General features: G+C 41.4%; 97 protein-coding genes, 1 long non-coding RNA gene and 5 other non-coding genes across 153 annotated transcripts in view; 44 read left to right on the top strand and 59 right to left on the bottom strand.

Annotated features, from left to right (window-relative positions):
* The first annotated feature begins 10,967 nt into the window (after positions 1-10,967).
* On the top strand, positions 10,968-11,696 carry LOC128254976 (uncharacterized). Its single transcript, XM_052984371.1, has 3 exons — positions 10,968-11,222; positions 11,282-11,458; positions 11,526-11,696. The coding sequence occupies exons 1-3, from the start codon at positions 10,986-10,988 to the stop codon at positions 11,694-11,696; spliced, it is 585 nt and encodes a 194-aa protein (XP_052840331.1). The 5' UTR covers positions 10,968-10,985.
* A 4,351-nt stretch (positions 11,697-16,047) lies between these two features.
* On the top strand, positions 16,048-17,459 carry LOC128254977 (uncharacterized). The gene is made up of 2 exons (XM_052984373.1): positions 16,048-16,155; positions 16,247-17,459. The coding sequence occupies exons 1-2, from the start codon at positions 16,048-16,050 to the stop codon at positions 17,408-17,410; spliced, it is 1,272 nt and encodes a 423-aa protein (XP_052840333.1). The 3' UTR covers positions 17,411-17,459.
* Positions 17,460-43,095: 25,636 nt separating this feature from the next.
* On the bottom strand, positions 43,096-44,041 carry LOC128255101 (uncharacterized). Of its 2 annotated transcripts, none has more exons than XM_052984609.1 (2): positions 43,511-44,041; positions 43,096-43,456 (listed from the first exon to the last, which is right to left on the bottom strand). In XM_052984609.1, the coding sequence occupies exons 1-2, from the start codon at positions 44,039-44,041 to the stop codon at positions 43,403-43,405; spliced, it is 585 nt and encodes a 194-aa protein (XP_052840569.1). In that variant the 3' UTR covers positions 43,096-43,402. The 2 variants fall into 2 exon arrangements, with proteins under 2 accessions (XP_052840569.1, XP_052840570.1); XM_052984610.1 differs by having other exon boundaries at positions 43,096-43,445; positions 43,501-44,041.
* Positions 44,042-45,159: 1,118 nt separating this feature from the next.
* LOC128255098 (serine protease grass-like) lies at positions 45,160-46,533 on the top strand. The gene is made up of 4 exons (XM_052984605.1): positions 45,160-45,407; positions 45,597-45,645; positions 45,696-45,871; positions 45,933-46,533. The coding sequence occupies exons 1-4, from the start codon at positions 45,191-45,193 to the stop codon at positions 46,340-46,342; spliced, it is 852 nt and encodes a 283-aa protein (XP_052840565.1). The 5' UTR covers positions 45,160-45,190; the 3' UTR covers positions 46,343-46,533.
* A 2,596-nt stretch (positions 46,534-49,129) lies between these two features.
* LOC128255096 (cytosol aminopeptidase) lies at positions 49,130-51,558 on the top strand. The gene is made up of 2 exons (XM_052984603.1): positions 49,130-49,459; positions 49,840-51,558. The coding sequence occupies exons 1-2, from the start codon at positions 49,358-49,360 to the stop codon at positions 51,340-51,342; spliced, it is 1,605 nt and encodes a 534-aa protein (XP_052840563.1). The 5' UTR covers positions 49,130-49,357; the 3' UTR covers positions 51,343-51,558.
* Positions 51,559-56,019: 4,461 nt separating this feature from the next.
* On the bottom strand, positions 56,020-58,823 carry LOC128254991 (neurofilament heavy polypeptide). Its single transcript, XM_052984388.1, is given in 5 exon segments — positions 56,020-56,248; positions 56,250-57,058; positions 57,061-57,132; positions 57,135-58,096; positions 58,543-58,823. Coding segments are annotated over 5 exon segments (2,142 nt in total). The 5' UTR covers positions 58,695-58,823; the 3' UTR covers positions 56,020-56,101.
* An 18,450-nt stretch (positions 58,824-77,273) lies between these two features.
* On the top strand, positions 77,274-95,365 carry LOC128254783 (semaphorin-2A). Its single transcript, XM_052984081.1, is given in 16 exon segments — positions 77,274-77,398; positions 77,959-78,347; positions 86,790-86,877; positions 87,122-87,173; positions 89,153-89,221; positions 90,132-90,239; positions 90,472-90,498; positions 90,500-90,610; positions 90,686-90,818; positions 91,107-91,463; positions 92,026-92,254; positions 92,579-92,915; positions 93,072-93,235; positions 93,298-93,450; positions 93,694-93,802; positions 94,226-95,365. Coding segments are annotated over 15 exon segments (2,175 nt in total). The 5' UTR covers positions 77,274-77,398; positions 77,959-78,181; the 3' UTR covers positions 94,298-95,365.
* Positions 95,366-97,073: 1,708 nt separating this feature from the next.
* Positions 97,074-99,035, top strand: LOC128254949 (cytosol aminopeptidase). Its single transcript, XM_052984344.1, has one exon. It carries the CDS (start codon positions 97,259-97,261, stop codon positions 98,846-98,848), a length of 1,590 nt encoding a protein of 529 aa, XP_052840304.1. The 5' UTR covers positions 97,074-97,258; the 3' UTR covers positions 98,849-99,035.
* Positions 99,036-113,268: 14,233 nt separating this feature from the next.
* LOC128254987 (gamma-1-syntrophin) lies at positions 113,269-117,537 on the top strand. Its single transcript, XM_052984382.1, is given in 11 exon segments — positions 113,269-113,379; positions 113,474-113,538; positions 113,597-113,746; positions 113,805-114,090; positions 114,151-114,290; positions 114,292-114,316; positions 114,611-114,795; positions 114,864-115,022; positions 115,090-115,314; positions 115,373-115,576; positions 115,796-117,537. Coding segments are annotated over 11 exon segments (1,560 nt in total). The 5' UTR covers positions 113,269-113,369; the 3' UTR covers positions 115,907-117,537.
* Positions 117,538-117,701: 164 nt separating this feature from the next.
* On the bottom strand, positions 117,702-124,904 carry LOC128254670 (sodium-dependent dopamine transporter). The gene is made up of 8 exons (XM_052983875.1): positions 124,639-124,904; positions 123,286-123,539; positions 120,345-120,479; positions 120,134-120,288; positions 119,899-120,077; positions 119,463-119,840; positions 119,164-119,401; positions 117,702-119,101 (listed from the first exon to the last, which is right to left on the bottom strand). Exons 2-8 carry the CDS (start codon positions 123,470-123,472, stop codon positions 118,472-118,474), a joined length of 1,902 nt encoding a protein of 633 aa, XP_052839835.1. The 5' UTR covers positions 123,473-123,539; positions 124,639-124,904; the 3' UTR covers positions 117,702-118,471.
* Positions 124,905-126,097: 1,193 nt separating this feature from the next.
* LOC128254671 (serine/threonine-protein kinase SBK1) lies at positions 126,098-132,058 on the top strand. Of its 7 annotated transcripts, none has more exons than XM_052983880.1 (8): positions 126,098-126,254; positions 126,878-127,121; positions 127,831-128,092; positions 128,165-128,264; positions 129,032-129,214; positions 129,276-129,762; positions 131,102-131,471; positions 131,795-132,058. In XM_052983880.1, the coding sequence occupies exons 2-8, from the start codon at positions 127,065-127,067 to the stop codon at positions 131,992-131,994; spliced, it is 1,659 nt and encodes a 552-aa protein (XP_052839840.1). In that variant the 5' UTR covers positions 126,098-126,254; positions 126,878-127,064; the 3' UTR covers positions 131,995-132,058. The 7 variants fall into 7 exon arrangements, with proteins under 7 accessions (XP_052839840.1, XP_052839841.1, XP_052839837.1 ...); XM_052983881.1 differs by having other exon boundaries at positions 131,849-132,058; XM_052983877.1 differs by having other exon boundaries at positions 126,098-126,269; positions 131,102-131,933.
* A 53-nt stretch (positions 132,059-132,111) lies between these two features.
* On the bottom strand, positions 132,112-133,771 carry LOC128254672 (40S ribosomal protein S15). The gene is made up of 4 exons (XM_052983884.1): positions 133,650-133,771; positions 133,387-133,475; positions 133,093-133,315; positions 132,112-132,300 (listed from the first exon to the last, which is right to left on the bottom strand). Exons 1-4 carry the CDS (start codon positions 133,737-133,739, stop codon positions 132,175-132,177), a joined length of 528 nt encoding a protein of 175 aa, XP_052839844.1. The 5' UTR covers positions 133,740-133,771; the 3' UTR covers positions 132,112-132,174.
* A 281-nt stretch (positions 133,772-134,052) lies between these two features.
* Positions 134,053-135,471, top strand: LOC128254690 (uncharacterized). Its single transcript, XM_052983914.1, has 4 exons — positions 134,053-134,253; positions 134,310-134,473; positions 134,546-134,816; positions 134,873-135,471. The coding sequence occupies exons 1-4, from the start codon at positions 134,092-134,094 to the stop codon at positions 135,455-135,457; spliced, it is 1,182 nt and encodes a 393-aa protein (XP_052839874.1). The 5' UTR covers positions 134,053-134,091; the 3' UTR covers positions 135,458-135,471.
* Positions 135,472-135,563: 92 nt separating this feature from the next.
* On the bottom strand, positions 135,564-136,619 carry LOC128254691 (uncharacterized). The gene is made up of 4 exons (XM_052983915.1): positions 136,309-136,619; positions 136,076-136,256; positions 135,898-136,012; positions 135,564-135,839 (listed from the first exon to the last, which is right to left on the bottom strand). The coding sequence occupies exons 1-4, from the start codon at positions 136,481-136,483 to the stop codon at positions 135,564-135,566; spliced, it is 747 nt and encodes a 248-aa protein (XP_052839875.1). The 5' UTR covers positions 136,484-136,619.
* A 587-nt stretch (positions 136,620-137,206) lies between these two features.
* LOC128254692 (transmembrane protein 18) lies at positions 137,207-138,197 on the bottom strand. Its single transcript, XM_052983917.1, has 4 exons — positions 138,021-138,197; positions 137,843-137,960; positions 137,622-137,770; positions 137,207-137,564 (listed from the first exon to the last, which is right to left on the bottom strand). Exons 1-4 carry the CDS (start codon positions 138,078-138,080, stop codon positions 137,433-137,435), a joined length of 459 nt encoding a protein of 152 aa, XP_052839877.1. The 5' UTR covers positions 138,081-138,197; the 3' UTR covers positions 137,207-137,432.
* On the top strand, positions 137,711-142,899 carry LOC128254689 (ubiquitin carboxyl-terminal hydrolase 35). Its single transcript, XM_052983913.1, is given in 6 exon segments — positions 137,711-137,838; positions 138,409-139,340; positions 139,342-139,827; positions 139,887-140,218; positions 140,490-141,327; positions 141,397-142,899. Coding segments are annotated over 5 exon segments (2,562 nt in total). The 5' UTR covers positions 137,711-137,838; positions 138,409-139,016; the 3' UTR covers positions 141,979-142,899.
* Positions 142,900-143,436: 537 nt separating this feature from the next.
* LOC128254642 (probable nucleoporin Nup54) lies at positions 143,437-146,232 on the top strand. The gene is given in 6 exon segments (XM_052983834.1): positions 143,437-143,736; positions 144,161-144,721; positions 144,788-145,154; positions 145,207-145,669; positions 145,671-145,769; positions 145,832-146,232. Coding segments are annotated over 6 exon segments (1,887 nt in total). The 5' UTR covers positions 143,437-143,681; the 3' UTR covers positions 146,174-146,232.
* LOC128254646 (uncharacterized) lies at positions 143,538-144,103 on the bottom strand. The gene is made up of 2 exons (XM_052983840.1): positions 143,930-144,103; positions 143,538-143,869 (listed from the first exon to the last, which is right to left on the bottom strand). The coding sequence occupies exons 1-2, from the start codon at positions 144,004-144,006 to the stop codon at positions 143,761-143,763; spliced, it is 186 nt and encodes a 61-aa protein (XP_052839800.1). The 5' UTR covers positions 144,007-144,103; the 3' UTR covers positions 143,538-143,760.
* A 514-nt stretch (positions 146,233-146,746) lies between the features above and the next one.
* On the top strand, positions 146,747-147,816 carry LOC128254644 (uncharacterized). The gene is made up of 2 exons (XM_052983838.1): positions 146,747-146,947; positions 147,008-147,816. The coding sequence occupies exons 1-2, from the start codon at positions 146,930-146,932 to the stop codon at positions 147,722-147,724; spliced, it is 735 nt and encodes a 244-aa protein (XP_052839798.1). The 5' UTR covers positions 146,747-146,929; the 3' UTR covers positions 147,725-147,816.
* A 1-nt stretch (position 147,817) lies between these two features.
* LOC128254645 (deoxyribose-phosphate aldolase) lies at positions 147,818-148,985 on the bottom strand. Its single transcript, XM_052983839.1, has 3 exons — positions 148,943-148,985; positions 148,297-148,880; positions 147,818-148,237 (listed from the first exon to the last, which is right to left on the bottom strand). Exons 1-3 carry the CDS (start codon positions 148,983-148,985, stop codon positions 147,818-147,820), a joined length of 1,047 nt encoding a protein of 348 aa, XP_052839799.1.
* A 299-nt stretch (positions 148,986-149,284) lies between these two features.
* LOC128254643 (putative ATPase N2B) lies at positions 149,285-151,182 on the bottom strand. Its single transcript, XM_052983837.1, has 4 exons — positions 150,619-151,182; positions 149,957-150,559; positions 149,643-149,894; positions 149,285-149,585 (listed from the first exon to the last, which is right to left on the bottom strand). The coding sequence occupies exons 1-4, from the start codon at positions 151,015-151,017 to the stop codon at positions 149,463-149,465; spliced, it is 1,377 nt and encodes a 458-aa protein (XP_052839797.1). The 5' UTR covers positions 151,018-151,182; the 3' UTR covers positions 149,285-149,462.
* A 947-nt stretch (positions 151,183-152,129) lies between these two features.
* Positions 152,130-154,092, top strand: LOC128255047 (uncharacterized). The gene is given in 7 exon segments (XM_052984485.1): positions 152,130-152,337; positions 152,393-152,600; positions 152,667-152,853; positions 152,914-153,030; positions 153,093-153,520; positions 153,523-153,836; positions 153,838-154,092. Coding segments are annotated over 7 exon segments (1,605 nt in total). The 5' UTR covers positions 152,130-152,196; the 3' UTR covers positions 154,048-154,092.
* A 978-nt stretch (positions 154,093-155,070) lies between these two features.
* LOC128254675 (uncharacterized) lies at positions 155,071-157,036 on the top strand. The gene is made up of 5 exons (XM_052983890.1): positions 155,071-155,234; positions 155,291-155,498; positions 155,559-155,745; positions 155,805-155,921; positions 155,987-157,036. The coding sequence occupies exons 1-5, from the start codon at positions 155,097-155,099 to the stop codon at positions 156,939-156,941; spliced, it is 1,605 nt and encodes a 534-aa protein (XP_052839850.1). The 5' UTR covers positions 155,071-155,096; the 3' UTR covers positions 156,942-157,036.
* A 1,184-nt stretch (positions 157,037-158,220) lies between these two features.
* On the bottom strand, positions 158,221-160,767 carry LOC128254780 (uncharacterized). Its single transcript, XM_052984078.1, has 2 exons — positions 159,896-160,767; positions 158,221-159,237 (listed from the first exon to the last, which is right to left on the bottom strand). Exons 1-2 carry the CDS (start codon positions 160,317-160,319, stop codon positions 158,243-158,245), a joined length of 1,419 nt encoding a protein of 472 aa, XP_052840038.1. The 5' UTR covers positions 160,320-160,767; the 3' UTR covers positions 158,221-158,242.
* A 963-nt stretch (positions 160,768-161,730) lies between these two features.
* LOC128254699 (endocuticle structural glycoprotein SgAbd-2) lies at positions 161,731-163,493 on the bottom strand. The gene is made up of 2 exons (XM_052983931.1): positions 163,335-163,493; positions 161,731-162,584 (listed from the first exon to the last, which is right to left on the bottom strand). The coding sequence occupies exons 1-2, from the start codon at positions 163,344-163,346 to the stop codon at positions 162,024-162,026; spliced, it is 573 nt and encodes a 190-aa protein (XP_052839891.1). The 5' UTR covers positions 163,347-163,493; the 3' UTR covers positions 161,731-162,023.
* A 2,491-nt stretch (positions 163,494-165,984) lies between these two features.
* Positions 165,985-166,637, bottom strand: LOC128254934 (uncharacterized). Its single transcript, XM_052984308.1, is given in 2 exon segments — positions 165,985-166,152; positions 166,200-166,637. Coding segments are annotated over 2 exon segments (606 nt in total).
* Positions 166,638-166,900: 263 nt separating this feature from the next.
* Positions 166,901-167,557, bottom strand: LOC128254978 (uncharacterized). The gene is made up of 3 exons (XM_052984374.1): positions 167,474-167,557; positions 167,102-167,419; positions 166,901-167,047 (listed from the first exon to the last, which is right to left on the bottom strand). Exons 1-3 carry the CDS (start codon positions 167,546-167,548, stop codon positions 166,901-166,903), a joined length of 540 nt encoding a protein of 179 aa, XP_052840334.1. The 5' UTR covers positions 167,549-167,557.
* A 405-nt stretch (positions 167,558-167,962) lies between these two features.
* On the bottom strand, positions 167,963-168,724 carry LOC128254870 (uncharacterized). Its single transcript, XM_052984219.1, has 3 exons — positions 168,585-168,724; positions 168,202-168,525; positions 167,963-168,142 (listed from the first exon to the last, which is right to left on the bottom strand). Exons 1-3 carry the CDS (start codon positions 168,666-168,668, stop codon positions 167,963-167,965), a joined length of 588 nt encoding a protein of 195 aa, XP_052840179.1. The 5' UTR covers positions 168,669-168,724.
* A 358-nt stretch (positions 168,725-169,082) lies between these two features.
* Positions 169,083-169,852, bottom strand: LOC128254840 (cuticle protein CP14.6). The gene is made up of 2 exons (XM_052984152.1): positions 169,567-169,852; positions 169,083-169,507 (listed from the first exon to the last, which is right to left on the bottom strand). Exons 1-2 carry the CDS (start codon positions 169,731-169,733, stop codon positions 169,270-169,272), a joined length of 405 nt encoding a protein of 134 aa, XP_052840112.1. The 5' UTR covers positions 169,734-169,852; the 3' UTR covers positions 169,083-169,269.
* A 1,230-nt stretch (positions 169,853-171,082) lies between these two features.
* On the bottom strand, positions 171,083-175,895 carry LOC128254979 (endocuticle structural glycoprotein SgAbd-1-like). Its single transcript, XM_052984375.1, has 5 exons — positions 175,738-175,895; positions 174,082-174,209; positions 173,117-173,379; positions 171,496-171,619; positions 171,083-171,431 (listed from the first exon to the last, which is right to left on the bottom strand). Exons 1-5 carry the CDS (start codon positions 175,744-175,746, stop codon positions 171,164-171,166), a joined length of 792 nt encoding a protein of 263 aa, XP_052840335.1. The 5' UTR covers positions 175,747-175,895; the 3' UTR covers positions 171,083-171,163.
* Positions 175,896-179,543: 3,648 nt separating this feature from the next.
* Positions 179,544-183,724, bottom strand: LOC128255048 (uncharacterized). Of its 3 annotated transcripts, none has more exons than XM_052984486.1 (3): positions 183,080-183,724; positions 182,671-183,030; positions 179,544-182,614 (listed from the first exon to the last, which is right to left on the bottom strand). In XM_052984486.1, exons 1-3 carry the CDS (start codon positions 183,708-183,710, stop codon positions 179,601-179,603), a joined length of 4,005 nt encoding a protein of 1,334 aa, XP_052840446.1. In that variant the 5' UTR covers positions 183,711-183,724; the 3' UTR covers positions 179,544-179,600. The 3 variants fall into 3 exon arrangements, with proteins under 3 accessions (XP_052840446.1, XP_052840447.1, XP_052840448.1); XM_052984487.1 differs by having other exon boundaries at positions 182,671-183,025; positions 183,080-183,203; XM_052984488.1 differs by having other exon boundaries at positions 182,406-182,614; positions 182,676-183,030.
* A 1,892-nt stretch (positions 183,725-185,616) lies between these two features.
* On the top strand, positions 185,617-186,454 carry LOC128254774 (larval cuticle protein LCP-22). The gene is made up of 3 exons (XM_052984070.1): positions 185,617-185,769; positions 185,830-186,244; positions 186,304-186,454. The coding sequence occupies exons 1-3, from the start codon at positions 185,755-185,757 to the stop codon at positions 186,372-186,374; spliced, it is 501 nt and encodes a 166-aa protein (XP_052840030.1). The 5' UTR covers positions 185,617-185,754; the 3' UTR covers positions 186,375-186,454.
* Positions 186,455-187,159: 705 nt separating this feature from the next.
* On the bottom strand, positions 187,160-190,513 carry LOC128254795 (larval cuticle protein LCP-30). 2 transcript variants are annotated; one of them, XM_052984096.1, is made up of 7 exons: positions 190,359-190,513; positions 189,885-190,020; positions 189,482-189,508; positions 188,957-189,107; positions 188,876-188,891; positions 188,315-188,478; positions 187,160-187,990 (listed from the first exon to the last, which is right to left on the bottom strand). In XM_052984096.1, the coding sequence occupies exons 1-7, from the start codon at positions 190,395-190,397 to the stop codon at positions 187,549-187,551; spliced, it is 975 nt and encodes a 324-aa protein (XP_052840056.1). In that variant the 5' UTR covers positions 190,398-190,513; the 3' UTR covers positions 187,160-187,548. The 2 variants fall into 2 exon arrangements, with proteins under 2 accessions (XP_052840056.1, XP_052840057.1); XM_052984097.1 differs by lacking the exon at positions 189,482-189,508 and having other exon boundaries at positions 190,359-190,512.
* A 2,973-nt stretch (positions 190,514-193,486) lies between these two features.
* On the bottom strand, positions 193,487-194,241 carry LOC128254933 (uncharacterized). The gene has a single exon (XM_052984307.1). The coding sequence runs from the start codon at positions 194,149-194,151 to the stop codon at positions 193,654-193,656; it is 498 nt and encodes a 165-aa protein (XP_052840267.1). The 5' UTR covers positions 194,152-194,241; the 3' UTR covers positions 193,487-193,653.
* Positions 194,242-197,379: 3,138 nt separating this feature from the next.
* Positions 197,380-198,234, top strand: LOC128254990 (uncharacterized). The gene is given in 3 exon segments (XM_052984387.1): positions 197,380-197,705; positions 197,707-198,046; positions 198,106-198,234. Coding segments are annotated over 3 exon segments (678 nt in total). The 5' UTR covers positions 197,380-197,442; the 3' UTR covers positions 198,181-198,234.
* A 205-nt stretch (positions 198,235-198,439) lies between these two features.
* On the bottom strand, positions 198,440-199,503 carry LOC128254989 (larval cuticle protein LCP-30). Its single transcript, XM_052984386.1, has 3 exons — positions 199,373-199,503; positions 198,804-199,312; positions 198,440-198,751 (listed from the first exon to the last, which is right to left on the bottom strand). Exons 1-3 carry the CDS (start codon positions 199,388-199,390, stop codon positions 198,499-198,501), a joined length of 780 nt encoding a protein of 259 aa, XP_052840346.1. The 5' UTR covers positions 199,391-199,503; the 3' UTR covers positions 198,440-198,498.
* Positions 199,504-200,422: 919 nt separating this feature from the next.
* Positions 200,423-201,338, bottom strand: LOC128254816 (endocuticle structural glycoprotein ABD-4). The gene is made up of 3 exons (XM_052984126.1): positions 201,193-201,338; positions 200,916-201,125; positions 200,423-200,767 (listed from the first exon to the last, which is right to left on the bottom strand). The coding sequence occupies exons 1-3, from the start codon at positions 201,202-201,204 to the stop codon at positions 200,552-200,554; spliced, it is 438 nt and encodes a 145-aa protein (XP_052840086.1). The 5' UTR covers positions 201,205-201,338; the 3' UTR covers positions 200,423-200,551.
* A 1,231-nt stretch (positions 201,339-202,569) lies between these two features.
* On the bottom strand, positions 202,570-203,005 carry LOC128254818 (integumentary mucin C.1). The gene has a single exon (XM_052984127.1). The coding sequence runs from the start codon at positions 202,913-202,915 to the stop codon at positions 202,673-202,675; it is 243 nt and encodes an 80-aa protein (XP_052840087.1). The 5' UTR covers positions 202,916-203,005; the 3' UTR covers positions 202,570-202,672.
* Positions 203,006-203,228: 223 nt separating this feature from the next.
* Positions 203,229-206,720, bottom strand: LOC128254815 (endoplasmic reticulum metallopeptidase 1). The gene is given in 13 exon segments (XM_052984125.1): positions 203,229-203,405; positions 203,407-203,451; positions 203,504-203,995; positions 204,060-204,203; positions 204,258-204,442; positions 204,499-204,679; positions 204,738-205,121; positions 205,181-205,335; positions 205,402-205,522; positions 205,667-205,751; positions 205,810-205,984; positions 206,044-206,557; positions 206,625-206,720. Coding segments are annotated over 13 exon segments (2,628 nt in total). The 5' UTR covers positions 206,649-206,720; the 3' UTR covers positions 203,229-203,282.
* An 807-nt stretch (positions 206,721-207,527) lies between these two features.
* LOC128254814 (endoplasmic reticulum metallopeptidase 1) lies at positions 207,528-211,376 on the bottom strand. Its single transcript, XM_052984124.1, has 11 exons — positions 210,377-211,376; positions 210,144-210,318; positions 209,998-210,082; positions 209,734-209,854; positions 209,515-209,669; positions 209,070-209,453; positions 208,833-209,013; positions 208,590-208,774; positions 208,391-208,534; positions 207,821-208,327; positions 207,528-207,750 (listed from the first exon to the last, which is right to left on the bottom strand). The coding sequence occupies exons 1-11, from the start codon at positions 210,999-211,001 to the stop codon at positions 207,583-207,585; spliced, it is 2,730 nt and encodes a 909-aa protein (XP_052840084.1). The 5' UTR covers positions 211,002-211,376; the 3' UTR covers positions 207,528-207,582.
* Positions 211,377-211,928: 552 nt separating this feature from the next.
* Positions 211,929-214,433, bottom strand: LOC128254980 (endoplasmic reticulum metallopeptidase 1-like). Its single transcript, XM_052984376.1, is given in 11 exon segments — positions 211,929-212,096; positions 212,188-212,316; positions 212,374-212,558; positions 212,621-212,801; positions 212,857-213,243; positions 213,294-213,448; positions 213,506-213,626; positions 213,690-213,716; positions 213,718-213,752; positions 213,807-214,297; positions 214,423-214,433. Coding segments are annotated over 11 exon segments (1,890 nt in total).
* A 247-nt stretch (positions 214,434-214,680) lies between these two features.
* Positions 214,681-218,183, bottom strand: LOC128254640 (endoplasmic reticulum metallopeptidase 1-like). Its single transcript, XM_052983832.1, has 11 exons — positions 218,110-218,183; positions 217,536-218,052; positions 217,306-217,480; positions 217,165-217,249; positions 216,930-217,050; positions 216,721-216,875; positions 216,281-216,664; positions 216,042-216,222; positions 215,799-215,983; positions 215,599-215,742; positions 214,681-215,539 (listed from the first exon to the last, which is right to left on the bottom strand). Exons 1-11 carry the CDS (start codon positions 218,128-218,130, stop codon positions 214,871-214,873), a joined length of 2,637 nt encoding a protein of 878 aa, XP_052839792.1. The 5' UTR covers positions 218,131-218,183; the 3' UTR covers positions 214,681-214,870.
* A 327-nt stretch (positions 218,184-218,510) lies between these two features.
* On the bottom strand, positions 218,511-221,922 carry LOC128254687 (endoplasmic reticulum metallopeptidase 1-like). The gene is given in 13 exon segments (XM_052983908.1): positions 218,511-218,765; positions 218,826-219,046; positions 219,049-219,325; positions 219,384-219,527; positions 219,580-219,764; positions 219,824-220,004; positions 220,060-220,443; positions 220,508-220,662; positions 220,719-220,839; positions 220,900-220,984; positions 221,053-221,227; positions 221,281-221,791; positions 221,849-221,922. Coding segments are annotated over 13 exon segments (2,634 nt in total). The 5' UTR covers positions 221,876-221,922; the 3' UTR covers positions 218,511-218,597.
* A 246-nt stretch (positions 221,923-222,168) lies between these two features.
* LOC128254994 (endoplasmic reticulum metallopeptidase 1-like) lies at positions 222,169-226,310 on the bottom strand. The gene is made up of 12 exons (XM_052984392.1): positions 226,141-226,310; positions 225,564-226,083; positions 224,878-225,052; positions 224,733-224,817; positions 224,407-224,527; positions 224,192-224,346; positions 223,743-224,126; positions 223,503-223,683; positions 223,258-223,442; positions 223,062-223,205; positions 222,504-223,004; positions 222,169-222,450 (listed from the first exon to the last, which is right to left on the bottom strand). Exons 1-12 carry the CDS (start codon positions 226,159-226,161, stop codon positions 222,283-222,285), a joined length of 2,640 nt encoding a protein of 879 aa, XP_052840352.1. The 5' UTR covers positions 226,162-226,310; the 3' UTR covers positions 222,169-222,282.
* A 305-nt stretch (positions 226,311-226,615) lies between these two features.
* Positions 226,616-233,061, bottom strand: LOC128254776 (protein rotatin homolog). The gene is given in 4 exon segments (XM_052984072.1): positions 226,616-228,176; positions 228,179-229,394; positions 229,459-229,839; positions 229,841-233,061. Coding segments are annotated over 4 exon segments (5,979 nt in total). The 5' UTR covers positions 232,937-233,061; the 3' UTR covers positions 226,616-226,890.
* Positions 233,062-233,335: 274 nt separating this feature from the next.
* On the top strand, positions 233,336-238,536 carry LOC128254745 (fatty-acid amide hydrolase 2-A). Of its 3 annotated transcripts, none has more exons than XM_052984018.1 (5): positions 233,336-233,429; positions 236,394-236,687; positions 236,744-236,963; positions 237,026-237,600; positions 237,667-238,536. In XM_052984018.1, exons 2-5 carry the CDS (start codon positions 236,505-236,507, stop codon positions 238,276-238,278), a joined length of 1,590 nt encoding a protein of 529 aa, XP_052839978.1. In that variant the 5' UTR covers positions 233,336-233,429; positions 236,394-236,504; the 3' UTR covers positions 238,279-238,536. The 3 variants fall into 3 exon arrangements, with proteins under 3 accessions (XP_052839978.1, XP_052839979.1, XP_052839980.1); XM_052984019.1 differs by having other exon boundaries at positions 233,404-233,543; XM_052984020.1 differs by lacking the exon at positions 233,336-233,429 and adding an exon at positions 233,460-233,482.
* An 82-nt stretch (positions 238,537-238,618) lies between these two features.
* LOC128254746 (sentrin-specific protease 8) lies at positions 238,619-240,402 on the bottom strand. Of its 2 annotated transcripts, none has more exons than XM_052984022.1 (2): positions 240,179-240,402; positions 238,619-239,674 (listed from the first exon to the last, which is right to left on the bottom strand). In XM_052984022.1, the coding sequence occupies exon 2, from the start codon at positions 239,596-239,598 to the stop codon at positions 238,951-238,953; it is 648 nt and encodes a 215-aa protein (XP_052839982.1). In that variant the 5' UTR covers positions 239,599-239,674; positions 240,179-240,402; the 3' UTR covers positions 238,619-238,950. The 2 variants fall into 2 exon arrangements, with proteins under 2 accessions (XP_052839982.1, XP_052839981.1); XM_052984021.1 differs by lacking the exon at positions 240,179-240,402 and adding an exon at positions 239,766-239,913.
* Positions 240,403-240,653: 251 nt separating this feature from the next.
* On the bottom strand, positions 240,654-241,380 carry LOC128254788 (uncharacterized). The gene is made up of 2 exons (XM_052984088.1): positions 240,998-241,380; positions 240,654-240,940 (listed from the first exon to the last, which is right to left on the bottom strand). Exons 1-2 carry the CDS (start codon positions 241,277-241,279, stop codon positions 240,731-240,733), a joined length of 492 nt encoding a protein of 163 aa, XP_052840048.1. The 5' UTR covers positions 241,280-241,380; the 3' UTR covers positions 240,654-240,730.
* Positions 241,381-241,526: 146 nt separating this feature from the next.
* Trnah-gug (transfer RNA histidin (anticodon GUG)) lies at positions 241,527-241,598 on the bottom strand. Its single transcript has one exon. It is a non-coding gene; the product is annotated as a tRNA-His (tRNA).
* Positions 241,599-241,850: 252 nt separating this feature from the next.
* Trnah-gug (transfer RNA histidin (anticodon GUG)) lies at positions 241,851-241,922 on the bottom strand. Its single transcript has one exon. It is a non-coding gene; the product is annotated as a tRNA-His (tRNA).
* A 289-nt stretch (positions 241,923-242,211) lies between these two features.
* On the bottom strand, positions 242,212-243,264 carry LOC128254693 (uncharacterized). Its single transcript, XM_052983918.1, has one exon. It carries the CDS (start codon positions 243,216-243,218, stop codon positions 242,502-242,504), a length of 717 nt encoding a protein of 238 aa, XP_052839878.1. The 5' UTR covers positions 243,219-243,264; the 3' UTR covers positions 242,212-242,501.
* A 247-nt stretch (positions 243,265-243,511) lies between these two features.
* Trnah-gug (transfer RNA histidin (anticodon GUG)) lies at positions 243,512-243,583 on the top strand. Its single transcript has one exon. It is a non-coding gene; the product is annotated as a tRNA-His (tRNA).
* Positions 243,584-245,150: 1,567 nt separating this feature from the next.
* Positions 245,151-245,222, top strand: Trnah-gug (transfer RNA histidin (anticodon GUG)). Its single transcript has one exon. It is a non-coding gene; the product is annotated as a tRNA-His (tRNA).
* Positions 245,223-245,487: 265 nt separating this feature from the next.
* Trnah-gug (transfer RNA histidin (anticodon GUG)) lies at positions 245,488-245,559 on the top strand. Its single transcript has one exon. It is a non-coding gene; the product is annotated as a tRNA-His (tRNA).
* A 414-nt stretch (positions 245,560-245,973) lies between these two features.
* Positions 245,974-253,590, bottom strand: LOC128254632 (Golgi-specific brefeldin A-resistance guanine nucleotide exchange factor 1). Its single transcript, XM_052983814.1, is given in 11 exon segments — positions 245,974-247,012; positions 247,071-247,402; positions 247,788-248,848; positions 248,914-250,144; positions 250,201-250,427; positions 250,496-250,704; positions 250,770-251,744; positions 251,806-252,618; positions 252,620-252,792; positions 252,848-253,046; positions 253,110-253,590. Coding segments are annotated over 11 exon segments (6,012 nt in total). The 5' UTR covers positions 253,212-253,590; the 3' UTR covers positions 245,974-246,322.
* Positions 253,591-254,075: 485 nt separating this feature from the next.
* LOC128254708 (protein HID1) lies at positions 254,076-257,372 on the top strand. The gene is given in 4 exon segments (XM_052983956.1): positions 254,076-255,459; positions 255,525-255,695; positions 255,698-256,185; positions 256,187-257,372. Coding segments are annotated over 4 exon segments (2,511 nt in total). The 5' UTR covers positions 254,076-254,216; the 3' UTR covers positions 256,796-257,372.
* Positions 257,373-257,748: 376 nt separating this feature from the next.
* Positions 257,749-259,095, bottom strand: LOC128254709 (uncharacterized). The gene is made up of 2 exons (XM_052983957.1): positions 258,533-259,095; positions 257,749-258,479 (listed from the first exon to the last, which is right to left on the bottom strand). Exons 1-2 carry the CDS (start codon positions 258,847-258,849, stop codon positions 258,095-258,097), a joined length of 702 nt encoding a protein of 233 aa, XP_052839917.1. The 5' UTR covers positions 258,850-259,095; the 3' UTR covers positions 257,749-258,094.
* Positions 259,096-259,277: 182 nt separating this feature from the next.
* On the bottom strand, positions 259,278-262,531 carry LOC128255087 (spondin-1). The gene is made up of 6 exons (XM_052984573.1): positions 262,186-262,531; positions 261,599-261,993; positions 261,324-261,536; positions 261,012-261,266; positions 260,782-260,953; positions 259,278-260,722 (listed from the first exon to the last, which is right to left on the bottom strand). Exons 1-6 carry the CDS (start codon positions 262,373-262,375, stop codon positions 259,308-259,310), a joined length of 2,640 nt encoding a protein of 879 aa, XP_052840533.1. The 5' UTR covers positions 262,376-262,531; the 3' UTR covers positions 259,278-259,307.
* Positions 262,532-262,758: 227 nt separating this feature from the next.
* On the bottom strand, positions 262,759-266,156 carry LOC128255086 (spondin-1). Its single transcript, XM_052984572.1, has 6 exons — positions 265,630-266,156; positions 265,193-265,578; positions 264,927-265,139; positions 264,615-264,872; positions 264,399-264,564; positions 262,759-264,346 (listed from the first exon to the last, which is right to left on the bottom strand). Exons 1-6 carry the CDS (start codon positions 265,793-265,795, stop codon positions 262,767-262,769), a joined length of 2,769 nt encoding a protein of 922 aa, XP_052840532.1. The 5' UTR covers positions 265,796-266,156; the 3' UTR covers positions 262,759-262,766.
* Positions 266,157-266,210: 54 nt separating this feature from the next.
* Positions 266,211-270,737, bottom strand: LOC128255085 (spondin-1). The gene is made up of 7 exons (XM_052984571.1): positions 270,412-270,737; positions 269,485-269,672; positions 269,024-269,412; positions 268,495-268,956; positions 268,266-268,437; positions 267,699-267,820; positions 266,211-267,625 (listed from the first exon to the last, which is right to left on the bottom strand). The coding sequence occupies exons 1-7, from the start codon at positions 270,735-270,737 to the stop codon at positions 266,327-266,329; spliced, it is 2,958 nt and encodes a 985-aa protein (XP_052840531.1). The 3' UTR covers positions 266,211-266,326.
* Positions 270,738-270,756: 19 nt separating this feature from the next.
* LOC128255088 (protein Hook homolog 3) lies at positions 270,757-274,666 on the top strand. 4 transcript variants are annotated; one of them, XM_052984576.1, is made up of 11 exons: positions 270,757-270,893; positions 270,955-271,022; positions 271,083-271,389; positions 271,457-271,699; positions 272,148-272,308; positions 272,373-272,752; positions 272,820-273,149; positions 273,242-273,476; positions 273,533-273,735; positions 274,003-274,075; positions 274,143-274,284. In XM_052984576.1, the coding sequence occupies exons 1-10, from the start codon at positions 270,875-270,877 to the stop codon at positions 274,034-274,036; spliced, it is 1,980 nt and encodes a 659-aa protein (XP_052840536.1). In that variant the 5' UTR covers positions 270,757-270,874; the 3' UTR covers positions 274,037-274,075; positions 274,143-274,284. The 4 variants fall into 4 exon arrangements, with proteins under 4 accessions (XP_052840536.1, XP_052840535.1, XP_052840537.1 ...); XM_052984575.1 differs by lacking the exon at positions 274,003-274,075 and having other exon boundaries at positions 274,143-274,666; XM_052984577.1 differs by lacking the exons at positions 274,003-274,075; positions 274,143-274,284 and adding an exon at positions 273,824-273,979.
* A 254-nt stretch (positions 274,667-274,920) lies between these two features.
* Positions 274,921-279,053, top strand: LOC128255089 (sodium-dependent nutrient amino acid transporter 1). Of its 2 annotated transcripts, none has more exons than XM_052984580.1 (7): positions 274,921-275,070; positions 276,090-276,230; positions 276,291-276,573; positions 277,149-277,368; positions 277,429-277,806; positions 277,863-278,601; positions 278,664-279,053. In XM_052984580.1, exons 2-7 carry the CDS (start codon positions 276,105-276,107, stop codon positions 278,805-278,807), a joined length of 1,890 nt encoding a protein of 629 aa, XP_052840540.1. In that variant the 5' UTR covers positions 274,921-275,070; positions 276,090-276,104; the 3' UTR covers positions 278,808-279,053. The 2 variants fall into 2 exon arrangements, with proteins under 2 accessions (XP_052840540.1, XP_052840539.1); XM_052984579.1 differs by having other exon boundaries at positions 274,922-275,070; positions 275,996-276,230.
* Positions 279,054-279,995: 942 nt separating this feature from the next.
* Positions 279,996-304,477, bottom strand: LOC128255090 (uncharacterized). 15 transcript variants are annotated; one of them, XM_052984590.1, is made up of 10 exons: positions 303,641-304,456; positions 289,880-289,912; positions 288,763-288,934; positions 286,513-286,677; positions 285,422-285,549; positions 281,556-281,799; positions 281,382-281,496; positions 281,169-281,310; positions 281,017-281,090; positions 279,996-280,299 (listed from the first exon to the last, which is right to left on the bottom strand). In XM_052984590.1, exons 1-10 carry the CDS (start codon positions 303,809-303,811, stop codon positions 280,101-280,103), a joined length of 1,443 nt encoding a protein of 480 aa, XP_052840550.1. In that variant the 5' UTR covers positions 303,812-304,456; the 3' UTR covers positions 279,996-280,100. The 15 variants fall into 15 exon arrangements, with proteins under 15 accessions (XP_052840550.1, XP_052840546.1, XP_052840552.1 ...); XM_052984586.1 differs by lacking the exons at positions 289,880-289,912; positions 303,641-304,456 and adding exons at positions 291,428-291,473; positions 292,102-292,261 and having other exon boundaries at positions 286,255-286,677; positions 288,763-289,224; XM_052984592.1 differs by lacking the exon at positions 286,513-286,677 and having other exon boundaries at positions 303,641-304,455.
* Positions 304,478-309,275: 4,798 nt separating this feature from the next.
* Positions 309,276-325,431, bottom strand: LOC128255182 (calmodulin). Of its 2 annotated transcripts, XM_052984732.1 has the most exons (5): positions 325,285-325,431; positions 324,597-324,740; positions 319,740-319,914; positions 315,300-315,542; positions 309,276-310,408 (listed from the first exon to the last, which is right to left on the bottom strand). In XM_052984732.1, exons 2-5 carry the CDS (start codon positions 324,597-324,599, stop codon positions 310,380-310,382), a joined length of 450 nt encoding a protein of 149 aa, XP_052840692.1. In that variant the 5' UTR covers positions 324,600-324,740; positions 325,285-325,431; the 3' UTR covers positions 309,276-310,379. The 2 variants fall into 2 exon arrangements, with proteins under 2 accessions (XP_052840692.1, XP_052840693.1); XM_052984733.1 differs by lacking the exons at positions 324,597-324,740; positions 325,285-325,431 and adding an exon at positions 319,976-320,090.
* A 557-nt stretch (positions 325,432-325,988) lies between these two features.
* LOC128255181 (V-type proton ATPase subunit D 2) lies at positions 325,989-327,987 on the bottom strand. The gene is made up of 2 exons (XM_052984731.1): positions 327,335-327,987; positions 325,989-326,726 (listed from the first exon to the last, which is right to left on the bottom strand). Exons 1-2 carry the CDS (start codon positions 327,857-327,859, stop codon positions 326,157-326,159), a joined length of 1,095 nt encoding a protein of 364 aa, XP_052840691.1. The 5' UTR covers positions 327,860-327,987; the 3' UTR covers positions 325,989-326,156.
* Positions 327,988-329,695: 1,708 nt separating this feature from the next.
* On the bottom strand, positions 329,696-331,842 carry LOC128254650 (dynein regulatory complex protein 10). 2 transcript variants are annotated; one of them, XM_052983849.1, is made up of 6 exons: positions 331,638-331,842; positions 331,536-331,557; positions 331,422-331,449; positions 330,771-331,365; positions 330,214-330,363; positions 329,696-330,150 (listed from the first exon to the last, which is right to left on the bottom strand). In XM_052983849.1, the coding sequence occupies exons 3-6, from the start codon at positions 331,423-331,425 to the stop codon at positions 329,817-329,819; spliced, it is 1,083 nt and encodes a 360-aa protein (XP_052839809.1). In that variant the 5' UTR covers positions 331,426-331,449; positions 331,536-331,557; positions 331,638-331,842; the 3' UTR covers positions 329,696-329,816. The 2 variants fall into 2 exon arrangements, with proteins under 2 accessions (XP_052839809.1, XP_052839808.1); XM_052983848.1 differs by lacking the exon at positions 331,536-331,557.
* Positions 331,843-341,375: 9,533 nt separating this feature from the next.
* Positions 341,376-342,130, top strand: LOC128255049 (uncharacterized). Its single transcript, XM_052984489.1, has 2 exons — positions 341,376-341,637; positions 342,022-342,130. The coding sequence occupies exons 1-2, from the start codon at positions 341,403-341,405 to the stop codon at positions 342,108-342,110; spliced, it is 324 nt and encodes a 107-aa protein (XP_052840449.1). The 5' UTR covers positions 341,376-341,402; the 3' UTR covers positions 342,111-342,130.
* Positions 342,131-343,362: 1,232 nt separating this feature from the next.
* Positions 343,363-344,021, bottom strand: LOC128255050 (uncharacterized). The gene is made up of 2 exons (XM_052984490.1): positions 343,628-344,021; positions 343,363-343,569 (listed from the first exon to the last, which is right to left on the bottom strand). The coding sequence occupies exons 1-2, from the start codon at positions 344,019-344,021 to the stop codon at positions 343,370-343,372; spliced, it is 594 nt and encodes a 197-aa protein (XP_052840450.1). The 3' UTR covers positions 343,363-343,369.
* Positions 344,022-345,532: 1,511 nt separating this feature from the next.
* LOC128254899 (uncharacterized) lies at positions 345,533-346,000 on the bottom strand. 2 transcript variants are annotated; one of them, XM_052984256.1, is made up of 3 exons: positions 345,912-346,000; positions 345,718-345,857; positions 345,533-345,660 (listed from the first exon to the last, which is right to left on the bottom strand). In XM_052984256.1, exons 1-3 carry the CDS (start codon positions 345,998-346,000, stop codon positions 345,590-345,592), a joined length of 300 nt encoding a protein of 99 aa, XP_052840216.1. In that variant the 3' UTR covers positions 345,533-345,589. The 2 variants fall into 2 exon arrangements, with proteins under 2 accessions (XP_052840216.1, XP_052840215.1); XM_052984255.1 differs by having other exon boundaries at positions 345,718-346,000.
* Positions 346,001-346,563: 563 nt separating this feature from the next.
* On the bottom strand, positions 346,564-346,923 carry LOC128254931 (uncharacterized). The gene has a single exon (XM_052984303.1). It carries the CDS (start codon positions 346,915-346,917, stop codon positions 346,564-346,566), a length of 354 nt encoding a protein of 117 aa, XP_052840263.1. The 5' UTR covers positions 346,918-346,923.
* Positions 346,924-359,263: 12,340 nt separating this feature from the next.
* On the top strand, positions 359,264-364,529 carry LOC128254950 (uncharacterized). The gene is made up of 3 exons (XM_052984345.1): positions 359,264-359,467; positions 362,350-362,948; positions 363,769-364,529. Exons 2-3 carry the CDS (start codon positions 362,351-362,353, stop codon positions 364,311-364,313), a joined length of 1,143 nt encoding a protein of 380 aa, XP_052840305.1. The 5' UTR covers positions 359,264-359,467; position 362,350; the 3' UTR covers positions 364,314-364,529.
* A 12,010-nt stretch (positions 364,530-376,539) lies between these two features.
* On the bottom strand, positions 376,540-376,948 carry LOC128254836 (uncharacterized). The gene has a single exon (XM_052984147.1). It carries the CDS (start codon positions 376,922-376,924, stop codon positions 376,604-376,606), a length of 321 nt encoding a protein of 106 aa, XP_052840107.1. The 5' UTR covers positions 376,925-376,948; the 3' UTR covers positions 376,540-376,603.
* Positions 376,949-388,458: 11,510 nt separating this feature from the next.
* LOC128254927 (40S ribosomal protein S11) lies at positions 388,459-389,655 on the top strand. Of its 2 annotated transcripts, XM_052984298.1 has the most exons (4): positions 388,459-388,635; positions 388,787-388,912; positions 388,991-389,196; positions 389,455-389,655. In XM_052984298.1, the coding sequence occupies exons 1-4, from the start codon at positions 388,474-388,476 to the stop codon at positions 389,576-389,578; spliced, it is 618 nt and encodes a 205-aa protein (XP_052840258.1). In that variant the 5' UTR covers positions 388,459-388,473; the 3' UTR covers positions 389,579-389,655. The 2 variants fall into 2 exon arrangements, with proteins under 2 accessions (XP_052840258.1, XP_052840257.1); XM_052984297.1 differs by lacking the exon at positions 388,787-388,912.
* A 526-nt stretch (positions 389,656-390,181) lies between these two features.
* Positions 390,182-396,611, top strand: LOC128254921 (proteasome-associated protein ECM29 homolog). Its single transcript, XM_052984293.1, is given in 11 exon segments — positions 390,182-390,270; positions 390,400-390,530; positions 390,633-391,513; positions 391,575-392,060; positions 392,121-392,457; positions 392,459-392,588; positions 392,643-393,005; positions 393,074-393,709; positions 393,769-395,000; positions 395,060-395,218; positions 395,220-396,611. Coding segments are annotated over 11 exon segments (5,664 nt in total). The 5' UTR covers positions 390,182-390,242; the 3' UTR covers positions 396,501-396,611.
* Positions 396,612-396,796: 185 nt separating this feature from the next.
* Positions 396,797-404,828, bottom strand: LOC128254981 (uncharacterized). The gene is made up of 7 exons (XM_052984377.1): positions 404,668-404,828; positions 403,702-404,199; positions 402,450-403,250; positions 401,440-401,745; positions 400,869-401,022; positions 397,125-398,353; positions 396,797-397,078 (listed from the first exon to the last, which is right to left on the bottom strand). The coding sequence occupies exons 2-7, from the start codon at positions 404,164-404,166 to the stop codon at positions 396,797-396,799; spliced, it is 3,237 nt and encodes a 1,078-aa protein (XP_052840337.1). The 5' UTR covers positions 404,167-404,199; positions 404,668-404,828.
* On the top strand, positions 398,723-400,877 carry LOC128254923 (probable cytochrome P450 6g2). The gene is given in 3 exon segments (XM_052984294.1): positions 398,723-399,260; positions 399,262-400,221; positions 400,576-400,877. Coding segments are annotated over 3 exon segments (1,635 nt in total). The 5' UTR covers positions 398,723-398,873; the 3' UTR covers positions 400,864-400,877.
* A 151-nt stretch (positions 404,829-404,979) lies between the features above and the next one.
* LOC128254925 (probable methyltransferase-like protein 25) lies at positions 404,980-407,374 on the bottom strand. The gene is made up of 3 exons (XM_052984296.1): positions 406,994-407,374; positions 406,741-406,932; positions 404,980-406,168 (listed from the first exon to the last, which is right to left on the bottom strand). The coding sequence occupies exons 1-3, from the start codon at positions 407,372-407,374 to the stop codon at positions 405,260-405,262; spliced, it is 1,482 nt and encodes a 493-aa protein (XP_052840256.1). The 3' UTR covers positions 404,980-405,259.
* On the top strand, positions 406,258-406,734 carry LOC128254929 (small nuclear ribonucleoprotein F). Its single transcript, XM_052984301.1, has one exon. The coding sequence runs from the start codon at positions 406,370-406,372 to the stop codon at positions 406,634-406,636; it is 267 nt and encodes an 88-aa protein (XP_052840261.1). The 5' UTR covers positions 406,258-406,369; the 3' UTR covers positions 406,637-406,734.
* Positions 407,375-407,378: 4 nt separating the features above from the next.
* LOC128254928 (protein LTO1 homolog) lies at positions 407,379-408,072 on the bottom strand. Its single transcript, XM_052984299.1, has 2 exons — positions 407,948-408,072; positions 407,379-407,868 (listed from the first exon to the last, which is right to left on the bottom strand). The coding sequence occupies exon 2, from the start codon at positions 407,802-407,804 to the stop codon at positions 407,379-407,381; it is 426 nt and encodes a 141-aa protein (XP_052840259.1). The 5' UTR covers positions 407,805-407,868; positions 407,948-408,072.
* A 49-nt stretch (positions 408,073-408,121) lies between these two features.
* On the bottom strand, positions 408,122-409,849 carry LOC128254924 (WASH complex subunit 1). Its single transcript, XM_052984295.1, has one exon. It carries the CDS (start codon positions 409,781-409,783, stop codon positions 408,281-408,283), a length of 1,503 nt encoding a protein of 500 aa, XP_052840255.1. The 5' UTR covers positions 409,784-409,849; the 3' UTR covers positions 408,122-408,280.
* Positions 409,850-410,041: 192 nt separating this feature from the next.
* LOC128254930 (protein transport protein Sec61 gamma-2 subunit) lies at positions 410,042-410,453 on the top strand. The gene has a single exon (XM_052984302.1). It carries the CDS (start codon positions 410,138-410,140, stop codon positions 410,342-410,344), a length of 207 nt encoding a protein of 68 aa, XP_052840262.1. The 5' UTR covers positions 410,042-410,137; the 3' UTR covers positions 410,345-410,453.
* A 240-nt stretch (positions 410,454-410,693) lies between these two features.
* LOC128254920 (uncharacterized) lies at positions 410,694-420,910 on the top strand. Of its 5 annotated transcripts, none has more exons than XM_052984287.1 (12): positions 410,694-410,846; positions 411,589-411,843; positions 412,880-413,005; positions 413,074-413,289; positions 413,351-413,680; positions 413,743-414,439; positions 415,840-416,413; positions 416,472-416,577; positions 416,634-416,736; positions 416,821-419,148; positions 419,209-419,682; positions 419,755-420,910. In XM_052984287.1, the coding sequence occupies exons 2-12, from the start codon at positions 411,661-411,663 to the stop codon at positions 420,516-420,518; spliced, it is 5,901 nt and encodes a 1,966-aa protein (XP_052840247.1). In that variant the 5' UTR covers positions 410,694-410,846; positions 411,589-411,660; the 3' UTR covers positions 420,519-420,910. The 5 variants fall into 5 exon arrangements, with proteins under 5 accessions (XP_052840247.1, XP_052840249.1, XP_052840251.1 ...); XM_052984289.1 differs by having other exon boundaries at positions 416,110-416,413; XM_052984291.1 differs by having other exon boundaries at positions 416,125-416,413.
* A 301-nt stretch (positions 420,911-421,211) lies between these two features.
* On the top strand, positions 421,212-423,105 carry LOC128254993 (U3 small nucleolar RNA-interacting protein 2). Its single transcript, XM_052984390.1, is given in 6 exon segments — positions 421,212-421,380; positions 421,431-422,202; positions 422,205-422,259; positions 422,320-422,517; positions 422,573-422,709; positions 422,767-423,105. Coding segments are annotated over 6 exon segments (1,455 nt in total). The 5' UTR covers positions 421,212-421,326; the 3' UTR covers positions 423,006-423,105.
* A 376-nt stretch (positions 423,106-423,481) lies between these two features.
* LOC128255147 (transmembrane protein 177) lies at positions 423,482-424,671 on the top strand. 2 transcript variants are annotated; one of them, XM_052984685.1, is made up of 3 exons: positions 423,482-423,706; positions 423,761-424,217; positions 424,278-424,671. In XM_052984685.1, exons 1-3 carry the CDS (start codon positions 423,606-423,608, stop codon positions 424,608-424,610), a joined length of 891 nt encoding a protein of 296 aa, XP_052840645.1. In that variant the 5' UTR covers positions 423,482-423,605; the 3' UTR covers positions 424,611-424,671. The 2 variants fall into 2 exon arrangements, with proteins under 2 accessions (XP_052840645.1, XP_052840644.1); XM_052984684.1 differs by having other exon boundaries at positions 423,483-423,702; positions 424,278-424,668.
* Position 424,672: 1 nt separating this feature from the next.
* On the bottom strand, positions 424,673-426,824 carry LOC128255143 (BLOC-3 complex member HPS1). The gene is given in 2 exon segments (XM_052984679.1): positions 424,673-425,246; positions 425,248-426,824. Coding segments are annotated over 2 exon segments (1,791 nt in total). The 5' UTR covers positions 426,628-426,824; the 3' UTR covers positions 424,673-424,835.
* Positions 426,825-427,148: 324 nt separating this feature from the next.
* LOC128255146 (probable cytosolic iron-sulfur protein assembly protein Ciao1) lies at positions 427,149-428,351 on the top strand. Its single transcript, XM_052984683.1, has one exon. It carries the CDS (start codon positions 427,234-427,236, stop codon positions 428,239-428,241), a length of 1,008 nt encoding a protein of 335 aa, XP_052840643.1. The 5' UTR covers positions 427,149-427,233; the 3' UTR covers positions 428,242-428,351.
* Positions 428,239-432,009, bottom strand: LOC128255148 (DNA excision repair protein ERCC-1). 4 transcript variants are annotated; one of them, XM_052984689.1, is made up of 3 exons: positions 431,898-432,009; positions 428,631-429,216; positions 428,239-428,570 (listed from the first exon to the last, which is right to left on the bottom strand). In XM_052984689.1, the coding sequence occupies exons 2-3, from the start codon at positions 429,198-429,200 to the stop codon at positions 428,382-428,384; spliced, it is 759 nt and encodes a 252-aa protein (XP_052840649.1). In that variant the 5' UTR covers positions 429,201-429,216; positions 431,898-432,009; the 3' UTR covers positions 428,239-428,381. The 4 variants fall into 4 exon arrangements, with proteins under 4 accessions (XP_052840649.1, XP_052840646.1, XP_052840647.1 ...); XM_052984686.1 differs by lacking the exon at positions 431,898-432,009 and adding an exon at positions 429,410-429,546; XM_052984687.1 differs by lacking the exon at positions 431,898-432,009 and adding an exon at positions 429,410-429,520 and having other exon boundaries at positions 428,631-429,256.
* LOC128255142 (structural maintenance of chromosomes protein 2) lies at positions 429,599-433,829 on the top strand. The gene is made up of 7 exons (XM_052984678.1): positions 429,599-429,900; positions 429,960-430,271; positions 430,324-431,053; positions 431,110-431,537; positions 431,591-431,860; positions 431,915-432,108; positions 432,163-433,829. The coding sequence occupies exons 1-7, from the start codon at positions 429,733-429,735 to the stop codon at positions 433,598-433,600; spliced, it is 3,540 nt and encodes a 1,179-aa protein (XP_052840638.1). The 5' UTR covers positions 429,599-429,732; the 3' UTR covers positions 433,601-433,829.
* A 146-nt stretch (positions 433,830-433,975) lies between these two features.
* Positions 433,976-436,463, top strand: LOC128255145 (putative uncharacterized protein DDB_G0288537). Its single transcript, XM_052984681.1, has 3 exons — positions 433,976-434,289; positions 434,516-434,671; positions 434,723-436,463. Exons 1-3 carry the CDS (start codon positions 434,287-434,289, stop codon positions 436,049-436,051), a joined length of 1,488 nt encoding a protein of 495 aa, XP_052840641.1. The 5' UTR covers positions 433,976-434,286; the 3' UTR covers positions 436,052-436,463.
* A 116-nt stretch (positions 436,464-436,579) lies between these two features.
* On the top strand, positions 436,580-439,482 carry LOC128255144 (sialin). The gene is made up of 7 exons (XM_052984680.1): positions 436,580-437,079; positions 437,207-437,415; positions 437,534-437,779; positions 437,837-438,289; positions 438,354-438,486; positions 438,635-438,876; positions 438,941-439,482. The coding sequence occupies exons 1-7, from the start codon at positions 437,070-437,072 to the stop codon at positions 439,226-439,228; spliced, it is 1,581 nt and encodes a 526-aa protein (XP_052840640.1). The 5' UTR covers positions 436,580-437,069; the 3' UTR covers positions 439,229-439,482.
* Positions 439,483-450,108: 10,626 nt separating this feature from the next.
* On the bottom strand, positions 450,109-451,745 carry LOC128255041 (uncharacterized). 2 transcript variants are annotated; one of them, XM_052984479.1, is made up of 3 exons: positions 451,592-451,745; positions 450,564-450,891; positions 450,321-450,507 (listed from the first exon to the last, which is right to left on the bottom strand). In XM_052984479.1, the coding sequence occupies exons 1-3, from the start codon at positions 451,613-451,615 to the stop codon at positions 450,470-450,472; spliced, it is 390 nt and encodes a 129-aa protein (XP_052840439.1). In that variant the 5' UTR covers positions 451,616-451,745; the 3' UTR covers positions 450,321-450,469. The 2 variants fall into 2 exon arrangements, with proteins under 2 accessions (XP_052840438.1, XP_052840439.1); XM_052984478.1 differs by having other exon boundaries at positions 450,109-450,891.
* A 14,819-nt stretch (positions 451,746-466,564) lies between these two features.
* LOC128255045 (glucose 1,6-bisphosphate synthase) lies at positions 466,565-469,048 on the top strand. Its single transcript, XM_052984482.1, is given in 4 exon segments — positions 466,565-467,598; positions 468,032-468,570; positions 468,572-468,730; positions 468,732-469,048. Coding segments are annotated over 4 exon segments (1,893 nt in total). The 5' UTR covers positions 466,565-466,670; the 3' UTR covers positions 468,999-469,048.
* Positions 469,049-472,003: 2,955 nt separating this feature from the next.
* LOC128254872 (uncharacterized) lies at positions 472,004-472,908 on the bottom strand. Its single transcript, XR_008267582.1, has 3 exons — positions 472,841-472,908; positions 472,693-472,783; positions 472,004-472,621 (listed from the first exon to the last, which is right to left on the bottom strand). It is a non-coding gene; the product is annotated as an uncharacterized LOC128254872 (long non-coding RNA).
* A 6,133-nt stretch (positions 472,909-479,041) lies between these two features.
* LOC128254663 (uncharacterized) lies at positions 479,042-481,108 on the bottom strand. Its single transcript, XM_052983866.1, has 4 exons — positions 481,027-481,108; positions 480,862-480,941; positions 479,773-480,022; positions 479,042-479,432 (listed from the first exon to the last, which is right to left on the bottom strand). Exons 2-4 carry the CDS (start codon positions 480,920-480,922, stop codon positions 479,132-479,134), a joined length of 612 nt encoding a protein of 203 aa, XP_052839826.1. The 5' UTR covers positions 480,923-480,941; positions 481,027-481,108; the 3' UTR covers positions 479,042-479,131.
* Positions 481,109-492,130: 11,022 nt separating this feature from the next.
* On the top strand, positions 492,131-521,579 carry LOC128254626 (transcription factor collier). Of its 2 annotated transcripts, none has more exons than XM_052983805.1 (11): positions 492,131-492,744; positions 497,210-497,427; positions 497,495-497,551; positions 504,221-504,293; positions 506,087-506,155; positions 517,275-517,356; positions 517,428-517,608; positions 517,793-518,074; positions 518,148-518,292; positions 518,359-518,648; positions 520,203-521,579. In XM_052983805.1, exons 1-11 carry the CDS (start codon positions 492,557-492,559, stop codon positions 520,289-520,291), a joined length of 1,674 nt encoding a protein of 557 aa, XP_052839765.1. In that variant the 5' UTR covers positions 492,131-492,556; the 3' UTR covers positions 520,292-521,579. The 2 variants fall into 2 exon arrangements, with proteins under 2 accessions (XP_052839765.1, XP_052839764.1); XM_052983804.1 differs by having other exon boundaries at positions 492,352-492,744; positions 518,145-518,292.
* A 10-nt stretch (positions 521,580-521,589) lies between these two features.
* On the bottom strand, positions 521,590-523,674 carry LOC128254625 (uncharacterized). Of its 2 annotated transcripts, none has more exons than XM_052983802.1 (2): positions 523,395-523,674; positions 521,590-522,428 (listed from the first exon to the last, which is right to left on the bottom strand). In XM_052983802.1, exons 1-2 carry the CDS (start codon positions 523,636-523,638, stop codon positions 521,824-521,826), a joined length of 849 nt encoding a protein of 282 aa, XP_052839762.1. In that variant the 5' UTR covers positions 523,639-523,674; the 3' UTR covers positions 521,590-521,823. The 2 variants fall into 2 exon arrangements, with proteins under 2 accessions (XP_052839762.1, XP_052839763.1); XM_052983803.1 differs by lacking the exon at positions 523,395-523,674 and adding an exon at positions 522,603-523,355.
* A 3,591-nt stretch (positions 523,675-527,265) lies between these two features.
* LOC128255194 (sprouty-related, EVH1 domain-containing protein 1) lies at positions 527,266-535,259 on the top strand. Of its 3 annotated transcripts, none has more exons than XM_052984759.1 (6): positions 527,266-527,416; positions 528,296-528,624; positions 532,292-532,469; positions 532,532-532,700; positions 533,397-533,552; positions 533,622-535,259. In XM_052984759.1, the coding sequence occupies exons 2-6, from the start codon at positions 528,605-528,607 to the stop codon at positions 534,371-534,373; spliced, it is 1,275 nt and encodes a 424-aa protein (XP_052840719.1). In that variant the 5' UTR covers positions 527,266-527,416; positions 528,296-528,604; the 3' UTR covers positions 534,374-535,259. The 3 variants fall into 3 exon arrangements, with proteins under 3 accessions (XP_052840719.1, XP_052840720.1, XP_052840722.1); XM_052984760.1 differs by having other exon boundaries at positions 527,272-527,416; positions 533,463-533,552; XM_052984762.1 differs by lacking the exons at positions 527,266-527,416; positions 528,296-528,624; positions 532,292-532,469; positions 532,532-532,700 and adding an exon at positions 532,735-533,056.
* A 155-nt stretch (positions 535,260-535,414) lies between these two features.
* Positions 535,415-538,592, top strand: LOC128255193 (uncharacterized). The gene is made up of 3 exons (XM_052984758.1): positions 535,415-536,893; positions 536,950-537,700; positions 537,765-538,592. The coding sequence occupies exons 1-3, from the start codon at positions 536,808-536,810 to the stop codon at positions 538,317-538,319; spliced, it is 1,392 nt and encodes a 463-aa protein (XP_052840718.1). The 5' UTR covers positions 535,415-536,807; the 3' UTR covers positions 538,320-538,592.
* A 51-nt stretch (positions 538,593-538,643) lies between these two features.
* LOC128255195 (trafficking protein particle complex subunit 5) lies at positions 538,644-539,443 on the top strand. The gene is made up of 3 exons (XM_052984763.1): positions 538,644-538,898; positions 538,955-539,264; positions 539,323-539,443. The coding sequence occupies exons 1-3, from the start codon at positions 538,723-538,725 to the stop codon at positions 539,419-539,421; spliced, it is 585 nt and encodes a 194-aa protein (XP_052840723.1). The 5' UTR covers positions 538,644-538,722; the 3' UTR covers positions 539,422-539,443.
* On the bottom strand, positions 539,428-539,994 carry LOC128255196 (uncharacterized). The gene is made up of 2 exons (XM_052984764.1): positions 539,799-539,994; positions 539,428-539,718 (listed from the first exon to the last, which is right to left on the bottom strand). The coding sequence occupies exons 1-2, from the start codon at positions 539,925-539,927 to the stop codon at positions 539,506-539,508; spliced, it is 342 nt and encodes a 113-aa protein (XP_052840724.1). The 5' UTR covers positions 539,928-539,994; the 3' UTR covers positions 539,428-539,505.
* A 372-nt stretch (positions 539,995-540,366) lies between these two features.
* LOC128255191 (uncharacterized) lies at positions 540,367-543,397 on the top strand. Of its 2 annotated transcripts, none has more exons than XM_052984756.1 (3): positions 540,367-540,477; positions 541,093-542,725; positions 542,786-543,397. In XM_052984756.1, exons 2-3 carry the CDS (start codon positions 541,105-541,107, stop codon positions 543,208-543,210), a joined length of 2,046 nt encoding a protein of 681 aa, XP_052840716.1. In that variant the 5' UTR covers positions 540,367-540,477; positions 541,093-541,104; the 3' UTR covers positions 543,211-543,397. The 2 variants fall into 2 exon arrangements, with proteins under 2 accessions (XP_052840716.1, XP_052840717.1); XM_052984757.1 differs by having other exon boundaries at positions 540,368-540,477; positions 542,789-543,396.
* Positions 543,398-543,588: 191 nt separating this feature from the next.
* Positions 543,589-544,452, bottom strand: LOC128254779 (protein aveugle). The gene is made up of 2 exons (XM_052984077.1): positions 544,149-544,452; positions 543,589-543,953 (listed from the first exon to the last, which is right to left on the bottom strand). Exons 1-2 carry the CDS (start codon positions 544,299-544,301, stop codon positions 543,786-543,788), a joined length of 321 nt encoding a protein of 106 aa, XP_052840037.1. The 5' UTR covers positions 544,302-544,452; the 3' UTR covers positions 543,589-543,785.
* LOC128254777 (26S proteasome non-ATPase regulatory subunit 11) overlaps positions 543,967-544,964 on the top strand; it is a 2,986-nt gene continuing 1,988 nt past the window's right edge. Inside the window, exons 1-2 of one of the 2 annotated variants that reach the window (XM_052984073.1) lie at positions 543,967-544,099; positions 544,854-544,964. The exon at positions 544,854-544,964 is cut by the window's right edge and continues 214 nt beyond it. In XM_052984073.1, the coding sequence (XP_052840033.1) occupies positions 544,059-544,099; positions 544,854-544,964 (152 nt within the window). In that variant the 5' untranslated portion in view covers positions 543,967-544,058. Of the gene's footprint in view, positions 544,100-544,602; positions 544,678-544,853 lie in introns of those variants that run through there. The other variant, XM_052984075.1, reaches the window with a different exon arrangement.

Raw genomic sequence — 544,964 nt, forward strand, 5'->3', positions numbered from 1 at the left:
ATTTTCTCAAGTAAAAATTGTTTTGTTTTCAAAGAAATAGATCAGTAGAATTATTATTAATAGTCAGCAATAACTGATAACCATGATTATCATCAGATTTAATGTCGACCAATTTTAATAAAAACTGATAGCTTATATCAGAAATTAAAAGGGAAAATCAAGAGTTCTTGCTTTCGATTTTTAGTCGCCCTACAAATTGAATTCTCAAACTACTAAAAACTCAATTAACAAACAGTTAGCAACGGAATTTAATTAAACAACATTTATGTAAGTAAAGTAAGTATGTATATACGAGTCCTTGTTTTAAGAGGCAATTTATCCCATGTAATACAAGATCTACATAACTTGTAATAAACCTTTTCCCCCACAATTAATATTTTATTAGAGATGATTTTTTGTGTCCCTGCGCAAAGACATAAAGCTATACAAAATCCCAAAACCATCATCCCAGACACATCCACTCTTGTGGGTCTGCAAAGACCAAAAAGTTGAGCATTTTTATGGCTAGCAGCATTATGATAATGAAAGGCTACAAAGAAGCGGCGCCATTGACACTTAAAATTTAATGTGTGGCATTATGTTAAGCACCTGGCTGCGAATGCAACCCTTCGGACGAGACCCACTCTCAAAAATATACGAGTATATATACTGCAGCGATCCGCAGCGCATAAGCATATTAATAACGCCTTTATGCCACAACAAAGGCAGCTGGCAGATGGGAAGTGGGAGCTGGGTCAAAGTTGGGATGATGAGATGATGGGCAGACGTGTGGCGCCGTGGCGGTTTAATTTAATTAAACAACATCAATCCTCTGTATACGGACGGCCACCTTTGGCCCCTCTAATAATGTGGGTGGGTAAACGACACACTTGGAAAAAGTAGATTCATATCACTCTAATCCTTTTTTATCACAAAACTCACTGTTCTTACGCTCAATGAAAAAAGTCTACTTGAAGAGAACAACATTTAAACTCATGGTTCTATCAATGATCGCATCGTATCCTTAGATACTCAGAATTTTAAATTTATTGTTTTATAATTTTTTTATTTTTTTTGTATAATAAAGGTTTTAGCCCAACTCTGTAAGTTTGAAACTTTTAAATTGTTGCACAAGTCACAGAATTATTGCTTTTGAAATGGAATCTAAAAATTGTTTTAATACTTTATTTAATTAAATTTAATGTTTGTAATGAAATATTTTTTAAGGTCTGGTTGTCTGGCTTATTAAATGTTTTAAGACACCTGATTACTTTTCTCTTAATTAAGCACTTTTCGTTTCCAGTGCACGTTTCTCACTCCTTCCCCATCATCCAGCGCGCTTAATACGAGGGATTTACAACTTTTCCGTAATAATTTTCAATTAAAAAACGCACTTCAACCCCAGGCAAGAACAGCGAGTTTTGTTACTCATTTTTCGGGTACTGTGACGTGGCACTTGACAAACAAGATTTGCATGTCACACACATACGCACGCTTGAGCATGGTGTTCCTGTCATATTAACGGTACTCTGCACACACACACGTGCCTAAAAGGATTTGAGTCCTTCACCGTACTTCGCACGAATGCCTTCTGTCATCGGTACTCCCCTTTGCCAGAGTTGCCCCTCTTCCATCGCTCGGTGGCTGCAAATATTTGATTAGCTAGACAAAAGTTGCCAACTTTTTCCCACTCCACGGTGCTAAATTTTTGTTTTTTTTTTTTGTTCGCGTCATGACAGATCCTCCCCGTCAGAGTTGCCACTATTTGGCAGACATTTGATGAAGAGACTGCTGCCCGAATCCCCAACACGTTTACTCAGATATCTGAGACACTTGGTGCGAGTGCTGGCAAATTATTTTCGCAAACTTGGATTCCTAAGCTGAGTTTCAGAGTTGGCAGTCGGGCGAACTAATGTGTAGTAGGCCGTGGCTCACAAAGATCTCGAGTTGCAGTTGCGAAATAATTTCGAAAGTTTCCCTAAGCCAACTTTTCAAGCGTTAAAGCCGCAATAAGTCTTCAGACCCAAACTCTGTACACAATTCAGAAAGAAAGCCTCATCCTACCATCCACTAGTTTAGTTCAAGTCCAACTGAGATTTATGCAGAATATTATTAGAAGAGAAAAAACTGTTAAGAGGTAGGTAAAAATACAGTAGAGGCTCTCATATCGAGCTTAGAAACCATCTTTGGTATATAACTAAGAAAGGAAAGTAACATAATGATTTAAAACTGTACAACAAAGTTAATAAATTCTTCAGAACTTTGTTATTGAATTTTAAAACATAAATAGGACCAGAAGTTTTTAGATATTTGTATAATAGTGGTTGATGTTGAATATTTATTTCATTATTTTTTTTATTTCTTTAGATCAACTAAATGAATAAATAATTTGCAATAAATTGAATATTGTATTTAACTTGCTATGGATTTTGAAATGACCTTGTATTTTGTAAAGTACTTGTACATTTTTTAAGACAATCAGACTTGAAAAAGGCCTTACTGTACATGAAGCCAGGTTTCACACGCCGCCCGTCTTTGCCACAGCAACCGCAGCACTTTTAATTTTCAGCATTTTTTTATTTTTCTTGCCTGTTTTTCCATAAAGTGCTACAAAGTTGCTGCTGACGTTGACGCCACAGCAAATGCGTGTAACTTTTTAATCAAATTATGTGCAAATTTTCTTTGGCAGTAATTTTTAGTAAAATTTTGCACAAAATTACTGGCGAGACAGTAACGGGAACAGCCGCAGAGCCAGAGCTGCAAGTTTGCGAGTCTTTTTAATGCTCTTCTCTGGCTTGTATTTCATTTTGCATGCGGCCAGTCAGCTTATGCCATATGCCCCACCCGCTCTGCCCCGACCCCCTCATGAAAATCCCCCCCTGATCTGCCAGAGAGCCCGCATTATTTTTAATTGAATTTTAAAGTTTTTCGCCAAGCCAAAGACGAAATACATTTTTGTTTTTCCGCCAAACTTTCTTCTGGTTGGGGCTCTGGCAATTTAATTAGAAAATCATTTTGACTGCCGCTGTCTTTGCCACTTTGCCAGAAATTTATAAAGTAAATTTTGCCAGGCACAAATCACATTGGCCCGGCTGCAGATTTAGTTTGGGTGTTGCCACATTAGTAGCCAAGTTGATTTCATTTCATTTCGTGGCGCCCAACGGGGGGGCATCCATCCGATCCGGTGGCAGCAAGTGCAAATGCGGATGCGAATGCCAATGCGGATGCGGATGCGAATGGGTTTGCATTGGGTAGCACGTATTGTCTGCCGTTCTGGTCGTTTTTTGTAATTTGTGGCAGACACATTAATCAAAAAACTGCTACTCTCCACGAGGTCGCCTGCTCATAGTCAGTCACACATGCCAAATGGCATTGGTCAACTGCCGTCGGCCAGGCTTTGTCCTCCAGCTCAGCCCCTTGCTCCTACCCTGGGTTATTAAGTGGTGGAGGTAATTGAAATGTCAGCGGAAGTGTTGCTGGCCGCACACACAGCCTGCGGTTCCAGGGGATTCAGATGAGATGGGCCCAGCCGCCGACAGGGGACAGTCTCTGAAAAAGTGATTCCACATGCCGGAGTGTTTCCATGGGCGCACCGGATATAGGAGACCGTAACGAGCATTAACGAGCCCCGTAGTGGTTAATTATGTTGGAATTGGGGCCTCTGCGGTCGGGCAGTTGCCAGCTGGTCTAACCGGTCCCCAAGAATCGATTATGTTCCACGAGTTTTAAGGAAAAGGGAAAAATACCAATGAATACGTAACAATGTTGTCTCCAAAGTCCTTGCGTTGCTCCATCCTTTGATTTTATTTTTGGCTTTGTTGTTAAAGCCATTTTACTAAAATTACGAACTGTTTTCATGCAAATTAAATATATCTGATGTCAACACTGATTAATTAACTGATTTGAGTTAACTCAAATTACTTTTATCCACTTTTAAAAGTAATCGATTTCATTTATTAAATGTTCAACATTTTAAGTAAAGTCTAGCTAAACTTTTTTATTTTTAAATTGCTTGATGCTTTGTAACTTTGATGAAATTAATGAATGCCAACTCAAAATTAAACAAATAATTCTTTCTTATTCTTGCTTTGAATTTAAAACAATTTTAAATTGGTTTTAAAACTATAAAAAATGTTTGTGAAAACACAAAAATATATGTATTTGAAGGAAACATAAGTCATGTAGTTTTAATGTGTTTAAAAAGTAACTTTCTTTTGAGAAACTTTAAACTCGTACTTCCTACAGTAATCACCGCCCCAAAATTGCAACTGCAACCTTCTCCATCCAATTTCAATTTGATAATTTCCGTGGCAGTTGGCTTTTTTTAACAACCATGTACGTATTATCAAATCGCACTTACACACTGGTTTCCATTTTTTCCATCGCTATATATAGTAAATATGTACATATATATTGGAGGAAGGTGTGGGCGCTGCCGAACTTTTTCGGAAGGACAGGCGACAGGTTTTTGTGCCGTTTTCAGCTTACCTTCGAATTTCCTCAAACTTTTTTCGTTGCCAGAACTTTTTCATTACATTTTGACTTGTACAATTCTCTATCTGCTGTTGTTTCTCTTGAATGTTTTTTCGGGCTGCAATTGCTGGACCTGCTTCTGTGTTGTTTATGAGCTAATTACATAAGCTCGTTATTAGGCGAATTACTTGTTTCTTCATTTGCAGCAGCAGCAGCAGTAGCAGCAACAGCAGCTACGCTACAGCAACAGCAAATAAGAAAACTTTTTTAATTATAACCTCATTTAGATTTGACGTCGCCATCTCGCCTTGGCTTTCCTTTTGGCCAAGTTGTCGGCTGTGCTGGGTTTATATGTAGTACGCTGAGCTACTTTGCCATCCTGCCTGCAATCTAATCAGCGAGCATATTTAATTTGATCTGATTTGGCCATGTTGGGTAACCGAAACCAGTGCAGTGAGGCCTGGCTAACGTGGCTGCACCTTAATCGCTTCCTTTGTGGGATCAGAGGAATATAGGAATACCTTACTTTCCTGCAGAGCGGAAATCGTTGTCAATGCATCCGCATATCCGGGTGCCGGCTCACTCCACCCAGCTGAATTTATATATTTTTTATTGCAATGAAGCGTAAAAATACGTTTTACCTCTCTCCTCAGAAATAAATATGCTGAATTTTGTTTATGCTGCATTTGCATACGTCTTTGTGAGTTCAATTCTCGGGCGGGGAAGTGGGCGGGGCAGGGAATCGCAGACGGAAGGCAAATAAGGAGGCAAAATGCTTCTTTAGTTGTTGACTGCAATTTCCTTGGCATGATTTCCACATTCATTTTTTTTGCCTGCATTTTCTTACCCTAACTCCTTTTTCTTAGCTGTTTGTGCATCTGTCTGTGTGCGTCTTTCTGAGTGTGTGTTGGGAAAATATTTGATTTACGTCAAATTGACACGCATGAGTTAATCAAAAAATGATTTGTTATTGCTTACAAATGCATCCGTTATTTCCATATTTTTGCCAAAACCAAAAGCAAGTTGCATTAAGTGTATATTTCAAGTGGCTTAGATTGGGGGGTTTATAAAATTTATATAGTAGTTTTACAGCTTAAGTGTTTTTGTCCCAATAAATTTATTATAATTCGGTATACCAAGAGTAAGAAGATGAGCTAAGTTTTTATCTTGTAAAGGTTTTGAACTCTTACTTACATTACGAATGCATCAATAAATTTTTTATGTTCTTTTAAAAGAAAAATCATTTCACTTTCCAAACATTTTGTATCCTTTTAATGCAACTATCGATTAATTATGATAAGAACCCAAATTGCATCTTTCACTGTGCTTATTTATGAACAAAAAACTACTCGCCTCTCTAATAAACTCGAAAAGGACATTTTTCTATTGGACTAAAATAAGTTTCCAAGAGGTGCGAAACAGTTAAACCTGCAGACCAGGTTTATTGAACCTCTTTAAGCCTCCAGAGCTTTTAGGAACATTCCACTTGGATGCGGAGTGGGCTGGAAATGGCCACCCATTTCAGATGTACGTCATTTGTACATTTTGCCAGGCATCTTGCGCCACCTTGAGGCGTCTTCTCGGTTAAACAAGATAAATGGGAAATGTGAAAATGAAACATCACCTTGCCCGTCCTTCGGCCCACTGCCTTAAGGACCACAGAGGCAGCACAAGACTGAGCTCGAGATATATTCAGTATTTATATTTCATCCTGTTACCCAACTACCCAAGTAGAAGATAACATTTTAATAGGGCACCGCCACCTATTGGCCAGTGGTTGGGCTTGGGAAGCTCCTTGGAGATCCCGCCCCCGCACCACGCCCCCTCCCAGGATGTCTGTCCATTAGGTTAATGTGCACTTCAAACGAAATTAAGATGAATTGATTAAAATTACAAGAGTGCAGAGTGTTTGCACTGGCTTTGGCTTGGGTTTGAGTTGAGTCGAGTCGACTCGAGTCGAACTGAGTTGAGTTGAGTCGAGTCGAGTTTTGTGGCAAAGTTCAGGGAGCAAGATTAAGTGCTTTCATTTGCCTTCGCTTGAAAAATGATGCAGCCCTGAAGTCCTGTAGCCCAAGAGAAACGGAAAACCGATGGCAAATAATGAAAGTTTTGGTCGGCAAGTGCAGGTTGCAAAATAATGAATGGGGCCTGCATTTATTAATGTTTTCGGAAAGCGTTCGCAAATTAATTGCCATTTAATTTGTTATGCTAACTACACTCACACACCGACTAAAGACTAATTGGTTTAGCTGGCTGCATTTTGCGTAGCTTTAATTAAATTGTAAATTTTCCGTTTAGCCAGCAGGAAGTCGAGTCTAAAGAGCAGCGAAAATTGCAATTAAGATAATTATCTGGCAAAAGCAAAAGTGTAAATCCTTTGCGCTTCAAGGATTATGCAACTGCAGTCGCTCTGCGCCGCTCTGCTGCCGTGTGCCGCACTTAATTTGCATAAATTTCAAATGAATCCAATGGCCAAAAAAGCGCAGCTAAACAATTGCCACTGATGAAGCAGCAACAGAGATGAAAAATTACACTGCTCCAAAAAATCTAAATCTGAGCCAAGCATTGTCAAGAAAAGCTTAAGGGTATTAGGTTTTGCTTATTCTTTCTTTTTGTAAACTAAACAAACCTAGTATGGAAATGAATAAACAACTTTCGAATTTTAAAATTAAAATAGTTTTGTAATTTTAAACTTTAAAATCCCTGTTAAAAATATTAACAACAAATTCAAACAATTACAAAATAATGTTTATCCACATATATGTATTGATCTTTAATTTGACAAAGCCTTAACGATTTTTGGATTTTAAGATGGAAGTGTTTAAATATTGATTGCAATAGAATTTTCAGCAAGAAATAAAATGTTAAGTAAGAACCATACATTTTTTGGAAACAAGACAATTTATTTTCCTACTGACTCCCTTGTTCCATGAGTTTTATCTTTTTTTTTTTAAATATTTAATCTTTTTTCCGTAATTTAATTTTTGAGAACTGTAAACAATTTTTAGCAAGTTGATGGAAAGTTAAAATTTCCGAGTGCAGGGGCTGCTGCAAACTGCAGCTTGGGGCGCTTACTTTGTCTGTGCCACATGGCACCCCGGCTTCCTCTTCGCTCGCAGGTGCCACAATCACCGGGAAAGACGTCGCCGGATAATCGAAGAACAGGGCGCGGGACCAAGGACACAGAGGGAGCCGAGAATTTTGTGTTATTCTTACGGATTTTCTACTTTGTTGGCAATGTAAGCAAAGCAGCGACACTCCGCTCGCCGCTCCATTTTTCCGCTTTCATTTGCTCTGTGCAAAGTTGACGCTTTTGTTTGATTCGTGTCACACAGCTGACCAACGCCCCGCCACGCCCTTTTCAGCACCCCCAACTGCCCCAACTGCCCCATCGAGGCTCTATCGTTCCACTCTGTTGGAGTTACTTTGCTTGGAATTATGCAAAACACAGAACAGAACGGGCTAGGGAAGGAACACAAAACAAATAGAAAGACGGAATCGTCAAATGAGATTCAATGTTCTGCTCAAGTGGCTCTCGTCTCCGGTTTGCCGGGAGTGGAGTGAATTTTAATAATAAATTTTCGTGTGACCACTGAGGAAAGTTGCAGAAACAGAAGCAGCAGCAGCAGCAGCAGCAGCTCACATGCAATTTTCCAGAATTTACTGCTGCGTGAAAACTTTTGCAATTCGGTGCCGAATGCAAGTGGCGGAGCAAGTCTTGGCCAACTGGGTTGGGATCGCCTTGCGTGTCCAGGCACAAACTGAAGGCAAATGAAGCTACAATTACGTCTACAAATACACAGAAAAGGGGAAGTAATTTGCAATTAAATTACGACGAAATGGGCAATAGAAAAGGAATTAATTGTCCACGAAATGCAATTATGCTTTGCTCGCCTAGCTCGCTTCCTTTTTTCCCGCCTTTCGCTCGCTGCCAGCTGAATGAGCGAATAAATGAACGAATGAATGGCATCGCAAAGTGTGACAGCTGAGCTGTTCAACTTTGGTTGCAGCTTAATGGAAGTTGCATATTAAGAACTTGTCAAAATGATAACTTTTCATCGGTCCCATCAAACGCTCTGAAATGAGAAACATGGCTGTTCGCACTCGCCAGCTAAGTAAGTGGTTTCCTGGCGAAACTTTAATATTGAATGGACCGAAAGGGGGAGGCTGGTTGCCAACTGGTTCGCCCTAATAAATTACGAATGCTGTTCCCTTTTATTGAACTTAATTTCCTTTTTTTGACTACCCAAAGCAAAGCAAAGTAAAAGCCGCTGCAAAGGAGATATATGGCCGCAGTCAAAGATTACATTTAGTGCAGACACTGCAAGAAAATGTTAGAAAAATCTGAAGAAAAAACTTGTTTAAACATTAAAACTCATATTTCTTTTGACACAATTGGAGAATTATATAACTTATTTTAATTTAAGCACAAGATTAAAAAGTTAAGTTATTTGAGTTTTAAGACATTAACACAAAAGCTGTTTCACAAGAAATTTATTAGAGTGATATTTTTAAATAGTTTATTATAAGTCATTATTGTAAAAAAATATCTTAAACATTGCTATGATTTGCCCCGTTTTAATTTTATAAAAAAAACTTACTTTAAGTAAAGATTTGTTTGTTGCAATGGCAGTTTCCAAGCAGTTTGCAGTTTTCAGACTTTTATAAAAGACAAAATGAATTTTATTTAATTTGCAATGCAAAGTATACATACTTTTCCCCAGTGGACACACACTCAGTGATTTTTGTGTGCACTCGTAGCTGCAGCCCAAGGTTGAGTGCCTCAAGCAAGCCGCAAGCAGCCAAATGCGAAGCCTTTCAAAGCTGGCTAACGATCGGCAAACAGAAGAGGAGATGGAGGAGGAGAGAACGGGGCGGCAGGACGAATAGGGGTCCCTCTGCAGGATGTAGCATTGGCGATGGGGTGGTCAACATTTTCGGGGTCCATGGGCTTTGGCTTTGAACGTGGCACGCAGCAAATGCGTTTGCATTTCGGTCAGATGTTTGCGGCGAGCCTCAGTCCGCAAACTTACAAGCAACACAAACAGGGCAGCCAGCCCGTAGAGTTGTTTGCGCCTTTATGGCAGCCAAAGTTTGACCACATTTTACTAACAAAAATATTACAACAATGGCAGCCTTGAAGTCTGCTTGTGGTCAGGGGACCACATCTCCGGCCACTCCGCCCACTCCGCCCACTCTGCCCACTCCTCCCACTCCGTCCACAAAAAGGATGCAATTAATTTTGCAAAAGGACAACTTCATCTGACAGCAATAATGTATTGCAAATTCCAGAAGCGCACAATGGGCCAAGGAATTGCATAAATTGCCGAAACGAGTGCGGAAATTGGTAGGGGATTATATGGCCTAAACAGTTGCCGCGGCATTAAGCTGATCGGTCGACAAAAGTCTGGGGTCTGGGTCCCCAGAAACCCTTTCCCCAAAAAAAACCAAAGCACCAGCAAACCCATTGGGTTCGATGTCGTCCTGCAAACTTTTCACTTTGCATGAACATAAAATACATACCAAATAAAACAACAACACCACCAGCCTAGCTGCAGCAGCAGCAACAACAACAACAACAACTACAAAAAAAATGGGAAAACTTTTTAATTTATATTTAAACTTTTTCAAAGTGTTGAGAAAGGGGCGTTATCTACTGCTTGTGCGACTTGCTGCCTCGAATGCCAAATAGTTATAAAACACCAAATGTGCCTTGCCATGCAGAAGTGTGTAAAACGAGGCTAACAAGCTCTGCACCCCGGCTAAAGCTCAGCGGTTGGTAGTTGAGGTCAGTCCGGGATTACCTTACATAAGTTAGCAAGGGCTCCCCGGAGTGATGAGTGGCCAAGCATTCTTTTACGGTAATCATTTATTGATAGTTGAATAAGTTAATAAAGCTAACCGGGCTGGGTTTGTTTAAAAATATAACTTTCATGTGAAGTTAGGTTTATATTTTAAAAGAGTGAAAACCTGTAATTCTCTTTTAACATTTTGCATTTATTAATTAGCTAACAGCGCAAAGCTAGTTAACAAAAACACGTTCATGTAAAATTAGCTTTCATTCACATTATATTTATATTTAATTACTATATTTAATAACATAAAAAGCGCTATAAATATAGATTTATATAGATAATAAGATAATTTTTTTAATAAGTGCTTAGAACAAACTGAAACTAAACATTTTAACATTGATTAATTAAAATTAATCAATCATTCAACATTTTATAAAAGCTTAAAATAACATAAAACACACAACAATATGCCATATTAAACATTTTAGAGGCTGACTGATTTTCAATTTACAACAGCGATATTATCATTGCTATGCCTTTTTACAGTGCATTGCTTTCGAATCAGTCTACAAATTATACGTTTGCTTGTGTATGACAAATCAGGAAAAGGCGTGTTATCTTAAAACCTCAATCTGTTACGTTATTTGATTATTGAAGTGTTTGACATAAAAGCAGATCATTTTAAAAACGCAAATTTATTTGGAAACCAAATGAGAGATGAATCGCTGTGTGATACGGATGTGGACTCTACTGATCCTATGCGGAATGGTTAAGTTATCAGGGCAAGTTCAATACGAATTTGTTTTGGAGGACGAAGCGATATTTACCAAATGCAAAAATGCAAAGCCTGGAACCCTCGATATAAATGGTTTGTACAACATGACTAATTACAGTACAAACATGGTGCCCGAAGGAATTGAAATTTCGGGAAATCTAACATCTGTATTTAATGCCGAGCCATCGGACCGCATAGAGGTTTTAGCATACGAAAATGTAAGACGTAAGACGATATTTATAGTTTTTATTCCTTCTAGGTGCTTGGAAGCCTACTGTACTTTGATCGAGGAAGCTGGCAACCGACCACACTGAATATGGTAGTAAGGGACTTCTGCAAGGTGATGTATGATAAAAACCAACTATGGTACAAAGCCTGGTCCTCGCATATAACAAATAGCAAGGACATTGAGAACTATTGTATAAAAGTTGTTGGTGTACGTAAGCAATGCACTTTCATCATACAACTGTAAATCGCACATCATGTTTTATATATTTTTTCAGACCGTATTCGTAATGGAAAACTATACTTTGAGCCTGATATTTGGTAGTGGCATGACATTATTAAATGGGCGGTACACCCTTCAAGTTGAGGCTTACGCGATTGACAAATTTTCCAAGAAGCGTCCAGGTGATGTCTGCTACGAAGTAATTGGTAGCTTTTATAAGACCTGAATATATCTTCTTACAATTAAAATTGTTTAAATGTTTTCAAATATTATATTTATTCACCTGCAGTTATACAGCTGTTTATATGATTCATAAGATAACTAGAAGGATTTTGAAAAAATAACAAAGCAAATATTTAAATATTTTATTGTGTTGTCATTATTCGTGTAATAGTTATATTTGTCTGTTTTGAAGCGTTCTGGTTTTAATTATATTTATACCCTTGCAGAGGGTAATACATTTTCAGTCAGAAGTTTGCAACGCAGTGAAGGAGACGTTTCCGACCCTATAAAGTATATATATTCTTGATCAGCATCACTAGGAGAGTCGATCTAGCCATGTCCGTCTGTCCGTCCGTTTCTACGCTAACTAGTCCCTCAGTTTTAAAGCTATCTGAATCAAACTTTTCCAAAAGTTGTCTCTATTGCAGGTAGTATATAAGTCGGAACGAGCCGGATCGGACGACTATAGCATATAGCTCCCATAGGAACAATCGGAAAAATAAATTTAAAAAAATTATAACTTTGCTGTTTTTTAATTTTTTTTAGTTTTTCGACATATAGTAATGGTAAATATTTCAGAACTACGGTTTAAATTTTATCAAAATCGGACGACTATAGCATATAGCTTCCATAGGAACAATCGGAAAAAATTTAAAAAAATATATAACTTTGCTGTTTTTTAATTTTTTTTTAGTTCTTCGACATATAGTAATGGGTAAATATTTCAGAATTATGGTTTAAATTTCATCAAAATCAGACGACTATAACATAAAGCTCCCATAGGAACAACAAAAATATTAAAAAATTTTTTTTTAAATCTAACTTGTTTATTTTTTAATTTTTTTTAGAAATTCTTTTTGATTATTTAATTATTTGACAGTTCAGAATTATGCTTCTAATTTTATTAAAATCGGAAAACGATATCAAATAGCTGCCATAGGAACTCAATAATAGAGCTGCAAATCATCACAGCTTAAATGCTTTCAAAAATACACGCAAGATTATCATAATTTTAATGTCTTCAATAATTTTTAATTTTTGCAATAGCTGCAAGGGTATATAAACTTCGGCTTGCCGAAGTTGCTCATTCTTGTTTTAATTTTTGTTGTTATATAACCAGAAGAGGTTTGCGATCAGGTGCCACTTCCGAATCGTAACACCATTTTTGTTGGTAGAATTAACTTAATAATACTAATTAAATGTCATGTGGAATGATATATATATATATAGCCTGTTCAGCGGTTACTTTTTTACATCACAGTCTATTCTCTACAAACGCAAGATGGTTCGCAGTCTTCTTAAAATTTTGCGTCTTCTGATTTGGTTGGAACTTATACAAAGTTCCATGGAAATTAAATAGGAAACGTTCTATCCAAATCTGTATTGAAATCAAGGGCGTGTTTTCAAAAATAAGATATTAAGCGTCGTTTACATCTCTATAACTTTTTTTCTACCCAGGCTTTACTAAAATATTAAAAGCAGTATCAGAAATTATTGGTACTTAATCTTATTAAAATGAAAATTGAAAAGAAAATTTTAAAATCTTATTAAAATGGATCAACCTTAAATCATAAATATTTAATATTAATAATTTATTTATTCTATAAATTGTTAAATAATTCATTTTCAATACTTCTTAATTCTGCGCTGTGGCTGCTCTTTTTCGCTGGCATTCCCGCAATTGGTTCGCATTCATTTATCAATATTTATAGCATTTAATGTGCAATTTGCATTTCTTAATGAAATTACACAGAAATTATATATAATCAGCATAATTTGAGCAACGTGCAGAGCGGCACGCTCAACTGCCTGCCAGGCTACGAGTATCGATATCTCGCCGGCCATGGAATTTCCGCTTAATTTGCTGCCATTACCACAAAAATGCATTAAATGCGTGTGCAGAAGGGCGCAGCGATAGCCTTTAAATGTGCTGCAATTATTTGCATTCGCTTTTAATTGAGTGTTAAAATATTTGCGGCCACCTGGTGTCGGGTCCGTTGAAATATGGGATCGCCTGCGGACCACAACGCATCTAAGCCGTGATCTCTGTCGAAAATCTCCAAGGAGCTTCATAATTGTGGGACTGGGCCAGTCGTTTGACTGTGATCATCCGTCATTTGCTCCCGTGGTGATGGCGGCCTCCTTTTTATCCCTTCCCCATGCAATCCCATTGACTCCGGCTTGTGCAATAGGATTCCGGCTGTGGAGATGCATTAATAAATTGAGTTGGGCCCATTAGTGCAGCTTGCAAACTGCAACTGCAACAGATTTGGCCTAAGCACACACAGCTAAAAATAATGTTTAAAGTATTTTGAAAATGTATTATGGCTTTCGTTCCCCAAAATATAGTTCATTTATTTTTTTTTATTAAAAAAATTAAATTATAATTCACGTTAGCTCATTTTATAGTCTTCTTTTTGTTACCGTGCGAACGAGAAAATATAAAAACTTTAAATATATGGATTTTTAGAATTTTTTTAACCTAAATAACCTGGGGAAAATTTAATCTGTTCAAAATTTTTTAATAACATTGGCCAGTCCAACTTTCTTGCGTGTTGATATTGTTTTCCAAACATTTTGCAAGATTGATATCCGATATTTTTGGACCATTTCCCTTACAAATGTTGTTAAAATAATAATTAAAAATTAGAACCGAATAATTGTACATATTTTATATGTACAATTATGTATGTATGTTTTTTTTGGCAGAAAGTTGATAAGCTTTTAAAAATGTATTATTATCCCAATCAATTTGTAATGCATTTTTTCAGTGCACCTGTGCACACATACAATAGCAGGGGACAGGCCTGTCGATTTCATTTGATATGCGCCTTTGGGCCATAAAATTTGACACAAACGCAGGACGCACACATTGGACGCACTGGATGTCCGGGTGTCGAGGGGGATTGGGAGTAGGACGAGGTCGAGAGGGGCTGGCCAAAGCGTTGCTCATTTGCAGTCGTTATTAAATTGCGTTTTTCAAATGGGACAGAGCGGATGCAGTAGCCGGTCCTTTGGCATGGGGGCATTGGCATTTTAATGAACTGATACTGGTGCATTTGGACTGGCCAGCTGCATTCGGGCCGCCTGTGCCCCTTTGTGCATTTATTTGTTTGCTTTGGCACTGATTGTATTTGCATTCGTGCGTGGGTGTGCCACTGGCAAACGTTCGATTTGGTGTAATGAAATTTTCTAATCAAAGCGTTTTGGTTTATTTGCATTTGGTCATGGGCAGCTGCCACTCCATCGGCTCCTGCTGTTAGTTTGGTTTTGTTTGGCTTGTTGACTGCCCGCCGCACAGCGTTGTTGCCGCTCTCGCCCGCCTTTGTTTGCATTGGGTCAAAGGTTGTCACTTGTGCAAATACTAATTAGTTGTAATTAGGTTTTACATATGCACACCGACCGCAAAACAATTGCTCAGAAAGGGAGTAAGCATAGCTCAGGGCTTTGTTGATTAATCGATGGATTAATCTCGGGGGAAATTAATTTGCACCCAATAGAACGTCTTTAAGAGACTTTAAAACCATTAATTGTAAGATTATTTTAAAGTCTTTCCAAGCTAAAATTAATATATACAAAACAAGAAAGAAAGCAAACTTTGGCAAGCCGAAGATCATATACCCTTGCAGCTACAAGTATTGCAAGAATTAAACATTTTTGAAACATTATGATTATGATTTACTTGCGTATATGTTTAAAAACATTGAAGCTATGTTGATTTGCAGCTCAATATTTAGATAGTTATTTTATATATTTTTATTATTTCTAAGGGAGCTATATGATATATCCGTCCGATTTTGATGAAGTTTAAACCGTTATTCTAAAATATTTAACCATTATTATATGTCGAAGAACTAAAAAAAAATTAAAAAACAGCAAAGTTATAATTTTTTTAAATTTTTTTTCCGATTGTTCCTATGGGAACTATATGCTATAGTCGTCCGATCCGGCTCGTTTCGACGTATATACTACCTGCAATAGAAAGACAACTTTTGGAAAAGTTTCATGCAGATAGCTTTAAAACTGAGGGACGTGCAGACGGACGAACAGACGACTCGCCTAGTGATGCTGATCAAGAATATGTCGGAGATTAATTTGAAATATAATGTAGAAATATTATTTGTAAGTCTCTGAGTGTATTGAATAAACGAAGTTAAAAAGAAATAAGGAAGAGAGAAGCTTTTGAATGAGAGCGCAGGTGGGGAAGGAGAGCGAAATCCCTACTGAGCGTGGCGCAATGAGAGGTAGAGAATAATGAGCGAGAGGAAGGCAGTTCAAGAAAGCCTGCGAAACGGAATAGACGCTCGTGCAGAGAAACCATTGCGACTCGCTGCGCTGAAACATATTTTTCCATAATGGCAGACGAACTAAACCCCCTATCTCCTACATCAGAAGTGGGATCACCACCCCTACAAGACAATTCGGAGAACAGCTGGCGCACGCTTCTGGAATCGCAAAATAGAGTGATTACGGAACTTTTGAAAGCAGCACAATCCACGCCGGCGCCTAGCACGCGCCCTGTCTCGGCAGTGCTACCAACGTTCAACCCCGAAGCTGCTGACGCCGACGCAGCAGCATGGTGCAAAACGGCTAAGCATGATTCTATGTGAACATCCGCAAGAAGGTGCATCTTTGGTAATGACGCTCAGCAAGTCGTTGCTCGGTAGTGCATCGCAGTGGCTATCACAAATATGCTTCGCCGGAATGAGTTGGGCGGAATTCAAGGAATTGTTCATGGAGCGCTATGAAGGCAACGAGACGCCGGCGGCATTATTGCTAAACATGCTGAAGGGACGCCCAAGCCCCAACGAATGCCTATCAGTATACTCCAGCCGAATGGTTACATCTTTATTAACCAAGTGGAAAGCGATGACACACGAAGAAATTGCTATATCGTTGGTTCTGGCACATTCGTCGCAAATTGATTCCAGACTGCAGCGATTAGTGTTTACAACAAACATAAAGACAAGAGCGGAGTTACAACAACAACTCAAAGCGCATTCGTTCGCCAGAAATTCAGAATTCTCTGGAATGGACATGGGCCCCGAGAAGAAGAGGTTTAAAATGCAAACGCCGATTAGATGCCATAGCTGTGGAAAGCTGGGGCACAAAGCAATAGAGTGTCGCAGGAGGAAAGCAGAAGAGAGGAACGAGACAAGAGCAGGCCATAGCAACGGCAGATCAACGATGATGAGAGAGAGACATGTGACATGTTTTAAGTGCGGCAACGTTGGACACATCGCATCAGTGTGCACGATGGGACCAGCAGCAGCGAGTAAAAGCAGCGAGAGAAGAGTAGACATGTGCGCGATTCATCAGCCTAACGGAACTGCAATACAATTCGGTGAGCGGTTTCCATTTTTCTTTGATTCGGGTTCCGAATGCTCGTTGGTGAAAGAAACAACAGGCGAGAAGCTAGGCGGCAAAAGATGTCATAACTTGGTAGTTTTAAGAGGCATTGGCGACAATATTGTCAAGAGCACTATGCAAATTCTGTCTACCGTACAAATTTCAGAATTTAATTTCGAATTGTTGTTCCACGTAGTAGATAATAAGTGTCTCAAATATGATATGATAATTGGACAAGACATTTTTCAACTTGGCTTTGGAGTAATGTTAGAAAGTAATAAATTTGATATTTATAGAACTCAAACGGTATTATCGGTAATTGACGATAACACATTAAATAAGATTGACTATAAAATAATGTTAATATAGATTTAATTGATAGTGATAAGTCAAAGCTAAACGACATATTGACCAAATATTCCATGTTCTTCATAGATGGTATCCCAAGTAGGCGTGTAACTACGGGTTCATTGGAAATCCGTTTGTTGGATAGAAACAAAACGGTACAAAGGCGACCGTATCGCCTTAGCGAAAACGAGAAGCAGATAGTTAGGGACAAAATTCAGCAAATGCTAGAAGCAAATGTAATACGACCTAGCAGTTCTCCGTTCGCTAGCCCAATGTTACTAGTCAAAAAGAAAGACGGGAGTGACAGACTATGCATCGATTATCGTGAATTAAACGCTAACACTGTGTCAGATAGGTACCCCTTACCATTAATCGCAGACCAGATTGATCGCCTGCGAGGTGGAAAATATTTTTCTAGCTTAGACATGGCCAGTGGCTTTTACCAGGTGCCTATTCACCCCGATTCCGTTGAAAGAACTGCATTCGTGACTCCGGAGGGTCAATACGAATTTCTAGCAATGCCGTTTGGACTGAAGAACGCCTCATCGGTCTTTCAGCGCGCCATAGTTCGAGCCTTGGGGGATTTAGTCAATACATATGCAGTAGTCTATATCGATGATGTTCTAATTGTATCAAATTCCACAGATGAAGCATTCGAAAGGTTAGAGGCAGTGTTGAGCGTGTTATCAAAGTCGGGGTTTTCTTTCAATGTAAAGAAATGTCAGTTTCTGCACACAGAGATAGAATACTTAGGTTTTCTAATTAGGGACGGTGAGCTAAAACCCAACCCTCGAAAAATTCAAGCACTAACTCAACTACCTAAACCAGCTTCAGTCACACAGATTAGACAGTTCATAGGATTATCATCCTATTTCAGGCAATTCGTACCTAGATTTTCAGAAGTAATGAAGCCGCTATATCAATTAACTTCAAAGTCAAATGCATTCGAATGGAAAGAGCAGCATGAAGAAATTCGTCAAAAAATCATTAAGGTGCTAACTAGTGACCCTGTGTTGATTATATTCGATCCCAAGTTTCCAGTCGAATTGCACACGGATGCAAGCGCTAATGGGTATGGCGCTATGTTAATACACAAGGTGGATGGCAAGCGTAGAGTAGTCGAATACTACAGTAAATGCACCACGTTGGCAGAATCCAAATACCACTCATACGAGCTCGAAACATTGGCGGTGTATAATGCTATCAAACACTTCCGGCATTACCTAAGCGGTAGAAAATTCACCGTTTACACAGATTGTAATTCCATCAGAGCGAGTCGTGAAAAAGCAGCATTAACCCCGCGGGTGCATCGATGGTGGTCATTCATGCAGCCCTTCGAATTTCAGGTAGAGTACAGAAAGGGGAGCCAAATGGCTCATGTTGATTGCTTATCAAGAAATCCCGTCGAAGTTGTTGCACAGGCAAATGCAAGCAAAGTTGTGGAAGTACGAGTTGACTTGGCAACTATCACTCACAACTGGCTTGTATCTGAACAGCAGCGTGATCAAAATATATCCAGAATTATGACCGAATTGAATAGTGACGAAATGCAGAAAGAGCTAGCAAACACCTACGAAATTAGAAAAAGTTTGTTGCATCGCAATATTCAAAGAAATGGCAAGACTCGATGTTTGCCCGTTGTTCCGAGGGCGTTCAGATGGTCTGTTATTAATTACATTCACGAAGCTATAATGCATTTAGGCTGGCAAAAAAACTCTAGATAAGGTCTACGAGCAATACTGGTTTGAGAACATGTCGAAATATGTTCGAAAGTTTGTTGAAAATTGCGTGACGTGTAAATTGTCGAAGTCAGCGTCAGGTAAAACACAATTAGAATTGCACCCCATACCCAAAGTCGAGATACCGTGGCATACTTTACATATCGACATAAGTGGTAAATTAAGTGGAAAAAAGGACGAGAAGGAATATATCATTGTTCAAATCGACGCATTCACAAAGTTTGTCTACTTGTACCATACATGGAATTTAGATACTGTAAGCTGCATACAGTCTGTGAAGTCCGCGATATCGATATTTGGTGTTCCCAGCAGGATTATAGCTGATCAGGGAAGATGCTTCACAAGTAGCGAGTTTCGTAAGTTTTGTTCCACGAATAAAATAGATTTACATGTGATAGCGACAGGTGCAAGCAGAGCAAATGGGCAGGTAGAGCGGGTGATGAGTGTTCTCAAAGGCATGTTAACGGCGGTGGAGACTAGCGAGCGTTCGTGGCAGGAGGCGTTAGGCGAAATTCAATTAGCAATAAATTGCACTACAAACCGAGTGACTAAACATAGTGCTTTGGAATTGTTGATAGGGAAAGAGGCGAGACCAATGGGAATGTTGACCATCAATGAAGACATGCGAATAGATCTCGAGAAAGCTAGAGAAAATGCTAAAAACAACATTGATAAGAATGCAATGTACGAGAAAGAAAGAGTTGATAAGAAGCATGCCCGAGTTGTAAAACATAAGGTTGGCGATCATGTTTTATTAAAAAGTGAAGAGCGACACCAAACTAAATTAGATCCAAAATTTAAAGGTCCATTTGTTATTGTAGAATTACTTGATGGTGATCGATATTTGTTGAAGTCATTAACTACAAAGCGGATGTATAAGTATCCACATGATAGTGTACGCAGTCTACCTGATGAGCGGGAGGCTATTGAGTTGATTGAAGAGTTTGACGATGGCGAGAAGGACAAAATCAATAAGACCTAAGAGAGGCACAAGTAGAATCACATACAAAGACTAAGTTTAAGTTTTGGTTATGGTCAGAGTGTGGTATAAGAAAATTGGTATCCAAATGGTTGAGTTTATGCAGAAGAGAGCGGTGTACTCTAATTGTAATGTGAATAGCCTGCTAAACTAACATTTGATGATCTGAGAATTGGTAGCCAGACGATTGAGCTTGAGCGGAAGAGAGCTTGTACTCTTGATGTCATGTAAAAGGTTATCCTGCTAAGCTAATGTCTGATGGAATGTAAAGTTGATATCCAAATTGTTGAGTTTGTGCGGAAGAGAGCTTGTACTCTAAGAGAAATTGTGAAAGGTTATCCCGACAAACTAACATTTGAAGACACGAGAAGTGTAAGAAAATTTGTGTTGACATTTGAGTTAAGTATCATAAGAAAAGAAGTCAAGTGATGTAGAAATTAATGAAAAATGAAGTTTAATGCCAATCTTAAGTTAAACTAAGTAACACGAGGTCGTGTTAAGGTCAGGAAGGCCGTGTCGGAGATTAATTTGAAATATAATGTAGAAATATTATTTGTAAGTCTCTGAGTGTATTGAATAAACGAAGTTAAAAAGAAATAAGGAAGAGAGAAGCTTTTGAATGAGAGCGCGGTGGGGAAGGAGAGCGAAATCCCTACTGAGCGTGGCGCAATGAGAGGTAGAGAATAATGAGCGAGAGGAAGGCAGTTCAAGAAAGCCTGCGAAACGGAATAGACGCTCGTGCAGAGAAACCATTGCGACTCGCTGCGCTGAAACATATTTTTCCATAATGGCAGACGAACTAAACCCCCTATCTCCTACAAATATATATACTTTATAAGGTCGGAAATGTCTGCTTCACTGCGTTGCAAACTTCTGACTGAAAATATAATATCCTCTGCAAGGCTATAACAATTGCCAAAAATTCCAAAAAAACATTAAAAACTTGGTTTTGTGTCAAAACCCTGGGAAATAATAGGTCAAAATGTGGAATGTCATACACCGTTGAATTCGTAATAAAATTTCCAATCGAATGGCATTCACAGTTAAAATTTTTTCAGATTTTCAAATTTCTGCAAAAAATGATGATGTACCCCCTTACAAAAAAGTCAGAAAGTTGGACAAAAATATTTTTTTTAAAAAACGTTTTTCTAAATTCTGTTTTTGTGTCAAAACAAAATTAATTAGTTTTAAATCGGATCGGGGGCGGATGGTATAGGTTGCTAGCTGTTCAAAATAGCAACTCTTTTGACTTTGGGTCTTATTTTGGCAAAGTTACAACAAAAAGACTCTTCAGAAATTATTTTGTTTGCAAAATCGCCAAAATCCCAAAAAAACACATTAAAAACTTGGTTTTTGTGTCAAAACCCTGGGAAATAATGGTCAAAATGTGGAATGTCATACACCGTTGAATTCGTAATAAAATTTCCAATCGAATGGCATTCACAGTTAAAATTTTTTCAGATTTTCAAATTTCTGCAAAAAATGATGATGTACCCCCTTACAAAAAAGTCAGAAATTTGGACAAAAATATTTTTTTTAAAAAACGTTTTTCTAAATTCTGTTTTTGTGTCAAAACAAAATTAATTGTTTTAAATCGATCGGGGGCGGATGGTATAGGTTGCTAGCTGTTCAAAATAGCAACTCTTTTGACTTTGGGTCTTATTTTGGCAAAGTTACAACAAAAAGACTCTTCAGAAATTATTTTGTTTGCAAAATCGCCAAAATCCCAAAAAAAACACATTAAAAACTTGGTTTTTGTGTCAAAACCCTGGGAAATAATGGTCAAAATGTGGAATGTCATACACCGTTGAATTCGTAATAAAATTTCCAATCGAATGGCATTCACAGTTAAAATTTTTTCAGATTTTCAAATTTCTGCAAAAAATGATGATGTACCCCCTTACAAAAAAGTCAGAAATTTGGACAAAAATATTTTTTTTTAAAAAACGTTTTTCTAAATTCTGTTTTTGTGTCAAAACAAAATTAATTGTTTTAAATCGATCGGGGGCGGATGGTATAGGTTGCTAGCTGTTCAAAATAGCAACTCTTTTGACTTTGGGTCTTATTTTGGCAAAGTTACAACAAAAAGACTCTTCAGAAATTATTTTGTTTGCAAAATCGCCAAAATCCCAAAAAAAACACATTAAAACTTGGTTTTTGTGTGAAAACCCTGGGAAATAATGGTCAAAATGTGGAATGTCATACACCGTTGAATTCGTAATAAAATTTCCAATCGAATGGCATTCACAGTTAAAATTTTTTCAGATTTTCAAATTTCTGCAAAAAATGATGATGTACCCCCTTACAAAAAAGTCAGAAATTTGGACAAAAATATTTTTTTTAAAAAACGTTTTTCTAAATTCTGTTTTTGTGTCAAAACAAAATTAATTGTTTTAAATCGATCGGGGGCGGATGGTATAGGTTGCTAGCTGTTCAAAATAGCAACTCTTTTGACTTTGGGTCTTATTTTGGCAAAGTTACAACAAAAAGACTCTTCAGAAATTATTTTGTTTGCAAAATCGCCAAAATCCCAAAAAAAACACATTAAAAACTTGGTTTTTGTGTCAAAACCCTGGGAAATAATGGTCAAAATGTGGAATGTCATACACCGTTGAATTCGTAATAAAATTTCCAATCGAATGGCATTCACAGTTAAAATTTTTTCAGATTTTCAAATTTCTGCAAAAAATGATGATGTACCCCCTTACAAAAAAGTCAGAAAGTTGGACAAAAATATTTTTTTTAAAAACGTTTTTCTAAATTCTGTTTTTGTGTCAAAACAAAATTAATAGTTTTAAATCGATCGGGGGCGGATGGTATAGGTTGCTAGCTGTTCAAAATAGCAACTCTTTTGACTTTGGGTCTTATTTTGGCAAAGTTACAACAAAAAGACTCTTCAGAAATTATTTTGTTTGCAAAATCGCCAAAATCCCAAAAAAACACAATAAGAACTTGGTTTTTGTGTCAAAACCCTGGGAAATAATGGTCAAAATGTGGAATGTTATACACCGTTGAATTCGTAATAAAATTTCCAATCGAATGGCATTCACAGTTAAAATTTTTTCAGATTTTAAATTTCTGCAAAAAATGATGATGTACCCCCTTACAAAAAAGTCAGAAATTTGGACAAAAATATTTTTTTAAAAAAACGTTTTTCTAAATTCTGTTTTTGTGTCAAAACAAAATTAATTGTTTTAAATCGATCGGGGGCGGATGGTATAGGTTGCTAGCTGTTCAAAATAGCAACTCTTTTGACTTTGGGTCTTATTTTGCCAAAGTTACAACAAAAAGACTCTTCAGAAATTATTTTGTTTGCAAAATCGCCAAAATCCCAAAAAAAACACATTAAAAACTTGGTTTTTGTGTGAAAACCCTGGGAAATAATGGTCAAAATGTGGAATGTCATACACCGTTGAATTCGTAATAAAATTTCCAATCGAATGGCATTCACAGTTAAAATTTTTTCAGATTTTCAAATTTCTGCAAAAAATGATGATGTACCCCCTTACAAAAAAGTGAGAAATTTGGACAAAAATATTTTTTTAAAAAACGTTTTTCTAAATTCTGTTTTTGTGTCAAAACAAAATTAATTGTTTTAAATCGATCGGGGGCGGATGGTATAGGTTGCTAGCTGTTCAAAATAGCAACTCTTTTGACTTTGGGTCTTATTTTGCCAAAGTTACAACAAAAAGACTCTTCAGAAATTATTTTGTTTGCAAAATCGCCAAAATCCCAAAAAAAACACATTAAAAACTTGGTTTTTGTGTGAAAACCCTGGGAAATAATGGTCAAAATGTGGAATGTCATACACCGTTGAATTCGTAATAAAATTTCCAATCGAATGGCATTCACAGTTAAAATTTTTTCAGATTTTCAAATTTCTGCAAAAAATGATGATGTACCCCCTTACAAAAAAGTCAGAAATTTGGACAAAAATATTTTTTTTAAAAAACGTTTTTCTAAATTCTGTTTTTGTGTCAAAACAAAATTAATAGTTTTAAATGGATCGGGGGCGGATGGTATAGGTTGCTAGCTGTTCAAAATAGCAACTCTTTTGACTTTGGGTCTTATTTTGGCAAAGTTACAACAAAAAGACTCTTCAGAAATGATTTTGTTTGCAAAATCGCCAAAAATCCCAAAAAACACATTAAAAACTTGGTTTTTGTGGCAAAATTAAAATAAATTGTTTTAAATAGTTCGGGGACGGATGGTATAGGTTGCTAGCTGTTCAAAATAGCAACTCTTTTGACTTTGGGTCTTATTTTGGCAAAGTTACAACAAAAAAACTCTTCAGAAATTGTTTTGTTTGAAAAAATCGTCAAATATCCAAAAAAAACTCAACAAAAACTTGGTTTTTGTGTCAAAACCCTGGGAAATAATGGTCAAAATGTGGAATGTCATACACCGTTGAATTCGTAATAAAATTCCAATCGAATGGCATTCATTTGCTATTGCAAAAATTAAATTTTCTTGAAAACATTAAAATTATGATTGACTTGCGTGTATGTTTACATTGAAGCTATGACTGATTTGAAGCTCAATTATTTGATCGTTCCTATGGCAGCTATATGATATAAAATTAAAAGCGTAATTCTGAACTGTCAAATTATTAATTAACCAAAACGGATTTTTAAAAAAAATTACAAAATAAAATGGTAAATAAATTTCTTAAATTAAGAAGAATTCTTGATTATTATAAAACATTATCCAGCAGAAGCCCTTCCCATTTGTTTTCGCTTCATTTTCTTAGGATTTTAATTTAATCTATGCAATGCTTTTCATCCAGCTCGACTTTAATCGTTTTGATCTGGTCTCAAATTAAATGGCATTTTGTGCGGCCAATTTACATATTTTGGGCAAGCCTGAAATGGAAACAATAAGCCATAATTTTTATATAATTAACTCTATTCCCCGTTTGGAGCCACGCAAAGTCTTTGAAAACTCATTTGAATATGAAATTCATATTCAAATTCAAATTTTCGCAGCTCTAGGTTTTCCCCTTGGCATCATGGCAGCGGGTTCAATGAGGTGTTAAACCATAATTTGCACAAACGCTTCGCTGAACCAACCGCCCCATCCTGCCACGCCTCCACCGCCTTTTTTACCGCACATTTGCATTTTGCGCGCTTTAATTTTTACTTTATTTCTTTTAGCGTTTTTTTTTTTGACTTATATTTAAATATTTTTGAGCTCCATTGTTCTTTTGCCTCTAAGTATTTGGCCACAATTACGCAATGAGGGCGAACCCATGGGTTGGGGTTTTGATGCATGCACCGCCATCACAGTTAATCGCCATGAAATTTGTGGACCCATGAAACGGACACTGGCCACGCGTAATAGCCAAATTTTATTAGCTTCAATTTAACAATTTGTGGCCAGGGCCACTCCACTAAGGCCCCTTTATTAATATTTAAACAAGGCAAACATTAGACTTATGACCGCTGCGACACCACCCCCAAAAAAAAGAAGGACCTCATTTCACCTGGCGCTGCTGCTGTTACTGATGAGGATTCATCCCGGACAATGGAGCCACACCATTTTAATTTTTCACTTGGCTGAGTGCAGAATTAAGACATTAAACGAATGCGTCGCACTGTCCCCCCCCCCCCCCCCCCCCCACCCCTCCCACTGTCTCCCTATAATGAAGTTGGAGCTGGCACAGCTGTGCCGTGTCCTCCATCCGCCAGCCAGCCTGCCCGTCTGTCTGCCCGAAAGAAGACTGTACCCCCGAACAACTGATTTTAATAACAGTCATCCGCTGCCGCTGTGCATAACGATGCGTAACCTTTGGGCAAGGAGAAGGGGCGTGGCGGGCGTTTGAGCCACGTTATGACTTTGATTCATCAGGAGGAAAAGTGGCTGAAAGCCAGCGACAGCCGCTGACCTGCACTGCCAAAGAATTCGTGCAAAATGAAGGCAGGAATATTACAAAGCCCAAAAAGTAAACTATTAGTGTAAGAAAAACCGTTAGAAAGAAAATTAAAGGAATATAAATATATAACTAAAAGCCACCTAAAAATATTACTGTATTGTAAAATACAAATAAATCAGAAAGTTATAGGTTGTTGGAATGGTATATTTTTTATTTTTTTATATTTATTTTTTATTTTTTTTTTCTATGTATAAAAAAAGAGTCATTATTTTATCCTAAATATCTTGAAAAATGTTGTGTAAAATAACAAACCTACATGTTTTTAAAGTTTGAAACGTGTTAAATTAAAACTGGCTTGTAAAATATGTAGATGTTTAATGTAATTCTTGTTATTTCAATTGGACACGTTAAAAAATATGATAATAAATGTTTACCGATGAATTTCGACCTTCCTGTACCGATGAATACTCATATATAAGGCAGTCAAACATAGGTTTATTTATGTTTATTACAAATTATAGACTGATAAACCTATTATAATTAAAGACGCTTATTTTTTTTTAGCTCTTCACTTAGAAGAACTCTTCAAGTTCAACATTTATAATTAAAAACATGTCGACAATTTATACAAGCAAAAGTGAATTATTTTTGCCAAGTGTTTTTGGCCATTTGCATACAAATGGGCGTTGGACTTTGACGCATAAGTTCGCTGGCAATTTGCTTATAAAACGCATTCTAATTGCCAGCAATTGCGACGCGGCGACAGCAGCAGGTGGAGAGGTCCTCTTTTTTTCGCCGGAAGTTGAGGGTTAAGCGCTCGGCAGACTTAACCCAAGCAATTCCCCAAGCGTGCCACACTCACTGGATTCTGCGGAAAAATAAGAGAGGCAGCTCGCCACCCTTGTCAGCGTCAGTAATAAAACTTTATTGAATTGTATTGATTTTAAAATTATTACCATTGAGGCGGAAGTAATGCAATGTAGCCGCGTGCATATGTATGAGTGAGTGTGTAATTGGGTGGGTGTGCGTTGTGTGTGTGTGTGGGCGCTCAAGTGTGTTCTAGCAGCGGCTGTTGGAATTTAACAAACAACAACATTTTCATTATTGTGTGCAGCTCAGTACAGAAAAAAGAAAAAACGAATAAACCGAGCCCAAACAAAGGGCTCAGTGAAAGTGGAAGGGGGGGGTGGTATTGTATTGTATGATTTGGCAAAGGGGTGCCAGGGATATTCACCCCTGGAAAATCCCCTTTGTCGTCGTCTCAAGTGCTTAACTTTCCATTTCGCTGTGTGCGCTGCAAAGTAGGCAACGTTTTCTTGAACGCAACACACTAACTCATACACTCACATACACAAACACACATGTTCGGCCAGGATTCCCTTTGGTTTTAATGAAAATCTAACGTTTATTGTAATTTTCCCTCTGTTTTTCTCTCGCATTTTGCTTTTTTGTTTTATTTTTCCCGGCTTTCCGTCGTTGTTGTGTGTTATTCGAGTTCGGTTTGGCACGTGCACAAATGCAGCTAATCGAGTGTGAAAATTGCTATGGGTTGCCCCAGGAATTTTCTCTTTAAAATGTTGCCAGAGTCTGGCCCTTAATGTGACACAAAAGCTGCATTACATTTTTAAACTTATTTATTTGAAATTTCCTGAGTTTTTTGTATTAGGTTTACTACATTGGAATTATTGGTTGTGCCAAAGAAAGCTCTATGAAAAGTTACTATTGTTAAAATAAAAAAAAAAAACGTAGTAAAACCAAATATTGTGTACTTAATTTAAATATATTTCGATTTAATTTTCATTCTTAAATATTTGACTATTTTCGGTCTCGGTTTTAAATCTGAAATTACAATTCAAATTGTAATTGTATATACAATTTAAATAAATAAATAAAAATATTAAGTTTTTTAAGAAAAAAACTTTAACCAAATAGGAACAATTTTAAATCTTATATTTTCCATGTAAGTTAAACTATTTTAATATAAATCGTGCAATCGTGCAATGCCCTCCGGTAATAAGCGAACTTTAAATTTATTTTGGTACACCCGGGACATTTTTGAGCAGTGTCGACCACTTGACCTCCGGATATGCAAATCTATTCGTGGAACTGGTTCCGTTGGGCAGCCGCAAAAGCCTGCTCTCGGTTCCAGAGCCTGCCAATTCATTTCTATTCATGTTATGCAATTCAATTGCCCAAGTTGCCCTCCCAGGGCTGCGCCTAAGCTTTCCTTTCCCGCTTATGCATATGCAGAGGACGACCTGGTCTGCGTTTTTGTCCTTTTTTTTTGTTCACCTGCTCACCTGTTACAGCCAGCTATTCGTACCTGTGGTCGGCTCCCGCCGCCTCCAGCTGCTGCCTGTGGCCAAAACTCCGTTTGCCGGCTCCTAACTGGGAGCTAAGCCACAGTTTCAGATAGTGGCATCCCCTTGCAGTCAGAGCGGGTTTTGCCTAGCTTTTAGCCCAGCTTTTCCTCCGGCTTTTCCCCCGGATTTTCCTGCAGTATTTCCCTCCAGCTTTTACCCTATTTGGCCCTTGTCGTGTAAAGACAGCACTTGCGGTTGAGTTGATCTGACCGCTTGTCCGGGCAAGCCATAATTATGCAATTTCTTGTCAACATGCTCTGGACGGGAAATGCACAACGTGGCCAAGTGTGTCTGTGTGTGAGTGTGTGTGCGGGCCAAAACAAAGACTTGAATGTTTCAGCTTCTTGAAATGGCCAGACATTTAATGGCAATTATGCAGAGTGAGTGCCGACTATATCTATCTCACAACTTTTTGCGGTGTTTTGGAATGGACACAGAGGCATAAGCAAGGCCATAAATTATTCATGGCTGCATTTTCGGGTCCCCAATCAGAAGCCTAATTTGCCATGCTTAGCCCAAAACGAAATGCTTCAATGAATCCTACACTCAGTTTGGCACACTGAAGGAAGACCACAAATGTTGTTTTAAGATGACATCACTGTGGAAATTGATAAATGCAAACTGTCTTTATTTATTTTGTTTTAATTGAGATTTTTCATTAAGAAGTTTTTCTGACAATGTAAATACATAGTAATTCATTCTCTATTATTATAAAAAGATATTTATTCTGTCAATGTCTATCCAAATCACTTTATTCAACCTCAATAATATTATATTTTAGATTTAAATAAATGCTGTAACTACCTTACATTTTTAAACATTTTGGTGTTACTTTGCACAATAAATAAAAAAAATCGAAAGACAAATTTAAACTAGATTAGAGGCATAGCAAAGATATTATAGAGATTACTAAGGAAATGTAAGGCAAGGCTAAGAGGGACTTTATTTATTTTATTTTCCAATAAACGAGCAACAAATCATATAGTTTTGTTTAAATATTTAATTGCATAACTGTTACGTCCCTATAAACTACACTTTCAAGTCGTTTATCCATTAAATTGGAGTACGTAATCTTGATATCAGAAAGCTCTATTTTATGTATTATGTATATATATTCGTGCCACTGTGATGTGTGTGAATAAACATTGTGGGAAACTCCCTTTTTTTATGCTCATGAAACCTAATCACACACACCAGCCCACATCCACATCCACATCCACATCCAAAAGCCCATTAAAAGGCTGGCTAAGCCAGTGCGATTCAGTGTATTGAAGAGGGCTGTGGTGTGGGAGTGTGGCAAGTGTCTTATCTACTTCCTGCTGATATGTTTATGATGCCAATGCCACTGATTATCAACTGCACAAGCCAGATGAAGATTCAGACCGGGAAGAAGCACTAAAAGGAGCGCCAGCAACATCCAAGAAAACGAAAAGTTATTGCAATGCGTTCGTTGCCTCAGCGGAAAGTAGTCATGACAACGTCGTTCTCGCAAGTAGGGGTAGTGCCATTGGCCACAGATTATGATTGAGTTTGTTGCACACCCAATGCACTTGGAAAATAAATCTTTTTTTAAGTATTTAAGGATTCAATTTCACTAATGGAACATTTTCGCAGATACCAAAAGATCACGAATAATTGCCCAACAAAAAATTCGGAGTTTAATTTTTGTTTGGAACGTAAGAAATTTAAAAAATGATCCTTAGTTTATCAAAAGTATTAGTCTTTCAAATATTGCATAGCTCTTAACTAAGAGGTATATTTATTAGTCTAAAATATCCCGGAGATCTAATAAAATTTAACTATGTCTGTAAGACATAAAATATATATGATTGACCTGGTTTTTAATTAGCACATATATGGATGATATAACAACCTGTTGTTAGTTATTATTTGAAATATTTATACTTACACATTATTTAAGCTACTAAGTACTAAAGGTCCTCTAATTTTGGCTCAGTGTAGAGAGGACTCCTTCGCTGTGAAGCGTCATTTGTTTCCCTGCAATGCCATGGCACCGGGAGACATGCAAAGTTATGGCGGAGAGGAAGGTTCCCTGTTGTCGCCAAGCCATAACGCGCATCATTATTAGGCGAAAATTATTATGGCACCCGCTGGATATCAAACAGCATCTACATCGACATCCATCCCATTCCATACCACCACCTCATCACTCCTCAAGCTTGATGGCATAACGACTTTGGCCAAAAGGGCGCTTGGATGGGGGGCAAAATGCAAATCTCATCAGTTGGATTTATGACACGCATAATTTTATTGTGTTTGAACTGGCAGCGTTGAATACATCAGAAATTGGCACATGTCCCGGCATTTTTGGCCGAGCTAATTCAGGGCCCAAGATTTTGTAATTTGATGTTCTCGAGTAAACGTTGCAAATTCTGCATTTGCTCAGCTCCGCTGCTTAATGGCGCCATAAACAGAGATGCCCGAAGGCATTCTTTGATTATATAGGCAAATGGATGGGTGATAATGGATGGAGTGGGTGGCTTTCGGTTGGTATGGGAAAGCAGGGGCCTCGAGACTTCTGCAAGTGTAATTAACAGTCCTCCGACACGACGTGTTCTAATGCGAATCGAAGTGCATGTTGTATTTATGCCGCCGCCTAAGGCTTTAACCTGCTCCTGTTCCTGCTGCTGTTGCTGCTTTCGCAATTAAGCTGCTTATTGTTACAGTGTGCAAAAATGCAGGTACCCATAATAGAGAATCTTATGAAATAAGCTAATCTTTATTAAAACTTGTTTTAAGCTTCCTTTAACAGTTGAAATTTCTCAGTTTAAATTTTACTTAAGGGTTCTTGTAAAAAGTTTTTAAAAGACATATGTGAAGACATATGTGCTACATATGTGCTATCAATATTAAAATACAACCGATTTGAATAATATGATAGTCACAAATGTGGTGTATATGCATTTAAACATTAGCTTGTATTAATCAGCATGGTATAGCTGTAGAAATCATTTTAGTAATTTCAAAGTAAAGATAAAGATTGATAAATAACATTTTTGTTTACACAAATTTCTCAACTTAACTAAAAGTTGAATGTACATATTTTACAGCAATACTATTGTTTCTTCTAAATAATAAAATAATAAAATAGAATAGATAGTGTAATAAAAATGTATATTAATTGAGTATTAATTACTAGTATTGATTAACACAGTCACTTTTCAAGAATTGGCTATTTTTAGCATGAAATAAAGTGTCAAAATTTCTTACATTCAATACATTATATAGATTATACAATTATTCCACATTTTTAACGGCAACTTTCCTGCGCCAGTGTATCATCCAGTTGAACACCTCGTGAACAGAGACAAAGGCAGCCGCAGGCCCACTGAAAGACATACTCGAATCGGGGGAGCTTTGCGGAATGCAGGGGGTCTACGCTACAGGCTACTATAGTTGGTATGGTAATTATACTCGATAAATGAGCAACGGACACTTCCGGCCAATCCACTCGAGGAGGTGACAGCTCCGGACGCAGTGACGCAGCAGCAGCTGATCGAACCGAGAGCCTTTTTCATGGCCGGCTAATAAGTTAACGGCGGCATAATGGCCTGTTTCCTGCATGAATTGCCAATTATAGTTGTACCAGTCCAACCACCAAACTTTCCCAGTCCCCTGCTTGATTTCTGAGCCCCCTTTCCCCCATGGGGATTCGATGAAAAAAGTGCACTGTCAGCCGGACTGGGTTTTCTGGTTCGCGTGCCACAGTGATTGATGATCATCAGGATACAGAAATAGGATATTGTGTGTGCGAATGTGTGTGTTTGTGTTTGTTTGCCATCTAATAGAACAAGTGGCAATTGCCATATCAATGATGTTGCCATGCAAAACCAATTTGGTAGAGGCTAGCTTATCGAAATTTAGTTGTGAATTATTTAACAGTGGAACCGGCCCCAATTAAATTCACAGATAATTGGATTGGAGCTAGACCCAAATTGCTGGTAAATCGAAACTTGAAACTAGCTAGCTTATAAGCTTAATAATAATATTGAAATTATAACGGCTTAAATAACAGTTTTAAAAATACTCTAAAATTAAATATCTTTACCATTAGCTTTTAACGTTTGGACAACAATATAAGATTTAAATTAATTGCATGGATGAAATCACCCTTTCATATTATACGCAAAAAGTATGGAATACCTTTTAACTATTTAATATGATTATTAGCTTTTAATGTAATCAAAACAAATAACCAAACTCTTTTCAAAACAGGTAGTGAGTGATAATTCTGTACGTTTTTAAAAGTTGTTCCCATTATTAGTCACTTTCAATGATGTTGGGCTTAAATCATTTCAATTATTAAATTATTGTTCCCTTAAGCTTTTCCTGTTTCATTTAAATGGTAGGTAAAACGTTTTTAATCGAAAAATGCTTCATTCAAATGTTTAATTTTTAATAAAGTTGGAGTTCTAAATGCACCCAAATTGTAATTCATTTGTTTTTGCACATTTATAACATATTTGATTTACTAGCAAATTGAGTACCCGTCCAATACAATTATCTGTTCACTTGTTCAGTACATTTGAAAAAGTTGGGGAAAGAATTTACAAAAATAAAACCAAAATTATACAGAGCGAAACACGTAGCCATGGTTATAAATTTCCCCTATTTTTCTCACCTCGTTGTGAAACGTTGTGTGGCATTTAAAAATGTTTTGTGCATGCAACTAAGCCTGTAAATACCGATCGAATTGAATTAGTTACAGCTAAAAGCCCCCGCAGCACGCACAATTGCTACCACCTCGTGGCAAAATCCACTCGATGCCCAGCAGCAACATCAGCAACGACAGCAGCAGCAGCAGCAGCAGCAGCAGCAACAACATCAGCAACAGCAACACCAGCGAAACTGGCAACAGCAACAACCCGCAGGCAAAGCCAGTAAAATCCATTAACAGCCTCCAAACTGGCCGCAGTGTTAATGATTACCGCTTATCTGTTTCTGCAAAGCGATTTCGGGAGGCAAATGGCACGCCCCACCGCCGCCCACTACACGCTGGTGTTATTTATTAATTACAAGGTTTTAAATTAATTACGCAGCTTAAAATATTAACATCGCTGCCAGGGAAACTTGGGCGTTCTTGGAGGGTGAGTGGGTAAAACTGTGGCAGATTGATTTGGCAGCACAACAAATGCGGACTGAATACCAAACGAATTTCGCTGCCAGAACTTGTGGGTAACCATTAATCAGCGGAGCAACGTAAAAACACCGAGAATGTACGCTCGCATATCTCCCCGTGGAATTTTGCTCCTTTTTCACACATCAACTGACACAAGTAAACTTTTAAAACTGTCAAATTGCTGTGTGATTTGCTGGCAAATAATAAACATGTTTAGCGAATAAATTCATCAAAACTAGCGCCCGAATGGAGTGGGTTGGGGAAAAATCAACCGACAGGACTAACGAGGAGCCAACAACACACAACATCGCATACGGAATGCAAACAAATGGAAAACGTCGACAGCACACGCAGGTGGCGCACGCAAGTGCCAGTTGGGTGGATTGGGTGGTGGGAGATTGAGGGTGGCCTTGGGTGGTGCTGAACGGCAGTGGGTGGCTCCACAACAAACAGAACTAACGAAGAGTTGACTTCAATCGCTGCCGCCGCTGCTGTCACCTAAAATGCAGCGATTTCCGCGTTTGCCTTTCTTTGAATAAATATTATTGCACAGCAAAAATCAAAAACAACACGATTATTTTTATCAGCATAATACAAGTGAAGATATACAGTAAATTAAAAAAAAGTTAAATTTTTGTTATTGCTTAAAGAGGCGTCTTAACCTAAGCTAAACATAATTTTCCTACTAAATGCCCTAATAACCAAAATAATAACTATTGTATAACTTTATTTAACTTTAAAAATCAAAAACAACAAGTTTATTTTTACCTGTAAAATAAAAAGAAGTTATACAGTAACAAAATAAAAATTGTAATATTATGTATTGATTAAAGAGCCCGCCTCTAAGCTAAGCTAAGCATAATTTTCCTTTTAACATTCATTGCATTTTGCAATTAAAATACTTATATTAAAACACTTTCTCCATTTTATTGCAACGAAATCTATAATTGATAATAAGTGTAAAGATTTTTTTAAAATAGGGAAATTTCAAAAATAAGTTTAGTTAATTATTAAGTGTTAGATATATATTACATAGCTTTAAATAATATCCACTTATATTTCATACAATATTTATTATTATTAGAACTATTTTTATTTATTTTAATTATTTACACACACAAAAGGTAAATCACTTTCTACTTTAAGCACGGATTGAGTTCTTTTCTCTGAGTGCTGTTGTGTTTCCTTATGGATTTGCCAACAGTTTGTTATTGTACAGTGTGTAGTGCAGATGGGGTGATTAGTGTTGCTGTTAGTATACTTCCTCTTGTTAGCCTTTTACAAAGCTACTTCGGTGTGTTCTCTTCCATCGGCTGATAACTTTGACCGGTGGTCTGCCTTTAGTTTTCTCCTTGATTTTCTTTTTACCTGGATTTTTACCCCCTGCATTTCGTGGCCTATAGATTGAGCGCTTAATTTGTTAAGCTCGAAAAGTAGAAACTCAAACAAATCAGAATATCTGACCAAGAGTCAAGGCGTGTTTGCCTTTCTACCTATGTCCATTGGGATGTGTGTTCTGTGCCTTTTTTTGGGTTTGGGTTGAATTTTGTGGGTGCCCAAATGTCTGGTGGCGTCCATCAGAGGCGCAGCTTCAATCAAACCCCCATCTCCATCCACATGAGCACCCACTCGCAGAGAGATGGAATTTGTGTGGCTGACATCGGGGCACGTTGTTTGTTCGTTACGTTTTTACCCATTTTGAATCCTTTTTTGGGACCGCCCATTCCCCACTCCCCACTCCCCACTCCCCATTCCCATTCCCACCTGTTCGACCTGGTGGCCTTTTCCGGGCGCTTTCGATGCTCTATTTTTGGCTTTTGATGTGCAGGAAGCTCATCATCAAAGGGCCTCCCAGCGGACGTCGTGATAATTGTGCTTGTGTTTGTATTTTTTTTACCCATTTATGCTACCTGCATGTCGCATTTTCTTGGACTCCTTGTCGCTCGATTTTCCAGATTTTTTTTTTTCCTGTTGTTTGCACTTGACTTTTTGCCGGTTTCTTTTGCCTTTTGGCCCTGGGTATGTGTGATTTTGTAGCATTTTTTTTCTGGTGGTGTTTCTGTGTACAACTGGCAAATATTGACCCGCATTGATTGTCGTTTTTCCGCTTGTAAATTACTGAACTGAGACAGGAATAAATGATGATGATGAGTTGAGGATCAGGTAAGAATTTTATTTACGATAAACTTTCACTTTTTTAAGCGAATTTAGTGAGGATTTATCAAAATTTATAGATGTTAACTTAAACAGCTATTACATGACATGGTAAAAAATTGCGAGTTAATAACCAGGTGAATACTTTTACTTTTAACAATAAGTTATTTCAGCACCGACTTTCACTTTTCCAACTAAAAAGAAAGTAATTGGCTACGGTCAAAGTTCGGTAGCCCATTAAGAGCATTTAACAGTTACAGTTATGACTGGCACTGCCACAATATTGAGCCATTTTATGTATATTTTTCGTACAATTCCTCTTTATTTCATTTTTGGCGTCATCGTTAAAATGGGTTTTATTATTTCCGTTGCCAGCGTTATTAATGTTGTTGTTCTGCTTTTGACTTTACTTCCGGCTTCTGCACACACACACACACACATACACATACACTCATTTACCCACGCATATGTATATGTGGTAGAGTGTGTGTGTGCCAACAATTTATATTTTTCAATTAAGCAGCAAAAATTTTACGCTTTGTTTCGTACAACTGTAATAAATTTCAACTACCCTTATTGCCTCCCTTTTTGCTCATGTTTCACTTCATTTGGCCGCATATGTACTGGCATTTCGATTCGGGTTTTTGTTGCCATTGTAGCCGTAGTTATTTCGCAGCTTTTCATCTTGTTCTTATTGTAATTGCAAAATTTCGCGTTATGGTTTAATTTCGGAGCACGCGTGTAATTGATAGCCGCCCTCGGCATAATTAATAATTTCATAAATTCGACAATGACTCTATAGGGAACTTGCAGTTTTAGGAAATGGTAAAGCATTTAGCTGATTTCAGCTCTGGAAGTTTGATTGGATGGGAGTTGGCATGCGATGTGGAAATGGAAATTGATTCGGTTAACAGGACACACAGTAAGAACATGGCTCTTAAATGATGATCGATTGTATTTTGATTAGCCTTAATTATTCTTAATTAATGGTATTGAATATAATAATTTATACTAAAGCTTTTACTTATTTCTAAGGTAATAAATTATTTATGCATCAAAAAATGGTGAGTTGTAAAAGGATAACCTTCACAGTTTCTATTTCAAATTTAATTTCATATTTTACCGCATACTTTAAAGCGTTTTTGCAAGTAAAATAAAATCACAAGAGATTTAACTGGCAGCTATAAAGCCAATTTTTTTCGACCTTCGGAAATAATAAACAGAGAAATGGAAGAACTCTCTGATAATTAAAATCTTTGTAGGACCTTCATGATATTATAAGGTAGGAAAGCCAAAATAAAAAGCCTTACCGAACATTTGTGATTCATCGTGGACATGCACAGCAAAGTGCGGAACATCTCCTGTATAAGCGAAATCCACACACATCCCAGACATCCCAGACATCGCAACTTAACCCTCCATCAACCAGTTCCATTAAACAGCTCTTGTTGGCTGTAAAGTGCTCGTTTAGCACAGCGCTGCTGTTTTTGTTTTTGTTGTACAATCATCAAACGGTTTAGCTGTAAAACTAATTGCATTACATCAATTTTTCTGTTAAAAGTCAATAACCAATCACACCCCGAACCCCGAAGTCCGTACACCCGAGTCTCGGAATGGAGCGCGGGGTCAAAGTTTGAAAACGTGCAGTTAAATGCACACAGACACGCACATGTGCATGTATCTATATATATATACATATACATTTATAGGTATAGGGGCAGGGGAGGCAACCAGTCGGTGGTCAATTTAATGGCAGCGGACAGGGGTTGGGGTTTCACGGGGGTACGGATCCATTGAAGAGACGGATGTAGCGACGAAATAATGACAGGAGTAATCACATTAGCCCCCAACAAATACGTTTGCAGGCGGCTGTTGCAGGGTTGCCATCGCCCCCGAATAATTGTTTCAAATGGAAGTGGTTCGCAGGCAATCAAGAATGAGATTGCCATTTGCAGATTATCGAATTTCGCTTGGGGTTTCGCTCACTTCGTCCGACGCCAAAAATGGAGAGAGCTAAGAGGATCTGCCAGTGAGATGACAGCCCTGTCAGTGCTTGCACAGCAAATACATAAAACATATAATTTTTAAATCAAGAAAACGTTTATTATAATAGTTTCAAACAAATGATGTGGTATTTTAAGGACTGATGATTTTAAAAAAAAATCTCAAATACTATGAAAAAGCAGTTGGGAATTATAGTGTTGCACTAAAGAAGGTATGTGAAATGTTAAAAAACTAAACAAATTATGTATGATTTAATTAGAAATAAAAATAAAAACTCAATCGCAACATGTAAGTAATAAAATATTTAAGTAAAACAACCATCATCAGTTTAGAAATCATTTTTGTGTTTTATAAAATACAGTTACTGATCAAACATTCTGATAAATGCACTTATTTTTTTTTCAGTGCTGTTGCACACACAAAGACAATCGCGCTTTCCCCAAAACGCAGCCACGATGACGTGTCCATGCAGCCCTTGTCAACATGACCCCCGACCTTCGACCCCAAACGCATACACAAACAAAAACCCAATGGCGGGGGGGTGGGAATGATAGGAAGAGGGGGTGAGGGATGCGGCGCCAAATGCTGACGGCGCACAGTGACCAGTTGACCAGCCCTAGACGAACGTTAAATCGTTAATTGATTACGGGACAACATTGATTGTTGTTGTTGATTTTTATTCGCCTTTTTTTTCGATTTGGCTGCATGTTTTTTCATTGGTTTTTCGACGGTGGAAGTGGAAGTTTTATTTGGCCGAAGGATTACGCAGTGGTTTTGGCAGGAAAAACACCCCAGCTCTAATGAGTACGAGAGGACGAGTTCGAGTACAAGAACTGGATGTGTCCTGGAGCATTTTAAAACTAATTGTTAAGCAAGCAGGCAAGCCAGTCGAACGAACATCCATGTCACGTACGCACAAACCGCAAATACAGACAATCTGGTCGAAATATAACCGGCAGCCAGTGAACAGGATGGAATCATGGCATCGGGGCATCGGGGGTGACCGAAAAGGATGCTTTGAAATAGAGAGCGGCAGCAGTCACTTCTGTAACTGATATTGCAGTTAAGGCGGTAACGAGTCTGCCGCCCAAGGAGCAAAAAAACAAATCGACCCAACTGAACGAAGCTCCTGCTGCTGCTGCTGCTCCAGCTACTGCCACTGCCACTCAAAATTCAGGCCACCCGAAAAAAAGGGCCAAGGGGCTGTTGGCCAAGCATGAAAATAAAATACGAATGAGGTACCAGTACGAGTGCATGGCCAAACTCCTGACGAGCATTTTAAGCAGCAATTATTTACTTTTACTTGATGCCGAATGACAACAACAGCGGCAACAGCAGAAGCAGCAGCAACAGAGACATGGGTGTTTTCATAACAAGTGCCTTCATGGCATAAAATTCAATTTAACTATTTTGCAAAATTCATTACCCAAATTCGTAGCATAAATTCCAGCTGTATGAATGCACTCCAAGGAAAACGACGAAGGGTTGCAAATCAGAGCCTCTCAAAAAGCCAAGAATGAGAGCCAGAAATGGAGCAACGTTGTCTGGGTTACTAATTGATGAACTAGAGTGTACGGTAAAACACGTGTAGAACAACTTTCCCAACAAATGTTAGCGCAGTAACTAAGACAGTAAGTACACTCACCAAAAATTATGGGTCATTACGAGCAGAGAAACTAACTTTGATGATTTTTAAATACTTTTGCCTTATTAAGTGTTTGTTCATTCTGTTAGATATTTTCTCTTAGTTTGCTTCTGAGTCAGTTGGGAATTTTGTGGCATTAATGCAACGGGAATTACTATGATTTTGAAATTACTTTTAAAAGTGTGTGAAAGGAAGTCCGATTGCTCCACCAATCCCCTTATATTAGCTTTCAAAACATTTTGTAAATGGTCAAGTATAAAACAAAACAAACTAATATATGTATAATTTTTAGAGGAATAATCAAGTTTTTTCCATGCTTTATTTTTTACTTACTTGTGTACATATTTTCTTCTTAAACAACAACAATTGTAGGTGCAACACTTATAAAAAAGTTATAATGCGCAAAATACAGTCTTTCTGAGAGTGTAGCAGCCACCACGTAGTGCTTGTTATTTTAATTTCCGCCTAAAAGTATGCAACGAATTGAAAGGATTACACAAAAGTTTATGCAATGCAGCACAAGCAGCAGCAGCAGCAGCAACAGCAACAGAGCCAACTTAAAACGGCAAGACAAATGCGACAATTTAAGCGCGTTTTGGCCCGCTGGCACGCCAGCAACATGGCATAAAATTAATGTCAAGCAAAATGGGGAAACAGCAAAGGCAGCGGCAGCAGCAGCAGCAGCAGTAGCATGAAAAGGAGCCGCAGGGGGCCACACTGCCAGCTGAGGCATCCGATTCGTTCCCATTCGCCGCCTCTGCATCTCTGTCAGCCAAAAACTGCAGCAAAACTGATGTGGGCCGGGCTGGATCGGCTTGGTTCGGCTTGGCTTGGCTTGGCTTCCCAACTAGCCATGTGTGTTGTGGGCGTTGCGAGTGCAACAACTTTTGTTGCATACTCAGCAGCAATGACTGCAACATCGCAACAGCAACAGCAGCAACAACAGTAGCAGCAGCCATGCATTCGAAATAAACTTGGCAACGCTTATATGGCCGCATTTTGTGGCAAATAAACTTGCAACTGCCAGCTATAAAAACTATGTCGATGTCGACAAATTATGCACCGAGCTCGACAGAATAAAGTCCTTCATGCGACTGACATTTAGCACCGACTTGTCGGAATGACTTTTAAGCACCCGATATAGCTCTATATGCACTGAAACCCCAAAGCCGAATCAATGAAGCGTTCTGCGAAATTGCGTCAGCAAGATCCATTGCCCGTCCCCCAGTTTTTGTCATCGCAAAACGACCTGGTTTCGTTTTGCACTAATGATGGCATATTGTGCGTGTGTGCCAGCTTATGCCGATGTGGACTTTCCATTTTGCTGATTTTCCACATTGTACTGCCAGCACATCAGGCGAAAAGATGGCAACCAAGCCCCAAATGTCATATCTTTAGGATGCACATGCAATGGTTTGATTACACAATGAAAAATCCTTCAACCTTTACTAGACAACAGTAAAAATTAAGAATGGTAACAAACGGATTCGATCAATTTAGTAAAGTTTGTTAAAGTGGAGTTCGTACTTGCACTGATAAAAAAATGAAATAGTTGAAATAAATATCTGCCTATTGAATTCAGAATTTTATATTTAATATTTGTATATTTAATATTAAATTGCATTATTAAATATTAAATTAAGCAATGTAGAACTTTATTTGATTTAAATGCAGTTTGTTTAAGTATGGCTTAAAATTAAATTCAATCAATGCCATAAATAGTCAGATGAAAAATGTTTATATTTTTATATTTAAAATAACTAAAAAATGGATCAAAATCAAAGCGAAAAATAATTAAACTTATTACAAAATATTTAGACTTACTACTATTTTTTTTACCAGTGTATAGTTGCACTATATTTAAAATAAATGAATTTAAGCATTTGTGTCATCTTCAAATTAATTTCTGTTTTAATAATTTTTGGTAACATACAATATAGCATTTTTGATTAATTATAAGTTTTGTTTGGTAGTCCAACAAAGAAAATCTTATAGAAAAATATTTTGTGATTTCTCTTCAGCGGACTTGAGTATAGGTATTTGCAACTTGATCTTAATTGGAATTCCCTTATCATGAAAACAAAACAGTACTCATTTTTCAAGAAATTGTAATGCATGTCGAGCAATACATGTACGTTTTACAACCAGATTAAATGAACTCTCTGATTATTAAAAAACGCTGCAAACAGTTTGATTCTTCAGTTCCAAGTGGGATGGCTTCTGTGCAAGCTCTGCTGACTGTATCCGTACTGCTATTCCAACTCGGGAAACTGGAATCCACACAATTGCTGGACCGGGGATGCATACCACCAGCATATGGAACGAGAGTGGTCGGAGGTCAAGATGCTGCTCGATCTCCATGGATGGCGTACTTAATTCGAAACAATGCTTTCGCATGCGGTGGCTCACTAATTACTCACCGTGCGTATCGGCTTTATTTTTAAAAATTTTTAAATAATCTATTTGATTTTATTGGCTTAACAAATACTATTTCAGGCTTCGTTCTCACCGCTGCTCATTGTACACAATTAAACGACAATTTGTATGTTATACAGCCTCACCTTTTATCTAAACTAAGTTAGTATATTTTTGCAGACTTGTAAGATTAGGTGAATATGATGCATCGACGACACGGGATGGCCCTACAGAAAACTACCGAGCCATTCTAATCTTTCGCCATGCAAATTACGAAACTCAAAGGTAAAGCAATGATATTGCACTGCTTAAGTTTGGACCGAAATGTGCAATATAAAGGTAACATAGTATAATATTTAAATAAATTAAAAAGTCTAACTGAGCTACATTAATCTTTTCAGCTAATATCAGGCCGATCTGTATACTATTGAACCCCAACCTTAGAGCAACGATAAACAGAATTCAGGAATTTGTTTTGACCGGCTGGGGTCAGACGTCCCCATTTTACCCTGTAATGCCTACGAGGCTTCAACATATGAGGGTCACCAGGTATAATTACCCCTTATGCTATAACCAAGTGGAAAAAATCTGTGCCAGCAATCCCTCAAAGTTCGCTTGCTCGGGAGACTCGGGAAGTCCCTTGGGTGCCCATGTGATGTACAACGTAACCAAAATCTTTGCCCAATTCGGGGTAGCCAGCACAGTGACAAGTTGCCTTGGTTATGGTATTTACACCGATGTTTTTCATCACACACCCTGGATCCTCCAAGTAATACGACTATATAGAAACTAATGGAAAAAAGTGGTGAAACATAATTTAGTTTTTTACTTTTGCCTAATAGTTTAAATGAAAATATATGATTTTATAAAATGCTTTACTGAATGATACATTAGACACGGGTCTAAGTGGTTGTCTATTGAAACTAATACTTGCGAAGGTGAACATGCGCTGAATAATAAATGAAATTTACGAAACTATTTTTCCGTTTTTCCTTCTTATTTCCGAACTTCAGGCTTTAATTTGATTAAAATAGATTTCTTAAGCACTTCGTATGCATATGTGGACAAATTATTAACAAATATATACTTTCAAAACATATAAAATAAGTATATTCCTGATCAAAATCAGTATCTGCTCATGCGAACGTCGATTTCTTTATAATTATATAAGAAGCAAAGATTATAATACCCCCACTGGAATACTATTTTATAATCATGCAGACGAGAGGTTCAGAGAATTGTTTACTTAAGCACTACTTCTTGGAAAAAGCCATTCCAAAAATTTAAGTTCAATACCATGATTACAATTACTAGTAATTCAATAATCGCTTAATAATTCAATGTGTTAGTAAATTAAATTTATATAAAATCATTTTTAAAATTTATTGGCAGAATACTAGCTTGTTAATTTGAAATTTAACTATTAAAAAAATATACAAAAATTGGTTAAGCAAACAAAATGTGTCTGAACTATCTCATCAATGCATTTTTTTACTTTGGGCACAAACATTATTTTATTTTTCATAAATATATAAATAAAATGCTGTTCTTACAATTAAGCTAGTGCTGAATTTTCACTTTGTTATGAAATAAATATATAAATATGTAGATAGGGATAACACTTTCGCAGCTTAACATCAGTTAAGAAATCTGGGGACCCCAACTGATTACTTCAAACAGTATTTGGAGCAGTTCATCGACATTAATGTTGTTTTGGTTCAACTTTTTTAGAGGAGCTCGCAGATGGTTCCGAACGCTAAAATAAATAAGAGTTTTTAAAATTATAAGACATAAATTCAGCATAAATTACCCGGGCACGCTGCACCAGCTCCTTAAACTCCTTATCCCTGAGAGCCTTGTAGAGTTTGGCAAACTCGCTACTCTGTCGATTTTTTTGGGAAATTAACGAATAGATTCTGGTTCGTGGAAGACTATGAAGAACATCCCAAAGAAATGTTGTCAAATCACGCCTTAACATCAATTCCACGGGTACAGTGCGCGACAGCTGATAGGCACGCAATCGAGTTGGCAAACTGTCCACAAGAGTAGTGATATCATAGCCCGAGCCATAGTCGCTTAGATAGTTAATGATGTTCACAAAATCTGGAGCGGCCCGAACTTGCTGCCAGGTAGTTAAAAACTCATCGCTGCGAATAAACTCGACTGCCTGTCGGAATTTGGGATCGAAGATATAGTATCTGGCCGCTATAAAACTAATTCTTCGCCGTGGAACTAGAGCCACAAAATCCCTCAGATCTGCTCGCAAGTCTCCAGAAACTGAGCTCCAACAGCTGATCGCTGAAATCACTAGAAAAAGCGACACGGAGGTGGAGAAAGCCATTATGAGACTATAAGACTTTTGAAAGCAAATTATGCTTATATACTGCCTTGGGTACAATATTTGTCTTTGTCTTTTACGTTGGGGGTGTGCCAGGTGTTAATTGAAGTCTGTCACTACCAGCCTCATCAGCTATTTAGACCGTACAAACTTTTACACTGTCCCGAAAAATATATAAAGAAACTAAAGTAAATGTCAACAACATTAGTATTTTTTATAATTTTATTGAAAACTAATCCCTTTATTAAATTCACAAATAATAATATATTTAAGTTAAATTTTTTTAAACAAAGCGTTATAAAAAAATAAAAAGGTATGCAGTTCTGTTAACTTGATTATACAAATTTTAAAATCAAAATCTTTAATAGAAGATTCATACCTTATATTCTAAGAAAATATTTAATCATTTCTAATAAACTAAATATTTAAACACCAATAAAAATAATTGTAAAATTTGTACACTGTAAACTTTCGCTTTCACCAGTAGTGGGAATAAATTAAAGGGCCAATATTCAAAGCAGCGACTTCGCACATGATAAACAAGATGCATGGTCAACAAACATTTGCCAAACCTCGATAAATCAAGTGAGACATTCTTTTGTCTGGCCAAACTGACTGTAATTGCTCCCATTTGTGCATTAAAAATAATGATTGATTCAGACTCGCAATGCATTTCCTTTCCCAGTCCCAGACAAGCCGAGCTACATTGTTCTGTTGTCTGCAGAAGCCGAAAAATTAGAATTCAATTGCGTGATTTATGCATTTGGCAATTTACGAGCCTTCTGAGAATTCCATGCCTATACACCCACCACCTCGAACCGAAGAAATCTGCACTTCATTCAGCAAGCCACGAAACATTTGCAATCGCACACATTTTATTAAAGACAAAGTCAATGAAGATTATGAACAAATCTGAGCAAATAAGTTTGCATTTCCAGAAAGCTGCAAATAAAGATTTTAAAAGGAAAAGAAAAAAATATAATAAGTAATAATAATAACAGATTAACCGTAAAAATAACTCTGATTCTATAAAACCTTTGACTTACAATCTGAGCTCATACACAAGTATTTTCCTGATAAGTACATCATTCTTATCACAGAACATTACTTACAGAAATAAGCACATTTTTAGTTGCATTTGAAAGCTTGAAGATGAAGCAGGCATTGAGTGTCGTTCTACTAGTTTTTTTTAATCTTAGAAACCGTGATTTTACGGCATTGTCTTATCTTCTGGACAATAACTGCGGACAATCGAAATATACCAACCGAATAAGTGGAGGCATTAATGCTGATTTAAATGCTGTCCCTTGGATGGCATATTTTCATGCAAACGGAAAGTTTTTCTGTGGCGGCTCGCTTGTAAACCATTGTTCGTACTAGTAAAAGTATACAAAGTGTTTCAGTGATTTACTTTTTAATATCAAGTTTAAGTGCGATATTAACTTGTGGTTATTTTTTTAAATAATAAAAATATTTTAATTTGTCGCATATTTGTTATACCTTATTGCAAAACTATCGTGGAGCTTATGTAATTATTAAGTACTTAACTCTTTTGTAGGGTTTGTCCTGACGGCTGCGCATTGCTTTAAACAGAATGATTTTACAATGTGAGTAATATTTCAAATCGGAGGATTTTGTTAATGATTTATCATTGAAGATATGTTCGATTGGGCGAGAATGATGCGAGTCAATTTTATGATTGCGATGATTTTGAATGTGCGCCACTTCATTCAGAATTTTGGGTGGTGAAAAAGTTCCTGTACCCCTACTTCAAAACAGCACACTATTATGATGTGGCACTTGTGAAACTTAACCAGTTTGTTAAATACTCAAGTAATAAAATTGGTTACCTCCATTCGGTCAAGTTAATATGCAATTATGATATCTTACACAGAAAACATCCAGCCGGTTTGCGTGATATTGGACTGGCGATGGCAGGGATACGTTGACTCCATTCAAAACCTCATGGTAACCGGTTGGGGCGCAAAAGATATCACTGAAAAAAGCGACAAACTGCAGCTTGCTAAGCTTCCTCAGGTTGACCGTTTGACTTGTCGCTCCAGATTTGGATATAACGTCGACCGGACCCATATTTGTGCAGGTGATGGTGCTCACTACGTGGGCAAGGGCGACTCTGGCGGTCCTTTGGGAGCAATGGTGAACTTTGGTCTATATAGGGCATTTGTTCAGTTCGGAATTGTCAGCCATCTTCGACAGCCCTTCTATGGCGTCTCAGTATTTACGAATGTCTTGAGTTATGCGAGTTGGATTAATCACACCATTGTAACCCATAAAAGTTTTTAATACCACACCATTGTAACCCATAAAAGTTTTTAATAAGAAATATGGAAAACAAACAAATAATATATATGTATATGTCCATGTATTATTTAGATTCATTAAAATTCCAAGAATTTTGATCGCTCGAATTGGGGTCACTAGAGCTGATAAGTATGAAGCGAATAACTTTGCAAAAAACCGATAAGGCGGTGGTCATTTCTGTTTCAGAGCTTGATTATGAAGTACATGCATAGGCCTACTTGCTATTTCGAATTTTTAAACCAATCGTCCCACTACTGGACCCAAATCCAAAATCGAATAACAGGTAGCACGGATGCTGAATCGAATCCTAATGATGGTAAGGTGTTTGTTATTTCTCATATTAAAAAAAAATAAATAAATTTAATTCATTTTGTTTTTAATTGCTAACTTTTGCTACAAAAAATGGTACAATATACGAAACCCAAGATTTATAAACCAAGTAATTCAGTATTATGTTAAAAGAGACACGAAGACAACATTTAATTTATAATAATAAATAAAATTTACCTATTCCAAGCTAATAATGTAACTTAATTTAACCATGAGCTTTGTAAAAAATGTATGCCAAATTCAGAAGAATTTAATAATTTAGCAAGAACTCAATTCATACTCTGAATAAATGTTTAAGCCTCAAATCAGTTTTGGGATCTCTTTTAATCTGAAAAACCGCACAAAAGGCAGACGGCAGGCAATAAATTTGCATCAATGTTGCAACAATTGGCAATATTCGGTGGCAAAAGCAAACAAATAGCCGAGCAGAAGGTGAGGGTGCGATTGTTAAAGGTTCTTCCGTCGCCCAGCCATTTTGCCAAAGAGCCAGCCAACTTAGATGTGCTATGTGGGGCATTTGGTGTTGTTGAGGACAAAAAACGGAAATGGAAACGAACGCGTTACGTGTGTGTTGGTGGGTGGAGTTCCGAAACGAGCCAACTAGGCCTCCGTCCGTAGTCGGTAACCCATCGCACCACCCACAGGGCCATCAGATCCAGGACCTCTGAATTGTTGCGGTTGCCGGGAAGTCCTCGGCTGCCAGGTTATCCAGTTTACTGGTTACCGTGCGTAATAAGCTGCAAAACGCTTTTCGTCCTGCCTTTTTTGGCCATTGTCCTCTTTGAAGTTTGTTTATGATTTTCGGATGCTGCACGCACCGCGCACAAAAAAGCGTTAACCGCATTAGATTTAGATTTGGCGTTTGTTGTGCGTATTAGTGAGATTTATGCATTTAGGAAATTAAACATCCTGTGTGGGTGGACATTTTAAATTCCACTACCACAGAGTCTGGGCTTAAAGGTGCTCGCTCTGTGTGCTCGGCTGTCATTAATTTGAAATCATGCGTGAAATCGCGTAATGTCGCCAACACGCCCAGACCCAGACCCAGACCCCGACCCGACCCCGACCCAGACCCACATCCCAGTTCCAGATTCACATTCACATTCGCATTCACCGCCATGGCTACATATTACCATGGCAATGTCCATGTCCCTGGCCTCAACATCCTTCTTGCACACTCATTTGTATACAAAAAATGAATGTTTTTGCTTGTTTTTATGCACCGCCTACTTGCCTGTGTTTCCATGTGTGTGTACATGTTCGAGCACTGAACAAAAAAAAAATGGTTATTTAATTATCAGCTTAATAAAAATAAAATCATGAAAGTTACTGCAATTTTGATTACAATTTCTCTTTAGTAATCGGGTTCAAACAGGAATATTGCTACAAACGAAAATTCTTTATAATTCCCAAGCCTTTTTCATTATGTATATTGAATCTAGGAATTATAAAGCTGATAATGTGGTATTAACTGAGATAAATATTAAAATACATTCCAAATATTGTAACTCAAGCTTTCATTACATTTCACCATAAAAGATATATAAAATACATTTCACTTTTAGAGACTTCGAGTTGGGGTGCTTCAGAAATTTGACTGTTGTTTAAAGCTGTAAATATTTGTAGATTATAGTTTTTTATAGCTCGTAGCCTCCACAACTCGAACTTTATTGGGTGGGAAATGGTGAAGCGAGTTATAGCAGCAGGATTTATACTCTTTATGACCTCCATTCTCGTCTTATAAAGACTTCGAGTAAGGAAAATGCAAGCTATTAAAGTTCCACTCTATTTCAAACCCCTAATAATTAGTGTTTTTTTTTCAACAGTGTATTTCTTCATCTGTGACTGTGGGTTGACTGTTTTTTATTTGGCCCCATCAGCACGTTGGTTGGCCCGCTCGGCTCGGCGGAAATGCGTTCGACCACATCAATCACGCGACATTGACAAATGTGAATATTTTTGTTGAAAATTATATGCGGTGGGTGGGGGGATGGAGAATGGTTGGCTTTTCGGTGGCAAAAGGATTTCTGCACCAGAAACCGGCCAAGTGGCTGTGCAAATTATTGGCTACAATAGTGCTTCAAATTGGGCAATTTATTGCTTTATTGCTTTTACGTGTTTCGTCTGCGGCTTGGTTGCAATTTTTATATATTTATCCCACTCCGGAAATTCGCTTTTTCATTATGTCGCATGCAGAAATGCACTTGCCATCGCTGCCACTGTTGTTGCAGATAATTGCAAATTTAATCATCACATAAAGTTTCAAGTGCGGCCAGGTTGTTCGCGGGTGTTATGGTTAAATAAATTCCTTTGACAACAACTCAATAGTATTATCACGTTTGGTCGAGTGCCGTAGATCTGTGTTGCAAGCTAATATTTTTGTGATCCTAGTAAACTGTGGGTCGGAATCGACAATATGTCATGGGGGCAGTTGGTCTGGTCAGTTCAGTTTCTCGATTCCAGTTCAACGGAGCCTACACTGCGTTCACTTTTTTAATAAAAAACTAGATTTTTTTATTTTATTTTTTCATTATTCCAGTGTCTAGGAGTTGTTCTGGTTAGCTTCCCCCCACTCGGTCGCGTTACTAAATTGTTGTATAGTACTGCCCAACACTCTCTGTAATACGTGCAAATCTCCAGCGAAGTTTATCTAAATTGCAACTGAAAATGACTCGATCGCAAGTGGCCTCCTGTCTGCGCCGAACCACGCTGGGATTATTCAGGTGCCAGAAGGCACTCATATTCTCCAAAGGACCAAGCTTTCAACAGGTAATTTTGACAGGAGTATCCTGTCAATTTGACATTGATATCCAGAGAAATTAGACTTTAAAAGTAATGAATACAACAATCTACTTCTCTTAGTTAAAGTAATTTTATAAGCGTTGTTAAAATTTTTTAATTAGATTTTTTATGAAACTCAGTATAGCAAATGTAGGTAGGAATGAATTTAAAAATTAAATTTATTCATAGAATACATTTTCTTGGCCAACATCAATAGTGATCAATATAATGTTTGCAAATTATTTTATTAGCCATTTTTATAACTAAGGCATAGCACAAAACATAGTTATCTACACCTTAAGCTATAATGAAGTTTGACATCTTGTATAAGGTATTTTTTAATAAACCCCAATGTTTTCAAAATCCAGGTGAGATGCAAGAGCGAGGATGGCGGCTGCAACACCTGTAACCTGCAGGGCGTGGTGGTCGGTCTGTATGCCAAGGACGGTGAGAAGGGACTGAAGCTGTCGCCCGGCGGCGAGAAGTTCGACGATCGTGTGAGCGGCAAGATCACGGAGTTGATCAAGGAGTCGGGACTGAATGGGGAGCTGGGAGTGGGTCGGCTGTATCAGAATGTGGACAAGGAGTTCTGGGCCGTGGCGGTGGTGGGCCTGGGCAAAGAGGGGGCCGGCTTCAATGCCGAGGAGGTCCTCGACGAGGGCATGGAGAACGTGCGCGTGTGTGCCGCCGTGGGCGCCCGAGCCCTCCAGATGCAGGGCTGCACCACGTGCCATGTGGACGGCATGGAGTACCCGGAGCAGGCGGCCGAAGGAGCTGCCATGGCCGTGTGGCGGTACAATGTGAATAAGCGCAAGAAGAACCGCGTCGCCATACCGAAACTGGAGCTCTATGGCTCCACTGATCAGGATGCGTGGACCAGGGGCCTGTTTAAGGCCGAGTCACAGAATCTGGCCCGCCGCCTGGCTGACACGCCGGCCAACCAGATGACTCCCTCCATTTTTGCCCAGGCCACCGTGGATGCCCTGTGCCCGTGTGGCGTCTCCGTGGAGGTGCGCTCGATGGACTGGATCGAGTCGCAGAATCTCAACTCCTTTCTCATGGTGGCGAAGGGCTCGTGCGAGCCGCCCATTATCCTGGAGGTCAGCTATTGCGGCACTTCGCCGGAGGAGCGGCCCATCCTGATGCTGGGCAAGGGCCTGACCTTCAACAGCGGCGGCCTGTGCCTGCACCCGAAGAAGGGCATGGACGAGTACCGGGGCGCCGTGTCCGGGGCCGCAGTCTGTGTGGCTGCCATTCGAGCCGCCGCTGCCCTTTCGCTGCCCATTAATGTATCGGCAGTGCTGCCCCTTTGCGAGAGCATGCCGTCGGGAATGGCCACCAAGCCGGGCGATGTGGTCACCCTGCTCAATGGCAAGACCATGCGCATCAAGGACATGTCCCTGGCCGGAACCGTCCTTCTGGCCGATCCCCTGCTCTACGCCCAGTCCACATTCAAGCCCAAACTGGTGGTGGAGGTGGGCTCGATGGCCAGCGGCATTCGCAAAGGTCTGGGAGCCTCGGCCACCGGCCTGTGGACTAACAACTCCTTCTTGTGGAAGAACTTCCAGAAGGCCGGAGCTCTCACCGGCGATCGACTGTGGCGCATGCCCCTATGGAGGTATTTCCGCAACCTAGTCGCCCCACTCTCCGCCTACGACATCTGCAACCGGGGCAAGGGGCATGCCACATCCTGCCTGGCGGCTGCCATTCTGTTCGAACTGGTGCCCTGCTCCGACTGGGTCCACCTGGACACCCACGGCACCGGAATGCTGGCCCAGCACGGAGTGCCTCCGTATCTGCTCAAGGACTGCATGACAGGACGTCCCACGCGGTCCATCATCCAGTTCCTCTACCAGATGGCCTGCAAGTGATGCATCTTCGACCTCCTTCGAGTACCTGACGAACGGTCCCAGGGATCCCGACATACGTGTCTGTAAATTCAGAGTCCTTAATGTGTGTCACTTGTTACTTATTATCCATATGACGTCCCAAGTTTTGGGTTAATTCGTAGTCGGTATGGTGTTAAGCCTCTACTTAAAAAGAGATTTGATTCTGTGGTCAGTATCGTTGTAAACTGAAATAAATTGTCAATATAAGTGAAAATAATTTAAAATTGGACATTTTTAAGTAATTTATGTGTTATGGGAATGTTTGTGAAAATAAAATTGATCTTTCGAAAACATAAATTATGAACTAAAGGAATATTATGCCCCATATATTAGGTAGCTTAATTCCATTAAAGATAACTAAGAAACGGCCCGCCTTTTAACCCACCTTTATAGGCCTCCATTAGCCAGGACTAAGTGCTGACCAGCAGGACTCGTTTACATATGCCCAATTAGTGCCGGAAAAGAAAGGAAAACATACTCGGGTATTTCGGTACTGGGGCCTAATTGCTCCAAGAAAACGCTGGATGTCTACGTGCTAAAACGAGATGTGAGGCCCAGCGCACATTCCTTATTAATGCGCACATGTTTTGCATAGGTAATGACCTGCACGGGGACAACTTTCAGGTCTTTTCAGAGTCAAATATATGTGTGCGTGACGAAGGTTTTCCCTCCATATTCCGCACATCATGGTAAGCTAATATATTCGCTTCAAAGTTTTCAATGCCAGCAGCGCTTATTACAAAAACTGTCCATAGATATGCAAAGGTAAACTTATTTATGTTGAGGCCTAACAAATTTGATAGATGCAAATGTGCTACTAATTAAGCAAAATAATAATTCTTAAAGTAGTCTTTTAAATTATATAAAGGTGTTTATCAAGCCAATAAATACACCAACATTTTAATATCAAATGTCCAGCAAATGTCAGTATGTTTTTTATCTGATAAAATGGCCTTCCCGAATTACATAAAATAAAAAAAAAAACCCACCACAAAAAGAATAGCTTTTTTAATGAATTTTCCAGCATGGTCTTTGGAATTGATTTAATTTTACCTCTGGTGCCTTCCTCTCGTTTTTTCATTGCTGATTCGTGCGCGTTTTTATCGCAACGACTGTGCGAGGGAGAGACTCGGTCGTCTCAGTTTCGCTTTCGGTATCTTGTTTGTTGCTTAATTGGAAGGAAATTAAAAAATAAACAAGCAGCGCCAAAAGCAAATAGTACTCGCTGGCGATTACCTGGACAGCAAAAGCGACAGCACCACCCACCGAAACAACCACCGCTTTTTTGCCGAAACAGGCCCACCGGCTGTTTGGAATTTAATTTTCATTTTCCCCCCAACCCCGTCGACAAAAGCGTTAATTTTATCTTGCAAATAGATTTTCAGGTTGTTTGTTATTTTAGGACCTGCTTGCGTAAGAATTCCGAGCGACCGACGAAAACTTTACAACTGCCGACTGGCCTCAGTATCTGCCTTGAATTAATTAAAACCCATCGATGCCCACCAATTGGCAGCAGCCGTACAAGCAGAACAGCCAACCGACAATTGGCTAATTGAAGCGAATAGCCAGCATGAGGAATATTCCTCAGCCGCAGCCATACAATCGTATAAACATATCAGTGCACACACACGCGGTGGCCAAACAACAAATTGAAATTCAGGGCAACAGTTGAGCCAAGCAAACAGAATTTGGCCATTGATGAGACGCCAGTCGGGAGACCAAGTTTCGACTTGCCCCTGGCCATGGAAAGTGTCTCCTAGTTTAGTGGTGCGTGTCCCAGAACTGGGTTCGCCTTTGGCTTTGGGTTGCCTGCCCAAGATCCCGCAGCTACACTGGGAAAAACAATAGGAATTAGTACTGGTTTATATATAAAATTCTAAGAGAAAAGATGCGCAAAGAATTCATTTTCAGTTTATTGTAAATAGATATATACACTAAATCTAATTCAATGATTTTAATTTATACCTTTTTTTTAGTTTTTACCTTCGATTTTCTTATCACAAATAAAATCGTTACTGAATTAATGGACACGTTGAAACAATAATAGCTTGTTCCTTAATATTACTATGAGTTCATAAACGATAACGTTTTCCTCACTATTCAGCAAAGATATAAAACGGGTTTCTAAAAAGTTGTTCATCAAGTTACTCAAAACGTAACACATTGATTTATATTTTTTTTTCTATTATACCTTTGACTTTGGGGATTTCGAAATCAAACTTTAAGTTTTTAGAATTATTAAAGAATTTTTTACTGATTGTGTCGGTATAATTTAAGATAAAATCATTTAAAATCCTTGTCAAATTGGCTTAAACATACATTAAACCAAAAAAAAAAAAACGTTAACAATCCTGGTCCAAATTTTGAATTGTTTAAAACGTTTTTAAGAACTTTCCTCTATGTACTAGTTTAAGTAGTTTAAGAAATGCAGTTGTTTTTATTATTATGCAAAGTCCAGATGAATCAATGTTATAATGAATTCTACCTTTCAACTTATTTCTAAACAGTCTACCTCGTTGGAAATGAAAATCGTTGCTTGTACTGTACAGTGTACACCGGCATAACTAATAAGACACTTATTATGCGATGGCGGTCTGGTAACGTTAGACCAAGTTTAACGATATCACGTACATACGTTAACTAACGCTAACTACGTCGTTAAGTGGGGGTACGAGGGCTGGTGCGTTTCTCAGTGTTTCGTGGAGGGACACGGATACGAGTACGGATACGAGTACGGATACGGACACGAGGTGCCGGAGTGGAGGAGTAGGAGTGCCGGAATGGAGCGGAATCGGAGCCGGAGTCGGTGGCATTCACTAATCAAGCTCGCCAGCTAAAGCTTTCCCGCTGTGCGGCAGCTAGCAGAAAATTTACATTTTCAATGTCCCCGTTCGTGGGCACTCAGGTGGAGTTTGGGCTTTGGCTTTTGGGTCCCTTATAGAGAACCGGCGTCGAATCAGGATCACGTCGCCAAACATGAGGCTTAGTTAAATGCCGCTAATTAGGGCCCCTTGTGCGCATTCCTGGCCGGGCTATTAAAAACTGAGCTAACCATAAAAGCCAACCGTTAATCAGCTGCACATACCAAAACATCGGGGTTTGGGTTATAAAAACACTCGTAATGCCCGTAAGGCAAAGTTATTGGCCGGCTTTGGGCGGGAAAAATCGTGAGTTGGTGCGGGGATTTCTAATTGTGTTTGGGTCAGTGCCAGTTGAACTTGCATGCGAGCAAGCTTGCCAAAAAAATCTATTTCGATTTTAAAATTGCCAGAGACAGAAAACAATAAACATAAACGCAATATTTTATATTTCCGCAACAAGAAACAGCGGGAAATTGTCAACGAGCACATGAAACTAGTCAGTAAAAGTTGAGCGGGATGGGGTGCAAAATTTCCAGACCCTGCCAAATGGCCAATTCCATTGAACTTGGCTGGGCTTTGCCTTTGGCTTTCGCGTTGGCTTTAAGCAATGCTCGGGCCGGCACTTTGTAGCTCATGAATAATCCTTTTCAGCCTAATCGACTAACCTTACCAGGGGCTTAAAATCAGTTTGAAAATCCAAATAAATATGCAAATTCCGCAAGGGGCCAGAAAAGGTGTCCCAAAAGGTACATTAGAGCCGGAAAATGCCGCCTGCCCTCCGTTTTCTCTCTGCAAAATGTTTTTGTCACCTACGTAATCGATTAAGCGATAAGGTGGATACAATGAGAACTCACAAAGAGCGGCAGACAAAGCGCTTTTAAATTGAATTTATATGGCTTGTTTAACGCCGCTTAAGTTAACAAATATACTATACATACAAATATATTTATATAGGTATATGTACAGTGTACTGTAGACCGATGAATACACATAAATTAAAGCCGGATTTCAACGGCCATGTTTACATTGTCCGCCAAAGAGCAGACCGAATCATTGTTATGTGTGAACAAAAGAAATGTTTCAGCTTAAAGCTTATAACAAACTATCAAACTGGAATTAAACACGCTTGCCCTGGAGCAAACGCACACGCAGGACTAGCTAATTATGCAAATGTGTTTGATTGCGAAAATGGTGCGCCAAAAAGTAGGCAACACTTTTCGAAAGGCTGCTTTGAATGCCAACCAAAAAAGGAGAATTAACTGAACTAGCTTGACTGAGTTATACCCTTTTTTTATCAATAGGGACAATGCAGAAGGGCAGCCAATTGGTTAAGTAATTAATCAGGTTTCAATAGTTTGTTTGTCTTGGGTAATTTAGGTCCCATCAAACACTATTTTATGGAATTTAACTTGGCTTAAAATTACTCCATGCTTAAAACAACCTTTTTACTGAATATGAAATCGTCAGCAAATTTTTAAACATGTTTAACAAATCCATTAAATTCAATACCCATTTCCACACATAATACCCTTTAACACTTGCCAAGTATCGGGTGGAAAAACAACAAAATTAGCATAATTATGCAATCTACAAGCGCCTCACACACACACACAAACATTTTGCCGGCTAATTTCAAACAGAAAACTTTTCAGCGGCAACGGCAAAGCAAAGCTAGTAGAAAAGAAAAAATTTATTACCCAATGCCAACTTTTGGTCAGCAGAGCTGGCTGCGAAAATTTGCATAGAAACAAACGTAACGATTCGAAATCAAATGAAAGCGAAACTTTCAACGGGAAAAAATTAAACAGAAAATTTAATACGAACAACAAACTAACAAAATGAGGTACAAAATCGTTTAAAAAGAGTGTGTGATCTGGGGACTACTCTTTCTTTTTCAGGTCGTTAAGAACACGGGCGATTTCGTCCTTTAGGGCCACCGCACGACTGGCCAGCATTTTGGCCAAAACAGCATGCTTTTCGGCCATGTCCAAGGCCTCCTGATCGCGGCTATTTATTTCGCCAGTTTTTTTCGGCCGATCTCTGGGCCAATTTGTTGGCGGCATCTACCGCTTTGGAGGCCTCGGCCAGAGCTCCTTGGGCCTGTCTCTGGGCGGATGTGTAGGCCTGCTCCAGGGCCTCCAGACGATCCTCCTTCTTTTTCTTCAAGTCCTCCAGTGTGTTGGTGGCCTCGGTCAACAGGGAAGCAGCTCCTGTGGCCATGTTAAACACCTGCTTGGCCATATCCTTGGGCGACTTTTTGACATCGTCTGTGGGCTCCAATTTCGGTTTGGCCGATATCTCTAGCTTGGGATAAATAGTAAGTGGTTTTCCATCTTCGGGCATCTTGACTTCAGCCAGTGACTCTTTCGCCTTTAATTCCTTGGCTTGCTTTTCCTGCTCGAGCAGTTCCACAATCTGATTGGGATCTGTATACACAGCGCCATCAATGCTGCCCTTCTGATCCTTCCTGGCATCCTTGGATTCTGTTAGCTGCAGTCCGATTATGGGTTTTTGATCAATGCCCTCGACTGTCTGCATCAGGGAAGCCTTTTCCTTGGGCTTACCGGGGTTATCTTCCTTCTTGACCAGGTCCTTGCTGCACTCGGCTATGTTTATAAAGATCTGCTCTTGTTCCGTGGGGTTGTCCGTATCGAATTTGCATTCGTTTTCCTCCATTGGTTTTTTCTTGCAGGGATCTTCATCATCGCAGATGGGTTCTTCGTCTTTTGGTTTGCAAGGATCGAGCTTGCAAGGATCGGGCTTGCAAGGATCTGGCTTACAGGCCTCTTCGTCCTCTTTAAGTTCACAGGGATCGGGTTTGCAAATGTCTTTCTCTCCTCGCAGACGTCTTCCTCCACTTTGGGCTTGCAGGGATCCTCCTTTGGCCTGCAGTCCCATTCCTCGGCCTCCCTAGTTGACGTTTGCGCTCCAGTGCCCTGGCTATCTCCCTGGTTCGCTCCTCCAGGGCATCACAAGGATCTGCCTCGATGGATAGGTTAGCATGTCTGGCCTTCACTTCCGGATTGGCTTCTCCCTCTTCGCTACGAATAATGGTTTGGTTGCAGATATTTGGTCCGGACTCGCGTTCAGTAATGCTGTCTAGTGACTTGGCGGGTGTGGATGCGGACTCAGCAGGCTTGGATTTGGTGGATTTTCCGGCAGCCTCGGTACGCGCTGCCTTGGCGGCATCTGCTTTCTTTTGCACATTCTTGGCCAGGCCCGACACCTTCATCTTCAGAATGTTGAATAATACGATAGCCCTGGCCACCAAATCTTTGGCCAACCCAGTAGCTTTTTCGGCCAGCTGAGTGGTGTCCACAAGGGGCTCTGCTGGTTCTTTGGGAGCCACAGCAGCCGAGGGTTTTGCATCGCCAGAACCCTTTTCTGGAGGTTTCTCAGGCGGCGGAATGGGCTTCTTTGGCGGCTCGGGCTTGTGGTCTTCATGTAGTGCAGCTGCCGCCTCCGGATCCGCAGGACCTGGCACTTGCTCTTCGGGAGTGTGCGGCCAGAAAGTCGGCTTGTTGAGGAAATCCGGTGCCAAATGTGGACGGGCAAAGCAAAATTCCTCCATGGTCATGTTCTCGTAGGGCTGCATTGCCTTCAAGAATTCCAATTGTTCGTTGAGCTTCTTGATCCGTTCGTTGGACTCAGCCTTGTAGGCACTGATAGCCTTCTTAACCTCCTCCCCCTCGGCATCCACTTTGTCGAAATAGCGCTTGTGATCCACAATTGCATGCCGATTCTCGAACAGGGAGTGCAGCTTATCATATTTCGTCTCGTAACCCTTAACCCATTCCACAAACTCCTCGCGAACATTCTGTCGATAATACTCCCAGTCGATTGTCGGCATCGATTCTGGATACTTGCGAACCCGGCTGGGGAGATACGTTTGTTAAATTACATTGGTAACAATAATAATGTATTCAAAAAAGGTGCCACAATTCAAAATGTAAAACTCTGATTACTTATGAGTAGTATGTTTAAACTAGATTGGCAAACCAATAAAATATATAGCTATTAATAAAATCAAGTCTTGTTATTGCAAAAATTATAATAGTTACAGTCATTTATCAAAATAAAAAAATCTGTAACAATTTATTAATATATAAATATAAGGGCTTACGAAGGTTACTACTTATATTTTAGTACGAAGAGCTTAAATCAAATATTTTATAGATATTTACAATTTAAAGCTAGAAAATGTTTTTGCTGATACCAATTTCTAAAATCTTGGTCCAATTTAAATTCAGAAAAATGGATTTAAATAAATATACAGTTTTCTACTAATTTGTGTAAATAAGTTGTCTATTCCCCATCTTACTCCTTGTACTCCTCGTGTTTCTTGGTAAATATTTGGAACATCTTTAGTTGGTTTGGTGGCACCTGTTTCACCAAATCGGCCAATTGAACAACCTGGCAGCTTTTTTTTTGGGCGCCACCACCCTTGATGCAGTTCACCAGCTTCTCCCACATTCTTCGATTTAGTTGGCTGTCTTTCTTGTCTATATACTTTGATATTTATATATGTATGAGCAAGTGTTTACATTGGCCTCCAGTTTGTTCTATAACTTATACGAAAATAATGTGTGTGTGTGTTGTTAGTTGAAAACTCTGAAGGAGCCAACTGAGAGCCATTAAAAGTGAAAATTCCAAAAAGGCTATAAAAAAAAGGGGGGCGGCTGGTGGCGGAGAAATCGAGATTTCAATTTATAGCCCGAAATTGCATATTCATGCAGTTTCAATTAAATCAGAGTCAGGCGCAGCGACAGCTAAGCAAGTGGGTTTGACTAACTGACAATAAAATCGAAAATTAATTCCAAGCGAGCAGACTGCTCAAGGAAAGTTAAATGTAATTGCAAGGATGGAGGAGGGGGGGTTTGTGTGCCACATGGGTGAAAATGTAAAATCACACCCTCGGATATGCGTGTGTGTTTGGGTCCTGAAGTCTGAGAATGCTCCAAAGTGACAAACGCAATTTATAACGTAACGAAAATGGGCTAATGCCAATTCTCCAGGTAATTCTCGGCTGCTCTCCCTCTCTCTCTCTCTCTGTCTTTCACCCCCTCTCTTCCTCTATGCTTCTCTTTTTGGAGAGGAAGGGTGTGTGAATAGCAACCCCTGCTAGAATCCCAGGATGTGCTCCTTGAAACAAAATGACAAAGGAACGAAACAAGCGCATGCGCTGTGTGAGTCCTTTGCTGTCAGTTTGACAGTTGCGAATACCCACTCACCCCCTGGAAAGGTCCTTTCGCCACAGGACTCGAACAGCTGCCTCTCTCCCGCAGGACGAAACAAAATGGAAGAGAAACAGTGAGAGAGAGAGCGAAAGATTGTCTGCTCCGTTTGTCAGCAAATTTCGAGCGTCTGTAAATGTTTTCGCCTATTTTTGTGTTTTTTATCCCTTCAAAACATTAAAAACTCAAGTGAAAGTAAACATTTAACCATCTTATAAGTGAGCCATGACTGTGATTGTGTTGGAATCCTTTAAAAAACCCATATAAACCCAAAAACATCTTATCGCGTGTTTGTGTGTACCATACAAAAGTGTGTTTACATTTTTTCAATTCATCCTAACCAAAAAATAAACAATATAATCCATGGTTTAACAAAGATTTTCTTAAGGATTAGCACATTAATAAAACAAAGTAAGTGTGTAGTTGTATAAAAAAATTAATTTGTTATCAATTTCCATTAAAATATATATAAAAAGGTTCTGTTGTGTATGTGATTGCTTGCGTGTGTATGTGTACACAATCGCATGTGCCGAAAAGGACATACCTGTGCAAGCTGGCCCAAGGATTTCACGTGGGCTGCCCTGAATAAGATGAGGGAAGAAAATAGAACAAGAGGAATTTAATAAGAACAACGCAGAGTTAAAATATTAATTTAATGTCCTTTTAAGTATTTTAAGTTAACTTGTTTGATATTTAAAATTTATAATCATTTACTAACATTGATTACCATTATCTAGTTTAATTCCCAATTTCATTTGAATAATTTGAAAAAGTGTAAAAAGAAATTTATAAATCTACTACCTTATAAAAGTTTTCAAAACCAGTGGCAAAATTTTCACAAAAACAATATTTTCTAAAACTTATGATATCAGTTTTAAAAATGCGGAACATATACCAAAATCATAAACAAATCAAAAAGGTAGGCAAATTTCAATGATCAGGTTAGTCAACAAGGGTAGACAAAATTTGAAACTCCCAACTCAAGTTCACAAAAAAAGTAATTACATAAATAAATTAGGGCCAAAATAATAGCTCAAGCCCATAGTGGTCATAGTAACATTTACCCACTTTACGGCTCAAGTTTATTTCAAAACTTAATGAAACTCATCAAAATTCTCTCGGACCGAAATGAAATTCTGCAAATAAACTAATTGACTCGAATGATACTTTACAACTTTGCCGGGGCTAAGCCCGGATCCCAACTCTTAACCCCTCGAAGAAAATAGAGTTTTGCGGCAAGCGGCGAATAATGTGGAAAAATAAATTTCCAAAGCTCGCTGGCTGATGGCTTAGAATTTTAATGTAATTTATTTTTGGTAGTAAAGGGGTTGTGGGAAAATGTGTAGAAGGCAGAAAACCAAACGGAGGCCAGAAACAAATAAAGTATGGACCAACATAAAAATTTATATGCAGCGTAATGGCAAAATATATATGTATATATATATATATATATATATATATATATATACAGCCTACGATAGGCCATGTCGGAGCTTTGTTAAGCCCTTCTTCTACTTTCAGCTTCCCTATCCCCTGGCCAAACTTTTAAAGTGTGCAATTTAAATGAAAATTTTGCCGAGCTAAGGCCCGCATTTTCCGTAGAGCGTGTCAAGCCACGCAAGGCTGACTAGCAAGTAGTTACACACACCCGAACACACCCAAAACTACTTATTTATGGAGGTGCTGAAGGGGGGCTTTGCAACGGTGTAGGTTAGGTTCTTCCCCCTTTTCCACTGTGCCAAGTGATTTTATGCTAATATTATGGGTCATTGGGATTTGCGCAGAGCAAAGTGCTTGTTAAACATTTCATTAGACTTAGTGTAAATACCCGCGGTTAACAGGACCTCGTAAAACCTCGCCAATCCGCCAGCCCCATTCCCAAAAAACTCCACCCACTAAACCCCCTTTTGTTCAAGCCCCTGTGTTTTGGCTACGTTTGTGTGGGTGAGTGTGTGCGGTCGGTGGCCCAAAAGTTTCCTTTTGAAATTGAAAGTGTTGATGAAAACCACTGAGCCGCTTCTTGGGTCATATGCTAGCATATGGTGCCTATGCACAGTCCGTTTCGAAACTATACGTTCACCGAAATAAATAAATCATCTGGAAAATGTTTTAAAAATATTTTTGGAAAATGTCAGAAACACTTTGCAGTGTGACATGGACACCCGAGTTTAAAAAATAGTTTTTATTGGCTTGGATATATTCATATACAAACTTTTTTACCCATTTAAGGCATACAAATTATGCATAAGAAGGCATAAAAACAATTATATCCTCTTTAGAAACCAGATTCTTTGAAATTTGACAGTGTTACACTGTCAAATGTTAAAAAATGTTTATGATCCATATCCAACCATTGCTAAACTTATATTCCCGACTGTACACCTAACCCTAGCCTGTCCGCGACCTTTTGTGTATACGTAATTATTCAGCAGCTGCTGTCAGTCTAAAATAAAAGTGAATTTCGCCAACCAAAAATTGTTCAGACTCAAAGTAAGCCGAAAACTGAAAGGTCCTTTGCCGAAGCCATCCAAAAATGACTTTCGTTTTAATGCCAAAATCATGTCAGCCCCAGATGTGACCACATTACATATTGCACTACTTAGAATATATATATTTTTGCCCTAACGTTGGCGTTCCTTATTGGATTCGTGTCCACATGCGGCTGACAGAATGAGTTTTTGATCAACTGACGACGTCACTCAAAATTTTTCAATTAGTTATTGATGATTCGGAGAATCTCGGAGCGCCCGAGCACCATGAATGAAATATGGCCATTGTCGCACTTTAAAGCGTTAAATGTTCCTTTTTTGTTGACGATGCCGATGCCGTGGCTGCTGTTGCTGTTGCCGGCGGCAATAATTGGAAAAATTTCCATTTGTCCTTTTTGCCCTTGCTATCCCCGTCGGATGTCATGGCCAAACTGGACCAAGGATTCCTGGCCAGAAGCGGCGGACAAACGAGGCCGTAGGCGCATTTGCCATCTGTCACTCTGGCACTTGTGATGAATGTGTTTGACGTGTGGCTCAGGGCACGCCCCTCAATCGGAGGCCTTCGCCTTCAGCGGCGCCCTTCCGCATCCGTAGTCTGTATTCCATAGTCAGTAGCTTCCACCCATTTTCCAAGCTCCGTCGTCATCGTCATCTCACTGCCACACCGCATGACGTTGCATACTTTGCGGCGCGAGCGCCCAGTGAATAATGTGCGTCGGAAATGCCGCCTGTCGATGGTGAAAATCTTAATGGCAAATTGCGCAGATGTATCTACATTGCCACCTGCTATACAAGTAATTACACAGAGCACAAATGTTATAATTAATCACTCAATTCTTACTTTTATCAATGAAAAAAGTAAACCAAAAAGTTCTTTGCTTGATTTAAATTTAATTACGTTCTCAAGATTTCTTGTTATCAGTAGTCATGGGCTAGGAAACAAAGACCTTTATAAACTTGTACGAGTTCAAGCCATTGTAAAAGAGACTAAGGAAAAAGTTAAATAAAGTAAAGTATGTTGGAAAATATGATTTATCTAAACTGTACTTGTGCTCAAATTAATAAACTCAGTGACACAAAGTATTCATATTGTTTTAGGGTATTGATAAACATTTTGATTGACATTAAAAGTACTAAGTTCATTATTAATCATTAATAAGCACTAGCAAAGATATTTCCTAAGTAACAGTATATTTATGGTTTTTGTATATTTCTTAGTTATTGACTATTATAATTTAATTTCTCTTTTATAAGTAGCTATAAACTGAATAATGAAGTATTTATAAAACGAACCTGTAATTACTTATCTTATTTGACATTCCAGTAAGTTTTTTTTGTCTAAGTCATCCGTGTTCAATCGGATTTCTCTCACCTAACAAATCAAAAGCTCATTATTAATTTAATATTTAATTTTTTTGTAACCATTCCAGATCCAATTTGAAGAAAGAACTTAGCTCGAAAGGACTGTTCTCACAATGAGCAGAGTACAATGGCTGCTGCTAGGCAGTTGCCTCATGCTAATTTCACAAACGCAGGCAGTCACCGAAGAACTTTCACCAGGTGAGCTAACCCACGGAAAGAAGAATATTTCATTTTTTCCGCTTACCTGAGGAGCTGATTGAACCAGCTTTAACGTCTGGGCACAAGTCTCTTGCATTATGCAAAAAGAAATTACAGCACGAATGTTGCATGCAGATGTACAGTAGGTCAAAACAACAAATCCTACTCAATATATTTTACACAAAAAAAAATAGTTTATAAAATTAGGAGTTTGTTTTCACTATTAAGTAAAATATACAAATATCATATAAATATTGAAAATATTTAAGTTTACTCTAGACTTTTAACACAATTAAAAACTATCTTACATAAGAAACAAACAAACCAAATTTGTAAAAAAAAAAGATTTTCAGATAAATACTAAGTTTTTCAGAACTTTATAAAAACTGCGTACTCTTTAAAACGTATAAGTTAAATTTATTTTGACTTTCATGTCTGAATCAACAAGTTTACTTCTGATTTGAGAACATGTTTTTCTATCAGTGTAGCCCTTCATTCCTGTGTGTCGATCTATAATGCAAATTTATGCGCTCCTCAACTCGGGCAACTCAATCAGCGCGTACTAGTTGCTGGGATTATAAATAAACAATGGACAAGACAGCCGGCCCTTTCGAACTGGAACTGAACTGTACCGGCTAGTACACAAGTACGGTCGGCCCTGGCAGCTTGAACATCAATTTTAATTATGCAAATGTCCGATGCTTCGTCTCCTGACTTTGACTTCGTCTTTGGTCCAACCCAAATCAGGGACATCCAATCCAATTGGCTTAGAGCTCATTATAACTGCATTAGCATTAGGCAAAAGTGTCAGTTGTTATTGGCCAGCAACTCCATTATGAGTGGAGGGATTGCCGAAAAAAAAAACAACAACAACAACAGAAACCAAAAAAAAATAAAATAATAAACGAACGACAGAGAGAAATTTTCAATTTCCCCGTGGCCCGATGGAAACCCTCCTGCAAATGATGATGAATGTACCCTGGCTGTGACCCAAATAAATTTGTCAATTTATCATTTGCCTAAAATAAGATGACATTGGTCTGGCTCTGCCATTGGATTTATGTTCCCCGCCCTCTCCAGATTTCCTCCAGATCCCGGGTAGAGCAACAATTGTGTGGATCTGAATCTGGATCTGGAGATGCAGATGAAGGCTTTCAAATATTTGCAAAATTTTCCTTACTCACAGGGCTTCTCCTCTGTATCTGTATCAACAATAACAATATTCAGCTTGGGCGGCTGTATGTGAGTGGGGATAAGTGTCGGCTTATGCTTCTTGTTAAACAATAATAATTGCAAATCAAGTTAGGTTCCTTCTCGTCTGGCACTTGATATTTTGTGGTTTTTGGTTTTGATTTGAATGGAGCCAACTTGTTCTAACCCCAAAGCTAATCGAATCACGGGCACATATACACACACACGCACATGCACACACTAAACTCTGAACTTTTGCATTTTGTTTAGGTTTTCAGCAAGTACTTTTTGCCTTCGCCAGCAAAGGCTGAGAACTCTTCCTTAACAAGCTGACAACTTCAAGTTCCACCTTTGTCTTCGGCTCACAGCCAAAAACCCACACACTCCACAAGAAATTGAACAATGAAAGTTGCTTTAAAAGTTTCACTCGCCTTCGCAGGCAAGCCAAGCCAAGCCAAGCCAAGCGCTTCTTTGGATCAGAAGTTTTGCGGTTATCTATCAAATTAGTAAATAACTCACTTGACTGCATTAATATTACTTTGCCAGCATTTGAGGAATTTTTTACTCCTTATTAATGATCTATTACAAAGCGAACCGCAACGAGCAAATACTTAAGATTATTTGCCTGCAAAAAGAGGGATGCACACAGCTTACAGCAACACCAGAAACAACAGATGAAAATTAATGTCTTAAAGAGAGCAAAGTGGAGGGCCATGCACTGTGAAAAAATGATTACTTTTAGAAATTACATAATTGATTAATGATGGTCAAGTTTTTAAGTTAAAAAAAGATACCATCATGTTAGATATAGCCAATCTAAACGGTTTAGTAAAGAGATGATCACTTAGCCTAAAGTCTTACTGCATATATATAATCTAAAGAGTTCAAGTTGTTGTGTATACTAATAATTTATATCAAGTTAGGTCTAAAAAATAAAAAGCAAAAGGTATACTTTTCTGGGATAGTTTTTTTTAAAGTTTTAATCTAACTAAGAGAACACAATAAACAATTAGTGTCAAAGTGTCAAAATGGCCCAAAACTTAAGAAATAATAGTCTTTAAAATAGGCCTAGCTCTTATATTTAAAAAAAAAATCACCCTAAATATGAGTAAGGCACACTTTTTATCTCATATATCGCCTTGACCTGTTTAAAGCAAATTACTTTTATAATTGTATCTTTGGTTGTTCAAAAGTTGAGTATTTCAAAAAAACTTGTTTGTTTTCCATTCAGCTTTAAGAGTATATCCTTAAGCAAACTTTAAAAAGTTTAATTTTTAAATATAAATTGTAAGCAAACAAAAATGAGGACGTTTACCTAAACAAATACATTTTTCTAAGTGTACAAAAAGGAAAAGAAGGTTTTGTTCCAGTGGACAATGCAGCACTCGAACATCTCGCAATTGGGGAAGGGTACGCATCCCCCAGCCAGTTGCCTTATATTATTATTAATGAGCGGCGCAAAAAAGGTGAACGCGCACCTTTTTGCTGCGATGGGAAATTATAAAAGTCGGGGATAATGGAAAATGTTTCGGGATGATGGGGATGTTCGAGTGGAACGGTCATAGCAGACAGCTTATTATCATGGTGGCAATAATAAAAGGGAATTATTAATATGACAAAAGACAAATGACTGAAATCGAGTTTGAAATGACTCTGGAATGGTTTGGGCGAAGAGGGGAATTTTTGGGTTGGCTGGGTGGTAATGGCTTTGGTTTTTGGGGGGTGCCAAAGGGGGATACACACACACAAACACACACATCCTCACCCACACACAACCACACACCCACACACTGCCTCACGGGGACAGGCCGCAAAGACAAACGAAATGGGTCCTGGCCTTTGTGACTCTTCCTTGGCTCCTTTTACTTCTGACCCTGGTGGCAAAATTGAAATTGTGGTCGTCTCTGTCTGTGGACTGGGCTGTTCAAAGGATATAACCCTCTGGAGCAGAATGACAAAAGGTCAAAAACACATTATGTGCTAATGCAAAGTCCATGTTAATAAATGTTGATTGAAATAATGATGATTAATATTTAGCATTTTGACATTTTGGCTTGCGCTTGCGGCTTTCGCTGCCGCAAAAACACTTGGCCAACAATAGTTGCCGGTCGGGCGGGCGAGCTATTATCATTTATTTTGTGTGTTGTTTCGTTAGCAAATTGAAAAAATCCTTTTGTCCGCCAGTTGCCGCTGCTCAAGTTGATTTATTATCTGCACAATTATTCCCGGGAGGAAGTCTTCTATACACTTCATCCTTTATTTTGCGACAACAATTTATAGCTGCAAATTCTTTGCGAGCAAGATTGAGAGGGTGAAAAGTGTGGGGGCGGTGGGCGATGGGCGGTGGGCGGTGGGGACACCTGACATCCTTGTGCCGCTCACATGGTCGAATTTTTTTGCAATTTCATGTTTTATTTAGTGCATTTTCCGATGCCAGCCCCCTCCTTTTTACACCTTTACCCCTCCATCTGAGCCAATAATTCCCAGGCTATTCGCTCTTTCAGCATTTTTTTTTTTCGTTTGCGCTTTGTGTGTGTACGCTGCATTGGCATTTTTCGATTATTGGTTTTCTTTCATTTGATTGCACATTTACACATTTTTGTTGTTTGCTTTTACATTTGCCATCGGTCCAGCTTCTCCCACTTTTTGCACTCAGCTTTGCTTGCACCACAAAATTTCGAACGTGTCGATACCCTGTTGCCATACAGGGTATATAAGGATTAATCTAAAATACCTAAATTAAAGAATAATGACTAATCAAATATCTCCAAATGGGTTTACATAACTGATTTCGTATCAGAATACAATTTTAATATCATGACTTGTTTTGCATTAAGACCAGATGAACATTATTCGTTTCGCATTGTTTTTTGACTATATTAAGTTGTTTCTTTCAATAGATAAACCAACACGTGCTCTACATTTCTTAAAGTTTTTGAAGAATTTTTAACGTATTAGCCATAAATTCTTTTTGAGGGGGTATCAAAGTTTTGATCAGCAAAAACTTTCTTGGCTTGTTTAACTTTTGTTTCGTTTTAACTTCTTTTGGTGTTCTTGCTGCTGGAAGCTGTGATTTTATTTGTTTTTGGCATTTTCTAGCCCACCTTTTCCCCAAATTTTCAACCTTTTTTCCCCCATTTTCCACCACACTTTTTTTTTTGTTGGCACTGCTGACGCTGTCAAGTGTTTTGTCGCTTGTCAACGATTTTTCGCCGAACTTCCGCAAAAGCCAAAAATGCTTGCCAAATCGTTCGCATCCGTGTATGTGTGTTTGGCAATTGCAATTTTGGATATTTATTGCAAAATGCAGTGACTGTGAAAAAGCCAACGGAGGGGGGAGTGGGGAGGGTGGAAGAAAGCAGTTGGGGAAAACTGTCAACCAACAGAGCCCCAAACTCCGCCCTCTAATTGGGCACTTTGTAGCCCAACTCAGGACCTGATCCTGGCAAAATGGCTACATGTTATTAAATTAACGGCAGACGTACAGTGCTTTGCATATGAAAAGTGACAGTAAGTGCAGCAGTTTTCCCCAGGAAAAACGAGAGCATGTTAGTCTACCCCACAGATGAATACGGTATGGGATTTTGGTGGGTAGCTCCATAAACTTAAAAGCCTTGTCATGTTTGCTTAACATTCATTTTTACCCCGGCAAAGCCCGTTTAATTGTGTTAGTGAGCGTTTTATTATGGCACAGAGTCCCTGGACCACCGTAAACCCCCCTGACCCCGCCCCATCCCCTGGCTTTACCCATCCCCCCCACCCCCGACGGCTTTTCCGGTGCCCACAGTCCTGTAAATTGTCGCTGGCATCTGTCCCGTGTAGGGAAATAAATTGAAAGCGATGTAAAGTGAAAATTTTTGCATAGAGAAAAGTGTTTCGGAAAAATTTGCCGAAAAAAAATATAAGGAGAGCTAAAACAAGAATTTAATGAGTCATTTGAGCTACGCCCGGCGGCCTGAAATTTCCGGCAGAAACGAGCGAGTGAAAACTTTTTCCCAGCACCTTAGGCTTTTGCCTCGCACTTCAAAGCGAGCCCTGGCTGGGTTTCAATTTGAACTTCCAAAATGCTCCAGGCCGGGCCGAAATAATAATTATTTTGACTTTGGTTTCTTCTCATTGCAGGCTCATAATTATGCATAGTTCATAATGAACGGTTATATGAAGTGTTCTATATAAACTGAGACTAGGAAGAGATTATTCATTGATTTGATAAATACTGCATTTTATCCCCTTTTCTTTTTTAAATTATAGTACATCAACGAACCTACACAGACCTACACAGAGGATTATAAATTCTACGGCCATAGTCTGTTGGCGCGCCCCGTGAATTGACAAGAAGTGTTTAGCTATATGATATTAAAGTAAAGATTTATAGAAAAGTTATAGATCAAATATGTTTAGAGCCACAATCCTTAAACAAATTTAATTTTCCTAAAGACTATTTTAAATAAAAAATTATTCAAAATCAAATTCTATTGGCCGGACACATTATTCTTTTGAGCTTTCGAAAACTGAAACAGAAGTATGCCCTTTTCCCAAAAATGTTCTTTGCTGGTAACAAATACTCCAAATAAACAAAAGCCAGTGAAAGCCACTCGGGAAGGGGAAAATAAGAAGGAAAGGGGAAAAGGGGAAAAGGAAAGAGACACAACACGGACAGTTTGATGGAAATTGTTAGGCAAGAACAAGCCAACAACAATGGAAAATACAAAATACTTTTGGGAATCAACACTAAAGCAAACAACACACAGATACAGCCGACAAGTGCATATGTCTTTTCGTTTGAGAGACATTCGAAAAGGGGAAGAAGCATGTACTATAGCTTTGCAAAATTAGAGGAGCACAGAGAGCGAAGGCAAATGAGCCAGGGACACGTAAAGGATATTCGGGATACAATGAGAGGAGGTGGCAAATGGGTGGCATAGACACAGTTACTTAGCACGTCAATTGCATGTGGCATGTGGCATGTGGATGTACGCTCCCAAGTGCCTTGCCAGCCGGAAAAGGAAAAGCCAAAAACCCGGGCTCGAACTTCAACTTGAAGCTTGGAAATCATGCACAGCAAATAAAATAATGCAAAATGGCTATTAATACCCTTACACTCAATTTCCTCATTTAATACAAGTATTAAAATGAATATAAGTTTCTAAATTATAGTTTGTAAATGTGGTTTCATTTTGCAAGGTATTTCTTAAAGCCAAATTAGAAAACCAATATTTATTAATGACACTGATATACCAATCATCAATAAATGTTTTCTGGGCAATCGAGATTTTCCACTGACATCACTCTGGTTTTTTCTTACATTATTATATTTTCTTTCCGTGCTTCTGGAAGCTGGAATTGTATGAAAAATGCACACAGCACACAGCCAAACAACTGAACAACTGAACAAACCGACGTTGGTCATATACGTACATGCGAATGCAATGAGCCATAAAAAAGCTCCTGGCAAACGGCAACTCAAGTGGCCAATTGGACCAAGTGTGTCCTTCCCAGGGAGTTGAGTTCCCTATTCGATTCGGGTTTTAGCTTACCTTGACTCACCTTTTGTGTGCTGTTAGGCAATCAAGCGATGTTAGCTGTAAATTGATAATACTTAACGTGCAGCACATTTCTACCTCATGCTAGTGACTTTTTACCACCTTCCACATGCTTATTTGCACTTGACTTTGGAGAGTGCATTTCCGGGCAGGCAGTACCAAGTAGTGTCGAGCAGAGCAGTCACTTCAAGCACGCAATATCGTTTAAAATTGCATTTTTTACTTAATGAAAGGAGCTAAGTGAATCGTCCTTAACCCCTTTTTTCTTAGATTACCTATCTGTGAATGTTTTTGTTACTGATATTTGGCTTTTATTATGAGACAACTCATACAAGAGTAAAATCTTTTGCTCCCCAAAAATTTGATAATAAAGATAAACAAAATCAAATAAAATCCCATATTTTTAGACAAATTTTTGATCAAATTTAGCATGGCTTAATACTCAGATAACATAAAGATGAGTGCATAGTATCAGATTTAATTGGAAGAAATTATAAAACTATATCTCCTATTTGCTTTTAGTGGACTGAAAATGCGTTTCTTCTTCTCCCAGCCAAATTCCCACCTTCACATCGAACCAATTTTAATGCGCTTCATTTTGAACAAAGAGCCAACTGCTGCGAGATGGTAGCGGCTGCAACTTAGTAAGCCTACTTACTTAATGGCAACAAAGGAGCAATCCTTTGTTTGTACAAAGGCGCAATCAGACAGGGAAAGGGGACGTAGGGGCGTGGCAGTCAGCAGTCATTCCAATGGTAACAATAACAATTGCTGGAAGAAAACTCCTCTGACTGGGAGTCTGAATCTGAATATCTGTTTGTACTTTGTATTTGTGTTTGTGCAATTAATAATGCCAAGTCTGAAAGGAAATGCCACCGCCTCTGCCCCTTATAAGTATTGCGAAATCATTTCATAATTTTCTGACTTTTTCCTAATGAGATGGTGGGGGAAATATTGCAGGCGGCCAAAACAACCTCAGACAATGGTCAGTTATCTCGTTGAGAGCATCTCAAATATGCAAAACTAAATTCAATTCTTGGCTTATACAAATATGCAGCTCGTAGCTCAAAATGTTTAACTTTTGCTCTAATCTGACATAATGAAAATGAAGTGGGTGAGAAATTTCAAACAGGAGAAGACTACGCAGAAATGGTAAATTCATCTCAATCAATTAGGGATCAGGCATGGGTGTATTGCACAGAAAAAAAATGGCAGCACTTTAATTTTTGTAATTTATTAGACGAACGGACTTCGCCAGAATTAAATTAAATTGGGCATTTTCATTTTAAGATGATATGCTCACAAACTGTAACTGAAATATAACTGATCACGACAGCGCTTTTTCCCAGTGTACTGAAAATGTAATAAACTTAAGTATTCATGCTGGAATATGTATTCCGCATATATTTGCATAAATGCAACAACTGCACATGCAAGCCAAGCAAACATCAACAATAAATGCTGAGCGGAAACAGGAAATGCAAATGTCTCACAAGGGCGGAAATCTATTTCAATAAACTTGCGACATTGATAAATTATTAATCTGACATTTTCCAGTTGTCTCCCAATGTTTCGGCTTCTGCTCCGGCAGATGCAACTTTTGAAATTCAATTATCCCGATTCTGACAAGCACATTTGCCCAGCATTTTCCTGAGGTCAGCCTAAAAGACAAACCAAACCAACAAACCAAAAAAAAAGGAAGAAAGCCCCATGACAAACGAGTGGCAATCGGAAAAATGTTTCCATAACCGGCGATTCATACGTCTGTGTGCCATCGACAGGGCTTTGTGATGTTTCCGCCTGACAGTTGGAATTAAAATTCTTTGCCAACGAGCCCCAACGATTTATGCCCCCGGATCCTTTGAAACAAGGCGAAAATCTGCTCCTGCCGAATCAAAAGCCAGTTCCCCATCCGAAAGTCTGTTAATTGTTGTGTGGTTCTGCACCTGATGCCGCCAAACGTAAAAGGGCTGTTGGAAATTCTGGGCCAAAAGAGTTGACAGCGAGTGCGTTGCGTTGCGGTGCCGGGGAAAACTTTGAGCCGGATTTTCCCAGACTTTGCTGACATGCGGCTTGAAGTTGCGGCTTCTGACCCATCAGAAAACTCAGCTTTGCTGCGGTCCCACCGAAGCTAAGCGATAAAATTATCCACCTTTTTTAAACATTTACCCCGGCAAATGGCAAGTGACAACGTTGGGCACTTAACAAAATAAAGTTGTTTGACGTTGTTCTAGTTAGGTACATTTGAATTGATTTGATTTGATTTGGCTTGTTTTAATTGGCTGTTAAATATATATTACATTTTATTTAACATTTTAATTTTATAAGTAAGTTACAATTTTATAATAAAATTATTTAATATAAATTTATAGTTAAGCAACTTATTTGCAAAATTGAGACATTCTATAGGGTTGATTAAGTTGTTTTTGAAGTTAAATATTCTTCATTAGTTCTTTTTTGAGCACTTCTTTGGAGTGTAATATGCAGTGTTGGGTGTACCTAGATATTTGTATCTAGCTACCATTTTTTGAAACCTTATACCTTACCTAGGTAACAAAAATAATACATTGGTAATATGTAATCTATTAAAATTAATCAAACTATTTGAACCCTTCGAACGATATTATAATTACTTTGAGAAGGATTTTGAATGATTGAGTTGTTTTTTTGAGTTTAAATCTCCTTCATAAGTTTTTTTTGTAGTGCACTGAGTATGGGCTGGGTCAAATTGTCGGTGTGGCCACACTTTAAAGTGCTTAATTTTGTACCCAGTTTAGTGAGCACTTCTTCTAGTCTGTTGCACGCGTTCAAAGGTTTCTGCTGCAAACACGCCGTCCGCTTTGTTCCCCCAATTCAAAATGCAACGAATTCTGCACCGTCTGCTGCATTCCCATTTGCATTTCGCAGTCGTATTTCGCAGTCGCATTGAGTGACACAATATAAATCCGAAAGTAGTTGAACCCCGTCTCGCTGGCGTCCAAAATGCTTTTTTAATTATGCACATGGAAGGGAGGCAAAACAAAGCGAAGGAGGAAAAATTGCCGGCAAGTTTTGTTTGCCGACGAGTTAGACTCTGACGCTGCCAAGCCAACTTCCTGACTAGTCTGAAGTCTGATGTCTGTCTCTAGGTCTCGTCCTCCATCCGAGTGAATTCCCCAACCCTCTTTTGCTTTTTGCCGGCTAGACAAGATTTGTTTATCTGGCTCTTTCGCCGCGTGTTTTGCGACTCTTGTTGTTATCGCTGCGTAGTTCCAGTTTTTCCGCAATCTGTCAGCTTGATGTGACACTAATACCGGCTACACTGTTACGATCTGACATCGGCTACACCTACTAGCTGTGGCTATAAGATCTGATCTGATCCATATTTAAGTTTAGCCAATCAAAAATCTATCACTCAAGGAACTTATCCGAATTAGATTTTGGGTTAAAGAGCTCGAAAAACATTTTAAACAACTCAAATATAAACAATAAAAATACAATTAAAAAAAAACACGTGCAATTATTCAATTGATATGAGGGAATTTAAAAAATTTATTGAATCCTTATTACAAATTTTAAAAAAGCAAGGATAAGGTAATTTTATTGATTAACCTTAATTATTATAAACCACCTAAAGTAAGTCGAAATAGGAACATTTTTAAAGTACTGAGGGGGTCAAAGAAATTTCAATTTCGATAAGGGTAAGAGGAAAACCCTCCATACTTAAGGTGACGTCATCAAGTATGCATTACAAATATATACAATTATGTTTTGTGTGCGATAACTTGTCATTATGCAAAATATGCTGCATTATTTATAGCATAAACACAGGCGCTGACATTGCATGTCAGGCCAAAAGTTGAATCCTGTAAAAAGGCAAAAACTGCAAATTGGGCTTGGGCTGGAAAAACACACAGAGTCGTTGTAAACAAACGAGCTGAGGAACAACAATGTGCAACACAATTGCTGCCGCACTTAAAATTAATTGAACTTGAAACAAGTGCAGCCGCAGCCGCAGCGCCAACTCATGAGAAATTCTGTGGTCGAGCCAAAAGGCAAAAACTTTTAGCACACACACACACAAACACACTCACACACTCCTCACACTTGCAGAAAGCTTTCATTAGTTCTGGCCGGCCAAGTTTTCGTCGTAGTTTTCTTTTTCTGGTCAAGTTCCAACGGCAAACTTAATATTTAGTGCCATTTGCTTGCTCTGACAGTTTCCAGAAGTCAAATCGTTCTTGTTCTTGTTCGCCGCTGATGCCACTGCTTTTGTACAGTCAAAACTCTTTAACATTAGCCACTTAGCCCTTATCCTTGTAAGAATCAAATTTGAGAAACAAATATTACCAAAAATATTTAAGTCGATGTTTCACATTCAGATTTTAATTGATCAAGGAATCAAGGAATATTTTTTATCTCAATTTTATTAAAGGCTAAAATAGTTTTTAAAGTATATATTTAAACAAACATTTTCCCAAGATCTGACTAAAGTTATTTTTCAATTAAGAATGTTCTATTTAGACCCTCTTTCACCCTCGTATTTTTTATTTTATTTTATAACCACCCAAAGACAAAATACGAATAGATTTCTGTAAGAACACAGAATGCAAAATTCGATTATTATAGTAACAACATTTTAATATAAGCGTTGTAATTACCTTCGATACCTAATTACAAATTTGGCAATGGGTAAGGACTATTTTGGGTAGGCGTGTTCTACTGTAGTTGTTGGTGTTTTTCTTGTCGGTCAGTCCGGCTTTTCTTTTTATTTTCTTTTTGCTTTTTGGCTTTCTGTGCGAACAAGTTGGTAGGAAGAAAGTGCATTGAAATCTTTGTAAGTAACTTGAGTAAGCCAACTTGGCACAACAACAAAACAACAAAGGAGAGGCAGCAAAACAACAAATAACAAAACAGGACATCCACAACAAATGGTTTTTATCGCTTTCCCAAACTGTGTGTGTGTGCTTGTGTGTGTAGTTTGCTGCTGGTTATTCGGCCAACTTTTTATATAATGCATGGAAAGTTGCTGGCCGCTGACAAGCTGAGCGACCAACAATGTTTGGCGAGACAAGTTTTCATGTTTTATTTGGCATAATCAAAATGCTATTTAAGCACTCTCCCACGCTGTCTTCCCCTTCCTTTTGCATTTAAGGTATTAAGCAATAAACAGCAATTACGAATGCGGTCAAATTAATAGCGCAAAGGATATGGGTGACTGCATGTATCCAGGATTTTACTTAAATGATTTAAGCTTTTTGCAAATAATAAATAATAGTTTTAGTGTTAAACAAAAATATATCTGGACTGAAGAATTCTATTTTAATGTGCAATAAATGTATTCAAAAATTATGAAATTAAAAAAGTTTTTGTAAAATTCCAGAATAAACGGCAACGGTACGCATAAGTAATAAAACCGATATGTATGGTCTACGCCTAAATCGAATTTTTTTTTAATTACTTCGTTTCGCCTTATTATAATCAGGCGTTTTACCTTAATGAGTTTAAATTTTCGACTGTGTACATGCTTAAAAATTAAAAAAAGATTTTGGATAGTTTGGTAATTTTGTTTTACACATATGAATGCTTGTTTATTATTTGCGAAATTAATTGAAAATTGTCATTATTGTTTCTATTTTTTGTGGTACCAAATGTGCTCTTAGATTTTTCGTTCCTATTCACCTGACAGCAACTGAAAGTTCCAAGGAAAGAGCGAGAAAAACTAAACACAACTTACACCCACTCCCCAAGTGTGTAAGTTAGACCGGGACAGAGAGCGTATGTGTGCGTTGCACCTTTGTTTGTGTACGTGTTGGGGCATACGCGCTGCGCAAAGTGCGCTAAATTAAGCTGTCATTAAGGACTTAATTAAAGTCCTTTGTTGAAAGTTGACATTGTGTGAAAGAAACGTTTGCGAAAACAAATGACAATGGCGACGTTGTCGCTGCTGCACTTGAAAGGCTATCCCCCGAAAAAAGAAGAAAAAACTCCCAAAAACGGCACCCAACATCAAAGCAATTACAAAGGCAGCAACAACAATGCGGGATAGAAAGAAACAGAGAGTGGGAGAGTGGGAGACAGAGTGGGTGAACATGTGTCAAAAATTTTCAACAGTATCATGATGCAAGTGCTCTTTTGGGTGTGTGCGACGGGAGTGGCTAGTGTGTTGATGTTGCGAAAACTCATTAGCAGGCAAACAGAGCGAATGGGATAGACAGACAATGCAAAAGGAGCAAACACACACACCCGCACAGGTGACACCCACACACATACAATTGAAAATATCAAGGATAAACGAAACATAACCGACTTGCTTTTTAATTAAATATTTTGCCAAGCAGACACTCAAATGCCAGAGACACTGCCAAAACTGTGTTTAATTGCCGCCCGAGGCGGCTAAATGCAAGAGTTTGCCTGCATACCTGCCATCTTGATCCTGCCATCCATCCATCCATTCGCTTGTTTGTCTGGCTCGGCAAATGTTTGCTCATTGCCAAAATTGTCGTTGTCCTTGCTAAAAATCACTTCGACGCTTCCGCACGGCAAAATACGAAAATTGAATGCCGCCATCTTGCAACGCGACTTTGCGGCGGAGAGCAAGGATTATTTTGACAACTGGAAACGCAGACCATGATATTAAACTACAGTTTGTCAGAAGTTTATACCACTTGTACAGTTTCTTTTTATTTGATTTTATAGTTGTACGAAACATACGTTTTATAAAGTTTGAAAATAAGCTTTATTTAAGGATGCTTTATTTAACCACAACGACTAAGAGAACAGGCATGCTGTAAACGTAATAAAATTTAGTAAATTTACATAAGGATTTTCTGCAAAAAACAAAAATGTATCATATCAACTTAATACAAATCTTTATACATTTATCTTTATACATTTAATTCACAAAATAAATATGTTTGATTTTGACCGCCAAACTATGTATTTACATTTTACGATGGACGCGTTAGATCTTCACATTTGGTATATACCAAAACCGATGTGCGATATTTCCCCGAGAAACACGCCTTAGTGTATTTCTCACACCTGCGTTGACAAAGTGATCGTGCAGTTGTTGTTTTCTTTTTGTTGTCGGTCGTTCTTTTGTCTTTGGTGTTTCCGCATCGGAATTCTGGAGTAATTTACAAGTGCTAAATTTCGTGGGCGGCATTCACATTGCAGTGGTAAAATACCCAAAATGCATACAGTTCACATTTAACTGATTGGCTTCATTCAGTTCATTCAATTCGGAGTTCGATTTTCGAAATTCCAATAGCATAAAACTCCAAGCAACAACTAAAGTGTGTATCTCTATTTGCGTGTGTATGAGTGTTTGTGTGGAAGCTAAAGACAAAGTCACAATTTAAAGCAAAGAAATATTTGCCGATTAATCATTTAATTGTTTAAACGTTAAAGTTCGCGTTTGCTTTTCCCTTATATCTTTCTCTAAGAATCTTTTAAGTATCCCCGTTTCTTTTTGTTTTCCCGAGCGTGGGCATATAAAACCAGTTTCGAGTTTCCTTTTGCCTTTATCTTTATATCGCACATGCTTTGCGAGTGTTAAATGCGTTGAAATCGAATCGAAACCCGAATTGAACACAGAAATGTGTAAAATGCATTACGCCTTTATGCGCCTGCAACGCATACATAATTAATCCGTAAAGAAATTGGCACTACGGTCCCAAAAAAGGGGGCGCTATAAATCGCCTGCGGGAAGAAGTTTATTTTAAAATCCATTTGCCAGTGAAATCAATTCCATTGCAATTGCCGCAAAAGTGTGTAAAAATAATACAAGTTAAATGTGTTAACAGTTATTCGTGGGAAAAAACGCTCCGGTTTTTCATAGCACAACGGTTAAAATCAACAAGCAATCGCCCCCTCTCGCTCCCACCCGCTCTGTAATCCAGTTGAGGTTTGAGGGCCGCTTTCGCCCCCTCCCTCCTTTTTACACACCCAACGACCCCGTAATGCCGCTACTTCTCCTATCGTCTCTCCTCGCACTCCTGCTACTGCTATCCTGCAGTGTGAGCGAGACGGCAGCGGACTACGAAAACACCTGGAACTTCTACTACGAGCGTCCTTGTTGCACTGGAAACGATCAAGGCAACAACAACTACGGAAAGCATGGCGCAGGTAACTAAATAAAATAAAAGAACGCGGATTAAAATACATTTGTTAAATAAATGCAAAGTTCGTGTACACTGGTTTTTTATAGGCTCTTGTAAAGGGTACTTTAATTTCCTTTTAAAACTATCAATAGTTCGAGCATTTCCAAATCAATGAAACTTTAACAAGAGTACTACTTTAAATGTTTGTCTCCGAGACTTAATGTCGATGATCTCAAGAAATTCTATAAACCATGTTTCAATAAAAAAAACATCTTAGAGCTTGTTAAAAAAAATACAATGCGAAAAATAAATTACTTTCTTAATGGTAACTTTTTGAAGGTTATTTTTTTTTGTAAGCACAATAAGAAGCAAATAAAATCAAAATAAATTGTCTCAATGCTTTGACGATAAAACATTAATTTAGGGTAAATAATAAATCAAGAGACTTTTTTGAATGTTATGTTTCTTTAAATCATTTAAGTTTTTAGAGGGTATATGAAGCTTCGGATCACAAAAATTTTGCATTTCAACCGTTTTTTAACATTTGCCAATATTATTTTTCAATCTTTCAGGCAACAACAAATTTGTAATTTATTTGCCATAATATTCGCACATGTTCTTTGTGCCTTTATTATTTATCTCGTTTGGTTCGATTTCAATTGCACCTCTTTTTTTATGTCGGTTTGGGACATTTTGCATTGCTGGCTTGGTTATTATTGTTGTTGTTATTCATAATTTGCATTTTAATGCGTTGCATTCATAGTGAATATTGCTGGTCCGTGCAATTGTGAATTGTGGCTATTCATATGCATATTTCATGTTTAAACAAATACCAATAATGTAATCATATTTTTACCATATGCAGTCTCATAATCCACGGAGATAAATCTGAATGATATATAATTTACTGGGAACCCTTAATACCCGCCCCCGAAAGAACGTGAATACTTTTCCATTTAAATGCGAAATCAAAGTCGATTTCCCTATAGATTTCTTTGTCAAGCCTTGTTCGTTTCGAAGTTTGACCAGTTTTATTGAGTCATTAAGGCCTTAATGTTATTAAAAAATTCAACTATGAGATGTAAGAAACAGGTTTTTGACTACTTTACGGGTGAAGCATGTTGGATTTTGCTTAATAATTTTGGGCAGCATTAATTTATCATCTTGAAGTTGATTGAAAAGTTCCCCAGAGTTCAAAGAATGTGTTGGGTTGGTATTAGAACAGCAAAAAGCCATCAGAAGAGAGCACATAAAATGTAGTATGAAAAATTAAAATCTCATTTTGAGCGGCGAACAACAACTTCGGGTCAAGACCAGTAAACATTTTCTAATAGTTCACGTTCCGGAATGCCGGTCATGTACCCCCTGGTCTCTATATCTTTAACTATAAGCTATAAGTGCAGCATAAAACTTCACGTGCCGACAACAACTTTTGGTCCTTGCCGCATGCTGCGCTGTAAACTCAATAGCTAAGCACTTGCCCCAAAGGAAAACGTGAGGCGATTAGAGAATCGTTCAAGCTGCTTGCGCATACTTTTTCAAGAATTATACAGGAAAATACATATAGAAAAATCTAAAAAATATATACAGAAAGAGCTAAACAGACGGGAATGCTAAACACTGCACCAGATGCACCATATAAACCGATCGCCTAGCCATAAATTAAAACACTTAAACCACAAAAGCCACTGAACTGAATAACAACAAACCTCTAAAATGTCAACTATAAATTCCCCCGTTGATGCGGAAAATTTATTGCATGTTTTTTTTTCCGTCTGTAAATGAAAAAGCACTATTTTTATTGATTTAAATGAAATTAATTGCACTTTATTTTCGGGAAAAACTAAATTTATGTCTCTCTATGGTATTCCTCATTCTCATTGCCTCGCCCTCATCTTTCACCACCTCCACCACTTCAATTGGTTGACTCAGCGGTTTGACAGATGTTTCTTCGACTCTTTTCCCTAAGTTCTATTTTTATATGGCTTTGTGTCCGTCAGACTGCTCTTCCCTTTATTCTTTCTTCTTTGGACTCTCACATGAGATACAAAGTAGGCCTGGTGTTTAACATAAGGTGTAATGACTTCATTATAAAGGCCAAACCCATGATTATTGACTCATTGGATCGGCAGGTAGCAAAGGTTTTGTGGGTTTTGAACAGGAACTACAGAAGCCCCGCCGAGCAAAAAAGAGGAGAGAAATAATGAACCCTACTTATAGTATTCATACATCTCATTACCCAATTATTAACACTTCGGGAAAAATTTTACAAAATAATATTTAGTTTTTGTTTAAGTCTTAAAAAAATTATAAACTGCTAATGTGCACTTGGTCAGACGAATTCTTCAGTCGAGTTTAGTAAACTATACTCTCTTACCTATTATTCTAAAAAAAGCGAGAGCAAATAAATCTTTATAGCAGTCGTTACTTATTTATTTTTAATTTTTCCTTTACGTTTTTATTGCACAAATAGAGTTAGAGCTTGGGATTAATAGCTTCAAGCTGTCTGATTTTCTTCTTAACGCAACAACTTAAAGACTGGCTGTGGTCTTTGTCAAACTGAAGGCGCACTGCTGACCCATTAAAACGACAAAAGCGATAGAGGGATTGCAGAGTTCTTGCCCCGGGGCTTTTATATATATTTTTTTAGAGGGAGTAGCTGGGGTGGGGCTTCAGTTGTGGGTTGCACTTCATGATGGCACTGTCAAAAGCTGTTCACACAGTAGCTCTTATTGAGCCCACCCCTTTGCTGTTGAGCTGGGCGCCCAGGGAGCGGATTTACCTGGCTGTGAGCCTGGAATCGGGCCCAGAACCGGGGAACCACCCAAAGCATGTCAGCACGGAGCTGCGTGGAGCTGCTCACAATGGAAAGTTTGCCGCGAAATTGAATTTCAATGCAATGCCCGACACCTACAGCTGCAAGTGGGGCTTAATATTGCTTGGCTGCGAATCGGAACGAACAAGTGCCGAGCAACAAGCAACAAGCGGCGGCAACATCATTAAAAGTGTGTTTAAAACGGACCCTTTGCCCAAGTTTTAGTTGGCCAGCGAGAACGGAAGGAAAATCACGTTTCGCCTCGGACAACTTTGCTAAGTTCACTTGGAGAAAACAGATTTCTAGAACTGAATCTGAAAAAAAAAATAGTTTTAAAAGTCAGCAAAGGAATCAGGAAGATTGCTCTGGCACTGACGATTGCGATTGATTTTCGTTTTACTATGTAGATCTTTTGGGAATTATGTTGTTATCTGCAAATTTTTAATTTAATTAGGTTATATTGGCATAAATGTTAATAACGTTTATAAAACCGCATTTACTTCTAGCATTATAAATATTTCATAGAATATTATTTTAACAACCATTAGCATATTTGAGATATTTTCATTTATAGTTGTTTGTAGGAATGAAAATATGTTATGTTATCCTAATTAAAACAAATTTTCTTCATGCTGGCCTGTATTTTATTTTCCAGTGCCCTTTGCCAATGTGAAGTTATGTAACATTCGATTGATAGGTCCCACTTAATGTAGGCATTGCTGATTACAGCACAGGAAGTCCGCTTATCGCTCGGTGGGTGAAGGAAAAGAGAAACAGAGAACAGAAAGAGGGAAATGGAGAGGAAGCGGTGGCCGATAGCAAAGTGTCGCAAAATTTTGCAAAAGCAATTAGCACAGGCAACAGGCCAAATGCAATCAATCAACTGCAAATGCAGTTAGGCCACAGATTTTGCCGTTTGCCATAATTCAATCACCTTAAATTGATGCAAACAACTCGCTTAACGTTAATTTCACTTTGCCCATCATTTTAAGGTGAAATTTAATTAAATTCTCATTCACTGCCAGTTCGCCTGCGTGTGTGTGGACAATGCTGCTGCTTGCTTAATTGACTTAGCCTAAGCATGCTACAGACCAGAATTTGCATTCTCTTTTGTCTGGCCAAAATATGTTGCATATGGCAAGCAACTTGCGGCTTTGTGCGCACTTAAGTGGCAACAAGACTTGCAGCTGGACGCTCTGAATTCATAGCAAATTAAGCGAGCCGCAGAATGTTTTAGTTGTCGAGCAAATTTGCCATAAAGGTGCCAGTACCAAACACTACAAAAAAAAATAACATCAATGAAAAAATAACTTGGTGCTAACGAAGTTGGGATTACACTTTCTATTTTTAAGGGCTGGTAATTGTACAAAATGATATATAAGGCTTAAACTTAACCTTAGCCTAGTGTAACTAGTTGGATGTCAGTAAATATTTAACTGTTAATTCTATGCTTCCGATTTAAAAATATTTAACATCCAAGCAAAATAGTTTGGTTTAATTATTAAAAGTAAGCAACTGTGTGAAAGACTAAGCTTTCGATGAAAATCTACGACTTTCTACTTCAAAATAATAAAATTTCAAATGCAAAAGACAAAACAATTTATTGAATTTATTTTTATTTTTTTTTGTGTGTTTGGAGTTCAAGTATTGGACTCCTTAAGTTTCATTTAAATGTTCACATACCCTCCGCCAGGGTATACAAAACAGGGGTTTAAAAACTATTTAAACCGTTTATGTGGCGCACTCGCACATGGAGCTCATCAAATGAAGTTGCACTGGCAAACTACCTCTACTTCTACCTCGTTTTAACCAAAAATGAAACAGTTACCGCATCCGTGTTTTGTTGCCTTTTTGTTGGCAGCTTTTGGGCGATGTCCAGGCCATATACTAGGATACTAGGATGCTGTTGCCATTGCCATTGCAGTTTCTGCTGTTTCCGATGGTGCTGTTGCTGTTGCTGCTGGTCTGTCTAGTGGTGTTTTGACTGCTCTTTTGATGCTTTTTTATGAGTGCGCTCTCCGGGTTTTTTGCATTTTTGCTATTTTGCAACAAAATGAACTTGCGCTGCGCATTGCTGCTGCTGCTGCCATAAAATGAACTAAATTGAGTTGAAAATTTTTCGCACACCTCCCCACAAAACTTCCTGACCCCCTGCTTTTCTCATGGCTGCAGTATAGTGCATGCAGTATTAAAGCTGCAGCCCGAAGCCTTTGGGCATTCAGACAGCGCACAGTGCTGACAATAAGTATATTTACCATGCATATGCGTTTTAATTATATACACAGACAATCAAAAGGAGACAACGCAGGAGTTTGGGCTCCTCGGCCCATGTTGTTGTGTGCAAATGAAATGGCAACCACTTTGGGTAAGCATTTCGGTTTACTCCCCGTCCTTCTGCTCAGAAAATTCTATTCTTCTTTGGCTTTTCTCAACCAGCACCCCATCCGCCCCTTTTCAGTTTCAGTTTGCACCACAGGTGCAGACGTCTAGACGGCTTTTCGAGTGCTTAGAGCCGACGTGAATTTCTCATAATTAGCAAAAGCACTGAAATAGGGGGGAATTTTCACCAGGGATATTCTGGCTTGCATTCGCAAAGCAGGGAAATAAAATAAATGGTTTATTTAACAGTACAAAGTGCTTGTCATTTTCTTAAATTAATCTAAAATTCTAGATGTATAAGTTTGGATTACATTTTAAATTTTATTTTATGAATTTTTATTGGAATGATTGATAGGAAATTGTTGAGCAAGAAGTTTCTTGGCTTTTCTAAATTGTATTATATTTGATACTTTTAATTTTAAATAATTATCATTGAAAAATGTCTTTAATTAACAGTCGCAGTTTGAGCAGCTAATGCTTGTTCTGATAAACACTAAAGCTATTGCTTTCACAAGCAGGATTGATCCTTATATTTGTGTTCCTTTGCTGTCGATTAGCCTAACCCGCTTTTTCTCTTTTTCATAATCTCTTTATTGTCTAGAATGGAATGTTGAGCTGAAAAATAACAGAAAATTATCAAAGGAAAATTTTGGTTTTCCTACCTTCAAGATTATATCCAGCATAGCGAGTAAGGATAAACTAAAAAGTTGCTCCAGGGTATTGATTCGACATAAAAGCCTTGAGTACCGGCTACAGTTTGTGTGTCATCTTTTGCGACAAGTTTGGAATTTACCCTAACATCTCAAAGGTAAATGTCAGCCGGGTTTCGTGCACCTGCAACTGACATGGGCGTTTGCGTTTATATGCATATATGTGTGTAGTACCTAAATCTGCCTTGGGGAACGGTCAAATGGGCGGATTGAGTGGGTGGCACAACATTAAATTTACAATATGCTCATTGCGATTCCCCTCTGCTTCCCTTCTGGCCACCACTCGCATTTGATTTGATAATAACGTTTTCGGAAATGTCATTTTCTCCCTTCCAGAAATTGATTTGACTGCCTCATCTTGGCTCTTTTCGCTCCGTTTTACCACGTGGGGTTGGTCGTAAAAGGCAAACGCATATTTATGAAGAGCATAAAAATTATTGACATATATGGCGGAGTCATAAATGCTCATACACATAAGCACTCCCCTACTCCTTCCAGTGAAAATCCCAAAAGAAAATTGCCAAGCCAAAAAAAAAATCGAATATAAAATTCGGCGTTTGTTTCTTTTTTTTTAACTTTACTGAAAGGCAGCTCGTAAATGCAATTTGATTTTGATTGGACTTGGATTAAAAGCAAATAAAGTTCACATCTTAAATGTCAAATTTTGAAAGGATTTTTACAGTTGCCTTTGGGCAAACTTTAGAGGCACTTAGGGGAATTTGGATTGGATTTTTAAAGGGGGCCATAACGCCGATAAGCTAAAAGATATTTTAAAACGACGCAGTGGGAAACAGAAACTTTTTAATATAAACATACTACAAATTTTTTTAAATTTATTAATGATAAAAGTTTTTTTTTGTTTTGTTTCGGAAAAGTTTTTATAACTGAGTTAATAAAAAAAAAACAAAACATGTTAAGAATTATATCCAAATACAAGAAAATGAGGCGTGCTTAAACTATTGTCTGCCATTATCTCATACCCTTTATTTGAAAGCCCTTTTTTACTCACACATAAAGTGTCATAAACCGATTGGATAACCTCAATTCGCTGGAGTTCACGTTCTTTAGTGCCATCAATTTTATGTTAATATTTGCCATATTTTTATTGGCTTAATCCAGTCATGAAATCGTCGCAATATGTTTTTACTGGCTGCCGATGACAATTGGCCCCCATAAACAATTTCGCAAATCGTTGTGCGCCAGAGAGATTTAACCATTTCCGCAGTCTCCATGAAACATTTATAGTTTTCTGGCTCAAAGGCCAAACACGAAATGGACTCCAGAGCTCGCAACTCAATGCGGTCAATTAAGTTGCGTAAATGCAAATTATTTATTAGTTTATTTATGCTTCCTTTGCTGGCCTATAAGTCGTTCGACGTTTTGCTGGCTTTAAGATGCGAAAATAAAACTCAGAAAAAAAAGTTGTACGTAAAAAAAAAAGGCAAAGGGAAAAACTCGAAGAAAAAGCAGGAAAGTTCGACAGGCTTTCACAATAAAAATATGTACAAAAGCATTTCAAGCGTACACAAGTCGACTTCCTGTTTGGCAAGGACATTCTTTCCGAATTGTGCATGCAAACAAGCATGCGAGTGAACGTATATGTGCGCACTTCTATTGTAGTTGGCCAATGGGTTGCTCGTTGTTTTCCCCTTGCCCCAAAAATATTCACTTCGAAATCGGAAATCAAAAATAGCTACATTTCTGCCGGTGGGGTCTTGTGTGTTTCCTTTCCGTATTTACATATTCCATTGTTGAGCAAGAGCATAAATCGGATGCCTGTTTGGGTTGTGTTTGGTTTAGTTGGGTTGGCTGGGGTCCTGCCCTTTGTTTGCTCCTTTGCTGACCTCTGTCATACTTTTGGCCATTGTCCGGCGTCCGCTGAGGGGGATAATGCCTCGGTCATCCATATTACTTGAACGACATTTGACACTTTTGGCTGCCGCAGCATCCCGTCGCCCTGTCGGCATTGCCCCTTGCCACTCTCATAACACCCATCAGCTCCTTGGCGGCAAAATTAATTGCTGATGATATTGAAGTAGCGATGAGTGACAGGCGGGCAAATACAAATTAGTTTAATTAAAGAACTGTGTGCTCAGCATTTAGCAATAACCACATAACCACACATATACACATCATCCCGATGGGCAAACAATTTGCAGACAAAGCGACGTCACAGAAATTAACATAATACAATACTTATAATTAATGGCTGTTGTTTGCCGTCAGTTTTGTAAGGGCATTTTGATTTTGCGCCCTAACTGTGCATATTTTCTGCTTTGCTCTGCGGAAAACTTCAATGTAAATAAACCAGACCATTTTCAAGCTTTCTTTTTGTTCACGAAAATGTCATTTGATTGAAATGGGATATCTATCTGTTTCTTTGGCCCCCAGCCGGAATTCCTGCTCCAGTTTGTCTGTGGGCAGTGCTGTTCGCCGTTCTGTCCGGGAATGAAAACTTTGTTGACACTATCTAGACGCTATGTCCGGTTCACTTAGGGCAATTTCTTGAGCAAATATTGAGCTTACTTAACGAAAATATTTCCCTTTTCTCCCATTTTTCCAGATCATGTGCGGGAGTTCAACTGCGGCAAGCTTTATTATCGGACATTCCATATGAACGAGGATCGGGATACGCTCTATGTGGGAGCTATGTGAGTACACAGTTATATTTATATTTAAAAAGGTTTTATTGTTAAGTAGAGAAATAGATATAAAAACAAGGTAAAGGCTAGTTCCAAATGTTAATTGCAGTTTTCGATTCATTCTCGGCTAATAAAAAATGCCATTTATTAAGTAATTCTTGTTTATGGCTGTTATAAGCCTATGCTCTTAGCCATAAAACGTAAATACTCCTCCAACGAATTACAATTAAATATATATGTTTTTCTCTTTCAGGGATCGCGTATTCCGTGTGAACCTGCAGAACATCTCCTCGTCCAATTGTAATGTAAGTACCGCTGCCATGACTTCGCCTCTGATAATACTAAATGCCTCAAATATGATAATCCTAGAGAACGCTTTTAGGCTAAGTCCCCTTGTCGCCAAAGGTCGCCGAAAGAGGATGTGGCAGGTTGTCCAGGGTCGAGCCACAAATCTAACTGACAGCGGTGGAGAAAAATCGTGAAAAGCTTTTGGGCAAAGCAACTTTGCTTGCGGCTGTTGCTGCTCTGTGGCATATTGTTAAAAATTCATTATACGCCATGCTGGCAGTGGGGGTGTAGATTGGACGGTGTTTTTGTGTGTTTGCCATAGTTTCCAAATGGCCTCTAAGCTTCTTGCCGCTTTTTGTGGCCATAAAGCGCCATCTAAACGTTGTCAGCACAATACACCGGCTTAGCAGCCTTTTAGGCGCACTTCAAATGGCAACAACGACAACGCCGACAGCCACAAATCTTCGATTCCCCCAGCGCAGCATCAGAAAAAAAATGTTTATTTTAGTTAACCCAAAGGCGCCCGTTTCCCACCAAAAAAAAAAGGGCCAAAAAACATATTTAATATGCACTCTCTTGTCCGGACATTATGTTCCGGGCGTATTCCCCGAACTGGTTCGGTTCCGCAGGCTCAGGTTTATCGTTGCCCCGAAATTTTTGGGAGGAAGGCCACATACGCGAACTTGCCACAACATTTGCCAGGCAATTCGATTACAGGAAGTGCTACCCCGTGTCTTGCGCTTGGGCTTGGGCTTGGGCTGTTTATGAATTTATGACTTGCAAAAGTTTGTTTTATGAGCGGCGCACACCTGACTTGCTTTGGCTGCTCCTCAGGCCGCGTCCCTCTACTCTACTCTATTCCATTCCATTTCATACCATTCCAAGCGCTACCACGCATCTCCAAGCCGAATCGTAAAAGTCTAAGAGGTTATATTTCCTTGTAGCATGTTCGCCAGCCAGGATACGTCAATATATTTTATGCGGTTAAGTGCGAATACATTCGCCGTGGGCATCATTTGGTTCTGGCCTATACACAGGGAGTTACACTGAGAAAAAGTGGAGAATATAACGACGAAACTTAGGCATATGGTACTGATTGAAAAAATGGTCATACCCAAGAAGTATTTGGTAGTTAGCTTAATTAGTTGTTAAACAATTTTATAATATATTGCAGTATAATAATATATATTTGTTTTATATTTTTACCAAAAGCTTGTTTCATTAGGTTAGAAAGATGAATCCTTAATCTATAATTTTGTTTATATTAAATGTTTCTTAAAATCCTATTTTTTTCTTAAACCACCCACAAGTTATTATTATTGTGCAAACTATTTGTTTAAATATGCAACTTTGTTGAAATTTAAGAAATAGTTTTTACATCTTTGAAGATGTTGTTTAAACCTTTTTAAGCTCAGTGTACCTATCTCAGCTCCTGCACCTGTTCGTCCTCTGGTTCCCTTGCTCCACGTCACACTGCTCCCGCCTGCTTTATGCGCCAAATGCAAATTCAACTAAATAATACATGATTTTGGTTTTATATGAACGCTCTGCTGCGACTGCCTGCCTCCCAAGTGGGTGGATTGGTGGTTAGGTGGTTGGAAGGTCGGTGGAAGGGCGATGGTTGGGTTACCCTGTGGGTGGGTGGCTGCTGCGTCGGCAATGGAGGTTGGTGCGTGAAAATATTTCGTGTGTGCTTGGGTAACATTACGTGATTTATAAATAAATTTAGTTGAAAGCATTCTGAAGGTGCCACGGACGGCTGCTAGTTGTAGTTTATGCCGCATGCGGCAGACGCAGCCGCCCCTTAACATTTGCAATATACAATTTTTGTATTTCGGCTTTTTTGAGTAAATTGAATTTTTGAATTGATAGAACTTACACGGCACGTGAGCTTTTAACCTAATAGGTTAATGGCCACCGTCGTTGAACCTGCTGAACTCGATTCGATTTGTGTAAATATTTAGCTAATTTATCTTTGGTTTACTTCTCGTTTCAGCGGGATGTGATCAACTTGGAGCCAACACGCGATGATGTGGTTAGCTGTGTTTCCAAAGGAAAAAGTCAGGTGAGTAAAATGAATAAGCCGTTTTATGTACGCTTTTAACTACTTTTCTTTAAATTCATAAATGTTTTCAGTATGGTATTCACCTTAAAAATGTTGTACATAGCCATAGCGGCTGTTGTTTGAATTGTAAAATGCAGACAATGTATAAAAATAAAAATTTTAAATCGAAATGTAATCCATTACAGCCCGTTATTTGTCCTGATTTTAAGCTGCATTCGAATTCATAAGATTTGGATATTTTTTCCTTAAATATGCAAACCACAATTGTTTTACCTTTTTCTCGTAAATTCTTGTTCGCTGCACCTCCTTTCTGTATAGTCATACATATATATAGTCACAAATAAATCACATCCCTGCGGAGGTATTTCAGTAACTCGATTGCAGTTTAAAGCCCAGGAAATCCCATCTACTGGCAATGTGGCAGACGCTTCTGTTGCAACTCGTTTATAATGTGACAGCAAATCCTTTCATTCGAAATCAATTTCAAGTTATTCGTGGCAAGAGCAGCAGCAGCAGCAGCAGTACGAGTACCAGCATGTTGCATGTTATACACACACACGAGCAACATGGAGCCACATGGGCATCCTGCTTAAGTCATCATAAAGCTGCTTGTGTGCCAGTGGCGCTGGTAGTAATTTTTGCAGCGTTTCGGTTGCATTGTTGCCAATTGATTTAGCTTCGGCAGCGACGCGTGCTATTGCAATTTGTCCACATTTTTGCCACAAATTCGCTGCTGCATTACGGAACGGAGCACACTCGAAACTATTTCGATATCGGCGCGATTGGGTGACAACACAGATGATGCCCCGTCCCCACAGTAAATTGGAAAATGCGCCCCACAACATTGTCATTGCCTCTCAGTTCGGTCCTTTGTGTTTATGTATCGCAATAATCGATATGTATTTTGCAGATCTTCGATTGCAAGAACCATGTGCGTGTCATCCAGTCAATGGAGCAGGGCGATAGGCTCTATGTGTGCGGCACCAACGCCCACAATCCCAAGGATTATGTTATCTATGTAAGTCGCCCCTCAGATTGGGAAGCCATTCGCCATTCGCCATCTTCCATTCATGTTGCCTTGAATGAAAAGATTGCCACCGACAGTTGACTTTAGATGGCAATCAACAGTTGCTCACTCAGCCTTTGACATTTGTTCGTAGATAAAGCAACTAAACTAAAGTCAAACACTCGAAGGCAAATCTTATGTGCCACATTTCGCTTATTCACCCTTTTCCCATCTGCAACTGCAGGCGAATCTGACTCACCTGCCGCGCTCAGGAGTATGTGATTGGCGTGGGTCTGGGCATCGCCAAGTGCCCCTACGATCCCCTGGACAACTCGACGGCGATTTATGTGGAGAATGGCAATCCGGGTGGCCTGCCCGGCCTGGTAAGCAAATTGCTCGCATAAACTAAAACTTTCTCGGACGTTCCCTAACTGAGGCTGTAAATTGCTTTCCTCCAGTACTCGGGCACCAATGCGGAGTTCACCAAGGCGGACACGGTTATTTTTCGCACTGATCTGTATAACACTTCGGCTAAACGCTTGGAATATAAATTCAAAAGGACTCTGAAATACGACTCCAAGTGGTTGGACAGTAAGTATCAACTAGGGGTAATAAGCACAAATCATATGGAGTAAAATAGTAATGGTAGAGTATGAAACTTGGGCTACTTAAGCTAATGTCTTGTGCCTTTTGCAAAAAGTTTGTTATTTTACCTTTCTAACACAACTTATTTACCATTTTAAAATATTTTAGTTAATACTTAAAATTTCTTTAAACCAAATATAGTTATTTGGTGTGTGTTTCAATTGGCTATAATTGACAAAAGTTTGTTTTTAAGTATAATTATCACGTTTTTCGTTATTTTTCTCTTACTTTCAGAACCGAACTTTGTTGGGTCCTTCGACATCGGGGAGTACGTGTACTTCTTCTTCCGCGAGACAGCCGTGGAATATATCAACTGCGGCAAGGCCGTCTATTCGCGCATCGCCCGCGTGTGCAAGAAGGATGTGGGTGGCAAGAACCTGCTGGCCCACAATTGGGCCACGTACCTCAAGGCACGCCTCAACTGCAGCATCTCCGGCGAATTTCCGTTCTATTTCAACGAGATCCAGTCGGTGTACCAGCTGCCCTCTGACAAGACCCGATTCTTCGCTACATTCACGACGAGCACTAATGGCCTGATTGGATCTGCCGTATGCAGTTTCCACATTAACGAGATTCAGGCTGCCTTCAACGGTAAGCTTGCCGCCTTTCGAGCGATCCGCCCATCGCGTTGACATGCAATTTTCTACGCTTGTCCATTGTCCCCCAAGTGGATTTGGGAATGGGTAGTGGGAATGGATGGCACGGACTTGAAATTGGAAACAGAAATGGAAGTGGATGTGGAAATGGAAATGGAAATGGCACATGCAACTTATTGGCATATTTTATTTGCAATCTACACATTTGTTTTATCCATTCGATAGCACTCCGCTCAACTGTGTGCTGAGTGTTTTGTAATTTCAGTAGTTCAGTTCAGTTCAGTTCAGTTCAGAGTAGACTCGTTGCCGTGCGCAACATAAATCGTATTAGAAAATCCATTTGAATGGATTATGGCCACACACATGGAGGGTATTTTCATTCGCAACCGGTTGACAGCTTAAAGGAGAACCAGCTGACACCTCTGGTCGTACATTTAAATCTTCAATTGCAGCTCAGCATCCAGAGCTTGATAAACCTTTCATCCGTTCGTTTCCGCCCATCTCATATCAGCAATTGTTTTTTGCTCTTTTGCTTTTGCTTTTTACCCCGTGCACAGGTAAATTCAAGGAGCAATCTTCATCGAATTCCGCATGGCTGCCGGTGCTCAACTCCCGGGTCCCGGAACCACGGCCGGGTACATGTGTCAACGATACGTCAAACCTGCCCGATACCGTCCTGAATTTCATCAGATCCCATCCACTTATGGACAAAGCCGTAAATCACGAGCACAACAATCCAGTCTATTATAAGAGGGATTTGGTCTTCACCAAGCTCGTCGTTGACAAGTGAGTTGAACAAAATATTTATTTTCTATTTGCAGGTGTGATATTTGACCCTATCCGTAAATGTAAATAAAGAAAAATAAAATGAATTTTGGGAAATAAATATTCGTTGCTGTTTATTTTCTAGAGAAATTCTTATTTTAAAAAATATTTGACACTAGGTAGCTTAAATTGAATAAAATAAATACATCGAAGGGTTCATTAAGTTGTATTAACTATTAAATGCTTAATTCATAATTCTGAATTCATAAATTAGAGCTTTAAAAGTAGAAGGTTGAAATGTGGATTTAAAGTTACTCAAATACATATTTATCCCTTTTTTTTTAGAATCCGCATTGACATCCTCAATCAGGAATACATTGTGTACTACGTGGGAACCAATTTGGGTCGCATTTACAAAATCGTGCAGTACTACCGCAACGGCGAGTCGCTGTCCAAGCTGCTGGACATCTTCGAGGTGGCTCCAAACGAGGCCATCCAGGTGATGGAAATCAGCCAGACACGTAAGAGCCTCTACATTGGCACCGATCATCGCATCAAGCAAATCGACCTGGCCATGTGCAATCGCCGCTACGACAACTGCTTCCGCTGCGTCCGTGATCCCTACTGCGGCTGGGATAAGGAGGCCAATACGTGCCGACCATACGAACTGGACTTGCTGCAGGTGGGTTACGTAACCAATGTTGACTTGGGTTAACCAAAGGAGTTTTATCTTATAACATGTGACCCTTTTCCAAAGCCAACGAATTTTTTTTAATTTAGTAAATTTGCCTAAAATCAAAAATAAAACTGAATGTTTTGTGCTATTTTTCTCTCTAAGGATGTGGCCAACGAGACGAGTGACATTTGCGATTCGAGTGTGCTGAAAAAGAAAATTGTTGTGACCTACGGCCAGAGCGTTCATCTGGGTTGTTTCGTCAAAATCCCCGAAGTGCTGAAGAACGAGCAGGTGACCTGGTATCATCACTCCAAGGACAAGGGACGGTGAGTGTCGGAATTATTTGGTTCGAAGGACAGATAACCAATTGCATGGGTTTCTTTCACAGCTACGAGATTCGTTACTCGCCGACCAAATACATTGAGACCACTGAACGTGGCCTGGTTGTGGTTTCAGTGAACGAAGCCGACGGCGGTCGTTACGATTGCCATTTGGGTGGTTCGCTTTTGTGCAGCTACAACATCACAGTGGATGCCCACAGGTAAGCTAATAGTTTCTTTCACAAACCAGATTAAAAAGTGTAATAAAAGACATATAACATATTACAAAGATTCGTAATTAGATAGAAATTAACAGGCAGTGTGGTAGAACTTTAAAAAACTTAAGTAACTTTATTAATTCTGAACTTTACATTACAATAATGTTCAGCATGAAGCTTAAACTAAGTTATATTCAATTATGCCCAGATAATAATCTCTCCAAAACATTGTTTATTTTAAAACAGATGCACTCCCCCGAACAAGAGTAATGACTATCAGAAAATCTACTCGGACTGGTGCCACGAGTTCGAGAAGTACAAAACAGCAATGAAGTCCTGGGAAAAGAAGCAAGCGGTAAGGTGATAATGAGGACCAACCCCCCGGGGGTGGATTTGTGGTGGCCAACCTCATTTGGCGTAATGGTGGTGTTGGTGGCTCTGGTGGTTCTGGTGGGTCGAAGGCAGACACACACCATAATAAACGATTTGACGGGCAATTATTTTAATAGCCTTCGAGCCGGGCGGCTGTCCAAACTGACACCGCAACGTCAAATCAAAGGGAAAATAATAATAAAAGCGGTGTAAGGTAGTTAAGTTGTCATTATCCAGGCACCCCACCTGTGGTGTGACCCAAATGCAAGGTAATTGCCCGCCAGGGTGGGAGATGCAATGGAAATGTAATTAAAATGCAATCACTTTAGGGCTTGTATGTGTACCCTACACAGTCGTATTTACTAATTGTGTGCTTCTAACGTTCTTTTTGCCTTCTCGTTTACAGCAATGCTCGACACGGCAAAACTTTAGCAGCAATCAGCATCCGAATGAGATTTTCCGCAAGCCCAATGTCTGATATCACGAACAGAGTTTCGCCCTCAATATGCCGTCATCGTCCAATCAGTTTAAGTAAATAAAATGCAAAGAGGATAGGGCCAGCGCAGAAATCAAGAACCCAGCAACGAGAACGGACAAGAACTCATCATTAATCAATATTATCACCGACATCATCATAGACATACTTTCTTCAGAAATGAACAGAAAACTCTTCCTAAAGGATTATGCATTTACCGAGGCATTTACAATGCATGCATTCATTGACTTAGACTTAGACTTTAGGGTATTATCGCATGACACAGCTCCTCCCATATTGGTGCATTTCATCCACTTAAAATCGACTTACATGTAATGCTATAGATACGCCACCAACCATAGTTAGTTACGACAATTGAACAATGGAGACACATATAAAACTGCCGCAGAACCGCACATTCATATCGTTATTTGAATCTAGACTTCGATCAGTTTCAGCCTAACAACATATTTAGACATATATCCCAACTTTGATCTTTCAAGGCTTAATTATAAATATGGCAAACTAACTGTAATCAAGGAAGCAATGTGATGTTAAGTTTTGATAAATTTATTAACAGCCTAACTACATAATCGCGATCAACACAATATAAATGTACTATAACGACACATAAATCGAGTTTGTACACATGCAGCACATAAAGTGGATATATAGAACAGCCCTAATCGAATACAATTCTAAACTTATGGGAGCGATCCTTAGATAAACCTCAATCACAAGCAATACTCGCCTAACGTGCATCTAATTAACTCGAATCGGTCCATAGCTTATATACCACACGATATCTAAAACAAATGTGCATTCAGCGTGTTATGTATGTATTATGTATGTGTACTTCAAAATCCAGTTTATTTTGTAATCCCCATTCCCATCTTGCCCACAGAACAATTTAGTAGAAAGTATTTCGATTATGATTTTCAATGTCTTGCACTCTCTTCAGACTTAATGTACTTAAGGTAATTTGCTAAAATCTTTAGTTCTTAAGCGTTTAGTTATAATAAAGTGAGACAAAAAACATTTTAATAAAAAATATCTAAAATTAAATACAAATCGGCTGGTTATTTTATTGGTTTACTTTTGAAATGGCTTATGCAGTTTAATCTAAAATGTAGCTTAGTTAAAAGTTTGTTTTTTTTTTGTCCAAGAAGAAGGAAGGAAAGTTTGAATGATTATTTAAGCTTTAACCTTGGTGCTTGATGGTTTGCAAAAACAATGGAAACATTTAACATAAGCAGAAGATAAATTGGGTGTGTGAAATCCTATTCAAATACTAATAATTTCAATTACATTGCAACTCTGCTTATCTATGAACACATTGCACAATTCCAGCCGAGTGCGCAAAGACAAATGTTAATTTTAAATCAAACACTTTGAACTATTTAACTTGGGCAAATATTTTATAACGAGGAAACCCAAGCAAAGTTAGCAACCCCCTATTCTGCAATGGTGTGTGTGGGTGTGGAAGTGGGTGTTAGCCAGGTTGTTGGAGACAAAGTTTGTCGTTTGTCGTTTGTCGTTGTGTTCGGGACTCGGCCTTTCGGCCAGGTCAAGCGCAAAGGCGAGAAATAACCAAATTTCCAATTTAGTTTTCGGGCTGCCTGTGATTTTATGGATCCCGCCCCCCTTTCGACCCTTCGGTTCACCTTGTCCAAAGCCAAAAGGCAAACATTTGAGCTGTGTGTGTTGTGTGTATTGTGAGGCGAAAGATTTGCATATTTCGGCGCTCGGGCGACATTAAATTGAATTCCATATTCAAATAGTCGAGAGATAAGCAGGAGCATACTTTCCAATTATAGATTGTCCACCCGCAGACAAATAGAATTAAAGTGCAACAATTTTGCATAATACCAGCTCTTCTTGCTTGTAAAATGGCGCCTGCTGCCGCTGACTGTTCCCACCTTAATTAGTTATGCAACACCAAAAATTAAGCTTAATTAGCGTTGAGTCACTGGTTTGGAAAATTAATTATTTCCACTCGCCGTTATTATTATCGCTGTGCACTTGGCCGGAGCATCAGGGCCCAGCTTCCGGACCCGCTTGTTGACTACTTAATTGAAATTCATATGATTTTTTTCCTTTGCACTCTCCACTTTTGTCATTATTATTTAAATAGCATGGATGAGGGCATTATAATCCTGGTCGGGCAGTCGCTCGTTGATAGAATCCCGTCCAAAGCTCAGTTTCGCAGCTTTGGGGCTGTTTCTCAAATGGAAATAATGATATTAGTGCGCAACTAGCTTTGCTTTCAAATTAATAAATGCAAAGCCGGTAAACGTAGAAATATTTAATACTTCCGAAAGGAAGTACAAAAATGGGTAACTATTCAACTATTTTACACCCAATATCTACAAAAATGAATTCCTTTTAGAAAGACTTTTTTTTTTAATTTTAATGTACTTGTATACATTTTTTCATATCAAAAAGTAAAAAAAAAAATAATTAAATTCTTAAAAATATAATTTTCTATTTTTTCAAAAGTTAAAAATTGTGTCATATAAATTGTACTTTTTTTTACTATTTTAGTTTCTCTGCATTTGGAAAAATATAAATGTATGTTTATTAAAAGTAAAGCATTACAAATTCTATACCACAAAGTTTTTGATAACTTTTATCAAACTTCCATATAGGTATATATATTGTTACTTATGTACATAATACTTAAGAGGACTTTTTAAGTTCTAAGCACAAAAAACTGATCCTAGGAATCCATGATATCCATATAGAGAGCTGTCAAGCCGAATCACTGGCTCGTGGGCTGGGAAAGTTCAGTTGATTTTAGATTGTCGTACGGGTCACAGATGAGCTGGCGATAAAAATACAATACAAAATTCCCAGTGTTAAGTTTAAAAATAAGAAATTTTTGTGTTACAAAGCTCATTCACCAACTTATTGATATTTGTTCCAAAATTTGAAGTGTTGCGATTAAGTTGAATTGTACCAAAAATGCCGTCGTTTAAGGATGTGTCTTTGTTGCGTGCCAGCCTGCGGTTGATGGGCGGAAATGGTCTCAATCTGGGGAGGCCTATGGTTCCCGCCCTGCGAGGCTATGCGACCAGCTGCAAGGATCCCAAGGGCGTGGTGGTGGGCGTGTACAGCCAGGATGGCGACAAGCCGCCCAAGACCACCGTGAATGCCGTGGCCCTGGACGATTCCCTGGGCGGCAAGCTGCTGACCCTCATCCGGGAGCGTGGAATGGACGGCACGCCCGGCAAGGGACTGCTCTTCAGCGGCTTCGAGGGCGAGTACCAGGCGGTGGCCGTCGTGGGCGTGGGCAATCAGGGCGCCTCCTACAACGAGAACGAGGAGCTGGACGAGGGCATGGAGAATGTGCGCGTGGCGGCGGGCACCGGAGCCCGGGCCCTGCAGCTCCAGGGCATGTACGAGGTGCACGTGGACGCCATGGAATATCCAGAGCAGGCGGCCGAGGGTGCCGCCCTGGCCGTCTGGCGGTACAATGCCAACAAGAGGAAGAAGAACCGCCTGCACACGCCCAAGCTGGACATGTACGGCAAGGGCGATCGCGATGCCTGGGTGCGGGGCCTCTTCAAGGCCGAATCCCAGAATCTGGCCAGGCGCTTGTCCGACACGCCGGCCAACATGATGACGCCCTCCATCTTCGCCCAGGCCGCCGTAGATGCCCTGTGCCCGTGCGGCGTCTCCGTGGAGGTGCGCTCGATGGACTGGATCGAGGACATGAACCTCAACTCCTTTCTGATGATCGCCAAGGGCTCGTGTGAGCCGCCGCTGCTGCTCGAGTGCAGCTACTGTGGCACCTCGCCCGAGGACCGTCCCGTTTTGCTGGTCGGCCAGGGTCTGACCTTCCACAGCGGCGGTCTGTGTTTGAAGCCCAAGAAGGGCATGGACCAATACCGCGGCGCCATGGCCGGTGCCGCCGTCTGTGTGGGCGTGTTGCGTGCCGCAGCCGCCCTTTCGCTGCCCATGAACATCACGGCCGTGATGCCGCTGTGCGAGCATATGCCCTCCGGCATGGCCGTCAAGTGCGGCGATGTGGTGACCCTGCTCAACGGCACCACCATGGGCATCAAGAACGTGGACAAGGCACCGGTGGTGCTGATGGCCGATCCCCTGCTCTACGCCCAGGCCACCTTCAAGCCCAAGCTGGTCATCGACATCGGCACCGTGGCCATGGGCGTGAACTATGCCGTTGGCGGCGGTGCCAGCGGCCTGTGGACCACCTCCAAGTCGGTGTGGCAGAACTTCCGCAAGTCTGGCGGCCTCACCGGCGACCGCGTCTGGCGATTCCCGCTGTTCAAGTACTACAAGCAGATCGTGAACAAGAACATCACCTACGACCTGTGCAACACGGGCCGCGGACCGGCCAGCTCCTGCCTGGCCGCCGCCATCCTGCACTCGCTGGTGCCCTGCGTGGACTGGGCCCATCTGGACATCCGCGGCACCGGCATGACCACCAAGATTAACCCCAGGCCCTATCTGCTGAAGGACTCGATGACCGGACGTCCGACGCGCACCGTTATCCAGTTCATGTACCAGATGGCCTGCGCCGGCCAGTAGTTCTCTCCGCATTGGGATCCCTTGTTTGGATCCCTTATTTGGGGGCCTGCGTCGTATGGCCCATGTATTCGATATTTGACTCTTTTGGTACGTTGTTTGCACAGACGAAGAATCTCTGGCTTGGCCTGGAAAAGCAGTGAAAGTAAATGTGCGCTCTTATATCGTTAACAATAAATTGTATAAATTATGAGGATATAATGTATGTTATACGGATAATTTGGGGATATTAACTATATAGTTTGCTTAGGCAATTTACATTCGGGAGTTAAAGCCTTTCCTTATTAACATTTAATTTGGTATTATGTATATTCTATTGTCTAGTTAATCTACTACTTCCTCTTACTTTTCGTCAAAACCAGAAGTACATAATACAAAATTAAAATTACATAAAGTAACCTTTGCTTTGGGAATACGCTGTAAAATAAGCTCAAACGAAGCCGTTCCTTAATAAAATTGGTCTTCATTTGTTATTATATTTTAGAATATAGCTACCAATTACACTTGAGTGAGTCATAGCTATTTTAAAATGACCACAATTCGTTATAAAAAATGAACCATGCATAATTTGACTAGTTAATCAATTACTTCCTCTTCCTGAATACGAAAGGCAAGTAAATAAAAAATTAAAATTACGCAATTGAACCTTTGACAGTATTCAATCAAGCTAAGCTAAGACCAACACTCCTACTCAAGCTTGAGTAATTTTACATCAGTTTCGAGACGCCACCTCAGAAAGCCACCTGGCAAATCAAAATTTGATTTCCAATCGTATAAATATGGCCTGATTTACCAACTCGATTGATGGCAGCATTGCGGATTTCGGGGCTTTGATGTGTGATGTGATTATGTTGACTATAAAATATTTACCTTTTGGCTGGAGTGACGGGAAAATAGCTTTGAAGTCTGAGGTCGGGGGGGGGGGGGGGTGGGCTGCCAGTCAATGGAATTCGGCAAATGGCATTATGAGGTTGACTTGATTGTCCCCATATACTTATTCATACATATGTTTGTACTGGCGTGCGAGGAGCAGCTATCCGGCAGAATGTTACGGCTAATTGCAATCGGAGCACGAAATGGCAAATGTCTCTTCTCAATATTTAATTGGTTCCTGCCAGGTTCAGGTGCTCAGTCCGCCCGACCGCATTCTGGATCCTTTTGGTCCTTCGGTCCTGGCATTTGACTGCAAGCCATGTGTGTTTGTAGCTGCTGCAGTTGGCAAATGTTGGCAAATGTTGGCAAAACGCTGCTTGTGTGCGCTTTTGACTCCGTTTGTTTGCGGGCGTTTGGCCAGTCAAATTTAATTTCGCCTTCGAATGCAAAATGGCATATTTCTCGATTATATATATTATACACACAGCCCCTGGGACCTCGACTCGGGCCCTTAACATTGCACTTAACGCACACAGCTGCGCACAATGTCCTATTTGCCTAAAGATTTTCCGCCCACTTGCCCCTCTTGTCCCTTCTGCCATTTGTTACCTTGATTAGCTAATGCTAATTTGGGGATTTGCAATTTCCTCTGCTTGTTTATTTATGCCTCGGTTTGTGTTTGAAGTGCTGATTGTGTTGTGGTCCAAATGTAATTCAGAAATGACTTTGCAATTCATTGGCAGTTATGTTGGCAGATATTTTATAAATTTATTAAATACCAAATCAATTTATCTCTTTTCAATATTTTAATAGATTTTACGATCACTGGTTGCTTAAAAAGTACCCATAAATGCAATCAGTATATGAAAAAGATTATCCAGCTTTCTAAGGAACTAATTTTTAAAGTATTTTTAGTTTCGGTGTTTTAAAAAATGTTTAATTTTATGTATACATAAGCTTTTTAATAATAAAACATATAAATCAATTGACATTCGATGGGCCCTTTTTGACAAATCAATGTTTCAATTAACCCCACTCTTTTAATAGTTTAAATGCGATTGATTAATTAATTTCAAATTATGTTGTAATATTAGCTTCTACAAATAACGTCAAATGTCAAACAAAAAACTAATCCCCCTGTATTTGTATGCTTAATTTGTCTTCAATTAGAACACCCACTTTAGGCTAATAAAAGTACATTCTATTTGCTAACTTCCTATAACACAAAAAACCATTTACAGCTCTCCACATCCCAAATCCCAGATGCCCTGATTGCCCTCAGCTGAACCCATTGACATTGGCCATTACCAGGAGCAAGAAAAAAATTAAAAAACATAAACGTCTCATTTGAACACAAAATGGCAATTTGCTCAAGACAACACAGAAAAGGCTGCCCCCGTTGGCGGCAGGGGGTTACACGGATAAGTTGGACACGGACTAAGGAAATGCACGGATTTTATTGCTTATTTGTTAAATGGCTCGAAAAAGTTAATCAAGCGTGATTTTGATACGCCCCAGAGATAACGTATTATATTAGGTGAAGGCATCTTGGGGAAATGATTTTTCCCCTGCATACATATGCAAGTAGATTTGTATATATTATTGTGTGTGGTGTGTGTGTGGTGTGTGTGAGTATACTCTCTGCTATTGTTTTTATTGGTAATTTGGGCAAAAATTCGAAATTTTTGCTGTTTGACTTTTAAGAACATAAAAAAATCCCGAGCTCAGACATATCGTCAACGACACCTGGCGCTTGTCGTTTTATGAATTAATAAAGACGTCAGGTCGGTTGGAAGTCCCCACATCGCTCTACTCCTTAGACCCCCAAGCTTAAAAAAAAAATAAAACATTATGCGAGTGGGATAATACAAGCCGTCTTGTAGCTTATTAAACGTATTTTTACAGCATGCTTTACAGGAATTCTCACTTTATATGCAAACATGTGAAATACTATAAACAAAAGACCCCAATTTGCACGCACACACATACGCACTGTTGCCCCCAAACACACACACTCACACACACACGCAGCTGCTTTGGGGGAAAATTCGCTTTCTATTAAATTTTACAGTAAACTGAATTTACACCCGCTCAACATCAGGCCATGGGTGCTGCGGAAAATCTGGGCCGGAAAAGCAGCAGCACTTTTCTCATATAAACACAAAATTGCAGAAAATGGCGACACCTGCTGTTGCAAATTAGAAAAATAAGATGTTTCATAAAAATGAAATGTCAGTTTTGGGGGAAGCTAAGGTAAAATAAGACAGGGAAAAACCGAGGCACAGCAGGCAAAAGTAGCAAAACAACAGGTGACAGGTGGGGAAAAATAGGTTGGCAAAACCCACACAAATACGCCGTATTCAAATTGAACACTTGAAAAAAAAATATTTGAAATTTGAACATGAATAGAAAAAAAACAAATATTACAATTATAAATAAAAGCTTCCTAAGTATAAATATGTACCTGACTTTCGGGAGTACTAAGTAGTTACAATTCTTAGGCAACTTCTTCCATTTGGAATTCATATCTTTGTGGATTGTAAAATACTAAAGTTGTCATATCATACTTTTTACTGCAGTGCACTGCAATTAAAAAAAATAAATTTAAAAAATAAAAATGAGCTACACCGTGATGATGGTACAAAACTTGTTCCGGCTTCGACTTATATAAAGATTTTGGAGTGCTGTCCCTTTCAAAAGGTAACACGTCTCTTATCAAACATTTTGCTCACAGCGATTGGGCACAAAAGTCATTTAAAGTTTACTGAGCAGTTCGATGCTGCAACAGTGGCAGGGAAATGCTCGAGAAACAGTAGCAGCAGCAGCAGCAGCAGAAGCCGTAAACAAACACAGGGCAAAAGGAAACAAATCTAATAAAATCAGCAGATGATGGTCATTAGACCGAAAAGTAATTTCATTTATTCGCAAACTCGATTTGTTGCTTTGTAGCACGAAGTGCGCACGAGTGCTGCTCCTGTTTCTGCTGCTGTTTCTGTTTCAGTTTCAGTTTGCTCTCTGCCCCGTCCAAGGACTTTGGCTTTGGCCGGAGTATCCTGCAATGGCCGAGATAAAGGTCAGGGGCTCCCGTTCCAGGCGGTCAGGGGTAGTCTTAGCCGGGCCAAGCAAAGCAAATCAAAGCAGCGAAGCGTTCAACCAGCGTCGCGCATAAAAACCAAAAAGAAACACCAACAAACGGGCAACAATAAATACAAACAATGGCTGCAGTCCAAAGCAGACAAAGTGAAAAATCATGAACTGACAAAAAATATGAGGTCCAGGCGACTAAATACTTCACATCATTATATTCACCAAAATATAGCTAAGATAAATAATTATTTAATAATTAATTTACAAAAATCTCTTTTCTCTCTTGGTAAATCGACTTATTAACACTCTTAAAAATCTAAGAGTTTCTGTACCTACAGAAAAATTTGCTGAACCTACATTTACACAGTAAATTTTAGGTAGACGTGATTATTGTTTCCTAATTTTCTAGCTAAAAAATATTTTAAGACAAACATCTTTCACCAGAAGTAACTAAGATTTACAAAGTGAAAAATAAATAAAATCAGAAGAAGTAATATAATTTTTTGTTTGTTATGTAAAATATTTAACAAATTTAAGGATTAAATTGCATTAAGGAATATAGTATCTTTCCTCTGTCAATGTTTAATATACTGTAAAAATCTCCGATTACTTATTTTTCCGAGTGCAGTCGAATGGCCGAAAAGGAGAGCCCAACAGCAATAACGTAATGTGCTGCGCGCTCTTATAGATTTCTTAAACAAATTCCGAAGATGCGTCGTTAAAATTTGGCCGCCACTAAAAGCACAAACGGATTAGGAAGGCCATCAGGATCCGGAGACGGAGATCCTGGGCGGAGTGCCTTACCGTTGGGGTCATAAAATTGTTTTCCGGCCCGCACACAGACACTCTCACCTGTAATAATGGTGAAACAATAAAATTTCGCTGGCGAAAAAGTTTTTCTCTTCGAAATTTCAATGGCAAAATCAAATGGACAAAATGTAAATGAAAATGCTTTTAAAATGAAATTTAGCGTTACCCAAGCGCTTCATTGTTGCGCAGCGCAGTATGGACCGCGTTTCCCGGCTCTGTCTTTCCCCGATTTCCCCTTTCCCGCCAGTGGAGAGAAATGGCATTTGGAGCGGCACCTAAACGGAAATGAAATTAAGCACAAAATGTGCCATTTGCCAGCTGGCAGTTGTTCTTGCTCGCCCCTGTTTCAGTTTCAGTTCCAGCCATTACTTTCGCCCGGGCAGCAGTAATTGAAAAGTTGGTAGGAGCCACTCGGAAAAAGGAGGCCGAAATGCAAAGGACCCCATGTTTGCTTTTTCAGTTACAGGTTCCGGTAATTCTAGGTAAGGCAAAAGCTGATTTGTGGATTGCTATTAAGCCTTTAGTCGGCCAGTTTACGATATAGTGTCAGCAATCAGGAAGCTGGAAATTAGTACAATTAATGTGATTTTCATCATGTTTTCCTTCTGTGCAACTTATGGATATTTTCCATAAATCTAAATTGAAAATCGGATTCAGTAGTGTTGAATTTAGAAAAACATGTACATCATAAGTTATAGTGTGTTATAGTGTATATAGTGTATATAGTTGACTAATATTTTAATATTTAAAATTGGTTTTTTATTCCATTTATTACTGTTTTAAGGCTGATTTAAATGTTTTTGGGCATTAAAAAACAAATGTTAAAATAGTGGTCTTATATAGTTTACTTTTATTGAGTTTTAAGACATTATTTAGATTTCCATTCAAATTTTAGTACTAAACAAATAGCTTACCTCAAAATAACTGAAAAATCAACCAATATAGTGCCAAACACCTAGTGATATATGGGTTTTTAGTTCCTCTGCACAGTAAAAAAAACTCTGGTGAAGTGTCTGTGCTATCTCGCACTTTCAGTTATTACGAATGCGGCAAATAGTCGACACTCAGGTAGATGTACGAGTGCGTCGGCCAAAAGGATCGCTCACCGCCTGCCACGCCCACTCGGGCAGCTGGTGCCTCCGCCTCCGTAAATGTTGCAATTCCCCAAACGATGTTCGTACATCTCCGGGCATATGGTACTTTTGGTACTTCATAATTTTGATAGGTACAACGAAAAAAGTTTGTTTTCCATCTCCGCACACACACACACACACACACACACGTCCACTTTTCCTGCGGTCAGTGGAAAAACTTCCCTGCTATAAAATATGTTGAAGTGAACTTATATTTGTCAGAGTTTTTACACACTTAGACGACTGACTGGTGCTTGCCTTTGCTTACATTATTTGATTAGTAATATTTAATGAAATTGTCATAGTTAGACACACATATGTCTCAAGGATTGCGGCAACATAATTCCAAAGCTAAACTTATGAGGAAGTTGGATAATGAGGGAATCCCAGACAATAAATGGAACGAACTCTATGCTAACTTTAACAAACTCTCGGGCATGCCATCCATTCATCGGTGGGCGATGGAGAAAATTACGTAATTGCATTGGCCGCATGAAAGGAAATCATTAATGACATACCGCCACGGTGGTCGAGGGGCTGATGAAAATGGGCGGCAAGTCATCCTTGCCCCGCATTTTATGAACAATTCATACTTTTTCTGCCAAGGCGACGAACAAAGTTTAGCCGGGTGAAGGTGCAAGTGCGAGGAAGAAATTAAGCTGAACAATATATTTTCTTCGGCAAGTGCAGCGCCTGCATCCGCGCCTGCATCCTCCCGCCTCGCCCCTCGCCACCGCTCTTATTAGCAGTGTTCTTGTTTGCCTTTTCGCATTTTTTGCTAGGTCCTTTTTCGCGCTCTTGTTGTGGTTATGCTTGGTTTTGCTGCCGACTACACAGATAAAAAAATATATGCATTTTTCAATTCAATATTTTGTATAAAAAAAATAACCTATAAAAAAGACAGTTAAGCTATACAAAACATACGTTTATTTGCTTCAAGGCTAAAATAATGTGTATATTCAAAAATATAATATTTATAGATTTTTTAAGTAAAGTAATGTAAGTAAAGTAAAGTAATAAAAGGTTGCCTGCCTAATTTAGAAAGTTATCTATGATAAAACCAAGTTTTTTCACTGTAATTCAGCCATTGAAGCGCAGCAACAAAGCGCGAATTACCGCCATTTTGTGCACTTTGAACGCCATGTTGCCGTTTTTATCGCTCTGCTCCTTCTCATCCTTCTTCGTCCTTTGCCCACCCACCTCGGCCCCCAGGACCTCTTGTCATTGCAGCTGCCAAGTAATTTTCCCAGCGCCCAAGAGTGCAGCGCTTCTCGTTGAGGCGGGTAATTGATTTATGTATTTATACTGATTTTTTAATTAATTTATAAGCTTTGCTCTGGAGTGGCGGGAAGCCCAAAATGCTATTTAATGGCAAAGTGCGTAAATCAATTGGCGATGCGATGGATGCCTGCTGCAATGATAACCTTTTTCATTGCTTATTACAGCAACTATTTCTATAGATCGTAAATCAGCGCAAGTGGCTTTGTAAGTGGGCATATTAAATTAGTACGTCGCAAGATAAATGCATTAAGCTGAACAAGTAATTTAATTACCACTCTTTTGACTTTTTATGATGGATAATGCAATGTTGTATTTAAAATGATTACAGGATTAAAATGGCTTAGTCTATAAATACATTGTTGTCTTACAAAAATTTGTTAACAATTAATTATTTATACGATCAAAAAACATAACTTTTAAATTCAGTTTTTAAGTAAATAAATGAGATATTAAGAGACATTTTTATTTGGAAGGCATTGTCTTAGAAAAATTCACAAACTTTCCAAAATCGGTTGCTGAAATCGCCTTATACTTGGTAATAATTTTCTCAATTTACGTAAGCTAGCTAATTAAAAATATCATAAAGGCTTACTTTTTGGTAATTTCTCGTAAAATATATAGGGCTAGTCCCACTTTATATTTTATAATTTCTAAATTTGATAATTTTGTAGTACATTAATATTTTTATGCAACGAGGGAAAAAAGGCCTCATTAATGGTTTATAAATGTAAACAAAATTCGAATGCCTTCCGTGTGCCAGTTTTGCCAATATTTCGACCGCCACTGTGTGGTGGTGGGCGTGGCATAGGCTGTCCACTCTTTATTAGCAATACAAATGCAAACAAACTGCACCAACGCCGAGACACCACTCAATTCGTGCCCGTGTGTATGAGTGGGTGCATTTCTAGTGGGGGCAGATGTATTTTAATCCTTGTTGCTTCTGTCGCTGTCGTTGTAGTTGTAGTTGTAGATGTCCTTGTAGCGTTTGCGTGCATATGAAAATTAAAATTGTTGACAATTGTCATTTTTTTTCATTGCCTTGCTGTTGTTGTCATTGTGTTGTCAGCGTTGTTACCGCGGTTGTTGTGGCACAACCGCCCACTGCCGTATTTTGCCGCTTTTCCCCCGGCTTTTCCCAACCCGCTCGATGATGTTGCTGCTGCCACACGCAACTAACCGCATTTTGATTGCCATGCATTCGACCGAATCGTGCTCGTTGCTAAATTGAAAGCATTTTCCGTGCCGTGAATCTCGGTTGGTAGAAAAAAAAAAAAATATACATACTCGCAGAAACCGGAGAAAGAACGGAAGTTGTCGCTGGCGTGTTGCATGCGTGGTCTGCATCCTCAGTGCCACTGCCACTGCCCCTTTTCCATCCCCTCCCCAGATCCTCAGCCTCCGTTTCCTTAACGCCAGCAGGCCGTGCGATTTGTTTGCTTGCTCAGCTCATACCCCCATCGCTGTGCAGCGTGTGAAAGTGCATTAAAATTGGTTATCCTGTAGGTGACAACCATCCAATCAATCGGAATACACATAGCAAATTTGTACAACAATAGTTTTATTTCATTATAATTAGTTTCAAAGACAACTTTGTGGCATTAAAATGAGCTTACCCCATTTATCTAAAATTGTAAGCAATCAGCAATCATAAAGATTCCATCTTGTTTCTACATAATCATTTTGAAAACACATCATTAAAATCACATATATGTACAATGAAATATAAGTCTTTAATCAACGTCTTAACCAGGAAACAAAAAAATTAAAAGAAAAACTTTGGTATTACAAAAAAAAAATATAGAAAATGAATTTGAATACATTTTTTCACCATATTAATCAGCAATTTGAGTAACATTTTCGTTTCAGTGCAAATATGATGGGAATGAGACTTCGCCTGTGCTCTAACTCAATTGATTTGCTAATGTTCCGGAGGTGCTAAGACCAGAATCAGGCTTAATTAAGTTTTTGTGTTGCTGCCGGGAGAGAAGCATCTCGTCTCTGGTGTGTGTGAGTGTGTATCCTTGAGGCACTGGCAAACGCGCACATCTTGTATCTGTATCTTGTATCTTGCAGATGCGAAGCTAAATCTGGCCAGTCGTGGCAGCTGTCAGACGGAAATCTCGCAAGTTCATTCAGCCACACAATAACATAATTATTCAATTACACGATGTTGCTTGTTGATTTAACTTGGGTTAAAAAATTCTCCCACAATGTCTAAGACCGTAATCGTTTCGACCAAAATCAACAAGCGAACGGCTAATGCAATTACAGGATTCCAGGCGGATATGCGGATATGCGGATGTGAGGGGGGGGCGGAAAGGGGCAAACTCTTGGCGAAATTGTGAATGGTAGACCAACATTTGCACAGGCCATAAATTCCCAACATTCGCCAATGCCAATAAGTTGGGGCCGGGGTCTAAAGTTTTACATTGGTAACCGAAAAATATGCAAAGCAGTCATAATTTTACTTTAGAACCGAAATATTTTCGAACGAAATTGTTAGCAAACAAACTTTTTTATGCATCAACTAATTTCAATCAGCTAACAAAAATGTGCTTGCTGCCCTCTTCCCGCAACCGCAGAGCGAGTGAGATGGAGAGTGAGGAAAAGCGCCGAAAACAAACGGAAAACTTTTGTCAATAATGCCGACGATGTTGTTGTGGCTTCTGTTCTTCTTGTTGTTCTCGTTGTTCTTGTAGTTGTTGTTATCGTGGCTGCTTTTCTTATTGTAGTTGCCAACGCCGCCAATGTCTTAAATCCCAACTGATTGCGTTGAGTGGCAGTGACAATGGGGGACGGTGTTCGGTGGTCGAGGGTTAAGACTATTCCTGGCCAAATGCGAATGATCCGTTGCACCTGCCCCGCCTTTCCACGATGAAAACAGCAGCGCAATCAACTTCTCAGACTGTAAGCACAAGCAAGATATATATAAAACGGAAGCCAAGGAAAAAGTTATTGTGATAGGGTAAACTTATTTCGCTATACAAGATTTTATATTGTTAATAAGGCAAAAAATATTTAAAAAAAATTAAAATAAATTAATAAAAATACTATTCAAAGCATATAACTTAAAAAAATAGTATAAATCTTGGTTTCACTTGCTAATTACACCCAAAAAACAATTGTGATAAAAACTAAAGTATTGTTACATGAATTTTAAACTATTGGGCGTGAAAAACTTCTCAATAAGATGAGTATATAAATTAACTTAAACTATGAAGTGTAGAGGCTATATTAATCAGTATTGAATTAAATTTAATTACATTTTATTATGACTGTAGTTTTTTTCAAGACACATTATGTATTTTTTTAACTATATTTTATAACACATCTTACACATGTAATTGTATAAAAATAAAAATTATTTTGCAATCTATACTTATTTCTACTATATAATTGCTATTCACTTTGTCCAAAAGCAAATAAATATTTGAGATATCTCAGCACGATCCTTGGCCCATTTGCACAGCAGTTTCTTAGTTGTATTGCATTAAATACAATACATTCAATTAAGTTAACCAAGCCGACTGTTTCAAGTTAGCCCTAAGAAACAAATGCAAATTGAAGGATATTGGCCAGGCTAACTGTTTTGAAGAATAAGTCAGGTTGCCTGCTGACCTGCCAAAGTGTGAGCCACCGGGCTTCACCTTGGCTAATACATTAATTAACTTTGCCCCCGACCATTGTATTCGAATGCCACTTATTCGAGGGCTTATCATTGAGCCAGGGCGAATGGTCGGGGCCCAAAACAAATACACAAATGTTGCCCTGGCCCTATTCTGGTTAACAATCACAACAAAAATGGGAGCGCAAAACTTTTAATGAGCTAACGCCGCTGATTCAGCGTTCTAATTAACATTTAACGAGCACTTCGTCCAACTTACACAGGAATCTAGGAATCAATATGCCGACCTTACGGCATATTATTTGCAGGTGGAGCAACAGATTCCGGTTCTGAATGTTGCCCTTCTGGGAATTATTCAATTCCGGCATCTATTTACTGAAATTTATTAGATTTTTTTTGGCTAAATTATTTATTTGAAGCCTAGTGATCCATATCATTTCTTTCTGTAAAAGTATTCCTTAGTAACACAAGTTGTTCATTTGAGACCATTTTGAAAAACATTATTTAAAACATTTTCTTAATAAAAATATAGTAAATTAGTTACTTGTTAAAAGTAATTCAATTTATTGTGTGCCAAGATAAAACTTTTCCAGTTATTAAAGTTCAAGTCGTAAAAGTTCGACCATAGTTGTGAAATGAAATTTCTGTATGACTTAAATACTCAACAATAACTAGTAGAAGTAGTTGATTTATAGCAAAAAATTTTTTACTAATAAATAAAAACATTAACTACATAATAAGCTACCTAATTAATTTAATTTCTAATTAATAAAAACATTAACTACCTTATAAACAACCTAATTTACATCAAAATGTATTTAATAATTAATAAAAATATTGGTAGCTAATGAATAAAGCGGTTATATTTTGATCATTTAATGCTGATTTTATATAATAAGAATATTTGTCTTCCTAAACCTATTTAAGATAGTTTATAGTTTTTGTACTATTGTTTGCTTTTAGTATTGAAAATGTCATAATAATAATGTAGTTAATTTTACAAAAGTTCTACATTAACTTAACGCCACACATCAAGTATACGTCTGTTGTGAGAACTATAGCGTATCATCCCCCAACTTTGATGGCGCCACTCGGAACTTGTGATTGCAATGGGAAGCAAAGCTTTTATCCACAAAAAAGTTCTCCAAAGCTAGGGGGATAACTTTGAATGTTGAAGTGCCGGCTAAAGCGCCAAATCGGGGCAACTCTACGACCCCAAACATATGGCCATACAGGCTGCACAAAGCTGCGCTGCTGAGAGCGTACCGCTCCGTCCGCTGGCGATGTGTTTATAACGGAACTTCTCAGTTCGCTCGCGCTCAGGCTCTGGGAACGTTGTGCTCTGGACCGCCAAAGGACCAGCTCCACGCTGGGAGTACAGCCAGCCAGTTTATATATATATACATTTGTCCTGAAGTGGGCAAAAGTGTGACAAACAGAACGGAAAGTTAGCATACTTTTGTGAGTGGTGATTTGGCCAAATCGCGAGTTCAAGCCCCACATTCCGGAAAATCGACGATGGGGATATGTGACCCAATTGAAAACGCGAAAACGGGTCGCAGCTACACATAAAGTGCACACATATATGCGTGGACGAGCACAAGTACATCTGTCAATACAAGGAGGTAATCCCCATGCCGATATTGTGGGTGCGGTGGAGTTGTTTAGCAAACACACATAAATTAATAATCAACTCTTTGGGCCTCGGGCAAAAAGTATTGGTTATACGAGGGTGTGCGTGTGTTTGTTTTACTTTTCTGACAGAGCTGCAAAAAAAGTTCAATCGCTGAAACTTCAGGCAAACAGCCCGAAAGGGCTGCTCTTTTTTTTCCGAGGCACAGCTGATTTTCAAAGCCCTCTTCTCGGCGTGGCGAACATGTTGGCTTGTTTGGTTTGAAGCTCAGGACCTCCACCGCCTCGCAGACCAAAACTCCGTTCCCTGGGCCTGGCTTCACGGTTTTATGGTTCTCGAGCACGCAGGCATTGGACAGCGCAGCCGTGCACACGTAATAATAAAGCCATAATCAAAGGTAACCCGGGACAACGGAGCGTATGCGTGTTCCCCTAGGTCGGTGGCCTGACCACCAGCTCGTCGCTACGACACACGGAATGACAAAAATTCAGGGAGATTAATAGAACGACGACTTGACTGCTTATGCACTTTGAAAAATTAGTCAGCAGTTGTCAACATTTTGGCAAAAGAAAAACGTTTTTATACAGTAGTTCATATTCTATTAACATATTCACTTTCTTTTTGGTAGAAACAAGGGAAACTTAGGGAGAACAGTTTTAATATAAAACTATTTTGAAAATAATTCGAAGCTTTATTATTAAACGTTGACAGTAAATGACCACAGAAACTATGCAAATATTTCTTTATTCTTAATTTTATTTTGTCGCGCTATGTATAGTAAGAAACTGTCAAGAAAAATAATTCAATACATTTTTTTTGCCATTTCTTAATTAATAGTCTGTCATTGAACCAAGCTTTATTTACTTATTACTTTTTTCGGCTCTTATAAAGATTTCTATTACTTTTTTAGAAACTGTCCTAATTATTTTTTTTTAGTTACTCATTATACATAGATTGCAAAAATCTACTAAACTTAGTAGTAAAATTTATTTTAGTCCCAAAGCAGTTTTTAGAATGTGCATGAAGTGAAAGGGGAAACCCCCTCGAATTTGAAATTTCTCAATCTCAGATGGCATTGCGGCTGGCACCATATGCACGCACATATTTGGCGCTCAAATCGCTTCACCGCCCCCCAAAAAAGACCATCAACCCCCCCAGCGAAACACCTATTTATGGAGCACAAGTGGTGATCCGAAATACTTATTCTGGCTTCCCATTCCTGACGAACAGTTGCGGCCACACTTCGGCACTCAGCACCGCCAACAAGAACAGTAACAATAACAACCTCTGCAGATGGGGCACACTTCAATGTGTTTTCACTCATATCTTGTTTTCCGGTAGCATATTTATTTTCCACTTTAATGGAAAACATATGCCGACGCATGCATGCCTTTCGCCAGAACACGCACTTGGCATAGGTATTGCCATGGATCTCATCATCAGACTGCAAGCTAGATGCGTTCTATTACATTTCGCCGCTGACTGATTGCGCTTAATTGTTTCTAATTGCATGTGTAATTAAATTAAGGCAATTGCACGGTTCACCTTGAACTATCGGCTCATCAGTGGCCCAGTGGGTAAACGTAATTCAATATGCGATGATTGCAACTGCGTTGCTTTGTTTTACTTGGTGTCTGTTACGTGTAAAATGGCAATCGATAAAGGCCACTGGAGCCGGATTCCCGGATTTGATTGCAATTGTTTCACAGTCCATTGCCATGGCCACGATTAGGTTAAAGCAAACGTCGGCAAGTTCTCAGAAATGGCCTGTTTGTCTGGGCCGATTTGGTTGGCGGCCAGCGGATCGGTTAACAAGGGTAGAGTCGTCCTATTATTGCCACAAGTCAGGCAACAGTTCAACCTTTTGCAGACCTTTCTCAGTGAACTCATTATTCCCGCAAATCAATCAAGCCAACAAATCTAAAATTTCTAAAAATATTGACGTGTCACCTTTGACCTTTTACATAATTTATTTCGTGTCTAAAAATGGAAATATTTGGGGTTTTTAGCATTATGGTTATGGCTTTTTAATCTTAAGAGTCACTTAACAATAGTATTAATATTGGTTTCTATGTGTTCTTGATGCAAATGGGTGATAAATCGTTTTGTATAAGTCTTAAAGCCACAACATTCTTGTTTTAGTTCATAAATCACATTGAAAATCCCCATTCTCTTTATGATTCTAGGAACTATGAAGCTCTCTGACACCATGGCGACGCCAATAGAAGAAAAAATCGATCAAAACCTGAAGGTAACTCCAAAAATAATATTTAATAGTATAGATCTCTACAAGATTCTATATTTCACAGGTGCGAACTGGCATGGTCCATGTGAGCGATGGCAAGAGCAGACCAGAACCCCTGCGACTAAATCTTACAATGGAATTACTTTCGCTGCAAAAGCTGGAAGTGGTTACCCCCAGTAGTTGTCATCCCAATGGACCGCCCATGGAATCGAAGGTGAGATTTGGTACTTAAATATGTGACCTGTCCTAATGTTAAAGAACTTACCTTTTAGGAGCGCATGGTTCAAATAACGCGCCAAAAACAAGGCGGCCTAGGACTGAGCATAAAAGGTGGAGCCGAGCACAAGCTGCCCATCTTGATATCGCGCATCTATAAAGATCAAGCGGCGGACATTACGGGCCAGCTGTTTGTGGGGGATGCCATCATCAAGGTAAATGGGGAATACATCACGGCATGTCCCCACGACGATGCCGTCAATATATTGAGAAACGCTGGCGATATAGTAGTGCTCACTGTGAAGCACTATCGCGCTGCAACGCCATTCCTTCAAAAGCAATGTGAGTAGTGCGTATATGAAGCTCAGTCACCATCAATTGAACCCCTTTTCAACATCCTAGTAACCAAGGACACGCCCGACTCTGACAACGATGTCACTTGTGCCGAACTGAAGGCCGACGAGGGCTACAAGTCCTCCGTCAATAGTGGCACCATCAGTCGCAGCTGCAGTCGCCCCATGTCCATTTGCTCGGAGCCCGAAAAAACGATGGACCGATGTGGTGGCAGGTGGGTTTCTAGCATTAAAGTCCTACTTTACTACCTACTTCTTATCATTATTAAATTAAACGCACAAAAAAAACATAAATTCCAAAAACATTGTTCACTGGTTCTTGATCATAGTCAAAGACAATAACAGTTTTTAAATTGTACCCTGCTCAAAACTGTTTTTCACTGAATTTTGCTCTCATTTCATTAATATTTCACTAGAAGTCTTTTCTTTCTTTAAATAATTTTAACAAATCTAATTTATTTTATAACCCGATCAATTTAAAACAATCTAATATCCCTTGTAACCCGCAGTACCTTTAATGATGGCCTATGTGACGAGATATATTTATGGCACCGATAAGCTGCGCCAAAACGCCTTCGAAGTACGTGGCCTGAATGGAATTACAACAGGTGTCATACACTGTGATGAACTGGCCATACTTAGTCAATGGCTAAAATTGATTACGGATAATGTGGTGGGCCTCACGCAGTTACAGGTAAGAAAATAGTTAATTACATAGATAGAAGCTTACTATTTATTTAAACATTTATTTCTTCCGAACAGATGAAGCTATATAATAGAAACTTTGCCGTGGGCGAGCGCATCGAATACATGGGTTGGGTGAATGAGGGTGTCATAAACAACAATATATCGTGGCAGAGTTATAAGCCCAGATTTCTACTGCTCAAAGGCACTGAAGTGATGCTTTTCGAAACGCCACCAGTAAGTCAGCTAGTCATATTTAGTTTTGATTGCAAATAACTAAAATATTATTTCGATTTAATCATAGTTGAATGTGACTGGCATCAGTAAGGCTTTGGTGGTCTACAAGGTCTACCAGACCATGTTCCGAATTGTCAAGGAGTCGGAGACTGTGGACAGTCGCCAGCATTGTTTCCTGCTGCAAAGTTCGGGTCACGAACCCCGCTATTTGAGCGTGGAAACGCGACAGGAGCTTTTGAGGATCGAGAACAGCTGGAATGCTGCCATTGTAACCAGTGTGATTAAGTTGGGGGTAAGTTATACACTTGTTTCTTATGCCTACAATTGGAATATATTTGTATTTTCCTCAGCGTAAAACCTTTGCCGTTTCGCATCACGGAAAAAGTGGTGGACTCACCTTGGATTGGCAAGCTGGTTTTTCACTAACCGAAGGCGCCGATTCCGCCACAGTCTGGCAGTATAAATTCTCCCAGTTGAGAGGCTCCAGTGATGATGGCAAATCCAAGCTAAAATTGCATTTTCAGGATCACGATAGCCGAGCAATCGAAACAAAGGTAAGTTTATTTAAAAATCTATATTCTTATATTGAATTTTTATAAAACTAAAACAAGGAAAATCAGATGAGATCAGCAGGGTATATATTTAACCTAAAATAACTTAAGAACTTACATTTTTGTATATTTATGATAAAATAAGAGTTGATTGGAAAGGTTAAAGAATAGTTATGGATCCACTTACTTATACTAACAATTCTTATCTTTATTTTCCTTTAGGAACTAGAATGCCAAGTACTGCAAAGTTTGCTTTTCTGCATGCATGCGTTTCTCACGGCAAAAGTGGCCTCAGTGGATCCAGCATTTTTGAGCTCAATCCAACAGACCTAAGTAAATCAAAATATGGACAAGGATTTCCGGACTCACTCTGAAATGATATATATATGATATTCGTAAAGTGCATAGCAAATAATTCGAATATGAATGTTGGACTAGGTATCTCAAACATGAAATCTGCTAGTACTTATTATAAACAAGTACGCGTATATATGTATGTTGATCTGAATGATTGTAATTGGATACTGATAACTGATATGGATATATTTATAGCGCTGACAAAACTGAAAGTGAAATCTCTTGGTGCATTACAGTAAATTTTAAGCATACATAAGGCAATTACTTTAGGCATTTTTCCTATTACGTAGTCTTGGTACTTATAATAATTGACAACAAATTCGCATTGTTTATAATCGATTGTTTCCCAATGTAGCCTTTATAGTTGAATTACTTACACTTACCTTACTTACGGAACGATAAAACTTGTCGCTTTTGCAATGAACCGAAAGGGTTCTAATGGTGGGCCTCAAAGGCTTTATTCCGTGCTGTATCCTCTAGAAATATTTCTCCGAAAGTTTAACGAAAATTGAATCTAAATATAAAACATGTTTTGTGTGCGCTCGAATGAAAATTTAATTTTCGAACAAAAACGAATGCTTTAAGGTCGGATTAACTGTTATTTTCTACTGAAGTAATAGCTGATGTCATAACAATAGATATATACCTTATAAAAATATATATTATATATAACATCCACCGAAAAAATCTCAATGCACAGACGTAATATGAACTAGATTTTATAACTGTTATACATCTAATCAGAGCAAGTTAAGTGATTCCATCAGACACTCACTTAGGTCATTTGTCAATTCAGAAAGTGTCTTTCAGTGGAGAGATTGTATTTGTTGCTTATGCATATTGCATTGTATGTATTGATTTTAGGCGTTTTTGCACAACATACATCTACATATTAACGACTTAGTTAGCGAATCATCGACGAGCACAAAAAACCACATATGTAAACACACAAATATCAAGTTGGCGCATTCGCAAAACTTCCCCTACCCGCAAAAAGTTGTAACCGCATCAACAGAATATCTCTAAAACTATGAGCAAATATATATACAATACATAGCCCGTATACCATAGCAAAAAGATCAGAATCAAAAGTGTTTACTGTACATATGCTTAGCTCTATTGGGTTAGAAACCGCTCTATAGCCATACCATAACCGAACTAATAATATTTGCATAAAGCTCACAAAACAAACCCAACTAGACGCACCCTAGCCCAAACCCGACCAACATACGTAATCTGCATACACCGCAACATGTTATACGAGTATCAATTACCAGGGAGTTAGACATCCCCCATCCGAACTAATCACACATAACATATATATTTTTAATGCAAAGCTTACATAGTGCTGTATGAAGTACACGACATACAAATATATCGTATATGCCATATGTACCCCGAACTAAGAATACTACTCAAAAGCTGCGATTCTGTGAGAGAGTTCAATATTTATGTAGAACTGCGCTACTTGATACAAGTCATCGATTTGGAAACCATTTGAGTTGGTTTCGTTACGGTTCCCTCTTTACTTTTATACGTTACTAATTGAAATTATTGTACAAGAAAACAAAAGCGAACAAATTGGAATAAAAACCCCGAATATCTAATCAAGAGTACACTAAAGACTTTGATTTAATATTTTTAATTTTCATGAAATATCACAGTTTGCTGATAGATTTCTGTATGTAAAATGATGTCCTTAATTCAACCAACCCCCAAGTCCAAAAACCACACGCCATTTTCAGTAACTGAAAGTATAATAATTTATTTTAACAATTTGAAACAGAACTCATGGCTGTTAGTTCTGCTTCAGCGTGTAAAAACTCTTAAAACAATTCTAAAATATCAAAAATTTTATATACAGAAACGATTTTTGAATTGGGAATGTTTGATAACTCCCAATTGATTGCTTAAAATGGCTGTTTTAAGCAAACAATCGCAGTTGCTTGGACGGGGGTGAAATTAGTCTAGAACAAACCTCTGCATATGACAAAATGCCCTCATGGCTGTTTGAGGGCATTTTGTGGTTCAACTGTGGCAGCTTTTGCTTCAGTTCCATGAGATGTCCTACAACGTGTTTAAAGCTTTTACATCACCTTTACTTGTGTATGTACAGATTCTTTGCCCGATTTGAGCCGCGATCGTGTCGTTAATTCCATTGGCATATGCAAACTTTCCCTTCGAGAATTCCACCTGAAGACTAACTGACGAGTGTTTCGTACTTTCGGATTTGGTATTATCTACACAGCATTGTCTATATATATATATGTGTATGCTTTAACTGGCATTAACCATACGAACTACAAGCTAATTTTTTACCTAGGACTATTGGTTTGAAGCTGCTCTCGCTTGCTGGTTTTCACTTTCGGTGCCGAAACCTAAGTACGTTGTTTGCGAAAATTGCCGATCCTGCTGGACCTGCTCCTAATGTCGAACCAAAAACACTAACTTTCCTGCAATGCCACAAGTACGTGAACGTGAGTTGTTGGTAAATTTCCAAATCTAAACGTAGTAAATTTGAAAACGAGCCATTGGTCGAGCTCAGACATCGACGGGTTCCTTGGCGGTTTCCGTGTCGGTTAATCGCACCACGGTGACCTCGGTGGTGACCCCGTTCAGCACCATGGCCATCGATTGCTGATCCCGCCAGGGAGTGGTCAAAATGGTGAGTCTCTGTCGCAGGCTGCCCGGCGTGGAAAGTAGTTTGAATATAGCTATCGCCGGAATCATTACCACTGACGAACCGGCTATACACCATCCCAGGGCATTGGCCCATCGTGGGTACACGTAGTCGCCATAGGTCAACGGTTCGTAGCCAATCAAGCCGTATACCGTGATGAAGAGCAGGAAAATCGGAGCCACGAAGCGCCAGCATACCACCCAGTATCTTCCCGGTGGAAAACCAATCATATCTCTGATGTCCTCGCTAAAACGATTCGTTCCATAGATCCAGGAAACGGCGATGGCCTCGAAGAATACGGCCACCAGGATCGAGTAGCCGGCAGCATAGCGATCCAGCAGGTGGAAGAAGTAGAAGCCACCTTGGGTGCAGCTGGCCAGTCCAACCACAAAGTACAGTGAGAACAGGCCGGCAACGAACAGCTCCCGGTTCCTCTTGATCTTTGGGAACTCGTCGCTCAAGGCGGTGATAATAGCCTCGGAGCCACCAAACTAAAATGGAATAAAACATTTAAAAAATATGAAATGATTAATAAAAAAAAAAAAAGACTTACCGAACTATCCAAACCTAAAGTGAGCAGCATCATGAAGAATATGAGAGCCCAGAAAGTGCTGGCCGGCATGGTGGCAATGGCAGCTGGATAGACCACGAAAACCAGACCCGGTCCTTCAGTGGCCACATCCTCGATTCTCACACCCAAAGTGTGAGCCATATAGCCTAGCACGGAGAATATCACAAAGCCTGCTATAAAACTGGTTGCCGAATTGATGAAACTGGTTAACAAGGCATCTCTGTGGAACAATAATAAAGTTATCGTATATAACCAAATTGCTACTAAGAATTAAAACCTACTTGTACACATTATTGTGATATTTATTGTAGGATGCATAAGCTAAGAGCACTCCAAATCCTGGACCCAATGAGAAAAACACCTGGGTGGCAGCATCCACCCACACCTCAGCCTTATAGATGGCACTAAAGTTGGGCGTCAGATAATACTGAATGCCCAAAAAAGATCCGGGCAGTGTGAGACCCCTGATCAGTAGAATTAGTAGCACCGCGTAGGGAAAGAGGGCCGTAAACCAGACCACCTTCCCCGAAGTGCTGATGCCCTTCCACAGGGAGAAATAACAGATTAAGTAGACAATCAGAAGGCACAGCGCCATGTCCCATTTAATGGCCCCTAAATCGTGGATTCCCTCGCTCTGGTTGAGCTCCAAAATGTAGCGGCTATATTTGGAAACAAATGCATGCTGTATTGAGAAAAGAAAACATAAATCGTACTCACTTAAAATACTCTGAAGCAGCAGACTGAAAACCCTCCATGTGACCACCCGAAGGTGTCTCCAAACTTGTTATCGAACCATTTACATACGACTCATTGTAGAGCAGGGTTTGGTTACCCAACACATAGTAGTCACTGTAGTTGCCTATCAGGGGAACACGAGAAATATTTTGGCTCTCGAACTGATAAAATAGATGAAGTTATCAAGTCATCAATACTTAGTTCAAAACTCACTTACCGGTCTACAATTTGGTGTGTTCCAAACATTGTTGCATGACGTCCAAGGCAACGAGTTGGTGAAGGATGCAAAAAAGAAGCGCAACGACCAGGCAATAATCACATTATAGTAGAAGTCCACATAGAAGGCTATCAACACCACGGCATAACCGATTCCTAGGAAAACAAAATGCTGACTCGTGGGTTTATGGGGATAGTTTTATGGTACTTACCTTTGAAGAGTGGCACAAGGCGACCCCAGCACGTGATGGCTCCCTTACGATTGTGCTGCCCCAGGGCCAATTCCATGTAGAACAGAGGAATACCACCGACCACCAACATAATGCCGTAGGGCACAAGAAAAGCGCCTGAAATTCGACAATTATTTTACTTAAGCCATATATTTTAATGAACGTAAGTGCATTTATTTCTTAAAACTAAAGATATCTAATAGGTAAGTAACTACAATTGGTTTTCAAAATATCTTTGGACTTTTAAGTAGATCTAATAGGTTAAAATAATTTAAATCACTTTCCTAAAATGCAAAGGAAATGTTTGTGAACGTTGAACAAATCATATTCACTTTTCCCTTACCATAACTACCCTTTTTAGGTGCAGGCACACTCATTAACTTTTTAATGATAATGATTGCATACCGCCATATTTTGAGACTGACCCGTGTCACAATCTCTGCATTGTTCGCTCTGCTCCTGTCGACAAACATAATTACACACATATTTCCTACATAGACACCCGACTTTTATGTAAGTTCGATGGTACACAAAATCAAATTGTTCTACAAGTGCCACTCTAAGGACATTTTAAAAACATTAACAGCAGCCTGGCGAGAGAAAGGCGAGAGAAAGGCGGGGGAAAGCGAAGCTCGGCTGTCTCCTGCAGTCATCTCCGTCATCTCCGTCACCTCCGGAAAACCCAAGTCAACGTTACACCCCCTTTTGGGTCTGACAATTGGTAGAGTGCCATCGATACTTTGTCGAGTGGCAGGGGATGATGTTTTTATGATTTGATTATGTCTATTAGCAGGCAAAGTGGCCGACAAAGTCGTCTAGGGCCATTACATACATATATATACGACTATATATGCAGGGGCATTTTATATGTAGGTAGCTACAAAGGCAATGACAGCTCCGGCGCTTCCTTCTGTCGTGTCAATTATGTTGGAAATGTTGAAAACAAAACCGTCTAAAATAAAGTCGAGGCATCTATGACGCCCGTCACTGTTGTTGAAGCCATAATTTCCGTTGCTTCAAGTGCATTTCTCCCATTTTCCAGCAGCTCGTCGGGGACACTGTGGAAATATGTGTCTCTAATTCGATTTCCTGGTCATATTTCGGTCTTAACTTGACCATTTTTTTACGCACATTTCATGCTGGTTATGGTCTAGCAGATTGATTTTCCATTAAATTAGTTTTAAAAAGTTGGTTATATTTTATTTTTAAATTACCAACTTTGCTTGTTGGAACTAAACTTCAAAAATACTTATTTATAATATAAATTTAAAATAAAACTTATTTCGGAAACATCGTCTTAAAGTCAACATATAGTAATATTCGCAAGCCAAAAAAGTAAAGATAAATACGTGATTTTGGGACCTTAAGGATAATTTAAGAAATTGTAATTGCAAAGTGCCTTAATCACACAGCTATTATTACTTTACTGCAAAATTAAATGCAATATTTTTTAGAGGTTTTAATAAAGTGAAACTAATATAAGAATATATATAAATCCCAAATCTCTATAAATATTATTATATATAAATATTATTATTTCTTAATCTCTTACTTTTAAAACGTTTATCTTTTTTAGTTGTATAAGATGTTCAAATCGTTGATAGAACTAGAAATGCTGGAATACAACAAATGCATATTTAAGTTGTGTGCGAACACCTGTGGTACAGATGCGCGATCTGGGACTGAGACAAGGGCCTGCTCCTTGGGTTTTAGCCATAATCCAGGACAATGTAGAGGGCACAGCCTGTTGCTGCCACCAAAGCTTCGTCTTTCACGTTGCAGGCAGCAGGAAAATGGGAAACAGAATAAATAATACCGACTAAGCTGTGGTAATAATCGCAGTCTGCCCTGGCAACGGACATAAAGTGGAACTTAAGCTGGAGCCGGAGCCACTGATTGAACGCAATGAAGCGTATAAATATAACAATTTATTATTATGATTTTAAAGGCAACAGCAAGCTGGAGGAGAGCAGAAAAAAAAAACAGAAACTCATAAAATAGTAATAACTATATCGAAGGCCCTGTGAGCCACATCCATTCACAACGCATCAGTGGGAAAGTGCCGCAATCAAGGGAAAATGGGGGGCGCTAGAGGTGGAGATGAAGACATGTTTCGCACATGAATTTCCCACAATGCGATGGTGGAAAGTGCTCCAGCAACAAAAGCCTAGAGAACTCCACAAAAGCAGGCTGACATATTGCCCTGAAATGGGGTGAAAAAGAGTGAATGAGGGTAAGCAGGCCAAATGCGATTATGACTGCCAGATTTAGTTGTCATACAGAAGCACTTAACTTTTGGAATTGTTTTGAACGATGGCGTCGTTGTCGACGAGGATCAGGAAGCGAAGTAAGTGTTCAAGTGTATGTCATTTGCCGCTCTTCCAGCGGGGAAAAACCCTGCAATTTGACAAAGGAAGCTGCTCCGCCACCGCCCCACTCCGTCCCCAATGGCAGCACTTCGCACCACTTTGACAAAGTGTTAACAAGGCCGAAAGGGAAATGCAGAAGGCGGAAAGCGACGGGTTCCGTGGCGAGCCCAATGATGTGTAAAGCCATATAAATTATTTTCACTCAGCCGAATCGGTTCACGAAATGTCTTTATCCCCTAATTGGCCAGCTCACACGGAGAAAAAATCCCTTACATTGGTCATCTCAATTATTGACTTTGGTATTGTAATACGTCTTTTTTCCTAATATTATATAATTTATATAACTTGTTAAAAAAGTCTTTGTTTAGACATATAACAACGTTTTGTTTTTCAGAGATTTAAATCTTTTAAGAACAAACACATTTTGATATAATTTAATTATCAGAGCCATTGCGTTTCACATTTAAAAATAAATATTTTAGATACATTCAGAGGTAGGTACTTTTTTAAAGTTTATATTTATATATGTATTCATATAGAAGAGAAGTACTTACCACCGCCATTTTTGTAGCACAAATAGGGAAATCTCCAGACGTTTGCTAAATCGACGGCGAATCCAATAACCGATAATAAAAAATCCACTTTGCCGCTCCATGTTTCGCGGTCGTCGCTTATGCTATTGTTATCGTTATCGTGTGGCGTGGGCGTCTTTGATTTGGATATATGTCCGGTGGGTGACATCTGCGACTATATAACCCGTCGTGTCCTTGACCCAAAACGTGAAGTTCCCGCCGCCGCACTTTGAAATCTGTGAAAAACATAAGTCCGAAATAAGAGCTCTTCAGTGGGTCAGTTTTTTGCGGAAATGCCAGAAATATCATCACAACCCGTTCGATCCATTTAAATCCCTCAAACGCAAGCCCATAACCCCAATCCCCAATCCCCAATCATTCAGCAATCCAGGGACTTCAATGAATGTGTTCAGGGCACTTGAAACCTGTTTGGCAACGACATGTGCTCATCCAGCCCTTGAAGGGCTCGTTGGCACATTACGCATACGACAGGTGGCATGTTCAAACACACTGGCCAGCAAACACTTGACCATCCACACCACAGAACAAGCACACATATCCGTTCATATATGTATGCATGCTCAACTCGTGAATCTTTGCGTGTAATGAAACCACAAACACGTCAAACAATTAATCTGATCTACTTAGTTCCTCCCCGCTGACTTTAATTGCCCAGAGTAGTGATCAATTAAGCGGAATTCAGATTCAGTGTTTAAAGTGCTCGGCGCTGCTCTGGTTTTATTTATGAGCAGCTAGAATTAATCTGGTTTCTGATTTTAGAATAGATTGCAGACTAGACCCCTTGACATGACGAAAATTGGAATAAAGTTACATCATTTTTGAATAATTTAACACCTTATTGCTATTTATTTTACATTTGATAAATATTTAAATATTTACATTTTTTTATGACTGTAAAATATTTTGCAAATAGAAATATTGTTACAAGATAAATTCTTATTTTTATGATGTTAAAATTATTAAGTGTTTAAAGTGCTCGGAGCTGCCCTGGTTTTTTTTATAAGCAGCTCGATTTCATCAATCGATAAACAAGTTGTCATAAAAATATCTATTTAATTTAAACTTAAAATAAAATTTTGGAGAGTACTAAAAGCAGTTTATGTTTAAATTTTATGCAGCACAATAAATGCTAAATTTTTCAGCTGTTTAAACGACATTTTCCACTAAGTCATTACAATGCCCCATTAATTTGCTATTTAAATTTACACTTTTTGTTTTTTTTTTTTTTTTTGTTTTAAGTCAGTTGCACTTGGATAACGAGCTTAATAGTTTACATATTTAATTTTTTTTTAAAAGTGTGTATCTATAACTTACCTAATTAATACCAAGCTCAAATCATAAAGTGACACCAATCCATTGTTAAATAATCCTTGAGACTTTCGAAAAATATCCGGAAAAATTAGAAAAAAGCTCCACACACAACCAATGCCGAATGCCAAAAACCGAACTTCACTTCACACACATTGGCGGATATGTATGATTTTTGGAAAATGTTCAACCTGAGAGCCGATGGGAAATTCAAAATCGGAGCTGTTGCGCCTTCGGTGACATGCGAGCGTTTGCAAATGGCTGCTGGCCAGCGGCGCCTTTTATAGTCCGCGACAAGTGGCTGCATCTCTTATCACACCAACACACACCCCTTGAAACACACACACACACACACACACACACACACACCAGTGCCAATGCCACTTATGTGCGGAAAAGTTTTGTGTGTGTGTCAAGCGCAGCGGTGAAGTTGAACCTCTAGAGCTGGAACCCGAATTATGAAAGCCAGAAGTCGCATGCGCCAAGGAAACGTCTACGGAACCGGAACGGAAGTGACCAATTAGAGTTGCCTTACATATACAACGAAAACGGTGCGTATACGCGATGTCTGTGTGTACATGCCCTTGCCATTGTATTGGTGCAGTCTGTGTCTGTGTGCGTGAACGACTGCTATACGTGTGCTCTGTTAACTGAAGATGCTGATGTTAACTCGAGAGGCTTTCAGCAGGGCCATGTTAACCCGTTGGGAGCCAACTATATATTTAAATTCCCGAAACACTTTGCAAAGTATCTTCTACGATTATTTGGTTATTTATTTCCACAAAAAAAAATGTTGAAATTTATATGGTTCCTATATCTAGAGTACAACAAACATTAAAAAAATCATAAATAAAAATTCGGTTAGAATATGAGAACGTTAGTTTCCAAATACAGTCGAATTATTTTCAGTTGGAAAACATGGCTATTACGAAGTTCCTTCAATTTAAATTATGTGACTTCATTGGGAAAATAGAATATAATTAAAGTTTGTGTAACAAAATATAAGAAGCGCTTTTCGATACATTTTTGTACAACTTAGCAAAATAGCTATAATAGCAAAATAGAACAAGATGATGTGAGACCTACAAATTGTATGTAAATAATGACAATGACAATTAATCTCTTTAAATTGTGTAACATTATAAGTTAAAAATATGTAAAGATAACTTAAATAAATTACAATAAATATAAATATTTGGTTATGGGAGATATGTGTCTTGATGAATAACTAAATCTGCAGTTGATATGCTTTACTTCAAGGGCAAACAAAGGGTTAAGCACTGTTAAGGCCACTGCTGCTGGTCCTACTCTATTTTGGCTTTTAGCTTGTGCAACGATACGAATGCTCTCAGTCTCCTTCTCTATTTCACACTCTTTCCCAATATTCCCACATCTGCCTGGCAAACATATTTCGAAAACTTATTCGAAAACGCTCGCGTGCAGTGCTCAGAATATCTTTTTTTAAATTCCAACCGAGAGCAGTTGGCAACGGACGGTCGTGTTCTTCGGATGCGTTAAGGACCAATCCGCAGATTTTTGAACCAAAAGTGCAGCGGTATAAATACATACAACCAACCAACTGTGTGTGTAGGAAAGCCAGGGCACTTAACGTTTTTGCCACGGTGCGTGTAGATAAAGTGCGTTTCGCCTGGATAAAATCCATGGGAATTCTCGCTGGCAAAAAATTGCCACACTATCGCTGAGCTTTTTATATAAGAGGCAAGCGGGCATTATTTTTAATTTAGCTGTTGATATTATGCATAAAGCGAAGAGAGAAAACAAACATCAAAACAGAATAGAATCAGCGAAGCCGGGAGAGTGGCGAGAAGAATTCTACGGCCTGGTTCTGAAATCGGAAATCTAAAATCTAAAATCTGAAAACTGAAATCTTTTTTTTTCGAATTCCGCTCGTGTGTGTGTACGTGTCAAAATATTTATATGTGCACACGCTCGCGCGGATTATTTGTTTGGTGAATTTCCACCAGACACGCAGTGCAGCAGTCCCATGTTGTCCGTTTTACCAGGAAGCGAAAACACAAATCCCGGCCAGCCGATCGATTCATCTTTTAATTAACTTTTGCCGCGTGCAGGAACAGCAACAAAAGATACATAAATCGAGATACTAGCGCGTATAAAGGAATCCAACAGATATAGAAATGTTTTCCTTTGGTGCTTATGGTTTTTGCTGCTGCTTCTGCCGCTGCTGTCGCTATAAATATTTACAACGCCCGTCTTGTACACAAAGTGTAAATATGTAGATACATTCTGGTATATACATTCGCGTACATAAACTGTTTCAATTGCTCATGGACGAAGCTACGCAGAATTGAAAGTGAATCAAGTGATATGAACTGACCAGCAGTAAACATAGCGTGTTAGCTGGAACTACATTTTCAAACGAAAAGCCAGCCCCTATATGTAAACAGACCAAAATGTCGAAGAAACCACGTGGACACATTCACAAGATCCGAGAGTTCGAATTGGAGAAGGTGAGTGAATCTATCGGCTATTACCGAAACAGGATCGGTCCAAATCCAATAATTCCAAAATGTAAATAGAAAACGCATTTATTTCCGCACGGCTTGTGTCCAATTATTATTTTACGATTTATCCCGCCATAAACAAATAGATATAGAAAGGTATTAAGAGTGCGACTTGGCCGAGTCCCGTCTTGATCGGTATGATGGGCAATCTTCCAATAATCTCTTCCCCGGGAAATCGTCTACAATACAATACAATACGGCAGGGAAAATGCCATGTTAACGATTAGATTTCTGATCATTAAACACAAACAGCATTGGGCAGCGTCTCGGTCTCGAATACAGTAATGTTTAATAGGTCTAGGTAACGCATACTATATACACATGTCTCTCTGTGCATTTGTACATTTGATCGTTGAGATATAGTTGAGGTGGGTCTTTAACGAGGCATTACATTTTACGAAAAGCTCTCTTTGAATTTTCCGCATTGGAAACAATTAATATGCTATTAATGGAAGCTGCATTTATAACTAGATTTTCAGTCTAAATTGTTCAATTTATAATTGCATCTCTATAAACTAATAAGAAATATTTCTTATTTATTTAAAGCAACATATGATACGTTTTATTTTCCTTTACAAAAATGGTTTAAAAAGAGATTTTATTATGGTTCCAAACAGTTTAATGGCAGCTATTTTAATGTGTCATCTATATATAGATCCAGCTTGTGGACGAGTTTGATATCATACAGATAGTTGGCGAAGGATGGTTCGGGAAGATCCTGTTGGTGGAACATCGGGGATCACAGACCGAGATGGTCCTGAAAGCAGTACCCAAGCCGTATGTAACCCTTCGAGACTTTTACCGGGAATTCCACTACGGACTACATTTGGGCGTTCACCGGCACATTGTGACCACCTACGACGTGGCCTTCGAGACAGCGGGATTCTACGTTTTTACCCAAGAATATGCTCCACTGGGTAGGTCTTACCACTAAAAGTTTGAATTACAAAAAATCCAACTCTATATATCTCTATATCCATCAATTGTAGGGGATCTCACATCGAACGTGACCGATTCGGGTGTGGGCGAAGTTTACAGCAAGCGTGTGGCTAAACAACTGGCCTCGGCCATTGACTACATGCATTCAAAGTAAGTTTACTATATTCGCCAGAATATGCAATCCATCCAAAAATGCAAAAAGCTTTAAGAGATTTCGAGAAAATGGATTAAGGCTGAACAAAAAACTATAAACCTCTATCATTATACAAACACTGAAATATTTATGATACTTTTTTTTTGATTTTAATGTTTAATAAAATGTAATTAAATTATTTTAAAACAAAGTAACTACGACCGACCTCTTAGGCCTAACACTGCTTAAGTTAATTAGTTAGTCAAATAAATTAGGCGGTATCTCTTAAAGCGATATTCTTACAAAAAATTTATCACAAATATTAAATTTAGCTATTGCTTGTTATCTATAAATTTTAACTACCTCTACTAATCAAGGATAATATTTCCATGCGAGTCCACGGAGTAAGTTCTTCTGAAGCTACTTTTATTGAGCTTCAGCACTTTATTTAGGCAAAAAATTATTTTATTCAGATCACATTTTCCTCTACACCACACAATCCAGCCACCTTCCACTTTTTAACTAACCCCACCGAAAATAACACTCAAACTATTACTATTTTCCTACATAAAATCAAACATAGTCAATAAAATATGATAAATGCAAATTAAATTATTTTATAGGTAAACAAACAAAACACAAAATAAAAACCTAAAATATTTAACTATTGCTATAGCTTTTTTAAATCACTTTTAGCATGAAGTTTTAACAATAAAAAAGCATTAAGTTATTATAATAACAATATACGACATTTTATAAGCTAATTACATTTATATTCACCCAGAGACATAGTGCATCGGGATATAAAGTTAGACAACGTGCTCATCTACCGCTCGGACTTCCAGCGCATCAAGCTCTGCGATTTCGGCGAGTCCTTTCCCACAGGTTCCACTGTAGAGCGGCGCAATGAGTGGCTGCCCTACAGTCCGCCTGAAGTATTAGAAATCAAACCGGAGGGCAGTTACAAGTAAGCGCTATAGTCATAAAAAAAAATCTCAAATTAAGTAACCTGATTAACGCCATTTCAGAGCCGATCCCAGCCACGATGTGTGGCAGTTTGGCATTGTGATTTTTGTGTGTTTAACCGGGTGCCTGCCCTGGCAGAAGGCTGCCTCCGATGATCCGCGGTACGTGCGCTATGTGGCCTGGCAGGGCGGCCTGATGATGATGCCGCTGCGGCGCACTCCGCGCCTCTTCAAGCTCCTCACCTCGAATGCCCAGCGCATGTTCAAGCGCTTCTTCGCCAGGATCTCCAACCGGCCGAAGAGCCTGGCCGACGTGACCAAGTTCCTAGACGACCGCTGGCTGGCCAAGACCGCCCAAAAGGAGATGGCCGAGTACGAGACCGACGAGCTGTGTCCCTCCATGTACTCCTTCCACAGCAGCCCGGACGAGAAGAACAAGCTGCTCTACACCCTGGCCGACTGCGGCATCGAGACCAATGTGGACCGGCAGCAGAAGAAGAACCGGATCAAAGACTGGATAGAGTCGTCCATCATCACGGAGGAGGATGAGGTGAGAGCTAGCCATTTATGGGGATAGATGTTGGGAAAGGTACTTGTTTTTTTGAAACTAGGTAGGGTACAAGGAATTTGCGAAAATAAGTACTTAGGTAAGGTAAAAGATTTTCAAATATCTAGGTAAGGTAAAAGGTACAAATACGGTAAAAGTAAAATCTCATTTTTTATTACATTTTTGTAAAAATTCAATTGATGAATTAAGTGTTGTTTTAGAAACATGTAAAAAAGAAACATTATTTATTTCTTGATTTAACTTATGTTCAATTTGTATTGAAATTATTTTATATTTTTTTTAAGCATATTTGCAAAAATAATAAAAATTGAATTTAGTGGTATCAAGCTAATTTGAAAACATAAATAAATAAAAATATTTCAGTATCTAAATACCTAACATAGCTTATTCTTAAGATAACAAAAATTCTTTACCGATGTGAGGTTAAAGATAGCCTTAGATTGCATTACCTTGGTAATGTACTATGTACCGAGGTACAAGAATCTAGGTACACCCCAACACTGGATAATATTTGGCTAGGATTTCGTACTTTTTTGTTAAGCTAAGGCAACAAATTCATGAGATGATGAGAAAACCCGTATACTTTGCTGATTCACATTATTTAGCAGAACACTAAATATTAATAGATTTACCAACGGATCGCCTTTATCACTCTGATCTGATTATTCCTAGCAAAACAAATGTATTCTTCCTAAATTGAAGCAAAAATTTGTGTAGTAAACTAAAACTACTCATTTTGTAAAGTCATCTTAAAAATCGACCAACATTTTTTTATGTTTGTTTTATTCGTAATTTAAACAGCTAAGCTATTACTTCCCGACAAACGTAAAAAAATTTGAAGAACGACGTCTTTAAAATATAGCTTAGCTTAAAATGTATTCTGAGGCTTACAATAAATAATATTTTCATACCAAAGGGTTAAGAAATTTCACTTGAAATTTTCAGGTGACATTCTTCCAGTTATAGGTTGAAAGAATTAAAGGTAATAATTATACTACCTGACAGTAAACAAATTAAATAATTAAAATGAGGAATTTGGGATTCCCTTAAGAGAACTGTTTCAATTCATAAAAACTTTTTAGAGATCAGAACAGGTTCCTTCTCTCTTCATGCTCTTGAATGCTAAAGGGAACTGATCTTGAAGTCTTGACAAAAATACCTTAATTTGATTTAATGGGCAACTTGCCAAGTAAAATTGAATTGTCTTAGAAAATAACTAAATTTTTCTCGGGTTAAGCATTTGAAGAATCCGATCCTCACATACTATACAAACCAAAGGTTGGGTATTTTTCTGATTTAACCTGGTTTATTTCATTTGCAGGAGGAGAACGAGGAGACCAATTCGGCGTCACCATCCTCGTCGGTTTCCCGGGAGCCGCTGCCCGGACACATCTCATCGCTGCGCAAGCCGGCGGCTCCGACGGAGAGCGCCAAGGAGATCATCAGCACCCTGAAAGACGCCACCCAGAAGCACTTCGATCCGCGCACGGGGGCACTGCAGCAGGGACCCAGCGAGATGGGCCAGGTGGCCATGTCGTATTCCAAGTCGGCCAGCCCCTCCTCCAACTACAGCACCACGGCGTCCACGCTGAACAACGCCGATAGCCTGTTGACTTTGGGCTCGCGGCAGGATCTGCTGGCCAGCAACCTGACCATGTACACCTCCATGGAGACCGAACTGAACCGACTAGGTGAGGCTGATCCTCGGCTGAACCAGCGCTCCCTGAGCAACAATCCCCTGCTAACCTCTTTCGATGTGAACACCTCTCCCGCCGCCAAGAACTCAATCGGAGTGGGCACCCGCGGCTCCAGCCGAAGCATCCTCAAGTCCTCCATCGCCACCGCCGCTTATCCCGCTTTGGGCGCTTTTAACCACGGCCAGAGCCACAGCCTCCAGCAGCTGAGCCAGCACCTCCAGACATCCACGGGCCCCACCACCCCCAACAAGAGCTCCTTCTTTCGGCGATGACAACCGCCGGCTTCTACTAGTCACTAATCCCTGCCGCACTTTCAGAGCTTTGCCATGCCCGGCACTCGAGCTATGCTAATCTCCCGTATGCTTCTCAAGTTAAAGACAGTGCCTACGGATCGGCCGATGTCGGCGAGATGGCGGCGGCCAGCAGGAGCCCCCGGAGTGCCCCGCTCATGAAGGACACGGCCTACGACCGCACCAGCACCAGCAGCCACAACATCGCCCGGCGCCAGCGCAGATAGCTCCCAAAGGGATAGCAGCCACTGATTTACAAGTTCCAATAAATAGATATCGTACATTTCTTAAGTGGCGTCCACTCCTTTACTCGGGCACAGGGAATAGGGAAACGCAAACGGAGGTTCTTATCAAAGTACGTTTCATTTATTACGCATCATCAACAGAGCCCAGAAAACGAGCACCGCTCACTTCAGAGGAATGAAACGGGAGCTGTGGGTGGCACCAATACCGGGACGACCGTGCTTAACGGGCTTGTAGGTCAGAGCGAACTCGCCCAGATAGTGGCCGATCATCTCGGGCTTGACCTCCACCTGTGGGTTGGAAAAAGTAACAGTTAGTTATGTGGATTAAGGAGCAGGTCATGGAGAGGCTTATGTCCTAGTCTTATATGGTGCCTTTTTTAGGTATGGGTGTCATACATCTCTGCCTAATTGATGTTATTAAGACCCGAGTTTTTAGTATCTTTAGATTTCTTTTAACTTGGCCTTTATAAAAGAAAAAATTCTACTGTTCAGCGTTACAAAAATGTTTGCAATAATATTCCATAAGCTTGAATAAATTTTAAACTTTATGCAAAAATGAACAAAATTATTGTTAAAACTTTTTTAACTCGAATTGTTTGATTCCTCAGTATTAGTTTTAAACACAGAGACGATCTAAACTGTAAGAATAGTTAATCTTATAGCTTGGCGATTTCCACGTACGCGAGGGCGGCCAAATAACCACCCGGCACTTACGGGTGTGGCGGCAACTTAAACCACAAAAAAAAAAAATACTTAATCTGAAATCCTCAAACATCAGATAGTTCTCATTTGAATATTTTGAAAAAATATATATGTAACACAACTATATAACCTAATATTGGATTATAAGGTTCCAGCAGTTTGGACATTGAATAGCTAAACCTGTATAAATCACTACAACTATGAAAAATCTATTTCTATTTTGACGATAACTTCGAGAAATACATGCACGAGGAGGAGCGGACGGAAAATAGTTCGACTATATGTATAAAGCGTGTAAAACAAATGGGTTATGAACCAATTGTTCACCCAATAAAGACACCATAAAAGGTCCTCATATAAGCTCCATGTCGTTCTCACCTGGCCGAAGTCCTTGCCGTTGTAGACACCAATGATGGAGCCGGTCATCTCGGGGACGATGATCATGTTCCTCAGGTGGGTCTTGACGATCTCGGGCTTCTCATTTGGGGGCGCCTCCTTCTTGGCCTTGCGCAGCTTCTTGATCAGGGCCATTGGCTTGCGCTTCAGTCCGCGGGAGAAACGCCTGCGGGCACGGCTGTGCATCAGCTCCACCAGCTGGTTGCTGTTCGGCGGAAAAAGGCACTTGTTAGGGCTAACTCTTGGCAATGCCGCCGCCTGGCTCAAATAACTCACTTGGGCATGTCCAGAAGCTGGTCCAAGTCCACACCGCGGTAGGTGAACTTCTTGAAGGTACGCTTCTTCTTCAGATTCTCGTCGACTTGCTAAATAGAAAAAACACCGAATTAGTTTCCATTTTGCCGGCGGACCGCACTGGGAATCCAAGAAATAACATTGGCCATCGTTCGCGGAATACCGCTGGCTGAGCTCGCCACTTCATTTCGGCCTATTCACGCCCCGATGCCAAGATTTTAATGGATTCTCGAAAAAATATTTACATCGGCCATCTTTTTTGGTTGCGCACAAAAACGGAAAGAGATTTTTTCTAGAGGTGGGGGAGGAACGGTGTTTGGAAACATCGGTCCCATCGACTGCTATCGATGTTATTCCCATCCCTAACACGCATCGATAGCCAACTTTGAAAAATGGTCACTCAGATCGACGAAAAATACATTGAAACAATTGAAAAAAAAAAGCGTTGAAAGGATGATTTGATGCAAATAGTCATTAAATCGTTGTTAAAGTGAAAGTTTTTCGGAAAATCCTTTTGTGGAGATCGGGCTGCCGGGGAATAAGGTCGGAAAGTCCCAGTACTCAGGCTACAAAAAACAAAAATACCATTTACAGCTCACTATTCCTAGAGGGTTCGCTTGGGTATTTTCAGTCTTAAAGGAACACGGTCACACTGCCTAAAACCAAACAAACAATTGAACTGTCAACATGGATATTTTACTACTAAAACGAATAGAAACTAATGCTATTATGGCTGCTGTTGCTACAGCACTACTAATCAACGATAAGGACAATAAAAAGCGTCCTCGCTCGTGTTGGGTAAATCCGTTTTTAAAGGAACGGTCAAAAAAAGGACGATTTTCAACACATGTGAGCTTGGAAGAAAACAAAAATGTTCGATATTGTAAATATCTTATATTACACAGTTCGAAAACTTAAAGCAAAGTCCCTCTACGTTTTTTGAAAACTTTCACATGAGCTTTGCGCTGTTTCAAGAACTATGTAGCAAGATGGAGCCAAGTCTTGCTCCAAAAGTGTTTTCACGCCCTGATTCGATTCGACCCCACGAAAAGTTGGCCTTAGTCCTGGAGTAAGTATTTCTCGTAGTTTTTCTAAAGATTTTTTCACTCGTAATATTTATCATATTTTAAATATAATTTAGGTATTTAGCTTCAGGGGATAATCAAAGCCATATTGCTTCATCCTATCGGATAAGCAAGCAACGTATAGGACCAATAATTGAATCGGTGTGCGTTGAATTATGCAAACAACTTAAACACGAAATGCCTGCCTGGACTAAAGAATTAATGCTGAAAAGTGCTGAGGATTTTGAAAATATCTGGTGTTTTCCCAACTGTGTGGGAGCTATTGATGGCAAACATGTGTCCATTAAGGCTCCAGCCCGAAGTGGCTGCGAATTTAATAGCAATAAGGTATTTTGAATTACCTAAAATTAACGCACGGGAAACTAACTATTTCCTTTTTATAGGGCAATCACTCATTGGTTATAATGGCTGTCAGTGACGCTAAGTACAGGTTCACTTATTTGGACATTGAAGCCTATGGAAGCGAAAGCGATATCAACGCATTTACTCATTGCAAGCTTGGCAAAGCAATCCTTCTAGACCAGTTGAATTTTCCAGATGATAAGCCACGAAATGAAGTTATGCTGCCCTATTACCTAGTGGCAGACGATGCATTTCCGTTGTCCAAACGCATTATGAAGCCATATACCTCAAAAAACTTAACGAGAAAGGAGTTAGTTTTTAATAATCGGCTAGGCAGAGCACGTAGAGTCGTTGACAGGGCATTTGGTATACTGAGCCTTAAGTGGAAGGCAGTGCATCGAACTAATTTGTGTCATCCAGATAGAACAAAAAATATTATCACTGCATGTTGTTTACTCCATAATTATGTCCTTAGACGAAGTCCAATGGAGTATGAAGTCAGTCAACACAAAGTCCTCGATTCTTTGCCCGAAGAATTTATCCAATTTCGTGACAGAGTACAGGACTATCCAAAATATGTGAGAGATAACGTAAAAGATTTTGTAAACAGTTTTGAAGGTACTTGACACTCACAAAAAAAATAGTTCTTAGTTACTTAACCCAAAATATGTCGAATGTGTGCCTTATTTATATTTTTTTGAATAGTTATAATGAAATTGTGAATACTTAAAACTATTTATCCTTATTTAATACTTTAAGAGAAGCCTCGTGGATCATGTTTGTTATTTTTATGACAGTCAACTGAGCCTGCTGAGGTGGCATGTTATTTAAAAGTGTGTCCCAATAGCTCAGTGCTGTTGCATAGGGCGATTCTTTTTTGTTATTTTGTAATTCGATCTGGGCATCGATGGTTTCCTTCGATTCCTTTAGGTAACCACCCAGCAACTCCACTAGGGCTGAATTCTCGGTGGACTTCGATTTTGACTTACTGGGAGTGCTCTTCTGTTTCTAAAAATGTAAATGGGTTATTTTTAGGTAGAAGCCTTGTGCTAAACATAATTATTACATAGTCGTGTTTGCTTTTTCCTCCCGATGTCAAACAGCTTGGGAATTCTTCATCCTCATCATCCAGAAAGTCAATAGAGGAGTCGTTGTCTTCCGTAAAATCGGAACTGAAAGTCCTACAAAAAGGTGTATTTTACAGTTTGATTGTGTTTAAATGAAATATTTAAAAAAAAGCGTACGTTCTCTTTTTGGAAAAGTCGGGCAAAAAGGACATGCGTTCGGCAAACTCCCACCGAATTTCAGGCTGTTCCAAAGCGTCCCCGTCAGCTGCTCCATTTTTTTTCAAACGATTTGATGCCTGTTTACGGTGGTACCGATAGCTCTCTCGTAGTGAGGTCCACGCGTCTCTACATTCATTCACTTTTTAAAAATATTGTTGTTTATTTAATGGTACATTTTTATAATAACTTGCCAGTTTTTTCTAAAGACTCCGCTATAACTTCCCAATCCTCTCTGACCACATTATTGTCACCATGTTTTGGATCAGTGAGGTCCCAAATTGCGCTATGACTTTTAACGCAATAGATTAACAAATTTTTCTCATCTGTAGAGAAAGATTTAGCGCGCTTTTGACGTTTTGAACTCATTTGGCAAATTATCAGAAGGCTCAGTACTCAGGCTTAAAAAAAATGCTCCAAAACCAAAAACTAAGTAAACACTGTTGTACCGCACAAAAAGTTTGGGTGGCCACATTTTGTGTTGGTCTTTGGACGCAGTATTTAAGATAACAAGAAAAAATACTAAAATAGTGCTAACAAAATACTGTTAAGCCCTTTGCAATGCTATAAAAATGTATTACCGTTTATTGACTATTATTATTTTACCAAACAGGGGCAAATTTTAGTTTGGCAATTCTTCAATTGTCAAACTTAAAGTTGCCTTTTCAACTTTTTCAAACTTCAATTAAGTACTATAATCGTTTTTTAAGTAATTGTAGTTAAAAAAAATATGGTTACCGCCTTTTAAGTGTCAGTAGATTCCAGTGTGCATTATTTTTTTATTTAATTTTTATCAGCCAATTCTTCGATGAATTTGATGTAACTCAGCAGTAAAATAAGTGCTTCAATCGCAATTTAAAAAATTGATAACTTTTTGAAATTAATATTAATAATCAGGAACTAGTCACTGGAATCAGTTTTCAAAATATTTTGGCGGCAAATTTGAAAACTTTTTAAAACTATCCATTTTTTAAATTATAACAAAGTAATAAGATTTTTCCTATAGTAAAGGATTATTTTTAGACGTTTTTGCTGAAAAATTACAAATATTGACAGACATGTATAACATTATTATATAAATTTAACACAGTTTTAATGATTTTATGTATGTTTAGGCGTCTGCCTGTAAGCAAATTTATTGGCAACAATTCCATTGAAATAGTTTGGGAACCCTGTAACTCAGCAGACACACAAAAAACTATTAATAATTGGCAGCAAACTACTCTTCAGTTAATATCTTTGATTATAGTACTTATTTGGAAAGTATACTTCACAGCTCTGCTTGTGTTTTCAACTGCCTTAACTGTAAGTTTAAATTCTATTCTGCCTTGACATGATTGGCTGAGGATTCCGAATCCGCCTTATTTTGGCGTTCTTTTCGAAGCCGCTCCTTCAGTTGGGCTATTTTCAAAGTTACCATCAGTTGCGTGGAGCTGTAAAGCCAAGTGCCCTAAAAGAAAGAATATAAATGTAGTTCCGGAACTTGTTATGATAAATGTTTACTTACGATCAGCAGCATACAGTTCAGCAAAATAGGAATTGAAAAAACTGTCGAAATAAAAAGGCCGTTGCTATCGAAATACTGTTGTTTTGAGAAGGAACTCCAGTTTTGTGCTGCGTATTCGTTAATGCTTTCGGTGAAATAAACCGCCAGCACTAGAAGAAAAAGCACATGCAAAAATCGGAAACATTAGTGGATATATCGGAAACCTCGGACATTACACGTACGTAGCACTAGGAATAGGAAAACCTGAAAATTGGAGTTGTTACGACTTAGTAGAGCAGTTGTGGTGGTCATGATATGCACAAGTATAAGGCAAATAAGCCAAGGATCCTTCCAGTCGATCTGAAAAATGTAGAGCCATGTCAGCGTTATTGGATTTGTCACTATTATCATACTACTCACACTGAGCAGAAACTCCCAATAGCCGGTGACCTCGTTAACCTCGATTTGCCCAGGATGCATCGTATTTATAGTAATTTAAATATATTTTTTTATCTGTAAATGCTTTTCTACCCCGAAAATGTTCAAAAGCCGAGTCAAAACAAATATCAAAGCCATTCACCACGAACAGCTGTCATTCGCCACAAACAGCTGTTATTCACATGGCAACGCCTTCACATGGCGGCCTATGCACGCTAAGACTTTCTTACAATTTATTTCACCACGTAGGGCAATTTAGAAAAAAACTATTATTACCCAGAAAAGTCGTACGACTTGTATAACTCAAATAAATAGAATCTGATAAATAAAATATGATACGATAAATTAAGTTATTCTCACCCCGAAATAGGTATCGTGCATAGGCGCCCTGCATGTCATGCCGTCTGAACGTGTCGATAACGCTTTCACTGACTCAGTAGACAACATTAACAAATCCGAAAAATATCACAAAGAATTCGTTGAAAAGCAGTCAAAATTGTAGTTATTAGGGCGAATCTACTCAATCCGCGCCATCCAGTTCTACGGGCAACGTGTGAATTGACGAATCGAACGGAGAGCCAGGCAGGATAACCCGGAAAAAGGGGTGATTAATGTGGCACGGGCCACCGACCTTCCCGTGCACCATACGCACATTCGCCAAGGATTCGGTGAAGTAAGTGTGCTGCCACTTCTGGCCGAGATCGGCCCGCGATCGACAGTGAACCGAACGGAAGACAACAAAAGGTCATCGCAACAACGTAACGACGACACGTAACGGAGCGCGGCTCAAGGACACGCGGCTCAGACTCCTCGCTCAGAGTCGCAGGCATCGGAAAAGCCGCAGTGTTCGGGCGCTAGGGCAAGCCGAAGCCTCCGTCTGCTGGTAGCTGGAAGCGCCAGTCGGCCCAGTGGTCAACCCTCAGCCTTCGCGCCGCCCACTTCCACGCCCCAGCCCACGCAAAGCGGCTGCTGCGCAGGATGGCCGTCAAGCAGAACAACAGTGAGGCGGGCGATGCCTCGGAAAACGCCGCAGGCGCCGGCAACGGGATGCCGCCCAACGCCAGTCCCATGTCCACCAGCGGGCTGAAGCTGCCCGCCGAGAACGGACCGGCCGAGGGCATGGACACGGGCTCGTCGGCCGGCGAGGGCCTAAACTCCAACCGAGCTGGCAAGCGGGACATCAAGAGCCTGCTGGCCCACCTCCAGAGCATTGATCTGCCGGAGCAGGGCCACAATGTGATGGCCATCTGCGAGCGGGCCATCGTGGATCTGGCCCGACTGCAGATACCAGCGGACGCGGGGCTACTGTCCGCGCCTCAAGGAGGACGTGTGCCAGGTGGGCGCCTTTCTGGCCACGCGCAACGAGAAGTTCCACCAGATGTTCTACCTGCGCGTCGTCTACGAGCTGATCACCAAGTCGCCGTTCGAGCCGCCGCCCTCGTGCGCCGTGGCCATTGTGTTCCAGCTGTTCGACTCCAACCAGATCCTCGAGGCGGTGCACTCGCTGCTGGAGCAGAATGTGCAGGACGCGAGCATCCGGAAGACGGTGAATCTGCTGTGCGACTGGATCACCTACTGCACCTTCTGCAGCAACCTGAATCTCTGGGTGCTGGCCCTGCTCACGGGTCTGCGGGACCAGGGCAAGCGGGTGCTGCTGGACGAGATTGCGCTGGACAACATCGAAAAGCTGTTCCAGGTGATGATCTTCCCGGCGCTGCGTCAGAAGGCCGCCCCAGTGGTGTACCACATGCTGTCGACGATTAACCAGACGCCCGAGGTTTTTCACAAGGTTAACTCGGCTCGATCGTTACCTTGAACTTCTCAATTGAGTTTTTGTTTTGTTTTCAGATCTTGCCGAGGATTCCCCTTGTACTGCAGCACATGAAGAACCAGTCGGCCATTATGGATGAGATTGGTCTGGAAGCCCGCAATTGTCTGCAGCAGCTGGTGGACCTCACCAGCGCCCTGATGCTGCGTTTCTACGATCAGGATGACCTCTATGTCGCCGCAAAAAAGGCTCTGCAAACGTTCGAACCCTCTCCGAATTGCGTGGCGTTGGCGCGGGCCATGCACGAGAATGCCCAGCCGTGGGGTCGGCGGAATGCGAGGGTCGGGCTGGTGAACCTGGGAAACACCTGCTACATGAACAGTGTTCTCCAGGCACTGGCCATGACCAGCGAGTAAGTCAAGCCAGATATCCTTTTCGCGACCAGCTTATCTCCTTTGGGCTCCGACCATTTAAACAGTTTTAAATTGTATAAACTTTTTAAATTGTGTTTAAATGAACCATCAAATCAATAGAAATATGATGGATGTGCCCTCTAAAGCATTTATTTGTTTAGGATACATAATAAGGTTGCATACAGTTTACAAACTTTGATTATTATTATTATTAACGTATATTTAAATATCAATTCTAATTCAAAACTCATTCCAATTTGTCTCCTCCAGTTTCAGCAGGCAGATCCTGCTCATCGAGTGCGACTCGCTCCTGCTGATGAAGGTTCAGCAGCAGATCGCCCTGATGCACCACTCGCTGCGCTACGAGCTGACGCCCTCGCGAGTGCTGAATGCCACCCGACCGCCCGGTTTCACGCCCGGCCTTCAACAGGACAGTTCCGAGTTCCTAGGATATCTGCTCGACCTGCTGCACGAGCACGAGATCAACAGCCCCTCAGCGGCAGGTCGCAGTGGCGCTCCGCCGAAGGCCAGCTCGGAGGTCGAAGACGTTCCCGCCCTGCTGAGCGAGGAGATTGTGACCAGCGGCGTAATTCCGTACAACAGTAAGGATCGCGAGCTCGGCAGCGGAAGCGGCAGTGGCAATGGCAGTCACAAGCCCACACCCACTCCCCCTGCGACACCCACCAAAGGCACAAATGGCTCGCAGCAGCCGGGACAGTCGGCGATTCCTGCGAAGCCACCATCGACCATCGACAAGACGTTCGCCGGCAAGTTGTCCACCACCCACCGCTGTCTGAGCTGCGGCTGGGAGAGCCGGAACGAGGACAGCTTCCGGGAGCTGCAGCTGTCCTTTCCCGATGACAAGGACGACTGCGGAGCCACCAACTACTCAGTGCAGGATCTGATCGAGTACTACTGCTCGCCGGAGAAGCTGGACGGTGACAATCAGTACTTCTGTCCGCGCTGCAAGAAACTCTGCGATGCGGAGCGCCACATCGGGGTCACCCAGGCGCCGAGGAATCTTATACTCACGCTCAAGCAATTCAAGTACGACCAGAAGTACCACTTTCGCACCAAGCTGATGCATAAGGTGTTCCACGATGAGAGCGTAAGTGACTGCCAGTGTGTGTACTTGATCGAAAAACTAAACAACTAACCCCCACTTTTCGCATCGCAGGTCACTGTGAAGATGTGCGCCACGGACTCGCTGCAGGAGATGTCCACGGTGCATTACGATCTGTATGCCGGAGTTGTGCACGCCGGCTACAGCATGGATTCCGGCCACTACTTTACATTCGCGGCAGATCAGGCGAAGAACTGGTACAAGTTCAATGACAACTTGGTTACCCACTCGCAGCCGGAGGAGATGCATAACCTCACCTCGCCCAACACGCCCTACATCCTGTTCTATAAGATGTGCGGCCGCTCCAACGAGTCTAATGGAGCGTCGGCCAGCTGCAGCTCGAGCATGGGCTCGGGTTCGAGCCACCAAGTGGTCTCGGTGCCGCTGTCGCTGCCACTAACGCTGGAGGAATTGCCGCGCCAGCTGCGAGACTACGTGAAAAAGGACAACCATGTCTACAACGAGGAGTTGAGGATGCAGCGCTTCAAGCGCGGCGGCGGCGGTCACGGCGGCAATGGGTTCGTCAGCCGGCACAGCTTCGATGGCGATGGCGACGAGGACGACCAGGCGCCACCGCCGTCCGGAGGATGCGGTGGCAACGGACTGGGCATGAACATCAACCGCTTCGTCTTCTGAGGAAGTACAAGCGAACGCGGCGAGCACTCCGGAGGCCACTAGAACATATATTTGTCTACTTTATAAAACACGCGCATACTAATCTAAATGTTACATATATATATAGCCAGTGCATAACCAATCGAGGTATATACGGCTACGTATATCGAGTGTGTGAGAATCAATGGCTGCTGCTGCGCTTTCCGTTTGCTCGTTCGCCAGCTCTTTCCGTTGCTGTCCATGTTTTTTATGTCCGGTTTCCCCATCCTCAACCCCATCCCTCGATCCTTCCCCCCGAGAAATCATCCTACTCATCCACCCATGCACACGCGAACTATCAATGTATTTCCATTTACGAAATTGTTATGATTTTTTTGTTTTTGTTAACACAAACCTAGTTGTAGAACGAGCATATAAGCGTACACATACATATATAATTATAACGATTAAAAGCATCTAAATTAGCCAGAGAAGAGAGCGACAAGCGGCATACTCGAATCCGTATCCGAATCAGCCGATCTAAGAAGACCACTTACTTCCAAAGCAGTAAATCAGAAACGTATGCACCTTAGTTTTAAACGCTCGGACTAAAATCATATCTTGAGTTGCAATCGAACTAAGGAGCTATGCAAGCGATCGTCGCCACAGTGACTTGTATAAATAGTTGGCGAGAGCGAGATCGAAAACGTATTATTAGTTTCCCTGTTGATTTTTGTGAATTTAAAAAAAAATGCTAATATGCGACACGAATTTGTAATTGATATATATGTGAATGTATCTCTTTGGATCTGGTGAGCAGAGGTTGCGATGATTTTTGAATGTTATTGCAATTAAATTGGAATAATTTCAAAGAAATTTGTATATGGTGTATGTCTATTGATAACCAAAATCTATACTATGCTATGCTATAAGTGTATCAATAAAGAAAAGAACAAGCCCAAATATTCGGACTCATTTGAAGTGGGTAGTAATGGTAAAGGGAATCTGACTTCGGGTCTATTTTTAGATTAGTAAATGATTTGCTCATAAAAAAAAATTTCATTCAGAAATAGGTTTTCAGAAAATATCCATTCCATTCGAACTTTACATAAATAAGTTCAGCACAAGATTTTAAAATGTCAAACTCTTAAAGTATGTAATCGCAATTAAAAATATATACGGTAATTAAAAAACTACAATTATTTAGTTAATGGTAATTGATCTTGAAAAGTTTAGGATGGGTTATACAAAATTATATGCTAACTTAGAAAAAGAATGAAAATACGGAAGACAAGCTTCGGGTATTGAAATAAATGTCTTTTCAAAAGCAAATTAAAACACGCAAAATGCATCTTCCTAAACAAGTAACACAAAAAAAACTTAATTATTTTAAAAAAGATCAGACATGTATTTTTTTTTAAGGTACAATCATTTAAACAATAGTTCAGATCGTTTTTCGTGGTGTATAGTTATCTAATTTCCGGAACAATTTTAAATTCGTTTGGCAGTACCGTTAATGGCTTATCCAAGTTTTCAACCATATGCTCAATTTCATTTTTTTGGTATATTTAAGCCGTCGAAGTGCGGTCACACTACAGAACTTTTCTCAAAAAGCGCCAAAATTTTACGTTTATTAGGATTAAGACTTATTTTAATTAAACAAAACCGAAATTTATTAAGAAGGCCTTTAGGGAAGGCAACCCAAATTCACCGGCAACGAATCATCCTTGAGAATCATCCGCACCATGTCCTTTTTCGGAGCCAACACGTCGCTGGGAGCAACAAGCACGCCGACCAAAAGTGAGTTTCCGTAAACAAGACACCTCATGCCCTCTTCTCCAGGTATTTGTGGGGTCCATTCCCACTTGGCGGTGGCTGCAGCAGCCTCTTGGCATCCTGCAGGCTCTGGATACGGATGTCCTTGGGATCGATGCTGGAAGCAGGGGATATTGTATGTTGTTACTCCCCAAAATCTCAGGCCAGAGGATCTTACCCCTTCTTGTGGATCACATAGCCCACATATCCCACGAAACCCAGCACGAGGATTAGCAAAATGAAGATCACCGCCATTTCCCACGACCAACGGGCGTTAAGAGCTCGAAATAAACTAAAACTAGCTTAGAATTTCGAACCCCGAAATCTCAGTCTCAGATAAGATCGCATGACAAAAGCCTAGTTTCCCAATCGCTGACCCATTTTCCCGCCTTCTTATCTCTCTGCTCAGCAACTGGCGGCCTGTTCGGAACACCGTTTGGAGAAGCAGCAGCAACCAGTCAGCCGGCACCCGCATTCGGAGCCCAGGCCGCTCCGACAACGGCCTTTGGCTCCCAGCCGGCTACCTCTGCCTTTGGTGGCGGTTCCGGCTTTGGAGCATCCGCTGCTGCTCCTGCCTTTGGTGCCCAGGCTGCCGCTCCGGCCTTTGGCGCCCAGACAGCTGCCCCGGCTTTCGGAACCGCCACCTCAACACCCGGCTTTGGTGGCTCAGCCTTTGGCAGCGCCCCGGCCTTTGGAGCGGCCACGACTACGGCGGCGGGCACGGGTCTTGGCGGAGGCGGTTTCGCCGGATTTGGAGCAGCTCCGGCAACGAGTCAGGCCAGTTTGTTTGGTGCTCCAGCCACTAGTGCAGCGCCACCGGCTTTCAGTGGATTCGGTCAGCCGGCGGCGGTAAGTACCGCGCCCGCAAGTGGATTTGCAGGCTTTGGGACAACGACAACTTCAGCACCTGCTTTCGGCGGCTTCGGAACCAGCCAGTCCACTGGCTTTGGAGGCGGAGCCTTTGGATCCAGTGAGTTTAATTGCGGCGACCAATTAGTTTTTTTGTGTGGTATTCCTAACCTGGTTCATGTTTCAGGCTTTGCCAAGCCTGCAAATTCAACAGTCACGCCGGGATTCGGTGGCTTCGGTGGCACTAACTTCATGCTTGGTCAGCCGCAACAGCAACCGGCGCCCATCTCGGCCGACGAGGCCTTTGCCCAGTCCATTCTCAATGTGTCCATTTTTGGCGACGACCGGGATAAGATAGTGGCGAAATGGAACTACTTGCAGGCCACGTGGGGCACGGGCAAGATGTTTTACTCCCAGAGTGCGGCGCCGGTGGACATCACGCCGGAGAACGTAATGTGCCGCTTCAAGGCCATCGGCTACAGTCGCATGCCGGGCAAGGACAACAAACTGGGGTTGGTGGCCCTTAACTTCTGCCGAGAACTCTCTGCCGTTAAGTAAGTAATTGTGACTACTTTTGCGAACCATGACTCATGATCTCTTCTTTAGGCCACACCAGCAGCAAGTGGTGCAAACACTACATAGCCTTTTCGGCAGCAAACCCAACATGCTGGTTCACATTGACTCCATCAAGGAGCTGGAGAACAAGAAGTGCCAGATGGTTATCTACGTGGAGGAGAAGCTGCAGCATGCGCCCAACGAAAGCAAGCGGATATTGGCCACCGAACTGTCAAACTACCTGAATCAGGCATCGTTGAAGCCGCAACTGAACAATCTTGGCATTGTGGAGGCCTTGGCTCATGTGCTGCCCGACGAGGATCAGTTGAAGGAGTACCTCGAGAATCCACCCAGGGGCGTGGATCCGCGCATGTGGCGCCAGGCCAATTCGGACAATCCGGATGCCAGCAAATTGATTCCAGTGCCCATGGTCGGCTTCAGCGACCTGAAGTGGCGCGTCAAGTGCCAGGAACAGGAAACGGACACGCATGCGCTTTACATGAAGAAAGTGGAGAGGTGAACTGACGGAACTAAGACAGCGACATGCCACGGCCACAGCCAAGATTATAGAACATAAAAGAAAATTAGCCGAGTTGGGACACCGCATACTCAGGGTAGGATAATGTAACATTGCTATCTGCTCTATTATTAATGGCTTAAACTTTGCCGTTTACAGATTATCGTGAAGCAAGAGTGCACCCGCAAGGTGGGAACCTCATTGACGCCCGAGGAGGAGGCCATGCGCACCAAGTTGCAGAACATGCAGGCCGTCGTCTCCGCCCCCACCCAATTCAAGGGCCGGCTCAGCGAGCTGCTCTCTCAGATGCGCATGCAACGCAATCAGTTCGCCGCCAACGGAGGAGCCGAGTACGCCATCGACAAGGAGGCCGAGGACGAGATGAAGACCTTCCTGACCATGCAGCAGCGCGCCATGGAAGTGCTCAGCGAGACGGTCAACAAGGACATGAAGGCACTGGACGTTATCATTAAGGGACTGCCCGAGCTGCGGCAGTCGTGATTGAGGGAGGATGGATGGATGGCTGATATGTTGAATAAATCCCGCACATGTTGAATACACCCTGGCGATTTTCAATGGTCGATTTTCGAGTCAACGAACAAGTTGTAGGCCGTTACACTTTTGCCATTATGCCGTCGTCGTTTAGCGTTTCCTGCAGCTTTGAACTTGCACTTTTACGGCAATGAGCGTCGAGACAATCGAAACGGGTTCACACATCGTCCCCATTGCTGCGGAAATAATAATTGTGTGGGTCAATGCACTTGTACTCGCACTCGCACTCGCGTTCGACAGCTCACAGAGCGCCCGACTTTTCCCTGGCCACGGCCTGAAATTGGACAATTTCGACGGCTAGGCTTGGACTCATTATGAGTGACAAACGGTTCGTCTCTGGCAAATCCAGTTTGTTCAACTCCAGCACTGGGATTGGCATCGCCTCGCCTCGCCATCGCTGTTACATTAACATTATTATGCGCTCTGGCGTGCAGGCATACATGTGCAGATCTAGTTTGGCTCGTTACATATTTATTTCTCGTGTGGGAAACTAGTTTTCTCCCGGGTCTGGTTTGTTGTTGGCCATTGATGGCGGAGACTTCCGAGCTTCCGTTTGCAGTACGGAGCGCCAGTATAAATGATTTGGCCAGCTCCAAGGAGGCCTCACTTCGTGTGAGATCTTTGAAAGTGAAGGTGGTTTAACTGGAGCACTGCCTATGAGTAGACGAAAGTGAATCGATCAGAGCAATTGGAATTTAATTTGACATGCATGGTTTACTAGTTGTGAGTCTAGGGGATCACGGATCATTGGAGAAACCGGACTAAGTTCTCTACTCCTTGCAGCTGCTGTTGTGCGCCTTCTGCTGCAGTGTGGCCGCCAAGCCTCCGGCAGCTCGGCGGGCACAGCTGCACGACGATGTCCAGCTTATCCATCCACACATCATCACCATAGAGCGTTTGGAGAACCTGCTGCGGCGTGCTGGCGAGATCTTCGGACCCGCCCTGGAGGAAGATTCCGTGGCGGAGGCCAGTGACCAGGTGCCGGAGCAGGTGCAGCCGCAGTTGCAGCCGCAGCAACGCATGCTGCCGCCCACGGAGCAGCCGTACAACTTCTATCTGCCGCTCTTCGACTATGTGGAGCCCAAGCTGGACGCCAAGAGCCGGATGATGGAGAAGATTGCTCCGCCGCCACAGCGGTCGGAGCACAACTACTACGCGGACAAGCCAAAGAAGAAGCCAAAGAAGTTCAATGCGGCCAACAAGCACATCAATCTCAACCTCAAGTGGCTGAACACCTACGAGAAGGCCATGGGCGGACCGACTGCCCCCAAAGCCATGTACCTGGAGCAGGACGAGCGCAACCGGATCAACTTCGACGACTCCTTCTTCGCGGTGGACATGCAGGTAAAAATGCCCGATAATCAGCCGCACAAGGAGACTGTCGCGCCCGCAGAGCTCCTGCAGCACGGCGAGGAGCAGGCCGAGGAGGATCTTATGGCGGCTCCGGCGCAGATGGCCTTCAACTTTAAGGCGCCCGTTAGGGTTGAGCATCGCACATAGGTGGGTTTTTTGTTTATAGGTTTTAGTCAGTTGTATAAAAATGCTACAATAAATGCACTCCCTGAGTGAGTAAAGGCTAGGGAGAAGCGCCACTTACTGGGCCTCCTTCTTCTTGCGCAGCTCCTTGCAGAAGGTCTCGGCGGCAGCTGCCTCGCGAGACACGGGCAGGTTCCGTAGGGCCTCCTCCTCCTCCAGTTTCTTTACGCCCTCGCGCACCACGCGCTCAATGTCGTCCAAAAGTCCGGAGGCACCGAAACGGAACCGCTCGGGATGCAGCCAGCGGATTCCCAGGGTCTCGTTGACCATCGTCATCCAGGCGATGGCATCGCGCACTGTCTTCACTCCGCCGGCCGGCTTTAGGCCCACAATCTGGCAGGTGCGACGCTTGAACTCCTGGATGGCGAATATCATGACCAGGCCAACCGGCAGGGTGGCATTTACGGTCTCTTTTCCCGTTGAGGTCTTGATGAAATCCGCTCCAGCCAGCATGCAGACCATGGCTGCTTTGTAGACCTAGAGGGGGTATTGGCATATAAGATTTGGATTGTGGTCAAGCATATGGTCATACATACATTCTCCATGGTGCCCAGCTCACCGATGGCCAGGATGGTCTTCAAATGGGCCCGCTGCCCGCAGGCGCTGCGCATGAGCACCACCTCGTTGTAGAGGGCCTCCCAGTCGCCCACCAGCGCCAACTGCCGGTTGATCACAATGTCGATCTCGGTGGCGCCGGCCAGGATGGCGTGGCTGATCTCCTGCAGGCGCGTCTGCAGGCCGTACTGACCGGTGGGAAAGCCCGTGGCCACCGCCGCAATGGCCACCTTGTCCAGTTTGCCGTACTGCTGGAGCGTCAGGTAGGCATCCTTCACCCTGGCCGGGTAAACGCAAACGGCAGCCGTGTGCATCTCGGGGATGAGGGCCCGGTCGAAGAACTTGTCAAAGAACTGCGGCTCGAAGGGATAGCAGGCGCGGAGGCAGAGCCTCCGGACATTGGCCGCCGTGTCATCGCCGGCCAAGGTGGTCAGATCCGTGAGCATCAGGGCACGCAGTGCCCAGGCGATCTCATTGACCCCGGTCACATGGCAGCGCTGGGAGATCGTCGTGGCGATCTCCTCGATCTGTCGCAGCGAGATATTCACCGTCAGCAGCGAGGGGTCTTTAAATTTACATATATGTATGTTACTGATTGTACGCTCGTCGGACTTTGCAATTACTCACCAAAGGGCAGGGTTTTATTTACTTCCAGTTCCTTCACATCCATGTTGCTAGTTACCTGTTAAGCCCGTAAATTCGTATGATTACTGACCACTTGAAGATTAAAATCGTTCACGCGATCTTGACCCCTAATCTTCTCCTGAACCTCAACCGAAAAACATGGAAATCTTATCAATTTGATTGGCGAACAGCTGATTGCAGCGTTGCCAGACCGCGCTAAGTAACTGATAATTTTAGAGCTCGAAACCGTTACAAGATCACCGGTCACAAATAAACTATTTTGTAACTAAATGTAGAGATTATAAATACAATTACCAAGTGTTGTTTACATAAAAAATGCTTAGGTAACTTTGTTTATTGCTTTAATACTTGCCAAAGGCACCTATTGTAAATATTGCATTTTTCATAGGGAATTTAATAAGTACAAGGACATGTTTTTTTTTATAAATAATTCCGCGACACCGAGGTAGAAAACAAATAATTTAATAGCGCTAATTGAACTACTGCTTCGTGATATGGGGTTTTAGCGATGCTTGGCCCACTGCTCCCAGTATTCCCGCTTTTGCATTTCGTAGAGCCGTGAAATCGTGCGATCGAAGGCGAACAGCTCCTCTTCGCCGGTGAAAAAACTGGATTTAGACTCGTTCTGAAAGTTAAAACAGGTTTTTAGGGGGCTAAAATGGAATCAATATGTGGCACTCACTATTTTCAAGTCATCCATCAGATTCCGCTCGGAATCGGAAAGACTTTTGGAACCTCCTGTGAAACTGAACAGACTTTCCAGCGGTACATCTGCCGATAATACCACTCGCACTCGGTTATTGTACAGGGTATCTATTAGGGTAATAAAGCGTCGCATCTGCGCCTTGACATCCAGGGTCAGTTGGGGCACATCTCGGATGAGGACGGTGTGAAAGAACTGCGAAATCTGCAGGTAATCGCTGCCAGCCAGAGGCTTTTGGTAGGATGTATGTGTCATTAGTATTTGTCAGCTTTTTAATTCACTCATTTGCTTACGCGGTCACAGAGCTCTCCGAAGGTGCTGTCCAGCACCTGGCCGCAGGTGCGATTGAAGGTCAGATCCCTGCCGAAGTGAGTGAGGGTCCGCGGTCGGATTATATCGTTCTCCTCGGCGCACAGGATCTTGAACATGCGATTCATGCTACCGTCCGCATCCGTTTGACCCTTGACGAAGTAGTTGGTGTCCCCGGATTGCGCTATCCGCCGGTAGTCGATCGAATCCAGCTGGGACACCTTGCAGCGCCGCTGAAGCAGCCCGATAAAGGGCAGAAAGTTCGTGCGCTGCAGGCCGTTTTTGTACAGATCCTCGGGATGACGATTGCTGGTGGCCACAACCACGATTCCGTGCCGAAAGAGGTGGGTGAAGAGGCGCTTGAGCACCATGGCGTCGGCAATGTCCGTCACCTGGAACTCGTCAAAGCAAATCAGCCAGGACTCGCGGGCAATCAGGTCAGCCACGGGTTTTGTTGGATCAAACGGTGCGGGCTTCTCCGAGTTGAAGGCCCGGTCTACGGGTCCCTGTTCCTTCTTGGCCTCGTGGATGCGGGTATGCACTGTGTTCATGAACGAGGTGAAGTGGACGCGCTGCTTGCGATCGATCTAAAATCCAAATGGGCAGGTTATTTTGCTCCCTCGAGGACTTAAATCAGAGTACTTACCTGAGTGCAACAGTCGAAGAAGAGGTCCATTAGCGTGGTCTTGCCAACGCCCACACTGCCGTAAAGGTAGAGTCCTTGAGGAGCGTGGCTGCCGGCGTTGGGATCATCCTGATCGTCGTCTTCGGAGGATTTCCGGCCGAAGAGGGAACTGAAGAAGCCCCCACCGCCACCGCCGCTAGTTTTGTAGCTGGGTCTATATCCCTGAATCTTGTGGTAAAGTGCGTCCAGCTCCTTCATCGTCTGGAACTGCCTGTCGTCGGTCATCAGTTGGCCGGATTTCACCCGCTCCTCGTATTCCTTCAGCGGACTGAGGAAACTCTTGTGGCAAACGGGCGCCCACAGCAACAGCGGCTTGTGCCGCGCGCAGCGGACCACGACCCCGAGGTGGTAGTGAAGCATTGCAGGACAATTAGCGCAAAGATCGGAGATTTCTCCTCGTCACCTAAACATTACATAAAACTAGAGACTTCCGCGTTGTTGACCACGAAATTTTGGCTGTTGGCCGTGAAATTTTTGGGACCAGGGCTGCGGGAAACGACAGCTGATCGGACAGCTGTTCGTAGAGCTGCCGGACCGCTCGAAGAGTTGCCAGATCTTTCAAATCTAACCGCTGTTTTAAATTTAAACAATCTTAAAATGGAAATTGAAAGAGGCTCAAAAACAAAGACCGCTGGATAACATTTTGACTATGAACATTTACTTTTTATTTAAATATTCAAAAAGTTATTTTAAGCATTTTTTGCTTATACAAAAAACAATAGAAAAATAAGATTGAGGTTTATACAATACATGAACATCTAAGACGTTTGTGGCAATTAAATAGCGACCCTAGTGACAATAACAAGGGTTTTACTGACAAGGAATGCGAGGTAGCGAAAGGATTAATAAGCCCATAAAACTTGTTGATCGCGTTCAAATCTCATGAGTAAATGCCAATGATCGCATTACTGTGTTACTTCCTGGACAGTCGTATAGTTTGCGTGATTTGAATCAGATATGGTCAGGTGTTGCACTTGATTAGTTTTTCCCTATTTATAACGGCACTTAAAAGCTGTTTACTTGGGATTTTCTTTTGCTACGATTTAACATTCAATGGGAAAGATTAGATTCAGCTAGGAGCCTTTTTGAAAACCACTTACATATTAAATCCACTATAAGGATACCTAAGTTCCCAGTAAATTCAGTTAAGTTGACTTAATTTGTGGTACAAGCATAAAATATGATATATTAGCAGGAACTTCAGCTTAAGAAGTGGCGTTAGCCAACTGGAATTTTTCGTGGACGTGGAAAACAACGACGCGGATTAATGTACTTAGATTATAGACTCAAGACCTCGAGACTTTGGAGCAGGGTATTAGGCAGTCATGGCCTGGGCCGAATTACATTGCTGCACTATCTTCTGCAGGCACAGATAAGATGGTACAGGTGTTAGCCACTTGCAGTGGATCCACTCAAGGTGTCTATCAAGATTGGATTCCCAGGGTTCTGGCTCCCTATAAATGGAACTACACTTACCCGCGTGCACCACAGTCTACTGCATTTTCTGACGGCGAGCAAGTTCTTCGAGGAAACCACAACATGGCTATGATACCCATTACCTACAACGAAAAGGATGGAGTCTGGAGTGGAGCCAAGCGCAATTCCATATACAACTATGACACCTCCGTGGGCAAAATCATCTTCAACAACATGAAGAACTGGCCCAAGAACGTTTGTCAGGTTAGTTTTGTCCTCTAATAAAATCGAATATCCTCAGCTGAACAATACCCTCTAGATTTGTGATGTGGATGGAGTGACGGTGACCTTCGAGCAGGGACTAACCTGGGCCATTCGGATAGCCCAGTATCTCAAGAAGAGGGGTCTTAACCACAAGGATGTTATTGGCATTGCGGCCAAGAACTCAACTTATGTAATGCCCCTTGGAGTGGCCTGTCTGATGAATGCGACCCCATTTCACTCGGCTAATCCTATTCTGGATGATGGTTGGCATAAGGTCTTGGATACATTAACTACTATATTTATATATATATCGCTCTTAATCTATTTAGCAACCCTAACCCATGTGTTCTCGATCACCAAGCCAACCTTAATATTCTGCGATGGAAACGAATACGAGAAGGTTCATAAGGCTACCGTGGGATGGCATCCGGAAATCTTCACCCTAACCGATCATATTGGAGGGGTTCAGAGCATCGAGACCCTGCTGGATCCCACAACCACTGAAAGGATGTACCAGTAAGTACCTACAGTTCTTTTTGTTAGATAAGATAATGATTAGTAGCATGGATAATTTAGACCGGAAGAACTCAAGGAAGGTGGCGACCAAACCGTAGCCATTCTGTGCTCCTCTGGAACTACTGGTCTTCCCAAGGCTGTCTGCATTTCCAATAGCATACTCATCCAGGACAGCATGTGAGTCTGCCTTCCTGACACCCTGAGGAAAATATTTAATATTCAATTAAATCCCATACTAGGCTAATCACGAGCCAATCGGTCATCTATGTTGGAAGCTGCCTGGACTGGATCACGGGTCTGTGGGCCTTCGTCTTCAGCGCCGTGTTTGGAGCCACACGGATCATCAGCAACAAAGGGTTTACCCCCGAGTACTTCGTGGGTCTGGTGAAGAAGTACAAGATCAACTATGCCGTGCTCCCGCCTCGCCATCTGTCCGCCTTGATCACTTGTCCGGATGCCAAGCCAGAGGCCCTGGCTTCGATTACGCACCTCAACTACGGCGGAGGATCCGTTTCGCTGGCCACTCTGCAGCGATCGCAGGAAATCTGCAAGACGGCCATGTTCAACTCGGGCTACGGAATGACGGAGGTGGGCGCCATCACGATCAATATCGGGATCAGCAACGTCTCCTCGGCGGGCAGACCCATTCCGGGAATCAAGATTCGGATCGTGACGAGGATGGCAAGAACCTGGGCTACAACGATGTGGGCGAGATCTATGTGCACACGGGTCAGGCCTGGAACGGGTACTACGGCAATCCCGTGGAGACGCGTCGCATGCAGGACTTCGAGGGATGGTTCCACACCGGCGATTTGGGCTACTTCGATGAGCAGAACTTCCTGTACATAGTGGACCGCAAGAAGGAGATCCTCAAGTACCAGGGTCTCCACTACTGGCCCACCGAGATCGAGGCCGTCATCACCGAGCTATCCCAGGTGCAGGATGTGTGCGTGGTTGGTATTTACGATGAGCGGGAGGGCGACTGCGGCCGGGGCTCTGGTGGTCAGGAGCAAGGGAGCCACCATTTCCGCAAAGGAGATAGCCGACCACGTGGCCAAGCGACTGCCCGCCGCGCAGAAGCAGCTGAGGGCCGGAGTCCAGTTCACCGACAAACTGCCCGCCAATGTCAATGGCAAGACCATGCGCAAGGCGGCACGCGACGTGTTCGTTGCCCAGAGTGAAGCGAAAAAGTGAGATCTCAACGATCCGCACACACAATATAGTCTAGTTTAATCACAAGTGCTGGGAGATACTTCAGAACGAATTGTGGCTGAAGGGGGCTCTCGACAGCGGGGTGACCTTCGGAGCCCAATAAATTGTATCTTATCTGCAAAGGGAATTTAATCCATTTCATATTCAATACCACTGGGGATCAGTGGTGGTTACAAAAGGGTTTGTACTGTCACGAAACTTAAAAAAATATATACGTTAAAATGATCAAAATGATTATGAATAATAAAGTGTTAAATAAGTTCGCATTAATCTAATGCAATTTAATGAATGAGTACGAGTACCTTATCAAATCGCTTATGCGTATGATAAAGCTCTGGCCAAGTCGGATGATTTCAAGCTTTTATGATTACGCTTAGTATTGCCTTTTATTCTTTTAAATCAATTGATAAGATACAAATAAGTGCCGTATAAGAATTATTACGCTATTTGTATATATCAGTAAATCAGAGCTAGAACTGTATCTGTTTTTGACGTAGTATGTTTTTACAAATCATTTTTTCACAAATGAGATCAAAAGTTATTAAAGTTTTTTTGGATTTTAATTAAAATTATCAATAGGTGATAATACTCTTTCAACGCTAAGTAAAAAAAATATTTTGATCTTAAGCGATTATATTTGGTAGCTCAAGTGGCCTGCACTTATAGATTACAAGTGCTTTGAACGGCACCCTTATCTTGTTTTGAGTAACAGGCCGTAAACTATGGCTCTAGTTCGATTTACATGACATGCCTTTATCAATATTTGTGTGAAATAAGGGTAGAGATGTTGAATATCGTTGTCGCTTTCAAAGCTCCGTAGCCCTTCTTATCACTGGCTACGAAAACTTTTAGGTGTAGCTATCCCCTAGTTTCCATAGTGAAATATTTTTACCGATTAGATATGATGTAGTTGATGCAGGTCATCCTTTACTTGCCGTTTTTTAAAGCTCAGGCAGACTATAAATACAGGTTCAGCCGAAAGAGAGCGTCAGTAGTACTTTTGACTGCGATTGCAAAGCACCATCTACAAAATGGAGTTACCAGTCACTTACGATGCGAAGGAGCGAATCTGGAGTGGAGCTGAACGGGTTCCTCTGTACTCCGTTGAGACGTCTGTCGGCAAGATAATATGCAAAGTGATGAGGACTTTTCCCAAGAACGTGTGCCAGGTGAGTTCAATCGCGTGACTATAGTGACAAAACTTAAAGATAACACCCCCTTTCAGATAGACGATGTGGCTGGCGTGGCAGTAACCTTCGAACAGGCCATTGCTTGGGCCATTCGAATTGCCCAGACCTTCAAGCAGAAGGGTCTGAAGCACCTGGACGTAATCGGCATTGCGGCCAGGAACTCCACGTATGTGATGCCCGTGGGACTGGCCTGCCTGCTCAATGCAACTCCCTTCCAAGCGGTGAATCCTGTCTCGGACGAAGGTTAGTGATCAATGGCTAATCTAACTAACATTAGGAATAATTTTTAACATTATACTTTAGCCACCCTGACTCACGTCTTCTCCATAACCAAACCAACTGTGATATTCTGCGATGGCAAGGAGTACGAAAAGGTGCGTGCAGCCACAAAAGGATGGCAGCCGGAGATCTTTACAGTAGTTGATCCTGTTGATGGAGTGCCCCACATTGATAGCCTTCTACAACCCACCGAAACTGAAATGTTCTACCAGTAAGTGCCTGAAATTGATACTTCTAGATCTTGGAATATTAACAAGAGTTTCACTGTAGACCAGAACCGTTGAAAGAAGGAGGCGACCAGACTGCGGCCCTTCTATGCTCATCGGGTACAACTGGCTTGCCCAAGGCCGTTTGCATTTCCCATCGATCTCTTCTCCTGGATTCTATGTGAGTCTTTGTGATATACGTTTCTAAGAACAGAGAATTTATTTGTTATTTTGTATTTCCGGCAGTATGATGAATAGCGAAACGGTCATATATTCTGCCAGTGGTCTGGATTGGTACAGTGGCCTGACTGCTTTCCTGTTAAGCGCTGTGGTCGGCAGCACTCGGATTATCACTGATAAACCCTTTGCTCCGGACAGCTTTGTACAGCTCGTGGAGAAGTACAAAATCAACATGGTCGTATTGCCACCTCGCTACATGTCCGCCCTGATCAGTTTCCCGGGGGCCAAAAGGGAAGCCTTGGCCTCCATTCGATGCGTTTTTTACGGAGGTGGGTTCACGTCTATGACCACACTGAAAAAAATGCAGGATCTGTGTCCCACTGCGATGCTGATCTCTAGCTATGCATTGACCGAAACGGGTGGAGTGACCTTGAACATGGGACTTGGAAACGTCAACACTGCAGGCAGACCAATGCCAGGTGTGAAAATACGCATCGTGGACGAGGTGGGTAACAATCAGGGCTACAATGAGACGGGCGAGATCTATGTGCACACAGGTCTGCCCTGGAGGGGTTACTACGGAAATCCCCTGGAGTCCCAACAAACTCAGGACCACGAGGGATGGTTGCACACCGGCGATCTGGGCTACTTTGACGATGACAACTTGCTGTACGTGGTGGATCGCAAAAAGGAGATCCTCAAGTACCAGGGCAATCAATACTGGCCCTCAGAGATCGAAGGCGTTATCGCAGAGCTGCCCCAGGTGGAGGAAGTGTGCGTCATCGGCATCTACGATGAGCAACAGGGGGACGCAGCTGGTGCACTGGTGGTCACGAGAAAGGGATCCTCCATCACCCGAAAGGACATTTCGGATCATGTGGCCAAGAGGCTGCCCTCGATTCAAAAACAACTCCACGCTGGCGTTCAGTTTACGGACAAGCTGCCCGCCAATCCGAATGGAAAGACGTTACGCCGTGCGGCACGGGAAGAGTTCGTTGCGAAAAAAGGGACTAGAGAATAGATTGATTTACAACTGTTAAGTTAACTTATTTCAGGTTAAAAACATTGTCTTGCCCTACTTTAAAAAATTGTTCAATTAAGAATAAAATGAGTTAAAAAACACAATAGACTTTTTGATTGGTGAGAATTTGGGTTAGAGAACAAAAATATACATTGGAAATATATACGTAAACGTTTTCAATGAAAATATAATATATCTTAGAAAGTTTCCTTATAAGCAAGCATTATGTTAAAAAATATACAACATATATTGTTTGAGGGAACACAATTGTTTTGTTTCGTTTAAAAAGTACTTTTAGCTTATCAGCATGATATGAGCTATAAAGTAAGATATGCTGAAGAAAAAACTAGTGTTTATTTGCTCTTATTTTTAATTTTAATTTGAAAAATAATGGATTGTGGGTATTAAAGTTTAGCAGCACGTTTTATGTTAAACTTAAAGGAAGAAGGCAATATAAGCCCACATTGACTGTACATCACTGTTATCGCTTTATAATCAGAATCGTCTGTCAAGATCAAAATTATGTAAGCATTCTCGCTAGAAACCTTGACATTTATTAAAACTACATATAAAGATAGCTGAGATAGTTTGGTCTTGCGCTGGATTTGATAAGACTCGAAAACTTGCTGGACGAAGCATGTTGCGAAAAAGGAGCTGAACCATAGCTAAGTGATAGCGATATGCTACTATCAGCCCGTTGGAAAGAACAACTCTTTTAATAGTAGAAAGTAAATTCTTATGAATTAATCTAATCAAAGTAGTCGTTAGGTTTGAAAACTGCGAAATCACTTAATTTAATAGTAATCACTTTCGTACTGATTAATTTTAATACGTTGCTAATCACAAATGTAAATATAAACTAAATGATTTAAACTGTGTTGTAATGGTTTTTCTATCAATTGTTCTTAACTAAAAATAGTCGTGTGTTTAGGAACTATGGGTTCCAAAAATGTATTTTTAAGCTACTAAATAATATTTAAAATTGTAAATATAGCAAAGCCATTGAAAATGTATATATGAATAATTTAATGTGTGAGTAGCGGGACTACAAACATATAATTTTACTTTTTCTGCGAAGCTAAATCAAAAACAACTTTAATTGTTTTCCTGGATTACTTAAATACCTTAGTAATAATACCAAAATAAGGAAATTTAAATTACTTACCTTGCTCTCACATTTCGCCAGTCCAAATAAAACATAAACCGTAGTTGAACTTAATATTTTTGCTTAGCTTTAATGTTTAAATAATTGTAGATATCGAATATCCCCTGAGTTGTTTTTAGGTCAAGCGATCCTAATTCTAAGTTCTTAATCCTGGCCAGAAGCTCCAGCCAACGATGAGGAGTAGTGTGAGGTGGCCAAGTGATCTTCGACTGGCTCCGGCAGTGAAATCATCGGGCATTGCCGACTCCGTTGGTTGCAAATCCATATCCGCTTCGGGGATCTCCTGCTCCCGCGTCACCTGCTCCACCTGCGGACGCACATGACCCGGTCGCACCTCCACCTTGGGCAGCGGGAAGCAGTAGACCCGCTCCACCTCCACCACCTGGGGCACTATGCTGTCGGAGGAGAGGGATGTCTCCGAGACGGTGAGTGGCACACAAATGGTCGGCTCCTCGGAGGCATTGCGATCCTCGTAGGGAAGGCCCACCCGGGTGATATTCAGTGGCACCGTCTCCGGCACACTCAGTTCGCTGTGCATCTGGGCGGAGTTGAGCGAGTCCTCGTAGTACTTGTACTCATCCGCCGGATCGGAGACGCTCTCATCGCGTCTGTCGATGCTCACCTGGAGACTCCCGTCCACGTCCATCCTTTCGGTGCTCGCCGGTGCTCGGGCGGTGCTGTCGATGAAGTCAGTGGGCCAGTTGAGTAGTCCCGCCGTGGAACGAGTGGCCTGCGTGGGTGCCGGTGGATGCACCACCGAGGATTGCATGAATCCCGGCATCGAGGAGCTCGTGGACGCAGGCGCTGGCACTGTGGTGTCGTAGGGATAGGGATACGGCAGCGGCATCCAGCTGTCGTCGCCGGAGTGCTGGGAGTTCCTCTGAGTTTTCGTTGTTGTCGTCGTTTCCACGGACTCGTTGATCTGCTTGGCCATGGCCCTCAGCCTCGGATCCGTGTTGTTCACCACCTCGAACTGGTGGGGCGCCTGCTGGGTGGTAATCCTTCGCCGTCCGTGCTTCTCCGGCGATCTCTCGAAGCTGGCCGACTGGACAAGTGAGGGGTTCTGATACCCACCAGGCGCAATGGGAGCCGTCAGCTCTTCACTGGAACTCGATGGCTTGGCATCAACACCTGTGGTATAGACATAATTCATTTAAGAAGAAAATTTAAACAATGCTTTAAATAAATCAAGACAAGACAATAACAACAAAACAACACTACTAAAAATATTTTTATATAAACCTATAACTTTTATTTAAATTTCGTGTTTTATATATTTATATATATGATATTAAAGTATTCATGAAAGTTGTGAACGAATTCATTCAATTATATTCTGTACTAAAAACAACAATTATTACAAGTAATAAATCATCACGCAGAGTAATAAAGAAAAGCGTGATGTATTTTCTTAAGTTTCGAAGAAAAACAAAGCCCAGGATTGCATAAAAATATAAATATTAAACAGCCTGCGTAAACAGCCATAAAATTTTAAAATTGAAATAAAAAGTAGTATTTTATAATATTTCAAATCTATTATATATTATTTTAGGGACGGTTTTTTTTTATAAAAGTGCTTTGATTTATTTTGTGTTTTGTAGCACAAAAATTTAAGTTATTCCAGTTATATGGGCTACATTAATAAATATATCGCTTTACATCGGATTTTCAGAATCTTAGCTAATGGATCTATAAATAAAAGCCATCAAAGCAAGCAATCGTTTAGAGTATAATTTTAGCTATCCGAAGAAATGTAAATAGAAGACCGACTGGACTGCCCGAATCTTACCATCCGCCGGCAATCCCATGAGCATGGCCTCCAGCCGCCCGTAGACGCGCTCCCTGGGCTGCTGATCCGACTCCAGTTCCGTCTCCGAATTCTCGGGCTTCTCCGGATGCTCCGGCTTCCAGTTGCCGTACACCACCGCCTCCTGACTGGGCGTGGCGGGCAGGGGGGCGCTCTCCTCGCGCAACAGCGGGATGTGGGTGTGCACAGTGGAGCTGATGGGACCGCCTGCGGGCAGACTGGGCCAGTTTCCCAAGGCAGGATTCACAGATGCTCCACTACCGGCTGAAGCGGGAATTTGCATATCCGCAATACGTATACGCCCCCTGGGACGCGGTGGCCCCTGCAGCTGCTGAGTTGCAATTAGCTGGCAGCCACTAATGGCGATCAGCAGCCACAGTAGGCACTCTTTCCGGTGACTAACCATATTTAAATGAAATGCTAAAAATCTCTTTCTGTTTTGGTATTTTTTTTTTGCTGATGCTGTGCCACTTTTCAAGTTTACTGTTAGTTTTCAAAGGTTTTATTGATTCATTCTCGTTTTCAGCAGCCACAATAACAATCTATTGTTTGTATCTTTTTTTTGGGTTTTGATATTTCGCCTTATTTTTTCTTTAACGGAGTTTCGATGTCAATTCAATATTCGCACGCACTTGTTGTTGTTTTTCATCTACAACTCTTCACTCCGGCACATTTCAGCCGATCAACATCTCCACTTGCCCATTTCTTTTCACTCCCCACACACACTTTTTGGTACTATACCGCTACCTCTTCGCGATTTAACGCTCCCGCGAATTCGATTTCAGCTTTCAGAGATCTTTTCCCCAAGTCTATGAAAAGTTGTTGGCTATTTGCGATCTGTGATCTGCACGCGACGGCTTCTAAACGGCAACTGACTTGGCCAAATCAATTCCGGCGGCCGCGCAGGCCCACAAGAAAGATTCTTTCTAATCACGGGCCATAGAAATTTTCTTTTGTTCGGCTCGCTTGTTATATGGTTTTTTTTTCTTTTCGTCTTAATTATGCGCAAGAGCGTTGAAACTTAATGGCGAATAAACATTCTTTGGGGCCCCGCTTTTTGGGGTCTGTTTCTGCTTTTGCGGTGGTGAAAATGCAGCGGAATTGATTTACGTCTGGTTAACTATATAGCATGGGTATGTGTGTTTACGTTTTATGCAAATGAGTGGCCAAATCGTTTGCCGTTTTGTGGCCCAAAAGGTTTTGCGGCTGTTTGTTCTTTTCAGCCTGATGACAGTGGTTTCTATATTTACGTAGCTAAGGGCTACTCCGCACAAAAGACCGAACGGTAACCAATGAAATAATTGGTGCTGGTGAAGAGGTGAATCTCGGCTGAGCTAGTAACCCATTGAGGGACCACTTCAATCGGCTGGCTCCTCCGCTTGCCACATACCACGTAGCAGACTCCCGCAAGACAAGTCTAATGGCACTCTGGCAAATCTGTCGTAATTATGCAACCAACAACTAGCAACCAACAACCAACAACCTGCAACCAGTCGACGAGGAGGCGCTCTCGAAAGAAAATTTCCACGGCGGCGTTGTAGAAATATGGAAATATGGAAAATTGGAAAAACCAAACCTGCATGGAATGGGATCAACAAACTGACGTATGGGGTAATTCGATCTGCGAAGTAAACAATAAAGCAACGAAAGATGCACGGCAAATGGGGAAACACAGTGCGGCAAAATAATGAGGACCCATAAACGCTTTGTCACGTCTGTCTGCGCATTGTGCATATGGTCAGCTGTAAAACGGAAAAAAGTAGAAAAGTATGGTTAGCCCATCATCGAGGCGGTTCGGCATAATGGAAACGTTAGTTTTTCTTTTATTGTTTCAAAGCAGCGAAACTTTCACACTCGTTAATAAGATATTATTATTATTATTTTGATTGAGCGCCACTGTGTGTGTTTTTTTTTTTTTTGTTTCTGTATGTATAGAACTTAGTTGGAAATTTAAAAAGGTATTAAAGGTTTATCAACCAAAGTGGTAGAGTGATTTGGAAGAACTTGCAGAGTGAAATCACAGTCTTGTTGTTGCTGATATAGAATGCGAAGGAGTCACGTTTCCAGGACGTTTCGGTTCGGTGGGGGGAATGGGATGGGCGGAGCTCGTCTACTGGTTCTCCAGCAGTCCGATGTACTGGCCATTCTGGTTGGCCACCCGTCGCTCCTCCAGCTTCCTGGCAAAGTCCGGATCCGTCTTGGCCCGCTGCTCCAGGCGCTCCTGCTGCAGCTTAATGCCGGCGTAGATCTGGTCAAGGCCCTTCTGGATCTCCTCGGGAATGGCCGGCGGAGTGGGTATGTGATCGCCCGTGGCCCGGAAACCGTTCTCGTCGGCCGTGTACTGCACGTTGACCAGTGTGCCCTCGGGCGATTGGTACGAGTACTGGCCATGCTGGACCAACACCCCGTTCGGATTCGTGTCGAAGTCCTTCAGGAAGCCCGTCTCCTCGTGCACGATGCTGTTGCCCGTCTCGTACTCCGTCTTGTAGCTGCCATCCTCGCTCTGCTCCTTGTTGTACTTGATTATGGGTATCCAGGTGCTGGTCTCGCGGTGATCTTCGTGGCGATGGTGATCCGGCTTGTCATCGCGCGGTATGTTATTCACATTCGGGTGTTGGTGCTGATGGTGGTGTTGCCCCTGGCACGAAAGGACCAACAGCACAAGAAGTATCTGCAAGAGATAGTTGCAGGCTTATAAACATTTAAACATTCGCAATCATTTGCAAATTTGTTCCCGCTTAAAATATTTACAAGCTGCCTTTAGCCTAAAAAGTTAATCTCTTCTGAGAAAATCTTTTGGTTCTAAAAAAGAAATATTTTCTAAACCATTTTCGAAAGATATAAAATACAAAAATAACATGCACACTACATTTTCCGAAGTACCGAAATATACAAAAGTTTAATTGAAATAAAGAAATATTAAATAACAAACAATTATGTAAAATGTCCTCTCTGTATTAAATGTAAGATATAAACATATAAGTCAATTGTGAACTATAAAATGCCATAAGGCTGATGAGTTAAGTTAAGTAGGGATCTACACATATTATTTTATTGAATTTTTTATTTGTGACTAGTGCATTATTTTAAAAGGGAGTCCTTGTAGCACCATGAAATAAGAAAGCAATAAATTAAATAAATTAATAATTAAATAAATAAGAAAAAGAAAACTAAATATTTAAATGTTATATTAGAAACCCAAATATTAATACTCCTTAAGTGCTTATAATAAGTCATTACAGAAAAATATCCTTTAGGTGTGTTGCTGATCGACATTTTTCTAATATGCATGGAATATCACGAATTTATGCACTACATGCATTTATGCATTACAAAGTTTCCAGAATTAGACTTGCTTATAACTTCACAAAAATTACAAAATCCGACAGCTTGGGAAGCTGGGGTTGTGTGGGCCACTTACGAGCACTTTCATATCGCAAGGAGTTTCTGCTGCTTATCCACTGATTTATTATTCCACTGATTTGGCCCGCTTTGTCGCCCGATTGGCTGGCACTGATCGCACTGGCTAGTGAAAGCAGCTCCGTTAAACACTGTGCCAAGCGCGGCCCTATTTAGGCCTTATATAGGCGACTCGCTCCGACCGATCCATCCGATCCAATCCGATCCGATCCTCCTGCTGCACTCATGCCCACACCATCATACCCATGGTAATGGTACTTGTGATGGTGAGTCGGCATGGGAGAGCGTGCAATTGCAGTTTCTGTTTCTGTTTCAGTTTCGGATGCCGATGCCGATGCCAATGCCGATGGAGATGCAGTTGCAGGTGAAGATGGGGATGGAAGTGGAAGTGGAGAGGTTGCCTAGTTGAATTCGCCATAGTAACTCTTGTTTTTGTTGCTGCTGTCTGATCCAACAGATCGGTAATTGTTGTTTGTAGGCTCGTCGACGCTTAAATGCTAAGATAGGAAAAAAAACTATTCACTGTCGCTCTCGTTTGAGGCTGTTCCAGAGTCTTAGACGATGCGAAATCAGAAGGTTTTCATTTTTATTAATTTCTGATATATACATAATAATACCACAAGCGATCCATTTGTTCTACTTATTTATAAGCTCAATTAATTAAAAAAAAAAATCAAGTTCGTTTCCTAAGTCTTTTGATTATGTATCATAAAAACTTTGAATAAGAAGTTTTTTAGCTTAAAAACAAAATATTATAAAATTCAATAAATTATACTTAAAACTACAGATATATTGTTTGTATTTATTTTAAAATACTCAAAGCCTTGTATTGCCTATTTCATATTTTTTTTATATCTGCGCGAAGTATTTTTATTTATTGGTATTCATAAGAATACCAAAACCAATACCAAAACAACTACCACAATTATTTTTAAATGTTTTTGTTATTTGTCGACTCATTTCTTCATTTACATACTCAAAATAGATAGATCGGTTCTACAAAAAACTATTTTGTTAGATGTAAAAGCTGAATTAATAACAAAAAAAAATCAAGTTCGTTTCCTAAGTCTTTTGATTATGGAGCATACAAACTTTGAATAAGAAGCTTCAAAGCTCAAAACGAAAATATTATTAAGTTCAAATAATATATATTTTAAATTACAGATATGCTTAATTTTCTTCTCAGATTCCGAGTCCAATAGATTTTTGCTTGTCGCTATTCGTATTTGGCCTGCTTGTAGGCCCGGCTCAAATGTCTGCGAAACGTCTGTCCCTCGCCAGCGCGTCCGGTCGTTCATCTTCGCAATGCCGTTATTTAGAAACAAGCCAGAACGAGTTTTTTTGCTTTCGTTGTTGACTTGGCCAAAAGCGCCACTCGTTTCGGTTCGTTTGGGCTCTCGCTCTCTGGCTCGGCAGAAGTGCACTCGAAGTGCATCCAAGATGCTGCTCCCAACTTCGGTTTCGGAATTCAGATTCGGATTTTTAGACTCGCACTCGGCCCCAGATTCTTGTAATTGAGGCAGTTTGGGGGATGGGATCCAATACACCAACACCGGCGAGGCGCAAATTGTTGTAACAGCCAATGTGCCTTTGCAGATGAGGCAAGACGATAATTGAGTCCAAAGCGAGCCCGTGTCTTGGCAAATGTTAATTAGTTGCCAAACAATTGGGTTAATCTGCAACGCGTTTTGGGCCAAACAGAACACATACACACACACACACACACACACACACAAAGTCGTTGGCAAGTTGTTGTAAAGAAAAAAGTCGAATTCAATCGGGAAGGTGTAACAGAGACAATGCAGCAAGTTGAACAACCGCCGAAGAGCCGGCGAAAAAGACCGAAATGCTGCAAAACTACAACGCCTATTGCGACAAAAAACCTCTGCCCCTCCTGAACCACCATGTTTTGGCCACGTCTTCGTCTTCCGCACCCACAACAGCAAGTCAAACGCCCGCCAAGCCTCCAGATTGCCAATGTTGCTAATGTTGCTGTTGTGTCTGCTGATGTTGCTGCTGTTGCTGCTGTTGCTGCTGTTGCCGGTGATTCATTGCAGGTTGTGCAACTTTTAGAGCTGCAGCTCCACGCATTGGCGAAAATGAAAATAAAAAACGAAAGCTGGACAAGGTTAGCTTATCCAAACATCCATCGAACGATCGAGACATCGAAACATCCCACCATCAACACTTTGCCCCACTCACACACTGACCTGTTGCTGCTGGCAAAAAGGGGAAATTGCAGCATCTGCAAATGTCAAACGATTTCACCCTTACATTCTTAGCATTTGTCGAGCTGCTGCAGTTCTTATGAACAACATTTGACATTTCGGTTTCGGCTTCGGCTTGGGCTACAGTGCTGAGAGCCAACTCGGCTCACAGAACCCCGTTGCTGGCCATAAATATAAAGGCTGTTGTGAAATGAAATGCCTTGTCGATGCGGCCAATCTTGAGCTTGACTCGTAAATAATGCTCTAGTGGCGATTTTGAGGCAATCGTCAACGGAACTTGACATAAAGATCACGTACCGCTGCGTTGACAAGTGGCCTGGCCATAAAGTATTTGATTAATTCTTAAGCGCTCCAAATTGGACCTAATCCTTGAAGTCCATCTGGTGGCCGCTTTTATTGCCCATTTTATTTCGCTTTCGACAATTAAGTAATCTTTGCCTTTCTCAATGGGTCGTACAAGAATCCAGTGAGACTGGTATTCATTAAATGCGTTTCGGAGGTTAGGAAATTCATTTCGATTTTGAAATCGGTCTCTGGCAGGAAGGCTGGCAAATGTTCGCCAATGTTTATGTTGGGGTACGTGTAGAGGCCCTGGAAGAACTTTATTTAACGGGGTTCGTAACTATACGAATAACTACCTTGGGATGAGGACACTTTAGCTGATTTGCTTGCCTTTCAAAGGCTTTGATGACAAACGAAATGAATCTGTGGCCGTGGATTCCCTTGGCGAACTGGCATATGTCCACATTCACATCGATTACCTTTTGAAATACCCTGGAAGGCTTTCGCGGCAGCAACAGCTTGAAGGTGGCATTGTATTTGGAAATATCCTTAATGTAGATCACCTCGGCTGTGATCAGAGACTTGTCGGTCTGCAAGATGATACACTTGTGTTGGGAAATATAGTCCGGATTCGTGATGCAGCTGAATGTTTTCCACATCAATTGTAGGCGTGCATTGGAAAAAGTCTAAAGAAGAGTTGATAGAAAACTGAATGGTATATTTCAGCGTACCTTAGCTGTTTCGCTTTGGCTAGCTATGGAAATGAGCAAAAATATCAATTGAAATTGAGCCATGATGTTGTAATTGCAGCACTGATCAATTAATACTGTCTGGCTTGAAAGCCCAAGCTCGGTCTATAAGTGAAAGCAAGCGCGGATAATGATTTTTATAATTATACCCCAATAATTGATATTTTTCGTGATTGCATTTTAAGTGGGTTTAAATACGAATCTAGAACGTAGTTCTAAATTTAGGCTTTAATATCTTTGTTTGTGGTCACTAAAAGCGGTTAGTTCGTTAAAGTAGTCCATAAAATGTTTAATTCAAATCAAAATGTTTATTTGTCTGTTATTTCTCCTACTAAACTAACGTTTAAGTACAATTTTCGGCGAGAGTAAAAGTCTGCTTGGACGAAAAGTTGGGTGGAGGGCACAAACGTTGGTAGAGCATCTTCAATACTTATGTTATGGTAGTAAATAACGCCCTGCAAATTAGAAAGGCTAAAATAATGTTTCAAGTGCAAAATCATTTAAAAAACCTTCTTTATGGGACACTTTCGGGGTTGATTGCTCGATTTGACGATTGCATTAAACATATTCGATACCATGGTGCCTTGAACCATATCGGTTATTGCGCGACACCCATTAAAGGTAATGTCAAAGAACTTGCGGTACGTAATTGTTGGCTTGAATCTGGTCGAAATTTTGACATAAACTTTAATGGCGTCCAGTTCCTTCAGCAAATTAAGTTCCACATTTAAGAGGGAACTCCTTGAGCCTCCTACATTGCATTTGAATTCCGGATCTGCAAACTGAGGGCCCATCTGGCAATCAAAGCAATCCCATCTTAAACGTCTCTGTAAACAAATTGGACTGTTATCTATTGACTTTATTTCTAACCAATAATTAACCTTGGCTTCAGTGTAGTTAATCAGGTGGATGAGTAGCAAAATCATCCGCAAATAGCTCAGCCATAAGCCAAACATTGCTGTCGATTCCACGGCGGCAAACTGACATTGGTTTAGTTATTGTCACTGTTGCCTATTGAATGATACTATATCGAAATAAAAGTAATTACCAATCTATTACATAATTGTTTATATTCATAATTTCGGTTGTCGATTGAGCGTAAACATTTAATTAATGGGCTCTAATTTAGGGACTGTAGCTGTCGCTATGCAAACTACTTTGGTTTATTTTAAAATTATTCATTTTCCATTCGCGATATTTTTTACTGCCGTAAAGTATGCAGCAATAGTAATGTATGAAAATTGTAAAGATTGTAAGTAAAATCCAATTACATATAACTTTTTTATAAAACATACATATAACTTGAAACTGCTTAAAGTTCTATAAAATATCCCTTTCATTTATTTAAGGTAAATTAAACGACAAAAGCTTTACAAAAATTTCTTCCTTCTGTTCTTTTCCTTGGCAATTTCGTAAAGATGCCCTTGTAGAGATACGTTCATGGCAATGGCCACCTTGGGTATGAAGAAGTCCAACTTTACGTAAAATTCCGACTCAGTCAACATGGGTGGTAAATCGGCAACCGATATGTTTTTAGATTCGAAATTTCCCTGAAAGAAGGCCAAAATGCTTTAAATTTATGATTGTAAAATTTAAAACCATTTTATACCTTTGGAAAGGGACATTTCCAAGCCTTGGCATTGCTGTTCCTGGCCAGTGTGTTGACCAAAAGGTCGATAAGCACCTTCCGCTTGCGTTCACGCAAAACCTTGCACACATCGAAGGTGATGTCGAATATCTGGGTTATGACCTTTTTGGCATTGGGAATGGACACCCTGAGTGAACCACTAAAAGCGGTCAACTTTTGCATAATAATGACGGATGCCTCCATGGTCCTATTATTGGGTGGCAGGATCTTGCAGTGCAGGTTGTTAAAGTAGCTGGGATTGCCCACGCAATCCATCTGCCTCATCTCCACAAAATAGCCCAAGTTCTGGTTAAGAGAAATGCTTTAATTATATGCCATATTTTATCTAATGTTTGGTTACTCACTGGAATCAGCTTGGCTGTTTCGGCAGGATGTATTTGCAGCAGGCTGCCAACCAAAATGACCAAGCCCAGAAGTAAGGGTAACATTCCGGTGTCTCAATGGTCGATCAACTGAACTCACATTAGCCGCTGATGAAGTGGCACAATCCACACCTAATGGCTGTTTAATAATAATTACTCTATAATGGTAATTAAACGTCCGTCGTTTGTCCGACCAATCTGGTATGCGTATGCGCAATTAAGTTGGCCAAACACACGATACCCCATTCCTAGCCCTATCCATATCCATATCCATATCCATATCAGCATCAATGTCATCAACTGCCGAGGGCTTTTGCCATCAGTGCGGCAGTGTAAACAAATCCGGCAGTTGGTCCATGATCACCATCCACCATCCCCACTTCGCAGATCATCAGTGTTAACCGCAAGCGTGAAGGGCAATTCGGTAATGTAATGGTATAGGCCACGCGAGGCTGAGAAGTAACTTCACTTCGGTTGTCGTTTTCGTTATTATCGTTACCAATATTTATTTCTCTCTTTGCAGGCGATTCGGTGTGTTTTTGTTTGCTTAAAACTATAACTACGGACTGTGGACATTTCAATTTCGTATGGCATTCAGGCAGTGCATAATACTTTCAAGCGAAATATTATAAGAAGTAGGAGTGTGGGGACTATGGATGAAGTAAGACTATTGTGGGGCCACGGGCAGATGATCTCCTTCCGGCTGGAATCCATTCTCATCGGCCACGTAGCGCAGGGTAATGAGGTTGCCATCGGGATCGCTGTAGCTGTAGGATCCGGTCTGGACCAGAACCAGCTCTTCGTGCTCATCGATCACCTGGCCGTCGGTGGTCTCCGTCTTCGGAATGATGATCTTCTTCAGGTAGCCAATGTTTTCCACGCGTATTCCATTGGAGGTCTCGTAGCTAGGGATTGTATCAGAGTTATTGGGAGATCCTCTTTTCATAGCTTAACCCGAACTCACCTGCTGTTGAAGCTCCCATCGGCATTGTTCACATTATCCTGCTTGACTATGGTGGCGGCTGTGGTCGTGGATGTGGGACTGGCTGCTCCTGCCCGCTGATCCTGGGGCCTGGCCAGGACATAGCTGAGCAGCATGGCGGAGCAGACGAGCACGACGAACTTGTACATGTTGGAGTGGGGGCTATATATATCCTTGGACTGGGACTCAGGTGGGGGCGATATCGGTATCGGTATCGGTATCCAGCAGGTTGGCGAGCGACTGACTGTTGACTGGCCGAACCGATGTGGCGCTTTTTATACTCTGCTCTCGAGGCTTCGGCTGCTTACGACTGCCATTACGATGGGCGCACTAGATAAGCTTCAAAGTACTGGCAGAAATTACGAGCGGGCGCTGCCAGGGGTTTTTTTTTTCGCATTTCGGATTTCGGATTTCAGATTTCGGTTTCGGTTTCGGTTTTATTGCCCCGCGATGAGTAAACATCAGATCGCACCGCCAAAAGAGATGAAGATGGAGCGACGATGTCAGCAGGTGACAGTCTTCAGTCTTCAGTCTACAGTCTACAGCACTTCACCCCGCGCCACATATCGCAGATCTTGACAGGCTACGTGATTTGTCTGAGCAGAATATAATTCTTTTTCTGGCTGCAAGTCGGTGTAGTTCCGTTGTCTTCACAACCAACTCCTTAGGATTCCGTTAAGGATTTGAGTGTGGCATGTTGACTGCCAAAAGTTCTCAAATATTTCTATCAGTCATATCGCTGCTCTTAACTTACAATTGCGATCACGTCTCAATTAGGAAAATATTCGCCGGTCGAAAAGCTAACGGTGAAAGGTGGAGACAAACAGGCAATAAAAAATGTGGAGTATTGTTGGCCATAAATCCAATTGATAACGCTGCCTACTTATACCCATATGTTGGCTATATGCTGCGAATATTAACCACAATTGTGTCATAGAGTCTAGATTTCTGCAGCTACGGAATGGTCAATGAACTTGGCTGGCCAGAAACAAAAGAGCTAAGCGACAATAATGGAAATTACCTCCGATACATATCTGATTAAATTTCGGCTTAGAGAAATGCTATTCAGCTTCAGCTTGTTCCCGGAATCGCCAATGTTCCTCCATGAGTTTGATTTTAAAATTAACATATTAATGTGAATTAAAAAGAGGGAAACAAGACACCGAATCACACTTTCAGTTTCTGTTTGCCTTACATAATTCCTATTGATTGATTTTGCCTAGTCGAATTGGGAGTTCTAATGCTGAATCTCTTTTAAACTGATTGTGGATACGCGGCCTTGAGACTCTTGCCACTCTGCTTCGGCTCCAATTGCTTGTTTAACAATTTAGCTTTCAATTAGTAATTGTTTAGCGAGATGGCCAGCAGAGCCAAGAGCTGCTAAGTAAGGCAAATTTAACACACATTTTGGCACACATGGGCCACTGCGCTGCAACCCTAGGTAAACATCTAACTGAGCTATTTGAACACCTTTGTTTCCGGTTAGCCAATCTCTCGATTTGTTGATTTTAAATATCTGTTTTAATTGTCTCAGTTCTTTTGGTTCCAATCACATTTTGGCTCAGTTCTAGTGGCATGTTTAGTGCTTCTTCTCGGGCGTCTGGTAGGGATGCAGCCGGATGTACTCCAGGGCCTTCAGAACGGACTCGGGAGTGGGTGGTGGCGTGGGCAGGTGCTCGCCCACCGGCTGGAATCCGTTCTCGTCCGCCACATAGGACACCACATAGGTCTGGCCATCGTCGCCCACGAAGGAGTACTTGCCATGCACCGATTCGCCATTGTGATCGGCATTCACTGACTTCAACACGCCATCCTGAGTGGCCTTGGAACCGTCCTTGAGCTCGTAGCTGGGTAATGGGCGGGATATTAGTCACTGAAGTGCTGAAGTGCGATTAAGGGCCACAAACTCACTGGTAATGGTATTTGCCATTATACTCCACATTGGATTCCTGGGAAATCGGGTCATTGCTGTCCGTCGCCGAGGCAGCAACCACAAACAGGGCAATCAGCAGTAGGAATTTCATCTCTATCAATATCAGTCAATACAATCCAAGCTAATATCTCGAGGCGACTGGCGATCCCCATCGGTAAACAAAGACTCTTATATAGGCAACGAAATTAGCAACAAAGTTCCTGTACCAAAGTATTTAACATGAAATTAAAATGTGGCCAATAAATAATATTGAACTTGTTCCGTTCGTCGCTGGCCTTTCGAAAAATGGGTGTGAAATTTGGTGCAGACGACTTCGACTCTGGCCAGCCAGCCAGCCAGCCTCCACATTGTTTTTCAAATAAATAAATATAATAATGTTGTGCCATCCTCTATGGGCACTCGTCATCGGCATCGGCATCGGCATCACTCTGATTCTGGTTCTCTGGCGTTTTCGGAACCAACGTGACAGCATTTTTGCCACTTTGCATAAAATGAATCTATCAACTATATCTCGCCTTGAGGTGCAAAACAGAGTGAAACAATAAAAACGGACGTTTGTTTTGGGCAGAATCTATGAATAAACGGCGAGTCTTAGGGTCTTAGATATATTTCCCATGTAAACCATATCCCCAATGTGTGTGCATCTGGCCAACAAGTTTTGTGCATTTATTAACTCTATTTTCAGCGTCTTTCATCGCGGTTATTTGAGAAATGGTAAATTTAGATTTATGACCACGACAGAAGCTCCAAACATCGGGTAGATTTTGAATCCACCAAATAATGAGTGGGAGTGGAATTCTTAAAAGGCCAAAGCTGCCTTAAAACCAGATACTAACTTTGACTATTAAAGATTATTAGAGGTCATATTTGGTTCTACTTTTCGGGCAATCCCATTAAATTAAAACACTTGACTCGTTTACTTTTCGAAAGAATCTTTAATTCTTTATTTGCAGCTAAGGCTAAAGAATATCTCCATAGTTCTTCACAAGTGAAGCGACATCATCGACTTCTTGGCTTAGACTACGTGTAAGTGTAGCTAATTTACAGACTATTTACACAAAGTTTGCTGTGGATAATATTCCTTGTATATTCTTTAAGTAATTTCATGTTTGTCCATTTTTTTTTTTTTTACATTTTCTTTGTTGATTTCATTGATAAATCGACGATATCACATGAGTCCGAAAATGGCAAAGTTCCGGCGACTAAAAGATCTGAAGAGATTCGCGTAAAAGAAAGAGTTCGCGGAAGAAAGCAAGAAAGTAGACTGGGGCTATCTGTATAATGTATCATCGTGTTCTGTATCGTTTTGTTTTTGTTTTGTATGGTGTGGTGTAGTGTTGTCCCTCAAATCCGTTTGAGTTTGTGTTCTTCAGTCAGTGGATTTGGCCGACCTTTGACCTCCAAAGTGGGAGAAGGAGGAGGTGGCTCCAGCCCTTGGCTTGTGTCTTATGTGTGATTGTCTAGGATTGGGGGATCGGGGGTCTTGGGGATTTGCAGCAATCAACTTGTAGCAACAGCGCAGCATCTACACATCAGAATCGAAGGTGTCTTGGTCAGAGAATCGTGGGTCAATATCTAAGGGAGTAGTCCGTCTCTAACGACGCTTTGCGGGGGGCAGGCTGAGCAGATAGTCGAGCGCCTTCTGAATCGCCGGCGGGATTGGTGGCGGAGTGGGCAGATGGTCGCCCTGCGGCTGGAAACCGTTCTCGTCATCGGCCGAATAGTTCAGAGTGATCAGGTTGCCCTCGGGCGAGGTGTAGGACACCGATCCCCGGGCGATGATCACGTCACTGGAGTCCGGGGAGGTGGCCTTCTTCAGGGTTCCGGTCTCCTCGGCCTTGATTCCGTTGGCCGTCTCGTAGCTGCAATCGAAATAATCGGAAAATTACTCACTGGGCCTAAACAATTTCACCTTCAAATCATTATTTGCTATTTTAAGTCACCTTGTTGTTATGCATCATCCGGCTGGCGCCAAGCAAATTAAATTAATATTCAATCAACTTTTAACATTTCTGCTCAGGCTGCCAGATAAAGCTTGCTCTTTCTTAAATATGGTTCATTAATCCATTTTTGGTTAGTCTTATTAGCATATTCTTTTCGATTAGCTGGTTTTGTTTATGGGTCAAGGGATTGGGGTGTTAAGAGGTGGTCACAAAGATTTCGAATCTATCGCTTAATAAAAATTTAAAGTTTCTTTTGGGCAGTTTTTAATGAAACGAAATTTAAAATTTTATTCTTTAGGCCTTAAAATATGCAATACTATTTCGGTTGTCAGCATCGGACAAATTTAAATGGCTATGAAACTTGGATCTTTTGAGCGCTGCTTGAAACTACATTGAGTTTTAGAGGCTTGAGGTAAATAAAAGGTTGAAGTTCACTTAGCTAATGAGCCTATTAACACTTTTTATTGATTCGATTTTATATATCCAACTGATTGAGATACAAAAGTCCTACTTTACAACAGCAAATAGTTTGTTAGTTTTTAGGTAATACGATAACGACAAGTTTAGCAGCTGTAAATGTCTTACTTAAATTTAAATTTATTCGGTTTTTTTAGTACTCACGCATAATTGTAGGATCCATCCGGCTCAATGTTGGACTCCTGGCTGATGATGGCGATGGGCTCCTCCGCCTTTTGGGGGGCAGACTGGCAGCAGCTCATCAGGGCGGCGACCAGCAGACATAGAGCAAACTGTCGAAGGGAAAACGAAATGGAGAGTGCCGCAATGTTAGCCGAGCTAATAAACGTCTTGAAATCGTGCCCGGTGCTATTATGTAACGTCCTCAAGTACGAGAGACGAGATTTATTGCCTTAGCTATTTTATTTGCCGTTCTCACATACCGCGAGCTCTTTAGACACCATTTGAGGTCGGCAAATAGATGCCAATTAAATATTTTCCACATTTCCACACACACGACAGTCGACTGACTCAATTAACTTGTACACAAAAGACCATGGAAATCGCGGGGCGTGGTCCTCCGTCGCATCGGTGTCTTCGGTTTTAATTTGGTTTTATTTTCTTTTTTTTTTGGCCACCCCGAGTTCACCCCAGATCGACATCGACTCTTGGGCAATTGTCGCTGAGCATAGCCGAGCTGAGCTGAGCTGGGCTTCATTTTCCACTTGGGAATCCAATTTCGTGTCTGAACTTTTCAGGCCGATGGACAGCTGCCAGGTGTTGGTCCGTGGGTCTGACTCTGACTCTGACTCTGACCTTTGCGTGGCACATTATACACCTCGCATCTGTGCCTGCGCCTGTGCCTGCATCTGAATCCGTTAATTGCCTTTGGCTTTTAAGCCATTCAAATGGCAAGACGTGTCTGCCCCCGTTGGCCATATAGCATATGCTATATGTTTTTGCACCCGCCTTTGCTGCCGGCGTGCCTCGTAATTGCGGAAGATTTAACCAACAACAAAAAATGAACACTCTTTGAATGCCTAAAAGTTATGAGCTCACCCTAGGTGATTGATTTACGAGTACTTTTACAGCCCGAACATGACTGCCCATATGTTTTATGGGAAAACGAGGCCTATACCCAGGAAGTCTGCCTTTTAGCTGAATTATGAGCAACAACTAGTTTTTGTACAAACTACAGTACTCTAGAGCGGAATCTAATTAAATATTGCTTGGTATTTTAATAATATTCCCATGATGCGACCTAATAATATAATTTTACTTTATACATTTATCTTCGGAATTTTAAAAATGCGTCTAGAATATAACTCTATTATTTTATATATATTTTTTGAACAAAACAGATTTCCTAACTATTATTTTAGGTGAGCCTAAAGAGCATAAAAATATTAAAACCCTTAATTTCTTCGATACACTCAAAGTTATGATTGTTTAAAGTACTAACTACCAGAATAAAACATTCAAATATTTAAGACCCTCTATATTTTTGGCAGGGCAACTTCTTTTTTCACAATTATCCTGGAAAATATTAAAATTCAGTCTTTGTATCTAGAAAATACATTTTTTTAAAACGATGTCTAATTAAATATCAACACCTTATTATATTTTGTAACACCCTACTGCCTTACAGCCGCGTTCGTTTATACTCGTAATATATTTTAGCTAAGCTTATAATTTCCACTTTATTAAACACTTTTTTTTTCAACATATCCCAAAATTTGCCTAACAAATCCCATCTTTATTCGCACTTTTTCTGAGTTTTGAAAACCGCTCCGAATAGCTCCTTTTCTTTCGGTCACTTACGTTCTTCATTTTGTTCGAAGATCAGAAGTGTAATCCAAAAGGCAGAATTATCCTTTCGACTGGGGACCTCAGCACTGCAGTTGTTAATTGAACGAACGTTTTTATTTAATGATGCCCAATGCCGGCAGGTGAGTCTATTTATACGAAAATTGCACTGGCGAGGCTGCAAACAATTCAGTTTCAGTTGGCAAAGCGTCGCACACACAGACAAGATGCAAAGCTGCGACACGAGTACGGCCAAAACCAACAACGAACAACGAACAACTAACTACCAACTTGGCTAGTTGCAGGGGGGGGGTGTTGGGGTGCCCAACTAAAGAGAGAAGAAAATCTAAACTAAAGATTCAACGCCTAAGTCGCAATCGCAGTCGCAGTCGCGGTCGATGTCACTTTTTGCAAAGAGCAGCAGAAACGGAGGCTCAGCTGTTCTGGGCTGGAAATAAAGAACTAACTTTGTACTAAGTACACTTAATTTATGCAAGTGTTTCAGGTTATTTTCTTGCAGAGCGTCTACACACATTTAAATATATTGCTTGGTAATTGCATCAGCCGGCGGAAATAGCTACACAGGGACAAAATAGTTACTAATAGAGGGGTGATACAACGTTTTTTTTGGTTTTTAAAATTTTGTTAATTCTAAATTTAGTTTTTTCCAATTTCCTTAATGCTAGACGTATCCTAAGTAAAACTATTTGTATCCAACATTATACGTTAAATTTCTCAAAGTCAACTAATATTTTGTGTTCCATTTTATTCAAATATTTAATGCAAAATAAATGGATTTGTTATGAATATAACTTTTTAATGACTTTTTACACTATATGAGCATTAGAGGTTTTCTTAAGTACAAAGCTAAAGCACAAAAACATATGACCATGCATTGACTATTTATAAAGTACAAAATTAGGAGTCGCAGATATAAGTACATAAGTAAATGCAATATACTTCGAAAGATCTAAAAAGGTAATTAGTAAATCTTAAAAAATTTGCAATTGACTTAAGAACAAAATATCCCAAAAATCTTTCTGCGACTTCAAACAATATGGGCTGTTTTTAGAAATTTAAAATAAAATTTCTGAAAGCGACTAAATGTTTGCGATATAGGTTAGACTAAATCATTTGAAAAGGGAATTTTAAGAACATCAGAAATTGTTCCCAGTGTAAGTAACCTGCAAGCCGAATAAGAAGAACGGTCGATAAATAAGCCCCATTTAAGTGATAAAGATAAAGAAGATACTGATCTCGGCCACCGGCGTTGCCACCTGACTCGAAATGTGTTATTTTTGAGGGTGAACCGTTGCATTTAAATGCGCCGCATTAATCGGGCATTGCAATCAAAGTCAAGCAGCCATCGGAGCGGTGGTGTTACTGGTGCCCATTCCATGCCCAGCGTACTAGTACTTCTCGTACCCAAGCCCATGGGCAGACCTCAAACTCAAACTGAAGCCGTGCACGGGGTCAAAATGCCAGAAATTGCTAAACGCCAGGTTGGGGCTGTTGTTGTCGTCGCTGCCAAAGTGTAGGCGCGTCTAATGAATAGCTTTGGGCCAGCAGATGGGGCCAGACTCTAAGACTTTTAGACTTTGGCTGCGACTCCTCCAACTTCATCTCCATCTCCATCTCCGTCTCCACTTTAACTGCAACTCCGACACAGACGGCGACAGAATTTCGTGACAAGATTGTCCCAAAGATTGTGGCCGTATTGTATTGTTATTGTCTTTGGCAACCAAAAAAGATCGGAAAAAGAGGAAAACCCATATAGTACGGCTACATACAACTGCCGAACTTAGTTTTTTTTTTTTTTTTGGGGCCTGAACTCAGTAAGTTAAAGGCGAAGTCGTCGAGGTGGATGTCAAAGTCTGATTGTTGTTCCCTCGCTCTTTTCGACTGGATCGCAATAATTATGAAGACATTCGACCGTATTAATTTTAATATTTATTGTACTACTTGTAAATGTGTTTATTTCCACTTAAACCGCCGTCTGCCTACCAAGATTTATGGTCTCAGCCGAGCATTTCCCATCTGGGCTTACGATTAGGCGGCGGAACCTTGAAATGTTACGCATGGCTTCGGCGATTATGATCCCCAGCCGCAGAACCCGATGCCACCAAATGTCAGTTGGCTATCCATCGTCTGGGGCTATATGGTTATATGGTTATATGGCCATATTCTGGTTGCCCAACCAGTTCTCGCCCGCTGTCCACTTTGAAGGTCGCACCGAGTTCTTTACGGCATACAACGTAATTTGTTTTAAAGACGTTTCGAGTAGTGTCTGCAATTTGATACCCAGCAATGCAATGGGTATGATGTACCCAAGGTGCGAGGCGACGAACCGAGGTGCCAGCTTTTGTCTACGGTTCTACGGTGCAACTTTTACTACTAGACAATTACAGTTGTTTTGCAATATTCTCTTTACTTTCTAGCTTAAAAATAAAATAATATAATTTAGTTTAAATATTGAATAAATAAATTTATAAAAAAATTTAATAGTTTTTGTTAGTTTAGTAAAGAAATTCTGAATATTTGAGTTGTTGTCAAGTAAAATTGTTGTAAAAATAAAATAATATAACTTAGTTAAAATAGTGGTCCTTATTAAGTACACTTATAAGAAAATGTAAAAGTATTTGTTAGTTTGGTCAAAAAACTCGGAATTTTGGGTTGTTGTAAAGAACAATTTTTGTAAAAAAAACCCATACTTAATTCATTGTTTTAAAAGATTTGAATTTTGCTTATCCAATGATTTTTTTTCTGAAGAATAAAAATGTATTTTTTGTCCACCAAAATTTGAATTTCTGGGTGGCAGACTTTGAATTCTTCAGAATATTTTCGTAAGCCTACTTCTCAGCTTAGCTTAAGATCTGTAGCCAAAGTTCAAGAGATTTCTGTGACAGCAAGCGCTGTGGCTTAAGCTCTGAAAATCCCCACCAAGATCCTTTTGAGCTCAAGATCAAAAGCTAATTGCCAAAAGACATCTCCCAGCCAGTTAGCCAGATATTCGGAGTGCATCTCTGTCAATCGGTTGTTCGCATTGATTTAGCTGTTGCGTAAGAAGCTAGAGCCGCCTTTTGGCCAACTCTTTGGCTGGGTCTGCGTCTACGGTTCAGCCTGGCATACTTTGCACTGGCTAATGCTAATGTCAATGCGGGCATAAATAAATAATTGCACACCGCAGCAGAAGCCACCAGCAATGGACCAAGTGGCGAACCAGTTGCTGCGGTTAAATGTCAGTGGTTCTGGTCATGTCGCGATCCCAGCTACTGTGATTTTGTGGAAAACTGTCGTTTGGAATGGGAATCGCTAGTTGGCTGGTGTGCTGGTATGAGCTGCCCATTTCATGGTCAAGGATGACCAACACTTTGCTCCGGTTTGGCGGCCTAAACTGGTTCGAGTGGTCAGGAAGGCGCTAGGCTTAACTGGAGCACATGGCATGGGACCATGAATCATGGATTGACCTTAAGCCAGCACAGACCAGACACCAGTACACCAGTTGCAAGTGGCCCCATCTGTGCTAATCCGTCTGGGTATCCGAGCATCGTTGGGCTCAGTTTACTAATGTGATTTATGCAAATTGACGAGCGTCTTAAATGGCAGAGGGATCGATCTGCAGCACGTGGGCGTGGGCGTCGATTATGGCTCATGGCTAATTAATGCAAATCGCGGCCAAGACATTTGATATGCGGGTGTGGGTCTTCGGAAACTCCCCCCGTATGCAAATTTGTCACACTAATGTTTTGACATATAGTTAAACTAAGCGCTTTACCTTTATTATCGTGTAATTACCAACACATCTCAAATTTATTCCATGATTATCAACAGTTTTACGCTTATTAGATTAGAAGGACAATTTAATGTATAAGCACGAATTAACCACATTTCCAGCTTGTCAAATCAAAAACTATTTGCACGACTACATCGATGAACAAGCTGAAAATGGCTAAAATAGCCAAATCCTTATAGTTCATAAACGTTGTTCGGCGTAATTGTAAAGTTTGCGTTGTTGTCAAGCCGAAATACACAGCACTGCATGTTAGGGTAATAACTAGCTTACTGATAAAAACGCAAAATCTCTTAGCTCGTGTCATGTGTTGATAATGTGCGGATTCCCTCCAACCTCCGCTTACGGGCTGCCACATTGACCAATTGATCCAGAGCATCTCGAAATGAGTCCTGAACCGAGTCTTCCAACTGTCAAGGAAGCGTACGTCTCCAGGACGATAGATCAAGGATGATGTCAATAAAAACCTATCTTCCTTCACCCATGTTTGGACCATAAAGACCTGCGACTCCCGGGTTTGCATGTCGTTCACCTCTATGCGGCGTAGAAACCAACTTGGAAAACGTCCGGCATTGTTGTGGTAAACCACCACTTCTGTGGGTATACGGATGTCTCGAGTTCGTATCCATAGATATATTGAGGTATTTTGCTTAATAAATATGTGCCCAGGATCTTGGAAAACAGTGATCTTTCGCTTCGTTCCCAATGTGCTATACAATGCCAGCTTGACTGATGCGGTGGTTCCGGCATTTAAACGTCCTCCGGTTTTCAAAGTGATCACGAAGTCATGTAGCTCTCCTTTAGATTTATCCTCCGTTTCAAAATTCGGATATAAAATCGTCTTATTGTGAAGGCTATTTCGGTATATGTATAAACACACTATCAGCAGCAGTATAATTGATAAGGTAACCGAATAAAATACGACAACGTAAATATTGATATGTGCTTCTCTATATGCGCCAACTGGAACCTGATGAGGGGGAATATAGTACAAATAGTTGGTGTACGTTCCCAGGACAGAGCACTGGCAGCGCGCCCCCCTCTTGACACTCAGATCCATGGTTGGGTAACAGCCGTGCTGTAACCATCGTTGCTCTGTCCCCGGATAGTTATAAGCCCAGGTATCACAGCTACGGATTTGAAATGTAAATGTAAAACTGGCGGGTCCATCGGCTATGGGTGTGTTGGCGCTATGTCTAATCGATGTATTAGAGGCAATCCGCAATGCCATATATGCCCGTCGTTTCTTATGACAGTTATTTCGCAAAAGCAGTGTTTTGTGCTTGTGCCCATGGACCCGACACTTCGAAGCGGAAATCTCTCGGAACAGAGGCTTGTACCTTATTTTCAGAATCACCTGCAACTCGTGAGTGTTTCTAGTGAAGTGCACAGCCAGTAATGTGTGCTGCTTCAGTACTACCCGGTACATACGTACGTCCTGAAAAGTATGAAGGGTACCCTCTTTCATGGCATTAACATAAAGTCCAGCATGGGTAATAGTATCCCCATCGGTCGCTCGAAATTTCGATGACCTCCTCTGAATAGGTCCAAGCGCCATCGTCTTGAAGGTAATGTGACTATTTATGAGCGGTATCTGAGCCGTAAATTGATCCACTTTTTCGAAAATGCGAACAGAAACTACTAGAGCACAGGGTCGTTTCTCAGCTGGATACCACCAATGCAGGTTTTGTTCAGTAGACACCACCTTAAGACAAACTCTACCACTCGTTTTGCCCAAAACTTCCTTAATAACGGCTGGTGTAAAGTAAACAACGTGATTTTGATCACCCGATTTGATTTTTGTAAGTGACTTTGGAAAAGTGTCAAAGCAATGAATTGTCACTATAACAACGTCTTTTTTACCAGGAAGGTTTGCTTCGTGTATTTCACGTTTAGGAAAACTAAAATGACTATTTAGGCGATCCTTTTCCGAGGTAGAGTTCATTAGTGCTATCCATGGAAATATGGTTATTTCGCTGCCCAATGTTTGAAGATCACTAATCACTGTTTCATTAAGATCATGGTTCTGATGATAAGTTAGCCATGGAGGTCGATAAGTGCTTTTGTATAACCTTTTCATAATTTCATAGATCTCCAAACAAGCACGATAAATGTTGACAAGTGGCTTTTCTTTGAGAAAGGATACATTATGGTCTAAGTATATTTCCCGTAAGTTATTGTCCATTTTGTGAACCACCATGGTTATTAATACTTTAGACTTTTGATCTACAAGATAAAGACGTTGGGCTAAAGTTAAGGTGAGGTTAGCCAGTCTTGCAAGGGAATTCAATGATTGGGGTTGAATCGCTGTAAAGTTCCTAAGAAGAATTATTCCAGATTCTGCTTTAGTTAAATGAGATGCTGCAGATTGAATGACTTGCAAATACCGATGTAAGGGTCCTTCATTCAGAAGGTGAGGGATATTGTGGGGAATATTTTTCAGGGCAGCGACTTTAACCTTTATCCAAGTGGTGTGACAAGACCAGAAGACATCGCATACTAACACCTTAATAAAATTTGTAACAGGTAAATATACCTCGCAGTTGCAATCCAGGCAGTTATTGAGAAGTACGGGACCAGCGTAATACCAGTACTCAATTGGGCTATTCGATGACACAAAGTTTCGGCAACAGGGATAAAACGGTGTGAGTGCCTCGTGGCCTTCCTTTGGATTCACCGAACATGTCCCACCAGTGGGACCCGGGTTTTTAGCCAGGATCTTACCATGCCAACCGTACCGCCCATCTGCCGATGAAATAAGTACCTTAACGCGCATCTCATTCGATGAAGTTCGTTTGTCCAGTATCAACTCCTTGTTGGTAAGTATAAACTGACCATCAACATACCATTTGTATATTAGGATTTGACTTCCGCAATTAGTGCATCTTGCTTCAAGATGCACCTTCGAATTCGGAATAAAGAAATCCCCTCTACAATTCCTCACACATTCTATCGTTACCTGTAGCATGTTATCATTTACAATAGTAATAACTTGCTCTTTTTGCGAAGAAATACTAGGATCTTCATCTCTAGTCACTTTTAAACGGAATATATATATGCAACCAGCTTTTAAAGAATTTGCAGGAATCGAAAACACCGCAACTAAAGAAGAGTAAAAGTATAAAAGTAAATAACAAGCCTTTCTGGAAACCTCTCACCCGACGATATGTTTTGATGGCAAAATGGATTGCGACTGTCCTCAAGGGAATAACAGTTCCAATTGTAGGAAGAAAACTGAACTTCCTTATTTCTCTTGGAGAAGTCGTAGCTCGTTGAGCCGTCCATCCACAGTGTTTCACTTCGCGAGGCACTCCTTGTTTTACCTCCAATAATTACGGCCTCCACCTGACCCATTATCAGCTTTATATAACAGCGGGAAGAGAAATAGAATCCATCAAGCATTCCCTTGAATTGTAAAACATAAAAATTGCGCCACAATTCATGAGATGGGGAAAACCGCAATTTAAATGGCCGAATACTTAAATGTGGGCTATCTGTATTATATGATAAAAACTGTGCTGTGGAAATAAAGGATAGAAAAGATGATGTAGTAAGCTAACTACTCACAAAACCCAACGGCATCCTTCAGGGTCCAAGTATAAGTAGTCCTGATTGTTAGATTGCAGGTGTCCAGAAATAGAGCATTGATGAAAAGTCCTCGGGTGATCAGTACTTGTCTTGGGGACTGGGCATCTGAGCACTTTGGCATTGTCAAATGCGGATGACAACGCTGGGGTAGATTTACTTTAACGGGCACAATTTCCCTTATTTCGAATATCCGTGAAGATGATTTCGTTCGACCAAGAAGCTTGAGAATCCTATCGGTTTTCGACCAAAAAGTTGCAGTTAAATTGGCAAAGTATCCCTCCTCATAAACAGGTTTTTTTTTCGTTCTAATTGCATAAAACGAAAGTTCTCTACTGATTGATGAGGTTCTCCTAAACTTGGGCGGCATCTCTTTTGGCACATTTCCGATCTCGAAAAAAGCCAACAGGTAGCTTGGAGTACTCAGATGTATTGTTATTGCAGACTTAACTGGGAGATTTTCCATGGTTATAACGACATTGGTTTGTAGTCCGTAGGGCACATATTCATTACAATACACCTTCATATTGGCCTCTTTTAGTTCACTTGTTTCAGCAAACTGACGGGTCAAATAATATAGTAAAAGTACAAGTATTTTTTTCTTTATCGACATATATTACTTTTTACTTAAGAAATGATAGTAATCTCAATGATGACCAGCTTCGTTATCAAAAAAACATTTTAATATATACAAGACATTTGAAATCTAAACTATATTTTAGTACCGGCCAAGTTTACTTTACCACAGTTTGACGTATAACCATAAAGAATTGGAATGTAATGCACATAAACTGTGAAGCATTGATATTTATTATTTAAGCACACCGAAATAATATCGAGCTTACTGTTTTGAGGAAATAAATATATAAATATACATGCTGGCCATGAAGGTGTAATCCTCGTAGGAACGCTGTGCTCCCATTTTCTTCTGCTTTTTGACTGCTGACATTTTCCACTCTTAACTTTAACTGGCTTCTGGCATTTATAACCACTAAAAGGACGTTCCCATTTATATAATTTGACCGCTGAATAATTTATGTTCTAATTGTTTAGTCACTCAACTGTTAAGCAATTGGTGGTTAAAACTCACACCTTTTTATACCATTAGTAGCTGATAAATAATTAAGGTGCGGTTGCCTTTTGCCTTCCGGGTGTCATCGGTTTTGTTAAAATATATGATGTAACGAATGCAATATTAAGTATAAATTATCGCATTCCACGTGCCGATTCAAACGAAACTTTATCATTGGTCTTTATTACAAGTTAAAACTGGTGGTCAACAATTTATCAAAGCGCAGACAACAAGTTTTAATACCCAAAACCTAGCGAATTCAAAGCTAACACAAATTCTCAATGAATATTTAAATACTAAACTTAAATAAATTCGAGCCAATTAATAAAACGACAAATATTCAACGGCTCGTTTATGCAAATCAGCTAATAAAGATCTTTTGTCTGACCCATAGGCAGATCTTATTTAACGCATTCCGCAAAGCAGCGACTTCAGAATCGGACCCATAAAATACACGAATTGCCAGCCTTTGGACATTTATAGGCCCAGATGTGGGCAAAGTTGTGTTTGTGTTTTGAATAGAAACCAAATTCGTTTGGGTTAGTCGCGGATTGCCTATTGATCCCAATTTGTTTTGTTCTCAGCTATCTCAGCCATAAGAATGCTAATTTAGGCAGTTAAATAAATGGTATTCACGTTTTAGGGTGCACATAAAAGGTTCCAATTAATAAAACGAAAACCAGAGTTGAGTGGCACGTGACTTTTGCTGACTAGTGTAGAAATACAATTACATAGCTATTGTTGCACTCGTTGACTGCTGTCAAATCGCACGCGAAATGTGAAGGCCGGCGATGCAATCGAGATGACTTCCCCCCAAAGCCCCTTCTCCTCGGAGATATCTTCTCCACACAACCAACTCCAACTTCATTCATATTTATTCATGTGCCCGGGTCTCAGTCGCCCATTCATGCTTTATTCACCTCAATTTCTGATGGAAACAATAAATTATATTCGACACAATTGAGCTGAGATAAACTGAAATATATGCATACTTCGCTTGCCATTTTATTGATTACCTAAATGAGAAAAAACTTAAAAGGTAGTTAATAATTTTCGTGCTAGCTTAGTTGGTGAATTGCCTATAGAAAGCTTATTAATCCGTAGTTTTGTAGGAGTGTTGTAAGCCCAAGTGGGTGGAAAATAATGAAAAATGTAAATCTCAATTAATTTATTTACTGGCTCCTCGAAATTCACTACTGAATACACAATATTTTTATAATCGAAATTAGCATTTATATCTTCATATGGTTAAACACGAATAAACACTTAACGCCCCCCAGCTGTGTGTTTGCATGTTTAGCCAATCGTTTTGTCGGCTACTTTCTGCTCTTAATTATACTAACAAAAGCTACGCGAATTATAATAAAAACCAATCTAAATTCTAAACGGAAATTGTCAAACTCTCTGGCCCAAAAGTTTTTAGCTAGCCACTGACCGAATACAATCAATTTTATGGACCGAAATTTGATGCTTATGCAAAATGGGCTGGTTTGGATTCAAAGTTGGTTATAAAACGATCAGTTAGCCGCGGAAGCTGTTACAGTTCTGTCGGACGGACCATCGTTGAAAGTTGCCAAAAAGCAAAATGTCTTTAAAGCTGGTAAACTTGATTGAAATCCCTTAGAAAGTGATGTGTTCCTAACTCAAAGTGTGCTTCCAGTTATCCTGCCTTTTTGTGCTCGCCTTGGCTGCCATTGCCTGTGAAGGACAGACCCAGTACAATCCCTACCTAAGGAACCCATACTATCGCGATCTGTACTACCGGAATCGCGATCTGTACAACCTGCGTCGCTACTACGATGGATTCTACAAGAAATACAATCCCTACATTGCCGCTGCCCAGGCCAGAATTGTGGAGCAAAAGAACGATGTGAACTACGGACCGGGTTCCTATGCCTACAGCTATGAGACGGAGAACGGCATCCACGGCGAGGAGAAGGGTGCTCCGGTGAATATCGGTGGCCAGCAGCAGGAGGAGCAAGTGGAGGGAGCCTACTCCTTCATCACACCCGAGGGTCTCCGCGTGGGAGTCAAATACCTGGCCGATGCCAATGGTTTCCGTCCCGTGATCACTTGTGAGTATCTGCAGAAAAATCCTTTAATAATTTTTAGTATTACCATCAACTCCTTTTAGATGACGGCGTGAACGCCGCCTTTTATGCCAGTCAGCCAGCCGCAGCCAACGTGGTCCATACCAAGCATTGAAATTGATATTAAACTGCTTAGTTTAGCGAAAAACGTGTGTTCAGCATTCCTAAATTAATATAAATAAATAACAATATTATGAAACATAAAGACTACTCAAGTTTTTTGATTAGTTGAAGGCAGCCATTTTTTCTTTAATTTATTGATTATAGACAACCAAGCTCGTTGGCTTGTTAACGCCTTAAAAGCTCTGTCTATTTACTACTCAGCTTAAAAGTGTGCTGCAATTAGTACCTAATATTAAAAAGAAAAAAATATTTAAGTGAGAAATTCAAAGACTCAGAACTGGATTTGAATTATGTATGAGTAAGTGGCACTTCATTGCTTCCGGCAGAGTCATGGCATATTTCAAACTCATGAAACCATTGTAATCTCTTTTGGCAAATATAAAAACTAGTGATTATTCAAAACTAATGTAGTAGCACAAACCCTAATCTCGTGTATAATATTGCTATGGAATCATTGTAGCAAGGTCAGACTTAAAAACAGCTTTCAGAAAATTGGGTCAATTCCCGCTTATCAGAAATGTGTATACCAAATGTATTCGGCGCCTACAGACAATACGTACTTAGAATGAGACTTGTTTTGGTTCGCCTTAGTTGGTTCAACAAACCCATTAATTTTTAAACCCTGCCCGCATATTGTGTACTGAAAATGTTGAATATAATTTGGCAAAATGTCAGGCACTTGCATTATTAACTGCGTATTGGCCTTTGAAACAAATTGTGCCCCGTTCAACTCAAGGGCTTGGGGTGATCTTCAAATCAAAATTCTTGGTTAATTATAAAAATATTTAGTAGGTTTTATTTCGATATATCATATAACAAATTAATTATCTTATGCATAGCAACATCGTCAAATTCGACAAGTTCGACGGATAAATAAATACGAAATAACATAGAAGCGGACTATATGTACGAATATTCTCCGGTTGCAATTCGATGCTGACATTCATCACCTTCCATTTTTCCTTTTCCTTTTTTTGTTAATTTTTTTTTGCGGTATTGCGATGGCTTGTTATAGTGTTTGCCCGTTGATCACTCGGCAAATGCATGGGGGGAATGGAATTGGGTGTTGGATTTTGGACTCTGGATTCTGGATGGACTAGGACTGTTTCTGGGGCTTGGGTAGCGGGACTATATGGCTGTGGATGAGGCGAGCTCGCAGTTGGCACTTAGTGGTGTCTGGCTGCCTTCCGCCGGCGCTCCATCTCGGCCTGCTCCTCGCGCTCCTCCTCCTCGGCGAGCTCCACCTCGTGCTCCAGCATGCGGATCTGGTCGCCCAGCTCCTTGGGCATGCGCTCCACATGGATCGCCTTGATCTGGGCCTTGATATCCTTGGTCATGTGGTTGATGCGGAAGCCGCGATGGTCGAACTGGGCTCCGCCGTTGGCCTTGTGCTGCTCCTCCACGTACTTGAGGGCACGGGCGATGGCGTCGGGGATCGGATGGATGTGGTCGCCCTCGGGCATGAAGCCGCCATTGTTGGAGGCGTAGTTCACGCGGTACAGCTTGCCATCGTCGCCGGTGTACTCATAGTAGCCCTTGGCATGGGTTCCTCCGGTGTGATGGAGCTTGGCCTGCTCCTCGCCATAGATTCCGTTCTCGGTCAGGTAACTGTTTGCGAAAAAACAGGTATTTAAATGGTAGGTGAATCGTTCTTAACTTTTGTTTTTTGTAAGCAGAATAACAACTTGAGACTTATAAGGCATAATATGTACTATAGGACATATCAACTTGAGAATTATAAGATGAGAGGATAAAACTTTAGAGAATAATAAGATGCAATATTAACAGAATAATCACTTGAGAATAATAGGATGCAAAATCTACGAAAAAGTGTTGTAAAAGCGTCTTAGAAAAAGAAGAGCTGGTTTTTTATATGCATCGTTTTCTGAAGATTCTTAGTTGGCGAATTCCTACTTCAAATTTAAAACTTACGAATGATCATATTTGTCCTGCTTGCGGACCTCTTCCTTGTGCAGAATCTTGTGGCGACCCTCGTCATCGTAGTTGAACAGGATGTTTCGGGGCGTGGTGGTGGTCGTGGTGGTTGTCGTCGTCGTCCTTTTGGTGGTGGTGGTGGGTTTCTTTGTGGTCGTGGTCTGCGAGTGTTGTTGTGGGTGTTGTGATCATTTGCTTGTATTCTGGTCTGCCGTGTGGGCATGCGTGTTGTGTGGCATGGTGGTTTTTGGTGGTAAGGGATTTGGGGGTCATGCAGGATACCGTTTGGTGGGGGTGTCATGTAGCGCGAGATGTTTGATTTGATTGCAGAGCCGAAAAACATTTGCATTTTTTGCTTGGATTGTTTGATGAAAGCTGGGGGTGTTTCGGGAATATTGGATTTTGTTGGGGAAATGTTTCGCTGTGTTTGCCGGATGTTGGAATTCGTGGGGATCTTGGGGTATCTTAGTGCTGTGTGCTCGGTTGGTGATGGGGTTCATGATCGGGAAAGCCGTACTCCAAGGGAATTTCCGGCACGTTAAACTCGGCGTTACTTACTGTGTACAGGTCGTGGCTACAAAGCGAATAAATACATCAAATAAAACACAGTTCTTTTACAATTGCGACTAAGTTACTCACTTGTAGGGCCTGTCGTCATGGATATAGGGAAGATTTAATCCGGCATAGGGTCCATAGCCACCATCATAGGGATTGGGAATGTGATGGTAGACTCCAAGCTCACGCTGATCGTCCACATGTCTATAGGGCTGGGGCATGTGGTGATAGCGACCTTTAGGAGAACAAAATAAAACTAAGGTTAGTGGGCTGCCTACTTAACATAACTTCTTTCTGTTTGAGTAATTTTGGTGAGTGACTTGCGTTTAAGTTTTGAAACTATTCAAGTTATACATATCCAACATTAGATATTTACAGAATTAATTAGTTTCTCATTTAGTGTTTGTACAAAGGTGGCAGTTGAGTCGAAAATTGTTTAAATTTAGTGCTAAACTACAGTTGTTAAACTACAGTTAAGTTGGAATACAAAACCATAGGGTTTTTTTTCATAAAAGGAAATTTTGGACTGCTTCTTATGTGAAATGAGTTCGGATTTGTGTGATTCTGTGAGGGTAATGTGACTTTTCTGTCTTCTTTTCAGTTGTTTACCTAAACTCTCTTGCGAACCACTCCGTCCTATAGTATAAGTATAAAAGATAGAATGTTTAATATAAGATTGCTCAATTCGGAGTTGATTTTTGGTTAGTGATGAAAGCTCAGCTTAAGGCCTGCATATCTCGATTTTTGTTTACAATTTCGCTAATTTAAGATGTCAGCCTTGAGCTTGAACTTATTAGGGAGTCAAGAGATTATTCGTATAAGTAAGTGTGCGTTATCGACTTCATCGGGTATACAAATATACATGTATGGCAGACTATGCATGTTAGTATCTGGGCAAGTCTGGCTTGCTTTTCGGTCGATTCACATGGCTGGGGGTTAGTGGGCGGCGGCAGCGGCATGCAGTCAGTGGGCGTGGCACAATATTTTTATGATTGGCTCACAAAAAAAATACCTTCGTTCTGAGTATTCGCATGGTAACGTCCATCGTCGCTGGGGCGATACTTTCCATCGCTAGAGGATTGCTGTGGAACCGTATACTTGCCATTTTCGTCCGGAACCGGACTGGTGTGGCAGACAGCAAAGAGGGCCTGCGAAAGCAAAGAGGATGTGATTTTATTGACCGATTTGTTTAAACCTCATAAAAAAAAACAACAGGAAGTGGCCTCTACAATTTCAAACAGTTGAATGCACTCGGTCTCTAAGCAGTTGAGTTTTTTTTAATTTATCTAGTGATTCAACGCTTGAGAAAAGGTGCAGCAGCCGGAAAAAATTTAATTGTGCTAAAACTTGCTCGGAAACAAAGCAGCACAAGGTAATAAAATTAATTTGGATTCTACTTCTTTTTTTCTGACACACTTGAGTTACACTTGGGAACACAAAACACTTTGGGCACTGATCAGGATGCACATCCTTTTCCACTACTCACCACGACCAGGGTGAAGCTCAGCATGGACTTGGTGAACATGATTGCTTTGATTATCCTTTGGGGGAGGTATCCTTTGACTGCTTGTCTGGCTGACTGGGTAATCCTGCTCGAAAGGCGACTGCAACAGGAATGTTTGGTTTCCCTTCCAGTAAACCAGGTTTATATAGAAATATGCCAGGTTCGCAGTCGCGGCGCTGCTCTCAACGCATCGTCGCGCCTAAAATTCTCCGAGAGCAGATTCGTCGGTTCATTTCGGTTCATCAGCTAAATTTCTTGAAGAGAAATACCCCGGGCTGCTCCCTTTTGATTTTTAGACACATGATGATGATGCCGAATTCTTCTTGTCTCACCTTTTTTGTGTTTTGTTCTCTCTACATCTCCAACTTTAATCGCTCTCCGTAACAACAATTTATATACCATATCAATGTCACAAGTAAATGTAATTACATATATTACCAATTAAGCAATTTGTATTATTTGGCAAATGACGCTGTATCGAGTTCATCGCCCACTATATCGATCGTTTCTGCGCTAAAGGATACGGAGCTTTCGGTGACTCGTCATCCAGTTGTTTACTCTAGTTGTAAAAAAGAAATTCCCAGGTTTTTAAAAAATTGTCATCGAAATTCGGCCGAACAATAAGAGCGAATCATTTTGGAAACCATTTTATTTAGCTGATAATTGAAGGTGAAGTTTAGGTCAGCGCTGTCGGCACCAAAGTAAGATTAACATTTTAAAATAATGTATAGTTAAGTTTTTGTGTTTTCTGTGCCATGTATGTCTCCCCAAAGTCAAAAAAGAAAACAAATCGAAAAGAAAACATAATCTAAACCATTTTAAACAACAAAATTCATAGTGGAAAGTCTATGACGTATACTTGATCTATACGTAATTAGCGTGTGTACCAATAAATGGCAATGCTATGTAAGATTTTATTAACGAATTATATTATTTTAATACATTTAATTTTGTATCTTGACGAATATAGACATATACACACTGTATATGTATTTATATTCCTTAGAGTCGTATACTTAATATTTTATATTCTTTTTTGACAATTCATAGCAAGGAAGGAATAATCAAAGTATTACTTCAACAATCCCAATTCACAGCTGGGGCCCGAAGTTAACTAGTTGTGGCAACCGATGACAACATCACATCGCAGATTCGTATCCCCAACTACCTGGAGGCACTCGGAAGCGCCATAAAAGTGCCGTAATGAAATCATAAATTACGCTCCAGCGGAAATACAGCAAAAAACTGTACAAACAAATATAAATAAAATAAAATAAGAAACAATTCAGACAATGCGCACGCCAGCCGCAATGCAAAATGCATTAATATCGAAGCTGAAGATCGAGATGGAGATGAGCTGGAGCTTAAAGATGAGGATGAGGATGGGTTTCGATCTGAGGTTGGGTTTTGGGGCTCACAACATAACCGGAATCGGATGGAACCGGCAATAAGAAAAATGTTGTCAAAAACGAATTTAATTGTTTGTAGCAAACGTTGACACCGAGGCGCTGACAGTGATGGCTTGGGGATCGGCTTGGAATGTGTCCTTAACGGTTCAGTGTCTGAAGATGCTGCCAAGATTATAGTCACTACCCAGCAAAAAAGAGCGATATGAAATAAGCTTAATCTGATCTTAATCTCTTACAAAAAAAGAATACTTAAAACATAAAGTTTAAATCGATATATTTGATTATATATAAACGATCATTCTAAGCAAAATGAAAGTCGAACTAGAAGTGGTCATATCAAGAATATCTCTGCCTTAGCCTGACAAAATCTTTATATGCGTAAGAAATATATTTACGTTTATTTCAATACGTAATTTGGATCTCTGCTGAAATAGAATTATCGATACTACAAAAAGAAATCAATAATTTGTTTATTTTTCCACTCAAAATATATGTCATTAAACCAATCACCGGCAATCCTACATTAACTGTTGTTTAAATAATTATCGTAAAGATTTCATAAAATTTTGAAAAAAGGCTTGACATTGGGTACATCAACTTATACCTGGTTTTTCTGACACTATTTAAAATTTCCAAGTAAGCCCACTTTTCTCTGCAAAAAGGCTTGTGTTTTTATAAGAAAGAGTACTTAAATTTCGGATTTCTTTTTTTCACAGTTCCGAAAATTCGACATAACTTTGTTTCTTAAATATTATTATTGGTTATACTTATATAAATATATATTTGATTAAGGAACTGGTACGATTTCTATAGCAATCTAACTTCAGTTAAATAATAAAAATCTTTTGCAGATTAAAATACTATTATTTATTTGAATACTTCAATAGAAGTAGTTGAAGTTCCAGTCCGATTGCTTTCAGTGCATAACCGCATGGAGAATGACTGCCGGTGCACATTGGCGGGCATATACCGATTAATAATGGCCATCCACATAAACTGTGATTAAAACGCCGCATCTTGGGACTGCGACTGCCGAGTATCCAAGCGCCGATGCTGGATACCGAGTGCCGTGCCGGGTATCGATACTGCGTCACAGTCACTGCACTCCAAAGGTCGTACGCTGAACCCAACTGCGATCTGGAGACCAAGACGAGATCCCAGTGCAGTTCGGCACGGAGGCGACATCGACGATCACCCAGAGCAGAGCAGAGCAATACAGATTGGTGTGTGAATCACGGCGCGTGCTGTTATTGTTGCTCTCCGAGGAGGTGGCTCTCGAATTCGGCTCTTGGCGATATCTATATGGGGGCATTCATTACAGTCACAAGTACTTAATAAATATTCAAATAAGATGACTTTTTAATCAATTACAAGTTCGATTTGAGATTTTCAGACGCTTGCCACTTGATTTGCATGCTATTCGCAATCAGATATCAGATCTTCACACCACAGGAGTGCTGCTGGTGTTATTTTATTAATCCAACGCAGCATATACCATACACCATACTGGGTACACTTGACACTGACCTTGAGCCGCAAGCTGGCCAAATCTGGCACTTTCTTCGATGCGTCACATGCCATAACATGTCATCGCATGCCATATCTCGCGGCCCAGGTAGGATCGCTTCGGTCAGATTTTAATCTGGCCGGCCGGTCAAGTATTTACGATCCATATCCAATGTCAGAACGAGTTTGTTTGGGTTTATTTGGTATCAGTGACTTTATTGACAAGGCTTCACCTCTGAGAAATGTCGCATATAAATCATTAATCTGCTTAAAACTATTTCTGTGGCCCCGAGTTCCGAGTTCCAGGAAGTGCTGAATTGTTATTACTTAACACGTCGGCACACCCCAAAAAGTGTCACCGACTAGACGGGAAGAAGGATTTTGCCACAGGCGAGGGCCAGGAAAAGCAGCAGCATTGGCAGCCGGAAATCCGATGAGGGAAAGCCCGCTGAATTGCACAATGATCCACGGCAATAGCATTGTTCTGCTCTATACTTGCTAAAGCAGCCCTCCGGCAAATCAACTAATACATAATGATCAACCCAAACTTTATCGACATACTTTTGTTTTTTTTCTAGCTGTTCGCCACAGCCCCTCAGGGTCGTTTTCCACGGCTTTCCGTTTACCATATGAAACATCGCTGTCATCGAGCAGACCGTGGAGTTCGGACACTCTTCCACATGTCCTATGGAATTCCAGGAGGAGCCGCACGAGGTGTCGGTGTCGTTGCACACATAGCATCTGAGAACTTCGCCAGATGCCGGACCTGTGATCATCCAGATCCCGAACCAGACCCAGATCCACGCCATACTGACCCAGCTTAGCCGTAGCCTCAGTGGGAGCTTAGTTCCGCAGCCCATGATATCAGGACGCACACTACCCGACGAGCTTCCGAAGTTGGAAGAGCTCGATATATGTGAGTCTCGTGGCAGAGTTTCGTATTTTCGAATTAAAGTGATTAAGCCCCGGGGCACAAACATGTGTCACTAAGTCAAACCCTTGTTTACTACAGCTGATACGCAAGCGAAATTCGAATTTATCTCAACCGACAATGCTTTGCCTTGTGATTGGAGGGCGTTTCCATATCTTTCAGGGCTGTGAATTGGAGCATCATGCTAGTGGAGCATATTTGTAATTTTCAGCGGCTATTGTAGTTATCGCGGGTCCAGCGTACTTTCAAAAAAAATTACATATGCTATTTGCAGCTAAGTTTTATTTATAATAATATTTTTAAAGAGTTTGCTTGTTCTTTAAAACTAGTAATTTAAATCAAAAATCATTTGTACCTTTAAGTAATAAGCAGGGTAATCTATACTAGCCTTTTGTGTATGTATAATGAAGGTATATTTGTTTATATTAGGAAATCCTAAGTTTTGGTACATGGAAGCTCTCAAAAAGCATTTAAGTTTTAATCATAAGGCTGCCTATTTAAATCTCAAAATACCTAATAAAATAAAACACCTTTTCATAGTTCATAAAGGCGTAAGGCACGGATCATACCTCTTCAGACTGACATTTTCAAACAGATTACAATATGAAATTACGTTATTTCCTTGGCATTCCTGTTTGGGATCAGGAGATCTCTCCGCCCGGCTCCGCATATGATTTACGGGTATCTTCACCTCCCAACTCTTTTGAGAGTCTTTAGCATTTGGTGCAAAACAATTGAAATCTTTATAGGCTGTGCATTCCGACAATGCCTATAAATTAGTCTCATTTCGCGTGGGCTATCGCTGTCAATGCTTCGCGAATCATTTTTCTCCTCTGAATTTGGCATTTTTTTTTGTTTCCAGAATTTTGAAGTTAAATTTGTTCACCCGGTTTAGCTGCCAGACATTTGTTTAATTATCGTTTGCTCTCTTTTCGGTTTAATTAGTACACTTTGAGGCATCGCATTGTCAGCGGCTGTGAGCGAATAAATCAGAGTTGCACGTCTATAAATATTGGTAACTGCTGAAGCCAGTTTAGCCACCGAATGCCAAGATAGATGGATCGCTTTTGGTAGCAGGCGGCGCATTCACATTTTAATCGACTCCATTAAATACAAGCGATATATGCCATCAATTGCTGGCATTTGTTTTACCCAACAAATTCATTTACAAAACGAAATTTAACTTGGCAACTGGGGCAGGATTTCAAACAATGAAACAAATTGCCAATCACAATGACTGGTAATTAGATTCGAACTGAATACCTAAGCCTGCGAGTTGGGCGAGTTCAAAGCTCCGAAATTATTGATCAATCTTATATCTCACCCCTCTTGGAGGTGCTAAATAAAATAAATTTCAAAGCAATTTCATTTCGGCTCTTGTAAGGAGAAGATAAAATAAATTGTAATAAAAAGGAAAAATCGCGTATTAATAAATTTGCAGCCTGACAAGTGCGAATAAGAGAAATGTGTTTTGATTTCACAAGTGCCGGGTGATGAGATCAGCGCAATGGAATTCCAATGTTATTACGCAAAGCGAAGCGAACTTCCACAGAACTCCATAGGTCCAGCAGGCTGAGATTGGGTTTATCTTGGTTTGGATGGACCGCGGAATTGTCGTTAAATTTCAATATTTTACTGCAGGCGCCGTCTGCTGGCAAAAAAGTATGCGGCTAAAATCAATTTATACGACCATATATAGTTGCCAATTGTCGGCTGTAAGTGGTGATAATTTGCGCACTCGCATAAATTGCAGTGCGAAGGACGATGGACGATCTGTGAAAAAGTGGTTGTTGGGTGGGGAGTGTTCAAGCGAGATTAATTAATTGCCCGCAAAACACCAAATTACGCACCATATTGTTGGCTACCCACTGCCAGGGGCAGTTTCTCTTTATTTATTTCAGATGAATAATTTAAAATCTGGAAACAATTCGCAAACCAGACTCATCGATTCAGCGAGAGAGGGGCGAAATGCGAACCTGTTAGCTTATCAACAAGTTGCAATTATAATAGAATTTTTAATTCCCCCACCGATGATCCATCGATTGTCTGGAATCGATTAGGTGAGAAACCTGGGTTTCTTAACCCCATGAATCATGGCATATCTATTTTCGTTTAGTCACTTCCTTACCATGATCGAATAATCCAAATATGCACAGGGTTCGAGGCAAGAGTTCAAGCCAAAGAACCTTGTTTTGTGGGAGTGATTGCTTTCCATTTCGATTTCGATTTCTCACATCTTTTGAATACTCTAGAGATGTTGTGATCACCGAAATCATCGGCTCTGACAAATTGATTAATGAATATCGAATCGGCTGGGCTGACCGATCTGCCAGCTTGATTGATTGACAGCTATTATTGTTATTAATGCTCATTAAGGCAAAACGGGCGTTCCATTGTTTATGATGCGTTTTATATTTGATTTAAACGACACTAATTACCTTTGATCCCATTGGATTTGCTGAAATGTAAACAAATTGAAACTCGTCTGACCAATCGATCTTCGATGAATGGAGCAGTTGAATGTATTTTTTTCGGGGGTTATCTCTTCTGGGTTCTGGGAGCTAATTCATAAGTCGTTAAATTGAAAGGTGAACGACTGCCGAACAAAAATATTAAATGCCGGTTTCTAAGCACGAAGTTTTAAAAGCCATTACCAAATTGTTTATCAATTTATTTATTTCTTCGCTTAAAAAATATAAGATTAAGACATGTCAGACCCAGTTAATATTTACAATTTTCTAAACGACTTGTTAACAATATAGTTTGTCTTAATGACCAGTACGATTGAGTTTTTGAACGGACAGTGGGCCAAACAGGTTAAACGAATTACCTACCAATCAGAGTATGAACTTTGAAACATCTGTTTAGAGGTGTCATTAGTCTTGTGTCGTTGTCGCCCCCAATTTTGATCCGGCTTGCAACGACTTGCATCTCAGAAAGGTTAAATGCGACACGGGGCCGCCAATGCAAACGAGTTGCTAACTAAGTTGCATCTGAACGACTTGTTAGTATGCAAAGAATTTCTATACGGATGAGCTAATATCGATTCGCCGGCCACCGAATCAGCTCGCGACCCGCCCATATTTAAACTAATTAAACGATGTCGTCTTGGACATAAAGCCCCCGATTTATTGGCTGAACAACAATCGGCAGTGGGGACCAAAACTAAAATGGACAGCGGGTGCATTGGGGTCGAATCAGACGTAACCAAGTAGTCGACATGGACACACGTTTGCTAGCTGCACTCTTGCTGATCGCTGCATCCACAGCTGAGGATCAGGAGGGCCGGGTCGAGGAGGTGCCCAGGCGAGTGAAGCCCGGCCGATATGTGCCCCAGCTGCACGGAGCCACGGGCTGGTACATGCCGGATAACAGCGGAAAGTATCAGCACGATCCCAGGCCCTATGACGGCGGATACGGGGATCGTGGTCAGCCGTACTCATCCGACCTGCGGGGCATCTTCTCCAGAGCCCAGAAGCAGCTAGGAGGAGGCCACCGACGGCCTTTCGCTCGGTCCCCGGGATCACCTGCGCTTCATGATCGACTTCAACTTCAACGGCACCGGCTGGCAGATCATCCAGTTCCAGTGGGTGCGCGATGGCGATGAGTCGCATCCCGATGCCAAGCAGTACAGCTATGTGAACGAGAACAGACTGTGGGACTCGGACCAGGCCTATGAGTACCAGGAGCCCAGCGATGGCTGTGAGGTGAGCTGTCAGCCGGAGACTGCAGATGCTGAAGGATACCAGGAGTCGCCGGAGCCTGTCCAGGAGCCAGTTGGGGATCAGAACCAGCCAAGTGCCAGTATCAATTCAGAAAAGGATGTAAGCAGTTGGAATCTACTACTAAAACTACCAAGTCCAAGTACCTTATTTGCTTTCAGCCCGCCAAGATTCAAGACACCATACATGAGGTCCTGGAGTACATACAACAGCGAATCCTGCCAACATTGGGATAAAACTATAACTTAAATCGATCGAGCATAATTAAATTAATAAATGACAAAAAAGTACATGGCAAACTGGTGTTTTATTTTTATTCCCGAGGAAGACTAAAAAATATTTTAAAAATGTAATGAATTAATCACAAAATCATGTGTAAGCATCATTAGTATGTGCTTGAAACATTGAATTAATCATTAAAACAAGCTTTTCAGTTGACCAAACAGAAAATTTAATAAACATCTTAAGCCCCTCATGACGAAAAATTTCAACAACTTATGGCACAACAGTTTATTAACCTGCAACGTTTGACATTTGCACATGTATGGTCGCATTTATTTCTTCTTCTTGGCATTTTCCTCGAGATAGGCCAACAACTTGGCCACATAGGGCGGTGGGGGCGGTGCCGTGGGCAGGTGGGCGGCACTGGGCACAAAGCCGTTGTCATCGGCAACGTAGTCCACGCGGTAGAGGATTCCGTCGGGTCCGGTATACTCGTAGAAGCCTTTGGACCGCAGCCCATCCTCCTCGGTCAACTTCTCGATGCGTCCACTCTCCTCGCCCAGAATGCCGTTCTCCGTTTCCCAGCTGTGGATTAAAATTCTTAAATGGGTATTACTAGTGAGGGGTAAATACCTACAGGTAGTGATAGCCATCCTGCTCCACGTCGTCTTCCTGGCGGATGATGGCCCAGCCGTTGCCCCCTTCGCCGGTGCCACGTCCCTTGGGCAAATTGGCAGTGGGATCGACTATCGCCGGTGGTGGTGCCGTGGTGGGACGTGGCGCCGGTCTGGCTGTGGCCCTTGTCACGGGCGCACTACCACCTCCTGCTCCGTCCCTGCCCCCACCACCTCCTCCACCTCCTCCACCACCTCCGCCTCCCTTGTTCTTGTCACCCACATAGCGTCCCTGGTCCCCGGTGTAACCACCGCCAGGACGATCGTCATGCTGGTACTTGTTGTCCGTGTGGATATACCGTCCATCGTTGCCGCCGGAGTATCGACCATCGCCGCCTCCGCGATAGCGTCCATCGTTGCCAGCCGAATAGCGTCCATCATTGCCACCACGATTAGCCTTTGTGGGCGGAGGACGATAACGCCCATCCCCCTGGGCCAAGACCACCGCCACGCAGGCCAACAGAAGAGCGATCTGCAAGGTATTCCTATGGGTAATCCACTGGCTGTGTAAGGTATGTATCTAGTAACTCACCGTCACGCGCAGCCACATCGTCGAAGATGAGCAATGAGAAGATCTAGCCGTCGGACCCCGGCTTTATATCTTTCGGATGCACCCCCATCCGCCCACATGGATGGGCGACAATCTGAGTGGCTTGTGCTGTGTCTAATTGCCACTGCTCCGACCGGTGACTTGACCAATTAAGCGTCTTGGTTTACGAGCCATTTCAATTCATAATTTGTGGGAAAGCAGCTTTCCGATCTGACGGCTCCGCGGGTGAGGCGACTTAATGGAGATGAATTGCTACCTGTGATTACGATGGCCTGCATTTTGTTTTTCTTGGTGGTACCTTAAAGATATTCGGACATCGGCCAACCAGCTTACAGAAGTATCTTCATCTTTTAGGTCCTCAACATCATTTTTACGGAACAGCCTAAAACTAGGCAGCACAATGATGAATGGCAAGAAAAGTCGTCGTAATATGCTCCTAAACAATTTTGTTATTATATGAATGCTTTAATTTATTATTGTAAAAACAAATTAGAAAGTGATGTATTTTTGTTTTCCTATAGCAACTTAACACCTGTAAATATTATACTAAACCCATTGTGCATGCTAAATACTCAATCGCATTCAATTGTTTTGACTCACTTCTAATATAAGTTAATTGAACTTAGAACTTTGAAATTCTTATCTGGTAAAATCAGGCATGGTTTACTATCCCCATAATTGTTGGGCATTAATAAATCGGGGTATTCTTAAACTCAAGTGCCTTGCCAATAAAGCTTACGTATACAGTGCATATTTAAGTTCACTTAAAGAGGGTCAACATTTTATCTGAAAAAGGGAAATTTCCAGCATTTTTACAGCGCTTTTCCAATTAGTTATTTAATTTATTAAAAAAATTATAAATGTTTGCTATATTAGTTTTGACGTTTTCTATTTTTATCTATATTTGCTGATTTCAAAAGGCGGCAGCTTTTGATTGTATGCTTTACAAGTGCTTACGTTTATTAGGTGGGCCGGTACAAGTATAAAATTCCGCAGCTAAATTATTGGCTAATCATTAAATGCTTCTCAACATCTTGTTGTTTTATGGCCAGTTTTATTGTTTATTCGCACAAGTTTTGTAAATGAGTAGAGTAAAACCAGGTAATCTGAGTAGATGTGGATGTGGATGCGGAGGTGGATGCAGGAGGTGGAGGTGGACCTCTAGCCCCGCCGGTTGTTGAACCCACCTGCCGGCTGCTCTTGCGGCGGCGGAGGAGCGGTGGCCAAGTAGGCCAGTGCCTTCTGGATCGCAGGCGGAATGGGCGGTGGCGTGGGCAGGTGGTCACCCTGCGGCTGGAAGCCATTCTCGTCCGCCAGATAGGTTATCCGAATGGGAATGCCCTCGGGCGAGGTGTACGAGAAGGAGCCCTGCGCGACCTTTTGCGCCAAAGAGCAGACAAGATTGTTGGGATTGTGGGTTAGTTCATCTGGCAAATTGGTAGCCAGCAAATGCCAAGCACGATTTTCAATGCCCTCCTCCAACTAACCAACTAACCAACTAACCAACTACTACTCCTCCACTCACCTGCCCTGCATTGTCGGTGCCTGGGTTCTTGAGGTAGCCCTCCTCCTCGGCGTTGATCCCGTTGCCCGTCTCGTAGAGATACTTGTAGGAGCCATCGAAGTTGACCTCCTGCTCCTGCCTGACGATGGGAATGGGCTCTCCTTGGGCCTGTGGTCTGCCCTGGGGCATGGCCTGGGCCAGGCTGAGCAGCAGGGCTGCTATTGTGAGCAGCTGCAAGTATTTTATGGAGTATTTATTCGGGGATATCCCATGCAGATAGGTGTATGTGTATCCTTACTGTGAGCTGCATGTCGAACTATTGTATATCCTCGCGTTGGTCGTCTGCTCCGAGTCCGCCTCGATGGGTTACTGTGGCCAACCGAGGCGGCTCTTTGCATATTTATACCAATTCGCTTGAACTTTACACACAGACCCACTCGTGCAGCCGGAGGTTTACGAGTGAGTGTCTAGCATTTTGAAGACCCGCCGATCGGAAGCCTGCCCGGTGGCTGATGCCATCTTCCCATGGAGTGTTCATGAACCGAATCATGAATCGAATCCACCCACAAGTGCACGACCCATCCGATTTGTGTTCGCCGCTGTTGCTGCAATTTGTCGAATGAGTTGTATACATGACAACCTGTCTATGCCACAGTAATAATCGATTGAAAGAGAAAAATTCAACAACAAATGTTCAAAATAATATTAAGTCAATATGAAAAAGGTTACCTTGAAATCTAAATAGTAGCAGCGATTTGAATTTCACACAGCTACTTTTTTTAAAGTTTAGAGCTTACAGTTGTTTAGTCATTAAAAACAATCTATAGGAAATATTCAGTATTATAAGAAGCAATGTTTTTTATACCAACAGTCTAAAAAAAAAACGTAATAAAAAAGGCGATTAGATTAAGAGCCAGTTATTTTCATTATATTCAAAATTATTTAATTATATAGATACCGATACAATTTTTTTACAATTTAAATGAAATTTCTAAAAACTTAATTTCTGGACTTAAAATAATTTTATATACTATTTTTATTGAATTCTTAGGTTTAAAATACACAACTTACATTTCTTATGAACATTTTCTATGTAATTTTTTGGTTTCATTTTGTTGCAATGGAAATGTAAGAAATTTAGAACTAAGCTGTTTATTTATATTTAATGTTTTTGTAATTTTGGTTAAACATTGAAATCGCCTGGTGAGCATCCCCCTTAGGCATTGGCCACTGTTCACCTGTGTTTAATGGGGCGTTGGTGGTTCGATCATCTCGCGTCGTGTTGTACATGGCCAGCTTTTGGCATTCATAACTCTTCCTCGATTGCATGCGATGAACAGGGACAGCCTGCTGCATTCCTACAACAATTTGTCAGCCCAGTCATTAGGCATTTGGCTCTACTCTCTGGCGATCATCACGGCGTGGATTATGACTGCCACCTGACCATGATCATGTCTGGCCAACTGACTTGCCCGACTGCCGTGGCAAGTGCCGCCTGACCTTTGCGGCAGGCGGGCAGATGTTTTTGGGAACAGGTCCGGCCAAAAGGCGGCAATGAGTGGGGCGTTCAGCCCGTCGGTTGAGCAAATGTCAGTTGCCCCAGAAATAGAACCCCAGCTGGCCAATGCTACGTGAGATAGTTAACTACGATTTCGGAAGGGGTAAGCAAGAGGCGTTTTGTGTGTGTGTTTGTTTTGGTGTTTTTATTATTGTTTGGGCTATTCAGGTGATACAGATCGTTTCAAGAGGCGGCATCGTGGATCGCTGTGGTGGTGGCTCTATCCGGTCTTCTTGTTGAACAGCAGGGAGAGAAGCTGCTGCTTGAAGGGCTTCACGGTGGTGGTGGTGGTTGCGGTGGGGGTGGTATACGTTGGGGTGGTTGTGTAGGTGTACGTCGTTGTTGAGGGCGACGAAGACGTGGTCGGAGTGGAAGTAGGACTTGGCGAGGTACCCGTAGCAGTTGCTCCTAGGGCGATGGCCACACAAGCGGAGAGGATGACGAGGACGGCGAAGAACTTCATGTTGTTTGGTTTTTGTGGGCTTTTGCGGATTGCTGACTGTTGCTTGTTGCTGGAGGAGCTGCTGAACTCTGAGTGTGCTTTTCGATGGGCCAGGGCTCACTATTTATACGCACCTTCCGGCTGCAGACGCTGTGCCACCGAATGTTTGCACAAATGGCTTCCTATCCGTTCGAAACCGTTTGCTTGCTCTTCCCCCCACCAACTGGCTGCCCAAAAATGTTTGTCTAGCGTAGCATTGTGAAATGCATTCAGCATCCAATGTTTGAGCCCCATTCATTTCCCCATTCTCCCACACCCGAAAAAAAAACAAACCTTTTCCATTCGGATGTGTCAATGACTTGGCATTCCTATTAGTCTTATTCATATCCTAGAATATATGGCGTTCGTAGCTGCTGGGCCACTGCATGGAGAAGGCAAAGTCCGGAAGTGTGGCCAGGAACTCTTCGCTCAGGGCGTCCCTTTTGTCATGGGGACTCACATAGTGCCCGGACTACGCCCATCTCGAAGACGGGCTCATCAAAGTTGCCGTTGTCCTTCTGAAAGTCACTTGATTAACCCGAAAATTAAGGAAAAGGTGTAAGAACTAACCGATAGTTCAACGAAGAACTCGATGGGCGTGCTGTCGATGCCGTAAGTTAGCATGACCTCCAGCGGTGGCCTGTAGGTGGCCGGGTTGTCCAACATGCCGGGGGCAAATGTCCATCGGAGCACTCTCACGCCGTCCAGCGGCTTGATGAAGAGGCCCATGTTGGGGGGTCCGCTCAGGCGGAACTCGAAGCGCACCTGATAGCCACCGGGAAGAACTGTCTTGTTGAGGAACTCCAAAACAGTGGGATATGGCAGCTCCACCGGTTGCTCGCGTGCCAGCCAAAGGGCATGTTTCCGGGCCTTACAATATCGGTAGCAGGGAATACCGCACATCAACTCCGAGTCGCAGTCCTCGCCCAGGAGAACTAGGTCGGTCAGATTCATGTAATCCCGGAGAGGGGCCTCTTTGTTACGATCACCCAGGTGGAAATAGTAGCCAGAGTCCTCGAGACTCATGGAACCATTGTACTCGAAGAACTTACGGTGCACTTGCTGTTTCGATAAAGAAAAACTACTAGTCACTGTTCTTTTGGAGGATTTGGAACACCCCACTCACCATGAAGTCCGCACGCATCACGTTCGTTTTGGCGCGGTAGGGGAATCCCACATGTGATACGGAAATCATGCTAAAAATAAACATGACCACTGCCAGGCCACCCAGCATGCAGTTGGGTCGCCGGAATATGTTGATCAGGGGAGCCTACAAACAATTCATTAGTTTAATAGGTTCGAGAAATTAAGAAACCTGTTTTACCGCAAAGGACAAGGCCAGAATAGTACCAAAGCCACACAAAGCAGCAATCAGCAAGTCCGGGTTAGTGGAGACCCCAAAACGACCGACCATCGGAATGAGGATGAGTATGAACATGTGGAACAAGTAGGCGTGATATATGAAGGGTAGTATCTGGAAGACAATCAGAACCAGGCCCCAAAGATAGCCTGTAATTGGGCAGCTATTTAGAAGAGTTCTTAAGATTCCAAGAAAGAAAACCTACCGCGACAATGCAGACGGGTGAGCAGATTAATAATCAGAGCTGCGTCGTAGAAAATGAGGGAGATCAGGAATAGATACGCACTACGGTATTTGAGGGCTGTTGTGCCCAAACACAAGATTGCCAGAAGCACGCAGTTGGCATGACCCACAATGTGCAGGTAGTACGTGTGGGGGATCTTCTCCTGCAGATAGAAATAGCATTAAAAACCATCAACTTAAATATCCAGGCTAATAACTCACAGTTTTCTTATACGTCAAATAGAGGGTAATGGGCAAAACCAAACCAATCACTGAAGGGCAAATGTACAAGCCAATAACCAGCCAACTATTGCTGAAGTAGGTCAAAGTGCGATTTCCCGCATCATAGAAGATGGCCATGAGCAGGGGGAAGCCCACAGCAAGTAGAACGCCTGCGAGGGCCAGAAGGAACAGAAGGCCAAAGACCCCGGCATAGGTGCCCATAGTCTGACCCGTAACCCTCGACATCCGCCACAAGGAGACACACACCAGAATAATGGCCCCAAAGGAGAAGCAGAGATTCAGGGCCAAGCTCGTCGACTCCTGATAGTGCACAAAGAAGAGGCCAATGAAGTCGAAAAACACAGCATGTCCCAGAGCGTGTGCCTGTTAATTAAAAATTGATTAAATCAGATGACTAATGGCTTTTGAAAGGGGAAACCCACCTCAGTGTCGTACATTTCCTCAGCATTTGAAATGCTCCACACCAGGGCCAACAAATTGTCCCCTGAATTTTGCAGTGAGTCGCGACTTATCACCGTGTAGCGGTCATATTTCGTGTGGTAGACGAAACCATTGTAGACGCCAGCCATATCCAAACCTAAAGATATGGAAGGAAATCTCCTAAATCCAATTCAAGGAAGAACTCCTGATGCTGGCTACCAACCTGGAATGACGCCAAAGTCACGAAAGATCCTAAAGTCCGTATCCGAAGGTATAATCCCAGCCTCGAATATCTCCTCGGCCGTAGTGGTAGCAAACGGATGTGGGGCACTGTTTCTGTAATGCTGAGATAAGGCAATCGATTAGATTAATTGAACAGCAGCCAGACGGGTGATATCATCCATATCGAAAAAGGCCCAAAAAACAAAAGTGAATCATCCAATGCGTTGCAGACTTTCAGGGGGTTTTCAGAAAAACTAAAAACTTACTTCCATCAGCCAAGGATGATTGGGTCCGCCCTGGAAAAGGAGATCGCGTCCACCAGCACCGGCAGAGTCCAAGTTGAGGAGTGCCCTGTTTATAAGAACGTTTTTAAAACATACAGAGTATAACAAAATATCAATTTACTCACTTGCAGTTGGCAGCCCATCTGTGTTGGGTGACAAAACCATGAGAGCCCTGCATTGGTTGCTCCTCGGCCCCATTGAACAGAAATATAATGGGGTGCAGGAAGGGATCGCCTGAAATGGCCACCAGACGTAGCACCTCTAGCATGACGACAACCATAGCAGCATCATCTCCGGCACCTGCAAGGTAAAGAAAACATGATGGGATTACCGAATACATCAATCGCTTTAAGACTTACCTGGTGACCCCGGCTTGGTGTCGTAGTGACTGTTCACCAGAAGGTAGGAACTACTATTCGAACTCTTCGTACTCAGCCTGACGATCACATTTTGCACACCTTGATAGTGATTTGTGAGGCCCTTAATCAAATAGGAACCGGAGGCCCGTTGCACTTCCACCTCCATTTCGTAGATATCATCACGTAATACCTGTCGCACTTTTTCTATTTCGTCGAGCAGAAGATTCACAACGGTGACCTCATTGTTCACATCGCCCACCACTCGTGGTCCCATCTGACTTATTTTCAACAGAATTTCCTGAGCCCTTTCGGCCACGAACTGACCCGGCTTGTCCGCCTCCTCGGAGATCTTGATGCCGGTGGGCAGTGCCTGGAAGAGTGGGTAGATGACGGCGAAGAAGAGCCCCACCCAGAAGAGGAGATAGGTGGGGGCAAAGTACCAGGAGAACTGCTTGGGCCACTTCTTCTTCCCCTCGTCCATCTCGATGATCAGGTTCTCAGACCCCAAAAGCGTCTGGGGATGTACGAGAATTACACTTAATATTATATCTCCTGAGTATAGAGGGGATGGTGTTACACACCTTGCCGTCCTTTGTAGCACCCATTGCTGGCCTTCCAGAGATTCGAGAACCGTCCAAGCAAGAGCACCTTCCACGACTCTCGACGCACGACTAACCTTTCCGACATCTCCAGCCGCAATTTAAAATTGTGGTTTGTGTTTACGATGCGATATGGTTGATATCTTCAGCATAGTATAAAGATATTCGATATTTATGGCATAATGGCGCTTGTTATTTACGCCAACCTATCAGCATGCGTGCATAGTACTACATACCAACCAAAACATTCGAGTATGCCGTCGATAAATTCCCAACCTGTCGATCTTTTCCGGTCCTCGAGGGACTGTTGCCTTGATTAGCCAAACCAAATCATTACCGCTGACTTTGTCCCATATCGTAATCGCACTCGTTGGCCATTGCGGATTTATGAATTTATAGTGCCGCATCTGATCGGCAGTGCCCGTGATGGGCCCAAAGTCAGGGTCATAATTCCCACCCATTTTTAGCTGTTTAAAAGGGTACTTAAAACCCGACGCAAACCAAACCAAGCCGTTTATGCCACTCTAAAGGATGGGAACAATCCAGGGTATTACTCATGCCAACATCAGTCAAATTTAACTGCCATTAATTCATTTTTATAATGACAATAATCGACAATTGTAAATTTATAGCATCGCATCTGTTCGGGTTTTTATTTAGGCTTGCCAGTACACTTTGATCAGTAACCATTTAAGTATTTTTATGAGATTCCTTTACAAGCTTTGGTAAATACGTAGACACACTAGTCGGATTTTTAATTAGGCTTATTTACCAGTACACTTTAAGTATTTTTATGAGATTCTTTCATAAACTTTGTTAGTAACGATCGTACACGTGTAGCAGAAAAGTACTTCGCACCCAAAACATGCTTTTTAAAATGTTTTTCTTCACGTTTTATTTTGTATCAAATCTTAGTACTACTAGGAACAATTTGTTATTCTCAGAATATATAGCGTTCATAGGAACTAGGCCACTCCATGGGGTGAGCAAAGTCCGGTAGATCCTCAATAAATTTCTGAGTCGTGGCATCCCGTTTACTTAAGTGGCTCATATAGTGCCCGGAGATACCGAACTCCACCAGCGGCACTTCGAAGTTGCCGTCTTCCTTCTGCAGAGTAATAATAATATAGATTATCATATAAAAAGATGTCACCTATAAAATAGTATAAACTACCCACCGTCATTTCGAAAAAGATTTCAACGGGCGAGTTATCGCTGCCGTAGCCAAAGAACACATGATAGGGAGGCTTATAGACTGATGGATTGTCCAGCATTCCCTTCAGGAAGGACCAGTTCAGCATCTTGACCCCCTTCAGCGGTTGAACGAAGAAACTCATCCTCGGTGGACCCGATGACACTATAAAGTCAAGGCGAACCTTTGGATCGGATTGAGTGCCCGAAACCGTCTTGTTCACAAGCTGTAAAACCGGAGAACCGGGCAAATCGACGGGCACATCCCGGGGCAGCCAACGGGCATCTTTCACTGCCAGACACCAACGATGGTTGAAGCACGGCATGCCACACTTCATCTGCGTTTTGCACTGCTCGTCCAGGCGTGTGAATCCAGTGAGGTTGATCTTGTCCAGCAGCGGAGCCTCTAGGCGTCTGTCCTGTAAGTCAAAGTAATATCCGCTGTCCTCCAGACTGAGAGATCCATCGTACTCGTAGAACTTGCGATGTACCTCCTAAAACCCGAGAAAAAATGCCTTTATAGCATAATTCTTCTCTTGTTATGTTGAATTACTCACCAGAAAGTGTAGACGCATCACATTTGTTTCGGCACGATAGGGAAAGCCCACCTCCGACACAGAGATCATGCAAAAGACAAACATCACTAGGGCCAGGCCACCAACCATGCTCTTTGGTCGCTTGAAGATATTCAGCAGTGGAGCCTGAAAAAGTGCCCTTATTAACTATTAACTCCTTCAGATAAAAGACAATCCGTACCAGGAAAGCCATTGCCAGAATTGAACCCAGAGCACACACAATAGAGATCAGAAAATCGGGGTTGGCATCCATGCCCTTCCTGCTCGTCATCGGAATGGTTATGACCAGAAGAGCATTAAACAGGTAGGTGAAGTAGAGATAGGGGGGAATCTGGCAAAGGCAGAGCACGACAGCCCAGAGATAACCTAAAGTAGACGAGTAGGCGTCATTAAACATCACATTTGTGCCTCATTGCGGCCTTACCTTTGTCATGGAGACGAGTAGCCAGGTTGATGACTAGAGCTCCCAAGTAGAAGAACACACACATCATAAAGAGATAAGCCGTGCGAATGCCAACAGCCGTGAGTAGAATGCAAAGCACTGCCATCAGAACGCAGTAGGCGTGTCCCACAATTTGAAGGTGATAGGTGTGCGGTATCTTCTCCTACGGATCAAGAAACTGTATTCATGCGATGATAACAAAACATTCTCCAGACTTACATGTGGTCGCAGCGACAAGTAAAGAGTCGGAGGCAGGACTAGACCTATAACTGAGGGGCAGATGAAGAGTCCAATGACCAACCAACTGTTGCTGAAGTAGGTCATCGTGCGATCTCCGGCATCGTAGAACACAGACATCAGCAGGGGAAAGCCGAGGGCCAGCAGAAATCCCAGAAGGGACAGAAGGAACTGCAAGCCAAAAGCCCGGGCATAGGTGCCCACTCTCCGATCCGTGACCTTTGCCATGCGCCACAGGGAAAGGCAAATAACGAGGATGGCTCCCAGGGAGAATGAGATGTTTAGAGCCGTACCCGTTGACTCCGTGTAGTAAACGAAGAAAAGGCCCAGATAGTCAAAGAAAACCGAGTGACCCTCTGAGTGAGCCTGATTTCAATCAAAATTCATATGAAGTGAGTGTAATATAATGGCAATTTTCACAACCCACCTCGGTATCATACATTTCCTCTGCATTGGATATACTGCGAACCAGAGAAAGCACATTGTCACCAGTGTTTTGCAGGGAATCTCTGGAAATCACTTTGATGCGATCGAACTTTGTGTGATAGACAAAACCGTTGTAGCAACCAGCCATGTCCAGACCTGAAATAAAATAACTTACATTATCAAACACATATACCAGACACTTACACCTTCAATCACCCACCTGGTACCGGTCCAAAGTCTCGGAAAATGCGGAAATCTGTGTCCGAGGGTATCAGATCAGCCTGAAAGATTTCCTCGGCCATGGTGGTGGCAAACGGATGCTTGGCACTCTTTTTGTATTGCTGCAGTGCAAAAAAACGATTTTTATTGGATATCGTGCAATAAATGCAGATAAGATAAGCGTGCCAGTAAAGGAAACACTTTCACAGTTTTACGGCCCGGTCATTAAGATTAGTTTCAAGTGGAATGCACGAATTTGACTTGCCTTCATTAGCCAGGGATGATTGGGACCCCCCTGGAATAGAATTTCACGTCCGCCGGCACCTGCCGAGTCCAAGTTGACTAACGCTCTGATTTGGAGGAGGCAACATATTGTAAAAGGTTCCGTTGAAGATATACCAATATACTCACTTGCAGTTGGCAGACCAGCGATGGTTGGATATAAACGAATGCGATCCGTGGAAGGGCTGCTCTTCGGCGCCATTGAACAGGAATACAATGGGGTGCAAGAAGGTCTCCTCGGAAGTGGCCATTAAACGGAGCGTCTCGAGCATGGTGACCACCATTAGTTCCGCGTCGCCAGTGCCTGCAGATATATTAACACTCAAACCCTTTGTTACTTTATAGTAAGAGTATCCACTTACCCACACTGCTGGGCTTTGAGTCGTAATGACTGTTCACCAATAGATAGGAACTACTGTTGGAACTCTTGGAACTCAGCTTCACCACCACGTTTTGGATGCCCTGGTACATATTGATCATTTGCCAGTGGAGAAAGGCACCACTGGAGTGCTGTACGTCCACCTCCATCTCATAGAGATCGTCTCGCATCGCCTCCCGCACTTTTGATATCTCGTTGAGAAGAAAATCCACCATAAGCACCTCGGTCACGTAATCACCGGCTATCTTCGGACCCATTGCATCGAGTTTGATCAGTATGCTTTCCGCGCGTTGGGCCACAAAAGTGTGTGGCAAGTCGGATTCCTCCTCAATCTTCACTCCAGTTGGCAGGTAATAGAAAAGCGGATAGCTCACTGCGAAGAACAGTCCGACCCAAAAGAGCAAGTACACAGGAGAATAGTACCATGGTAGTTGCTTTGATGAACTTTTCTTCTCCCTCGAGTCTATTAAGATTTCGTTGCTTAAGCCCTCTTCAGGATCCGCTGGCTCGGAAACCAATTGCAGGGTATTCTTTTCATTATATCCTGTCGACGGTTCCGAATGTTCCGAAGATGTATCCTCCTTAAAACCTCCATTCTTCTGTTCCATAATATTAATTCTCTACCGCAGTCAGCATCAAATCACAACGAAGAAACGCACGCGACTGAGCAAACCTCATGCAAGCTTATCATTTTTAAACCTTTTTAAGGCCGGTATGAGATTGGTATCCAACACGGAACCTCATAGTCCCAGTATATTTATGGTGCATATATGTATAGTATATAGTTTTTAATCTTTCTGGAGTCAAAGTCTTCGGCAATCTTCATAAAGTGATTTAATTTTTATATCGTGGCATCCGAATATCGCCCGCTAGATATGTGTGTCGAGAATAAAAATATATAGTAATATATCGATCAACATATCGCCAAATCGAATTCAAATTTAAAAACAATTTTCAAGGGCCGAAAAATATTGTGTTGAATAGAAAATATTGACAGTTTTAGAAATAAATATTACGATTTTGTTTATTGTTTTACACATTAGCATTAATTGAGGTACAAAGTCACATTAGTTGAGCTAGGCATTTCTTTTTTATTAAATTCAAAAAAATAAATAAAATTAAACATCCGTTGTTTATAAATTGTTTGTTACCAAACAAAAAATTTAAAAATCATTCGATATTAATTTTTCATACTTTTCCGGCCCATTAATTGCAATACTACTGCAATATAAAGATATCAAAATGGCGTCATAAATTTTGTATCGATTTTATAAACCCTAAATCAAGTACGATAAAAAGATAAGACCTCGATAAGATATTAAATCGTTATGTATTTTTGAAAGCCTAAAACCATAAAGTCCTTTTTTCGGGCAGGTAATGGACAAATTTTACCAACTAGTTCGTATAAAATAATCCATAAGTAACTTAAAGGCCAGTCACGTAACCTTTCGGAAACAATTATGCAATTTATGTTTGCTGAAAACGTATATTTTAATAAAACTTCAATAAAATGTTTTGCCTAAACAATATAAGTTCTAAAATATATATCCTTTAAATATTGAGGGCCATTCCATGGCGTGCACATAGTCTGGTAAGTCGGTCACAAATTGCTGAGACTCGGGATCCCTTTTGTAATCATAACTGACAAAATGTCCCACAACTCCGAGCTCCAAAATGGGGGCATTAAAGTCACCATCGGATTTCTGCAATATGAGAAAAGTTTTATATTTAAAAATAATTATAAAATATCTTATGATATTTATCAAAGTATTATAGAATTAAGGAAGTACCTACCATAAATGTAACTCGCATTACATTGGTTTTGGCGCGATAGGGAAAGCCCACCTCTGAAAAGGTAAAGGTGACTACACCCAAGCCAAGAAGTATGAGCTTTGGCCATCGAAAAACGTTGATGAATTGGGCCTGATAGTCGACGTTTAGATAGACAAATATATAATTAAATTTTTTAAAATTACTTACAACGAATCCCAGGGCACAGAAAGTGCAGCAACCACACAAGACTGCTATAATCAGATCCGGGTTCGAGCCGATTCTGTTTCTTCCCGTGACCGGAAAAAAGACTACGAGTAGCATATAAAACAAGTAACAGAAGTAGCAAAATGGTAGCACTTGCAGAAGCATCACAATCAAACTCCAATAGTAACCTGAAAACCATATCTCTGTTAACAAAAACTCCTATATTAATTGTTATATTAAAGTCATTTACCACGATCATGCAATGTACTGAGCAGATTAATCAAAAGAGCACCTCCTTAGAAGATCAATGACATCAGACAAAGATATTGTGATCGGATACCCACAGCGGTTAAAACAAGAATAAGAAGTGCCAAGACCACACAATGAGCGTGTAAACTCATCTGGATATGGTAAGAGTGGGTAAGTTTTTCCTGTAATTAATTTAAAATGTATAGTAATGGTTGTTATTGCAGTTAGTACTCTTACATTAGGCCTCAAGGTATAGTAAAGTGTTAATGGCAGTACAAGGCCTATGATTGCAGGACCAACGTAAAGTCCAAATACCAGCCAGTTGCTGGTGAAATAAGTTAGCGACCTGTCTCCAGCATCGAAGATGACGGCCAACAATAGAGGCAGGCATATGCTCAGCAAAAATCCAACCACGTGCAGTCCCAAGATAATTAGAAAACAAATTAAAATACGACCTAGAGAAACCTCCTTCGTTTGGCGAGACATTCTGCAGAGGGAACAACCAACCAAAACCAGACATATCACTCCGGTCAGACAGTTTAAAATAATTCCAGTAGTCTCCGTGTAGTACACAAAGAAAAGTCCAAGGAAGTCAAAGTAGACAGAATGCCCATCATCAGCTCCCTAAAAATGAATATGGTCATATAGGTGGGATAAAACATTAATACCTCTACCTCTGTCTCAATCAATTCAGTGGTATTTGCAAACGCCCTCGTAAGAGCGAGAATGTTATCGCCAGTGTTCTGTATGGATCGTCCTGGAATCACACTAAAGGTGTCGAATGCAGTGTGGTAGACATACCCATTATTTTCCTGGGCAATATCCAAGCCTATTGGAATACACAATGAGTAACTTAATCATATAAATTACTCCCTAAGCAGCTAACCAGGCACATTTCCATAATCACGGAAAATTCGAAAGTCGGTGTCAGAGGGTATAATTCCAGCCTGCCAGGTTTCCTCGGCTAAAGTAGTTGCAAAAGGATGTTTCGCATACATTTTGTAGTACTGAAAATGTAATCAATCCAGATGGTAACAAAAAGAAAGTAGGAATAAAAAGTAGAATCTGACCTTCATGAGCCAAGGATTATTTGGAACACATAACCACAACCATGGCACCATCATCGCCAGATCCTGATAAACCGGCGTTTAAAATCTGAATGTTCATATTAGTTAAATAACACCTACCTGGACTGCCTGGCTTTGAGTCGAAATGACTGTTGATCAGAAGGTAGGACTCACTTTGGGAATTCTTTGCACTTAGTTTCACTATTACGTTTTGAACGCCCTGATACATGCTCAGCATACTGCCAAAAACAATGCTACCAGTAGCTAACTGGATCTCAACATTGATCTCAAATAGGTCACTACGCATTTCATCTCGAACCTTTTGCACTTCATTCAAAAGAAACTCAACCGTTTCCACCTCGTTCGCTTGACTGCCCACCACTTTGGTTCCGATCAGCTCAAAGTCTATAAGCTGCCTCTCCGCCCGTTCTGCCACGAATTCTCCCAACTTTGTAGGTTCATCTGCGATGGTCACCCTTTCCGGAAGTCTGTTGTAGAGCGGGATCACGATGACAAAGAAGAGTGCCAGCCAGAGGAGCAGGAAGGAGGGAGCATAGTACCAGGACAATCTCCTTCTTCCTTCCGGTTCTCCTCTCACTGACAAAGAATCCCTTTGGACGAGTAAGTCGATAAAGTCGTTACCCTTTATTTTAGCAAATAAATACCCAGACCTTATCGGTCTTCTCGTTCATGGTTATGCCATTAGCTAATTGAACGCGAAATTAAACGTCTTTACCTTGGGCTCATAGCCTGAAAGACTCTCTCTTTTTAAAAGTCTATAAAGATTACCAATTACGTATGACTTTTCTCAAAGCTGTAACAACTTACCTTATCACCTGATACTTAAATAAGATATACCGCTTTTTATATGCACATTCGGGCAGGTAATGGATAACAGTTTTTAATTGCAATGTTATTGAAATCTGTTAGCAACAAAAAGTTCAATGAATATCTTTATCGTTTTGAAGTCCAAACCCATAAAGATAAATTCAAGTATACGTGTATCCGGAAGTTTTTATCAAGCTGTTATATACCAACTTTGATATAAACAAAACTTTTCTTATCTGAAATCTAAAACACTGAAGTCATAAGTTCACGTTTTATTTATGAAACCCTTCGGGCAGATAATGGATGGAATTTATTGTACAATTCTTAATAGTATACCTAAAGCTAGCTATAAACTACTAAAATAAATATCGCTTAAATAAAGATGGCCATTCCATGACATGGACGAAGTTGGGAAAGGCGGCCACAAATTCCTTGGCCTCTTGATCCCTATCGTATTCGTAACTGACCCAGTGACCCACAGCTGCAATTTCGACAGTGGGTTCATTAAAATTGCCATCTGGCTTTGCCATATCAATGAAGAATTTCAAAGAGGAATTATCTGTTCCATAAGAATGGAAGATCTGGTAAGGCGGCTGGAACTTTTCAGGTTCATCCAGCATTTTCCTCACAAACGACCAGTCTTCCACCTTTGCCGAACCCACTGGCTGAATAAACACATTCATGTGGGGCGGTCCGGATAGCTCGAACTGAAATCTTGCGGTTGTGCCAGACTCCAATACCGTCTTGCCCAGATACTCGAGGGTAAGATCGCCGGGTAGGATAACCTCGGACTCACGAGGCAACCATCCATCCCACTGGCGCCACTTGCACCAACTGTAGTAGAAGCAGGGAATGCCGCACATCACGTAGTTGTCGCACTTATTGGCAACGGGCTCTAGACCGGTCAGGTCGAGATCAGAGTCCTGGAGGGGATCAAAGGATCGCCTGTCCTGATAGTTGAAGTAGTAGCCGGAATCGCTGAGACTCACGGAGCCATCGTACTCGTAGATGATTCGACGAGTGTGCTTTAAAGGGACAAAGAACATTGAGGTGTTGGGGATATTAATCAGAAGAGAAAACCTACCAGGCAGTTGGCTCGCATCACATTGGTCTTGGGGCGATAGGGGAAGCCCACCTCTGAGACGGCAATCATGCAGAAGATAAAGGTGACTACTCCCAAGCCCAGAAGAATGAGCTTTGGCCAGCGGAACATGTTGATTAATTGTGCCTGTAGATTCAGAGATACAGATAGTAATGAAAGAAACACTTCCAAAAAGTACTCACCGCATAACCCAGAGCAAAGAAGACGCAAATACCACTCAGCAGGCCTATGATAAGGTCAGGATTGGTATTGGCACCATTCCTTCCCAAGACCGGAACAAATATCACAAGGAACATGTAGAAAACATAGCAGAAGTAGGAAAACGGCAACACTTGCAGACACATCACAATCAAAGCCCAATAGTAGCCTGAAAAATATCACTGTTTAAAGATCATTTAGATTAATGGTCATAAAAGAGATCATACCACGGTCATGCAGCGTGCTCACTAGATTAATCAGAAGTGCACCCCCATAGAAGATCATTGAAATTAGGCAGAGGTACTGGGAACGCAAACCCATGGCGGTCAAAATAAGGGCCAGCAGAGCCTGGACAACCAAGTGAGCGTGCAGACTTAACTGCAGGTGGTACGGGTGGCTTAGTTTGTCCTGAAAATCATTAAAAAGCTATAGTAACGATAGTAGCTATCAAAGCAGATAGACTTACATTGGGCTTCAAAGTGTAGTACAGGGTTAAAGGGAGAACAAGTCCGATGATTGCGGGACACACGTAGAGGCCAAACAACAGCCAGGTGCTGGTGAAGTAGGTCAACGACCTATCTCCGGCATCGAAGATGACAGCCATCAAGAGAGGCAGGCCTGTGCTCAGCAGAAATCCCAGCACATGCAATCCCAAGATACTAAGGAACCAAATCGATATCTGAGGAAGCGACGCCTCCTCCGACTGACGCGACATTCTCCAGAGGGAACAGCCAACCAAGACCAGACTAATCACTCCAATCAGGCAGTTGAGAACAATCCCAGTGGTCTCGGTGTAGTACACAAAGAAAAGTCCCAGGAAGTCGAAGAACACAGCCTGGCCATCGTCACTCTACAAATTACCTTTTTCACAATACCGTTTAAGTGTGTTCAAATTGCTCAACTCACCTCTACTTCGTACAACTCACTGGCATTGCTGAAGGCACGCACCAAAGCAAGGACATTGTTTCCAGTGTTCTGTATGGATCGTCCAGGAACCGCCTCAAAGGTGTCGAAGACTGTGTGGTATACATAACCGTTCTCGATCTGGGCCATGTCCAACCCTACGAAAAACAAATTTGTTATCAAAGATTACGAAATATGATTCATCAACGCACCAGGTATGTTCCCGAAATCCCGGAAAATACGAAAGTCTGAGTCAGAGGGCAAGATCCCACTCTGAAAGATCTCCTCGGCCATTGCATTGGCAAACGGGTGCTTTGCGTGCTGCCTATAATACTATAAAGATTCGGTTGGGTATTTCGGCAGTAAAAGAAATGGCCATAAAATCGGCCATAAAGTCCATACGGTAAATGGTAACTTTAGCAGTAGGCTACTAATAATGATTCTTACTTTCATGAGCCAAGGACTGTTGGGACCACTCTGGAACAACAAGTCACGTCCCCCGCTTCCGCCCACTTCAAGGTTGATAAAGGCCCTAAAAGCGATTAAGGTTGCAATGAAAAATTCGTAGAAAAATTCTTTTCTTCTCACTTGCAGTTCGCTGCCCATTTGTGTTGCGTAATAAAACCATGGGATCCCTGAAGCGGATTCTCCTCGGCTCCATTAAACAGAAAGACAATGGGATGTTGGAAGGGCGTCGACGATATGGCCATTTGGCGAAGGACCTCCAGCATGACCGCAACCATGGTGCCATCATCACCGGAACCTGAAGACCTCGATCAGTGCCGGATACTACAATTGAACTCCGGAAAGCCACTCACCTGGACTGCCCGGCTTGGAGTCGAAATGGCTGTTGAGCAACAGGTAGGATTCGCTCTGCGAGCTCTTTACACTCAGTTTGACGATCACATTGTGAATACCCTGGTACATGTTTACCATATCGTTGAACACGTATCCACCCGTTGGTGATTGGACGTCCACTTCGAGTTCGTACAGATCACTGCGCATCTCGGCACGGATCTTCTCCGTTTCATTTACGAGAAACGCCACCGTGGTCACCTCATTCGCATAACTTCCGGTTACTTTGGGTCCAATGCGGTCGTACGTGTGCAGCTGTCTCTGTGCCCGCTCCGCCACGAATTCCCCGGGACTGAGGGATTCCCGGGCGACGGTCACCCTGTCCGGGAGTCTGTAGTAGAGCGGGATCACGATGGCGTAGAAGAGCGCCAGCCAGAGGAGCAGGAAGGAGGGAGCATGGTACCAGGACAACCTGCGATGGCGGACATGTCCCTTTCGCAGCGACAAGGACTCGATGAGTGCAGTGTCGTGGGGAATCTCCTGATAAGCGGGCGGTCAGTAGGTTCCTTTCCCTGCATTTCACAAATCAAAACTCACTTTATCCGTCTTCTCCTCCATGGCAAGATGTGATGTGAATACCGGCAGCCAATTCAAACCCTTCCGATGCCCGATCCGCGCATAACTGAACGTCTGCACCGCCAGCATATCGACTCGAAGCCTTCCGCCGCGCTGAGGCCCATAAAGATAATGCCGTGTGCCGCTCGATACCCGCCGCCGCGCCGGTCGGCTTTGTCTTGAGGCGCACCAGGGCGGCTGGGACTGAACCATGGCCACGGCCATGGTATCTAAATTGGACGGGTTTACGACTTAATATAAATATACATAAGTGGCGATTCCGACACACGCGAGGGGCAGCTGCAAATTAAAGCTTATTCTTTCCCACCGATGTCTGGCAGATTAAGGTGACGCTTGATGTGGGTATCGAGAGATTAGTTTATTTTTCTTTCCTATCGATTGCACTATCGCCGCACTTGGAATGTCCCGAAATATAATGAATGCAAAACTTAGCTAACGGAATAAGGGTCTTAAAAGATATACCGCTTAAACAGAGCCGGCCATTCCATAGTGTAAACAAAGTCCGGTAGATCCGCTATGAACTGTAGGGTAGTTGCATCCCTCTCAAAATCCTGGCTTACATAATGCCCCACAACTCCCAGCTCAAACATGGGTCCATTTAAATCTCCATCAGCCTTCTGAAAGATAAATAATAATCAGTATAGTTTTTCAAGGAATAAGGTCAAACTGTGACCTACTGCGAAATCAATGTGAAATTTAAATGGGGTCTTATCCAGGCCATAGGAGAAGTATATTTGATAGGGCGCCGAGTATTTTTCAGGTTTGTCCAGCATTGTCTTTAGAAAGACCAATCCTCCACTGCTACTTCCATCCAGCGGTCGTATATACAGACCCATGTGCGGAGGGCCAGCAAGTTCGAATTCGAACCTCTTGGATTTTCCCGATTCCAAGAGGATGAGTTTAAGAGGCTCAATTCCAATGTTCCGGGTATGTCCACTTCCGTTCCGCGAGGCAGCCAAGCAGCACTAGAGAGCCCCCTACACCAGCTACTCCAGAAACATGGAATCCCGCACATCACGTACTCATCGCAAGGTGTATCTATGGAGGTAAGTCCAGTCAAGTTTACGGCGTAATCCTTAAGTGGACGAAGGGCTCGTCTATCCTGATAGTCAAAATAGTACCCCGAGTCATCAACGCTTAGAGAACCATCGTACTCGTAGAACATTCGACGGGTTTGCTTTAAATAAACACAATATTATTATCACTTTACAGTAAGGTATGACGTATTTACTTACTAGAAAATTCACACGCATCACACTGGTCTTGGGACGATAGGGAAATCCCACTTCCGAAACAGAGATCATGCTGAATATAAAGGTTACCACACCGAGACCAATCAATAAAATGGTGGACCAACGGAACATGTTGATCAAAGGAACCTATTAAAAAGGCTTAACTAGATAATGTTTACAAGGTCTGGCTGAATGTTACCACAAAACCAAGGGCGAAAAAGGTTCCCAAAGCGCATATCAGGGCTATCAGCATGTCGGGATTAACAGAGTCTCGATTTCTTCCCATCGCTGGGAAGAAAATCACAAGGAATATGTAGAAAAGATAGGAGAAGTACAAGTACTGGAAAAGCTGAATAAGCTGCACTGTCAATACCCAGTAGTATCCTGGAAATATAACATATTAAGTACAACATAAAAATAATCGTTTGCTTTTGATTACATACCACGATCATGTAAGGTAGTTATAAGGTTAATCATCAGAGAGCCGACATAGAGACTCAACGATATCATACACATATAGGAAAGTCGAAGACCAATGGCTGTCATAAAAATGGTTAGGAACGCTAGGACCACACAATGAACGTGCAAACCGATGTAGATCTGGTTCGAGTGGCTTAACTTTTCCTAGAGATAGTTTTAAATTGAGAAATTGTATTCAATTTGTTTAACCCACGCTTACATTTGGCTTGAATCTGTAATAAAGTGTCGAGGGCAGCACCATTCCAATAATTGCCGGACAGATGTAGAGACCAATCACCAACCAGTTGTTACTGTAATAGGTCAAAGTTCGATCGCTGATGTCGTATAGTGCAGCCATTATCAGAGGCAAACTAAAGCATAGAAGACACCCCAGAAGATGCAGGCCCAAAATTACGACAAACACAATGGATATCCTTCCCAGGGAAATCTCGGACACACAAGCCATTCGCCACAGGGAAAAGCCAACGAGAAGAACACTTAGTACTGCCAAGCAATAGTTTAAGATTACTCCAGTCTTCTCCGTGTAAGTCACAAAGAAAAGTCCCAGAAAATCAAAAAAGACAGCGTGTCCTGCACTATGTTCCTGCAATATTATACAAAGCATAAATATATCAATAATTAAATTAAATTAAATATTGTCTACCCACCTTAGTATTATGTAATTCACTGGCATTGGCAAAAGCTCGAAGCAGTGAAAGGACATTTTCTCCTGTGCTCTGAACCGAACGACCTGGCACAACATCAAAACTATCGAACTTTGTATGATAAACGTATCCATTGCTGAATTGAGCGATGTCGAGACCTTAAAAAAATAATAGACATAAGTTCGTAACCTCACATTGTTACCTAAAATTGTACCCGGAATATTCCCATAATCTCGAAAGATGCGAAAATCTGTATCGGAGGGCAGTATTCCAAACTGAAAGATCTCTTCCGCCAATGTTGAGGCAAATGGATGCTTCGAATACTGTTTGTAGTACTAAATATTTAAGATATGAGTATAAGTTTTATCTTTTTACTATTTATTATACTATTATACCTTTACTAACCAGGGATTATTTGGACCACTCTGAAATAAGATATCTCGACCACCGCTGCCGCCCACTTCCAAGTTGATGACTGCCCTGGGAAAAAATAAATAATATATAAATTAATAAATAAATTTTGAAAATAAATAGGATCATAGACTTACTTGCAGTTTGCCGCCCATTTATGCTGGGTAATAAAGCCGTGGGAAGCCTGCAGGGGATTCTCCTCCGCTCCATTAAACAAAAAGACTATGGGATGTTCGAATTTGTCTTCGGAAATTGCCATTTGACGTAGAACCTCTAACATTACTACAACCATGGTGCCGTCATCGCCAGCTCCTATTATAAGGGATTAATTTCTGGACATCTTAACTCGATTTTAAACTATTTACCTGGACTTCCTGGCTTCGAGTCGAAATGGCTATTGATCAGCAGATAAGAGGTGCTATTGGAGCTTTTAGTGCTCAGCCTTGCAACCACATTCTGGATGCCCTGATATATGCTGGTCATGGTTCCCACCACATAGGAACCCGATGGCTGCTGGACATCCAAGTCCAAGTCAAAGAGATCGCTGCGCATTTCCCCCCTAATCTTGGCCACCTCATTCAAGAGAAATGCCACGGTCGTCACTTCATTGGCTATGCTCCCAACCACTTTGGGTCCGATACGATCGAATTCGTAGAGCACTTTCTGTGCTCTCTCGGCCACAAATTGCCCGGGCTTAAGTGGCTCGTCGGCAATGGTTATGCGGTCTGGCAGCCGATAGAAAAGCGGAAGTACGATGGCGTAGAACAGCACCACCCACAGGAGGAGAAAGGAGGGGGCATGGTACCACGGTAGTCTCCTTCTCAACTGCTTCTCCTTGGACAAAACGTGGTAGAGCACAGTGTCCGAGTAGTTTGCCTGTGCAGTCACAGTGATTAATGTTCATTGATGAAGTGGTTATTAATAAGTACTCGCTTTATCGCCGTCAGCCTGCAGTTCCATATTTCCAATACGATTCTCCGGAGAGAGCCAACCTTTCTGATGCCCAACAGTCTCGCTACTGAATGTTTGTGGTCCGATTGCCTCGGATTCGAGCGGCACTCTTCAGCATATAAAGATTGGAAGGCGTTGGCAGCAACAAAGTACATGGAAGACCAATCATTCTATGAAAGCTCCGATTTAGATTTCTAGTTTAATACCATTGGCAGGTCAGTTCGCATCTATCCACTCAAATCTTATCGGCCAATCTGCACACGCGAGTGTACTAATTACTTCATATGGCAACAACGAAAATGTCCATTACTCAAAGCAGTGCGTTTAATATCAATCTTAATGTAACGTTTTATGACTAACAGAGGCTTTGTTTGCTGCAAACAAAAATAAGCGATAACTATCTTAACTACGCCAATTTAAAATATATAACGCTCATATAACGTCGGCCATTCCATAACGTGAGCAAAGTCAGGGAAATCGGATATAAACTTCAAGCCAGCAGCGTCACGTTCGTAGTCATAGCTCACAAAACTGGCGGAAAATCCCAGCTGGCAAGTTGGAGTGCTGAAGTCTCCCGAGGTTTTCTAAAAACAAAGATATTATAGCAAGAAATAGGGCAACTATTCACATGACTCACCGCAAAGTCAATGTGAAACTTCAAGGGAGAATTATCCTTTCCGTAGGCAAAGAATATTTGATATGGCGCTGAGTACTTGTCGGGCTCATCCAGCATATTTCGAATAAAGGACCAATCGTCCACCTCAACCCCTTCCAGAGGTTGAATGTATAGGCTCATGTGTGGTGGGCCAGAGATTTCGAATTCGAAGCGAGCCACTTTTCCAGAGTCCAAGACTGATTTGCTCAGGAGCTTTAGAGACGTTGCCCCGGGAATGGCCACCTCCTGCTCCCGCGGCAGCCAATGACTTTTGGTGCGGGTCTTACACCAACGGTGATTGAAGCAGGGAACACCACACATCAGGTACTTATCGCAATCGGCGGATGTGCTAACCATCCCAGTTAGATTCACAGCAGTATCCTCCAGGGGATAATAGAGACGACGATCCTGGAAGTCAAAGTAGTAGCCAGAATCGCTGAGACTGACAGAGCCATCGTACTCATAGAAAATGCGACGCACATGCTAAGAGATCAGGTGTGTTATTAGGATTTGAGCCATGCTCAGAATAGATGGACCTACCAGGAAGTGAATCCTCATTACGCTGGTTTCGGCGCGATACGGAAAGCCCACATCGGAAACCGCAATCATGCTGAATATAAAGGTGACCACCCCCAAACCGAGCAAAGCTAACTTTGGCCAGCGGAACATGTTGATCAGGGGTGCCTATAGTGAACAGATATTAACTATGATCTCTTATAACTCCCCGTCGTCTTACCACAAATCCCAGGGCAAAGAAAGCGCCCATAGCGCAGATGAGGGCAACCAGGAGATCTGGATTGGTGCCATGTCCAAAGCGCCCCAACATGGGGAAGAACACCTGGAGGAATGTGTAGAAGAGGTAGCAGAAGTACAGGAACGGCATCACTTGCAGCATTTGCACGATCAACACCCAGAAGTATCCTACAAACATGTAGACATTTTTTTAGAGTGGTAAACTTTAATTTTGTGAAAATTACTTACCACGATCATGGAGAGTAGTTAACAGATTAATCAACAGAGCTCCCGCATAAAAAAGCAACGACACCATACAGAGATAAGGAGTTCTCAGACTAATAGCAGTTAAAATAATGGCTAATAGGGCCAATAGCACACAGTGCGCATGCAGACTCATATGTATGTGATTGGGATGGCTAATTTTGTCCTAGAAAGCAAACACTTACACTAACTGAAGCCTCTGCAATCAGCTAAATTGTAACTTACGTTCGTCTTCAGGGTATAGTAGAGGGTCAAGGGCAGAACCTGTCCAATAATTGCCGGAACGATGAAAAGACCAATCACCAGCCAGTTGTTACTAAAGTACGTCATCGAACGATCGCCGGCATCGAAAAGCACTGCCATTAGCATAGGCAATCCCAGACTGAGGACCATTCCCAGCACATGTAGTCCGAGGATTATGGCAAACCAAATGGATATCTGGCACACCGAGGCATCCGATTCACGGGCCATTCTCAGCAAAGAGCAGCCCACCAGAACCAGACTGATCACGGCAATGCAACAGTTTAGGATTACGCCAGTGGTCTGGGTGTAGTAGACAAAAAACAAGCCCAAATAGTCAAAGAAGACAGCATGCCCTTCGCTGTGATTCTGTAATGAAATATTAGGCAACACCATTATTGATTAATTATTGTCCAATAATATAAGTGACTCACCTCTGGATTGTACAATTCACTGGCATTTGCAAAACCTCGCACCAGCGATAAAGCATTTTCTCCCGAATTTTGAAGGGAATCCAAGGGCACCGCCTGAACATTATCAAAAATTGTGTGATACACATAGCCATTGCTGATTTGAGCCATATCGAGACCTTTACAAAAAAGTCGTTTCACTACATCAACTAAAGGCAAACGAAGGGTAGCAAACTCACCTGGCAGGTCTCCATAATCCCGGAAGATACGGAAATCCGTATCGGAGGGCAAAATGCCAGACTGAAAGATCTCCTCGGCCATTGTGGTGGCAAACGGATGTTTCGCATTTTGATAGTAGTACTATGAAGAGAAAATAAAATTAATATGAATTTATCAAAGCGTGTCGCTTTCATCAAAAGTAAATAACATTCCCGAAATCATATTGCAGCAGTTAAACAATTCCAAATTCGATAAACAAATATAATTTATAAGGTCTATAAACTGCAAATAACCATGAATGTGGCAAACTGATTCCCGGTCACCGAGTGTGATTCGTCATAGGTACCTTTATGAGCCAGGGATTATTTGGGCCGCTCTGGAACAACAGATCACGACCTCCGCTGCCGGCCACCTCCAGATTTACTAGCGCCCTAAAAAAATGATTAAAATTGTTAAAATTGTGCTAAACTATAAGGGATAACCCCACTCACTTGCAATTTTTAGCCCATTTGTGCAGGGTGATAAAGCCATGAGACGCCTCCAAGGGATTCTCCTCGGCTCCGTTGAACAAAAACACAATGGGATGTTCGAATGGTGACCCCGATATCGCCACTTGGCGAAGGACCTCCAGCATGACCACAACCATAGTGCCATCATCACCGGAACCTTTGGAAAGTATTTAATACCAATTACTTAGATTGTGTTTTTAACTGAAAATGTTTTTTTTTAATTTTATTTAAAAATGTTTTTTAAAACTACGGACTGTCTTCAAGAGTTAGCCATGGTAATCAAACGTAAGTTTTTATGAAATTGTTTACTCTCAATGGATTAAAATTAATACAGAAAAAATTCTTACTTTACTATTACTATTACTATTTTAACTTACGAATTATTAAATTTGTTTTTTTTTTGGTTTGTCTTACTGGTTTGTTTTATTTTTTTAGCCATTGTGTAACTTAAAAATCAAAATTCTTGAAAAAAAAAATATTTATAATTCTTTACTCTTCTTATAAAGAATTTTAATTATTTTAGTTGTCAATATCGATATAGATATCGCCAAATTTAATTTTTTATATGTCAAAATAAATATTTAATGCTTAAATGAAGTTAAAAAACATAGAAAACGGGAAATTCGCACTAGGGCGCATCCAATCAAAAAAAGAGGTATTTTACTTACCAGGACTGCTGGGCTTGGAATCGAAGTGGCTGTTGACCAGAAGGTAGGACGAACTATTGGAGCTCTTGGTACTTATTTTCACGACCACATTCTGAACGCCCTGGTACATGTTCACCATTTGCCAATGCATGTAGGCCCCCGAGGGCTGTTGAACATCCAACTCTAGCTCGTAGAGATCACTTCGCATTGCGGCCCGGATGTTCTCGACTTCCTCGACGAGGAAGGCCACTGTGGTCACCTCGTTGGCCACACTGCCCACCACCTTGGGTCCGATGCGGTCGTATTTGTAGAGTAGCCTTTGAGCCCGCTCCGCCACGAACTGGCCAGGTTTGGTGGACTCATGCGCTACCAGGACACTGTCCGGCAATCGATGGTAGAGGGGGAACACCACGGCGTAGAATAGAGCCACCCACAGGAGCAGAAACGATGGTGCGTAGTACCAGGGCAATCTGTAGTTCAACCGCTTTTGCTGCGACAAAACATTGATCAGAGCCACGTCCGACATGACTTCGGCAGAGCCCTGTTAAATAGTTTATTAATTAATTACTGCAAATTGATTTTGAAAATCAAATCTCACATTCTCGTCCCTTGACTTCATGTCGATGATTTCTGGTCGGTCGCGAGTGACGAACAGTTCCTTTGGCCAGTCCGGACTGAACTGAAAAAGCACTGACTTGCGGCACCCAAAGTTGAAGGTAGACGGATATTATCAGCAGTGATTCGCACTTTGAATCCCATAAAGATAAATCGCTTTATGCATGCAATATAGCGTTCGATGCTAACGAGGATATGGCAAAAGCCCGACTATTTCCCAGGGGCTTCCCTCTTTGTTTTACCTCTTTGGTATCTAAAAAGTGGAAGATTTATGGACTCCTTTATCTTTATATCACTTTAAATTGCTTCAAGATATTGTATTTCGCACGCTTGTTTACCCCGTCAATCGCCTGTCGCTCAATCGGGAAATCTTATCTTTATGTCCCCAAATGCGATATATACATCTCGTGCTACCTCAGTACCACATCTTATTGAGACCACAAACAACTAAATTCGCAATGTTTTAAGGTAGTTTAATGACACATCGATCGATTTGCAGTTGAGAAACCCGATTAGAGAGGTGTACAATGTTAATACTTAGGAAGGACATCGTGTAGACTTCGAATTCTTTAAGACTTCTTACAACAAAGGTGGGTGGTGGGTGACTCTTTACATGTTATTTTTAAAGTACATTAAAAAATACACATTATATAAAAAAAAAAACCATTTCTTTATAGCTATCCTATTTATTTGTACTTGGTCAGTTTGTGTCCATCCAATCTATTGTCTACGTCTATTGTCGCATCGACTCAGCAAGATTTTCCAGCAACTTGGCGAGATCTTTTGCATATGGAACGTCGGAGAATTTGTGCGGATTATCGGCATAAACATCTGACAAATCCACCCGGAGACCAATGAGCACTTTGTATAGCTTGGTGCCCCGCAGCATGCCCTTGTACTTGGCCCCGAATCCGAAGAGTTTCCACAGCATAAGTACGGCCAAGCAGTGCTCTGCAAACGAGTCCAAATCATTTTCACCAGCTTGTGCCTTTTTCTCCACTGGTTGGACCAAAATATCTCGCAGCAGGTTAATGAAGTCGGAGTGTTCCACCAGCTGGCTGCGGTTGCCGTTGAAGAAGGTCATGTTGCGAAGGATACGAAGGCACAGGATCCTCTTTGTGCTCAATGGCGTTGAGCGTCGAATGGTGTTGACTAGGGCATGAAGATGGCAAGCCTTGGATCCGACATCATAGCGGGAAAATACCTCCCAGAATCCCAGCCAAGCTATCAAAACGACCGGTCGCACTTTGGTGGCGTGAGCGGCCGATGGATTTTCCGGGAGGATCGTATCGAACATGTCCAGCACATGCATTTTGGACAGACTCAGCCGACCCTCGGCACAGGAGCAGCAATTTGCCATTGCCCTCAGCGCGGGCACCACACTTTGATTCGGCTCCACGTTGGGGGTCTCTTTCTTGGTCGTTTCGAAGTCAGCCACGCGAACCATCAATTGGAGCAGGGAATGCGACTGCCCGGAGGTAAGCAGCGAAGTCTGTTTGCACATCTCAAAGGAGTGCTCCGTAAGGAACATGGTCAGCGTGACGGTGATCTCTTTCAAGTGCGGCGAATGCGACAGCCAAGGCCAAATGCGGATGAGGATTCGGACAAGAGTGGCGGCCATAGCGGGCTGGGTGATCACAGCATGATGCGAACTGTGCCACTGACCCAACATGTTGATCAGCAGCAGGAGATTGCTCAGGATATCGCGCGACTTGTGGGCTCCCACTCGCTTCACATAGACGCAGGCATTGCCGATGGTGGGGTCATCCAGAAAGGTCTCCAGCAGGTGAATCACTCGATCCAGCAGCTTCATTTTCCCGGCCGCATGCACAGCCCACGGCGAGATCTTCAACAGCCCGCCGAATGTCTCACAAATCTGCACATGATTTGCTCCAGGTGCTTTGAGAAAATGGAAGGTCCTGGGCGGGTAATGGCGGTCGAAGACCGCATCCAGGCGGTGGTAAAGTAGCACCGCTGCATTGCTGGTTTTGATGCCAACCGTTGGGCTCTGTGCATCACCCCCGTGTCTGCCTGCATGAACCACGACAACAGTTGCTTTTTTATCGATTCCATTTCGACCTTGCCATTTGCCAACTCCTCCTCTTCAAACATCAAAAGGTCATCCTGTGGAAATTCATATTGTTCCAGAGCCCTTATCAAGCTATCCGTCTCCGGACCATTGTGCGCCTTGATGAACACCATGGACAGTGCCGAGAGGGTGTAGCGCTGTAAGGTAGTGTTGATGAATGACATATGCAATCCGTACAGGAAGAAATCCAGGAACAGGGCCGGCCGACTCCTTAACTGCTCGTGTAGGAAGGCACTCGCATTGGAGTCCTTGCTGAATACCAGAAACAGCTTGAACAGCTGAACCAACAGGCGTTCGGGACTTTCCAGGTTCAGCACATCGTTGGTCAGCGACAGAAAGCTGTGCAGCAGGACGGAATCGCGGCAAATGGTCCTCTGCAGGAACTCGAAGTTGTCGCGGTGGCACAAGGCGTACAACTGGCATATTTGTCCTACACACAGTTCCAGGAATGGAACCGAGGAGACTGTTGGCGGTGGCGGTGGCGATGGCGATGGCGTCTTCATCACATCACTGAGACCGCTCATGAAGCTGTGCTCGCACAGCGTGGCGCAGCACTCCGGCTTGAGGTCCACCATCTGAATGCAGATGGCCACAAAGCAGCCCACTATCTCACACGAATGCTGCTCCCCTGCCGCGTCTTTGGTAATGGAGGGAGTCACGTGCAGGACTTTCAGGGCATTGTAGGCGTCCTTCAGAAAGTCATGGTTGCGCAACAGTTCCATGCTATCCTCGGCGCCAATGGTCGGCATCAGCAGGATGAAGACGCGTCCGGCCAGCTCCCTGACCAGCATCACTTCGTGGACATCCAGGAGCGTGGTCAAGCAGCAGGCTGGCAGGCCGCCGGGAAGAAAGTCCAGGCTGGGCAGTATGCTGGCCATGCTGGCGCCACAGCTGGTTATCCAGTTGGCCATCGAAACCCATGCCAGGGCACGCACTTCGCCATCGCTGTGCCCGCACAAGCCGAGCAAATAGCGCAGCACCTTCTTCGCCACTCCGGCATCGTTTGTGGAATTGGTCTTGGCTGAAAGCCGGGATTTGTGCATGTGTAACTGGCAGATGATGTGCAGGCAATCCCGCTGCCACTGCGATCCGGTCTGCGTCGAGGTCCTCAAGTCACTGGACAGCTGTATAAAGTGCTGGCAATATTGCTGCGGTCAAAGATTAAGGTAAATACTAAACAACTAATTTCAATCAACAATATCCAGTACTCACCATCATCTGAACAGCGCTGAGGCTTAGCTGCCGCTCGCTCAAGCGCCGCAGGATGCTGAGCAGGCAGCGCACGTGCTGCAGCTGGCGCAGCTCGAAGTGCGTCTTGGCCAACACGCTCAGCTGCATGAAGAGCTTGCCATGCCAGTTCATCTTGACCCCATGGCACTCGGCGGTCAAGAGTTGCACCAGGCACTGGCTAATCAGGTGCAGAGTTTCCAGCGGAATGAGGCGATCGTGCAACTGCAGATGGAAGCTGTGATGGTGATCCGTCTCGAGGGCCTTGTTCAGTCCACTCATCACCTGGGGCTGGCGGAGGCGCAGACAGTTGAGGCACAGTTCCAGCAAGTACTTGTAGAGCTCACGATCCGCATCGTTGCCCGGGCGCCAGGCGGATGTACTTGTGGACTAGCTTCCACAAACGCTCGCCTATCTTCTGCGGAATGGTGCTGCGCATGAGCATGAGGAACAGCTGAATGAAGGTCACGATTTGTTGCAGATCCTCGTGGCTGCTGCAGTTACCGGCCGCAGTGAGCTGGCGACCTAGTTGCAAGTCCAAGTCGGAGGCCTGCACCAAAGCCAAATCGTGAACGTTTATCTTGAGGCAGTCCCTGATGTCCAGATCCCGCACAGCCTCCAATGTGATGCTCGCCGGACTCTGGCAAATGCGATGGGCCATGTACAATCGCCAATGCTGGGCAGATCTGGCCTTGTCTCCTCCGAAATGAGTGTTCTGTAGGTGTTCCTGCATCGCGATTCCCTCCGTCGCAACAGTGGCTGGGGGTGAGTCATCCACTTCGTATGTGACGGGCAGAATCATGGGACGTAGTTCTACGTCCAGCACTATCTGGTCCTCTTGGGAGTTGATGTGATTGTGGAACAGCATCTGAAACAGGCAGATGCTGACGTCCTGGCGCAACTGCGTCTCATGGGGCAGCATGAACAAGGCGCGCAGCAGACACACATACACCTCGAAGGTGTTCGCGACCTCCTGACGGAATCCAGCATCGTGCAGCAGCAGCTTCATCAGGATACTCACGGCGGGCAGCAGAACATCTGCCGGATCGTTGGCACTCTCCTTCTTCAGGGCATTGTGCAGCGTCTCCAGAACCAGTCGGTATCCATCCTCCTTAGTGGCGAAGTCATCGCAAGCCTTCCAATTTTGCAGCAACACATTTAACTGGGTCATCGTGGACTTCCTGATGGAGGGCCTCAGGTCCTTGGTCTGCAGCAATCGGATGAGGGCATCCAAGCTGCGCTTTCCTTGGAACGGCTCATCGGTGTGGTCATCAAAGATGCTGTTGTAGTTGACTGGCGGTTGGATCAAGCAGAAATCGTTCGCAAGCATCTCAATCGGAACCTGGTTCATGGTTGGCTTGTATTTCTTCGTGTAGTCCTGACATTGCAACACGAATGCGATCCTGGTAGCGGCATCGCTTCTCAACTGGGAGTCCGGATGGAACATGTAGTAAACGTAGCCACGCAGCATCAGTGTCGGATCCAGGGGGCTGGTGTCCGGCTCGAACAGCTCCCAGATCAGCTTGTGCAACTGCTTGTACGAAATCGACTTGCAGATCAGCAGGGGCAGCACGGGCATAACCAGCTGGAACACTGTGCCGAAGTCTGCCGCATTGAGCAGGCAGCTCAGCTTGAGCAGCATTATGGGATAGTCGATGCACCACTGCCGCACCTGTTCCGGAGCATCAGCCTCCATACTCTGCAGGATCAGGCCCTGCAGTATCTGGGTGTTCAGTGGCAGTCCGAGGATGTGCTGGCGCACCAGCTCCAAGTTGCTGCAGCCCGTCATGTAGACCGTCTTGTTCATGAAAGCATGGAAATGCGACACCACGGGTCGCGGCATCAGGCGATAAACGAAGCCACGGAGATGTGGGTCCGGCAAATGCATCAGTATAAAAATCAACTTCTCCGCATCCTCTCTCAACTTCGGATCGCCCGCGTAGAGGGGTGTGCACTCCACGACGGCGTCGAAGAGCTGCTTCACCAGCGTCTCACTGCCCAGTTGATCGACCACCAGGCACACCTGCCCGTGCATTTGGATCAGCTGCATCGCACCCATTCTGGTCTTCGGCTGGAACTGGTTGAGGGCCAGGCTGTAGCACCGCTTTAGCTTGATCAAGTGCTGCTCCTCCAACGAGGACTCCGCGGACAGGACGCGGGTGAGATTTTTCAGTGACTTCACGCGATCGGGCAGGCAAGATAGGTAGGGGCTGTCCAAAATGATGCGCTTGACGAGGGACTTGTCGAGCGTCCGGTCCATCTGCTTGTCGAAGGTTAGATTCAAGGTCACCGTGTCCTTTAGCAGGCCGTGGAGGATCATCGCCTGCAGGCGGGGAACCACCATTGCGTCCACAAGCTTGTCCAGGTCACTGCCCTCCAGACTGTTGTAGTAGGTGACCAGCTTCTTCCCTATGTTTGAGAAGCGTGAAGTGCCCAAGGTTGAGACTCGGGAGCCAAGATCCTCATAGGTGCGGACGCACTCCATGCTCAGCTCTAGGATGTGCCAGTTGTCATTGGTAGAGTGGAACAGCAGCGGGGAGATCAGCTTGGCGCAGTTGGCCAGCAGCACGCCCAAGGCGCTGTACACCTTCAGCTGCTGGGGCCGCGTGCCCGGTGGATCCAGGCTGGCCGCATAGCTTAGGGTATTGTGTTGCAGCTGGATACGACGCTGTAGCTGCTTCAAGCATTCGATAAGTGCCCGGTTGACGTACAACAGGCTGCCATCATTCCGATTTTGCAGCTGCACAAGGTGCAGGAATATGTACGGCGACTGTAGGAAGTACTCGGCCGGATAGTCGCCCATCCGGATGGTCAGATGCGTTAGCTGCACTTGTAGCTCCAGAACACTCATGGCCCCATCGCGCGGCATATCGATCATGCTCGTCATGCTGACCACATCGTCCAGGCACGGACGCGTCCAAGCGGCCTCGAAGTCCTCCGGCTTGAGATCGGTCAGCAACTGGTCGATGCCGCTCGCCACGGATTCGGTTACCTGGCTCTGGCTCTGGCTGGTCAGGTTGATCGAACTGAGGCTGGAGGTGGATGCAGTAGCCAGGTCCATTTTGTACTTCTGGAGCAGCAGCAGCTGCAGGTCGTCCAGGAGTTCGGTGACCCGCCTGGAGTCCAAGTCGCGAAGCACGCGACGCACCTTCTCCAGCTCCGTCTTCAGTCGCGCGTAGGGAATCTTGCGGACCACTGTCTCGCCGTACTCCGAGCGCAGCAGCTCCAGGATTATGGCCAGCACCCGGTCGGCGGCCAGTGGAGGAGTGTGCCCGAACCAGCGGATGAGCTGCTTGAGCAGCAGCACCGGCTTGAACTGGATGTGCTCGTCCAACTGCAGGCACCGGATGAACCGCGTCTCAACCTGCTCGAGCGCGCGCAAGCGGATCTCCTCCGATTCGCTGGTCAGCTTGGCCAGCTGCGGATCCGCCAGCTGCAGCGCCAGACTCTCTTTCACGCTCATTTCTATAGCCTAATATTACCCTAATTTCACCTCGTGTTCAGTTCCTTTTCCGGCTGCAAAAGTTCCAGGATGACATTTTTGAAAGCGTCAACTCGAATTAAGCCAGCGTTGCCAGACTTTGCCAGCTTTGTATTTCTTGAAAAGGGGCTAAATAATCCGGACAGTATCTGGTATTCTGGTAGTCTCCGGCTTCAATAAGATTTGAAAATAGATTTATAATTAGTTTTTCACATTTAAATATTATAATAGTTGTCTAAAGAAATATTGTTAATAAAAATTTAATATTTTATTTAATGCTTATTGCAGGAAATAAAGTCACTATGAAAATTTTCTTTTTCCTAAGAATTACTCTATTTTTTGTATAAAATACCCACATTTAGTTTTGGTATATATCCAGCAGCCCCCTGGTTTTTCGATGCACTCCAACCACGGTCACACTGAAACTTTATGTTTTAAAAAAATCGCCCATCTGATCGGACTTACTTTGTAGCGGGTAAATAATTGTGTTTGTTTGGAATTGCTGCGAAGTACTAGACTGCTCTGTGTGTGTGTATATCTGTTTATCTCCGATTTCATGCCATTTCGCGGACTTTGCAGTGTATAAAGTGTAATTATGTGATTGCAAATACACCCACACGCACAATAACCGCTAATCTGTTGCCAACCGGTTTTTTTGTAAATGTAAACTTGAACAGAGTGTCATTTACGCATTGTCCTTATTCTATTTATTGTGCTTTTTTAATTCAAATCTGGTTTCATTGTTATGGCATCTTGTGACGTCAGAAGACGGCGTGTGTTTGTTTTTATTATTACTATGTTTTCTTGCGCGCCATTAAGTCAACAAACATGTTTACATACATATATGGTACATAAGTATGTATGGAGCCAAATGACACTTGATGAATTTGTAAACCAAACAAAGCATATGCTGGAAATGGAAATGGTGACATGATGTCACTTTGGAACACGACCGGGGTACTTCCCTGCCCCTCGCACTCCCCCACCCCCTACTCTTATTCGCCGGTCGTGGCCTTTGCTTTTCCACCTTTTACGTACTCACACATACATATGTATATAATATATATCACACCCTCCATTTGGAAATCAATAGCCCTCCCTCTATTTCCTAATTACAAATGGCATGCAATTAAGAGATAGTGTTCTCCCCTCTCTAGTTTCCAATTGGAAGCAACAGGTCTCCTACAATCGTAAATTACAATTGAATATTTGGCGACTAAGCGACATGTATTTATGGCTAATCTTATCGGACTGGCCACTTAAATCCTCGATTACGACGCGATTATAGTTTCGCATCACTGCCCATTGACCTTTGACCAAATCAATTGCTTAGCGATTCAAATAAAAAATAGATTTATAATGCGCCAAGGAAATATTCTCTAGCTGTTTAATAACTACATCCAATCAATTTTGAATTAGCGAAAATAAAATCATTTCGGTTTAAGAGCTTTATCTTGCTATCTAAACATAGTCGTTTTATAGAATATTTACGTTTTGAAAACTTCGGCTCTCCTTTTGTATTTTCATTTAAACGTTAACTATAAACAAACATTTAAAAAATTATCTACATAACAAAACGTTAATGATTTAATATGCTTTATTATAAAAGTAAACAAATGATTTAAAATGTGTGAATAATTGAAGAAAATCACACAAAATTTTCGTCGACGGACTTAAAACACGTTTTGACTTGTTTTATCACATATGTAGTTAAAATAGGAAATACAAAAGGAGAAAACATTTTTAATTATTTCAATTTTGCATAAACTTGATTTGATCTTTAAAAAATGTTTTGGGTAGACTGTTTTGAACTCAACACAGCGGACTCTACATATATTTTTCCAAGGTTAAAGTGGCGTTACTCCCAAAGTGTTCCCGTAGACAAAGTCAGGGACTGACAAATTGTCACCTCACCCTGTGCAATTCACCGCCCTCTCGCAATTTACATGTGCGAAATTGATTATAATGCACTCTTTGCATTCGAACGTCTGGCAATTCAATTAGCAGGCTGGGCAAACTGCGATATGTTGGCAGGGGCTTTCAATAAAATAATCAAATTCAGGCAACATGTTGCGATAAGCACGAAGTGATAAGCAATGGGAACTTTGAATTGCCACTAATCACACAAAGAGCACCATTTGGATTGTACAATAACAGTTTAACTATCGTTTTTTTTTTTATTTTATCGCCAACGCCTGACGTAAACAAACGGCTGCGACCTATGACTCACTTTACCTATCAGTTCTCGGTTTTGTTTCACTCAGAATAACTAGGAGTTCTAATGTGGGTAATAGTTAATGGCCTTGCTGTTGCATGTTCATGGGGATCCACATTTGGGCTATATACCCTCCACGGTCCGCTGAACCCTCTTTGTGCCATTATCTTCTCATATTTAAGCAGTGAATTAGCTGTCTGAGCCACACTCATGATAAGATAATATAGGAAATCATGATTCTGGGTAAATATCTGGCCCTAGAACCTTAAATTGCCTCGATTTTGACTCGATATTCACCCCAAAAACCCCTGGGTTCGTATCTTTCTGATTCAAAAGTTTCCGTTGTTGTTTTCTGTAAATAGCGAAATGTTTACGACTCAAACAGTAAAGTCGTTTGTTTAAACAACCTTTTTTGAAGAGCGAGCCAGTAAGTTTGCATTAGCTTTTCTTTGTCATGGAGAGAAACACGTTTCCCTCTTTTCCACTTTTAGAACACTTTTGAGTTCATTTGTTTATACGTAAAACACTTAAGCAATTATCTGTGAGAACAAATGTGGTTTTTTACTCACGAATACATTGTACATGCATTTTGGAAAGCCATTTCTCTTCTACGATATTTCCACATTTTTTCCGAGTTTATGGCCCATCTATGAGTCAGTCACAGGTGTGGGTTTTTCCTATCTGGGACACCCCAATTAAGTGGCGGGGCTATTAAATTATGAGTTTCGGCACAGACATTAGTAAATCATTGCCCATATTTCAAATAAATGACACGCTACCTGGGATAAACTGATATACTGAAATGATAAAGTATAATTATAAATCCGAAAAACAAATTTTCTTTCTTATTTAGAGTATTCAAAATTTCATATGGAGAATTTTTTGGAATTTTTGCTCAGGCTGCGCAATTTTGTTTTAAGGAACCATTATATTCATAAAAGAAATTCGCAAATTTATTGACCATAAATCCATGAAAGTTTCAGATTTTTGAAGGCCATTTTAAATACCTAATTTGACCTATATATATTGTTCTATCCAGTTGGAAAATTGCATATTTTGTTCCTTTTTCGAGACAACCATGCAGCCTTACATATATTTTCATCAGCACGATGATAAACCGGTTAAAAATTGCAGCCACAACGCATATTGTTTATGACTCCCCTTTGTTCAAAAGTAAATGGATAAATAGGTTTACACATTTTTGCACTCTTAACAATTTTCCAGAGCAATCACACATGGGCCAGAGCAGCGAGATCGAGCACAAACACCTACAATTCCGATTCTGATTCCAAGTGGTTGCGATACTTCAGCCGCACATTCTCTTAACCCGACGAAATGGCACAGAGCGTTCCATTGGCTCGGGCCATTGGTGGCTACATCTTTGGTCTCCTGCAGGCATGCATTCGTTTTGTTTTCCGGCTGATCTATGGCCCCAAAGGTGAGACTGTTCCCCCGATCACGGACCCCATTCTCTTGGAGTCGGCCACATCGCTGGCCAGGAAGATCCGCAACCAGGAGGTGAGTGCATAGAGTATGTCCCCTTATAGTGTACCTAAAATATTCCACTATTTCAGCTAAGCAGCGTCCAGGTCCTGGAGTCCTTCATACGACGCGTCAAGGAGGTGAACCCCATTCTAAACTGTGTGGTGGACGAGCGGTACGATCAAGCGCTTAAGGAAGCGGCTGAAGCGGATGCCTTGATCAAGTCCGGTCAGTACAGCGTAGAGGAGCTGGCCAAACAGAAACCCTTCCTGGGAGTGCCTATCACCACCAAGGATTGCATATCCGTCAAGGGTGCGTTTTTCTCTTTGGCTTCTTGAAGTGGTGCTAATGCCAAGATCCACCCTTTTCCTTAGGCATGCTCCACACCGCTGGACTGTACGAACGTCGGGATGTGCGCGGTGCGCAGGATGCGGATGCCATGGCGCTGATGCGCAAGGCTGGAGCCATTCCCTTCGCCCTCACGAATGTTTCCGAGGTGTGCATGTGGTGGGAGAGCAACAACACGGTGCACGGAAGGACTAGGAACGCCTACGACACCAATCGCATTGTGGGCGGATCCAGCGGCGGCGAAGGCTGCATCCAGTCGGCGGCTGCCTCCGCCTTTGGCTTGGGCTCGGACATTGGCGGCTCCATTCGCATGCCTGCATTTTTCAATGGCATCTTCGGGCACAAGCCCAGCAAGCTGGTGGTGTCCAATGTGGGTCAGTTCCCGGCTCCCTTCAGTGCGGAGCAAAACACATTCCTGGGCCTGGGACCCATGTCACGATTTGCCGAGGATTTGCGACCCATGCTGAGGATTATGGCGGGCGAGAAGGCTGCCCTGCTCAAACTGGACGAGGATGTGGACATGACAAAAATGAAGTTCTTCTACCAGGAGTCTGATGGCGGTGGCCGTATGATCTCCGCCGTTGATCCTGACCTGAGACAGGTAAAGCAAGCTAGCTATTATTTGCCTTATTGAATATTTATATGCATAATCTGCTATGCTATTTAGGCCATGACCAAGGTGGTGCACCATCTGAGCGAGAAGTTCGGCAATGAGAAGGTGGAGCGTATCCAGCTGCCGCAGTTTCGCCAGTCGGCTGCCATCTGGTTCGCCAATATGCGCGACGACAGCGGCCATGGATTCGCCTACCAGCTGGGCAACCTGGAGCACGATATCAACACGTACCTGGAGCTGTTCAAGTGGCTGTTTGGCGCCTCCAAGCACACGTTCATTGGCCTGTCGACGGCCATCATGGATAGTGCCCAGTGCAAGCACGGGTCGCCCAAGTACGACCACCTGGTGCGAAAGCGGAATGAGCTGAGGGCGGAGCTGCAGCGCCTGCTGGGCGATAACGGAGTACTGATCTACCCCACGCACCCGACGGTCGCTCCCTATCACAACGAACCGATCACGCGACCCATCAACTTTGCCTACACGGGCATTGTCAATGTGCTGGGCTTCCCGGCCACCGCTGTGCCATTGGGCAAACTGGGGAGCGAGGGCCTGCCGCTGGGCGTCCAGATCATCGCCAACTTCAACCAGGATCGGCTGTGTTTGGCGGTGGCCGAGGAACTGGAGCGAGCCTTCGGCGGCTGGGCCAAGCCCGAAGTGCGCCTGTAGGACTGTAGTCTCAACTATTTGCATACCTGCGACTATGCAGCTTAGCTAGATGTTAGATAGTAGTGGTCAGGCTATCCTCCTGAACTCGAACCATCACCCACCCACACAAGCGTTCGCCTGGTGATAAAAGGTTTTCCTTGCAATGTCACTTTTCGATGTGATTTTATCTATTTTGTATGTGTTTTTAATCGTAAACTAATCAATGATTCATGCGAATCCGTTCCCGTTTGGCATTTATAATAAATAATTGCAACCTAAGACGCGGTCTTTTTTGTGAAATTCAAGCCGGACCGCGACAGGCGCCTCTTGGCCAAACAATAAGGGCAATAAGAGTGCTGAATTCGAGTCCGACGCACTTGGCGTGTAAACAATCTTTATTTGAAAGATCATACTTAAAGATACATGCCGACGCACCACCTCCATTGGCGGGTTTGTATTGTTTTTTTTTGTTTTTTTTTTTTTTTTGCTTTTCAGTGCCTGGCACTGCTTTTCAAATAAACATTCTTATTCGGCAAGGGGACCTAAACAAATTAAAATTAGCAATATCAAGGATATCTTATTCACATGTGGCTCCTCTACATTACATTCGTAATTTGGTCACTTAAAACTACTTGCTATCGGTGATGGGAGTCCGAGAGTCCAGGAACAGAAACCCGGGGATCCCCGCAAGCTCTAACCCTTGCCGCCCAGCGAAAGGATCAGCTTGAGCAGCTCAGTGCGCTTGGCCTTGACGGTGTCGATGTGCAGAGAGGGCAGGCCGTCGATCACCTCGTACCTGTTCAGGTAGTCGGCTATGTGGTCGGTCATGCAGATGACGTGGATGCCGCAGTCGTAGCCATTGGCCTGCTGGAGGCAGCGCATGGGCCGGAACTTGGCCAGACGAACGCCCAGCAGCTCCTTGATCTTGTTCATCAGCACCATGGAGTTGCCGGTGTTGTTGTTCCCGTACGAATCGAAGTGATAGAAGGTCTTCTCCGGCCGCGAGAAGACCAGCAGTGACCAGTGGGTGCCGCCGGCATCGGTGCTCTCGTTGTCATTCAGGGCGAAGAAGATGAAGGGCTTGCCAGTGGCCTGGTTCTGGTCGAGGAGCTGCTCCAGCTCCTGGTTGTCCATGTACTTCATGCACTGCGTCACCTCCGGGGCAATGAAGTGCAGGTCCGCGTTCGTCTTGTACTTCATGTGCGACAGGTACTCGTAGTAGAAGCTCAGGATCTGGTCGTTCAGCCAGTGGGGTCCATGGAGCAACTGGACGTCGGACATTCGCAGGCAGGAGTCGTGGAAGGTCAGCGAGATGGGGTCCGCCTTGGAGTTGCTGCCCATCTTGGCGTGGTAATTGTTGTTAGCTCTGGGGCGCCGAGAATTTGGATTTTGGATCTGATTCTGGCGTGTGTGTTGCCTGTGGGAATAAATAAATATAGAATAAATTTAATTGATTCATGTAAATAATTGTATCTAGATTTGGGTTTTTTCAGACCGCCGACTGTCACCTTAGAATTTTTCTATCTTGGGGCAGCATTTTCTCGACTGTTCTGCGCAAAAACTCCGCTTAAATAAAATATTTTTCCCCAGAAATATTTCGGACACAACTCTAGCTTTTCAAAGTCAACGCACGAATGACATTTTCTTGGTTTCCCCTTTTGCTTTCCCTTTCGTTTGCCGGCCGGCAAGTTGAGTTTCACAGCTGTCAACAATCGGTCATGCAACGCGCTTGACCAGTGCAACATTAAAATAAAACAAAATTCACTTTCAGCTTAAATAAACAATAACAAACTTGAATTTCAAGAGAACGCTTTTGTTGTTTTGTGTGGCGGTGAAAGTGCGTAGCAAAACAAAACGAAGAAGAGGGGCGGTGGGTGGTGGTAACGAGGGCGGGAGCGGGGGAGGCACCCAATTCACTCACCACGCAAAATGGCTTCTCCTCGATTTCGTGACCTCGCAATTTGTCCTTGCTTTGGACACTCCTCGCGTATTTTCATTTATTTGGCTGTTAAATGGCAAATAACTTGAATATGTCAACAGTTTTTTTTAGTTCTTATCAAATTACACAACACTCAGAAATGTTTTTTTTCGCGCAAAATATTATAATCGTTCTGTCTTCTTTGATTCTCATTTTCACAGCGAGGCTGCCAGACTTTTTAATGTTTGTGAGTTATTGATAGCTGGCAGCACTGTCGGTTTAATTTCTAGTGCTGGGTAATTTGCAAACTATTTTAAATTTGAAAAATTTTAAATTTAATAAACTTATATGTTTTACAAAATTTTATGCACCGTGGCGAGAGCCCCTTAATAAAATAAACATGATTGTGCTCAAACAAACTATAATTTATATATTTTATTTAGTAATTTTCATTTCTTGTACATTTTCTCATCATGCTATGCACAATTTGGAATTGACAAAACAGAACCTTTAATTTAAAATTTGTTGAACAAACCTTTTTTATATTCTCAGCCCTTAACATTTCTTACATCTGGGCTTAAAATTTTCAGGACATACTAGTCTTTCGGTCACATCCAGTTTCCTAGAAGTTTCAAAAACTGTTTCGCAATTATGTTTGTTTTCCGAAGAGGTCTCGCTGGATTCTGGAAAGGGAACATCTCCGTCTGCAGGATTCCAGGTGCCTCTTCTCAACTGCTCGTTGACCCACTTTAGTTGCTTGTTAATCTAGAAAAGAGGTGCGTCAGTCCTATGTTCAAATTTCATTGAAGATTATTATAATACCTTTTCGACCAACTCCTCGTCATTCTCGCAAGAAAACAAATTTGCTGTAAAGTGAAATATATTTGAGGGATTTGCCTTAATCGCCTCGGATGTAATGACCCGAATTATAGCTCGAATCTCCGGGTGGCGTTGCAAGTATGTCCAATCATCTTTTCGCATGTTTCGGGAAACATTTCCTATGGTCTCGTAAAATTTTGATACATTTTTGTGTAAGTTCTTTGCTTGCGTAACATTCTCTGTATTTTCGGTTTCCTCAACGCTGGATGTTTTGGTGAAATCCATTTTTCACTTTGCCAAAATTATAACATTAAGTTTACAAAAGTAAATACGGTTTATGTATTTATGTATTTATGAGCTTAAAACTCTATGAGCTAATGATTTCTAAAAGTTGAAACTTGCCTAAAAATATTCAAAGAAAAATAACACGATATCTTTGAATTTCAAATTTCATTACATAAGTGGCCAAATATGTTTATTTATGTTATCCAAAAAAAACATCCCGACTCCGTGACAATGTGTGTTTCAACATTGCCGTGACCAGGATTCGAACCTGGGTTACCACGGCCACAACGTGGGGTCCTAACCACTAGACGATCACGGCTACGTCGGGTTGTGGATCGAGGCTTTCCAAAATCCCAGCTGGTCACCTAATTAGTTAATTAGCAAAAAAAAAAAAGAAAATCCAATATATATGTTATGTGTGTTTCATAAAAGTCAATGTGTACATTATAAAACAACATATTTATTTTCAGGTTCTGGCTTTAATAAAATATACAGTTTATAAAATATAAAAACTTTTTTAAAAGTAAAAAAAAAAGAAATCCCGACTCCGTGACAATGTGTATTTCAACATTGCCGTGACCAGGATTCGAACCTGGGTTACCACGGCCACAACGTGGGGTCCTAACCACTAGACGATCACGGCTACGCCGGGTGATGACGGAACGCGGTCAAATGTCGGTTTTTACCTCCATGCGCAGAAAATCACAGCAAACAAAAGTTTGCGCACATTAATTTGAAAGAACATTGATAACAAAATCACAATATTTATTTGCTTTAAACTAAAAAAATTATCTTAGTTTGTGAAAACACTATAAATAGTGCTAGAAAAAAGCAAATGCAATTTTACTTAGATTGAATTTATTTATTGCCAAATTCTTTGAGACATTGTGTTCTTAATTTGGTGTTTTTAATAAAAAACTTATTTTGTAGTATTGTATAATGTGTCAATAAATGCCCTTTTCAGTTTACAATTAAGATTTATGGTATTTGAATGTATAAATTCTCTTAGAAACAAAACTATGTACATTTGTCGGGCTCTCAAATTTACCCTTTAATTTGTATTTTTTTTTATACAGAATGTCAGCGTTTCATGATTTTATATTTGAACATACTTCTTATACTGCTATTGATACAAATTAATTAATCTTATCTACAAACATTTTTAACTACATTACAAATCATGAGGCAGCTTATAGATAATATCTAGTGAATACAATCTGAGTTAAGACTGAGGCTTTTGTGCTTTCACAACTCGCTTGCCGGATCCTTTTTGGCTGCTGGCGGAGGCGGCTGGAGCTGCAGTGGATGAAGTGGGGTTCCCACGATCCCGACGCTGCTTTAGACGCTCTCGAAACTGAATCCGCAGCGTTTCCATGGGCGTGTTGAGGGCGAAGTTCATGTCCGGAAGCTGGTAGGTGGCCAGCAGGAAGTTGCAACGCACCCGCTCGTTGGCAATCTGCTTGATGAGCTCCTGCATCTCCTCGCTCTGCACCAGATTCCTGATGGCCGTGCTCACCTTGTCCTGCGAGTTCGAGGAGTCCGACTCCAACTTGGGTTTCTTAGGGGCTTTGGATCCGCCGGCTTCTCCCGCCCCCAGAGCAACCGACTCGAACTGGAGGTCAGGACTTATGCGTCTGGCGCCTTGCTGGCTCTTCCTGGCCCTATTGCGTCCGGTTTTACCGGTCACATCGGCCGATGTGCTTGGCGATGTGCCCTTCGTATCCGAAGACGATGGAGATGTTGAGTCCGCACTGCCCGCCGAATGAGGTTCCGTTCTGGCGACCTTTGTTGATTTAGGGGTGTGTTCGTTGCTTAGCTTGGCTTTGGAGCCGGCACTACTAAGGGGTGTTTCACAGCGTTTCGAACCCATCGTTTCGTCAACTTCACTCGCCGAATCCTCGTCTGAATCTGGTATTTCTATAGCTTTATAATTGCTCATTATGTTTGTTGGCTTCTTGGCAAACCAGCTGTTAAAATACAGTGCTTGAAAACGACCAAAAAGTGTTGGGTAACTTGAATAATGGGTGTCGCCACCTGGTGTTCGTTTGTCAATAAAATCAGCTGAATTTTGTAATCACAAAATTTTAATGAAAATTCAATATGTTTTGGTTTAAGAAACTTTCTCTTACATACTGTATTTATAAGCATTGTAATGCCACGTTCAAAAAGTCGATCTGCAACACTGGTACTTAGATTTGGTTTCTGGCCGCCAGCGCTCAACAGCCCGTCGTAGCCGTGATCGTCTAGTGGTTAGGACCCCACGTTGTGGCCGTGGTAACCCAGGTTCGAATCCTGGTCACGGCAATGTTGAAACACACATTGTCACGGAGACGGGCTAATTTTTTTTCCTTTTTTCTAGTGTTTTAAAAAATAATGAAAATTATTAAGAAATATGACTAATGCTAGCCTCTTAGTTTGGATGAATATTTGGATGAAACCAAAAAGCATTTTTTCTATTGCAATAAGTTTAGATGTCTATATATCGAAATGGACCGAAACGTACAATTATATCATAAAGCTTAAATAATTATTCGGTTTTTTAAGACCCGTAAGCTTTAACTGTAAATCAAAAAACTGAACTAATATTTTTTTTACGGTTTTAAAAACAAAACAGAATACAAATTCATTTCAAACTATCTTATTTTGCTAATCAGTTATGATAAAAGTTGTCGTTTTTTGACATTCTAGACGTGACTTATTAGAGGAAAGTTTTTTTTTAAAAAGATAACGAACCTCAAGTTTGTTCGTTTTAGAGTTCGTTAAAATATTATTATTTTTATTTTAACTACAAAAAACAATGCTTAGGGAGTAAGGTATTAAAATTTTTTTCGGTTTCAAATGTTGTGTCTAAATTTCAGTAAATCGCAAAAAAATTAACCAAGGTATGGCTATTTTTATACCGGTACACTAGTAACGGTAAAGTTGTTGAGTGGCCTAATTTTTTACTTTTCTGATAACAATACGCTAAAAACCTAGTTTCTTACTTTAATGCTTTCCCAAAAAATGACAAATTTAAATTTCGAAATTTTTCGAAATTTCGACGTTACTTGGGGCAATCAATTATATAACGATATAATTTGGATTTTTTTTGCTATGATGGGCACCGGAGTACTTTTTTTCCGAGACGTTGGAGAGTTGCCATTGCCGTACCGTTCAACATTTCTCTTTGAAAATTTAAAATAAAATAGTTTAAATGTACCATTATTTTTTAATAATAGATTTGAACTGTTTCCAAAAAAAAAATCTCAAAAATGTTCCTTTTCTTACACGAATTAACCTTACTTCCCCCTTAAACAACACTTAAAATGTCATCCACTGCACTGCTGTGACACTTCCATTAAACATATTAAATCCTGTACGAATCAAGACGTTTGTTTGAAATCTCAAAATGAATTTTTTATTCTCTAGCACTAAATCTGCAAACAGCAAACAATGAAACAGAGGTTGTGGTTTGTCTTTTCCAAAAAAAAAATATGGACGAGAAAACTCGCCGAACAATTTTTTTTCGAGCCATTAACAAAATTCTATTTTCGGAGGTTTGACTGTAGCTCGAAAAGTGAAAGGCACTTGACTGAAAAACACGCCTAGTGAAAGGCAACTGACCAAAATGAATAACATATTTTTATTTTTTAATTCCAAGAATTACTTTTCTTAAGCCCTTTATTTTATCATCTATGATTACGTAATTCTTAAAATAAATACATATAAATTTGTAGTCACTGTCATAATTTTTAAAAGAAGTAATAAATTAAACAATCTTTCTAACAATCTTTGCTGTGCTAAATATGACCGACTAGATTGTTGGGATTGAAGCCGCGACTGGTTTCTTTTAAAACAGTCATTTGACCGAGGTCCATCATCACCCGGCATAGCCGTGATCGTCTAGTGGTTAGGACCCCACGTTGTGGCCGTGGTAACCCAGGTTCGAATCCTGGTCACGGCAATGTTGAAATACACATTGTCACGGAGTCGGGATTTCTTTTTTTTATTTTTATCAAAGTATTTATTTAATTTTAGTCAGACTCTGAATATAAATATGTTATATTTAAACATGACTTCATATTATAGTACATTAAAAAGTAGACATTGACTTTTTGAAAGTAATCTTCCATATATAAAACAGATTTTTTATTTTCTTTTGCTAATTTATTTAGACTACCAGGTGACCAGCTGGGATTTTGGAAGGCCTCGATCCACAACCCGACGTAGCCGTGATCGTCTAGTGGTTAGGACCCCACGTTGTGGCCGTGGTAACCCAGGTTCGAATCCTGGTCACGGCAATGCTTGAATATGCATTGTCACGGAGTCGGGATGTTTTTTTTTTTAAACATTTTTTAAATTTTTTCTTCTCTATATTGAGTATGAGAATAAACCCATTCACACATCATCTGCTAAATTTTAAGATCTATTGCGGTCAAACTCCAATGCTCCAATTTTTGAATTGTCTAACTGAGGTAGCAAATTTTATTTACCAGTTTTGAAATTTTGTCCTATCTAGAACCTGTTGAGTTTTGGGCGTATCGACATTTAATTTCATTTGCTATATGCATATTTTATTTTGTATTAAGTTTTTTTACAGTACTCGTCACACTGTTCAAATCCTGGTCGCGGCTTTGCATCAAGTATTACGGATTCCTTTTCCATTGTCGCTAATAAATTGGTATTTGCCATTATAAAATCCCAAAAACTTCTGTGCACATTTTGTTTTATATATTTTTAATTTTGATTATTTACAGTTTGCCTCTTTGCATAACATACAGAAGATATAATTATTTATTATCATAAATTAAACTATTTGAATTACTAAAGCTTATAGGGGTTCTGCTGGAAATTGCATCTGGATCCGTGATTTAATGTTGTTCTTCGGTTAGCATAATAAAAACGCGCCCGGGCGGAATGTGTATCCACTTTAGTTGGGGGAGGCATAAATAACAAGAAACAAATTGACACAATTTTGTATTATTAACTACGAAGCTAGCCATTCTCTACAACACAGGATGCTAAATAAAACGGTCAGGTGAAATTATATTTTAACACTCCTCCTCACTGCTGGCCGTAGAGCAGCTCCGATCCAGGTGGTATGCTACTGGGATCCACATTTACATTAAAGTAGTTGGCTGGCGTGGCAACGGCGGGAAATGCGGTGGCCATTCCTGGGCCCTGTTGGTGTTGCTGCTGCTGCTGTTGCTGGGGATTCTGTTGCAACGTTAGGTTGTAGGGGTTTTGCACATACTCCTGGTAGATGTCCGCCGCTGGCCCGGCTCCAGTGGCCGCCGCCTGAGCCTCGTATACGGGTGCAAAGCTGTGGACAATGGATGCCTGCGGCATTTTGGGCAGCGAGGGGTAAGCATTTCCGGCCAGCAGATGACTTATTGGCACGTTGACGGCAGGATCGCTGGTTTGAGCTGGCAACTGTTGCTGTTGGGCCTGATACTGCTGCTGGTAGTACTGTTGGTAGAACAGCTGCTGCTGATGCTGCTGCTGCTGATGATCCGCAGCAGTCTCCGATGCCATGGGCACTTCAATAGCATAGCTATTATAGGTATTATTGGCGGTCACGATGTTCGTCTGTTGCACAATTGGGTTGGACTGCTCCGCCTCTTGAGGACTGTGCATGGGGGAAGTAGGTGTGGCCAGCACGGCAGCAGCAGTTGCCTCATTCACCAGATCCGGCAGCAATGCGCTGGGTTGCGGATCCGCCGCCGCTGGCTGCTGAGGTGGAACAATCAGGGGCTGTCAAATAGGTAAGCAATTATTCAACAACTTCATTTTTTTTTTCCATAAAACCCACCTGAGCGAATACAAAACTGGGCGGTTGCTGCAGTGCATCGGCCATGGGTGGCTGCAGTATAATACTTCGCCTCGGGGATTCCACGGGAGACACCAGATTGGGCGTGACTGCCGCCGAAGTGGATGCACTCGTTAGCAACTCGTTGGAGAACAGCTCGACTTGGTTTGGCAAAATGGGCGCGGCTGGCACCAGATAGGGTGCGTTCGGCACTAAGTCGTTGGGCACAACCTGAACTTGGTTAGGTAAAATGGCCACCGCTGGTACCTGCTGCTGTGGGAGAGGAACCACAACTGCCACAGGAGCTGGGTTCGTTAGAGTCTGAGCACGCTTGCCTGCAAAACGAAGCATATACATGGATACTTTAACTATTTAACTTGTATAAAAATATAAAGGCTAAGGCAAATGCAAAAGAGTAAGCTTAAACGAAACCGAGAACTATTCATTGCTTTTGCCAAGTCTCTTGAGCACCTTCAGCTTGGATCTGAACTTGGCCCAGGGTTTCTTGCGCTGTTTGGCCGGAAGGGTTTCACTTTTGGCCGTTGCCGTGGGGGAAGTCTTGCGACAGTGACCGTAAAGCGGCAGGGTCAAGGAGTGCTCGATTGTGCCCGGAGCAGGGGCGTATCTAATTAGCGTAAAGTCCAGCGAGATTGCTGGAGAAATTAAATCTGCTGGTAGGGCAAGGGGTTAAGCGGATTCTACAGCAACCGCGTTACGCACCTTCGTCGCGGAAGAGTTCCTCCTTGAGGTTGGGCAGGAACTCGCCGATGCGCCGCCAGGTTAGCTCCCAAAGAGCCTGCTGCAGACTGCCGTCCTGATTGTGGAACACCCGCACCGAGTGCATCACCAGCAGCATGTTCTTCAGTATCTCCTGCATCTGCTCCGACAGCGTATCCGATCCCACCTTCATGAAGCGCTCAATGTAGTCCAATATATCCAACCACAGCTCGTTGAAGGCATTTCCCAGTTCGATTAGCGTGGTCAGGTGCTGCAGGAACACCTTGGACATAATGGTGGCCGTCCGAATGCGTGACTCCTCGAGAAGCGAGGCATCCAGTTGACCGGATGCACTGCTCTCCGGCAGCAGTTCATTTAACAAGGGAAACAGTACCTGGTGGAAGCAGGAGCACCACTCCGAGCCGGACAACGTCTGCAGATCGTGCACCAGCAATGCCCGCTGCTGCAGGCACGAGATGGCATGGGTGCGCACCTCCCGCCGCCGATCCATGGCCAGTCGGGCGATGCCCTGCAGCAATGGGCACCAGCCTGGTGACCACAAAGCTGCCGACTGTGGGACGGTGCATCCCTCCTCCGCCCACCAACGGAAGATCTGGGCAGTCCGCGTGTACAACGTATACATCAGGTCTAGCAGTTGAATGGACAACTGCTCGTAGCGCTGGGCCAGATCCTCCTGCTCTGCCGCACTTCCATGTCCCTGATTGTCGGCTGGGTCGCCGGTCAGAAGGGTCAGGTTACTGCTCGAGGCGGAGGAAGCGATGCCCGGCTTACGATCGCTGCGCTTCTTAGCACTTCGCTGTTTGGCCGCTGCCTCCAGTTTCCGGCGCTGCCGGATACCTCCATCCCGACATGCCTCCACGAAGATGCGAATGCAGCGAACGCAGGCCTCAAAGTTGTAGGGCGTGATGTGAGCCACACTGCGCACGATGAATGCCAGCGAGTCCCAGCACTTGAATAGAGCAAATGGCGCGTGATCCAGTAGTTGGCAACTGTAGACAAGCGTGTTAACTGGAGGAGAACTCGAACTTGGCGGAGACTGGGGTCTGCAGAAAACATTTACTCTGATTAATAAAATTCATAAAATCTTTGGTTAGGCAATAAAACTCACCTGGAGGCCGTGGTTAGCTCACTGTCCTTGTTGTTGACCAGGATCCAGTTCTCGGCACTTGGGCTGGAGGCACCAGGTGCTGCCGATGCCTTGGTGAGCTCGGAATCCGAGGTGTAACCACGCTCTGGTGCAGTGGTTGCATCCTCCTCACCGCTCAAAGCGCCATCAGACTTGGCGCTACCGTTTGGCGGTAATGGCAGCTGGGCATCATCGTAGCTGGGCGGCACAGCTCCGGCTCCCACGCACTCAAGCAGATTGAAAATGATCTGCCAATCCTGCTCGGAGTGGATATTCTGGGCCGACGTCTTGAGCAGCTCATAGATTCCAATAGAAATCTGTTTGGATATGCGCAACAGCAATGCAGGCTTGAGCATCAGCAGCATTTTCAAAGACTGCAGGACAATCGGACACAGCTCCTCGTTTCGCATCAAGTAGATAGCCAGTTTGAGAACCGCCACAATGCAACGGTTGAGCAGGTAGTCGTAGCCGCAGGAGGCACTTCCCATGAGGAGGAGATACATCTGGTCCCGCACCGCTGGCCACAAGGGTATCATGCGATCCCGGTTGTGCACGACAATCTTCACCAAAAACTCCATCCAAAAGACAGTTTGATCTTCGGCATATGGCAAACCAATTGATTTGTGCCCCTGGGGTGCTTTCAGCAGACCTAGCACACATTTAAGCAACTCCTGCAGCGACTCCAGTTGCACAAACTTCGATTCCTGCAGCATTTGATCCAGCTGGCACTCCTTGATGCACTTTCGTCCAAGCTTGATGAAGTCCTGCTCCTCGTACGTTGGTTCTCGCTGGCCCTCAGAACTGATGAAAGAGTACAGGCTGGAGAACAGACCGGATTCTTGCTTCTCGCGTGGCTTCTCCAGGATCAACAAGGCTTTTCCGTTAGCCTCGCAGAAGTCTTCGACTTCGATCAGGGATTTCGGAAGCAGTTTCAAACGGAAGAGCTGCAGATATAGGTCCAGAATGTGCTTCCAGCTCTCCCTCAAACAGTCGCCATAGTCGTGAACCAATAAGAACACCGTTCTCATTGCCGCCTGAGCTTTTCCATTCAATCCAAAGTTCACAGCTTGCTGAATTTCATTGTTTGCCGGAGCGGGCTCGTGCTGTTCCACGCTGCTCAGTAGCGTCGTGAACTTGCAGAGGGTCAAAACGAGGGCATCGAAGTCGGAATGAAGATTATAGTGAGCCGATATGGCAGCTGACTTGGTGAAACCTGAAATAAACTTTTTAAGTAAACAAGGGAAGATAAAACACCATAAATTCACTCACCTGCAAGCGTTTTTTGGTAGCCCGATTCAGTGCTCTTGTCAAACATAAAGCTTAAAGCGCTAAGGGAAGCGCCCCACACAATATTGAAGATCTGAACGTCATAGGATGCATTGTGGACGTAGTGGAAATGACCATCATGGGTGTCGCCTCGACGAAGCAGCACTTTCCATTGATAGTTTTCACGCACCAAACCCGTTTGCTCTGCTGGCATAACGATCTCTTCATTCCTAGAAAGTTTAAGAAAAGGAATATAAGCAAATTTATAATTTATCTGATAAATATTAATAAAGCTTACTTAATTGCATTGAAGACTTGCGCCAACATTTCCTGATCGAAATCTTCTCCGCCATTTAGGCCCCGCAAATTCTTCGTGAAATCCTCCAGCGTCATTGGGACATTAAGCCGCTTGGCATTGGAGTTGTGCTGATCCATATTTAGCATGATGATGGCATAGGCCAAACGGAAAGCTGCGTCGACGTTAGCAAACGGTTCCTGGTTTTGGGTCTAAGTTCAGGAAATAAAACATATTTAATATGTAATCCTCTAAGCATTTTAATATCATAACTTACATGCCAGTGATCGGAAAAGTGTTCCAGCACCAGGAAGATCAAAGGAGCCTCTCCAGGCAATCTAAAAGTCTCTAGATAAAGCCGCAGGGCTTGATCTACTCGAAGACCGGTAAAATCAAAGGAGTCTACAAAGTTAATAAGGATTTTCGAGTCAACGTTCTTCTTTTTCGAGATGTATTCGCCAATCATCTTCTTATCCAAGCCGGGATTCTCTCGAAGAAATAGGGCCACCTGCATGGGATCAAGCTCGGCATTGAGAATGCCGTGTTCCTGCAGATATTGGATGCCCTTCTCTGGACGCTGATTGAAGCGCTCAGTGCCCTGGGACAGCAAACGCTTTTTCTGTTTTACATGGGCAAGCTGTTCAGTGGTTATGCCAACTCCATCTCCAGATTGCAGTCGCAATCGCTGTGAACTAGTGTTTATAAAGCTGGCTATATTTTCCACACGCTCCTCTACAGTTACGCCATTTCCGGAATCGATTACAATTCCCTCCAATCCGCTGTTGTGCCGTGAATGGCGACTTCCGCCCGTTGCTGGAGCAGCTTCTGGCAAAGATTCCCTGTTGTTGCTGTTCTTGGCCGCTGCACAACTCCGCTCGATGCTGTCAATTACACTAATAAGCGTATCCATCGAGATGATGTGGGTGCTATAAACCGCATTGGTCGCTGACAGCGTGTACTTGCTCAGCAGGTTGGTCAGACTCTCAAACATATCCGTGCAGTACAGGTCACAATCGTAGTTGATATACAGTTCGGTGACAAAGCCGGGAATGCGCCACAGCTGCAGAAGATTGTCTAGAGCCAACTCGCGCATTTCGTAGGGCGTCTTCGGATTGTCGCTCGCAATGATTTCGCTTAGCTTCCTGAGGTAGCCCTCGAGCTGGAACTTGAGATGTCCACGGAGCGACTCAAAAAGCAGGAAGCAGAGCTGCAGATCGGCAGCAAAGATGCTAAGGCGCTCTGAGCTGAGAAGCTGGTAGGAAAAGAAAGTATTATTGCATGCTTAATCATTGTAGAGAAGGATAGCTAATTACCGATATCAGATTTCTGCACAAATCGTCCTTGACCAGCTCCAGCAAACCCTCATACTTTCCAATGTTATCGGCAGCCACCTCGAATGCCACTGTGAGCAGGCTCAGGCCCGTGTGCATCATGCTGTCCGAGTTCTGCTTGTCCAGGGGGTTGCAGAGGATTATGAGGAAGCGGAACAGCTCCTGGATAAAGGGCAGGCCGTAGGGCGAGAGCGAAGCGGCCTCCTGATCGGTGGATTGTTGTGTGAAACGAACGCCCACTGAGTTGATGTACTCGCTGCTGTTTGCCTCGGTCAGGGAGCTGGTTCCCTCACCCGCCTCGCCATCTAGCAACGGATCCGAATCAACGGGCTCCACTTGAATGACAGGTGCATCTGGGGCGCCGATTTCTTCTGCCTCCGAACTCGCAGTTGTGGTTGGTGTCTGCGTGATCTTGCCCTGCATGTCCAGAATGTTTCCCGCTGGACTGGCTGGCGTGGTGGCCAGTATGGGCGCCTTCAGATGGCCTGGAACTGCCAAATTGGCAGATTGCGGTGTCTGTGGAGGTTCCTCGACTGTTGAGGATTTTCTGGGGGCAGCTGGTGCAGGTGCCACAGCCTTTCGCTTTAGCTTCTCTTGAGTGGCTCCACTGGCAGCATCGCCAATGGTGAACCGCTTCTGGAGCATGGTATCACATCGCTCCTCGGCGAATTGCGGCAGTCGCATGAAGAAAAGAAGCACCATGTCCTTGAGCGACTGCTCCGCCGAGCGACGCAGCAGCTCACTCAGCCTTGGCTCAAAGCAGATCTTGAAGCAACTGAGCATCACCTCGCACATTCGACTCATTGCTCACGGCAGCGCCCTCGGGACTCCGGATAAGGGTGTGCAGCACTTCGATGACCCGCATGAAGGTGACACTGTCCGAGGACTGGTCGGTGCCCATGAAGCGGGCGTGTGTCACGGCATCGGCAATGCGCTCCACAATGTCGGCCAGATTTGGAGATGTGGGATCTGTGGGTAATATGAATAAATGAGCAAGTTCGAGGAAGGACAGCTGTCATCTTACCTATAAGCCCATATGACAAGAATTTGTTAACCGAGGCCAGAGCCAGACTAGTCAGCGGACCCGTGGTATCCGCCGTGCGAATCACCTCCAGAAATGGAGCCAGGAACACCTGCGGCTCGATTAGCCGCAGATCCTCGATGCGGTTCAGATCATGCTTCAGGTCAATAAATAGCTTCAGCAGCGAGTCCTTCTCATCGTCCTGTTTGTAGAATTTAAGGAGCATTACTTCCAGTGACCAGGGGCCATTAGAACCATTAGTTACCACGTAGGCGGTGGAATTCCAGCGCGTTCCACGTCGCATGGCCGTCATCAGAGTGGCCATCTCGCCCCGCACCACGTAGATGCCATTGCCCGGAAGAGCCATTGTGTCCGGGTCTCCTCTGCACGGGTACGGATCTACGACAACAACTAGTTGGCTTCCAGCGCTAGCCCAGAAAAATTGCAATTTTTGTGGGGCAGGGCAGCTCAGCTCCTCCTCCTCGCCTTCGACCTTCGCATATGTTTTTGCACTCGCCACTTGCCCACTCGCACTCTCTCGCAGCCTCGGATGAAACTCGGCCCGCTTTCTAGTTACACATGTCCTCCAAAACTTAATTAAACGAACTTGTTAGCTGCTAATTTTTGGTGACGTTTACGTGTCGTTTGTTCTTGTGTGCAGCCCGAATATTTTGCACGAACGTCTTACAACACCGGCGCGGCAGTCACTGGTTTCGCAGCACTGGCATTGCCAGCCATGCCAACTCGATGCGATGTTGTTGAGAGCTAAGCGATAGTAATGAAATAAGTTTTATGTCTTGTAATTCTGAACTTCATTTCTCCAAACATTTTTATTTTAAATTTAAAGTCTAATTTAAAATGTTACATCTGTTAGAGGAGCTTACGGCTTCGTTATTTAATTGAGTAAATTGTATTCGATGGTTGGTGATTTTCCAAAGTTTTTACTTAACCAATTTACATGTGTGTCAAGATTGTGACATAACATAATATATTTTGAAAACAAATTTTTGAGTAAGGTTGTATGCTATAAATGATTTGATATTTTAAAATGATATCAAATAAAAAATTAAGATGCCCATTAATTTTGCTTTATTGCATGGAATGAACATTCTATCTCTCCTCAAATTGGTCGTGCCGAAAATTTTAAGCACGCACCCATCTCTATTCGTGAGTGACTAACCCATCTCTAAGTTACACTGGCGATTGCTTGGTAGTGCGTAGGCGAATTTCTAATTTTCCTGATTTTCTAAACAGAAGCGAATTGAATTTAATGTCAAGAGCTTTTGTTTCAGACCACTGCGGACACTTCTGAGGGACTGAGCACGGGGCAGGTGGATTTAAGGGATACCAAAGCAGCCGCAACCCGAACAATATGGGAAACACGGACTCCAAGTTGAACTTTCGCAAGGCGATTGTGCAGCTGACGCAGAAGAACCAGAAGATCGACCCCAGCGACGAGCAGTTCTGGGAGCAGTTCTGGCAGGGCCACCAGACGACGCTGGAGGATGTGTTCGCGTTGGTCACCTCGAGCGAGATTCGCCAGATCCGGAACGAGAACCCGGCCAACCTGGCCACTCTGTGCTACAAGGCGGTGGAGAAGTTGGCCCAGGCGGTCGACAGCAGCTGTCGCACGCAGGCGGAACAGCAGTGCGTCCTGAACTGCGTCCGCCTGCTTGTCCGGTGTCTGCCCTACATCTTCGAGGACGACAAGTGGCGTGACTTCTTCTGGAGCAGCCTGCCCTCGCAGGAAAAGACCATGCCGCTGGCCCAGTCGCTGCTGAATGCCACCTGCGATTTGCTGTTCTGTCCGGACTTCACGGTCACGGCTACGCGGCGAACGGGTCCGGAGAAGGCCGAGGAGCTGGCCAACATCGACAGCTGTGAGTACATCTGGGAGGCGGGCGTGGGATTTGCCCAGTCGCCCCCCCACAACGCCCACATGGAGCGCAGGCGCACGGAGCTGCTGAAGCTATTGCTGACCTGCTTCTCGGAGCCCATGTACCGATCCCCGCAGCAGTCCGAGGAGCCCAACAAGTGGATAGCCTACTTCACCTCCGCCGACAACCGACACGCCCTGCCCTTGTTCACCTCGTTCCTGAACACCGTTTGCTCTTACGATCCCGTGGGATTCGGTGTGCCCTACAACCATCTGCTGTTTGCTGATACCACGGAACCGCTGGTGGAGGCGTGCCTGCAGCTGCTTATTGTCACCTTGGATCACGACATGGTTGTGCAGCAGCAACTTACCCAACCCGGGCAGGCTTCCTACGACGAGGGAAACTGCGGTGACAACTTGTTCATCAACTACCTGTCGCGCGTGCACCGGGATGAGGACTTTCACTTTGTGCTTAAGGGCATCACTCGGCTGCTGAACAACCCCCTGGTCCAGAATTACTTGCCCAACTCCACCAAGAGATTGCATTGTCATCAGGAGCTGCTCATCTTGTTCTGGAAGATATGCGACTATAACAAAAAGTTTCTGTATTTTGTGCTGAAGAGTTCTGATGTTCTGGATATCCTTATTCCTATACTGTATCACTTAAACTACTCCCGCGCGGACCAATCTCGAGTGGGTCTGATGCACATTGGTGTGTTCATACTGTTGCTGCTATCGGGTGAGTCATATTTGTTTTTTTTTCTTTTTGTAGTGTTCACTAATTTAATGCAAATTTATTCATAGGTGAACGAAACTTTGGAGTTCGCCTGAACAAAGCATACTCCGCCACCGTGCCCATGGATATACCTGTGTTTACTGGAACCCATGCCGATTTACTCATCACGGTGTTCCACAAAATAATAGCCACAGGCCATCAGCGATTGCAGCCCCTTTTCGATTGCCTGCTGACCATTCTGGTAATGTTTCGCCCTATCTGAAAACCCTCTCAATGGTGGCCAGTGTGAAGCTGCTGCATCTGCTGGAAGCCTTTAGCACACCTTGGTTTCTGCTATCAGCACCCAGCAATCATCACTTGGTCTTTTTCCTGCTGGAGATCTTCAACAACATTATACAGTATCAGTTTGATGGCAACTCCAATCTAGTCTACACCATAATCCGCAAACGTCACGTGTTTCATGCCATGGCAAATCTGCCAACCGATATGGCTGGCATAGCAAAGTGCCTGAGTGGCCGTAAAACAGGTGGAAAGTTCAATTTGCCGCGGGTTCCGCAAAGGAGAACGGCAGCTGTCTCCCAAGAGCTGCCCTCGGCCCATGTGCCGGAGGAGTACAACGAAGAAGATGAAGATGAGGACGAGGAGGACACCATTCATGAAGAGCCCAAGGCCGAAGAGGATCTCGAATCGGAGACAGAGTCTCATGAGCGATCTCAGACGGGGGAGTCCACAGCCGGACGTTCTCACGGCCCAGCCAGCCGAGCCGGGAACGCTTAAGGCATCCTTGCTGGACACACCAGGCATCAGTCAGATGACGGAGCGTGAGCAGGCCCATCCAAATGACAAGCCGCAGTCTGAGGATTCCACAGAAATTGTGCCCTACGACAGGTCAGCCGCTTCGACACCGACTGGCGAGCCCAAGTCCACCTCACCCACGGAGCTGTCACGGCTGTCGGTGGCACACAGAGCCAGCATTCGCATGGTGCCGGGCGAGGGCGATCGATGGGCACCCACGCCCGAGTGGATCGTCTCGTGGCGTTCCAAGCTGCCTCTGCAGACCATCATGCGACTGCTACAGGTCCTGGTGCCGCAGGTGGAGAAGATCTGCATTGACAAGGGGCTGACCGACGAGTCGGAGATCCTCAAGTTTCTGCAGCACGGAACGTTGGTGGGACTGCTGCCCGTACCCCATCCCATTCTCATCCGGAAGTACCAGGCCAATGCGGGGACCACGGCCTGGTTCCGCACCTACATCTGGGGCGTCATTTACCTGCGCAACGTGGATCCGGCCATCTGGTATGACACGGAGGTGAAGCTCTTCGAGATTCAGCGCGTCTAGGTCAGTATGTGGACAGCAAACCAAACAGCAGCGAACCCGTAGCTCACACGCTTTGGCATTTATTGTAGTTAATTTATTTAGTGCATATTTCATTCCAAAAGTCTTTGTGAAAAAAATCAATGTATAATGAATTACCATACCATATGTCTGCTTATCGGTTCCCCATGTCTTTCGATTTTGTGTCGAGGCGAACCACCACCTAAAATGAGGCTTATCAGTTGTAACGATATAGCGTGAGTTCTTTTTAACTGATTTGTTATCGGCTTTTAGCATTGATATTTAATTGCTTTTCCTAATTTATTAATTTATGGAGCTCTCCAAAACAGTGTAAGCACAAAGTGTATTTTAGTTGATGACTAAATTATTAAACAATTATTGTATTTATTTTTGTAATCTGTGACACAAAATGTTCCTTGTGCCGTATTTTTAATACATTGCTTTAATAATTTAATACTTAATTTAATATTCATTACCTCCTGTTTTTTTAATGCAAACCAAGAAAATCACTGCTATAATCGTTTTGCAAACGCTTCTGATAACCGTTGAACTTTAAAATAAACACACATATAACTTTTCACGCTTCCGCTGTAAGATGTTGATTTTTTTCAGAATTCCAATAATTTGGTAGTTGCTATAATTGACACCAAAAACAGCTTTACTTGCTTTTGTAATTAATAGAAAACTTTAGTTGAATCCTATGACTTACACATTTTTAAACTTAATTAAAAATAGATATTATTGATAGAATGGAGAAAGTGTAATAATTTATTGTCTGCGTGTGCTTAAAATATGTATACAAATATAAATAATATATATCTACAAACGAAATACGAACTAAATCAATAGCACCTATACAAGTCAGTTCATAAAAATCAATATACGGAATAAATCAGAATCCAAACCAATAAATAGGACTTTTAATATTATAAAATGGATTAAAAAGGCGATTAAAATGGTATTTTCATGATGTTTTATTAAAGTGGTTGGTGAAATTTGAAGTTATTTAAACACTAATCGTGATCGTGCTGATTATAATCATGGTCGACCCTTGTTCTTTTTTGCTTCCTCTGCATCTTTCTCCAGTATTTTTATCAAATGCTGATGCCAGTAGAAATATTTGAAGAAAAACAAAAGAAACAGTGCCGCAACTGAAAAAATGGGAGCAAAATTGATATTGGCCCGCTGCTTTCTCTTCCCCAAAAACAAATGGCGGACGAAAGACATTGTGTAGGCGAAGTTCTGTGGGTTGGCCATTACCGTGCAGTGATTATGGCACATCCGAGGCAACGGCGATAGTTGTCAGGACTGGAGGGGATTGGGGTTAGCTGGGGAGACTGGAGGTGGAGCCACAGGCATGATGCTGAACTTGATGAAGGATCCCTTGCTGCGCTTTTGCACTATTCTGCCAATTAATTGTGGCTCCTTGATGGTCTGTTCAATGGCTTTTACGATGCGGTCGGCGCTGCTCTCATCGGATCCGCTGGCATTGCCCTGGATGAGGATGCGAACCTCGTGCCGTTTGGCCAGCCACTTGGCGATGTTCTTCAGCCTCGAGGAGAGATCGTGCTCAGTGATGCGGGCACCAATGGTTAGGGACTTCTCCGACCTCTTCTCCTTGGCCTTTTCGCCGGACGATTTCGATGGATCGGCATCATCCGACAGCATTTCGGCAGCGGTGACTAGTCTGCAAAGTACATAAACTTAATGCTGATTGAAGTCTGAGGTTAAAGTACCCACTTGAACATGGCTCTGCCTGTTTTGGCATCCGTTTGCTGCAGGCGCAACAGGTGCAGTTCACGCCGTTTGGCCAACTTCTGAGCCTCCTCCAAGGTGGTTATGCTCATCGACTGGTTCTGCTGGATGAGGGTGATCTTCTGGGCGGCTGTTCTGGGACTCCGGGGGTCTCTCGTCCTGGGTGTTCCCGCGTCTCCCGGATTTCCACCTGCCGGCTTTTGGTTCTGAGCCAAATTCCAGTGGATGGACAGCGGGCGCAGGTGTTGCGGATGCACCACTGCTGCAGTAGCCTGTTTTATTATAATTCCCAAACGTTGCATGTTTGTTTGCTTAACATTTATTTCACTTTTGCTTTGTTTTGTTGTTTTGCTTGTGCAATTTTTTCTGCCCAAGAGTTGCCAAGTTATGTGAAACTGAATTTAGGGAAGCGCAAATTTCAAAGTTTAAGAAGTTTGAACTTCTTTTTGTTTATCCTTTAATTATGACCATTTAAAACTTAAGAATTTTGATTGTTGTGTTTTTGAAGTGCATAATTACGCACTTTTTTACAGCTGTTTTGCCATGTAAAAATCAGCTGACACAAGAATGCGATATGTCTGGTGCTATCGATAAATATAACCTACGATGACTGCGTCTATCGAAATACGAATTTAACGCGGTAAAATGTTATTACTGAAACTGATTTACGTATTTTTCTGTATTACTATATTATTACTTTTAAGCTTTATTTTTAGTGGTCCATATATATTTAATTATTTTCTAATTACTAAAATTAAGATTAATTTCTAGTGCGTTGCCTGTAACCGCCATAGTTGCGCCTTCCACTCGAGCTACGTTTTTGTTCCTTGGCCCTCTGCTCCTCCCGCCAAATGACCCGAAGGTTCTCGCACTCCGGGGTATTGGTGTGCTCCTGCTGCAGTGCAGCCATTTCCGGCTGGCGACACCTCTCGCAATCCTCCCACCGACTGAACTTGTTCACATTCCGGTCGCACGGATCTGCGGCATACAGCATGCACTCGTCCGCACAAAAGTTGTAGAACCAGAACTGGCCCGTAATCGTCTGATCCCGACAGCGTGGCTGCACCGTCTGCAGCATTTGGAAGCAGCGGTTGGATAGCGAGGAGTCCACATCACCGCCAGTTGCATACCTATCCTGGTTGCCAAAATTACTTGTCCTCTGCCACGGTTCCCTTGGCGAATCCTCTTCTGGAGCCTCAAAGTTCGATGCATATTTGTTGGTGGGCCTCTGACGTTGCCAGGGAGATCGTTCCACGTCCTCCAAGCGGGGATCAGTGGGTCGAGGTGGTTGCCCTGGCCAAGTGGGTCGTTCTGTCCTGGCTGGTGGATTATACTCTTTCCTGGCTGGTGGATTATACTCTGTTCTGGCTGGTGGATTATACTCTGTTCTGGCTGGTGGATTATACTCTGTTCTGGCTGGTGGATTATACTCTGTCCTGGCTGGTGGATTGTAATTGGACTCCCTGTAAGGCGGAGGATCTCTCCATGAATTCCCCTGCCGCTCTGGCTGCCTGTTCCCTGCCCAGTTTCCGGTGTTGCCCTTGAGATTGCCCACCTCAAAGCCATCCATTGCTCCATTTCGTGGCTCATCGTAGTCTCCGAAATTCTCTGCCTCCGGTTCAAGCTGTGGTCCATACATATTACCTTCAGTGCGACCAGGATAAGACTCTGCATAGGAGGTATCCATATTGCCATTGTACGATCCCGGTAAGTTACCGAGACAGGCTAAGCCGGAGCACTTGCGTGTTTGCTGCAACTCCATGCGATGGACACTCTGACACTGGGGTTCCGCCTGGGGATTGAGATACTGCCGCTGGCGCATCTCGTAACCATCGCCACAGGTGACGCTGCAGGGGCTCCAGCTGCCCCACAAACTCAATTGGCACTCTGCCCGCCTCTGGTTGATGGCTGGCTGATAGCCGTTCCCCCCGATTGCCGGCTCCAGATCCTCAAACTCCTCCGGTACTCGCATGGGACTATTTTGGCCGCACATCTCGCCCTGGCATTCCTGTTCCTCATACTGCGGCACATTGCAGTTGTAGACCTTGGCCAGCTCGGGCTGCTTGTAGACACGTCTCCTGTACTGCATGCCAACGCCACATTTGGAGGAGCAGTCGCTCCAACTGGACCAAGGATGGGTGAGACACTCTCGTGGCACATCCGCATCATTGTTGGCTGGAATACGGAATACGATATGGTTATTTTGGGGTTTTCTCATTTAAAATCGCACTTACAATCCTCATCAGCACATCGTCTTTCGTAGATGCGTTGGCGTTTCACTGTGAGAATGGCCATTGGTTTCATGGGAGCTCCGGTGTCATCGTAGAAGGGTGAACGTGGATCGTTGGGAAAATCGGAACGCATGCGTCTAATGACATCTGGCGGCACCTGGGGCTGATCGGCTGACTATCAAATGAAAACAATAGATTAATTTTCTTTTTAATCGCTAACAATATCCACCTACTGTATAGGTGGGACCCGCATCTGTGCCCACATCCCAGGGATACAGATTGATGACCTTCTCCTCCATCCAAGTGCAGTTGCGCAGACAGAGCTCCAGTCCAGACACGCCCACCACCCAATCCGGAGAGGGTTCTATCTTGGAAGCAAACGACACCATGTGATGTATGGGATCCACTCGCACCGAGGCCATGGTCTTGCTGCTCATGTTGGGATACGAAGGTCCTCTTGCCTTGATAATGGTGCGTATTTTCTGGTCCTGTGAAAGATTGGTGAGTTAAAGTGTCCTTGCTTAGGATTGCTATCACAGAGTCACCCGAAAGTTAACGCTAAACTCCCGTTCCAGAAGTCGGGAGCTGCAGTGCTCAGCGTATTCCTTCATAGCCAAACTGGCCAGTGCTCCGGATTCCCAGAAGCGGTAATCCGAACTGTGGGCGGCTCCCAGAAGCTCACAGAAACGAGTCTCCCAGTTTCGGGCAGGGAAGTACCTGGGATGCAAGTTCCTCGACCAAACGCCTTCGAAGATGAGCTGATGTGGGAACGCAGAACAAGAAGGTAACTGGTACCTTGGTAAGTCTATAAATGGCTCACTTCATAGCGCGCCTCATCGCAGGCGCAGCAGGGCACATCCGCCGCAGGACTCGTTGGCTGGCTTTCCACATCATCGGTGACCTCCTCGCAGATGCGTCGCGTCAGTCCTCCGTCGTCCATGTGCCACACCTCGCGATGTTGCTGCACCGTGGCCCGGATGAGGATGCATCCACTTCCAGGCTCACTGGGCGCCACCCAGGTCAGGTGCATGTGCGTCTTCGAATTGGTATTGGTGTTCTCCACCATATTGATGCAGTTCGGACTGTAGCGGGTCTCTATCAGGTCACTCAACTCAAAGCGACCCAAATCGTCCTTGTAGCTAAAGTCCCCGTTTTCGTTCTCCAAAGCCATGATGAAACTGATGTAGCGGTGGCCATTGAATGCATTCAGCGAGACTATAAGAAAAGCACTCTGAGTTCCACACAACACAATACAGTACAAAACAGACCAAGCCGGGCCCTTATCGTCGACCTTGAATTCCAGCGAATTCGCAAAGGTCCCAGATAAGCGCCACTTTTGTTTACTAAACAAAAAACATTGCAAACTCTAGCGGAGAAGCCTTGAAAGGCGATTGAACTCGTGCTCACCGTTGTATTCCTGGCCGAGAATGTACGTTTCCGGATTGCCCGACACGCTTATCACGAAGTTCTCGTCCACCGGAGATTTGGGCGAGCCCGTGTTGGCCGGGCGACGTGTGCAGATCAGGCAGCCGACTCTGCCGATCACCAGCGTGACCAGAAGAAGCTCCACGAGCGGAGCACCACTTGACCGCCACATGTGGTTTTCTGTTTTGAGAGCACTCTAATCGTACAAAAGAACCATTCGACGCGATCGACTGTTGCAAACTGAGCACAGCTTTCGTATAATTGGTTTGCCAAAAGCCGAGAAGAGCGTCTTGGGAGCTGACCAAGCCCACCGATAAGCTCGGAGCGCCTTATTTTTCTGACCCACTGATACAAATAGAGGGCGCCGGAGCTGTTATCAGCCGACGTTGCCGCAAAGCCGGAAAAGTAACGCTTTTGACTCTTAAAGAGAACCCAAGCCGGAATGTTCTCTTGGCATTTCTATTAAGAGATCCCAAATATGTAAGCTTCAGTTGGAGTACCATTTTTTTTTTAATTTTTTTCACTTTTAACCCACATCTGAAATATATTATCTTGTTGTTTTACTAGCCACCATACGGACCACGTCTTGGTGAGTCGTATCTGCTCCTGGTCTGCGACATGGGTTCTCCAATATTCCCTGCTGCTTCGACGAATTGAGAGCCATAAGTTCCTCCAGCAGCTTGGTCATAAGTTCCACCTGCAGCTTGCACGTAGGGTTTACCTCTTGCTCGGTCAAAGGATCTATCACCGGTTTGGTCATAGGTTTGGCCCGTTTGAACATAGGCTCTTCCACCCGTTGGATCATATGAACTACCTCCGGTTTGGTCAAACGATCTTCCTCCTGATCGATCATATGAACTTGCGCCAGACTGATCATACGATCTTCCTTCACCTTGACCATAAGATCCAACTCCAGCTTGAGCATATGATCTTCCTCGCCCTTGATTATATGATCCACCTGCAATTTGATCATAGGATCCACCTCCTGCTTTTCCATAAGATCCACCTCCGTAGAGATCCATGGCATCGTTTTCGGTGCGCTCCATGTTCATCTGAGGCTGGAGACAGGTGCCCTCGCAGGCCATCAGGGTGCGGAAGCGGTTCCTGTTCTCGTCACAGTTATCCGTCGTGAAGATCTTGCACTCGTGATCGTCGTGGTCGTAGAACCAGTAGTTGCTCACCACCACTGGATTGGCCACACAGGGTCGCGTCGAGGCATAGGGCTTCTCAAAGCAGTAGTCCTGAACCACATTATAGTTGTCGATGGTGGTTTCCTCCACATCCGACTGTTGCCGACTGGGATAACGCGATCCAAAAGGAGAACGAGTGGTGAATGAAGGTCTGAAGCTGGGAGTAGTGTACTCATTATAGGAATTCCTAATGTTGTAATCGTTGTAACCGGGCTTATTGCCCACCAATTTGTCATTGCTGTAGCTGTTTGCAGAAGGAAACCCATTATCATAACCACCTGCCTTATCCAATGGATTGTAAACGGGTGGACTTGGTGATTCCAGCGTGTTATCCGGCGGATTGTAAGGGGATCTATCATTAAAACCCTTTCTGTTCCACACCTGGCTACCAGGTCCTGTATTGGTTGCATCCTGCCTGCTGCTCCAAGGGGGTCTATTACCCGCATAACCGCCCTGGTCTGTCTCCCCGAACAAATCTGGTTCCGGTAGAGCATCGAGTTCGCCGTTGTCCGGAATGGTTCCACCACAATCCGATCCCATGCACTGCCTGCTTTCCTCCAGCGGCAGTCGCATGACGGACAAGCAACGCTGCCTGGCCTGCGGATTGTAGTAGTCGCGGGTGCGAGTGGAGGATCCTCGGCCGCAAGTCTTGGAACAGGGCGACCACTCGCTCCAGTTGCTCAGCTGGCATTCGGCTATTGAGCCACCGCCCTGGGGATTCTCCATGCCCAAGCCAGGCTCTTCTCCATCCAATTCCTCCTCCGCTGCTCCACATTGGCTTCCCTGACATTGACGCATCTCCTCCAGGCGAAGATTGCAGTTAAAGTTGTCTGCTAGGTCCGGGCTCTTATAGCTACGCTGGCGCTGGGAGTATCCCGGACCACAACGTGTGCTGCAGTTGGACCACTCGTTCCACGGATGCACGGCGCACTCCAGGGGTCCCTCCTGGGGAACTAATTACAGAGATCACCGAGGGTAATTTACATAAACTAAAGAGCGTCTCACCCTCTTCACACTCCCGGATGTAGAGCTTCTTCCTGGTTAAATAAAGAGTGGCCAGAGGTTTCATTGAGGCACCGGTGTCATCATAAAACGGAGAACGATAGTCGCTAGGGTAAGATGATGTTATGCGCCGTACCACATCCGGTGGCACCTGAGGCTGATCTGAGGACTACAAGGGGGATATACTTAACTACCAAACTGATGGATAGGTCAACCAACCATATAAGAAGGACCCGAATCGGTGCCTATGTCCCAGGGATACAGGTTCAGCACCTTTCGCTCCAACCATGTACAGTTACTCAGGCAAAGCTCCAGTCCTGCCACGCCCAGTATCCAATCCGGCGAAGGATCTATCTTAGCCGCCAGCGAGATCTGATGATGCACAGGATCTACACGGGCATTGGCCAAGGTGGTTCCAAAGGCATTCAAACGGTGGGCAATGCCAGGGGCTTTGATTATAGTCCGTACTTCACCATTCTGTGGGGGAAATTGGTTTGATTGTTCTAAAAGGAAAGTAAACCAGTTACCCACTTGCGTATTCTCCCTGATCTCGTTCTCCAGAGTGCGCGTGGCTCCATGCTCGGCCATCTCCTTCATGCCCTGGCTAGCTCTGCCTCCGTAGGCCCAGTACCGATAGCTGTGGCTATGGGAAGCACCAATCACCTCGCCCAATCGAGTGCGCCAGGCCTCGGCCGGAAAGTCCTTCGCATGCGTGTTCCTCGCCCACTTGCGCTCCAGAACGATCTGGGCATTAAACGAATTGTAGTATCATAAAGCACTTTTAAATCAGTTCCCACCTCATATTTGGCTTCATCACAGGCACAGCAATTCTCCAAGGGCGGCGTCATGCTATTCAGTTCGTCGATCTCCTCGGGACAAATCCGCTTGGTCAGAAAGCCATCGTCCAGGAACCATACATCGCGATGTTGCACCACGCCCGCCTTGATCAGCACACATCCGCTGTCGGGATGACGCGGTGCTATCCAGGACACCGCGATGTGGATCTTGGCGTTTGTGTTCGTGCTCTCCACCATGTTCTCACATCCTGCACTGAATCGGGTGTCCGTGGTGCCCAGCAGTTCGAAGTGACCGGTCATATCCTGACCACTTAGACTAGGATCTTCCGCTTCGATAACCAAAGTGAAGCTCACGAACTTCATGTTGATGGGACAGGATAGCGAAACTGAATGGGGGAAAAATAAACAACTTCTTCTTGACTTTTCGAACCACTCACCATTGTACTGATGCTCGGGCACGTAAGTCGCTGGATTGCCATCGATGAGGATCTTGAAGTTATCATCCACAGCCGATCGTTCACCGCTGGCTGCCTGAGGAATCCGATTGCAGTCGCATCTTGCCCCAGAAACGAGCAGAATAACGACCAGAAAAAGGCGAAGCATTTTTTTTCTCGAGCTCAGCGATACGTACTTGTCCACAGTTCAACGACGACTGACCAACAAACTGGCAGCTGCAGTGCCAAAAATGGGTGAGTCGCCTCCTCCATCAATCGATGAGCATTTCAATTTATCAATTATCCCCTTAGACGGCGCTTTCGCATCTTGATTGAGTTGCCATCAATTAGGAATGGTTGGGTTTTTATGGCACGCTCCTCAATTAACGCTCTCAACACGGGTTCTTTGAACTTGGAAGCCGGCGAAAATCACTCGGGAACTGGCCACAGTTATACAATAGATCTGGGTCAAGGACAAACTGATCGAAATCGGAACTACATCGCTTTGGTGGGAGTGGCTTATGTTTGGTTTATAAAAACAGAAACTTATTTTTAAGCAATTCTCTTTATTTTGGGAAAACTAGTTGATCAATGGCCAAAGCTTTAGGTACTCTGGAATGTTTCGTATATTCAATGATATCTCTCGATAATGATTACATAATTGGTTTACATGTAATACTTGGTACAGCTTAAGATTGTCTTACCACCGCTCCGGCTCATCGTTGCTGCTCAGCAGGCACGGCATCATCACACACTTCTCCATGCGGACGCGATCCTTGCACTTGAAGCTCAGGTCGGTGTTCAGAAGGGTGCGGGTGCGCTGGCGAACGGCATTGTCGCCACAGCTGGCGGTGCAGGGCGTCCAGGCGGACCACTCCGAGTAGCGGCATTCGTCCCGAGGCTCCGGCTGTGGCGCCTTCACCACATGCCTGCGCTCCCCGAATCCCCGGCCGCTGATGGAGTACATATCGTCGCACCGCTGGTAGCAGCGATCCAAGCGCACCAGGTGCTTGGGACATGGCTTTCCCCCATACTTGGGGGTCTTCACCACACGGCGCGTGCGCAACTGGAAGCCATCGCCGCAGGAGGCGTTGCAGCTGTGGGATATCCAGTCGGAGACCTGGCAATCGATGGCCGGAACGTCGTCGTGCTGGAGCTCCTGTTTGTGGCGCGGCAGACGACAGGTCTCCTCGCACTCCTCCTTCGACTTGAACTTGTTGCGATTGGTGTCGCAGCGATCCGACCAGTAGATGGCACACTGGTCACTCACATGGTCGTAGTACCAGAAGTTGGCCACATCGCTGTCCCGACACGGACTAGCCACGAGCTCATCGTAGCACAGACTGGGCACAATGGTGTCGCAACTGGGATTCGTGCAGTTCACCTCCTCGTGCAGCTTGATGTGCCGGCAGGGATCCTGGCCATCGTCGTTGGGATCGGTCACGCCGTACACCTCGTTGTTGTTCCACACCTTGCGGATGCGCTGCCGCCGGCCTTGTCCACCGCAGGGTCCCATGCAGGGCGAGAAGTCCGACCAGGGAGTGACGCCGCAAACGGGTGGTATGTAGTCCTCCCGATGCTGGCTGTAGCTCTCGAAGTTCCGGAACATGGATCGCTTCTCGGCGGACCCACCCTCGTCGCCGCCCGCCTGCTCCTCCTCCGGCTCACCTGCTCCACCGCCGTTCTCGATGTCCCCGCCACATTCCATGGCCTCGCAGATCTTGGTCTCGTGCAGCCGCGCCCTGCTCGCCTTCTGGCACTTCTTCTTGGCCTTCTTGTTGAGATAGTGCCGGGATCGGGTCATCTCGCCAGTGCCGCAGGTCACCGTGCAGGAGGACCACTCCGACCAGTCGGACAGTCCGCACTGCGGATCGTCCTGGCTCCCGGGAACTGGTCCCGTGTCCGGCTCGGCTCCCTCGGCAGCCTCCTCATTGAAGCTGGCGCACTTGTGCCCCACGCAGTTCTTCTCCTCACGCAGCGCATTGTTGCAGCGATGACGCTAATGAGAAATATACATTTCCATCAAAAGGTTAGTAAGTATAAGTAAAAACCCTTTGAGCTCTATTCCTTACCGAAGCCAGCGTGGGATTCTTGAACTCACGAATCCTGTACTGTTTTCCAGGTCCACACTTTGTGGTGCACTCATCCCACCTGGACCACGAATTCGTGGCGCACTCCGCTGGCAGCTGTTCCGCTACAGGATTACAGGTTATGGATTAATTTATAAGATAGATATTGACTAAGAGGGAGTATAACTTAACATTTTTAATCTATGTAGTGTGATGGTTTTATAAAAATTTCAAGCAAATGCGAGTAAAACTGACGAAGTTACAGCGGTTGAAGCGTCTCGACATCACATTTTTATATCAGATTTTCGAGTTAGAAAAAGGTTATGTCGATTGTACCACCACCAATTTTTAATATTTTTTTATACATTTTCTATACATTTTTTTTTAAATTATTAAGCAAAAAAATTTAAATGAAAAGAAGGGCTTCGGTATGACCTACATTTTTAAGTTAACCCTAATCAAACCACCCTTTTTTCAAAGAACAACATTGTCCACATTTAAAAAGCAAAATCGCGAAACTAGCCCTCTTATGGCTTTTAAAGCCTTATCCTCTTGCTTATATTCACTTACAATCGGTGGACTCGCAGTTCTTCTCGTAGAGGCGTCGTCGATTGATGTGCAAAGTGGCCAGTGGCTTCATTTGAGCACCAGTGGGATCATAAAACGGCGAGCGTGGATCATTGGGGAAGTTGGACTTGATGCGACGGACGACATCTGGTGGCACCTGCGGCTGGTCAGCAGACTAAAAAAAACTAAAAGGTTAAGTATCCAAAAGATTGAATCAAGGAAAACCTCTTACCATATAAGATGGACCACTGTCAGTGCCGGCATCCCAGGGATAGAGGTTGTGCACCTTGTTCTCCACCCAGGAACAGTTGGGCAGGCACAACTCCAGCCCAGAGACGCCAACTATCCAATCCGGCGAGGGATCCACCATGGAGACCAACGAGATCAAGTGGTGATTGGAGTCCACGCGAAAAACGGCGAAAGTTTTGCCCGTCACATTTGGATAGGCTATGCCCCTGGCCTTGATGATGGTCCGGATGTGCTCACTCTGGTCCTTCAGCTCACTCTCCAGGGTTCTTGTGGACCCATGTTCCGCCACCTCACGCAGACCCTCGCTGGCCAACTCGCCATATTGCCAGAATCTATAATCTAGAGTGTGCGAGGCGCCAATAATGTCGCTGAATCTGGTGCGCCAACTGTTGGCAGGAAAGTCCTTTGGATGAGTGTGCCGCGACCATTTGCCCTCAAAGGTAAGCTGGGAAAGAAAAAAACACACAGGATCATAACCTTTTCCCGACCACTTTGAAAACAACAAAACCCACCTCGTATTTGGCCTCGTCGCAGGCACAGCAAGGATCCACGATGCTGGGCTGTGTGTCAATGTCATCCACCTCCTCCTCGCACATGCGCTTGGTCAGGAAGCCGTCGTCCATGAACCACACATCGCGGTGCTGCATCACCGTGGCCCGCAGCAGGATGCAACCCTGTCCTGGGGTCGATGGCGCCACCCAGACCACATCCACGCGGGTCTTCACATTCGTGTTGGTGTTCTCCACCAGATTTGCACAGCGCGGACTGAAACGGGTCTCGGCCAGATCGGCGATCTCCCAGGTGCCCAAAGCGTTGGGGTCACCATTGCCATCGCCGGTATCCAGATCCAATGCCAGCATAAAGCTTATAAAGGATAGGCCCGAAAATGCACTAAGAGATACTGCAAGAACAAAGAGATGGACAGTTTAGAATTAGTCAATTTAAAGGCAATGTAACAAATTAGATAACTCACCATTATATCTCTGACCGGGCACATAACTCTGAGTATTTCCGTTTACGGACAGCACATAATTATCATCCACCGGAGACTTGGCTGCCGTGGCTCCCAGTGGAACCCTATTGCAGCCCTCGATGTGGGGAAAAATGCTCGACGAAGCCAGCACTAAAATAAAACATTCCAGGGCTTTCATTGTCGAAGAGCTGCAATGCGAAATTTAGTCGGAATACAATGATTAGATTCGTTTAATGCAGCCACGTGGTTGGGGAAAACTATTTCTGGTCACCATTTGCCAAGCACTTAATTGTCTTAATTATCCGCATTCGTATCGAGTGTCAATGGCAGCCAATGGTTGCCAGTTTAGAATTGAACTTGAATTCGCAAAAATAGCCTTGAATTAGATACAATTATTAGATGCCATGCAGTCAGTGCAGTATTAGTGTTTTATTTTTTCCAGACACTTTCCATTTCCTTTGAGATCCAAACTACTGAGGTCCAATTGCCATGCGGAACTTGTACTAGGCGGCTTGGTTGTTTACCCCTTGAAAATCGGATCGCATTGCGTATATAGTATATGCATATGTACTGAACAGACCGTCTACGTCACTGATTAAATTCAATTGAAAAACGCGCCGACTGCCTAAAGCAAAAGTGAGCAAAATAACAGCCCCCAAAAAGGGTGACAAAAACAAAACCCATAGATTTTAATCATCAAAGGCACATTTAGGGCTTCTCTTTAGTACTGCACTGGTATTGTAAGGTCCATTTTCACTTGCACATTTCCAATGACACACTGCTCTCTCTTTAACTGATAATTTTGAATAATTAATCAATATTTTAGATAGTTTTTGGGTACTCGTAGTCCTAGATATTGACGGATCTTGTATCAAATATTATCTAAAACCCCTTTGGGGAGAGAGAACTTTAGAACTGAGAACTTACTCGGAAGGCGCACGAACAGCAACTGAATGCAAATTTTCCCGACCGACGATGTGCATCATTTCGGTTCCGTTCCGAATGGATTTTGGAGAGCCTCTGAGAGCGAAACCACGCTCTACTTTCACCCCCCCATTTAGCGGGCCTTCCGTTTCATCCAAAGCTTCGCATTTGTTGATAGTGCTCATTTGTTTTCGCACTCTCATCCTAAACAAAGTAGCCTGGAAAACACCGGTTACAGTGGTAAAAATTGTCTTTATAGGTGGCTGTGCCCTGGAATTCAGTATACTTCCAAAGTCGAAACCGTTCAGAACCAAGTATTTTTGTACCATTTACATTAGATCCATACATCTTGAATAGTACAGGCCAAATTTTTTTTTTTTTATATATTTTTTCGTTTTGTTGATCAAAATAATCGGTTAAAAAAACGCTTACAATTTCAACACTTGTTCTACAGTAAAATAACAACATGTCGGCTCCTGTTCGTGGTAAGATGTGAAATTGCGTATTGAGGCGCATGTCTTATGGACCTCTTATTTCATACGATAGGTAATAAGGCCTCAAAGCTGAGGGCAGAGGGAAAAGTGGAAAAGCTCGCACCCATCGGTCCTTCTTGGGTGAGTCTGGGGGGGATTAATTTTATCGTGGTTCTGGTGAATGATAAACATTTGTCATAGGCTCTTATTTCCACCCGAGGCGGCGCCTTTCCTCCAGCTCCCACCAGTCGCGGCACCAGTCCCATTCACATCCCGAACAGACGCAGACCCAGTTGCATCCCGACCAGCCGCATACCGATCCGCCGTCTTGCTGGTGGGACACCAATTCGGGACACTCCCTTGGAGGCTGAAACCAATGCGAGTGTGTGCTCCTTGCCCTTGCTTCCAGCCTCCGAGAATAAAGTCGGCGAATTTGAAGTGGACAAGGACGCAGCCAAGCGGACTAAATGTACGCCGCGCCCAAGGGCTAAGTCAACGGCAGAATCTGGTGAGTAACTGGTGACATAATTCCCGATTTTAATGTAATGTAATGTAATATGTCTCCTGATCCTCAGTATTCAAGCCGTCCTTGAGAACGGACAAGTCGCATCACCGGGTAATCGAGTTGAACAAGGTGCGAGCCTTGGAGTCGCAGCACAAGAAGCTGGAGAGCTTGCAGTCTGAGTTCATGCACAAACTCCGCACCTTGGCTCCTAAAAAACTACAAGGAGTCTACAAGTTTGTGGCCGTGGTGGTGAACGATGAGTGCAAGGTCGTGGTTCACGCCGACGATCTGCTCCGATTGCCCAAGAATCTGCGTGAGTTTATAGCAAATGCTATTATATCTCTTTTCACTCGTTGCTATTATTTAACATGTCCAAAAGTAAGCACTAAATTTTATTTTCCACCAAGCAATACTTCATAGCATACTTTAAGAACTGAACTAATCTGTGAAATATCGTAAGCACTATTAGGAGCATTCTTAATTTTTAGCCAAAAATTATTGAGCTCTTTGTACAACATATATACGAATTTAAAAAAATTTATTCTTGTGAGTCCTACTTTATATTAATGTATAAAATGTTTTAAGTTACATTTTCGAAATAAATTCCGAAAATAGTCGATTGAAAAAGTAAATGCAGCATTGATTAAAAACCAAGAGAAACATATTTTAAAATTGAGTAGGAAGTTTCTTGAATTTATGTATGTCTTTTAAAATCTAAAATTTGTAGGCAATTCTTGTTTAACTTCTTCTTTGCCTTTTAGCAACTGAGAGTGTCCATGACTTGAAGGAGCGTTGTCGTGCCGTGGTCGATTCGGGCTTTATGGTTTTCTACGATCACTTGCAGTTGATCCAGAAGTCGAAGGATGAAAACGAGGCGCGTAACATACGCGAGGAGATTCGGAATAAATTAGAATCCTTGGTGGCAAGTCCCTAAAATCATTTATCACTGACGCGTTAGTTCTATATTTTTTTTGCATTTCCCAAAGAACCTCAAAATGAGCACCATTGTCGAGGAGATCGATCAGTTGTGTGGTCCAGCCTCGAAAGGTGAGACTGCTAACAAAAGTCTGTATCGGGAGATAGCTCAATTGCGGGTGGAGAAGAAGCACATGGAGTCCAAGTTCTTTAACATCAAGAAGGAGCACTGCGACCAGCTGAACCAGTTGAGATCGGAGTACGAGGCCAACCTAGCTGACGAGCTGGCCGCCCGGGATCACATCATCGGTGAGCTGAAGAAGAGCCTGCGGCGCAGCGAGGCGGTGGTCGAGGAGCAGTCCCAGCGACTGGCCGAGAATAGTGTCACGCTGGCCAACGAGGATGGTACCATTGGAGAACTGCGAACCGAACTGGGCAAGCTTAAGTCGGTGTAAGACAGCTTTAAGGCCATTACTGAAGGTTTCTTTTAATATACCACTTCCTTATGTCACATCTAGCAACCTGCGAATGCATCAGCGCCTGAAGGATGCAGATGTTGGACTGGACAAGGCCCGACACTCCACTGAAAAGCATTTGGCACAGATCACCTACTTGGAGGACGAACTGAAGGAGGCACGCGAGCTCATTGTCAATCTGCAGCAGCGCCCGGATGTCATGGACAAGGGTGTCATGGAGAAGGATCTGGTTATTGCCGATCTCAAGCTGCAAATGCGAAATCTCGAGGAGCACAAAAACTGTCTCAACATGCAGGTAAACAATGCCTTAAAGCAGCACGCCGACTTTGACGAAATAAACGGAAAATATAGAAACGCTATGATGCAGATAAGGTGGGTTTATATAGGACTTTGAAGAATACCTTTTAATATATATATATATATATATATATATATGTATATATATTTTGTTTTCCAAATTTTAGTGAACTTAAAGAAGCATTAAAGATCAAATCCAACGAATTGGAAACCCAATCTGAAGTCGAGGATCAGTTGAAAAAAGAGATGGCCAAATTGCGGGAGAAGATCAAACTCGATCAGCAGATGCTCACCGCTCGGAGCGATTTAATCAAGAGCCTGCAGAAGACCGAGCAGGAGAGCCGAGCCAAACTGGAAAAAATGTACTGTCAAGTTGGCGAGACAAACACGCTGATCAGTCAGGTCCGGCGGCCGGGGATTGATAGCCCTGCTCATGCTTACCCCCTTTCCCTTTGCAGGTGAACAACGAGCTGGCCTCGAAGGAGGAGGATTCGCGCAACCTAATCGGGACCCTGACATTCAAGCAGATGGAGGTGAGGCGGCTGGAGCATGTCATCCAGTTGCTGAAGGAGCAAAATACGCGGATAACCATGGTGCGAGCGGAGCAGGAGGAGCGGAATGTCACTATGCAGGAAGAGATTAAACGCCTGACGCAGACCCTGTAAGTACACCAAGAGAAAAACCCCATTAAAACATTTAAATGGAAACATAATGTAATTATAAACATGTTTAATTGGTTTATCCAATAGGCAAATTGTAGATTAAAATTTTTTTTTTTAATTAAAAACTCCGTTTGATTTAAAAACCCCTCGGGGCTAAAGTGAAAATATTTGGATTTACCATGATTTTTCTCTGGGTATACGATTTCTATTTACGTATGTTACACGGAAAAAGTTTGCCAGCTTGCTATTACTTAAAACAGAAGCAGATACTCAATTTTGTTAGGACGGAGTGTTAATTGACGTCCTAACATCAACTGGACTAATTTCCAAACTAATTGAGTGAGTAATGGCAATGCAGCGAACTTTTTCTTCACCAATTATAACTAAAATTTGAATATTTCCCCAGTCGAGAGTATGCCAAGATTATTACTGGCAACAATGGTCAACCATTTTTTGAAGTTCTGCCAGATGGCGAAGTTCAGGGCAACAGAAGCAGTGGCCATCGCGATCGAGAGGAGACTCCCATTAGCAAAGACACGACCAGCGCGCAGGAAGTGTCTCCACCGCATGGTAGATTCTTTGAGCCACTGCAGCACCAACTGTTGCAGCATCAGCCATCAGTCAATGTTCAGCCTTCAATCAGGCATTCCCACCGCCCTCATTTGCATCATCACCGCAATTATCATCATCAAGCCCATCAAAATTGTATTCATTGCGTGCCCTCCTTCCAATTGCGCCGTCATCAGCACTCCAGAGATCATCGATAAAAGCACCGGGAACCCCCTTTAGGAAGTTACGACTCCCAACTCTCAACAGAAAACACTAGACATGGAAATTCATCAGACATAGAAAACCAAATTTATTGTAATTATTGGCCAATGGCATTATTCTTTTGTATCCGTCAGTAATAAGTAATGAGTATTTGCAAAATCTGGTTAAGTCTCGTTTGGGGCGGCGGCTTGATGAATCGATGAGCCTCGATTGGCTTAGGAGTCGGCATCTGGCACAGTTAATTGAAATGATTTGCCTTATGGGGGCAGGGTCGCAGAGCTACTACTACACTTTTCACATTGATTCAGAAACTTAAGTAAATATTATAGATTTGCATTATAAATTCGTAGAATTAATTTTGAATACTGGATAAAAAGGAAATAAGCTTCTTCGTTAAAAAAAATTGCGAGAGAGCAATCGACGATCTTTTATTTTTTTTTAACGCAGCTGCTGCGTGTGTTGCATAGGTTTCCTAGTAGATCATCTGTTATATGCCAGTTAGTCGCATCAGGCAGCTTGTTAAGAACGGTCGACAATTCCACTCTTTGGAAATAAAGACAAGTGTATGTATAATAAGTAATCGTAAATGTTAATAAAAAGTGTGTGGTGCTGGTCGCAGATTAAATAGTGCGTTTTTGATAGAGATAAAAAAAGAGACATTGGTACCACAAATTTTGGTCTTTTATAGCTTGATCCCAGCACATAATTTTATGATAAGACAACATCCCCAACTGCCACAATAGAACCTTCTTCAGATCCCATGTCAACAGCTTTCGTCTAGCTGTTAGATTTAAATTGGGTTTGACGAACTTTATTTTCATTTGCTTGCTAACACTTCGCCGTAGACAGGCATGCGTTCAGATAAGAGATTCTTTCGACGATTCTTCAGATTCCAAAAATTTTTGGACATACCTTGGTTCAAGATCTGCAGAACATGGTAAACATTTCAATTTCTGTGATTAATGGTCGCGTTGAACCTTTAATGATTGCAATTTCACCTATCAGCCAATTGCAGCAAGACCCATAAATTACTTTCGAGATAGGTATAATATTAATTCTCAGAAAAATATTATATAAATGCATTAATAACCTGTTGGGAATGATATTTAAAAATTATTGAGCTGTGAAACTGCATACAATAGAAACAACAGAGAGGGGCTTGACTTTGTTTAGGTGGCTTTTTATGCAAATTTTTGGCGGTATCGTTCAACAGTCACAGGGATTAAGTTCGAGTTTCTATTGTTGAGCGAGCAAAACGATCAAGGCTATAAAATTCAAAGTAAACAAATTCATAAACTAACGAATTAACGAAAATAACTTGACGTCGATGCCTGACACCAGTTTGATATTTTTAGCCGACTAGTTTTGGCTATAAATGCATTGATCGCGTGATTTGGTCGAGCCCTTTTCTTTTGCGGTTTTGTGTGAATATCATGTAACCTTTAACTTGAGAAACTGACCTATTTAAACTGAGCTATTGCTTTCCAGCCATTTGTTTTCTGGCCGTTCATCTGGATGCACCTGAGCTTTTGTGTTGCCCGCTGCCTGCATTTCATTCTTATTGTCGTATACCCTAAAATAGCTCTAATCCGCAAATATGGATGAAGCTGCAGAGTACCAGAAACTTAGGCGAAGCTTGGATGAAGCCCAGGGATCCAGGGAAGGACATCCAAAGACGACCAATGAAATTAGTACAGTTGTGTACTGCGCCGAAGGAGAAGATGTGAGTGTTCCTAGATCCATGACATATTGAATTTGCTAAACGATCCTGTAATTCAAAAAGCTCACCATAAACTGCGAAGTGGAGTCCAAGTCCTCTGGCCAGCGGGATCAGTGGGGAAAGGGAGTGGAGTTCCTCTTCTCCTGCATCGCTTTGTCCGTGGGTCTGGGGAATGTCTGGCGCTTTCCCTTCATCGCTCTGGAGAACGGGGGTGGAGCTTTTCTGATACCATATGTGATAGTGCTCCTGTTGATCGGCAGACCAGTATACTACCTGGAGGTGATCATTGGCCAGTTTTCCAGTCGTGGTTGCATCAAGGCCTTCGACATGGTTCCTATTATGAAGGGTAAGTTCTAAAGGCTCGAATTGTACTCCGCACTCTCATTTAATTTTATAAAAAATGACTAATCATATCATATTGTCAATGAATTTTGATGAAAATGAGTCATAGAGTCGTTTGGAAAAAAATTTATGAATGTGATAATTTGCAACTGGACTTATATATTGTTAAAAATGTTTAAAAACATAAATCTATTAACGTATTAAAAATCAAATATGATTTGATTATTTGTTCAAAAGGCTGATAATATGTACATTAGAAAAGTTAACTTTAAAAGAATTTGATTAAATTTCAACAAAATTGTAAAAATTACTATGTTGAGATTGAATTTTTAATTTTTTTAAATTTTTAAAGTTCAAAATAATAAAGTTCAAAAATGATAAAATTCACTATTTTCTTAACTTTAGGGTAAATTTTTTTAAAACGCTGTTGGAAAATTGTAATGCCAAATTCGGAATCTGTACACTAATTTGCATAAAAAACTGTTCTTTTATTAATTTAAAAAAATAAGGGACCAATTGTGTAACACAGTGAAATCATCAAAGATTTAATTAACATTACCCCTATTTAATGTTTTGCAGGCATTGCTTATGGCCAGGTTTATTCCACCGCTTTGGCTACCACCTACTATGCCTGTATTATGGCATTGACCATCCGGTATTTGTTGGCCAGTTTTAGTGAGGTCCTGCCCTGGACTTATTGCCTGGTGGAATGGGGCAGCAGCTGTGTGGCCACAGGAGAAACAGCGGTCAATAATACGTCTATTGTGCAGGGTGTGTCCTCCGCTGAGCTGTTCTTCACGTGAGTTTGAAAGAATAAAGTCTTTTACACAACAGTTAACTAACCTCCTATCCTATACAGACAAACAGTACTCAGGGAACCGGAAACTTTGGAGGACAATGGTCTAGGAACTCCCAGCTGGGATCTGGTATTGTGTCTCTTGGCCACTTGGGTTATCATCGGAACAGTTTTATCCAAAGGCATTAGGAGCTCAGGCAAAGCTTCTTATTTTCTGGCCCTGTTTCCCTATGTGATTATGTTCGTCCTTTTGATCCGCGCTGTTACATTGCCAGGAGCCTGGCAGGGAATTGTCTACTTCCTAAAGCCACAATGGTCTCAGCTGCTGAATCCACATGTTTGGTATGCGGCCATCACCCAAATGTTCTTCTCGTTGGCCATTTGCTTTGGCACCCTGGTCATGTACGCCTCCTTCAATGATTTCAACAAGAATGTGCACAAGTAAGCTATACAATGAGCATTTTGAATGTCTGATTTATTAGATTTAATATTTTCAGAGACGTGATTATAATCACTACCATTGATTCTTTAACTTCCATTCTGGCTGGCTGCATTATCTTTGGAATTTTGGGCAACCTGGCTTATGAGACGAATACCTCGGACATTTCGGAAGTGGTCAAGGGTGGAGCTGGTCTGGCATTCATTTCCTATCCGGAGGCCATTGCCAAGTTCAAGTATCTGCCCCAGCTATTCGCCGTGCTGTTCTTCTTCATGCTGCTGGTCCTGGGCATTGGATCGAATATCGGCATGGCCAGTGCTGTGGTGAATGTGGTCAAGGATCGATTCACCCATCTGCCCCACTGGTTGCTGGCTGTGGGTGCATCGGTGATTGGGTTCCTTTGCGGCCTGGTCTACATGACACCGGGCGGACAATTTGTGCTGAATCTCGTCGACTTTTATGGCTGCACTTTTATAGCCCTGGTCCTGGCCATTGCGGAGTTACTGGCAGTGGGCTGGATTTATGGTGTCAAGCGCATCTGTAGCGACATTGAGTTTATGCTGAATGTGAAGACCAGTTTCTACTGGCGCATCTGCTGGGCCATCGTGGCACCGGGATTGATGTTCCTGGTCCTGGTGTACATGCTCTTCAGCTACGAGCCACTGACTTATCGGGGAGTTCAATATCCCTCGGCCTACTATATGGCGGGGTGGCTCATCTGGGGACTGGGCGTACTGCAGTTGCCCTTCTGGGCTTTGGTCACCATATTCCAGCAGCCCGGCAAGACTTTTAACAGTGTAAGTAATAAAATATATACACTTAGTTTAATAAATTATAAACTAAGCCCTTCACCCCGCAGAAACTAAGAATGGCCATGCAACCCACAGCCAACTGGGGTCCACTACAAACCCAGAAGCTTGAAGCCTATATTCTGCACCGAAAGCGTGAGGCGGACTTTAAGAGTCCACGTGGCGGATACTTGTTTGACAATATCTTTGGCTAAAACACTCTTTTAATTTATTTTAATGTTACGCTTTATTATTAATGCCAAACGCGCCAAACGTTTGTTTGCTCCAAGCTTTAAGCTTAAGATGTGACAAAAAATTGCGAACATTTGGTAATTAATATTTCTTAGGCCTTAGGCTAAGCATAAGTATTGAAAGTTGTTTGTTTCTAGGTTATCTAAATAATTGGATTAATTTTGGAAAAAAATAAGCCAGTATCCTCTGAATTTTCAAAGACAGCTAAATGATATTGTCTTTGACTGGGTGAAATGATGTTCTATGGCTTGGATTATCCATATACATTTGGATTATCCATTTATTTGATTTTGCTTTTGTGGCTCTGCTCTGCTTTAGTTTAATTATCACAGCACTTTTTGATTCTGTTTTTATTGTGCAAAATTATATAGTTCTCAATTACAAGCCAGGAATCTGGCGCATTTTGTGTGTTCGGAGCAAGTGCCTTAAAGTTCATCAAACTATTTACAATTGTTATAAATGTATGTTAATAGGTATGGTATATTTCCTAAAGTGTAAGTGGCAAGCTATAGCCAAGCATTAAATAGTCAATTTTTTGATTGAAAATCTTTTTTTGGCTTACTCATTTGCTTAAATTTATAAAAATGTTCAATTTTAAACAATTTGTTAAATCAAATTAAGATTAGTTTTGCTATGTCTTTGGCAGATTTCTGTTAGATTTGGGCAAAGTTAGCTAAATCCCCCATCCCACTGATGAAACCCGTTCAACTTTATTTACCCCCCAGCTGACATTCTAGTTGAGTTTTTTTATGCTAAGAATTGACTTTTGGTTTGCAGATTTCATAGCCTACTTTTCAGCGCAAAATTCAGCGTTAAATTTGTGAATAACTACTGCGATTACAACTATGATATATATTAGTTTCCACTGAATCTCTATTTGTTGTGGCTAAAATGGAAGTGTTCTTCGCTACCAACTCACACTAGATATGGTCCTATTAATTGGGCTTGCCTCTATACGATTTATAGAAAAATCTAGCACACGATATGGATTACCTTGAGTATATTGTCTACTACTTAAGTTAGATGCCTAAAAGAGGGTTAGTACAACACTCCCCGCATTTGCTTTTGTCAAAGCTGTGTTCGACTGTGGAGAGTTTTAAAATTTGTTTAGGCCTAGTAAATATTGAAATATAATCACTTAACAGGTGCAGTTTCTTTCACATTGCAGTGTTTGTTTCGCATTTAGTTTGGCCCGTCCCATCGCTAGATCCACTATTTACAGGAAATATGTTGAAAAAAATACGTGGTTCCGGCAACTAGAAGGCCTGTATTGGTCGATAGAGTCCCGTGTATCCGCAGAGCCGGGCTCGCAGTGCCGGAATCAGGAAGGCGGCCAGCGAGATGTCCTTGAGCAGGTCGGCACACTCGCACACCAGCAGGTACATCTTGTCGCCCTTCTGCGAGGTGCTCTTGTGCAGCGCGATGCGCCGCAGTCCCGCGGCACGTGGCAGATACCTGTAAGGAAGCAATAATCAGACGGGTTTAATAAAAAGTCTGCAGCGAAATTAACATCTCACAAGCTACAATCTCCAAAGCAACACTCATCAGTTTCACTTTTAGATAACAGACATTTTTAGAACAATTAATTTAATATTTACGTTCTTACAAAGATAATAACGAGTGTAGGAAATCATTATATTAACAAAAAAAATGACTAAGTTTCACCCTAAAAAATAATTTGTATTGATTAAACTAACACTCACAAATCATAACAACTTAACAAATTGTCGAAAACACCTGCAACATAAAAATATACCCCTAAATTATAAAAAAGCCTATAAATTGCGATTACTATTTTTCATTAATGGGCTGGTCTCATCTCTTAGGTCATTTTAGCCATTTTTGGAAAAATTAGCATAAAATGTAAAAAACTTATTCAAGCTGATAATTTGTATAAAATATACATATATATATATAAAATATATATTTGATAAATTTCTTATCACGAGATAGAAACGGCTTTTCAAAAAAGTTTTTAATTCCTAAATGTTTCCAAAACTATTAATAAAATAAATTTGCCTTCTTTTTATACAACAAAACAACAAAATATTTTATAATATCTAAGACCATTTTTGTTTTCTAAGCAGCTGCTTGGCTTTTAAATGTTATAAAAAAAAATCAAAACAAATGTCTAAAAAATGTATTTGTCAATTACTGTTGTTCTAAGTGTACCTGTACAGCATCCGGGCGCCTGTCCAGTAGAGCCAATTCTTTTCGAATCGTTCGCCATCGTCGCCCTCGAAAACCTGCGGAATTAAAATTGAATTTTTCATGAAAATGAGCAATCCCAGCTGGTGTGTTGCTCTACGAGTGTAGTACTCCACCTTGAACACGCTAATAATGTAGCCGGTGGCGGCGGTCTGCGATTTCTTGAAGCTGCCGGCCTCGTTCGAGGGCAAAACCAACGGCGGACGGCAAATGGCCGCCACCTCGCTATAGAGATCCAGGGTGTGGGCGGCAGTGTATCTGGCAATGAATTGGAACAGAAATGGGAGAATAAAAAGGCATTTGGCTGTGCCGATTGAAGCACCACTCACTTGAGGGCCTTTGGCTCGAACTTGGACAGCGAGGAGACGCGCAGGCCGGCGTAGAAGCTGGAAGGATCCGTTTGCAGCGTATTAATCAGGTAGTACGAGATGAAGGGGAACTCGGCTGGGGAAATGGGGAATCTATGTTATATTATTTTCAAAATTTATGGGCACTCGTCTCACAGTTCTTCTCCATGTTGGCCAGTAGCATACCACCCACCGCCGTGTTGGCCTGCTGCACCTCGGTCACCAGTTCGGCGGCAATGGAGCGCTGCTTCAGCAGCGGATGCGACAGAGGCGACTCCATCACCGGATCGATGGCCTCCAGGGGACTCATCAAATGCACCAGGATGCACAGCTTGGGATCGGACACTTCCAACACGCTCAGCGGACTAGTGGCCTTACCCTCGGCATTCAAAGCGGGCAGCTGAAAAGGGATTCAATATAGAGTATTTTGTGCCTAACATTGCCAAGATTTTTCTTAATTTAATTAAATCATGTTAAAGACATTTTATTCCTTGAACTCAGAACAGCTTTTAAATTTCGTTTGTTTTTTTTATTTTTGCTTAAACATAACAATTCATCCAACGATTATATTTCCAGACGATGGATCGTTTGTGGAAAACCCCTCGAAAGGCACGCGTGTGGCTGACTCATTCTGGGTCTACTGAGATTAAAGAGTTAAGGCTCTGATATCAGCACGATACAAGCGATTCAATCGATATTTAATCGATCAAATAGACGCCGCAAACCACCCACATAGATAAGAATGCGCATATAAAAGGCCCTCTCTCTCGATCGTTCAATATTCACTACCAGTTCGGCAACCAGTCAACTACTACTTATCGAAATGGTGTCCTCCTCCCAGCTGTTCCTTGTGGCCCTTCTAGGTCTGACCGCAGCTAGTGCCAATCCGGTGGTGCAGCAGGCGGGCAGCGCCCAGTTCACCTCCGCAATGACCGAATTTCTGCAGGCCTTCAAGAGCATCATGCCCTGCGGCTACGGAGACATCCCAGTGCTGGCCCCGATTGTGAACCCATTTTACGAATTCAACGTTGCCAGCGATGACTACACCCTTGTGGGCAACGTGAGCAACATCCGCATCCAGGGTCTGGACAGCTTCCAGGTTCTGAGTGCCAGCGACTACGGCAAAACCGGCGAGGCCGCCTACGACCTGCTCTTCCCCAAGATTCAAGTGCTGGGCTTCTCAGAGGTCGAGGGATTCATCAAGACCGGGGGCTTCAAGCTGCCCATCCGCCAGAACGCCGTGATCAACGAGGCTCTGTTCGACCTGCGCTTTGTGGGCAGCTACCGCTTCGCCAACAGCCTGACCAACTCGTCGGGTCTGCGCATCGTGGACTTCAAGCAGTCCATCTATCTGGCTGGCGTGGAACTGGACAACTGGAACACCCTGTGGAACATCTCCACCAACAACTTCTGGAACCGCTGGATGAACACCCTGCTGCCCCTCGCTCTCCAGGAGATTCAGCCCAACATCACTGACTTCCTGTACCAGAACTTCCTCGTTCCCAAGATCAACGATCTGCTGGCCAACGTGAGCATGGCCGAGATGGTAAACTACTTCCAGACTCAAGCCCTACTCTGGACCAATGCTAGCTGCCAGGCTTAAATAATCAAATAAAAATATAGAGCAAGCAAAATAACTTAAAGGGCTCATTTTTGGATGCATTTCAATTACGAACAATTTTACGAAAATTGTGATGTAGTTTTGTAGTATGTAGTTTTGCATTCGGTTTTAAAAGTCTTTTAGAACTTATTCTTTGCCTAATTGAAAACTTTGACTATGGGAAATAACCGCTACCTCAAAAATTCTATTTCTTTAACATATAATTTTACATGAATAAAAATTCAAGATCCAGATTTAACGAACTGAAGATTAAGATCTCAAGCTCAAGAAGTAAAGAACTCAAAGGTCATAAACTATGGACAAGAACTTATGGTCAAAAACTGAATTTGAACTTCTTATTGTCAAGAACTCAAAATCTAAAGCCCAAGGTCAAGAACTAAAAGTCAACCACTAAAAATCAAGAATTCAAGATCAAGAATGTCCGTCTGTCCGTATGAACGTAGAGAACTCGGAAATTATAAAAGTTTGAGGTTTGGTACTTGAAATGCAGATTCTAGTAGTTCCAACGCACCGCAAGTTAATTTTACGCTCACTCTAACGCCCACAAAAGGAAAGAGTCTGTCTTGTTACTTGAGACGTGTAAGACTTTAGCTCTGGACTCTGTGTGTGTGAGTTTAGATAATATGTATCGGTGTCTTCAACAAATATTCAAATTCAAGCTATTATTCAAGAAGATATATAGTTTATAAGTCCTCTGCCGCCGCTCTGCCGCTGCTCGGCGAGGCAAAACGAAAAAACTGTTAATGGGGGTGGGTGTACTGCATGCTCTTCGCTTCTAGTGTTGACTAAGCAGTTCGACAGATGGCGCCACCTAAACTTCCGATTGTTTTGTGAAATTTGTTAGCTAAGTAACTGTTATCCACTAGTCAGAATACTCGATTATAGCGTTCTTTCTTGTTTTCGTTCAATTTTCCGTATTTTAAGTGCATCCAAAAATGAGCCCTTTCAGTTATTTTGCTTGCTCTATATTTTTATTTGATTATTTAAGCCTGGCAGCTAGCATTGGTCCAGAGTAGGGCTTGAGTCTGGAAGTAGTTTACCATCTCGGCCATGCTCACGTTGGCCAGCAGATCGTTGATCTTGGGAACGAGGAAGTTCTGGTACAGGAAGTCAGTGATGTTGGGCTGAATCTCCTGGAGAGCGAGGGGCAGCAGGGTGTTCATCCAGCGGTTCCAGAAGTTGTTGGTGGAGATGTTCCACAGGGTGTTCCAGTTGTCCAGTTCCACGCCAGCCAGATAGATGGACTGCTTGAAGTCCACGATGCGCAGACCCGACGAGTTGGTCAGGCTGTTGGCGAAGCGGTAGCTGCCCACAAAGCGCAGGTCGAACAGAGCCTCGTTGATCACGGCGTTCTGGCGGATGGGCAGCTTGAAGCCCCCGATCTTGATGAATCCCTCGACCTCTGAGAAGCCCAGCACTTGAATCTTGGGGAAGAGCAGGTCGTAGGCGGCCTCGCCGGTTTTGCCGTAGTCGCTGGCACTCAGAACCTGGAAGCTGTCCAGACCCTGGATGCGGATGTTGCTCACGTTGCCCACAAGGGTGTAGTCATCGCTGGCAACGTTGAATTCGTAAAATGGGTTCACAATCGGGGCCAGCACTGGGATGTCTCCGTAGCCGCAGGGCATGATGCTCTTGAAGGCCTGCAGAAATTCGGTCATTGCGGAGGTGAACTGGGCGCTGCCCGCCTGCTGCACCACCGGATTGGCACTAGCTGCGGTCAGACCCAGAAGGGCCACAAGGAACAGCTGGGAGGAGGACACCATTTCGATAAGTAGTAGTTGACTGGTTGCCGAACTGGTAGTGAATATTGAACGATCGAGAGAGAGGGCCTTTTATATGCGCATTCTTATCTATGTGGGTGGTTTGCGGCGTCTACTTGATCGATTAAATATCGATTAAATCGCTTGTATCGTGCTGATATCAGAGCCTTAACTCTTTAATCTCAGTAGACCCAGAATGAGTCAGCCACACGCGTGCCTTTCGAGGGGTTTTCCACAAACGATCCATCGTCTACTTCATAGCTGATAAGATCGGTAGCAACACATGTTTTCCTTACAATTGGAAGTTCTAGGAAAGCTTTTTTTTAATTGATAAGCTTTTTACAGTGATTGATTAAATTTAATAAATCGAATTAATTGATTTTGTATTATAAATAGGGTACACTGATAGGAGTTTTAATAATGACTATGTTATAAAATCAATTTTTAATATTGGATAACTTTTCAGAAGGTTAAACTTCTGAGCGAATATGTTTAATATTAATATTATAGCTTCAAACGCACACACAGACATGCCGAAATCGTATATCATTTTGATGCTGACTTAAAATACTTATAAACAAAGCGTAACGTTGGTAGAAACCACTTAAGAAGTTTTACTTTAAGCTAAGAAAGTTACTCACCGGAATGCCAGCTGGCAGGAATCGATCCACACTGTGCACGGGAATGATGAAGCAGTCGCGATCCAGGGTGGCTAGTGAGATGGGTTCCGCTCGTGTGACTCCCGAGTTGGCGCCACCGCCAAAGTTCACTGTAACGTACAGTAAAATACCATTAATACTATGCCACCAAGACGAATTAGAAATATTATAGTTAGCCATTTAGTTGTAAAAGTACATAAAACGTATTAGCCTGAGGCAAGCTAATGATGATCGCTTTAAAGCCCAATATCCTTTTGTGAGCAGAGTTTAATAGGCATTTAGCTGGAGTTATAGGAGATCGATCCCAGAGCCTTTCTTGTAGTGCAGGTGGTTCCCCTGAAGCTTGCCGCAAAATACTGAAAGCGAGGCAAAGCTGGTAAGCGTGTCTCCGAGAACATGTCTAGCTTTCAGTATTTTCACCAACAATCAGATATAGAAAAGGAAACAAACAAAATTGGAAACAAGACAGAACTTGCGAGTAATCACATTGAAGTACTTAGTATTGTAGAAGAACTCTTGAGGTTAGCTACGTACAACGTGCAGCAAAACATTAATTTGGGGGATTGACTTTGAGTGGGATTAGGGTGTATTTCTTTTGGGAAGGTTGTGGGATTGGGGGGTGGTGCAACATAAACGGGGTTTTTAATTGGGTTGGTGTTTGAGTGTGTGTTTTGGGTGAGCTGGCTGGCGAATGACATTAGTGTTGTTTCGAGTTTTGGGCAGCAACAACAACAACTATAGTTGAGATACCGCAGATCAGAATCGAAACTAGATCTGCTCTCAAGTTTTTCATTTTGTGAGGGGGGGAATCAAACCTTGCCGCGTGGCTGCAGCTGCGGCCGCTAGCAATGTTGTTGTTGCCGTGGCCACCGTTGCATCAGCGTACCCCAGTGTTGTTGCTGTTGCTGTTGCCAATAGATGCTGCTGGTGCTGTTGCTGTTGCTGCTGCTGCTGCCGCTGCAGTTGCTGGTGTAGTTGCTGCTGTAGCTGCTGCTGTAGCTGCTGCTGTAGCTGCTGCTGCTGCTGCAGGCGGATCAGGCTGTTGCTAGCACTGTTGCTGCCACTCTCCGTACCCGGTCCGCTACTGCTATTCCAGCGCATCAACGAGACGGACGGCCGGCGGTCGACCAGCGGCTGCGGAATGTCCAGCTCGTAGGGCAGGTTGCCGGGCAGGGCCAGCGAGGGGGCGGTGCTCGACAGCGGGGTGCTCGGGATGCCCGACAGGGCGCTACATCGTTCTGAAAATTGGAGGCTCTCGATACTTTATATGCACACAAAAAACACAAAACACGAAACACAAAAACACACAGCAAACAGAACAACAAAACTGAGGATGGGGGCAATGTGGGATGTGGGAAAATCTTACACTCTGTGCTTCGGTTGCTGGATAAATTGGGTGGATTTTCTTGAAAAACAGATTTTAGGGGCGCAATACAAATTGAATTTATTAAAAAAATAGTTTTATTCCTTAAAATATTTGCGGCTCATTGCATTAATAAAAAAAATTATTTAGTATAATTTCTCAAATATTTGTATACGTTTTATTCAATGGGTTTTCACTCTTTAAACATAAAAATATATATTTTCATAAATTCATAATTCTTATTTTTTATAATACTAAAGCACTTATTTGCTTTAATTTTTTGCAAAAATACTTTATTTATTAATAAAAAAAAAAAAAATTAATACAAAAAAATGTTTTATTTCTACAAACTTGTTAAGCATCAAAAAAATTGTTTTTAATTGTAAGGATATCTCTTTGCCTAAAATCTACCCAAATTGTGCTATATATATATCAAGTGCAGGGGCAGGAGATGGACTGAGATCCTTTTCGTTTGCTGATTTTATTAACAGTGTGGGCCAAAACTAGACACATTCATCAGTTTGTTGGGTTAGTAGGCTCTGCTGCCGCTGCTGATGCTGCTGGAAAAACTCCTTAGGCCTTGGTTTCCGGCTCATACTGAAGGTCATTGCCAGAGGTGGAGGGTGTGGAGGTATAGTTAAACGGGAAATCAAATAGTTACTTACATACGCTCTCGCTTTTGCTTAGCTTTCTGTGTGCTCTATGTGCCCCTTAAGCCAAGCCAACTGGAAACTGGAAGATTAGCTGATGCTAACAGTCACACACTCACCTCTTCACACACTTTTTCCCACACGAACACACAATAGCTGAGAAGGCGAAAGCGATAGCCACTAATTTTCACTAAAATACTTAGTTTTCACCAAATAGTTTAAAATAATTTTCCTTATCTATTCAAGAAGTAAGTATTCTCAAAAAAACATAAAAACGACCTAAAAAGGATTAAAATGAATTACATTTTAGGAATAATGAAATGAAACTGTCGAAATGGACCAAATATAACGAAAAATTACCTTAACATGTGTGGTAATTATTCTTCAATTTTAAAACATTCTAGTCAATTTGACATTTTTCAGGTCAATACTCATAAAATATGTCTAATTTTAAAACATTTTAAGTAATTTTGGTTTTTTTTTTATGTTTTTTGAGTGAAATAGTCTAGTTACTATATTAAGTATTTATAATACGGGCTCAATTAGGCCGCCATAAATGGCCCACCTGCCAGTTGGTCGTTTGAAAAATTGATGAAAACATTTCAATTGAATGCCCTGCGAATGGCTGTAATGCAAATGTCAGGTTAATGGAGCACAAGTAACTGAGGGTCAGGCTCAAGCTATTACAAAGGGACCAAAGTAATCAGGAGAGACAAGGAGAGGTAGAGAGAGAGAGAACGAGACAGAGAGTGAGCCATGTTTGTGGATGATTGAAATGGACGCTAGGCTAAAATCTCTACAGTATACTATCGAAAGAGTGAACATGGGTATTGAGTATAAAAAAAAATCGTTTACTCAAAGTCTATAAATTAATTTAATTTCGTATCGCAAGACATGAAAGTTTAATAGTATACGAAATTGTTGCAGTATTCTTCGTTTTTGTTTAAACAAAATTTTATAAAAACTGTTATGAATGTTTCTTATTTATTTTTATTATTATAAATTATGAGATGGTCCATTTAAATTTCAAACAAAGTCATATGTTAATTTATCTATAATAAGTATTTTTAATTCAAGGCATTATTTTCATAAATAATACTCTCTGCAGAGTATAAAAATGTGAGTGCTAAGCTATCAACAACGCTTCTAGCCGTTTTCTTTGGATAGTTTAACTTAATATATATATTTTGTTATATTCCCTATTATAATTTGTTCACTCCTTCGATGGTCTGACTGTAAGTGCTGCTGCTGTTGTTGTTTATGCTGCTGCTGTGGTTGCTTTTGCTTTTGCAAGGCGAACGACAATTTACCTTCGCCCACATCGTAGCCGGGCCGGTTGGGCGAGAAGAACAGGTGGGTCCTGTAGTGGATCTCCTCCGGCTGCTGGACGAGTCCCATGTCCCGGGAGCGCTTCGTCCTGTTCGCCTTCGATTGCAGCTTCCCTCCTCCGCCGCCCGATTTGCTGGCCCCCTCGCGGAAATTCTTGCGAAACATTAAATTCATCGTGAGTTCGGTGGCTCTTGCTTCGGGGGTGAACTTGTTGATAATGGCGGTGGTGCTGTGCCGGTGGTGGTGGTCGTGGTGGTTTATTGTGGTTTCTCCTAATTGTTGACCGTCCCTCAGGATGGGTTGTGTTTGTCTGTGTTTTTGTCTGTGTGGCGGTGCGTGTGCCTGCCCTCTTTGTTATCTGATTTGTCGTTACTGTCGTTTCATTTGAATAACGCTCAGCTCTCGCCGACCCGACCGTTTTTTGTTTGCTTTGTTATTTGGGCCTGCATTACATTTAATTTCTGTTTTAAAGGACCAGCAATTTATTTGCATTTACCGAGGTCACACAGCCCGGTATGAAGATAATGCTAATTATTAATTTTGGCTTCTCGCAGCTGCCGTTGATGGTTATTTATATGCAGAAAAAATATAATCACAACTTAACCATATTTTGGCTATTTTTTGATTAATTATTAATTAAAAATATTTATATAAATAGTTTTTTTTTTAATTAGGTTTTTTGTTAAAATATATTTTAAAATTTTTTTTTTTATTAAAGTTTTAAATACTATGTTTTAGTATATTAAAAGTTGATTATTTTGGGTGTTTATAGGTTTAAATAAAAGGCATAACTTTTAGTCACATTTAAATTTATATCAAGAAGGTGACCATTTTGAACTTATATCGTTTTGGTATTTTAGTCACCTTGCTCTAGAGTTAGTTTTTAGTTTAAACCAAGCACGCGAATATTATTTCAGCCCGCTTAGTTCGTTGACCTGTTACATTTGGCCAACAAAAATGGCAGCAAACACTTTCGGGGCTAAGTGAGCGTACACGAGTACAAAAATGTGTGTGCAAGTGGGCGCGAGTGTGGCAACGGCAAGCGGAAATTGCCAGTTTCCGGCTCAAAATTACTTAGCCCAACCGAACCGAACTCACTTGCAGGATACGCGAACTCGAGCTCAAGTTACCCTACAACACGTTAACAGTGCAAAAAAAAAGAGAAAAAATAGACCAAATAAAATTCCAAATGCTCGGCAATTACGACTGTGTGTTTGTGCGAGTTTAATTAGTTCAAGACACGGCGCAATTAGTTTTATGGTCGCTTATTGATTGCCTTGGTGCGATAAATTTAGACAGCTGTTCGCTGGAACAGCAAGTGGGCGTGGCGGGATACGTGGGCGGGTACAAATTGAAAAGTGCTTAGCTAACAATATGCTGGGGCCAATTATAATCAGCTTTCTGGATTAAATTAAGCATTAACAACAATTGAAATCAATTAAAATATCCGAAAAGTCAGCAAAGGAAATCGAAGCGAAATCAGGGGCAATTTCTTTCAATTAAAATGAAATTTTATACAGCTAGCAATAATTCAAATCAATATTACCATATAAGCTTTAGGGAATTTTCAGGCTTCAAAATATGATTTTAATAGATGAAATAATCATAACACTTATAATAAGAGTACTTATTTTGTGACAAATTGCTCTCATAATTTTAATCTATTTTGGAAACGAACAAAGTAAATGAAAAGCACTGTGAAATTGCCAAAAATATTTTCTTCAGCTAACAATCATTCTGCAAATATGTTTTGAAATTTTAAGAATTCCAATTAGAAATTTTTTTTTTCTTAAACAAACTGAACGCCAGATTGCATGGAAGTTAATAAAATCTTGAATAGCTAGCAATAATTCAAAAAATAATTAGCCCATAAAGTTTAAGGAAAATCGTTTTGATGAAACTGATTTTGCCAAGCTAATCATCAGATTAACCATCCGCCCCGTGTCGCAGATGAGTATACTGCCAAAATGCATTACTCAAGCATAATTCCTTTCGCAGCCACTTGGGCATTTCCTTCAACACCCGAAGCGGATTCCCTCCATCTGATGCCCCGTTTCGAAATCCATCAACCAAGTCAATCACGCAAGCCATCAACTGAGGCGAGAATCAAATGGAGAACAACAATGGAAGGGATCGTAAATATTTTTACAACACTTTCAAGTGGCTGGCCCAACTATAATTAATTCTTTTTACGAGCCCGGTTACAGCAATAATGTCCATCATTAAATGAGGACCCGAGAAAAACACATATAATACAAACAATAAGCGAACGAGCGAAACAATCAAGAAGCCAAGACAAGTGTGAGGGATAATAACACACACGACCAAAAGGAAAATGTCGCTTCATTTTCTGGCCAAAAATAAACAAGCTAATGACATAAAAATTTTGCGTTCTGTGCTTTGCCAAAATAAAAACCAAACAAGACGAAGAGCCACGAAAATTATAAAATTAGATTTTCATGTAGAGAGGGAGCTGCGCGTGCTGGGTTCGTTTCTTTGTTTTTGTACTAGGTCATGGGATATACGGCCCTTGACCTTGGCTGTAACACCACTCTACGAATGCATTGTGTTTGTGTATTTATCTGTTGTTTTATTTTCGAGAATGATTTGGGTTTCGTGCAGGATCTGAGTATGGCAGATACATACATATAGATACATGAGGACCGATTTCTACAGCTAAGCAATCTAAACGCTGAAATGGTAGATTAATATTTTCTTGATTCGTGTTTATACATTTTGGGTGTTCCACATTTCAATCCATTTTGCACATATATTAAAAAAGAGAGACTGAACCCGATATATTTGGAATTTTTTACGCTCGATCTTAATGATTTGCCAGCACTAACAGTCATTTAGTTTGCACTTTTCTTGAAACGATTTTATTTTGTACCTAATAGTTCTATTCTAATTTTTTTAAGATTGTAGTGGTTGTTCGATTTTTTTTATATTGATAGTATTTTTTCACTATTAAAGAGATGATTTTTTATATATACGTCCCGCTGTTTATTTAATAAGATATATATCTCATGAATATGAAATTTTTTTGCATTTTTATTTGGCCCACATTTATGGCTCTTGGCCGATTGACCAACCAGTTCAACTGGTTTCAGGTGACCAGAGGCCAAAAGCACGAACGCACTCAGGACACAGTGACACCTTTGTCGTTTTAGCGAATTTGTGTTTGCTTGTTGGGCGTATGCGTAATATTCTACACTAATTAGTTTAATTTCACGTAGGATTGCCAGAGTCACGACACTTAAACGGTTATTATTTAGATTTATGCGTCATCTAACGTTCAATCAATAGAGCGATTGGTAGACCTTGTCGTTGGTGTGGGACTCATTAATATATTTCCTATATTCACACGCTTGTTTTGTGTCCCAGAAAAATAGGAAAACGTTTGGCCTGCGACGCGACAAGAAATCAACTGGCACTTGGAGAGCTTTTCCGCTTTTCATGCTTTTCCTCCGACGCGACTGCTGACAAGACGATGTGGTCGATGTCAGATCGCTCATCGTTCGCTGGGCGAGCATTTTTCATTAACTTTGTTAAACTTATGAAATTTTACAGCTAAGAGCCATCTGAGCGCTGTGAAAAGCTCGTTCTCGTCACTTGTTGCGTATACGCCGTGTGGGACGGACACTCAACGCCAGGTTTCGGCACTTTTTATTCGTTTGTTGATTAATCAAATATTTATTGCATTGTATATATTTCATGTGTGGGAAAACGCTTGACCAATGTCCAATGCCCGCTGGAAGTTCTTTACGGCTCGACCAATTAATGGCAAGTGAAAATGAAATCGAAAATGTTCCCGTGGCAGGAAAAAAAAACTGAGTGGTTCATTTTTATGGGTTTTCCTATAAAACTCAGAATATGGAAAGCATATTGGTACTCTTACCTTGAAAGAGGCTTTAATATTTATTTATTTTAAGAATAAAAAAATTTTTCAAACAAAATTAAAAAAATTAATGACTTGTTGCTAAACAACAATAGATTTAGTTATAATAATATAATTTTATTTCTTGGTCAATTAAAAACCCTTTTTTTTAAGCAAAGGTATGGTAGTAATTCACTATCAACAGTCAAATATAAATATTTTATAAGCAGGGTGTTTAGAGGTTTTATCTTTGATGTACTTTTTGTTTCTCTTTGTATACCATTTATAGGTTCTGTTCACTGTAGGTCCTTTTTTTTTGGCTTGTGCGCTGCGTGTTCTGTTCCCCGCTCGACTTTTTATTGATTATGTGTTGTTCCTGTTCTTGAAATTCCCTTCACTGACAGGGGCCCCTCCTTTAGTCCCAAAAGTCCTCACTGGGAAAAGTTTGACTTTGGCATCCGGAAGTCATTCGCTTTTTGCTGTTCGTTCTGTGGCTTCTGACTAATTGGTGGCTCATAAAAACAGACAATTTTGGTTTTTGCAAAGGAGTATATACCCGTTTTATATGATTGGTATTTGATTTTCCTAGCTTTGTTATTTCATTAATAATTTTCCCCAGCAAATTCGTATTGAGTCCTTATTATATTTGTCAATAATAATTCGAAATGGTAACACATTAAGACATTTCTGTTTCAGAAAAATAAAGCACAATGTCTGTAACCCTAAGAATGTGGCTAGATATATTTACTCGCTTACATTAATAATTTATTCCCGGCAAAATCCTATTGAGGCCCTTATAAATTCCAATCAATTATTCGAAAGGGATGTTTTAAGACATTTCTAATTCAGCGATTAGTTTGGTAATGAGAATTATTCCTTGAATATTTATTACTTGTTTTAGGATAATTTGCTGCAAATAAAGCAGAAAATAAACCATTTGGTTGGCATTTCTCATGCAGCTGGCCAAATCCCCAACTCAGGTGCATGCACATTTGAAAGGCTTTCGTTTTTGTGGCTTTCAACTGGCAGGAGAGCTCGGGGGACGCAATGTGATTTACATGTGTCTAAGCCGCCTTCATTTTCTGACCCCTCGATCCCCTCGATCCCCTCGATCCCCACCATCCCCCAATCCCCCCTTACCGCACTTGTCATGCAGTGGGACTTAGCTATGTGAGATGACCCTGCCACAGACCCAGGCTATATTATCTCCTCTTCTGCACTTTACTCCTCTCCTTGTTGCATGCAACATTACTGCATTTTGGACTGCGGCAAACAAACACGCAACTTGCCACTAAGTGCTTAGCAAAAAAACAAAGTTAATCAGCCAAAGAAATGTACTAAAGAAACAACAATGCTACACTGACAAAGCAAATATTTATGTACAATATAAAATTCAAACATTATGATTATCACTATTGAGTTCAGTGACAACCAAATTTAAAATATTTTATAAATATATAAACTTGAATAATTGTATTTAACATATTTTAAGAGAGACAAAATTAATTTTAAGTTCTGCTTTTTCTTTCACTGCTGGCTTACTTGTAGTGATCCATTTGTGTTATGTTTTGTCTCCTGATTTAATGGCTTTCTAGATTATTTTCCATGGATTTGATTAAGTACTTAATCGGAGTTGGAGATGCCATAAGCCACAAGCCCATAAACAATTTGGCCAAGAGGCACGGGCTTTAGCCCGTGATCCAAATGAAATTCTATGCTTCATAAATTTAAATGAATTCCGTTTTCATGGCCCACTCGAGTGCTCCTCCGGGGAGAAAGTGTCGCCACTTTCATCCATTGTGAATCTTTAGTTGGCTTTTAAGTTACCCTGTTATGAGCTGCTTAACGTGTGCATAAATTTACTCGGGCCCTCTATCCGTTCGCCAGCCTTTTAGTTTTATTTTGCTGTGCGGCTCGTAACTTCCACCGTTCTGTTCTTGTTGGTCGCCAGGAAAGGAAGTTGGTGCTTGGCACGTGATTGTGTCTAGCTATTTCGCCAACTGAAATTCCCTCGGCACCCTGATAGTCTTCCACTTTAATTCTGTTTTTATTGAGTTGCGTTGGCTTAACTACACAAATGTCATCTTGATTGTTAGTTATACAGCTCAACTTCCTAATTTAACGCTCCATTTAACAAGCAGCCAAAAAACATAGTTCCTAATTTATGGCATTCATTTAGACAATGTCTAGTTTGCTTATTAAATTTGCCAGCGATGACAGTCACAACATGACTCTGTCGGCTGAAAAGGCAATGTTTTCCAGGGTGACAAAGGGTGTGATGGGAATGTTGATGTCAATTCTAGATAAGTTTTATGTGAGAGACACGTTCCTGATAATAAAGCAAGTTCTAGACATGTGATATCTCCTATAAAGGTGTATACAGTGATTTTAAATAGACATATACTTAAAGAATATCAATTATGTTTTTTGTAGGGAGAACTTCAATAATTGCATACACTATCTTATAATTAAATTTCTTTTAAATATTTTTGTTTTGAAAATTTTATTATAATTATAATTATAATTTTATTGTTATTGTGCTTTTAAATATTTAAGAAATTTTTTTGAAAAATATTAAAACTAGCTTATGTTAAAGTTAAAAAGGTCAAACAAATTATAATATTAAATACATTTCTTTTTACCCTTTATTAATTAAGATAGATAGGAACTGAACTATTTTGTAGGTAGAAAACTTTTTGTATTTAACATGACTTCCCAGTTTATTTTCTATTTCTAAAGTAAGCTATCTTTTAAAACGCATCAAGGTTAATAAGGGGATTCTTAACTTTGACTCCTCTTCTATTAATGTTTTCAATGACTAACACTCACATGACAAATTCTTAAAAATGCTGACCATCCCACAAACACCCAGCCATCATGTGTCCAAGCTGTCAATCCAGAGAGATGATAAAAAAATAGAGTTTGGCTTCTGCTTTGATTTTGATAAGGGGCCGTCAATGAAAACGCGATTGATGGACGGGGAAACTACGAGCTATTGGTGGTGGATGGGGACTGGACTAAAGCCCATCTATCAGGCAGTAAATCGCAATCAAATCCCAGGGTATCGCCGATGTCAGTTGCAGGGCAATGAAAGATTACTTTGGCCCATTTGCAATATGGAATTTAAAATTCCATTATCGCCAGTCACCAAAACGACAAAAAAAGGGAAAATGGGGAAAGGGGAATGGGGAATGGGACCAAAGCAAATTGCAAGTAAATCTGTGTCAGCATTTTAGCTCTGCCTGCATCAGTTTCAATTTTCGCAGCTGTTTTCGTCACTTTATGGCCAACAACGGGGTGGGAATAATGAAGGGAAATGCCCTGCACAAAGGCAGAACATAAATAACAACGTCATACCATTTCCGAGCACATAAAATTGAAAAATGCTGCGCAAATTACGTGTAAATACCAAACAGCAGCCGAAACCAGCAGCGAAATCGCAATGAAAATGCGCGTAAATGTTTCTTTGTGGCCGGAAACTGTTTATGGGTCTGCCTGTATGTGTGTGTGGTTTTCCTCGCCGTTTTTGTCTGTCTGCAAGTGTGTGTGTATGTGTTGGCCATGTTTGCATGAAGAAGAAGAAGGAGAATAAGAAGAAGAAGGAGGAGAAGGAGCAACTGCATCGAGGTTTATGGCGACAGTTGCTGATTATATTCGCATTTGAACGTGCAGAAAACTTTTATGGTAAACAAAGTTTCACTTTTTTATATATATGCGGCTATAAAAAAGGCATCATAGAAACAGTCTCTATAAAAAATAATTAAATCACTTGTTGGGGGGTTTATTTAAGCCACTAAACTTTGTTTTCATTGTCAATTGGAATTATTGCGCTTGAAGAATTTGGCAAAAGGACAATATTTTTATTAATTTTAATATAATGTAGTTAGAATAATTATGTTTAGTCTATTTCAGAACAGCCATGCAACTCACAAATTAAAAAGATTGTACATATTTTCATTTTCAAAAATAGATAATAATGTGTTATGCATAGAAATATTAGTAGTGAAATTGAATTATTTTTTGTAGTCATTAAATTCGTCTCCATTCTCCACATAAAAGGTTATTTATAGCAAATAACCGACACTCAAAATGTGCAACATCTAAATTAGCATAATTAATTTCAAATGAACCGATTATAGGAAAGCACCTACATATCAAACTCATTGGATCATTATTTATTTCATTAAAGACACTTCATTGGGTCAATTTTGCCACAATTTAGCCAGGACACTTGCTATTTGCATAAGATCTGACCACAACAAAGTGCCTTATATCTGCAATTACGCCGCACACACATGGAAATTGTGGCATAAAAACATGTTAGCCATTGCCAAGACCCAAAATGCTGATGTATAAATAATTCCTTACCATTATGGGTATGCTGACACAAGTGGCCGTAACCTCACATAACAAACAGGCAGTGGCAGTCCCCTTTCTTGATCCCAACGATGGCAAACGGTAAATGGCAAATGGCCAAGAGAACGCACAAAATTCGAGGGGCAGAGAACATTTTCACAAATTATACGAAATTGGTTTGCACTTAGAGGTGGCACAAGGCAAATAGGGGATAAACGTATACCCAATATTTATATCCGAGTAAATGGAGGTACATTTGTGGCACTCACTCATGTAGTCGCAGTGGATGGGCTCCGGTGGGCATTCGTTGAGCTTCTTGAGCCAGTGCATCAGGGTGGCCAATTTGGTACGTTTCATATTGGTCCTCTCACAGTCGAGAACATTGGGCTCAAAATCCATGTTCAGCTTGCATTGGCCCGACTCCCGGGCTTTTTTCCATTCGACCGCATTCTGAAACATTCTGCGTCTTCTCGCAACACTTGGCAAACTGAGTCAGAAACACCATTTTCAGGTGTCTTAACTGTCACCTTTTGCCTCACGTATAGGGCCATAAATTAGCCTTAAAAAGGCATTTTCGCTAAAGCCTTTTTCGGTTATGATCGCTGCTGATATGAAACGACCATGTTACTTGTCACTCAAATCAACTGCGCTTCTTCAGTACGCTTTTATTGTTGAGCGACAATATGTAATCCCAAACTAATTTTTACTGTCATTATTCATACGAGGCGCTGAAATCAAGACCCAGACAAAGGCAGTGTCTGCAAATTTATGGTGCTGTCGTTGACACATCTTTTGGCACCGAAAAATTACAGCTCACCAACAATACAAAATCAAAAATTGAGAAATTTATTATGCAAAAATGGCTGAGGCAGATAGGACTGTTTTTTGGGGCATATAAGTCACTAGCTTATTTTGGGACCACCATAAATCAACAAAATCAATCAAGCCGCTTACAAATGTATATTCACAATGCAATTAAATGTAAGTCGACATTTAAAAAAAGGATCTATTTCAAAAGAGCCCAATAAAAACATAATTTCTTTTGCATGCCATTGATAAATAATCAAATTTTCTGCTCAATTTCAAGCATCTTTCTGGGACTCCACTTTTCCCATCGATTTATCACCCACACTCGTTTTATCTTTTTTTTTTGTGTGTTTGAGCTAGCATCATAAATTGCAAATTTTTATGGCAAAATATGTGGGCAATGGCCTTGACAGGCCAAATACACCCACTTCTACCACCCATCCACACGGTGTGCGGTTCTTTCGAGTTTGTCAACTACTGCTAATTATGGCCCTTATTTATGCGCTTGTTTTTGAAATTTGTCAATTTCCGCAGTAAATTGCGACTAATTTTTTTAGATGGCACCACAGCCGCAAAAAGCAATTAGAGACAGAGAGGGATTATGATGTGAATGTGGTCTCTGGTTGTTTGGTTAGAGTTTGGATGCCCAAGCGATGTCCTTCATAGATTTCTTCAGCCAAAATAATGAATACGAATCTGTTTGGGCCGTCGTGAAATATTTATTTGTTTGAGATTGGCTGAAAAAACCATTAATCTCGCTTAACGACTGCAACAAATCAATTATTCCCTTAAGAACTGAACCCTGCCCTTTTCCCCGGAAACTAATTCCGGTGTCCTTGGTCCTTGGCCCTGCTCATTAGAATGGCTTATCACCAGCGAAGTGATGAATGTCGAAACTTTGGCGCAAAACCAACAAATTGTGAGACACATTTTCCGGAAAAGCGGTGGGGAAAAGCGAGTGGAAAGCTCTTAAGAGCGCCGCCCTCGATTCACTGTCAGCGATTTTTCATCCTAACAGCTTCGCATTCATCTCTAATATGCCTGGTTTTTAGCCATGGTGAGCTTATCCTTGTGTATGAGGGTCTGCAACATGAAAACTCAATTTCGTTTCGGCTTCCCTTGCATCGTGTTCCTTATTGCATTTGCATGCTACACAAAATGGGAATGCATAAATAATTAAATAAATTAGAAGCATCGGTGGCCGGAAAAGCCCCTTGTTGGCTTAAAGATTTTCTCAAGCAACTAAGAACTTTCCCCAGCTTATTTTTATGTGACACAATTTCGGGCGCAATATCAAGACATTAGAACTCATTGAAACTTTAAAGTTCTTGGGTTAATCGACGAAACGGAAACTATCTTGGGGAACTCTTTGCTACTCCTTACAGTGAAAGAATTTCAAAATTATTGTTAGTTATAACAATATAATAAAAATATAAAAAAATTCGCTTAATTTATTTGCTTGATTTTACAGTTTTTAAATTAATCATTTTTGAATACTAGTTATTTAAAATATTTATTATCTTTAATAGGTTGAACAATTGAGGTAAAATAAACTTTACAAAATAAACCTATAAGCATCAAGTAGAATTAATTAATTTTGAACTCAAACTCAAAAGATGGTGATCATAGAGTAGAAAGTAATTTCCTTTGCTAAGATATTTTTTATACAGCCATCAGCGAGAATATTCAGTATTACAGACCTACATTTTATGCACCCTAAAGTCCGACTTTTATTTACGTGACTTTCAATTGAATACGGGAATAGAAAAGAAGGGAAAGCGAGGAGGTAGTTTTCTGCCAAGAGCAGAGCTATTCCTTGGCATTCATTTCATTTGCTCCCTCTTCATCAGTCTTCCAACAAGAAAACCTAAAAGGGAGGTACCCCAGCGATTGGGGGCGTGGCCAGCCCATAAATTCCACGTGAGCGTGTGGTGCAGTGGGCTCTTGCTGGGTTCCGCCATCGTAAATGCAGACATTTGGTGGCTGGAGCTTTGAAAAGGGTTTTTATGGAGTCCAAAGAAGGGAATGCTTACCGGAATGCCGTGCCATATGCATTAAAGATTTTTATTGTTAGAATATTACGTACTTATATAAAAAGTATTCAGCATATTTCTTTATGGTATTTTAGGTTTCTGCATAAATCAGAGCGTGAAGCATAAAGGCCGCAAAGTGGATTACGGAAAGGAAAGGAGAGGAAACTGAGAAGAGTTGGTTAAGCTACTTAAGTGCTTAATAGGGCATGAAATCGACGAAGATAAAGCTAAAAAGAAAAAAAGTTTTAAATAAAATAGTTCATATTTATGTGTCAGCTTGCAAACTCTTAGAAAAGTAAATTTAAGCTACAAACTTCTTAGATATATCTTTTGGAAACTGCAGTCAAACTTCCATAACTTTAACCTCCCACTGCCACCAAACAAAATTCGATTTAAAAAGACTTCATTTATATTTATTTTTTATTTATTTAAAATTTTCTTTGTTTGGTAAGCTTTTGAGTGCGTTAAGTTATGGTTTAGTTTTTAATCGTATCAACTAACTCCTCAAAATTGAGGCAATTAACTTAATTGAGTTTAAGTTTATTGAATTTAAGTAAATGTTCTTGGATTATAATATAATTTGGTAGCACGCTTTTCCTTTCTTCATATATCATCACCATTTAAAGTCATACATTTTTATTTTCTATAAAATATTTTCCCACTCTAAGTTTCAGAAAACAGCTTGATGCATTGAAGAGCTTACGATTGCTCTTATTCCATCTGATCTTTAAATCCTATTGCAGTTGGCTGGCAGCCACTAAACAAAATTTATCTCCCATTCAGATGTAATCCGACTTGCCATCAAAGACGAATGACAGCAGCCGTTGGCTGCCCAACTATAACTATACTATATGCGAACCATAAATACTATAAAGTATATATCTTTGCTCCTGAGTCAGCTGTAATGAGCTTGACCTTAGCCCTGCTTCTGGCCGCATCTTTGGCTGTCAGTGACAATCGCTGCCAAAAGATTCAATTGAATTCCTGACCTCAGCCGGAAAAGTCCAAGGCTAACAAGCGGAAAGCCAAAAAAAAACAAGAAAAGTTATCAATTGCAGGAGTTGGCCGGTTGGCCAGAGGAACACCTGCAGTGGCTGTGTGGCAACTGCAGTTGCAGCCGCAAATTGCCACGTGGATGTCGGCAGAGTCATAAATCCTGATAAATGAAGTGGTCTGCCATGTCGCCAGCTACTTATCAGCGTTGTCATTGTCCAGGTGGCCGATGTCCTCCCACTTTTTGCACACCCCACCTACACACAGGGCACAACCGTTTGGCAGGCTTCCAATGACTGTTGCTCGTGTTGTGCGCTAAAAATACCCTGGATAAGGGGTTTGTTAAGCTTTTTAAGGGATTCCACTATATTGCAAGTTCTCGAGGGCATTTGAGCTTCGTTGTTGTGCACTCGATTACTTTCCTTCTAGTTGGCTTTTCAATTTACTGGGTGTTTGTTTTTTTTTGTTTCTCGTAATTTCGCATTGTTATGCTTTGCTATTTGTGCTCGTACTTCTTTCTCACCGCAACATTTTTCCGCATTTTTTTCCTGCCTCACAAATGCTGCTCATGCATATGCAACAGCTCCTGGAAACGCTGCATAAATCATACGTAGCGTTGGCCGACGAGAGAAGGCTTCTGTTGCCTACTTTGCGGCAGGAAGGACGTTCATATTGACTTTTTCTAGCCGGCTGGGCAAATATTAATTAACCAGCCCCACAGAGTGAGAGAGAGAAACCGGCCTTCCATCAAATTCGAGCCACAAAACCGTTCAGTGGGTCAGTCAGATTAACGACATGTATCCATAGCCATATCCATAGCCATCGCAAGTCTCAAGTCCCTTACTTTGTGGGTCACTTTGAGCATAATTATAATTACGAGCTAGTGTGCTTACAACATTTTCCAGTTTGCTGCAGTTGCTGCTCGGTTGACGTTTTTGTTATAGTTGTGGGATGTGAGATGTGGGGCTGTGGGCTGGGTGTTCTGCTTTTCTTGCCGGCGATGGGACCATAAATTTTAAATTAAGTTGCAGTGCCGTCGGCTGATTTTATTGTCGTTGCTGCTGGACGTCGCTGTTCTCGGCTTTGCAATACTTTATTTGCCATATACGGCAGCGTTGACAGCTGCAAACTGGAGCTTGCCTAATTGCAAGCGATGAGAAGGGGATATTTACTATAACTACTAGAAACAAAAGAGATTGCTAAAGGAAATATATCCAGATATTCTAAAGAGCTCTTGATTGATAGACACACAAACAAAAAATGGTTTTAACAATAATTTTCAAAGTTTCAAAATGGCATTGCCGGCTTCGAAGCTAAGTCTAAAACTTAAATAAAAACTGTTTAGAATGTAATAAAATACAATTACGGGGGGTCATTTCATGTCCCTTTTATAATAAAGTTCCACAACTCTGGTGATTTCTGGTGATTTCTGTATCCCAACCTATATTGTCCAGAATCGAATAAGTATTTAAAAGATTATTAATTTCGGCATATGGTTTCATTTCATATGACTACAAATTTTGAAAGAATGCAGTATCGAAAATAATTTCAGAACATTGGTTTAAAAATATCTTGCCATTTACAAAGGAAACCACACTCAGTGTGTGTATTATTATTTGATGTTTAAAAAAAAAGTACTTTTTTTAATCAAAGTTATGATATTTTTTCCCCTGCTTTGCTGTTCTCAAGATTTCAATGCATTCTATTTTGTTTGCATGCAAATCTTATTCCGAGATCTATAATATAAACTATTTAGCTGGCTGGGGGCTTTCCTATGTATCGCTTTGTTTGCAATCAGCGCTGACAAATTGCCAATCGATTTTGATGCGCCAGACATCGGCGTCGGTCCCTGTCAACCAGTCCCCCAGCCCGCTTCCTTGGCGTTTCTTTAGAATCGAAAAATTTCTGTTTGCGTTTTGATGATTGCCGAAGACAATGAAACGACAATCAAAGTCACGTGCCGCCCAACGCCAGCTGCAAAAGTTGCATGCAAATTTGTGCGAAAGAAAAAAAAACGAAACTATATGAAATGGACGATCAAGGGGGGTGAGGGGTGTGGGGTGTGGAGAAAAATCCAAGGTGCAAATAAGTATCATTTTGATTGCCAGGGACAAGTGCTTCGATTGCCAGCCCTCTTTCAGAATTCATAACCCAGCAGAACAAGAACAACAATTGCATGCCAACATCCTGTCTCTACGGGCTCATTAGCCCATTAATGCCAAATGCTTACACAAGACATTTTCCCAGATCTCAGCTCTTGTTCTTACTCAATATAGGTTTAACCCCCAAACATCCCTTTTAAAACATGGCACTATTACTAGCAACATTTATAGGTTTTATTTTCAAAAAAAAATCTGTTATTAAGCCAATAATTATTAGAGAAAAAGTACATTAGTCTTACCAACTATTTTATTATTTTTAGATTTAAAATAAAAGCCTAAGCTGTATATATTTATGCTAAACAATAAAATAAAAACATAAAAAATATAAATAATAATTTTTGCAACTTTTTTTGTCTTTATGGTAAGTTAAGCTATGAATTAAAATATGTTGAGATCCTAGTCTTAGAGATAGGACCACTTTAGCAGAGATTTTTAATTTTCAGGGTAAACCGTTAAAATACCTATAATATACCCAACATTTTTTAGAATTTAAGCCCTTTGCCGACTCATCGCGTTTAGAAATTTTAAGGCAGATTTCGAACACATCCCCTAAAATATTCAGTTGCACTGGGGCCCTCTTGGGTGTTAGGGGGTTAAGCCAATTGAACCAATCAAATGACCCCGAACTCACCTTTATTGTTGCCGGGTCCGTTGGCCGTCTGCAGCGAGGACATCGGGATGGCCAGGCAGTTGCGCGGCGGCGGCGGAATGGCGAGCGCCAGATCCTGCGGCGGCTCGGAGCGCGGACACGGCGTATACGCAATCTTGCTGCCACGTCCCGGCGTCGGACTAACGCGAGCATGCCGCCCACCGGTCACCGCTCCCCCGCTGCCCCGTTCGCTCATCTTCCACACACTTTCACTTTACTGCCAAATGTAATGCATCTCTTCCGCGCAGGGATTTCCGCTGGTCGTACACCTGCAGCCTTGGTTGGTTGCGTTTTCCGGGCTTATGGCATCTCGTCTTCCGGCTGTTGTGCATCAATATCCAAGCACTTTATGGTAATGCTAATGCACGGATTGCGAATGTCACGGGGTTGAGGTGGCTTTTATGCCCCGGCTGCCTGCGTTATTTCACCTGAACTAGTGCATTCAATTGGCCCTTGTATGGAGGAGGGGGGGATGGGAGGTCCGTGTGACCGTGAGCAAGGCTAAGGATGCGGCAAGGACGCACAGGCGACGAATCGAAACTTTACCAAGTCCACAACTTCACGTGCCACTGCAACAGCAGCAGCAGCAGTAGCAGCAGTAGCAGCAGCGCAATAGTAGCAACAGCAACAGCTACAACAACACCAACCGTCGACACACGAGCCACATCCAAAACCGATATCGGAAAAGTGCGACCGCGCGACTTGCACTGCTCGATGTCCTGCTGGCGACTGAGCGGAAAAGTGGCAAGTGGAAAGTGGCCAGAGGAAAGCGACAGCCTCTCGTGCGGGCAAGCATAAAAATAACACGATGCCAAAATACCGACGACAACAGCAGCAGCAGCAGCAGCAGCAGCAGCAGTTGAAGTAGCAGCAGCAGCAGCAGCTACAATGACAACGACAAAGGCCGAATGCGCAGCGAAATCAAAACAAACAAAATACAACGCGGCATATGCCAGACCTCGTGCTCAGACCATCGGAACCTTCTCCCCTGAATAACAACTAAACCCATCCACTTCCCACCGCAGATTTGTACTTTCTCTCCTCGGGAGCATCTTTATTGTCGTAACGCTGCTGGTTGCATTGAGCGAGCTTTCCGCTTTCTGCTGCCGTAAAGCTGTCGAGTTTGGGCTTTATTCATTCACAAATATTAACGGAGAGAGATGCCAGACCGAAGGAACGAATTTCCAGGGCCTATGAGGCGTATGAGCTATTTTTTGTGGAAAAACTAGTTCCAGTTATAGAACTAAGATCGACGGAAGAAAATACCAGAAACGATTTCCAGGGGCTAGCCGGGGCTATTTTCGGGTAAAAACAAGTTTTATTTACTTCACACAAATTGATAAAAGTAAATACCAGGGCTTATGCGGCGTATGATCGATTTATTATATATAAAACTAAAAAGCAAAAGATATCCTTTCACAAAAATTTAAGAAGTGGCATTTAAACCTTAAAACAAACTAGTTAAAAATATTTTGATTTATATTTGTTTTAAATTTATACATATCACACATTTTTTTTGGGAAAGAGGTTTTTAGCTTTTAAATTTGTAAAAGTGAGAAAACAAATTTTTCCAACAAAGTAAACTATTAAAAGTATTTTTACCTTTTTATTTACGGTGGTTGGAAAATAAGAAAGTCACCAAAGAGCTTTAAGCACAGGAAGTACACCTTAAAAAATAATGTAGTAAATTGCCTTAAGCTCGAAAAAAACGGGAACAAGCTTTCAGCCTAACACTTAGGTAAAGCTTAAATGCATTAAAATTTTAAATCATTTTATTTTGAGCGCCACAAATTAAAAGGCGGAAAATGTTAAACAAGCAAAAGTAGTATTTAAAAAAACCCCGTAATACAGAAATAAAATAACACACCCAGTTGAAATTGTATATTCTGTTTTCTTCTTTATTGAGTTTTTGTTTGTTTTGCCTGTTAAGTAGAATAGAATTATTAAAATTGTTTTATATTCGTTTCGTCTGGTTTCTCTTTCCGATTGCACAGATTTTCGTTTTAGTTAATGGAATTAGTTTTGCATTTGATTCTTTATTTGCGTTGCAGAATCGTTTGGGTAGTGGAGATACCCTAATACTTGTCACCTCGCTTACCGGAGTGTTCTATTTAATCATGTCTCAAGGTTGTTTAGTACAAACAGTTTTTAGTTGCCTCTTGGAAATTCATATTCAATAAGTTTAATTACAATTTAGAGCTTAGAAGTTACAGTTCATATATAGAGTCAGTTGTTGTCCTATGGGTGAAATTTTGTTTATCGTTTTGATTAGGTGATCTGGCATTGCTATAGTTAAGTCTGCTACCGCACAGTTGCACTCTCATTTTGGTAGGTAAAGCTTTGGATATTTCGTATTTCGATACTCGACAATAATGTTTAACAGTTTTCTTGCTTAAATTTAGAACATTTTGGTATAATCCTCAAATCTGAATCGATGTCTCAGAGAGCTGTAGCTGTAGTGTTTTTATATGTACGTTGTCCACGGTCCACAACAAATGTGTTTGCAAAAAACTTGGAAATTGTGTTCAGTGTTTGTGTGGTAGTGTGGGAGTATATATGTGGTCTGACAGATCTGTTAATTAGCTGTATACTTTTTGGCTGGCTAAGAAATACTACTTAACATTAAATCAATAGAAAAACCATTTAAAATAAACATTCAAAGTATATACAACTTATTTCTTTAAAGACAAACTTCAATACGAACAATACTTCAAAAAAAAAACCTTGCCAGCTTTAACTATTACTTAACTTTATACACTTATCTATTTTCTAGGCGCAATAATTTTTAATAAATATGTGTATAGCCTCTAATATCCGTATATACCATTTATAGTTTGAGTTCACTCAAGGCCTACGTTTGCATTTTTCGCATTTAATCTATGACAAGACTAACACCCATATTTAAAATTACCGAAATATGGTTACAGGATTAGTTGTGGGGGAATCGGTTATTCTCGTAGACATTCAGTGCAGCTCAGAATCGAATCGAATCGAATCGAGGAGAGTGAGTGCAGGATCGGGCTTTCTACTTGCCTGGCCTATATAGGTACACATGGTTATGGTATATTGGACATCAAGAATAACTTTCATACTCGCTATACATATATTTGTAGGCTTTCTTCTTTACGTTGAAATCTCTTAATAGGTGGTTTAAGTGCATACATTCAATGTATAACTTGTTAAATTCTTATCGGATTATAGTGGGCATATCCCGCGGATCGGGGACTTTCCGGTTCTCCAGTTCCAGTTGTCGTTGGCTGGCCGCAGTCCAGAGAATCCGTTGGCTGTACTTAAACTAACTAATCAAATACTTGACTTGTGGAGCTCTGGGATGTTGGTCAGCAAGTCAGGCAGTCAAGGGATCCAATACGGATACGGATAGCATATCCTTGGGGGCCGAATCGGATCAATGTCTGGGGATGATTGAGCGGTGTGTCTGTGAGAATGTAAGCCAATCCAGGAATTTTGATTTAAAAGAAAACGACAATTTTGGTTTTTGTTTCGAGGTTTTTAAAATGTTTGTGTATTTTTTCAAAGAAATTTCTGTATGTTCTTGTTTGTTTCGCTTGTTGATGCTCATAGTTTTTCTTCTTCGGTTCTTGCAATTTTTACAATATTCGTAAATATAACTTGTATATAGCTTTATTTATATATGTATATATATATATATATGTTTGCATATATAGATAGAGGCGCGAGTTCTTTGTTTTGTTTCTTTGCCTGTCGAAATATTGTAATTTGCTAAACACTTTTAGCATATTTTAACAAGTTTGTTTTTATGTTTTTTGCTTTCCATTTCTTTGACTGCCTTCTGCTATGCAAACGAAGATAAATATTTATGCAAGTTTTGATTTGAAAATCGAGAAACTCAGTGAATCCAGCCTCCAATGCCACAACTGACGTACTTCAGCTACCAATTTGAATTGGAAATGCTCTATCATTTGACATTCTTAAGAGGGGAAAATTTTGTCAGACTAGCCTACTTTCGTGAATGAGTGGCCTTTCAAAAAGTTTACATTTTTGGTTGGATTTTAATATTTTTTAAGATTTAGAAAAATTCGTCTGTGTCATTTGATTAGAGTTAAATTTGCCTGCAATACATTTAGGTATCAATATAGGTTCACTTCTTTAAAACATTGCACAAATTTCGCTACAAAATGTTTTTTTTTTAATTTGTTTGTTAAAAAAAGTTATAGAAAAGTGTTTTGTTTTTTTGTTTAATTTTTCGTTTTTTTTTATCATTAGCTCAAATGGTGTTTTTGTTCAAATTTTGTCGTTGCCCTTCAGAGCGTTCTGTCCAAAGTCAAGCAAACAAACGGAATTATAAAACTCGACTTAAATGTTATAACGTGGAAAACACGCATAGGTTTTTCCTTCGTGTTCCTGCCTTTGTTAAGTTATACTCACAGTTGATTTATGCAGTGGAGAAGAGTTAGAGTTAGCATGGGAAAGATTAGATTAGATGGCGTGAGGTGTGGGATTGGATTGGATGGTGTATGGATAGATCGGTTAGAAGACATCACGACGCGTTCGTTATACAGTTGAGAAAAGGAAACAGGATTTTCGATATGAAATTAAATTAAAACCAAGTACGGTTCGGTTAGCATTGGTCGCGCAGACTTTCACTTTCTATCAGTTAACGTTAACTAGGCAGCAGTGGACATAGAGGAAAAGATAGTTAGTTAAATAGACAGATAGTTGTTGGGTGGTGGAGACCGAGCGGATGGGTTAAAGCTTGCGGTTGCTGTGGTGCCAGGGATTGCAGTTGTTGCTCTAACTTCAACTTAAACCAATATGTTCGTATATTAATTTATGTTACGCTTAGCTAGCTCTCTTGCTTCTGTCTAAACTTTGCTTTGGTTTGGTTTGCGTATTGAATCCACGCCTGATTTGCTTACATTCAAGACAATTGTCTTTGCATTTAGCTAGTTTAATTCATATGTATAATTTATTTATAAATATATATATATATTTATTTTAATATATATAACTGTTCCGATGCTGAACTGCTGATTCTTCTACATCGTCTCCTGTTGTTAAGAGTTGTCTTCTTTCGCGGGAGCCTCCTGCGGTGTTGCTGCTGCTCCTCCATACTTCGTCCTTTCTTCCTTATATATGTGTGTGTTTGATGAAATCTTCTCCTTGATTCTTCGTCCAGCTCTTCCTCCGCTTCGTCTCGCATATAAATATTTAATTTTATATTTCTTTCTAATAAAATTATATTACTTTAGATTTGGTTTTCCTTTTGCTTTAAGTACATTAGGTATTTATATGTATATATATAGAGTTCCTTCATATTTATATTTGTAATAGTAATATTCGGTTTACTGGTTTGCTGCCGCTTAAGTACTAAAGAAATGTGTTGCTGTTGTGTTTTCGTGGCGTTTGCATTGTTAAATGTTAAATCTGCTCATATTATATATATATTCAGATCGCCGTGTGGTGTTGCTTATGTTTGCTACAAATCGTGCCGACAAATTAGCTGCCTATCAAGGACCTTTTGGACTGCGGTCCTGCTGGTCCTCGTACAGCCCCCAAAAATATGTCTCATCTTCTGCTGCGCGCCACATTTTTGGTTTTTAATTTAATTTTATATCGAAAATGTATTTGTAGTTGGTTTCTTTTTGTTTTTTTTTTTTTTTGTAATTTTTATTTGTTTTATTTTTTCTTTATATTTATTAATTTTAAATTTAAATATAATTTAATAAGAAGAATTTGTTGTTGTTTGATTTTACATTATTTATAATATATATATGTTGTATTTATAATATATTTTACTTCTTGTTTTTCTGACATGTCTGTGTGTGGTAGTGGGTGTACATGTGTGTGTTGTGTTGGTGTGTGGAGAGGTGTGGTGTGGGTATGAGTGTGTTTGTAGAGTGTCTATATAAACTTTGCCAGTTTGCAAAAATTTCAAATATTTTTCTTTAACAGTTTTTGTTTTATTTGTATTTTTATTTGTTGTTTTGTTTAGCTTTTATTTTTATTCTTTCTCGCAACGAAATCGACAAATTTTTCTTTATACTTTAAACACAATTTGCTAGCTTACAGATTCGGGTTTTCATTTTATCATTTTAGTGGAAAACTTTTCAAACAAAATGCAGCCGTTGCGCGCCGTTGTCGCCAGGTGGCGCTGCCCATTACTTGGATCGCCATCTGTTGGCAATACTGGTGGATGCGGCTGCTTCTTGCTTCTCCCTCTGCTCGCCCTTCTTCTTGCTCCTCATTTTGTTTAAGTGTAGTGATAGACTTGTTGTTATTCAAACGATAACATGCGATTCTTGTTTGTTGTTGCTGCTGGTTGTTGTTGTTGTTTGTTTGTGGTTTTAAACGGTGACTTCTTTAAGTATGCTGTTTTGTTGTTGTTTTTTGTTGCATTAAAATTATGTTGTTTTTTTCGTTTAACCTTCTTTTTCAGTTTAATGAAATTCTTTTTTTCTGAATCTGTTTCATTTTTTGCTTGTTTAAATTTTCTTTTGCTTTTGCGTTTTTTTAAGTGTAAGTTTCATTTGTTTTAAAGTTTCTTAAATGTTTTTGCTTCTTATTCTTCTTTATGTTGGTTGTTTTTTGCTTAACTCTTTGTTGTTGTTTGTTGTTTTTTTTTTAAGATCTTTTACTGGGGTCCATAGCAACAGCGTGGCGCGATGTTATTGCGCACAGCTACAGTCTTCGTCAACATCTTAAAAAAATAGAAAGGCTTAAAAAGAAATAATTTAACGCTTCACTTCGATGTCATCATAGTCACGAATTCTGCAAAGAAAGAAATGAGAGAATTGTCGTTAGTATAAAGTTGTAAAGACTTTTTTTTTAAAACTTGGACTAAACTTTGACAAGAATTGGCTATCAAATTGTTAAAAAAAAAAATTATCCTGTATAATTTAAAAAAATTAAGAAACCTTACTTTTTAAATATTTAATTTTGTAAAACTATTTAAAACAAATACTGTTAAATATAATAGATGTAATTAACTTTTGCTGAATTACTAATCGCCCTTAAAAATACACCACGATATTTATATACATGTTAAACCTTCGCTGCACCCAAAAAATCTCGGCTGCATGCATTACTGCTACTAAACAAATATATTCCTATTCGAAAATAATTCCCAGCCACTTAGCAAAACTAAAGTCAACGAGTTGACACAAAATAAAAAATTCACACAACAAATCAAGTATCGAAAATAGCTGAGCGCTGTCATTAACCTTCTACTAAATTAAGACGCCAATTAATCAATAGCAAACGAGCATTACACCATGGCTGCAACAACAACAACAACAACAACAACGGCCAGCTAATCAATAAGACAAACGAGCAAGTCACGAGATGTCTGATGAAAACACTTTGCCACACACAAAAAAACACACAGGACAGGGGCGCAGCACAGCAGCACACACTAAGGAAAATTTATTGAGTGCAAAGACTCAGACAGTCAATCGCCAGAGATTATGTACTCTCTTCAGTGTTCCTCATCCGAAAATAGAAAGCAGAGGATGCTTGCGACGTTGGCAGCGACGGAAGCAGATTGCAATAAAGACGTTGCCTCTTGCCGCATTGTTCGCGAATTGGAAATCTAGGGATCCGTAACCCGACTCGAATATACCCATTACTCACGAGCACAAACCTAAGTTACAGAACATGGGAATGCTGACATAACAAACCATATTCCTAGACAAAACATTATTCAAACATAAAACATCTATCTACGGCACCAAGTTCAAAAACAATTAGATCTTAGATCTAGATACTTAAACATACGAAATCATTCTTATGCACAAAAGCAATATACCCCTCCCCTTTACTCTACAAAAACCTGTTAGAAAAAAAAAAAAAGTTCTGCATCATCGACTCAATCAATAAGGAAAAAGAACGAGACGAGGAGTTGCATAGCCCCACCAGATGAACACAAAGTCGGGCTGTATCGGTGTCCCCAATTTATCAGGTGTTTGCATGTTTCTATTTTTAAAGGGAGAAAAGAATTGTCTGCCGCTGCGGCATCTGTTCTTGTTGATTGCACTTCTTCTTCGCCCCTGTTTGCCATCGCCCAGGGTGACTGCATTTTTGAAATATTTAAACAAGAAGACCAGAGAGTGACATCGAACGACACAGATAGAACAGACAAATTGAGTGGGCGTGAAATTGGGTGGATTTTCTGGGGACCAATGGTCAAGAATGTATCGACAGTATTGACAATAGTCAACAATTATAAAACCTAAATTAGCAACAATCTTTAAAAGCATATTCTAAATTTTTCATTAACAAACATTTAGGTTCAAAGGCAAAACTAGGTACTTTAAACCAATCTTATCGTTTTTCTTGGTTGACTTATAAGCTTCCGACGAAATTTCTGGCCCTGGAAAAAACACTTATCAAACAACTCAACGAATCGATTGCTATCAAAGGTTTTGGGAAATTTAGCCTGACATTTATAGAATCGTTATGATAGCTAGCAGCACAAGCGTTGCCAAACACACCTTATCTAATAAAGGGCTTTAAAATAAAATGTTATTAGCCAAAGTTCAGGCAACGCCCCGAAAAAGGGCTAAGCCGTATGCAAAATACCCGAGACTCGAAACCCTAAGGGCCGACCTTGGCATTTGGCCACATGCAAAGGCTCGATGTTCACTCTTTTGATTAAATCTTCCTCCTAAAACATCACTGGCCTCACTTCGGTCACGCCTATTTATTGACCAGTTCTGGTTGTGATTGCACTGAGAAAAAAAAGCTTCTAAAATGTAAATAACTAAAAATCAATGCAATCAAGAAAGAAGTCTTGCTGATTAAGTTAACATTTCCCATTATTAGTTTGCATTGCAGATAACGTAAAATCACATTAATACAATTATTTTTAAACAACATTTGTTTAGTCTATAACTTGTATATTTTCCATCAGTGTTTAAGTCGTTAAGAAAAATAGCAGATAACCATAAATCATATTAATAAACCTTTTTATTTATTCAACATTTTTTTATTCTTTAAACTTATATATTTATATATATATATTTTCGTTCAGTGTTTTAGTTGTGGGTGAAAGGCTGTTGATGACTTTTTGTGGCGTGTGTTTCCCCGCTGTTGAATAAGGCAATTAAAATGAAACTAAGACCGATCGCGTTCCAACTTTTCCAGCTGCCTTGGCCAACAAAATATATTTAGCTAATTTTCTTGGGTTTTTATTTTAGCGAACCACCGGCCCCCCGATTTAACCGCAACAGCCCCCCTATCCCTCATTACGTCGTTTGGCGATTTTGTGGTTCTGCTGTTTATCTTTCGGCGTTTATTGTTTACATTCGCCAAACTTACTTGTTCTATCTTTGCTAAGGTCTCATTTTTTTTTTTTTTATTTTGCTACTTTTGGAATTTATCTTTCTTTCTCTCGCTCACACATTTGGCGATGTGTTCATTTAATTCGCCCCAGCCACTGTGCTAATGTTTAATTTGTTGTGCTTTGTATTTTGTTTAACATTTTATTTGATTTTCGACTTGTTCTTCTGGCTCTCGTTCCCTTTGCACAGCATTTTTCTATCTGGCACTCGGCCAAAGTAAGTCTCATCTCATTCCCATTCTCATTCCCAATCCCATTTCCATTCCCCAATATCTTTCTCTGCATATTCATTGTTTGCGCCATATAATTTTCACTTGCAAAATTACCGAAAAGTGGGGAGGTGGGTTGGTTTTGTATGGCCGACAAGACAACAATAAAGACTTTGCTTAATTGGCAATAAGCAAAATGGCAACAAGCGCATTTTATATTCACATTATGCTGATTCCGCTGACTGAACGAAAAAACACGGCCAGGCGAATGAGATTCATTCGCTCGGTCAATGTTCACGCCATCCACCACATCCTCTACTCCCGTTTTTCCGATTTTCCGAGCCCCCGAGATGGGCAGGGAAATTAAAGAATATTGCACAATATTTATATATTTTATTTTAATTGTTCTTTCCCATTCGCACTGTTGCCGTGCGCCGCGGGCTGTGCGCTGTTTGCCCCGGCAGGTTAATCATTTAAGTGTGGAATTTACGCGCGACATTTATTTTGGCTTTTAAAAACATTTCAATTTCGTCGGCAAGAAAGTGGCGAAAGGCATAAAAATGCTGATTGGGAGCAGGCGCAGGAAAAGTATAAATGGCAAGTGATATATGGCAGGCGAATTATGGTATGGAATTTTTTAAAAGGCAGCTTAACGCTGTTTATTTTCGAATAATTAAGAGATGTACAGAAGTGCTTTTAAATGATCAGAGGTCGGTAGGCCCAATCAATAATGTAACCTTCAGCAGTTTTATAGCCAGTCTAATCTGAAGAAGATAAACTTCCTTAAATGTTTTTTTTATTATCAAAATAGGTTTGAGGTTTCAGACTAATTCACATAATTCCACATAACTTAGAAGATACTATTATCAGACAGTTTCGAGTACAATTTTATGAAGAGCACTTCCTTATAGTGCTTTCATAGAAACACATTTCACTATAAGAACATTCAGTTAATGATCATTAATCAATATCATTGTTCTTCTATTAGCTTTTGTTTTAACTCTTTGCTATTTTTATGTATTTTGTTCATAAATTACTTGTGATTAATCTATTTGATCCGAAAAATGCTTGCACGGCAGCCAAAAACGATTTCTATTTGAACTTGAAGAAAAACATATAAACGGATAGAGGCTTATGTGTGTGTATGTGTGTGTGTGGTGTGTGTGTGTGTAGGGGGAAATACTGACTGATTTTAATTGCTACTTTTTCCCGACTCAACACAAGGAAATGTTGGAAAGAATTAAGGGAGTGGGAGGATATGCTAGGGTAAAACTGTTGAAAGCTTGCTAGGATTTTTTTGCGATCCCAAATTTGTTCCATTTTCTGTTTAAATGTTGTAGCATTTCCCATTTGAAGGTGATTTTTCTTCTCACTCTTTTCAACGCCGGCCTGCTGTTTGCCAATTGAAAAATCAATTTTCAAGCAATTAAAAAATTACGAAGAACACAAAACACGAAAATTTCGAATAAAAATGCACTACACATGGCGAGAGATATTTGTTTTCTATCTCTATATATATCTACATGGCTAGAACTGAAATTAGGTATTACTACAATGAGTCAGTGACGAGATGGGGCGCAGAGTGATCAGGTGAATTGGCAAAGCCATATAACACAGGCGGCAAGTGCCAATTGTGACTCAAATGTGATGCCCGTGATTCAATCATTACGGGGGTCGGTTGGTCTGTTGTTTTATTTGCACGGCAGGTGCAACTACAGACAGATCCAATTAGTGCCCAAGCACGCGACCCACAAAAAAAAAAACTAAAAATCAAGCCATTACGGCGAAAATAGCGTAAGTGACACTCTACGAAATTAACTTGTTATGCAAAATTATTTATTTCAGCAACAAGTTAGGTTTTTGTAAATAAAAATCCCAAAGGATTTTCTTTGAAATTTTTACGGCATGTTAAATTCAGTCTTTGTTAACTTGGTGCAAACTCTTATTGAATTTTTCTTGGTATTTTGCTGGCATTAAACCTTAGAAAGCCATTCGAAGAAGTAGTAAAAAAACATGATGAATGCTTGAAATCATCAAAGCTAGCCTTCTGAGAATTTGAGAATATATATATATACCGTGAAAACTATCTCCGCCTTGACAAGGAATTACTCACCTTCGTAATTGACCTGACCGTCACCATCGATATCAGCCTCACGGATCATCTCGTCGACCTCCTCGTCTGTGAGTTTCTCGCCCAGATTTGTCATCACGTGACGCAACTCGGCCGCCGAGATGAAGCCGTTGCCGTCCTTGTCGAACACTCTGAAGGCTTCCCGGATCTCCTCTTCGCTGTCGGTGTCCTTCATTTTGCGAGCCATCATTGTAAGGAATTCTGGGAAGTCAATTGTGCCGTTGCCTGTGCGGAAAGCATACAAAACAACAATTAATTTCGTTGCATACTTTTTGTGGGTCGGAGGATTTGGGGTAATTCCGCCACCATCCATTTAAATTCTTCCCCGGGGCGTTATAATAAATTCAAGTCAAGGATAAACGCACCCAGCATTTCTCTTCATTATGGCCAAGTTTGCTCTACATTCCAAACCGCTCCCCGCACTGTATAAAACGAAAAACCCGGGGGCTGTGTACACAACTTAAAGCTCTCTCTCTTCGTGTTGCCTTTTCGACGTTAAATCCCTGGGAGGTGGCATATAATCGAGCATATTTTCATATTTGCCAAAGCCCCAAACAAACTTTTCTAGGGGGGAAAGGCACACCCACACACACACGTGTGTACTGCATGGAGTGTGGGGATAAGTCCGCCTAATCCCGTTTCTTTGGAATCACTTTTTATCTCGTTCCTTTATCGCAGCCTGAGTCAGCCAAGTGGAATGAAAATTTGTTAAAGAATTTGGCTAAACATTTTCCTGAGGTTATCCTAAGAGTGAATCGCAAATGAAGTGGTCGCTCCGACCGAAATTCTTGTTATACTAATTGAAAAAGTTTCCATCGGCTTGACTTGGTTTTAAGTTGAAAATAGTTCTTATTTGGGTGGCGCGGAGCGCACATAAAAGCAGCAACAACTTTTGGCCCTAATTGTTATTGACTGACTTTTTCAAGCCATCCCTAGCAGAGCCCAGTCAGAAGAGCCTTTTGCCTTTTGTCCATTAAATGGAACAGTATAAAATGTTTTTCAGTTTTCTGTTTGCTACCCTCAAAACCAAATGGAGCGTGGTTCATTGTGGCTATCATTTTGTTTCCTCTGAATTGAATGTGTTTTTTATTACTTTGCTGGAAATGGGTTTTCTCTAGAGAAAACTTTCAGTATATGATTGCGAAAAAACGCAAAGGTTCAAGTTCTTTTCAACTTTAGCCCCAAATGTTTTCCTAAGGGCAATCGAGATTTAATGAAAGAGATATGGTGTCAAAAACTTTGATTCAAGTCGCAAAAGTTGCACAATGTAGGAAAGGGTAATGAACTAGACAACGCATAGTGCTATACAAAACAAAACATTAAGTTTATACGATTCAGCCTCCAAAATAATTGGTTTATAAAAAAGCAAGCATCACGCCGATAATTAAATTGAGCTAAAATAAATAAATAATTTCAGCGCCCAAGCTCAAATGGAAAACATATCTAGAGGGGCGATTCCATTTCAAAATAATGTGCATTCAATTCCAAAATGTGCCAAAAAAAAAATTAAATAAGCTATGGGCTAATTTAAGTATTATTATTATTCAATATGGCCGCACTGTAAGCCAAAAATATATTTCGAAAATAGCCGAAGAACATCAAATAAAATATCGACGGGTGGCTTTAGTTCATTCCGATATGTGTTGCGATTTTGGTTTCGGTTGTTTGGTCGCTTGTTGTCTTGCCTCCGTTTCTGTTTATGATTCTATTTAAAACATTTGACGCGATTTTCTGTTGCTTTTGGCTTTGTCGATAGGATTTCCCCAACCGAAAAAAAAAAAACAAATACCAAGGAAAGCCTCCGCACACACATACTGGTATGGGGGGTAAAGACAAATCATTGAGAAATTTGTTGCCATTTTTGTTAGACGCTTCTTAGACTGGTCCAAACCACTTTGACGAACCCGGGCAGCCCAATTATGATCATCGCTATGCCGAGATGATAATGATGATGGCCAGTGTCTGGCTGAATTTTCGGTTTCCATTACGTTTTTCCTGCCAACCCACTCTTCACTGCCCCTTTGCCGATTCGCAACGTTGATCGCAAAATTTTGCAGACAATTTACAATTTTAATTTTTTTTTGCTTTGCGCACTGTGGGATTTCTAAATTTAGTTTGGGGGCATTTTCCATTGCTCTTCAGAAATACAGACGAATAATCGTAAATTTATTGCCCCTCAGGCCAAATTGGGTGGTAAAAATACTGTTCTAAAATTCTGGACTATTAAGGTACTAAAAAAATGACAAAATTGTATGTTTTGTAATATAAAATGTATATAATATTTTACATACATTTTTATTGATCACTTCTATAAATCTATGGCTTCAAAAATATTCTACTGTCCCGAAAATCCCCTCTCTGTCATAGCTTTTCTTCATTCCTTTTCCTTTTGCTAAATTTTATTTATTCCGCTGGACAATCCCATTGGTGCACCCCACCCTGTCCGCCACAACTATTGCGGTCATTTGCATGCAGCTCAGACTCAGAAGCAGCCAGTTTGGCCATCGTCAACTGCCTGCGACGAGACGCCAACAAAATTTTAAGTAATGAATGTTTAATGTTTCCGTCAGATTCCTGCTTGAATGCCTTGCCTTGCATGCCTGCCTGACCGCCTTCCCGCCTGCCTGGCCAACGTTAGTGGGCCAAGTGAGTGGGTGATTCTGGTTGCCAAGTTAGTTTCGGCCAGCAAATGCATTCCTCTGTAAGAATCGTAAATTAGAGGAGTCATCCAACTCGGGGGGGAAACAACTTTTCAGTCGAAACAATTTTTTCAAGCTATTTTAGACATTAAACTTGCAAAAATAAAGTTGGCTAAACATTTTGCTTTCCACTCATTGAAAAAGTTTTGCACATATGCAAATTCCAGCAAATAAAGTTGCGAAAAATGTTGAACTCCCAAGTGGCGACCCCATCTACCATACACAAAACTACTATTTTTAGCCCTTATAAACAGTTAGTGTTCGCATCCCACCCCATCCTCGTTTGTCGAAGCCCCCCACTTTTCCTGATTGCAACACTTTAACTCTTGGAAAAAAAATAATAGAAAACGGATTTTCCGAGAGTTTTCAGTGCGCCTGCGCTAAAATTTCTGTGCAGGATTTTTGCAGATTTTGTCCTGGATATTTTAGACAACATGCGCACAGAATTTACACGTGCAAGCGCAACAGCAGCAGTACCAACAACAAACTAAGAAAAGCTGACAAAGAAATGTAGTAACAAAAACAAATACAAATTGGGCGGGGACAGTTGCAAAAGTTATGAAAGAAAAGGTAACTTTTTGCTGCTGCGTTCTCTTATGATTTACTTGTTACGCATTCTCTATGGGAAAAAAGCGACAGATAGAAAATTGTTGACATGTCAATTGAATCAAATTAGCTAATATTCTAAAAAATTATCATGGGACTTTAGTTTTAATACAACTAGAACTAGGACTTATAACAACCACTATTTGTAAAATTTTTGCTTTTTTCATCGCATGAATATAAAAAAAGGTTGGGTAGCTATTTACTTTACTTTTGGAAAGCAAGTAAATAGCTCCCCACATTTGTGGCAATCTAGTTCTCCGCCAAAAGGTGAAACACCTCGGGCTATAAAAACCGGCGACACATTTTAAATTTTGCCACATTTTTGGCGCGAGGCGCCTGTCGCTCGATTTCCTCTAACATCAAAAATATAAAAATGGATCTTCCCAGTTTCCCAAAAGTTTCTTACACTAAAACTTGTCCGAGCGAACGAACAACCACCTTTTCTTAAAAAAAAAAAGAAAAAATAAATAAATACCTTCAGAAAACAACGAACAAAAACCTGACAGCAACGGCTGCCAAAGACAAGACACGGGAAAGAGCCAAAATATTTTAGTCATCTATTTTTAATGCCTATGACGTGTTTTTGTTGAATATTTTTAGCCAAGAAATGATTTTCATTTTTTCCACCCATTGTTTGTCGTACAAATATTGGTCTGTTCTACGTCTGTCTGCGAGAAGACCAAAACGGAACGAGTGAGAGGGATTAGGCCCAGAACAGCAATAGATTTGGGTAAAAAATACCACGAGATCAGGTTAGAAGGGGTTTCCGCCAGTTTGTTTATAACTGCCACTAAATTTTCAGCAGAAACCGTAGCTAAATACATAATTTGCACAGAAAGTTTAGAAGTCTGACTTCATATAACATTTTTTAAGACACAATATCAGTTACCGTAGCAAATTCTTTACTAGTTTGGTCTAATAATTATAGGCATTTTGTGTAACCAAAGAATTAAGATACAACTTCATTCTTTTTTAAATACCAACTATAAACAAATCTAGTGAGGGTGTACACGACTTGATATTTATTACAACACCCCCAAAAAATGATTAATTTTTTTTAAATTTCCATCATATGTTCCCCGATTTTTGAACGTTTTTCAGATAGATCCAAACTTACCATCGGCATCAACCTCGTTGATCATGTCCTGCAGCTCGGCCTCTGTGGGATTCTGGCCCAGGGAGCGCATGACTGTGCCCAACTCCTTTGTTGTGATGGTGCCATCGCCGTCTTTGTCGAATAGCGAGAATGCCTCTTTGAACTCGGCGATCTGTTCCTCTGTCAGCTGATCGGCCTGCAAACACACAAGTTAATACAGCGTTAATTAGATGCACCGCTTTAAGTTAAACACGTACCATTATTAATTGGTATTAAACCTTTGTCTATAAATTGTTTACAAAATAAATAGTACGGCTATAGACTTGTCGACCAGGTTGGTTAGTGAAATACTTTTCAACGACATCTCGATGCCATTTCAATGTCAACATGGAAAACTACCCAAGAATACAATTAGGAATAACAAAAGGGGAAAAAGGAGAACAATTGTGTTTAATTTGAATATTTTGCGTATTGTTTGTTCGCCGCAAGGCAAGTCCAGATACAATTGTATCTGTAGCTAGGCAGTGGTATCTTGAAAAAGGTGTTAAGTTTCCGCTGAATCAACAAAATCTGACGTCAGCAACTGAATAAACAACAGGGGAATACTGAAGCTCTGAAGAAGGGGAGGAGTGACCAACCGGCAGCGAGAGGTGAAGACGACACCCAAAACCAAAATTTATTATTGTCATGCGAATGATGTATATGTGACATGAGACGTGCGACGTGCGAGTTGTCAGTTTCAGGAGCCAAGAAACCTAGCCAAAAACGATCTTGAGGGTTTCATATGTTTGGGACACAAATCCAAAACCGGGCGAATAAAATTCCCGTTCGGCTGTTATTGTTTTATTGCACATTAATGTTTATTTGAGCAACTCGTTCTACACAGATAAGCCACAGAATCGTTTGAGTATATTATAAGGCCTGGTTCGACTTGCGATAATTATTATTAATCATGAAGCAAAAATGCAAAAGCAAACTTTGCCTGCGTCAGAGGGTGACTTATATACATTTGCTGAAGCTGATAAGTGCAAAGAGCTGTGGTCTATGTGAAAGCATTATATACACTGTTGTTTTTTTACTGATACTATGTAATTACAATTGGATTTGCCTTATTCGATAATGGCTTCTGTTAATTCAATCTACAGTTATTAAATTAATTAATACTTTGGGAGCAACAGTTAAAAAAATTGTTTGACGACAAAGGTTACTGATCTATTTGGTACCTCTGTGGTTTTTCCTACCCTATTTAATTTCCGTAAAACAACTAAGTTAGCATTTTCTCTTGAAGTCCAAATCGGGTTTCTAAAAAGTCACACACAAACATGATTCTCAGACATGTTGGCCAGCCTATATAGACAACTTCCATTCCGCAAGAAGTAGGGAATACAGAAACTAGCACAGTTAAACCAAATCGGCGATTGGCATTGGAATTATAGCGCCTTTGCTTGACCTTATCTAATCGCGGAATTTCGGTAACTTTAAACAGCAAATACGAGTACATTACGTTTGCTGCCGCGGTGGTGCACCTGTTTTATTTTTTTTTCGTATATTGTTGGCCCAGAGATTGTCGCGTTGGCGTTCAATTGAATTGGCCCAGCTTATCGCCGCGGTCTGAGCAGATAAAACGCTTTCCAACTGGGTTATGTCATTGGCAGGCGTGACTAAGCCAGAAACACCCATCGCAGCTCAGAAATTTTGCGCTGAAACAGATTGAAGCTCTCTCTTTAAATGGCGACAAATGCAAACAACAACAGACCCCACCCACCAGATATCCATTAATGGCAGTCAATCGAGGCGGGGTCGTTAATCGAGAGGGAGAGGGGGAGGGAGGCTAATGCCTAATTGGTAATCCATTTGTATGCACAATCAGGCGCCCACGGCATCCCGAGGAAGCTTCTATATCAAGGCAAACACACAGTGCCTGCCGAAAATGTATGCCTTGAAGCAGGACTCAAGCTGTGCGCATTTAATCGGGATTATTTATTTATTTCTATGGCCATGACTCATGGTGTTGGCCATAGAGTCTTGATCTCATGATCCACCAAAAGTAGTTAAACTTTTTCAACTTTAACCATCAATACCACATAGGGAATCACTTATGATGATGACATACACATTTGTGTCATGTTGTTTGAGGTTCTATTTGTTGACTGTAAGGGTCATAACCTCATGATACACCAAATGAAAAGAAACTTATTGAACTTTATTTATGCATTGTCACATAAAGAGTGTTTTAAAAGTGTTTATTATTTCATGATTTAAGGAATCATTTTTATAGATAAAGAAACTTTATACATTTATAGTTAAAAAAAAAATAAATTTCGATTTTAGAGTTGTCATAATAATGAATACTAAGTTTATTTCCTATTCACAGCTTTATTTTTTGCTGTAAGCAAATTGGTCTTAAAGAAGTTTGACGGTAAATTCAACTTCAGACCAGTCTCAACTGGAAATTTATGCTGAAGCCAAGTTTGCCGGTTTACCGTTGTATAGTCGACGCTTTTTTTTTGCCGGTCCCAACCGGTTTCATGGAGTTTACTTTGGTTTTATGAATGACGGTTAGTTAAAAATGGTTTTGGGTACATTTTTAGTGCATCTGAACTGAGGTCCATACAACTGTGCTGGATGAGCCAAAAGCCAGTCAATTGGCATTATTATATGGCAAACACATCATCAGGTATTCATTATACACCACATGATCGATGAAGTCAGCCCAAGAACACACTGACTCATTGAAATTTATATGGATGTTGGCTTATTTTCCAACGGAAATAAATAAGAAATCTGTCTGAATGTACAAAACCCATTGCTCATGATTAGTCTAAGCTAAAGATCAACAAACTATGAAGATCAGTCAAAAGCCCTGGCAAATGTTTGTTTCAGCCAAGTTAGCAGTCGAATCACAGAAACAAATTGGGCACGTAGAGCGAAGCGATATATTTTAATTAAAAGCTGTTTGCATTCTGCGTGAGCTGTAAAAATCGCTAATTAAATTAGGCGACGCCAGATGAGGCTGAAAGTGGGGTGGGGTGGGGATGGGTGATAAAGTGGGAGGGTTTTCTTATCAAAAAGCGCAGAGAAGGGAAAAAGAATAAGAAAAAGGTGCAAAGAGGGCGACAAGAAAATTGGATTATGTGGTTAAGCGGCGTCTAGCAGGAATTTTTCTTGCAGCGCTTTTCTCCTTCTCCCCCGCCATTTGCCTGTGCCGTTACAATAAAATTCTTGTGCGAAAAGGCAAAGTGGAACAGGCAGCCAACACGGACACACTCATATACACACCGACACGAACACGGCGAGCCGAACGAATGAACGAGCGAAGCAGACGAACGAAGACGAAGGCGAAACAGCAAAATAACCGCAATGCGGCAAATGAAACGGTTATGGAAGAAAACAACAAAAGGCAGCCACCGATAAAAGTGCCAAGCGCAAGGCGTAAAAAAAAATGAAATACCAAAAGAAACGGAAAGAGAGACGCAGCACAAAACGGAACTGATAACGAACGAAATAATTGCACACAGAGAGGGACGCGAAAGTGTGTGAAACGGTAATGCGAGAACGCGTCGAAACGGGTAAAATGAGCGGCGAGTGCGCAAGGGAGAGTAAAAGAGAATCAAAAGAATTTTTTCACCATTTTCATGGGCCGTTTCTAACCTCAATTTTTGCGAGCAAATGAAATGTGCGGTAAATAAAAAATACGACCAGAAAGCATAGAGCGAACAACGAAAGGCGGGACAAAGAGAAGACCAATAATGCCGGGCCCGGCGACTTTGTTGTTCATCAATATATTCAGCATATTCACACGTTTCACACTGATAAGCAAAATAATGGAGGACTACGAGCGGGGGGCTTTTCTATAATTGCGGGGGTCTTTGAAAAATTACTGATAAAAGTGTCGATGGCAACCCGTGTGTGCATAATGCTCTACAAATTGGCCAAAATCATATTTGATTTACGATTTCAAAGATACAGGGTAGAAGTAGGTTTGGGTGGAAAATGAGGTGTTGCTCGAGATGCTGATAAGAATTTCCACATTTCCACGCCTGATTGGGTTTCGATGGGTTTTTTTTTTTTGCTTTCGTCATGGAATTATTATAGGGCATACATGATCGAGTCAACATTCGTGTGACAGCCTTGGTAATATAATAATTTTGACGAATGACGTGACATGTTTATAAATTCTTGCCACTGACATTGCTGTTTAATTGTACTACTTATTTTCTGCGACCCTAGGGGCAAAGTTGGACTTTTGATTAACCCTGTTTGGATTAACTTCGCCTTTAGTAGCATAAAAAAATGATACAAAACTAAACTTTAGAATTGCCATGACTTAAAATAAATTTTAACCTTGTTTCAATGATCAGATTTAAAATTTAAGAAGTAGTTTGCATGAATGATTCCAATTTATACCACTGGCAATTTCCAATGCAACTTCCAAAATGTACTTGAACCAGGATGTATTACCTCGGGTCAATGGGTTAGGCATAAGGGGGTGTATTATGTTTGGTTTTTGTTCGTGTAAAGCAATATTGGTTTGTAGAAAAAACCAGTTTTTTCTACCCATGAGCATGATATATTTTTGGGGTGCGAAATGTAAACGAAATTCCCGGGGACAGCTGCTTTTCGACGGGGTGTTTGGGGTTGAGCTGTGTGCATGTGTGTGTCCGTGTGTGGAAAGCCGTTAAAACCATATAAACAACGTCTAATTGGAAGCCATTCGTCCCCTCCCGCTCGCACTAATGGTAATTGCCCTGGGGGTCGCTGTCTGACTTTGATTTTTCGCAAAAACTGTGAAAATTTCAATGGAAAATGATGGCCGCACGTTGTGTAAACACAGAAAATAAAGATGCACATGTTTTCCAGGCAACCCCATAAACTTACCATTTTTGTAGGTGTTTTTTTTTTTTTGTTGCTAGAGTGACGAAGTTTTAATCCGCTGCGGCTACTGCTGCTGCTTGAGTGTTGGTATGTGTGTAAGTGGAATTACGGAACGCGCGGTTAACTTTATTTTTACTAATTAACACACTGCAAAAGAAGCAAAAGAGATTTTGGGGGATTACTTTTCGGGAGTCTTCAGACAAGAAGAGGAAAACTGCCAGCTTGGAGAGAAAAAAAAAGCGTCCAAAGCAGCGACGCCGACGCTTTTTTTTTCCTCGCCGTGGCAGTTTCTTAAATTCTGTAGTGTTGTTGGTTCAGCCGAAATTAATACAAATTTTCGCCTTGCGTTTCTTTCTTTTTTTTTTTTGTGGCTTTCATTCGGTTTTTTTTTTTCATCTATTGTGCGAAATATGCCAAACACACGCGCGCACACGGCAGAATTCTCGTTTTATATAGTAGATATGTGGCGGGGAGAGCTAATACATATAAGAGTTGCTCGGATTCGGTTTTTATACAGATATTTGTTTCATTTTTTGCTCGTTGGTTTTCTTGATTTTTGGCTGGCGCCGAGAAATTGGCTTTTCCGCGGAACTTTTGCAGCTCCTGGTCCTCGGGTGTGTGTGTGGTTAAGCTTTAGCTGTTTGTCGGCCCAATGCTGCTCTATATGTAATATCTGGTTCTGGCAACTCACGATCCTAATCTGATTTTCCGTCCGCAACGGTCGACGACTCAAAAAACTTTGTGTTCGAAATAGCGCTGCGTCGCCATATATACGGTTTTATTTTCGCCGATATCAAAAGCAGCTCTCTCGCGAGCGCCAGAGCGAAACGGTTAGCCAATCGGTTAGGCTCTCTCTAGCCTCTCTCTTCTGCAGTGTCTGCATGTGTGCTTTTGCTTTCCCCCGCCTTCGTGAGGCGAAAATTTGATTTTGGCGTTGTAACGGTCGCGCCGGCGCTTTTGCCAAAAAGTATGGGGTGTGGTTGTACCCTGTAAATAAATTGCTTTCCTATACTTCACAAGTCGAACAAATTTTATTAGCTATGAAAAACTTGAGACGAACTTCGATACCGCGAAGTTCCTTACTCTTTATACTAAAAAACAAAAAACATTCTATAAATAAGTGTCAAAAATAAATAAAATAAAATGTTTACTCAGATAGAGATATTTCCCAAGAATTGTGAACAGTTTAAGATTTTTTTTTTTAATTTAATAAATTTTACATAGACAATTTTCTAATTTGAAGCCAATTTTTAAGTTTTGTTGTTTTAGCAATCTTAAACCAGAACTGTAAAGGTATCATATCTTATGAAAATAAATCACTATATTTGTGCGTTAAGAAATTTAAAATTTTCAATTTGAACAGGATTTTTCATTTCCAGCTGCAGGATTCATAAGCTGAATCTGTTAATAAATTTAATACATTTGATAAATATTATTTATAGTTTTAAGCTACTTTTAGACTTTTGGCCATTAAAGTTTAGTTAAATTTAATAAAAGATTATGTTGTGCTAGAAAAACTGAAATTTTTTTTTAAAACCTGATCATCATAGTTCCCGAACTTTATTACTTTTCGACAGGTTCTGCGTCACTGGGTCTTGGCGTCTTATCTGACGACCTTGTATCACTCATTTGACTTTCCCGCACGGCGACCATGGACTTTCTTTCCGAGGGTCCTGAAGTGCTGGACAGGATCTGGCGCTTGATGCTGTACATATCGCCCATGCTGGCACGAGGATCCCGCTGGCGACCCACTATACTCATGGCACTGCGGGTGGTGATATAGGTGGTCGGCTGGCGGTGCCCTCCCCGCTCGGTCGCCTCCTTTTTCTCCAAGTCTCGGCGCATCTGCAAGGACAAGCGGGCCTCCCGCACCCGCCTCTTCACCTCCCGCTCCTCGAATTCATCCAGGTCGATCTGATAGTCGACCACCGGACGGGCCTGACTTACGCCCTTCTTCATGTAGGTCTCCAGCTGTTCGTCGGTCATGTTCTTGGTCTTGATCAGCTCGCTGAAGGCCATTTTGGCCTCCAACTGCTTGGCCTGGGAGCGTTTTAGGCGATAGAAGTCCTCGCGCTCGAACTCCTCAAGTTCCCCGCATATATAATTATACGTATTTATCAGGATGGGTATAACCTAAACGGATATAACTAGGTTTATTTGGGTTTGCATTTAGCATTATAAAAGATACCCAAAGCTTAAGACTAGAAACTGGGCCTTCTTAAAATCATTACAGATACATATATTTTAGCAGAACATTAAATATTTATAAGGAACAATTTTTAATTTAAATGTCTAAATAATAGAAATAAAATGTATAGCTATAATTAACGATATTTCATACACTTATTTATTTGTAATGGGCTCAACATCATACATATAACAGGCTTAAACAATTTTATAAAAAAATTTACAAATAAAAAATAATATAGATATTTTTGATAGTATAAACACAAAATTTCCACATGCTTCATAATAACCAAAATCGTTATAGATTTCAACAGAATATTAAATTATTATAAAAAATATGTTTTTCAATTAAATGTCTTAATACAAGAAATAAAATATATAGCTGAAAGTAACAATATCTGTAGAAAGTACAGAATTACATTATAAAATAAATCAAAGAGCACATATTTTGAACGATTTGTACAATATACAATAATAGCTTGAGCAATAACTTAATTTGTTTTTAAATAAATTTGAAAATAAAAAAATTAATCGATGTATAAACACATAATTACCACATGCTCCAGGGCATTGACCCTCATGTTGGTCTGCAGGGAGGCTGCCTCCAGCATTCGCACTTGATATTCGAGGGAGGCGTATTCCGCCAGCTCTCGGAGTGCCTTCGTATAGCAGTCCCTGATCCGTTGGACCTGCATTCCACCACAACTGAGACCCGCCAGTGGAAAGGCTCCTCCCCCCCTCGTCTCCAGCTCCAGGCAGTCGAGTTTGACGCCCACGATTTTGATTTGAGTGCGACGCAGAAAGGCGGTCGCCACGTGGCTGTGGCTCACCATTTGGGGCTTAAAATCGGCGCCCAGGAGATTGGCCTTCGCCATCGAGAAGATCGCTTGGCGCATCTTCTCGTCCCCCTTTTCGTCCTGGTCGAAACGGAAGCGCCGCAACTCCCGCAGCTTCATGTCGATGGCGTCCCGCTTCCGCTTCAGCAGACCCACGCCCCTCCTAGCCGCCAAAACCCGCTGCTTCATGATCACCGAATTGGCCCGCGACGGAAAGACAGGCAGGATGTCGCGTTTGGCCATGGCAGAGGCTTTCGATTTGGGTTCAGATCAAGAACAGATTGGCCTGGGCGAATTTATGAATTTCTTTTCTTTACATGTATTCGAAGGTCTACTGTTTTAAATTCACAAACATATTTTCTGAATTCAATTCAAAATGGGATTGGTTACACTTAATTATATAAACATATAATTTAATGATGGTTCCAAAAATATGAAACATTTTAAGCCTTATATTTTGTGTATTTTGTATCAATTTTTTTTATGCAAAGTCCTTTTAAGTTTATCGGGTATATTATGTTTGACATGAATCAACTGTATGTTTCATACACACATATTAGTTAAAAACATGATTCAAGGTTTCGAAAACCGCAACAAAACAATCCTTTAGTTTTAAGAGTGATAAATCGAGAATGCACAGTATTTTTGGTTTTTTGATTACTAATTGAATTTTATTTTACATTTTAATTTTTAAAGTATATTTGGTATATAATTATGAATAAATATTTATATGTTTTCTTATATATTTTATTTTAAACAATAATTACGCATACGCAGCGTTGCTTTAAAAAATGTGGGTAAAAAATGTATTAACAATTTATGGTCACAAATGAAATCATTATTAATTGAATAACTTATGCTTCTTTTTTAGCTGTTTTCATTGCCTCTTTTGTTATAGGGGAAATCCCTAATTTGGCCAAAAAATTCCGTGGTCAGGTCAGCGGATGCGTGTGCAATTACAATGCGGAATGTATGGCCATTCCACTGGGATTTTGCATTGGACATTGGACATTGGCGATTTTGCGCATTTTCCAGCTGCTGCTGTACGATTTCCTTTGCCGCAGCAAATTGTCGCAATGTGGCGCCGCTTGGTGCAACGCAGCCTTGGCGCCTTTGCAACGCATGCCAACAAGTTAAGTATGTTAACCTCTGGAAAATTAGACATGCCAGAAGCGGCGGCTGAGGGGTGGGCCTTAGGGGCTTGAGGGGTTTGAGGGGTTTTAAGGGGCCTGAGGGCTAGGTAACGAAAACGAAAATGAAGTAACAATGCAGCAAACATCGTTTCGGGCCAGGCCAAAAGGGCGTTTGTAGTCGCAATTTGTAGTTGTAGTTGTCGTTGTCGTTGTCGTTGTCGTTGTCGCTTGGCGACGACAGCAATGCGCCATTTTTCGTTCTCCCCGCAAGACATGAAAATTCGGCTTTTCCCTCCTTCTCGCTGGCAGTGTGTGTGCGTGTTGGGTAAACATTCTGCCAGGCGTTTTCATTCTCTCTTGGCTTTTCACAATCGCAGAGGAAACCCCACAAGTCGCCCTTTCACCCCCTTAAAAAAAAACCTAACACAATGCGTTTGGCCAAATTTATCGCAATTCAAAAAAATTGGTATCCAATTTAGTTAAAAAGTGTATATTAAAAATATCCCGAAAAGTTAGCTTATCTTATCCCACCTTATTTATTGCAGATATAAATATATATTTAAATTTTTACAGCATACTTCTGAACACCTTTTCTAAATAAAAAAGAATTTATATTCACCAACTAGTAAATGTGATTTTTTGTAAACTTTACACAGCAAGAAAGTTTGTCCTTGTTTCTGCACTCAAAACAAATTTTTTATGGGCGATAAGTGCCAAGTAAACATGATTTAATGCCAAGTAAATATTTGGCTTTGCTCTTATGGGATTATTAATTTGCATACATGTGTATTCATGTTTGGTTAGGCAATTTATGCTACTAAACAAAGGGAAAACAATATAAGAGGTAAAGTAAACTAAACTTTTCAAAATAAAAGTCCTTGAAAAAAAAGGACATTAAATGCATAATTGTACAATATAGAAATGATTGTAAAAAAAACTATATACATGAGAGGTGTTCTGGCAAAAAAGGGACATTGAATGCACACTTTAGTAGTTGCCAGTATATTTGCACTTCTACATATAAATTGTACAATGTAGAAATGATAGTTAAAGCTCCAGATGTCCTTCTATTTCGACTTCTTGCCCTTGCCCTTTCCCTGGCGCTTCTTCTTGCGCTGCTCCTTTTTCCATTTGCGCCAATACTTCTGGATCTTGGCCGCAGCGCGGTTCATCATGAAGACCACTAGCTTCTGCTGCTGAATGCGTCGCTCCTCCTCCTCGCGCTTCACCACAATATTCCTGTAGACTCGCTCCTCCTGCTTGAACACGACCATAAAGTCGTCGAGGATCTTCTTGGCCTCCAGGAACTGATCCTGCGCCACCAGATTCTCCCGCATCTTTTCGCCCACACTTGTATCGTACTTTTTAAGCATACTCTGTAGTTGCAGTAGCAGTTTGTTTCTAAATTGGAGGAAAGAATATACATATGTAGATCATAGATTAATTTAGAGATTTGTTTCAGACTTCTCGCTGCGCAACTCATGTTCTTCGTCCAGATTCTTCTTAGTCATCTTTTCGTAGGTTTCCTGTGCCTGGCTCAGCTCTTCCTCCAGCTCTTTTTGTCTGTCCATGCTGCCCTTGTGATAACTACGCATGGTGCGATTACACTTTTCACTATTTGAAAAGGGTATTTGATTTAAAATATAGGTATTTAAGTTAAAAGAAGCAGGATCGCTATAATCTAGAGCCCAGACTGTCAAACACCAGTAACATTGTGAACCAATTTGTGTGACAAACAAAAATAAATGGGAAACATCTAATGGCAAGATCTTTTTATCTGCTAGCTTTAACGTCGTCAATATTTAACATGATTTGTTAAAAGTTCTTAAATAAATATGTATCGCACAGCACGTGTCTGTAAATTTTTTCACCTAAATAGGTTCAGAAGCAAGTTGCCCAGAAAGAAACTTTAAACGAGACATTAAAATTTATACAAAATTAACTTAAAGTTAAGAAACAATGTAATAATTTAAGCATTTTTAGTAATCTTTGCTTAGTCAGAGTTAGAAAATATTACTTACATTTCGTTTTGAATGGCCACGTTGTTTTGCCACTTCTTATTGGCCAGATCCTCCTCGACCTTCATCAGATAGATTCCCTTGGCGGCCGTCTTCCACTTGCCAATTACCTTCTGAAAGGCCAGGCTGGCCTTCAGCTCCTTGATCTTCTTCTGGATGTCCACGTTCTGGTGGAAGATGGCATGGAGCTTTCGCTCCTTGGTGATCTCGCTCCGCGACGATCGGTGCAGATGGACGTGAGCGCTTTCGAGGAGAAAGTGAAAGGCGGCCAGCAACTGTTGATCCCTGTCGTTAAGGCTGTGCTTCAGGTGCGGGAAAAACCGATGGATGCTATGGTTGACCAGGAAGAAATCCACAATACGCATGGTGTTGTGATCGTGTGGCAGCTTCGAACGTCCAGTCTGCTTTCCGAGATGACGAATCATACTATCGATGGGTTCCAGAACCTCCTCATAGCAGGTGCCCGTCAGAACGCTCTTTAGCTTTTCAGGATGCTCCAATAACTTGGGAATGATCATAGCGATCTTAATGCGCTCCTGCGACATCTTGAGAACCCGCTCAACTCCCTCTAGTCTAACCTGGCGTTCGGCGGTTGTATCTATAAAGGAATTGATTTACGATATATAGACTAGATAGAATTCAGTTAATACCAACCCATTTTAACTTGTGAACTCTACGTATCCTAGGTAGTTACGTTTATAATTAGTTATATGTTATATATCTTGTCTAGTTTTTATTGTTTTCACTATATTTTTTTACAATCTTTACCAGCTTCATTTAACTCTGAAATCTGTAGCATTAGGTTGGAACATCTTAACTTTACCGATATATAATAAATTCGTTAAACTAATGCGGTAAGTTGATATTTACGCTTAGGGTTTTCTGAGTATTATTGAATATTTTCTGTAAGTATTTAACAGGGTACCAATCCGGCTAAGCACTTGGCTTAATATAACTTCTGTAATTGCTTATTCCACAATTCTTGGTGTGATTTTTAATTTTCGTGTGTATGCTTGTGTCGAGGTCTATTCGAGTTCTGAGTCTAGTTTGTTATTGTTTTTGATGGATGAACAAACAAACATGGCTTACTGTGTTTACCAAGTTGCCTGGCTACAATGTCGGAACGTGTGGAATAGAACCCTCTCCGATCAAGGAGCAAACTTATGGCAGTCGAAAAGGGGGCGTGGTGCGGGGGCGCTAGATTTGAATGGCACTTTCATGGCAATGCCTGGTAAAAACTTTTGCCAAGTGCAGTAGTTGACAATGAAGTGGGTGGTGGATGGTGGGAGTGCGACTGTGGGTGGTTTGTTGGCCATGTCGCATTATGTCAACTGACGTGGCATGAATGAAAGCTGCTGCAGCAAAGCAAACGAGGGAAAAAGCGATGCAGAGGGGACTGTTTCGAAAAAAAAGAAAACCATAAGAGCATGAAACGAACTAGTGAATGCAGAACAATGTTGGTGAGTTGGGGAGATGGTGAAAAGTTCCTCACTCAGGTGGAAAATTTACCTAATGAAAATGGTATGAAAGGGGTTGCCAGCGCAGGGTTGCAATCTGAAAACCCTTAGGGGCATCTGCCAAAAATCATATTTACTAGTACAGTGGGGCTTCAATAATTCAATTGAATAAATTACTTTTAGGTAGTTGAGCTAAAATATTATTTATTATGAAACAATGTACTATAATAAAAGTTCAACTCTAAATCAAATTTGGGAAATAGATTAAACATTAAAAAAAAAATCTTTAATTTGTTAACAAAGATATTCTGTTTGTTTAAAATAAAATCTCAAAGTCTTTTTAATAATATTTCCAAATTTGTCAATAGCCCAGCATTTCGGTTTCGTCCCAATTCCGTTTTATTACCGTTTCCCCATTTTGCTCGTCCCAGGACGAAAAGCAACAAGTAAGAAGAAGCATTTGCTGCGAGGCCAAAAAGTTTTTTCAGGCACCATTCGAGTCAAATACAACAAGGACAACAACAAAAAAAACAACAACAATGGCTGCGATGACAAAAATGAATGGCGAACATTTGCTGAAATAGTCGCAAAGACCCCGTTTCTCCCTTCGCTCTCAGCCGAAAAGAATGTGCTCGCTTGTCTGCATAAAATGCTGCAATGCGAATCAGCAGGAAAAAATGAAGAGCAAGAAAAAGAAAAGAAAATAAAATTGAGCAAGAAATAAAATTTGTTGTTGGCTGGTAAGAAATGCGATGAACGATAGCTGAACCATTGGCCAAAAAGAGAGATATGTAAGTGAGAAAAATCCAAAAGAAATGACGCATAAGCAGGAGGTTAGAGAGAAGAGAAAGAGAGAGTGCCTCAAAAAAAGGTAGCAAAATATGCTTGTCTAAAAGCGAGAGAGAGAGTGGGAGGACAAATGAGGTAGAGCAAGAGTAAGTAGCGATTAAACAAGTGAGCGGGAGAGCGCCTTGAAATATACAGCAAAATAAGGTATTTTTGCTGTTGCCTTTTACTGAGACGTTGTAAAAGAGAGTCCTGCGTACACGTAACAAATGGCCGCGCAAACCCTCGAAGCAGAAGAACGCTAACGGTACTGCAAAGAAGGAGCAGCCCAAAAGAGATAGTTCCAAAATGGCGCTCTCTCTCTCTCTCTCCCTCTCTCTTTAACCCACATTCTCTCAGCTGAGCTCGCCTTTACCGTTAACCGATTACAGCCCAAGAACCGCTTACCATTTACCGTTTCGGGCCGTCTGGCCCTGGCTCATTATGTCCCGTTGCCTTGGCAGTATTGTTGTATATTTTTATAGTCCTCACTCGACTGTTTCCTTTTGAGTTTCATTTCTAGCCAGAGCCCTCTATCTACATTTCACAGAAATGTGGGCCCGTTAAGCTCGGCCTGGCCGCATTGCAGCTATAAATTTGTTTGTGGTTCACATTTGCCTTGGAAGATTACTTTCGGCCACAGTCACATAGCCCTAAGGAAAAACAGAGAAGAGGATAGAGAAAAGAGGAGCGAAGAGACCGTGGAACAATGGACTCAAGGAAAGGGAAACGAGAAACAAGAAACGACTAACTAACTGTGCTTAATGGTGGTTCGTGGCCGAATAGGATGGGGTGGAAACCCCATAAAGAACCTTTTTGAGAAAGTGTTATTATAATGCTCGGTCTGCCAACGGGAAGGTCAGGTTTTTGGGTCTTACCAGCGGAAACTAAAGATATGTATGTACATATGTACATATGTACATACATATAAGCCCCTGGGTCTTGCTTTAAGCTAGATGGGATGGTGTAATCACGATAAAGTAAGGACTACGGTAAAAGCGTTTTGCTTCGAGAAAAATAGATCTAGCCTCGTTTTCAATCTTTAAATTTTTGAATCTGTTATTATACGAGTAGGAATGGGATGTTTAAAAGCAGAACTGTTGGGGACAGCATTTTTTTTTATAGTTCTAGAACTAGGAAAGTATAAGATATGTATTTAAAATATTAGTTTAGAGTAAAATATTTGAATATTATATTAATTGTAAATATAAAAAGAGCTTAGATAAATATATATTACATACATATTAACCGAAGAAAAAGAATATCTGCAGCTTTTCGAAGAAATAAAATATAATTAAAACTAACTTATAACAGTTATCCTTCCTCTCATAGGAGGATGAAGACAGAAATTAAGGCAGTTACCTTGCTAAGCATCCATTCAAGAATCCTCATAAGTAGGATTTTCAAGCTAAAGAACAGATATAGTTTCCTCTTTTGCAAGTTAGTGGTTCTCGAAAGGCATTTGGTTGCCAGGCAGGATCCATTTGGGCGGGCACCTGGTTTTGTCACCTGAGCGAGGCCCAGAGGAAACGTTCGCAATGGCAAATGAAGTAGTGCCCAGCCCATTGAATCCTGTCGCCCACCTGGCCAAGTTTCTGCTGAATTTTTCATGGCTTTCATTTTTTTTTTTTTTTTGGTTTGTTCTCTGCCTTGTTTCCGTTTGGCAGTTACACTTTGGACTCTAGTTTTGAGTCTGTTCCGAGGCAGTCTGGCATGTATTTTGAGTTGGTAATGTTTGGCACTTTTTATGGAGCAACTTGCACTCGAGTTGCCCCGAGAACTTTTGGCTTTTGCTTCCGTTTGGTTTGACTTGCCAACCTTCTCTGTAATTTGAATGTTCTGAACTGTGAAGCGAGCGACAGAACAAACTGTCGTAAGGCCCTGGAAAGAGTTAACTTGGCTAATAAAGTGAATCCATCCAGCCCCTCCCACTCGAATTTTTGTTGCTATTAGAAAAGTTTTGGTTCGCTTTGGCGCACATTTTTCTTCAGTTTTTTTCTTTGATAATTTAATAAACTATCAAAAGTTGAGAAAGATTTAACTTTCGCTACGCTTGAAAAACAAAAGAAATTGAAATTCAAGCAGCATTGCCGAATAAAGGATTCCAGGACCTTGCTAAGTTTCACAAAGATTTTAAGCAAACAAGTTCATAAAACTTTAATTGGATCAGTTGTAGTAGTTGGCTTGTCTTAAAACATGTGTTAGAAATGTTTTAATAGTTCTAGAAACGACATCCTTAACTATATTAATCGAAAACGTAGCCCTCCCATAAATAATATTCTAGTCATTTTTGCATTGAATATTTAAATTACTTTTCTGTTTCCGCTTGATATTTTTGTCACGCCCTGTTCTTTCCATCTAAGTATGGCGGATACTTAATTGTGATATAAGCAGGATATTTTATTTCATATATACCCAGCACGTGCTGACTGACGTTTGGCTCGGATCATCTTCAAATATTATATTTCCTATACATTTTCTGTTTGGCCAAAGTCAACAATAAGCGACAAAGTGGCCGCACGTGCACTGTGCTCCTTTTATTTCATTTTTGTTAATGTACATAGCCTGTTCAACTCCTGACTTCCCTGTTTAGGCCAAACAGCAAACGTCCTGGCCGAATGATTGATGACATTGCGTAGCGGGAGCAAAAAAAAAATTCACTTGTTAGCGGTAAACCAAGCCGTTTACTTTCCATTTGCCGGATTCTTCGCGAAGCCTGTGAAAATCTCTTTGGACCAAGTTAATAAATTGTTTGCTGTATTTGTTGCATTTAGCGCCTAACCAATTTTGGCTCGGGCAAACTTTGTAATGAAGTCGCTGTGGGAGAAACCTTTATCAGGTTTTCCATCTTGTCTTAGTTACAGTCAAGACACTTTGTGTGCAAACATTTGACAACACAAATAAAGAATGACTGTGTAAGCCATAAAATGTTAAGAATTTTTAGTTTTTAATAAATTATTTTATTTATAATTAACAGAGCATGTTATTTGACTTACTTCTGCAAGGCTGATGTGAAGTTGATGCACAGCAGTAAGGGAGCCTGCGAACGCTCATTAAATTATGGTTATGGTTCAGGATAAAGAACTTCGACTTACAAAAGTTCAATATAGGGAATTTTCACCGTATGGAGCCTTGCGTTTGTTCCTGTTTTTTTTTTTTTGTCCATTGTTCTGTATGCAAGGCACGCAAATTTGTTGCCAATAAGCAGCCGAAAACAATGTTTATAGGGCTTGACTGGGAAGATGACTGGGTTAAGGGTGTCACGAGGGGAAGGGACTGGTGCCTCGAGGGTCCGCCAGAGGGGAGTCCATTTTCCTATGCGTGCTGCGTGCGCTTCTGTTCTTGGTACTTCCCCTTCGTCTTCTTCACCCCGGACTTCCTGTTTTTTGGATGAAGCCAAGGGTGAGATGGTGGCTCAGAGACCCTGGAGTTGCTTAGCTACATCGGTCCCGGATCCAGAATGTAGGTCATGTTGGACTCTGCCAAGGAGAGAGGCAGTCACACGCACACAAAGACCAACTTCCACCACCCATACAGTGCCAGAATTCATTATACATACACAGAATTTTCGGATGTTGGACAGGGTAAGTCGGAAAAGTTTGGGGAGGGGGTCGAAAAGAGCAGGAAGGAAAGCAACACTGTTTCCCATGAATACTTTAGCACTGGCTGTAGGTGGGCGTGGTCTACAACCTTCCACGCCTTGGGTATGTGCTTTATTATAATAAAAATTGCATTAGAAAATTGAATGTTGATGTGTCGCATGTGCCGCACTTCCTTTTTCGTTTTTTCACACATCATCCCATAAATATTGCTGTAATGTATCCTGCAGAATTTTAAATACATTTTAACATCCATTTTATAGATATCAATTTAAAAAAAATTGAAGTAAAGGAACAGGATGTTTATTTGTTACTCAGGTTTTTTTTTTAGGTGGTTAAGCGAGACCAGAGAAAGACTAGAGAAAAAAATATTTCTTGCTAAAAATAATTAATATTTTTTAGCGTTATCCTAAATTTTTTTATCATTCGGTATTTTTTAGTTTCGAAAGATCTTTAGATTAAAATAGAATTAAAAAAATTCAAGTATTAATTTTGATTTTAAAAATATATAAATTCTCAAAAAAATTGCTTATTGACTTATGAATTTCCTTTCACTTAAATTCTATTAACGTAAAATCATAATTGATAACTATTTTTTCAAGTCGTCCCATTTCCAATGAGTTAGAAAAGTAACCCTTTCAAAGGCAGGCTAATCATCTTGGCCACAAACTTTTCCACTCAACTGTTTGGCCATGTCCACATTGCGTATACGCGATGCGGGCCAAACGGGCAGCTATCAGTCCAGCAATCCCTGCCCCAATCATCCCAGACAAATGAGGGTCCCTGTCAATATGAGTAATAGCTCATCAAAGTTTCATTTTAAACCTCTTTTTTTTTTTTGATACTTTGTGCTTTGTTGTATTCTCCCACACTTATCGTGCATGCAAATCATGTAGAGCGGTAGGAAAATAAAATGAAATTGGGAACTTTCGACAAACCATTTAACCCGAAACTGAAAGTATGACAAGACAAAGTTTTATTTACGACCAGATCGCTGGTGTGGCAAAGGCAAATGGTCTTGTAATTCATTTTTGGTCATAGACATAGATATATATTTATGGCTGTTTTGGGCTTTTTGTCACCCCAAGAGTCAAATGAAAGTTGTGACACATGCAATAATTTGATTTTGCTCGCAAATAAATCGTAAAGATTGGAGAATCAACAAAATGCAAACAACTGAAAACAAGTTTCGGGGCCTGCTTTCATTTTCGTTTTCAATTTTCAACCTGCCCCCAAAAAAACACAGGACCTGCTATCCCCAGAATGTTTGTTGTGGGCGTAATGAGACAAAAGCAACCTCACGCCGCCCTTGGAGCATGTTTTATCGATAATTCGTGAGTCCGACGCAGAAAAATCACCCACCAACCCACAGAAACCACTCCACTCCATTACATCCAACCCCCAAGCACCAACCACCCACGCACTCACATCCATTTAGTCTGTATAACAAACAAATGTTTTTGTATGTGTCAGGCGCCGGTTTCCCTTATTTTCCTTTTCCCATTTTATTATTATTATTATTTCTCTTTGTTTTTTTTGTTATCCGAAAATCGGTTCTTGCGGACGCTCAGCTGACACGAAACTTCAGTGAATACATGTATTTGGTTATACACGGAAACATATCTTGTATTTTATAAGCAATATAAATCCACATTGCTGAACAGAATCTAACACTCTTTTCATTGATAAACAGAGAAAACAAGCTAAAAAAAACATTTTAAATGGGTATATAAAAATTTGTTCATTAAACTATTTAAAATGTATTGTTAACATGATCTGATCCTGTTTTTGCTCCTAAATCCTCTCAATTTAAGGATCTGTTATTTATAATTTTTTTATCGAATGGGTATTGTTCTGTAAGATTTCAAACCAAAAACATTATTATAAATATGGCGAAATAATTTAAACAATAAATATTCTTTTATAATATAAAATTTGTTTGTGTGTATTCCAATTTCCAGATAGGTTCCGTTCGGAAGGTATTGACAGGAAATTGGAACCGGTGTCCCAAAGGTGGTGGTGTTTTGCTTTCCTTTTTTTCCGGGCTGGTTGATTTCTGAGCTGGGTGTCATGTTCGTGTCGAATATAGAGACATGTGCCCAATAATCGTCCCATAAAGCTAAAAATAATATGAAATTTATTGCTGTAAATGACAAAACTAAATTTACATACGGAATATGTCTACACATTTGATTTATTTGTTTACCTAAGACGACGGGATTCTTGGAATTTATTGATTGGCATTAATTGGGCCATTAACGGGTTATGTGGTGAGTTCATAGGTGATATATCCTTGAAGGCAAGCTACGAACTTTTCATTTTCCGACGGTCAATTATAATTTCTTGGTAGAATCACCATCATTAATTATATTCAAATATTATACAATTAGCGTGACAAATATATCTCATGCATAATGCAGCGCAATGGAAAGTGTTGACCAAGGAATCAAAAATGCAGCTCAAAACATGCAAGCCACCGAGAAAAGCCTTAAGCTTATTAATAGCAAACGAAGAAAAGTCAGGAAAAACAACGGAAAATGTCAGAGTCATGTCAGAAAGCGCATTAAGCAAGAGGGTAGGGAAAACTGCTTGGAAAACAAGGCGAGCAAAAGTTAAATGAAAATGGAAAATAATTAGCAAACAACTGCAGGGAAAAGGAAAACGTAAAAATGAGAGAAAATGAGAGAGGCCTTGTCTGGGCTCGCCTTGCTGCCGAGATTACGATAATTATATTAAAAATAAACTTTTTATGGTATTTCATTCACTTTTATTATTATTGCCACAGTGTTTGACCTTGTGTAGTTCTGAAAAAAAAAATGCGAAAATGGAAAAACGACAATAGCAACAAATAGCGATAAGCATGCCATTCGCATGACATGCAACCCATTCAAAATGTCCCAACTAATTAAAGTGCACTAGAAGTTCTGCCCCTTTTCTCCCTTTCAAGCCCTCTCTTTCACACCCATTCCAAGCCCTTTCGCTCACTCCCATTTAAGCCCTCTCTTTCACTCCTTTCAAGACCTCCCATTCTCCTTAGTGTATTAATCATTTTTAGACTTTGCATACTTTTGGGCAGGCAGGCTAATGCAATTCATATAAAAAAGCCCACGTAATCGTAACCAGAGCTTAAGCTGCACTTTATCGCCAGGCAAATAGAAAGAGGTCAAAGGGGAGGGTTACAAAGGTGCGATAAAAAACTGAAAAAACAACAAACGCATGCTACCTAACAAAAACAACAGCAAACAGCAATAAAAGTATGAAATATGTATACATGGAGAAAAATCCATGCCATGTGAAACACGAACTCTGAATACACTTTTCGGCATAGCTATATACATATGTATTTCCCATAATGAAGTGAAACAATCAAAGGGCATTTAGAAGGCAATGTACTTTAAATTGTATTTTGGAGGCGGAACATTTACAGTTTTACATGGAAATGCAGCGAAATGAACCCGTGACATGACATGCCGACGCAAGTCTGAAATGGAAATGTGAGGAGCCAAAATGGAAAAAGGAAAAAGTATACTGAGAGAAAATCCCTCAATGATCGTAAAAAAAAAATAAAATTGTGGTTGAAGGTATAATTAATTTTAAAGCTTCACTACCCAAAGCAGATTAAGAAGGTATTTAAAAAAGAATTAAAATTAAAAGCTTCAAGAATTTCAAGAATTGTTTTAGACAGTACCCTAACTTTTTGTTTTTTGTTAGTTTAATAGTTCACATATTTGTTCAAGTCAGTTCTGATATACATTTGTTTTTAAAATCGCTGTACTAAAAATTATTATATTAGTAATAATACGGTTTTTATTGTTAAATATTATGTAAGGATGTAGACAATAAAATACAACTTCAAAGTTCTTTATCCAAAATATAAATTATTTTAAAGTTAGTATATTGATTTCTTAAATTGGGGACCATTTTGATTATTGATTTAAGAGTTTTTTTTGGTGTATGGATCTGGGGACTTTTAACTCGCATGATGGACGGACAGGCAGAAGACTGATGGTTCTGAGGCATGGAGAGCGGGGAGGCCAGAACGAATGGCAGCCAGTGCGATAACTTTTCTACTTACCAATAATAACAATTACTAAGCCTTGCTCCTTCCTTACTTTAGTAATTGTATTTCTCTGGCTTTATCCTGCATATTTGGGTCTGGGGTAATTATATAAGGTGTTTTCAATAAGTTCATGAAATTTGTATGCCAAGGACATGTTAATTACAAAATTTCGGCAAATAATACTAATGGAACCGAAAAAAGTTGAACTAGAAGTTAAGTAAAGCGGTGAGTAGCGAGTTACCATGATATCATCAACATAACTTTTAGAAAGTATAGGAAGTATAAAATGAAACTATGTATATCTTCTTAAATACATGCCTTAAACTGACCAATAAACTTTTTGAAAACCTAACCCAACGTACTGTTTGTTAAGCTGAAACCCATCTGCTCCAATTTCGCTACAAACAGTTTGTGTTTATTCATTAGCTGATTAACAAAGCATTGTCACCTTTTATTTAATCGGACAAACATTGGCTTTGGCTTTTTCCACCACCAGATTTTGGCAAACTCAAGTCCAAAGCTCAAAACGTTTAACGTCTGCTTGCCGTTCTCGAATTTCACTTTCGTTGGAGTCAAATATTTGCGTTTGGTAAAGAGGTAACAAAAGGTAACTACTATAAAATTGAGTGGTCCAATTGTTTCAAGGCAGTTACAATCGAAGCACCAATCCGAGCGTTTCAAATCGTGTGGCAATATGAAGTTTATAATATTTGTTATTTTAACCTTGTTGATCCTGAGCCTGGCATCTCAACTGGAGGCTCGCACGGGCTTCTATTGCCTGTGGAGCACTAAAAGGACCTGCTCCAAAAACACCCCCAAATGCATCCGTCTGCAAACTGGTGTTGATGCGGCCAATGCGGCTATCTATTCATGCAAATACTATCGCAACGATTGTCAGTATCTTCTCGATAGTTGCAAGGGCGCTACAAGTAAATATTTTTGACAATACATATTTGTATTTTATTTATTAAAAACATAAAGTTCAAAGGCGAGCAAAATTGTGAAACTAATCGATTCGAAAATTTGAAATCACTTCTTAAGGTGTCTAAATGTATGCAGTGAATTAATAGTATAGCCTTTCGCAATAGTTTTCGAAAATTATGACTTTAAAAATATTGCTGCATACTTTAAAGCACCTGTATAAGAGATTTCAAAACCCTAGTCATCAAAAAGAGAAGAATGAAAAATGTTAACTAAATTCAATTTAATTATTAGTTAACCGAATTACGTTTTGCAATTTTAAAACTTAAAATTGGATTATTAATATCACCAACTAAATTAAAGCCATTTTTTCTCATTTCTTGTATTTTCAGTGTATGGCCAATTGGGAACAGAAGTTAATGTACTCACATACTGTGTCATGAATAGCATCCCAATTGGGGGAACCGGAGTTTGCACATAAACTAGTTATATTATTCGATTGATTTTCACACTTTAACTATTCCCATTTATATGGTTCAATGAAATATATCCTTATTTATTAAACGTTTTTTGTTTCATTTAAAATATTATATTGCTGACTTACCGCAAACCACACTTTGTTTAATTTCCCGATTTTGTCGTTCAATCCCATCGCCGATCATACAGCAAAGTGATGCATTTAAACGGTTTTGGTTTTGCTTTGGAAGTCGTTTAGCTTTTAATGGCTTTCACATCGCCATGATGTATGCTTTAACATTTTCCCTTTTTTCACTCTTTTTAATTGCATTCGCATAAATCGCACTACTTGGGGTATTGGGGAAAACGAGGGGAAAATTATGGTTATGGCCACGCAGACAAGCGCACTGGCGCACACGTACATGCGGACAATGTAAATTTATGGAGCTTCGCTTTTTAGTTTGCAATTTTTCGCCATTTTCTTTTTTGTGTACAGCGGATGTGAATGGCGAACGCCTGCGGATGCAATTAGAATGGCACAGTGAACACTGTCACACACACATAAATAATTGTGTGTATGACTGAAATATAGGTCATTACGAAACATTTCGGTGGTGAAAGTTCAAAATATTTGCATAGTTTAAGAATAAATCTATTCAGGGTGGCTTAGTTGGGCTAAAAAATGTACTCCTGTTTTTTTGAGAAATTTAAAACGACATAAGGAAACAAGGAAATGCTATCTTAACACACTGAGTTATTTAGCACTTTTTAATTAACCCTGCAGATTAAACAGTTTAATAAATGTTTGCGTGCTATAAAAGAATACTAAGCTTTTTAAGAAGAAAAACATGCTTGAAAACACATTTCCATTAGGTCGACAAAATGTGCAGTAACACTTTTTAATAAACTTGCAAATTGAGTAGGACTTTATTTGTTTGTTAATATATATACCAAGATATACACGCTTTAAAAACACATTTTCATTGACTCCACAAAATGTACAATACAAATCTGACAAATTTAATGTGTTTAATGTGTCGATTCCCAAAGTATATTTTCCTTGCTTAATTATATACATATAATATTGATTTAAGTTCATTTTAAATTTATAATTTAGAAATGTTTGTAAATATCAAATGTTGATTAGTTCTTGAAAACTTGTTGTATAGAAATAAGCTTAAGTATTTAACTCTCATTTGAGAAATTATTTAGACTTTCGTTTATTTCAATCTTTGTGCACATTTTATGTAGATTTTTTTATTAATAATTTGGTGGTATACATCCTTAACCTGTTCGTATAACGATGGGCGTGACACTCGATGAATATGATGATGATCCCAGAATGGAGGAAAGTATGCTGGACAGTGCAGAGCTGTAACTTGAGCTGGAAGACGATGAAGATGTCGAGGAGAATGTGCTGCTACAGGTGCCAGTATTATTGACACTTATGCTCGTACAGTTGCCGATATTAATCACATTCCAGCCTGTGGGAAAATATGTTTAGTATATGATTTTTTCAATAATTTAATAATGGACACTTACTTGATTTACTAGTCAGGCAATTGGCACGCTCCATGAGGCACCTGTTCTTGAAGCGATGGCACCTGCGGGTGGAACTCCAGCGTCCACATACATTGGAGTTGGCATAGCAGCTGACGGAGGTGGTCGTGCAGCGGGAGGCTGGAGTGGAGCTGCTACTAGACGTACTGCTGCCGTTGCCAAAAATAATCAACGACTTGCGGTTGGAGTTGCGGGCATTCACCGACCGCCTTCTCACAGTGCCAGTTCGGTTATTAGTCCTGGTCCGCGACTGTCGTGACTGTCGGGAAGTGCCATTAGCCAGGGTCCTGACCCTCGTACTTTTCTGATTTTTTTGGGCATCGGTCGCCACGGCGATCAGAGCGATCAGCATCAGAAGAGCCAACGTCAAACGCATTTCAATGTCTAATTATTTTGCCAACTGAGTTCTCCTTTATTTATACTCCCCAGTCTTTCATAATTATTGCCGGCCTTGGAAGATGTTTACCATCTTTTTCTCTTCCTTCTTTCTTATATATAATACATACATAAAAACTTTTTTATAATAAGTCTGCTGTTACCTAGTCTTTGTTCATTCCACGTGTCTTTAATTTTGGGTTTCTCGCAATTGTGTAAATATATCATAATTCATCTAACAACGTCAACAATACGGCACGTGAGTGACTTTAAAATATTTATAGATCTACTGTTTAAATAAATAAAAGAGTTTTGCATTCTTTGATACATTTTCGAAGACATACTTTTAGGGTTTTACGTATTCATTTCTCTAACTATAGTAGAAATGGTAAATGAACCATGAAATGCCAACGCCAGTGATAACTGCAAGAAAAAGGGTTAAGTCTTGTACATTTTCCAGTGGCTATTTATTTATTAACATAAGCCCCTTCCAAAATCTGAATTGTGTGCAATATTTTTAAAACAGATTATTAAGTTTTACGATTTTATTTGACAAAGCTTGCCAGCAGCTTTTGTGGTTGTAATATTTCGAGAGCCACTTTACGCAAGATTTTCCCACTCTGATTGAATGGCAGTTTCCTGCATTCGCGATTACTCCTCGGGATTTTCGTAGTAGCCTTTCCAAGAAGGGATTCAATGCCCGGCACTTCTTTTGATGTGATCAGTTAAAGTTATCCAATGGTGGCCGCCATAATTTTCTTATTGTCAATTCACAGCGCAGTGTGGGGAAAACTCCAAGTATTTTTATCCTTTGGGCTAGGTTCAAGTGGCCTGTACTTAACAAGCAGACAAATGCCATCACTGCACCCTTGGCTTAGTTAATAATAGTTTTTTTATAACTCTAAATTTGTTTTTAGAGCTACATTAACAGTGCTTGGAGCGTTGAAACTATAACGCTGGCTTAAAAATTTAAATTAATGGTCCAGATGATTCAGAAATAGACACCACAAATTTTTTTTTGCATGTCACCATAAGTCATTTTTTTCCTGTTGTCATTCCTGTTTATTTATATAAATATTAATATATATACAACAACCGAAAATAATTTTATCGCTTTTGTATAAAATAGGTTAACCGCCGGATTAATAGTAAACCTAAAAAAATTTAGGTTTCGGTAGTAAATTATATGGTGAAAAAACTTTACAAAATATATCCTGTCATATAATTACTCAGGGAGTTAAAGTTAGAGTACAGGAAAATCAAGGTTTATTCTCTGGAGGAGTTTGTCGATTTAAATTTGTAAGCTAGTGTAATTACTATTGTTGTTCTGAACACAATTAATTGTATAGATTTAAAACTAAGTTTCTTAAATTGTTAGGAAAGAATAAAAAACATACCCATAGTGTTTTAAAATAACATTTATAGCTGTATTCTTAAAGAAATAGGTAACAAATTGATTTCATTTGTATTGCCTTAGTGACATTTCAAGAAAGCATTGAAGAATTAGTCTATAGAAATCTGAAAAGCGTTTAGTTTTTACATTTCTTGTAATCAAATCTCGCTGGATAATCAACTGCCACAGGGTCGAACCACATCGACAGGCATACCACGGCAGAGGTTCTGGTGCACCTTACGATAGACTGCAAAGCAATTGGTTTTGGGATAGTAACATTCATGATTTCTGAACTTTCACTTACATTTTTTTGGGTCACAGTTGCTCAATTGTCGCTGGCAGTCGTTCTTGAAGGCCTGGCAGATATTGGCTTTTCCTAAGCGGCCACAGGTCATCTTGGTGGATGTGCAGCTCTTCTGGACACTTCGACGACAGGGCTGTATTCTGCGAGATCTGTTTATAGAGCGGGTCAGTTCATTACTAACTGGAATCTCGAACCCTTCATCCGTGGTGCTGCTATTGCGTCCGGAAACAAGCATGAAAAATATCGCCACTAAGATGACACAAACGAATAATGATGCTTTCATCGTGCCTTTTAACTAATTAAATGGTCTTCAGTCATACGGGCTTTTATACCACCCCATTGTTGTTTGTTTTGCAAAACGGCAAACAATGTGTTCTACTTTAATACATTATAGTGCGATTTGTCAGCTGAGCAAACAATAATTTAAAATTTGCAAAAGATTTTGGGTCTCCAACCTTGAGTCTTATAGCCAGCATTATTGTTTTATTTATTTAAAATTCAAACACATAAATTAATATCAATAACGGATAACGGATAACAAAGGCTTTGTGAAATTAAATTATTTGGTCGTAAAATATTTGTTTATTATTTGAAAATTTAAGATCAAATAAATAAGGAAGCGAAGGTAATTTCAAATTGAAGGTTCTTTGGGGTATTCTAGAGATTTAAGACATTAAGTTAGGATGATTAAAAGTTTTGATTTCTGATAGATTCTCAGTTGATAATAAATGTATGGTAAGTCAGATTTTCTGGAGTATTTTTGATAGATACTCAGTAGGTCCCAAAAATTATTTAAACACCTTCGTTTATCTTAGTTTTAAAAATGTTTATTAACAGCAACAAGAATCAACCCCTGCGGATAATAATGGGAGTAATATTTGAGGACGAGGATGAGTAGGACGAGGATCCACCGCAAATGCCTCGGGATCCCACGCTGATTCCGGAGCACTGGGACAGACTAACAGCCGTATATGTGGTGGAACTAGCGCAGGTCTCGTATCGGAGGGCGCAGCTGTTCCTGAAGCGATTGCAGAGATTGGAGCGACCATAGCGGGCACAGGCATTCGTCGTGGAGTTCCAGGCGCAGTTCCGAATGAGACAGATCTTGGGCGTGGAACTGCTACTCGAACTGCTGGACAAAAAGGCACAGGCGTATCCCAAGAAGAGCAGGACTAACGGCAGACACAGAGCGCTTTTCATTTTGCTTTTTGCTGATCAATAATGTACTTAACTGCCAATTCACTTAACAGCCCGGACTATTTATAGTGCGATCGTGTTGCTTAGTTTAGAACCCAGAGAGTATGGCCAAGACCATAGTTTTAAGCACCTGTGCAAACATGAAAAGATATGGTGAGAGTTTGGCATTTGGCATTGGCAGATTAACAAAACAGGTGCGACACCTAAGATGGCTATAGTCCATTGCCATTGGCTTACGCGAATTGCTATTAAATAACTCGAAATTGACTAAAGGTTAGTGTAGTTCGCATACATGTTTAAATTTAGGTCTACAAATATAGAGGCAGAAATATAGTACATTTTTATGAAAAAGGTAATCTACTATCAACACTACCAATTTTGTATACTAAAAGAATTCTTTAGTTTCCCAATATGCAAAAAATAAACACATGAGCAAATATAACATTTTCAGAGGATCTACAAACTTTAGTTAGTTAGTTAATGTTTGACATTAAAAATACATGTATTTTACTTCAAACACATCCCTAAAGTATGCAATAAAATAATATTTTTTTTGTGCTAACATTTTAATAATATTTATTATTATATTATAAGGTAAGTTTAAATCTTACATTTAATTACAAAACGTGTTCTTTATATGCAATATATTAAGCCCTTAAACTTTATTTCGGTAACTAACTTCTATTTACTTAGCTAGACAAAACACAAGGGGTTTTTAGTTAAACAAACAGTAATTGATCAGGATCAGAAAATCGGAGAACTAATTCCAATTACTGTTTTTACAACTAAAAACAAAGCTCTAACAACGTGCGTAATCCCCATGTGTTTTATTCCTATTGCACTTAGAATTGCGTGAACAGAAAAAACAAAAACCAATTGAAAATCATGAAGAAAAAATTCAAAACAATCAGTTCATGTGCACTTTGTACTTTTTTTCTCTTTGCAGTTGAGTGCTTGGTTTTTGTTGTATCGCTTTTTGTTTGTTTATTTATTCCATAAACGCACTTTTATTAAATGCTGTCGACGGCATTGTTCAGTGATTTTTGGTCAAGGCCGTAAATCAGTTTCGTTAATTGGCTTTGGATTGATTATTTGAAGAGCACTTACCTCTTATTGTCGGAGTTATTTGGGGAGTTATTTAAGTTGGCTTCTAAGCGCAATCAGCCAAGTGTTTATGCAAAGAAACCGTTTAGAGTTTGGCAATTTGCCAGCTGGAGTAATAATGCAAATTTATGCATTATTTTGTGAACAATTTAGTGTGTGCGTGTCGCACAGCGTTTTACAATTTGGCCCCAGGCTCTGGGCCAAGTCAAGCATCCATTTAGGCCAGCAATTAGTTGCCCATTGAGTCGATAACATGTCTAAGTCATCATATCGCACAATTCTGCCTGCCTGGCCAACTATGTCAACTGTACATAATGTGTGGGTAGTGAAAAGTTTGCCACACTTTCTATTGATTGGATTGGATGTGACTTCATCGTATAAATGGGCGCTTAAATGGACCGTGATTGAATGATCGCTCTATTAAGCAAAATAAAGTTTAGCAAAGAGAGCAGGTTTTAAAGTGATAAAATGTATCAACTAAAGACAATACTTTGATTTGTCCTTGCTTGCTTATTTAAAAAACTCTTTAATTATTACAAATACGCTGCTTTATTAAGTTTGCTTCACACATTTATTTGTGGAAATAACATCAATCTAATAAATTGATTTATAGTAATCATTAGGCCTCTATGAGTGTCATAATTAGTTCAATAGTTTTTGTTTTCTTAACGGAAGATGTGCATATTTCTCTTTATTAAATTCCATTAATTTAATTAAATACAAATTTGCTGTATCTTTGATCCAACCAATTTCATAAAGGATTTTCAAAAGACCTTAAAGATAATACTTTACTAAAGTTCATATCATATCATCATAACGAAATTCCATAATTACATCTTGGTATACCCCCTATTAAAGTGCATTCCCCCCGAATGGGTGTCATGATTTTGTCGGGCATTTTTAATGAAGCTGCTGCCCATTAATCAATTTGCCAGACTCAATTAAGCTATAGTCTCTAAACAAAAGATCAATTATATAACACGGACCAGTGGCATTCCGAATCGGATCATATTAATCAGCCACTTGGCTGGTGGCACTGAAAATTGATGAGCACAAAAGGAGAAGAAATGGCGGATAAAAACAAAAAATCAGAGAGAAAATGTGGAAAAGAGCTGAGTGGCTTGTGGCCTGAAGATGCCACTTGAAGTTGCAGCCAACGGGTTTGGTTATTCGCTTTTTGTCGCATTGCAGGAAGTTGCAAGTTGTCAGCAGGGTTGGCAATGCCAGCGGTTGGCCGCATTTGGTAATGGCCACTACCAGGGGATTGATGACGTCTCCGTCATGTGAAAGGTATATAAGATATACAATCAATTGTTTGAAACAGAAAAGGCGGAATTTTGTTTGCACAATACATGGGACACCCAGAGGAATTAAAAACATTCTGATACGATTATTTAGTGCATATCAATTAAAACACAATTATTATCGACATACATAGTATTAGTATGTATTGTTTGGTCATAATGTATGAATATTATTTATCCTCTTTTTACCAATTTTCGAACATTTTAAAATGGGTTCATTTTTCAATCACTTCGATGTCAATGCTTTAAAAGTAATTGATAATTCCTGAAAGTTTTTGTCGGGCTCTGACCTTAAGCCATCCCAAATAAAATGGGTATCAATGTAGTCGGATTGAAAAATGCAGCAACTGCCTTAAACAGATCTCTATTTGATTGCTGGCGCTGCAATAAAAATTATTTAATTCGGATGCGGCAAATGAATTTGCTGGCTGCAATTCGCGTGATGCTGCCAATGCGGCAATCAGCGGCGACTGCGCCCCCGTTTAACAGTAAATCGGAAAGCGGCAGCAACGGCAGCAATGGCAGCAACGACGGCGGCGGCTTAAACAACAACAAACTTTCACTTTCGACCGCCTTCGCTTCGTCTCGTTTCATTTTGCTGAAGTCCGTCGGCGGTCCAATCCGCTCGCCATTTCAGTTTTCTGTTTTCGGGCAGGTCAGTTTCGGCCCGGTTAGTTAGTTATTTGCTGTTTCGGCTTCATCCAGCGAGTTGATGGTTGAGTGCATTTTCGATTTGGTCTCCTGTAATCAGTGGGCTCTTGTTGTTGTCTAAGAAAATGTTGTAATATAATTTTAATTTGTACCCAGAAATGATTGCCAATTGCCGCTGCCTAATGCTGATTATACAATTTTTTTGTTTATTTTCCTCAAACGAAAGTGTTTTGAGCGTTTTAAAGCCCGGGTATTACCTGGCTCGCACAGATCTGAAACACACAATTTGTGTAATTATTTTTTGGTGTCTTGGCCCGGCGTTTAACTTTAGATTTTGGGATCTGATTGACCTGGGGCGGATCAGTGAGCAGGGGCATTTGGTGCGCCCATAAGCGATGGGCAGGCCCCACATTGAAGGTCCGAGGTCTTCGAGACAGCTCGACGAAGAAAATAAACAATAGCAGGTTGATAGCCGAAAGCCAAATATGTGGACACTGCAAAAAATGATGGGAGTTTGCATGAAACATGCCAGATTCTTACTGAACATTCAAGGTTTAATTTTATAATTAACTTATAAACAGGAAATATATCTTTCAGTCAATGAAAATAAATATAACAAAAATTACTTATCTGATGAGTATTTGAAACAATTTTAAAAGCTTAGCTACATCTTTATTATTTTGTTGTTAGATTTATTAAAAGTACTTTTAAATATAGACCATGTAAAAAAATCGTTAGATATATAAGAAAACAAATAAACTCGGTATTAAAATTGTGATACACATTTAATACATATATAAAATGATAAATTGATAAAATTTTGGCAAGATCCAATCTTTTAGTAACAACTTAACGATTAAAAAATAATATTAACGATTAAAAAAAAAACTGTATTCTTATCTTTCGAACCCAAGCGATCATTTATTAAAATCCTATTATATTAAGCTTGAATTAAATTAAATTTTTAACAAATTTTCTCAAAAATCGATTAACTTTCAATTAAAAATAAATTAAGCATAACTTTTTTCTGTGTAACTGGGCCTATGAACATGAGCCCTGAGGAGATCCCAACAAATATGAAAAGCGAAGCGCGCATGCATGAGGTCGTCGCACTTAAATGTCAAACGGTTCAGTGCTCTAATGAGTGCCCCCGAGCAAATCCCCCCTCATCAAAAACCAAGAAACCAAAGCCCCCTGTCGAAGATTGGTCAATTGGATCTGGCCAAGAGGCGGTGAACGGTTGGCCCGGCCAAATCTGCTCGCCTATTGCCACCGACTTTTCGCAATCGTGGGGCAAGAAGAATGACCAAAAACAAGACGGATTTGCAGGCTGTCCAATTAATACAACTCATTGCGAGAGGGGCGACGAGGCAGAAGTTGTCGCTGTAATTAATGCGATTTCTGTTCGACGTCCAATTAAACTTATGGCTCTGTTAGGCAGACACCAGAAAAAAGATGAATAAGCCATAGGTATAGGGATTATTTTAATTTAATGAAATATGAATTCAAAGAACATACACAAATTTACTGAAGTCCTTTTAAAATTTCTAAAAACTTTAAAAAAGTATATACAAAGTTCTATAAAACTTGTTCATTTTCAATGAATACAATAATGATTATATTATATTTTTTACAATTAAGTTTTAACCTTTTAATTTTCAATGCTTCACAAATTCCACAAAATAATATCAATATTGAAATTAAAATTATTAATATTTCTTATGTTATATTACTTTGGTATTTTTATAACATATATATTTTTTGTGTGTACATATGAACATTTACTCTAGCTGCGCAGGTGTGGTTGGATCATAGAACCGCCTTAAACACATGCTCTTTGCAACTTGTTTGGAATCGAACATGTACGTTGATTCGACCCAAGTATTTTTTTGGTTGTCTTGCATGCAAATCAAGCGATTGTTGCTTTTGCCTTATTATTCTGTTTTTTGTTTTGTTCAGGTGTCTTGTGTCTTCCCTTCATCAGCCTTGTCTGGCTGCCAAATTTGTGCGTTTAACGGTGTTTGTTGCTGTCGGAGTGGCCGACAAACGTTATGGCCATCTATAGCGCCGATAGCCTCTAAATGCCACAAGAACCCAATGTATGGACGTGTCCAGTTTGCTAATTACCACAAAAAATCATTTACTTTTTTGTCTTTTGTAGGCCACAAATTTTTCGATTGCAAAATTTAAGGCGGCCGCGAAATCAGAGAGCGGAATATTAATAAATATATATTGACTGCAGCGACATACTTCAAAGGCTATTTTTCTAAAAGGAAGCGCATGGATGTGCATGTTTAAATGCAATTTTTTGCCATTATTTTGAAACTAAAGAAACGGAAAAAATTCCAAGATCAACAATCGTCGAACCAGCAAATTATTCACCCTAGTTAAAACAAAATGCTTCCATTTAACAGGTTTTTACGACCAACAAATCGTTTCTAACGAATTTTGTATCCGCCTTAACACTTGCCAATAAATGCGGGCTTACAATTTATTTAAAATTCCTCTCTTAAGTGCTAATCAAAGCAAATTAAAATTTGCATAAGCCCAAAACGTTTCCTAGTAGTTCTTTCGCAGCTGTGACTCCATCGAAAAGGTGTTCGGATAGTATACATATATTCCATTAAGTTCGATATAATAATGACGATGATGATGACGAGGATAAATTCGCAAGCCATTGACAAATTTTGTCTTCTGTTTACTTATGTATTTATTTTCGAGGCAAAGCAAATAAAATCGCATTAGTATTGGTAGTAAAATATATAAATCAAAATAAAGAGATCTCTTTACTTTTTTGTGTTGCGGTGTAGGAAATGATCATAATGGGTTAATAACAAATAATAAACATAATGATTAAATATTATAGCTTGCCAAATGATGGAAGCCTTGAGTGAATTTAAGCAGCAGCACTACTGTGTGCTGTTATTTGGACAATTGGCCGTCAGTGTGTTAATTACATTGCCAAATGCGAAACCTAGAAATTCGGGTTTAAAGTAAACCAACAACAAAAGCAATAAATAAAATTGGCAACTAAAACTGTTGAAATACTGCGTGGGCAGAGCGAAAAACTTCGATTTATTGCAATTGGGCTGAAGAATTCGAATATAGAGAATCAATTAAAGGGTAAAATGAAAAACTCATATAAGAGTGAAATGCAAATAAGTTATCTATAATATTCCAAGAAGGTAAGCGAGTCTCTGAGGTAAATGAAAAATCTATAAACCTACACATAATAAATTAAACTGAATGCAATGGTTTGATCTTTTATCAATATGTTAATGCAAAAGATTTGTGAATGAATACACCTTTGTTATGCAAAAGATAATATAATTCTGGTACACGAGGAAGCAAATGAAGACAAAGCTTTAAAATAAAATTTGGAATTGCTTTTTGATCACATCGATACATATATACATATATACATATTTGGTTTTGAAATCTATTCTTTATAATCATCAGTTCGATTTCACTGCAACCTAAATTGCTAGGATCATCAAAAGTGTTATTATTCCCAGCATCAGTAGCATTCAATTTCAATTAGCGTACTTTCCATGGAATTACTGCTTAAATTATGCACACAGGCCGGTCCAACTCCATGTCCATGTGTAATTGTAATTGTAGCCGCTAATTAAAACCAGAGCTCAAGCTCAATGTTTAATGCAAACAATGCAAATTGCTCATACGCCGCGTGAGCCATTGAACTTGTCGTCGGTATTAACTGAAGACCAGCACACGACATCTGGCAGAGGTTCGATAATTACTGGGAATCCGGGGACGGGGATAGAGATGCAGTTGAGGCAACGGGAACCCACTCAATCCCGCTCCCAAACTGATGATGATGAGGCCTATAGTGTAATCATAATTAATTAAACATTGTTTTTTACAAGTTTCCGTGTCAAGATTGGTTGCTGTAAACTTAATGGTTAATAGCATAAAAGCAACATTTTGATGGCTTCCTGTGGGGAAGCAAAATTTCTTATTGTACCAACATTGTAATCCAAGCATATCTTAAAGTATATTCATAAAATTTATGTAAATTTTTTTTTAAAGTATTAATATATATTCTCCCATTTAGACACTCTTCACTTAAACTCACATAAGCTACAAATTTAAGCAAGCAAAACACGTTCCTGTGCTTCCAATCTAAAACAGTATTAATAAATGAAAACTATTTACCTTTAATTTTCAACTTTAACTCAAACAAAAAGGTTAAGGCAAACTTATCTAGAATATTCTGCCATTGTTTATTTTCAAGGTCATTTTGATGTCAAAATATACAACCTCTTTGCACTCGAACAATTTTAAATCATAATCAACTTAAAGCATCCGCTTAATCTAGTTTCAGCTTATGGTTTCATTTTCAGTATTTGGTTTCTAATTTTCGACTTTTGTTTTTGCGTTTCGTGGAACATTAATTGATTTAATGATTTCGCTGGCCAAAAACAAATCCCATGGCTGGCCTGGAGTTATGGAGAGATAATAATTTTAGTTTTGTTAACGAAGCGTTAAAAATCCCCAAGCAGCCGGCAGCATAAGTGGCAACAAACTGTTGGCGGCTTTTGAAACAAATATTGCTGTTCGGTATTGGAGTATCTGGCAGTTAGGCAGAAAGGCAGATAGAGCTTCACGCGTGGCAAACTTTTTTCAAGTGCAGCATGCAATTTTGCAATATCGAAAAGCAGACCTGAGAAAAAAGTGAAACTCGGAGGCTCGGGCAGATACCCAAGCATAACTGTAACCATAATTACCGACAGCAATGAAAAGCGAAACAAAATTAATGAAGTGTGTGATAAGCGCTAAGGGAAAAACTAAAAGAAAAGGAAAACCCCGCCATTCCGGCCAAGACAATGCCTTATACTTTGACTTGTGGCCGCCCGTACCTCGGCGATGTATCTCGGTGTATGTATATCCAGAGCCATGTATCTTAGGCCGATGCGGAAGTGCGGGAAAAAATGTTTCGTTTCTTGGCCAAAACAATGCACAATGTACGAGTACCAGCCGCACACTCACGCGGCAATTGTTTTTTTGCCGCAATATGTTTTTGTATCTTGAACTTGAGGCATCATCGGGCAAGATGTGTCTATGGGCGTATCCGCACTGCATGTATGTGGGTTTTTTTGCAGGGGTGTTGATTTGGGTGTGTGAGCTCGCAATGATAAATTATCTCTACAAGTACTGACTTGAAGAACAATTCTGCGAAGCAAAATAATTAAATTGATAAAATAACAAAAAGCTTAAAATAATTGTAATTAATTATAATTTCCTATAATTAAATGCACGCCAAATTAATAAGTCATTGCACTTTATTGTAGTTTTGTATAAACTTCAAAAATATACATTTTTAAAATAATATATGGTGATTAAATTGAAGAAATACCTTCCTTAAGCAACTGCTTTACTGTATTTCACTTTCCTTGAACACAAAAATCCACCTAATAGCTCAGAATTGACTCCAAAAGAAGAGCATCAAAACCACATAAAGAAAATCCACAAAAAAACAATCAAGAGGCAGCAACTATTTTGACCAAATTATGTCAGAGTTGCCTCCAAAGATGTCTAGCTCATGTTGTGTTAGACTTTTTGCTGCTCTTTTCTATATATGTGGATTTCTGTTAAGATGATTTGTGCCAGTGCCACTTGAACTGTGCGTCAGCAGTGATTGAGGGAGATAGAGCCCGAGATGAAGACGATGTCGAAGATGGAGGCGATGGAGGCGATGCTTGGCCCTCGGCATGTCAGATGTCGATGGTGATGATGCTGCGGCTGATGTTCATGTTGTTCGTTTGTTATTTTTTTTGCCCCGATGTCTGCCTGCAGTGCTAGGTATTATTGCATCATCAAGCAGATTGAGCAATGAATGGATTTAAATACAAATTTAATGGTTTCAGTTATGGCCCATTGTGTTGGGTCGTTCAACTGAGCCCAGTAAAGGGATTATCGATACGATTTATGGTTGAGAATAAATGGTTTGTACTGACAATAAATCAAAATAAAATTGATATTTCAACAAATGAACCGTGTCCAGTTTAAATGCGCCCTAATTTATGTTATTGAATCATAATCTTGTTTTGTTTATTGAGCATTGGATGTACAAATTTGTTTATTTTTAAGGCATGCAAATCTAGGTCAAAATAAAACTTTATTCTCTGTTAAATCTCGTTAAAGAAAATTCAATTAAATTGCCTAACTAGACTTTTTGATGAGTATGCGATATGACCTAAACCAAAAAGGGATGAAATCTTTGGCTACGAGACCCCAAAAATTCATTCAGCCATTATAATCAAGGTTGAATGAAAATAAACGTTTGAATTATTCGCTTTAAGAAGGATGAATAACAATTTGGAGAAAGGTGTTCTCCTAGTCGACAATTGTCCCTAAAATCGGAAAAAGAAGCACAAAAAAAGCGTTTTGCTGACACATCAAATGGGAAGCACACAATTACCGGCCATATTTCTTCCCTGTTTCTCTGCCATTCGCCTGTTTCCCTTTTGTGGGCTGAACACGTGCAAAATGTCCAACATGTTGGCCAAATGGGGCCAGAGAAGTAAAAACACCATAAATGCCCAGGTCCACTTACAATTATTGCTCCAGTGGAGGGAGATGGTGAGTTGCAAAAAAGCAATATAGAAACTGCGAGCTATGAAAAATCGAAAGTGGCAAGCCGAGTGACAAGCGGAGAGCAAAGGAGAAACATGTGCTATAGCCATTTGATTCGGTTCGGATTCGGATTCGGATTATGGCCTGGGCTTAGCATTGGGTTTGGGTGCAGCGCAATCTGCGGCTCAGCATCTCTAATGCTCGCTGCAGCTGTGGCCAATTCACATTGGTTCCAGTAATTGAAGTAACCAACAAAATAATATAACTATAAACAAATACAATTTAATAAAATTGAAGAAGTCTTACACAAACTGGTAAAAAAAAGTACAATAAAGTAGCTCTAAGAAATGTACTCAAATATTAAATGATTTACTTTTTAAACCAGTTCAGATTTAGTAGTTTCAAAACTGTTGTAGTGAATAACTAAACTATTGAGCAGTTATTTAATAAAAATGATATTGCATGTGACATATAAATATATATATAACAAATATAACTTTTACCTATACATTTTTTCTCAGCAAAAATTTAAAGAGCTAAATTCTAAAATGTTTGTTGATGTAAATTTGTCATAAAAATAAATAATACAATTCATAAAAAAAATGTAAAATCGCCTTTCTATTAATCAAATGAAATAATTTACCTAAAATAGTTGGTTAACTAAAAAGCTTCTGTATATGAAAATAAACGACTAATTTTAATATTATAAAATTAAAATACATTATTGTTCAACTCAAATGATATACTATTGGGCTTAGAATCAATTAGCTATAAATACAGTCACCATTTGATCTAAAAGCCCCTAAAAAACGTTGTTACGTTTTGACATTTTTGTATTAAATTATTTTTAAATGCTGAACTAATTGTTGGACCAATGTGCAATCGATGGGGGCTGCGGGGCTGTGCTGCATGGGTTTTTTTGTTTTGCCATATCGAAGAGCATGTTGCACAATGTCGCCGATGCGAATACATGAAAGATACCGGGGGAAAAGAGCCGAACCGAGCACACACATATTGGAATTGGAGCAGAGATCAACGAGTCTGCCGCCAGTCAAAGGCAAACATCTGGTTGTGGCACCGCCCCTCCACCCCCTCCCTTAGTCAGCCCCCTTTGGGCGGCCAGGTGCAGCCGGTTTCCTGTGCGTTGGCAACGTAGCTCACGTTGCAAGTCTCAACACGGCGTTCGCCATTAAAAGCGGCAAATTGCTCTAAAACCTCCGAATGGGGGCAACTACATATACATATATGAGTTCTATGGCAAGGAATGTGGGCTTGATGAACTGGAAGGTGGCTAAATGAACCAAAAGGATGCCTAGTGAATGCAACTTCTAGCTAAACGTTCGTGACCAGAAATCCAAATGCAACTCGTATGTTCAATGCTGTAAAACATATGAGCTGCTAAAGCATTTCTAAATTTTTTGATATTTATTTCTGTTTTTAAGCTGCATTTCTGTCAGACATTTCTATATACAAATTATTGTTATACACAAATTATGGAAATATAGTTTCTTAATTAAAGTTTACAAGATTATTTGGAATTTAGTCAAAACAAATAATTATTCAATGAAAAATATCTTTATATTTAGTGCTAATATAAATTGCATAAATCTTAAATAATATCCCAATCAATTATTTGTTAATACCCTTTTTTGGTGACATATCTGACCGCAAACTGTTGGCCACTTTAGCTGGCTTAATTAAATCGTTTTTGCCTGGCCTATAGGCCATCCAAGTGATTGTTTGCACTCGACACTCACCACAAAAAGAAATAATAACTGACCTGACTGAATAAACACCATAAATATCGGCACGATTTTGGGGCTACCACAAAAAAAAAACCCAAAACGCCACCGCATTGAAAGTGAAAGCTTTTTTTTTACGTTTTTTTTTCAAACAATTTATTTATAAATACCTTTTGGTAGCTTAAGAAAAAAAATGCATAAATTATTTGGGATTTATTTTTGAGGCAAAGATGGGAAAAGTCTCGAATGAGAAATGATGCTCATCACCTGTTTTCTTTTGATGTATTCAAAGGCGGTGAATATTGCCCCACCCAAAGATGTCGGTTCAAGTTGAAGTTGAGGTGATGTAATTTCTCTCAGCAACAATTTCAATTTCTTTCCTAGCCACACGAAAAAAACTTGAACTTGGCAGCTGCTTTTTTTACAACTTACTCTTACCAAGGTTGTTATTACTTTACTATTAAGTTGAAAGTTTGAGTGAGCAATAATGTAAAGATTTTTATGAGTCATCATTTTTTTTTTGTATGAGAAATGATTATTGATTTTATTATTAATAAAAACTCTTATTTATATACTTTATCATAAAAGAGCACTTTCAATTCGTTGTGTAATACACCCAGTTCCCTTAATATATCTTTGGCATTTCTTTGGCGCAGTCGCAGCCGCATTTTAGGGACTTACAAATTTGCATATCAATGTGACTTTGAGGAGCTCTACAACTGTGACTTAATCACTTGCTGTCATTTTAATTTACTGTTAATTAGTTTACAGTCCGCCCGAAATTACACTTAGCCAAAACCATAAAAGCTGAATGGGAAACTCTAATTAATTTTGATGGAAATTGGCAAGCATGCGAACCTCTTGCAACCCGAAGATCAAACCACTTCGAACATGCTGCGAGCTAAGAGCAAAAGACTGGCTTGAGACTTGGCCCAAACCGTTGGCCAAAACAGTTGAGTGCCGGTCGAAGAAGCGAACACAACGCGGTTGCGCATGCGCGTGGATCATGTACGGATCGGACGTGCCCAAAATTCACAATTTAAATATTGGCTAAAGAACGATAACGGCGACGGTGACCAAAAATAGAGTTCTAACCGCAAGTGACAAGTGACCGACAGCCAAACAAATTAAAATTTATATCCCCAACCAAAAAAGGTGAATGAAACTACCGAGGAAACTGTGTCAAAAGCAAAGAAAGTTGCGTTTATATGTGGGCTGGGTCGCCAGATCTTATGAGCTCTGTATCTTCTGTATTTTTTGCGGGCTTGTCAAGTTAGAGTGATCATCTGCGTGGGTCTCCGCCATATGAATTCAAAATGCAATGGAATTGTAGTGATCACCATTTAGGGCCTTACGCCCAGGTATGCGACCAGAGAACTGTTCTTTTCAGGTGATTCACGCACAAAACTTCTGCTCATCTTGCATTTTTTTTTTATTTCGGAGGTGCGGCAGAAGCGCTTTGTGAATAAATTTTACCCTGCTCCTGATTCGGTTCATGTAAATCCGCCTTTGGGTATGATATCACTCGAATAAATATTTATATTCGAATACTTAACAAGGTCGTCTGGCGTTTGTTAAGCTTGTTTCCAGTTATTTTTCATTATAATTCGATGTCGAAATATTTATGTTATTTATACCTTTTTTTGCATAATTTTTGCTGAATAAGAGCTTAACTGGTTGTTAATTATTACCTTAATTGATGTATTCGTACAAACCAAATATTACCAAAAGCTTTTGTGTTTCTATGCAAAATAAAAAGCCTTCGCTTTTTAGCAAAACGCGTAGGTATTTTTAAGCTACTTAATAGCAACTTAGTCTATTTATTACTTTGGTATGTTTACTAAAACAGTACAATTTGTTGTAAAAAAAATTTGTCAGAAATATTGTTTGACAAACAAAATACAAGAAATATGAAAATAAAGACTTGATTTATTATTTTAATGCAAATTAGTCAACAAGAATCCCCATTTCCTTTAACATTTTTTTATATTTCTTTTATTCCTTAAAATTGATCTCTTGAAACATTCACAAAATTTCCGGAAATCAAACAAGATTTGATAGCTGTCCTTAACTTTTACGCCTAACTCAGGTGTCAAGCTACTATCAATCACCCAGCCATAACAAGTTCGACTGATTACACAAAGTAATTCGACGCGAACTTGACACATTTGATATGCAAATGGCCAGAAGCCAAAGTCAAAGCGGCAATTTGCGTTAAGATGAACCAGAGGCTGCGGCTGAGGTTGACCGGGGCAATCAGTCAACCGCGGAGCAGTGGAAGTCTCGGTCAAAAATGCCAATTAATTAACAGGGCCTTAGGGCCATAAGTGGTTCCGTATGCATATGCGACTCTAATTGCGGTTAAACACTGCGCTTGCAATTAACTTTCCATGGTTAAGTGCCAAGTGGCGTATACGTAATCTCCGCCTTACAAGCCAAGAACATTATTAAGGCAAAGAAATTTTGTATTATTTCAACATTTACAAACTAAGTTAGTTAATTCTGAAATAATTACTGGATACTTATTAAAACCAAACACTTACTAAAGTTGTTATGCATTTTTTCATTGATAAAACTTTTTTACGAGTCATTTTGATCATGTTGTAATATTATTTTACTTGTATTGCAATGCATTTTTGATTTTGTTTGAATAATAAAAAGCTCGCGACTAAAGCCCAAAACAAGCCCTAAACTATTTTCCCTTGCGTGCAAATGGCTGAAACTGCATTCAGATGGGCTTGTGTGTATATTTTATGTTTGGATATATGCCATAAAAAGTGTATACACCCTGAAAGACCCGCAGATACACGATTTCATTTGCGTGCCACCCAGCCAAGTCACGTTGTTTTTTTTTCCTGTGTAGTTTGTGTATTTTATAAATTATATTCCCATCTGAAACCTTTTTATACTTTTTTTGCCCGCTGAAGCCATACAAATGTTAATCGATAACCGAAGCGATTAAAACAAAGCAGCCAAAAACAAAAGCAAACACAACATTTTTATGCAAATGCACAAATTACAAATGCCTCGGAAAGATTGCGCAAAACCTTTTTTCGAATGGGCGTTTGCAAGAAATAACTAAGGGGAAAAACCAAAAAAATCACAAAGCCCAAAAAAAATTATGAGCTTTAAAAAGTTGAGAGAAAAAACCATTTCATTTAAAGATATTTCAGATTGTTTTTATAGAGGTTTTCTGTTACTTTCTGCCGAACTATTAATATATGTAGAGATAATAAATATTGAATGCTTTTCATTCAACGGGTGCCAGAGATTTAATCAAATGTATGCCAATTTTAGCTTCTTCTTTACAGTCTGAGATTATCTGTGTTGTTGAATAAACACAACTTGGCATATTCCATTTATACTGTTAATGGAAAAACTCTGCCTGTTCTTTTACCATTTCGATGTAACATTGTTAACTGCAGCTGACAAACCCATCAAAAAATCTAGTTAACCTTGTCGGCCAAATTAAAATTGGAAACCCTCTATCCTCTCAACATATATTTTTCAGTGCACTTGTTCCACTTGGCTTGTTTTGCATATTCTATTGAAATTTTACTGTTGCCGACTGGCTCCACTTCAGTTTTTAATTAAATAGATATTTTGGATAGCAATTTGATTATGATGCCCAAAACGGGTGGCAGGGTTTTGTGGATTTCTTTTGAAGTAAGTAAACCAGTTGGTCGGCTAATGGAATATCGTTGGCTATTGGCAATTGGAATGTCAATTGATTGGCCATGCTGAGTTATGCAGATCCATAAACCGGCTAATGGTTGCACTGTGGAGTCGTGAAGTGTAACACCTGCAAAAGATATATATAGTGCCGGTGTGCAAGGCTAAGACGGCCAAATGCCGTGGAAAATTCGCGGCCAACTTGGGAGAACGGGTTCGATAGGTTGACGGAAGAGTTTTAGTATTAGCCATAAAGTGTGTTGCGCAACCAACCAGTTGATGCACTTGCTCATGATTTTTCTCTCACCATCTCCGCGTTTTTTCCCCAAGTAATCTAATGACTCTTTTTCGTTGACTTTTTGCAGCATGCGTGAACGCAGTCAAACGACACCGAGAAGGCGTCGAGCTGGTCCAAAACAGGCCTTACCCGAGGGAGTGGGTGCCCTGGAATCGCCCTATTACACCATTGACAATACGGAGGATATTTATGGGACCACCTTGCTGCCCTCGCAACGCTGCTACGTGGATCCCTGGGATCTGGAGAACTATGACTATGTGCGCAAGAAGATCGATGATGTCACCGGTCAAGAGGCGATTGAGCCCGCCTACGAAGGGGGCGGCAACTCCCTGACCCCCAGTCCCACCTACGGATATGGAATGGGAGCGGGCATGTCTGCCACTATGCCACGCCCCCACACCCAGACACGTCGCGTGTCGCGTGCCCAATGCCAGCTGGAGTGCTGTGTGCCCCAGAGGACTCGTCGCCGGAGTCGAAGTGCCCGCAAGGAGCCACTCTACACGGCCAGGAGCGACATATACGGGGCACCCAGTCGCTATGAGGACTACATGGCCACCATGACCAGGCAGTTGCACCTGGACAACGACGGCCAGGAGGAGGAGGAGGAGTTGCCGGTGGAGGACCTCTACGGCGAGGAGCAACGCCAACTCTACAATGGCTTTGGCGGTGAGCGAACCATTAACAGCTTTTAATATTAAATTAATTTTATTAGCCATTGTCAACTGCATTTGCTTGTCCTTGTGGTTACATCTCACAAATGCCTTAAATGTCTTAAAATTTTATATATTATGCATATCGTCTTGATTGAACCTTAATTGATGATTCCATTTGCTGCTTACAACAAGCCTTGATGCTTTCTGTAACTAAGCTATTCTTGTCGTTTTCATTAGTTGAACATTGCGTTTTCCGTATATGAGTTTTTCATTAATAAAATGTAATTTCCATTTTAATTGATTCAATATCTTTACTGTACAAGATTTGGATTCAGCTAGCAACAAGATGGATGTCTGTTTAAAGTAAAATTTACTGGCCTTCTGTATTAGAAATTAATATACTTCCGCTTCTGTGATTAATGAACTATAGTTGTGCTCTTCGAGTTTAAAATATTATTATTATTATTCAAAGCTATCTTATAGTTTAAACTGCAAGGGAATAGGTATTAAATTATTATTCATACTTTTTCTATTAAATAAAATGTATTTGTTTATGAAGGTGGGGCCTTACTGGAGATGTTTGTTAGATTCTTAAATAAAGTAATTACCGAATATATATTATAGATTTCTTAGGTAATATATAGTATTTATTTAAATTTGTATTTGTTTAACTATTTACCATGAGAAGTTGTTTCACTTTAAAGTTATTTTGCTATCCACTTTCTTTAAGTTTTACCAAATTTATTTTACAGCTTACTATCTTACTAGCTTACTAGCTTATTTATTAAAATGCATAAATGCATACTATAAAATTTGTTATCACCATTACCCAGGCTTTTCCAGTACCAGTTCCACGGAGCACCCCTCCTCCATCGGGGATGAGCAGCCCGTACTCCAGCGACGGGCTGCCACCCTCCAACGTCGTTCCGTTCCAAGTCAGATAAACAGCCAGAGGATCAACAACTATGGAACCGCCCCCCATCCGAGGCGCAAGCGAAGCGGAAAGACGGCGCCCCTGGCCGCTCCCCCTCAGATCGATTTTCCCGCCCCGCCGCCACTGTCGCCCGCCTACGACTACTGCAATCCCTACGCTACACTGCCGTACTGCAGCATACCGGATTGCAGCGAATGTCACCAGCAGATCTACGCCGCACCCTCCACCCTCTACGGTACCATGGGCGGAGGCGGAGGAGGCGGAGGTGGCGGAGGAGATAGATCCCGGATGAGGGGCTCATCACCGCACTCCAGCGGAGGCGACTCGTCGCTCTACTCGGGAATTTACGCTCGTAAATTCGGACTGAGCAAGAAGGGTCTGCTCCAGATCGACTACTCCTGCAGCTGGAACGATCTGGACCGGGTGATGCAGGGCCATTGTTGAGTTCCATGGGGCAACTGCATCTGGCCTTGGGTGCTTGGGTTAGGGTTACCATCACGTTTGCACCGATCGCGAACAGAAACATCTTTGTACTTAAGTCATTTTGCATATAGACAACACACACACACACACAAGACCAAATAACTAAACATGTTTGTCGTAGATTTATAGTTTCTCAATATTGAAATTTACCGAATAAACTATTGAAACTCAAACAAAGGGGAGTTTTAAATTTTGTGGGACTGTTATTCATAAAAAAACTAATAATTAAGAAATGTAACGCTTTCAATATTAATTCGATATTCTCCGTTATAATCGGACCATCACAGCAATTATACAAATATAGTAATTTCCTATGCACATGTTCTTGGTGCGCATCGTCACTATATGTACTGCTGTTAAAGTGATTAAATGTTGTATTTTGCTTAGTTAATTGGCTAGCACCAAACACCTTACACATTTCCAAGCCACACAATCCATTGTCTTCCGGTTTTAACCAGAATTTCTTTAGCAAATGACACTGGGCCAAGCCAAGTTTAATCAACTAATTAGGCAGCCCATTGCAACCAAAAACTGACAGTGAATTTCCACTCACTTCACTCTAATTAGTTGTGACGTCATGAGACGAAAGTTCCATGTTTGACAATTTGTTTTGGGGCAAAGCGAACATGGAAATGGTTTTAACGACGGACTTTGATGAATGTTGGGGGATTGTCAGGCCTAAGTTGGTCTAACAAATGCCAAGCGCAGGTGTACGAAGCAAAATAGGTGGGTGAAGAAAACTTTTTAAAGCACACTTTTTCGGAGTTGCATAAAATGGGAAAATCCATTAAACTTCTGCCACCAAAGTAGAAAATGCAACTTCGGCTCGATTATCTCAGCCCGAGGTGCACAAATACTCAGTGAGACCTGTACAAAAGAGAAAATCAATAAGGTAAATAAAACGGAAAAGATTTTCCCCTATCTCCTTTGCTCTTGCCCTCTAGTTTCACCGCCCTTCCCGTTTGCCACTGAATGCGATTTCAATTTCTCAATCCAATTTACCTTTGCAACATTGTATACACATCAATACACCGATAAAAACAAGGGTATTTTCGGGAAATATTAAAGATTAAATTAATTGTGGGAAATAGGTTTACTATCTTATACACCCAAAAAACAAAAAAGAGCTAAAAGTAAACATTCGACAAAGTCATAAATTTATTTCTAGCTTTAACAAATTTTTAGGTAAAAAAATTGTTGGTATATTAAATAAAAAGAATATATACCACTTGGAATAGTTGTACATAATTGATTTCAATATTTTATTTAAAATATACAATTAAACTTTTTATCCGTGTATAAATTCCAATACCAACACAAACACAAATACGAACCAAAGTACAAACACAAAGCACAAGTAAATCATAAAAAGCAGCAACAACAAGCATCTGCAAAGCGAAAATCTGAATGCACAAAAAGAAATGAGAGGAAAACTGTTCCAAGACGAGGGGGAAAAAGACATAAAAAAAATGTGGAAAGGTTTTTTGCTATGCACATAAAAGCGCAAATATTTGCGCAACATTTTCGTCGTCGGCGACGTGGCGATAAAAATCGAACAAGAAAAATATGCAAAACTGAGCAAATGGGAAATAAAAACGTCGTAAGACTAAGCCAAAGAAAATAAAAAAATTATATATATATATATATGATGTGTATATTTGTGTGGGTCCCGCTTTGCCACGGATTTGCTTTTATTATTGTATAACGTCAAACATTTGCATGCGGCGACGCCTAAATGTATGCCACACTTTGTTCACCAGCTGCCACACCCACTGACAACCGTCGCCCCTGGGCCACTTTTTGCATTTGCATTTATGTGCGGCGCCAATTGGAGCTGCCACGCCTCCTGCCTGCCCCTGCCTACCGCACGAACAAATGCAAATCGCAACGAAAATATTTCGCACTTCCACGGAACGGAGTTGAATACCTGTCCACCTCCCAATACAGCCCACCTGCGATGCCTATCTCGCTTTGAACGAGTGCTTGAATTTGGCCCGGAAAAGTGCTCCCAATTTGCCGGGCCTTACCTGGAGCTGAACAAGATGGAAAGCCCTCATTGGGAAAGCGTTCTGCCAGGCAATTTAGGCAACGATTTCAAAGGATAACCCTAAAACCCTAGTTCAGACACATTATATTAATGGGCCTTGATTAATGGAACAATGAGAATGGTTTATTTTGAAAACCTATAAAAAAAAAATGTGCATAGAAAATAAACAATTGTAACATGAATTTTAAACTAATCGGTTTGATAAATTTCTCAATATGATGAGTATTTAATTAATACCAGGAAAGTATATAAAAATAAATAAAATATTACTAATGTCTGCAGTTTATTTTCAAGACACACTTATTAAAAATAGGTTCCGTTTTTTTTTTTTGGTGTAAAAAAAATATATAGTATAAATGTATTTCGAATTGTTGAGAGATTGTGATTTGGTTAGTTTATTTATTAATTTTTTTATCATATTTATATGATAATTATATTTAAAGTTGTATGTAACTCATTGTTAAATTTCTACAAATAAATGTTGCGAGTTTTTCTAATTTCATAAATTTGATCAAGAGATAAGTATTGTATAGCATTTCTATCCTTTGTATGATGGTTACAAGAGATTTCGTGGTTAAGAACATATAATATTCGTACTTTGCACTTTTTTTCAATTCTTTATCGGCCTTTGTGTTCCGTTTTTTCCATATTTTTTTTTTTTTTGGTTTGCTAAGCTTGAGAACAGAGCAAAGTAGGAGAAACAGGACGAAATGTAGAAATTTGCGATTTAACGTTCCATTCGCCACTGCTGTCCTAAAAAAAACGGCAAAATTGTCTGCGACAATTGTAAGTCGTTTGCACAAATTGCAAGTTAAATGGATCCTTGCCGTTGGGTCTGCCGCTCCATTTGATGGTGCAAAAATAGCAGGACGCCAAGATGGTTGCATATAATGCGACTGACAAATGCAAATGTGTTGGGTGGATCGGGCAGCTGACAATCAGTGGAGTATTATCTTTTTCAAAAGGCAGGAAGCAGCTGGATTGCAATGTCATTCGGCTTGCAGGTGCATTAAAATGGATTAACTGCAGATTACGGATGGCAGACTCTCATAGCGATAAGAAATCTAATTTAAAGTTAGTTCGTTTCAACCGCCCTAAATTATAATTGCCAAAAACTCAGAGTGCAAACATGAAAATAACAAACTTTAATTAAAACTATATTTAAGCTTATCAAATGCAGAATGAAATATTGTTAGCTAAGCTGCCAGCTCTGACCCCCATTATTTTGGGACTCTTCATCATATGTGCTGGCAAACTTTTGCCCTAAGCTTCCATGATGTGGGAAAAAATCTGCAACTAAATGCCCTTATAAATTACGGTCAGCTGTCAAAACTCACGGTTGCTGTTTGTTGCCTCGCAGTAGTATGCAAAACACTCGAGTTAAAAATAAACCAGCAACCTGAAAACTTAATTAAAGTTTTTTCTCTCTTTGTTTCTGGTGCTGTTAAGGGCAACAACAAATAACAAAACAAAAACCAGAGGCGGCGAAGGAAAAAGGACGTGCCGAACAAACAGCAAAACGCAGTCGCTTACTAAGTTTTGCGTGTGTGTGTGTGTGTGTGTGTATGTGGGTGGTTGCGAGTGTAAGTGTGTGTAGCTGCAGCTGCAGCTGTGTGAGTGTTAGTGTCTCGTTAAGCCAGCAACTCAAAATGGCGCCCGAAGTCCTGCTGCCGGTGCTGCCTTGTGTTCTCTATGCAATTTGCCAGCCATTTTGCACCTTGCAATGAAAATGTTTTTTAATTAAAAACAAGAAAGAAAACTTTGCCGAAGGTTGTTGGGAATAGTTGGTACTCCAGACTTAAGGAATACCCAGTATAGTTGGGGTCAATCAAAAGTTCAATGGCTTACCGGTCAGTAGAGTAACCTCTGTTTCATAAAGTCCCCGATTTTCAGATAAAGATAACCTCTTTTACCTATGAATTAATGATCAGTGGAATATATAAATAAATAAACACAAACTATCTCGATTTCTTTTAAGATTACTAATATGATAAGTGTTACTTAAGAAATCTATCCTTCTATATTTATATTATAGAATAAAAGTAAATACATTAAAACTTGCATTCAAACACCAAATCAACAGATATGGCTAACATAACGCATACGCGGGGTGTGCCAGCATAAAAGACAGCTTAAGTCGCACCAAGGTGTAGAAAGTGTCTGACATTTAGCGCCTTTGAAAAGAGCTGCAAACAGTTTATAGACATAAACACAACAATTTGCATATATCTGTGTTACTATGTGCCCGAATTTGCATACAAATGTATATATCATATGTACATATGTATCTGTGTATGTTGTGCTTAAGACGGGCCCCCGGGCTGCCATTTGCTAATGAATAAGTTAATTTCATTCTGGCCGCAGCAGGGAAATGCGGAGCAGGACGCTTGCCGTGTTATTTATGTGGCCGCTGCCTGACTGTCGCCCATTTTAAAACCCTCAAAGTGGTCATTAGAGACTTTGGCTCAGTTGGCAGTTTCAGTTTCAGTTCCAGTTCCAGTATCAGCAAACACAAAGAGAGCGTGAGAAATGAGACACAACAGAGGGGCTGCACTGCGTATACTTAATTTATATATAGGCAACGCCTTCATCCGCCCCATTGCACGTACACCGTACAACAATAGTGGCCACTAAAACTAAGTGAGGGAACGAACGGGTCTAAATATACGTATATACACATATATAAAATGTTCAGGCCCCCCAACTATATTTAGTTGCGTACGTGCACAGTGTTGCTGTAAATGCAAATTAAGTCTTTTGCAGCGCACAATATATAGAAGCAGAAAACACCCAGGGTGCGGAACTCAGGGATATTGTGGGTTAGTTGGCCCAGTGCCGCATTACGGCCAAAGTGTTGGAGTTACGTAAGCCCGAATCCATTAGTTGAAGCAGCTAAATTAAAATAAAGGACTGACTAGCTCCAAGCCCAGGGAATTACGAAATCAGGGGGCGGAGATGGGTGTGAGCTGTCAACAAGTGTCCACGTGTCCCATTAATCTGCATTTCTACGTAAATGTAAATGCAATTTTATCAATTTAAAAGTCGTTCGTGATCTGCATGACCTGAAAAAAGTGCTTTTCAAATGCGCTTTACTTCAATAGTAAGATATCTAACTTTTAAAATAACTCCTTTCCATTTTGGTTAAATTGAAATGGCTAAATCTTTCCAAAAGCCAACTAAACGAATAGGAAACCCAAATCATAGAAATTCAATTTTCCCTTGTTTGAAATTTAAATGAGCAAAGCTCATCTATTAAAGTTTGTTACCAATGACAAGGGTTTAGATAAAAAGTTTGTTCAGATGAAAAGGATTTGTTGAAGAGCTTGTTTGAAAGTTTATAAGCCAGCTTTGGCTTTAAAAACTACATTTTTGTTTAGGAATGTGAGACATTTTGTTATCTTTCCATTATAATAACAAAAAATAATATTTAAAATTTGTGAAAAAAGATGAAAAATTGTATGCAAACTAAAAATATTTTAGAAAAAAAAATGCACAGCTAAGCAACTAACTACCAAACAATCAACTGACAAGTTGTCCAAGAATACGCCAGGAAATGTGCTGAACAGGGGCCAGATGCATCAACAGCATTTTTGCATTTGCTGCCAAGGCTAATTGACATGAATAAATGTTACGCAATCAGCAGGATAATAAATTCAATGGAAAAACGGGGCAACATTTTCATTTGCCAGCGACGACTTTGTATAAGTTAAAGAGGCTTCGCACTGGCGATACCCTGCTCAAAGGTCTTTCAAAGATCGAGGCATACATTTCCTTGCAGTCGTGTTTACTTTGTGATTCCTCCTCTTGCGAATGGGAAGCTTTATGGCCCTCGCACACACATATACGCTCCAAAACGTGACGGGTCCTGGCAGCAAATAAATTTTACACCACCACCAGCACGGATCCAGTTGCAGCCTGCTTCTGCCTCTACTCCTGCTCCTTGGGATCCATTGGCCTCCGCCTCCGTACTCTGTTTTCTCATCTTCCTGCTGCCGCTTTTATTGCTCGCCGGTTCAGTGTCAGTGTGTCAAGCAGGCTGCGATGTGGAATAATTCGCAAAATGTCATTATTAGTTTGGATTTTGCGCAACGGCAACTGGAGGGACGAAGGATGGCATAGAATGCAGGAACAGTCGGAAACACATTCGGAAAAATGGTTGGAAGCATGTCAGCCCACTTTGTTTATACAAAAATACAAAAGAAAAATATTTTTAATGGATGAAGTAATGCATAATGCAGAAGTACAATAAAATTTGTATTATTTAATATGGTTGCCTAGCACAACATTATTTAATAAATTTTTTTTAGGCTATTAAAATTGCAAGCTAGCTACGAAAAGATTAACGTAGAAATGATTTTCTTATTTCAATATTAATTAAATTCTTTAAAATAAATTTGTTTATTAAAAATAAACAATTTTTTTTTAAGTTTCCGTTCAGTTTTCAAGGTATAAAATATATAAAGTTAAAACATTAATTAAATAATAAAACCAAATGGTTTAGATTAACAACTAGTTTATTACTGTTTTATGTCACAAATGATTTAATATACATTTGAATGATTTAATATACATTGTTTTTTTTTATAATTTTACAAAATGATATTTTAGGTGTATTGCCTTATGTTTTAAAAGTTTCTCCCTGTGGAGGTACACACGCATATCTAACCCCGTCACGTGTCCTGTGTGTTTGTGGATATGGGTTGAATGACAATGCCGCCCCAAGGCCCTTTCTCCATCCTCCGTGAACTTTCTTCCCCGCCTTTCAGTCGTACATCATCATCAGGAGGCATCAGAGTAAAGTTTATTCGACTCCCCTTTGTTATTTCTGCTGCCTTTTCTCCACACCTGCAGGACACGTATAGCGTTTGCTGGGTCCGCCTCATTTTACACACCCACTCTCTATTGTGTGCCATATGCATAAGTAGACACTGAAATTGGTTTCCCCTTTTTCCCTGGCAAATACACAGACATATATCAAGTCGTCCCACACGGGAACGGAACCCATATACTCGTACTCGCCCTCGTACTCGTACAACTATATGCCATATGATGGATGGCGGTATGATAATAAGCAGATTTTGGGGGGATCAAGCTGATTGACTGATGCCCAACAAAATTTGCCTTGAGGCCCAAAAAGATGCACCATAATTAATTGGATTTTTTAGTTGAAATTGCGGTTAAATTGGGACCGCTGTCAAAAGTTAAATTGATTGCTTGTATATTTCAAAGCTTTTTGTTAATATTAAATAAATTTCTTAAAACAGTACATACTCATTTAAAGATTAAAAGCAGAGCGTTTTTTTTAATGTTTAAGATTTTTTTAACATTAACAATTTTCAGGTTAGCCGAACTTTAAATAATCTGCTTTGGATGTATTAAATTAATAAAATTGTATAATTTTGTTAATAAAGCTACAACAAGTACAAAATTTTTGTCATACTCGTAAACCTAGAAATGGCCAAGTTTGGCCATTTGGCTAAAAGCTTGCACACTTGGCGCTTACGGTTTAATGAACAAAAAGAAAAGGGCTAAGGTAATACACCCAACCATTGATTGATCTCTATTGCCGAATGAGCACCATTCTCACCTGTCCACAAGTGGGTGACTTCCTGGACTGACCCACTAAATTAAATTACAGTGGTTGCATTAATTGCTCGGCCAGTCGTTCCCTCAGTTTGTCAATCATTCGACAAACCATATATATGTGTATACATCAAACACATGGGGCGTATCAACTTTTGGTATCTAATACAGCTTATGGAGCGCTAAATTGGATTTGCATACATTATTGGTTCACACAATGGGGGTACCTTTTCCATGTCTAATGTTGGTATTGAAGCGTGAAAATTCCACTCATTTCAGGGCATTCACATTGATCAGCTGTAAGAAAACCCAAACTTAAGTATTCAATTTAGCTCATGGCAATGAATATTTTCTTATAAGCACTGCCATCACTCAACAAGATTTTGGGTGATGTGTTTACATTTGATTGCCGTAAATGCGATTAAGCCGAGTGACTTCAAAGTGTCTAAATTTGATTTCGCTTTCCCTGAAATGGAAATTGCCTGGAAAAGAGCGAAAGGCAGAAAAAGGGAGACAGTTCCTAATTTATGCTTAATAAGACTCCAGTCGTAAATCTCTAAGGTGGAGCTGCATGTGTGCCTGCCCTTGGGGGTCATAAATAAAACCCGGAAAACGGAGGAAAAATCTGCACATAAAGTGAACATGCCAAATGCACCATCTTTCGTCCCTTTTTTTTTTAATGTCCTTTGTGGATGGTTAAATTCTGGTGAAGCCTGGGGAAAGGTCAACATTTCGCGTTTTTCTGCGGTTGGTTCGAGGAAAAACCCCATCCCACCAGAATTCCACTCACACTTTTCCCTGCGGTCAGTGCAACGGTTTGAAATTACGAGCCAGCCAGAATGGCACACAGCTACGGGACACGGCCGAAATGATATGAAAATATGGCTGCAGTTGACTAGATGGCCATAAACATGTTACATGATCCGCTGCCAAAGGGGGTATCTGGGGCCAAAAGCCGAAAGGCTGCCCTGAGTTTCCAGCTCATTTGCATGGTTGCAAACAAAATCTAATTGGTACTTTAAGAATAAATGAGGTTTAAAGGGTGGACTTCGCAACTTCTTACACAATACCAAGCAAAGATAGCTTTAACTATCTGGTACTTAAGTAATGGGTAAGTGAAAAAATAATAAGTATTCTATTTTATCCCAAAAAAAAAAGTATTACAAATACTTATGTCACAATTATTGTTTTAGTTTAGCGTTTTTTTTTTTTATTGTTTTCAGCAGAAATATTTTTTGAAAATTGGTAATAATCAAACTATAGAGTAAACACTTCTCCAAATTTAATTTTATTTATATATAATAAGCATAACTTATTATTAGAACCTTAGTCACACTTTTACACTTCAAAGCTTAAATTCATAAATAAATACGTATGTTAGAACACACAAAAATGATTACGAGAAAATATTTTATAAAAATTTGCTTCTAAAACTATATCAGCTTATGAATTAGAAACTATCGCTAAAAAAAAATTGAACGCAAATGAGTGTAGTTTAAAACTTTAGTTTAAAACTTTAAATATATATAAATATTTTGTCAGGGCAATAAATTACTTTGAGGTCTATTAAAATATACTGCTAACTACACCAACTGAAGCCACTTTGGCGATCAAAGTATCGATTGATTATTCCGCACTTGACAACCCATTAGGGGCCCCAATCCCCCTGCTTCCGCGCCTGTGTTTTACCCATTCCCGGGAGTGGATTCCTGCAGCCAAGGTCCGGGAAAAAATCAAATTACTCCATTTGCATGCGGAAAGTGCAGGGGAAAGTTCTGGGGAAAGTGGACAGGGGTGGGCAATCGTGTTGGAGCAGAGTATGTACATTGTACATGCATAAATAGTTTACGTCCACTGCCTCCACATTGGGCTCACATTACTGAATCCTTGCTGTGCACCACATGGCGTATGAGTAACGCAACGCCTTATTAAGACGAGGCCATCGAGACGGTTCTCGTCCAGGGCATACTAAATTTCGCTTGCGCAGGCAAATTATTTTTCTTGTTAACTTCCTTTTTTATTTGGCTCCATTTTCGCCCTTTTTGCTGTTCGACACAGAAATGTAAATGAAATTCAGTAAACGAATTTTCTTGTTAAACGTCACAAATGGCCACGCCCCATGCCGAGACGATTTGGAGTGCTGCGGTGGGCGGCTTTTGGGGTATTTGCGGGTATGGGCTGACAAATCCTAATGCCTTTTCTGGCAACAGCAAACTATTTTAATAATAATATTTTTCAAATAAATTTAAATTTTTAATATATAATCATGTACTTTAATATTTAAATTCAGTAATATGATATATATTTTATTTACTATTCCATTTTTTTTGCCAGTGCAGTCATTTTCGCACAACTAAATTGTTTCAGGCCAATAAAATGTTGTTGTAAAGTACATGACATTGAACAGTAATTGTAATTGTTTGTCAAATTTATGTTGCATAAAGTTATTGTATTAATTTTTTTTTAATAATGGGAATTACAATATAGAGGTGATAGTATTCTTTCTTTTTGTGCCTGGTGTATGGCAAATGGTGACCACTTGACAGACACAGGCTCAACATGCATACAAGTCCTTTGCCACGCTACTACTGCTTCTGCTCTTGCTCCTGTTCCTGGTGATGTTTTTGTTGTTATTGTGGAAGGACAACGCTCACTTGGCTTGCCTTTTGTTGTGCAAACAAAGCAAAGTGTGCGACCGGAAGGGCGGAATGACGGAATGGCAATGTGGCGATGGGAGGCCATGGCGGCAGCCAGCCATAAATCAATTGGCAGCGTAGAAAAATTGCAGAAAATTACTTGATATTTACGGTCACTGAGCACACAATAGAGCCGGGCCCGCCCACTTTCCAAATGCCCGCCCCCTCAGGCAGAGAGCAACAAGTATTGCCCGGCATCGGTGACACTCAGGACAGCGACAGGACATTTACTGGCTATAATTACACTTGTACCTTGCAGCAGGGCCACATGTCGTATTAGTAATAAGTGTCAAGGCCAAGGACGTTGCTCAAAGGGGTCGTCATTTAATTTAATTTAATAAACTGAGAAATGAACGCTGTTACTTTTTGATTCCTGCCCTATTTAAGAATATAATAGTAAATAGTATCAGTATTAGTCCACATTTTGCTAACAAAAGCTACTATTAAGATGTCACTTAAATGTTCCAGGACTAGTTTCTATTAAAATAGAAATAAGTTTCTTATTTAAGTATATACATAAATGTATTGTGTGTTGCGGATTAGTTATTTATAATATTATTTTTTTCACACCAAAAGTGCTGTAGTTTTTAATGTTCATGCTCTATAGATTTTTATCATTATTTCTTTTTATATTACCACTAAATGTTTTTCAGTTTCATTATTTTATTTCAATTTAAAGGTTGATTGTTGCTCCTGCAATACATGTTCTTGCATAACCTCAAAGACTTTTCAATTACTGCCTTTAGAAAGTAAACGGTAAATAATAAACTAAAGGTAACTTGTGGTAAATTGAACATCTAAATTAAATCACTGCGAAAAACAAACACAGTTTATTGAAAGTACAACCCTTAACGAGGCTTTAAAAAAGTATGTTGAACTGAAATCCTTTAAAGTATGCTGTAAATTATTAAAAATAATATTATTGCCCACCTATGACCTCTTTACAAAGTGATTTTGTTGATTCTGCTGTCAAGAAACCCCCATTTTCGCCATCCATGTCCCTCCCAGTATGATGCACTACTCTGCCGAAGCTCTCCAGGAACAACCTCCAGCTGGGAGACAAAAGCAAATGAAAGAGGGGCCTGGTGGCTCTGCATGTAATTATTCTGTCATCCGAGGTGTGTCAACCAGGCGGAGGAGAAGAAGGAACTTTGACAGGGGCATTGGGACCTGGAGTGGGGAATGGGAATGGGAATGGGAATGGGAATGGGGAAGGCCTGGTGAGAAGACAGAATACAGAAGACAAGGCGGCCAGGCCAGCTGGCCTTGCCCTCTGACCCCGTGCCGTTGTTTATGGCCACCCAGTGCTGTACATGTGCCGTAATTGCATTGTTGCCGTTGTAATTACAGGCAAACATGCAGTTAATTAAAATCATTAAAATGCCTTTTGCTTTTGCTGTTGCTGTTGCTGTTGCTCTTGCCTTTGAGCCACTGAGAGGTTAGTTGGTGTACTATATGTGTGTGTTTGTGACTTGAAGACAGCTGGGAGGAGCTTTTTAATTTCCGCCGGTGGGGGCAGGATGTGCCTTTTGCAACTGGCGCCCAACTGTCACAGCGCAGAGTGCAAATTATTTTGGCATCAGCGCGGCGGCGGCCCACTTGCCGTTTTTCACGTGCCTGGCACAGACTTTTGTTTGGCACTGTGAAGGATGGGAAAGCGACTTCGGCTGACGCATGTCGTCTGGCACGATTTGGGGCCATGGAATGCTTCGATTTATTTTGATTAATGCTCCGACAGTTGCAAGTCGAGCAAATGATTTTAACGCTTGCCAAAACATTCCAAAGTGACAAGCTTGTATATAATACATGTGTGCGCATCAAAAGGAGTTCAGGGTATCAAATGTCAATGCCAGACGTGGCAGAAATGTCACCTAAATTGTTAATTGTTTCTGGAAAACTTTATTTTTACAAGCTAAATCGCTACATCAGCAAAGAGATGAGGACGTTTCAAATGGCACCTCATACGAGTCGTACACCAGCAAATGAACCTTCTGGAGCAGCTTCAGTCCTTTCAATTGGCCATTCTTTTCACTCTCCAGACAATGGAGACCCAACTCCATGCGGCACTTGGAGCAGTGCAGATTCTGGAACTTTTCCCCTTCCGTAACTCTAACCTTGTCCTCTGGTATTAAGTTAAATGTCCTGGTCAATAGCACATCATAGGGCGTCTCGTTTACTTTGCAGGATTTGTAGCTGACTATATTGCCACAAAAACGGCAGCCATAAGCACTGTTCAAGCCAAACATTTGATATTATTAGCTGTGCTTACTTGTATGCTGTGTTTATAGAAAATAAAAAAAAAAACTGGCATTTAATCTTTGATAACAAAACAATTTTTCAAGACATATTCAAAGAAGTCAAGTCATAAATATTTATTAAAAAGAAAAAAAAGAATCTGAAAATATAGACTTTTTCGAGATACCTGTTGTGTGCATAATTATGTGGGTTCCAAAACCGTTTCCCCACGCCATGGCACGCACCATAAATTATCAGATCCATTGATGGCAAATCATTTGTGCTAAGTCGACCCATCATTAAGGACGAACAATCGAAAGGCACATAAAGCATATTTGATGCTCATTGGCAAAGTTGATTTCAAATACAATGCCGTATTCATGGCACTATCCTGCATCCTGCCTGCCACTCCGTTGCCTGTTCGATAATTAATGAGTTTAGCCCGTGTCCTGGGATGGGGCACTTCCCAGAGAGAAGTGTTGTTATCGTCGTCATTTGTTTGTGCGTCTGTTTGCAGCTGTTATTTTATTCAGACTCTTGCCTTGAAGATAATTTGCGCACGTGCTTTAGGTTTCTAGAGTGTGTCCTTGTTTGGCCGGAAACAGGAGTGCGTTGGTGTGGGTGTGCAGCAGCCACATACCCGAGTCCTTATGCTCTGATAATTGCGAGTATTTGTCTTGGGCGCATAACCAAATACATATAAACCAAATTACGGATACGAATTACTAACTGGCGCCACAGCAACGGGGCCAATTAAAAATGAATGCTCCCTGAGTGCCAAAAAGGTGTAATAAGAAATCAAGGATGAAGTGTAGCTCAGCTCAATAAATGTTTAAGGGAAACTCCGACGAAAATGGTTAACGAACCTGCTTTTCATGCTGTTTTAAATTAATGGTTTCCTTTTATGAACCATTTTTGATTACCAACCAAGCGATGGTTGATGAAGCTAAATCAATAAACATCCTTACCAATCCAATTAATCATTAATGAGTATTTGATTCTTCATTTGAGGATTTTATTTAAGACATTTCAGAAATTGATTAACAAAGCGGTTTTTATTTATTGGTTTCATTCTAAGACATATTTCAACGAGGATAATAAATTGAAAATAAAAATCAACAAAGAGGGAATAAATTGTATGGGCTCTTTGTAAAACAAAATTCAACATAAAAAATACCAATCTCGAAATGTAAAAATAAGCATAATAACAAATTATGAATTTGAAATCTAATAAATTTCAGCATTGATTAAATTATTTCAGTATGGCAAATGGTATAGCAAATTACAGGTAAAGCAAATAGAAATCAACTATATATCTGTTGCAAATATTGTATAAAGGCAAAGGAAATGAATTGTATGTGTCCTTTGTAGAAAAATTCAATATACAAAATAACAATCCCGAAATATACAAATAATATAATAACAAATGATGAAAATGAAATTTATTAAATTTCTGTAAAAAGGGTAAGCTAAAATTCAACGTTGTCAAAATGATTTTAGTAAAATAGATGTATACATTTAATTTAAGAGGGATGTTAAAGAAAAGTTTATAAAGCTAAATAAGTGATTTTACAGAAATAAGATATATTGGCTTTATTTGTAGGAGAATTTCAATTAGGAAAGTGAGGAACTCAAAGTCCTCAAACCAACTACTCAACTCAATTTGTAGTCAGCCGAAAGCCAAAAGATTAAGCCAACTTTTATAAGTGGTCCAACTAAAACAACAAATTAATGAAAACTAAGTTAAACATTCCCAAGTTACCAAAGTTTTCTCTCCCTCTCTCTATATATATACATAGCTCTCTCTCTTTTGCTTCTCTTGGCCTCGTTTTCGGCCATGTTGGAATCGTCAGCAGCTTCAGCCGCCCGTTTCCACCATTTTCCTCAGACCGAAATTGATGAAAACGAAATTGATGTTGACTCCTGGGTAGAAAGGGAAGGGCATAGGAAGGATGTGGATGTGGATGTGGATGTCGATGGCGATGGCGATGCGGTTAGCGCTGCCTTTTTGTCCAAATAACGGAGACAGGCAAACGGAATGGGGAAAGCTTTTAGCAGATACTTTACGCAAATCCCGTGGGAAAACATTGGCCCACTTTCGGCACAGCAGCCCCATCATTAAAAGTTAAAAAGGATTTTCAACGGATTTACGAATTTGAAGCTGAGCCCCAAAGACAAACAAAGCCATCAATTTACATATGCGAGCAGGTCAGAGCTAAAAATTCGGAGCTCCCAGACAGCCAAGAAATATAAATTCAAGAAACACAATTTAAGATGCAGCCAGCGTTTCCCATCTTTTTTGTTTTTAAATGTTGCAGGGTGGTGCACGGTGGCTTGGGGCCACAGAAACAAAGCCGAGCCAAGACTGTCAAGTAGTCGTCGTCCCGCATCCACTTACACAGCAGTCCCGGGCCCCTCGTCCCCGGCCATTTCCACTCGTAGTCATCGTCGCAAGGACCTTGAGTTGTGCCTTCCTTGCCTTTTGCCTTTGTTGTGCTAAACTTGTGGATTAGCTAAATGCAGGCAGGGCATGCCTTGGCATGCAGTCGGCTTTGTTCCGGTAAGCCACCCACCCACCGACACACCATCTCGTCCCCCTTTAAGGGACGCCCACTTAAACCTAAACATTTCGCCTTGTTGAGTTTTTATGAGCTGCTCATGTTGGCGTTTCACTTTTCGCTCATTCTTACTGGGTCTTTCATTTACTAACACCTGATGTTCAGCTTATTTTTACCTGCCTCTCGAGGAGTCCTGGGGGCTTCTTAATGACAGAAATTGTGCGTTATCATTATTTGCAAGAGTGGATAGCAGTAAATAAAAGTCTTGTGGGTTGTTTATTTACGGATATTTGTATTTGATATCTCATTAAATTTATAAAATATCATAATTCATTTTTTTAATTTAAGAAGACTGCTTTTATTTGTTTTTGTATGAGCAAACACTGTTCGTCTTACGTGTAAATTTTAATTAGGTCTTGGGTTTTTATCTTTATATGTATTCCATTCAAATACTAAATTGGTTCAAATATTAAATTTACTTCCTTCACACATTTCTGAATTACACAATTTATTTTTAAAACAAATTGAGCACAGAAGCATTTTGAATGCAACATAACCTTGGGCAATGAAATGTGCTGAATTTACACCTGTCCGAGAGTTAATTTAAGTGCGTTCATTAAATTCCCGATACGGAAAGTCATTGATTGCTGTGAGGAAAGCAGCTTTCCCTCCCAATTCTACTGCCTCAATTTAATTAAAATACATTTGGACATGGCTCATGGGATTTCCTGCCCATCTGTCCCTTAATGAGGCCCTTCGATGAGCCTCACATTCCGTTTCCGTTCGATTGCACAACATCACATTAAAAGGGTCGGGGGTGGGGGCAGGGCCACGCCTCCATGGCCAAGAATCAAAATCACTTGAATGCAATAGCCTGGAATAATTTGAGAGGGGGAATGGAATGGAGTGGCCCCTCACCCCTGAAGGCGCTACTCAATGGGGCGTTAATGAAATAATTAACGCATAAATACAATTTGCCGGTCAGAGTTCAAGGAAACAAGAGGCGACCAACAAACCGCCCAAAGGGCCAGCAAATTTACCACAACTGCTACAAAGCCATCAATTTGCTAGCCCACTTGCCATGCCCTTTTTTTTCTAAGGATCCAATGAGGCAGCGAAGCATGCAATTTGCTGGCTTATTTATGGGGCCCAAGATGGTGGCGCTGGCCAAGAAGCAGTTGGAACTACGGACCAACCATCCGACGGAAACATGAGCAGAACTTTTGCAAAATAAAAGTTTTCCGCTATTTGATTTGTTGGTCATTCGGTTTTCCAGCTTAGCCCAAAAATCAATTGAGCCAAAGCCAAGCGAACCAGTTAAAAGCATTAGCCGGAGATCGGGCAAAAGCCACAGTTATTTCCACACAAAAATTCAGACACATATATGTATACGTATATATATGCTGACTATCCACTGACAATATAATTCAGCAACTGTTTGGCTTGCACATCCTGCTGCGCTTTTGTTTGTCGAGCAGCGAAAATTTACAATTTCTGGCGGGTCCTGGCACAGGATGTTCGCCGTTGGCCAGGATGCGCTAGAAATGGCTTCACTTCCTCTCGCTCTGCTTTATGGCCGAGAGCTGGAGACCTGGAATTTAAGGCCGCCTTTAAGGGGCACCTACTGCCCGTGGATTCACGTTTGATGTGATGCCCCGTATTGGATGGTTTGGCCAGCCAAACGAGTGGCTCTAAAAATACCCAGGCGAAGCTACCCGTTTCACTTGTCAAGAGCAGAGATACACAACCATCCAACCAGTCCTTTAGTGACTTTCGGGCCATGCGTGTCCTTTGTGGCGATGCACGGAAAAAATTATAAGTTTCATTATATTATTCATATATGCTCAAAAAAAGATTATAAATGTCCGTTTCTGATTATTACAGCTTAAGCCTTACTGACTTTAGAGCAATTTTAATATTTTGACGTAAATTAATAAAATAAAATAAAAATTAAATTCGACAAAACAAATAACATTTCTAATTATATATTTTTTGTTCTGATATAATATTTACAACAATTCAAAAAATCTCCTAATTGTCGCCTAATTTTAGTAAGCAAGGTCACACTTTTCCAAACTCTTTCTTAACATGTATTTTTGACTTTTAAATATATTTCGCAATAGCTTGCACTGACCTATTTCTGCCAGTGGCCAAAAAAACGTATGCATGGGCTCGATGGCCAGCAAGAATATAATAAACTTTATTATGACTGGCACTGTTCGAGTCCGTGTCTTTGTGCCCCCTCCAAGCACATGGGTCCGGGCAAAGATGGAGTCCGAGTTAAGGGGCTGGCTGAGCCATCTCCGGCATTAAGTTTCACGACGTTAAGTGGATGATTATTTGCGATTACACGACGGCCACCACGGATACGGATACGTATGCGGATGCGAATGTGAATGCGGGCAAATCCTTGATGCGAAGGACACTCGCCAGTACACACATGGCTGGCTCTGCTGGCAGTTTAATGAAGGTCCTTCGGCTTTTACTGCCCCTTCAGCGGCCACAGCTCGCCGTTTGATTTTTCGCCGCCGTCTTGGGGCGATGATTATGTGTTAATGGTCATCACACGCTTGTTTTTTTATATCGATTGCCAAATTGGCTGCTAACAATTGATGTATGGTTGCAATTACAAAACATGCATTACTCATCCAGTTTGCGAGTCCGGTCCAAAGTTTGCTCATAAATGCGACTCGTAAATCTTTGTCAATGCTTACAATAGTTTCCCCCAGTGCCTCCCCTTTCAACCCATGTCCCCCCCGCTCTATTTTTGAGAGAGGGGGGTCCATCTGACCAATCGAGGGATTCAGCAACAACCAAAGCCATAAACATGAACCGCCATTGTCCAATGGATGCGCAACTCTGGCTGTGACTGTGGCTCTGGATGCGGCTATACATATCTGGGAATGGACTCGTGGGCATGGATCATTGTGGATGGCGGATGCAGAGGCACAAATCGCTGTTGGCCCAGTTTCAGTAAGTACAGTGCGCTCGAATGGCATGCGGTTAAAATGAATGAGGAGTTTTCAAGCAATGTGCAGTCAACATTAAATTTAAGGAAAGTTTAAAGTTTACTATTAAATATGATTTTTAATTTAGTATAGCGCACGATTAAATGGTACATTTATTGTAACCATTTTAAATTTAAAAATTAAAATTTGTACCTAAACGTTAGAAAATATCCTTTATAAAACCTAATTTAAGACTGCAAGGTCACACTTCTCCAGTTTACATATATAGCAACTAGTGTGACCTTGTACATTTTTTATAGTAAGAAAATGGGAACAATTTGACGTAAATGTGATTCTACATTTCCAGCTTACTTGCTTGCAGTCGAACAGAACATCAATATACCAACGTATAAAATAAAATAAGTTAGCAATTAATTTCAAACATGTCTATGGGATAGCCAAACATGATTCTTAAAGCTCACAAATTAATCTTTTTAATCGATAAATTACTTTCAACGCTTACAGTGCCTGCGATGAAAAACAGAATCCACTTAGATTTAATTTACACCCGAATTTCGGATAAATCATGGCCATGTCATGCATAAATTTACGATGAACAATGGGAAGAAAGCGGCTCTTTCTGCCACTCCTTCCATTCATCGAAGGAACAAGAAGGATACAGTGTGAAGGAAGCGAAAGCCAGACAAAAGAATTCGCTCCAATTAACGAACACAAGCCCAACATACTATGTACGTAGATTAAATCGAATAGACCTGTTTAATCAGGTTCAGGTTCGCTTGCCAATTTCTATGCTTTGCCTTGGCTTCGATTTTTTGAATTGCCTTCCCACTTCCCCCCACCAATTTCCCATAAAAAGGAAATGTAATCTTCCTCTTCCCTGGGCGTCGTTTGTCTGCCTCGGCGACGCTTCAATTTAAGAAATTAATGCGAATTTCGTTGTTTTTTTTACGGCCTGCCAGCGGGCGCGGCCAATAAATCCACGCCTCACATGCCCCGCGGCGCTCGGAGAACGTGGAGATAGACCAGGAGCATGGCAGATGACCTGGCTCCGGAGCAGCCCCGCCCAAAGTTGAGCCAAGCCCCGGGTTCTGGCCTCCAGGGCCACGGCAACGGATGCCCCACACAAAATTCTGCCAAAAAAATGAACGTGTAAAGGAAAATTCAGAGAACCGTAAGTCGAGTATTTGATGCGCTATGAATCATTTATTCATAAAGCAAATAATTTGAAACAAAAATGTACAAAAATATAAATGTTAAACAGAGAGTTCAGTGTTTATGTCGCTGAATGTGACGTGGCTTACATGTCGTATGTGTAATTTCTCTTAAATTTTGCGTTAAATCTTCAGGCTGACTTCTTTAAAACGACACAAATTTAAACTTAAATCATTACATTTTATCAAATTGGGAAATGAGTAATTACAAATCAAATTTATTTTTAAGTAAACCCTTAGGAACACATTTGTATTTTAAGCCATACATTACATATCGATTCTTAACTTTTAAGTGTAATTAAAAATTTACCATCTTAGGACTTTTATTTATTATTTATTAAACACATCAATAAGGGACTTTTATTGTCATACCCGACTTGACTTAATAACCATTCACTCAACAAATATTTTTCACTCATATTTCGTAATCGCATTCATACGAAACATTTTATTAGTGAGAAAATGCCCTCAGATACGTACGGCTTAAGCAGCCAGAGTGGAATTCTACTTTTCATGCAGGTCCTTTTATTGCCGCGCCCGGCATTGTTGTTGCTCCTTAATTGCGGACGTCAGGACAGGACAGGCGCAGGCGGCGTTTTTACGGCCTTTTGAGCGGATCCCGAAGGGAGGAGCCCCAGAGGACCTGGGGCGACAAGGAGACAGGAGCTCGGAGCTCGGAGCCCGGCAACGAGCAGTGGCTATAAAACAGACAAAACGGCACAGACAATTGGGGCGGGGATGCAGTGCAGCCCACGGACGAATCAGTGGGTGGCACGTGTTCGGGGACTACGAAAGTTTTTCAATTAGTCCGGCTGGAGAGGAAAAATTGCGGCCAGTGAGGCCGCGGAGTATGGTGCTCCGAAGTACCGACCGAACCCTGGGCAGGCTTCATTAGAGTTGTTTGCCGGCCGATTTGGGAGGTTTCCATGTGGACGCTGCTGCTTCCGATTAGGCAGTCAAGTACCGCTGTACTCTTGTTTTTCCTTAATTAACAAGGAATCTGAGGGATAAGAAAAGCGAGGGCAAAAGGACCGCTTTTGTTTTGTATCCCTTTTGCGGGTATTAGCGATGATTCCAATAATATTATGCCAATTAAGTTCTTTGGATAATTGACAAAAGCGGAAATTGACTTTGCATTTCTTCTACCTTAATTTCCGCCCAATCTGTCACTTAACTTTATTCTCCTGGCCCCAAACAACAATAAATGTTTGACAGTGCTGGCAACCCGCTGATAGCAAACATTTTCATCAACTGAGGGTTGGATTTTCTATGGACCCTCGCCTCTGGAATTTATTTGCAAATATTTGGGGTCTGTTACGCATACGTTGACGGAAAATTAACATAATTACGGCCTGCAACCCTTTTTCTGAGAGTGGGTTTGCAGGTAGTCAAGGCAACGCCCACCCCCTACTATGAGCTGCCCCAAAAGCCCCAAAAAATACGGCATCGTAATAATTTCTTAGCATTTGCTTTTTACGAGGAGCCAGAGATACAGAAAGACAGAGGGAGTTGGGTTGGCTTTACCGGCCCACCAGTCCAATCTCCCCACGCGCAACGCATAAATTTACTTGTTAAACAACCCAACAAGCAGGGAGGCTGGGGGGCCAGGGGTTTTGGAGGCTAAGGGTTTTTTAGGGGGTGTTACCAGTCCCAAGCCCCTGGGCTCAACCGCAACCCAGCTGCTGCTCATCAAAGTTGCATGGGCTGGGAGGTGGGCGAACCGCTGGCAAAAGTAAAACCAAACAAAGCATGCCAAAAATTATCTCGGTCACTTTTCAAATACACGTTCTGAGCACCCCCCCAAAAATTTCCTTTTTTGGGGCTTAGGGTTTGAGGTGCGAAGTATATGCACTGCTAAAATAAAATGCTAACGAAATGGGTTTATTTTATTTTTTTGAATTAGATTTTAATAATCTAGAATACCCAATGCACAAATAGATAAAAGAATTTTATTTAAGAACAAACCATTTTTTAAACTAACACAATGTTTTATTTCAATTGTAAATGATTTGATTTTTGCTGTGCATTGGAATTCGTGGTCCACCGCTTTTTACCACAGATCCGCTTTGTTCCCTGCCGCTAGTTCAGAGTTCAGAACTCCCCAAAGCTTGTTCCATTCATGGGGTCAATGGTTTCGTCTCGTGACTGCGCTACACCGCTTTTTCGACCCACTTTTCTTGTTTTAGGTATATGTATACAGTGTTGTAGAACCCATACTAAAGCATAGCCCACACCCCAGCTGGACAAGTTGACAACACTGTTTACCTAATGTACCGTTAAGCTGCGCACTTGATGCCGTTATCTTTGCGCTCTTTGTCCCACCCCGTCAACATGGAAATTATTTTCTTAATTTGAGGGCAACAACGAAAAGTTTAAAGAGCTTACAACCATTTTACAGTCGACCATCCATTGCTTTCGTTTTCTGTAGTTTAATGTACATTTAGGGGTAAGTCCATAACTTTAACTTCTATTCCTCTACATTGAAAATTGTTTAGGAGCCCAAAAGTGAGACAGAACCCAAAAAAGTGGCAAAACTAATTAGGATGGGGACTACAAATACGACATTTGGCACTTGGAACTTGGCTTAATATAGTTCAACCTTTAAGCCTGGCACTACAACTTTTTAATCAGTTTTCGAAAAGTTAAGGAAAAACATTTATATTCAATATGGCCCACACAAAGAATACATAGAGAATTACATTTTAAAAGGAATAAAAAGGTGTTTGGCGATCCAGGGCTTAATTGAAAAAGTTTCATGACCAGGACCTCAAAATGAAAATCTGAGTAAAATTAAATTGTTTGTCCCAGAATGTAATTTAAGCTTCTTTTATATTTCAATTTGGCAATTTAATATTTTGACGCAAATCTTGCACTCCCCACAACACTTTTTTTTGGTGTATTAATAAAGTTATTGAATTTCGAATGTGCAACATGTATCGAATTTAAACTGGCAGTTAAACTTTGGCAGTTCGTAAAAGTTTTTTCATTTGCCCGGGCAAGCAACAATAAAACCAGAGCCGTAATGGCAATGAGCATGAAAATCATAATAATAACCGGGGGAAACAAAAGCGAAAAAGTTGTACACTTTGTTGCTGCTGTTTATGATGTCCCGGGGCTTATTTAATCGATAATGCCGAATGATGTACCTACTGGGCGCATAAGGTAAGGCAGTAACAGTAACCAGCTCCAGTTTCTGTTACCTGAGGAATATCCTAAGCGGTGGGGGGCGGCCTTGAAAGGGGGGTGGGAGGCTTCCAAAGGACAGTTAAGGGATTTCATTGCCGTCACTGAGCTCGGCAAGGTGAAATTGCCGAGCGTGGCGAAAGGCCGACTGGGAAAACCTTCGCCAGCTTCACACGCATGCCACGCCTAGTGCAACTAGTCCGCCTCCAGCCACCCATCCACCCACAACCCCTTTTTGCGGGTTAAGGTCACCAGCAGCTGCTGCTGCTGCTGCTGCTGCAGCAATGTTTGCCGCAATTTTATGCTGCAGACATCTGCATTAACAATGGCAATGAAAAGCAGGCAAAGCAGAGAAGAGCAGAGCAGAGCCGAGCCAAAGCAGCCTCCTCCGTCCGTGACGTTTAGCCGTAAACGGATTTATAGCAGCTGCAACGGCAGGCGCAGCTGCACATCCTGCCTTGAAAGTGGGCGGCATTTCAAGGCCGCACTCCTGGCACTCGTTTATGTTGTCATTATTTTTAATCCGACATATTTCTAGGGCATGTGGAGAATTAGCGAAAGAGGCATTTGCCTTAAATGCCGCGAATTTGTTTGCCACTACAAGAAAAACTACTAAATGCAGGCACAAAGGCATTTTCTTTTTATTTGGCATGAAGCACTTCTTGAATGGTGCTTGAGAAAAACATTGCTTAGCTTTGGCTGAAATTCCTAGTCAATGCCAGCAAAAAAGGAAGGTCAATAACAGCGACAAACTATCTGAATCAGCGAATATGCAAATTTGAGTGCGTCAAATAAATTATTCACAAATTTAACGCCCCTGCATTGGCACGCTGGCGCCATCTGTCATCAGGTATCTGTTGCTTTCAATCGACGTTCTCCCGTGTGGTTTGAGTCTCGACTGAATCTCAGGGCTGCAAAGGTCAACAGAAAAGTAACTGTAAGCGGCAAATTGACAGCCCTCACGACTCTTATACTGTTAATTTTAACATTCCAAACATGACTCCGCTAGGTGGCGCCAGCAATTTGTTTGCAAGAACTGAATTGAAAAGCTGACAGTGCATAAGATCAACATATCATCAACATTTTTATTACAAAATTTTAATTCTAATTTATTTATATTTTCTTGATTAAAAATAGGAGCTTCTCCACAACTCTTTCTTTTGCAGGGAGAAAGAACTAAAGTTCTATATAGTTATAGTTTGAAAACTTCAATGACGTCGATGTAGGCATCGATATCACCTCCACCGGTGAATTTGCGTGCCTGTGGTGGGTTTTGTATCTTGCAGCGAAAGTTAGCGAAACGTCGAACTAACAGCGGAGACGGGTAAACACCGATAACGCCCGCCTAACATCGATAGTACCGATACTTTGAAAACATCGATGACGCCGATGTGTGTATCGCTGTATTCCCGCCACCAGCCAACCCTCTTTCCTTTTTCATCAACATGGCTGATCAGGTAAGAATACCGAGAGTTCGTTGAAATAGTGAAATACGCGGCTTAAACAGCGGGTGGAGACTCCGGACAAGGTGCCAGAGGCCGTGTAAGTGAGCTGTTGATGGACGAACCAGAGGAAGAGCCAGGAATCGTCCCAGCAAGACACAATCCGGAGCAGCCTCGACCTAACCCCACTTTAGCGCATGGTGTCGCACTTAGTGAACTCGAAATGTATATTCCAGCAAACCGAACGCTCGTTCCGCAAGCAGCACGCGGTGGTCGTTGTGCGCCGCAAGAGCGCCACTTTGAAGAAGCGTCCTCGTTTCTACCGCCAGATTGGCCTGGGCTTCCGGGCTCCGGCGGAGGTAAGAGGAATCCGAGCAAACCACGACTAATGTTGCGCCCCTCCGTTTGTTTCCGTTTCATTCCCACGCACGCTGAATGTTCCCGCCTGCCTGCCCAAAACGAACCGACAACCCGAACACCCTGTTCTCCACGTGATCCCCAACTAACCAGAACGAGCGCGCCTTCCAAAAACAATTCGGTGTCAACCTAAACCGCAAGGTCAAGCCCGGCGTCACCAAGAAGAAGCTGCTGCGTCGCTCCCGCGATGTGGGACTCGGTTTCAAGACCCCCCGTGAGGTGATGCTAACAAAGATGTCCCGCCCCTTGAGAAGCTAAGAATTCCCCAGCTAATACGTTTCTCTACCCCACCCGCAGGCCATCGATGGCACCTACATCGACAAGAAGTGCCCCTGGACCGGTGATGTGAGGATCCGTGGACGTATCCTGACCGGCGTCGTTCGCAAGGCCAAGATGCAGCGCACCATCGTCATCCGGCGGGACTACCTGCACTTCGTGCGGAAATACAGTCGTTTCGAGAAGCGTCACCGCAACATGAGCGTCCACTGCTCGCCCGTCTTCAGGTAAAATTACCAAATACTAAAACAAACCTTACTGGGGCCCGTTTTCTCATATTTATTTAGAATACGTATAATGACAATGTGAAAACAAGCCTCTATTAACCTTCTCTGATGATAAAATCATGACGGTCTTCATAAAACAAATTGCTGAAAGAACTTGACTCTTTTTACTAAATGTAAAAATACTGAAATTATAATTAAATTTACTATGTCTCAGCCCTTAGGACATCTTTCTAATTTATCTTATCTCTTTACTTGCAGAGATGTTGAGGCTGGCGATATTGTCACCATTGGCGAGTGCCGTCCTCTGTCCAAGACTGTGCGCTTCAACGTCCTGAAAGTCAGCAAGGGTCAGGGATCCAAGAAGAGCTTCAAGAAGTACTAGAGCGGACAACTACCATTCGGGCGATAATATTTGTAGCAGTTATTCTTTTTGAATAAAACAGAAAAAAGTAACTTTAACCATTCGTTTTCCAGTCTTGTCTTAGTTTCCACAGCATTTCAGCAGTGGCAGCATCTATTCCAATTTAAAGGTGTGTATTACGTTTTTATTTATTTGCTTTACATGTTAATAATTAACATTCTGATGATAAAATCATGACGGTCTTCATAAAACAAATTGCTGAAGAACCTTGACTCTTCTCACAAAAAGTGAGAATACTGAAATTTATCAAAGGAAATCGTTTCTAAACATGAGGTTATTAATTCCCTATTAATGCAAGATTCTTTTCTATTTACAGAGTTCAAGATGACAACTCGACTATATCGTTGGCTTAAACTTAATTTTACTTACCTTTAAACATTATTTCCTTGAATAAAAGTTTCTCGAATATGAATTTAATTTTTTTGTTATATTAAAAGGGGGACAATAAGTGCAAGTTTGGCAAAAGAATTGTGTTTGCAGCATTGTGTTGCGTTATTTAAATTTTGGCGGCTGTCAAAACAATTAAGTGTTGTAAAGCCTGCAAATAATTTATAAAAGCAGAACTTTGGTGCAGCTGGCCACACATCAGCTGGTAACACTACAAAGAAGGAACAACAATAAAAAGATGGAAACTGGACCAAATGCAGAAATCGGTAAAAATTATATTTTGCACTGTAAATAAAGACTTGGTTGCCCAATTTGTGGTCTGAGGAGCTGCCCAAAAAGAGGATGTTTTTGTAGAAAAGATTTCCTAAACACCAATCATATTCCACCGCTTGCAGAGCTACTGGAGCGCGTCCTGTTGCGTCTGGGAAATGCGGACTCGGACGAAAAACTGGAGGCCACTGTGGTCAAGTTCCTGACCCCGGTGATCCTCAAAATGAACTCTCCCCACAATGCGGTGCGCACCAAGGCAAGTAACTGGGTTAAACAATGCCAGCCGGGGGTTTCCTACCCCCTTCTCGCATCGTGACTTTGCAGTATTGGCCGGTTGACTAATACACCTTCTGTTCAGGTCGTCGAAGTGCTCACCCACATCAAGAGGCGCCTCTCGTCGCGGGGACAAGTTCAGATACCAGTGGAGGCACTGCTGGATCAGTATGCCGCCGAGGACAGCACCACGTTCCTCAAGAACTTCGCCATCATTTTCATTGCCATGGGCTTTCCGCGTCTTCCGCTGGAGGAACAAGCTGGGCTAGCCAGCAAGGTGGTGGGCAGCGAGGACAGGCTGGAGAGCTACCAGGACAAGCTGTTCGCCCTGCTGCTGCCCATACTGTCGGACATGAAGATCCCCGATGACCCGGCCCAGCGGTCAAAGCTGCTGGATCTGCAGGACAAGCCGGCCATAAGTGCTAACTTTCTGTCCCTGCTCCAGGATGTGCTTCTCCTGCCCTATGGCATCACCCAGGACCAGGACGTACCGCCGGGACTGAGTCCCTACAGTTTCAAGCGCATCATCGCCAACAACTGGCGGGCGGAGGAGCTGGAGAAAGTCAAGAAGGGCATCGTTCGCTTCCTGTGCGCCAGTGTTTTCAGTGATGTGCAGATTTTCGTGCCCCTGGTAGTGGCTTCGGCGGACACCCGCTTCAGCGTGGCCACTCCAGCGATCGCCGAGCTCAGCAAGCTCTGCACCATGCTGGATTTCAGTAGCCCAGCGGTAACCGCTCCCCTGTACACTCTGTTTGCTGGCAACCAGAACAAGTTGACGGATCGGCAGACGCGCCCCTGCTGCGCCCGAGTGCGCCAGAAGCTGCTGCAGTACCTAATCAAGTGCCGCGGCAAGAGCATTAACGTGACCAAGGGCCTGCAGGTGATCTTTGATGGCCTGTTTGGGACAAACACCAACCAGAAGTGCAAGGTCTTGGCGCTGCAGTTCGTCGAACTGGTGCTCAGGGAGTAAGTTTGTTTTAATTGACATACCAACCTGGTAAAACTAATCCCACTCAACTTTCCCTAGTGGTCCCCGCGAATTGGTGTCCAAGGTATCCAGGGTAATACTGACCGGCATCACCAAAGTCATTGGACGCGACTCCACAGAGCCGAACGACGTACAGAATGCAGCTTATTCTGCTTTGGCGCAGCACGCTCGCAGTTTCCCGCAGGACGTTAGCCAGGATCTGAAGCTGGTGCTGGGATATTTCAATAACCTGGCCAGCTGTGCCCCAGAACTACATTCAACCATTAGGGAGGCGTTAGTTTCGATGGCACCGGCATTTGCCTGGAAGACAAAGGAGAAGAGCGATGCCATGGAGGTGGATGAGGATACAGATCCCTCCACCGTAAAGTTGGATGGCCAGCAGCATCTTCTCTTGGCCATGCTGCTGGATAATGCCGAGTCCAAAGTTCAGATTGTCCAGAACGTAACCAGTGTTTTCCTCACCAGCTGTTATCCGGAGTATTACGCACCAGCCAGATACTTGCTGCTGCTCATTGCGGGCGAGCGGTAAGTTGATTCGCAATTTAGTTAATTATTTAGTTAAATATAAAATGGATTTTTTTTCAGCAACTCCCTGCGCGAAAACGTGACCACCTTTTTGTACGGCACCTCGAAGAAGGATCACGTAAACTACAATATGCTCTCCTCCATCGAGCTGGCTGAAAACCGCATAAACAGCGAATCCATTAGTGACTTCAATCACCTATCCCTGGAGCAGCGTCGAGTGGTCCTGCCCAGCTTCCAGGTGATGATGGCCCACGTCCACGAGATGGCCAATAAGCGCCTGAAAAAGAACACCTCCTGTGTGGTAGTTGGTCGCACCAAGCTGCCCTACAGCTTGGAGGTGTACGAGGAGCTGCTTGACTATCTGCGCCTGTGCCTGTGGTATTCTGCTGGCGTCGTAGTCGGCTCCCGGTGATGAGAAGTACACCCAGGAGCTGCGCAAGTACATCACCTTGCATTACGAGGAGGCAGAGGACAATGCCCTGCATCAGTATGTGCAGTTTGTTCAGCGCAGTGTGGAGGCTAAGAGGAGTAAGTTTGCCATTGGCTAGCGATAGAATTATCTTAAGATTTTGTACTCCCCAGGCGACTCCAATCTTACCTGTCTCTATGACCTGTTGAACGCCGCTCCGGAAGTGTTTGCTGCCAAGCAGCTGCATCTGCTCGAGCCCCTTGGCAACACGTTGAAGGATGTCTCCGAGACAATGCGCATCAATGTGGCCCAAGTCTATGCTATTCTGTGGGCATTCGGTCTGTCCGACGAGAAGTTTGATGAGGAAGTAGGTGAATGTATGAGCAGCCTCACTCAAAAGACTTTGGAGCACAAGCACGGCTGGCTTTTGGTGGTGGGACACACTTTCAACCGCAAGATTGCTATGCTCAAACAAGAGAAGAAATCAAAAGACTTTGCCGCTTGGCCGCAGTTTGTTAATGCGGTGAAGATAATCTGTAAGTTTGTACCTTGACCAATATTCAGGTTTGATTGTTTTCAATTACTTCTATTTTTATTTATCCAGCAAAAACCCTCTGTGAATCCCAGTGGCTGCTCGTGTCGGCAGCCGTGAAATGCATCTCCATGATCGGCAAGGCTGTGCAGATACCCAACGTCACGGTGGAGATCCAAGTCCCAACCAACGATGGGGACGACGATGATGAGATGACCGAGTACACGAGCATAGATTCGTCCACCAAGTTGGTTATCTTTGGCGTTGTCTTCCAATTGCTGCGCAGCTCGTCGGCGCGCCAGAAAATTCGTGAGGAGGCGGCCAGATGTCTGGGATACTTGGCCATTGGCGATGGCGAGCACTTCACCAAACGCAACCTGGACAAATTTCTTACCCTGGCCAAGGTCCAAAAGGATGCTGCTTTGAACATAGCCATCTCGGAAGCTATTGTTAACACTCTCTGTGGCTATGATGTGAACAAGGGCCAACCGGATGAGAAGTTTGTTAATCCACACTGCAACGATGGCGACTTTGAGCAGTTCCTGAACTCGCTAATACGCCTGGTCACCGAACCGAACCCGCACTCCCGTCAGGCAATATCAGTGTGGCTCCTAGCCGTGGTGAAACACTGCAGCCAACGTCCAGCCGTGTTGGCCAAAAAAGAGCTTTTGCAATTCGCATTTACCGAGCTCCTATCGGATGATAGCGGTACGTAACCAAGCAAACCAATATCTTCTGCAAAGTAATATTATGTTTTTGTCTTACAGAATTTGTGCAGGATGTGGCTTCACGCGGATTGGGACTTGTCTATTCCCTCTCCGATTCTGGCAGTCAAAGTGATTTGGCCAACTCACTTTTGGATCAGCTCATTGGAGGCAAACGCAAGGTGAATCAGGTCTCCGCAGACACTGAACTCTTTGCCGAAGGAATGCTGGGCAAGACGCCGACGGGAGGCAACATCACCACCTACAAGGAGCTGTGCTCCCTGGCCTCGGATCTCAATCAGCCGGACATGATCTACCAGTTCATGCAATTGGCCAATCATAATGCCACCTGGACCAGCAAGCTAGGCGCTGCCTTCGGATTGAAAACCCTTTCTGCTGAGTCCAAGCAGAAGATGCAGCCCTATCTCGGCAGGATCATTCCCCGGCTGTATCGCTATAAGTACGATCCCACGCCCAAGATCCAGAACTCGATGATCTCGATTTGGGACACCATTGTGACTGACTCCAAGGAAGTGACCGAGCGTTACTATTGGGAAATCATGCGTGAGTTGCTAGATAATCTTACGTTCAAAGAGTGGCGAGTCCGAATTGCCTGCTGCCTGGCAATTAGAGATCTCTTAAAGCGTCCGAACGGGCTGAAGCTGCGCTCGGAGGAGCTAGGTCGCCCAGTACCCGCCGCCAACAGCATGGAGGTGGACGAGGTACCTGAGCCGGAGTTGAAAGAGCTTTGGGTGCAGCTCTTCCGCGTAATGGACGACATTCATGAGGGCACGAGGGTCACTGCCCACGGAACGGCCTCGTTTCTGGGAAAGCTATGCGTCATCGCCTCCTCCTCGGATCATGGAAAATCAGGCACAGCGGTGGCTTCCTCCACCCTGCCGTATCTTCTGGAAGTGGGCGTGGGGCACAAGGTGGCCGAGATACGCAAAGTGAGCATCAAGACCATCTCCGACATGATCGACTCTTCAGGTGCGCTCATCGCTCCGCATTTGGTCACCCTGATTCCCTGCCTGCTTCGCGCCACCGGTGAGTTGGAGAACACGAAGCTCTCCTACGTGTCCACTCGCTTGGGGGCTGATAACGAGGCCCAGGAGGCAGTGGATACGCTCCGTGCCGAGGCCGCCAAATCTCACCACACCATGGAAACTATTGGGAAATGCGTGCGCTATATCGACTATCCTGTGCTGGAGAAGATGACCCCCGAGGTTTTGGAGCTGATGAAGTCTAGTGTGAATCTGGGAACCAAGATTGGCTGCGCTCATTTTGTGTGTCTGGTATGTTGATCGAATTCAGGGTAAAAGATATTGTGCTTATAGTATTAAAAACATTGCAGATCAGCATCCGTTTGGGCAATGAAATGACCCCGGTGGTGGGAAAGTACATTCGGGCCTGCTTTGTGGGAATCAAGGATCGCAATGCCACGGTGCGCAAGTACAACGCCAGCGCAATTGGCCACCTACTAGGTTTGGCCAAGGAGCAATCGATCAAGAGTTTTTTTCGCCAAGCTGGAGGAGCTGTATGCCGAGCAGCCCGGAAATCGCTCCATTGCTCTGACCATCCAGTCAATTAACAAGCGTCATCACGAACTGCTCAAGGACTACATGGAAAGCATGCTGCCGCTGATCTTCTTTGCCATGCACGAAGAGGCCAACGAAGAGACGAAGGCTAATGTGGAGCTGTGGAAAGATTTGTGGAACGATGTTAGCCCCGGAGATGCAGGCATCCGTCTCAATCTGAATGTGATCATACCCAAGCTGGAGACATCACTAACCGATGCAAGTTGGTCACGCAAGGCACAGGCGGCGAATGCCATCCAGACGATAGCCACCCGCCTGAGTAGCTCATTGGATGAACCCGACCGAGTGCGCCTCATCAAGCTGCTCCTGTGCGGTCTGCAGGGACGCACCTTTGAGGGTAAGGCGCGCCTGCTGCAAGCGTTGGCCGGACTCACCAAGGGATTGGATCGAGGCCACCAGATCTGTCCCAGCATTATAGATGCGGCCATGAGGGAGGCAAGGAAACGAGAACCGATTTATCGCACTCTGGCCCTGGCTTCTCTGGGCGACATCCTCGATCAACTGGAGGCGGATCGCTTTGAGGAGGTGTACAACATGAGCTGGAACCTGCTGGAAAAGAAGGAGCTGCGCAAAGAGTCGGACGACGAGGACGAGCCCAGCACCAGCCAGGAGCTGAGTGCCGATGAGCGCAACAAGAGGGCTCAAACCCTCAACCGACTGAAGGAGGTTGTCTGGGAGACACTGGGAAAATCCTGGCCACGTCACTCAATCGAGACGCAGCACCGCTACCAGCTCTTCTTTGCCGAGAACTGCACCAGCATTCTGGCGGAGAGCACCCGGCCGGTTCAGGTCAGTCTGCTGGCAGCCCTCACCAAATACATCGAGAGGCTCCACGTCTTCGATGAGTCCGCCCAGTTGCCCGATCTGCCGCAGATAAACCAGGAGAAGAAAATCAAGACGGATGCACCGACGCCACAAACACGCGAGGCCATCGTCGAGAAGATCTGCACGGATGTTCTGGCTGCAGTGGCTCTGGCCGCTGGAGTTCCTCACACCGGCCTGAAAAAGGAGGCCCTCAACATCGTCCTCATGCTGATCAAGCGATTGAGCGGGGCCAAGGACCAACAGCCTCTGAATCTGATCAAGCAGAACTTTGAAGCGAACTTGGAAAAGTTCCAGCGTGATTCGGCTCCGGAAATCCGCTGTCGCATCAAGGACATCGAAGAAAAGCTGAGCAAGTTTAATTCAGGGAATTAAGTCATTTAGACGTAAGAATTTCAATTATGTGTGGCCAAAAACCAAGCTTTGGGTAATATTTTGAAAGGGGGTAAGTGTGGAAATAAAACATCTAACTTTGGCTGAAATTAATACGTATGAATATTCATTTTATATTGTGATTTATTGAATGGGAACTATACGAATTAAATAACCTTAATACTTTTCATTTATACTTTTGTTTCTTTAAGAAACTATGAGCATCTGTGCATTGGATAGCTAGGAAACTGCTGTCCTTGCCTTTAAGTCACAGCCATGGATGTTTAAAACATATAATACTACAAATTATCCCTGCAGAATCTCAGGTATATCTCATCCTGCGACTTTAACATGAAGGATTTGGGATTGAAACGAATCTCCGCTACTGTTCGCTCGCAAACCTCCACCCAATAGAGTTTTAGGATGTGAGCTATGCCCAGTTTTAGCTGAAGGATTCCCAGACGGTTGCCAATGCAGCCATGGGGACCAGCTCCAAATGGTATATAGGTCATCGGGTGAATATCCTTAGTCCGTTCTGGGGCGAACCTCTCGGGATCGAAGCGGTAGGGCTCGGGCCAGTACTGGAATTCAGATTTTTAAAATGGTGAAGCTTATATACGATTGTACCTTTTCATCACGATGGAGGCCAAGTATGGAGATGTAGGCTGGCATGCCGGGGGGCACCACAAAGTCCACATGTGGCTGCAAGGAGACTCCCTCTGGTTCCGAACTGGTACACTCCCTGTTGACGAATGCAGCAGCCGGATAGAGACGCAGTGCCTCCGAACATACCATTTTGAGGTAAGGCAAAGCGTTCAGCGTCTCATAGGAGAGGGTGGAGGTGGAACCGAAGGCCTCACACAGCTCCCGTCTCAGTCGCTCTTGGATACCAGGCGCCTTGGCCAGCTCGTAGAGAGTGAATCCCATTAGGGCTGAGGAGGTCTCGAATCCGGCCAGCAGGATGATGCCTGCCTGAGAGGCTATGAAGTCTGGGTGTTGGGAGTAGTGGTCCGAGGAGCGACTGATCTGAAAATGCTGCAGTTGCTTGATAAGATCATCCTTCTTGTGGTCCTGATGTTCCTCCACCACTTCCCTTATATACTGCGCATAGTCTTCGCTGAAAACCTTAGGTCTCAATAGACTCGTCCACTTGGGCAGGAAGAACACGATCATGAAGTCCAGAACCTTGCGGAAATTGGTGTTAAATAACTCCTTAGTTTTCTTCAGCAGCTGAGATCGCCCCCGTCGCAATCCGCCCACATCCAGGCTGTAGAAGAGATTACCGGTCACATCGGTGGTGTACAACTGGCACATGCGGCCCAGTGGGAGGACCCGACTTGGATGACTTCGCAGCTTTCGGTTGAGGTAGCTCTCCAGGTCGCTGGCCACATTCAAGATCTGCGGATATATGATCTCCCGCATGCGTCCGCTGGTGAAGAGCTGCGACATGCACTGCCGACTCTCCTTCCAGTGATGGTACTTGGCCAGCGGCAGGGTCAGCGCACCCATGGTGTCTTCCACGTCCGCCGATTCGTAGCGGTTCAGGAAGCTGTTAAAGTTCTTGACCAGCACTTGGCGGATTAGCTCCGGATCGCGCACCATCAGGGCCGGTGTTTGGAAGACAAAGAAGCCCACAACCTTGGCTCCACCACAAAGTGGATGTGCGTAGAGCTGTCGAAAGAGATCTCCAAACGAAATGCGGAGGAACAGAAGCTGGCCCAGGTTGCCCATCGGTGACCAGGAGGAGGCAGGCAGGTAGGGAATCCCAAGGTTCCTGAAGTAGGCGTACTTGTGTCTCAGCCAGAGATTTAGAGCCAGTATGGTGAGCAGCAGCAGCCAGAGGAGCAACATGATTCCTGTCGGGAGTAATAAATTATGTGGCATTACTAATTAAATATATTAGATTTCCGTTGTGTATGCACAGAAAAAAACATGGGTAAAATGAACATAAATAAATAATTATTATTTTTTTTGTTCAATAACAATTAAATTAGAAGAAAGACTATTTTTTTTTCTTCAAGTATTTTGTTGTTTAATTTGAGGGACCTGTGGTTCAATGACTATAGTTAACATATAATATATATATATTTTTTATCATGAATTGTCCATTATAAGTTAACATATTTTCCACTCAATTAATCATTCTTTAATTTAATTTAATTTATGTGTAGAATTCTAAAATAATATTATGGAATATCCAAATACCCTCCCTATTTATAAACCAAATGACCTCGTTATTGGCCGCCAAAAGAAACCCCATTTGCATTTACATATGCTAGAAGCCCGACCCACTTAGCATCACAAAGAAATCGCCCATTCATAAATGAGATTCATTCACAGAAAATACAGGAGCATCTCGATGAACCCTCAACGGAGATGGCGCTGTTCCAGAGCTTTAACCAGTTGACTTGGCACATTTTGCACCAGTGGGAAACTTGCTTTCCGAGCTTAAACATGGCACTGGGATTGGTGATCCTGCTAGCAGTCCTCCTGGTCACCGCCTATGTGGCCCTGCAGTATCATTACTCCTACTGGCGGCGAGTGGGTGTCCGTGAGATCAAGCCCCAATGGATAGTGGGCAACCTGATGGGACTGCTCAACATGCAGAAGAGTCCTGCGGAGTTCATATCCCAGCTGTACCAGCATCCCGAGGCGGCGAACGAACCGTTCGTGGGCATCCATGTGTTCCATAAGCCGGCTCTGCTTCTGAGGGACCCCGTTTTGGTCCGGAATATCCTGGTCAAGGACTTCGGGGCATTCTCCTAATCGGTACTCGAACTCCGATCACAAGGCAGATCCCTTGGGGTCACAAAACATATTCTTCCTGAAGAATCCCGCCTGGAAGGAGGTGCGACTGAAGCTCTCGCCCTTCTTCACCGGAAATCGACTGAAGCACATGTTCCCGCTGATCGAGGAGGTGGGCGCCAGCCTGGATGCCCATCTTCGCCAGCAGCCGCTGCACAATGAGCGCATACGCTGCTTCGACTTGGAGGCCAAGGAGCTGTGTGCCCTGTACACCACGGATGTGATAGCCACTGTGGCGTACGGAGTAAAAGCAAATAGTTTCACGGATCCCAATGGGGAGTTCCGGCGGCATGGGAGATCCGTCTTCGAGTTCAGTCTCCTGCGGGCGGCGGAGTTCACCCTGGTGTTTTTCCTGCCCCACCTGGTGCCCTTCTTCGGCTTCAAGGTGGTTCCGGCGGAGGCCACACGATTTCTGCGCAAGACCATCAACTACGTGATGGCGGAGAGGGAGAAGTCCGGACAGAAGCGCAACGATCTGATCGACATCCTCATCGAGTTCCGACGCAGCACACAACAGGCGAAGGCTTCGGGCATCAAGGATCAGTTCGTGTTCGAAGGCGACATCCTGGTGGCCCAGGCCGTGCTGTTCTTCACCGCCGGCTTCGAGTCCTCCTCCTCCACGATGGCGTTTGCCATGTACGAGTTGGCCAAGGATGCGGACGTGCAGGAGAGATTGAGGGCGGAGATCAGCAATGCCCTGGTTGAAAGTGGTGGACAGGTAACGCTCAAAATGATCGAGTCGCTGGAGTACATGCAGATGATCCTGCTGGAGGTGCTGCGCATGTATCCTCCACTGCCTTTTTTGGACCGTGAGTGCACCTCCGGAACAGGTCAGTCGCTGGCTCCGTTCCACAATTTCGTGGTGCCCAAGGGTATGCCCGTCTACATTCCTTGCTATGCCCTACACATGGATCCCCAGGTGAGTTGTATGTACAGCTTCGGTCATGCAAATAGTAGTTCTTCAGCTAATGCAATTAACAAACAAATCTAGTTTTGAAGTTAATTTTAAAATTGTAATTATATATTTATGAAGGTAACTAAATTGGACACGTACAAAAATCGTCATTTATCAAAGGTATATTTTTAAAAAATAAATTAAATATAATCGGTAACAATTTTTTTTTAATGTTTTTAAACTTTTAATTTAAACCTTTTTAGTTCAATACAAAGGGCATGTTTTTTAACACTTTGCTTTGTCACTACTATTATAATGACCGCAGCTGTATCTCTTCCACCAACGTTGCTGTCTAAAAACAAGGTTTCTGTTCTTCAGTACTTTCCCCAACCGCGAAAGTTCCAGCCGGAAAGATTCTCGGCTGAAAACAGGAAGCTGCACACGCCGTACACCTACATGCCCTTTGGCCTCGGTCCGCATGGATGCATCGGAGAACGGTTCGGCATGCTCCAGACGAAGGTGGGTCTGGTGAACCTGCTGCGCAACCACCTGATAGCCACATCGGAACGCACCCCCCATCGCATGCAACTGGAGCCCAAGGCCATTATCACCCAGGCCAAGGGGGGAATCCACCTGCGATTGGTACGCGATCCTTTGGGGGTCTAACTCACCTGGACAAGATGTGGATAGTTTTTGGAGTTTTTTTGGGAGCAATGCAGCCCACAACCACTGAGCGATAACTGAGCCGTAGAGTCGCGTGTTTTGGGATTTAAAATTGAGCTGGTGTCGCATCTTGAAGGCAATTTGATTGACGAATTGCGTGCTTTATCACCAAAGCAATGAGATGCACTGCCTAAGGCCTAGAACATTAGTCATACATATAAATATATCATTCTGGACATACCTACATATATAGACACTACTTACTCTTTGAACCTAACTAAACCAGCCATTAGGTTTTTGTTACATTTCGAAAATGCATTTGCATTTCATTCCCTGAAAAGTATATTAAATGTATTTATTGGTGGCGCAATTTTATAGATCCCCCCACAGATTAAAAGTAATTTGATAATGATTTTGTTTTTGTTTTTATTGAGTAGACCAGGCGCCGCTACTGACACGGATTGTTGTATAATGTGTATTATAACTTAAGCAAATGCCAGCTGTCAAAAAGCGATTACCTACCCCATCAGCCAATCACTACAACTATCTATTCGTATACTATACTTCACAATTGATTCAATCGCCCCGTGCGGCGCTTTCATCGTAGAGACGATCATGAACAATCTCCAGATGGATACCTGCCTCGGCCTGCAGCACAAAGCCCTTGGGATCGAACTTCATCTCCTTCATGGTGGCCGCGCAACTCCTGACCGAGTGATTCTTCAGCAGGCTGACGAGGCCCAGTTTGCTCTGGAGCAGGCCAATCCGACTGCCGATGCAGTTGTGGGGACCGGATCCGAAGGGCTGGTAGGCCATGGCCACGATGGACTTGCGATTCTCGGGCGAGAAGCGTTCCGGATCAAACTGGCTGGGATTGGTCCAGTACTAGGGATTACATAGAAGTTAGAGTTGTAGATAAATAATCTTTAAAAGGTTACACCCCTACTTAAAATGACAAAAGTTTTTTTTTTTCGTATTTTTGAAGTATAAGTGTCTAAAAATAGGTCCCTATAATTTCAACATTGATAAAGCTATGAGCACTTAAGGAAATAAATTGACGACTGTCTAGTGAGCTAACACAAAATTTTGAACGACATTTTTTAACGACGTGACCAAAATAAATTGAAAAATACTGAATCGTTCTTTATAAAATTTAGGAGGTTTATTAAAAAACCTCAAAACGTAATCGTTCAATTTATTTTCGATAAAAATAGATTTGTTGGTTCGAGTATAAATTTGAAAAATGTTACTTTGTAAACCATTTGTCAAAAATATCTCTACTAAAGACTTGATTATTTAACTAAATCAATTTCCATCTCTTATTTCAAATGATTCCGACCTCTTAAACCTCACTGTAAATCAATTTGAAATATAAGGGAGATTTACTTATCACATCTTTTGGGACATAATTACTCAATATTTTTTAACGAAAAAAAAAATTTCCAAAATGCATTTAATAGATATATGTACGTTTATCTGATATATTAATCATTTAAAAAACTTAAGAAGTTTTCGTAAAAGAAAATATTCCCAAAAAAAGCCTTTTTTGCCCTACAACTAGGGATAACCCCTTAATACAGAAATGTTACCTTTGGATCATGCTGCAATGCATAGACGGGTATAAACACTGGTGTCCCGTTCTCAAATGTATAATCGTAGAACGGCTTCAGGCTCAGATCCGGCTGACCCTTGACACTCTCGTACTCGCGGTCCAGGAAGGGCAGTACCGGATACATGCGCAGCACCTCATCCACCACCATGCTTAGGTACTCCAGGGACTGGATCTTCTCGTAGGACAGTGTGCCACCGCCTTCGACCAAAGCTTCGTTGATCTCCTGGCGCAGTCGTTGCTGCATCTCGGGATGTTTGGCCATCTCATAGAGAGCAAAGGACATCGTCGAGGAGGAGGTCTCGAAGCCAGCCGTAAAGAAGACACCCGCCTGGGCCACCAAGAAGTCATTGTTCTTGGCATAATGCGGTTTCGAGGGCTCAGCGGCCGCCTCCTTGCGCAGACCCACCAAGACATCAATCAGATCGTTGCGGATGAAGCCCGTTCGCTCTCGTTCCTCCATTACATGACCAATGGTGCTCCGCATGAAGCGGGAAAAGTCCGGTGTGAAGAACTGGATGCGCATCAGGGACACCAGTTTGGGCAGGAAGAAGGACACGAAGAAGTCCTTGGCACGGGATATGGTGAAGGTGAATAGCTTACGTCCGAAGTTACGGAACTCGGCGTTGGGATTCTGCAGGCTATTCGCACGGATACCAAAGGCAATGGTGGCTATGCTGTCCGTGGAGAACTGGGCGCAGATCTCCTTGATCTCGGTGATGTACTTGCCGGAGCTCTTCTCGCCATGCCTCTTTAGAGCTGCCTCCAAATCGCTACCAATCTTAAAGGGGAAAGTAGGGTTTACAAATTTGTTTTTCGATATTTAAAAATTAATGTATAATATTTCAAAAATGTTCTGTAAAAATTTCAAGTCGATCGGGGCAACATTTTCTAAGATTGGCTTATTTTATACCGGCTTATTAGTTTTAACTAATTTTCCAAATTTTAAATTATTTACTGGAAAACTCGATTATCTAATTTATAAATTTAGAGTTAAATATTATGGATGATCGAATATCGAGTTATGATGGACACCACAATTCTACTTTTTTCCCAAACGCTATTTCATATTTCTCAATGTTTAAAATGTTGTACTTTAATAAACCAATGATATTTAAGAAAACTTTTACTGTTTCTTTAAATTATTTAAAAAAATTCCAATTATCCTACCCTTAAGGATAAAAAAATGTATTATAATCATTCCTAATTTGGTTGATTAGTCATTTCCTTACCTCTTGCATTAGCGTATACATCTGCTTGACCTTTCCACTGGTAAAAACAGGCGTTAGCTTAGTGCGAATGTCCTTCCAATGGGTATCCCTCACGAAAAATAGGTTGTTATAGCCCAAGGGATCGCGGTGGGGATCGCAGCGGGCGTAACGGTTGTGGAACCGATTGAAGTCCTTGATCAGCACGGATTTGATCAACTCTATGTCGCGAATAATTAAACCGGGTTTGTTAAGGGAGTATATCCCCACCACGGCCTCGTCTTTAACTCGGGGATCATTGTAGATTTCCGAGAGGTGCATGCCAAAGGAGTTCTCCATCTTGAAGACCACCTTCGTGTTTCCAATAATCGGAGTGGGTGGGATATACGGAATGCCCTTGCGTTGCCAGTAGCTGTGGTTTCGCTGGAACCACATGTACACCGCCACCAGGGCAGCCACCACCACGAAAAGGGCCTCCGTCAGTACCATCTTTGAGATATGAGTTTAAAGAAATCTTCCACTCTGTAATCAAACAGTAGGATAGGTCAAAGCACCTAACGTTATCTTATGTTGATTACAAAAGGTCAAGTTGTTTTTAAGAACCCACTTAAGTTCTTTGTTTACCAATCATTTGATTAAATTTATAATGCACTGAACAGCTACCGCACCTTACCCATTACATTTTTACGAGAAAAGCAGTCTAGCTATCTTCAACCATACTGATAATGGGACATACCATCAGGATTATAGATAAGGTTGACATAAAAATTAAAAACGGGTTTAAAATTTACTAATCTACTATTTCTGAAGGGCTTTGGAAATTTTTCACTATCTGATAATATGAAGCCTCATTAAGGTTTAATTTTCACACACATATTTTGAAATAAAAGGAAAAACATGCGAATCCTCCTTAAGTTCAACAGCACTTATTACTTTTGAAAATAATATTGTTTTAATTTTCTTTTTACATTTGTATTAACTTTTGCACACCTTGTTTTCCACTGGCCTTATTGGCAACTAGTTTTTCCAGTAGGTTCAAGGAAACGTTTTGTTGATTTAAAACTAAAAAGTCTGAGCTCCCGCGCACACAACCGACAATTAACGCTTTTCACACCGCACTCGAAGCGATTTAAAATTCCATCGCATATTTATACCACTGAAATGTTCTGAGATAGCGATTTCAAGTGCAAGTATATTCACCTGTGTGGTGAATAGCGGGCCTTAAATTACGAAAAACAAACAAATAGTAAAAAAACGTTAACCTGCGGCAAAACAAACCTGATTTGCTCAAGAAATAACAAGTCATGATTGTATTTATATTTTAATGGTATAAAATTTACAAGGAGGTATTTCCTGTAAGGATTTTTCAACTAAAGTTTAGAAAATAATTGGTCAATTTGTGAAAATTTGTTTTATGTTTATGTTTTGATTTGACATTTTTAGATATACACTGTCGCTTAATTGAGGTTTACATCAGAATACATTACTGCTCCAAAAGTATTGCATGATTATCATTAATTAACGATTACCCAGAACCGGCTCCGCCTGTCAAACTGTTGATGAGTTTTCAAAGTCAAAATCGTTATGATAGAGGCTTAATGGAAACGATTGCAAAATGTCTGGGCGATATGACTGGATCAAACAAGTCTATAAGATAGCTGCGCTCATAGCCCAGTTCCTTTAGATATAGAAGTCGGTCGAGCAGTATCAAACTCTCTAGCACAGGAGCAAAGGACATTCGTAGCAGGTAGAATAGGTCCAAATAATGCTTGTCCAAAGCGTATTCTTGTAGAAGGCAATGAAGTTCTTCCTCCTCGATGGCTGCCAACCAAGGAGCATCCAGTTTTGTGGCACATTTTTGAATGTATTCCTGGAAACTGTCAAATTTGCGCACCTTGCCCACCTGCAATTCGTTCTTTAATTGCGGGGAGTGTCGGCAAACCAGTACTTCCAAAAGAGCACGATAGTAGAGCGTTACATTAGGCAGCTCCTTGGCGTCCAGTGTGCGTTCAATGGACTGAGCCGCCAGCATCCGGGCATTGCGACCCATGCGAACTTGCCGTTCCTGGAGATACTGACTCAATGGGAACCCGTGGTCCGTTTGCATGTCCATCAGTGCCTTGTTTCCAAAGAATTCCTGCTGTGAGTACCGCTCTTTCAGTAAATGATAGCAGCAGCCAATGTTACACAGCAATTGGCAGTCTTTTTGGGCATGGAAAACCTGCAGGCAAGTGGCGGCTAAATTGCCACAGGTGTGCAATCCAGTAAGGCAAATGTTAGGACTGCCTGTTTGCGGGAGCTGATGGAAATGCTCCGCCAGCAAGGTGCCAAAATTGAGTTCGGTGGTTATAAACCTGGCCGTTGTCTTGTAGTTTTCCAAAGCAGGTGCACTCTTTATGGTATCCCTGGTGGGCGACTTTTTTCCTCGCCTCTTGGGGGTGATTCCTTGGCTCTGCAGCTCCGCTCGTTCCGTGAGTCCGTTCCAAGCACGCTGCAATTGAATATAAATTTGAATTAGGCGGTCTGTGTATTGTTTTCCAGCACTGTTTTAATATAGTTGTCTTTTTCTGCCATTGTATATTTCAACAACCTTGCTACGGTCACACTTTCATAGAAAACGCGAAAAGCCGGCGATTTACGGCACGCTTGTTTTATTTTTCCCTTAAAACGCCAAAAATATCAAACAAACACCATGTCGGCTGGCATGCCCATCAACCCCAAGCCCTTCCTGAACGGCCTGACGGGAAAACCGGTGCTGGTGAAGCTGAAGTGGGGCCAGGAGTACAAGGGCTTTCTGGTGTCCGTCGACGGCTACATGAACATGCAGCTGGCCAACACGGAAGAAGTGATCGAGGGCTCCGTCACCGGCAATCTCGGCGAGGTGCTCATCCGCTGCAACAATGTGCTGTACATCAAGGGCATGGAGGACGACGACGAGGAGGGCGAGATGCGCGACTAGCCACGAGGTGCTCCTCTTTAGAGGAGTAGGAGCTACCTAACTTTACTTATAAGTCTACGAAAGTAATGAAATAAAGCTAATTTTATTTTGTAATCCTACCCTACCTGCAGTTTTCGATTGCGGCTCAGGGCGTTTTGTGTGTTTTCCGCATTGGCATCGATGCCGAGAACGCGGTGGCCATACTGGAGCGCCAGGCGAGAGGAGAGATAGCCCTTGCCATCGCCCGCATCCACAATGTAGCAGTCTTGGCTGGAGTTCTTCAGGAGATGGTCTACTAGGGCAGCTGTTAGCTCCACCTAATCGGGAAGGTTATGAAAGTTCTAGTGTTTCCGTAACTAAACCAGAAAGTAAACATACCTCATGGCACTTTTTGGCGCTCATAAACTCCCGAATGCTTAGCTGTGCGGCATTCTCTTGTCCCTCAATTAGTTCCTCCACGCTGGTCAGCAATTCCGGATGAAGTGCCAGGCGTTCTTGCTTGCCCTTCTTCAAGAAACCCAGCCATTCTGGAAATCTTCCTCCTGCTTCATCATCTTGCCAAAATAAGCCATCTATCGCCAGATCCACATCTTCTTTGCCAGAGATCTCCCTTCTTAAAGCCTCGGGCAGAAAGACTTCCCAGTGTTGATCCGTTAAATAATTCACCATGTGGCAATTCACGAAATCCCAGTGAGGATTGAGGAACGCCAGCAGACCATCGAGGCGCTTCTGCAATTGGGGCACCCCCACTTTGGACATACTGCTAGAAACTGTAATCCTTGCGTTCAGCAACAGGAGATTCAGATGACGCTGTTCCGGGAATTTTATTGGATCCCAATAGGGCGCGGAGTCGACGGTGGGAGGATCGGATGTTCTGCACAGATCCCACTATGTCCGCCTGCGGATCGTTGGTGCGGGGGAACTGCTCGATGAGTGAGCGCAGCTGCTCCAGACTGCGTCGCACCTTGTCCGTGTGCTTTAGTTGCTGCTGGGCCACCACCTGGCCGAGAATCCTGCCCAGCTCTTCGCCTAGGGATACTCCCTGGGCGTAGCCCAATTTGTAGCCCTCCTCGTTGCCCTGCTCCTGGCCGTCTTTCAATCCCTCCTCGTAGCCCAGACGAGCTTCTTTCTCCTCGGTCAGGACAATATCGTCAAAAAGATCGTTTATATCCCGTGATGCAGTGGTCATTATACGTAAAGTTGGAGATTTCTTGGATTCCTTCTGGAGCAACGACTTCAGTTTCTAGTAAGTCCTTTTTCGAAATTGTGTATTTAATTGAGAATGTTTAAATATTCCCTTAACTGTAATATTTAAATTAATGCAATAGTTACAATCAACTAAAAGTTCTTATCCAAAATGTGTTTCCCCTTCGGATATTTTACAGCACTGGAAGTAAGCAACCCAATAGTGCTGTTATTGACATCTAATGGGGGTATTCCTTTAATTTGAAATAAACTATTTAAACGTTTTTTTCAGCTGTTAGTTTTATTCAACTGATTGACTTTGACCTAATTTGGCATGCTCGCTTGGGCATAGAATTTGTAATTCTTTCTAGAGATTGGTATAATTTAAGCTAGAGAAGCTAGTGCTTAAAGCCAGCCAAGGCACATTAACCGGTGCTAAAGCTATATAAATGAGAGGGATTTCGGTTCCCACTGCATTCATTAGTTCCACACGTCTTCGTCCTCCTCGGAGCGCTCTTCCACGCTGGATTGAGATCCCTTACGCGGCTGGACTGGCGGTGGAATCACTCGCGAGAGCTGCTGCATCAGGGGATTGCCAGCGGTAGCCTCCCCGGGATTCTGGCTCCCAGAGATGCCCTTGCGACGAAGCATCAGCTTGTTGTGCAGATCCGCCATCAGATTCCCTGTGGTAGCGGCGCCCGCCTTGGAGCGTGTGTTATCCACCACATCGAGAGGAGCAGCCGCAGGCGAACGGAGTCTTCCGCCGTGAACTCCGCCGGCATTTCGAATGGCCGCCATGAGCTCAGATCTCGGATCTTCAGTAGGAGCAGGGGGCTTCGGCATGTTGAGGGGCGTGGAAATCGAGGGAGAGAGCGGTTTCACAGCTCCCTTGGTGGGAAACGGTGGCGGCGATGGAATCCTCTGGACCTGCTCTGGTGGAGGAGGTGGCGGCGGCGGTGGAGGTGGAGGTGGTGGTGGCGACGTAACAGGCGATGGACACTGTCCCAGACCCGTTTTCCTCGACGGCCCTGGAATGTGCGTCTGTGCCGCAATGGCTTGCACCGTGATCTCCTGCTCCTCCAGGCCCAAATCTGGTAGCTCCGGCAGATCGCCGAACTGCTGGGAAGGTGCTATCGGTGTCTGCTCCTCTACGGGCTCATACTGCAGATCGTTGGCTATTCCAGGAAGATCGGGCAGATCTAGCGGCACATCAATGGCAGGTGCAGCCAAGGCAGCAGGGTTATAACGCAAGTCACCAGCTGGAGTGGCCAGTTTGGTGGTTCCATGCGCCAGTGAGTGGGGAGCCGGAGCCAGCAGCTTCTCTGCCGTGGGCCTTGCGGACATACTGGCCACTCTGCGGGCACTCTGCGGCGGCAGGGAACGCTTCCAGGCATTCAGATCATCGCCATAGGCGAACTCATTGGTATTAAATCGCATCAGCGAGGGCACGGACTTCACCCCAGCCAAAGGAAGGGCTCCCAGTCCCGCGGTGCGATTGGTCATCTTCCGTTCGGCAACCAGCGGTGACTCGTGCTCCCGGTCGCCACGTACGTGGAAAAAGACATCCGCATCCTCCTGTTTTTGGTCCGAGGGACTGTGGCTGCTGTATCGCCGGCGTGGCTGTTGCTCCAACTCCACCTGCTCCTCCATCAGAGGATCATCCACCACCTGTGGAAAGGTGGCCGGCAGTGGAGCCAGGACGTCGCTGGCTGGAAAGCGAGCGGGTGCAAAGATCTGGATGGCCCGCTTGGAGCCAACAAGCGCATTGATTTTTGCCTGGGCGCGCTTAACACGTTTGCTTATGTCCTCAACCTTTGAACCATTTCTCGCCAAGCGGGCATCGATTCGCTCGAAAATCGAGTTTATTGTTTTGTGGAGACAGTCCAGGGACTGGGCTGCTTGGATTATGGTGTCCTCATGGTGGAGATCGGTGGCGACAATGGACACCTGGTAGGGGCTGTGCAGGTAAGGCGATTCCTCCATTTTTGTTTTTGCAAAATTAATCACATATTTATTGCGGATCCTGCTGATGTTTTTGTGTGACCGTCTTTCAGAGATAGAAAAATATGAAATACAAGTTTCAGTGAAAATTGGAAAAAGTAATTAAACTACAAAAAATATAAATAAGGCATAATCAAGAAAAAAACACAACAAATTAAAGAAAATAAAATTAATTTATTAAGAAAGTAAAAATGCATTTATTAGGGAGGTTCCCTGGGAATCCCGACCCTTTTTTATGTGGGTTTCAACTTCTGCTATCTGGTAACACTACAAGAAACGACACGGCAGCAAATCGGCTCACTGGCTATTTTCATTTAATAAGGACTTTATATTACAATGGACAAGGTTGTTAAGTTTGCCGAGCCTGGACGCGTCTTCGCCAAGGACTCGATTCGTCTGGTGAAGCGCTGCACCAAGCCCGATCGCAAGGAGTTCCAGAAAATCGCCATCGCCACCGCTGTGGGCTTCTGCATCATGGGCTTCATCGGATTCTTCGTGAAGCTGATACACATCCCTATCAACAACATCATCGTGGGCTCCTAAATGCAGCAGGTGGCCAAGGACCAGGAAGAACAATACAATAATAATAAAATGTAATTACGGTTCCAACGGAAACTCTAGCAAAATAAATGTCCCTTGTTCGGATTGTGTATATATTTGCGTTTTGGGGCTTGGTATCTTTAAAATGATTTATCTGCTTTGTAGGCAAGGGGGCAGGATAGCCAGTATAGGATTGGAAAAAGATAAGAAAACAGGTGGAAATTTAATAAAACGTATCGGGCAGTAACGAACCCTGCGATTGAGTTGAGTCCTGGATAACAGCTAAGTTTCACTATTTTTCATATAGGGTTAGGGGCATGTTTATACAAGTCGTTTTTTAGTGTTCGACGACGGTCACACTTAGGAAAGTAACTCATCAAAAATACATCGCAGTTGTTACGTGAAAGTTTTCAAACGCTAATTTTTATATATTGACAGTGCTTTTATGAAATTTTTCTTTGCAAAAGTGTCTGGCAGTGATTGTACAAATGTATTAGCGTAAAAGGTAAGTTTTTGGTGGTTTTTGTGGCCTAAAAGATAACATTGTAACTGATGTGAAAAACGCGTGTGTGTGTGTTGGTAGCATAAACGTGGCTTTGTCCGAAAAAAATATGTTGGGATATCGCTAAGAACTGGGCAGTGCCATTAAAAACATAGATACATCACGTTCGCGTATCAAAACGTTACAAATAAAGCGAAAATACCTAGTTTATTGGTTATATTTGGAAGGAAACAACATGCGAAAAAATATGCCTCATGGTCGCCATATTGAATTTTCAAGGCATGCCTGTATGTGTGTGTGTATATATATGTGGCTTGTTGTTTGTGGACGCGCGTGATTGTTTACGTCTGGTATAGATTATATAGGCAGATATCGAAGTTTATCCAGCCTTGTACTGTTAATTTTCATTTAAAGTGACATCTTTGTCAGTGTCTTTAGAAAAAAATTTGTAAAATATCCTTTTTATTATACGAAAATATTCGAAAAGATGATGTGTATATGCACTATATTTGCTGCAAGGGAGTTTATAGTAACCCCTTTAAGTAAACTCAACTGAGCTAACTTATCAAAATATATTCAAAAGTGTTTCTATGGACTTTGCACCAAAGTTCCACAAAAGTGTTTAAATCATAATAACCATAGTTGGCCACTAAAGGGTTAATGCCTTTCTCCTTTCACCACTTTGTAGCATAGTCACTTTAGTTTGAAAAGTCACTTAACCGTTTTGTTTCCCTTTTACTTTCAGCCAAAACCAAACAACTGCGATTAACGTAAACCAAAAAATTGATCGACAGTAGATCAAGAAGCGGAGTCCAGAATGGATCAGCTATTTCAGAGCTACCGCGACGATGAGCGAAGGATCGGCGAGGAGTACCTGTCCAGCCTGCAGGATCTTAACTGCAACAGCAAGCCGCTCATCAATATGCTCACCATGCTCGCCGAGGAGAACATCAACTACGCCCAAATCATCGTCAAAGTGGTGGAATATTACATCAGCCAGGTTAACAAAACAAAAGCGTATTTACCTAAAAACCAAAACACTCCAGCACACACACAGCGAACAGAAGGTCGACACAAAAAGTGATTCTCCATGTCGAGTTTGTGATTAGAATGTGCAGTTTATTGTTTACGTTTTCCATTTACTTGCAGGGAAAACCAACAAAGACCTATTTAAATTTTCTAACTTACTCGCTAATTGCTTTCTCGGTCTTTGTCGGTTTTCCTCTGCAAAGATAGGTTCTATGTCTTAATATTTATCAAATAATTTGGGTTTTAAGACGTGACTGATTTTAATCCTCAGCAAAGGTAAGAAGTTTAACCTGCTCCTCGTTTCTTATTTCATTCTACTTTGGATCCCAGAGTTTAAAGCTAAAGAATAACAAACTAAAAAGAAAACTGAAAAACGCAATAAAAAGAGAAAATACTTAAACAATTGTCACCAAGTTGTCTTTTATTTTATACAAAAACATTGACTGCTTACAATCAATCAGAACATTGATGTGCAGCAATTTTTGTATTACCAAAAGAGAAAAGCAAGTTTTGGTAAAAGTAAACATGCAGCTAAACTGAAATTTAAAGCCCTAAGTACAAGAAGCTAACACTTAAAAATTTTTTTTGCCTCATTTTCATGGTTGGTTTTCCATTTTCATTTCGCTCGGAAAAGGGAACAAAATCAGCTAACTTCATACGCGATCCCATGTAACCCGTAAAATTCATTGAATGTTTGGACACCGTAGGGTACATACTTAGTTTCCTCTGATAAGACCCTTACTTTGTGAAAATATTTCTCTGTGTGGTAGACATTTGCTCGAGTTTAGTGTACTTGCCTTGGAGATGTCGAAAACCAGCACCCGCTGAAGAGAATGGCTTCGATGGACGATTGCTGATCCATTTGTTGTGTTGTCTGCCTGCCTATTTAGTTCAGATCAGTCTCCTGAGTTCTCTGCCCCTTTCTTTCTGTCTGAATCTCTGCTAGCGACGTTCCGTAGTCACTTATTGTTCTTTATTTCTTACCTATTTTACTAAACTTCAAACAGGTGGCGCCCGAATTTAAATTGCCCATACTATATTTAATTGATTCGATAGTAAAGAACGTGAAAAGCAGCTACGTCCAATTGTTTGGGCAATGCATTGTCAACATATTTCTCCACGCCTTTGAATCGGTAAGTGGCTATAATCTCTTAAATTGCATGCTTCTTAATGGCTTAATATTTTTGTTATCATCCCACAGGTTCAGCACTCGCAGACTCAGGTTTTGGAGAAGGTGCGTGAGCGCATGTATGCCCTGCGGCAGACTTGGAATGAGGTCTTCCCGCCCTCCAAGATGTACGCCCTGGATGTGAAGGTGAAGCGCCTGGATAACAACTGGCCCATCACCGCCAAACAGCCAACTAACAAAATCCATGTCAATCCGGCCATTCATGTGAATCCGGACTTTCTGAAAACGGTAAGCGCAATCAGAAGTTCATAAACAAATGCAGAGAAATACTAATATATCCTTTGTGCAGGGCATGGTTCCTGTAATGCCCGTTAACCCCACATTGCCCAGCGACATGGAGGAGATACTCCAAGCCAAGACTCGCGAACTGCTGGAGCTCAAGAAGCGTAAACTCGAACTTGAGCTGGAACAGACCAAAAAGCATTTAGAGGAGCAGGAGCGTCAGCTTAACCAGGCCACTGACGCGATGGCTGTGGCTCCGATAATTATGCCTGCCCCGACTGTAACTGCCATTCGTCCGCCCATGATGGATTCCGCGTTGGCTATGCGTAACCCACGAGCTCCGGGAGCAATGGGCACTGCTGGCCCCATAATGCCCAATATGCCAGTAGCACAGCAGGTAAATTGAAAAGCGTACGACATAAGCTAATCGAAATCTAATCTATTATTTTCTTCTTGCAGCAGTTTACCAACAAGCCAAAAGTTAATCCTGTCAATCCGGCACTGCTCAACTCTGTGCGCCAACGAGATCCGCGACTAGCGCGTCAAATGCAGTCGCAGGCCTCGCATCCGGCAGCTCCCGCACGTTCCGATCCTCGCCTGGATGCCAAGTCAAGCTCATCACAGAAATCTAGTCGTTCGCGCAGTAAATCGCCAGTACGCAACAGCAGCAGTCGCTCAGGAAAGAGTGGAAACTCTCATCACAGCACCAACTCTTCGAGCCGCAAGCGTAGCGAGTCCAAGAGCTCCACTGCCTCCTCATCCTCGTCGGGTTCCGACGTGCGACACAAAAGCGGCAACAACAGCAGCAGCTCCAACCAGTCGCCGGTGAAGCGTTCTGGCAAGCATTCATCCAAGGAGCAGTCGGATCGCTACGCTCGCAATGGCTCGCCCACGGGATCCTCGAAGCGCAAGAGCAGCTCGCCGAGTAGTTCGCCTTCGAAGTCAAAGCGTAGTGCATCACACAAAGCCTCCACATCTTCGTCGCGAGGAAAACCATCGTCGGGACGATCGCGCAGTCGATCTCCAGTCTTCATGGACGTGGATCTGCGCAGCGGAGTCCGCAGCAAGTCACCAGAATCGAAGGCAGTGGCTCCAACATCTCTACCTCAGGTGGCCGCATCTTCAGCAGCTAAAGCACCAAATGATTTAGAGAAACGTAAGAAACAATTTTTAATTCTAATCTCACACCTGTTAGCCAACATTCAAGTCGACTTCGACTTGGAACTTAGTCCTACAGACAGCTTAGTCGAAAATTTTGAAATTACCAACCAGATTGGCGGCACTCGATGGCTTAGGCAGGTGGAAGGGCGGGTTTTTGGAATTGTGTGTGGTTGACAAGTGGAAAAATTCTGCTCTGCTTTTACCGAAGTCTGTGATAAGTAAAATTGTGATACCAAAGTGGCCGTTCCCAAAAGTGGACTATTTATCAATGCATATTTTAATTTCAATTTTTTACAAAACTTAATTGGATTTTAAACAATTAAGTGCCTGCTGAGTAAAACTTCTCTTATTGATCTAAATGTCTTCATTAATTTCTTAATGCATTCTTCGTTGTGTTCTGGCCCATTATATTGAAGGGAAGGGGGATTTGTTTCGTTATAAGACAACTAAACGTCAACCATTAATCACATCTTTATGCCATATTTTTTTATAAATACTTAAGCGTGCTTTAAAAAATTCATACAAGTTTAAAAATTTTAAACAAAAGTGTAAATAAAATGTGTTTAAAAACCTTTTGCATTCCAAGTTGTTTTAATTGATGCAAAATGTAGCCAGGTGCCGCCTTTAAAGTTGATTTACGTTTTGTGAATGTCAAACCAACAAGTACCACTAAAGTTGAAAGCGAACCCAAAATAAACCTAATGATTAAACTGTGAAGTATTTCTTGTACCTTAAATCGAATATTGATAAACATTGATTGATTAGATGGAGATAAACTAAAATAAAATAAAGACTGCAGTTTTAATTTGTTGTTGACACCCATGTAATACCAAAATGAAAAAAAAACAAGGCAAATTTTTAACTATAAACCAAACCTTTGGAAACTATATGACCAGATTAAGTTTACTTTTGTTTTAAGCGTACGTTGTAGTTGGCTTCCATGTAAATACGAGCCAGCTGGTTAAATCCGTATATGTATCAATATTATTTTGTATTTGTAGAACGGCACTTTTATCCCTTTTATACCCATTTGATAACAACTGATTTAATTATATTTTTTGTTTTAGTCTAACTTAGATTTCGCATTGGCTCCTCAACGGAGCCCGTGGATTTATTAACTTATGATTTATGCATTAGTTCTCACAAAATTTATCTAGCCCGATTGTTGTGCCTGGTGTTTGTTGACCTTGTATCCCTTATGATTTGATTATGATTTTGCCACCCAGCTCCCCCCGATTTATTTGCTTAGCACTTCTTCCGCTTAGTTCCTCCTTCGTTTCGTTGTTCTGTTTGCTTTTATCTGAAACCACCTCCTCTGCCGTAAGAAACAACAACAAAAATGTGTGCCCACAAGCAAAACCAAATTTTTAGCTACATTTCAAATACTTGAACCAGGCCCTCCTCCAGCTCCTCCAAGTCCGCCGATTATAGATGTATCGAGTATGGACATTGACTTGAGGCGGCCCAAGACGCCGCCTCCCCCGACATTCGACTCATCGGAGAGCCTCGACAAGAAGGATACAATTAGCAGCAACATCAGCAGCACAATAATACTAGCTAGTGGCGCCTCCAACGCCTCCCCGTCAGCCGCGTCCACTTCCAAATTGCCCGCAAAAGTGTCGTTCAAAATACAAAAACAGTTTAATAAATTAGACAAATCTACAGCGAATCTATCAACAGCATCACTGCTAAATTCGAATTCCACGACTTCAGCAGCCACAGCGGCATCGTCAACGTCAGCAGCATCAGTCCCAGCTGCCTCTCTAGTCAGGCAACCGTCGCCCAGTCCCTCGTCCTCTTCCGTCTCCTCGCAGGGTAATGTATCGGACGCCCTCCAGCAGTCGATCAACAAGTTGCTACAGGTGCAAGGTGCCGCCGAAAAGCGTCCCGCCGATGCACAGCCGCCGGAGATCGACGACGAGGAGCAACCGCCGCAGCAGAAGCGCAGCAAATCAACCAAACTGGACGCGTAAGTGAACCGCTGGTGTCTTTCAAATGACAATTGTTCATATAATTTGCTTGTTTAGTCTCTTTGGCAGTGAGGATGTAGACCTGCGTCGCGAAATTCCATCTGTTAAGCCAGGCGTTATTGTGGTTGAGGACGATTCTATGGATAGCTGCGATGTGAGCAAGGTAGGATTGGTGCAAATCTAACTTGTAAACATGTTATTTATATAAATATTTAATAGCCAACAAAGAAATCTAGTTCGCCTCCGAAGAAGGCTACTTTGGAGGAGCTGCGTGCCAGATTGACAAGTGCGGTTCGTCTTCAGAATAAACAGGGCAAGCCTGGTAAGTAATCACAGATTGATCAAGTTAATCAAACACCAATTTGAAACTTTAGCTAATCAAGTAAATTTTTCAAATCTCTTACAGATAAGGGCAAGGATCAGGCTGTGTCGCAGCGCCTCAAGCAGCTGTCTCAGTTGAAGGACAACGATGATTCTCAGGAGGCGCACGACGAGAAGGTCCGCACAATTCTCAGCCAGGCTCAGGAGATGTACGAGAATCACAGCATGAACCAGGAACAGTACAAGGATCTTGTCCAGAAAGTGGTGGCCATTAATGAGAACAGCAAACTGAAGGAGTCCCGTCGCCGAGACGATGATCTCGACTTGGAACGCAATGCAGCGAGGGATGCAGTGCTTCGCAAGCGCATTCCCAAGCTGAAGGGCAACGAGAATCATTCCTCGGGCTCGCCACGTAGCGATGGTTCGCCCAGGTACGAGGATCCGCCCGCACCTGCTCAGGAGAAAGCCTCCAACAAAAGGGATAAGCCAAAGCGGGACCTTAAGCGGCGCAAGCCCAGCAAATGGGGTGAACAAGTGGATCCTGCGACCGCACAACGAACTGCCTGGGCAATGGGCAATGCCAACAATAATAGTAATAACAACAACATCAATAAGCGAGGAGCTATTCAAATACCTGTCCAGCCGCAGCCTGGATTCCGAGGCATGCCTTGGCAACAGCCGCCACCCATGGTGATGTCTGGAGTGCCACCGCCACCGCAACCGCCCTCGATGATGGGTCTGCCGCCGGTGCCGCCGGTGACGATGACCAAGGCCATAAACTCCCTGGACAATCCCATGGCAGATGTGGTGCGCAGCATCACGATCGACGGGGGATCCAAAGAGATTCGCTTCTACAACCAGGTGGCCATCATCTTCATGGACGGCGATCAGCCGCATGAGATTGGTTTCCAGCAGGGTCAGCGCGTGATCCTAATTGATCACAATGAACCACTGCCGCTGAGCTTCAACGACGACTACAAGCCGTTCCAGTTGGATGGACAGCTCCATCGGATCCGCTTCGGCTTCCCATCGCGCGAACTCTACATCGACGACCACTGGTATGAGATTTACTTCGGTGGTCCGCCCGTCTCCCTGCCCATTGGAAATAAACTGCATGTGGTCAAGGCAGAGGGTCCGCCACCCAACGTGGATATCGGCCGAGTGCGACGAGACCTGGTTGTGGGCAAGATCAATATGATTGTGGATGCTCACAATATCGTGCCGCTCTTCCTGGACGCCAGACAGCAGACCTTCCAGCTGGGAGCCGAGCAGCATTCGCTGCAGTTTGTGGACAGTTTCCAATACGCCTTGCTGGACGGGCAGCTGCAGAAGATCGAGTACGGTGGCCTGCCGAAGGGAATGACCTTAAACGGCGGTCGCAGCTGCTTTGTTAGGTTTGGCACGCTGCCCAAAGGTGTCACCGCCGGAAAGACGCATGTGGCGGACATGGTTTATATTAAGACTGAAGCTCCTGCAGAGCCACCGCAGCCTCCGCCAATGATTGTGAAGCCGCCGCCCGTGGTGGAGCAACCGAAAGCAGCTCCTGCTGCTGCTGCGCCTCTTTCCATGCCAGCCGCCGCCGCCGCCTTGGAGAGCTTGAACATCAACGATCTGTTCCAGAAGCTGGTTTCGTCTGGCATAATAGGTGGAGCTGCTGCAGTGCCAGCTGTGCCAGCTGCGGACTCGCCAGCGACCAAGGAAGCACCTGCCACTGCCACCGAAGCCTCAACGGCAGCTACTCCGGCTCCAGTGCCTGCTGGTCCACCCATGGAGCCCATCAAGCGCATTGATCTCCACAAGCCAGAAACGATCAAGACCAGGCAGGCTGCGGTGGTGGCCACTCTTTACCTGGGAATGCAGTGCAGCAGCTGTGGAGTGCGTTTCCCGCCAGAGCAAACCATCAAGTACAGCCAGCACTTGGACTGGCACTTCCGTCAGAACAGAAGAGAGCGGGATTCGACCAGGAAAGCCACGTCACGACGATGGTATTATGATCTCAACGACTGGCGGCAATACGAGGAGATCGAGGATGTGGAGGAGCGGGAGAAGAACTTCCTGGAGGCTCAGGGCCAGCCCGGAGGAATTGAGACTCTCGAGGAGCTGTCGCAGCAACGGTCGCTGGACTCACCCGTGCCAACGTGTGCCGCCGGAACAGATGATGTGGATCACTGCTGCGACATGTGCCACGAGAAGTTCGAACAGTTCTACAACGAAGAGCTCGAGGAGTGGCATCTGCGTAGCGCCATCCGTGTGGAGGATAAGATATACCATCCTCTGTGCTACGAGGACTACAAGGCCTCGTTGAATCCTCCGGCGGAGGTTAAGTCCGACAAGGATGTGGACATGAACAACACCGATGATAATGCCATGGACACGCTGATCAAACTGGAGGATGACGATGATGATGTTGAAGGTGGGTTTGCAGAAAATGAAGTTGTTAAATCCATTCCGTAATATATGTGTGTTTGAATAGGTGCCGCTAAACCGTCACAGACTATTTTGGATGACGATGACGACGATGTCATTGTGCTGCCCAATGAAGAGCCCAGTGTCACGGAAATTGTCGACGACGACGACGATGACGAGTATGTTCCGGGCAATGTGACTCGAGCGGACATGGGCAACGAATCCCAAGACAAAACAGAGCCCAACTCCGAGACAAAGGAACCGGAGAAGGACAAAGAGCAGCAAGGAGAACAACCCCAGAGCGAGTCGGCCAACGAGTCGGATGTGGAGATCCAAGAGCCACACATTCCGTTCACCGATCTGGACACCTATGTGGAGAAGGAGATGGACGAGGCCACCAAGGCGGCGCTGCTCAACGTGAAGATCAAGGAGGAGCCCAAGGATGAGTACGAGGAGGACGAGGACGATGGCTTTGAGGACGTGGGCACGGTGGTGTCACTGTTGCCCCTGCCCGAAGACGAGATCTCCATCCACAGCAGCGGTAAGTGTTTAGCAGCTTATTCCCTGCCCTCAGTAAATGATCAAGTTGCTCAATCCACTGGCATCCTGGCAGAAACTCAAACGCACACCATCGGCTCGTCGGCTTCGCCGGCCACCATTGAGCGGCCCGCATCGGTGACCTCGCTCTCCCTGCCCGCCAACGAGGCGGACGAGGTGGAGCAGGCAGATGCGACGGCCACGGCGGAGGCGGAACTGAACGGAGAGAAGCAGGAGTCCACCCATAACCTGAGCGCTGTGGGTCCGGCGTTACCTTTGGCTAGCATAGTTAATAAAATAAAGATAAATATCACTAAGAATACGAGTAGTAATAGTCATAATAGTGCCTCCAACGCCACAACGACGGACTCGCAAGTCTCGGCCATCAGCGTCATCGGTGGATCAGGAGGAGGCGGAGCAGCTGGTGGTGCATCCGGAGCCGCAGATTCAGCGCAGCAGGTGAACGCCATTCAAACCATTTCCACCATTCCAGTGCTATGCGGCGGCAACACGTTCGTGCCGAAGATTGCGACAAGCAGCACTTCCTCCACCGTGATCAGCTCTATCTCGGTAATTGGCAGCAGTTACGGCGGAAGCGGCAGCAGCAGCAGTAACAACGGGACAAGCAGCCGGAGCACTAGTTCCACCGCATCCTCTGCAGCTGTGACGCTTCCGGCGGATGCGGCCAGCCGGAAATCACCCACTCCACCGCCCGCTGCCGTCGAGCCCGAACCGGAACCCGTCGTGGAGATGAAGGAGGCGCTGCGGAGCGCCACGCTGAAGCGGACGAAGAAGGTGCAGAACGGCATCGAAACGTCGGGCCTGTGCTCGATTATGTAAACTGCACGGCTCGGCAACCAAGCGATATTCCTATTTAATTTTTACTACGATTACTTTTACACGTTACTTAGTTTTAGATAGCCAGCGAGACGTTCTCCGCCGGAGAGCGGCGCCTCGTGCTCCGTAGGTACCCAGATATTTCACCGATCCGGAACTTACACACACTCGTATACATTATTTATTACCGAAAACAGCATCTGGCAAAATTTAATAAAAAGATAAATACACAGAATAAAAACAGAGTATACATAATTTGTGATAATTTTATAACACTAGAAAACTAATCAGAATTCTTCAACTATTAACATCAAGCTTAACTAATTTGTAATAATGCGTATGTTTTTATGCCGAATTGAAAGAATAAAAAGCGAAATAATGAATTCAACATCAAATATTTTTCCCAATATTTTATCATTTTTAGTTGGTAGTTGATTTATAATCGAAATATAACTATTGAATGCTTAATAAAGATATATATTCAAGCTCAAATTCAGTTTTTTAATTACAGGGGAGGGATTTTTTTAATCGCAATATTTTAGTCGGAAATGTTTTTAAAATACACAAGGCTTTCGAATATTTAATTCTTGAGCCAAATTGGCGCCCATTTTAGAGTTACCACCACTGTTGTAGACGGTTTCATAGCAATCAGCCTGAATGCATAAAATCAAAAAACAGCTGACTGGAAGGAAATGCACTAAAATTGCCCTCGCGCTTTTTTATATGCACGTGGGACTCTTCCAGCATTTAAATTAAGTTTTTTTTTATCAGAATTATTGAATTAAAGCCGTAGGACTAGCTATTTCCTGAGATGTCGTCATCCTTTTTCCTCAAGCCAGGTGCCAAGGGCACTAAAAAGCGAAAGGTAAGTGAAAAACAAGCAATAGAGAGAAGCACCTGTAACGCTTTCCAAAGAATCCCGCAGCAGCAACAACAAAAGGAAAACCTCTCAAAAAAGGCGGAAAAGTGGGAAAATCAGCGCCTGCAGGAGCAGGACCAGTGCCAAAGAAGCAGCGCCGTCCCAAGGAGGAGGACGAGGAGATAGCCAGCGACGATGAGGAGTACAACAGCGATCTGGGCGCCGAGGGCAACACACTGGCCTTTTCCTCGGACGAGGGCGAGGAGGAAACTCCGCAGGACAAGCGCCTGCGACTGGCCAAGCAGTATCTGTCGGAGATCGAGAGACAGGAGGCAGATCGAGCCGAAGATCGGGAGCTAGCCCAAAGCGTAGAGCAGCGCCTGCAGACGGAGTATCTGGACAGCGTGGGCAAACTGCGCCGGAACATCGCTGGCAGTTTGAAAACGTGCGAATCGAACCGCATCCTCAAACACAAGCTGCACCACACGCCCATCTGTGCTTTGGCACTCAGTCCAGATGGCAAATTCCTCTACACGGGAGCCAAATCGCAGTTCCTCCTTAAATGGTGCACGGAAACGGGGAAAGTGCTGGAGAAATCCGATGTTCTGTCGCATCGCGAGGAACCCGAAACGGGCAAAAAGAGGCGCTCCCATGTCATCGCCATCTGCCTGTCCTCGGATATGAAGTACCTGGCTTTGGCAGAAGGTGGACCCCATATCCAAATCTGGTGTCCGCAGACAATGAAGCATGTCAAGACCTTAAAAGGCCACCGGGATAGAGTGGCAGGTCTGGTTTTTCGCAAGGGAACACATGATTTGTACTCGGCGGCCAAGATCGATCGGTTAAAATCTGGTCTTTGGATGAGATGGCCTATGTGGAAAGCTTGTAAGTGTAACATTTACGAACCCCTTTAATATGGAATATTTAAACGCATTTCCCCGTTAGATTCGGTCATCAAACAGGAGTGACCAGCATTGATGCCCTCAGTCGAGAGCGTGCTATCACGGCAGGCGGTTCGGATTGTTCCTTGCGCATCTGGAAGATTACAGAGGAGTCGCAACTGATCTACAATGGGCACAAAGACAGCATTGAGTGCGTGAAGTACATCAACGATGAGCACTTTGTGTCGGGTGGCATGGATGGGTAAATAGAAGTGCGTTGAAGGATTTAAGCAATCGGTAACAATTATATTTCACAGGGCCATCAGTTTGTGGAGCGCCTTAAAGAAGAAGCCCATTTGCACGACCCAGCTGGCGCATGGAGTGGGTGATAATGGCGTGGCCAACTGGATAACAGCCATTGCTGTGGTGGTCAACACGGATTTGGTGGCAACAGGTTGGAATTCAACTTGGTTTTTCATTAAGTTGTGGTTAATTTATCCTGTCTTTTTAGGCTCTTGTGATGGCTGCGTCCGGCTCTGGCAAACGAATCCCAACGCGCGCAAGATGCTCCTCATCCAGAGCATACCCATCGCTGGTTTCATCAACGGACTGACCTTCAATGCCGATGGCAGCAAGCTGTTTGTGGCCGCCGGTCAGGAGCACCGCCTGGGTCGCTGGTGGCGACTCAAGGAGGCAAGGAACCACGTAGTTATGGTCGACGTTAAATTACAAAGCGCGGCCAGCAGTTAGGTTAAATTCTTAGATTTAGTAAACTTGTATAGTTCTTTAAACAAGATACGTCGTGAAAAAAAAAATATAATTCAAAAAGAAATTGGCATCTTTTCCTAAAGATTTAAATTTGTTTAATTTTTTACTGCTTGAAAATAATATAAAATGTATTTCCTGGGTATTAGCTTCAAATATTTAGGGTTGACCGATTCGTTAAAGCGAATGGAGTACTTTTAGCAGAAAAAGAAAATATATATCTAAATGTTTTCTTAACTATGTTAGGCAATTAATAATTTTGACACAAAAATGTTTCGAAGACACATGAACAATTATTTGAAAATCATACATTTTTTGCACTAAATAACTTCTTTATTAATATTGTTTAAACTTTTTTCGGTTTTTCTTGTTTCTGGTTTAAATTTGAAATTAATTTAAATCCGAACTGCGTCAGTTTGTGGAATACCCCTATTTTTTATGGTCGTGGTGGCATTTCTGTGGCGCAGTTATGGTCACCCTGGCACTATTACAAAACGACAAGTGCTGAAATGCAGCCGAAATTAAAAGCCGGTGGGGGATTATTCTCTTATTTTAAGACTGAAAAAGGCCGAAGGCTGGTGTTCTATGGAGCGGGGGTCACCACAGTCGGACTGTTTGTGGGAAACTTTCTGCCGCACACGTTTGGCCTTAAGTATTACCGGGATTTCGTGCAATGCTACCAGTGGGTGAGCAAGTGGTCGTGATTGGGAGCTGTTCATTCATTCATTCTCCTCTTACAGACACGGAGTGGAGCGTGCTGTGCCGGAGGCAGTGCAGCAACGCCTAGAGAAGGCACTGGATCAGTTGGGATTGACGCCCTTTGAACGGAAGTTTGTGAAGCCCTTCACCGTCTTTGGATTCGATCTCTTCCAGGCGGGCACCACTAAGTTGCGATTCGGAGGCGCCCTGGGCATACCCGTGAACTATGGCTACGGCAGTCCGGAGGAGATCAAGCGGGCGGACATCCGCTTCAGGGATCAACAGATCGACTGGAGCTCTCCCAGCGGAAAGCTTCTGGAGCAGGCGATCGTTTTAAACGAGGATGAACAGGTCTTTGGTCTGAGCAAGTCCGTGCTGCAGCTGCAAACTCATCAAGTGCTACTCAACTCGATCTTCCCTAGCGTCAGCTTCCTCATGGTCTACACCATGGGTACTTACCTGAACCTGCGCCTCAACCTCTTTGCCCGCCATGGAAGCGTGAGTTTGCCAAGAAGTTTAGTCAACAAACAGCTTTAATCAGTTTATACAATCCACCAGGTTCGTTTCGTCCTTTACAGCATTCTGGGACTTTTTGGCGTGGGCCTTTGGTCCTTCATGAAAGACTACAATCAGGTGGCCACGGACGCTGAGATCGACAAGCGGCTTGCCAGCATGGGTCCCCAATTCGTGGCCGCCGGAGCCGGCTTCTACGATAAGCATTTAAAAAAAAACATTGCTCTAAGGGATTTAATTGGAGACAATACCTACACCGCCTTGGGCAACGAGAACTACATGCTTCGTCAGAAGTCCATGCCGCTCACAGCCCGCAAATCCTTCTTTCTAGAGAAGATCGAGGAGCTAAAGAAGGCGCAAGAACATGAGACACAATAAACGGATTCATTGTTACGTTTTTATTACCGATTGAAAAAAAAAAAAAAATGTCTAAGTATTTTACAAATATCTTTATGGTGTAGCCTTAAACAGTGGATAGTTGTCCTTAATCTAACAAATTTCGATTGGAATATCTCCTCAAGGAGTCTCGTAAATTGACTAGAATCATGTGCTAACTCTGGAAATGAGCCGTGGAATGCTAAGTTGGCAAGGGGTTAAACTTGATTAAAATGTCTCTTCGCCTACAACATCGCTAATAGTGGCCACCAGTCGTCGGGCGTGCTCCACGGCACATGTGGCGGTGACCAGTCCCAGATGGATGCAGTACAACTCGTAGACGCGCACTTTAGCCGGTGACAGCTTGGGAAAGCACAAATCGGCCAGATCGTGGTAATAGTCCATGGTTAGTGCGCCCGGTTCTGTTGGGGATTTTGAACCATTGCCACTAGCTGCTCCTGTGGCCAGAAAGTGCTGCTGCAAGTCCAGAGTGGTGTTGAGAATCCCTCCCGACTGATCCTCGAACCAGAGGAAGTACGAGTAGTGGAACGCCTTGTCCTTCCAAATGACCGTGGTCTGGCCCTTCTTTAGATAGCTCCTCGCAATCTCTACCATGCTCCAAAGCTTCGTCTTGGGCACCGAGCTGGTTCGGTCGCAGATCCGGGGCCAGCATTTGACCCCTGCTGCGATTCACATACATGAAATGCACCAGGCCGGGAAAGTCCTCCAAGTAAGCATCGATGGATATGTTGCGAGTGGCCTTCACGGCCAGGAATTCAGCGAACTCAAGCAGTTTGGCCTCCACATTGGCCGCCGTATCGGACAGCTGGTCCAGTTCATGGACACTGGAGCTGTCGCAGCAGGCCAGTGTGAATATCTGCTTCAGTTCTTCGCCAAACGAGGGTAGATTTGACTCTATTCTCACCAGAAGCTCTCGCTCAAAGTTCTTGAAGTACTCCGTGTACATCTTGCGCAGGTTTTCCCATTTGGCGGCGAACTTCTTTGTGCAGTTCTCCAAGTCCTCTGTTTCCGAGCGCTGCTTTAAATACCGCTTCAAAGCGGTTATTGCCTGGGCAATAAAGGATTCGAGATTCTCGTAGGCGGGCTTCAGCGCATCCGAGTCCCCCTGATGCTGCACGGCCACGATCTTCTGGAGCACAAAGAAGGAGTCGTAAATACAGCTGGTCAGCGGCATGTGGGCGTATTCGATGACTTGCAGGAGAACCTGGTCGCCGTGCAAGCGAGAGATGTGAACAATGCTGGGCACGCAGCCGGAGTTGACGTCGTGGGAGACTCCCTGCAGGAATACGGCTACTGCCCGCTGGGACGGGGACTTGGGTGCCTGGAGGGACCGGGACATGAGGCTGAGGAAAAGCAGGTCGGCGGCGGACAGCGGCAGGGCTTGCCGGGTGCTGTTGACGGCCACCAGTTTGTTGGAAACAAGCAAAAGGGCGTGAGCCCGCGGCAATCCCAGATGCCTCAGGTGCTCCAGACTGGCGTCCAGGGTGAGATGCACCGTCCTCTTAAGCTCCGCGTTGATCAGAAGCTTGGGCATGGCCTCCAGCAGGAACGTCTGGTCCTCCTGCCACAACAGAGTCTCATAGCAATCGAGGCACTGCGTCAGCAGCTCCTGTTGCATGGCGCCCGCCTGAGAGGCAAACAAGTTGGCCCCATAGCAATAGCGAGTCAGTGTCAGAGCCACACCCATCTGGCGTCCCAGTAGCTCGACGGGAATTTGTCCGATCTTTAAGAAGGTAAACCCTAGGAGTTCCCCAAACACCAAATTGAAGCCCTGCTCGCACTGTAAGCTGGAGTAGGCGTTATCGAACTGGCACTGCATTATCCGCTGCGATCCAACGATGGGGCTGAAAATCTGCAGAAGGACATTACTGTCCAAAACGCCGCCGGACCGCAACAGACCCTGGGTGGTGGCCACATTCCTGATCTTCTGCGCCAGCGGCTCGTTCAGTTTCTGGTACACTACGTCGTTGGCGCTGTTGAACACAATCAATCCGTTCATTTTCTTATCAGCATCAGCACAACACAAAAACACAATACACAACTTTCACCACAGGTGCTGGGTAACGGAATTCGGTTCGTTTTGATAAGAAAAGGTGACGTCTGCAATTTGGAATTCCACAACACTGCCAACTCTTTTTAGCTAGATCTAGCTTTTTTAAAGCTGTAACTTAAAGTCAATTTTGATTTTGTTTTTTTTATTTGCTGACTATTTTTTTAACTTCTTAGCTCTAACTATTCTTCTTTTTTGAAGTGTGTATTCAATTTAATGTTTAACTTAAGCTTTTAAGAGTTTGGGCCTTAACATAATAATCGTCATAATAGCATGCGCTATTAAATTTCCCGGCTTAATATAACTTTCCGTTGAACCTGTTTTTATTTTAATTGTAAATTAATTCAACAATAAATCAACATTTCAACTGAAACAAAAAATAAAATAAATATTTATTTCTAATGGTTTTTATTTGTTTCTCAATTAAAAGAAGCTAGATTTATAGCAATCCATAGCGGCAATGAGCAGCTGACGCTGTGCCACACTCTTCTTCTTGCCACATGCGCCTTTGTTATCAAAATCTGGACAGACAGTGATTTATCCACTGAAATAGCAATGGGACGTTTAATTCTGGAGCACACGCTGCAGGGCCACAAAGGACGCATCTGGGGGGTGGCCTGGCATCCCAAAGGCAACGTGTTCGCCTCCTGCGGCGAGGACAAAGCCATTCGAATTTGGTCGCTGACCGGAAACACTTGGAGCACCAAGACGATTCTATCCGACGGCCATAAGCGCACTATCCGCGAGATCCGGTGGTCTCCATGTGGCCAGTACTTGGCCTCGGCCAGCTTTGATGCCACCACAGCGATCTGGTCGAAATCCTCGGGAGAATTCGAGTGCAACGCCACCTTGGAGGGTCACGAAAACGAGGTAAAGAGCGTAAGCTGGTCGCGATCCGGCGGATTGCTGGCCACCTGTTCGCGGGACAAGTCCGTGTGGATCTGGGAGGTGGCCGGTGACGATGAGTTCGAGTGCGCTGCCGTTCTGAACCCTCACACACAGGACGTTAAGCGGGTGGTGTGGCATCCGACCAAGGAGATCCTGGCCTCCGCCTCGTACGACAACACCATAAAAATGTTTGCCGAAAGCGCCTTGGATAATGACTGGGACTGCACGGCGACATTATCTTCGCACACGAGCACAGTTTGGAGCATTGACTTTGATGCGGATGGAGAACGCTTGGTTTCCTGCAGCGATGACACCACTATGAAGATCTGGCGGGCATATCATCCGGGCAATGAAGCCGGAGTGGCCACGCCCGACAAGCAGACCGTGTGGAAGTGTGTATGCACTCTGTCCGGGCAGCATTCGCGGGCTGTCTACGACGTGTCTTGGTGCAAGCTGACGGGGCTGATAGCAAGCGCCTGTGGCGACGATGGAATCCGCATTTTCAAGGAGACCAGCGACTCCAAGCCGGACGAACCCACGTTCGAGCAGCTCACTGCGGAGGAGGGTGCCCACGAACAGGACGTAAATTCGGTGCAATGGAATCCAGTGGTGGCCGGGCAGCTGATCTCCTGCAGCGATGATGGCACCATAAAGATTTGGAAAGTAACCGAGTAGTCGGCCGAACAATGTATGGTATATTTAAGTGGTTAAACAATAATAGAACTTCATTTTCTGTACAGTTTCTTCCTTATAAGAAATTAAAAGTATTTAAATGATGGATGAAATTGATTACACATAGTAATTAGGAGTGTCCTCTACTTGCTGAGAAAGGGCTCCTGCAAGGTTTTGTATAGCTTCTTGGCCTTTCGGGGCCCCAGTCCCATCACCTGAGAAAGTCGCTCCTCGCTGGCAGTGATTATGTTGCCTAGATTGCCAAAAGTTTGCAGCAGGGTGACGGCATCCGTTTTGTTTACCGGCTTGATGTTGGTTAGGGCAGCCACCAGCTAAAAGCATTTAAGGTATTTCATCAGTATTGTTAAAAGTGAGTACTTTATAGCAACTACCTTTTGATGCGGATTCGACTCTACTCGCTCCATGATCAAATCTGGTGGCCTTTTCTCAAACTGTTTGTAGGTCTCAATAATTTTTCCCGCTTCCTCGGCGTTCCATGCCAGCATCATGGTCAGATCGGCCAGCAGTGAGATCCTGGTCAAGCTCTTGAGGGCATTGTGCGGCTCTGGTGTGTCCACCTGGACCAGGAGCACTCGCAGCTCGTACATCTTTCCCAGAGCCTTTAGCCGCTGGCAAATGTAATCCGGATTAAGATTGTGGTACTTGAGGGACAAGTAGAGGACGCAGGATGTGCGACCAACAACATAATCCGGCACGATGTCGTCTCGAAACTCCAAGGGAACATTGAGAATCGATTTAAGGATGGGATTGCCGCGCTGTTTGCTGTGGACCAGAACACTGTGGGGATTGGAAGCCGGCTTGGCAGGAGCGGGAATGGAGGTGTTGTTGCTTGGAGCCACTGCCGTTGCAGGTGGCTCAACTAATTTCGGTTGCTTCGCCGCCGAGGGCATTTCCATGGAGCCCAGAACATCATTAAAGGAATCGTCGTCGAAATCGTCCATTCTTGTTGTTTACAGGCTATAAAATCAAATTAAAAAGCTGATGGTGAAGGGAGAAGCTCGTGACGGGAGTACATTTAAAATTATAACCTTTTAGTGACGAGTAACATTAAACTACAAGAATTTTGTTTAATGTTTTGTTTTTGTTTAAAATTAGTTTTTTAAAAACGTCGCTATTATGAATTCGAAATGCCTTAATTGGAACATCCTACCTGTAAGTTTTTAAGACCCTTTTAGCAATTTTGTTTAAAACCCTTACAAAAAATATTTTGTTGTTTATAATTTAAAGTACAAATAAATTAGGTAAAGCAATTTGGGCATTCCGAAACGACTAAATATTGGAATTGTTGAAATCCCCATTCTTCGTGATTCGATAGAATTCGTGACCCACGTGCCACCGTTTCTCGAAATTGTTTCAGAGCTCGCGCTTTGGTATATTTTAGCGGTTTAGCCACGGTCACACTAAATGCGGTAAAATTTTAACGCGGAATTAAAGCAAAGGACGCCAGGAATCGGTAAACCGCAACGCATTGAAATGTACGTGAAGAAGCTTGTGCTTGATGGCTTCAAGTCCTACGGCCGGCGTACGGAAATTGACGGATTCGATCCGGAGTTTACGGCCATCACGGGGTTGAACGGCTCCGGCAAATCAAACATCTTGGACAGCATCTGTTTTGTGCTGGGAATCAGTAATCTTCAGAATGTTGGTACTTATTGGATATAGTCAGGGATGTATTTTAACGTTTTTTTTATCGTGTCCAGGTGCGCGCTTCAGCTCTACAGGACTTGGTGTACAAAAACGGACAGGCGGGCATCACCAAGGCCACTGTTACCATCGTGTTCGACAACACAAACGCCGCTCAGTGCCCGCAGGGCTACGAGAAGTGCCGGGAGATCTCTGTGGCCCGCCAGGTGGTCGTCGGCGGCAAGAACAAGTTCCTCATCAACGGCAAACTAGTGCAGAACAAGAAAGTACAGGACTTTTTCTGCTCGATCCAGTTGAACGTCAACAACCCGAACTTCCTCATTATGCAGGGCAAGATCCAGCAAGTCCTGAACATGAAGCCCAAGGATGTGGGTTATCCCCATGTACGAAAATCTTTAAATAACTTAAAACTTCTCTCAGGTTCTGTCCATGGTGGAGGAGGCAGCAGGTACCAGTCAGTACAAAACTAAGCGAGACGCCACCAAAACCCTTATCGAAAAAAAGGAGACCAAAGTGCGGGAAACCAAGGCCTTGCTGGACGAGGAAGTGCTGCCCAAGCTAGTTAAACTTCGCCAGGAGCGTTCCGTCTACCAGGAATATCAGAAAATCTGCCGCGACATTGACTTCCTGATCAGGATCCACATTTCCGCCAAGTATCTCAAGCAATGCGAAACCCTGAAAACGGTGGAGGCCAATGAGAAGAAAATTGAGGATCGTATAGCCAACTGCAAGGCCACACAGGCCAATAATCTAAAGGAAGTCGAGACCATTGATAGCTCCGTAAATGAGATGCAGCAGCAGATAGATGCAAAGATGGGTGGCTCCATCAAATATCTGGAAACGCAGCTTAAAGCGAAGCTGGCACTGCAGGCTACTGCCTCGGGTAGCTTAAACACTGCCCAGGGAAGAATTAAACAGGATGAGACAAAGATTCGCATGGCCTTAAAAAATATAGAGGATGATGTACGTGCCCTCACTAAAAAACAGGCGGACATGGCCAAGCTTAAAGACGAGTTTGGAAGCCTGAAGGAAGCCGATGCCACGGACTCCAAGGCGTATGAGGATGCTAAAAAGAAGCTAGAAGCTGTCTCACAGGGACTGTCCACTAACGAAGACGGTCAGGCCTCAACACTACAAGAACAGTTGAGAGGTAAGTTTATCAGGGGATGACACAAGCCATTTTACTCTTTTATTTCGCCTATTTAGCGGCAAATATACAGTTTAGTGAGGCACAAGCCACCATCAAGACCTCTGAGAATGAGCTGCGCCACACGCGAGGTGTCTTAAAGCAGAAAGAAGGGGAGACACAGAGCAACGATGCCGCCTACATAAAGGATAAGAGCCTACATGACCAGTTGGTGGTGGAGATCAAGAACCTAGAACGTCAGCTGCAAGGTCTCAACTATGAGGGCGGTCAGTTTGAGCAGCTGAAACAGCGTCGAAATGATCTACACATGCGCAAACGCGAAATCAAACGGAAACTGGATGGCTGCAATGCTTCCCGCTATGATCTGCAGTACCAGGACCCAGAGCCAAACTTTGATCGGCGCAAGGTGCGCGGTATGGTGGGCAAATTGTTCCAGGTCAAAGACATGATGAACTCCATGGCCCTTGTGATGACGGCAGGAGGAAATGTAAGTAACCACTTCATTTCATGAGCACCCTCTGATCTTGCTTTCTATTTCAGTTATACAGCTACGTGACTGACGACGATGTTACATGCAAAAGAATCCTGCAGAGGGGCAACCTTCAGCGCCGTGTCACATTTATTCCTATCAACAAGATTCAGTCCGGCTCGCTCAACAGAAATGTCGTGGAATACGCTCAGAACAAAGTTGGTGCCGAAAACGTTCAGTGGGCCATGTCGTTGATCAACTACGATCGCTACTATGAACCTGTGATGAAGTATTGCTTTGGTGGAACCCTAATCTGCAGGGATCTTGACATCGCCAAACAGGTGAGTAATAAGTTATATTTTTAGGATAACTTCTTACCTGCCCTTTATCCCCAGATTAGCTACGATCCGCGTATTAATTGCCGGTCTGTGACTTTAGAAGGAGATATAGTTGATCCCCATGGCACTGTATCCGGAGGTGCTGCTCCCAAGGGTGCTAATGTGCTGGAGGAACTGTATTCCATCAAAAAAATTGAAAGGGAGTACAGGGAGATCGACTCAGAGATCTCGCAAGTTGAAGATGAAATGGCGTAGGTATACCAAGTTACACCATCGAACCAAAACTCATCGTTTTCTCTTCGCAGATCTATTGAAAACCTTGCCCACTCGTTTAACAAGATGAAAGAGAATCTGGAATTGCGTCAGCATGAGCTTACTGAGTGCCAGAGCAAGTTGGCCCAAACGACCTTTCAGCGAAACCAGGCGGAAATAGAAGAGATAAAGGAGAGAGTCAAGACTCTGGAGCAGCAAAGTGTAGACGCCCGGGAGAAGCAGAAGACCTCGCAGGCCAAAATCAAGGAAATCGAGGCCAAGTTGGCAGACTCCAAAAGCTATCGCGAACGAGAGCTAAAAGCTGCTACCAGCGAAGTTAATGCCACCAAGCAGCGGGCGGAGAAATCTCAGGCAAATTGGAAGAAACGAGAGCAGGAGTTTGAAACTCGTCAGCTGGAGATTAACGAGTTGCAGAAAACTATCGAAACAGCAAAGCAACAGCATCAGGAGATGATTAACAACCTGGAAGAATTCAAGGCCGACCTGGACGCCTTGAAAGCGAGCAGCTCCAGTGCTGCTTCCGAGGTAAAAGAGCTGGAGCAGGCCATAAAGATGCAGAGGGACAAACTAAACGCCCAGAACAATGAGATGCAAAATCTGATGGTCAAGAAGCACAAACTGATGGAGCAGAATGTGAAAATTGGGCTAGAGGTGAAGAAGAAGGAAAGTGAGCAGCAAAATATCAGTTCGCAGGCCAAGGAAGCAAAGAAACGAATAGAAACGCTCGAGACGAAATACCCCTGGATCCCAGAGGAGAAGAATTGCTTTGGCATGAAGAACACCCGGTACGACTACAGCAAGGAGGATCCCCACGAGGCCGGCAATAAGCTGGCGAAGATGCAGGAGAAGAAGGACAAAATGGAGTTGACCCTCAATATGAACGCCATCATGGTGCTGGACCGCGAGGAGGAGAACTTCAAGGAAACCGAACGCCGCCGAAACATTGTGGCGATGGACAAGGAAAAGATCAATAAAATCATTGTGAAGATGGACGAGGAAGAGCAGGATCAGCTGAACCGAGCGGCTACTGAGGTGAACACAAACTTTAGCGGAATCTTTAGCTCCCTTCTACCAGGTGCCGATGCCAATCTCAATCCCGTTCATACCAATGGCTGCTTGACGGGCTTGGAGATCAAGGTGGGCTTCAATGGAGTGTGGAAGGATGGTCTGGGTGAGCTTTCCGGTGGCCAAAAGTCGCTGGTGGCCTTATCTCTTGTTCTGGCCATGTTGAAGTTTTCTCCGGCTCCCCTGTACATTTTGGATGAGGTGGACGCCGCTCTGGACATGTCGCACACGCAGAACATTGGCAGCATGCTGAAGAAGCACTTCACCAACTCGCAGTTCTTGATAGTGTCCCTCAAGGATGGCCTCTTCAATCATGCCAACGTATTGTTCCGCACGCTCTTCGAGGAGGGCGTGTCCACCATCACCCGGCAGGTCAGCAGGCAGGCGACCACCAACAAACGCTGATTATGGACTCGTATTATTTATTATTTTTAAGAAAACTCCATTGCTAAACTGTTATTCTTAAACATTTCCTTTTCATTGTGGTGAAGTTGGGCAGATTTGAATATTTCCTGCTTACTTTTACTTTGTACCAAGTGTATTCGCACTCAATGGATCCACTTTTTAGCTTTGGCTCCATTGTTAAACTTCCATCAGTTTATTACATGATTAAAGTTTAAATTTGTCTATGAAACAGAGTTTATATTGGGAAAAATAGTAGATTTGTAGCTATGTGCATCTTTTGAAAAGCATTTAAAAATCATAGCTTATTTGTTTAATTTTAAATACGAAAAATGAACTATAAATACTATTCAAAATGTGAAGTAAAAATCTTTTAATTGCCGTAATCAGAAAAAAGAGTTATTTTTTCTACTTTCGTAACACTCAAATTTTGTAACGGTCGTTTGCGCATCAGCTGATTTCCAACCGGGCGGGCGAAACGTCAAACTGGTGAGACCGTCAAACGCACACACACACACACACATACAGACGTACGCAACAAGAAGAAGAAGAAAAGGCAGCAACAGCAATGATTGACGGAGTGAAAAATTAAACAAAATTCACCGAAATTGAGTAGTTAAAAATCGTCGGCTGTTAAAAACCAAATCATCAAGATTTCGAACCAACGCAGATTGCTCCAGAAGCTCACAATGGTAATTTGCAGGGTGCAGAAATTCGAAACATTCGATTCTTTAATCACACACACATGGCCTGTGTGTATGTGTGAGTGTGTGCGGGGAGCAGCAAAAAATTGTAGACACCGCTGGCATTTGGATAAACAATAGCAACAATTGAGTGCTTTTGGAGGCGGGAAAAGAACGGATCTGAGAAAATTCATTGATTGGAATGTGGGAATTGATGAGTACTTTATCGTTCCAGGATCGAGTGACCAAGCCGCAGAAGAAGATGCTCATCACATTACTGCGGGAAACCAAGTACATGGAGGGCAAAAAGGAGAAGGAGTGGTACTGGGAGAAGATCCAGGCGGCACTGAATACCATTGGCCCCAAAAAGACCATTATCCAGTGGAAGAAGGTGAGTCAACTGGCCCACAGAAGTGAAAACTCTACATTAAGTTCCTTGCAGTGCTGGCGGGATATGCGACTCACGACCAGGAAGAAGCTGGCGGAGCTCAAGCGCTGTCAACTCTCTGGGGGATCTCCGCCTCCTGGTATCGAACTGAACCAGGAGGACAACGACATCATCGACATTGTGGGCACCGAGTACTTCTACGAGGAGATGAATGGCGAGCTTAAGGCGGAGAACTTTCTGACCGGCTTGGACTATGCCCCTGAGCACCTGTGCGATGCCATCCTAACGGCAGCAGTGGGTCATCATCAGCACAACATGCAGCACCAGAAGGAGCCGCAATCACATGCGGGACAGCAGCCACAGCAGGATCACCACACCAACGACGGGGAAACCAACGATGCACCCGGCTCGAGCAATGGTGGCTCGTATCAGGGCCACCCTGTCTCCCAGCTGCAGGCCCACAACGGCGGTGACCAGGGCGGCCAGTCGCACTCCGGGATGCTCCAGCACCCGGCCTTTCATGGTGGCTTGCATCCGCACCTGTTGAGGCGCCAGCATGGTAGTGGATCGCTATCCAGGGAGTCGCCTTTCGAGGAGAAGCTGCTGCAGTTCATGCAGGACGCCTTTCCCAAGAAGAGCAAGAAGCGCAAGAATCGGGATCCCGACAAACTGTTCCTTCTATCCCTGTACGAGGAGATCAAGCGTGTTCCCGAGGAAATACGCCTCGACGTAAAGTCCGAACTAATGCAGATATTAAAGAAGTACCAGAAGAAGTCGCCCGTCAAGGCGGAGAAGTCAACGCCATCCTCCACTTCAACATCCTCGAAATTGAGCTCCAGCAGCAGTGGTAGTAACTCGGTGACAGCCCACTTGTCCCACAGCATGTACCAGTTGCAGAAGAAGTACGAAAAGGGTGAACGAGAGCCGTCGCCTCAGTCACAGGTGGAGCGAGTGGCAGCCGCCGGATCAGTCGCTGTGCCTCTCCATGCCTCCCAGCAGCTGCCCCTCTTCCAGCTGCAGAAAAAGTACGAAGACAGTGCCGTGGAGAAGGTTCATCAGCAGCAACAGCAGCAGCAGAGCGAGCTGCGCAAGCATGTGGAGGCCGCCCATCATGCAGCCCAACAGCAACCGCCACCGCCTCCACCCAATGAGCACCTGCACCATCCCCAGATGACACACAACATCATGTTCCCGCTGGGGCAGCTGCGCAACGAGCAGCCGCCCGCCCAGCAGCACCAGCATGCCCACAATCCTCACCAGCAACAGCAGCAGCAACAGCATCCCCACCAGCAGCAACAGCAACAGGGGCAGCATCATCCGCCCACGATCTTCGGATCCACCGCCAGCGAACGGCCAGCAATGTCCTACGAGAACGTCGGATGAGTGCTGAGCCGTCTGTGGGAAGCCACTTGTGGAGCACCACGCCCTGCGACGGTGTCGCCCACGACGGCAGACTCGCACCACTGTTAGCCCTCTATTTAGACAGCAACTCGTAGGTCTCAACCTTATGCTAGCCTACCTAAGTACGCGATGCTCGCTTACTACAAAGTTTTTTGTAATTCTGATTGCATAAATCTCCGGCAAAGATTCCCTTACAACTCAGGAATCGTGCTTTGCAGTCTTTGATAAACAAAATATTTTGAGTTATACCAATTTTGTAGTAAGTGCACGCTATGATCCTCATGTAAATGTTTCCGGTGGCAATAAGAGCACAGCTAAACTGTGAATCAAGTTCTCAATAGATCGCGACTGGCGAATTTATCGGTGTAAACTCAAATATAATTGTATCTTAATATTGTGTTTGCAATTGTCAATGTAAGTAAGGGAAAATGATTTATTTACTAAACACTCGAAATTTCACGACCTTAGTTTAAGATTAAGATGAAAGGAACCTAACCTTCCGTGCCTATAATTTTTGCCAGACAAATGAACCCTTCTGCTTCTGCTTCACAATAGTATGTTTGTTTGGACTTTGCGAAGCTGTAAATCCGGCTAGCGGCCTGCTGTTAAAATGTCTCCTCGAATATCTAGTCTCCAGCGCTCGTAACGCGATAGCCAAACCCACTGGGTGCACGCCATGCCATAAAGATAGTCCAACAGCTGACTGATCCGATCTGCCTAAGTGCGAGTCGGGGAAGTCGTCGTAGTCCGTCGCATGCAGGGCAGATTCATGAGCGATCACGAGCCGAGCTGCAGCATAATCCGCCAGATCGGCGGCGCTTATCAGTAGCGTGCGGCGGGGATAAAGCGATACAGATACGGGCGGACTCTACGTCTGTCATTCTATTCCGGCAGCGGTCCGGTGCGGTTGATCGTCGGAGATCGAATCGGAAGGATTGCAGTTGCTGCGAAAGCAGAGTCCAAATTTAAGGGAGGACCATCGCCAGCCAATCCATTCGCCATGGCTCAAGGTACGAGAATGAGCTGGAATTCGTGTCTTACCTCGAAGTTTGTCAAAGATCTAGCCCAAGACCTCCAAACTGAGAGCGACCACAAGTTGGCGGTTCGCATTTCATTTACTTTGCTCTGATCTTGCAGTCGAGGCGCGTACTGTGCTCTGGTACATGACATTCATGGGCTTCATCGTCAACTACATGATCCGGATCAATCTGAACATCACCATTGTGGACATGATTGTCGGCAAGGGTGCGATTTCCTCAAATTTAACCGAAAATAGTACACTCGAAAACTCGACAAAATTGAATGAACGATTTTCGCTGGAGCGTTGGTTTTTGGACTGGGCGAGTGTGAGTATTGTATCCAATCCAGTCGCTGAATCACTGGTTAAGTACTTAATGAAGCCACTAAGTGATGCAGCTTGTGCAACAGCGTGGCGTATGAGTAATGTGCTATGGTTTTTGGCAGATCCCATACGATAGGGATGGATTTAACTGGAACGAGAAGCAGCAGGGCGCTCTGTTGGGATCCTTTTTTTGGGCCCACTGGACCCTGCAGATTCCCGGCGGTATCTTGGCGACCAAATATGGCACCAAATTGGTCTTTGGTTGGTCCAACGGCATCGGTGTGTTCTGCTGTTTCCTCATACCGATCGTCTCGTATTGGAGCTACACTGGCTTGATTGTCCTTCGAGTGTTCCAGGGCTGGATTACTGTAAGTGATCCCTGAAATGGGGGTATGGATTGGTATTAATTTGGTGGTTTGTCCTAGGGCTTGGCCTGGCCATCGATGCACGTGCTCACCGCCAAGTGGATTCCGCCCAACGAGCGCAGCAAGTTTGTCAGTGCCTATTTGGGTAGCTCCGTGGGCGTGGCCCTGTTCTATCCGATCTTCGGCTACATCATCGACTGGACCAGATGGGAGTGGGTTTACTATATCTGCGGCATCGTGGGAACCCTGTGGTTCATCGCCTGGCAGTTTCTCGTCTTCGACACTCCCGCCCAGCATCCCCGCATCGCCGATTCGGAAAGGAAGTATATCGAAAAGTCCTTGGGAGCCTCGGTTCAAAGTGCCAAGGGACCCACGCCCTGGAAGGCGATAGCCACCTCGCGTCCGGTTTGGCTGAATGTGGTTGCCCAATGGGGCGGCATCTGGGGCCTGTTTACACTGATGACCCATGCGCCCACCTACTTCAGCAAGATCCATCACTGGAACATCCGAGCGGTGAGTGGCCGGTAGACTACTTTCAATGGGTTGAACAAATTTACAATTACATTCCATCTTTCAGACGGGCTTCTTGTCGGGATTGCCCCATCTCATGCGGATGATCTTCGCCTATGTCTTCTCCACTTTTGCCGATTATCTTCTACGGACGGATCGCCTGAGTCGCACCAATGTGCGCAAGTTGGCCACCTTTATCTGTAAGTATCACATCTATCCTGTCTTACAAAAATCATACATTTCTTGTTTTATCGTAATTATATATTTTACCTTAAATTAAAATTAAAATTTTAATTGCTTAGCTCCTTAAGAATTTTTTGAAATATCATCATCAAACTTTTTTTTCAGGTTGTGGCGTTAAGGGTTTCTTGATCTTGGCGCTAGCCTACTTTGGTTACAATGCCACGGCAGCTATAGTGCTGGTTACAGTGGCCACCATGTTCCATGGCGCAGTGTCCTCCGGTCCATTGGCTTCCATGGTGGATCTGTCGCCCAACTATGCCGGCATTGTCCTGGGAGTGAGTGGAATGATTGGTGGAATGCCGGGCTTCATATCGCCCCTGATCGTGGGTCAGCTCACCTACCAAAATGTGAGTAAAAATATCTCTCTTGCCAAGGATTTCTTCATCTTTCAATGGAATTTAATTTTTGCAGCAAACAATTGAGGCCTGGAAGAATGTTTTCCTGCTCAGCTCGTTCATGTTGACCGGCAGTGGCATTCTGTATGTGCTTTTCTCGGAATCCACATTGCAGCCATGGAATAGTGGATGCCATCAATTGCCCGAATCCGGGCTCAAGGAACTCCAGAACCTGGGGAGCAACAAGGAAGATGAGGAGGAGGAGAAGAAGCCGCTGAAGGCCGACCAGGATGATCAGTACACGGAAACACATAGTGTGGCTGAAAGGGAGACTAAATCGAAATCCGACGGCGATGAGAAGTGACTTGGGGCTGCGTCACTCCATTTTATTGGCATAATACCGTGTTGGTTATGGCACCTAGCCGAACAACGTCTGATAACGCTTATCGCCATTTTGTGTAAATAATTACCCTTGGATTCGGCGAGTTTAGCATCTCCAACCTCCAGGTTTAAGCAAGTTGTTTACTATAACATAGGATTAGGTCTCTTTTTTTCCTGAGATTCTGTTTGTCCAGTGTGTGCTTTTAGTCAAATACAATAACAAATTCAAATGATTTATTGACCAGTTTTTAATGTTTATAATCCTTAACAGTTAGGCTTCGGTTTGGGCTTACAGATCATCTAGGGTCTGCATGGCATCAGCCAGACAAAAGTGTTTTATCATTTCGGAAGCTGGAAGAGTTTCGCTACTGTCTGGGCAAGTTTCCATTCAAACCAGATGAATCAACTAAGACCAACGAAAGATAACATGTTTTTTTAGAATGATAAGCGGAGGTCACTTTCTAGTTGGATATCAAAACAGTCGTTTAAAATTTATACGATTTGTTTTGAAGGTAGAGTATCATTGACTACATACATATACGAGGTGTCCTCCATCTGACTGATACTAGTTACTACAACTGATTGCTTAATTATTGACTATTTTCAAATGTTTGACACACTTATTCTAATTTAGTCTTACTCCTTCTTAAGTGAAAAATTTTAAAATAACTATTAACCGGCTTGTGCAACATACATTTTCTAACAGTTAGTCTTTGTATATTTGATGAAATACACAAGTCTATTAGACAAAAAATTTTATGTTTACGGATTGTGCACTTAATTCTTAAGAATAAGTATGTAATGATGTATATACTTTGAAATTAAAATTAGATCTCATTGTAACGTAAGTTGCTTATTAAATAACAGTTGGTTAAAGAAAAAAATACATAAACTTTTAATAATAATTCTTTAATTTCTTTTTACTATCTGATATTGCATCAGCATCGATAGTTAAAATGTTTTGTTTTCATGCTTATTATTTTCATGTTAAGATTATTTGTTTTTTTATTATATATTTTAATAGATAACTTATTAACGAAACAACTACAAAGTGGTCTTCTGATTGTTGTATTGGTTTTTTAAAGTAATATTTAAGAATTATCCCATACAACGACAAACAAGTCCTTCAACCCGTAAACGAGCTAATGAGACCCCCAAAAAATGATTTGGCAAACTGAAGTTAATAATTGCAATTTAAATCAAAACTGATTGAACCGGAAAATCGTTTTCCCTTTTCTGCTGTCGTTTCTCTCATTACTCATACCACACGTTGCACAATTGGAAGTTTCGAAGGAGAAGGGCATACTCATAGGATTGAGAAAAGGTTGGACTGCGAGGGGTCAGAGGCAGGACAACCTTTGCTGCTTCCGTGGTCTTCGACTTTTTTACGTGCTTGCATTTGTTTCATTGGCGTCCATTTCCGATTGCACTCCAGGGAGTCGTAGATGTCAGTCCCCGTCTCCATCTCAGATCCTTCCACCCCCCCAAATTCCCCAGCATCGTTCCGACGACCACTTCACGGTCTGTCCATTTCGTTATTCGTCTGTTAAGCCAGTCGATGTCTTGTCACTTGATCCTTGAGCTTGAGCCTGCGAAGTCCGTGCCTTGATAGAGATTAATTGGTTTCCTGTTACATTGGCCAATAGGCCGATAAACTCAAGGAGGTGGTGATTCGGAGTTCCATAACGAGATTATATCGCTGATTTCCCCCCATCAGTTTGGATTCAAAAATCATGAAATGGAGAACATTAAATGTTCGCGGATTGTAAAAGTATTTTCAAAATTGAGAACTTTAGACTTTAAATTTAGAACAAATATTTTTAAATATTTTGTTAAAAGCTGATTAACCTAAATTTTGAATTTTTATTAGGATGGACTAAAAAATGTCTTTCAGAGAAATAGGCAATCCCGTTAAGCTGACAAAAAAATCATTGAAAGAAGTTGTTGAGCTTATAACAAATTTGATTTTGGAAGTGCAACTTCTGAAAACAAAAAACTAGAAATCTTGCCTTGCTTAAGAAAAACAACTAAAGCATTGATATTTTACAATTTTCTTTAAGGTTTCCACTAATAAAGTTCTATGTTTGTATGCCATTTAGATTGTTTATTCATATCAGAAATAATCGTTTATCTAATCGCATTTTCTGACTGCCGCCCTAATGCTTATTGAATGTGAAAAGTGTTTAAGAAGATTTTCGAACCCCCTACCGTCACATTTTCACTGCCATTTCCATTATCTGTGATCTCCTTGGAGATGTTGGTAAGCTGTAAACAACAGTTAACTTTAGAGCTCCGGAAAAAAATTCGCACGGATTTGCAAAGCTTTTTTTTTTGTTGCAAATTCCAGAGGAGTCTGAGATACGCAAATTTATGCTCACTCCCCCAAATAAAATAAACAGAAACACAAGCAAACAAAACAAAGCGTAGGAAAAAAATGTTTCCCTGGCAGGAAGTAAATTCAATCGTAAACAACGCAATCAAAAATTCATTCAAACGTAGCATTAACGCTTATTCCGTTTAGTCTGCGGTGGGTGGGAGGAGGTGGTTGTGGGGGTGGTGGGTGCTGGTTTGTGGGTGGAGTCCTGTCTCATTGTCAGGCAAGTGCAGCAAATACAATGGGGGACTCCAAAAGAGCGTGCAACTGTCTGTTGTTGCCTGCTTTTTTAATTTTCAATTTTTTCCCGCATACACTTTTTTTATTTCGTTTGGTTCACTTAGGCAGGTACATTTATTATGTGGGCACGCGAACAGTAGGAACTGAGCAGTTCCGGGCACGTCGCTTCATAATTTTCCATTCCATCTGTTAAATGGAAGGCGCCAGGAAAAGCCGCGAATAAATTGGGTGGGTGGATGCGGCCCAACCTCCCATCCTGCCATCCGAAGTCCTCCCACCTACACACTTGTGCATACGTGTAGGCTAAAGGTACCCGGAACAATGGGCACACGGATAAGTATCCGCGGCAATAAATTTAATTTGCACAGCGAAAACATCGCAAATCCATTTTTTATACCATAAATTCCTTGGTTCCCCAGTGACTGCATTCGGGTTCAGGTCCCCATCACCATCCCCATCTCCTCCATTTGTCGCTTTTCCTGTGTTGTTCGGGAACGGATTAATGGATGTGCGAACATGCATATAAAGATGAACTCGGTTCAGATGCTGGTAGGGAAAAACCTTAAACAGGGGGAGCTACCCGTTCTTTTCAATTTGAAATCGCTTAGAGTTTAACTGCGATATTTTGGATGATTTTCATTATGAAAACTAAATTTGTATACTGAAGTGTGTATTTATGATACGAGAAGTTCTGTGAAAACAGTTTTTTTTTAATTCTAAGTTAATATTTTGGTTTTTACTTTTTTTTTTACATCATGTTCAATATTTATAAGGAATTCATTGAAATCTTACAAAAATTATCTTTAAACAAGAAGGAAAGCCCTGGCTATCAAATACCTTTTACTCAGCTAATAACTTAATAAAATAATGTAATAATTTGGAAAAATTTTGTATGAGTCAATGAACATAAAAAGCTTTATAAATGGTCAAGAACATATATGAATATAATTTGTAAGGTCGGAAACAATTACTTCTACGTGTTACATACAATACCCAATAAACTAAATATACAATAATAATATTCTCAAAACAATTATGCACAACGAACTTTTTTAAATTTGTAAATAAATGAGATATTATGTGCTTTTATAACCCTTAATAAATATTTTACAAAAACTAACTAACATATTTTATAAGCAAATACCTTTTTCTCCAATACTCAAAATTATTCACTTTAAATTATCCACTAATCCTGGATCACTGGCCCTTAATTGAACCTTTTTCCGGTGGTCACCTTTTCCTTAAGATGAACTTGTTCATTAGCATTAAATATTCGGACCTGGCTACACTCTCTTTGCCATAATCTTTAATTTAGACTCGGGTCAGTCATCTGTCTTGAGTTCCCCTGCCCCTTTTGGAAGCCACGCCGCCCAGTCACTCAATCATAAATATTATTAATAATGTGTGCGGCTTGCGGTCTGCGGGAGTTGCTTGCAAAATCGGAGTGGGATGTTCTTGTAGTCTGGTAGTGCCTTTGGCTAATTTATTTAGTTTCGAGACCGGGACATACGAGTAACTTTGGCATCCCAGAAACTTCGGTGCGCACACATACGCAATCCAAATGGGATTACGAAAAGGAGCCGGGGAAACTTTGTGTTTGAATTGGCAAAACTAGAATTTGCAGCCGAGAACAACTTTCTTCGACTTCAAGACGAGGTTAGCTGCCCCATTCCCGATGATCATCCCGCATCGAAATGTTAAATATGAAAGCCACTTAACGGAATTTCCACGCTGGCCGTGGCCAAAGCTGAAGGCAAATTAAAGTTGTCACATTAGGTAAATGAACGAGAATGGGGCGTGTCAGTTAAAAGCCTCCCTCCTTGTTTTAATCTTGAAGATATAACTTTGGCGTCGGCGATGATAAATCATAAGCGGACCGCCCCCAAAAACAAAGGAAAAGCCAGCCGAAAAAACCACACAACCGAACCCCAAGGAACCGAAGGAAGAAAGGACCAAGGGAAAGCAGACAGACAGCCGGAAAAGGGAGCGGGCGCGGGCGCGGGTTTTCACAACAATATGTGAATATGTTATTTGTTCTGGGAATTGTGAAAATCTCAACAGGTCCCCGCACTTTGCATATTATTTTTAATACGCAGGACGAGGACAGCCAGTGCCTGGGCTCCTTTCCCAGGTCAGAGTTGGCCAATTTCCTGGCTAGCCACAAGCCACCAGCCTATTTGGTTGCGATACTCGTGTTTGCCAAGACATTAAGGACCAGCCGCAGTTGACAGGACTTTCCCTCTTTATTCCTCGAATCATGCTGGGCTAATATTTACCTAAACTCCGATACTTAATAGCTCTTTTGAAATTTAAGGTTTTCGCTTCATTAAGTACTTTTAATTTGAGGCATTAACAAATTTCTACCAAAGAGATATCAAAATGTTTTAGGTATGCTAAAGAGATTTATTATAAAATGTAATCTTTAACTTGAACCAAATTTGTGTGAAAGGCATTCCCTTGCTTTTGAAAATACCCAACTATTAAGTAATGCGTTACAAGACAAGATGGTTGATATCTCCTGCTTCAGAAAATGCTAACCCTCACAAAATGTACTACTTTGCATTGCATTCTTTTGGTTTCATTGATGTTGTTTTATGAATATTTCAGTCAAAGTCCATTAGAATTATTTGGATGTTTGGCTGGCTGCATTATTCATGAGTGCATGCAAATTGAATTGCGTTGGACACAAAACAGGGGGAGATGTGAACAAAAACAAGGTGGAACCGGAGTTGTCAGAACGAATTGGTCGAGCGGCAAGGACCACGTCTACTGGTCTCTCCTTCGACTACCACTCACAACTCGGCAATTCCCCGGGTGAACATTCATTCTGATTATGCACACACATCGATATGAATAACACATTCCAATCCATTCGACTTCGTTTTCCGTTCTCCGCCTTCCCAAAACTTCATCTTCATGGAACAATTTGGTGGCAGGAAATGGAGCAAAACGGCGAGGTTTCAATTAAACGACCACAATTCAAATGTTGACGTCACATTTTGGCCCTTATTAAATTATCATTCGATTATGCCATTATGTTTGCCGATTGCCCCTGAATCACCCCAGCTAATGGCACATCCGGCGGAAGTTTAACGATGCCAAAGCCCCGGGGTTGTTGCCAACTTCTCTTGTTGCCAACTCAACGCAAGAAAACCCTTTTCCTTAAAATTTATCTCCTCCTCGTCCTTCAGGCGGTGCAAATTGCTCGGTGCTGAAAGTATCTTCAATACATAAGTATATCTGCAGCAGCAGCAGGAGTTGGCATCCCATTAAATGTAACGATTATTATCTCACGTAGCACCATTTTGGGAATTTTAAATATGAAAACTGCTCAAATTGTCCTCGAAATGGGCATCGAAGAGTGTGCAAAAGCGAGTTTGCATTTTTGAACAGGTGGAAAGCATGTCGTAGAGTAAGAGATCCCAAGAACATCCGACATGATATATGTGAGTGTGTGAAAGAGGGTGTTTGTTTTTTTGCAGTCGAAGTACTTAAAAGGGTTACTTTTTTTTTAAGAGTTTACTTACTTATTTTGTGACTATATATCAGATAGTTTTTTTAAGCGTTGAACTTTAAAATCGCTTAAACAGGTAATGTAATCATCATCAACATTCATTTTGTTTTATAAACTTTTTATTATTTTATAAACTATTTGTTGTAAATAAATAAGTAAATAATATTGTACTAACACTAGCTAACAAATCTCCATTTTATGTGTATTTTTATTCATGTAACCTCAGCAGGTGTCTTAAGTCTTTTCAACAAATGAAAACACTTACCCCAACCAACGAAAACTTCAAATTGCTTTTCTTCCTGTGACACTTTTATTTGCTCACTTTCGTTTGCCGACAACCCATCAGAACACCACCCAACTGCACAACTTTTCAAGTCACCCACATCAATTGCCGCAATTTGCCAATGAATGGACACTTCTAACTGGCAATTTTTATACCAATTCCATGGCCTTGGGGCGGAACTTTTGTGACCGCAACCCTTTTTTCTCCGGGACGTGCCATGTCCAGTGTCCACTGTCCACTGTCCAGTGTCCTTTGTCCGGCGTCCGTCACTTTTGTATACCTTTGGGTGTTTATCCGGGGGTCCGGGCGCCAATCAAGCGCAAAACCGCTTTTGACATGTCCGGACATATCGAACGGGTGGACGGGCGCCAAGGCTGACCAACCAGAACCACCGCAAGGATGCCCAAAACAAGGACGAGAACGAGGACGAGAACGAGGACCAACCAGTAGTCAGTGGTTAGCTGCGTGGTTTCGCCCGGACAATGACAATTCAATTACAGAAATGGAAATAGCGGCTGGCATAAAAATCAAATAAAAGCTTCATAAAGTGCTCCGGATGAGCAAATAAAATCAGTGGGCAATGTCAGTTCGGGGTTCGTAGCAGAGCACTTCCGCCTGGAGTTTGGTTTTTGATTAAAGCCCCAATTCGACACAGAGAGAAATGGATTATACAATTTTACTTAAATAAACTAAACTTTTCACTACTATGAAAAATAGCTGGACGAGCGGAATATTTGAAACTTGTTAAAAACATTTTAAAGGCATTACCCATTTATCTATTATTATTAATCTGTCGTTTAATTAACATTTTTATTTTTTGTGTGTTGAAATAGAAAGATTGTAAAAGATTGTAAAGAACCTGATGTCAATTTGTTTTTATCGCAAATTTTATTTTATTATTCAGACCTCGAAAACAGGTCTTAGTCCAGGAAAATTTTATGTATGCTTACTATTTCATAAAATATAAAATAATATTTAAATATAAAAGGAGAGTGCTAATGGCTTAGACCTAACGTTATTTTTACAATTTTTGTATTTTCGACTGTTTTCTGTGTGCAGCATTGAACAGCATTTATTGGGCCATCTATGGCCTGGCACTCGAGCTCTGAGCTTTTGCGGTCATTTGGCAATTGGCGCCATACGCACGTGCCCACTCCCATTCCCTCCGGCTCCTTCATCCCCGGCAGACTCGTAAAGTTCCCACGCATTGGGAGTTCGGATCGGGGTCGCCCCTTCAATGCCACAGTGAACGGAAGTGAAAATCGAAATGAATTCAATTCCGCTGACCCTTTTGCGGTTCGATTTTGGTTCTGCGGTGACTCACCTGACACCTAATGCCCTGCCAACTCACCTGCGAAAAGTGGTTGACACTCTTAAAGTCGTGGAACAAATTGCAAACGTAGTTTAAGGACAGGACGGGCTATTGAAAATTCATAGCCAAAAATTTATTCATGGTCTGTCCCACCGACTCCCGAGGCATTAATATTTAAGCAGCGTCGTTCTCGGCCGGCCTGCTCCCTTGGTCCTCCACCACCTCATCTTCCTCCAACAACAGATCCTGGCCTGCTTGGGGTCACCACGCTTTTTTTTTTTTTGGCGGGCCTGTTGCAAAGTTTGCGTTGCTGGTCCTGCTCCTTTTCACGTGGCTGTCAGTAACAACGTCTCGAGGACATGAGGCCAGAGTTTTTTATGGGCCAAACTTGGCTGTGCCGATGCTGATGCCTATGTGGGCTAGGGCACAGTGGACTGAAAGAGCTTTAAACTACTTAACGTAGTTTACTTTATACACTTAGATACAGAAATCTTATAGTTACGGAAACATAGGAACCAATCTTACACCAAAAAATGGATACAAAATTTTTTAAAGAAGAAAATTGACAAGCTAAAATTAAAAGGGACAAATAAATAACAAAATTGTAAAGGCATATTTAAAAAAAAAATGTATTGAAATTAAAATTATAATATTTAAGTAGTATTCACCAGTTAATATTTAACGAGTTTAAACTCATTATTCTCTCGTTGACAACTGTGCATAAATTAACAAAATGCACTTCCGAGTAAACATTCTACAATCTCACGTTTTTGATAAAATTTATAAAACAAAAAACGTACAAAAAATAAAATTGCTAGTAGTAAATCTAATACACAAAACCTTATTTTTAAAATTTACAAAGTGCGAAACTACAAATTTTATGTATATTAAAAGATAAGTAAACCTTAAACTTGTATGGTTTACTGATTTCAGTAGTATAAGTTAACGGATAAAAAGTGTACCTCTAAATAAACATTCTACAACTTTTTGAAAAAAATTTTACAGAATAAACAATTTGCACAAAACCAATTTCTAATACAAAATCCACTACACAAAACCATGAGTTGGAAACCAATGTGCTGGCTTTTCTTCGACAATTTCCACCCCTCGGCACTTGACTGCGTTGTCTTTGGCTGCCCAATTTGTAACCCTTTAAACCGTCTGACACGCGTATAATGTGACAGAATGTACCAAACTACACATTAATTTTTGATCAAATGGCTTTCGACTGGTGCTGGTTCCTGCTGGCATAGGTCCTTGGAATCCTTGAACGGTTCGAACTTCGAAGGGCTGTCAAATGTCATGCCGCTGAGCAAAGGCTTCAGCTTCAGCTACAGCCTCGGCCCAATGAAGTTAAGTTATCAAGTTGGCGGTTAGCCGCCAAGCTGGAAATTAATGAAATTTTTTACCTTCCGTACCCCTATGCCCCGCGGCAATTGGCCGAGGTTGCTGGCCATTGGGCTAACAAAAATTCATTTATTTTCATTTATTGTTTCACATTTCCCCGAGGACAGCGAGACGTTGCAATTACCGCAGAAAAGAAACTCACCCGAAACGGCTCGAAAAAATCCAGCTTCTGTCGCCGAGAAAAGTTTGAAAAATATATATGCTGTACGAGTATTTTTTTGTTCCTTTGCCGCGGAGTTGGATTTTTATTTACTTTTTACTGCCCAGGCGCTGTTCATAATTCTGTTGACTTGTCCTCTGGATTGTAATTTTTACTGCAGGACAAGCGCAAATACATAATTGAATAAGCCCCGAGTTAAGGGCAGTTGTGGCGGGAAAATGGGTTACAAGGGGGCCAAAAGTTTTAATTCAATTCCTTGTGCGTTGTTAACTTGAGACGTCGACTCTGAAGTTGATTAATTTCGCATTTTTACGCTTGATTATACGATGAGACCCGCAGAAGTTGCGCTTGCTAGTTGTGGAACTTACTTGAAGATTTTCTTTTGGGGTTTTTCCTCCTTATTTCTCCTTGAATTTTTCACGCACACACACACACACACATTCGGAGGAGGAGATTGGGAATGAGAGGGGGTCCTGCAAGGAAGGAATCTTTTTCGTGGCTGGCAAAAATATGGCGTTGAATCCTTTGGGAAATTTCGATATCACACTTTGCTCAGCGTTCTCGTCATGCCCACAAGTTCATTACACATTCGCCGTAGTCGAAATGAGCAAAAGTAATGGGAAATGCAATGGGCGCCTGGGTGGGGGAGGGGAGGGGGTGGGTTTATTTTGAGGATAAGGGGTACTGCCAGCAGGTTGATTAACCAGACTTAGACACACAACCCCCAGATACATGTGTGCCATAAAAATCGCAATTATTATTTCCTCCATTCGCTTCTGAATTGCGGAGTCGAATGAAAAGTATCTGACAGTTTTCCTGATTGCGGATGGATGATTTCGATGTAATCAGCTGATTGTAATTATGAGCGCTCAATTATTCATAACTTAATTGATCGCATGGAAGGCGAATCATTTTCTATATTTTTATTAATTTTTGATAGTAATAATACTTTTTCTGATTTTGTTTCAAAACAATCAGTTTCAAAACCTGTTTAATTGCAATTATTAATCATAAAAACTTCCAAGAATTGTATCATATTCAAGTTCATTGTATTTTTTTCTATTGCTTGGTTAAGAACAATTCTGTTTATGAAATTTATGCATATCTTTGAAAACTTATCATATTCTATATTTGGGCGGGAGAAAGTTCTGTAGTTTTGCGAAGAAAGCAGCCAAAGAATCGCGTTAACAAAAGAAAACCTGAAGAGCGACAAAGGCAAACGACACTTGGAAAGATATTCGCAAGAAAAAGCCGCCGAAAGGGGAACGCCATAAATCAAATGTATCTACGTATCTACGTATCTATGTATCCATGTATCTATTGTTGCCGTATGTAAATGCCAGACAATAGTTATGGGTATGCGGGGCTTAATTATACGCGACACTCGATTCGATTCGCTGGCAAATTAGCATATGACAAGGCCAGTTAACAGCTAGCAAAACAGTTAGCCAAACTCCACGGATGGAGTCAGAGATGAAGATAGAAGCCATGTAATTACCAGAAAAACCCGGGCAATTAAGGGAATAGAATTTTTAAACTATGACTCAAACGGATTTGCTTTTGTTTCATTAGCTAAATTTAGACATATGTTTATTGCGGCAATTAGCATTCGTATTATATTATAGTTACGACTACGATTAGGGGGTAATAAGTTAGGCATTAGGCGTTTAGGCATTTAGGCGTTTAGGCATTAACTTTGACTAAGTGGAGAAGATCACAAGATCACCTCGAAGCGCTCATCCCGGGCAATGGGCTCCGCCTTGCTCTTCACCAGGTACTTGGCGAACTCCGAGGGCGAGCGGAAGGCCTTGATGGGGAACTTGCCGAAGCGGCCGTTGGTCTTGGACACCACGTAGTAGATGGGATAGGGGCCCGGCGTCATCTGGACGGGCAACACTTGACCTTGGCCCACCACCATACCCTCTCCAGCCAGCCTAGTGTCCAGGTTTAGCTGCTTCTGCTGCTTGAGTTTCTGCTTGGGAAAGGCTTTTAGTTCGTATTTTAAGGCTGGCTGCGTCGCATCTTCACCACTGGCGGCCACATTCCCATCCAGCAACTTGGCTGGCCGTGTTCGCCTTTTCCGCATCTGCTTGGAGTCCACATACTGCCGCTGACCAGCTCCGGACTTAGATCCTGATTGAGATCCAGCTGTGGCCGGGCGGAGGGTCTGAATTTGGAAAAAGGCCGAGTTCGTTTGGCTGCCGGTGTTGTCCTTTTTGGGTGGCAGGTCCTGCGGATGCACGCGGATCACCTTCTGCGTCTGGTTGGCTATGCTGATCACATCCTCCTCGATGTCCGATGACTCCTCGATGGCCAGGGACACGCATACCATTGCTCCCAAGCAGAAACAGAGAAGCTAAAGGTTTAAAAATAACATTTAGATTTAGTAATCTCTGTGTAAGCCAAGACAATTACCAGCAAGTTTTTTCGTCTTAGTAATAAAATATTTAAAGTTGTGTTTCTTTTTCAGAATAATGATTTTTCAGAAATTAGCAATAACTTAAAAACAAAGTTGTGATTCTTTATGATTTAATGTATTTAAATTGTTTTATTATGAAAAATATAATTAACATACTCTAAATCTTATTAAAGGAGACAAATTTTACAATTTTCAGTTGTAAATCAAAGTTATAATTTCCAGTAGTTTCAAAGATTGGCTGTTAAATCGTTTAATAAGAGTGATACTATTAACCAATTTAGAATGTCATTTAAAGCTACCACTTTTTTTTGATACCTTTGTAAGCCAAAGTTTTATTTTTGAGCAGTTAATATTGACAGATATGTTTAATTATTTTTACTTTTAAATTTAAAAAAACACACACATATATGTTATACTAAATGAGTTTTTAAAATTTTACTACAGCTTTGCTACTTAAGCCCAATCCGTTTTTTGTTTTATCCTTGAATCCTTTTCAGTTCTATACTTTTGGTAACACTTTTGAATCGAACACTTGATCAGTTTTATGTATTTTCAGTTCAGATGAGCAAATCTGTCTACAGGAATAGCATCTTCTAAACTTTTATTGCCTTCGCCGTGGGCGATCAATCACAATTACCATTAGCCGATGATTGTCGAACATCTTGTAAGATCACCCAGGTGAATAGTGTTTCTGCCGGTTCTGAAGCTTCTGTAGATTCCGAAACTAGCGACTTGTGTTGGATGCTGCCGTTTGACGACTGAAAACATTGGAGCCCAACGATCGCTGTAAGCTTTTGAGCTGGAGATCCCAGATATACCCCCCATATTCCCCCTCGACACGATCTGTTTATCTGTTTATAATGAAGTGCTTGGACTTTTTTTGTGGTTCGCGGTGTTTTGGAGAAGCCAGAACAAATAATGAGCCAAAAATTTGTTAGTTTTGTTTCGTCTTTTGTCATTTTTTGTCTACGCTTGTCCCCACCATCCCGAAAGATCCCCGATTTCATCCGCACAGTGGGTCAGGGTATGGCAAAAAGTTTGATTCATTTTCGTGGTTAATTCGCGATGGCTATCGCTGATTGCCTCGTTGATTAATTTGTTTTGTCGCTGATCACCTCGCCTTTTTTTCCTCTCCCCTTTGAAGATGGTGATTGTGTTGTGCATTGTTTGATTCGAAGATATTTTTAATCCATCAGTTGTTAATGTACAAATTATACAAATTGGGTATAACAAATATGGGAAATGGTTTGCTATTTTTTTAAATTAAAAGAAGATGGATCTTGAAATAGAGCAATGGCACGAAAATCTTTGTTTATGTATTAAAAGTGTAACATACCAATTTAATTTATGTACCTACAGTTCCCATTTTATAAGGGGAAACATTCCATTAATCAATAATCAAATTATTTGTTTTTTATATATGCATATGTAATTAATATTTCTCATTTACTTTTCTTCTTTCAATTATTTTAACTTTATATTATTTCTTGGAAAGAGTATTTAGTAATTCGGCATAATTAATTTTCCTATACATCATTAGGCGTGCATCACTAATTATTGCAATGAAATTATTTATGATAATTGTCAAAGTCCCAGTCACTGCACATTGTTGGCCATTCGGCATGTGCACAAACGAAGGGGCAGAAATAATAATACAATAAAGTTTGCCAGCGAAAACAATTATAATTCAATTGTATTCAGATGGGAGATATAGAAGTCATGAAGACGATGACTCAGTGTTGTGCTGTTCCTAGTTGAGGTTTCTGGTTTTGGGTCTTAGAACTTGACAAGCAACTTAAGATGAGATTTGAGAGCAGGAAGGTAAAGCTCAATGAAATTAAAGATTATGAACTTAATGCTCTGGACAAGGTTAATTTTGATGCGGATTGTAATCTTATAATTGTAGTTGTGAGTGAGTCTCAAGTGAAACTCTTTTAAATTGATTTACAAACTTGAACAAGTTAATAACTATTGACACTTTGGGTTGATTATGTCACCTGTATTCGCTGTGGCTCATTAATATGCACATCGAAATTGGTTTAATGAGAATTCATTGACCCAGTCTGTTTCGATTGGACTCGATTGAATAACTCCATTAATCAAGCTAGAACAAATCAAAGCTGATGGTGATGGATGATGATGATTATGATTATGTTAATGATATGGTGGCTAAAGGGGTCAGCGATTTATATTGGCAAAATCTGTGATCTGTTGGCATGGCATGCATATTGCCGTCGTAAAAATTCACTTTGCCATCGATAGTCGAAATGACAAAAACCATTTATAGCTTTCGAACATCAGAGGCATGAAAAAAAAGGCGAGGGAAACCAGGGAAATGCAGCCACTCCAGACGGTAATAAAATGCCCGAAGAAGAGCACTAGGACCCAGACAATGGATTCCATGCCGTAGCGCCATCCTCCATCAATGTCGCGCCATCGATTGTTATTCAAAGCAGCCATAATCTGTGCCAAGACGTATAGACAAAGTGAATTTGCAGGGAGTTTCGCCCAACCAAATGCCAAATACAAAAGGGGTAAGGATGGGGGCCTTTGGCTTTTTAGTTAGCCAAGTGTTCGGGGAATTGAGATGTAACTCAACAGGTTTTAGCTTTTAAGTCCCTTACTCTCGTCGCTGGGTGCTGTGCAGGCATTGGACTAATGGATTATTTAAAGCTAAGGTGACTTTAAAGTTGCAGAAAAATGTGTATGCAAAAGGGGCAGGCCCAGCAAGGATATCATGTGCCCAAGGCCTTTGTAATTAGATTGTCCCAAAAGGACCTGATGTGGGTAGTAAAGTATATCTTTTTTCACCAGAGGTGACCAGCACACAAGACATGGCCAACCCCTTTCTCCCATTTTTCACCCGCAGGCTAATGGACACCAAATCCGTGGACATTTGTTTTACTTTTTTGCGGGCAAAGTTTGTCCTTTTTTTTGTTTTGGTTTGTTTGTTGGTTGTTGGTTTGTTTTGCGGTCAGCACATAAATTACCTATTAGCTATAGGGATCACATATAATTTACGAGTGGCCAAAGGTCCACAATAATTACACAGGTGAGAGGATGGGTAGATAGGCAGGGACATGTCCACCATCCTTTCCCAGAAAGTCTCTTGAAAAATTTGCTGACTCAAATAGTTGTCGGTAGATATCGTTCACTTTTGAGGGTGGCATTATTCCACTTCGGATGGCCTCATCACCCACTAAGCCCAAGAAGATACTGAGCATGATTCTCGCTTTTATTACATGACAATTACCCGCAATCAGGGGAGCATATGTGAGCCACATTCACACCGCAGTAAGGCCATCGTAAAAAAGAATGGAGCAGCACTTGGCCGGGCCAATAACCATTGAGTCCTGCCAGTTGAAAGTTTCCCCCAAGACATTACAAACCCGAAATGGTTATGTCTCCGTCGACTTATCAGCTTGGAAATGAATGCTAGAAATGTCAATTTCGGCGACTAAGCGAATGTAAACTTGGCCATAATAGTTAAAGAAATCCATTTTCTTTGAAGCAGAAGTTTTGTTTTAAAGAATAAGCTGAGCTTAAAACTGGTTATCATTATAAATTGTTTAAAAATGTTTTGGTTACACACATTAAATTCTGTTTTAACTTCCTTACATGTTATTTTAAAGTCACTTTGTTATAATGCTAAAATATTTTCTTACACAAATATTTTAAGTAAGCAACAAAAAATTTATTTTAAATCATCATATAATTTTGTTAAATATTCAACACAATACATTACAATTCATTTATACGCTATGCTTATGTATGTATAACTTTATAATATTAAAATATTCAAAAAAGACAGCTTTAAAATAATTACAGAAATGATTTATTAAATTTAATTAACTTGTGGTTTCATGGCAGTTATAATTTCAATTTGCTAAGCATGAGAGATTTTTATGTTTCTTGTTGAGGTTTTTTAATTAAGTTTAGAGGTTGAGCATTTAACATTTTTTCTTAGAAGTCAAGTTAGTGGATATAATACAGACATTTTCTAGATTTAATTCCGACAAGACGTATTCACAAATATAACGATTAGTTTATATTTAAATCAATATAAAAGTATTTAATTTTTTGTATTGTTTTTTTTTGTATGACTTATGAAAGGTTTTAAGGAAAGAAATCTTAATTATTTCCAATTTAAAATAGTAATTGTATTTAATTTAAAAATTAAATACTTAGAATTTTAGTTATATTAGGTTTTGGTTTAGGTATCACAATAACTCTTGACTAATAACTATTGACTAATAATTCCTTTCAATTAAATTTAGTTATTTCACTTTTTCTATCAAATTAATTGCTCCTGTTCCTGGTTTTGTTTATTAATTTTTTGTGTGCGCCTTCAATCTGGTAAAATAAACATTTAAAGCCCAGAACACGAGCAAATATTTGTCTTGAATCATCGTAAATTCGTTGGGAAAAATGCTTTTGTTGGCCATTAAAATATTTAACGGATTGCCGCTGATGGACTGGGCGAAGGCCTCCTCCTAGTTTTCCCCTTGACTCCACGGCCTAGGAAAAGCTGATGGTGTTGGTGGAAAATCGGGGATGGGAAAGTCCCTGACAGTGTGTGCGTGTGTGTGTGGGTGTGCACCTAAATCCCGACAATCGGTGTAGAAAGGTGCCCGCCAATGCCGCGATGACTCCGCCCTGAATCGTTTGGGGTTCCAACTTGGAAGTTAGACGAGGTCCTGCACTGCGCAGCTGCGGCAATTTCGCCTCGTCCAGTTGGTGCAAATCGTTTGGGAGGGGGGCGTGCTCGGGGATCAGGAGTGGGAGCCACGTTCAAGACTGTTTCAATTCCAAACTGTTTCCCAGTTAAAGGAAAAGCGGGGAGACTCTCGTCGGCGGAGTAGGCGGCATAGGACTCTCTAGTGATTTCAAGAAAATGGTGAAAATACCATAATTTTCATAATATTGCAGATTTAAAACCGGTTCAGTGCGGACTACACGCCGCCTTTCAGTTGCAGATACACTTTTGTGTATCTTTTATGCCAAGCGACACGTATATGTCGCACGCACAGCCAATTAACGCTAATGCCAGGACTCGTAATTTTCACGCCTTACGTGGAGGCATTAACCCCAGGTGCAAATGCAGGTGTGAGGTGAGTTTGGCATGCAAATGAACAAATGGCAAATGGAGCCTGTCAATATGGTTGTTGCCTGTCCGTCCATATGACCACCACCCCCCTCCAGCCATAAAAACTGGTATGTATATGTATATGTTTGCACTCGGACCTTGTTCCGAACGGTTTTGCAAGGTGCTGATTATGGCCTTTGATATGCAAATGAACCGGTTTTACAGACCTGCTTAGCACACTCCGCAGGGCCAACACAAATGGCGCTAATGATGGGGCACGATGACACCTTTTGGCACCGCATCATGGCCACTCATATGGCCAACTAAAGACTCGGTCATATTCGAACCCGAAAAAGGGTTCTTAAGGGCCGTTTCAACCCCCAATTAGACTCATTAGGCAAAGGGGCATTACAATGGATACCTCTTACAAGCCAAGCCCCCCCACCCTCCAGAAATACACAAAAACAACTCCGAGGTGCGAAACGTGGGCGCTGACTTTGGAGTGATTTACGACACTAATTACGGGCTTAAATGGACAAACATGCCTAGTTTTAATCATAGGCAGGCGGAAGGGCAGTCGGATGTGTCCATTAACGTGCCGGGGAAACTATAAAGCAGGTCCCCGCTGGAGTCCCCGAATGGGCATTAACCATGTGCGACATAAATTAATTAACCTTTTCTCACATTCTCTTCACGCATTGTTAGCCAACATGTTTATGCAAAACTATCGTCCTCGTTTTCGGGACATAAAGGCCTCAAAACAATTCAGTGGGGTAGTATTATCATATAATTTCCATAAAACGTACAATTTGCCTCATATGACTAATGCGGAAATCTTGTCAGTGTGGAATTAATGGCAATATAACCAAAAGGCTTATTATGCCTTTTAATGTAGGAGCTTTTCGCTTAAATTTCTTAAACTTAATTTTTTATGTAAACATAAAATAAATAAGTCATTTACGTACTTGTAAGTTCCAAATTACTCATACCTTCAAGGCGTCATTCTTTTTAAAGGGCGTCAATGTTTTTTATTGCCCAATTAATCGAGAATATTTTAAATTCTTATCGCAAAACTTTTGCCAGCATGTGGGTCAAGATAAAAGTAGTGCCCTGCCCGCTATATTCCGCGTTTTGTTATTAGTTGAAGTGCTCGAAATAAATACGCATTAAAATTCAACAAATTGGGTGAGAAGCAACTCGGGGACAAGGGCCGCGTTTTGCTTAGAAATGGCCCTCCCGGGAAATTATAAATATATATGCCTTTGGAACCAAAAAAAAAAAAAAGGGAAAGAAAAAGTTCTACACGCAAAATTATTTAAAACCATTGAGGATGGTGGGGTTGGGGGTTTTGAAAAGTTGCGCCTAATTGTAAACGGCCCAGCAATGGATGACACTTTATGAGTACTCTGGGCCCAGAGTTGGAAGTTGAAAACGCTACTCTGCACTCCGTGAAATTGAATTAAAACTGGCCGGGGGATGGAGGCATGGTGGTGGTCAGGGTGGGCATTGCAATCCGGGCGGAGTTCAAAATGTTTTCCTCGCCCAGGGCGACAGAACACGGGACTTAAGCGGCATTAATTATGACACAGTGCAGGTGGGGGGGTCATGGAAAAGGCCCAGCATTGCAGACTGAGCCCACATGTGTGCTCCATATTGCCTCCCAATCCTTGCTGCACTGTCAACCTGGCAAAATTTAATTGACCAAAAGGACGCTGGGCCAAAAGGACTTGCCACAACTGACACAGTGAACGGGTGCTGTATAAAATCGGATAAAATCGGGCAGGAGTTCGGGTGGAAATTGCAATCGCATAACGATAATTCCGTGGCCAGGCTATGACTGCTGTTACCTGCCTTTAGGCCAGTCTCCATCCCCATCCCAATCGAAATCCCAATCCCAATCCTGTTTCCCGTGTGCTGCTGGGTCCCACCTGGGAGTGCACATTAAATAATTACCGCAAATGGGCTTGGCGATAATTTTTGCACCAAAGACCCGACGCAATAACAACAACAGCCAGCTGCAAAATAAAAATGTAATTGTAATTGCGAAAACAATAAACAAATGTGCCATACCGAGGACTGCATCCATAGTTGCACTAGGGGAATACAAATTCCGTCAACATTATAAAAAATTGAAAAAGATGGGTTGCATTACATTATTGGATATCTGACGATACTGTAAGTTCTCTTTGAAAATTAGTTTTCTGAAAAATGATTTTTAGTTTTAAAAACATACATATACTGGATATAAAAAACGTGTTGTCTTTGTTTTGTGGGACTAAGGAATGAAATATGGCTATAAAAAAATATATATTTGAATGTCAAAACTAACAAAATACAACGTTTGTGGCTTAAATATATGACTTTAGACTACAGTTTTAGACTCTTCGGTATAGAAATAAAACTTAAAAGTATAGGGGTTATATTATATAGTATTGAATTAATACTTTTACATTAATGCTGCCTGTAGTTTATTTTCAAGACACACTTATTAAAAGTAAACATTCTGTTTTTTTTGGGTATACTATGAAAACCTTTTTGTTTTTCGGAAATCTATTATACCCATTTACACCTCCTGTTTAGGGTATTAAAAATTGTATTTAATTAACGCCACCGGCTGCGCTGCGATGCTGTTGCATTCCTGTGTGGTTTCCAGGCATTTTGGGTGGACGGCAGCAAGGTGGAAGGACAAACAGGCTCGTGGATTTCCATTTTATTTGCATTGGGCGCCAGTTCATCGAACAATCGTTTTAAAGCGAGTCAACCCCTTGAAATGACAATCCACTCCCAGGCGGGCACTTCTTTCGAGGACCTGAATTATCCATTGCCAACTCCCAAGGCGTTCGTTTCGCACTGGCTACTTTAAAATTCATGTCCAAGGATGCTGGCTCAGCCTGTCTGAACCCCTTTCGCACCTACCATCATTTACCAATTAGTTAATTTTTACGGCTGCTAGCTGAGAAATCTTTCAAATTTCAAGTACAAGTGTCTTTTAATTTCTTATTAGCGGTTTATTATCCCCGCGGACATTCGGGCCATTAATATGCAGAGAGGCCCAGGCGGCAGCTCGGCCGAAATCATTAATTTTAATGAGCCTGTGAAAGTTGCCCGAAAAGGATTATGGTGCTTGAGCATTCGGTTAATTACTTAATAATTTGGGCAGGTGTTATTTTGGGAAAGTCAATTCATAGGGCGCCCTGAGACCCGGCAAAAGTAATTGGATGCTGTGAAAGTAATTAGAAGTTTTGGGGACTTCAACGAGGGCATTTTTAGATTTTTTAGAATAGCTTTGCTTGGAAATTTGCATGGGATTGAAAAGGTATTTCTTAAATAAGCCTTTTATTATATATATTTTAGGTACACGATTCGAAAATGAAGTAGAAGGAGTAATTATCTGACTATTGAATACAAAATTGTAATACTTAATATAAAATAAATATTAACTCATAACTCATATTAAATTTCATGATTTGATAATAAATATATTTTATTTAATGTGAAAAATGTTAGATTTAAAATAGTTTCTATTTTATTTAAATGCATTTTATCTAAATTAAACCATAAAATCAATTAAAATCAATAAAGCAAATGTAAATAAGATCGAAAAATATACAAATTGAGAACAAAATATTTGGAATTTCCTCGTCAGTTTAATTTTGCATTAAATTCATGAATTTTAAATCAATTTGGTCTTATATCGATTTATCCATTTCACTATTTGCCTTCGAAGTTTAGATTTAAACAACTAAAACTCCTTTTTAAGGAATTCCTCTTTTAGCCAGCATCAATCAGTTAAGTATCGCCACAAATCGTTTATCCCCAAATCGAATCGAAAGTGCAGCCTTTGAGATCAAACCAAACTTGTTCCAGGCCAATCAATTTGAGTGCTGATCACGACCAGAAAACCATGGGTTAAGGGGCCGGGGACCAAGGGGTTAAGGGTAGTGGTATCAGTGCGGCGGACAGAAAGCGAATGGAACATTAATCCGTAATTTGCTGGTTGTGAAGTCGAGCGACTAAGTAATAATTTTTAATAGGAAGCCAATGCCATAAATGGTCAATAGTTGCCACTCAGTTTTTGCCGCTGTTTTATTTTTTTTATTTATTTATTTTTTTTATTTTGTGTGTCTGGTTGAGGCTGATTTAAGGCTGATCCCTGACAAAAGACGGGAACTGATTTTGGCTTTGATGGAATGCCAAAATCGTTTCGGAAATTCGCGGCACGTGCAGAGTGGCGATCAGAGGAGATCTCGCAGCTGAAGTCGGAATAATAGTACTAGTACCAAGACTGTGTTGCTTTGATTCCTGGCCGTAATTTATGAACTTTAATTGTTGGCATTTATAGAAATGGATTGGTGGCTATAAAGCATTAACAGTTAGAGACACTGGCGACACTTTTAATTGATTTCCTACCCTTTTGATTTAATTTATGAACTGTTCGCCATATTCGGCGGCCCGCTGGCCGGTTAAACATTTAATCAACGTTCGAGTATCTCAAATCTGCACTTGCCAGCCAGTCGGCCTTTCAGCCAGTCGGCTATAAATATTTATGAGCCAGCCCAGGCAAAGCTAATGACAAAGTGATAAGGACAATTAAGGAGAAAGCAGCTGCTGCACAGGGCCAGTTCAACACTGAAATGTGTCACCAGAGTGGATCCTACAGATGGAATCGTCTTCCAGATCGTGAGTTCTTCGCTGTACTATTTATCTTTAAATTACAAAAATAAAACCATTATAACACTCAAATGTACAGCATAACTTCCATAATTCTAAAATATACAAACAACATTCGTGGACGAAATCATTTCTATAGCTTGAAGTCTCCATAACTCAAATCTTTTGTTGGTGGCAGATTTGGTATTTTATTTCTAATAAATTCATACATATAATTAACCAACTTATTTAATTAAACATTTGTTTAAAGTTAGTTATAGAACAGGATTACTTTTTGTATAAATATTTATTATTTTTTGTTCCATACTTCCATAGTCGAAGGCCTTGAAGCTGGTATATTATCATCCAATGTAGGCCTTAGTTTTGTAAACTAGTCTATTATATTAAAAAATTAATAAAAATAAAATAATACATGTATTAAGAGAAGGCAAAGTCATATCTCTAAAGCTTACTATTTAGAAAATCCTTTAATAAACTATTTAATTGTTGTTAAAGTAAATACATTAAAAACGATGACCTAATGAATTTATAATCTTAATTTACTACTTCACTTTTAAATTTAAATTACAAAAAAAAAACAACATAAAGGAGCTATTTTAAATATATTTTAAACCATTTCAAACAATAGGTTGAACAGATTACTTCAAGATAGTCATGCGTCCATATTAAGACGAGGTTTTTAAATTAAATAAAAGGCGAACTAAAGTAATATTATTTGAATTTTTCGGATCATAAGACATAAATTAAAAAAAAAAACAATTATAAATATATTTTAATATTACTTTAGCTTCGTGTCACGATGTCATGTCCAAGCGATGTTAGGTCGTTCATCAGCGATCAACTTGTAAACACGACGAACAAACTGCTGGCTGTAAAATATTGCTGCATTTTTGATCACTTGTCATCCCTGCATGATGGACGATCGGAGCAGAACACATCACATTGCAGTGGTGAACCTGCCTCGGTCTGAAAGTGCCCCAGTAGGTGCCCCCAGTTCAGTTGCTGGCGTCCCTTTGCTTAAGAGCTCCACTTTGAGGCGAATTCCGCAGAACCTGTTGACAACACTTGTGCGACAAGCGAAACGATCTCGCTTTTTGCCTCCGCTATTTATTATGTTCACTAGTGCCTCGACTTGGCTCAGACGACGATCCCGATTCCGATTCCGATTCAGAATCGGATTCGATGGTTGAAAAAAGTGCTGGCCGAGGTGTCGATATCGCACAATGATTTTAATGATGGCATCGAACCGAACCACTCGCCGCAGACACACACAAAAAACATTGGGCCGCGGCCTGTTGCAGCAAATCGCTGAGATGCCAATGCTGATAATCAATAATTTTTATATTTTTGCCACATCGCTGGTCGGCTTTTGCAGGCCAGCTCAAAGGAGGACTCGACTTGCTGTGTCAGCTCACCCCTTGGCCAGCCAAAGGACATGACAATAATCCTTAATTACAGCTCACCCAGAGCCGACGAAATTCGACTCATAATTGGAGTTCAATGATGCAACCACAATTGTTGGGTTTTTTTCATTCGATGGGGGAGATTTAAAGTGCTTACTTTTTATTTTCACTCAGGAAACTGAAGATTGTTATCAAAATCAAATTGCATTTTAAACTGTTTTGTTATTAAAAAAATTAAATCGTTAAGGTAAGCAAGAATAAAAACAATAATTCGATAAATTAATTTTTTTAATTTTGTATCAGTTTTATACGTACTAAAATTCAGTTTCAACCATTTTGCGAATTAAAAGTTTAAGGGTAAACTTAAAGATTCTTAAAGATTCTTTTACGTTGAGTTCATCAATCAAACTGATGAAAAAATTTCGATACTTCAAACGAATGCACAACATTTTAGGAGTTTCAATAAACAATAATAAACAAAAATGTAAAATAAATTTACTACAGTTGAAGTCCCAGGATTTCTCAATAAGAACTTCTTAGGTTTGACAATACTAAAACTTCTTAGGTTTGACAAAATTTAGTTCTGTTCAAGAAACCTTAAATATTTCAATCTTCGAGTCAGAGAACTCCATTCCATTTTGCAGTTACCTTTGATTTTTCGTTTGAGTATTCCGAGTGCAAAACAAATTGACAGCCAAAGCGAGTTTTCCTTTTTGCGGATTTGGCGATGTTCGATAGTGTCAAGTGGAAGGTCTCCTGTGGCTACGACAGACTTAACTTAACCCCAACAGCAGCAATCCAACATATTCTTTTATTAATGCTGAAAACGAGCACTTGTTCATTTTTGCGTGGAAAAGTGCCAACAATTCCATCAAAGCTCAACCCTTTGAGTGTTGAATTTTCCTGTCACGTCAAGAGGGCTCCCCATCACCGCTTTTCACACATTTTCCCCCGAACATCGAAAACATCGAAATCGCATTCAGCTGATTAGGTTCGAGGTGTCTGGAGTGGAAATTGGGAAATTCCACTGGTAATGGTGATTGGCAAACCGCTTACGACTTTGGCAGAGGGTTCACATACCTAGAATCAATGTCGGCAATTAAAAACATGGCCTAGAGTTTCGCAACTGGAGGGAAAACTGATACAGAAGCTGAAAACCTGGAAAGACAATTTGATGGGCAATAAAAATGTTGGCCTCTACAATTCGAAAAAGAGACCCCCAGGAAATGGGAGTTCTCGAAATTGGATTTCTGACCCTTTGGCCAGCCATGTGTGAAGGTCCTTGGCCATTTCTATTTGCATCTAATACATAAACATAATGCGTTAATTTCAAAGGAGCTTGGCAAGGAGAAAAAAAACATATGCAAACAAACGAAAAATATTTCCGTTTTTTTTCTGTGGCTGGTAATCAAATTTGCGATGTTGTTTTTTTTTTATTTTTGCCTGCCACATCTTACTGAATTGCTTGGTCGAGTATTCCCACAGGATTTCTTGGGGGGTGACCGCAGGACAGGACACAGGACATGAGCGATACAAATAAACAAATGATGTAAATTTCATTTTCCAGGACTTTGCATTGCTCAAATATGAAAATATGAAAATACGAGAAGCCAGGGCAGGGCCCTTAAATAAATTACAGGAAATTTATTTAGCAGTCGAAGGAGATTCAGGAAAAGACCGAAACTATTTGGAAAGTGTGGGGGGTGTCTGAAAGTCCCTTTCGGAAATATTAGATTCATCAAAGTTCAGCAGATTTGCATTTATTTCACATTTGTCATGGACCAGCTGCTGCTACCAAAGGGTCTTAAATGTCAGCCTCATCATCGGACTGCCGGTGCAGACATTAAAAACCACTTTTCGAAGGCGGAAAATCCTCAAACTGATTGGCATTAGCCAAATATGTATGGAATGAAAAATGTCAAATAATTCCGAGATTCACGCACAAAATGTCAATTTCAATTTAAGGCTTCGAATGAAATGAATGATTCGGTTTTAATTCTGGTGGGGCAAGTTGTGCTGCGATTTTCATGGTGGTGTGTTCGGTTTTCTTGAAATGGGAGTTTTCTTTTGCCTGCCATAAAATGTTTGGCATTAGCATATTAATAGCTTCGATAGCGTTAGTTATTCGACTTGAAAATCAGGAGATCACACGCACATACTCATCCTGCCGCACAGGACACTCGCGGGTGCCATAAAAAATTTACACAACAGCAATCCTGCAGCTCAGATCCCAACGATTAAAATTATGCAAACGCATTATATGGTAGCCTGCATTTTTCGAATGGAATGGGACGTATCTAGGGAGCCATGGGCCGTAAACACTCAATATTGGTTGCCGCAGGAAAAGATTCTCTTTAAAAGTAAATTGCCTAGGCAGTCTCTATGCAAATGTGGAAATCGCACAAAGCACTTAAAACAAATCCAGATAGAGTCATCTGGAGCTGGGGAGCCCTATTATAAGTGTTCACTTGCTCAAAAGGTTCATAAATCAAGTATAACATTATTTTTGGACACGGCAAGTGGCTCTACGATACTTATGTTCTTTTAATTGCTCTGTGACACTTCTCTGAACCTTGTGCGTTCATTCCTTTTAAATTGTGTAGGGATTATCAACAGCTATAAATTAAAAAATAAAAAAAAAACCACAAATCAAAAAAATGGCTTTGGAAGTTGCTGTTTATCGAATCAGTTACTAAAATTTGAATGTTCATCAATATTAATTATTGGTTTTTGTTTGGCTTGAATGTAGGAGAAAATTGTCTCAAATAACATTTAATCGAATTGTTTTTTTTTTTACCAAAAAAAGATCTAACCAAATTTGTTTTGAATGAATCAAAAACTTGATATATTAAAATGTTTAAGCTGTTTTCTAGAAAGAGGTACATACATCTCTTCATATTTAAAGACCCCTTTAAATTGGAATTCAAAGCGAAATAATTTTATACATATACAGGTAAATAAATATAAAAAAAAAGTAATAATAATTGGCCAGGACTTACAACAGCGTTAACTGCTCAAGACTTCTCTTCCGACTTTTGATAAGAGCATTCTATTTGATTTGAAAGGTAAATAATAATAATTTTCTTGGGTTTCCAAAGTGCTTTTACTTCTTACTTTTCTTATCCGACTTTTCATATGTGGCAAATTTTTATACATCTTTAAAAAAGATATTAAATTGCTTAGTGATCATTTGCTCAAGTTAATTACACATCTAACTGTTGGAACTAACAAATAAGATATATTTTCTGAGTTTTCACAAGACCATTAACTGCTTAAGCTCACTCAATCGACTTTTCATAGGGGGATTGATTGGCAGGGGCAAGGATGTTGGTCTGAGTGCAGGACAATTACCACAACTGCCGGCCAGGCAAGTGCAACTGTGTGCAACTTTGCCTATCTTGCTGCCTATTCAAGTGTCCATTTTTAATTAACACTCTGACAATTTGACGCGAAATGCATTTCGAGTGAGTGTGCAACCAGCAACCACGTGTGCGATTGTGTGATTGTGTGTCCGTGTGGCAGGACTAATGTTGCCACTGCGGCGCATGCATGCCGATGAGGATGAGCCTCTGGTTTTGTGGATAGCTGAGAGCTTTGCGCTGAATGTTTAGAATGCAATTGACGTGTCAGAGGGCAAATGCCCAGGGTCGGCGGAAAAGGGGGGGGGGTGGCGAGAAGGGGCAAAACATCAGACAATAAAGGGGGTGGCTGATAAATGTTGCATGCGCCGGTGTAACCCAATTACCGCTCTGCAAATTACCCACTCCGGACAATGGATTCGTGTGCCGAAGTGCAGGAGTTTGGGGCCACATTCCTAGACTCGCTTTGCATAATTGATGACAAATTGAAATCATGTTTATGGCATAGAGGCTGGGACATTCCATAAAATATTTCGCATAGATTTTGATGCGGACAGTCTTCGCCTCAAACCCACCAGGACTTTTCCTTTTCCACGACTTTTTCCTAGGCCATAAATCCCGGACTGGCCAGGCCAAATCAAATGGCCAATGGATCAATTTGCGGTTGATGGAGCTTAGCCGCTTGAGTCTTCCTCTCGGGGCTCGTAAATCGCCATGAGTGGGGACTATAAATTTTCAATTGGTCAGTGGGTAAGGAAAGGGTAAAAGGACACTTCACCAAAAAAAAACACAGCCTAGCTGGAAGTTAGCTAACATTAAAGTACCATTTTCCATTTATTAACAGAGTACAGGGGTTAACTAAAGAACATTTATCTATTTGTTTATTTAAAAATTACACATAAAGTCTTTTTAAGGAATAAACAAACCAAACTGGAGTAGTTGCATTTTTTGAATAAAATTTGGTATCCAACTGAATTTAGATATAAATTTGGCCGTATGGATGTGCTAAATATAATGACGCCGATTCATTACTATAAAGCTTTAAGGACCTGCTGGTTTCTTAAATTTGTAATAAAACTAATAAAAATAAAAATACTTATAGAACCAGGAATTAAAACTCATCCTAAAAATTCAAATTTCTGTGTAAACATCAAAATTTTCCGTTATTGAGGTACACTTTCGTATCTTGGCCCGAAGATGTCCATTTCGGTGAAGCGGAGGACGGTGATTTCGCCACAGGAGCTGCTGAAGACGCTCACCCTGTCCGGCGAAGAGGATCTGGACGTGCAGATCAAGAACTGGGTAATGTGGGACCGCAACGAGGCGACACTGCAACAGGTGACCGAGGCGGTGAAGGACCAGGATTGGGCAGCCCTACGGGTGAGGCTGTGCCACAGGATCACCTACTTATCCACCGGACTGAGGGGTGGCATGCGGGCTGGCTTCGACTCTTTGAACGATGTGGTCATCATCGAGGTGGCCCAGGGCATTTGTGCCTACCTCCTGGAAGTCTATCCGAGTCTCCAGAAGCGCCAGACTCAGGGCGTGGTGGTGGGCTACGATGGCAGGTACAATAGCAAGCGATTCGCACAGCTCATTGCCACTGTGTTTGTGAACAATGATTTCAAGGTGTACCTCTTCACACGGATGACTCCGACGCCCTTTATCCCGTTCACCATTGTGACCCTGAAGTGCTTGGCCGGGGTTGTGGTCACCGCATCGCACAACCCTAAGGAGGACAATGGCATCAAGGTGTACTGGACAAACGGGGCTCAGGCAATGGCGCCGCACGATCAGCGGATTCACGATTACATGCTGAAAAACCTGGAGCCCAAGCCTTCGTCCTGGGAAACTACGTCACTGATCGATAATCAGATGGTGGAGGATCCCTATCGTCAAGTATATCCGCTTTTCTACGCCACACTTAAGAAGCTTGTGCCTCCGATTTACCTGGAAACCAACGAGTGCAGCCAGTTGCGGTTCATCTACACAGCACTCCACGGAGTGGGCTATCCCTTCATGAGGGAGGCCTTCTACCAGGCGCGACTGAAGCCGGTAATTCCCGTGGCCGAGCAAAGGGATCCGGACCCGGAGTTTCCCACTCTCATCAAGCCCAATCCGGAAGGTGAGTTCTGGACTGGAGAACAGAAAGTTTTTATCTTTAAACTAGATATCGGTTCTTTAAATTGGTGGTAGACGATGCATCAGTAGACAACACATTCCATTTCAGACATAAGAGTATACTCTTAATGCTCTGCACAAAATATAAAAACCGTTCAGGGGAAAGCTCTTGTCGAAGTGAAAGTTTTTTGCTTTATTCAGCAGCCATTAAATTACATTTGAGGCGTATAATCTTAATGCAGCTCAAAATATATAAATCGTTCCGAGAATTTTCTCTTCAAAGGGTATTTTGTGTAGGAAAGTAAGATTGTAGATTCATTCAAAAATTATATTCTTCATGTGAGTGGTAGACGATGCATCAGCAGCAATCAAATTCCTATTTTAAAATATATGCACAGAATATAAATACCAATCAAATTTTAAAACATTTATTTTAGAGGGCAGGGAAGCCCTGAAGCTGGCCATCAAAAAGGCAGAGGCGGAGCACTGCACCCTGGTCCTGGCCAATGATCCGGATGGTGATCGCCTGGCCGTTGCCGAATTGGATCCGCGGGGTCGCTGGAAGGTGTTCAACGGCAACGAACTGGGCGCTTTGCTTGGATGGTGGGCTTTGGAGAACTACAAGACCATGACGGCCAAGCCGGCTGTGTCCAATTGTGTTATGATGGCCACTCTAGTCAGCTCGCGAATCCTGGCGGCGATGGCACGGACGGAGGGATTCGTGTTCGTGGAGGCATTGCCCAGTTTTTCCTGGATTGCAAATCGGGCCTTGGAGCTGCAAAAGTCCGGAAGGACGGTACTCTTCGCCTTTGAGGAGTGTTTTGGCTACATGTTCGGGATGAGTCTGCCGGATAAGGATGGAATCGGAGCGGCCATGCAGTTGGCCACCATGGCCTGTCACCTGCGCAGCACGCGGAATGTGACGCTGATCGAGAAACTGAGGGAGATCTACGACACCTATGGCTACCACTCTTCAGGTTTCGTCAGTGTTTATGGCTGACAGTCCAGACACAATAACGGCGATCTTTGAACATTTGCGCAACTTTACGGATGTGGGTGGCTATCCAAAGTGCATTTTGGAGGGCGAATTCGATGTGGTGCATGTCCGGGACTTGACCACTGGACTGGATACCTCCAGTCGACGACAAGAGGGCCCGCCTGCCCGTAACTCCAGAGGCCCAGTTGATCACCTTTACCTTCACCAATGGCTATATGATCACGTTGCGATCGGCGCCGAACGATATTAGGATAAAAGTGAACGCGGAGATCTGTGGTCTGCCGCAGGAGAAGGAGTGGGAGGAGCTTCACGACATGCTCAATCGAATGACCAACGCCGTGGTCGAGGAGTTCCTCAATCCCGAGGAGAACGGACTCACTGATTCCTCGGCAATTCAACAGCCCTAGTTTATTATTCTATTTATTTTTATTATTTTATAAAATAAAGGATGGTAACAAACAATCTAAGCATCTTACAGAAGTATTATTATATCAAGATATTATATTTATGAAGGCTTAAAAGCTCAAATAAAATATTAAACTTTTTTCTATTTTAAATAGTATTAACGAGATAAAGGTAGTTGATATTGCATTTGATTATTTAGAATTTTTTTTATGTACTGCTTTGAAGCTTGTTGATATTGGTTAACTACATTTTTATTTACTTATCCAAGGTTTTATCGAGTTTGGCCCCAAAGCTCCATAAATTATTAATTAAATTTTTAAATTTAAATTATAGATTTAAATTAATGAGTGCCAACGTCTGCAAAACTTGTTTCTTAAATTATACATTTAAGGAAATGTAGTAATCAGTTTTCAAAAATTGTAAACATGTTATATTTAACCAAATTTCAGGAGAAACTTTGCCTTTGCCTATTAAAGCGCTGTGAAAATGTCTAAGGTTAAGTTTGAAGGGAGCTGAAAAAGCCGCAGAACGCCAATTAAGCGTGCAGAGCAATTGCCAACCATGTGGTTTATGTGGGCCAAAGTAGAGGGAGTCCAAACATGGCCAACATCATCCTTTGTTTTCCCACCGCACAGACGCATCTGTATCTCTAACCGAGCGAAAGTATCTGGCAAGACAAACACTGAAATTTTATAGTTTGCCTGCTAATTGCACTCTGGGGGTGCTTTCACCTCCCACACCTCCCACTGCAGCCCCCTGCCAGCCCGCTCCACCCCCCTGATTGTGTGGTAATCGCTTCCGATTGTGCGAATCAGCAAAAGTCAGCTCACATAATGAAAACAGTGATTAAGAGTTGCCTGGGCCATCATCATGTAAGTCGTTCGGAGTTTATAACCTGCAAGTACAAGGCTCATTGTTTCATTTTGGTTTTTGGGCAAAACCTTCTCACATATTTGCTTAACAGGTCAAACGGAATATTTCAATAGCTGGAAAATGGAGAGTGCGCTGCTCAGGTAAACAAGGCGATGATCCCCGAGGTCGTCGTCAAGTCAAATTTCATTCGAGACAAAAGGTTGGCCCCCCACTCACATGAAGACCTCTCATATCCTTTCCACTTCCATGGTCATTAAATTTTCCCTAAAATACAAACTCGAACGGGGATCCAAACGCACACGAATTAAATATTAATCCCTGTCGACGAGTGGGTTTCTTGTTTTTTGTTTGTATTTTTGTATTTTTCGATGGGTTCCGCCACGTTTTACACGGTTAGTGGCGATGCGCCAAGGTTAGTGCATTATTAAGCACTGTTTATGCGACATTAGGAACATAAAAGGCGACCCAAAGTCGATGTAAATAAGACACAGACCCCTGGCAAATCAACAAAATAAAACGAATGTCCCACATGTGGGTGGATGGGTTTCATTTTGAGTTTGAAGGCATTCGAAAATTTGGATACTCCCATTAAAATAACCAAGAGGCTTTTGGGTTGTAAAGGCGGGTATATTGAGTGAGACATGTTATTTATAGGGGTGGATTTGCGGACATTCCGAGGATTAAAATATGCCTTTGAGATACTTTACAGAATCTTTAAACTGAAGAGTTGATTTGATGTATTTGTAAGGACTATAATGTATACTAATAACATTACTTGCAAAAAAACTTGTTTTTAAATTGCTGTAATTGCTATTGTGTTATAGGGTGAAAATACATAATATTGTAGTTAATAGTTACTACAGTAAGTATTTTGTAAACAAAATGCTATCGAATCCTTCAAAATCATTACTTCTAATTCTGATATACCTATACATATTTGATGTAATACTTTTAATACAAGCGAACTGAAATGTATCAAAAATACTTAAGTAATTTATTGGAAACAAATATAAATTCAATTACCATGTTTTTAATCGGCAATATGATATAGAAAGGCTTTCCTTTTTGTGCTCTTTGCAGCCGCACAAATTCGATTTTAATCCGTTTGCCATGGACAATATCGCAGCAATTGCAACCGCTGACTATGTACAGCAGTAGGATTTTGAACATCCTGGCCTTGTGGCACATATGTTGTGGATATTCTGTTACACCAGCCAGGGGGTCCGCTGTAATGAGGACCGACCGTAGAACCACCCTCAGTCCTTGAATGGCTACAAAAAATACGGGGTGCCAGCGACACTGGGACAATGGCATCTTAAATTCGCATTCGAAATGAGGCGAGCGGAGTGCGCTGGTAAATTGATTACGTGCCACTTGCTCACATCATCAATTTCAGTCCATATGCGCGAAAATCCTTTGACTAACGAGTGCCACAGGACCAAGGACTAAGGACACAGCAAAACAGCACCCACAAATTGTTAGTTGACACTCGAAATTTCTGGTGTTCAGCATCGTTAATTAAGAGCATTTGTTGACTTCCGCTGCGGTGACCGTTTATATGCTGTTTGTTTTTCTTTACACCCGATTTCCTGCGGTTCCGAGGGAGGCTGTTTGGTGATTGTAATCACAGGATTATGTATTTTGATAGCAGAGTGACATCAAGTGTTTGGTGGGTGATTTTTAGCTTAAAGTTTTCAATTATGTGATCTCTGAAGTAAAATTTAACAACACTTACATTTATCAAACCAAAAGGTAGGCTTACTATTTAACAGCTGCTTTTTTTTTGACATTTACTAAACATTTTAGGGTCTTATAAAAGAGGTTTTAAATGCATCCATTTTTAAAATTTTACCTAATAACTACCCCTTTATTGGGGCTAAAAAAGTTCTGCACCTTTTTTCATAGTGAAATGCCTACTTAAGCCAACATTGAAATTTTAATGTTTCAGTAAAATATTTGCAATAAGATAATAAGAAAAAAATATAGTCAATTAAAATTAAAATTTTTTACAAATTTATTTGTCAAATATTTTATTTGTTTTAAAACTATTAAAAACTCGTAATAACTGTTAAAAACTATTGTGTTGTAATAATAGACTAGGCTTTAAAATATTTTAGTCATTGACCCCTACACATCGATTTTTAGTTCTCCCTATAAAATCGTTAACTAAAACGTTCTGATTTGTTCCCCCTTTTTTTTGGGAAAAAAATAGTTCTAAGCTCTACAATAAATATTAATTCAATCAATAATTCATTAGTTTTACGGCAGCTGCAAGGATCGTGGTCCTTCGCGTTTCGTTCACTCCCTTTCGCCGCATCTCTTTCTAACAATTTGTTTTTACTGTTTTATTGTTTTCGTTTTTGTCGCATAAAAATGACAACAAATTAGTTTGGCTGCCGTCGGTGGTTTCCCGCTGGGTTTTTCACAGTTTTGTTCGATATCCGTTTGTTTGTTTGCTTTTTTTTTTGCCTGTCTTTCCCGACTTTGTGTGTCCTTGAGTGCTGGCCAATAAATTATGTGAAGGATGCTGTCACTGCAGCGCCTCACTCCCCTAAAATCTGACAAATCGGGCGAGCTAAAGGCTAGGGATTTCGGGGTTTCGCTTTTTTTTTGAATCCGGCGAGGGCGCGACGTGTTTTTGATTAGCTTTATTAAATATGCAAACAATGAAAATGCTGTCCTGTTTTTTTCCCACATTGTTTTTGTGCACAAAAGTGTAAAATTCGTTGGAAGCTTAATTGCCGGAACATTTCTATTAAATAAACTCGAAGGTAAATGGAAAAAAGCCTGAAAAAAATGTTTAATTTAATATGCATTGCTTACAATATTTCCGTAGCAGCCACAACCCTCTAGATTTCACGGCTCACAAATTGCTTGTAATGCATTTTAATTTTGTTTGGTATTTTTCTGGCTCCTGCAATAAATAACATTTTTTAGACGAATTTGAAGTGAAAATGTGCTCATAAGTTACCTTTGGATCTTGGGTGCGACTGGCAATTTACATGATTTTCCCGTATTCCGCAGCTGTATGAATATTTGAAACAAATGTATTTTTTTAACTGGGATATTGTCGGAATTAATCAGAATTCATTTTGGTCAGTTTGGTTTCATCTATTTCTTTTGGCTTGAACAAGAATTTTTCTTTCACCAATAAGAACAACTGTTGCTATAAGAGAAATGTCCAACGTCTAAGAGAAAGGCAAAAAGAGTCAAGACCGAAGAGAATGGCGAACTGCTTTATCGACGGGCGCTAAGCACGACTGCTTTCTGAGTGCGTTCTAATGTTTTTTTCTTTTGAATTTTTAATTTATTTATTTACTCTTTCAATAAATTCATTAAAGATACAAAAGATGTTTCAAAAATTTTAATTTTCATTAGTATACTTGTAATTCCATTTTCAATATGAGAAAAAAAGTTTTCTTTTCTTTATATTTTATAATTTTACCATTATTTTTAAGAATTAAAATATCAAAAAAATTCAGAAAAATTAAAATTCATTATCATATTAGGATTAAAAACGGTTTGTAAGTCCATTACATATTTTTGCCTAAAACGTAATTTTTATAGTGTTTATGTTTCATATGCTACTTAAATATAATTGTTAAATATATTTTGTTTTATTTAATTTAAAATTCTTCCAGCAACATGTTGCGGATTGCCAAACAAGACTTGAAATTTAGATTTATGCTTTGTTGGTTTTATTTTGTTAGATGTTGTTGTCAATGCAGTGTCACCATTTTGAAGATTGGGTTGGGTGGGTGTTGTTCCGAAAAGTGTGTGGAAAAGTGGAAAAGAGTTACGAGAAAAGGATTGGAAGGGAAGGGAAAATGCCCCAAGGGAACGCAACGGAAATCTACGTCTGCATATGGAGATGCTACTGCTCTTATCCCTGCTGCTCATGTTGTTGCTTTAGTTACTGTTGCCATTATTTTGGGTGAAATTTTCACCCTTTTGCAAGGACACCACCTCCCAATTACCCCCCGCATGTAAAAGAACAGTAACAAATAACTGAAATGTCAGAAAAGTGCACATATTGCATGAAAAAGGGTTCATTAGCAGCATCAATTAAAGTTGGAGTCTCGAAAAGGTTAGTTACAAAGCCCAGTTAGAAAGATATAATTATATTTTAAAAGATCTATGAATGAATATTATATATATTTTTTAGCAAGTTGCCAAATAATTTTAAATTTAATTTAAAACTTATTTTAAATAAAAATATTGTTCTGCTATTCGGGCATACGTTTTAATAGTAATGAAAAAGGCCATTGTTAAGCTAAAAAAAAGGAAAGTTTCTCCAATAAAATCTCAATATATTTTGAACCACTAATCGAAGTATAACAATAATAATATTTTTTAACTTACAAGTTATTTGCATGATTAGATACTTTAGACAATAAGCGAAAGCGATTTTGTATTATATATTTTAGGCTTAAGAGCACTTATGTTCTATCTTTTTTATCAAACCATTTTAAGCCATAGACCAAAACTTAAAGATGTTTGTCCTACATCAATTCTACTTCGACTTGCTTATCCTTTCGGATTTCCATCATTTGTTTGCTTCCATTTTTTCCATCAATTATTCCCAGCAATTCTTTCAATCTCCCAGGGAATGAGGAAAACTCTCAGACTCTTCTGTTTTCCCGCTTTTCGACTGGGCATTGTTTAACAATTAACGGAACAAGTTGTTTAACTTTACCTAAACGATTTAAGTCAACAGAGCTCTTTACCCAGCCTCCTTCACTCGGCTTTATTCTTCATTTACTCCGTGGACCGAGTGTCCTCGTCACTTGGTCACCGGAGGAGAGGATCGAGGGGAAGAGGCAGTGAGTCCTGGCCGTGCTTCCGCTTCCGATGACTGCACAAATCGTTGGTCTCCTTTTTTTGCCGCTCCATTTCCATTTTTTTACCAGCTTTTTGCTCCTGCTCCTGCTGAAATGACAGAAATTCGTCAGGAAACAGTTCGTTTTGTTTGGTTCTCGTTTGGCGGCACTCACCTGACTCATCGGACTCACCTGCCCATCTTTTTGTCTCTCATACTCGCCTTCCTGAACCTTTTTTGTTTGCTTTGGTTTGAATGCCAAAAAGTGCTTAAGACTACGGCTAAGGGCTTTAACAGAACCAAAAATGCATGGGTTAAAACCGTGTCTATTATTTTAAAAATTTACAAAAAAAGAGGTACTAAAAACATCTAATGAAAAAAGCGAGTAAAAAAAATTGTTTTTAATACTTTGGAATTGTTTAAATTTTTAAGTCTTGTTTTTTTGGAACAATAAATTTTTTACAAATTATTATTATACTAAATAAGTATTCTGTAGTTGATACATACTTGTTATAAAAAACGCAGTAAATTCAAATATTTTGTACTTAATTTAATTCATCCATTTTAAAGATGAAAATATATTTTAATATATTAAGCCATATGTAACTTTATTAAAATGTACTTAAATCGAATATAATCTATTTCAAATCTAATATTTTACACATGCGTTCAAATATTTGAATATTAAATTAATATTAATTAATATTAATATTATGACTTCATATTTAATTTAAATATTTAATATACAATTTTGAATTCAATAGTCAGATATGTATTTATACCATTCCATATTTTTATCAGTGGAATAAAACAACTTATTTTTGAGTTCTGTGGACGCCCTTGGACTAGCCTTGCATATCTGGCCACCCACAGTCAGTTGAAAGATTCCTTTGGAACTGGCAGCGTGCGGCTTCAATAATTAAATTTGCGACATTTCAACGCTCCGGCGATCAATGGAATGGAATTAACTGTTGTCAATTATCCGTCGCCGCTTTCATGCCTCTAAATAGCAAATGCAGCAAAAGCAAAAACAGAACCAGCAGCGAAAAAGCAAAAAGCAAAGGCAAGCGATTGCCGACAATAAAATGTCACTTGATCGCTGCATTGGCGCTCGTGTCCAACTGAATTTAGGCATCGCCGGCGGTGGTCACTCTCTGGAAGTTGGCTCGGAATTAAAGGGGCAGGGTGGCGAGGAGCTCCACAGAAAAAAGTTAGGGCTTAACTATCAATTGTGTAAAAAAAAATGCTGCTAAGACATTGGTTATTAAATTATAAATACTTACAACAAGTTCTAGTTGCGTAGGCTGTACATTATTAATTTAGTAAAAATACTTAAGAAACTATTTTTTTTAATAATATTGATAAACCAAATTTTTGTAAAACTCTTTTTGAAATCAGTACAGGTATACCCAAAAAAAAAAATGTCATACAAACTGAACTATTATTACATTAATTTAAACTATTGGTTATTTTGACAACGAATGTCCAATGGGATCAATACGATAGACAGCGGTCTTTTTTTCAGATTTTAATACTTTAAGAAACCTTTATAAATGATTTTAAACCTCTTTTGACTTCTGTAGCACCACCCATCTTTGCTTTAAATTGTAAAGGTGAATTAAACTAAAGTTTTCAATTTATATTTTATAAATAAAATATAAAATATATATATTTTTAAATAAAATAAATTTAATTGTATTACTTGAATTATTACAGCACTGCAGCTAAAATAAAAGTGAAGACATTTCTGCTCTTAGTTCATTTCTTTTTTACTAAGTTTTTTGTTTTGTGTATGACTTGGGTGGATGGTGGAGAGGTAGGATGGTGGTAGTGGTTACCTGACCAGGTGGCGTCGATCTACCGCAACGCTCGACCACACAAGATGCTTAATTTGTTGCAAGTTGTCCGCTGTCTCCGCTTGACTCCCCATCAATCAGCAGCCGATTGCGACCAACTGGAATGGTGCAAGAACAAGCAGAAGAATTGCTTTTTGCGACAGTCCCGTTTCATCGAAAATTCAGAGCACGCGATCTGAAGCATGTTCTTTCGATTTTTCTCTTTTTCTAATTCTTTGCATTAAGCTTTCATTGAAACCCACAAAAGCTTCTAATCTTTTTTTAGGTGTTTAGACTGAAAGCTTTACATGTGAAGAATTTAAGTAAGAGAGAGTTAGATCCGGTAGAAGAGAATAGACAAAATCTGATTCTTCAACAGATAATACGATAGAGCTTAAATTAAGAGAGTTGAAGCTCAGCTTGCACCTAGTTTTTTGCCAAAGTCAAAGGCTGAATCATGCAATTATTATTTGAATGAGCCATCAACTAAATTTAGAGATTAACTGTGTTTAAAAATTAAAGAAAAAAATAAACCAGACACTATAGGTATGGTCAGAAGTAAAAACTTTTTAGCTCGATTAAAATTTTACAATTTGTCTTCAAATCAATTATTTTATTTATTTATAGAGTTTGTATGTTACTTAAAATAAGCTGCTCCTCATGGGAATAAATACTAAAAATTTTCTTTAAGGATGCCAACTTGTTGTAGGCACAAAACAGAAAGGCCTTGAGTAAATCATAATTTATACATAGTTGAAAGATTTGAGTACTTATGATGAATTAATCTCTTTACCCGGGAGTTCCTCAACCTTCTTGTGGCCCTCCCTTAATTAACCCTTAGCCGCACTCCACACATGCCATCCACTCTAATGAAAATCTATCACAGTCAGCGCAGGTCCCGCTGAAAAAGTAAATTCATTACACTTTCCCAATTATGTGAGATACATTTTAATAAAGGCGACGGGAAAACCGCATCTTAATCAAGTAAATTAATAGCAGAGAGAAGGAACGAGTTGCCAGTCAGAGATCAAAGTAATTAATTATAATAATTAAAAACTTTTCGGCAGTCTTTGTCTCGCTCATTCTTAACACTGAAGTTACCACCAACTTTTCAACATATTTATGTAGAGGAGTGAGTGAGTAAGAGAGACGTAGTGAGTGTTCAAAAGTGCGTGCACCTGTTGAGATTTGAACAATTCCCCAAGCAAATCCCATATTCATATCTTGTGCTGTGCTCCTCCGCCTTCGTTTTTTATTCTTTCTAACTATTTTCCTGTTTTCTACCCTTTTTGATAAAAATAGTAGTTTTTGTCACCGGTGCTTTTGTTGTTTTTGAGTGCACTAGTTTTTTAATCATCGCTAACAGCTTTGGCGGCTGCAAAAGTTCCGCTTGGCTGCCCTAATATATTAAAAGCATTTACCAACACTGCCTGACACGCCCCCTGTCACACACCCACATACGCCCGATTAACCCACACGCCCACTTTCAATTGTTTGTGCTCAGCGGAGCAAGTACTGCGCACTTATTGCTGTCCTTCTCTCGCACACAGTGGCGTACAAAGGATATTCGGGGTTAAAAACTCCCTGGAAGACTTCATTAATATAATCATGTTTTTTTTTAATTTTTAAACGCATTTTTACATAGTGATTATAGGGACTAATTTTACTTCCGGCCATAGTTCGCAAGAGTGAGTTATATATCTTAAAAAGTTAAACATTAAATGCTAGATATCAAAACAAAAAAGCTAAAAAGCTAAATTCCATCAAACATCCGTTTTAAAAAAATTGAACAAATTTAAAATAATGACTTAATTCTGCAAACGCCTCTGACTCCCTCACACTATTCATCTCTTTTGTTGTGAGATTAAGCTTGAAGTGAAAGAGGATGAAGGATATACACCGGATGCAGGTTACAGGATAGAATGTGGGATGCAATCATATAGAGTGTGCGAAAAAAAGAGCACTTCAAAAGTGGAGGCAACCGCAATGAATAAGCTGCGACATCTGGAAGGGGCGTGGCAGTGCTCCCACTTGGAAGGAATTAATTGACCCAACCAAATGGCAAGCGAGAGAGAGAGAGAGAGACAGAAAGAAGGAAAAAGAATCGTACTTCTTAAGATTTATGTTTTTATCAGCAACCGTAATCACTGCAAGCGATATTTAAAAAAAATCAATAATAATTGATATTATTATATGTACTATATTTCCGGATTATTAAAAAATGTATATAATTAAAAATCTAACTCGTCAAAAGATTGTGTTTTATGTGAATACTAAGCAATCCTATAAAAAAACAACCCTATCTTAGAAGAAAATTTCTTATTAAAATACTTTTCAAAGGCACATATGTATAATTATACATTCTTTTTTAGCGCTCTTTCTAAGTTATGAGAAAAGCCTCCAAAATGAAAAGCTTTCAAAAAAAAACAATTGGTTTTTAATTCTGTCAATCAATAGCATCGTCAATACTTTTAAATATAATACATTTAAAGCTCCCACTCCAGGTATAACAAACTGATTTATAATTTACTTTACTTTAGTTTATTTAAGTTCACTCCTTTACACTCAAAAATATCTCAATTCTGTGAAGATATTGTTCCGTCTTCCCTTAACCAGAGTACTGGGTGTCGGTCTTCTGGACGTTCAGGACGCCGTGTTGATCGGTGGCACCATGGACGGTGGTCACCTTCTGGTTGCCATTGGCATCGAAGGTGGTGGCGGTCTGATGGATTTGGACGGCGGGCACGGCTCCAGCTCCAAAGCTCTGCTGGTAGCTGTTGGTGCTACCGAATCCGGTGTTGGTGTTGATTGAGGCGGCGGTGTTGTAACCATTGTTGTAGCTTGGGTTGTACTGACCGTTATTGTAGTTGTTTCCCGTAGCAGAATCCTCACTGAAACGGCTATCAAGACTGTAAAAAAAAAAATATTTAATAACAAATACAAATAAAATACATTAAATTCTATGAACAGAAATCAGTCAAAACTCTTATTACAAAAAAAAAATATTATTAGCAATAATAACTTCAGCTCATATGAGAAATTAAACTATGTAATAAGTCTTAAAAAGTGATTATTGCGCTATAATTTTGAATAATATTTTTGATCACATATTTAAATAAACTTTGCAATTTGGGTTGGATAAGAACAAATTAATATCATATCCACAATAGCGTCTTTTGTTTATAATGTCTAAAACTCAAGTTATCTGCCATTTGAATGATTCCCTATGCAAATTTTAGTATATCTTACGCAACCACTGGAGCAGCAGCCTGCTGGGTGTAAGAGGTTCCGGCGTGACCACTGCCATCCTGATTCTGAACGGAGTGCGAGGCAAAGGTGAAGCTGCCGCCATTTCCACTGGAGGAAGAGGATGACGAGGAGGACGAACTGAACACCTGGCGACGCAGACGCCTCAGCAGATGGGCATTCACAGGGTGAACATCCGACTGGTGGCCTTCCTTGTCCAAGGTGAAGAAGGCACGCGGCAGGAACTGACCAGCTAAAAAATATATCAAAATTGTAATTTGTTATTTATATTTATCTTATTTGTTTCTGGAAGCTAGAGTAAATATATATTTACATATGTGTTTGAGAACGGTTGATTGTGATAAAGACAGAATCAGAACATTTAAGGAATATTATTAATTATTAATAATATAATGTTATTTGTATTATACTTAAAAGCGCTCCGACAGACAGTTTTACATTTAACCCTCTGCAGCTAGACAAAAAGTAGACTTAATGATCATTATATCCAAAGTAACTTTGGTAAGTCAAAATCTTTGACAGGCAGAACAAATCTTAGTTTAAATTGCTCAAAGTTTATATTATAACTTATTATGACAGCCAAAATTCCTTATTTTATAATAGGTTTTAATAAGCATTTGGAATCTTCAGGAACATTTTAATTTATCTACTGATTTTTGTACTTAGGTTCTTCTCTAACACCAATCCCGAAAGTATGCTAGCAATACTCTATCCCCGAACATATAAAATTTCTATTTTGAGTGCGAAAGTTTGTCCACTCTCCATTCGAGTGAATGAAAAAACCTAATGCGAATATGAATAGCTATATTATTAAAAGCCGAAATTAATGTGCGGAAAGATTCGATGGGCAAACATTGTCGCAAAGTTAATGAGGCAACTAATTTCACAAACCAGTTCGGGTTTCGGATGGGTTCGATGGGTTTTTGGGTATTATTAACATACCCGCACCCGTCGGCCGACTTGTTAATCAAATTAATAATAAACATGATAGCGCAGCCTTGGCCAGCGATGATGTAATTGCAAAATGAGGCTTAAGCACTTTATACTAATTATAATTAACTTTTGACTTACCGGAAGAGGCCGAAGCGGCAGAAATCGCAAACAGGGCGATGGCGATCACAGCGTATTTCATTGTGGAGGAGCGGGGGAATCTGTGAAAACACTTTAGCACTTAGTGGGGGTATTTCGTGGGGTCTGCGGGAAGGGGGGTTAGCTTATCTATGGCTCAACACTCACAAAGGCAAACGAAAGACTGAGGCAGCGAACGCGTGAAAAGATCCAAATCGACTAAGCTCGCGGTGCGGCAACCCAGCGCTTTTATATGGAAATTTTGTAGCGCTGACGTAGTGCGAACCATCAACATCATTGCCATCATCATGATCATCATCATTATCATCCAAAAAGGTGGAAGAACAAGCAGAAGCCGTCAAACAAGCAGAAGAGTTGTGGAAATAACTCCACCGGTAGAATCAACAATAAACAAAAGAAGCGAGGCTATTAAAGATTTTAAAACCGGGCTCATACTCATAAAAATAAAGTTAGGCCCAGTGATTCATTCGATTTAATCATGTTACTTCTCTTGGTTAACTTTTCTCTCTCTCTCTCTCTATCCTTCTCGCCAATAAGGTTTTCTCACGAATAAATCTCCCAAAAAGTTAATGATAATGAAGAATACATGACTGAGCAGGCAAACCGCCAACTGGGAGTTTCTGTTCTGTTTGTTTTCACTTTATTTGTGTTTCGCATTATATTCGACTGCCTATGAACGAGTCAAGCTGTTTTCGACCAACGCGTGTATATATATTGGCCAAGTGCCCTTGCTCTTCCTCCTTGTTGTTCTTACCCTCTCATCGCCTTGGGCTTTGTTTTTGACCCGATTCGTGTTTGGTCAAAAAGAACTGCTCGATTCTTGGTTTTGGCTTGGGGCAATAACCTGATTACAACGTGGCCAACACCTAAACACCTAAGATACTGGGAATCCAACATGCATGTATGATAATTGTCTAGCGCAACCTATTAGTTTAACTAAATTAGTTTAATGGCTGGCATGCGACAACGAATTATAATAATATTTGAATTTTAATCGGATCTTGGAGGGTTTCTCCTCGCCATCTGTTTAGAAATTGAACTGGTTTTACCGTGTTTTTGTTTGTTGTTGGCCAACAAAATTAAAACAAATCTTGTTATTTAACTTTACATTAACATATATATTCCAGGAAATCCTTCAAGTCATTCACGAACCAGTTATAAAATTAAATGGGGTTTTGTTTGGCACTTGTTTTACGCTTATTTTTACTTGCTTAAAATGAATCTTTATCTTAACAAAATAATTTTGTTTCAATTGAAATTTAAGTTAAATTAACTTATTATAGTGTAATATTTACATGAGTTATACCAACGAAATAATTATTATTAAATTATTAATTGACAATTTAAAAAAATTATAATAAATATTATAATAAATTATTATAATTATTATTAACTGAAAGAACAAATATTTCATATGTTCAATTTGCTTATATTTTATTTACTTAAGCCAACTACATCCCTTATTCAGCATTTTTCGAACATATAAGCGAATTCAATTTCTTGGATTTATATTAATCTAATAGATATCCACAAATTTGCTGCCATTTGTTGTAGACAAATATTTTTGAATTTCGCACACGTTCTTCGGCCAAAAAATGTACAAAAATTGAATACGAAAAAGAGAAAAAACGAAGAAACCTTTTTCCGCAAAAATGGTGACAGAGCAGATTGCAGACCGCCTACTCGGAAAAATAATCCCCAGCCGATTTGAACGATTTATTATTTGGCCCAGCCAACTCGGAGCCTGTCCGAAAACCAGGAACCATTAATCATCCGAGTCCGGATCCAAGTCCGAGTGGTGGACACTCGACACTGCAATTGGTGGACATTTTGGAGAAGAAACTTTTGCGGTACGTGGCAACGTGTTGAAATTACAAAATGTGTTAAAAAATGAAAGAGCGGTTGGCAGGGTAGCGGGTAAAAAGCAAAATAAAATATTTCATTCACACCCAGACTTTTGTCTCTACTGGCCGTCCATATAAAAAACATAAATTTCCTTTGAGAATAGAACTTGTGGGGCGGCAAGGTGATTATGTTTGACAGCCGGCCTGGGACATAGAGCCCCGCCCCTTTTTCCATCGCCAGACAGGACATGGGTACCAGTACAGCGAGCAGATCCTGGACAAAGTGCGGAAATTGGCTTCACTCTCCGGCTGATTTATGGCCAACTATTTTGTTTAATTCTACCCACTATCTGGTTTTGGATGCTCGACCAAAAAAAATACAATACAAACTTATTTCAAAACCAAATAAAATGTCATTTCATTTTCTTTGGCCTTCATTATAAAGCATTTCAATATTCCCTGGGTAACTGTGAAAAATATGAATAATTGAAACAGCTGAAGAAAATAATATAACCAAATCAGAAGGCCAAATCTGTATTTAATGTTTCACATTTTTTGGAAGGGGGAACAGAATGACAATTTGCTTTTTGGCTTCAACCTCCCTCAACTGAAATTGATTTTCAATGTTTTTCGCCTAAAAATACACAAAAGAGTCGAAAAAATTTGCCTTTGATTGTCAGCTGAATGTATGTGGGTGGTTGGTTGGTTGCTGGGTTGAAAAAACCACTCCCAATCCACTTCACCAGATATGTCAGTATGGAATCACGAACCTCGCCTGATTTCTCCAGTGATTTTTCGCAATCAACCTGATGAGGATGTGCAGAGGACGATACTGATGTAGGCAGTGCTATGATTAGTGTCCTTTCAGCCAGGTCAAAAGTGACTCTCTCGCATGCCAAGTGGCCTCGGCCAAATGAAACTTTAATGCGGAACAAGGACACAAGGCTAAAAGAAGCCGCCTGATGAACTACGTGATGGTCAGAGCATTGGAAGTTACACCTGCAAAAATGAAGCGCTAAGGATTGGGGAGCATTTCTAAAAGGTGATGAAGAAAATCATAAAACACCTAAATCTTGCAAGTATCTGGCTATAAACTATAAATAAATGAAATTAAATAAATTAAAAAATTTGGCAAACGTGGAATTGAGGATATATAAACTACAAAATTCACTAAATGGTAAAAACCCTGAGGATATAAGCTACACATTTCAAATTTAAAAAATCTTTGTCTTTAGCTCTTTAAATCCAAATCATAAATAACTTTAAATATCATAAAAATCCATTATCCTTTTAAAATCATGATTACAGTCAAGACATAAAATGTTAGTCTAATTTTATCACTGGTTCTTATTAATTATTTTGCGAAGTGCACAAGAATAGTGAACGACAAAGTGAAACGCATTGAGGTTGGTGGCGGAGAAACGCGACTAGAATCTGAAATTGTTGGCCAGCCTACTCCCACTGCCGATTTATGGCTTACTCTGACTAGCATATGCCAGATATAGCCGGCATATCAATGGCAATAAAGTACTTGGTCCACGAGTATCTCTATTATCCTGACTGCTTTTGCAATTATTTCTGACTATTTTTCGCTGTCTCGTTTTCGGGTCCTGGGAAAGACAAACAAAGGATATTTCGCGCACACGCCTTGGACATGATTGCATCCGGGCAGGAAGCCCTGCGTCGTGTACTCCTGCATCCCAACATCATCGCTTCCTTCCTGCGGATCCTTTCACTGGTCCTGGCCTCATCCGCAATTTTCACGCCCACTTTGTTTGATGATGACAAATCTCGTTGCGTGTTATCAGATTGGCCAACTTTCCGCTCCCCTCCGGATTGCATAATTATGTTTATCTTTGGTAGCTGTGTTCCTGCCACGTGTCCTTGGGTTTTTGGTTATTCCTCCGATTTTCTCCGCGACCTCGGAACGAGCGGCACGTGCTAATCGGCGGTCGTCTGCAACGCCCCTGCACCCATTCACCCCCCTTGCAAATGCAATACCGCCCTACATGGCCGATAATTGAAATCGCTAAGCTGAACATCGGAATCGAATGGCTTCATTTATCAGGTCGATTCGATGGCAGCGCATAATGTCCTCCAATAATTTGAACTGGGGAAAGGGACTAAGTGGGAAACAAATGCGCATCACTTAGCTGGATTGAATTTGCTCATTTTTTGCTTTCTAATTAAAATAAGTAAATAATTATGTTATATTAATTATGAATTTAGTAAGTAAGAATTTAATCTAATTAAAGGCTAAATTCTTAAGGTTATTTTAAGGGTCAGTTATTTATCTGTCATATAAGTCAAATTTTTAGGAATCACCTATTCGCTTAGAAAATTCAATGTTATTAAGAGTTTTGAATTCGATCAACTCCAATCGAATAAGTACATGTTTTAAAAAACAACTTTTTTACTCAATGTCAAATTAAAATTAATTTAGGTGTTAGGCGTTATTGCTTAGCCCTCTAGAATTTAAAAAACTACTTGTCTTTGTAGTGCTGAATTGTTTTAGGCATGCAAGTAATCCTCAAATTGAAAAAAATATAATATTTTAAAATATGTAGATGATAAATAACAAAAACAATTTATAACAAGCATATTTTAGACCGTCTTAGCACGAATTAAGTATTTTTTTACCTGTTTAAACAACCAAAAATGTGCACCTTTTTAAATTAAATTTGCTCATTTGCCTTTAAGGACATCCTACGGTTAATGAGTGCACTCACGCCCACACCAACGCCCAACCGAATGAGTGTCGCCCTGCGGACGCATAAATTATGAATAAAAGCCTCACACACGTGGAGCAGGGGAGGGAGAGGGAAATATAAATAGGAGAGAGAGACGGGCAGCTACGGTCTGAGGCCAAGAAGTGTGCTAAATATTTAAATACTTAAAACCATAAACCTGAGTATTTATAAATTGACTTTAACAAGCTCATATGGGGATAGGGAGGGGGTGTGGGTGTGTCTGTGGGCTGACCCTTTTTTGGGGCCCAACGATCTGCTCGACTCCGTTCATTAGAAATGCTCACTAATGTGCCCGACTTAATAATAATCAAATTTATATGCATGGTTATGTCCTTTAGAGCAGGACCTCAAAACTGAAGTTTCGGAGGACTTTGAAGGGGTGGTGGGAGAATAGGATTCCCTGAGAAAACGTTGAGAATGAGTCGAAGAAAAGTGTCAATATCCTTGTTTTCCCAAAAACTTCTGACCAAAAGTGCAGCTGTCCGGTGTTTAAATTGTGGGTTGCAACACGCCCAAGTCTAGTACCGTTATTTTGTTACCAGTTTCTTGTTTGTTTGTCTGTTTGCTTGTTTTTGTGGCTGACACTGAGACTAAATGGCCAAAAAGGTTGCATCTCCCGGGATTTCCAACGTCCTGCTGCCGGCTTCCTTATTCTCCTCCTGTCTTTTTGCCCCGATGAGTCTTGAAAATGTTCACAAAAATTAATTATGAATGCTGGGATCTATGTTGTGATAGGCCCTTCTTTTTTGGCTAAAAACATTTTTGATTTGCCCAAAGAGAATCTCCTTTTTAGCCACACCCGAAATCTTGTTTTCTCTTAAAAATTGACAATAAAAACAAATTACAATGGCAGCGGCAGAAAAACATTTGAGGCATTTTATCCACACACTTCAGTTAAATGAACATTTGCCGGATCTGGAAAATATGTATTTACACAGGGGTTGCACTACAGGAGCATTAACCCCTTTTTGCCCACGGCAGCAGAAAACAACGGAAGACTGAAAAAATTGAAATAAATTACCAAAACTAAAGGCAACAACTGTTCGCATAATGAAGTCAAATTATATTTTTGCCTACATACACTGCAAAAAATGTGCAGAATTAATATGGTTTGGTAGTGCACTTAGTATTAATGCACTTTAATTAATTTTTTTGGTTTCCCTTATTAGAGAGTTATGCATAATTAATGACGATGTCTTAGTGAATGGGAATACTCTTGTATCCGCTGTTAAATACAAAGATCTTAATAAAAAAATCTACTGTTTATAAGGTATTGTTTACATTTATTTTCTTTAAAATAGTTTTTTTAGTAGGTTAATAGATATAAAACTATTTTTGAAGGAAAATTGGTCTCTGTGTACTTGAAAGGGGGAGTTAAAATAAAACGAGATGGGGTGCAGAAAAGATGATCAGGGGAGGTGTGAGTGGTTCAAACTAGCAGGGCGTTAGCGAAGGGTGTGTCCACTGCTGGTCTCTGGTCCTTGGAATTATGCAAATCGGCTGCACTTCAGTTACAACCCCTACTAAGACCCCACACCCCTAATCACCGGAGATAACCCCCTACAAACATCCATATTAGTGTCATCGAGCATTTGCCGGGCCATTTCATTGACACGTAGAAAATACCTTTTCGGCGTCCACTTCGTACGATGTTATCATTTAATTCTTTGGGAATTAACACGGACATTGTCAACCGTAAATGAGCTAATTAATCTAGTAAATGTGTCGCAGCTCATTCCACGTTTTCTCCATTCCATGAGCCGGGAGTGGGTTTGCGTTTTTGTGGTTCTCCAGAGGATCCCCAAAGCTGACACGCTTCTCCAGGTGGAGGAGGAATGGGAAAGTGGGCAGGGTGGCCCCTCGGGGAGCTGCACTAAAACCCCAAATGAGATGCATGAATTTCTTCGACGCAAACAAGCACCCCATAAAAGTTTACATCAAGGTATTTACAGCACATTTAAGGGGACATTTTAACTGGAAACTAAATTAAATTCCGTCGATGGAAATTCATAGAAAAATGTAGATTATAATTGAATCTACCCAAGATTTTTATTTAAAATTAAAGCAGTAACAGTATGATCGTATGGTCGTATAACATTGCATTTTTAAGCATGAACTTAAAGGTTTTTTAAGTCTAAAATAACTGCGGTGTTTTTAATTGATTACCCCGTTTGAATTTCAATCCAATTTTCATACCCATAATTTTTTGAATTTTTGGCTAACTTTATTTGGCCAGAAATCAATCTTTTGTCGCACCAAAGTTAATGAATCAGCCGAACTTTTCCAATCTCGAATTTGATGCGTTGGACATCACATATTTGGCCAGACTGAAAAAAATATTTTATGTTTATGGCAAAGTTGTTTTCACCGGCCACAAAAATGCTTATCGAACGGCTGAGATCGCTGAGCGAGACTTGTAAATATTTATGATTTTTTGCGATTTTTATTCGACTGATAAACGGGTTTTTCCCATACAACAGAATGGGATGTGCGAAAATGTTTGTGGGAAGAAATTGTTCACCTAGCCCCCGGTTCACCGTCTGTTTGTTGAAATAATAAATCTGAAGAAAGGTTTTTATTTTTGTAGCCTCCATCCCCTTGTTGTTCTTATGTAAACGAAACCTTTTTCTTTTTTTTTTTTTTTTTTTGGGAGTTACCCTCTCGAGAACGTTTAGGCGGAGGATTGGGTAAACATTTAAACTGGTTGCGATTGTTTTGGCAAAATCGTTGCAGTTGGTCAAACACGTGTTTGAGATAATTTAATTAAATTTACTTGGCTTTTTTCCCGTGCCACGTGCCACTTGAGTCCAGTTTGGTGCCCTCGAAATAGAGTGGCAAACACTTGAGCACTTGCTTTAAATCGCTGCTTGAAATGCGGCAAGTGCGGTGGGGTTGATGGTAGAAGATTCCTAGGAATCGAAAACTTCGGTGGTCCGCGCTGCAGACAATGCAATTGTCATATTGTCATATTTGGATGGATCTCTGGCATCTGGCACAGTCCGTGGAGAATAAAGTAAATTCCCCTGAACTCAACTCACCACAATGCCGATGATGACTGGAGGAAATCAACGAAAGATTTCCCATCTGTAACTAAATATGATTTATTTTCACGGTGTGTTAGCCGCTTTCGCCCCTCTCATTAGTCGGGGCCCCGGGTAATTTGCATAAGTGTCCTGGCCCCAGGAAAAAAGGACGCACTCGAGAGCTGGAAACTAATTAAAATGTTCGCGCCTCAAATTTCCTCCGCTCGCCCTTATTTATGACCCTGTGAATGTCTTGCATATGGACAGAGTTGAGATCCTTTTCCCTGCAGTTGCTTTCTTATATTCCTCCTTTATTTTTTGTTTACGAGTGACAAATGGGACATTTACATGCGAGTCAGTATGCATATTAGAATTATTCATGGTTTCTTCAGAGATGGCGACTGTGATGCCACACTAAAAGGGTGAGGGTTTCCAAGACGGAAATCGGAAATAGAAGATTTTACTGTTGGCATAGGGTAAGTCTGTACATAAAACCAATATGGGCATCCTAAATATTGATTTCGACGCTTTATTTATATTTCGTCTAATTGTTTTTAAAAACAGTCTTAAAACTGCAAAAAATTATAAAAAATTTCTTAGTTTAAGGAATTTTCTTGATTTTAGGAAAAATTCCTTAATTTAAGGAATGATGACATGTTAAAATGAGCCTTCCATATATGGTATGGTCCATTAAGGCCCATTTTAAAGATTTCCATTTTTAGTCCATTATTCCTAAAAGAAATAAGATTTTCGTAAAATCATAATATTTGTTATTGTTCTGGCTGTACCTATATATATATATACCTATATGACCTAAATATGAAAATTTACAAATGACTTATTCGCCTTATCTCATTTTTATCAATAAAACAATGATTTTCTCACCTATTTGATAATATTAAAAAAAAATTGTTTCTTTATATAAGTTTTTATTTTGTTATAGTATAATTAAAACTATTAAACGAATTCTTAGTTCTTAACTTTTTTATTCAGATTTATTACCGTTGTAAGGAGTCAGAAATCATTTTCAACCGAACATTTTTTTCTTGTTTAAAAGTTAAAACCAATATGTTATTGTATGTATGTTATTCCTGGATACTTTAAGCATTATAAAACAGTTCAATTCGTATGTACATGGGATATCTTTTGTTTAAAAAGGCTTAGGTTTATATAATCTTAAGCACAAGGAATTTTGAATAAATATCTGGAGAGCTAATTTTGTTGTCCACTGTTTGTAATTCAGTATGCAGTTAGTATTAAAAATTTCACCACCCTAGAAACCCGCTTATGGTTAAAAGTCAAACCTCTGACTAATTGACACGATTGTAATTGTGATGATGAGAGTCTCTCCGATTGTCACCCCTTGTTAATCCCTAAAGTCGCTAAGGGGAGGGGTTAAAATAAAATCAGAAGACCGGGGAGTTCCAACAAATTATTTAGCAATTGGCTAGTGAGAAAGTGCAGCCCAGCGCCATGTAAATCCAATTGTAAACAATTTGATTCAAATTCCAGGGGCTTCAACAAACAAGGGGGTGGCAGGGGTTAAGGGGTCATGGCGTTCCATGACAGCTGTCGCGGCCCAGAAAGTCCACTGAGGATTGGGCGTGATAAAAGGGGTTAATCGAACACGCGGACCACTGTTTCGGATCGGGGCATTTTCTTCACCTTTTGCGGAAAAAGAAAATTTATTTGAAGAAGGGCGAGGAATTTCCTTCTGGGTATTTTGGTTAATTAGCGATGTCTGGGGACATCTTCTGCCTGTTCTTTTGGCCTCTGATTTAAACATAAAACTTGTGCTCCCAGCTCTAGGGAAATGTTTCGAGAACTTCTCGAAAATAGACCAGCAAATGTGAGGGAGTGGAAAATTCGGGAAAAGAGTTGATTCCTCTTCCGACACTTGGCGACTTTTGGCTAACAGGGTTTTCAGGCCTTGTCAGAAGTTAATGAGATTACCACGCCCCTCAAATTAATTCACGGAAAAGTCAAACAAGCTGCGTGCCTCTCTTTCCCTCGTTTATTCAATCGGTCACAGGCAGAAACCGCAAATGCGGAAAATGCAAATTGTTTTTCATCTGAACGCAGAACCCGAAAGCCAATGCCATCCCCTGACCTTTTCACTTTTTGTTCTCCTAACGAGGCGTGAAAATTTTGTGGGCGGTTCCGGTAACTAATCCGCACAAAGAGGGAGAGGAGTATAGATATGGAGGGTATACGTATACCTATAGGTACTCCACAGTGTTTGACAACTTCCTCTGCCCGAATAATGTGCGAAAGTCAGAAGGGTTAAACCCGAAAATGATGACTAATCAACTTTGTGCTCACAACAAATATATCGAACAAAAGTATAGAAATAAACAGGTAAGTAGGTATTATGTACAGTATAAATAAATAAATTCTTAAAAGGGATTAGCAGTTACAAAACAAGTTTATTTTTTAAAATTTCAAATCGATAACACTTTTGATATTATATTATTATGAAACATTTAAGACAGCTTAAAGTAAAATGTTTAGCATTTCAGGATTTTGATCTTAAAAATTGAGTTAGAAAAGTAATTCCAAGGTTCGAAATACTATAAGTTCTTATTGTTAAACTTAAAGAAAAATAAAACCAATTAAACTGCCACTTCATTGTTTTGTATCTTACTAAATTAACAATAAAAAGTAATTTAACTTATTTTAATCTTTTAGTGAGCAAGACAAAAAATGTCCGTTAAAATAAATGCCAAGGAACCTAAAAATTTGATTTATTCTAAAAATAAAAAAGGAAAACAACATTTTAAATTTATACGATTGAGAAGTTCTTAATAATCAAACTAAAATTATAAATAATTAATCCATAGCATCAATAAATTATTATAGGAGTTCTCCATTAGCCCGCTGTTCTACAAATATTTGTTAATACCAATGGAACAGTTCCAACTTTTTCTCAGCCGTTCCGCGCACAATGCGCTGCTTGCTCTTGGAACTGCTTAACCGATAGCAGCCAAAGAGAAGCCAAGACCTCTGCTCTCTTTCGATAGCGACTACTAAGCTGACCAATCAGGTTTGAGCACTTCTCACAATGACAATTTTTTTCATAGCTGGCTCCCCAGTGAATTTGGTTTGTTTTTTGGGTTTTGGTTACCGCTTCGATTGTGTTTTGTGTTTGGTGTGCTTGTGTCTTTGCAGGCGTTGACACTTGGCCTCCCAGAAGAGCCGAACCGAAGGTGCCTTGCAATAGGAGTGGGAATAGGACTAAGCTGAAATGGAGAGCCGGGACCCCGAGATCCCAAAATACCGAGACCCGAGAAGCCTCGATCCTAGACACACGCCCCCTTCGATTGGGGACGTCGTTGTGGTTCCATTCGCAGCGTTCCTAGGGGGCTGATTGCCGTATAACGGTGGTGGGTTTTCCGCTGACAGTTTTGGTCTCCTCTCCACGGGATTGGCCATTCGCATCGCCATTGGATTGCCACCACCCCCGTCTCCCTATCACTCTCTCCCTCTCTCCCTCTCTCTCTCTCTCTCCCTCGTTCTCTCCAGTGGCGCAGACTCGTTTCGATTCCATTTTCGAAACGCGGTGGCTGTTTGACGCCGTTGCTGCGCTGCTGCTGCTGCCGCTGCGTTTCTGCTGCGGCAGCAGCATCGCCTGGCAAGGATTCAGTTGGGGTTTCACAGTCACTCGGGACGGTTGCGCGCCGCTTAAACTTGTTGCGAGACCAATTTTCCGAAAATCCCAAACTCTCTGCGGTGCATTGGCCAGTGAACAACCCACACCCACACACACTGAAACACTTTCGTTCGCGATTGATTGCCAGCTCTCCGGAGACCCAAAAAATAACCTTACCGCAAATACCGATCGAGTTAACCCTAAGACGCCATCAAAACGGCAGCCACAATTTCCAGCGCAGGATTAGGAGGAGACGTCGCGTACGCTGATCTCCACCAGCACTCGCATTCGCATCATCCGCATCCGCATTCGCATCCGCACCCGTTCGCCTCCGACGGCTTCAAGCTGCGTTCCGAGGAGCCGGTGCCGGGCTTCAGCTCGGCCTCCCCCTGGCCCACCCTGGAGCTGGGCATGGAGTGGGGCCGGAAGCTGGGCTACCCCAGCGCCGTTTCCGGTCCGCGATCCGCCGGCAGCCTGATGTTCGGCCTGCCGCCCACCGCCGCCGTCGACATGAACCAGCCGCGTGGACCGATGACCTCGCTAAAGGAGGAGCCGCTGGGCAGCCGGTGGGCCATGCAGCCAGTCGTCGATCAGACCAAGTAAGTGGAAGGACGGGGTGACATTGTGGCCCTAAAGTGACCCAAGCAAGTGATCTTTCAAGTGATTGAGCAAGATGGCTTATAACCAAAGTGTGAATAATGACAAATCTGGCCTTAAGTGTCTCTAAGAAGTGACCATCAAAGTGTTAAAAGTGTATTGCTCAAACCTACTTAGTTATTGGTATGCAACCGATCTTACCTGAAGTAGAAGTCTAAATGCTTTCTGAAAGGAAACTAATTATGTAAACTTGCCACAGTCAGTTTAATTTATTCCTATTCCGAACATGGCAAATCTGTTAATTAAGTTTTGTGGAGCTCAGTTGCTTAGTGTTCAGATACTGAATAGAATTACTTTGATTGCTTACAGAATTGTACAATACATTGTTATATAATCCAATAAGTGAGTGCCGTAAATTTCAAATGGCGAATTTCAAAGTCATTCAAAATCGTTATCGGAATAGTTTTTATTGATTCGATTTTTAAATGTATTTGTATTCATAGTTCTTTAAAAGATTACATCTTGTCATGAGCTAAAGTTGAATAATGGCAAATCAATGACCCTAACAGCTTTATAATCTACCTTCGAGCTCCAACAGTATTTATTGATTATTAATTAAAAAACTTGCTTTTTAACCATATGTAGTTAATTATGATATAAACACTATAAAGGATAACAAAATGCTATTATTGTTTAGGCGCCCAACGTGGGGCCAATTAACATATATTTCTGACAAGTAGCACGGGGTGGCTCAATGAAAATCCCCATCTAATCTCTGCTAATCTCTCCCCTAATCTCTGTCGGCAATCTTTAAGCGAAAACCAGTGGCAAAGTGCCCGCAACAATGTTTCAGCAACACACACGCAGAGGCCAAACAAAAAGAAGTCTCCAAAAAGGGAAGACCGTGAAAGCAAAAAAAAGTGCGTTTGTTTACTTTTGGCCAAAGCCGGCATCGTGTCCAACAATATATGAAGGCCCCTGGGGGAGCGATTCCGAAACGTAGTAAGTCAGTCAGTCAACCGGCGGAGCGGGCGGGTTTTTATGGCCGCCACTCACCCTCTCGAACCCAAGATGAACCCCAAAACAATGTCCGTCCATTCAGATTCCAGACTCACTCGAAATTCTCACTCAAAACGCTTGATTCACGCACTTTTTGGGCCCATCTTTGGCTGGGGGATTACGAGGGGGATAAACGGGAACTTTGAGCACAAAGGGATGTTACTTTGTTGTTGCCCATTTTGCTTTGACTTTCACTTTCGCCTCATCTGAATGAATTCGACGACTTTAGGACTTTCAAGAAGTCACTCCACTCAGGGACCGACCTCGAAAGAGGGTTGCTCGCGAAAAGCTTTTATTTTTCTTGGCCCTTGTTTGTTTAGTTGCGTCTGAGATGTTTCTGGCGTGAGATGTTCGCGCCGAGAAGAAGTGCGCGAGTTGCCCAAACAGAAAGCGAGAGCGAAATGACAGCGGGATTTGTCCATTCAGCGGCGGCAAATCATCATTCCCACCCACATCCACACTCACATCACAATCCGATTAATCACATCAACCTTCAGCGGCAAGACAATCTGATTCAGGATCATAATCACAATCAGATATTAAGCAATAAGACAATGCGCTGTGATACGAGGTAATACAAATGGATAACATATTATAACTGAAAACAAAAGAAATGGTGAATAGGTTCGAATTGGAAATCTTTGTATAAGTAACAAAACTATTTGAAGTGCGTTAAAGTGTATTTATTATTGCAATAACATCTAACCTAATGTTTATTAATAAGAAACTTAAAGAAAAACGTTTAAATCTTGAGTTGAGTAAAACTTTGAGTAATATCTATATTACATGCGTGTAGAAAGTTAAAATGTATTCTGTAATGTTTCAACATTTGAAATTAAAGTAACTTATTTCAGATTAATGAACCTAAAAAAACATAAACTAAAGCTTTAAAGGTTAGCCAAATAATATTTTCTGTATTATTATTACAAACGTATTAATTTTTTTTTTTTAACTTGCAATTATCAACAATAATCAATAACATTTTTTAGAGATTTTCAACCTGCTCCATTTGGATTTCCTTTAATACCTCCCCACAAAAAGATTAAGTCAAACTTTTGTGGTTGCAATTTAAAATTTCAAATTTATTATTATTTTGTACGCAACTTTTGCGACAAATAAATCTCCTCGATTCCGATAATTGCTCAATATGTTTGTGGCACCCATTTATTTAAACACTTATCAGCCCATCTAACTGGAACAACAGAAACAATGTTGTACTGTAAACAAAGTGCATAAACCACACACAATTGTGTTGTACTTCTTGTCGCTGCTCGTAAATCAAGGGAATATTCGAAAATTTATTTCAACAAAGATTGTCCAGGGAGAAGAACTAGAAGCAGCTTCGCTTAGATTGCAACAAATGCCCGTAAAGTGTCCTTAAACAATGAGCAGCAGGCACCACATTCGCTGGGATAATAAAGTCGCCTTTTTAAAGGACTCGCATGTGTGGAATGCTGCTATTCACGTGCCTGCCCAGCAAATAGACTAAACGTGACCACGAATAGAGCCACCTTTACCACCTCCACTTTTGCTAACGGCCACCTGGGCATCGATTTGCGACAATTAAATGTTGGCATAATAAAATCAACAGCAAAACGGCCACAAAAATGTTCTCTATCTTTTTTTGTTAGCCGCTTCTCTCTCGCAAATTGGCGGCAAGTGCAAACAAAGTGAGCTGGCAAACTGCCGCAGAACGATTTTCCACAATTTCCACAGCCAGCCGAGTTGAAAAGTCAACACAAAAAGCCAAAAAAAAACAAAAAAAAAAAGAAAGCAGGACTTGGTAGGTGGGGGGAGTTGGCGCAAGTTTTTTATTTGCCAGGATGTACTCGGCATTATTTTGCTGCTCACTTTTCGAACACTCGACTCCACTCCATGGCCATAACAATAACCTTTCACCAGAATGTAACATGTCTGGCATTTATATGTCGTACAGGAACCACCAGCTCCGCTCCACTCCACTTCACATCCCGTCCACAAAGGTGACTGCCGTCAGTGGAAATCGCATTGAACTTCCGCTTTTCCCCCAAAAGCTTAATTTGATATCAGCTTGTGGGTGAATCAACTTTAGCACCGCAAAACGTGTTTGTTTCTTCCAAAATTCGCATACAGATTCACTTGAAGTCGGTAAAAGAGCATTATCCAAAATATTTTCATGTTATTTTAAGCAGTCAGTTGTCATAAACATTCTCATAAGTGGAAACCCTCAAATGAATTAAGTAGAAGATGTGTTTTTACTTTATTGCCAATAGAACCGGGAACCTCATTTTTTAATCTTTAATTTTTGAAACCTTTTGCCAAACATACTCTTAGATTACATTGTTATCAAATATTTGTTTATTTGCATATGCAAGTGATATCCAAACACTAAAGAGCTAACTTTTTAGAAAGCCACCTCAACTGTTTTTAACACAGTAATAAAGCTAAAACATATCGCTCATCAACTGTTGAAAGGCAATCAAAACTATTGAAAACTACAACCAACCAAATCCAAACACCTACTGATAAAATTGTAGAACGAATCCACTGGGTATCCAAGTACTTATTTAATAACTAGGACGCAGTTCGATTGCACTTTCGATTGGAGTGAGGGACTCTATCATTAGCTGATGGCTGTGCACTCCAAGCCCGACATTATCCTTTGGCAAATGTGTATATAATTGCAGGACCCCCGAGTCAGTTGGCCAGGACATGCGGCGCACGGCTCCTTGACATTGCCAAAGCAAACAGAAGAAGCACATAAATAGTGCAGGAAATAACGCAAATACAAAAAAAATCTGATAAAATCAGCATTTTCTAAATTAAATTGTTCGTTATGCATACGGTTGGAGGGAAAGAAACAGGACCCTACCCAAGTCCTGCTGGCTCGACATTGTCCGGTAATTGTCCGCTGACAGAAGGAGAGTGAAGTGCACGAGTGCCGTGGAGTGGGGGTGGGGGGCTGACATTTAGCATATAGCAGGGACAAGCCTTTATTCCGTCTACGGCTCAGTGTCCACGTGTCCGGGGATAATTGCCCAGTGTCTGCTTGGCCCACATAACAAGCGCATATAAAATATTTCAAGTGTAGCAGGGGCGGACAGGACTGTCATACATCAGGATTATTGTGTCACGTTGAAGTTGCTTATGCGCTTTTAATGATAGTTGTCACCGTCGTCGTTGTCGTCGTCGTCGCTGCTGCTGCTGCTGCTGCTGCCCGAATGTCACTCTCCAGCGTAATTGAGTTGTCCCTAATTCGGGCCAGAGAACTGGCCACTAAACTGGACTCTCCGCTGCCAATTAGAGCCTCTTTAGGCTGGGCCTATGTTTACGCAGCTAATGGCATAATTACTGTCCCCCCTGCCAAGGTCTTTCCCACGTAATACACTTCACTAATTCCTCTATTTTTTTCCACCTCCTCCCTTGCAGTTTGGGCATCGGCCGCGCCCACTTCGAAAAGCAGCCGCCGAGTAATTTGCGCAAGTCGAATTTCTTCCACTTTGTGATCGCCTTATACGATCGGGCTGGCCAGCCCATTGAGATCGAGCGGACGGCCTTCATCGGGTTCATTGAGAAGGACTCGGAGTCGGATGCCACCAAGACGAACAATGGCATCCAGTACCGGCTGCAATTACTCTATGCAAATGGTGAGTGGGGGGGATGGCCATAAAAGGTGGCAACTTGATTAATAACATGCTCTTCTCTTGTTTATAGGAGCTCGCCAAGAGCAGGACATCTTCGTGCGCCTCATCGATTCGGTGACCAAGCAGGTGAGCTCAAACATAAACGTTTATTAATAGTTGAAGAAGGTAAACTTTGAGTTTATCTCAGAAATTAGATAATCAATATAAATTTAAGGGTATGCTAACGTTGTTCCTAACTAAAATCATAGTTAAAGGTATTAATAATAAATAGTTCCATGTCTTTGAATTGTTAAAATATACAGAAAATACTCTAGCTCTTGCCTGATTTCCTTTACAAACAACAAGAAACTCAAAACAATTCATATAAAGGACACAAGAACTTCAACTACCCCTCAAAAGCACTTAAAAATTTGCAATTCAACTTGCGATTGGCACTTAATTAAATGAAGAACTTCGGGTTTTCCTTCCGTTTCAGTGGAAACTAGGGCCAAAGTTAACCAGGCTATGAAAAACTAATTCCTTCCACTTGACTGCTTCTGTGCATTTTTCCGAGCACGATGTTTGTTTTGCTGATTCGAGCATAAGTTGCATTCGAAATTGATTGTCACGGCTAATTAAGTGTGTCCTGGTGTGTCCTTTGGCCGATAAATTGAGCCGTCGAACGGGCAGGAAAAGGACCTCCAGCAAAAGGGGTGTGACCGGGGCTAACGAGAGTAGCGAGAAAATCGAGAGAATCGCACGGGGATCGAACATTGTTAATGCGCTTTGTTGTGGGTGCGTGCAGGTCCTGGGGCTTTTTTTTCCAAAGTCCTCCCGGTGCACCATATGTCCGCTTTTGTGGGCCTAATGCTCGCCGCCCGCCTTTCCTTTTTCCCTTTTCCCTTTCAAGGGCAATTAATTTCTCGAGTGACAAATTTTTATAGACGTCGGTTCGGCCTTTGTCCTCTCCTTTCGGTGTCTTCCCCATTTTACCCCTTAGCCGCTCGATTTCTCCACGTTTTTGTGGGCGTTTCTTGCCCATTTTAGCCCGTTCGCATCAGAAACGAGCGCGCAATAAATTTGTCCACAAATTATCGACAGCAGCGACATCGCCCCTTTCTTAATGATGAGAAATCCATTTGGGCGAATGCAATTTAATCGCAAAAATATTTGCCCTGCTGCCAATTGAATTTCCCAAAAATAACACAACGAAATGGTAGATAAAATTAGGTCTGCCAAAAAATGTTGTATTATTTTTGGAATAATTGATAAGAATTCGCTCCAGACTATTATTTATGGGAATGTTTCAGTTATGAAAGCTTATCGAAAGTGGAATGGCGCCATCGAGAGTTATTTTGATTTAAATGAGCAATTAGCAAAAAATTTAATTGGTCTACAAGGAGAACTTAGTATTTCCGGTTTGAGTAAAGCTGATTCCCAGATGGATTGCATTGTTTCTTAAATACATTTTCTAGAATGCTTTTAATTATGTGATTATGAGTGAAAAAGTTAAAAGGTTTTAAAAGCATAAATAAGCATTTGCGTTTCAATTAATATGATTAATTGGTTATCAGCTTAAATGTAGCTATTTTTTAAGTTGTTCAAAAATCGTCGAATGAACATAATTTATTGTATTTAAGTAACTATACTTTACCAATATCAAAATATTTATATTCGTTAACATCTAATAACAACTACAGAAGTATCTTTCCAAAAAAATCAATTATATAGAAGCATTTTTGAAAAATCTCCTGATTTATCCTGGTTAGTTTACTCCTTATAACTTCACTTCTCGGAAACCCCTCAAACGCCCATTTCCGCTTGGCTTGTGCTGTATTTTTGATGGACCTACCCCTAACCTGAGAAAATCTCACAGCAATACGAGTTTTTTGCCGTTTGTAAGTGTCGCAAGCTGGGAAATGAACAATCATTTGATCGGATTAGGTGGGTTTGGCCTCCTTCTCCTTTGTTGTTTTTTTTTTTTGTTTTTAGCTGGCTGTTTTTTGAATTTTACATTTCGTTTGTCGCGTGTCGCTTTTGTTATCGGATTGCGTAACAGGTAAGGCGGGGATAAGCGAGTGTTATCAAAGTGGGTGGGGGATGAAATTGGTAACGGGAAACTTGAACCCGGGAACTGGTAACTGGTAACTGTGGCAGGCCGAATGCGATTAAGGCGGAATTGTCTCAGCCGAAGGACTCGAGCGAAAACAATCGTAAATGGCAGGAAGGCAGGACAATTGTCAACTGGCATCCACGTGGCCAACCCGATTCACGGACAACCCTTGCAACAGCAACAGCAACCCCTTTTGGCGAATGCAGCAAATCATGGTCATAATCATAATTACATTCGATCAGATAACGGCGAAAAACAGTTCGAACGGGAGGCGTCGCAATTGCAATTTGAGCTAACGATGGAACCACGGAAAATCGCCTCATTTCGGCGATCATATTTCATTTTCATCAGCGGCCGCAGTGCTACGGGTCCGGCATAAAACAATAGGGAAATCCTTTTCCCCGTTTTTGTGTTTTGCCAAAATTGCGCTTATCGCGATTGATACGCACAAACACACGCACAAAAGCGCAGCGAAATTCTAAACCAAAAACGAGATGGAGATTGTATTAGAGGGAGAAAGAGTGGGGGATAACAGGCGATTAATGCACTGAGATAACTGAGACATATAGTGGTGGAAAATCCAGACGAACTAATGACAAGGATCCGCCAACCGGTTACCCGTTACCCAACTGCTAACGGTTAAAAAAAAAAAAAAGGAAAAGGAGCATCATTAAATGCCCTATAGCCATCGCATTCATACACACACACACGCACACTCTTGTCTGCGCGTGTTAATTAAGCGATAAAATTAATTTGTATGTCAACACTTAAAAAGGCGAGAGAGAGAATCATTTTCGATTATTAACAAATTGTGCAAGCACGCTTAATGGCAAATTGTTATTGTTGTTGTCGTTGGCGCCGCCGGCCGCTCAATAAATTCAACAGATTGCGCGAAATCTCCACATTTGCATGTGCTGTCCGTCCGTCCCGCTTGCTCTTCCCTTTTTATGGGCTCCCCACGATAGCTCTCCCTTTCGCACGCTATGCGATTAAAATGCTTTCACGGCAAGTGCATTTCTGCGGTCGAAAGAGGCGGGTAATGAGAGAGAGAGAGAGAGAAAGTGTGTGATGGAGGGCGAGAGGTGAAAGCAGGAGCAAAAAATGATATCGCCCTCATTATGCGAAATGTGTAATGCATGCGGATTCCTCTTTGAAATTCTTGCCGCTCCCTTGGGGCACCTTCGGTTTAATAAAGGTGTGCAAGATGCACTATGGTATGTGGGTGAATCTTAACTTTTAATACATGGAGTGGGTGAAATTTTGTTGTTGCCAAATATTTGATTCTTAAAATATGTGCAGCATCTTAACTTATTCCTCTAAAAGCACTTTAAAATATAAGTTAAGTTATGGCAAAAATAATTTGAAACTTAATTTAAGGATTATTTACCTAATATTAAAAACAACATACATTTTTATACTCTCAAAAAGTTATTGCCCTACCTTGATTTTTTTCAACCTTACTGGCATTTAAAATATTAATAATTTATACATGACAACAGTGCCAATAAATAATTCATAACATTTCAATTACCAAAATCAAACAAAGAAATGTATAATGATATATTTTAAAAAGTGCATATTTCAATATGTTTATATGTATAACTTTTCAAGAAGTTGGCATTACATTGTTATTCAGTGTCCCTAAAAATATGCAAATATCAACAAAGGGACCAACAAAAAAAATGTTTCTCCCCCCTGCACAGACGTACAAAATACGAGCAGAGGATGCACGAGTCCTTGCAACGGTAACCTTTATTTGGTTGTCCTTTCTTCTTCCTGGGCAATTTATGCGTTGCCCTGATAAATGAAGCTTTAATAAATTAAGAGCAACCCTCTAAAGGTTTTTTTATACGGCTATTTTTGTTTTATTGTTGCCCTTTTACAAACATTTTTTTTGCAGTCCACTCTTTTGTGCGCGATAATTTATCTTGTTTGGCGAGATTTTTATTTGGCACGTTAAATATGCAGCATGCAGCATGCAACATGCAGCATTCAAGTGCGTGAATAATGCAGCGAACGTCGATTCATTTTATTCCAAAAGCGATAATAACAATTTGCAAAAATGCTATAAAAAAATCGACTCTTCGGCGGAGTTTGATGTAAAATCGTTTAAAATTTAAAGGCCGAGTCTCATCCTGTTTGCCCCCTTTTTTTCCCGCGACCCGTGTGGAGTCCTTTCTCTGCCTGTCCTGTCATCACTTCATCACTCGCTTTTTTGCACATTTTTTCTTAGCTGTTTTGTTGTCCTGCTCCTGACTCCTGTTCTTTGTCCTGTTGATAAATCGTAGTTTAAACGCTTTTACTCCAGTTTTAGTGGCTTTCGTTTAGTTTTCCGTTTTTTTATTAGATGAGCCATTTAGCCTCTGATTTCCGAGCTCCCAAACTCCTGACTTTTGGCCACAAAAACATGGAGAACGAGATACAAACTAATTGTTTGTTTCTGCATCCCACCACAAGGATGATGGATGAGGACTCCTGTATTTGCCCTCTTTAGGCAAGTGGACTTTTTTTTGTGGCTTAGAGAACTTTGTTTAGGTTAGTTGGTTGGACTATATGAATTTATTTGGTAGTGAAATTAAAAGGAAAATATTATGAGCTTCATTATTATATTATAATAAGAATTATTTTGTACTCAATTTAAATATTTTTTGCTTTGATTTTCATCCATTGCGGTGTTAGGTATTTTAAATATAAATTTTTTATCAAATTTTTAATTTAACTATTTTTGGAACAGATTTTAATATCTGAAAATTTAGTTAAGATTTAAGCCATATTTAACTTAAATAAAATGCATTTAAATCAAAAGAGAACTATTATAAATTGAATATTTTCCACATTAATTTAAATATTACATAAATGTTAAATCATGTAATTTAATATGCATTGTATTTAATATTATAATTTAATATTTAATTTAAATATTTAATGTAAACTTTTAAATTCAATAGTCAGATTATTATTTTTACTATTCCATTTTTTTATCAGTGGGGAAAGATTATAATAAAACAACTTAGTCTTATATAATTTTTTTTCTTTTTTTATGTCGAACTATATTTATAAGATTTCCTTATATCTAATTCCAAAATAAACAGGTGACAATTTTATGTTGTCGCATAAAAAATCTAAGCAAACTTTATGTCCTATGCCGCAAAACATTGAAAATCCATTACCCCGGACTGGGATAAAAAGGCCATCCCATCCTTGTCCGGCCTATAATTAGCTGCACTCCATCCGGGACAAGTTCGAGCCGTAATGCCGGCTATCCCACACATATTGGACATTGAGCTGGGCCATCGAGAGCTGTCTGATCCTTTACAGGTTTCGCTGGGAGCAGGGGGAATTATTAACCTGACAAACGGGATAATAAGGGATGATCATAATTTTACATGTGCCCAGCTAATGCCAAAAACAGCAGGGGGCGGCTCTATATAGAGGGTAGGATTCTGGAGGATTCTGCTGCTGGTTGCATTAAAATTAATTTCTGATTATCTATCTGGTTGGGCACAGCTTCTGGGCTCATCATCCTGGTATACAGTTTCACTGCCAGGACAGGAAACAAATGCACATATGCCGATGACGTCAGAGGAACCACTCGTCCTTGACGGCAAGTGGCGGGATTCCTACTGCTTTGTTTTTGTTTTGTTTTTGTTTTTACATTTTGGTGGATGAACACACGGCTCAGGTTTTTGGCTTCCTCACTCGGTTATTGTTATTACTTTTGCGTGTATCTTCCGTCAGTTGATGAATGATCCTCTCACCCTCCTGGCAAAATGCGTCCTTCACCCTTCGCATATGCCGTGTTTTTGCCAACTAATTCGCTGGATGAGTGTTGGATTACGGTCAGGGGGTGGTCGGGATTGGAAAAGACACCCGCTTTAATCATTTTTAAATTAGAGAACTATGCGCCTTTTTGTATGGCATCCCATCCCCTTGTTTATCTATTTGTTGGAACTTGGAGAGGCAAGGCTTGCGGAAATTGCAGCAGATTGCCTAACGCTGCACTTGCGGCTTCTGTTTCTTCCACATGGCACGATTCTATGGCCCGATTCACCACCACCCCCTCGAAACACGCCTCACTTCACTCCACTTCACTGCCACCACACGAAAACAAACACACTGTTCGAGTGGCGTTTTCACTGGGCAAACACAAATACTAGACTCGCACAAAACGCCCCTCAAACTTAGATGCCCGTGCCGCCCGAATATTATTCATGCAGAGGTAAAAATTGTGGACATTGTCAATATTTGCATCGTGTCCCATATGTCGATTTGCTGGCCCGAGTTTTCGGGGCTCTGTAATTAGCATTTATGTTTGTTTGTCTTAGCCCAAAATGATAGTTGATAGGGGGTCAAATGAGCAGGGGTGGGGGGTCAAGTCTGGTGTCGATAGCAGAGGGTTAATAACGGGGTCACGTGGGGTTTATTTAGGTGGTAATGGCAGGTAGGTAAATCAACCAGATTATGATCTTTGAGGCTTGGCCAAAACTACGAAATTATCCTAGAGGTTAACAAATAATTATTAGATACTAAAATCAAACATTTTGAATCTAAAATACCTTTTTTGGCCTAAGTAAACATGAAAACTACACCAAATAACAATGTTTTATTTTTAAATAGAACTTTTAACTACTTCTTTATTAAATTTCAATAACTTACTTGTTAAGAATGGTATTTAATGCCCTATTATTATTTGCAATTTCAGGCCATCATTATACGAGGGTCAGGACAAGAATCCCGAAATGTGCCGAGTACTTCTAACGCACGAGGTGATGTGCAGGTGAGTGCTTATTACCACTATTCCCATTTTATTACCCTTCTCCCATTGCAATCCACACCTTTTTGTTACTGATTTGCGAATGGAAATCTCTAGTCTCGCGGGCATTCGGAAACCGACTCCCTGGAGCTTCTTTAACTTGCCTTTTTTTCTACCCATCCTTTGGCATAGCCACTCAAATTATAGAGACCTGAGCTCTCATTTGTTTTGCCCTGTTTTTTTTCGTGATTTTCCCTGGATTTTCTTCAGTTATTCTTACACACTTTCCTCCAAAGCTTTGTGGGCTGCTTTAATTTTGTTGATTTTTAAGCTCCGTCCGGCAGAACGAAGAGTGTCCTTCGTTTTATTTTCACGCTCAAACGCACGCGAGCTGAAACGTATAAATGGTTGACTACCGAGCCCAGTCACCCTGCCACCCACAACCACACACCACCACCCACCGCCCCATGGGCTGCTGTTCACCCTTCTAGCAGCTTTCTGACAGTTGAAGGTTGCGTAGAAAATAAAATCGGCAGAGGAAAAAAAAAGCTAAGAGAAAGCCAAACAACAAAAAAATTACACAGCTTTAGCCGGCGAACCCCGTATCACCGTCCCCCATTTCAGCCCCCCCCCCCCCCTCAAATCACCACCCCTGCCTGAAACCTTGTTGTTGTTGCTGGCCGGCCATCTTTTATTATTTCGGATTGGCACCCAGTTTTTATGTTTGCGTAGCATTATCAAAAACAAGGGGACAACGCACACAAGCACACGCTCAATCTCACACTTACACGGGGGTTGCAGACTCCCCCATTAGAAAGAGAGGGGGTCAGAGAGGCAGAAAGAGAGGCAGGACGACTACTACGACGACGACGTCTTCTTTATCGTTTTGGCTTTGCGCCCATTTCAGTCATCCATGTTTATGTTATATGCCCAGCGAAGACCCAAAAGCCAAAAGCCGGGTCCAAGCCAAAAATACCACCCCCAGGTTGACCCTCATCCACCCCATCCACCCCATCCGCCCACGCAACCCACCAACCACCGCCCCCCCTTTTATCCTGCTTCGTTTTTTTTCATATAGCCCAGGGGCTGTGCAGTGGAAAAATTACGCAGCCATTGAACTCGATATAGATATATGAGTGCGTACATAGATGCAGATAAGGGATAAGTGCAAAGCAATGACAAATGTCTGACCCCCAAAAAATAGGCTCACATCTTGCATACTTTGTACAGAAAGACAGCTGCTTGAAATAAAGTAAATGTTGGGTGTTGGAAATATAAGCGTTCATGGTTAAACCTTTAGTTATTTAAAGCAAAGTAAAAATTATAATGTAAGAAAGAACAACAAAATGCCGTTATCTGTTTAATATCTTTAAAAACATCTTTAAATTCTTTACAGACATTTTTATTTATATTATTTTTTTTTTTAATTGCCCAAGTTTATTAACTATTTAAAAATGTTTTTTCAATGAAATAATGTCTACAAAATTTTTACTTTTATTTTGTCATTAATATTTCCATTTTTTGAAGACGTTTATTAAGCCAAATTAAGTATACGCCTGTTTAGTGAGTTTAATTAAATTCATTAATTAATTAAAACTTCACAAAGTAAATATATTCTTAATACTAAGCCATTTAAAATTAAAGTTAAAATATTGTTGGTCATTGGTCATCAAGTATACGCCTGCTTAGCCCCTTTTAAGTCCAGCTATTTATACTTCACAATAATATATCTTTATTTTAAATACTAAGCTATTTAAAATTAAAGTGATAAAATTTTTGTTATCCGAATTCATTGGTAATGCTCGTCTATTTTTCAGCCGCTGCTGTGATAAGAAGAGCTGTGGTAACCGCAACGAGACGCCATCGGACCCCGTCATTATTGATCGGTAAGTAGTCATAGTTCATTCTCCTCTTCCACTGCCACTGCCACTGCCACTGCCATATCCACATCCAGTTACCCGTGTTCCTGGCCAGGACCTCGTCCTGTTGCTCCGCCACACAAAAGATGACATTTTAAGCTGCTTTTCATCATCGTCGCTGGCTTTTTATTTTGTCAGCCTGTTCTGCGGCTTGTGTATGCGTATCGTTGATTTATTGGCATTATTATCAACTGCAATATAAAACACGATGCGGCAGACATGCAAAGAGCTCAAAATGGGGAAGGAGGAGGAGGGGGGATCCTTTATGCCATGGAAGGAGCTGAAATGAAACAGAAGCTGCAGTTGGGAGGCAGCGATTCCCCGTCGAGAGACAAACAAAAATTCATCAAAATGGCAGTGGCAAATTCTATTTTCATAAATTGTAAATTGAGACGAGTTCGCGGCAATCCGACACGCCCTCTGTGTCCTTTTTGCTGTCTATAAGCCACTTTCCTGCCGGGGAATCGGAATCCCCCAACCGCCCCGTCGCCTGTCGCGTGTCAGTCGAATTATGTTAATTGTGTGCACATCCTTGCGGCCGCCACGCCCCCTTCTCCTTGTGCCAGGAGTGTGGCCTCCCTAATTGGCTTCGGAAATATTATATGAGTGCAGGAAATTAGAGAAAACCAAAAATGCAAAACAATTTGTTATGGAAACATGCGGGTAACGATTTCGGGAAATTGTTAGGAAGAGAAAACAAATAGGTGAAAAAAAATCCTTTATGTATTGTAAAAATCTTAATTTTTGGGTACAATATTAAAAAAAATATTTTGCTAAACGTTTCTGTCGTTAGTACTTTTAATAAAAGAATTTTTTAAACAAAGAAGTGCATTTAAATCACATATTAAGTTATCGTAAAGTACTTGTACTTTGAGAATGATTTAAATATTAAAGTTATTTCTGAGTACAAAATTATAATTATATACATATTTCAAATACATATAGTTTTTTTTTACTTTTCTAAGTAGAATGCTTATAAATATAGTGCAATTATACAAAAATTTACTTTAGTACTCTCTAGAATCCACCTCCAACGACTCAAGCATTTTAAGCAAACCTTTTTTGGGCATCTGGAGCTTCCATTGCCGCCAAACTCATTGAGTTGTTAAGCAATTTTGTAGTCCCCAGGCCCCATTAAATTGAGGCACACCTTATGCAGATGATAATCAGCGCTCTGTGTGATTCCCCGTAAACCAGATCGCGGACCTCCCTCGAAGGGTGTCCCCCAAGTATTTGCCTATGTGGACTCCATTTCCATCTCCATCTCCATTCCGATTCCGATTCCAACTCCAGCTGCAATGGCCATTTGTAGGACTGCCCACAAAGGTGTTCCGCGAACCGAGATCTCCTTTTGCTCGGCTTAATGATTCTATTATTAAAGTGGGCAGCCAAAGTGTCTGCGACCGGTTGGAAGGCAGAAAGGCAGGCAGGCAGGCAGGCAGGCAGGCAGTCCGACTCACAATCAGGCCATAATTGGTGTCATAATTAAATTTAATTGATTGCCCCTTCTGGCTCCCCCGCCTCAGCTTGCAAATTAGGAAATGGCCGGGGCAAATCGAGGCTGAAGTGGCAAAAAAAAAAAAAAACGAAGCCAGTTCTTGCCACACAGCCACTGATTCGCAGCAGATTCGTCGTAGATGTTGACAAAAAACACGATCTCGGCGAGATCACAGATCGCCCGCTGCACATTTATGATCTTGTTAAAATTGCTCTGCGTGCTGTTGCTCCAGAATGTCATCCGTTGGAATAACAGTTACACTTTGGCGATCTCCAGCTGATGATACTACCACTCCTGGTCCCCAGATCGGTGGCATCTCTTTTTCTGCCCCACGTGCCCGGGCGCGACACTTTGCGCTTGATATTTACGATTATTAATTCATTTCTCCTCTATTTATTTGCCTTGTTAGCCGGACCGGCAAGCCTCAAGCTCACACATTGAATTGGTTAATCCTGTCTAGAGATGGTGGCGTGAAAGAAAAAATGTTTTGAAAAATTTTTGGTTTTCAAGTTGGCAATAAATATTTCGGCCATCATAGAAATATACAGTTTTTATTGTTGTTTTGTTTAAAAACACATACTACTTAGTCGTTCTTTCTGCAAATCTATTGACTGAATTTACTAAGATTCGAGAACTTTAGTGCTCTATAAAATAGGCCTTGACCAAAAACAGTTCGTAATAGCTAAAAACATATTTACTCCAAAACACTACAAATGTTTTAAATTTATTAAAAAATGTTTAATACTTCAATATCTACATAATATTGTTAATTATCAAACTTAACAGAAACTTCTATTCAATGATTAAACTCTTAAGTTATGAGACTATTAGATCGATTTAAAAAAAACGTAACCTTTTCGAAGAAATTATTTTAAGTAAATAAAACAAATGAATGCACAAAGTGTCCTTATCAACTGTAATAAATAAAAATATCTATTTTGTAAAAAATTCCAAAAATTGACAAGCAACAGAACTTATTAAATTTTATCTTGATAAAATTCCTTACCGACCTTGACTTTAGGGATACCTTTAAATGGCTATCCCAACATAAACTCTATTGAGCTATCGTGACACGCTCACACCTGTGATCCCCGCCAGCTCCCTGCACATGTCGCATTTGTCAGGCGGGCTGTAACTTTTGTCGGCATTGCATTCCATTGCTGCGACTCGGGCGCATATCAATCACCAGCTGAAAACACTCCCGGCTTCCAGCCACAAGCTACCAGCTACCAGCAACGAGCTTCCATCTCCAATCAGCTTAAAAGGCGGCATGGATCAGTCGGTGGCCAACGGCCCATACAGCCCCAGTCCGCCCCCTTTGCGCCGACCGCTCATTGATATGCCAGTAGATCATGCCGCCGGCGGGAAGACAAAGACCCCGGGATAATCTATCTGTTCGCAACTAAATTTCGCCGTGCCAGAGGAGGAGAGTTGAGCAGCTAAAGCGCTAACTTGCCCGGGGGTCCAACGCATTTTGCCACTCAGCAGGCCCAACAACATACTATATATGCCCCTTTCCATAACCCCTCGACGATCCGATTCGATTCGATCCGATCCGGCGAAACTTTGTCAGCGGCGCGCAACAATTGGAACTGATTGAAAATTCCGAATCGGGGATGCAGGGTTCCAGGGGACACCACCGCCGCACCACCACCGTACCGACTTGCATTTCCAAGTGGCTGACGAAAGCCAAAAACTGATACGATATGACAACAGCAACAGCACAACAACACCAGTTTGGGCCCAGAGCAGCCAGCCACCAGGTATCTCTCTCTTTTGGCCAGCTACTGACGTTCGGACGTGTGCCGTGAGAGCTGCAACAGCCAGTGGCCAGTGGCCAGTGGCCAGTAGCCACTATCCACTGGTCACTGGTCACTAGCCACATTCGCCGGCGATCTGCACATGTTTTATTGATGAATTTCTGTTATTCATGCAACCGAGCTGCAGTTGGCCACAAGAGGAGGCTTTGGAGATGCCGAAATTGTGCACACAATGAGCTGGGGCACAGTGGGTTAAAGGCTAGCTAAAACAAAAAAAATGTATGCATTTACCCAGCACAAATATAAAAGTATTTTACTGATAATAGATAGAACAGCAGAATAAAGTATTTATTATTAAAAAATACAAATAATAAGGTACTACACAAAAAGACCTAATTCATTTTGTTAGGGTTATAAATATTGATAATATGATCATTTTCTATTCTAGGGATCTTTCTTATATCTGTAAATAAGCTATAGTTTAGTTTCGTATTTTCTTATAGGCTAAAGACTTCTTATTGCCTTATTTAGCTTTGTAGGTAGATAATTTTACAAGTGTGTCATATTTTTTCTTTGAAATTTGAATGCTTGGTTCCACTGTGGAATAGATCGGTGGGATTTGCAATTACCTGGGGCAGGTGATGAGGGCTTAGTCGCAGTCTCAGTCGCGGTTAAAGTCGTGCTCTCTCTTTCTGGAGTCTTTTTTATTTATGATTTGCGAGGACACTGGACACTGGACATTGGACACTGGACTCGGGACTCGGGACACTAGCATTGTCTCCGGATCGATTGCCACGCATTTTGTCCCTGCCTTTTTCCCAGTTTGTTGGCATGCACTTCGTGTGTGTTCCATAATTAAGTGAATTTAAAGCTCACTTCGGCGGTGGTCGTTGTTCTTGTTGTTGCTGTTGCTGTTGCTGTTCTCGTTGTTGTCCTGGTTGTTGGTGAGGTATTCGTGTTGTTGGTTCTGCGACATGTTCCACGTTTTTGTCACACATTTCCACCGATCTTGAGTGGTTTTTATTTGATTTATTTCGTGTATTTCGCTTTGTGCTCCATTTGTTGGATATCATTTTTCGATTCACATCTGGCATATGCGTAATGACGTGAATTATACTGACAGCCATGCAATTGGCATCGTTATCGGCGGCGGTCATTAAAAACGTTATCGCGTGACAAGCGAAGCGCGTTCGACTTTTTAATTTGAGTAAATTGTGGAGCAATCAAAAAAGAGTGTCCACCACCATCACAACCCCTCAAAACCCCTAAACAAAAAGCGTTGTAACAAAAACTGAAATCCAAAATGAACTGAGGAAACAAAACGTTGAGTGTGGGTGGAAAAGCTCTCAGGCGAAGCAATCGAAAATTTGCCACTCTTGCATTTATCTACGTCATTGGCGTTTTCTTCGCTTTATTTCAATTTTCTATATTTGCCAGCGTTTTATCCACCGCAGCGCCAAATAAACTAAGTGCCAACTCCCGGCCAACTACCCTCGAAATGCCCCGCCCCTTTTGGCCAGCAACAAATAGAATTGACATTTTGTGGTGTCCAATATGCAAAAACACGGGGCGAAGAGTTGAACAGACGCGGTCAACAGCAGGGAACCATGTTGTTACTTTAAAAATTAACAGAATTAAATATATACCGATTCACCTTGTGCAATCGTTAAGTAAATATAGAACATTAATTTAAATAACATTAGAAAATAATACTGTAAAATGTCTAATGTAATATTAATTAAAGTTCAAATTAAATTAAATCATTTTATAACTTTACAAATTAAAAGAATTAACTATATACCGATACACATTGTGCAATCATTGAGCAAATATAAAGCATTAACTTAAATAATAAAAATACTTAATATAATATTAATTCAAGTTCGAAGTTATTTAAATCATAAAAAAAATGTGTAAACTTAGCTACACCAGAAGTAATCACTATATCCAAAACAAATTGTATACTGTCAAACATCATTCTCTCTTAACCATCATTCTTAGCAACCCCATTTTCTCATCCTCGACTGTGCTGCGTGAGGTGAGCCAATGTTTTGGGCCATTCATTGCATGCCTTGATAATCGCACTCGCGCTAAAAATGATGACAAAACTGCTGCTAGTTGTTGGCTACAGTTTTTAATTTTCTAAATGCATTCCAGCCACCTGGCCGGGCTGGATGTCGTGTCCTGCGGAACGGGCATGTAGACAGCTATTGAGGGGGAAACAGAAAGTCCTTGCTGCCAGTTGGCTGGCCTGCTCAAATATTCAAAGCGAGGCAAACACAAAATGTGAAAAAAGAGACGATTTTGACGGCATTTGCGGTCAGCAATCGACAGTCCGCCCATGAAATATTGGGCAGACATTCCGGGCAGACAGCCGTAGAATGGGAGACCATAACAGTTAATTATCGATAAAGATATGAGGAGCAACGCATATTTCTGCCTTTTTATCGCAGCCATTTCTCCCCAAAAAAAATACAAAAAAAAAAACAACCATAGACTCATCCATTTCAGATATAATTTTCATAGACTCTGGCGATTATCTTTGAAGTGGAAACAATTGAGTTTGAGTTTGAATTTGAGGTGTACGAAGTGCACTTGATTTGCACCTCGTAAATCAATGGATTCGGAGGTGTGGCAAAACTGAAACGAGAGATTTTGAATTGAATTTTTGCATTTCAAAGAACTCTGGAAGCGGCACATTTGCATATTTGTAGTAGACTGTCTATTGAAATTGAATTATTAATGCAAATTTCTGGCGCTTTGCACTTTTACCCACTTTAAATTGGCACTCGCATTTTTGGCAGGCAGGAATTTAGGTTTGCTCTTGGGAAATGCAGTTTATTAAATCATAAATAGGTGTGTTTAAATTCGAAGCGAAGTAGAAAATGGTTACAATGAAATTGTTCGGAGTCTTTAAATATAAATTTATTTGTTTTTTTTTTAAGAATTAATAGTTATTGTATTTTTTTGTAAACTATCACTGGCTGTCCCTTAGATAAATCCACATTTCATCCACACGTTGATAACTCAATTAACCCTTTGCATAGCTAAATCCATTCCCTGAGGTTAACCCAATGAATTAGGCATAACCCGTCTAATGTGCATAATTAAAATAGCCCTCATGACACCGGCATCATATGGATTTAAAATGCACAGATACGAACTATATCCACATTGTCTTTGTCTCGTCTCATCATCTTGGGATGAACTCATCTATTAGTTTGTGTTTGTCTGTGCGATTCTGTTAGCCATTTCCTCGGCCATTTACCCTTGCTGCATAATTAATGGTATTAAAAGCGTTAACTGACAGTCAACACACTCGGGCACACACATATGCGGAAATAGTTGGCATAATTCGGGCATTTCAATGAGGTCGATAATTTGATGGTTCATCGGAGAGCAAGGGATAAGGTCGCACACGCACACATACACCACACTCGCGTCGTCGTCGTCTCAGATACATTTGTATCTTTTTGCGGCCATTCTATCTGCGTCTGATGCCAGCTACTTTTATCGTTGTCTGATATCTAACCTCGATGTGCGTGTGTGTACAAAAATAATCAGTTTAGAGACGAAGAAATCCCAAGAACAACAAGCTGCCAGCTTCCCCCATTCGGAAGGTATTTCCCCGGTCCCAGCGGCATGACTTTCGGTCCCAAAGCAACCCCAAAAATATATTCGCATAGAGTGTATTTTGGTATATGTATACAAAAACACAAAACAAACGCGAATTGGAATGAACTCGGGCTGTAAAAAGCTCACTCGTTTGCCCTAAGATCCACTCAAAGTATCTTCCACTCACTTTCGCTCTCTATATTTTTGGCGAGAGAAAGCCCATCCACGCACCAAGTGAAAGTGTTTTCAACAAGTTCTCTTCCGGCCAGAAAGGATAAACGACTTCACCCCCTGCGAAAGTCTATTGCAATACAAAGGAGCCCAAAGGAAGATGTTGGAAAAAAAGCCATGAACTTCAGTTGTGTGGCAGGGGTTTGTTCGCTGGATAAGAAGGCATTTCGTATCCTTGGGATGTTGGGCCGTTGGGCCGTTGGGCTGCCAAGCGTGCAGCGTTAAGCCGAGAAAGAGCATAAATAAATAAAGCCCGAGCAACAATAGAAGCCAAAATGGTGACTTCATCCTTGTCGACGGCCATGTTTTTCGTGCCGTTTCTCCTTCGCATTGTATTGTGTTTGTATTTTGGGTGGAGCGAAATGCCAAAAGGCATAGAAATGGCGCGAAAGTAAGTTTTCGCATTATTTTCGAGCCTCCCACCACTTCATGAGTTCACGGCATTCGTTGTCATTGCCCCATAGTCATTGGGTTTATGCGACAATAAAGTTGAAAATTTTGAATATTATCGTTAGTGAAAAATTAGAGACAAGTTGCCTGCCCCACGGCCGACACTCCCACTCACCGCCTCACCTGAGCTCCTTCTGCTTGGAGATATTTTGGGATGTTTTGGCGTGCGCCAAAAGCGCTCTCGGCTCCTCACGGCCTGTTCACGCCATTGCCAGATAATATCAGCGGAAAATTCTGGGTGACTGGAGTGGCTGGGTGGTTGGGTGACTGGCAAAAGAGCCTGGCAAAGCGATTTATGTCCTTTTGAAATTCATCATTAAATTTGTGTGCTGTTTGGCGATGCAAAGATAATGCCACAATTTGTTATTCGCACAGTTGCTGCTTCGCAAATTTACAGTTAATCGCCCGGCTCCACCCAAAAAACCATAAACAGGAATAACTTTCACTTTTTCGATAAAGATACTGGGAATTTATTTCAATTTTCTGTGCCTCAGATGCGCGGGATAAGGCCCGAAGTTAGGGTTAAAAGTTATGGGAGCGTTTTAATCAGGTTTGGCTACGTTGAAAGATGGGAAATGTTTAGATGTTTGAGAATCTATACAACAAAATTGTTAAATTAAGATATTTGTCTCTAAAATAAACAAATTACTGATATGTTGAAAGTTTGCTTTAATTAAATTTATTTAACATTTTCAAAAATATTGTTAATACATGGACCTTAAATCGTGGTATATGATTTGTTTGACATATGTATTATCTAAGTTAGTTTTAATCATATATTATAAATCGGCATTCCTTTGAACAAAAAAGTTTGAAGCTATTTTCCCAATTTCAAGTTAGTTCTTTTCGTTTGAAAATTAAACTTGCTAATTAAACTCCTTGAGTTCTATCCAAAAAAACAAAAACAATACTCCCAAAGGCCATCTGGGGAAATTTCTTTTTCTACTGTTCGATGTCATTGACAACCAAAATTTAAGGACTTTCCGCTTGGATAAAAAAAAGAATCTCCGCCCAGTCGAAGGACACCACCAAGTTGCGACCCCCTCGCCCAAATATGAATGACCAATTATGCACTTCGTTGGCGCTACGTGCCCCAGTTGCCAATGGAGCCCAAGCCCATCGAACGTTGGGCTTCCTTGGAGGTGCCCCGATGTCATGTGCGAACATTTGATGATGCGTAGCTTTTCATTAAATGAAAATTTCGCGTTGCTGGCAAAACAAAAGGCCAAAGAAGAGGCCGAAAGAGCTAACTTTGTTAACGGAAAACCGGGATGGGAGCCAAGATGGGAGACACTTTGATTTATTGACAGGACGCGACTGGAATTTTTAATTGCCACAAAGTGGGTGGTTGGTTCTTTGGCGGAATAATCCTTGAATTGGTCAGGAATCACATTTTCGGCTAGATTTCCCCAACTGCAATAGCACGACGAAGACATATGCAAATGGCGAGGGGGGGTGCCCTGTGAATTTATGTGTCCTGTCAGGATATTTTGAAAACATTGTAATTCAAGCAAGCAGGCGAGGGGCAGGATGCTTCCGAGAAAGTCAATTAGCTGGCCATAAAAATGCAGGCTGGTCCTGGCCGCGAAGTGATGATGGCTCTGGTGTCTCAGGGATGAAGTCATCGCGAGCAAGTGAAATGGGGACCCTTAAGGATCCTCTCCTCCGCCACTCGATACGTATTCAAATTTCAAATTTCTGACTGCAGTTGCATCTGTGAGTTTCCACGTTCGTTTGCCGGCACTGTAATTCGATATTGTATCTGACAGATACACGGCTCTCGACTCTCGGGGGAATGGCACACAGCAATAGCCTGTGTGTTAATGATGATGAGCCCGCTCCGATGTTCTTTTTTTTTCCCGTAATGGATAACATCCATCCACTCACATCTGTTTTTCCATGGCGAAGTCCAACAAGTTCCCAATCGTTTTTGATAAGCGCAACGCAGCTAAATAAAAAATCACACATTAAGCTAAATATATATTTGTATATGCTCTGTGAAAATTATATAAAGTTGGGCTTAATGGAGAAATGGGGCATTGCCTTTTATCAGTTTTAATTGAAATTCTGGCTTTTCGGCATATCTCGAATGTCAGTTTCTTATCGCCTAAGTAATGATTTATGGACTACACTACGGGAAATGAGTAACACTCGCCACTCATGTCACCCCTTCAAAGTGCGAGAAACTCCGAAAAGTGTCAGAAGTATAAACAAATTTGCGACACTCCCATCGGACAAGGACATATGCAGATGCCACCCGCTGGCCAGAGATCAACCCTCCAGCTCCCTGCTAATTTGTCCAATTTGTCGATTGAGAGACAACATAAAAAAATATGATGAAAATTGGCCCGGCACAATGCCGCTCAAGCCCTCCCACCCCCCGCTGATCGGAAAGGAAAATATTATTTCTGCAAATAAAAAGGGGGAGGCAAAGGCGGGATTTTGATAGGGCCGTATCATGTCGCCGGCGGATGCATAAAAGTATTTCGGCATTTAAATGCACCGCACCCGGGTGGTGTCAGTTTCCAGTTTTGGATTGAGCTAACGGGCTAACAGGCTAACAGGCTAACAGGCTCGCATCCTGGCCGCAGGACATTCGCCGGCTGTCACCCCACTTATCGCAAGGGCACTACTCACTACCGCCCCGGGCCAAACATCTGCCCAGAAAAGGCCAAAACAACAGTGGGCAACAAACGCAGGCGCACAAGTGGCAGCAAAAAGGCGCAACCCGTCATTAGCGGCTCGTAAAGTCGCCTTCCACGACGAGTGGAGCATCGTTAAGACTCTTAATTGAAGCTGGCATAAATCCACAACCGATTGATAATTGCCTGCACAAAGGGAAAAACGATTTCAATACCATTTATGGTTTAACATGCTCTCCTTTTTCAAGCAGGGAACCTGATAAACATTTTCTCTATAAATTAAGACCTTGTTAAATGTAATAGTGATATGTGTAGAGGTGACTAAATCCTTACATTGGCGTTTGAAAGTATAAATGCTATATGCATATTATAAGTATATGTCATAGTATATGCACATTTTAAATTATATCTTAATATATGCATATTATCTAGTACCTCATTTCTTCATATTAATAAGTAGCTCATATTATATGCATATCATATAGTATCTCATAGTACATGCATTTTATAAAGTATCTCAGAACTATATACTGAATTGACCATAACAAGAAATAACATAAACCAAATTTTCCAAAAATGTTAATGAATTGAAAGAAAATAAGTTTTCTAAATACATTATTAAGGCCCACATATCTCGAATTTTTCCAATACCTTGCAAAGATTTTTCAGGAAAAAAAATCAAACAATACTTAATAAGCGCTCTTTTAAATATGCAAATATATGCATTTTAAAATATTCTTATTAAATTATTACTTAAGTATTCAAAAGAACAAAATAAAAGCTTTTAATAAAAAGTATTTCTCAAAAGGTTTTTTAATACACGTTTAAAAATTTACTTAAATGTAATTTTAATTCGACTGATTAACTAAATTCTTTTTTTCACATTACAGCTTCTTTCTCAAGTTCTTCTTGAAGTGCAATCAAAACTGTCTGAAAAACGCCGGCAATCCGCGGGACATGCGCCGATTTCAGGTGAGTTAGCGCCTCCACCACAGCTCCATCGATCGATGCTAATAGAGTGTTTCGTCCTTTCCAAATACCAGGTGGTAATCTCCACGCAGGTGGCCGTGGATGGACCACTTCTGGCCATCTCCGACAACATGTTCGTGCACAACAACTCGAAGCACGGACGGAGGGCCAAGCGGCTGGACACCACGGAAGGTACAGGCAACACATCCCTGTCCATTTCCGGTCACCCCCTAGCGCCCGACAGTACCTACGATGGTCCGTAGCAAAATTCCAATTATTTCGACCAATTTTTTCGTTTTACTTAGCTCCCCTGAATCCCTGAAAATCCCCTCAAGCTTTTTTCGTTTCGTATTCGTAGCAATTGGCAAATCCGCAAGCGATCGTCGCATCTGTGAGATATACGCAACTAACTCATAATTTTTTGGGATGCCCTTTGCAGGTCTCTATCCACCGCTGCCAGTGGCCACGCCCTGCATCAAGGCGATCTCGCCCAGCGAAGGCTGGACCACCGGAGGCGCCACCGTGATCATCGTGGGCGACAACTTCTTCGACGGCCTGCAGGTGGTGTTCGGAACGATGCTGGTCTGGAGCGAGCTGATCACCTCGCACGCGATCCGGGTACAGACCCCGCCCCGGCACATTCCCGGCGTGGTGGAGGTGACGCTATCCTACAAGAGCAAACAGTTCTGCAAGGGATCACCCGGTCGCTTCGTCTATGTCTGTAAGTGGTCGCAGTACCGCCCTCCCTTCATCGCACACTCCATGTCTAACCTTTTGATTACCGCTTCAAGCAGCTCTCAACGAACCCACAATCGACTACGGCTTCCAGCGCCTGCAGAAGCTCATTCCCCGGCATCCCGGCGATCCGGAGAAGCTGCAAAAGGAGATAATCCTCAAGCGGGCAGCCGATCTCGTCGAGGCCCTCTACTCCATGCCCAGGTAAGAGCGCCTGCTTAAATCGTAATTCTGTAGCTGGAGTCTAATACCCAACCCGTGTTGCAGCAGATCCCCGGGCGGCTCGACGGGCTTCAACTCCTATGCCGGCCAGCTGGCGGTCAGCGTGCAGGATGGCTCTGGCCAGTGGACCGAGGACGACTACCAGCGGGCCCAGTCCAGTAGCGTAAGTCCGCGGGGCGGCTACTGCAGCAGCGCCTCCACGCCGCACAGCTCGGGCGGATCCTACGGAGCCACGGCGGCCAGTGCTGCCGTGGCGGCCACGGCCAATGGCTATGCACCCGCCCCCAACATGGGCACACTCTCCTCCTCGCCCGGCAGCGTCTTCAACTCCACGTCAAGTAAGTACCCTGCTCCCAAGCGCTCTCACTTTGGTGTAGGGAAACCCATCTAATTGGTCGTCTCACCGTCCTCCATTCGATACTTCTATGGGGGCACATCTCTTATTGTGAAAGATAAAGGAAAGTGAAAAAATACATAAAAATAAATAAATAATAGATAACTAAATAACATTTATGTTCGTAGAATTCCAATAAGTTCTAATGATAGGTAAAAGAATTTTGTTTACTGAGAATTCTAAGTGAATGAGTTACAAAGCCAGTAACTCAGGCTTCGTAACTCATTCACTTAGAATTCCAAATCTGTCAGTTATTTTTATCAATTTTAAATGAACTTTTTAATTGTGTCATTTACTAATTTTTTATATTTATTCATTTAAAAAAAAACTTAATATATATTGATTGTGTTGTAAATTTTTTTTTTCTAAAACCCTTTTTTTTTTGTTACCATTTAAAAAAATTATTTTTAAATATAATTGGTTGTATTGTAAATTTGTTTTATATGTAAAAGCGTTACTTTTTTCTCTTATTAACAAATTATAGAACGAGAAAAAGAAGACATTTTAAGGAGAGTTAAAGTTAGCATTGCTGAGAAATTTTGAAATATAATTAACCATCAATAGGATCTTATAAAACTCAGCTCAGAAGCATTCTGTAATCTCATGTTTCCCATCATTTACTGATTGGGAAAAAATGTCTACCCCACCAAATCCCTGTCTTAAGCGACCTTAATTTCTATTACAATCTTTAGTTGATTTGAGCTTCAGTTTGAATGACTCTCACATGAATACCGCCTCACATAAACTGCATAAACCCTCTTGGCCATATCCCGAATTTTCCCCATTTTCCCCATTTTCCCCACCCAAACAAAGTGAACAAAGTATGCTCAGCAAAGTGCATTTTCGCCATTAATTCCAACAGTGTCCGCCGTGTCGTCGACGTGGCATCAGGCGTTCGTGCAGCACCACCACGCGGCTACGGCCCACCCGCACCACCACTACCCACATCCCCACCAGCCGTGGCACAATCCGGCCGTGTCAGCAGCCACGGCGGCGGCCGTTTAAGCGTTTCCCGGACGGCCAGTGCCATTTCAGCCGAAGGAGGACCTTGGATGAGCCGGACTTTGGGGCAGAGTAACGACATTTTGTTGAAATTAAATGCTTCACGCCCGACAACCATACCACACCAAACCATGCCACCCACCCACCACCACCCACAAACACACACACGGCCAAACACCATCCATCAATCTGCAAGGACGCCCACAAAATGGCGAGTGGGTGGGTGTCTGGAGGGTGGGTGTGTAAAAGCAAATCTGAGCATTCAAAACACACTTCCACCATCAACAAACACCACAGACAACACACGATTAACGGTATTTATGATTTCCATTATCACTAAGATAGTAAAGCCAAAAAAAAGTCCCCAAAAGCTGATTATTTTTGTAGAGTTGTGTTTATAACTCGAGATTTTTTGCGAGTATGCCCTAAATTTTCTTCATATAAGTTAAATATATCCCCACTAACCCCAATCATTTCCATTTGCATATATTTCCAGGGGTCAGCAGCCTGAGTTTCAATCCCTTCGCCCTGCCCACCTGCAATACACAGGGCTATAGCACCCAACTGGTGACGTCAACCAAATAATATTACTACTAAATGAGGCTATTGGCAGGCCCCAAATCCCCTCCCCTCCCCGGAGTCGCCCAGATACCACGCCAATCACAAGAAGAAGCTCGAAAGTGCAATAAACAAAAGAAAATGGTTCCAAAATTCGAAAATCTATTGATATAGTTGTACATTTTTTTGATTGTATCCCGTTTTTAATTTATTTTTGATTACGCCTCGGTAATAGATTTACACAAATACGCATAGAATACCATATCAAAGTAATGGAAAACATATGAAAAGGGTAGGCATATCATGCAAGGGGCTCTCTTGAGCCATAGAGTTTGGAACGGGCAAATATAATTCTAAAATAGCTTGATTAAACACATTTTGTAAATATTTATACCCAAATAAATACAACTTACTTATAATCGGAACTGTGAATAGAGGAAATTATACCAATTTATATACCCATGATGATTGATCAATACTAATACGAATCAAGATATACCAAAACAGATACAATTTGAACGAACTTTTGGACATAACTAAATGCTTGTATACGACACTTTCTTGGATTAATAACGAAAAAAAAAAACGAAAAAACAAAAGTATGGGAAATACCCTCTGCCAATTGAGAAAACCGAAATCAAAATGTTATATACCTACATAGATATACAAGCCACATTTGCAGCATATCTAAGCGTAATACTACAACAAATTTATACCAAACTTTTGGCAAATATATCGTGCACTTAGTCCTAATATCCATATCACGCGAGCCCACACTCATCACATACTCGAACATATTTGTATAATTCCCATCATATCCACAATTCGAAATTCATTTTGAGCGAGCCACTCTCTATCAACACCAAATCATCATAAGATATACATACATTTCGCTATTCAAGTCAGAGTGTTTGATAAACTACCGATTTGTTGACTAGAATCTAAGCTAAGCATACACACCCGCAAACGATATCTGGGGGTGCATATACTATATTTAGGGTTAAGTTTATTGTTTATTGCTCGATTTGTAGGAGTTTTACTGTAATTTGTATTCGTATTGTATGATAATGTATGCTTGCACTCCTAGATCTTCAAGAAAACAAATGAAAACGGTTAGCTTCGCGACTGAGGAGCTCAATCGATACGATAGTGAAGCATATCTATAAGAATCGCATAGACAGCAAAACTTAGCCGCAAAAACGATTTGTAAATTACAATACAATAATTTATAATAACAATCTAGCAACGCTCTCTGTTTTGTAAATCTTAACAAGTTATTTAAATAAAATTTATTTAAAATAAACGTCATACACGATGGAATCGCATTTTTCTTACTATGTTGTACAGCTTTATTTCGGTTTTGCATTTGGGTAAAAGTAAAGAATGAATAAAAATTGAATAATCAAAGTCTTTGCACTTGTTAGAAAGCGCATAAATTAATTGAATACATAACATATGTATAGATATTTAACCTAATCAGCGGCATGCAATGCAGATGCCCTGTTGTTTCCGATCCTCGTTTTCTTAATCCTCTGGGTAAATGTATGTTATGCCGGCGCCTACTCATCCTTGGCTGGCGTCGATTCCTCGCTCTCCTTGAAGAGTATCTCCTGGATCTTGGAGCGCACGTACAGTTTGCGATTCAGCGACAAGTGACGCATGACGGGCACCAAGCTCAAAGCGAAGTAGTAGTCGTCGTCCTTGGTCTGTTCCTCGTGGTTCTGCTGGATGATATAGCTGAGCTGCTCGCTGACGGTGGTCAGTCGGTCGATGGACGTCTCCAGGTTGTTTTTCAGCTGCTTGGCCGAGTTGTTGCTCGAGGTGGAGGCCACCACAGTGGCCTGGACCCCCTGAGACGCTGCTGCATTGGCCCTGCTGCTGCTCCCGCCGCCGGCACCCGAGTGGCTCAGCACGGTGACCTGCTTCTCCTCTACGCCGCCCTCCTCGTCCATCACGTGTATGGGACTGTAGCACAGGGGATCCTCGCTGTAGATGATGTCCTTGATGTCCTCGCCGATCTCATCGTTCTGCTCGTACTCCTCCCACTTCTGCGGCAGGGCCCCAGCTTCGCCCAGATAGCTGGCGACACTGGAATCGATCTTCGGCTTGGCCACGCGCAGTGGCTCCCGTACCGTCTTGGCCTTGGTTATCCGCACGGTTTTCTCTGCAAGCAAAGGATGGGGAATGGGCTTAGTGGATGTGCCTTGCGATACATATTGATAAAGCTGCCGATTTGACAACAAATATCATCCAGAGATGGACGTCCCCGATAGTTTCCCGCCGACCCAAGGGGTCGATAGCCCGCCAGAAGAGAGAACTCCAGGGAGATAAAGTTTACCTTTCTTTATGATCGGGATCATCCGAGTTGGTGTGCGCTGCTGCACCGGACTGACCAGGACCTCGTCGCTGTGCTTGTGGCGCAGATGCGTCCACAAATTAGTGGTATTGTTGCCCTTCAAATTGCTGGCCATGCCACCACGCGATATATTGTTGCCGCAGTAGCGGCATATCGCAAAGTTTTCGCACTCCTCGTTAATATCGTAGTGCTGCCACACATTGCTTACGCGTCCCTTGGGCATTTTAATCGTTCTCTTTTGTTTAGTTATTGCTACGTAAAACCCGATTTTTCTTCACAAAATTACTTTTTGCGATATTAGCGTTGCTGTTGCTAGTGTTGTCAAGTACTCAGCGTGCCAGTGTTGCACAACGCCCGAACAAAGGGGCGAAAACAAAGACCACACAAAAAGAAGTTGAAAAACAAAAATAAAAGGGCAATGAAAATATTTTTAGAAAAAAATACGTTAAATTAAGCTTTCAGATATTACACCTTATAAATATAATTTTTCTTAGTAATAATGTTAATAAAATCGTGTTTCTTGGCTTTTTCTGCAAACACTGGATGAGGGGAATTCAGTGTACGATTTAATTGTTTTCCCGGCGCGACTTTTTAGATTCTCTAGTAGCCAGTTTTAGGTTTTTTCCCGCCCCAAATATAAAGGAGTCCACATCGATGACCCGTGGATTTATCGCGATGGCAGCGGGCACTGATCCGTGCTCGGTTTCTACGGCACGGAGCACGCGTGGCAGTGGAACTACAAGGGCGTGCGTGAGATTCGGATCCCGAACTTACCGTTACTGCTGCTGGAGTGGAGACATCGGTGGCGCAAAAGAGATCCCGTTCCTGTTTTCCCGCTGTAGGACAACAGATCGCCGCAGGTTTTGCAGCAGGCGTACGGCTCTATTCGGTCGTCGCATTGGACGAGATTGAAAAACCTCCAGACGCAGCTTTTCGTATTCCGGGGCTCAACAAGTTTACACCGCTTGTCGCCGGATTTGAGGAGGCTGCGCAGTTCCGATTTCTTTTCCACATGCATTATGGCGGAGCGGAAGAATCGCTGGAAATCGGTTTGCAAAACGAAAACAAACCCAAATTATAAAATCCACACAAATACAAACAAACTCACGAAATTCAGTCACGCACAAAATAGTGTTGGAAAGCGCGCTAGCGCAGGGTGAAAAATTACAAGGTGGCGGAATATAGTTTCTGATATAACTAACAAAATGGTCTAAATAGGTTTAACTAGTTTTTCCACCTTTTGTTTAATTTATTAACAATAAATATTATTTTTGCATTGTTAAAATTGTTAAAATCCTTATTATTACTGATAATAGCGATACCGATAACACAGTGTAAACAGTATATCGATTAACACATATATGAAGTCAAACTTTGTAACCCGAAGCGTTAGCTTGTTAAAAATGGGAAAAGTTACAAGGACTTCTTATAGCCATGACTATATCAAGGCCCAAATGCACGCAGGAGTCCTGCGATTCAGCGACAAGCGCAGTCGCAGCAAGGTCTGGGATGTTTTCGCCAGGATCGAGGACCAAAGTGGACTCGCCATACCGAACATTGTGATGTGCCGGTCATGCAACAGTCTGCTGAAATACCACGGATGCACCTCCAACATGGTGCGCCACAAGTGCTACAGGGCCAAGGATATCAGTCCGCAGGCGGAAGATCCCCTGGGTTGCGGCTACGAAGAAAGAGAGGATCAGGATCCCAACAAGAACCCGGAGGCTTCCAGCACGGGGGAAAGGGCCACGGATAAGGTCACCCAGGCGGTGGTGGAGTGGTGCGTGGCCAACTGTCGTCCCCTCAACATCGCCCAGGATACGGGACTCCGGAAACTGGTCTCCGTTCTACTGGACATCGGCTCGGAGTACGGCCGCAATGTCTGCGTGGAGGACCTGCTGCCGGAGACAGGAGTCGTTGGCTGGAATATCGAGAACTGGTACGAGGAGAAACTAAAGCTGGCGCGCTCTGAAATGTCCTGCGCCCGGGCAAACGGTTATAGCATAGCCGTTGCCGAGGAAAGAAACTCCAGTGTCGACAGCTTCTTCCTCTCCAGCACCGTCCACTACGTCCGGGAGGGACGCAAATGTACCCAATTGCTGGGCGTCTCCAATGTACCCAGAAACACGTCCGCCACAGGTAAGTAAGCCCCAAGGGAAAACACCAAGTGGTAGCATCTAAAAACAGTATAAGAGTATTCTTACGAAGATTGCATTAACTAGTTGCTAATTAAATGAACTCTAACTTAATCAACTATTCCAGATATGGCAACTAATACTGAATTTTAGTGTTCTAAAGAAAAGACCAATTTTATATACAAAACATATATTTTTATATATGTATTTTAAACTTCAAAATAAAATATCCCTTCTTGAGTCATATAATGATATATATAAATATGTAATTTCAGAAACCTACATCCTCAAGTTAACTGAGGCCACGCTCAGGGATTTGGACTGCGATCTAGTCGATGATGACCCCATTTTCGTGTACGATGAGCAAGCCTGCGTTAAAACAGTATTCGAGGGAAAAAGGACCTTGTTCTGCATCAATTCCCTGCTCGACAGAGTGGTGGAGAAAGCTTTCAACGACGTTAGCGAGCTAAGAAACGTGCTGAAGAAAGCCAAGGAGTTGGTTATTCTGGGAGTGCTGCCCCAGCCCATTTCGTCGGGTCTGGTCGAGACCTGCCACACATTGAAGTCACTGGAGGCCAACTGGGGCATTATTACGAAAGAGGATGAAAATCTGATTGAGGGCTGTGAATTTGCCGGACTGGTGGCCATCAACAATCTGCTGGCGCACTTCGAGAAGTGCTGCCAGACGTTGGAGAGCGGTACGAGTCCGACACTGCACCTGGTCATACCCCACATCCACCGGCTGAGAAAGTACTGCGCCGGGGAATCCAGGCACTCGATGGAAGTGGCTCTGAAGCGGGTCTTGATAGACAACATCGACTGGATGGTGCTGCCCTGCATCACCAAGTACCACATGATGGCCCACTTCCTGTTCCCGCCCACCAACAGGCTGCTGCAGTTCAGCCAGGAGGAGCGGGAGGAGACCATCGACAACTGCCAGGAGTTCATGAAGCGCTACTGCTCCTCTCAGCATCCAGAAAAGGTGGAACAAGTCCTGATCAAAGGCGAGGGCGAGGTGGTCAGGGAGCGCGATATTGAGCTGGACGACTGATCTGTTTTCGGACTTTGTTGCCATGGACAGCCAGGAGGATAAGATTGCCAAGGAAATCAGAGGGTATCAGGACATTCAGATGGCCTACAACGACGGATTTCATGTGCTCGAGTGGTGGCACTCCAACCGGGAGCACTTTCCCCTGCTCTTCAAGACAAGTAGCCAGATCCTAACCATTCCCGCCAGCAAGGCGCCCTCGACGTTGGTTCTCTCACAGGCCGGCACTCTGATCAAAGACCCTACCTGCAGCATAGACGAGCTGCACCGGGTCATGTTCCTGAAAACGAACATGGTCGAGAGTTCAGAATATTTGATAGATGCTGTTTATTAGTTACATTTTCGTATATATACACAAATGGTTTGCTTTCACTTGAATCATGACTTGAAGCTTCTTGCACACAAAGTCGTTTTGCGGTCCATATGTTAACTCTAAAAACATTGTTTGGAGAAACACAGTCCGTAATAAAAGAATGGGCCAATTTTAAAGAAGGCTGATATTTTGCGTATAAAGTTAAGACGTACATATATTTCACTTCTTTCTGCGTTACGCATAATATATTTACGGATAAATAAAATAAAATGTTTTCTAAAAATTATTGTTTAAAGTTATTTAAATATTGTAACTTTTTAAAACAGGGAATGAAGATCAAGGATTGGTGTTTTAAATTTGTTTTGAGCAAAATCATTTTGTTAATATTCTTAAAATAGGTTTTATTTGCGTTCCTGTTTTGACAATAAAGATTAAAAAATGGAGGGATTGGTATATAAAAACATCTTTTATTAAAATCGGCGTTTGTATTTTCAGTGTGACCAGCAACTACTGGGTTCAAATGTTTCTCAAAGAAACACTGCTTAACACTGGAATTTTATTTTTTCCGAAAAGCGGTCACGCTGAAAACTTGGAAAGAGACTTTACAGAGCTGTAATAGTTTACAGAGCCGCTGAAATTATTTCGTGCTCAGAAGCAGTGTTGCCAACTTTCCATTGAAAAAAAATCTGATTTCGACGGCACGGATAATGAAAAATAAGCTAAAAACTGACATAAATAAATTTTTCATATATTTTGTAATCTTTTTAAATATATTACATATATTAAATATATTTAAAATATAATTAATATCACATCCAATATCAACAGTTTTCTCTTGGGATTTTTTATCACGTTACTCTTTGGCATATCTTGAGTATAACAATTTTGCTCAGGCAATGCCAATAAATTTTTTTATAAATTAAATTAAGCAGTTTTGAATTTCATGTGTAATTTATTTCTTTGATTTTACTACCTTAACTTGGTATATAAACGAAGGAAAGAATTAACTAGTTGTTTTATTTTTTAAGCTTGAACTGAAAATAACAAAAAATAGCTTTATTAAAAAAAAGCTAAAATTACCGCTGCCAGCTGTTTCCGATTTTTTCAAGCGATTGGTCTTAAAAAAGGCTAGATTTGACGGGATAAAAGCGAAACTGGTAACACTGCTCAGTAGTTATAAAAAATTGGTTCGTGTGCTCTCGACGCAATTAGAAATAATTGTGAAAATATCTGCAAATTGTTAAAAACGCCCATTCGGAAAGCGCACAATATTCGCGAAGACGGCGCGCGAGCAGCATAAGTAAATGTCATTGAAAGCCGTGCAAAATTAATGAAAATTTCGCATTTTCGTTGCGTCTGTCCCTGTTTAATGAGTGTGTGTGTGTATGTGTGTATGCGTGTGCGCCTTTTTAATAAATTAATTATAAGGCAGAGTTACATATTTGAAAAGCTGAAAAAATTAAATAGTGTAGTGGATACTATCATATTTCTCTCGCTTTTTAACAGTTACAAAAAGTGTTCCAATACACATACATGGATCCATACAATGAAAACCAAGACGAACAAGAAATAGTTGTAAAAATGCTGCGGTGAACAATTAAACAAATCGGTGGGGAAAATCAGTGAAAATATATAGGTTTATTGCAGTATTTTCGCCAGTATGTATAGGCGTATGTAAATATGAAATATGTAAAGGCAGCAACAGCAAGCAGAGCAGCATATACACACATGGAGAAATCGCCCAAAAAACTTTCTGCGCAAGCTGCAGAGAGCGAGCGAGAGAGACAGAGAGCAGGAGAGGTTGATTTCCTTGGTGGAAATGTATGAATGAATTTTCGCTTTTCAAATTTTATGTTAATAAAAAAACAGTGCCCACAGCAAGTGGAAGCTTCCAAAAAACTTGCATAAATAAAATAATTAGGTTTGTAATTTAAAGTCAGTGTTTAAATCGCATACAGACTCCCAATTTGAGCCTCTCCTTCTCTCATTTTCATCTGTTACATCTTTTGTTGCTTGGAAAAATCCGTGTATGTACGTGTGTGTGCGAAGTTTTCCACTGTGTTTGTCTACACGCCCACATAAGTGGCCCTGTGTTTGTGTATTTGGAAAAGTAAAAGTGATTCTCGATTTATAAACGCACAACCAGAAATTAATTACTTACCTTTCCACTTTAATTTAGTGAATGAATAAAGCCCTCTAACTCTCAATAAAAAAAACCCCAAAATTGTGCCAAAAAAGAGTACTGGAGATCGTCGAGATTTAGCTTCAGCAAGTCGGATAACAAAAACAACGTGGGATCGGATCGTCTAATAGTTTAATTGAGTTTCTGGTGTTGTTGTTGTCGTTTGATTCCTTTTTTTTCGTTGGAAACGTTTGTGCAGCAGCAGCTCTGAATGTCTTTATGCTTTAATCATGGTGTATTTCGCCACCAACAACAACAACACCGACACTATACGCTGCTATATTAGAATCTTTCTGATAACGAACCATGACAGAAGGACATGAAAGGTGAGTTTGGCCTATAACAGTTGTATCTATTCTGTAGCCAGTATTTATAGCTTTTAGAAAAGTTTTTATATAATAAAAAAAATATGTTATAAATCTAAATATCGGGGTGCCACACAAGTGTCTTCCAGCTTAAGTTGGAATTCGTTTTCAGAAACCCTTAAACTTTTTCTTCAGTCTTAAAAATTATAAGCAAAAAAAAACAATAAACAATGACCTAAATTTGTTATTAAAACTCTTTATCATGCCCAGTAATTCAAGTGTTTTTTACATTTCTTTTTTCTGAATCACTTCAGATTTCTATAAATCCCCAAAATACATGAGTTCTTAAACAACATTTTTATCTTTTATTATTCGACCCATAATGACACACGTTTTTGTAATCTAAAACAACTTAATGAATTTTTAAATTGCTAACATTCTTAAATTAATTATACGACGAATAATAAAATTTTTAATAATGACATTTTAATAGTCTTTTAGTTTGCAAGATATTAAGATATCGTCCCATATTTGTTTTGGTATTCTTAATATTTATTACAATTTTTGATTTAAAATATTCTGAAATTGTTTCCATTCTAAAGTGAGTTTAGTTTGCCAGTGAAAAAGAAAACTTTCTTGGTTACCAGCTGGTTGCAATTAATCGGCGTGCATCTTTTAATTGCCCTCAATTGATTGCTGATTGAGTGAAAAACATGTTTCAATTCACGAAACGCTTTTTAATTGAGTTGGCTATCTGTTTTCATCAATGGACAACCGGAATGCAGAAAGGAACTGTGAGTCATTTGTCTGAGCGAATTTAAGTCTCCACATTGTCTGTCGACACTTTTAATGAATGAAATGGAACGCCCCCATGTGTGGTTTCTTTTTCCGTTCGCCTCTGGGTCCAATAATTGCCGTTGTTACGACTACTCACGTATTATTGCCTCGCGCCGCTGGCGCTCTTTAAATTCTATTCGAAAATGATGTCATTTTGTGTTTGTCCGTTTGTTGTTTCGCCCCGCGATTCGTTTTCTTTCAGTATTTACATCGGGGGAAGGCAAAAGCCTGCGCAACAAGAACAAAAAAAGCTAAAAAACCATAGCCCCCAAGGTTCCTATAGTTTCATTCATGTCTTGCTCTTTATTCCGTTCTCATAATGAATTGATACGCGAGACGCCTCCACACAAACTCGCTAAAGAGGGTGCTCTTTACTATTCTATTCTTATTCAAGAAAACTGTCAGTTTTAAATTATGTTTCTTGATAGGGTAATATTTGTAGTTTTATACCTGCTGGTACCTAACAAATGTACAACAAGTTCATATTTTTCAAATGTATTTATATTTGTCAATTTTCATTTTAAAAACGATGTGTATATTTCGTTTTCCCATGCTTTCTCGTCTTTAAGTCGGCTTTAAACTAAGAAAACGTTAAACAAGTCTTAAAGTTATAGTGTTCATTGGATTAATTTTTGAGTAGTATCCACAGTAGTATGCCACAGCTAGTCGCCAGAAAGTAGGCAATGATTTTAAGGGAATAAGAATTTCATGGTCGAGAACTTCGTTATAGAATTGTTGTACAATTATTTAATCCATCCAATATCTTTTATGGATATTTTATAGTTTATTATGACCCACTATTTTTATTCAGAAACACCCTGTTTGCTGTGCTTCTTGTTGCAGCGGAAACAACATTCGATTTCAATTTAGCATTGTAAATTGATTGGCATGTGAATAATGTAACGGTAAGCGGGACATCGTGACCACGCGACAGGAAAGATGTGTGTGTTTGCATGCAAATATGTGGGAGTGGAGCGTGTGTGAGTGCTGGCTATTAAAACTATTCGCCTATTTAAAGGGGTGCTGTGTATTGGAACTTTTTATGATGGTCGCCTCTCCGACTTTTCGTGTGGGTGTCCACAAACACAAGCTCAGACACAGACGTATACGCACACGCAGACCCTTGTTCATTCATCTTTTTCAGCTGCAGCCTCTGTGTTTGTGTGTGGGTGGGTGTACGAGTGTGTGTGTGTGAGTGGGAGTATCCAAGCCATTCAGTTGGCAACAATGTTTTGAATGCGTGAAACCACCGAAGCTATGTCCCAAAGTTGGTAATGAATGAATGTTGGTTAGAAAACAATCAATTGGTTAGTTGGTTGGTTATAATTTCGCCCCAGATCATTTATGGACGACAACTCCTACACATACATAGAAAAAGATAACTGGAGCTCTCTCTAACGGTATCTTTCCCACGCATGCGCCGTAACTGGAAATGAGAGCTTCCAAATATTGATAGACTTTTAGTTTCGGCTTGGGGCAGTCTCTTCTAGCTTTCCACATATATGTATGTATAAATGTATGTATGTTTTATGTTTGGCGGAGTTGGTAGTATGTCTATATATACACCTCTATTTTATTTCGACTACACCCTGCCCTTTCGAATTGGGGTGGCAACTCTAAATTGAATTGGAGTGAACCGTTAGCGCCTCTTATTCTCAATGAAAACCCGTTATGCGTTATGCTCTGACCCTGAATAGTTCCGTTTGGTTCCTTTCATACTTGTATTTCATTCACACTGCCTCGGAAATCCTTGACTAGCTGACGTAGCTGAATGAAAATCATAGGTAGACCAGTCCTTGACATGTCCTCAGTTTCAGAGGCCCGGTGACGTCGCGACAAAAATTCATTCTGTAAAACCCAGCAAAACTAGGACAAGCATGTGTATAGGTATGTGACACGCACCCTGGTGCACTCACGCTCACATCCACCGCTCACAAACTCACATTCACTTGGCACAGTGGAGTTTCAACTCCCTTTTCGGAGCTTTTTTCATTCAATAACTTCCCTACATTTGCCCGGGAACTCCGTCTTTGTTCAAGCACAATTTATGCAAGACTTGTGCGCAGGTCGTCAAAAACTCCATTTCATGTCCCTCATTCATAAGGTGATGGAACCCCCGAACTGAAGTTGGCGGCCACTTTTCAAGAATGAAGTCCCTTGCCGGATGTTACCTATCCTTTGGCACCCTTAAATATCACTTGATTGTGCTCTACAAATTTTATTAGAGACACTCTGATTTTTATAAATTTCAATCTTAACCCTTTAGAGGGTTAGTTGACATTTTTTCTCAGTGCCCACCCTGAGCTTATATTTTTAAACCGAAGGACTTGCTGTTATTTTTAGTTGTCATTGGTTTTTCACTTTCGCTCGGATGAATCAGTCGCTCCTGGTGGCAGGTGGCAACTGGCATCCTTGATATGGCTTCCTTGGCGTGCCCAAAAATTGAATTAGCCAAATTAGCGGCACTTGCAGGTTATCCTGTCGAAGATATAGAGGCAACCTTGTTACATTCATGGGTGACATTCGTTAAAAACCATTGGTAGTTCCAGCATGGCTACGGTTTCCTATACCAAACTAAGCGTCAAACGCAGGACAAGCAGGTGGATTTTATTTTTAATCAACGTTTTAAGTGTTATTTGTGATTTTAATTGAGTTTTAAGGCCTTCCAGGAAATTAAGAATGCATGACAAAGTTTTTAATTATGAAATCTAAAGAACAAAGAAAAGTGTTGTCTAAATCGGATTAATGACATACTATGCTTACCCATTTGTCTAAGGACTAGTTTTATTTGTAAGAATCATTTAAATTGTTAAACTAATTATACATATTTCTGCTTACTTTCGTTTCACAGCGACTTCTTAGTAACAGTACGCGCACAGGTAATGACCAGAGACGAGAGCACCGAGGGCTGGCTACCGCTGGCCGGGGGTGGCCTGGCCAACGTTTCGATCCGGAAGCGGGCTAGGCTATCCCCACTGGCATCGGGTCATGACTACATCATCTACGGGCAGAGGATATCCGATCAGAGCGTGAGTAGAGCCATAACGAACCTATAAAGATGAGATAATAGCTTCGATAAACCCCCCGACAGGTCATCTTGAGCTGTGTGATCAATAGAGATCTGAAGTATTACAAAGTAATGCCCACATTTCATCATTGGCGCGCAGGGAAGCAGCGGAACGGACTCACATTTCAAACGGCCGCCGATGCGCGGGCTTTTGACAAGGGCGTCCTGCGCGCCTACAACGAGCTGATCGATGGTAAACTCCTGCCCGGATCTACCTACTCTAGTTGCATGTCCGGCTTGCAAATTCCATCTATCTGCTTTCTATCAGCCCGCCTTAGTTGCCTTTTGACTTCTGCTTTCCTTCTCATGCCAAAACAATTACTTGCCTTTCTTTCTTCCGATTCTTCCCAGCCTCTGCCTTAGAATTGCTTTCGTTTACTAATATATAACTTTTTGTATGTCTTATGCTCTACTTTGCCACAATACCAAACGAAAACAATCAAACCAATTATCAAAATCACCACACACAATTACATTGGATTATTGCAAATTTGTTTCAAAAATCAACAAATCAACCAAACATTTAAATATATAATTTCAAACGAATTGGTAAGTGTTGAGGTCGAACCTTAAATTAGTTGATTTATGTGTGCTGTTTGCTTTGAAGGAACCTTGTGCCAAATCACTTCAAAATTCCCAGCACATATATGAGAAATATTATAGACTAGTCCACACCTATAGGTCACTACTTTTTGAAAGAGTTCTTTTCAATTTCCTTGCTTACACCTAGATGTATTCTGATTTTACGCTCTCTAAACTCTACCACTTTTTTTTCTGTAAAACTTAAATTGTTCTCTGCTTTGCGCCTTTTAAAATACTGTGTTCTCTTTGCTTGAATATATTACTATTTTTCTATGCACTAAAAAGTGTCTTTTCTTTGCCCATTCAGGACTGGCCAAATCGAATCCAACGATAATATGCCCGCCGCTGACCAAATATGATTCGGTTGGCGAAGATGATGTATTCATGACCCTGGACTTACCTGTGGAGAGCGAGAGTTTACAAAAGATCCATTCAAGCCCCGAGGGCAGCGAGAAAAGTCACAGTACGTATTGCTAAATGGGGCTAAACAATAGAAAAACAAGAACATCTCTTAACCTTTGCTGTCTTGCAGAGAGCGTCAGCAACAACTCCGACTCGGAGAAGCTGCCCCCGCCGCCCATTCACTACATATCCACGGACAAAACATCGGCCACCACATCGCCGCCAGACGCACCGCCCGCATCTGCTGCTCCATCGCCGGCGACCGCCGGCCAGATAGCGGCCAGTGAGAACTACTCGTACGTGACGCTGACGGCGGTGCACCACGACTACAACTATCCGGTGGTGGACCAGCCGGTGGGGGCGCAGGTGCTCAATGCTCGGCGGGAATCGATCAGTGCGCTGAAGAAACGCAACGCTCTGGAGGCGGCACAGGCGATGGCAGCGGCCCAAACGGTGGGTGGTGGGACGGGCCGAGACGGAGGATCGGGAAAGCCGCTGCACAAGCCAAATGTATCCGACATCCTGAAGAAGGAGACCCGCTCGCGCTGCCGGTACTGCCATGAGCTTTACAGCGAGGACTTCAATCGGCGGGGCGCCTGCGAATATGCCCCGGATCCCTTTCGCAGCGGCTACGAGTGCATCTCGGGGATGGGCTGCGCCCGCTGCATGATCTACCATTGCATGAGCGACGCCGAGGGTGAGACGGCCCAGCATCCGTGCGACTGCAGCGCCAGCGAGGCCGGCTGCAGCAAACGCTGGCTGGGCCTGGCGCTCCTCTCGCTGTTCGTGCCCTGCCTGTGGTGCTATCCGCCGCTCCGCGCCTGCCACCTGGCCGGCATCCACTGCGGTCTTTGCGGCGGCCAGCACAAGCCGCATGTCTGACATTTGGAGGCCCGCTTGCAAGGACAGCACGACGATGACCCCAGGCCCAGAAGCGAATTCCATTACCACCATCCCGAACAGAGCATGAGCAGCGTCAAGCGTCCGTGGGGCACCAACAAGAAGCAGTCGCAGCCATCGCAGACCCAATCGCAGCGCCACTTTTACAACTGGGAGCTGTCGCACAGCTTGGGAGCACCACAGCAGCAGATGCCGCCGTATTTAATGCAGCCGACTGACCGAAAGGCGCCTCAGAACGATTACGGACGCCTGCTGTTCTAGGCTCTGTCCAGGGTGACAGCTTATAGTCCCATTTTCGCAAACTTATTACTCAGCTGTATTGAGTCTTTCACCAGAAGCAAAGAAATGACTAAAAGAGTGGGCACAGAAATGCCTTTTCCAATGAATTACAGGAAAATAAGCAGAATACTTTAAATTCTGTACAAATTCCATTTTGTGAAAATGAAAAGCTCAGCTTGTAAAACTCAGGTGAAACAAACAAAAAAATGTAATTGTAAAATCAATTCAACTGAAAAATCAGTGTGCGAAAATAGGACTTTAGTTCGCTTTTAATATCATTTCGGTATACTCCATTTGAATTGCCATAATTTATTGTATATACAAAGAGCAGGAAGGATTACGTATCTATTTTTAATATACTTTCTTAATTGTAACTTATGTTTAGTGCTCTCGCTTAATTATAGTTTTGTAAAAACGGGCTATTTGTTTTTATTTGTAACTGAAAAACTTTTTTTAAAATCAAATATTATACAATGTTTGTTTAAGTTTAAGTTGTTTAGGGTTTTTTGCTATTTACACTTGCTTGTTTACAATTCGAAATTGGAGAACAGTATTAAAAGGCCGAGGCAAAGGCGAAAAGAGAACTAAATATATTTAAATGCGATTTTCTCAGCGCGATTCCAATTTGTTAATCAATGTCACGCGCTCAAAACTCACAAACAAAAGGCAACCTGATGCGCAAATGAATAAAAAGAAAACGGAATACATGCAACTAGGAAAAAGGAGCAGTTGACGACTCAGCTGTTAAACGATTCTTCTCTGAACCTGAACAAGAATTACAAATTGTTTTCGACTCCCCCAGCAAAAGACTCGGCGGCAATGCTCAAATTTTGTGAGTTCGCTATGCTCAGCAATTGTTACTTAATCAAGCTTTAATTGAAAACTACTTAGCTTTTTAGTTGCCTTTAAAAAAGGATGTTTTTGTCTCTTCTTAGGGCTCATGAAGATTCAAAATATTCCTTTTGACCAGAACTCAAAATTTATCATTTCCAAAACTTTTGTTTAGCCGTAGAGAGAAAACCCAATTAGATTTAGAGAGTCAATGGACAAACAAATACCGCAGCATTGCGCGTTTTGAGCTCTTTTGCAACTAAATAATTCTAGAATGCGAAGCAATTTGTAATTTTGAATTAAATGCTAACAACTTTGGGTCGTTTATAAAATGGCTCTAAGAAAAGGCATTTGAGCAAAGGGGTAAAAACATAAAAAACATAAAAACAATTTAAGTGTTTTCAAAAAATCAACAAACTCATATATGCAGCTATATATATATAAAAATAATAAAAAACATTAATTTATTTCTTACTATATAATTATTGTTGTACTAAGTCAGTGAGAAAAACCATGAAAGAAAACTTCACACGAAAACTAAAACAAAATGCATATTTATTAAAAATAAGCAAAGGTTGTGCAAAAAAAAAACACATTAAAAAGCAACATTATTATTGTAAAAATTTACTTAATACGGCAATTGTTATTAAATGTGCAAAATTCAGTAAAAACATTGATACAAACCTCAGAAAATACAAGCCAAGTTATGAAAACGGACATCAATGGATTGAACAATTTTGAAAAAAAATGAGGAAAGATGAACCGAGAACCGATCAAACGGAAACAAAACACTCAACAACAAGAAGTACAAAATGTTAAATATGTATCTATAATTTACAAATACGTTTTATATAATTTAATTTAAACGCTTACTCAACGGAAAATAGCTAACTATTATTACAATCGTCCTCTCACACAAGAACACAATAAAACAAGCTCAAAAGCAGAATTATTACTTTAGCTAAAATAACATTCACCTTTTGCAATTTTCCTTCCCCTTATTATTTCACATCGAAATAAACAAAAAATGGTTAAAATAGCCGCATATACTCATATTAAATTGAAAAGAAATGTGTCATTACAGAAATGGATAATGCAAATAGTAATATAAATGATATATTTATTCATATAAATGTATTTGAAAATGTGAACAAAAAACAAAAAGAATACCAACAATAAAACACAATTTAATAAACAATGTGAAAGGCTTGAGTGTGTATTGATTATACATAATATGTGTCATATATTTATGTAGATAGGCAGCAGGCTTGTAAAATATAATACTAAACAAGGAAACACTACTGAAATGGACGAGCTGATGAGACAGAAGTCCACTTTTGCTGATCAGAAAACACACACGCAGGAACTCACCTGCAGTGTGCTGTTTACCAAGTACGTTCCACATTTAAATGCTAACTACATAGTTTCTTACACTTGTCCCTATTCAGTCCAAAGTTTAATCCAACAGAATCCGCCTCTTGTGATGAACTGAACTCTGTCACGCGCTTGGTTTCCAAAACCGAGGATCTGGATCTGAAGCGCGTGTTCAAAAGATTTTCAAAAGATGGTTTCGAAGTGACGGAGAGTTCGAATCGCTCTCTCTTCGAATTTGGTCACAACTTCGAGGATGTGGAGGGCTGGCTAACGATGGAGCAGCCTTCCAAGGATCAACTGCCCTCGGTGCTTCGCTATATGATTGAGCATCATCTCAAGACCACAGTGCAGATAGATATTAACAAGATGTACTTTAACTGTCACTTCATTGTACTCCAGGTTTATTCTCGCTACTTCAGTGAGCTCAAGACAATTCCCCTCCTCGTCACTCTTCCCGAGGATCGGGTCTCCCAAAAAGCCTTTATGCTCATCTACAAATGGATGCTAAGCGATGATCCCTTCTTGGAGCGCCGCTATATAGTTGAGATTTTTGTGGCCGCCACCTATTTAAGGATCGATGAACTGCTGTCGCATTGCTGGAAGTATTTTGATGACATCCAGTGCTATAGCGAGGATACGGCTTGCATCCTGTATGTGGAGACCCGATACCATCCCGCCTTGGATGTGGTGCGCACCTTGATGCTCACTAGGATCCAGAAGTTCCTTCTCACGTTTGTGGCCACTAGGGATTTTCTGGACCTGCCGCTTACTCACTTGATTTTCCTCCTCAGTTCCAGTAGCATCTGTGTAAATACAGAGGTTGAGGTTTGTAGTTTTGAATCATTAATTAATCTGTTAATATATACATAGTTTTATTTCCCCCCATTAGGTACTCTTTATGGCTGTGCGGTGGTTGGGTCACGACTGGAGCCAGAGAAGTGCGCATGCGCAGCGTTTGGCTTCGTGCATTCGCTTCCACCTGATGCCTCTGTGGTACTTGCTCTACGTGCGTCGCGAGGAGGATCACCAGGTGGTGAAGGAACTGCTATCCCTTGAGGAAGCGGATCGCCAGATCAACGAAGCCATTTCGAACATCACCTCGCGAATGTACGAGGAAAAACTGGCGGGCTTGGAAGGCGGTGGCTCACCGCTAGAGGGTTATCCTAAAGAGAAAACAGACCAGCGTATGTGGATTTGCGATGGGTTATGCAACTATTATCACTGGGTAGGCTGCCCTAATAGCCGGGAAATTCGGTACAATAGCTTTGAGATGTACCTTGCCGAATTGCAACAGAGCTCCTTAGATCATTGGTCCAGGGTCGAATTGCTGGACCCAAACAGGAAGACTGATTGCTGTAACTTGAAGAAGAAAGCATTGGATGATGCAATTCTAGTTGCGAGTGACAACACAACACATGTTAAATGCAACAAATTACAAAATTGAACGACTTTTAAAATTTGAAATTACGGAGGTTTGAGTCTGTGCTATTTTATAATTCCTTATCCTGGTTCGACACCCGTATTTCTTTTGTGGTATATTATAAGCCATCTACACTACCGTTTTAAAGCTAACAACATTATGGTGGACGCAATACAATAATGCTATAATGTTTATGCACTGTCATACAGTTTGTGTTGCTTTATGAAAACTGCTTTTCTTGTTTTGATTTTTTATGAAAAATTACAGTTTAAGAAGTAATAATTTGTCTAAAAAAATATATGAAATCTCGCGTCGTAGTGTGAACACTTGTCTTTTTTGGGGTGTTGTGGTATTCTTGGCAGAAAAAGCGGCATGCACACTGTTTTTGCCTTGTTTTGGAAAATAACTTGTTAAAATAGTACAAAAAATGGAAAAACTAGAGGCCCTAAAAATATCCTCGATGCGTCCACGCAGCAACATTCTGGACAGGCCGCTCTCCAAAGGAAAAACCGAGGTTTCCCAAAGCATCGTGGCGCTGCTTTTCAGCGAAATCGTTCAGTACTCGCAGAGTCGAGTGTTTACAGTGCCAGAGCTGCAAACAAGGTGGGTTCTATTGGAAGGTTTACTTGAGTAATTTGATAATGCAAACTTGTTTTCAGGCTCCATGACTTGGGTCAAGATGTGGGCACCCGGATTATCGATCTATATTTCGTAAGGGAGCGGAGCTCCAAACGGGAAACCAAATTAACGCAAATGCTGCTCTTTGTAAAGACCACTGTGTGGAAAAATCTTTTCGGCAAAGAGGCGGAAAAGCTGGAGCATGCCAACGATGATGAGCGGACATACTATATCATAGAAAAGGACCCCTTGGTTAATACATTTATTAGTGTGCCCAAGGATAAAGGCTCCCTAAACTGCGCCAATTTCACGGCTGGCATTGTGGAGGCTGTTCTTACGAATTGTGGATTTGTAGGTTTAGAATGTGACCTGATAATTGTTTGTACTAAATAGTCTTTTCTTTTTGTAGCCCTGCAAGGTCACCGCCCACTGGCACAAGGGCACCACCTACATGGTCAAGTTCGAGGACTTTGTCATCGCTCGCGACAAGCAGATGGAGGAGAAATAAATTACGTTTAGTTCATAGTAGAGCTTCTTTTCGGTCTTGTTTTAATTCCACTACAAATCGAAGATCAATTGCTGAATGTATGGCTTAAATGAACTTGAACTGGCGATCCTTGTAGGCCACCTGGCCAGTCCGGTACTTTTCCTCGCGTCCATCGCGTTCCGCCTTCAGGGCCCAGGCGTAAAGGGCAATCGGCAGGACTACGGCAAACAGGCCCGTGCGGAAGGACTTGCCGGTTGGCTTGAAATGCTCGTAGTTGGAAACGCGCATCGCCTGGAAGCGGGCTAATCCGGCATCGAACTGCAAAGCACAGGGTATTAATCGCATTTATCCCATCGTGATGACATAACCAAGCCAAGGATTGGTGTTCCCCCACTTACCACGGTGCCGCCCTCGCCGGTGGCATGGCGATAGGGATTCGAGCTCTGCTTCAGGAACTCTCCGCGGAGCTTCAAAGTGTGCTCGTGCTTGCGCTTGATGAACTCCTGCTCCTCCGCTGACAGAACCATTTTTTATTTTTGTGTTGCAAACCAAATTTTTAGCAACAGCTGACAGTAATGTGAACGGGTCGGGAAAGTTGAAAAATACCACACATCTGAAAATATACTAGTTTTGCTTTCGGAATTTGGTATATCTACCATATTACAAAGATTTCACCCATTAGTAAACTTCATCTTTTAATTTTAAATTCGTTTATAACGGGTATTTTGATAAATAATTACAATAATTAATATGAACTATTATATGGGTGGTTTATAAGATATAAATGATATATGAATTAAACTAAATTTGTTGTCAAAAGTTCTCTTGAATTAAATTAAAATATAACTGTAGTTTCAATATATAATACAGTTTTTTAATATTATATATATTATATAAACTTACAAAAAAGCTTGTAAGCTCTAGCTTTGGTTCCTCATCTCTAGTTCCTTTTATCGAAAAGCGATATATCGATAAATGCTTTTCCGATGAAATAGCTCTGCTTAAATCCTTTCCTTTTAGGCCCTCTCTGGAAGCAGAACGTCCAACGTTTTTGACCCTTTTTCGTTCTGCTTAAATGTAAGTAATACATTTTTTTTTTATATACAAATTTTTGTTGCCCATAAAGTCTGCTGCTTCGTTGCAGCGAGCGCTTTCCACCCCCGCCACCGTTAAATTCGCTCTCTCGCTTGCTCTCACTGCGCATGTCCTGCAAAGTGTGATGCGCAGATCTCGTGTCCACATCCTAATTCGCCGCCTCGAATCGCCGTAGTCTCATCCCTAGCTGGATTTTTGGCAGAAAGGAGAGGCTCACTTTTCGTAACTTAGGTGGTAATTCTCAGAACTGAGTTTTTCCTTTGGCTAAGGTCGTAAAAACCCCCGAACGCAGGGGTTACTAATCTATAACTCCCCCTTGGCGCATGTCATTTAAGGACGAGAGAGAGCGAGAGAGCTGTTTTGAGCCAACGCGCATGCTACTCCTTAGTTGGGTGGTAAATGCACTTGGCTTAGCCCCGATTTTCCCAGGCGGTGGGGGAAAAGCCGATGTTTAGGGGTGGTTTTCCGGTTTTCGGTTGCCCGCGGTTGCGCCGTCTGCCTGGCTCATTTTTCACTCGCCCGCAGACGGAGGCAGTGGCTCCCGGATTTTAATATTCTGGGCCCATATTGATTTTAACCTGCCCGACCGACTTACAGATTGAGTGCAGCATGAGCCTGAAGTCCAGTGCAAGGATCAAGAAACGCCGCTCGGAGGCAGCGGCTGCCACCTATCCGGTGCCATCTTCAGCTCAGACCGGGAACGGCAGTTCGTCCTCCACACCGAGCGCGGCCATTGTCACAGCAAATCCAGCTAATGGCGCTCAAAATCCCTGCCAGAATTCCTCCAAGAAGCACAGTTTCGTGGGACGCAATCCCAACTTTGACACCGATGAGACCAAGCTGCTCATCCAATTGTGGGGCGATCCAAAGTTGCAAAGGACTCTCATCACCACGCACAAGAAGCACGCCGTGATCTGTCAGCTGGCCGCCAAGATGCAGGAGTACGGCTACCATCGTTCGCCGGAGGAGATAACCACACGGATCAAGAACCTCAAGTGCTTCTATAACCGCTTGAAGAAGGACAAGGAGTGCGGCGGCTTGTCCACCGATTCGGAGCCCAGTTGGAAGCACTTTGCCGAGATGGACGCCATCATGACCAGACCCATCTTCAGTGTGCGGCCCAACGAGGTGCCTGCTCCTTCGCTCAAATACCAACTGGAGCAGGCTCTGGAGGAGCATGCCGAGCGTCGCAAACTCCGGCTGGAAAACGGCGAAGAGCTGTCCGACAGCGACAACGAGGAGGATGACATGCTGCTCTCCGCTTTGGTGACCAAAAACAAGGAGACCGTGAACAGAAAGGAACTGGAGGCCGGTTGTCTGGAATCCGACATGGACATGAACGAGGAATCCTTTTTGAAGCGTCGCAAACTGTCCGCCGAAGTGGATATTGACATTGGCGAGGCTCTGACTTCACCCTGCGTCAAAAGCGAGCCTGTCCAGGAGGTGGAAGCTGCTCAAGTGGCTCCGCCAGTTGAGCCCGAGCCCGAGGAAGACGATGACTGCATGCTCCTGCCGCAGCCCAAGGAAGAACCAATCGATGTGGACGCCTCAGATGATTCGCCAAACGAGAAATCCCCCAGTTCCAGCTCGTCATCGACTCTGGTTGATATGTTGCAGCGCAACAAGCCGGCCAATCTGCTCCCCTTCACTGGGGCAAATGTCATCATCCCGGCCAGCATTACCACCACCACAGCTGGCATCAGCTCAACCACCCAGAGCTCAACCAACACTCCGAATAAACTGCAGGGGGGCAAGATCTCGCTGGTGCCCACAAATTTCCTAATGCAATCCAAGCTGCCGGCTGCCGCGGGACCAAGTCCCATGTCAAACGCCAAGGGAGCTGCTCCCCAGCTGCAGCTGCTGCAGAGTGCCATCAATCAGGGCGCTCGGCTGATGATTAGCGGATCGGCTGCAGCACCGGCACAGCCAAGCAACGCCGGTTTGGTGGCCACCGCCCCCGGAGGAGTCAAGTTTGTGTTGGTCAATGCGGAGCAGGCCAAGGCGGCGGCAGCTGCTGCCGCTGTGGGAAAGTCCACGGCTTCCCTTCCTCTGGCCACTGCCCAAGCTCAAGTGCAGGCTGCAGTGCAACAGCAGCAGCAGAAACTACAACAGAGTATTCAACAGGAGCAGCATATGCAACACCAGCAGCAGATCCAGCTGGAGAAGGAAGAGACCCGCAGGGTTCAGGAGAAAGCTCGTGAGGATCTGCAATCGAAGCGCTACATGACAAGTGGGTACCAAGTTACTTATATGTATCTCCCATTGTACTAATATTAGTTATATTTCCTAGCAGCAATGAGAGTGCTCTTGCGCCAGCTGTTGAATTCCCAAAACGAGGCCAACGAAATCCAGCACAATCGTCTGTCTCTGGAACGCGAGCGTTTGGACTGGGAAAAATCCATGGGTGATCGCCTGCTCAACTTGTTGCCTAGTCTCGTGCAGCCGGCTGCATCCGGCTCGCCATGCTCCACTGCCCAGCGCCTGCAGCCCCCCAAATTGCTGTTCACGACCGCCCTGCCGATGGGCAATGGCACCGTCACCATGCCGCACATCCTAACATCCAATTCGCTGCCCAAGGTCGTACCCAGCACAAGCTGCAACAGTAGCGTAGCGGTGGCAGGATCTGGGATTGGAGGATTGGTTGCCAGTGTGGCCGCCGCACTTGTGGACAATGACGTCCAATTGGTAACGCCCAAGCAGGAGAAGGAGGCCTGAACCGGAGGTGAAGTGGTCGTGTTAAGTGATTGATATTAGAAGCATCTTTCAGTGATCTCAAAGAAATGATATTGTAGTCGTAACTTTAGTATACTCTAAAATGGCTCTTCTAATAATAACAATAATAAAAATTGAACTAGTCTCGCATTTTAAAATATATTTGGATTATGGATTGATCTTGAATTATTAGTATACTATTAGAAACCTGCACATTTGTTAAACCATTTACCCTCTGGAAAAATCAGAACATGAAATAAGTTACTAGTTTGAGACATCTTTCAAACATAACAATCCAATTTAATAAAACTTCCAGGCTTAAAAAAATTATATAAAGCTATACAATTTTATTTTGACTATTATACTATAATTATAAAATTGACGCAGGTCAATGTAATTTTCTTTCTAAGGAGTTAGATTAGATAACTTATTGAACAGTGTTATCATTGTGATAAAGTAAATTAAGATACGATACTTGGGTGATCTTAAAACAGGCGGTCAGATCTTAAAAAATTATAATCATAATCTAATATACATCTTAAGCAATGAGTGAACCACAAGGCACCTCCATGGTATTTCTAGTGTATGTTGAGCCTCTCCATATCCCGGATTTCCATGATGTCCGTCTTGAGTCGCTGCTTCACGATCTCCCGCCAAATGGCCTCCCGATCCCTGTTGTCCGTAACTCCCATTCGCTGCAGCGATGAGTCCGTGATGCGGAGTAAAGCCCTCCCGGTTATATCGTGCTGAAAAAGTGCAAACCAAAGCAGATCAGTAGGCAGTTCTTGGGATGTCTAAATTGTAGCCAAAATAATTCGGATTTGTTGTTTTTGTGTGTTTGGGGTACGGAAATGTCGAAACTACTCCAAGAAAGAGTCAACGTGGAAAGGCGGTAAGTAAAAGGGATAATAAAGTCATCAGGAGCCAGAACCTCCACTCACCTGGGCGAAGAGCTGTTCGTATTGGGTGTATTCGCCACAGTGGCGACGATACCACTTCAGCACATCGCTCACTGTCCACTGGTAAACCGCCTTGGGTCGCGTAGTCTTTGTCCGGGTTTTATTTTGCGTAGAATTGCTTGTTTCTTCTCCCATTTTGGGTAAACAAATCAGAAAGGTTGGAATTGGCAAATTGCAACAAAACAAATAGAGATGCCGATAGGTCGATATCAACTCGGTGTGGGAGAACAAATATATCGACTTGTAGTTTAAAAGTCGTGATTTTTATGAGTTGATTTTTAAGCTGATTGAAGTAAGTCAAACTTTCAAATAAGAAAACTATAAATTTGTAGAATTTTGTAACTTTCATTTTTTAATCGTGTTTTCCCGACTTATCACGAGTCACCGCGTGCGATATATCGCGTGCGTGCACCAGTTCGTCTGTCATCGCCTATCGATGCCCGCTGTGGCACACCTATCGAAATCGCACCAGCGCTAATCGTGACTGGCGCTTAATAACAACGACCAAAAGGTGAAAAAGCAGCATAAAACACGTAAATACGCAATAAATACGTTCCGGTCCCGATTGAAAACAAAGAAAATACTGGCGCACTGCTAGTAGCTAAGTTGAGACACGTTTAGTTGATTGATTGATTGTAAACTCGTCTGTTGACCGCCCCCACATCTCGTCCGATCCCAAATTTCAAGTCGCAAGATGGCCGGAGCTACACTTTTCGAGCGTGCCCAGGCATTGTCCAGCGTGAATCGCGAGGAGCAGGACAGTTCGCTGCTGAACAAGCTGGTCCGCGACCAGGAGGG

The sequence above is a fragment of the Drosophila gunungcola genome (genome assembly GCF_025200985.1).
Source record: "Drosophila gunungcola strain Sukarami chromosome 2R unlocalized genomic scaffold, Dgunungcola_SK_2 000006F, whole genome shotgun sequence".
Lineage (NCBI taxonomy): Eukaryota > Metazoa > Arthropoda > Insecta > Diptera > Drosophilidae > Drosophila > Drosophila gunungcola.

Excerpts from the sequence above, each read along its gene's own strand:
- LOC128254976 (XM_052984371.1), top strand. The coding sequence starts at position 10,986 with ATGTGGACTCTACTGATCCTATGCGGAATGGTTAAGTTATCAGGGCAA. Across the intron at positions 11,223-11,281 it reads AGCCATCGGACCGCATAGAG|GTGCTTGGAAGCCTACTGTA; the intron begins GTTTTAGCATAC and ends TATTCCTTCTAG. Across the intron at positions 11,459-11,525 it reads ATTGTATAAAAGTTGTTGGT|ACCGTATTCGTAATGGAAAA; the intron begins GTACGTAAGCAA and ends ATATTTTTTCAG.
- LOC128254977 (XM_052984373.1), top strand. The coding sequence starts at position 16,048 with ATGGCAGACGAACTAAACCCCCTATCTCCTACATCAGAAGTGGGATCA. Across the intron at positions 16,156-16,246 it reads TTCTGGAATCGCAAAATAGA|CTGCTGACGCCGACGCAGCA; the intron begins GTGATTACGGAA and ends TCAACCCCGAAG.
- LOC128255101 (XM_052984610.1), bottom strand. The coding sequence starts at position 44,041 with ATGGCTTTCTCCACCTCCGTGTCGCTTTTTCTAGTGATTTCAGCGATC. Across the intron at positions 43,446-43,500 it reads GCGTGCCCGGGTAATTTATG|ATCTGCGAGCTCCTCTAAAA; the intron begins CTGAATTTATGT and ends GCGTTCGGAACC.
- LOC128255098 (XM_052984605.1), top strand. The coding sequence starts at position 45,191 with ATGAAGCAGGCATTGAGTGTCGTTCTACTAGTTTTTTTTAATCTTAGA. Across the intron at positions 45,646-45,695 it reads AAACAGAATGATTTTACAAT|ATATGTTCGATTGGGCGAGA; the intron begins GTGAGTAATATT and ends TTATCATTGAAG. Across the intron at positions 45,872-45,932 it reads CCAGTTTGTTAAATACTCAA|AAAACATCCAGCCGGTTTGC; the intron begins GTAATAAAATTG and ends TATCTTACACAG.
- LOC128255096 (XM_052984603.1), top strand. The coding sequence starts at position 49,358 with ATGACTCGATCGCAAGTGGCCTCCTGTCTGCGCCGAACCACGCTGGGA. Across the intron at positions 49,460-49,839 it reads AAGGACCAAGCTTTCAACAG|GTGAGATGCAAGAGCGAGGA; the intron begins GTAATTTTGACA and ends TTCAAAATCCAG.
- LOC128254949 (XM_052984344.1), top strand. The coding sequence starts at position 97,259 with ATGCCGTCGTTTAAGGATGTGTCTTTGTTGCGTGCCAGCCTGCGGTTG.
- LOC128254670 (XM_052983875.1), bottom strand. The coding sequence starts at position 123,472 with ATGTCACCCACCGGACATATATCCAAATCAAAGACGCCCACGCCACAC. Across the intron at positions 120,480-123,285 it reads GTGCTACAAAAATGGCGGTG|GCGCTTTTCTTGTGCCCTAC; the intron begins GTAAGTACTTCT and ends GTCGAATTTCAG. Across the intron at positions 120,078-120,133 it reads ACACACCAAATTGTAGACCG|TTCGAGAGCCAAAATATTTC; the intron begins GTAAGTGAGTTT and ends CTATTTTATCAG.
- LOC128254671 (XM_052983877.1), top strand. The coding sequence starts at position 127,065 with ATGTCGAAGAAACCACGTGGACACATTCACAAGATCCGAGAGTTCGAA. Across the intron at positions 128,265-129,031 it reads ATTGACTACATGCATTCAAA|AGACATAGTGCATCGGGATA; the intron begins GTAAGTTTACTA and ends ATATTCACCCAG. Across the intron at positions 129,763-131,101 it reads TCATCACGGAGGAGGATGAG|GAGGAGAACGAGGAGACCAA; the intron begins GTGAGAGCTAGC and ends TTTCATTTGCAG.
- LOC128254672 (XM_052983884.1), bottom strand. The coding sequence starts at position 133,739 with ATGGGACCGATGTTTCCAAACACCGTTCCTCCCCCACCTCTAGAAAAA. Across the intron at positions 133,476-133,649 it reads AACCAAAAAAGATGGCCGAT|CAAGTCGACGAGAATCTGAA; the intron begins GTAAATATTTTT and ends TTTTCTATTTAG. Across the intron at positions 133,316-133,386 it reads CAGCTTCTGGACATGCCCAA|CAACCAGCTGGTGGAGCTGA; the intron begins GTGAGTTATTTG and ends TCCGCCGAACAG.
- LOC128254690 (XM_052983914.1), top strand. The coding sequence starts at position 134,092 with ATGGATATTTTACTACTAAAACGAATAGAAACTAATGCTATTATGGCT. Across the intron at positions 134,254-134,309 it reads AAGGACGATTTTCAACACAT|TTCGAAAACTTAAAGCAAAG; the intron begins GTGAGCTTGGAA and ends TATATTACACAG. Across the intron at positions 134,817-134,872 it reads GCGAATTTAATAGCAATAAG|GGCAATCACTCATTGGTTAT; the intron begins GTATTTTGAATT and ends TCCTTTTTATAG.
- LOC128254691 (XM_052983915.1), bottom strand. The coding sequence starts at position 136,483 with ATGAGTTCAAAACGTCAAAAGCGCGCTAAATCTTTCTCTACAGATGAG. Across the intron at positions 136,257-136,308 it reads GGAGTCTTTAGAAAAAACTG|TGAATGAATGTAGAGACGCG; the intron begins GCAAGTTATTAT and ends ATTTTTAAAAAG. Across the intron at positions 136,013-136,075 it reads GACTTTTCCAAAAAGAGAAC|GACTTTCAGTTCCGATTTTA; the intron begins GTACGCTTTTTT and ends ACCTTTTTGTAG.
- LOC128254692 (XM_052983917.1), bottom strand. The coding sequence starts at position 138,080 with ATGCATCCTGGGCAAATCGAGGTTAACGAGGTCACCGGCTATTGGGAG. Across the intron at positions 137,961-138,020 it reads ATTGGGAGTTTCTGCTCAGT|ATCGACTGGAAGGATCCTTG; the intron begins GTGAGTAGTATG and ends TACATTTTTCAG. Across the intron at positions 137,565-137,621 it reads TGAACTGTATGCTGCTGATC|GGCACTTGGCTTTACAGCTC; the intron begins GTAAGTAAACAT and ends TCTTTCTTTTAG.
- LOC128254646 (XM_052983840.1), bottom strand. The coding sequence starts at position 144,006 with ATGGCGGTGATCTTCATTTTGCTAATCCTCGTGCTGGGTTTCGTGGGA. Across the intron at positions 143,870-143,929 it reads TATGTGATCCACAAGAAGGG|CATCGATCCCAAGGACATCC; the intron begins GTAAGATCCTCT and ends CCCTGCTTCCAG.
- LOC128254645 (XM_052983839.1), bottom strand. The coding sequence starts at position 148,985 with ATGGATGTGAAGGAACTGGAAGTAAATAAAACCCTGCCCTTTG. Across the intron at positions 148,881-148,942 it reads AAATAAAACCCTGCCCTTTG|ACCCCTCGCTGCTGACGGTG; the intron begins GTGAGTAATTGC and ends GTAAATTTAAAG. Across the intron at positions 148,238-148,296 it reads AGCTGGGCACCATGGAGAAT|GTCTACAAAGCAGCCATGGT; the intron begins GTATGTATGACC and ends TACCCCCTCTAG.
- LOC128254643 (XM_052983837.1), bottom strand. The coding sequence starts at position 151,017 with ATGCTTCACTACCACCTCGGGGTCGTGGTCCGCTGCGCGCGGCACAAG. Across the intron at positions 149,895-149,956 it reads TCGGAGAGCTCTGTGACCGC|CCTCTGGCTGGCAGCGATTA; the intron begins GTAAGCAAATGA and ends TCCTACCAAAAG. Across the intron at positions 149,586-149,642 it reads TGATGGATGACTTGAAAATA|AACGAGTCTAAATCCAGTTT; the intron begins GTGAGTGCCACA and ends TTTAACTTTCAG.
- LOC128254675 (XM_052983890.1), top strand. The coding sequence starts at position 155,097 with ATGGAGTTACCAGTCACTTACGATGCGAAGGAGCGAATCTGGAGTGGA. Across the intron at positions 155,499-155,558 it reads GAATCCTGTCTCGGACGAAG|CCACCCTGACTCACGTCTTC; the intron begins GTTAGTGATCAA and ends ATTATACTTTAG. Across the intron at positions 155,746-155,804 it reads GAAACTGAAATGTTCTACCA|ACCAGAACCGTTGAAAGAAG; the intron begins GTAAGTGCCTGA and ends GTTTCACTGTAG.
- LOC128254780 (XM_052984078.1), bottom strand. The coding sequence starts at position 160,319 with ATGGTTAGTCACCGGAAAGAGTGCCTACTGTGGCTGCTGATCGCCATT. Across the intron at positions 159,238-159,895 it reads CATGGGATTGCCGGCGGATG|GTGTTGATGCCAAGCCATCG; the intron begins GTAAGATTCGGG and ends TCTATACCACAG.
- LOC128254978 (XM_052984374.1), bottom strand. The coding sequence starts at position 167,548 with ATGTTTGGCTTATGGCTGAGCTATTTGCGGATGATTTTGCTACTCATC. Across the intron at positions 167,420-167,473 it reads TTAACTACACTGAAGCCAAG|AGACGTTTAAGATGGGATTG; the intron begins GTTAATTATTGG and ends ATTTGTTTACAG. Across the intron at positions 167,048-167,101 it reads GAAAGTGTCCCATAAAGAAG|GGCGTTATTTACTACCATAA; the intron begins GTTTTTTAAATG and ends TCTAATTTGCAG.
- LOC128254870 (XM_052984219.1), bottom strand. The coding sequence starts at position 168,668 with ATGTTACCCTTACTTCTGGGCTTGGTCATTTTGGTTGGCAGCCTGCTG. Across the intron at positions 168,526-168,584 it reads AAACAGCCAAGCTGATTCCA|AACTTGGGCTATTTTGTGGA; the intron begins GTGAGTAACCAA and ends TCTCTTAACCAG. Across the intron at positions 168,143-168,201 it reads GGAAATGTCCCTTTCCAAAG|GGAAATTTCGAATCTAAAAA; the intron begins GTATAAAATGGT and ends GCCTTCTTTCAG.
- LOC128254840 (XM_052984152.1), bottom strand. The coding sequence starts at position 169,733 with ATGTACAAGTTCGTCGTGCTCGTCTGCTCCGCCATGCTGCTCAGCTAT. Across the intron at positions 169,508-169,566 it reads GATGGGAGCTTCAACAGCAG|CTACGAGACCTCCAATGGAA; the intron begins GTGAGTTCGGGT and ends TACAATCCCTAG.
- LOC128254979 (XM_052984375.1), bottom strand. Across the intron at positions 173,380-174,081 it reads GATGGATCCTACAATTATGC|CTACGAGACGGCCAACGGAA; the intron begins GTGAGTACTAAA and ends TTTCGATTGCAG. Across the intron at positions 171,620-173,116 it reads CCTGCCCCCCGCAAAGCGTC|TATTGATAGAGATGAAATTC; the intron begins GTTAGAGACGGA and ends TGTATTGACTGA.
- LOC128255048 (XM_052984486.1), bottom strand. The coding sequence starts at position 183,710 with ATGTCGATAAAGAAAAAAATACTTGTACTTTTACTATATTATTTGACC. Across the intron at positions 183,031-183,079 it reads GAAGGATGCCGTTGGGTTTT|CACAGTTTTTATCATATAAT; the intron begins GTGAGTAGTTAG and ends TTATTTCCACAG. Across the intron at positions 182,615-182,670 it reads CCATCAAAACATATCGTCGG|TTGCGGTGTTTTCGATTCCT; the intron begins GTGAGAGGTTTC and ends ACTCTTCTTTAG.
- LOC128254774 (XM_052984070.1), top strand. Across the intron at positions 186,245-186,303 it reads TTTCCGTCCCGTGATCACTT|ATGACGGCGTGAACGCCGCC; the intron begins GTGAGTATCTGC and ends AACTCCTTTTAG.
- LOC128254795 (XM_052984096.1), bottom strand. The coding sequence starts at position 190,397 with ATGTTCACCAAGTCCATGCTGAGCTTCACCCTGGTCGTG. Across the intron at positions 189,509-189,884 it reads TGCGAATACTCAGAACGAAG|GACGGAGTGGTTCGCAAGAG; the intron begins GTATTTTTTTTG and ends CTTATACTATAG. Across the intron at positions 189,108-189,481 it reads TGGTTCGCAAGAGAGTTTAG|GTCGCTATCACCACATGCCC; the intron begins GTAAACAACTGA and ends GTTCTCCTAAAG.
- LOC128254933 (XM_052984307.1), bottom strand. The coding sequence starts at position 194,151 with ATGGGCTGCGGAACTAAGCTCCCACTGAGGCTACGGCTAAGCTGGGTC.
- LOC128254989 (XM_052984386.1), bottom strand. Across the intron at positions 198,752-198,803 it reads CAGGATGGCTATCACTACCT|CTGGGAAACGGAGAACGGCA; the intron begins GTAGGTATTTAC and ends TTTAATCCACAG.
- LOC128254816 (XM_052984126.1), bottom strand. Across the intron at positions 200,768-200,915 it reads GCACCGACAATGCAGGGCAG|GTCGCGCAGGGCTCCTTCTC; the intron begins GTGAGTGGAGGA and ends TTGGCGCAAAAG.
- LOC128254818 (XM_052984127.1), bottom strand. The coding sequence starts at position 202,915 with ATGAAGTTCTTCGCCGTCCTCGTCATCCTCTCCGCTTGTGTGGCCATC.
- LOC128254814 (XM_052984124.1), bottom strand. The coding sequence starts at position 211,001 with ATGGAACAGAAGAATGGAGGTTTTAAGGAGGATACATCTTCGGAACAT. Across the intron at positions 209,670-209,733 it reads AGACTTTGGACCGGTACCAG|GTCTGGACATGGCTGGTTGC; the intron begins GTGGGTGATTGA and ends ATTTTATTTCAG. Across the intron at positions 209,014-209,069 it reads ACTTGTCGCTGCGACCACAT|GAGAAGATACCGCACACCTA; the intron begins GTAAGTCTGGAG and ends CTTGATCCGTAG.
- LOC128254640 (XM_052983832.1), bottom strand. The coding sequence starts at position 218,130 with ATGGAGGAGAAGACGGATAAA. Across the intron at positions 217,250-217,305 it reads AAATGGGCAGCGAACTGCAA|GGCCTTTATCAACCTTGAAG; the intron begins GTGAGAAGAAAA and ends AATCGCTTTTAG. Across the intron at positions 217,051-217,164 it reads ACAGTCCTTGGCTCATGAAA|TATTATAGGCAGCACGCAAA; the intron begins GTAAGAATCATT and ends GAATCTTTATAG.
- LOC128254994 (XM_052984392.1), bottom strand. The coding sequence starts at position 226,161 with ATGAAGTCAAGGGACGAGAAT. Across the intron at positions 225,053-225,563 it reads TTCCAAGCCCAGCAGTCCTG|GTTCCGGTGATGATGGCACT; the intron begins GTAAGTAAAATA and ends TACTTTCCAAAG. Across the intron at positions 222,451-222,503 it reads AGTTTCACATTGACTTTGCG|AAAACCTCGGGAGACTTCAG; the intron begins GTGAGTCATGTG and ends CTTTGTTTTTAG.
- LOC128254745 (XM_052984018.1), top strand. The coding sequence starts at position 236,505 with ATGGCACAGAGCGTTCCATTGGCTCGGGCCATTGGTGGCTACATCTTT. Across the intron at positions 236,688-236,743 it reads GGAAGATCCGCAACCAGGAG|CTAAGCAGCGTCCAGGTCCT; the intron begins GTGAGTGCATAG and ends CCACTATTTCAG. Across the intron at positions 236,964-237,025 it reads GGATTGCATATCCGTCAAGG|GCATGCTCCACACCGCTGGA; the intron begins GTGCGTTTTTCT and ends CCTTTTCCTTAG.
- LOC128254746 (XM_052984021.1), bottom strand. The coding sequence starts at position 239,794 with ATGCTGCCCCAAGATAGAAAAATTCTAAG. Across the intron at positions 239,675-239,765 it reads CAAGATAGAAAAATTCTAAG|GCAACACACACGCCAGAATC; the intron begins GTGACAGTCGGC and ends TTATTCCCACAG.
- LOC128254788 (XM_052984088.1), bottom strand. The coding sequence starts at position 241,279 with ATGGATTTCACCAAAACATCCAGCGTTGAGGAAACCGAAAATACAGAG. Across the intron at positions 240,941-240,997 it reads ACGAGGAGTTGGTCGAAAAG|ATTAACAAGCAACTAAAGTG; the intron begins GTATTATAATAA and ends CCTCTTTTCTAG.
- LOC128254693 (XM_052983918.1), bottom strand. The coding sequence starts at position 243,218 with ATGAGCAATTATAAAGCTATAGAAATACCAGATTCAGACGAGGATTCG.
- LOC128254709 (XM_052983957.1), bottom strand. The coding sequence starts at position 258,849 with ATGCAACGTTTGGGAATTATAATAAAACAGGCTACTGCAGCAGTGGTG. Across the intron at positions 258,480-258,532 it reads ACAGGCAGAGCCATGTTCAA|ACTAGTCACCGCTGCCGAAA; the intron begins GTGGGTACTTTA and ends TGTACTTTGCAG.
- LOC128255087 (XM_052984573.1), bottom strand. The coding sequence starts at position 262,375 with ATGTGGCGGTCAAGTGGTGCTCCGCTCGTGGAGCTTCTTCTGGTCACG. Across the intron at positions 261,267-261,323 it reads AGTTTAGCGTTAACTTTCGG|GACCAGAAAATACGCACCAT; the intron begins GTGACTCTGTGA and ends AATCTTTCACAG. Across the intron at positions 260,723-260,781 it reads ACGATGTGCTGATGAGGATT|CCAACAATGATGCGGATGTG; the intron begins GTAAGTGCGATT and ends TCCGTATTCCAG.
- LOC128255086 (XM_052984572.1), bottom strand. The coding sequence starts at position 265,795 with ATGCTTCGCCTTTTTCTGGTCGTTATTCTGCTCGTTTCTGGGGCAAGA. Across the intron at positions 264,565-264,614 it reads ATTCGGGTCCTTCTTATATG|TCCTCAGATCAGCCTCAGGT; the intron begins GTTGGTTGACCT and ends TCCCCCTTGTAG. Across the intron at positions 264,347-264,398 it reads CATCCGGGAGTGTGAAGAGG|TTCCCCAGGAGGGACCCCTG; the intron begins GTGAGACGCTCT and ends CTCTGTAATTAG.
- LOC128255085 (XM_052984571.1), bottom strand. The coding sequence starts at position 270,737 with ATGGTACAAAAATACTTGGTTCTGAACGGTTTCGACTTTGGAAGTATA. Across the intron at positions 269,673-270,411 it reads GCTGTTCGTGCGCCTTCCGA|CTCTTCGACAATGAAAGCCC; the intron begins GTAAGTTCTCAG and ends TTCGCATTGCAG. Across the intron at positions 268,957-269,023 it reads GCGACGAGGCCAAATACGAG|CTTACCTTTGAGGGCAAATG; the intron begins GTGGGTTTTGTT and ends TTTCTTTCCCAG.
- LOC128255088 (XM_052984575.1), top strand. Across the intron at positions 271,700-272,147 it reads CCGATTGCCCAAGAATCTGC|CAACTGAGAGTGTCCATGAC; the intron begins GTGAGTTTATAG and ends TTTGCCTTTTAG. Across the intron at positions 273,736-274,142 it reads AAACGCCTGACGCAGACCCT|TCGAGAGTATGCCAAGATTA; the intron begins GTAAGTACACCA and ends ATATTTCCCCAG.
- LOC128255089 (XM_052984580.1), top strand. The coding sequence starts at position 276,105 with ATGGATGAAGCTGCAGAGTACCAGAAACTTAGGCGAAGCTTGGATGAA. Across the intron at positions 277,369-277,428 it reads TCCGCTGAGCTGTTCTTCAC|ACAAACAGTACTCAGGGAAC; the intron begins GTGAGTTTGAAA and ends TATCCTATACAG. Across the intron at positions 278,602-278,663 it reads CCGGCAAGACTTTTAACAGT|AAACTAAGAATGGCCATGCA; the intron begins GTAAGTAATAAA and ends TTCACCCCGCAG.
- LOC128255090 (XM_052984581.1), bottom strand. The coding sequence starts at position 303,854 with ATGAGCGAACGGGGCAGCGGGGGAGCGGTGACCGGTGGGCGGCATGCT. Across the intron at positions 285,550-286,254 it reads AGCTGCAGCCACGCGGCAAG|TGAACTTTGGCGGTGGCGCC; the intron begins GTTTGATTCCCC and ends TGTACGTTACAG. Across the intron at positions 280,300-281,016 it reads GGCGCCCGGATGCTGTACAG|GTATCTGCCACGTGCCGCGG; the intron begins GTACACTTAGAA and ends GCTTCCTTACAG.
- LOC128255182 (XM_052984732.1), bottom strand. Across the intron at positions 315,543-319,739 it reads CAACGAGGTTGATGCCGATG|GCAACGGCACAATTGACTTC; the intron begins GTAAGTTTGGAT and ends CTTTCCGCACAG. Across the intron at positions 310,409-315,299 it reads CGGTCAGGTCAATTACGAAG|AATTCGTGACTATGATGACA; the intron begins GTGAGTAATTCC and ends CTTTCTTTGCAG.
- LOC128255181 (XM_052984731.1), bottom strand. The coding sequence starts at position 327,859 with ATGGCCAAACGCGACATCCTGCCTGTCTTTCCGTCGCGGGCCAATTCG. Across the intron at positions 326,727-327,334 it reads TCAATGCCCTGGAGCATGTG|GTTATACCCATCCTGATAAA; the intron begins GTAATTATGTGT and ends ATATCCGTTTAG.
- LOC128254650 (XM_052983848.1), bottom strand. Across the intron at positions 330,364-330,770 it reads GTGGCCATTCAAAACGAAAT|TGAAAAGTGTAATCGCACCA; the intron begins GTAAGTAATATT and ends CTTTTCAAATAG. Across the intron at positions 330,151-330,213 it reads CATGAGTTGCGCAGCGAGAA|AAACAAACTGCTACTGCAAC; the intron begins GTCTGAAACAAA and ends CCTCCAATTTAG.
- LOC128255049 (XM_052984489.1), top strand. The coding sequence starts at position 341,403 with ATGAAGTTTATAATATTTGTTATTTTAACCTTGTTGATCCTGAGCCTG. Across the intron at positions 341,638-342,021 it reads TAGTTGCAAGGGCGCTACAA|TGTATGGCCAATTGGGAACA; the intron begins GTAAATATTTTT and ends TTGTATTTTCAG.
- LOC128255050 (XM_052984490.1), bottom strand. The coding sequence starts at position 344,021 with ATGCGTTTGACGTTGGCTCTTCTGATGCTGATCGCTCTGATCGCCGTG. Across the intron at positions 343,570-343,627 it reads TTGCCTGACTAGTAAATCAA|GCTGGAATGTGATTAATATC; the intron begins GTAAGTGTCCAT and ends ATTTTCCCACAG.
- LOC128254899 (XM_052984255.1), bottom strand. The coding sequence starts at position 346,000 with ATGAAAGCATCATTATTCGTTTGTGTCATCTTAGTGGCGATATTTTTC. Across the intron at positions 345,661-345,717 it reads CAACTGTGACCCAAAAAAAT|TCTATCGTAAGGTGCACCAG; the intron begins GTAAGTGAAAGT and ends ATTGCTTTGCAG.
- LOC128254931 (XM_052984303.1), bottom strand. The coding sequence starts at position 346,917 with ATGAAAAGCGCTCTGTGTCTGCCGTTAGTCCTGCTCTTCTTGGGATAC.
- LOC128254950 (XM_052984345.1), top strand. The coding sequence starts at position 362,351 with ATGCGTGAACGCAGTCAAACGACACCGAGAAGGCGTCGAGCTGGTCCA. Across the intron at positions 362,949-363,768 it reads ACTCTACAATGGCTTTGGCG|GCTTTTCCAGTACCAGTTCC; the intron begins GTGAGCGAACCA and ends ACCATTACCCAG.
- LOC128254836 (XM_052984147.1), bottom strand. The coding sequence starts at position 376,924 with ATGTTTGGCTTGAACAGTGCTTATGGCTGCCGTTTTTGTGGCAATATA.
- LOC128254927 (XM_052984298.1), top strand. The coding sequence starts at position 388,474 with ATGGTGTCGCACTTAGTGAACTCGAAATGTATATTCCAGCAAACCGAA. Across the intron at positions 388,636-388,786 it reads GCTTCCGGGCTCCGGCGGAG|AACGAGCGCGCCTTCCAAAA; the intron begins GTAAGAGGAATC and ends CCAACTAACCAG. Across the intron at positions 388,913-388,990 it reads GTTTCAAGACCCCCCGTGAG|GCCATCGATGGCACCTACAT; the intron begins GTGATGCTAACA and ends CCCCACCCGCAG.
- LOC128254981 (XM_052984377.1), bottom strand. The coding sequence starts at position 404,166 with ATGGTACTGACGGAGGCCCTTTTCGTGGTGGTGGCTGCCCTGGTGGCG. Across the intron at positions 401,746-402,449 it reads CATTGCAGCATGATCCAAAG|TACTGGACCAATCCCAGCCA; the intron begins GTAACATTTCTG and ends TGTAATCCCTAG. Across the intron at positions 397,079-397,124 it reads GCCTCCATCGTGATGAAAAG|TACTGGCCCGAGCCCTACCG; the intron begins GTACAATCGTAT and ends TCTGAATTCCAG.
- LOC128254929 (XM_052984301.1), top strand. The coding sequence starts at position 406,370 with ATGTCGGCTGGCATGCCCATCAACCCCAAGCCCTTCCTGAACGGCCTG.
- LOC128254925 (XM_052984296.1), bottom strand. The coding sequence starts at position 407,374 with ATGTCCAAAGTGGGGGTGCCCCAATTGCAGAAGCGCCTCGATGGTCTG. Across the intron at positions 406,933-406,993 it reads GCGCCAAAAAGTGCCATGAG|GTGGAGCTAACAGCTGCCCT; the intron begins GTATGTTTACTT and ends CTTCCCGATTAG. Across the intron at positions 406,169-406,740 it reads GCCGCAATCGAAAACTGCAG|CGTGCTTGGAACGGACTCAC; the intron begins GTAGGGTAGGAT and ends ATTCAATTGCAG.
- LOC128254928 (XM_052984299.1), bottom strand. The coding sequence starts at position 407,804 with ATGACCACTGCATCACGGGATATAAACGATCTTTTTGACGATATTGTC.
- LOC128254924 (XM_052984295.1), bottom strand. The coding sequence starts at position 409,783 with ATGGAGGAATCGCCTTACCTGCACAGCCCCTACCAGGTGTCCATTGTC.
- LOC128254930 (XM_052984302.1), top strand. The coding sequence starts at position 410,138 with ATGGACAAGGTTGTTAAGTTTGCCGAGCCTGGACGCGTCTTCGCCAAG.
- LOC128254920 (XM_052984287.1), top strand. The coding sequence starts at position 411,661 with ATGGATCAGCTATTTCAGAGCTACCGCGACGATGAGCGAAGGATCGGC. Across the intron at positions 413,681-413,742 it reads ATATGCCAGTAGCACAGCAG|CAGTTTACCAACAAGCCAAA; the intron begins GTAAATTGAAAA and ends TTCTTCTTGCAG. Across the intron at positions 419,683-419,754 it reads GATCTCCATCCACAGCAGCG|AAACTCAAACGCACACCATC; the intron begins GTAAGTGTTTAG and ends GCATCCTGGCAG.
- LOC128255147 (XM_052984684.1), top strand. The coding sequence starts at position 423,530 with ATGCAGCCGAAATTAAAAGCCGGTGGGGGATTATTCTCTTATTTTAAG. Across the intron at positions 423,703-423,760 it reads GATTTCGTGCAATGCTACCA|ACACGGAGTGGAGCGTGCTG; the intron begins GTGGGTGAGCAA and ends CTCCTCTTACAG. Across the intron at positions 424,218-424,277 it reads TCTTTGCCCGCCATGGAAGC|GTTCGTTTCGTCCTTTACAG; the intron begins GTGAGTTTGCCA and ends ACAATCCACCAG.
- LOC128255146 (XM_052984683.1), top strand. The coding sequence starts at position 427,234 with ATGGGACGTTTAATTCTGGAGCACACGCTGCAGGGCCACAAAGGACGC.
- LOC128255148 (XM_052984689.1), bottom strand. The coding sequence starts at position 429,200 with ATGGACGATTTCGACGACGATTCCTTTAATGATGTTCTGGGCTCCATG. Across the intron at positions 428,571-428,630 it reads AGTCGAATCCGCATCAAAAG|CTGGTGGCTGCCCTAACCAA; the intron begins GTAGTTGCTATA and ends AAATGCTTTTAG.
- LOC128255142 (XM_052984678.1), top strand. The coding sequence starts at position 429,733 with ATGTACGTGAAGAAGCTTGTGCTTGATGGCTTCAAGTCCTACGGCCGG. Across the intron at positions 430,272-430,323 it reads TGAACATGAAGCCCAAGGAT|GTTCTGTCCATGGTGGAGGA; the intron begins GTGGGTTATCCC and ends AACTTCTCTCAG. Across the intron at positions 431,538-431,590 it reads TGATGACGGCAGGAGGAAAT|TTATACAGCTACGTGACTGA; the intron begins GTAAGTAACCAC and ends TTTCTATTTCAG.
- LOC128255145 (XM_052984681.1), top strand. Across the intron at positions 434,672-434,722 it reads CCATTATCCAGTGGAAGAAG|TGCTGGCGGGATATGCGACT; the intron begins GTGAGTCAACTG and ends AGTTCCTTGCAG.
- LOC128255144 (XM_052984680.1), top strand. Across the intron at positions 437,416-437,533 it reads GGTTTTTGGACTGGGCGAGT|ATCCCATACGATAGGGATGG; the intron begins GTGAGTATTGTA and ends GGTTTTTGGCAG. Across the intron at positions 438,487-438,634 it reads CAAGTTGGCCACCTTTATCT|GTTGTGGCGTTAAGGGTTTC; the intron begins GTAAGTATCACA and ends CTTTTTTTTCAG.
- LOC128255041 (XM_052984478.1), bottom strand. The coding sequence starts at position 451,615 with ATGTTCGACAATCATCGGCTAATG. Across the intron at positions 450,892-451,591 it reads TCGACAATCATCGGCTAATG|CTTCTCTGTTTCTGCTTGGG; the intron begins GTAATTGTGATT and ends TTAAACCTTTAG.
- LOC128254663 (XM_052983866.1), bottom strand. The coding sequence starts at position 480,922 with ATGAAATACGCTGTGATCGCCATCGCCCTGTTTGCGATTTCTGCCGCT. Across the intron at positions 480,023-480,861 it reads TGCCGCTTCGGCCTCTTCCG|CTGGTCAGTTCCTGCCGCGT; the intron begins GTAAGTCAAAAG and ends TATATTTTTTAG. Across the intron at positions 479,433-479,772 it reads GCTGCTGCTCCAGTGGTTGC|TCTTGATAGCCGTTTCAGTG; the intron begins GTAAGATATACT and ends TTTTTTTTACAG.
- LOC128254626 (XM_052983804.1), top strand. The coding sequence starts at position 492,557 with ATGGAGTGGGGCCGGAAGCTGGGCTACCCCAGCGCCGTTTCCGGTCCG. Across the intron at positions 492,745-497,209 it reads CCAGTCGTCGATCAGACCAA|TTTGGGCATCGGCCGCGCCC; the intron begins GTAAGTGGAAGG and ends CCTCCCTTGCAG. Across the intron at positions 518,075-518,144 it reads CGGTCGCTTCGTCTATGTCT|CAGCTCTCAACGAACCCACA; the intron begins GTAAGTGGTCGC and ends TACCGCTTCAAG.
- LOC128254625 (XM_052983802.1), bottom strand. The coding sequence starts at position 523,638 with ATGCATGTGGAAAAGAAATCGGAACTGCGCAGCCTCCTCAAATCCGGC. Across the intron at positions 522,429-523,394 it reads CCACTCCAGCAGCAGTAACG|AGAAAACCGTGCGGATAACC; the intron begins GTAAGTTCGGGA and ends CTTTGCTTGCAG.
- LOC128255194 (XM_052984759.1), top strand. The coding sequence starts at position 528,605 with ATGACAGAAGGACATGAAAG. Across the intron at positions 532,470-532,531 it reads AGAGGATATCCGATCAGAGC|GTCATCTTGAGCTGTGTGAT; the intron begins GTGAGTAGAGCC and ends ACCCCCCGACAG. Across the intron at positions 533,553-533,621 it reads GGGCAGCGAGAAAAGTCACA|AGAGCGTCAGCAACAACTCC; the intron begins GTACGTATTGCT and ends GCTGTCTTGCAG.
- LOC128255193 (XM_052984758.1), top strand. The coding sequence starts at position 536,808 with ATGGACGAGCTGATGAGACAGAAGTCCACTTTTGCTGATCAGAAAACA. Across the intron at positions 536,894-536,949 it reads TGCAGTGTGCTGTTTACCAA|TCCAAAGTTTAATCCAACAG; the intron begins GTACGTTCCACA and ends GTCCCTATTCAG. Across the intron at positions 537,701-537,764 it reads GTGTAAATACAGAGGTTGAG|GTACTCTTTATGGCTGTGCG; the intron begins GTTTGTAGTTTT and ends TCCCCCCATTAG.
- LOC128255195 (XM_052984763.1), top strand. The coding sequence starts at position 538,723 with ATGGAAAAACTAGAGGCCCTAAAAATATCCTCGATGCGTCCACGCAGC. Across the intron at positions 538,899-538,954 it reads GTGCCAGAGCTGCAAACAAG|GCTCCATGACTTGGGTCAAG; the intron begins GTGGGTTCTATT and ends ACTTGTTTTCAG. Across the intron at positions 539,265-539,322 it reads TTCTTACGAATTGTGGATTT|CCCTGCAAGGTCACCGCCCA; the intron begins GTAGGTTTAGAA and ends TTCTTTTTGTAG.
- LOC128255196 (XM_052984764.1), bottom strand. The coding sequence starts at position 539,927 with ATGGTTCTGTCAGCGGAGGAGCAGGAGTTCATCAAGCGCAAGCACGAG. Across the intron at positions 539,719-539,798 it reads CCGGCGAGGGCGGCACCGTG|TTCGATGCCGGATTAGCCCG; the intron begins GTAAGTGGGGGA and ends TGTGCTTTGCAG.
- LOC128255191 (XM_052984756.1), top strand. The coding sequence starts at position 541,105 with ATGAGCCTGAAGTCCAGTGCAAGGATCAAGAAACGCCGCTCGGAGGCA. Across the intron at positions 542,726-542,785 it reads ATCGAAGCGCTACATGACAA|CAGCAATGAGAGTGCTCTTG; the intron begins GTGGGTACCAAG and ends TATATTTCCTAG.
- LOC128254779 (XM_052984077.1), bottom strand. The coding sequence starts at position 544,301 with ATGGGAGAAGAAACAAGCAATTCTACGCAAAATAAAACCCGGACAAAG. Across the intron at positions 543,954-544,148 it reads ACGAACAGCTCTTCGCCCAG|CACGATATAACCGGGAGGGC; the intron begins GTGAGTGGAGGT and ends GCACTTTTTCAG.